General features: G+C 36.0%; 1 protein-coding gene and 1 non-coding gene across 3 annotated transcripts; one reads left to right on the top strand and one right to left on the bottom strand.

The window, feature by feature from the left end:
* The first annotated feature begins 101,411 nt into the window (after positions 1–101,411).
* On the top strand, positions 101,412–492,577 carry Tmtc2 (transmembrane O-mannosyltransferase targeting cadherins 2). 2 transcript variants are annotated; one of them, XM_027919857.2, is made up of 12 exons: positions 101,412–102,191; positions 252,279–252,849; positions 293,052–293,880; positions 315,767–315,881; positions 348,270–348,355; positions 348,782–348,966; positions 350,092–350,170; positions 367,019–367,140; positions 409,219–409,300; positions 424,578–424,692; positions 437,479–437,542; positions 492,000–492,577. In XM_027919857.2, exons 1-12 carry the CDS (start codon positions 102,109–102,111, stop codon positions 492,177–492,179), a joined length of 2,511 nt encoding a protein of 836 aa, XP_027775658.2. In that variant the 5' UTR covers positions 101,412–102,108; the 3' UTR covers positions 492,180–492,577. The 2 variants fall into 2 exon arrangements, with proteins under 2 accessions (XP_027775658.2, XP_027775717.2); XM_027919916.3 differs by lacking the exon at positions 252,279–252,849 and having other exon boundaries at positions 102,125–102,191.
* Trnaa-ugc (transfer RNA alanine (anticodon UGC)) lies at positions 487,089–487,161 on the bottom strand. The gene has a single exon. It is a non-coding gene; the product is annotated as a tRNA-Ala (tRNA).
* Positions 492,578–576,716: the final 84,139 nt, after the last annotated feature.

Raw genomic sequence — 576,716 nt, 5'->3', positions numbered from 1 at the left:
CCCTCAGCCTTTAAAGTATCAACTTCATCCTCAGGCTCCATATACCAGCACTCAGTAGATTCAGACTTTTCCAATATAGGTAAAAAGTAGCCATTATGACTTCACGAGTTCACCCTACACCTACTAAAAGAAGAGAGGTTCTTTAAGTAAGTCTCATAGAATAGAGATTAGTTTTCTTGTTCCAAAAAGGTCAAGAAATTGTTTCCTTATAAATAACTAACTCCTATGAACTTACACACATACCATGGCTCACTATGATCAGGGGGTGGAATCACCATTTAAGTCATTATCAGAGGATCCCCTGGAACAATTCTACCCAATAATACATTATAAGAGAGAATAAATTCACAATATTATTAGGGATTACCATTGTTGAGAAAGGAAAATGGACTCAGCTACAACAATAGTTAGGCATCAGATTGGGGAAAAACAACTAAGAAAACTAAAAAGAAAATAGTAGGAAAAGTTAAAAAAATAGTGCCTATAAATATGAAAATTTTAATGAGAAAGGCAGTTACTGCAGGGATATATCATACACAAACAGAAAATATCTACTGTAAAAAGACTGGGAAAAAAACATAGGTTTTTAACTCTGTGATTTTAAAGTGGGTGAATCTTACTAGTTAAAATACAAAACTTGGAAGTCATAAAGGAGAAGCTAGATAAATTTGGAAACATAAAGCTTAAACATTCCAGATGTCTACAATAACACAATTTTGTTAAAAATATGTGTGGTGATACATTTGCAACAGATATATGACACACAAAACTAATATCCTTAATATTTAAAGAGCTCTTTACAAATCATTTTCATGTATCACTAATGGAATTTGACATCAAGGACTGTCTGTCAAAGGGTACCAAGAACACATCTATAGTTGAACTAGATGAATTTATTATTTGTTATATCAAGGGAGAATGAATAACACAGAATTGTGGTATGTCTCAGTATCTCAGTAAGAGGGTATCATTCCTAACCCCATGTTATGGGATTTTTGTTTTGATTCGATTATTTCGGGGAGAGTTGAAGGAAGGGGACTTTGCTCTGGATTGGAAGTGATTCTATATTTGGGAATCTCAAACTTACCTAGGGGCAGGGCTGATTAGAAGGAGGCTAAAATTGTGATGAGTAAGGAAACAGCAACCTACTATGTGGAAAAGGAGGATGTTGGTATTTTGTGGTATCTATACAGTGGTCTTGTGTTTCTTTGTGCTCAGACAAAATTATGAGGTAGTTTTGTTTTAACTATTTTTGTCATAGTTTTAGAATAACTATATGTAACGTTGGTGTTCTATAAGATTATTTATGTCCATTAAGAGAACAATATGGCCTACCCAGGAGTTCCAGGCCAGTTTCAAAAAACAATGAAATCCATCTGGTTTCAGAGGCTGCTTTTATTTCTTTTCTTTCTCAAATCTTTTTTTTTTTTTTTTTTTTTTTTTTTTTTTTTTTTTTTTTGTGGCAGGCCAGGTAGTGGTGGTACCAGGGATTGAACCCAGGGGCACTCAACCACTGAGCCACATACCCAGCCCTATTTTGCGTTTTATTAAGAGACAGGTTCTCACTGATTTGCTTAGTGCCTTGCATTTGCTGAAGCTGACTTTGAACTTGTGATCCTCCTGCCTCAGCCTCTGGAGCCACTGGAATTACAATGTGCAGCACAGAACCCAGCTCTTTCCCATATCTTAAAGATATATTCCTACTATAGGGGAGAGTTGAAGGAAGGGGAATTTGCTCTGGATTGGATGTGATTCTATATTTGGGAATCTCAATCTTATCTAGAAGGAGGGCTAATTAGAAGGAGTCTAAAACTGTAATGAGTAAGGAAACAGCAACCTACTATGTGGAAAAGGAATCCTACTATATTCTACTTATGCAAATAGATTGATGCAGAAAGATGTTTAATATAGTAATGTTTAGGGAAAATTCTAAATATTCACCAGTGGAAGGTAGAATAAATAATTTATAATGCAACCTATATAGTGGATAATCTCTATGGCTACAAAAAATAATATAAACATGTGCTGATAGGAAGAATTCTAAAATATTGTTAGGTGATAAAAGCAAGATATAAAAGAGCATTTGTTCCTATTTGTATTGAAAGTCATTAATGCCTTTTGATAAATACTTCTGTTCCATCCCGCTTCCAGGCCCATAATAGGAAAACATGTCTTCACCCTTTCTTTTTAGGCCACTTTGCTAGTTACTATGAAAGAGTTATTGTGAGTTACTTCCAAATTGTAACACTTCATTGTTGGTCTGAGGCCTTCAGGAACTCTCTTTCCCTTTGTCAGCCCTATTGGCAAGGATCCAGATGGCAGTCTGGGTCTTAGAATAAGAACATTTTGAAGCACAGTCTCCAACCAACCTTCAGTAGAAACACAGCATGAGAAAAGAGCCTCATTGTTTAACATGCTGAGATTATGGGATTTTAGTAAACTCAGTGTAACCTAGTCTATCCTGACTAGTAGTCTTATTGCCATGTTTAAAGGGCTGCAGTAATAAAGAATATATAGAATTGACTTAGAAGTAGGTAGTAGTCCTTGAACAAACCTTTATCTGAGGCTGTAAGAATACAAATTCACATGAAACACAATATTGTCACCAGAAAAAAATTGGAAGGCAGTTTGTATACCCATTAGAATTGAAGCCTTTGGGGGGATGCATTGAAAGACGAGATGTTAGTAGAGTCATTCCTATCAAATGCATTTGACAAGTTTTTATGAGAAAGAGACAAGCTCAAAATAGAATTAGCTGTTTCATAAACAGGAATACATGTGGTTTCCAGCCATTCTTTGTTTCAGGAAAGTTCCTTGATGTTTGTGTTCCAGTATTTTTCTCATCTATTACATTAGCCTTTGCCCTCTTTATCTCCTTTGACCTGTATATTTGATCTTCTCTGTCTGTCATCTGGAACTGAAGCTGTCTCTCAAATATCTTTTAATATGTTATTTCTTTTTGCTTTTTTACTTTATATTTCCTGTTTCTCTTAGGACATTCATTATTTGTTTACTGACTTTCTCTTTTGTTCTTTCTTATTTGCTCTTCAATTCTGAAATTTCTTTTTATATGAAAAATTTTCTAATTCTGTGAGTTCCAATTTCAAATCTTCCTACTCTCTTCTCTCTTCTCCAATCATCTCACTTATGAGGTTTTGCAATTACGATTTATGTTGTTTCCTAGCTATTGACGTTGCCTTAAATCCTTTTGTGTCTCTCTGAGGTTTTCAGTTATAGTTCTCATCTTTATTGTGTGTAGATTATCTTGTCATGCCTTTATTGTTGGCAGAGATGTTATTTTATTTTTTACTATAAAAACTTCAGTGGGATCTGGTCAAAATTCTTTCCTGCTATAATTTTCATGTCACTCATTTTTCTGAATTAGAAAGGGTTGGTGAAATCAGGATACCTTTCCCAGCTTCATGGTTCTAGATCTCCTTTTTATTATTTAAAAATGTGTCCAAAAACAAAAACTGGACATTTTTCTGACACCTGGTGACAGGTTCCTTTCCCCATTACTTTCTAAACCCTTTTCTTTTCTCTGCTCATATTAAGGTTCTAATCTTAGTATTTTCTGTTCAGTACAGGATTTTATAGTGAAAGGGAATTTTAGTTGGTTACTAACAAGAGATTTGAATACCAGACTTTTCCAGCACAGTCACGCTTTCCATGACCCCTATTTTCATGAGCCCTTGTACACATGCTCTCACACTCTCTTTCAATATTTTATAGATGCCACCTTGAAAATGTCCTCCTGAGTTTCTCAATAAGTACCTGCTCATCATGTGGTATTCTTTAGCTCTCAAGCACATCTGAATCTTCTCTGCTTTTCTTTCCCTTTCTCTCTCATCATTGCTTATACCATATGGTCATTCCTTAGTGGAGGTGTTTGGTTCTCATCTGCTCATGTTTTGGAGATTACAATTGAGTGCTTGCATAGCATGCGCACACAAGGCCCGGGGTTAAATCCCCTGCACTGGAAAAATAAAAAAATTTAAATTAAAACTCTTGCCACCAATTTCCCTGATGTTCTTTCTCTTTCATGTCTGAATGTTTAAAAATCTACCTTTTTGTTTTATACTTTTAGATATATATTATTCTTTATACAGTTATTTATATTGTTGTATAAATTCATATGAATATGTGTGGGGGGTGCAAGTATATGACACGGTTAATGAGAAAGCAGAGCATGTGAATGCATGACATGCATCCTATGTAAATGCATGACATCCCTATCTCTATTTTGTATTTTATTTAGAGACAGAGTCTCACTGAGTTTCTTAGCAGCTCGCTTTTGATGAGGCTGACTTTGAACTCTCAATCTTCCTGTCTCAGCCTCTTGAACCACTGGGATTATAGGCATGTGCCACCATGTCCAGGTGCATCCTATCTTTATAACTAACATAGGTGACCTAAATCTCACTATAATCAACTAGCATCCACATTTTGGTCTCCGGTCTACACAGACTAATCCACGCATATACATACACACACAATGAGTACTCTTTGAGAGGCAAATGAGTGCAAATTTTAGGGCAGAAGAAAATCACTGTGGGTGAGAAACATCTACTTGTTGCTCATTATTTTATAAATGAATAACCTGAACTCTATAGTGGTTGTTGTTAAATGCAATAATGCTTTTTTTTTTTACGGATGGCAGCAAAATTGCTGAAATAAAACAAATTACTAAAGTCTTTATTAAATAAATTTATATAATTTGAGCATTAAATAAATGATGATGGAACTGAGGATATGGCTTAGTGGTAGAACATAGCTTAGCATGTGCAAAGCCCTAAGTTTGATCCCCTGTAGCATATAAATAAGTAAATAAGTAAAGATTAGTATGATATTTATAATGTTTAGTTAAATAGGTTGTATCTAAGAAAGTCTATAACTTTCTAATAATTCTTAAACAAGAAAAGTTTATATAAGTTTAGAAAAATATAATCCATGGATATGAATAAATATAACATTTGCTTAATATTTTATTTGAATATGTAATAAATTAATATATGAAAGAATTAATTAAATATTTGCATATAAAGTTTAAATCTGTCCTTTCTGTAATCACCACAGAGCATAAAGAAGCCAAGTTATCCCAGCAAAAGTAGATTCAGTAAAAAGAAAAGGAAGGTCTAATTAGCACATCTAATTAATCTTATTCCAAGGGTGTCCACAGCTAATCAGCTTCAGTGGTCACACACAATAACCAAGTAAAAGAAAGGTTCAAAGAGTGTTCTAAATTGACAAATTAACCAAATGCACCAAAGAGAAGAGCTGACTCACAGACACAATCACTCATCTCCTAGGAGTTGACAATTCTTGATGTTCCAACTAATTATAATAAAATACTAATAAGAAATACATTAGATTTTAATAGTACTAACAGACTACACTAATACATCAAAATGATGAGGCAATGCATAGGTACAACTTAAAAGTTTCCTTCATTCCTTGGAATGCTCTCAAGTCTCAAAAAATTAAAACTTTTATGAAAGAAAAAAAGTCCCATTATGAAATGATTAGAATTTTATTTTAAGAAGTAATTTAGCAGCCTAGAAATTACCTTAGACTCCTCAACTAGGGCCATATCCCAGAAAAGACTTTAATCTTTGTAACCCATCCTATATCCATTTAGTCTGAAATGATGTGATTTTTCTTTTTTTTTAATTTTTAAAAATTATTCTTTTTAGTGGAATGTATTTTGTTCTTTTTAGTCGAATGTATTTTGTCATATCATATGTACAATGGAGTATAACTTCCCATGTAATTTTCTTAAAGATGGAAGACTAGCAAAGCCCCAGATAGGAGTTTAAGTGAAAATCTAGGAAGACAAATTGAGAAATAATAAAAATAAGAACAAGAATAGCATTGGGCATATTTATCTCTAGTTTTAGAGTAAATGCCTTCAACAATTTTGTAATCCTTACAATAGTATGTTAACTTTTCTTGAAGATGTTTAAGACATTGAAATTAACCTAAAATACAAAGAGTTTAGCAGAGTTTTTTTGATAAATAATATTCAAATGTTTGGGGAAATTTACTTTGCTACCTTCATAAATTTATAAGATCCTATCACACATTTGAAAGCTATTAATAAAATTCTATGGAAAGCATAAATTTATAAAGGAAAGAGATAAGGAAATTTTCAATAGTTTGAGAAACACAAAGCAGATTGGTACAAGAGGGCCCGAGAGAGTCTTAGACCTAGATGACAAGAAAGCACCAGTTGTGTAAAGATTTTACCAAATGGTACTGGAAAATAATAGACAAGATGGATAGGAGAAAAGACCAGGTCAAGTACCACCTTGTGAGTCACAGAACAGGTGGAAATTTTATTCCAAATACAGAGTTATCAGAGGGTTGGACACAAAGAAGTCAGGAACCTAATAACTTCTTAGCCATTGTTCCTATTTGAAATCTAGATTGATGGCAAGCAAGAGCATGAGAGGGGAGATCAATTATCTTTAGCTGCATCCAAGTTTAAATGCTTCTTTGTATTGTGAAGCCTTCTCTGTTCACATGAATAGATCATTTATTTTTATCTTAGATAACACTGTGCTGCTATTTTTATATTCAGTCATATATTTTAGGAAACTGTTATGTTTTATCTCTCCTCAAAAATCCTAGGGCATAAGATCCTACAGGGTAGAAATATTTTACATATGTTTGCATTTTTAACAGAGTTTAGTTCAGTGGCTAATACAAAATGAATATTATATGAATATGAGGGAATAAGGACTTACCTTTTTGGTGACAATATATAGAATTGATTCAGCTCAGGTGAGTATTGAATGAATTGAGAAATAAATGGCTATTGGTCTCTATGTTAATGGAATGTGGACAAGATGGGAAAAGAGGATGCCCCCACTTTTTACTTAGGACCAATTCAATGTCTATACTATATAAATAGAGAATTTAGAACTGTTAAATTTTTTAAGGAATTAATTAATCTGAGTGGGAAAACAAGGTTGAAATGTTGCTTGATGTCAGTTTGACAAAGTCCCCTAGAATAAAAAGAAAGAAAGAAGCATACAGTTTCTATATGGTGTGTCAATAAAAAAGCACCTTATGGGCAGATCACTATCAGAAGAGAATAAACAAAGGTAGGCCAGGAATAACGAGATGTATTGGAGTTATCACAGGAAGGTGAGCAGTAATGAGAAAGAAGAACACTGCAGAGGTGTCCCAACACCAGGTCTGTTAATCCATTTAATCCACTAACAATGTTTCAAAAAAGAAGCAGGAAATGAGTAAGTTCTATAAAACCTTAAAGAAATATACAGGTTGGCATGGACTTATTTACCTAGGGAAATCTCTGTAAAGTTAGAACACCTTTTTGGAAGAAAAAAAAATACACAAGAGGTATATTAGTTATCCTCTACTCCAGACTTTTTCTTAGGTAGATGAGGAGGTTGAAGTATAGAAATATGAAATTGCACGCTGCAGTTCCACCATTAAATAATGGAAGAAGTGAAATTTGAACCCTGGTTTCTCAATTCCAGCTCATCGCTCTTGCCAATATTCTCTGTAAATTGGAGGATTACAATACATTTCCCCTTATTTTTGACATAGCATTCCACATGCTTTTGGAGGAATTCATTCCTGCCAGTTGTCTTCAGTCCTGGAGGACTTCTGGTCAAGGTCTTCCCCAGTGAGAGATGGAGTACATGACAAATCAGATTCAAATGCCAGACAAATCAGATTCACTCTCTGGGACATTGAATCCTCAACACATTGATTCTAGGACAGGAAAACTGATGGAATGGAATCATCGCAGCAGCAGCATACTGACAAGCCTGTCAGTTAAACTCAACTACTTGGATCCCCGGAGTCACGTCATTTTGGCTCCTAGTGAACCTAGTTCTTGTGCTTTTCCTTCTGTTCTGAAATTATCCCACATTATTCACATTCACTTATTTTGTTATTTATTTTAATCTTTTTTTTCTTAGCATAGCAGAGTCTATTTCTTTTGCTTATGATCAAAAAAAAAAAAAACCTAATTGTTGCTCTACTTCTAAGAATGCAAACACATCAGGACATGAGACAAGAAATTAAAGAGACAGTAAAAGGGGAAGGAAATGACAGACATAAAGTTTAATAAGCAAGACTGAAGGAGAACTCCAGATCAACAGTATCCTAATCATTAGAACCATTCATGACTGAGCTAGAAAGTTGATTTCCTTGGTTTCAATTTCTCTTCTATACAATGATAAAACACCACCACTCTATTTACCTCTTGAGTCTCAAGAAACATGAGAAAATGATTGCAGTAACTTGGTAAATTGAGAAAAAAGATTGAGACAAAATAGTTACTTTCCCTTTGGCATCATTTTCAGTCTTTGTTATGAACAGGCATTTTTCAACCATGGCAGAGAGGTTTAAAAAAAAAACAAAAAACGGTGAGCTAAAGAAAAGGAGATTATGACTCTGCAACCGCAGAACATAAGCTATAGGAAGAATTTTGACAGATATTAAAACACAAAAGAGTGTACTACAACTGAGAAATTACCAGAGTATTTATTCAAAAACATAGCTATTGCCATGAGAAATGGTTTCTTTGAGGATAGGAATATAACTTTTACTTCTCAATTCCATGTATCTGGCATAGGTGTATTGCAGATATTTGTCAAATGAATGAATGAATGAATGAAAATTGCTCTTTTCTTGGTCCAAATACAAATAACTTGTTTTAATCCTTGTACAGTGTGATACTCATGTCTTCTAACGTGTACCATTGACATGATGTTCAGGATGTTAAAGTAGTTACAGAAGTTTGCCTGTGATCCCTCTGAACTCCTATAATTTTACATCAGAGATAAAATTATAGAAATATAAAACAATTTTTCAGTTCTTATATAATTGCTTTCTTGGCTTCATGGAGGTCTTCAGAGAGGTCATATAACTACTATGTCCCAGAACATTCCATTTTTAGGGAAGAAGGATTGTTCTGCTAATTTCTTTCCGGTTCATATCTCCCACTGTTGAAATCCATCCCACATCTCAGATTGTGTTACCCTTTACCTACCTTTCTGGGTAGCTCTAGAAACCCTGAAAGTCCAGTAAAGCCATGGCACATGCACTTGGTCAGGTCCTTCTTGATAGCTGGCATGTTGGTTGGACTTCCTCAAACTGTAGTTGTGGCAGCAAACTGTACAGTAACTATAGGAATGGTACTAGCCATTGCTGAGGTTGCTATGAGCAAGAAGTAAGGAGAGTAATTGAAGGGCACAGGAGCAGTTGCATTGATCTGGAATACCACCTAAACTGCATCCACTATACTACCCAAATATCCTTTTTCAGGAATTTTCTTTAGCCCAGCAAAAGGGGAGAATAAATGTGAGTTCCAAGAAGTAGAAAAGCAAAACAGAGGATGAATGAAGGGAAGAATGACAGCTATGGATAGGGCTGAAGAGCAACCAAGGAATAATAGAGAAGAAAAATAGAAGCTTCTGTGTGAAGAGTTGAGCTGGGTGTGGTGGTGCAGACCTATAATCCCATCAGCTTGGAATACTAATGTAGAAGAATCATGTTTGAAGCAAGCCTGGGAAACTTAGCTAGACACTGTCTCAAAATTTGGAAAAATGGATCTGTCTGGGGATGTAACTTGGCAATAGAATGTCACTGGGTTCCATCCCCAGTACCACCAAAAAAAGAAAGAAAGAGTGACACATTGATATGCTTAAAAACAGTTTAAGATATAATAAAGTCATTTTTCAAGGGAAAAAAAAAGCAATTAGAAACTCCAGGAAACAAAATCAACCCAAACCAAAAAAAAAAAAAAAAAAAAAAATGTTATGAGAAAGTTATTTCCAACATTTATAGTGAAAATATCTATGAACTAAGCAAAAATGGTTTGTGGTTATAGAGCTCATTATATATGGTAATAACTTGAAAATCTGAATGTGAAAGTATAGCAGTTAGAAATTAGACTAATATAAATATTTAAAGAGATGAAAGAAAATCTGGAGACATTTATATATTCAACTTACATACTGCAGATATGAGATACTGATGATCAAAAATAAATGTGTTGAGAATTATTTCAAATATATTTAAAACAGTAATTTGTACATCCCTAGCAAGATATATCCTAAGAACAAAATCATTAAAAAACATTGAGTAGCATTTACTAATATTTTATAATAACATTGTTGTTACACTGAAAATTATGTATTAGAGAATAAAGCAAGTGAACAATTATGCTAATGTCTTTAGGAAGCAAGACTTATAAAATAAGAAAGAGAAATAAGACAAATGAAATTTAGTAAAAGTCATGTAGTTCTTTGTGGAATATCAGTGTGACTTATTTTTATCCTGCTAAAAATAACAAAAACAAAAAGAATTTTCTTCCTGATTATATTGAAAAGATCTAGAATCAGTGATAATCTGTCAATGAGTAATCATAGTGTTCATATTTTCGTCTCTAAATCTCATTTCCAACTCAAAAGAACTAGAGATCCTTCTAAAACTGACTTTGTAACAGGAAATACACAATGTATACTGAGGTATCCCCATTGAGTTAGAAGCTAGGAAACTGTCCAAGATTACTAGGATCATAGCAAAATGTCCCAAGAACCAAAGTGAAGAAGTTTTTACTTACTAAAAGAAAAACAAATTGAGAGCTAAAAAGAATAATGACTTCACTGTATAAAAATATGTAGAAATTCCATAATGCGGGGAGCAGGGGGAGAGATAACCATTAGTTTGGCAGGGCAACAACACTTAATTCTGAAATTTTATAAATAAGGAAAATGTCAAGCATTTACCATGTCTTTCTTACGCAAACTATATTTCAAGGTAACAGTTAAACTCAAAAACTTCCTCATAGTAGAATAAAACATTCCAAGACGTAGTAAAATTGGAAAGTAAACATTTTACAATCCTTAGTGAAAAAGAACTCTGGTCAAAGATCATCAGTGATTTCTATGAAAACATTAGGTAGATTGTTGGTCGGAAACTTTATGATAAATGAATTGGACTGACCCTTTTTGAACCCACTGATTAATCTTCATGTGACTAAAAATAGAGCAACCAGTCCTGTGTCCTCTTCCAAAGGGACAGGATGTATATAGCACTATCCATGAAATGTTTCTGCAAACAGAGAATATTTTATTTCACCAACATGAATTTACTTGACACTAGACACCTAAAGAATTACTCATTGAACAACAGCATGACATGACAAATCAAATTCAGCTCTATTTCCATTTTCTGTTTCTTCATATGAAAACTGAGTTTGAACCACCATGAAAAAAATTATTCTCAATGACTGCAAATACACTGTCATTTAAGTCTAAAGGCAGGAGGATCACAAGTTCGAGGCCAAGTCTGGCAACTTAGTGAGACCCTGTCTCCAATACATAAATAAATAAAAAGGGCTGAGGGTATAGCTCAGTAGTAAAGTACCCCTGGTTTCAATCCGTAGTACCAAAATAATTAATTAATTAAAATGATCTCAAAAAGGGATTTGACATTTATTTAGTCACTTATTCCACCAGGTTTTTGTTTTGTTTGACCATCCATTGTAGCTCTGGCACTGTGTTAATTACTATGGATTCATAATTGCACATTGGAGAATCTTCTGGATTTCATTAAAGTTCTCTCAAAGATTGGACTCTATTCTTATAGATAAATTCACTGTGCAGAGATCTTCAGAAGGGAGCAAAGGAAGAGAGGTCTGGTCTAGTTATCTGAATAATTCACAGCTGATAAAGTAGATATGATCCAGGGCCATATTAATGTGAGCGGCAGTTTTAATTTTAGGAATTAAAATGTAAATTTTTGTATTGCATCACAGCACGTTCAATCATGCCCATGGTTTCTCTGATTTGAAAATCAAGAGAATTCAGGAATTTTATGATCTGGTTATAAAACACAGCTACTATTAAATATGAAATTATACAAACTTACAATTAAGTGAATCATATTTAGGTAATAAATAATCAAGTCTTATCATTTACTAATATTATCTATCTTACATTTTACTACAATCTATTCTCATTAAACTAATTACATTTATTGTATTGGTATGATAGTAATAATATATAATGATATGCTCCTGAGAATCTCTTCCCCCAAATTTTATTTATTATTTCATGGGTGGTGCTGTGTACTTTCTGTTACATCACTTTGGAGATGACATAAGTATGGTTGCTCTATGTTTTGTCATTTGGAGATTAATCAGGGATTCAAACCATGTCAGTCCAATCCATTTATCATATTTATTCCACCAACAAAAGCACATCATTATATAGTATTGTCAACATACAAATATAATAAATGTTGTTAACTTAAATAGCATATATAATAGTAAAATATAAAGTAGATAATATTAAAATAGATAAAAGGAAAATTGAGAAATGGTGAGGCTTGATTGTTTAGTACCTAAGTAACATGATTTATTTAATTGTAAGTTTGTAAAATTTTTGTTGGCATAAGAAGAAAAATAAGAAAATTCTTTGCATTTGAATATGAAGTTTTATAAGTTGGTTGGCAGATATTTCCATTACAGATTATGTCTTTGAAAATTGCAGAAAAGTGTTTTTAAGATGAAAATTGACCAGAAGTGCTATATATATTTTGTGTCATCAGTCAGCAATGGATTTCTAGGAGAGTCAGCTGATCCTTAAAATTTACAAAAAAAAGAATAATGGAAGCTCTGAAATTTTATTCTCATGGCAGAATCCAACAAGGAATCCCTGCAGTGCTCGCTTTATCCCTGTCAAGCAAAGAGAATGTATCCAGCTTTGTCGTGTAATTGGAATAATACATCACTTGTGTAGAGGGACTAGTTGCATCATTCTGTACCGTAAGCATTTTTCTATCATCTTGCCTGGGAAGAAAGCTCAGGAGAGTCTCTAGTCTTCATAATAATTTTGAAAAAGAACCCTTCATATTTTATAAAATCCATTTTTCAAAAAATTAGCTAGAGTTATGAGAGTTTGGAAAAATAGTTCTTTTGAACTTCCTGAGGTTAGTGAGAGTTTAACTTGCTTTCAGAAAGAATATTTCTGTTTCCAGAAGGAATCTCTCTGTTTTACTGGCTCTCCTGGGACAGCCTGAAGCCTGCTTCTGCACTTAAATTTGTGCCAACGTCCCATTTCAGAAGGGGAGACCAAGCTAACTACTCATGTCTGGTAAAAACAAACAAACAACAACAAAACTGTTTGACCTGACAGAACAGTGGCCAGAATTGAGGATGAAGAGAGAATTAGGACACCAGGAGAGCAACTGTTTGGGACACTCCAAGCATCTTCATGGGAGACTCCTTTAGGAGAAAACTGAACAGGAGATGTGACTTGGGTAATATAGTGTATAATTTGGGATTTTTCTATGCAGCATCCCTGTTCTGGAAATTGTCTTCTATCTCAATGCATCACTTCAGTTAGCACAGAAGCCATCTTGATAGTTGAGTCTTTGAATACTTTCGTTAAATTTGTGAATCTTAAAAACCTCCTGTGTTGCCAGATATAACTGGCTGATAGGAAGAATAATGAAGCAGATATAAAAGGATAGGAAAATAGACCATCCTTTTGGGTGATAGTAAGAGTCCTGAACTGTGGAAGGCTGGAAAATATTTAGCAAGCAACTCTCTTGTTTGTTAGTTAAAAAAAAAAAAAGTAAGGAAGAAAAAGTCCTAATTATAGCATTTGCCAGTTTCTGTAGTGTAAATGTTCCTAACCGTAACTGTTTTCAAACTACTAATATGATGTAATTGAACATGAGTTGGGAAGAAATTTCCAATAGCATATCATTATATAATTATTGCCAACATACAAATACAATAAATGTAATTTGTTTAAAGAGTATAGGTTATAGAAAAATATAAAATAGATAACAAGAAAATAATTAAGAAATGATGAGACTTGATTATTGAGTACCTAATAGTATGATTTACTTAATTGTCAGTTTGTGTAATTCCTCACCAAAAGGTAAGAAGGAAGCCCTCCAGGGGTACCTTTTCTGTCTTCCCAAATGGGCTGAGGAAGGGCCTCCCAAAAGGTGCTAAATTAACCACATTTTGGAAGGAAAAGTTCCCTGTAGGCAGGTAACCTTGGTGGTGGAGGAGGGGGAAGGGATCTAGGAGGTATTAGCATTTCAATCCCCCAGAGGCAGTCTCCATCTTCCCAGATCCAAATCAGCTTCCAACTCCCAGATCCCATGGATCTATCCACTCTAACTGCCTATCCTTTGTTCTTGCTTCACCGGCTTACCAGTTTCCTGATGGCACACACTTGCTATCTCACTTGCCTCTGAAGTCCAGCAACTCCATTCTTGTCCTTGTCCTTGTCTGAGGTAGCTCAGTGTCTTTATAAGTCCCTCTCCCTTTCTCTTCCACCTCCTTTTCCTGTCTTTCTCTTCTCTGTTAAATAAGGTAATTCATGTTGGATTTCAGTCATTTGTAGTACTTTTTTAAAAAATTAGGGCTTGACTCTTGTAACAAATTTAGATATATGAAGAGTATGTAAAAGAAGTCATTAATAGAACTTGCTTTTTACTGATTCCTCTTATCAAATATTAACAACAATATTTTATACAAACTAACTTCAGTTTCTTTTCCTTGTGATTGCCTGTACTGATTCACCTTTTTCTACCATCCAGGCAGCTAAAATAGTTTTGCATATAAATGCCCTCAGAGAGAATACAAAGGAAAAGAATTTATGGCTTATCTTCTAGTTTCAAATGAAACTTTTTCTTAAGTTCATGGTATGATTGATATATATATATATTCATTCCCCCCAAAAAATAGTCTTAAAAGCAAGCCTCCCTATTATAGGATCCAGGCTTTTTTTGAATGATAAAATGGTTTTGTTGTTGTTTATTTATATATTTATGTTGTTGTTGCTGCTGCAGTACTGGGGAATCAACTCAGTCTCTCTTATGCAAAGCAATCATTTTACCACTGAGCTACATCCCCAGCTCTTGAAGGATAGTATATTCTAATGATCTTTAAACCTTGAGTCCTCAGAGCACAATGTTTATTCATAAATCAGAGAGTGGCAAAGAATATAAGATGATGTAAGAGCAATTTTCCATCTCAATAAGAAAGTTCAACAGTGTTAATAAGGGAGAATTATTACAGACATGACTAGACCTTAGATTGTAGAATGCTGAGGGATACCGAAAGGTTCTACATTTCAGGAATGAGGGTAAGTGGGTAGCAGCATAATAAAAACTGTGATAGAAACTCAACACGTATTTGGCAGTTTCCCAGAATATAAAAGACCATTAAAGTTCTGCAGTATATTACTGCAAGCTTCCAATGCAATCCTGAGTCATAAAGAAGAAAGAGCAAGGAGAGTACACCAGTGGCCAGTTTTGAGAGCAGTTGCATAGATTTCTGAGCTCCAAGGAGAAGAGAGGAAATGCCAATGCTAACAGATTAGAAGAAGCCTAGTAGTAGGGAAAATTCGCATGATCCACATTCATATTAACCAGAGACTGTTGCAGCACCGGGAGTCTGGCAGTGAAGTCAGTAAAGACCCACTCCCCATTTCCAGACTCATTGACTTACAACCAGCAGAGCTCAAAAAGAACAGAAGATGGACATGGATCAGAGACACCAAATTGGAGTATGGGCATTGCTCTTATAAATATGCTCCCAGAAACTCAGCTGTCTCCTCCAGATCAAGAGAAAAAGAATATGTATGAGAAACAAAGTCTGCATTGACTAATACAGAGGTAACTCCATTTCTCAGTGGAAGTGATTGCGTTCACCTAAATTGACTTTATTTTCTACCTTTAGCAGACACAGGAACTGAAATATTATGGTTAATATTTTGATATAAACTAGCTTCAGTTCATTTTCCTCATGATTACCTATATGGATTCTGAGCAAAGATGCAGAAATTTAACAAGTTTATCCCACCTGAATTTTTTTCCAGAATAACTTTATAAGTACTTTTCATTGGAAGTTTTCGGTTCAGTTTAGCATTAGAAACAGAAAATTATAGAGTTTGAGATTTATGGCCAAAGTATTTCTTATCCCAATTTTCTAGACTAAAGTCTACTTAAAAATAAATGTGGACTCTAAGACCACTAGAATGCCTATGGAATTTGTCAATTGCTATGAGACTATATTCTCTTTGTAATAAATATGAACACTCATCCTGATGATAGTTTTCCCCCTCCAGTTTTGACATTTCCATCAGCATCTGAGGATTGGAGTGAGTCTAAAGTGAATATTAGGTGTTTTCCATTTCAAGCATTTTAGTCTGAATCCACAGCAAATGTTGTTTGATAATAAATACAGCAATTGTCAGTTATTTTCAAAAGAAATAAAGGAAAAAAAATCACCAATAGGGTTTATAAAGATGCAGGTTTCTGAGACTCATCTTCAAAGATTCTGATTAGATGAGTCTAGGTTGACCTTTGGGAATGCTCATATTAAAAGTAGCAGTCTCAGGAAGTAATTTTGCAAAGAATCAACTCTACCAATCTAAGCACAAAAATAGTCTCAGATGGTTTGAAGTACTTTTTGGATTTTTTTTTAACTGAAACACCAACTGGATGTGATTGCGCATACCTGTAATTCCAGCAACTTGGGAGGCTGAGGCAGGAGGACCATGAGTTTAAAGCCAATGTCAGCAAGTTAGTGAGGCCCTAAGTAATTCAGCAAGATCCCATCTCAAAATATAGTAAAATAAAGAAAGACTTGGGGATATGGCTGAGAGGTTAAGTACCCTTGAGTTCAATCCCCTGAACCAAAACAAACAAACAAAAACCTGAAAACCCAGGCTTGCAAATAATAGGCACTAAGAATCTCAAGTGATCAAAGTAACAGAAATTAGTACAAAAAGTTTTTTGCTATATTCTTCTCCAAAACAATGAATTATACTCTTATTCATTCTTGGCTTCAGTTTATGAAGAGTCAAGTTTCAGAAAAAGAGCATATGATAGGCTAAGTTATGTTCTTCCCTTGACCAGGGAAAGCCAAGACAAGATCCACTAGCAGTCCCATCAAAGGGGAAGGTAGGTCCCCAAACTATAAGTAAGGGATATTACTGGGAAACTAAACGCTGGTGATGGGACAACAAAACAACTGTTATCCATCATCGTATCCAGGTAACTCAGAGGCAGTAATGAAAAGCTACATGTGGGAAGAGTTCCACTGACAATTTAAGGACCGTGTCTGTATTGGATTCCAAGGGCTGTACTAACAAGTAATCACAAAGTGGTTGGATGGAATTCTGGAGGCCAGCAATCCAAAATCAAAACGTTGATAGGGCTGAGTTTACTCCAAAAGCTCTGGAAAAGAATCCTTCCTTGCCTTTTCCAACTTATAGTGGCTATGGACATTCTTTCATTTAGTGCTGTACAATGTGAATCTTTGGCTCTGCCTTCCCATGACCACCTCTTCTGTTTCTTTGTCTCTGTCTCAAGTCCCCCTCTGTTTTTCCTTTACAAGAACCCTTTTTATTGGACTTGAGTGAAACACAAATCCAAGTTCATCTCATCTCAAAATCTTTAATTACACCAGAAAGGCCCTTTTTTTCCCCAAATGTCACATTGGTAATTTCTAGGGACTAAGATATTGATTTATCTTTTGGGGTCCATCATACTACAATGTCCTGAAAACTTTTAAAAGTATATAATAGATTGTGAGGGTGATATAATACATAACATATAACTATAAATCAAGGTTCATTGTGGGAAGTACCAAGCTATATTAAAAGGTAAAAGGAAACAGAGCTGAGACCACGAGTACAAAGGGAAGGTTCATTTATTGAGAAAAATGAGAGAAGATGTTCTAGAGAAGGGCATTTGTAAGAGGTAGATTTGAGTACATTCCAGGCAAGGAACCGAGGGAAGGAAGGAGGAAAGAAAAGGAAAAAGAAGCTTTGGAACCTAGAAAGTAAAAAACATATTCCATCAATTAGATTAGTATAGGCTTTTTATTGAAAGCAACACTAACACTGTACAATTTAATCCAACATCTATTAAAGGTACTGAGAAAGTCATATAAAGTCACTGGGAAAACTAAAGAACTATCTTTGAAAGACAGGACCAATGATATAACACTGATCTTATGAGAAAACCATGTTTCCCACCTCCACCCTGCAACTGGGCCACATCTTTTCTTGTTTTACTTTCCAGTGACACCCCAGATGCTAGACCTGGTGCTGTTGCTGGAAATTCTGGTACTGCTGTCTGAGAAAGAGAGATGGAGTTTATAAATTTTTGACACCAAGACAGAGTCAATTCTATGTAATCCCTGTTTCTTTATATCCCAAAGATTTAAAAATGTCTGTAGCATTGATACATCTGATTAGTAGTTCTCAGAATCATGCCTAGGTACTAACCATAAGGAAAGCTGAGAAGGTGAGTTATCTGTCAATTCCAGTTTTAAGGATAGTAGAGGGTTTTTGTCTTCCATCAAAACTCAAAAGTTGGGAGTCCCCCAGATAAAGGCAGGACAACAGAAAGAACAGCAGCTATCTGCTTCAGCTACAGTGTGTGTGTACATATGGGTACAACAAGAAAGTGGTTGGAAAGATAAGCTAGATTCAGATCATTAAGTAATATGTGTTCTTTTTTTTCTTCCCATTCTCCTCTTTAACTATTGTGAAGGCCCATTTAGTAGGCAGAATCCCATGATGGTACCCATGATGTTCTACTCTAATTTCCAGAATTGTGAACTATGATACGATATCTTGACAATGATTCTGTTAAATAACCTGGCAAAAAAAGGGATATATAGATGTATTTAAGGTTACTGATCAGTTGATTCTAGGCAGATGATCTGACTGAGCCTAATCTAATCAAGCTATTTTAAACACGTTTTTCTAATTTAATGACAGAAGGAAAAAATCAGAGAAGTAAAGCATAGGAAGGACTTATATGCTATTGAGGCCATGTATGAAGACCGTATGAATAGAATGTTCTCTAAGAGCTAAGAGTCACCTCTACCTAGTAGCAAGCAAGAAGTTGAATTCTACCAACAGTCTAAATGAGGGAAGTATAGTTTTCCCCAAAGCCTCCAGATAAGAGCTCAGCTAGGCTCATACCTTGGTTTTGACCTTGAGATACCCTGAGCAAAGAATCAGATAATCCCACCCTGACTTCTGTCCTATAGAACTGAGTTAATATATGGGCATCATTTTAAGCCTATGTGTTTGTGGTAATTTATTACAGCAGAAACATAGCCAGGTTTAAGAACACTTTATTAGATCTCAGAGCCAAGAACAGAATCTTTCAACACTCCATTTTTTTTGTTGGAGTCTTACAGTCAGATTGTGCAATGAGGTTCCACCTGCTACAGGTCTCTTTTCTGCTCCACTTTAGATCTCTTGCTTCAGCTCACTCTGACTGTCTCTCCTATGTGCCTGACCAAATTTGAATAGGAAGATAGCATACTCCATCCTAAGAGTTCCTGGAATGACCTACACAGACCTTGGTGGTGCTAGGCATTGAGGTATACTGCTTGCCCTTGTCCTCCAGATGGCTAGAAGGTGCAAAGATAAGTGTGCTCACTTTTTCAATTCAGGTTTTAAATCTCTTAAGAAATGCGATAAAGAACTGACAGAGAATGTAAATGTCCGCACTATTCAGCCTGGGCATCATAGTGAGACACTGTCTCCAAACAAATAAAAAACAAAATTTTTTCTCTAAAAGAACAGCAATAAAACAGAACTGTTTTTTAGCTGTTGTTACTTCTAAATTTATGAGTTCGATAAAAGCCTTAAACTATCTTTTAAATCATAAACTTCAGATTTTATGTAAATTATTTAAAAATTTGTTATGTGAAATTGTTGAAGCTTCATTGATAATTTCAAAATTTTGAAATTTTGTTGTCTTAACATGTAAAGTTTTTGAAAAGTAGAGAAGAATGTTTTGCACATAGAGGGACCATAAATCCAGTTTTCAATCTTATGCTCATTTTGGAATTATCCCTTTCTTGATATTATCTTAAGTAGAAATTGGTTACTTTTATTTTAACTATATAGTAAATGATGATAAAAATTCTTATAGAACTTTCTAAGGTTTTTCATTTACTTTTTTCACATTCTTTGATAAAGAAGCTTGGTTTTCAGTTTGTAAATGTTTTATAGTGTGAAACTGACGTGCTTTTCAATATTGTCATTATTGGTGATTATAATTCTCATTACTTGAATCATTAGCTTTAACCAAACACAAGAATGATTCTGGAGGAATGTAGTATGGAATGTTTTTAGCTGGAATGCTGGAATAATGCAACCTTGGGTACCATTTCCATCAAAATTTATATCACTAACAGTAAAAGAAAAAAAAAATTAACTTTCATTCACATTATTTAATTTTTTACTACTTACTTATTATCAAAGGCAGTCTCATGTGTTCTGATTTTTGTGATTTGGGGTTGTGGTCTGATATTAATATCATTTATTTTCAATTATCCTAATTATTTGGAGGAATTATGTTTATATAATAAACATAATTCCTCCATTAAGAAGTTTAAACATTAACCGTACATGGTGATGCACATCTGTAATCCCAGCTACTTGGGAGGCTAAGGCAGAGAATGTCACAAGTTCAAGGATAGCCTCAGCAACTTAAAAAGACCCTGTCTCCCCCAACCAAAAAAAGTATACAAGTTTAAAGGAGAGAGTCTCTTAAATTTGGATGTTCACTTAAAGTATTTTATTGTAAACTCTTGAATTTCAATACAGATGCTTCTCAATTTATGGTGGGATTATGTCCCAATAAATTGAAAATATCATATTTTAAAAATTCATTTAATATATCTAACCTAAAAATCATAATAGCTCAACCACATAATATATTTCAGAGTACTAGTTGTTTATTCCCCAGACCATATGGCTATCTGAGAGCTGCCACTGGGGAGAACTGAGAGAGAATTATACTGCATGTCACTAACTCAGGAAATTATCAAAATGCAAAACATGGTTCCTATGGAATGTGTATCGTTTTCCCATGCTCTTAAAGTTGAAAAATTATAAGTCTAAACATTTTAAGTCAGAGACATCTGTATAACAAATTGCTACCCACTAACAATAAAAACCAGTCAAAATTAGACTATTTTGAGGCAGTGTCAACTAATGTGAAGAGAGTGAAAACTGACGTGAAGTAGTTGGTAAAGATTTTGCAACATACCTGTAACACCTATCCTGACTTTGGCTGAGAAAGCAGCAATTTATTTTCAGAGATCCCTATGAAAGCAGCATGACTTTACAGCTTTAATTAAAACAGCTTAGTTTATAATTATACTATTAAATCCCAACTTATTTTAGTTACCATCATGCTACTTATGAAACACACAGAGAAGAATTTTGTTATTTTAACAACTCTGACAGTCATACCAGTGTGTTCCTGCTAATTACCTACCCATATTTTCTGGTAATTGTGACATTGGAAAATATGGTATAGGTATGTTACAACAATGGTCTTTTATTTATTTATTTATTTATTTTTTTGCAGTAAGAAAGATTGAACACACGGTCTTGCACAGTGTAGGCAAGCTCTCTACCTTTGAGCTACAACTTTAGCCCTTTTTAATTTTTTTATTTTGAGACAGAGTTTTGCTAAATTTCCTTGAATTTTGAATCCTCCTTCCTCAGCCTCCTGAGTAGCTGGGATTACAGGCATTTACCACTAAATCCTGTCAACGATACTGTTTTTTCCCCCATTTTAAAAAATTGTTACATTATAGTTGTACATATTGGTGGGATGTATTCATACATGCAAACAATATGATAACTTAATTTGGCCAATATCATTCCCAGTATTTCCCCTTTCTTTCGTCACATTCCTTTTCCTAGTTCATTTCCTCTGTTCTACTGATTTGATGCTCCCTCAAACTTTCTTTTCCTTTTTCCTCCCTAGCTTTCCCGTGAGAGAAAATATAATGCCCTTGACTTTCAAAGTTTGGTTTACTTTGCTTAATTTAATGTTCTCAACATCCATTTATTTTCCTGCATATGGCATAATTTCATTCTTCTTAATGGGTGAATAAAATTCCATTGTGTGTGTGTGTGGTGTGTATGTGTGTGTGTGTGTGTGTGTGTGTGTTTATAACATTTTCCTTACTCTTTTATTCATTGAAGGATACATAGACTGGTTCCATAGTTTGGCTATTGTGAATTGGTGTTGCTATCAACACGAGTGTGCATGTGTGTCTGAAGTATGATGACTTTAATTCTTCAGGATAAATATTGATGAGTGGCATAGCTGGGTCATATGATGGTTCCATGCCCAGCCTTTTAAGGAAGCTCCATACTGATTTCCCTAGTGGGAGTACTAATTTAAAATCCCACCAACAGTTTAAAAGTGTGCCTTTTTTTCCACATCCTCTCCAGCATTTATTATTATTTGAATTCTTGATGACTATCATTTTGACTGGTGTGAGATTAAAATCTTCAGTATAGTTTTGATTTGTATTTCCCTAATTGCTAATGATGTTGAACATTTTTTCATATATTTGTTGGCCATTTGTATTTCTTCTTTTGAGTCTGTTTATTTCATTTACCTATTATTAATTAAATTTTTTGGTCTTAAATTTTTTGAGTTTTTAAAAATATATTCTGGATATTAATCCTCCATCAGAAGAGTAGATAGCAAAGATTTTCTCCCATTCTGTAGATTCTCTTTTCACATTCCTATTTGTTTCCTTTGTTGTGCAGAAGCGTTTCTTCATTTAATGCCATTCCATTCATTAACTCTTGGCATCATTTCCTGAGTTTTACAGTTGCTATTAAGAAAGTCATTGCCTGTGCCTATTGGAGTGTTGACTCTACATTTTGTCCTAGGAGCTTCATAGTTTGTGGTCTAATTCTCAGATCTTTGGTCCATTTTGAGTTAATTTTTCTGCACAGTGAACTATAAGGGTTTAATCTCATTCTTCTACATATGTTTAACCAGTTTTCCCACCACCATCTGTTAAAAAGACTGTCTTTTCTCCAATGTATGTTTTTGGCACCTTTGTCAAGGATCAGATGACTGTATCTGTGTGAGTTTGTCTCTGTTTTCTGTTCTCTGCCACCCAACAGTGGTCTTTCTTATATCCAATAATATACTTAGACAAATTTGGCCACCCACTCACTGGCAGTATTGGAACACTACAAGCCACCCGTGGGAGCACTGTGGAAGTTGCAGTCGTTTGAGATACCTAGCATGTGTTGAAACAAGTCTAAGAGCATTTAGCTCTTATGAGGAAGAGACTCAGGAAGAGGGTGAACTACAAAAATGTTCCACTTACCAAGTCACTCCAATTTCACTCTGAAAAAGTTAGCAACAGAGTAGAAAGTGACTGTGTGTGTTACATTAAAGGATGTCCCTCCTCTTAGGTGGATTCATGGGGAAAGGAAAAGAAGTGTGTCCCTTGGAATATTTCTCAGAATTCTGTTCTTGTAACCTATTTGGTTTGAGCTAAAGTGTAGCTATTTCTCTCAGAGGAGGAATTTGTCCAAAAACTCCTGTTATCAATCTCAAAAGACTATTTTCTCAAGAGTACTTCTGACCCATTGAGTGACCACCAGGAATGCTGGTATCCAGTGTGTGTTTGGTCCTTCAGTGTTCCAACATTTTTCAGAATAAATTAATTCAATAACTCAAGGACATTCTCGCCTCAGGGAAGAAAATTCTGTCTCAAATTATGTTAAACCATACTTTCCAATAAACAAAGATTCAACAATGAAATAAAAAGACATTGTATAAAATAAAGTTGCTAACAACATAAAGATGACCTGAATATCAATATAAATCTCTCCTACTATTAATTTCCTGGGGAAAAATTAAATTTCAAAGACTAAATTTTGCTAAAATCTTTAGACATAAATTCAGAAATCAAATTGTCTATTCTCATTAGCTAAATTGCGAAAGAGTTGAAGTTACAAAATCTATAAGGTAAAGTTCAAATAAACTAAAATTTAAGATCAAATATGTATGTCTCTATGAATTCAAATTCAAATAAAAGTCCAGAATTCATCTCTCTCTCTCTCTCTCTCTCTCTCTCTCTCTCTCTCTCTCTCTCACACACACACACACACACATGCACGCACGCGCACACACACACACACACATCCCATCTTCTTTCTATGCTCAGTTTCAGTCAGAAGGTTTGTAAGGTGACTGTTGCCAATACTAATACATTTTCTCACTATAGTTGATAAAATTACTTAGATCCTCAAAAGGAAGAATTCAGACAGCTAATGTGACAAACAAGATTCCAACAATAGCTCTGGACTCACAAAATTTGGAAAATGAGACTATTATTCTAGGTTTTACATAGTTCCCGCAAATTTCAGTCTTCAGTATTATGAAAAACACAGCACAAACCCAGTCACATATGAGGTAAAGAGGGAAGACAGAGGACACCTGGATTCCTGCCTCACTGGGGTGTCTAAGTCACTGTCCAAGATCTATGACCCAGGTTTTTTTTTAATAATCACTTGATCATTTTATTCATAAATATAAGACTTAACATCCCCTTTCTGCTGAGACTTTTCTCTTCCAATAATTTTATGTGGAGGATCTTGAGAAGTATCAATTATAAAACATGTTGAAATAAAAACATTTTTAAAATTCACAAATATAAATCAGTGCTTTACACAAGAGTTCTCTATAAAGTTTGTTAATCAATGTAAAAAATATTTCATTTACACTGAACACAAAGCACATTCAGTTTATGTTACTCTGTAGCATCATTTTTGTCTCGATGGAGATTTTTCTCTTCATCAGTCCTGATTTTTCTTTGATTGTCTGGAATGTTCAGAGTATCTGCCAGATATTTCCCATCATCTTTCAGCACCATTCTGATACCTATCCTCATCACTTTCAGAATCTAATGTTGTCTATTCTTTAATGACCCAGTTTAAAATTTATTTGAAAAAATTCATGAAAAGGTTAATTCTGGCACTGATTATAGTACAAGTGATAGACAGATTTATATGTAAATATGGTCAGAGAGTGACAGTTTTGACATCACTGCCTTTTGTAAAGTTTTGAAATTTCCTGTGATGAAAACCTGGTTATCAGATCTTGAATTGTGGTGTCATTTCTGTATTTGAAATACGTCATAATTTACATTTCCTCATTGATCCTATGTTCCTGGTCTACCAATGTTGAATTGAGTGTAAGCTGTACCTAGTGACATAGTCTCAATTATGTTAGGTCCCCATACTTTCGGTCTTGCTATAGAAGCCTTTGATAATCCCTCTTACTGTGGAATTACTTCATTCAAAGAAACCTGTCTCCTAGGAAGATTACTCCTCCATTTCCACATTTGTTTCAGCAAAGTTTCCCTCAACAGATTCAAAACCTGAAACTTCTTTTTAGCCTTCTGTATTTTGTATTAGAGAGGGCCAGTTTAAGGTAGATGCATAACTTGTTATGTGTTTCAAAGACATTTTTAATATCCTGCTACAAACACTCCTCTAATTCTGTCTCAGTTATCTCTCAGTTCTTTCCAGAAAGCCGAGTTTGCCTCTTAAATGGATACTTTCCCTCCTCTAACCAACAAAAAATTAGTTCCCCTATTTATAAGATCTCAAGATTTTGTTTTATTTTTACTTGCTTTCTGGAAAGACATTTATTTTTCTAACAGTTCTTCATACATTTGGTGCAGGTGGGATCTTTCATAATGAGAAATAGGAAAAGAATGACATCTGGGCCTGCTAACACAACTAGTTTTCTAATAAATCTTCTCTACCTCTATGAATTAGATATTTTCACCCAGAAAGAATTCTCCTATAAGACCAACATCAGGCTAAGGCTGGGAAGTCATTTGTTATTTTCCTGCCCAGCTTTCTTTTAGTTTATTTGTAGCAACTTCTCTTGGAATCTGAATTCCATAAATTTCTTAGTCAGTTTTCCCCAAGACAAAAGCAATAGTGGTTGCTTCCCCTATACAGTTAAGAGTTTCATTTCACTTTGTTCCTAAGTAATTCTTTGAATATTTTATGATGATCCTCTGGTTTTCCTCTTGAAGACCAGTCCAATTTGTTTTACCACTTGGAACAGTTGTCGTAATCATTAAAGGATGATTTCTAGAAAAGTCTTTTATGCATACCAATTATGACTGTAACAGGGTTTCCTGCAATGCTGAATTTTCCTGGTATATATCTATTCCTTCCAAGGATGTTTATTTCAGGACACTTTTTGAATCAGCACCATCTACAAAATACATTTTAATGTTTTTGTTAGTGCATTCTTGTAGTTATACATAATAATGGAGTTTATTCTGACAGATCATACATGCATGGAATATAATCTGTTCCATTTCAATCCTTAGTGCTTTTTCTTTTCCTCCTGTTCTCCCTTTCCTTGTTCCACTTCCTCTATTCTAGTGGTCTTTCTTCTTTTTATTTATTGTTTTTTAATAAGCAAAAGAATTGAACAGACACTTCTCAAAAGAAGAAATACAAATGGTAAATGAACACCCCTAGCAATCAGAACAATGAAAATCAAAATTACATTGGGATTTCATCTCATTCAAGTTAGAATGGTAGTCATCAAAAATATAAATAAATGCTGGTGAGTATGTGGATGGGAAAGGTACACTCATATATCATTAGAGGGACTGCAAATTAGTACAGCCACTTTGGAAAGCTGTATATTGATTCCACAAAAGTCTTGAAATGGAACTATCATATGACCCAGCTATCCCACTCTTTGGTATTTATCCGAAAGAAATAAAATCAACATACTACAGTGATACAGGCACATCAATGTTTATAGCAGTGCAATTCAAAACATCCAAGTTATGGAACCAGCTCATGTGCCCATCATCAGGTGACTGGATAAAGAAAAAGTGATTTTTATACATAAAGCAGTATCCCTCAACCATATGGAAAAGATTAAATTATTGCATTTGCTGGTAAATGTATAGAACTAGAGAATATCTTGCTAAGTGAAGTGATCTGGATTTAGAAAGCCAAGGCTTAGATGTTTTCTTTCATATGGGGAAGCTAGAACAAAATAAGGGACAAAAGAGGGATATAACACAAAAATTGAAGGGGGATCAGTGTAGTAGAGAAAAGGAATTGAGGGGGATAGAGGAAGGATGGAAAAAGAATTTCTGAGTGAAATTGAACAAATCATGCTATGCACATACATGAACATACCACAGGGAATTCCAACTATATGTATATCTATAAAGCATCAATTCAAAAATCAAAAACACATTTTAAGAACTTAGAACTAGATCTTTCTCCTTTGTATTTACTCTACCTCTATCCCTTCAATCATTTTTCTATTCATCTTTCTTTAGTTTCCTCCATGTTAATTTTTCTTTGTTCTTGTCCTTATGCTGATCATCTTCTGATAGTAAAACTGGACAATATTTTTCAAACTATTCTGCTTTCTCCTTGATATTCAGAGTAAAACTTACTCCTACAATCAGAAAATCCTAGGACCAAGACCCTTAGTAAAAATACCCTTAGTCATTTCTTTGAGTTGTTTCTCTGCTTTACCATGAAAAGATGACATACCACTTTTTAAGAGAAACCTCTATTCCCTTTTATTTTATCAATCAACTTGGGGCATAAATCAGGTTTTATGTTTGAAGCTTGTTATGGTTTGGATATGTGGTACCCAAAAAAAAAACTCATGTGTGAGACAATGTAAGAATGTTCAGAGGTAAAATAATTGGGTTATGAGACATTTAACCTATTCAATGGAATAACCCACTGATACCGATTAACTGGGAGGTAACTATAGGTAGGTAACTATATGGTAGGGCCTGTCTGGAGGGATGTAGGTCTTTGGGAGCATGACTTTGCGGATTATATTTTATCCCTGGTGAAGAGAGTTCTTTGATTCCTGATTGTCATATTCTGATATTCTTTCCTTCTTCACACCCTTCTGCTGTGATGTTCTGACTCAATTTGGGCAAACAGCAATGAAGTTGGCCATCTATGGACTAAAACTTCTGAAACTATGAGCCCCCCAAAACTTTTCCTCCTTTACATAGTTCTTTTCATGTCTATGGGTCATAGAAACACAAAAGTTGATCAAAACAAAGCTTAAATGATTTTATAAATCCCTTTATAAAGAAAAAAATAGAGAAGGCTGGGAATATAGCTCAATGGAAGAGCACTTGCCTAGCATGTTCATATATCTGACCCACCTAGCACTGTTAGGACCAAATTCAAGATAAAGAATTTTCCTACCAAATTCAGTATGTTAAAATCAGGAAGAAGTGACAGTACTTTCAAATGATTAAAAATCAATGCAAGGTTTCCAAGGAACATGAAATATTAAGGAAACACTATGTGACCACAGAAACACAATAAATTTTCAGTAATCAATTCTAAAGAAATGGAGATCTATGAATTCCCAAAGAATTAAAAGTGATGTTTTACAGAGTCTCAATAAAGAACATCATTGAAATTTTGATGGTGATTGCATTGAATCTCTGTAGTGCATTTGGTAGTATGGCCATTTTGACAATATTAATTCTACCTATTCAATATCATGGGAGGCCTTTTCATCTTCGAAGTCTCCCTCAATTTCTTTCTTTAGTGTTCTATAGTTTTCACTGTAGAGGTCCTTCTTTTGTTGCATTGATTCCCTTCAACTCATTTATTACATTGATTCCCAAGGTTTTTGTTTGTTTGTTTGTTTGAGGCTATTGTGAATGGGATGGTTTTCCTAATTTCACCTTCAGCTGATTGGGGGTAGTGATGGGGAATAGAAATTCAGCAGATTAGAAAAAGGGAAATGAAGGGAAGGGAAGGAAGATAGGAAAAGGAAAGACAGTGAGATAAAGCTGACATAATTTTCCTATGTCAAATATGAATACACCATAGTGAATCTCACCACAATATATGTCCACAAGAATGTGGTCCTAGTTAAAATAAGATATATGCCATGCTTGTATAATTACGTCAAAGTAGATTCCACTGTCATGTACAAATGAAAAGAACTAATTAAAAAAAAAAAACTAACACAATGTTAAAAAAAATAAAGTCTCAATAGACAGCAAAAAAATACAGATAAACCACTCAGCTAAATCAGAAAAACAATACATTAACAAAATCAGAGGTTCAACAAGATGATAGAAATAAGAAGAAAGAATCAAATAAATTCTGTAGATGAACAATACAATGGAAAAATAAAGAAGTTCAAGATCAGATTCAATCAAGCAGAGAAAAGGAGCAGTAAACTTGAGAATTACTTATTTGAAATTATTCAGTCAGACAAGAAAAAACAAAAAAGAATACAAAGAATGAAGAAAATCTGTGAAGCACCTTTGAGTGAACCAATAATAGAATATTCAGAAGAAGAGTCAAAGAAAGGAGAATACAGCTCATTTATATATACAATGACCAAAAGATCCCAAATTTAGGGGAGGAATCCCAAAGATCCTCAAATAAGTTGAAGAGGTCTACACTAAGACATATTATAATTATTAAAAGTCAAAAACCAAGAGAAGATTTTGAAAGGATTAAGAGAAAAACAACTTGTCATTACATAAAGGAGCACCCATTAGACTATCAATATATTTCTTTCCAGAAACCCCACAGGACAGGAGAAGGTGAAATGACACATTCAAAGTACTAAAAGGAAGAAGACGATGAGGAGGGGGAGGAGGAGAAGAAGGAAGGAAGGAAAAGGAGAAGGAGCAAGGAACCTTCTTACAATACCATATCCAGAAACACTGTTTTTTAAAAATTAAGTAGATGGCTGGGGACATAGCTCAGTAGGTAGAGTGCTTGCCTTGCATGCACAAGACTGGGTTCTAATACTCAGCACCACACACACACACACACACACACACACAAAAGTGTTTTCCACTCAAAAACTGTAAACACTGAGGGAATTCATCATTACTAGACCTACCTTACAAAAATACTTAATGCAAACTGAAACAAAAGCACACAAAATAGCAATGTGAAAACATATATTAACATAAATCTCACCACTAAAGGTAAATATATGACAAATGGACATAATAGTGGTATGTATATTATTTTTCGCCCAAATATAATAATTAAGAGATAAATATTTGCTTATGGATATAAGGTATAAAAGGAGAAAATTATGACTACAAGAATACATAGCATGTGCTAGAGTGAGTAAAATATACTTTTTATATGTGTGTAATTGAAATAAATTGTGATCAATTTAAAACAGATGGTTATAACTATAAGATATTTTAAGCAATCTTCAAGGTATCTACAAAGAAAAATCATAATTGATTCACAAAACATAAGAAAAAATCAAAACAAATCATTCCAAAAAAATCATCAAATAATTTTTAAAAAGATAACAGAAGAAAGGAAAAACAAAATAACTCCAAACTGTCATAAAATAATTTAAAAAATGGCAATAGTAGCTCTTCGTCTATGAATAATTTAAATAAATGGATTAAACTCCTCAATCAAAAGGCATAAAGTGGTTGAGTGAATAAGAAAAGGTAAGATCCAGCAATATACTGTATACGAAAGACTCAGATTATATTTAAGGACACGTGTAGGCTGTAAATGAAAGGAATAGAAAAAAATTCCAACCAAATGGCATCCAAAAATTAGGGGGAAAAAGTCCATAAAAAATACCAGAGATGACCATACTTACAAAATAGACTTTAAATAAAAAATTCTCTCTAAAACAAAGAAGGTATATAATAATATAATAATATAATTTACCATAATATAATGGTAAATGAATCAGTTTAACCAGAAGATAAAACAATTACAAATGCATCCAACATCAGAGTACTAAATACATAAAGGAAATGTTTATAGATCTGGAAGGTGAAATCAATAATAACAGGATAATTTAATAACTCACCAATTGATAGGACATCCAGACAGAAAATGATAAACAGTTGACTTGAATAATGTTATAGACCTAACAGTCATATACAGAACTTCTCAATTGGCATCAGAAGAATGCACATTATTCCCAAGTGTGCATGAAACATTCTCCAGGATATACCACATGTTATATCACAAGACAAGCTTGAAAAACCTTAAGATAATCAAAATCATTCCAAGTATTTTTTCTTAACACAGTGGAATGAAACTAGAAATCAAAAACAGAGAAAGAAAATTCACAAGCACATGGAAACTAAATAACACATTCCTGAACAATCAAAAACGAAAACAAAAGAGAATTTTTAAAATATTTTAATCAAAATAAAAATTAAAACACAACATATCCAAACTTATGGGATAAGAATAAAGCAGTAGTAAGAAAAAATTATAATAATAAATGCCTACACTAAAAAAGAAGATTTTTTAAAACTTAATTTCACACCTGAAGGAATTAGGAAAAGAGCTAAACCCAAAGTTAGAAGAAAGAAGGAAATCACAAAGATTAAAGCAGAAATAAATTAAATGGAATATAAGCCTTAGCTAAACCAAGAAAATAAATAAAATCAAATGAAAGATGCAATATTACAACAGATATCTCAGAAATAAAAGGAATCATACAGGACGGTTAAGAACAATTACATGACAACAAATTGGATTACCTAGGAAAAAATGGATAAATTCCTAGAAACATACAATCTACCAAAATTGAATCAAGAAAGAACAGAAAGTCTGTAGAGACCATTATTGAAGAAGATTTCATTAGAACAGAAAACTTCCCAACAAAGAAAAGCCCAGGAGTGAGGACTTCACTGGAGAATTCTACCAAAATTCAAAGTAAAATTAATGTCAATTCTTATTAAACTCTTCCAAAACTATAGAAAATGGAATGTTTCCTAACTCATTTCATGAGATTATCATAACCTCAATAACAAAGCCAGACAAAAGTACAATGAAACTACAAGCCAATCTCTGATGAACACAGATGCAAAAATACTCAAAATACTAACAAGAAGGTATTAAAATGATCATGCTCTGTGAACAACTGGAATTTATCTCTGGTATGAAAGTATTATTCAACAAATGCTAATCAATATGATACACCACATTAACAGAATGAAAAAATATCACCTCAATACATACAGAAAAAAGCATTTGACAAAATTTGATATTCACTCATGATTAAAAAAAAAACTGGCAAAATAACATAGAGGGAATTTACCTCATTACAAAAAAAAAATCCATATGTGAAAAGCTCACAGTTAAAGTCATAAATATTTGGGAAAAATTGAAACATTTTCCTCTATGATCAAAAACAAGGCAAGATTGCTGATTCTTACTATTCTTAACATAGTATTGAAACTCCTGGCTTGAACAATTAAAGAAGAGAAATCAAAGGCATTCAAATTAGAAAAGAATAAGTAAAATTATGTCAATTGCAAAGAACATAAATATATATGTAGAAAATCCTAAATATTCTAGGGAAAAACCTGCTAAAACTAATAGAGAAGTTCGTCAAGTTAGCAGGATAGAAAACTACATGCAAAATTCAGTTGTAATTTAAAATATTAACAATAAATAATCCAAAAAGTAAATTAAGGAAAGAAGCCCATTCACAGTAATAAAAACAAGAATATATTTGGAATAAGCTCAACCAAAAGAAAGAAAGAAATACTTGTATACTGATAATTACAAAACACAGAAGAAATTTTAAAAAGACATAAATGGAAAGACATTTCATGGTCATGGGCCAAAATAATCAATATTGTTAAAATATTCACACTATCCAAAGTGATATACAGATTCAATGCAATTCCTATCAAATTCCCAGTGACATTCTTTACATAAATAGAAAAAAGTACTATCCTAAAATTAATATGGGACCCCAAAAGACATTGAACAACTTTGAGCTTTCCACTAGAACCAGCTCCTACAAATCTCATGGAATGGAATAACATTAGAGAATATATGCTTCCTGCATGTAGCCAGCTCCCAAAAGGAAGAGTGGAAGGTAGGAACTGACTAATCTATCCATGCTCAGTTCTTTGTACTGAGGGGAAAAAACGAGTTAAGGCCTAACAAGGAGTGGGAGGGTTCTGCTAATAAAACTTTCTTCAGGAGTAGGAAAGCATTCCCTTTGTATCCTTGTTTAGAACTTTCCCCACAATTTAATAAGTGCTAAAGGAAAAGTAAGATTTGCACAGATGTTAAGAGGGAAAAAAATAAAAGCAAAGGAAGCATTAAGCTTGCCTCTGGAATATGAAAAGAACCTATATGGTTCAGTTATGCTCACCATGAGACTACTGCATTGTAGCTTAGGGTTAGTCTCAGGGTAGTAAAGCACATACATGCATTAGCATGGTCTTGTCTTCTTTTGACCTGAGCAGGATGGCTTTTGGAAAGGGAGAAAATGGTGTTCAAGGTCTTGCATTTATCTCATCTCTTTATCACCAACTGTGGAGAGTGGTGACAGAGAATGAGAGAGCAGTGAATGATATTGGGGGTGTCTGATGACTTCATGGCTGTGGTGCACCTGCTGCCTGGGAATGTTCCTGTGCAAGGGAATAGGGTGCCTAGCTACTATGGTAATGCCCTGTCCAAGGAGGCTCTGTGCAAGACTCTTATCAGCTTCAACCTTGATCTCAGGCACATAGATCCCAGGGATAGAGGAATTCTCATGCAAGACAACCACAGTATTTCACCAGCTCTGCTACTCCTGAGCCTGCTCACTTAACAGTAACTTTAAACAATGGGCTTCTCTTTGAGGGCTACACAAAGCTCCTAACATTGCATATTGCAACTGTAGAAAAGCTTTGTAGATATTTCTAGTTCTGTAACCTTCCTGAGTACAAAGAATAATGCTTACATAGTCTTTAACCTGATAATGAGACATATATAAATAAAGATTACTGTCATAACTTTTCAGATCTGCTTCTCCATCGGAGAGCAGCCCTCTACCTGATCCCAGCTACTTTATCTTCATATCTGCATGTGTGAGTCTTTCTTTTCTAATCCCCCATTGCCCCTTGCCAGTACCTTAAGTTTGGCCATGTAGAACACGACAACTAACTAAATTAAATTACATTTGATAGTCAATGAGTAGTTGATCTTTCTGGATTACAAGAAAAATTTAGAATTACACTTTAGAGAGGAGGGGGAAATATGTATATACCCCTTTCTGTTTCAAGAATAAAATTGCTTCATAATATTTCTCCTCTAATTTTTATATTAAAACTGTGAAGTGAGAATTGTCAACTTAATTTTATAAATGGGGAAACATACTTAGAGTTATTGGGAAACTCAATAAGAAATAGGACCAAAAATGGAACTAAAATTAATATTGCTTCACTCCAAAATTTTTATTTGCAAAACATTTTATATCTTACATAATATTGAACAAATATTGCATAAACTTTCTGCTATAAATCTTTTCCCATAATAGATTAATTACAAAGGAAAATAACTTTTCCTTTCTCTATGGTCAAATTCAATGTCAAATGAGCTTTTTCAAAGCTGGGACTCTCATTTCATGGGGATATTTTCACATGCAAGAGTCTGTCTGGACTTAACATATTTTATAATTACATTCGGGTTCTAGAAATAAAAATCTACTTTCAGTGAATCATATAGAAAAATCTTTGGTCTTTAGCATAAGCAAAAGAGCCCATGCACATAAATGACATCTCTTAATATTTACAGACGACCAAAATGTTAGTTGATACAGTTTGTTTCAAGCTGTCAGGATTTTACATTGCTATTAAAGAGAAACACTAAATACAATATACTTTTATGAAAATACTTTCAAATGTTAAGAATCACTTAAGATTTAATGTCACAGAGTAACCTTGTGCCTTTCCTGAAACAGGAGAAAATAAAATTAAATTTTTACAGTAATTTAGCTTTCTCTAGGTAAATTATTAGCTCATTTATTTTATCCTACATGAAGTTTTCCAATTCATTTTACTGAATTGTTGAAATAAATGCATGAATACTAGAGATAAAATGTTTAAGTTTATTATTTTTTTCTTTCCCCCCTTTTTTATTGGTGCATTACAGTTGTACATAATGATTTATGTTACATATTCATACATGCACAAAATGTAACAATATAACTTGGCCAATATCACTCTCCTCCCCAACACTTTCCTCCTCCCTCCCCAACTCCCCTGCCCGGCTTGTTTCTTTTCTTTACTCATCTCCTTTGATTTTTATTAGATCCCTGCCACCCCCACCACCTGCTTTCTTTTCCTTTTTTCCTCTCTAACTTACACATGTGAGAGAAAACATACAACACTTGACCTTCTGAGTTTGGCTTATTTTGTTTAACAAATGCTCTTGGGTTCCATTCATTTTCCTGCAAATGACATAATTTCATTTTCTTTATGCCTGAATAAAAATTCATTATTTTCAAATAGAAGGAAAAAATGCTATTAACCTTCCTTCTCAGAAAAACTAGCAAAGCAAAGCCCTAACAGGGAAAGAAGGCCTGGGGAAAACTTAAAATAGCCAGGCACAAGTCCAAAACATGACAGAAAGGCAATGTATCCCAATTAAAAAAAAATGAGAAAAGCTGCAGTTCATCCAGTGTTTTATCTCCAGGTTTATTCCTCTGACCTGGAAACAAGTAATCACACAAGTATCAAAGAAGTAAAATGGGAAAAGATTAAGACTCAGCTGGATCATTTTCCTTTGAGTCCTCTTCTGACTATTCAAGCAGAACTCATATCACAGCCTTCTTCTTCCAAAGATATGTATCTCTAGGACTTCCAAGAGACTTTCTAAGGCCATCAAGAATCTGGGAGTTCTTACATTTGTAGACCCCACCCTACATTATGTCTAACACTTAAATGTACATCCTGGAAAATTAATATATTACTAATAGCTAAATTTTTGGATCATTGACTTACTAGCATGATCAGAACATTTTATACACATGTAATTGTCACAACCATCTTAGTGATGTTATGATTATCCACATTGGACCAACAGGAAAAATGTCTAAATTACGTACCCAAGGATACATTACTAGTGTATGTGAGGACAAGCATTTAAACTCGGGACAGAATCATTCACAATACTATCAACTTGTATCAATGAGTGGTATTGACAATGGAATGTTATTCAAATAAAGTAAATATTTAATTTAAAAGTTGATTTTTCTTTTTTAAACATTTTTTTAAACCTTTATTTTATTTATTTTTATGTGGTGCTGAGGATTGAACCCAGGGCTTCACATGTGCTAGGGGAGCGCTCTACCACTGAGCCACAATCCCAGCTCTCAAGGTTGATTTTTTTATATTTTGGCACCAACGCATATTTTCAAGCATCAAAGTATTTCATGCTCCCCTCTAAAAAGCACATAGTCCCTTTGTTCTGTTCCCAGAGTGCCTAGTCAGTAAAACAACACTGCCTCCCCTCTCATTTCATGTTATTATTACATACCTGTCTTCCTTTCTAGATTGTCGGCTCCATATTCCTGGAATTAATTAAATGCCATACATAGACACTTCACAAGTGTTTAGCAGAGTCAGTTTGAAGAATCTTTATGCAGAGAGAACTTCAACTGAGTTTGTTTGCTAAGACAATGATACAATTTTTCTGAGGATGACCATGTTAGGGCCTAGTACTTGAAGGAGAGAAGTACACTGGGAAAATCATGCAATGCTTGAGCAGGAGTGGAGTTATAGAGATGATGGCAGGAATATCATGTTTCAAAATCATACTTAAAAATCCAATGAAATTGATTCTGAAGATTCTGACATCTTTCAGAAGGTCATATATCTCTAATATTTTATGGTTACATGCCTTGAGATTTATATTTATTTTTATATTTATATTTTGCATAAAATTATATCCTATAATGTTATTATATCCATTATTGTTTCACTAAGCCCACAACATTTTATATTAATTATAGTACAACAGTGTTAAATAAATGATTCTGAAGCCAATCCTTTAACTTTTTGAATTCAAGATAACATTGGACACGCAGAACCACAAAAATGGAAAGTTATACTCACATATGTATGATATGTCAAAATATATTCTACTGTCTTATATAACTAAAAGAAGAAATAAAAGATATTAAAAAGAATTGGCCACCAGGGGTGGTGGCACATGCCCCAGTACCAAAAAGTAAAAAATAATAAAATGGAAAAAGAAAGATAATATTGGAAATAATTTGCTTACTTCAATTAAAAAAAACCCATGAAATTAAATAATTAAGTCTATTTAAGTTAGTTATTAAATTTTAACTATGTGCTTATCATTGGCAAAGAGGCAGGGAAATTTGCCTCTTATCTCACTGAATGAAAATATGTGTGCATGCCACTTAGTGACATACCATCACCACTTATATGAACAATATAGAAAATCAGTGCCACGGATGAATGGATATCAATGTACATTGAAATCACCAAGGACAGTTTTCCTGGGCACGGCAACATTAAAGAGTTTTTACACATAGCAGTGTGAGTTTTAAAGTCAAAAGTACCTGCATTCACGTCAATACCTGCCACTTACTTTCTTTGTCATTTAGGACAGTTATTTATTTTCTCGTGTCTCACCTAGGAAACAGAAATAAGAGTTACTCACTGAATTGTGGTGAAGATTTCAATGAGACAATCATTGTAAAGTGCTCAATACAGGGTCAGGCACATCCTAACCCATCTCATTATTGAACAATGTGGAGGTAAGTGTAGAAGTTAGAGACATTGGAATGATCTTAATCTTAATAGTGGTGGCAATGGCACTTCTAACAGCAACTACCTGAGTTGAGGGATGTGTACCAGCAAGAGTAAAGAGAGTATTCCATTGGTGGCAACAGGGTCAACAGAGAAGGAAATGGTGATCAGTGTTTTATTTTTAAATTGATGACATTATCTCTTTAAAATGCTTAAAGGGAGAGTAATTGAAAATAAAACTGCATACATAAATTAAGGATGAATTACAAATTATCAAGGCCAGTAACTTTTTTTTCTTTGTCAAAGATGAGAGTGGGTGAGACATCACCAAATAACCCCAACAATTTTTAGTTGTCACTGTGATGCATATACCTGAATAGGATGGAGAGTAAGCTGTTAAATGGAAGAAAAATAATATTTGGGTACATTTTTTGTTCTCTGTCGTTTAGCAGTCAAAGGAATAAGAAATAGCCTAAAGTAATTTAGGCTTAGGATGCAAGGACACTCTCAACTATTTGAAAAGGACAGTGGCAGGTATTCCTATTATTTGTGTGGCATCTGCCAATCCCTTTTTATTATAAAGGTTTCTGAGGGGGAAATAATCTATAAGAAAGCAAAGCTTCCAGGGAGCTAGAAGTTTCTAGCCCAGTTAACAAGTAATCATATGCAAAATAACTTTCATTACTAACAAGAAGCTCAAAAACAGCCAGCACTGGTTGCCATGATACCAAAAGTAAGCTCTATGCCTGTCTTCAGTTATTTCTGCATTAGGGGAATATTTTCTGCCATTTGTGCCCCAAGGAAGAACCAGGCAGTTAATCTGGGCTGGGATGTGTGGTCCTCTGGAAAAAGAAGAAAAGAAAAGATCATGGCTCAAAGGAATAAGGCTTGCTAGAGACAACACTGGTAGGTGTTTGCTCTCTGAAATGACTAGTAGCTGGAGAAAAACTTAGCTGTGGTGGATTTCCAATATATAAAAGCTGTTAGTGCAAGGAAAAGGGAAAATAGAAGGGATCCACTAATAGTGACCAGCCATCCTTATTGGTCTAGGACCAAAGGTTTTCTTTGAATGTAGGTTTTTCAGTTTTAAAACTGCAACAGTCCTAGGCAAATTGGGTTGATTGGTCACAACTTTATCTGTGCACACTATATACACTCCTGTACTGAACACAGAAGGACCAGCAGAACACAGATATAAAGCACCTTCCAGTGGTTAAACCATGAGCCTCCATTGTACAAAACCACAAATAGCCCATCCAAACTCCTCATTAGCAAATGAATAGGGATACATAGTATTTTAAAACCTCAAAATTGATCAGTAATAATGGATATGAGACAGTATTCAAAAACATTTTTAAAAATTATTTTTTCTTGGTCTCGACAAAATTGTCCTCAATCACCTCCTCCCAAATTACTGTGAGTGACTAAGTTTTCTCTTTTCATTTTTCATCAGGAAATCTGTCTTCACTTCAGCAGGACTATGAAGGCAGCATGTTATCTGCTAATTGAGGAACCTGATTATTGATGTTGGGCCCAGAACCAGCCACCTCTGCCTTGATTGATGCTTTCAAAATAGCTTCCTCACAACCTGCTTCTCTTCTCTCAGGATACAGTTTCCTTCAGAGCTTGCATGAGAGCATCCAGTTGGTAAGTATCAGGAACTCACACTATAATATAATCTGAGAAATATGTTGAGTTTTTGCCTGCTCTTTGGGGGTCAGAAGGAATTTCAATTTAGCCAATCCATAGGCCCCACCAGTGCTTCTATGTCAGTTTTCCAGTTTTATTTACATAAATAACAAAAATACCTATAATCATGCATTGGAATTTTAGCAGGCTCATATCTTGATAATGCAATTGTCTGGTCACTTGGTTTAAATAAGAGGTCCAAATACTCTAAGAGTATTTGAAAATTAATCTTTGGCACCATGATAGTGTATACTCATGATGTGTGAGAAAAACTCTCTGTGACATGGGCTAGGTGTTTTTAGGGATAGTCTAATTTCTCTGTATTTGGTTGATCTTTGGCTATGTTTAATTCAAATGTAGATAAAGGTCAGGGTCTTTTGTGACAATCACACATTCTCAGTAACCAAAAACATTTGCCAATGGTAAACAAAAACTCACGAGCATATAATTATCAGTGGTTAAGTAAAAAGCCTCCACATTGTCCAAAGAACTTTATAACTCTTTGACCAGGTAGGTAACTGCCTTGTTAAAAGAGAGGATATGAAGAGAGAACAGAGGAATCTCCTTTTTTGAGAAAGCTATCATCATGGAGAAAAGTAAATATTGTTTGACTTTTCATTCTAAGCAGAAGCATACATTTGAGTGGCATCCTAAATCATGGTTTGATATGAAAATGATTAGGATTAATTAAGCATGGCCAAAGAACATAGAAACTAAAAAAGTGTTTTTAAATTATGCATATCTTTCAGTGAATATATTAAATGTAGTGGTTTATCTACTGATGTGCATTTCCCCTCTTTAGAATCAAAGGACTATAGCATTTAGAAATGATGATTCTACAATGCAGTGGCTCTTGACAACTTGTAAATGATATGTGAATGCTTCATAAAACCCTCATACCAGGTGCAAATGACAGACATAACAGGCATGATGACAGAGAGTTCTTGTAAATAGCAAAAGGAGAGTTAATTTATTAAGAGTATCAGCATCCACAGCTGTTTCCCTTCAACTAATGTGACTGAGCTGCTTTGTTAATAGACCTTTTAATACACTCTCTGATTATGTTACTTTGTTTCTCTGCTGCATTTTTGAGTATCAGGTTGATGTGGCACTGAAAAGGGACTTAAAAAGATTCTGATGAAACCCAGAACGATGTCATATCCAATGGCATTTGTGAGGTGCTGTGCTTTTCACTTATGGTTGCTTTCATCCAAATGACTTTGCCCGGTGGACATAAAAGTCCCTCAAGTGTTATTTTTTACTGTGAAGTGAATTCATTTTTATTTAAGGCCTACAAAGTGTATGCTTCAGTAGAATTTATCAGTGGTTCAGTCTTTGTTCAGGAATTTGAGTCAAATCATTTTCATCAGACTGATTGTAGTTCTGACTAAGATTATTTGAGTCTGTTCTCGTTTCATTATTTGGTACTATGCATGCTGTTGTGTTCTCTAGGAGAGTTATTCAATGGCCATAGAAACTGGGTCAACACTAACAATACAGACCCCCTCTGAGTACAAGGCTGATGGTCCTGACTCACTACTACCAGCTGGTGGAGGCTCTACACAAACCTAGGACAGTGCTCCTGTATTTGAATGACACAAAATAATCAACTTCAAACATTGAAAACAACATTTATTTTTGGTCTGTTAATAGTACAAAAGCCTAAATATGTAAAATTTTTAAAAATAGCTTCTGAAACATTGTGAGCATATGATATTATTCTTTCCTAATAAATGATAGGTTTCAGGTAATGAAATATCTAAAAAGTATTCTTTGGGGTATAGGATAGAATAGAATTTATTCTAGTTATCTAGCCGCCTATGAAAATCAAAATTTGAACTCAAGAATTCAGAAAGATTGAGGATATTTCTACATTGCTATCTGCTATTGTTAGAAATTTGACCTTGGTCTATTCTTATGTGCAGAGCCTGGGAAATAGCTGATGTATTGAAGACATGTGGGGATATCTGTTTTCAATTGTATAATCTTAGTGGCTGGAATCATGCCAATGGAAACTAAGTTTAAGTAGTTACTAAGTATTATATCAAAGTATGCATTTAATGTTTTAAGGGTTATAAGGAAATTTTGAACTTCTAGCTTATACTAAACTCAAAAAGAATTCTCTGTGATAATAATTTAAGTTTAAAAAACTTTTGGACTCATGGTAGACATACATTCCATATAGTTATTTTCTTTAAGGTTTCTGTAAATCTCGTAATGATCAACAGAGCTTAAATCTATTCTGAGATGTTCTACCTGCTTCGTGGACTCGGCCTGTCAAAAACAGAATTCATCATCTTTCTCTCTATAAAAGCATTTATGCTCTGAGTTATTTGGCTTGGTAGAAGATGTCCAAGTCAAACCTGGATATTATCTCCGATTCCTTCCTCAAATTTCTTCCCACCTACATTGTGCCAAAAATTCTCATCAATTCTCCCTCTGAAAAATATTTCTTCAGTTTATTCATTTCTCTTAATAGATGCCTCAAGCCTAGGTCAGCACCTTGAGTTGCTGGATTGGGTCCACGCCCACTTATTATATCTCCTTTTTTCTAGTACTTATTTTATCCATTTGATTTCTATACTGCAACTGTTAACTGCTTTGACACTGTGCCCCCAAAACCCAACAAGAACAGTTAGAAAGGGAAAAGTTTATTGGTGGGGAAATGGTTTCAGAGATTCAATTCATAGATGCCAGCTCCATTGCTTTTTACCTGAGACGTGGCAGAACATCGTGGTAGAAGGATATGGTGGAAGAAAGCAGCTCAGAACTTGTCAGGAAGCAGAGAGAGTCTAGCTCCACTCACCAGGGACAAAATATATACCACAACGACATGCCCCCCGATGACCCACCTCCTATAGGCACACCCTCCCTACCACCCAGTTAATTCATTTAACTGAATTAATACACTGATTAGGTTAAGGCTCTTCATAACCCAAACATTTCATCTCTAACCTTTTTTTGCATTGTCTCTCATGTGAGTTTTTTGGAGGACACCTCATATTCAAACCATAACAGCAATCAAAAGAACTTTTGTAAAACTCAAATCTGCTGCTCTTCTGTTTAAATCTCTTCACCATTTTCCCACTTTTCTCAGGACAGGGTCTAAACTCATTATGAAACCAAAGACCTCCAGCACACCTTTCAACTGTGTCTTCTCCCATCACTATGGAAGTAATTTTTGGCCTCCAGATTTTTGTCCACTCAGTTCCACCTACAAAGAACAATATTCTCCTTGAGTAATACTTCCTCTGGGCCTTCAGCGGAAGCTCTAGTATTTTTCCAGGGATCCATTTATAACTCTCTAGCCCAAAGTCCAGGTCATATCCACAGCACTCTGTGCTTACTTTTGGCAAGACACCTGTTACTCAGTATAATAATGACCTGTTTATCTGTCTATATTTGTCTATTTGATGTAATCTCTCAAACAACCAAAAAAAAAGGCTTATTTCTTTCTCTGTATAATCCCAAAGCCTAGATGTATCTTGTACATAATAGATGCTTAATAAATATTTATGGAATGAATTAATGGTATGAAAATTTAATGAAGAACTTTATGATATACAACCATCTAAATCTTCTTTAAAATGTACTTTTTATGTATCAGAGAGCAGAACAATATAGATCCTTTGTATAAAGGACCTGGCAATGAGTAGTGTCTAGCTCCAAAAGTTTACCACCCAAAGTGAGGCTGATTGCTAGGTATCTCAAAATTTTGTACATAATGACAATGTTACTATGAAAGACAGATATATAAATGGGGTTTAGACATCTAACCAACAACATGAAACTCAAAAGGGATCTAATAAGAGCAGCTAACAATTATAAGAGAATAACATTATCATAGAAACCTTAGTTCATGACTGAGGCTCTGTAATTTACTAGGCATGTGACCTCAAGCAAATTACTTAATATTTCTGTACATAAGTATATATAGGCTCCTGCCGATAGATTATAGTTAGGATTAACCTCAATATGTGTATACTATTCTTAATACCTACTACATAAATTCCCAATAAATGGTGTTTACATTATAACTTAGCATCTACCATATAAAAGGTGTCCATTAAATCTTTAAATAACTATTAAGTAATGACAATGAAGATAAAATGTTGACGTGTACAGAACCTGAAGTTGGTATAACATGACAATATGGGGAGTCACTTGACAGTGTCCTTTACAAACAGGAACAAGCCACTAATCTAAACAATGTCTTCTGACCACTGAGAGTGAAGCATTTTATCAGTTTCCCACAGAAAATTTCCCAGCCAAAGTTATTTATAAATATTTTGCCATTAAAACCATACAAATATTTGCTATTGTTTTTGTTAAATGGTTTTCTGTAATTTTCTATCATTTTGTGAATCAAAATTTGAAAAGCAGAGGAACTTTCAAATATAGTGGGACTATCCTGATATTTCTGAAGTTGAAGGAAAAGGATTCACCTAAGATATTATACATATAGTAAAAAATTTTATTTTAAAAGAAATATATTCCTTTTAAAAAAAGGTATTCATTAAATATTCTTTGTACTTCCATTTATTTCCAGACACTGGTTGGATATTATACACATAAAAATGAATATTAAACATTCTTGCTTGTGATAAGTAAGAGTTATGTGGCAGTGCTAGACAGATAAACTGAAATTATGGGATGTGATATATTCAGTGATACAGTTAGACATAGCTGGAGCTGTGATGTAGTCTGAATGCTGATGTCCCTGAAAAATTCCTGTGTTGAAGCCTAATCCCCTTTGTGGCAGTAGTATGGAGTGCAGCCCTTGGGAGGTGATTAAGTTATGAGAACAGAGTCCTTGAGGGAGTTTATTTTCCCTTTCCACCATGTGAGGACACAGATGATACCATCTTCATTAGACAGAATCCACTGGTGCCTTGATTTTGAACTTCCCAACCTGTAGAACTATAAAAACAAACTCCTGTTGTTTGTTTGCCATCAGGCTTATGCTACTATATTTTTTTGCTGTTGCAGCCTGAGCAGACTAAGATAGGCTGAGGTGGTCATAGGTAAGAGTTAGGAAAGATTTTCCTGAAAGTACTCCTTGGTAGAATCATCATTTTATCCAGCATTTAAACAGATGTGAGGTAAAGATATTCTAAGCAGAGGAAAGGTGAAAATAGTGGTAGTGTGTTTGAGTGCTATAAACTGCAATGTTTATGGAAAGGGGTAAGAGATGGAGTTGGAGAGCAGGCACGGGTCAAAACCTGGAACCCCTCAAATGGTAGAAGGATATGGTGGAAGAAAGCAGCTCAGAACTTGACAGTCAGGAAGCAGAGAGAAGTCTTGGAAGTTATCCTGAAGGCAATGGAGAGCAATGCAATGTCTTATGCAAGGGAAGGATGCGAGGATAAATGAACATTTAAATAAAACATGTATTTCCAAGGCTAAATGTAGAAGAGAATAGAAGCTTCCCCCATTCTGTTCTAATAGGAATTTATTTTTAAAAAATCTATTCGCCTTATAAAAATGCTTTGGCACTGCAGTATTTGTCTGCTTTTCCTCCTTAGACCAGTTGTTTTCAAACCTGAGTATAGATCAGAATCATCTGGAAGAGCTGTCAAAATGCAAATGTTGGATGAAGTTGGAAGTCTGAGATTTTACATTTCTAACAAATTCTAGGCTAACAATGCTTGTCTTTGACCATCCTATGAGAACCATGGCTTTTCTCCATGATTTTGTCCTACACATTATTTATCTTTTTCCCCAAAACATCTAATGCAACATCTGGTATTTAATGGGTATTCATTCACTATTTTCAAATTAAGGAATGAAGGGAGGGGGAAATTCCAAGTACAGGAGAAATAAATATATGAATTATTTCTGTTTCTTCATCAGAAATTAGACAAAATGATAAAATTATATGTGTCGATATAAATTATGCCAGGAAAAATAGAGGGACAATAATAGTGGTAGAGATGAGAGCTTCAGTAGGAATCTAAAGACTTCTGTTTGATTTTCAGTGTCTACATGAGTGGAGTAGCCTTGACAAGCTATTTTACTTTCCACAGTGCCCTATCTGTGCCTCAGCTGGATAATAAAGTGGCCATTAGAAATGCTTCATTGAATAGGTCCTTTTGAAAAATGTCTCAGAAAGAATTTATTCATGGAAAGCAATTGAATTTAACTTTAATATAATGAATGCTGTGCATAGAATAAAGAACTCAAATGCACTACAGGAAAAATTCTCTTGCATTATGTCTTAAATTCTTTTCTACTTGATAAATTATTTTACAAAGAAACTACATTCATTGTGGATTGATTCTTCTCCAATTCATATATGAATACTTCAGTTATAGACTACATGTCATGTGGGTGAATTCTCTTGATTCAGAGGTTAAAGGACTCATGCTTGAGTCTTTCTCCAGAATGGGTCACACTTAAATCAAGGGATCTTTGTTGATTTGTACACAGTGACTAAATTTTCAAGAAGGTGGACTGCTTATTTGCTGCTCTATGTGGCTTGAAATTGTGGCTTAGTTAAGGATAAAAATTTTCTACCATCTAGTATATTCCAACTATTTAGAATCAAGACAAGAGATGCAGTGAAATCTCTAAAATTTATTTTTAGAAAAATGCAAATATTGATGAAAATTTTCCCACAACACTATAATTCAGGGGAAAAATTCTGAAATTTTATCTGGCTCAAGATCTACCTAAACAGGAAGTAGAAAGTCCAACTTAGTCTTTTTCCAAAAGGTGCTTCCTGTTATCTCAAGATTATGAAAGAAACACAGGGATTTATTAAACCTAGGAGAAGAGGAAAGACTTGAGTATTAATTCATGCTATGCCTTGAATGTGTATTTCTCCAAAATTCATGTAGCAACCTAATCTCTAATGTAATAGGATTAAGGAAGGAATGATGAGATCATGAGAGCTTTTTTTCATGGAGAATGAAATTAAGACCTTATTTTTTTTAAAAAAAGACTTCATGTAGCATTTTGCATTTTGCCCTTCCTCCTTCTACCATGTGAGAACACAGTGGTCAGGGCACTATCTTAGAAACAGAGACCCTACCTTCATCAGTCACTGTGCCTGCTGGTAGATTTCCCAGCCTCCAGAACTCTGAGAAATAAATTTATATTATTAACAAGTTACCCAATCTCAGGTATTTTGTTTTAACCCCTGAGATGCTGCTTCCCCAAACTCTTAAAGGATACTTGAAAACCATCTTCCCTAAGGTTGGATGCCAAGCTCAACCACTGACCCAAAGCACTGTAGAATTGTTCTCTACCCACCTCCCCCACTTCACCCTGATGTTCTAGTACCGTTTTTTATTTCCAGCAGAGAAACGATCCATGACCCTCAACTATATTCCTAAGTCCCCAGGACATTCCACTTTCTAAGGTTGTCTCTTCTTCCCCTGCTTGAGTCACCACCCTTGATCCAGCCCTTTGTCTAATCACTATAGGCTAAGTCTTCGATGCAGTTCAGTTTTTCTTTCTCAATTAAGATTTTCATCTGCACTAAACATAATTCCACCTGAATTGATCCTATGGTCTCTTAGTGGTTCTCCTTTCCTCCTCTCTTTTCATTCAAATGATTCTTTTGTATTTCTGTCACAGTCTGGAAGCATAGAACTGATTATTTTAGGACAGGAGTTGGCAAACTATGATAAGTACAAAGGGCAAATGTGACTCTTTTCTTTTAATTACCCTCAAGCTAAAAAATGGCTTTTACATTTTTCAATGATTAAAAAATTTAAAAAAATATTTCATGAGAAAAATATATGAAATTCAGTTTTTAGCGTCTGTGAATACAGTTTTATTGAGATGCATTCCTGGTCATTCATGTATGTACTGTGGTCTTTGGTTACTTTGACACTAAAATGGCAGGGTTGAGTAGTAAAGATCTTACATAGCACCTACTGTATTTACTACCTGGCCTCTTAAAGCACTATTGGAAAAACTTTGGTAAATTACAGTAGACAAGATCTATCTCAGAAGATAATGTATCTATCTCAGAATGTAACAGTGAAGCAAATACTGGTACAGGCATTAGCATAATCACCAGTATATCCTATTATTATTTTAGTAGGAAAAGAAAGTTTTGCTTTTGCATTTTGGGAATGCAAAAAGATAATACATTGAATTTCAAATTTTGTAAAGAATTGAATTGTGTTTTTTTTTTTCTTAGAGAAGTGGGTGTTTTAAATTAAGAATGATTTTGAAAATCTGAACAATTTGGGTTTCATTGTATCCACTCATTCTGGGTCATTTTGACATTGAGGCTGATTAAGGTACTTATGCATGGAAATTAATATTTCAGGCTCTTGTGTAAAATTGTAGGGTATCAGGCTAAAAATAATTTTCTAAAAACAAATAATATCATAAATTGAACCTTAAATTATATAGATCTACATATATATAATTGATGTATTATGAAAATGCCTAGAAAAGTTCATTGAATTGGATACATTTAATGACATTCATTCCTTTTTGCTCACCTCTCATTCCATGCTTTCTTCTTACTTCCATTTAATAAAGGATCTGAGAAGTCAGGCCTGGCACATAAGAGATGATGTTAATATTGGTTAAATTGCTTATAAATATAAAAATGTGAAGTTTTGCTACAGAAACTTAAGAAACATTCTGTAGGTCAGATTTTAGCAAAAGTGACTCTCCAAAATAATTACCTAATAGCAAATTTACCACCACTTCTAATCTAAAGTACCTATTCCACTGTTATGTGTTGGAAGAGCAAAGCAACCTTTCTACTCTGCTTTTCCTGCCTGAAAATAAACATGGTTTTCTTCTTAAACCCATACCCAGCTAGGTATAAAGAATTAATATGTAAATATTTCCAAAGCAGCTCAAAGATTTCCATAGACACCACTCTATTTTAAATAACTCTTATTAAACATTTGCTTTTGAGGGCAATTAAACTTACCAAATCTTTTAGGCAGCATGCACTAAAGGTATGTCTGTTTCGTTTTCATATATAGTCTTATTCTTGAAATGAAAACTAGATTCCCACTAAGGATTGTAAGAAAGGATTTTATGGGCACGTGCTGGTAAGGAGACAAAAAACTGTTTGGGACAATGATGTCTAGAGTTAAAAAGGGAAGAATACATTGTTCATCAGAAAGCGATCTGTATCCCATTCACAACACTTTCTTCTGCACCAGCAACCAGCAAAAGAAGAAATAGAGAAAAGAGTGTATAAATGGTTTAGGATTCAAGTAATCAATAGTTACCCTGAAACAGAAATGCCAACACCATCCAAAATCAAAGTTAAATGCTATGTTCTATGAAACTAGCTGTGAAGATGATTTAGAAAATTGTGCAAATTATAGTTTGCACCCTTCATTTATCTGCATGACTATTTGTATAACATTCCAAGGCTAAATTATATTCCTTCTCACATCAGCTTGTTGATGTCTAGACTCTCAAATAAGTGCTGGCTTCAAAACCCCCAAATTTAGCTTTTGATTCTAAACAAGAAGCTATCAAAGAATGTCCTGAGTATCATGCATTCTTGAGATTCCCTATGGTTTTCTGATCTTCCTTTATCTAAATGACTGAATAACTTTTTCCTCCCTGACATAAATGAAGTAGATATGATTTTTATTTTACATCATAAATGTGTTATTCTCTACCTTCAACTACGTTAGTCCCAAAATAATTGCATTAAATACATCCATGTAATAAAGAGTTAGCAAAGAATAATGGAAATAGAAAGCATTAGGGGAAATAATAGACTCTTGAAAGTCCCAAATATTTCCAGTTTATCTATTTTAACTTTTTTTAAATCAGATTATAGAAATAAGACCCAGAATCATATAAATGTTAAAACCTAGAAAAAGTTCATGTATTTCAGCCTTAAATCCTTTGATTTATATCAAAAACAAACTTATACTCAATTTCTTAAAGGCTCAGACTAGGCTGGGGAAAAAATAATCCTTTGGGAAACCAAAGGTGGACAGGCCTTTGGGAAAGCAAAGGCTTACTAGGACCTGACCACACACCCCTCGAGGTTTTTATTGACATATAAACCTGTTTTCTTCCTTTCCCTCATACAGTTCCTTCCAAGCCAGACCTCTGTGCCAGAAAGGAGGTTTGTGATAAAGGTCAAAAAAGCAAAAGTTACTTATAGACAGCCTGCTTCCTGGGTTTTAGTTTTCTAAGGAGAGATACACAGAAGGAAAGGAGAAGTGGACAGTATTTTTAGTGTAGAGTGAGAGGACAGAGAATAAAGGGAATAAAGTAGAGAAAAGAGTAAAAGTGCCCGTGAGGCCCAGAGGCAGCCAAACTTCAGGGAGTAGGGGTTGCAGAGCATCCTCAGAGAAGCCATTCCTCATGCTCAGACCACAAAGCATCAGCAAATTCCAAAGTGTCCAAACTCAGTACTGGAGCCACAGAGCTGCCTCCTTCCAACATCCAAGTGGGCCTGGATGGGGACATTTAAACTCATCTGAAGGATCTCCAGAGCCAGGAAAAATGCAAGTCCATTAACAAGTCCTCAACATTTGTTGAATGAATAAATGAAATCAGTAGGGAACATGATGAACAGAACCGGGACCATTCATTTTGGGGACACTACATAAGTTAAAATTTTGTGGGAACCCAAGTTATGAGAAGCCTCATTTGCCCAACCCCCCAAATCAATGGTGATGAATATTACACTTCTAACCATTCTGGCAGGATAGAGTTTCAGAGTCATATTTAATTTGGTTTCTTTCATACTTGGATTTTGGGAGTAGGATGCACACCCATCCAAAAATGTATACATGAGATACTAAGTTATATCTGATATCTGGGGGAAAAGATAGAAGCAAAAGTTCTCTGCAGGAGCCTCCAGAGATTTTTTATTTCCCTGTTAGTGGCAGAACTTTTATTGGATTTTAATTGTTTGAAGAGAGGAGAGAAACAATATATTAATATACTTCTATTATTTCTATCTTAACTACATCACATCCTTACTTCTGTACCATAACATGACCCATTCCATGTCTCCTCACCTCTACCTCCTATCTTTACCTGTATTTCAAATATACTCAAGAGGAACCCTTCAGAACAGTATGCACATGCTCAAAAATTACTTAGGATAAAATGTTATTCACTGTGTTTTATCTATGTATTGTTTATGATGTAGAATGGGTGTTATCCATTCCCTTAAAAACAACTTGCACATTGTTGGTAGGAGTGTAAATTAGTACAGCCATTATGTGTGGAGGTTCCTCGGAAAATTAAAAATAGAACTATCATATGATTCAACAGTCCCACTGCTGTGTATATATCCAAAGGAAACAAAATCAATGTGTCAAAGAGACATCTGCACTCCCACGTTCACTGCAGACCTATTCATAAGAGTCAGGAAATGGAAATAACCTGAGTATCCATCAGCTGATAAATGGATGAAGAAAATGTGGTACATATACACAATGGATTACTATTCAGCCATAAAAAGAATGAAATCCTGTCATTTGTGACAACATAGATGAAACTGGAGATTATGTTAATGAAACAAGCCAGGCACAGAAAGACAAGTAGATTCTAAAAAGGTTGATTTCATAGAAGTTGAGAATAGGATGGTGGTTACCAAAGGCTGGTGAGGTGAAGTGGGAAAGATGGGAAAGGTTGATGGGAAAGAGTACTAGGTTGTAGTTAGATAGGAGGCATAAATTCTGATATGCTGTTGTGCAGGAAGGAGTCTACAGATAAAAATAATGTATTACATAATTTCAAAAAACTAGAAGGGGTTAGGGTTGTGGCTCAGTGATAGAATGCTCGCCTAGCATGCATGAGGCACTGAGTTCAATCCTCAGCACGACATAAAAATAAAATAAAGGTATTGTGTCCACCTATAACTAAAAAAAAGTTTTTTGAAAACTAGAAGAAAGGACTTTGAAAGTTTTCACCATAAAGAAATGATAAATGTTTGATAGATGTTTTTCACCAGATTTAAACATTATACAGTAATGTATACATGTATCAAAGCATCATATATTGCCCCATTAGTATGTATAATTTTAACTTTTTATATGTCAGTTAAAAATAAATTTAATTTTAAAAATGAAGCAGATCATACCTCTCCCATTTCCTGCACCCTGATGTCCAAATTCCATTACTTTCTCACTATAGGGAACATGCACACCTTTTTACTCATGGTTCTGTGCTCCGTGACTAAGATATCAAAAGTTTCCCTACCAGGCTCCATTTCTTTCAGCTAGAGACATTAGACAGGTGATTTGAGTTACTATTCTAAGTTCATAACAAATGTTTCATCATAGTTGCAGCTTCTCTCTTCTTAGATTGTTAAATTATAGCTCAATATCCCCAGCTTCATATTAAAAGGGACACATATATCATAATAAACTCTTATATGTAAAATGTGCCATTATTTCTACTATTACTATATCACATCTAGGAAATTCTTGTGTGGAATTTGGGCAATCCTCAAGATGAATTTCCTCATTACACAGTAGTTACAAAATGCAATCAGTTAGCAGAGCCTCCTGTCATCTGACCATTAAAATGTGATGCCTGAGGCTTTTAGCTTGGCTCATTGTTATCTTCTGATTTTTTTGTAAATACAGTTTGCCATTTGGATTGCTTTGCTAATTACTTAGGACCATATTCTATTCCTACAAACCAACTAAATACACAATACTTCGGTGAAATGCAAGAAGAGCAAATTTGACCTTTCAGCATTAGGATAAAAAACATGGTGGAAAAGATAACCTGATGTATCAATTTCAGCATAAGGAATATACAGAAGGATAGGTTCTATTTGTCCCTCCACATAAACTTGTGTTCTTAGAGGCTAAAAGATCAGCTATCACAGAATCATAAGAATCTTTTAATAATGTACATTTGGTCTGGGCATTCAGGTGATGCAGGCATGTAATTCCAGATGCTCAGGAGGCTGAAGGAGGAAGATCTCAAGTTTGAGGCTAGTCTAGGCGAGAGCCTGTCTCAAAATGAAATATAAAAAGTAGCTTAGTGGTGGAGCACTTGCCTAGAATGAGTGAGGCTCTGGATTCAATCCCCAGTACTAAAATAAAATCACATCCCGACCTTTGACACAAACTATTAAATCAGAATCCTTAGGGCCATAGTTTGCCAGTATATATTTGTAAAGGCCTAAAAGTGATTCTTATGAATACAAAGTTTGAAGAATCACTTGTAAAGTTTTATAAACTTACCACCTCTTGAAACAGTGTTATATTTTTCTATACAAATTTTTTATTAAAGATGTTGGAATATCACAATCTTATTTTTAGACTTAATTCATTGTAGTCTCTCTGATGATTTTACTAACACAGAAGGCAAGTGATTATACCATTCAACTGATATGAAGATTCATGAAATTTATGCCAAACCTAGGAAACAAATATTAAAAAAATCTTCAAATACCAAAACAAGAAAGTACAATATATTCCCCCTTGGAAAGTGTTCTGTATTTCCTTTTGTGACTTCAGCTTTGGTCTCACAGCAGTTCAGCAATATATTCATTTATCTGAAAGATGACCTACCACATGCTCCACAGCTGCTTCTGCAAACTGTTCCTCCATCTCTCTGAGCATCTGTTTCTCACTCCTGGGTGTCTGTAAAGTCAGAAGCTGTATCACATTAGTGCTTCCAACCTCTCTTCTCTCTACTTCAATATTACTCTCTATCATTGTGTCACCTCTGCACCTGTGTGCATAAAAAATAAGCATCTTTATTCTCTCCTGAGGATAATCCTTCCCCAACCCCCAAACTTTAAGTCCTTTTTTACTTAAAATATAAGAATATATAGATTCCAGAAGGAAGAATGATCCCCGCTGCCCTTGAGCATATGAAGGCAAAAGAAAGATGATAAGGAGTCCTACGAATAGTTGTAGGATTGGAAGGTTGAAATATCAAAAGAACACAAGCAAAGGGACAGGTGCAGATGACAGGATACCTACAGGTAAGGATGAATCACAGGATCCAGTAAGTTAAGATCTGAGAAATCAATAGAGACACCAAACCTGAACTTCACATTGGTAACAAAGCTGCAGTAGCTGAATTTCTAGGCAAATGAAAAGAAGTAAAAAAAAAAATTGAGGATGTAAGTGAATTCAGTCAGAGAAGACACACGGATCAAAGATTCTAACTGTAAATTCTGCTGAAAGTTTGTGTGTGTCATTGGCAACCAGAAGATGCTTCTTTACACTTGGTTTACTTATATATGTCCTATTCCTATATGCCTGAAGAATTACATCTTACAAAACTTTTCTACCTAAATCTTCCTGCCTTTTCCATGATGCTACATTATGTATATTTGAAAAATATATAAAAATATACTTATATGGGGTGTGTCTTCTTTGGATTTTTGTTGTTTTGTTTAATTTAGTTCTAAATCTCACCTTTCTGCTGTATAATCCCCAATCCCTGTCAATGTGATTTGAACAAAATTGACCTCAGCTTCTGACTCCCAAGATAAGCATGTAACTAAAGTTTAACCAAAGTTCTTCATCTCTCTGGTCTAATGATTGGAACAAGAATGGTGCATTATCCAAGTACTGTCTATCAGCAATAATGAGCTTCTGCCTAAGAATTTTTTAAGTCAATATGGAGAAAGTCGATTTGAAATATGGAGGAAGAGAAACAAGATCCAAATGACAATGTTTGAATCCTAATTCTGCCTGAAATCTAGCCCTGGCCTTTCTGTTACATGAGCTAATAAATCCCCACCTTTGTTGAAGCAAGTTTAAGTTGGGTTTATTTAACTTGCAATAGAAAGTAATCTTACTATTAAACATTAAAATGTAGTATAATCTTATCAAGTACTCATGTGGGCTTCAAGGGATTTTTGTAGAGTCACAATCACATCAGATAATGTGGCAACTCTGATTACATGGGATTATATGGTATTCAACCCTCTCTTTTAGCCTATACTCGTTTTAAAAAGTTTCTTCCTTTCTCTGGCTGATATGTGGAATTTGTATAATTTTGGTTTTGATACAATGCTGTTTAAGAGACAAACCAGTCTATGTATTTGTTTACTAAATACTTCATTAATTCTCAAAATGTCTCCTAATGGAATCAGTCTACCCTATTCTTAACCCAGAGTGGGAAGTGGTGACTGTATCCCAAACTTCAGACTTGTGGAGTGCATGACCCAGATAAGGTCCATTCCCTGGGAATTTTGCTGGAGTTTTTAGGGGAAAAAAAATCTCTCTCCATTCTCTGGGATTACTAGCTATGAGTATATGTAAGTCTTGGGGTGGCACTTAGTACCTACATGAGATTGAGGTCATCATCACAGATATAAGTAAAACCAAAAGACAGAAAAGGGGGCAGTTTATATAGCTATTTTTGAACATCAATCTGCCAATGCCTAAAACCATCTTTACCTCTTAGACTTTCCAGTCAGTCATATAGGCCAATCTATTTCCTTACTTTGCCCTAAACTAGTTTGGGGTGGGTTTTGGTTTTTGACATATGGACCCAAAATCTTGAGTAACTTTACATTGGCATGAAAATTTGGTATTTATGGGTTATTGTCAGCTGTCACAGATTCTGAAATTCCATGTCTCAGAATTTGCTGAGAAGATATGAGTAATGGGCTGACTTCTCTGAAAATACCCTTGGTTGTCATGGTGATAAGAGGGAACAGATACTATATGAGAATTATGAAATATTTTCATATAAAATCAGAACTAGATAATAAGCATATTTAACCTAGTTCTGAATATGCTACATTCATAGAACCCCTAAAGTTCTTGGAGAAAACAGAGACTTCAGATTCTCAATGTTGTCCAAGGCATCTAAAGGGACAGTATCATTCAAAGGGAGTGTCAACTTTTATTATCCCCTAAACACTATGCTAAGGCCAGTTTATTTAAGAGATCATCACATATATTATGCACAGATTTATTCCCCACTTTATAACCATGACAAGAAACTATACATAAGCAATAAAACTAAACATCGGGATTAGTTTTCTTTTTTAAGATTTTAATATTCATATAATAATCTACAGAACTTACTTAAAGGATTAAATGATAAATTAAATTTTATCCCTAGTTTTCTGGAAGTGACCAAAATAATACCCTGGAATGACTATGAGATATTATTTGTGAAAACACTGAGTTTCTATAGGGCTTAGATGTTGCTAAATTTCTTATAGCACCCCAATAGCTCATCTCCTTCATGTAAGATCACATCTAATATGGTTTAGTTCTCTGGTGGTCACCTATCAAATTATAGTATTCACAATAAAAATTGTCAGGACTAGTTTTCAAATGTTATATATTTAGGGGTGAATTTTATGAGATTTAGATTTTGGGGTACAGATATAAAATGCAGGAAACACAAGAAGAGCTTTTGTTTTTTCTTTTCCAATTTTGAGTCTATGATTTTATGTAACATAAACAATACTTACAAATAGGTATTCATAAATGATTAAAAATCTTCCATGTGCCATGCTAACAGATCAGTTTCTAAAAATCACAAAGTTATCAACACAATCATTTAAGTAGAGGAAAGTTGTGCTGATATCATATAAGCTACTTCTGGTAGCTGTTTCAATTCTTGGATTGATTACATGGCTTCAAGAATTAATTTTTTGGCCATGTTTCTGTAAATAAAAACGGACATAGACTCCACTACTACTCAAGAAGAGGAGCTGCCCAGTTTTTTTTTTTTTTTTTACAAGGAAGGACTTGTTGACCAGATAAGGGCAATGTGGTCCGAAGTCAACCTGAGCTTCCACTCCTTTAAGGAGGGCCATAGCTACATAGAGGCACTATGTATTCCATGACCAAGGGAAGTATAAAGGCCCCATGCAGGACCTTCCAATGGTACTCTCACCGCCAGGGATCCCTGTTGAGTTTGTGCAAGCTTTTTCAGGAACTGGATCTCCCTTTGCCCAGTGCTGCTTCCTCCTCTTTCCCTTCAAATGTATTGATCTCTTATAAATATCTTGTTCATCAAACTTTCTCATTGCATGTGCTCCAAGGGAACCCAGACTTGGATTCTTAGAAACTTTAAATCCATGCATTCATCTCTCTTTACCATACATATGGAAAGATACAGATACTAACTTATAATTCAATATTAATAGTGGTATTTCTGGGTAGTGGAAGTAGTTTTTTTTTTTTCAAACTTTCTTGAAATATTCTATTTTTATTCAAGTTTTCCAAAAGTGCTGAGCAAGCATTTTTAACCCCAAAATAAAGACATTACAAAGCAAGAAAAATTATACATATATATATATATATATATACACACACACACATATATATAGAGAGAGTATTAATAATACAATGGTAGGAGGGGAGAAGGAATGAATATATAAAAAAAGAATCAACATATTTTTAAATCACAACTAGGCTATATTTATTTCTGACTGAAAATATAATTGGAAGCTTTGTAAGATTGTTGTGAACTCTTTTCAATATTTTTATCCATAATAGTGTCCTTATAGAAATGAATACTAAAGATGCTTTGAAAAATTACACACTCTGAAACAATTTACCAGGCATAAGATAAGAAACACACACAGTGTTGCTATGGATTTTAATATTTGAAAGTTTGACAAAGCAAAAATTCTCCTATTAATAAATCAATTTTTGCACATGATTTGAGAGGGCTTAGCTATAATAGCCATTATCCTGCAAGTGTTCATTATTTAAATAGGCAATAATTGGCAAGACCCTACATATCCCCACATTTTACGGAGAGAAGTTTAACAGAAATTGATAGGATTATAAAATGAGATGTGAAAATCTTTCCCAGACAAATTTCAGATGTCTAAGTATTAATGAGAATCATGTGTGATAACAAATGGGGAGAGGGACCTTGTGGTCATGATCAAGGTGTCATAATACTGTTGTGCCCTGGATTTGTGGAATCTTAGTCAATCGCTCTAGTCTCAATCCCACCAGGACCCAAGCTCAGTATGACGTCTGCTGAGATACTTTCACTTTCAAAGCCAAGCATTGCTGTTGGCAAAGAAAAATTCTTTGGTCTTGAATAAGAGTGAGAAGTAAAAAATATCTCCTTAGCTCTATCCTAGAATATTAACATTTTCCATCTATGATATCCACTCTTTCATAGAAAAAAATCTTTGTTTTTTAAGTGCTATAAAATAAAACTAGAAAAATAGTCTCATAAACAACCACTTTCCAAGCTTTTCTTTCTCCCTTTCTTCACAGGCACACACACTTATCAATGTAACCTTTTTTCCTCTCTTGCTCTACAGAATGTCAAGGGCAATCTAAAGATCAAATTCCCTTATAATAAACACTTCTGTTAAAAGAGAAAAGAAAACAAGAAAAAAATGCTTGTGGAAATAACATTTGATAGACGTCCATTCCCACTACAAATAAAAAAATGCAAAACCCTCTTTATGTTTATTGTTATGGGATTTTTAGCCATAAAAATGGACCAAGTTAGAAAGTTAGAAACTAAAGAAGATGAAACTAAATCTCACTGAAATTGATGGGCCCAGAGCAAGCGTTCATGATCAGAAACGTGGTCAGGAATAGTTTTCCCCAAGGCAGAATTTGTTAAAGTTCTCACTACAGCCACATTTACCAGGCTGCGCCATATATGAATAGCTTCCCAAGGATACAAGTCAGGGGAAAGATGTGCCCAAGGGGAAGAATAACAATAGCTCCAAAAAGTGGCATTCCAGAGCTCTGGAGTGTATTTGAGATTTCAATTAAAAGTCCCTACCCACAGGTAGATTTCTTCCAAGCACTGCCCTTTGGGCCCTTGTTCTTTCATGAGCCAGAATGACGACCAGCCATCTATCTCTAGAGCTGTGTTTTCTGGGTGTGTTGTGAGACAATGGAATAGCAAACTCAGCTGGTGCCAGAGCTCTGTCACACAGCCTGGCATCTGGGAATCTGATCTGTTTACTCAGAGCAGCTGTGTAAGTTTGGAAAGAAATTCAGTTTGAAGATCCATTAACCCCTGCAAAGGGCCACATTTTAGTACGAACATCTTTTAAGGGATAAATAAGTGCTGAATTCTGTTGAACCCACGCCCAGACTGTGCTAAAAAAAGAGTTACAGTAAAAAGTCTTCTCAGTCTCACAGGCTTGTGTGCTTCGAAATTCACATTTTGAGAGCTGTTGGCAGTTATCTTGATAATGTGGGTAGAATGCTTTTGTAATGTTGTGCTTTGTTCTGTGAAAAGTTTTAACTTAGGAGATGCCCTATATGTCTATGAATGAGTGAACAGTTTTATGGTTACTGTGAATTGTGATAGAAAGATGGTGCCTTGTTAATTCATTTCACAAATTCTTATTGAGCACCTACCGTGCCAACCAGCATTATTAAGTACTTCAGACTGAACAGTAAACAAAATAAAGATCCTGCTATCGTAGTGTTGCCCCTAAACCAGAAGCATTATTTCAACATTAGCTCCAAGTCATGGATACGTGAAAAATAGGAATGGGGGCTCTCCTAAACCCTTCAATTCTTTGGACCCAGGTCACAATTCCAGGTTTTTCTTTCTATCTTCCAGTCAAACCAGATTCTTCATTATAAAAAATAAATGTTTCACATTTTTTACTACTTAATATTTGCACCTGGACTGGGGATGTGGCTCAAGCGGTAGCACGCTCGCCTGGCATGCGTGAGGCCCGGGTTCGATCCTCAGCACCACATACAAAGATGTTGTGTCCGCAAAAAACTAAAAAATAAATATTAAAATTCTCTCTCTCTAAAAAAAAAATATTTGCACCTGTTCCTACTTACTTTTGAAATATCATCATCTTCATCTTTAATATTTTAAAATTTAGTCATCCCTCAAGATCCTATTTAAAACTCCCTACTCTGTGGGGAGTTTTAAATAGGGAGTCTGCCATCCCAATCCCTCAGGTTAAAAGATTTCCTTATTCTTCTTCTGGGCCCTAATAGCATCGCTTTTAGACACATTCTAAGTAAGTTTATTTTTATATGGGCTTTCACCCTTCTCTCCTTCCCACACCCTCAAAAGTCCCCCAAACTCACTGGTCATTGAGACCCAGTAGGGGTTGTCCCATTCTTTTGGTAAGTATATCATAACATTTACACATTAGTCTAGATACTAGATCACCTAGTCATTATACATAATTTTAATTCGATTACTCTTTTGTGCTATGGTTTGAACAGGATTTGGAGGCAGCCATCCATGATGTGTTCTTTAACATTATCGGTCAAGATTAGTCAGGGAGGCAGAACCTACATCAGATGGTTAAATAGCAGAAGTTGTAAGAGTAGAATATCTACAGAAAATAATGAGACCATCCAGAAAATAGCAACAGCAGGAAGACGAAGGGAGGAGGCAGGGTTAACAAAGCCCAAGAGCCCATGCTCCTTTTTTATTTTTATTTTTTTTATTATTAGTTGTTCAGAACATTACAAAGCTCTTGACATATCATATTTCATACATTTGATTCAAGCAGATTATGAACTCCCATTTTTACCCCGTATACATATTGCAGATTCACATCGGTTACACATCTACTTTTTACATACTGCCATACTAGTGTCTGTTGTATTCTGCTGCCTTTCCTATCCTCTACTGTCCCCCCTCCCCTCCTCTCCCCTCCCCTCCCATCTTCTCTCTCTACCCCATCTACTGTAATTCATTTCTCTCTCTTGTTTTTTCCCCTTTCCCCTCACTTCCTCTTATATGTAATTTTGTATAACAATGAGGGTCTCCTTCCTTTACCATGCAATTTCCCTTCTCTCTCTCTTTCCCTCCCCCCTCTCGTCCCTGTTTAATGGTGATCTTCTTCTCATGTTCTTCCCCCCTATTCTGTTCTTAGTTCTCTCCTTATATCAAAGATGACATTTGGCATTTGTTTTTTAGGGATTGGCTAGCTTCACTTAGCATAATCTGCTCTAGTGCCATCCATTTTCCTGCAAATTCCATGATTTTGTCATTTTTTAGTGCAGAGTAATATTCCATTGTGTACAAATGCCACATTTTTTTTATCCATTCATCTATTGAAGGGCATCTAAGGTTGGTTCCACAGTCTAGCTATTGTGAATTGTGCTACTATGGACATCGTTGTAGCAGTATCCCTATAGTACGCTCTTTTAAGGTCTTTAGGGAATAGTCCAAGAAGGGGAATAGCTGGGTCAAATGGTGGTTCCATTCCCAGCTTTCCAAGGAATCTCCATACTGCTTTCCAAATTGGCCGCACCAATTTGCAGTCCCACCAGCAATGTACAATTGTACCCTTTTCCCCACATCCTTGCCAGCACTTGTTGTTGTTTGACTTCATAATGGCTGCCAATCTTACTGGAGTGAGATGGTATCTTAGGGTGGTTTTGATTTGCATTTCTCTGACTGCTAGAGATGGTGAGCAAAGGGGCTAAAAGCCTGCAATGGAGGAAGGATAGCATCTTCAACAAATGGTGCTGGGAAAACTGGAAATCCATATGCAACAAAATGAAACTGAATCCCTTTCTCTCACCATGCACAAAAGTTAACTCAAAATGGATCAAGGAGCTTGATATCAAAACAGAAACTCTGCGTCTGATAGAAGAAAAAGTTGGCTCCGATCTACATATTGTGGGGTCGGTCTCCAAATTCCTTAATAGGACACCCATAGCACAAGAGTTAACAACAAGAATCAACAAATGGAACTTACTTAAACTAAAAAGTTTTTTCTCAGCAAGAGAAACAATAAGAGAGGTAAATAGGGAGCCTACATCCTAGGAACAAATTTTTACTCCTCACACTTCAGATAGAACCCTAATATCCAGAGTATACAAAGAACTCAAAAAATTAAACAATAAGATAACAAATAACCCAATCAACAAATGGGCCAAGGACCTGAACAGACACTTCTCAAAGGAGGACATACAATCAATCAACAAGTACATGAAAAAATGCTCACCATGCTCCTTTTGAGAACCATGACCTTCACAGAGGTTGTCCAACAGGATCCAGGACCACAGAGAGAACAGTGATCTGGTGAGGTTAGAAGTATGGAGAAATCATAATTATTGCTGAGAACGCTGCTTGAAGTGGAAAGGGGTAGGTATCATGGATTCTTCATTTCCCTGCACTCTTATCCCCAGCCAGTGTCACTCATGCATAGAAAGCAATCAGGAGCAGCAAGCAAGGGAGTCTGAGAAACACACGGGGCAAGCTTCAGTTATCTGCAGTCCAGAACATGTAAGAACCATGGGTCTGGCAATAGCCAACTCACCAGTGTAGCTGCTTAATCAGGCTTTCCTGCTTGTGCTAGTCTAAACTGTGAGTAAATTGTCTAGTTTACAAATATTTTATCTTCAACTAGAAGCCCAATTGGATTATAAGATCCTTGAACGTGGACCACTTTTGAGCTATTTGTGAGAGAGAGCAGTCTAAAAAAAAATAAATAAATCATGGAATATAATGTTGTTTATTGCTACCATTCTGTCATCTTCTTTTTCTAGATTTTCTATAATTTGGTTTGTTTGCTCCTCTAGGTACTTCCTTGCTATGGAGGAGCATCTAAGTCTTTCTGTGAACAGATCTCACAGGCAGAATTACACTTCTTGTTTCCCTGTCACGCACTATCTGCCAACACCTGGTAATGTAATTTGTAGAAAAAATAGAAATAGCTAAGTGTGGAAGCCGATCTCCTAGATGACCCCCAATTATTTTCACTTACTGATATTCCTCTCTTTCTTCTTTCCTTCCTTTTTTTTTTCTCTCCTTCTTTCAACCCCTGACAGTCATACTTCTGTATAGTATCTTCTCCTTTGAAACAGGGCTCTAAGTAGAAGTGATGAGAGTCATTTCTAAGATGAGGTTAAAACAGCAGAGCAGCTTCATTGTGGTCTCTTGAATAATTTTCTCTGGGGTATTCCAACTATCATACTGAGAAAACACTCAAGCATCTCTATATGGAGAACAGCAGGAGAAATATCATTGCAACTAGGAGAAATTATAAGTGAGAAGTGTCAGATGAGCACTCTCCAAATTCCTGATCCCTACATTTCATAAGCATGATAAAATTCTGGAATAACTTTTATGCAGCATTAGGTAACTGGTGACTTCGTTACTATTCTGATGATAGTTCTTTAAAGAAGAGTTGTAAAGTTGATGCTTAATCATGCTGATGTCCCCCATCTCATAGTACTCTGGAACTTTACACATTAGCTTTCTTCTTAAACATTATTCTTGGGGACTGGGGTTGTAAGTAAGCAGTAGAGCACTTACCTAGCACATGCAAGGTACTGGGTTCGATCCTCAGCACCACATAAAAAAAATAAATAAATAAAGATATTGTATTCAAATACAACTAAGGAAAAAAACATTATTCTTATAATAAGCTTGAGAGGTGAGCATGACAGAACTTTCTAAATAATTTAATCTTACAGTTGAGGAAATGATACTCAGAGCTTAAACAATATGTCCACATTTCCTTTGTATCAGATCTGTATCCAAAACCATGTCTTCTAATCCCACTATTGTACATTGCTGGGGATTTTAGCAGTGTAGCAAGCCAAGACAGAGACTTAGCATCAAGAATTCCTGTTGATCCTCAAAATTTTAGAAAGTATGTACCTGGATAACCCATGTTTGCAAGTATAGTATCAAATGAAACAACACACGGTATAGCTGACCTATGGTAGGTAACTAGGTGACAGTGAGCTCTGCCTGTTACTAGAAGAATACTCCACATAACTACTCTTGTTCATTCCTCTGTCTACTAATACTTTCCAGACCCTCAAATCTAAGCATCTTGAAAATCTAGCTACAGCTTTTCCTTTCCAAGGATTTGGTCAAGATCATAGACACATGTGCTTGGGATGGCTTGACTCTCTGTTATAATGTGTTTCTCATTTGTGAGTTAAGTGAAGACTTCTAATATCTAGAACAGCCCCTGAGACTCCAAGACACTTAACACCAAGTCCTGTTTGATAATATACACATTCTTTTTCTCTGACAGATCAAAATAAATGTGCACACCAAGGTTTTTGCTGGTTACTCATTTATATTGTAAAAATGAAAATTTGCAGTCCCTGAAATACATTCATTTTCGTGTCCTCTATCACTTTCCAACACTAAGTAACAAATATCTTGAATTCTTTTTCCAAGTTGGGCACTGTGGTCAAAAGCAGATTTTCCACTAGGTTGTGAAGTCCAGTACGAATGACACACTCATATTCCACTACCCTGAACCTTATATTTTAAGAAACCAAATTCAAATAAATATCAAGGGTAGCAATGGAGAAGGGTAAATTATGAAATAATAGCTTAAAACTGTTTTTTAATGAGCAAGGCTTGGTCCAATTATTTTACTCATATATATGTCTCTTTTTTATTGAACTGTGATTAACTACTTCATCTGCATAATCAGAATCACCCAGAAAGCTTAGAAGAGTACCAACCATTGTTCCTAAAGTCCCAACTCAGAAAAAGAAAATTAACTGAGAATCTCTGGGATGGAGCTTTTAGCATGCAGGTTTTCAACCAGTTCCCTAGGTAATTCCAACATACAGCCACTGTAGGGAGCACCAGGCTAAAGTATGATTTGGGGGTTGCTTGCAAAAGACAGAGTTTTCTCATTTTCCCCAACTAGCTTGTTTTCTAGTCATGAATTGCCTCTGGCAGAAGTAGAGGTCATAGGGGTCAACCTCCTGGGTATGCTTCATGGTTCAGCCAGTACTAAGCCAGACACCAGAGGTTTATGTTTTCTACATTGCTCTGAGGAAGCCTGATCTTAAATGTCAAGACACTTCAAGTTTTACTGACTCTATTTGCCTTCATCACCCCCCACCCCCCACACACCCCCCCACACCCCCCCCTTGCAGGTACAGTTACCCAGAGGGCACAGTATATCATATTTAAAAGGCTGAAGGCAATGATGATAATAGCCCTAGCCTGTGTTAGTTGTAGCCACATTTTAGAAGTAATTGTGTTTAATGCTACCCATGTTTTAATAATAGGCAGGATATCATTATAAACGAAGTTCATTGTTGCTTTCAAATGGCTCCCATGTGCGTACTCCCTGTCCTACTTATTTAATCCTGCCAGATACTTAGATGCCCTCATAGATCACTTTCTCTAGAAATCCAACTTTCTCATAAAGTTTCCTCTCCTGTGAGAAAGGCTTTGGGCCCTTTTTCCTAATCATCATGTATGTCATCAAAGGGTTCACAGATATGTCATCATCCCTTTTGAATTTAAGCTCTGAAAGTAGCGATCTGTTTTTCATAACTCTCTATTCAAGTGACTATTACAGTAATCAGCCCATAATAGATGTTTTACAGGTGCAAAAAAATAAAGGCATGCAAATATCCTCTGCCTAATTTCCCCCTGTAGAGGGGAAATTTTTCTCTAAGCTGGAAAAAAGTAAAGTCAAGTTATAGAAGTTGCAACACTATGCAATATATTCTTTTCTGTATTGTGTTGTTTTCCAGAATTTAGGAGTAATGAACAGTATAAATCCTTGAACATTAAAATTATATAAGCTTCAGCTTCTAAATTATCCAGAAGCATAAGAATGACAGAATCTTAAATATAGCTGCTCTGGGAATGCTACTTTTAAAAGGTAGTTAACCTTGGCTTTTATGCTAGATTCCTCAGGCTAATTTAATATCTTTTAGAGCCTACACTCTGTTTTCCAAATGTTATGTACTAGAGACAGAGTAGAATTAGAAATTTAAATTTCAAATATTTTTAAAGATGTCTGTTTTCTCTCTGAAATACTCCCTTTAATTTTGTTATGTTCTTACCCACCTGAAAGTTTAGGAATGTTCAGGATAAACAGAACTACTAATAGAGATAAAGTGATGATTTATTATCCTATTTGCAATTTCCCTTTAATATATTAAATTGAACACTTCAGCAAATAATTATCAATTGTTTTATTTGCAATGCCCATTGCAATATCACTACCTGTTTAACAAACATAATAGAGAATTGATTTTTCTCTTTCTATGAAGAAAGAATCAATAAAGATTAAGTAAAGGCTAAATAGATTGAATAATAGGATTTGACTCGGAACAAACACTTAGAAAAGGAGTATTGTATAAGTAATAGTATAATAAAATGGAATCCCCCAATTCCTCAATATCTTGGTATTAATGATATTATTCTGTGCTTTAAACCCCAACTAGAGAGCAAACAATAGGTGAAAAATACTTATTGTTATGCATCATGATTAATGGGTATCTTTGTGCATCTGTTTATGGAAAACTTTTTTCCTTCCCTGACAATGATCCTTTTCAACAAAATTCCTATAAAGAAATAGATATATAATGTATATCTGTACAGGTATGTATTTTTATACACACACGCACACGCATTTCTTGCATTTCAAAAAATTCTGATGGTTCTATGAAAAAACAGTACACCATAATCAATAGCTTTTCTTGTGTCCAGTTAAAGAACTAACATAGATTAATTTTTGTTTTAAGGAGAAAGTTCCTATTTTCTTATTTAGTTTCATATATTCACACAAATTCATTGAGCGCTTACTGAGCCAGGAATTAGAGACAGTCAAAACACAAATACGGTCCCTGCTCACATAAATGTATGTGCTATCAGGAGGAAACTGAAATAGTCAAGTAACCAATTTATAAATGAGATAATATTGCATGGTTGGAGGAGTTAAAACCAAGTAGAAGCATAGAGTTCCAGGCCAGGAAATGCTATTTTAGATAAAGTACAATGCCTTTCCAAGGAAGAGTCATGTGGGCAGAAACTAGAATGTCAACAAGGAGTTAGCCCTGTAAAATATAAAGCAAAGGAAGCTTCCTTCAAGCAGGGGAACAGCTAAAGCTAAGGGCCAGCAGGGAGTTGTCCAGTTCATAGCACAAATCATTGTTTATGATGTCTGTCTGAATCCCCTTTTGAATTAAAGAGGAAATTACTGCTATAATCAACAAAGCATGACTTACTAAGTCAGTCATTACCTGTCCTGAGGACAGTGATGATTTGCATTTATTTGGCCACTTTAATTTTCACACATTTTAATTCAGCAGGCAATTTGCAATTTTGTATCCAACAAAATCTCCCTATCACATGTAGTATACAGATGAGGGGAAGCTTCTGATTTATCATTCAAGTCATTCAGTGCTCAAATCACAATCTATTTTTTTTTAATCCCAATAAAATGATATGACCATTCTGCTGCACTGGCTGAGGGCTTTTCAGGATTCAGTCCATCTTGCAATTGCCCATTTCCAGAGGATTTGGCTGCCCACCATCTGCAGCATGCATTTTTATCATGAGAACAGTGCCAGTTCCACAAGATCAAACAACATAACCGGAGCAGTCATGGAAGAGAGACCATACTCCCAACAATTAATAGTAGATATTTGGGCTGCCATTAGAATTTTTCTTAAGAAAGATCACTTTCTAACATTAGAGCCGGAGACCATAATTCATTAACAAAAATAAGGTCTCATTTGGTTTTGGTTAAATATGAGATGAGAATGTGTTTTGAAGAGATGAAAGTCTAACTTAGAAGGCAGCAAGTGCAAATAACAACTGATAGGCAAGCTATCCCAGCAGGAAAACAGAAAAGAACACAAATTTAAGAATCAGAAGTTTGAATAGTTTCTACTTTTAACTCATTACTGTTTCTTCTTGTTGTTGATAGCATTATGAATGCAGAGAATTATAGCAAATTTCCTATACTATAGGGGTGTTGTGACATATAAATAATGAATAGTAAAATATAATTGAGACCTTCCTAAAACAGAAAATTGTCTGCATTTGCATCTTGATAATTCTGAATGGCTCGATTAATAAAAAGTTAGGGATATCTGTAAAGAGAGATTTATTACTTTCAAGGGCACACTGTCAATGTAATGAATAAAAAAAGTTCTTCCAAGCAGAGGTCATGCAAGCATTTATAATTTGGGAGTGTTTGTAATTAAGATCGTTGCTTATGTGAAAAGTATTGTATTTATAAACATTTAACCTTCTTAAATGCATTCAATATTCCCCATATAGTCTTTGAACAAATTTGGTCTTGCATTTGGATACATTTAGCTTTAAACAAAAATAAGCCAGTGCCCATATTTCAATATTTTGAATCTTTCCTATATGAGAATGTCATATATGTTATTTTCAGAACCGAAACTAGTACACTTATAATTAAAATTAGGATTTTAAGAACTTTACAAAAATAATTTTTAAGGGAATAGACCTGACTATTGAAAAAGACTATCCATCAAATCCCAGGACCCATAGTGGTCTCATGATTACATTTTTGTTTTTAGGGAAGTTTTCAGCCATATTGACATGCCCTTTCATAAATTCATGATTTTGTATAATCTGGTTCCTTTCACTAACCTTCAGTCTTAATTTCTTCACCTGGTAAATTTCTCCTCATTTTATAAATCTTGAATAGTAACAATTTCTATATGTGAAAATCAGGTCCTACTGAGTAGTTACTAAATGCCAGGTATTAGGCTAAGCATTTTCCAAACACCCTGTCATTTATTACTTAAAATAAATTTCAGGCATTTTCCAGATAAGAAAATTCAATAAAGTAGCTAATCGGTAGTGAAAGACCATTTTATTTTTATTTCCAAAACTTTTCTAAAATGTAATGAGAATAAATTACTAAAACCAAAAAACTATAAAAACTATAAAAATGTGTCTTGCTTTATTTATTATTAGATTGAGTAGACATAAAATGATCAATCTGTTTTAAAGATTTCTAAGTATATACTTTGTGTTTTTCCTTGCTGACTGGATGGCACACATTTATCAGACCAGCTCCAATTCAGGGACTATAGTTTGAGTAGCATTATTGAGCAACAGATCAAGATTCTTTTGACTCCATGTTTTGTTCTGAACTCTTAGTTCACAGGCTTCTCTGCATGCTTCAGGAATCTAGGCCAAATTGCCAATAAGCCTCAGAAAGAAATGCTTTCAGACTCTGTTTCATACTAAGTCTTACCTCATTTCCTGTCCCCAGTCTAACCCTTTCTCTGAATGACTGACAGTGGGAACATTAATTTAGGAATTATTAACCCCCTCCCTCCAGGGTGTGGTTCCTCTGACTCAACAGAACAAAATAGAACACTGTGGCTGCAGTCAAGTTATCCAATCTTAGATAACACCACTAATGGGGCGTCCATTTCCGCTTTCAGGGGGTCCCTGGAGTGAGGTTTATTGCCTATTAGTGTTTCCAACATTCCCAATGATCTCAGTTTCCGATTTCCTGTAGACAGTTGCCTGAAGGACAACACCCTATGAATAAGTGATAATCTATAGCACTGGACAGTTTTTGAAAATTAGCATTTCTCTTAAAGACAACCAAATCCACAGAGGCCAGGTTCTGCTGAAAGGTACTCCATTTACATTTCCAAACAGTATGAATAACTTCTTAGGCCTGAAACATCTGCATGCAAGTAATTCCCTGGAGAACTAGTCTTACAGCTTTTACCACTAAAAGTCCTGTTGTGGAATGTGTGTGTGTGTGTGTGTGTGTGTGTGTGTTGTGTGTGTGTGTGTGTGTATGGGTGGTCTACCTCAAAGGTAGGTACAAATGATGCTGGAGATAGAACTTTTGACCCAGGGGCAATAGAAATGAAGTCAAGTCAGAGTAGGAAGCACAGGAAAAGCTTTAATGGGGTGTTGGGGTAAGCATCAAGGAAAGGGAGATAGGATTGTAAGAGAGGGATCAGGCTGTGATCCGAATAAGAAAGGAATGTGTCTTTTATTTGGTTAGGTTGTGGCTGGTCACTGTCTCAATTTGGTTTAGCCAGGTGACTCTAAGAAGTCCTTATTTCTGGTGGGGCAATGGAGAGATGATTGTTCCTGCTTAGAGGGTTTTAGGGGGGGGTGGGGTGATCTCCACAGGAGGTGATGTGCCTGCAAGCTCCACTGTTCCTGCAAGGTGAAGGTCATTGACTTCAAACTTCTAAGTAATATTCCAGGGTTTCTGGAACAGAACTTTGCAAAAGCTGGCAGTTGAATGTCTCTGCAAATCTTGAAAATACCTCAGTTGCTCTTATTCTGGCATTCTCAGTCTTCAAGGGGAATGAAATTGGTATAAATTTAGGGCCAATAAACCAGTTTTTAGATGGACGTTCCTTAAGATCGACATGCCTCCATGCAGGAGTGCATCTCCCGTTGTCCCTGTGGTGGTCTGTTATGGTTTGGATATGAGGAGTCTCCCAAGACGCAATGCCGGAATGTTTAGAAATGAAAGGATTGGATTATGAGAGCTCTAACCATTGGGCTAATCCATTTGTTGGACTAATAATTTGAATGGACTAACTGGGTGGTAATTGTAGGCAGGTGGGGCAAGAGGAGTGGAAGTGAGTCACTACAGAGGAGACAGGGCAAAGTATAGGTAACTGATTATCAAAGAAAAGGAAATACACAGATAGCACTTCCCTATCACCCAGTTACTAACAGCCTCAGGGAAGGGGAAGGATCACATTTCCAACACAAGCCATCACCCCCTGGATGGCTCTCTTCCTGCCTTTTTGTCACTTTTGGTCAGGTAGGCAAGAGAAGAAAGAAAACCTAAAATCTATAAAGGGCCAAGACACCCTCACTCCCTGAGCACCAGCTCTGGGCTTCCTCCTCTCTGAAGGAGTCTCTCTCTTGCCTTCACAACCTATTCTGTTTCTTAAATAAAATTTACTTTCTGCTCTTGCCTCAGCATTTCTCAGCTGTTTACTCTTCAACACTGAGGGAACAAGGTCCTGATCTTGATTTTCAAGACCAGTATCAGGGGTGTTCCTTGAGATTATGTACTTTATTCCTGGTTCCTCATTCTTTCTTTCTGCTTGCTGGCTGTCATAAGCAGAGCAGCCTTCCTCTGCCACACCCTTCTGCCATCTCTGGCCTAGAGCAATAAATTGACTAACTGTGCACTGAAACTCTAAAACCATGAGCCAAAAAGATGCCTTTCATCCTCTGAATTGTTCTTGTCAGGTATTCTAGTCACAGTGACAAAAGGCTGACTGACACATGGTCATTGACTGTCTCACAAGTGTCCAAAATTTAGACAACAAAATTGTGTAGTATCATTTACTGTCTTTTTCCTAATTCAGACTCATTAAGTGTTTGTAAAAACAAAACAAAACAAAAACAAAAACCTTAAAACCTTTCAATCATTATAACTCAGAATTCAATGCATGTCGTCGATTTCAGAATTTAATAACTTGCTATAAATACTAATCGCCTCCTTGCCTTGAAACAACCCAAATCTCAAATGAACACTGGAATATATTTCTGGTACATTTAACAACATGATGGGCATCCACTATAATTTACACACTGAATGTTATCACAGGAGAAAAGATAGGTGAACAGATACCTCTAATTTCATGTGAGTGTCTTGGCCTGACACTTAATCAAGCCCTGAGCACACGTACAGAATACTGCACTAACCTGTACACTTCTGTCTGTAGGCATGCAGATCCACATTTCAAATAAACCACCAGTGCAGACCTCCAACCTCCCAACAACTCATGACACAATTTGCAGTGATGCAGGGAGAAGTTTTCTTCTAAAATCAACTACAAACAGCCTTAGGCTGGCCACAAATTACCGTATTGGTGGTCTCTATAAGTAACATTTTTAAATGTGGTAGCATTTTCGCTTATAGAGACCACCAACATGAAAATTTTAGAATGCTCTAGAATATTCTTCATTGTTATTATTTTAATTATATATTCCACTACTTAATTATGTCCAAATGTTCGCCTAAACTTCTGCTTTTCTGCTTTTCTCTTTAGATTACTGCCTACTAAGACCTAAATAATTCACTCTAAAGGTCCATGGTCATATTTCAGTTACCTGGGATGGATTTTTCCGATTTGTGTATTACCCATTATTTTTATTTTTCTGGTCAGCTTTGTGTCCTTTGTTATTACAGTAATTGATTAATGCTTACCAAAATCTAGTGGGAAGTGTTGGGGGATGAATTCTGCCACATATTAGACACATTCTCATAAAGTGATGACTGGAACCAATGGATACGGTAAGATTTTTCTGTGCAATGCCTGCATATCATTAGCATGGAAAATCAAGAGCTATCTCAACACTGACAAGCAACCCAGAAATTTAGAGTTGTCCAGAGGCACTTTTCAATTTTCTGGCTCCTTTCTTTAAAAGGAATTCTCTTCTTTGTAGATATATTTGTTTAGTTATTTATCTTGCATTTTTCCTTCTTTCAGGGGAACAGATTTTCATTCTTGTGTAGCAAATATTTTATAGCATTTCTTTTAAATATTTTACCAGGGCCTCAAAAAACTTCCATGCATATTGTATTAGTTTAGACTTTTAAGTTGCAAGAAACAGCTCAACTGAAGCTAGTTAAGGTAAAATCGGTTTGCTGGAAGTGTACCAAAGTCTCTCCCAGAGTGGAAAGAACTAAAATACAGCGGCTCCAAGGTCACAGGGACTAGCAATGAAGGCTCTCGTGGCATCTCTCCCATTTTCCTTCTTTCTGGATGTTGGTCTTATTCTTTCAGACTTTCTTCCTGTAGAAATATGGTTAGAGAAACTTTATGTCACATCACTAAGGTTATATGACCATAGAGGAAAGGGAACTTTTTCTATAAGTCCTGCTTAGAGAATTTTGGGAGAGACAACTTTCTAGCTTAGGCTGAACTAGGTCCTTGTTCTCAGCCTAGTTACTAATCAGATGATCCTGGGGTTATTTCTCTTTATCTTTCTTAAAAAAAAATATTCCTTTTGATCTCAATTTATCAACTTTTTGTCTTTCTATCACAAATTAAATAATGGCAATATTATTATTGCAACAATTTTAATATTAGAGCTAATATTAATTTAATACTTACTATCAACTCTACAAAAGTTCTACAAAAACTGAAATATATATATATATATATATATATATATATATATATATATGTACTTTTAATCCTCAGATAACTATGGAATCGGTCAACTATGGAGTGATCAATTTACATTGATAATTGGTTGTAAAACAATGGCTTAACTGCTACTAGGGAGCCCAAATTAATTAATGTTGAAGAAGCCTTAGAGTTAAGGAGCCTATAGACACTTAACAAGTTTTTAGCATCCCTTACTACATATGAGGTAAAGTCCTCCAACTAGCCATCAAATTTGGTCTCTCTCCTTTGTGGACTCACATATAGCTAGACTACATTTCTAAGTTCTGAGGAGTAATTAAGTGACTGAATTTGAGTTCATGTAAAGAGATATATGCATCTTGAAGACCTTGTCCAAAAAATCCCCCATGTATTAGCTCCAAACACTTTCCACTGAAAGAATGCAGACAATGACAAGGAATGGGTGGGGGACCATAAATGGACAGAGCCCAAAGCAGAGTTGCTCTGGCTACTTGAGCAGCTGTCTGGGACTGTACCCTGAGATTCCAAGGTCTGTCATATAGCAGAGGGAGAGACAGCTTTCCTTCCCTCGGTTTTTAGGAGGGGTCTTCAGCTGGGTCTAGAACTCAGACTGACACAAGAGAAGTTAAGAAGAGAAAAGCATGCCAATTTTATGGAACTTGTACATAGGGACCCTCGCAAGAGTGTGAAGGTCTGAAGAAATAGCCAACACACATGCTTATATGTTTTTAGGTGAAGATTGATGGATCTGTGAAGAAATAACCATGACAAAAAGATCTGTGGCTAGGAACAATAAATTCTCGGGGTGGGGGTCCTAAGATATATTTGGTGGGGGAGGTGTTTTGCAAATTTAGAGGAAGACAGGGTTACTTTATTGAGTTTCTTTACTCAGGGTTGCAGCCCAATTACCAGTCTCTGATAACAAAAGCTCTTTTCTCCACCTGCTGTGGATCCCTCTCCCAAAAGACTCTATATGGCCAGCTACAGTAGGGAAAAAAAATCAGATAATCCTTTGTGCAACTATAGTTTCTACAATTTTTTGAGTACAAAATAATCCAACATATTTGGGAAAGGTTCATCTTTGACTTTTTCAGTTCCTATAATATTCCCTATATTAGAACACATTCAAGATTTGCTTAATACTTTATAATTTTATGTATGTGCAGTTTTTATTCTAGTCACAAGGAATAAATAATAATAAACTAATTAACTTAAAAAATAGGATCTTGCTGATGGATTTTCTGAAATTGTGCTCCACAGGAAGGGGAAAAATATTTTGAACATATTTCTTTATCATTCAGGCAGCTAGGTTTTCACAGAGGTCTTCTTTGAAGAAATGAAGTTTTTTCAAGGGTAAGTCTCCTCATCATAAGATTCAAAAATCTTACAATTAAAATTCTTGGGGTGTTTTGGAGGAGTAAGAGGTTCAGTAATATTTAATTTATTTTCAATGGCAAGACTCTTAGCTCTACTTCATACAAGAGGATATTATATAAATTTTCTGTTGTAAAAATTTGCCTCAAACTCAGTGACATAAAATACAGATATTAATGATCTTACAGTTCTGTAGGTCAGAGTCTGATATGGGTCTCACTGGGCTAAATTGGGGTATCTATGGGACTGAATTCTTTCCCAGAGGCTCTAAGGGTGAATCTGTTGCCTTCACTTTTCCAGCTTCAGGAAGTTGCTCACATTCCTGGATTCATGACTCTTCCTCCATCTCAAAGCCAACTAGCAGCTTTGAAGCCCTTATACAAGAGCACTTGACTTTTTCCTCCATCTGTCTTCCATTTTCCAGGCCCCTTGTGCTTACGTTGGTTAATCTTCCTCATCTCAGATCCACTGATTAGCAAAATTTAATTCTGCCAGCAAATTTAATTGCTCTTTGCCATATAACCGAACATAGTCACATATTTTAGGGATTAGGACACACACACCTTTGGGGAGCCCAATATTCTTCTTATCACAGAAACTGAGGCTCACCAATGACAAGTTGGCTTTACCATTGTTCAAATGTATCCCATAACTTTGTATTTGTATCTTTACTATCTATCCTTCAGATCTTCCTTGCTGATTAAATTCATTCTTTCTGTCTCTTTTAGCTAAAATAAATTTTTTTTTCCTTTTAGCAAGGACTCCTCCATTTTAAAGGATTTGAATTTTCATTACAACTTTCCTATGTGGCTAACTCATCTTCATAATCCAAACTTATTCAGTACACAGATATTGCCAACCACATTTCTCTAGGCTTTTGGAATTGCTGGCATTTTAAACATCCCTTTATTGAGGTATAATGAAAGTCTCCATTAATGAAGATACTCTCTCTCCCATGGTATAAATAGAAAATCTGACATTATCCACACTCTTCTGCAGATCCATTTTCTACTCTGTCACAAACTGTTTGCACAAGAGGCTCAGCCCTGTGGATTGAAACCTAAGGCTTGCTGACCAGTTGGCTCCTAATTGAGTTCAATCAATGGGAGAAAAGTGCAGAAGTCAGAGTGAGAAGGGGAAAAATACAGAGAATTTCTGCCCTGCACCCTGCCTCCTTAGGTGCCATATTTATGTTGGACAGATTTCACATTTTTTCTTGACCATAGCTTCCATGGGAGACCCCTGGTTATAGTCCCAGCAGGTGCTAAGACTTAGGGTCATAATTTCCTTCTCTTTCCACTTTGGTACTAGGGATACTAATATCTCCCTGCTGATACTGCTCTCTGATTCTGTACTATCCCTAATTCATTTCCTTCATCTACCCTCCTTGAGGTTTTTCAACAAGTCTCTTCATTTGAAATTAATCCTTTTTTCTCTGACACAAATCTCTTATACAATATCCCCAAACAAGTTTTTCCAAAAGGGCATTTTTTTTATCTTTTGTTAATGTTAAACAGATTCCAGCTCAATGAACTACCATTTCTGCTTAGATTATATATAAAAATGACTTTAAATAACTGAAAGGAGGTAGTCAGTGTAGTCTTTCTGCACTCTCCATTTACATTTCTTTCCTCTTCTTTCTCTCTGATTTTGTGTTGCTTATTCATAAAGATCATAACTCCTCTTTCATTCATTCATTATTTTATATTTATTTGTAATAAAAAGTTGATTTTATTACCTCTACATACAAAACAACGTTGATGCTTTTAGCAAAGTGAGGGAGATGAAGGGAGACAGGTTTCAATTAATCATAGAAATATAAAATTACAAACTCTCTTACCTATTATAAAAAATAATAATAATTCTGATCACTGGAGGGAAATGGTTAAAAACCTTGAAAGGGGAAAAGATTGAAGGAAACTTCCTCATGAAGCTCATTAAGAGATGTGTGTGCTGAGATTTGAAAGAAAAGAGTAGTAATTTAGAGTGGAGGTAGATAGAGGGAAAAGTATGTGGTGTGGTTATAAGAATATCTTCAGCAGAGCACAAAATGTGCAAGGCCTTGAACAAGCATAGAACACCATAAGAAGGCTAGAAGCCAGTGAAGCTCAACGATAGAGTAAGGAGATACTACAGAGAACAAGTCAGATTCTGGTCATCATCCTATGAGTAATTAGAGGCCATTAAATTATTTTTAAGCAGATGAGTGAGTTTTATGTTTTGAATAATAACTAGTTTCCACAGAAAATATGGTATGAAAGTACCTGGACAGGAAGCTGAGGGTAGGAGTTTCTCATCCAAGCAAGTGATGGGGGCAGCCTGTACTAGGGTAGAGATGATAGAGAAAAACAGAGACATGTTTCAGACATGATTAAGACTGTCATAATATTTTTTTTTAAAGAATAAGGCATAGGGAAGTATCAAGAATGGGTCCTGATTTTCCAGCTTACACAGATAGATGAGGCCTTTACTGAGACAGGGATCTTAAGAAGATGTGGGGTTTAGAGGGAGGAAGAGCACATGTTTAGTTGAAGATGTCAAGATTTGATGTGACTTTAGACACTCAAGTGGTTGCATCTCATAGACAGATGGCTGACATTTTGAGTAAGGAGTTTGGAGAACAAAATGAGAATAGAAGATGATTTTAAAGAAGTTTAGAGTTTAGTGGAAATGGGCATTATAATGAATCCAGAAGATATTGGTTGAAATATGTCATACTTTATTCTTCAGGTAAATTTACTGAAAGTTTTAGGATCCTTTGCCTCTCTGCTTCCTATTCCTTTACATGAGTTTTAGTTAAACTACCTCTTTCTAAAAGAAAATAACCTATCTGCATTTAATTGAAAGAAATTAAGCCAAAACACTGAACTTTTTCTTCATACTACAAATAAAAATAATATTTTGTTTTCTAGTAATTAATTATGACTTTGGTTGTAAACATACAGTTTTTTTTTTTTTCTTCTTGTGGTATTAGAAATTGAATCCAGCGATGCTCTACCTCTGAGATTGATCCCCAGCTGTTTTTATATTTTATTTTATGTTTTATTGAGACAGGGTCTTGCTGTGTTGTGAGTCTGGTCTCAAACTTGCAATCCTCCTGCCTCAGATGCCCAAATCTCTGAGATTAAGGTTTGTACTACCATGCCCAGCTAAAAATGAAAATTTTTATTTAAAAAATTTTGGAATCATGTTTTCTTTCCAGTGGATCTTGATAATGAAATGACTTGGATTTTTGAGAATCTGAGGAAGTGGTAGAATCTTGTCTCATGAGAAATCAAATGTACCCATGTTCAAAATTTTGCAATAAAATTTATGAGGCTTAAACCCCCCTGAAGTCCATCATCCATCCCTGGATTTCCTAAAGATGGGAGATTAAATCCTCCCCCTTCAAGGGACACAGAAAGTGTTTTTCATTTTCATTTTAATGATAAACTGCCTTGATTTGGGACATATTAGCTATTTTTTAAAGTCTTGAATCCCTGATATTTTACATATGTTTTGCTTCAGAACTCATGGATTTTAATGGTTATATATTTTGATACTTTTCATTGCAATTGAGCTTCTCCACAAATGACACAATGAAAGATCAAAGAAGTTTTGAAGGGGAGGGAAGAAAAAAGCAAATCTTGATTTCACAAAAACTCTCTCTAGAGAGTTACTTTCAACCTGATAAATTTTCCCTTTGGCAACCAAATTATTTTTTCCTTGCACACAAACATATTTATTTGATTTTTCCTTATTCTTTCCCCCTGGAGGAGTAGACTGAAACTAAGCTGCATACAAAGTAGGAGCAATCTCTTTTAGACCTTTATCTACACTATAACAGATTGTAAACACAGTAATGTAAGATATGCAAAATTAATGTCTCTGCTTTTCTCATAATTTTTTTTTTTTTAATAGCAACTATTCTTCCTTCTGACAGTGCCTTGCTGGGACTGGGAAACCACCAGTTTTTATTATGGGTTTTGGTTTTTGGCTTTCCATTTTGTAGCAGCATACTGCATGTATGTTAACTTCCTAGTGCAAAGTTGCTACAGATGTAGAAGACTCTTTAACATATGTATGTAGTCAGACTTGTTTTATGCAGGGCCAGTCACCTGATGTTCTGGCCACTGGTCCAGGCCCTTGAGTTAAGGAGAATTCAATTACAGCAGTCCCTCAATAAGTAATTGCTGCCGCTAAACAAGTCAAGCGTGACTTGGTGATGGTAGAAAATCTAACTCAGATCCTAGCAGAGCCTCACTCTCACCCCATGTAAAGGCGGCACACTAAGAAGCATCGGGTTGGTGAGACTGGTGTGCTTTGTAAACATTTCCTTAGAGAGAGAGTCTTGTGTTTGAAATGGAAATGAAGACAGCAATATTTCCAAGGCTACAGCTGTTCCAAAAGGAAGGGGGAGATGATCACAGAGTTGCCAAGCAGAGAGCACATGGTAACCACAACAGAGGTAGCGGTTCAGGAGGTGAAAGAGAAAACAAAGCAAGCTAAGGCAGTGATCTGGACCACATGTCAAAGGTGTGCCAAATTTTAAATTTACAATAGAAATATGACAAACCCAAAAAGAGAGACAAGGCAGAAAATTGCTAAATATGTCCATATTTTCAATTTTCCTTAAATATGTGATTTTGGAATTATAGAAGAGGATCATAAACAAACTCGTTTCATTTTAAAGAAGCCTCTAGATTTATCCTCAAGACATCCGTGGTTTTGACACAAATACCTGTGGCAAGAATAAAATCCAGATGCAACAACATTTTCCTTGTGGTTAGTTTTGACAGGCTGTCACATGGTGGACCCTGAGAATTTGCATATTGGGGAATTTTTGAAACTGATGCACAGCATATCTAAATATAGACATGCAATGTCACCTAAAGCAGTCTGTCACTCCAAGTTGTATGTGCAGAGTGGGTCAGAGAAAGTGGGAGATTCCTACTGAAGAAATTGACTTTAGGTATTAATATAACCATAGAAAGACCAAGCCAATCAGATTATGAAGCTACTGTTCAGACTTAGATGACCAGAAAAAAAGAGGGAAACCTATAATATTAATATTAGCTCATATTTATTGAGAATTCAGAATGTAGTACCACAGTATGATTCCATTCTCACAGTTATCCAATTAATAAGTATCCATTATGTTCCTATTTTGTGGATGAGAAGACTGAGACTTAGTTTGCTAAATAACTTGTCCAGGCTACACAGTTAAGTGGTGGAGTACGAGTTCTGATTCAGGTTTTCTGGTTGCAAGGTACATGCAAATATTGACAGGGTATCGTGAGACAAGGTTATCAAAGGACAAAGATATGACTGACTTTGAGTGTTCAGTTCCTAATGCACATCTATGGTAAGGGTGAGAGAGATCCATCCAGCAATTTATCTTAGGACCATCAGAATATATTCTAGTCATTCTTTGTTATTTACCTCTTTGACAAATGCTATTGCATATCTATCATGGGCAAAACTGCAAAGCAAGCTTTGGGATAAACAATCCTAATTGAAAACAGGCATGATTATTTCCATTACAGAGATTATAAGTATAAAATGGTCACGGTGATTAATGACATGAAGGAGAGGTGAACAGGGCCATGAGAACCGGGCCTAGGGCTATGGTGCTTGTCCAAAAGGCCAGCCAAGGCTTTCTTGAGGAAATGCTTTTTTGAACCAAGATCTAGATGCTATGCAGCAGATAACTGAAGGTGGGATGGGTATGAGAGTGCGCTAGATAAGAAAAATGTTACATGGCCAGTGCTGTGTCCTAGGGAAATATAGCAAATATGAGACTGAAGCACCAGGTGGTTGAAGCAGTGGAGGGGAAAGGATATGGAGGAAGTTGAAGCTGGAGAGAGGCCCTTAGATCATGCAGAACTTGGGAGGGGCTAGTTATATGACAAGCATTTTTAAATCAACCATCAATGTCTACAATATGAAGAATGAATTGGAGAATGGAAATGTGGAGATAAATAGAATCCAATGTAGTTGGCCAGGTGAGAGATGAGGGTTGTTCGAATACAGTTTTGTGGGTGGCAATGAATTGAAGTATAAACTTTGATGAGAGATTTTATTTATTCCTTTATTTGTGGGGAGGTACTGGGAATTGAACCCAGGAGCACTGAACCCCACATCCCCAGTCATTATTTATTTATTTATCTATTTTTATTTTAAGACAGTGTCTCACTAATTTGCAAGGGCTGGTGCTGGCCTTGAACTTGCAATCTTCCTGCCTCAGCCTCCTGAGCCATTGAGATTACAGGTGTGTGCCACCATGGTAAGATATTTTAGAAGCTAGAATCAAGAGAATTTGGAGAAGAATCAGTTGAGGGTGATAATAGAGAGGATGTTATCAAGGATGATTCTTGGAATTCTGTCTTATATAGACAGACGTATATGTAGTGCCGTGTACCAAGACAGAGAACATGAGGAAAGTTGGCTTTGAGGGGAAAGCTTATAAGCTGGGACATATTTATTTTGAGATGCCGTTGAGACATGCAAGTGTAAATGTCAGGTAGGTCGTTGAATATGTGAGTTGAAACTCAGAAAAGGTTGGGCATGTGGGGACAAATTTCTGAATCATCTCCAGTTCAGTGAGACTAAATGTAGGGGAGATAACCTGAGGACAGGATATTGAGCGAAAAAAAGAGGGTCAAAGATAATATCAGGAGAAGTTCATCCTCTATTCCAAATTTCTTCTCTCTGGTTCCTGCTTTCTAAGAAGGCTTCAGATTCTAGAAAGAGAAAGCACATATCCTGGGAACATCAGACGTCTTTTTTCCTGTGCTAGCTCTCACCAAATAAGATTCAAAGTATAAACTTTGATGAGAGACTTTACATAGTGATGTAGATCCTCATGCACAACCACCCACGAGGATAAAATATGCAGATCATGTGAAAGAGAGAATATTTTGTGCTTTAAATTAGTAGATGAGCTTTCTGCTGTTCTCTTACTTTTATGTATTTCATATATGGTGAGTCAGTTTTTCAGAACCACACAGGAGAGTCTAGAGACTCACTTGCAGAGGACCACGTCCAGCCTGATGCTTTCTCTCACAGATGTCAATTGCAGACTCTACACCACTACTTTCTTTTCACATCCCAAACTTTCAAACTTCAGGAAACTGAGAGCAAGGTCCTACTATCAAGAGATTCTGCAGAGACCCAGACCTGAAGGAGGACTGAAATGGTTAGGAATAGGTGTTATGGGAAAATCTAGGGAATCAACATCATATGAGTGAATAATTGCTTGGCAGTGAAGACCCAATGAGAGGTAGAAATTCTGCATTTGTAGAAAATCTGGACTGCTCTGTTACACAACTTTTCCCCTCAAAATCAGCCAGTCAAGTCTTAAAGTTTTTATTCTTTACTCTAGATGTTCTTTAAACAAAACAAAACAAAAAACAAAAGGAGTTCATAGTTAAACACTTAACCATGATTAATGTTTACCGCAGGGAAACATAATGAGAAAATCTATTGTATTTTGGTTTACACTTTTATCATCAAAGGCATTTTCTTTAAAAAGCTTCTTCCTGATTTTAGTTGTTATTAGATGAACGTGTTCACGTCTCCATAATTATGTTCACATTTGACACATTTTGCTTTTCAGACCTTTTGTTTTGCTGTCATGTAATCAAATTATGTCTTACAAATAGAAGTATAAATAGAAGCAAATTTAGACAAGTTACTTAACCTTTTTGTACTTCAATTTTCTCATCTCTCAAGGAAGTACAATAATACCTACAGAAGGGGAAAACAATTTTCTCCTTATTTTCTTATCTCCTCACATTTCTGCCTCAAAATAGAAACTTTTTCCCTTTTAGGAATATTGGGTTAAAGCTTTTTGCTGTTTTTTTTTTTTTTTTTTTTTTTTTTTTTTTTTTGCACCCTCGCTGGCTTGTCCCCAAGGATGAAAGCCATTTATGTGCTTGGTAAAATGAAGAGAGCTTGATGTTCATTAATCTGTTTCTCTACTGTCAGAGATAATACATTAAAGCTTGGTGTTCACAAATGGCATTTCTATTTCTACCTCTATTTTGGTCAGGGTAAGTCTACTTGCAATAACAATTAGACCTCTAGTGTGTGTGATTGGTCATTTATGATAAAGGTTTATTCTCTGTCATTTAAACAGTCCAAAGCAAGTGTGTGATTCTGGGTACATTACCTCCTCAAGGTAATTCAGAGGCAAAAAATCTTATCATCCATGGTTCTTCAGTTCCCCAGGCTTGTAGGATCTGCAACCCATTGGCAGAAAGGGAAAGACTGAAAGAGTAACCAAACCTTCTTTAAAACATTGGTTCAGAATGGTCCACGTCAGATCATCAGGGTTTTTTTTTTTGTTGTTGTTGTTGTTTTGTTTTGTTTTTGCAAGAGATTGAACTCAGGGGCACTTACCCACTGAGCCATATCCCCAGTCCTTTTTGTTTTTTCTTTTGAGAGGGTTTCACTAAGTTGTTTGGGGCATTACTACATAGCTGAGGCTGGCCTTGAACTTGCAATTCTCCTGCCTCAGCCTTCCGAGTTCCTGAAATTACAGGTGTGCACCATCACAATGGCCCCCATCAGGGATTTCTGGTGAACTATCAGTAGTTTCTCAGACTCTTGGCCTTTTAGCCTCTCCGTGCTTGATGGAATCTGGGGCAGGCAATAATTCTCCACAGTACCCTCCTAGTCCAAATTTACAATGTGTGGGGTCCAGAAACCTATATCTAGGCGACTATACTCAGAAGTCTCTTCTGACTTCACAGCTAAATGAAATTCTTCAATGTAGCCTCAGAGAATATTGGTTAAGAGTACATGGTTCTGGATGGGTGCGATGGCACATGCCTGTAATCCCAGCAGCTTGAGAGGTCGAGGCAGGAGGATCTCAAGTTCAAAGCCAGCCTTAGCAAAAGCAGGGTGCTAAGCAACTCATTGAGACCTTGTCGCTAAATAAAATACATATTAGGGTTGGGGATATGTCTCAGTGATTGAGTGCCCCTGAGTTCAATCCCCCTGCAAAAGAAGTGCATGCTTCCGAAGCCAGACTTCTTGGGTTCAAATACTGGTCTGCCAATTTCTGTGTCTCTGTATCATTTTATTATCTTGTTGCATGATCTCCCATGCTCCTGTCCTTTTGTTTCTCTCTCTCTCTCCTAATCAGTGAAATATGAACAGTTATAGAACACACACACATACAAAAAAAAAACAGTAATAGAGCCACAAAATATTATTAGGGGATTGGCTTAATATATCCCTATAAAGCACTTAATACTCAATAAAAATGGATAAATATTTTGCCTAGGTGACAAGGTCTTATCAATCTCATTCTTAACTGCTGTCTATAGTTTACCAATTGAGCTGGAATTTAAATAGAAGCTCATTAATGATCATTCCAGTACTCTAACTCTTACTTCATTGTGTCTGGTACAAACTAGAAACATAATAAAGGAGGAAATATTCATTTTTCTATTTTATCCTCAATTTGGGGGCTTACTTTGAGTTTTGTTTTATCTTGAGTCATTGCAGGCACTGCCATGGTATTCTCATTTGTGGTCTATAACTTGCTCCATTGAGATGTTCAGATTTTAAAATTTGAACTTAATGTTCATAGATTCTTCATAGATGACTCCCCATTTGGTCTCTGCTTGTTTCTTAATTGATGTTCAGCCATGCTTAGAGACTACCTCTGTCTCTTTAGTAGCCTGTGAGCACTGAACATGATTTTTGATGCTTTCCTCACTTGAGGCTAAGAATCACTGTATCTTTAGATCTTCTGGGGGAGACTTTTACTTCTGTGTCTTGCCCTCTGATGCTCTCAAACCCCTATCTAATCTCCTTCTCAGAATGAAATCCTCATAATTATAAATATGGATTCCTTTGGCTGATTTTTCAAGGATATCTCAATCAGCTCATTTTCTTAACTAATTACCACCAAACATTTATCACTTTGGATATGTAATTTGTGGAGCCATAATATTACTAAAATGATCTGTCTTATACCTGTACAGTGCTTCCCACTTCACAAAAAAAGTTAGTCATCCATTATATCATTTAATATGCAAAAAAGTTCTGTAAGCATGTTAACTCAATTTCTAGGGAAACAAGGAGGGATCTAAGAGGCTAGTCAACTTCATCAAGATCACTCACTTTTTGGAGGAGCTTAGGTAGCATCTCAGAAGCCCTGGTTCCATATAGGACATTTGTTTTTCCCCCATGAAGACCACACTTCTTTTGAAATTGTTGAACAGATAGGGTTTCAAATCTCAGTTCTACTCCTTCATTTACCTTTTCTATACTCCATCTTTACACTTCAACTCTTAGATGGGATAAATAATATTGACCTCTTAGGATTTCTGTGAGACTGAATCTCATCAAATATTTGATTATAAAAAAGAAAAAGAGACCAGAAGAAGCAGAGGGTTAAGTTCTCAGAGAAAGAGAGAGGAGGGCAGATAATTATGAGATACTATCTTATGTTTTATTCCGGGTAATTCTCCATCTTTTCCCTAGATCTACATCTAAGAAGGTGTCCAGGGCTGCTGGGCTCCATGATCTTAAAGAAGTGTGAGGCACACCTGAAGACAATGCCCTCTTCCTGTCTAAACTCATAGATGAGATTGTGTTCTGGTATCTCTTGGGCTTGGTGGGGACTCCCAGTCATTTTCAACCTACTCTCTTACAGTATCTCTAGAAAAGGACAAATCTTTAGAAGAAGCTTGATGGATCTTGGAAAGCTGAGCAATTGGTTCTGAGACTTGAGCACTAATGAGGTTCTTAATTCCCAATCATGGCAGAAGGATTGCCCAATTTGCAGTGAATTATCTACAGCAATCGTGATGGGCTAAGCATAAAGTGCTCCACTTACATTTTAGAAAACCACATAAGATACTTGTATTAGTCAGCTTTTCATCAGGATAATGGAATAACTGACATAGGCCAATTTTTCAAAAACAAAAAGGTTTATTTAGCTCTACTTTGGGATGCTAAAAGTCCAAATGGCATAGCTACAGGCTTTGGTATGGGTCACCTCAAGGTGGATAGCAATGGCAGGAGCATATACCTGAGGAAGGGATCAGTTATCAAGTAGGAAGACAGGGAGAGACTCAGGGGTAAGATTTAGGCTTTTGCAAAAACTCAGACTCTTAAGAACTCACCAGGGTTCCCTGAGAATATCTTAATTCCTCTCAAATGAACACCCTCAGTTGACCTAATAACTTCCCAAAGTTCCACACTGCCACACTGAGGACCAAGCCTCAGGCACACGGACCACTGGGGACAAACCATCCAAATCCATACTAGACTGTTAAGGAAAAGAGGAGTTGTTCCAAAAGAGAGGAGTTGTTCATTATATAATTGATTTTAATCTCTAAATATCCTAGTGATAGGAGCTCCAGTGAAACTTCTTTAAATTAATTAAACAATGTGATATTCTTTAATCCAATTTATTGATGATCTAAGATTCACATCCATTAAAATAACATTAGAGAGAGAATGGAGAAGGCAGAAAGGTTTATACCAATGTTTAAATCATTAGGAAAGAAGAGAAATCTTCACGTGAGAGAAGGAGAGATTGCCACAATATTACTAAAGGGGTAGTAGACCATGGGTTTTAATGCCAAAGGACAAAACCCGTGAATTTCCACAAATCTTGTTGCTATGGAATGAATGTTTGTGTCCCTCCAAAAGCCACATGTGGAAAGCCTAACCCTAAAAGTATGGTATTAGGAGGCAAGGTCTTTGGAAAGTAATTAAGTTATGAGGTAGAGCCCTCAAGAATATGATTGGCACCCTTATAAAAGTGGCCCTTGGTTGCCCATTCTGCCTTATAAGGATGAAAAAAGAAAAAAAGGCATTCTTTGTGAACCAGGATGAAGGGCCTCAGTGTCACTGAATCCGATGGGGCCTTGATCTTGGACTTCCTAGCCTTTGGAATTTTGCGAGATAAATTTGGTATTTATATAAATATTTCTATTGTTTATAAACCACCCAGTCAATGAGAGTTTGTTACAGCAGCCCAAACAGACTAAGACCATTGTCAGCCTGCCTGAGGACTATCATCATATCTTCGTATGTCACTTTTTGGGCAACTACTGACCAAGGGTCTTTGTTCTTAGAAGCTTAGTTTAAGTCATATCATCCATTGCAAAATACCAGGAGGTATTATTATTATTCATCTTATTTCTGTGTTACTTAATGATAGAGACTATGCTACTTCTTATTTATCTTTATATACCCAGAATGTTCTAAACAGAACTTAATAAACCTTCCTGAACATGTGGTATACTGAATAACTGAATTAATTCTATTTTATATAATAAATTTGGGCCATCTCCTACAGATACTGTTACTATTTGGATATGAGGTGTTTCCCCAAAGTTTCTGTGTTAATGAAGGAATATTCAGGATTGAATTGATTAGATTGTGAGAGCTAGAACCTAGTTTGGTACATCCTAGTTTAATTGGACTAACTGGATGATAATTGTATGCATATGGGACAAGGATGGAGGATGTGGGTCACCAGGGGCATGCCCTGGAAGTGTTCATCTTCCCTGTGTTCCCTTCCCCTTTTGCTGTCTCTACTTCCTGGTCACCATGAATCGAGCAGTGCTTTTCCACCATGCCCTTCTGCCGTGATATTCTGCTTCATCTTGGGCTCAGAGCATGGCGTTGATCCACCATGAACTAAACCTATGAAACCTTGAGCCCAACTAAACTTTTCCTCCTCTAAGTTGTCCTTTTCAGGCTTTTGTTCACAGTGATGAAAAGCTGACTAACAGAAATCTCACTATATACTGAATGGGGACCAATTAGTTCCATCAAAATTTGTCTATCAGAATTAAATAAGCCTAACCTCCCAACATCAATTTATGTTTATAATAATCATACCTTTCTGAGGCTGCAGCTTACTCATTCAGAATGATCATTGTTTACTAATCAAAACTCAGAAAAATACAGATTAACTTTTCTTTGCTTTAAAACAGCACGATATAGAACACATAATCACTCTCCATCTGTTTCTTGATGATCACATATGAAATAACAAGCGTCCTCTTCACAAGCAATAGCTCTATTATGAGCATCTGGTGGTAGAGAAAAGGAATGCACTGCCCTCTGGTTTATGGTTCCACTTTAGCAACTAAAAAATAAAAATAAAAATAGGAAGACCGTGTGTATATTTCTCTCCACTGTTGGTACTCATCACTTTCTAATAGAGTTAACGATTTAACATATGCTATTAACTTGGACTTTACCATAGAAACCAAGTTTTTCTTTTCAGAAATCAATGCTTAAATTGATACTTTATTTTAAACTGCCTCCTGGAGAGATAAATGCGGGGGAAGGCTGAAATAATTCAGTCCAGCAAGCACTTACTGTGTACCCCACTATGTGCCAGCATTGAGGAATTTGCCTTTAACCATATGAGAGACTTTTTTTTTTTTTTCATTTTTCTTCAGTCTCTTTGAATACTTTCAGGTTGTTTGAATTTTAAAAACTCCTGATGCTCCTGTTGGAGGTGGAGGAAAGGTCAAGCAATATGTTTAACTTAACCGTGGGCAAAACAAATTTCTTATTTTTCTTCTCTGCCTGGAAATGGAAAAATAGATAAGGATCATCTTATTATTTAAAGAAAAAAGGTCAAGATTCTTTTGTGATCATAATACTCATTTGGAAGCAACATTTTTGGTATTCCCAAAGGCAGGAACTGTATTTTGGGCAAAAGAGCCTTGTGCTAACAAAAAAGTGTTCCATGTGTGGCCTTTGTGCGGCTGGTTTTTTTTTACATACACACCACAGCTGACAAAAGCAACTGGTCTTTTTTTTTTTTTTGTAATCACCAAGAGGAGTGGATTTATCTCTTACAATTGGAATGTGTGGGAAATCTTAAATGCTTAAAATAAGTATAATCATTTTTTTTCAATTAATAGACAAGCTATAGTCGAGTGAGGAAATACATTAAAATAAATGCAGAGCAGTCAGGAGTACTTCAAAGTGATGTCATTGCTTATTGATTTACCATAGGCTGAGTTTTAGCATCTAATTCCTAGGTTGGAGATGTACAGGAGTGCTACTTGCTCTCCTGATCACAGCTTCTCCTGCATCAGTGGCAGCAGCTGTTTTAACTGGCAAATCAACACAACCATTCCTGCAGGGAAGTGTGTTAGGACAATGAATGTAATTGAAGCTGCAGAATTTAGGGAGGAAGCATACCCTTGGCCAACTTGGAATGTAGCCAGAAGTTTTCCATTTATGCTTCTTTCCATGGAAGGGAGCCTGTCACCCCAGAGTCAGACTTCACCTCTACTGAAGGCTTTCTCTCCCCAGAAGTCCTCTTGCTCCATTTTAGTATTATTTCAAAAATACCCCGCATGATATATGAATGCCAGCTTCTTCAAGTACGTTTTGCAAAAAATCCACTTCTGTAGTTTATGAGACCAAATTGATACAGAATACATGGAGGAAGATACTTAACAGAACAGATGAAATAGTTGGGACATTATATGGTGAAAGGATTAAAGTATTTTTATTTTACAAATTAAAAATTTTAAACAGATCACTTGAGAATTGGACAATTTACAATCCCTTTCCAGCGATGTGCATCTATGGAGCAGGTGTTGTACGAAGGACTGGAACACGAAAGGAATGAAGCTGTCTTTCAACATTTTTATCTCAAGGGAAATCTTACAGAGCCAACAGCGTAGATGGATACTGAGCCAACAGATGACAAGAGGACTTGCTCCATTCTCTGGAAAATATGATGATAAGAAACAGATTTCAGCTGTTCCTGAAGTTTTTCCTCTACTGGACAACAAAGCTGCCAAGAATTGAGGATACACAGATTATAATACCATCCTCCCCACCTGCATCTCATCCTGGCTAGTCACAGCCTTTCTTTAGCTCAAGAGCAGAAGATCTACTCTTGAAGAGAAATCATTTTCTCATATGAAATATTATATCCCATAGAAGAGTCAAGCAAAACAAATGAGTGTTTCCGTCACATTCCTTAGAAATCCATTCAAAATAACTCTCGACATTGGTAATCAGAGGCTCACATAAACACCAGTCTAGAAAGTAGAATGCCATTTTCAAACAAAACCACCACCATAATAAGACAGACTAAGAGAGATTACAGACAAAGTTACTGTAATTGCTAGTGCACATTATTTTTCAATTCTTGTGATTGAAATGGAACTTAGTCCTGCCCCTAATGTTCATAGACACCAAGGAAAGAATATTAAGGGAGACCTATATAACATGTATCTTTTAAGTCATGTAAACTGATTTTCCCTTCTGTGACAAATATACTTCCATAACAAAGGAGAGAAAAAAATTACAAAATACATATAAAACTCTTTTTTTAAGAGAGAGAGAGAGAGAATTTTTAATATTTATTTTATTTAATTTTTTTTCGGTGGACACAACATCTTTGTTTGTACGTGGTGCTGAGGATCGAACCTGGGCCACAAGCATGCCAGGCGAGCGCGCTACCACTTGAGCCACATCCCCAGCCCCTATAAAACTCTTTTTATAAGACTTATTTTGGCAAAATGTGAAAACCAAATTAATTTAATTACTATTGCTTGGAGTGTTCAGGTGATGAGCTGATGATACCGTGATAAGTCATAAATAAGCAGAATACATACATTATATATTTTTATAAAATTTATTTTGTTATATTTATTTCAATACATTAAATATGTTTTTGAAATCAAGGATTTTACACAATTTGGTCTTTGATTATACTGATGATCTAAAGAACAAAATATGTAATTACACTTAAAGTGTACAAAATTTGATTATTTTCATAAAAATGTATGTAAAAGTATAAATATTTAAATTGTTTTATTTTCAAACACAATTATATGCCTTCTAAAATATTCTTTAAAGGTAGGTTTTAATTATACTTTAAATCAAACCAGGCACTTACATGCACATCTGTAATCCCAGCTACTTGGGAGGCGAAGGCAGGAAAATAGAAAGTTTGAGTTCAGTCAGGACTCTAGAGAGATCCTGTCTTAAAAAAATTAAATAAAAATGGTTGAGGATATAGCCTAGTAGTAGACAATGCCTGGATTCAATCCCCAATAGCCCCCCCCAACACACAAATTATTCTTAAATTAATATTATATAATACATCTTATTAAATAATTTTATAAATATAAATCAATTTATAACCTTACCATTCAAGGTCCATATCATTACCAAGGTAAAGTATAAGTATCATACATATTAGACCTACAAATGAACATTTGAAAGAATTTTCTTCCACTGCAAGAGTTGAGGAGACCACACTAAATTTGTGAGTACCAACAGAATTATACACAGGAACACATAAAGGAGCAAGACACAATTGGGACTTAGGCAGCATAATGTAGTTGAGGATGCTGGAAAAACAGTTACCAAGGGAGGAGAAATTACCCCGACTGTTGGGTGACTTCACAAGGAGAATCTCTTGTGGTCCAACTTACAAAGTCCAAAGATGTGTGATGAACTTGGGCTTGGTTCCAGTAGTTACAGCTATCCAAGGAAATTCAATCTGCTGCATGGGAACACAGCCAAAGGAGTCCATAGGCATCAGGCTACACTAGAAGTCAAGAGACGGATGGAACTGTGGTTTGAAATGATATATAGCAGAACTTCCTAGAGTAGCAGGAAGGTCCAGGTAACAACTCAGCCTCCATACATGAGCCTGTCAAAACTAGGCAGGATGTCAGGGCAGCCAAGTGGGCTTCGGTGTAGGGAAAATGTCTGTGTCCAGATGGCTTTCGAAATGGTGAGAGAAAACAAAGCAGTCTGATATATACATAGATTCAGCCAACACAACCAGGATGCAGAGAAAGCAATGGTTCAGTAGGCAAATGATGGGGGTGAGATGGGAAGCATATGGACTTACTGATGGTATTGATTATTTCCTGCCATGGTGAGAACTGCTTCTAGCTTTGGTTGAGACTGACTATAAATATATAGAAAGGGCATTGATGAAAACAGGTGAATAGCTCTCAGGAAGACATGGGCCAAGCAATATTAAAATAGTGCCATGGGATGATGCCTAAGTTTTAAAATATACATATGTGGTTGTTGGGAAAATTGCTTATTATTGTTTTAATCATAGGTCAAATATGTTGATAAAGTTTAATTTAACTGTGATGACATTTTGACCTGATATTTATGGGAAATTGTTGCATGAAATCATTAGGGAAGTTTTTATTATTGATTTCAAGAGGAAAGATATTAAGATCAGTTTTGGAAAACTGATACATCTTAAGACTCATGAAATTTGCTCTTCCTATGAGTTAATATGAGGTCTTGTGACTTAGCCATTACTTTATATGAGTAGTTTTTGTGACAATGCTGAATGGCTGAAATTGTGTACTGATTTTTAGCATCAAGCCTAAAAACCCATGTCAGTTATGAAACTAAGTTGATCCATGAATTAGCTCTGTCTGTGAAAATGCAAACTTCAGAACATAAAAGTTTAAAGGAAAATTAGGTATATTCCTACAAGCCTAAACAATATTCTAGATTATCTTTATATTCCAAAGATGACTTTAATACTACTGATATTGTATTTCAGAGAAAAAACAATTCAAGGATTTTCCAAAAGATTGCACAGACCTTGGTGTAGTGGTGCACATCTGTAATCCTAGCTACTTGGGAGGCTGGGGCAGAAAGATCCCATGTTTGAGGTCAGGCTGGTCAAGTTAGTGAGATCGGATCTCAAATTAAATAATAAAAAAGGCTGGGATATAGCTCAGTGGTAAAGCAACCCTGGGGTCTATTCCCAGTTCCCTCCCACCCCAACCCCTCCACAAATGTTTCATAGAATAGGTAGTTTTAGATTTGGAACTTGAGTTCCAAAGAATTGGTGAGAATAATGGATTAGCCTGTTCTTCCTGGCTTTCAAGATTCTAAACAACATTGTCTTTATAGGCTACTGGAGAAGCATAATCAAGGGGCAATGTGCTCACTTGGTCTTGGGGGCTCTGTGCTTTAGTAATACATGGTAATAAGTAAATCATAAGGAAGTAGAAATTATTCTTATTAACCCTTTTCCTAAAAGGGGCTATTTTAAATAACATTTTAGCTCCACTAACTGATCTGAGTTAGGAAGTGAGTTCTCCTTAGAAAATGCTTTGGTGAAAGATTTATTCTGCTGATATTCAGGAAAACACTTTGATTAAACTGTATGTAGTTCCATATTGCTTCCTACTTATATCCTTTAAGAAACAGCCAACCAATCAATCTTTTTTTTTAAATATAGTCTCCTATTACACAGAAATTATTCTTTCAACAGCTTTTTGACATAAGTGATGGCATTACAGAGATATGTGGTAGCTGCATTTTAAAAACATATTTAGTAAGGTGACTTTAAAAAAAAAATTCAAGTGAGCTGAGCATGGTGGCACAGGCCTGTAATCCCAGTAATTCTGGAGGCTGAGGCAGGAGAATTGCAAGTTTGAGGCCAACCTTGGCAATTTTGTGGGACCTTCAGTAACTTAATGTGACCCTGTCTCAAAATAAAAAATTAAAAGAACTGGGGATGTGACTCAGTGGCAGAATGCTCCTGGGTTCAATCCCCAGGACCATGGGAGCAGAGTGGAGGGTACAAATGAATAATAATTTTTAATTCCAATGATATCTGACAACCTGAATAAGGAAATGGCATAAAAGGTAGTACTCATTGATGATCACTTAAAAATCACTTCCTAGCATTACTTTTTTAAAAATTGTGGTGAAAACACACACAACATGAAATCTATAATCCTTTTTTGCTGGGGAGGGTGCTGGGGATCAAACCCAGGGCCTTGTGAATGTGAATCAAGCACTCTACTAACTGAGCTATATCCCCCAGCTCCCTACTTTTTAAATATAATTTTAAGTGTACAGCATAGTATTATTTTACAGTGATCTCCAGAATTTTTTCATCTTGTACAACTGAAACTATATCCATTGAACAGCAAAATTTCATCTCCCTTCTTTCCAGGACTCTGATAACTTCTTACACCATCACATTTAGTGAATGACCTTTTACTTAATTAATTATAAACTTCTAGAATTCTTCAAAAATACCTATTCATATTATTAAAAGTTTTTTTTGTTGTTGTTGTTGTTACTTTTAGTACTTCGAACTAAATTATTGTTTCCAGAACCTCTGAAAGATTCCCAAGGATGGAAAGCCAATTTCATTTCTTTGTTATCTATTGTTTCTGTTAGAAAACATGATTTTAAGAGGCAATTTTAATAAAATGCATAGATAGGAAATGCAATTGCTATACCTTTGTATGTACATTGTATTCTTTAATCTCTATATCTGGCCTCAAGGTAAAAGGCTCTTTTTTCTCTATCTACACAATAGTAAGGTATTTCTTGATGTTTAGCTGTACGTATGGCATCACCCACTGCTTGGCTCTCTATCCTAGATTGTAAAATAAAACTTGCAATAGTGGTTGTCCATTTACCCGTTCACTGCCTAAATATCAGGTCCTTGGGGTTCTCTTCAGGAATCTCTTTTAATTCTGGGGATTGAATCCAGTAGTGTTTTACCACTGAGCTATACCCCCAGATTTTTTATTTTTTATTTTGAGAGAAGGTCTTGCTAAGTTGCTGAGGGTCTTGCTAAATGGCCCAGACTGGCCTCAAAATCGCAATCCTCTTGCCTTAGCATCCAGAGTTACTGGAATAAGAGGTGTGAACCACTGTGCTTGGTTCTCTACTGGACTTTATTGTTACTCCATTAGTTTTTCTATCTTGTATATTCCAAATTATTTATTTCCTTTCAAAATTCAGTAGCTTTCTGGACTTTGCCTCCCTTCTTAGTTATGCAGAAATTTAAACCTGGCTGTGTTTTTATGGTCCACAGGTTTATTTTCTTCCATTTTGTTCCTTCACAAAAAGCACAGAACACTTGGAAACTCTCCTAAATCCTGTTTCTTCACCACATTATAAAGAAAGCGGTGCCATTTTAAGTCTTAAACTTCACATTATGGAAATGGTTCTTTCTACTGTTATTAAGATGGGCATTGTTTAAGACTTCAAATAAAAGAAAAGGCCTTTGGAACAGATGTGAATGCTATAGAAGCCTAGGTAATCATTTACTAATTGCATGATCTGGAACAAGTTACATGATATTTGACCTTTGTTTTTTTGGTTTTTTTTCCATCTGTAAAAAGACAATTATAATAAACATCCGGCCAGACTGTTGTGAGAATAAGTACTACAGTATATATAAAAATACATGGCAAAGTGTCTGTGGGTAGTACATGCTCTACAAATACAGACACCTTTCTTTCCTTCTCTGCTCTTACTTCAGAACATTGATTTGTTTTGGCAGTGGACAAAAGAAATAGTAAGGGAGGTAGGGAGGTGATTAGGAGAAATACTGCATCCAAACAAGACAAAGGCATAGGTGTGGGCAGTTAGAGTACTTAACTTTTAGTAGTACCATTTGGGCAAGGAAACTGGCACCTTTACTCAGAACCAGGTTAAAGGATTCAGAGCCAGGATCAACTATGCAGCTGCCCACTGCTCTTATCCATTGTGAATACTAAATAACCTATGAAACAAATTGGAAATAAATGTAAAAATGATCAATCCCTTGAATTGCAAAGCAAAATCATTCTGGGTTGTAACCAATCTATCTCTGTTAGATATTTTTGTGGTATTCTCCTGTTCGGTAGATGGCATGTGCAATTACTGGCTAGGTCACTAATCCTGAGATTAGGGTCTGTAGATGTCAGCCAAAAAGTTGAATTTAACCAGAGCCAGGCATGGTGGCACACACCTATAATTCCAGCTACTCTGGAGGCTAGAGAGGTAGATCTCAAACTTGAGGCCAGTCCAGACAACTTAGCAAGAACCTGTTGTAAAATAAATAAATACATAAAAGGACTAGGGCCTGGATGTAGCTCAAGGGATAGAGATGAAAACCCTGTTGAGCTGGGCTGCATGCCTGACTGCAGGGAGTTAATAAACTTATGTTGCATTCAGCAAGTAACATCCAAAAAAAAGAGGAGTGGTCAATGATTTAAAAGGCTACACCACCAAAGAAGATTCATGGGTTGAAAATTAGCAAGAAAGATGGTAAACAACAGAAGTATTAGGAAAATATAAATTAAAACTATAATAAGATACCACAATACACCTATTAGAAAGTCTAAAATCGAAATGACTAACACTTGTGGGAATGTAAAATGGTCTAATCACTGGGGAAAATTGTTTCTTAAAACATTAAACACTACTGACTATGTCCCAGCCATCTGACTCCTAGGAATTTGTCAAAGACCTATAAAAGCAAATATCCATACAAAGATTTTCATGAATGTTCATAGCAGCGTTGTTTGCAATAGCTAAAAGCTTGAAAAAACTCACATGTTTATCAACAGACACGTGGCTAAAGAAATTGTGATATAGCTACATGACAGAATATTTGTCAGAAATATAAATAAATGAGTTATTAATATGCACAAAACATGGATGAATCTCAAAATAATGATGTAGAGCAAAGCCAAGCATGAAAAAGAACAAAGGAGAGCACACAGGCTTATTTAAATTAACTTCTGGAAAATGCAAATCATCTATAGTAACAACAACAAAAACTCCCTAGATAAGTAGTTGGTTGTGTCCCTTGTTTACACTGTAAATCAGGAGACGCGGTGCCAAATTATTATTGGCAATGGATCATAACCTGTGAGCCTAGCTCTGTGATTAACTTTAGGGAAAATGTTGAGTAGGGATGAGAGCTCCTTGACCCAGGTTCTCTAGTGGTACTTAGCTTGGAACTGTAATTCAATGTCATCTTCCTAATTTGTCATTTCAACCCAGCAACTGAGTCTCTCAAACTGACTGCCAAGAAAATAAATGTCTTAGTGTTCAGTCCATCATTGCACATGATCTATTTCATTAGCATGCATAGCTTGGGGCACATCTTCACAGCTTTTATAGGGGTGAGCTTTGCAAAATGAAAGAGTATACTGAACAAGACAAAAAAGGTAAAAGAAAACATTTGGGAAGAAAAATATAGGGTGGTGTGAATCTATAAGTAAATGTATAAATATGTAATTCACTTGTAATCATTAAATAAAGTAACAGTATTCCAAATTACAAAATACTTAGTTTTTTTTTTTCCAAATGGGTAACTGTATTAAATCTACTGAAAAAGTTTTAAGTGTATTGACCTTCTGTTATTTATTAGAAGATTAATAGGCCAACTGCAAATTGACTTTCTAGTCATTTCATAAGAATAATAAATGGAAAGTTCTACTGAAAAATGCTGGCTTAAAAGGTCCATGTTGGATGAACATCAAAGCTAACTTCATGAATAACTGGTTAAACTAAAGCTCACATGAAAACACGTCGCAGGTTCAAATTTATAGTGTTTTTTTAAAGCAAAATATTGACTTTTATAAATCCTTTGTTTGACTTTCCAATTTGTAATTTATATTGATACTTTCATTATTATGTTGGAATTTTCATTATTGTGTTGGAATATATTTTTCTAATAGATAGTATGGATTCTGCTAGAAAAATGTAATGAGTAATTTGAATACATTTATTATTAATAATACATGAGTGTGTATATGTATTTTGTGAGGGATGGATTCTACTATAAATTAGAGTATAATTTTTGCAAGTTTCCATATAATATTGGAAAAAATAGTTTAAAAAAATGAGTTCCACATATTTCATCCAAAATGATCTGAGGTATGATAGGATAGGCAGAATATGAATGTATTCAGAGAATCTTTGCTGTAGTCAGGAATTTCTTCCCTTGAAGTAAGTCCTAAAGGGGATGTGGCCATTTAAATGGGAGTATGAGCAACAAGACTATATTGTACTGAGTAGTGGTTAAAGCATAATTTTTGGAATTAAAAGATATAAGTTCAAATGTTAAATTTACCACTTAAAGCTATAAGATTATGGACAATTTACCAGACTCCTCTGTACCTCTATTTGCTTCTCGGTAAAATAAGGATAGTAATGGTATCTATCTCCCTAGGATTAAGTGAGATAATAAATAAGGTGCTCAGTACAATGACTAACATATAAAAGTACTCAATAGCTGGCAGCTATTTTATAAATAAAAACAGGTTAATGTGGGAGCAGAGCCGGAAGAGGAAATGATTCAGGACTAAAGCTTGGATAGTGGGAGGATGTTGACTACTCGCTTTCACATGAAATCCACCTTAAGACACACAGAGGTCTTCTGGGAAGCCCTCACAGTCTACATAAGCTGTGCTATTTAATTTAGGAGCCACTAGTCCTATGTTACTAAGTTAATTGACATTAAATAAAACTAAAACTTCAGTTCCTCAGTTGCAAGAGGCACATTTCCTCAGCTCAAAAGCCACATGTGATGGCTACAATATTGGACAGCACAGATGTAAAACATCCTTTGCAGAAAGATCTATTGGAAAATGCTAGCTTAAAAAAAGGTCCATGTTGGACTGAACAAGGCAAAATCCATGAGTAACTGGTTGATTTAAAGTAATGTTCACATGAAAATTAATTTTCCCTCTACTCCTTTTTATTTCCAGAATCTAAGTCTTATCAAAATTCTGTTACCCAAGATTCTGTGCAATGTTCCAAGCTGTTAGAATATATTTGATCACTGTTTATACCGGTGCATGTGAATGCATTCGGAGAGATTCTATGAAGGAGGCTGTCCTTGGTTTTCTTGAATTTCTGAATTCTATCATTAGCTTCAACATCTCTGCAATTATCTATATCTGGTTATTAACATGTTATTTCTACACTCCTCCTCCTCTTCTCCTCCTACCCGACCCCCACATCCTCTGAATTGGAAGCTAGGGAAACTGTGAGATTCTTAAAGTGATCATTATTTTGGTAGCAGCTGGTTCTTAACAGCCCCGGTTTTGTGACAGAGGTGACAGGATCTGTTTCTATGGCTGCATTGTCCTAATTATATTCCTAATGGATCACAAGTCCTGGGATAAAGCAATGTTATATGCTATAGTGTCTTCAGGGCAGCACTTTATGGTATGCTGGGAAACATCGAAATGTAACATGTGCAGCCAGTGCTTTTACTGTCATTAGTTAACCAAGCAGCCCATGTGCCTCTTTCAGCTCCCTGACCCACATTTCATCCACGCTCTGCTGTTTTTCTCCTGCAGGGTTATTTCCTGAGCAGAGCCTAGAGCTTATGAGTCCCCTAGCAGAGAGCTCTGTTCTGACCTCCCTAAACATGCAGTTTCACCTGCTGGGCTAGTGTTTTTCTGCTACCTAGTCAATCTGTTAAGATTTTAGCAGGAGATTCCTGGATACCTTTTCAGAAAACATATGGGAGATTGTAATTACTTTGGCCTGCTACAATTTTAGAATTGAAAGAGTAAAGAAAGAGGTGCAAATCTTCTGTTCATAAATAGCCAAATCTGTGGGCATTTTAAAAAGCATTCTGTGCAGCACACGAGAATTTATGTGCCACATTTCACCCTTGGCACACTTTCCAAATGAATTGTTCAAAGAGAAGTTATATTAGGACAAATAGAAATGACGACCAACACCAGATGTGGATTTTTAGTTAATATTTATGCAACACCCAAAGGGAAGATGGTATTGCACAATAAACTAAAAATGTCTTAGGCAAATAAGGAAATCTTTACCCTGAGGAACTGGCACTGCAAAGGTATGAATTATACAACAAAGGCCTGGGAATGCAGAACAAATGCAGGGTAGGTCCAGGCGACTATAAAAACGAATTCATTGAGGAAGTGGTGAGGTAGCAGATGTGTGGAACCTACTTGAGAAAATAAGGGCTTAGCACTTTTTGGCCAATCTTGTGTCTAAGGTAGAAAACTCAAGCCAACCAGCCTAATTTCCTTCATCTGTAGAGAGCAACAGTAGCTTTAAATAGACCATATATAAATTCAGAACTGAGGCAGCAATCTCACATTGGATAAGTACACCTTAATAAACTAAAAAACCTATGTCCCCAGATTTGAAATGATCTTCAAGGATGTGATGACATCTTTAATCCGATTTCCTTCCTGCAGTTGTTCAAGGAAGGTACAAAATGCAGGAATTGGCTGCTTCTCAGCCCTTGGAGAGCAATCTGAAAGAGATTAATGCACTGGAAGGATATTAAGACCCATGTTAAATTATAATAGAAATTTTGTTAAAAGCAACTGTATTTCTCAATCACAGCTAGATTTGCAGCCTTCCATTTATCAGGGATGGTAAGGTACAACACTTTACTGGCATACCTCACTATCCCCTAGGTTTCCAATTTAGAGGAGTGGTGGGTGGAGGGAGAAAAGGAGGAAATGGAGGAAGGTAGAAATAAATATTTAAAACTAGTGGAGAGTTGAAAATGGAGACAGCTCTGGAAAATGCTTACAAGCTTTTAGCAGGCTGAATCCAAAGTTCTCTAGTACCTTTTATGCCTCTAAGTCTTCTTAATTATTGAAGAGAGCTGTCCATCTGTGACATTCCACCACAGCTCTTCCTGCAGAGTTGATGCACTGTGAAGAATTTTTAACCTACTTCTTCCCTCTTGTCTTTGTTAATGTTTCATCATCTTTAACAATGACAACCCATCGGTTTATTCTCTCATAATGGATTTGTGGGTTTTCAGTTATTTTATAGTTTCCCTTAAGTCTATTTATTTGCTTATTTGTTGTCAACTTTTTTTTTTTTTTAATGTGTGTTGTCTACATGTCCAGATGTTATAGGCTCTGGGGATTATGTGAAAAACAAAACTGATAAATTCCTTACCCTTATGAAGATTCCACTGAAGTGGTAGCTTCAAATACTAATGTATACTAAAATAATACAGAATGATGGGAGGCTATTTATATAGATTAGACCAGGAAAGACTTCCTGAGGCAATGGCTGAGAAAGTCGGGGGGAAATCATTCCACGTAAAAAGATGAGAAACTGGTAGGTTCGTGAGGAGAACGTATGTGTTGTGCACATGTGAGCACAATGTGACAGGGGAGAGGCAGTCAGATCCAGATAAGTAAGAATCAGAGCTTTCTTCAATGTGTAATAGGAAGTCACCGATTCTTTTAAAATAGGGTGATTGTAATTTTCAAAACTTTCTTTCTAATACCTGAAGTTAAGACTGGGGAGAAGGAGGAGTTGCAGGAATGGAATAAGGAGACCACTTAGAAGGTCACTATTGGTCTAAGAAAGCCATGAGGGTAGCTTGGACTAGGATCAAGGCAATGTGGATTGATACGTTTTGGAGATAAACATCCAGAGTTTAGATAAAAAGTGAAAGAAGAAGGGGGAGCCCATACTAATAATAGCTAATGTCTTATTGCACTTCCCAGGACTCTTCTGGTGCTTTTCAGTATAACTGCTCTAATCATAACAACAGTACCCATAAAGTAGGTGCTATTATTGTCATTGTCTTACGGATGATAAAACTGAGGAATAAAGAGATTAAGTGACTGATCAAAAGTCACACTAATAGTAGCAGAGTAAGGACTCAAACACAGGCATCTGAACCTGAGTATGCATTCTCTTTCTTCCTCCAGTGTCCTAGGATACAATATCAACATATAAGACCAACACAAAGATAAAAAGGACTTTGATGGACGGACTGATATGATTTAAAAACTTTTCAACAATGAGCAGAAATCATGGGGAAAAAGGATAAAAGATCAGTCATTGCCAAAGTGTGCCTGGTGGCATGCCTGTAATCCCAGCGTTTCCACAGTGAAGGCTGAGGCAGGAGGATTTCAAGTTCCAGGCCAGCCTCTACAATTTAGCCAGACTGTTTCAAAAATAAAAAGGACTGGGGGTGTGGCTCAGTGGAAAAGTGCTCCTGTGCTCAATCTCTAGTATCCCCCTAACAAAGTCAATTATTGTCTTTAATGATGTAATTCCTTTTAAATCTGTGTTTACATTTTTCCCAGGGCACAACATTTGCTTGTTGCAGATAATAAATATTTATCATTTCATCTGTGTCTACAACAGGTTTTGCAGATTTTCTTGTAAAATCAGGAAAAGATGCAGCTTTGTTTGGCAGGCACCCAAACTCTTCAGGTCACTGCTAGACATCCAGGGGGTTCAATTTTTTGCAACACTTGTGGAGAGCTTGCTGGTTGGGTGCAGGTCTCTCAGTGCGGGCAAGTCAGCTTAAGTGGAAAACACATTTCTTTTCCAAGCCTTGTGGGTGCCATGCAGCAGGGGGCGCTGCAGTAGTGTTCATCATGGTCAAAGTGAGCCACTAGTCCAGCAGGAAAAGGGACAGAAGCCTTAGGAGGTGTGGCAGACAGCCCGCAGTCCTCTTTGGGTTTGTAACTTTAGTACCCAGAGCTCGTTCTACCCGGGCCATTCTTCTGCACCATATTTCATCATGTTGGATGCCTTCCATCCAGTACTGCATCCGGGCGGAAAGGAAAGGGCATTAGCGTTCCGCTTTGCTAGGTTCAAGGATAGCGCCGTATGGGGTTGCACTAGCGGCGAGCCTCTTCTGTGTTCTCAGGGTCAGCCTGGCAGTCCTGAAATCACCAAGGCACCCTACCCTTAATCGCTCTGGGGTATATGTATGCGATTCTTTTCTCTTTTTTGAATTCTTTCTTTTTAAGTTTAATGAGGGGACATTTCTCTCCCAACACAATTCTCCCAATTCAATTCCCCTGATACTGGGGTCAGTGGTAGGCTAGGCTCTGAGCTGAAATCTGTCGCTCCCAAGATGCCTCTCAACTCTCCAATATGTTCTTTCTCCCCATTTCGGTTCACGCATCGGGTGCGTGTCTGAAAGATAGCGTGTATGTTTGTGGCAACCAAGGCTGCAGCACTGGCCAAACCTGTTCTTTCTCTCCGGGTCCCCAGAAGTCTGTCCAACTGACCACACTTTCGCCTGGCAGCGCTTGGCACACATAACGCAGGGTTTGGGATCAAGTCGGTGCTAGGCGCCGCTAGGCAGCAGCTGAGCGAGCGACCACCTCCTCCGGTCTCCTTTCTCCTCGAGCTCCCCCTCCCAGGGCGCGCTTCAGCTACTCCTTTGGGCAGTCTTCCAGCGCTCGTCCTCGTCCCGGGGGCTTTCCAGACAGAAATCGAAGGTGAAAGAAACAAGAGGAGGGCGGGAGGTGGGTAGGAGGGGCCTCCAGCTCTGCCACGGGTGGGAGGAGTCTCTAGCCAGTCGGGGGTAGGTGGGAGGAGCTTTCGCGGAAGATCTGGGTGGGGAAAGGGGCTGGGCAAACCCGGGATGGAGGGTTGGCCACGCAGGCGCCGGGGGCCGCGTTGAGAACCCCACGCGGGAGCTTCTGGAGTCCCCAGCCACCGCTTCTCACTTCACTGGAGAAGAGGCTGGGGCTGGGAGGGAGCTAATAAAGAGTGAATGTGCTGCAGCCGCTGTGGCGGCCGGAGTCAGTCCCAGCGACACCGGAGCAGTGCGCCCGGGAGGCGGCGAAGGGAGGCGGATCGCCTTGTCCCTCCCACCCGCCCCTCTTTCTCTCTCTTCCTCCAGCTGGTCCCAGAGCCCGGCTCGGTCCGGTCCCTCTGCCCCCATCCCGCACTCTTCCACCTCTTCCGAGTCCCGCTCCTCACCTAGGGCGCCCCAAACTGCCATGGGTTAGGGTGGGGGCCGCAAGCCGCGCGAAGGACCAGCCCTGTGCATCCACCGGGGGGCGCGGAGCCCTAACGCCGCTCGCCGTTCGCGGGCGCCGGGCATGGGGAGAGCGGTGTAAGCCCGCACCCGGGAGGAAGCAGGAGCTGCGGAGACAGGCGCGAGGAGGAGGCGAAGGAGAGGAGCCGTGGATTGGAAGGACCCGAGGGAGGGAGAGGCGGGAGGGTGGGGAAGCGAGGGAAAAGTGAAGCTGGGAGGAGAAGGCGGCGGAAGGTGGGGATTGATGCTTCTGTTTTTTGTTGCCGCTGCTGCCCTCTCGTTGGGAGCCGAGCCGGAGGGAAGGCGGTGGAGAGATGATTGCAGAGTTGGTGAGCAGCGCTCTGGGGCTCGCCTTGTATCTCAACACTCTGAGTGCGGATTTCTGCTATGATGACAGGTAAGGGGGCGAGAGGAAGGGACGGTGGCTGCGTGGCCCTGGAGCCTCCAGCTTTAAGGCTGAAGGGCTTCTTGGAGGAACTGGTTCCGCACCTCAAGGTTTAGGCGACATGTAAACATTAACACCTAAAGCAAACACCCGGTACGCGAGCGCGCTGGGCGGGCTGAGGGAGTTTCCGCTCCTAGTTTGCAGCAGGTTCTCTCTCGCTTCTCGCCTGTTGGCAGACGCTTAAGTTTCTTAGCGGAAATCCCGGCAATTTGGGAAACTGTTTAATGAACGTGTTAAAAAAACAAAAGTCTTAGGTATTCCTTGGTGCAACAAAAGCCCATTAAGCATTTTTTTTTTTTTTTTTAACATATGGGCTGGAAGGAAGCAGCCCCCCCCTCCCCCGCGCCCTAATAGATCTTCCTTTACCGTTTCCTTTTATTGATAGGACACTTTTATTTTTCGATGTTAAAGCGCACGTTTGACAGTTGCCAAAATAGTTAAAAGAGAGATCGTACTCTGCTTCAACTTTTCTCTTTTGACGTGTGCGGTAGTTTGGGCGAAGATAATGCTGCTGATTGTATCTCCCGCTCCCCAGCCTACTTCACCAATCGATTGGGCAGCACTTTATAAAAGCCTTGGCTTCCATTTCTGTTTGGGCGTTTTGCATTAGGCATTAGTGATTCTCTTCTGCTAATTGGGGAAGAAGACGCCCCTAGAGACTGAAGTTGTCTTCTGCATTTAGGTGGCTAATGAGACCCGAACTGTGTTGTCAAAGAAACTGCATTGATTCCTGGAAAATGTCACAGTTGTGCTGGTGTCTCTACCTATTTTTTAAACTTTGTTAGTGTTTAGAAGCTGATGAAAAGCTCCAATAGCCATTAGGGAAAATTCCAATTTGTGCCTTTCCGGTGACTTAATCTGATTACAATTAAAACAGATGCATAATTAAAATATATTAGGGAGAACAGCACGCCTGGCTAAACTTATTAACCGTCCTGGGGTGTTTCATGCTCCATTGAAATTAAACCATCCAAAAAGTGAGCACAGATTTACTTTGACAGCTTTTCAGCAGCCTCTCTGGGCTATGGAAAGTGAATGGATCCCCAGGGTTAGGGTGAGGCAAAGAGTGAACTTAAGCAAAGTGGTTGATACTGAGGGGAGGTGAAGGCAGACTCTTCTCCTGGTGCTAATTAGCCATATTCTGTGTTCTTTGGTGCATCCAATCTGCAGCTAAAAGCATGTTCATGGATGTGTGTTTTAAATCAGTAAGTCTTGGTTCACACGATGTCTGTTGTAAAGTTTGCTGATAATAGGTATGAGAATATCTGTCAAGTCCTTCATAATGCATTTTATGAAGTGTCTGTCAAAGGCCAATTGATAAGAAAGTACTAGTAAACATAAACTTTCCCTCAACTTTTAAACAATGTGCTGATTTTAGAAGTTACACTATAAGCTCTGACAAATGGTCATGTTTAAGAGTGAGGTGAACCCAGCTGGCTGTCTTTTGTCTAGTTTTGTGTGATGGTGCACCTGCTATTGGGCATTTGTGGAAAAAAGTCTTTGTTTCTAAAGATGGGCGACTTTTCCTTAAAACAAGCTAAGGGATGGGTCTGGCCAGTTGCTGGCTTAGTTGGGAAAAGTTTGAATAGTGAGCACTTAGACCAGTATTATAGAGTTTATATAATATAAATGATATATTATTATCTACAATACTGTCATCATTGTAGAATACTGTGATAAACCAAGCATTCCTGTTGTATGCTCTTCTTGATTGCTGTCCAGTTCTTCAAAGACTATATGTCAGGGGACTCTGTTCTTTAAAATTTAAGGCAAAAACTAGACTAAATGTGCAGATACATTTTGTCTGTAATTTTAATCATGAGTCAAAAATGTTAGAACTTTGTAACTTTGGAAGAATGGTGTGTGATGATAAATTAGTTGTGCTTTGATGGTTGGCATTTGTTATAAGTTCTTCACATGTTGTATATAGGTCAAACTGAGTGTTAAAATTCCTGACTTCTTTTTTTCTAGCTACACAGATGAATTTAGTGTGATGATTTGCCCATATCATCTAATGGATAGCATGCTCAATATGATATATAGACATTATATACCGATATAATATTGAAGGCCTGAAATATGCATTATACTTTGCTATCATTTGAAAAGGATATTTTATGCAGAATTCTTAGCAGAACTACATGTGTAACCACATATTGCTAAAAACACGAAATCTTAAGATTAGCAAGCTTTATTTTTATGTATTCTAGGAATTTTGGGATACATATTAATGGAGTAATGAACTTATTTGTTGCATGCACAGCATATTAAAGTGATTAATTGCCAAGGTTCACTGTAAATTGTGACTTTCCAAATATATTTTTTTTCTCTCTTGTATGTGAAAAAGAATAAGAGCTGGGGAGCCAAGTGGAAACTGACTTCAGGATGATGATAATGTGTTTATTTCCACTGCTCCATTTTAGACTGCAAGGATTGATGTTTAAAATGTTGCTTAAATTGTCCTCTGTGGATTCTGCTGCCCCTCAGAAACTTTTGTGAAATACAGTTGTGTTGCTTGAAGTGAAGAGAGAAGTACTTCCTGAAGAGAGAGATGGCTCTTAAGTCTGACTTCCTTAACTAAATCAAGACTCTGCATTTTAGCCTGAAGAATCTGGCATGTATTTTAAGAGGACTTTATGTTGCTAGAGCTTAAGCATTATTGCTGTGGTACTTCTCAAAGTTATCATTTAATTTAAATATAGTGATCAGGTTTACTTTATAAACTGTATATATAATTACTTTCCAATGTTTGATGTAGCATGGTTGAAATTAAGTGGTAACATGAAACTTTCTTAAAGCAAAATCAATTTCCCTATGGTAAAATTTAATATTTTACAAGAGTTTCTGTGCTGAACTTAAGAATATGTCTATGATGTGTTGAAACAAACAGTAGAAGAGTAGCATTCACAGGATCTGATGAGAAAGCATATATGGTTTCAACTGTATTCTCCCTCCCCTTACTTTCAGTGTGGTAAAATGACTATATTGAATCTTAAATTGTGGTTAGAGTAAAATTGGAATTATAAATATTCAGTCTGCGCCAAATTTAAGTCATGTTGCATGTGACTCCTTGAAGGAAGCTCTCTCTTATTTTCTAGAGAAGCTTGGTGTTTAGTCAGTGGAAAAAACATACTGACCCCAAATTCTCTGTTCTGTCATATATTTGTTGACAGTGATATGGCAGGATTTTCTCTTCTTCCTCTTTAAAAATACTGTTATGAGTTGTTCATGGAAATAACATGAGAGGAGTCAGAGTACTTCATAGCAAACAAAGGTAATCGGTAAGCGTGTTGAAGTCTGATTTCATTTTCCACATGTTATCTCCTTGATGAAATGCCCTTTGATGTCATACAGACAAGTAAATAGAAATGTAGCTTCTGCATGTTTTTAATTCTCTCATGAGTAAAATAATTTATGAGTTTAAAAACAAAAAGAATCTGAAATTTTGAAAGTCGAAAATATACTTGTCACTTGCCTGAATATTTTTTTCTTACTGCTCATTTTTTGTGTTTGTGAAACCCAGCCAAGATCATTACTGTTACTTATGGGCCTCTTAGTTATTATTTTGTACAATAACTATGTGAACTTTGGAAAAAAAATTTCACAGTAGAAATTCTATTCTGGAATTAATAGTACTCAAAATGCTTAGTAGCACATCCCTGGTTTAGTTTTCATTTGGATATAAATTTGTTTTTTATAGAAACATTATATAAGATTTTATTCATAATGATTTTGCTTGACTATATGAAATGAAGGAATGGAAGATTTAAAGCCTATTAACAGATTTTTTACAGCTTTTTTTGTTTTGATACCGGATGTTGAACCCAACAATGCTCAATCACTGAGCCATATCCCAAGCCCTTTTTATTTTTTATTTTGAGACAGGGTCTCACTGTTTTCTTAGGACTTTGCTAAGTTATTAGGCCCTGGGATTATAGGGGTATGCCACCATGCCCAGCTAAAATTTTTTCCCCTTAAAATATTCAACTATTCCTTCTACTTGGTCTTTTAGTGTTATTGTTAGTTTGGGTTTTGACTAGGTAATAAGAATGCTTTGTCAAATGATCAACCAGTCACTCTGTTATTCTCTTTAAAAAGTTCTCTTTAATAGATTTGCCTCAGGCCAATCTAGTATTATTATCTTAAAAATTCAGTATGTTTAAGCACTGAAGGCATGCCTGGCACTTAGTAAACACGTATTTAGAAAGAATTACTGAAAAATAAGAGAGAAGTTTGCATTGTATAAAAAGTTGTATCATCAGATAACTATCAGATGAAGCCAGAGAATATGGAAGTATTGTTTTATCCTTTAATTTTCTTCCCAGTTTATAATACACTGAAAAAACCAATGCAGTTGGAAGAATTTATAGTTTATGAACTATTTTATATGCTATTTTTCCCTAACTAAGTTTTGGTTGTTTGAACATATCTATTTGCAATTGGTTCATCTTGCACTTTTGAACAAGTGTAACAATTGTTGGTAAATTAGACGTAAAATGAGGTGAAGTCTGTATGGATTGCTTTGCTTTACCTGCGTTGAGCCTGTCACATGGTGTTTATCATAGCAAATGTCCCCAATACAAGCCCTGATTGGACAATTGCTTGCCAGCCATCTGTGTCTTAGTTGTTTTTGTACACACACATGCATATGTGTAAACACACACACACACACACATATATACACAATCATTAATTTACATTGTTGGTGCTATGGGCTATTGTCTTGTCATCTGCACTTAGTTCTTCAGTGCTAATGTGCCCCTGTGGTAACACTGAATTCTCTGCTGCTATAATTCTAAACTAGCTACAACCTTTTGGATTACAGCATGAGTTAGGAGCACAGTTTGTCTTCCTAATCTCTTTGTTGATGCTTAACACACTAAAAGCACTTGTTTAAAATGCCCGTGATGGTGTGACTGTTTATCATAAGGCATTACCTCTAAACCAGGCAGGCACCTTCACAGTATTAGGAAAGGACAAAGTTTGCCCTAAGGCACACTGAAAAATCTCTGGTTGACAAACATACATTATTATAACTTTTATTATCCTCACGCAAAGTGCTTTTAACATGCTGACATTCATCTTTTAAACTTTCTGGTTCTCTCTTGGGAGCTGGGTGTTATGTCAACTTTGCATACTTATTTTAGTGGCTTTACAAAAGTGACAAATGTGTCAGTCTTGAAGGAAAGGACCAGTGGGCTTTTTAAAGATATAAATACCTCTATGAATAGCTCTCCTTACTTAGGATATTAGTTTTTAAAGAAAAAAGTGGAGTGATATATCACTAAAACTGCTTACCTTCAGTTTTTCATAGGATGAAAGAGGTATAATAATTTAGTTATGTCCAGGTATAATTATGTACAATGCTAGATGATTTCTTTGAAGACTTGATTTGTATGTGCTTTTGAGGAATAAACTTCTACATTCAGTAGGTCGCTAATTATGAATACTACTCGATGGGCTGCTTTTATATGTGGTGCATGATACAGCAGTTGCTCACCCTTGGTATCAAGCATGCTGCCAAATGTTGTCCTGTCTTACCACGCTAGCAGGTAAAGTGTTGGAATCTGGGACTTTTACAATAGACCTATAAAAATGCTGAGAGGTTGTCCTGTGATAGATAGACTTTAACTTAAGTTTATGTCTTTCTTTTGTTAATTTTTTAAAAAAAATATTTCTTTAGTTGTCAATAGGCCTTTTTTAAATTTATTTTTATGTGGTGCTGAGAATCAAATCCAGTGCCTCAAACATTCTAGGCAAGTACTCTGCCACTGAGCCACAACTCCAACCTTCTTTTGTTAACTTTTAATTTCATATTCGTGTCTGTATTCATGGATATTCATATTTAAAACTTTTTGTTGGGACTCTGTTACCTTCTTTCTCAGAACATTGTGTTGTGGCTGTGACATATTGGTGAAGGGTTTGCCTGGACTTATTTTTGGTCTGGTTCTGTTGACACTTTATTCATAAGTGTGAGAGCTTTGTGATATCTCTCCCAAATGTAGCCTTCCTAGTTGTCCAGGTCGCCTGTTTTCTTTGGACATCTGCAATGACTGAACTCTCCTGTTAATCAGATTTGCCTTAACTTGACATAGGGATTAAGGACTTTTGCCTCAGAGATTTTTGGCTATATTTTCTAGGCCATGAATTCCAACAAGTTATGGCACTATAAAATTTCTTTTGATCACTCTTCCTTTGTTTTTCTCCTTTCCGAGAGCTTAGCTTTTCAATCATATTTGTCAGTTTCCCTGGCATTCAAAGTTTCTAGAATAAAAGGTGTTATTCATTTCAGTCTTGGAGAAATTTTTCAGGATTATTTCTTTGGTTTATAACTATGACCTTTTTGATTTACAGATAAATGGGAAACAAATAAATTTATTATACAGCAGAATTTTGAGGAAGCAAGAGCATTGAACTGTTTATTTTCAAAATTGGATATTCAAGTTATTGTCACGTTTTTGGAGGAGTTTATTTTATTTAAGGACATTTCATAAATACAGTTAATTTATCTATAAAAGTATATGTTATATCTATATCTATATATCTGGAGATTGAGCCCAGGGGCGCTTTACTACCAGGCTACATCCCCAGTCTTTTTTATTTTTATTTGAGACAGGGTCTCCTTAAATTGCTGACTTACTCCCCTGAGTTGCTGAGGCTGGTCTTGAACTTGTGATCCTCCTGTCTCAGCCTCCCTAGTTGCTGGGATTATAGGCATGTGTGCCTGGCATACTCCTTTGAAGGTTATACACATGCCACATTTGTTTAACACTAAACTACTGTATCCATGTTAGAAGTACTTTAGTGTTTGGCAGAGGAAATGCTGTTTGCTTATGATAATTTGACATAGACTTTTGTTTTTTGATTTCTTCACTGGTGCATTTTGTGATATCAGAGTGAGTCAGGATATGAAGCGTGGCATTGAGTGTAGTTATAGTCAAGGTAACTGGCTAAATTACATGATTTGTCAAATGAAACACACATTAGTGCCCTTGAAATTGCAGCTCTGTGCTAGGTGTTGTGGTCAAATAAAATGTTTTTGTCAGAGCTCTTTGTTTTTTATTATTAACCTTCATTTCTGTGTAATTTATTATAATAAATTTATAATTATTGCTCAAAGTATCTAGTCAGAAAATGATATGACTATAGGCATACAGTCATGGTTTATTTAACTAGGAAATGCATATAACAAGATTGCCATGGGTGAGGGGATGTGATGGAGATTTGAACTGAAAAAGTGACACGTTTTGATAATGAAAAGTGCTTTTTTGGTAATTGTAATTCCAGAGATTATTGATTTCTTTAATAGTAGGTAAGTTTCCATAAGTTTGACTGTACTAACCTACAAATTCTCACTTGGCATCCTTTTGGGGTATTTTAACTTCAAAGGATTTGTTATGTACTGGGGAGTGGCCACTGGGGCGCAATATGGCTCTTGACATTTTGAACGGTGTTAAATGATGGATGAAAGTATTTCAAATAGCCACGTTTCAGCATTGGTTAAAAAATCCAGTGGGAAGAATGGTGGTCCATATAACCCTGCATACTTGAGATTCTTTGGGTATTAATTTTGAATGCATTTCACAAGTTTATTTCTTACAAAACATATTTAGGATAAATAAGACGAGTAAAATTTTTACAGTTGTGTCTTATGAAATTTTATTTTATTTTTCAATTGCTTTGAAGTATTCTGTGAAGAAGTGGAAAGGAGTCAAACCATGATATCAGTTTTTTTTCCCCCCCATGGTATCAGTTTGATTATCTGTTTATGTTAATAAGGATGTTGTTAGAGAGCATATTGTTATGGAGCTTCTGTTGTAAACCCAAGATTCTAAAACCAGTGTTTTAGGAGAGGCAGATAAGTGAAAACACTTTGAGAAAAGTAAACATCTTGTTTTTGTTAATTTCCAATTTGTTCCACAGTGAAAACATGTCTACCCTGCTGTCTTTGTCTGTTAGTGGTGTTTCTTGGATTAAATATGAGAGTCAATAGTTAAGCCCTTTAGGAAGGCACCTCCTGAGGGAACAGGGACTTACTGGATGTCTGTGCATGTTGAAGTGACAGCCCTGTATATTGTGTCCTCTGCAGGGGGTGCTGTAGGTGGTAGCCATAGAGATCACATTCACAGGCCTGGCTGCCTTCCTCATTGTGGGGAAGATGTTTGTCATTGCAGAGACATCTGGGAGAGGAGGTTCTCAAGGTGGTATTGGCAGCTGTAGTGAACCTGTACTGGTTCCTTTGGGACATTTCTCATTTCTCATTGTTTCCTACACTGTCTTTTGGCTACTCCTATCTTCCTGTTTTCAGGCTCTTAAACGTATAACTGTTTAGTCTGCTACTGTTGCTGCTGCTAGGTTTTGCTTTTGTACTGGGGCTTGAACCCAGGGCCACAACACTGAGCTACATCTCTAGTTTTAAAAACATTTTTTTTTTTTTTAAATAGGGTCTCCCTAAGTTGCTCAGGCTGGCCTTGAACTTGTGATCCTCCTGCCTCAGCCTCCTGAGTGGCTGGTTTATAGGGGTGCACCCATGTGCCCCTTGGCCTGCTGCTTTTAATATCTTGAGGTAGAATATTTGTGTCCAAGTCTGTTTTTTCAAGTATGTTCCCTTTAAAACAGGTTGCTTTTCTCCTCCCACAAATAATTAACTACAGGACTAGTCTCCCAAAGCAATTGAAAAGAGATCATTTTGACAAAGCAAGCTTCTAATGACAAGTATTCCAACTAAAAATATATAGAAGAAAAGTTTTCAGGTGATGAAGAAGTTTAATCAGGCAAAAAAGACATTTTTATTTGCAGAAATTGGCCCTTTAGAGGGAAGCAATTATTTATAGCTGATTTGAAAAACTGGTATACCTGAATTCATCTGGTAAACTGCATTTAAAATAGGAAGATTATTCTTGTTATACTATTGAAGGCAAAAAAAAAAAAAAACTTGTACTGAATTATGTCACTGAATGTATATTAATGAAGCATGGTTTTCTAGTTTAACTCTTCTAGGGAAACATACTGCTTTACTCAAAGAAAGTGAATTTGGGATTTGAATAAAAAGTCTATAAAGATGTCAATGTGCTGAAATTGCCAACTATAGTTAAAATATCTTATTAAATGTGATTGCTTTAGGATTGTGTCCTTCCGCCTCTGTTTGAGTCTTTCTTTTTTTTCCTTTTCAAAACAGTGTTTCTTGATTTTGTTCTATATCAAAGAGAAGGTTCACTGTTTTAAAGCCTCTCACATGTCACCAACATGAATAATGTCACTATTTCTATGAATGAATTTTTGATGGCTACTTTTAAATGCTCTAGTGGTTGATGTTGAAGTTGCCTGTGGTTGTAGACAAGGGGGTTTAGACTAGTCCTCTCTTGTAGTTTGCTTCCCTGTGTTCATAAGGGTGATTTCGTTTAAGGGAAAAAATAATGAAGTCAGCTGAAACCTCCAGTTTAGGGTTAGTGTTAGAGGTTGTTCCAATGCCTCCCTTAAAAAGCCTTTGAGATGAGCACTTGCTAACTCTCTTTGTATATATGTGCATGTGATTCTAGATCAGCTCTTCCTAAACTTCAGTCTGCATGGGAATCAAAAGCAGACTGTGTCTGAGATAGGTCTGAATTTCTGCATTTCTGTCATTTCCAGATACTAAAGATGCGATAGGCTTATGAACCGCACTTTGTGTAATAGGCTTTATTTTATTTTAATATATTACAAATCAGCTCAGTGATTTACAAGACCTTTGGAAAGGCTGCCTAAATTCCTGGGTCAAAAAAGGTTGAGGGTAGGTGTTTCTCTTCTGCTTATAAATTTAGCCAAGTTATTCAATCTCTGTTCAGTTTCTTCTTTTACTGGCTCCATAAAGACATCTTCCATAAGTTGATCATATGTATTTGAATTTTAAAATTTTTTTTCCTTTGGAACTGTGGATTGAACCCAGGTGCATGTAAACAGAGTCATATCTCCAGCTCTTTTTTTTTTAAAGAGAGAGAGAGAGAGAGAGAGAGAGAGAGAGAGAGAGAGAGAGAATTTTTTAATATTTATTTTTCAGTTTTCGGTGGGCACAACATCTTTATTTTTATTTTATGTGGTGCTGAGGATCGAGCCCAGCACCCTGCGCATGCCAGGCAAGTGCCATTACCGCTTGAGCCATATCCCCAGCCCCACCCCAGCTCTTTTTATTTGAGACAGGGTCTCACTAAGTTGCTTAGATCCTTGCTAAATGGCTAAGGCTGGCCTTGAACTTGTGATGCTCCTGCCTCAGTCTTCTGAGTAGCTGGGATTACAGGTGTGTGTCACCAAGCCTGGCTAGTTTTTAAATTTTAAAAGGTGAAAAGCATGTTAAAATTCTAGGAAGTAATCTGTATTGAAATATGTGTCACCATCATATACAAGAATATCATCTTTGTAACATATTGTATTCTGATTTTGACAAACTGATGTAATTGCCTTGGTGTAATCCTGAGGTCTAGTTCCCTTGGGGCAAGAGAAAAACCTTTATTGGCAACAAGCTTGGAGATGAGAACTTTCCAAAACAAAACAATGCAACACAACTGTCTTGGTTGGGGGGTGGGGGTCACAGGCCAAGGCTTATGTAGAAATTTGGGGGAGATATATTTTTAGTCTGCGACAGGTGCTTGGAGGCCAGGGTGGTCATAAATTTCATAAATTTCTGACCCACATTCAAATATTTCTGAAGTTTACCAAATGTTCTAGGTTCTGTAACTCTGAAGAAAAGTTATTAATTAGATCATTTCTTGTTTCAGGAATAGCTAATGTTGCTGTTAATATAAAACACCGGAGAACAAAAGATAATTTCCCAGAGAACAGTTTCAGTTAGGTAGCTTCAAGTAGAGGAATTGTCTCATCTATAGCAGAGATATTTGGAGACTAATAATATATTGCTCAGCTACAGTTACCTGCAAAATTAATGATTTTAAAAGCTGTCTAAAAGCAAGTAAAGTTAGGTTTTTGTTGTTTTGAGGTTTTTTTTTCCCTAGTATCAATGGACTTATGAATTGAAGAGGTCCTTATGCCGAAACTGGGTCTCTCAAGTTGGTGTCTTTATTGATTTTTGCTTCTGTTGAACAATCTATTTTAAGAAAATTTGGCTTGCATTTCATGAAAACTTTATAGACAGGCAGGCAGCAAACTATGCAGTTTAGAGTGTGAAAGATAGAAATTTAGAAATGATATGGCAACAGGCATTTGGATAATGATATTAGGTGCAGGTTTCTACTTAGGATTAGAAAGGCTTGGGCCTGGGTTGCAGATGTAGCTCAGTAGTAGAGTACCTGCCTAGCATGCACAAGGCCCAGGATTGATCTTCAGCAGTAGGGGGTGGAAGTCAGAGAAAAGGAAGAAAAGCAGGTTTGGACCTATGATTTTTTTTTTAAACCTGGTGCACTTAAACTGTAGCCTTCAGGCACCTTGGGGGATTTTTGAATAGGTGAATGCCTCATAAAGCTGAAGTTTAAATGTCCTACTTACAGAAATCTTTTTAAAGATCCCATGCAAAACCAAGATATATTTTCTTTGTTCTTTTAAAAATATTATATGTGCTATGTATTATTGTAGTATTGAGGTAGTATTGTGAACAAACACTACACCAAGAAAAAAAGGTTAGGGTTTTAGTCTTGGAATTATCATTTGACTAGCTAAGTGCTTGAGGTCCTGGCTCTCTTGAACTCTATATTTCAATTGCTCAGGAAGAGAAAATAATAATAACTGCTGACCACAGAGTGAGGATCAAATGCAATGGTATGATGAACGTTCTCTGTGGTTTTAAAAAGCTGCATAGTTACATATTTAGATGTAATGTGTTGGACTGGAGGACTGAATGACTCAATTAATCACTGGACATGGAGTGTCTCACTCTTTACCTGGGAACAGAGCTATGCTTTACTTCCTTGTTGTAGCTAAAATTTTCAGTCTATAGTTGAACTCCTGTTGTTCAAGCTTGTATTGCATATCATATCCTCCTCCTTCGCCCACCCAACACCTCTGCATCTTATCTTTATGCACTTGTGCGGCCAGCGGTCAGCAGTTCTTGTTCTCTTTCTTTTCTGTTGCTTTTCCTATGTTTTTGGTCTCTGTGCATGAAGGCTTATTTAGACATTCTAGCCAGTCCTTCCTTTTGAGGGTAAAATGAGTAATTTGGGTGCATTAGGTGTGAAGAATCTTTGGTTCTTCTTGGTAGAGTTGGTTGTTACTGGTACTATTGTCTCCTTTATAGACATTCCTTTTTTTGTTTTGGGGGTAGATTCATATTTGGTGCAGTTCTGATGGCCCTGTGTTTAGGAAAGCTGTAGGATTGATAAGCCAGAGTTTTTCTGCCTTGAGGTATTGGTGTTCATCAGTAGTATGTTGAGAATTTGGAGTGAATGTGCTTAGCATGTGTGCTGAAAGGCAGTGTCGAACATGGAGGCCTGGTGGTACGCATTGGTGATTATGAAATAGGACTTTTTCTCAGAACTTTTCAAGCAACAGCATGGCAGAGTAAAGATTTTAAGAACTTTGGAATCAGACAATTTAGAATTCTAATTCCAGAACTGTTTCTTATTTCATGGTGATTTTGATTGTGTTGATAAAAGTCTTTTAGCCTATTTCCTCTTCTATACATACAATGAGGATGGTTGTACATAATATATGGAGTTATTGGGAGCATCCAATGAGGTAAGTTATGTAAAGAATGTGGTAGTATATCCAGTTTTGAGGGTATTAATTAATTATTTATCTTAATCAAGAAATTATCTTTGGGTAGGCATGGTGGCACACATCTGTATTCTCAGCTGCTCGGGAGACTGAGGCAGGAGTATCACAAGTTTGAGATCAGCCTGTGCAATTTAGGAAGAACATTTCTCAAAATTAGAAAATAGAAAAGATTGGGGAGGTAGCTCAGTGATGAGTGATTGCTTAGAATGTACAAAGACCAGGATTCAATCTGTGGTACCATTAAAATAAAAAAGAAAGAAAATGATCATTAGCTGTGTTGGTGACAGACTAAGAAAACACTGTATAAGCCCTGGGGTTGTGGCTCAGCAGTAGAATGCTTGCCTAGCACATGGGAGGCCCTGGGTTTGATCCTCAACATCACATTAAAAATAAATAAATAAAATAAAGGCGTTGTGTCCAACTACAACTAAAAATAATTAAATACTTACAAAACAAAACACTGTATAATAACATCTGAAAAATTTATAAAGCATATTAGAATTTTTCTTAAAAGCAAATATACAAAATTTAAACATGTCTAACAATAAACTTGGTATTTCAGAAAGCATAACTAAAAAGGTCCAATGAGCAATAATAATTAAATAATAATTTTGAAATTTAATTTTCATCCTGAATTCTAAACTGAGAGAAACTTATCATTATACAGACACTTGTACCCATGCATGCATGCATACACGTGTAAATTTTGTTAAGAAATTGCAGGGAATAGTTAATCAAAAGTATATGGAAAACATAACAAGCTGTCTTCCATAGTCTTTATTGTAATTGACTTATTCTTTTTAAATGGATGTGTGATATATAAAAACATGTAAAATTATGATTTCTTAGCGTTTTAAAGAATATTCTACTCTATGATATAAAACAGACAATGAAATATCCTAATGAAAATATGTAGTATTTTTGATTCTGTTGGAAAATATGATGTTAAGGTTTATCTCAAATCTTAGGAATATGTTTGTATACCCTTAGGTTTATAATGTAATGAGAAGAAATGAATATGAAAACTCTATTTGAAATTTTCTTTTCTTTTCTTTTTTCTTTTTTTTTTTTTGGTATCAGAGATTGAACCCAGGGGCGCTTAACCACTAAGCCACATCCTCTGCCCTTTTTTATATTTTATATGAGACTGGATCTTACTGAATTGCTTAGGGCCTCTCCAAGTTTCTGAGACTGGCTTTGAACTTACAATCCTCCTGCTTCAGCCTCCCCATGGTAGGGATTACATGCATGTGCCAGGGCGCCTGGCCTGAAATGCTTTTTGGGAATCTTTTTCTCCCTCTCATTGCTTGCATTCCTACCAGGACATACAATTTGTGTTAATTTATTTACAAATAGTTCTGCTTTTAAGAATTTTGGACTATCTTTTAGTTAAAGCAGATTTTTCACATATTTGCTTTACTATTTTGCTAAGAATTACCTATTCAAAGAGAATACTTGTTGCCTTGAAATACACTTGTCCCCATTCCTCTTCCCCCAGAAAACTTTCTCTCCTGAAATTCAGGTAAGGTAAGCAGGTTAAAGGTGAGCCATTGTCATGTTGAAATCAGGCTAAATCTTTAAAAAAAAATCAGGTGTGTCTCTGATTCCTGGACTCCCTTCCAACTTAGTACAGGTCACAGTTGCATAATGATGAGGTTGGATTTATTTGCCAAAGAAATACACTTGAAATTGGCTATTTGGGGCACTTTATTATGCTTTGAGTTAAAATGTTGGCTACATTACCACACATACCATGGGAAGTGAGACGAGTAACACCACACACTATCTCAACTGAAGGTGTTTACCTCAGCTACAATCCTCATTCATTTTTATTGCTTAGGTGTTACCTTATTCTCAGTTGGATTGTTTATTCTGTTCCTGTTGATAACTAAATTCTAACAGCAAGTGGCAAACTCCTAAAAAGTGAGAGCACTTTTGATTCTTTTTGGAGAGCAGCCTAGTTTTCTCTAATGTACATCTGTTCTATGGAACATTTTTAGAATATTCAGGTGAAGATTTGCCTAGTATTTTAATACACTGGATTCTGATAATTTTTTAAAAAATACAGTCATATTGTTTTGAAGTTATTAAAGCCAAGCAAAAAATAGATTTTGCCGAGATTTTATGATTCTCAGCTTTCTGGAATTAATTTTAATTGGTTTGAGAAACCCATAATTCTTGACCTTATTAAACATGCTTCCCCTGTAAATTTTTAGAACAAAAGTAAAGACTAGCAATTGTGTTTGGATTGGAAGGTATGATTATTTAGATGAGGGAGGTTAAAAATGACATCTCTATAAATGAACTTTGATGAAATTGAGAAATTGTTCTGAGGACTTTGCCCCTTTCTTGTTTGTGATACACTGCTTTCCTTTGGGAGAAATTTGGATGGATTTTGTCTTTGTGGGTGGTCAATAGGCACTGTAATGGAAGGTGGATAGTTGTGATTGGGATCTTTTGAAGTTGAAAACCATGGCAAATAAGTTCCTTGAGGTGAAATTAAGACATGTTGTTAGAATGGAAGTTCTCTAAATCCAACGGTTTGTGAAAATAGCTATTTTTAAAAGAATTCTGAGATATATTTTGATTATATACTGAATGGGTGTGTATTATAAAATTGTTATTTTCCCTATTTTTGCATATGGAAACTGATAGCTTGTCTGTGCCTCTTTCTTTTTCTTTTGATACTGGGGATTGAACTCAGAGTTGCTTTCCCACTAAACTCCATCCCAAGCCCTTTTTATTTTTTATGCTCAGACAGAGTCTTGCTAAGTTACTGAGGGTCTTGCTAAATGGCTGAAGTTGCCCATGCTTGAATTTGCAATCCTTCTACCTCAAACTCCTGAGTCCCTGGGATTACAGATGTGCACCACCAGTCCTGTCATTATTTGTGTTTAAGAAAAAAGGTATCATCCAAGCAAAACCCTATTTGCTCATCTTTGTTTATTTGGAATTTGAGTTCTGAGAATTAATTGGTTAATTAAGTGTGTATGTGTTTGTGTATGAGGTTTATGTTTCAATTTAAAGCCCAAGAGAGTAAATTTAATGTAAATCAGACAATTTATTCATTAACTCCATACCTTGTAGATTTAAGGTAGACCCTGGGTGATATTAAAAGTCTTTGGCACTCTTCACCAACAAATTCATATTCTCTTTCAATAGTGCTATTGAGAAAGAAAATTATGAAAGCAACAACAATGATATGGAGATCATTGTCTTTATATTTATGTCAACTAAAAAGAAATAATGACATTTGCTAATGCCATTGTAGATTTTTGTTGTTGTTGTTGTTGTGTATTCCCAGTGCTCATCTCATGGGCCAGAAATGGCTGTTGTTACTAGAAATGATGGAAGGAAAGGTAAAGCAAGGGTGCGTTTACCATTTTAAGTAGCCTGATGTTGCAGATTATAGTGTAAAAATATGGTAATTCTAGTCAAAGTTTGGGGGAGAGATTTGAGTTTGGTTTGTTTTAAATTCAGGAAATCAGCTCAAATAGGCATTGGACTTTCATTTAGAAGCATGTCATTCTTGAAATTTTCTGTCTCCCAAAAAAGCAGCAGTGTTGGGTGTTTTCAGCTCAAATCACCCCTTTGTTCTGATGGCAAGCATTTCTCTGGGTGCTTAGCTGCATCATACACCATGTTGGCTATGGGGCAGCAGCCCTGAGCAAGATGAAGTTTGTAATCTTAAAGAGCACAGGGTCTGGTTGGGGGCTGGAGGAGGTAGAGACTGGAGTAAACAGGAATAAAGAGGCATAGTTACTGGAGTAAACAGGCATAGTTACTGTAGGATTCAGATATGGTTAGGATTCTAAGTGAGTACATAAGGAGGCCCTTGACCCAGCCTGGGAGGGAGGAAGGCACTTGTGAGAGATTATTCTTGTACTGACTCTTGAAGGATAAATAAGAATTAGCTTAATACAGATGAAGGAGGAGGAGGAGTGTTTGGGAAACAATGTGTAGAAAGAGAAAGGCTTGGTGTCTCAGAGTAGGGCACAAAGCTAAAGGAGGGCATGGGAAGAAGGTGGAAAAGGGAAGAGATGAATTGGCAGGTTGGCAGAATCCATATCACCAAGGGGGGCCTGTGTTTCGTGAAAACATTTGGAAACCTGTTTGCAATAGGGTGAAATTCAAAGCAGAGCTGGGTATGGTGACACATGCCTATAATCCCAGTGACTCTGGAGGCTGAGGCAGGAGGATTGCAAGTTCACGGCCAGGTACAGCAACTTAGGCCCTGTCTCGAAGTTTAAAATAAAAAATAAAAAGGTTTGGGTATGTGGCTCAGAGGTTAAGTGCCTCTCAGTTCAATCTCTGGAATGAAATAAATAAATAAAAAGGGCTAAGGATGTTGAGTGCCCCTGAGTTTGATCCCTAGTAATGACCCCCCCCCAAAAAAAAAAAAAAAGAAGGGAGAAAGTAATTCATTCAAAGCTATGTAGCATTATATAGGCTAAATAGGATTATATTGGAAGCTTTGTATTTCCAGTGGTGATGAGGATTAAAATAAAGTAGAGCTAAAAATGATATTTGAATATATTAGAAGTGGAAAGTTAACTTCACTGGTAATTAACTAAATGCTGTGGGTCAAGGAGACAGAAGAGTTAAAAGACTATATCAGATTTCTGTCTAGGGTAAGTAGTGAAAAGGAAACACACAGGTGATCACATTTTGGTGAAGGGAGATGGAAAGACATGCTTCCTTTCCTTAATGAAAAAGGAGCGATGAGATGTGCCATCATCTGTGCCCACAGCTGGATATGGTGTGGAAGCTTTGGAGTTTGTATTTCTTCTTGGAATTGTTTTTGAAACTTTGTCATCCACACCTTTATTTTTGCTAACCTATTATTTTGATAAGAAGGAATCTAGTCCATTCATGTTGCTTTGATAAAATACCTTGTACCAGGTATTTTAAGCAACAGCCATTTTTTCCCTCATAGTTCTGTAGGCTGGGAAGTCCCAGATCAAGGCACTAGCTGATTCAGAATCAGTGAAGGCCTTCATCATGAACCATAGATGGCTATCTTTTCCTGTACTCTTGTGTAGCAGAAGAGGCAGGGCAGTTCTCTAGGGCCTCTCATAAAGGCATTCATGAGGTCTCATTTATGATGGCAGCCCTTGTGATCTCAGCACCTCTTATAGGGCTTCACTCCGACGATCACTTTGGACATTAGGATGTAAAATGTGAATTTTGGGGGAACACAAACATTCTGTCTTTAAAATATATTTTTCTTTTTTTTAATTAGTGCATTATAATTATTAATCAACAGTGGAATTTATTATTCATTGTTACATTGCTATATATTTGTATGTGCACACAGTATGACAATATAATTTGGTCATACTGTGTGCACATACAATATAATATAGTTTTGTTTTCCAACAAACTTTTATTCAATAACAGTGATATAAGCCCAATCCAGGGAAGTTGGAACCTTTTGCTTGTCTGAACAGACCTCTAACGCACGCATGTGGATTTCACTTCTTTCATCTCTTGGTCAGGGTGCCATGGTCATTGGGGCCAGTGACAACCTAGAGTTTCATCTCTAATTCTCTCAGAAATGTTCTGGAAAGGATTTTAATTATCCAGATTTAGGTCATCATCCATGAAACAGTCACTACCAGGGGCATGGGAATGGGGTACTTTGCCTGAGTTTGGGCCAATGGTCTGTACCATTAGTCCATGTTAAGAGTGGAAAATTGGGACAGGACCTTCTTGGAAGGCCCTTAGAAGGGAAAGAAGAGTGTAGATGCCCATGAAACCTATGTGGTTCATTTCCATTCTGTTCTCATTACTCTTGACAATTTTAGTAGTACTTTTGGTGCCAACTGGGACACAAAAGTGATCTTAGAAATCAGCCTTATTCTGCTGTGAGATACTTACCCATGAGGTAGAATATTCATATGAATACATGTGTGTGTCTGTGTTTTGGATTACTATCTAGATTGGAGATGGGCACCTTTTGAGCCAAATCCACTCTGTTTAAAAAACATCCACACCCATTCATTCGTTTATGGATTGTGTCAGCTTTCTCTCTGCGGTGGCAGTGTTTAGTAGTTGCGACAGCGACCCTGAGGCTTGCAAAAGCTTAAAATATTTACTGTATGGCCTTTAACTGGAAAAGTTTGCCAAGCTCTGATCTAACTGGAGACACATAGTTTTAAAACTCTTCTGGCAAACTTACTGATCCCTGACAGCACATCTGGACACTCTTTGGGGTTCCCTGACCGCAGCTGAGAAATATAGGTCTGTGATATAATTGTTCAGAGCCAAAGCTCAAGGTCAGACTTATAGATGTAAAATTTTACTGACTTCCCTTTCTCTCACTCTGTGGTGATATTTGTAGAACTTGGCAGACGTGCTGCCTGAGAGACCAGCACAGCATTAGTGACTGGATAGCCTGGACCCCACGCTACCTTGATCCTTACAGGTTTTATCCCAACGAATCCTTTGATCCTGAGCCTGCTGGTGAGCAGTGGTTTTCATGTAACAGTAAGGCTTTGTGTACTGGTCCCTGCAGTCCCTGTCAGTGGTCCTGGCAGTCATGTTTGGCCTGCAGGAAGTGCCTGCTGTTGCCTCTAGAGTGACTGCCTCCAGGATGCTTGTGTGGCTGTTTGTTAACCTGGCCTCCTCCTGCCTCTGTAGCTGCAAGCCTGTGTTTCTAAGCAGTTGTTTCCCAGCTGTCTGCAGCTTTGTTACATTGTTTCAGGCTGTGTTTCAATGTGCTTTCCAAGTGTTTTGCTTGACCTCCCCGTGGGTATCTGCCTTGCTTTAGTACTGTGCTAAGCAGCTGTTTGGTATTCTTCTGGTATCCATTTTCTCATGTGGTCTGCCCACTGGTCCTGATTTTCTGTGATTGAGGTTTTGACACCTGCAAAGTGACTCTGCGTCATTGCTTGGTTGTTGACAGCTTCATCTCCACTTTTTTGTTGTTGTTGTTCTTTGGGCTACCCAGGAGGCACCCTTGGGGGAAAAAAAATGTCAGTAATGCATTGCTGTCATAGGAGGTTTTTCCCTATTCGCAATGGAAAAGACCGTATGCTTTTCCTTTGATCCAGATTGGCATCTTCCTTTGATCCAGATTGCCATCTTTGGTCCTCTTTGAGAGTGCCCATGTATCAAAAGGTTGCAGTTTGGATGTAGTTGTCCTCAGGTAGAAATAGCAGTGTCAGGATGAGGATTGCCTATTGCAGAATTATATCTGATTTTTGTGTTTCAGGAATGCTGTTGACTTATGTCACTAGAAATGGAAGTTTTGCAAAATAGTAGCATCTGGCCTTTCAAAATCTGTGGCTTAAATGTTGGTTTGCAGATTTACAGTAATACACAGATTAATCCGTACTAAGTGGAATATGCTGCCTTAGATATGATGTGCAATAGAAAAAATGGCTAACTTTGTGTATATCTGAAATGAAATTAGAAGACCTGAGAAGTAAATGAAATGCATTTTAGCCAATGCTACCTGTCTGCTTAAAAATAGTACCCAAAAATCTTTAATTTAATTTTTAATAAGAACCTATTAAAGTTGTAATTCATAAGGCATTTAGTAAACCATTTCTGTAAAAGCACAGGTTTAAGTGGAGAGGTTTTAACATGGAGTAGCAAATTTAATTTAAAAAAGATTAAGCTAGAGGAGACGTATTAAATCCAACATGTATTATAATACATGGTTAAAGGGTTTTATAATATTCTGAGTTTTGGGAAAGTTCAATCCTAACATTAAATTTCATGAATAAATAAGTAATATTCATGCCTGTATTTATTTTGTGGCATCAGGGACTGAACCCAGAGGTGCTTTGCCACTGATCCATATCCCCACCCCTTTGATCTTTATTTTTTATTTTGAGTCAGGGACTCGCTAAGTTGCCGAGGCTGGGGATGAACTTGATTGGGAAGTTTGTGATCCTCTTGCCTCATTTGTGCCTTTATGTGTAATTCTGTACTTGCCACAAGCTGACGAAGAAACAATCAATTGTTAAATAGCACAGAGGCACAGATTTGTTGGTCGTAATTCTGTAAGTTTTTTTTTTTCCCCCCACCACTTTGCAAGTGGTGAATCGCTCATGTTACTAGGAACCAAAATTATGGTGATATGTGAACATGTCCAGGAAGCACTTATAATATGTAAGGCTTGGAGGTACTTTGATAGCAGTAAAATACTTTATGGGAGTAATAAGAAAATGTGAACTGTTAAAATCATATCCATAAAATCAGTGTTTATGTTGAAGTTACATTTGAGGTTTATAGGTTGTGCTTGGTGCTCTTTGTGCTGTGTGATCAGTAGAGACACAGTTCCCCTCTGGCAGGTGTTTGTGTCTGAACCCAGATATGATATTGGCTGTGCTCTTTAATCACAGTGACCATTTTGAACTGTCATCAAGGAAAACATGACTTCTGGCATGGATGTTCTGTTTTCTCCTTTTAAGGTTCAAAATACATTACAGTCTCTCTCTTCCTTCTGCTCTTTAGATCTGGCTGTCATATTTTATCTCTTTTGCTTAGTCCAGGGTGATTGCTACAAATAGGCATAGGTGTGGGTTGCTGCTTCTTTGAGAGTGGTGCTTTCCCTTCTATGCAGCCCAGTACTTCATCTCTAGTCATCTCCGGTTTACTTTTCATATACCTAAATCAAGATATGAATGAATTACAGCTCTTATGAGCATGCTAAATGAAGAATGCATTAAAAGAACAATATTTTAAAAGTTCTATATTTTAATTCTGTAGGGAATAAGACATTTAGAAAACAGGCTCCCCCACCCCTTTTTTTTAAGAAAAGATAAATCATGTATGGTGTATCATTGACTAATAAATGGATGTCCTTGGGTTTATTTGCTGATCTTTCACTTTCTGGCACTATTCTGGGGGCTGTTTATGACTCATCTGAACTTGGTTTGCCCATCTGTGAAGAAGATAGTCATTTCTGATCTTTTGTGGATGGTATGCATGAAATCCAGTTCAGCTTTATATATTTTGATTTCCCATCTAATCTGTCAGGCACTGTTAGAGGAATGTCATGCAAATGATAAATCTTATGGTCTCTGATCTCAGTGATCTCATAAATCTGCTGGATGAACATCATGTATTTTGTTTTGCTACATGAATGAACATGTAAGAGATAAAATTACCGCAGATGGCTGAAAGAAGGAACAATTGCCTTCAGAGGGATTAGAAAAGGACTCCTGGAGGAAATGTCAGGTTGTTGGAGTGGTAAAAAGCTCAAAGTTGTGATTTCAGAGTTGTACATGTGTCTACAGCATGGACAATGGAAGAAGAAAAGAAAGCTGCCTAGGAGATGAGCCTTAGCCTAGAAGACAATGAGGACAGGAAGAGGCTATGTGACTTGACTTTGCCGCTTACTCTTGAACTTGTTATTGAAGCTTCCAACACAATAGTGTAAAGGTGGAAATAAGGACCAAATGCATGGTGTTTTGCCTCCTTGCCTGAGTTCTTTCAGGATCATGAACTCTTTTGAGAATAAATATGCTCTGATTTTCAGTTTTGTGGGGAGAGTATATTACATAGGCATTGGATAAATTTTAGAGATTAGTAAAGCTTTATGGAAATATAGTTGTATTATGAAAAATTATATAAAAATATTTAGGCACAAAGTGCATTATTGTATCTTTATAGAAATTTGTGCAAAATATCATATTCATTTCTTTACATATTTTATTTTAGTTCATACCCCTCAACCCAATAAGGCAATTAATGCTGTTATTCTTTTGTGAATAAGAAAACAAGTTCTATGAGATTAAGTAACTTAAAGTCATTGGGCCATTAAATGATGCATCAGATTGGAACCATATCTCTGGAGGTCAGGCTGCTTTTCTTTCTCCATTAAAGCCCTGGGATGGAGTAGTGTTTAGATCTGAGTGAATGCTGTCTTTTCCTTCCACAACTAACTGTGTAAGCTTGTACATTTACTCAAGAAAGTATTTACTTAGCATTACCAACTTGATTTTACAGGGCACACAAATGAATCTGAGTGAATTTTTGATTTCAAAGCACCTGTTTTGTCATGGGTCCTTTTGACCATGGGCTTCTTTCCTAGAGTAATATTTTAAGTGCATTTAAAAATAGAATTATCAGAATACTATGTGTTAATATATCCATCCTTACTAAGCCATTTAACAACAAAACCAGGTATAGGCCCATTAGCTGCTGTAACATCAAGGTTGTCATGAGCATAAATGATTTTGAGAAATTTGTAGCAACTGTATTGATAGAAAAGAATCTGTTTCTTACTGGTGACAGAACAGCACCATGATTTGTTGCCTTCATTCATAATTGAAGGCAACGCCAAGTTTTGTTAGAGACTAGTGAAAATAAAACATACCTTTTTTATTTTCCCATCGAAGTTCATGAACTCCTTGACTTCTCCCTGTGTATCTCCAGGATGAGAACTTCTACTAGGAAAGGAAGATGTTTACTAAGATCCTATGAAGAAGCAGCACAGAAAATTAAGATATAAATGTAAATTTTTTAGGCTATAACCTTGATCTATTATATAAGCTATGGTCCGTAATTTGAAGTTTGAGAAGGGTGTGGAAACCTCAGAGACCACCCTCAACTTTCTTTAATACCCCAAAGCTTACAATTATCTGATATAAGATTAACTAAAAGCATTTTGTTTTAGGTTTTGGTGAATATACTAGTTCAAGGGTCTTAGCCTGGGTTTCCCAAGGCAAAAAATTTGATTTCTAGCTTGAGTTTTGACTATTGGGGAATGGCATTATGGAAAAGAAGAAGAAGAAGAAACAAAGTCCACACAACAATTTCAAAGCTGGGCCTTGGGTTGAATGGGAGAATGGATGTACTTAATGGGGTCTATGGAGAAAATGCTGGAAACCACTGATTGGGATAATTTCTAATACTTTTAACTCTTGATTTTTTTTCACCTAAATATCTTAGCTATTTACAACATGTTGAAATAAGTCTAGTTTTCCATGGATCTTGATGAAAGAATAAGAAAAAAAAAATGAAAACAAATGGAAAATGTGAAAAGTAACTCAGGATTGATTGACAGTAAATGCAGAGAATGCTTTAGGAAGGAAATGAAATGTCGTCTCCGGAAGATGGAAGTGTTTAAATTTTTCCTCCACTTTAGAGCTAGAATCACTGTGAGTGGTAGTGTTTTAGAATCAGAGAAGTAAAAAGGGAAATTGCATGATTATCATTTGTGATCGTAACAGGAAGTGATCACGTTTTACCAAAGGCTCTTGCCAAAAGAAAGCCCCCGCTGGAAGGGGAGCTCTGTCTCTCCTTCTTCTAAAGAAGTACTCAGGGAGTACCTCTATTTTTTTCCCCCTTCCTCTCTTCACTTTCTCCTTTCCTGTCCTTTTTGTTCTGCTGTCTCCTTCCTGTCCCTGTTTCCTCTCTGTGCTCTCCTCCCTTCCCCACCCTCTACCTACAGCTAGCCGATGCTGAAGTTGGGCTCCAGAAGAAGTACCTCTCTGATTTGATGGCATTATGAGAGGTGCTTTTTGTACATTGTCTAATTGAGCTCTGGAAAGAGGAGAGGTCTATAAATCATGGTAGGTGGCCTGGGGAGTCTTGATGAGAGAGAGAGAGAGAGAGAGAGAGAGAGAGAGAGAGAGAGAGAGAGAGAGAGACAGAGAGAGACAGAGAGAGAGACCTGAGGTAAGACTTGAGAGGCACATGGCAGTCTTACAGAGATGCTGGAGTTGACTGGCTTGTTGGGAGGGCTAAGGGTGACTCATATTCACAGAGTTGTAGAATGATGATGGCTGAGGATGTGCTCTGGAGATTGGCCAGCGGTGGAAACACCACAGGTAGGCAGAAATCAGTTTGTGTGGCCCCTTGGTGGTAAGCTGAGGAGCCAACTGAAGGCTATGGGGAGGCTTTGAAAGAAAAGAGATATGAGACTTGCATTTGAAGAAAGAGTCCTGACAGAAGTAGGATGGACAGATTGGGGAGGAGGATCCCATTTGAGGGAAGGAGAGAGAGCAAATAAGACACCAAGTCAGAAAAAAAATGTGAGGGCTTTAAATCTCAGGAGAGAAGAGAAGGAGGCAAATTCAAGGAAGTAAAGAGATTGTAGATTTTGGTGACTGGACATAAGAATTAGTAAGAATTTAGGAATTTGGTATAGTTTCAGATAACTTGGGTGCGATAGTATTTCCTATATGAAAAACACAAGGAAGTTTTGAAGTGATAGTAGAGCTACAAATTCATTATATCCAAAAACTAGCACAGAAACCATCATAGAATTGCAAGCAAGGAGTATTAGTGTCTGAACTACTTGACTGTTAGTTTATTGTGTACTTGATATGCGTTAGCTGGCGTTCTGAGTACTTCACATGGATTACCTCATTTATTCCTACAGTACCTCCGTGAGGAGTAGGTGAAATTGTTGGGAGGAGCTAAGCTGGGTAAAGTGACTTCACTGAAATCACGTGTTTAGGAAGTGGTGGAATTTTGTATGATTGCATCTGTATGAAATGTCCAGAAATAAAGCAAATCCATAAAGTTGTTATGTCCAGGCTGCCCTCCACTGGAAGGACAATACATGGGAGAAAAGAGTTGGTAGGAAGGAATCAGATTTATTCAATGGACAGCACTCCTGAGCAGTCAGCTGGGTTGTTTCCTCAAAGCTCCATTTTGGGGTGTTCAAGGGTGCAAAGGGATTTTATAGGGAGGGAATAGAGGAGCAAGGTGGGAAGGCTGTTGTGTTAAACAGGGTCTTCCTTATCCAGAGTATATGTCTTCATTTTTCTTCTGAATATTGCAATGGATCTTTACCTCCTGGGGCCAGCTTTTGGAGATTTCCCTGATGAAAATCAAACTTTTCTGAAAATCAGACTGTACATGAATTTAAATGCTTTGTTTTAATACTAGAGACTAAGGAAAGGAAGTTCTAGGTTCTATAAATCAAAGATTTAGCATTTAACATCTTAACCTTTTAGGTGAGGCTTCTATTTAGAATGCAGGGCAAAAGGAAAGGGACATAAAAGGATTGAGGTACAACAGCCTTGGAGAAGGGCACAGGAAGTAGCTGCCAAGGACCACTTCAACGGAGTGGTCCTATTATAGAGGCAGAAAATAGCTTAGTGGTTGAGAGTGATAATGGGATGAATGTGAGTGAACATCAGGGGTCTTATTAGGATGATGCAAATACTTTAAAATTGATTTATGGTGATCCTTGCACTTCTGGGTAAGTTTACTATAGAACACTGAATTGTATTCTTGAAATGGGTACATTTTAGGATATGTAAAAATAAGCCTCAATAAAGTTTTGAATGTGTTTGGAGTTGGAATCATTATAATTTATTTTCACTGGAGTGTAATAGAAAAATGCTCCCCCACCTTTTTTAAAGAAATAACAGAGATTCTGTATACTCTTTTTTTTTAATGCCTTTATTTATTTTTATGTGGTGCTGAGGATCGAACCCAGTGCCTCACACATGCTAGGCAAGTGCTCTACCACTGAGCTACAATTGCAGCCCTGAAAAATGCTTTTAAAGCTAGCAAGGTACATTACAGTGCTTCCTTGTCAGAAAGATGTCCTTTACTTTTGAATTTTTTTTATGTGTTTGGGTCTTTCCTTTTTATGTCAGATTTTCAGCTGCTCTTGATTACTGTGTGAAGCATTTTCCTGTTGCCTCTTGCAATTTACTCTTATCTATTTTTTAGGATAATGTGCTTTTTCCCTTCTTACTTTCCTTTGTTTCTCCCTCCTCCCTTTGGAATGCAAATGTAAAATAATAATAATGATAATAATAATAATAATAATAATAATAATAATCAAAACATTCTCAAGTAACTGGCATTCTAAAATTATGTATTAGAACAATTTCAATGGAGCTCTGAATCTTCCTGCCTAGGCACAGGGGAGAGGGCCATTCTGGCCTTGCTTCATATCATTGGGTGGGTGGTCTTGGTTTGTTTCTTGGTTCATGCAACTTGAACATAGGTGAGATGCAATCATATTTAGGAAAGTTCCAAATTGTATTATAGTCAATGCAAAGAGCTCCTTGTGACTGTGTTAGCTAATGAAGAAATCAGGGAATAGTGAGTGATAAAAGAAAGTACTTCCTTCTCCATCGCTCATCCTTAGTCTTGTCAGTATCACTCAGTTATTTTTATTAAAAGGTAGTAGATTATCCTGTGTTTTTTATAAAACTAGATAGAAGGGGATAAGAGATGATTTGATTCTTTTGTTTTGTTTTGGAAAACTTGATCTTTAAAACATGTCTTACTGTTTTGGTCAAATGAATCTAATTTTGAGTGCAAGAGCAAGTTTTCTGGTAAATCTTTGACAAATTGGGTGTATCTTTGGACAAAACAACAACTTGTCAAACTAGTTAAAATATTCCAAAGGAATAAGGATTTTTTAAAAGAAACATCTATTTATTTATATTTGTGCTCTCTGAGTATTTGCTAATGGTAAAATTATGACTAATAATGATACTATTAGTGTCAGTAGACACTAGTCAAATCTTAGAGGTGTGTGCACATTTGGATGATTTGGAATATTTGTTATACCATTTAATTTATTTTTTCTCAGTACTGAGGATTGAATCCAGGGGTGTTGTACCACTGAGTTACATGCTCAGCCTATTTTATTTTATTTTACCTTTATTTTTTGGTACTAGGGATTAAACCTAGGGGAGCTTTAACATTGAGGGATGTCCTGGTCCTTTTTTTTAAAATTTTGAGACAGACTCTTGTTAAGTTTTTGAGGCTGGTCTTGAACTTGTGATTCTCCTGCCTCAGCCTTTGGAATTGCCAGGACCATAGACCTGTGCTGCAGTGGCAGGTTCACTGATTCTTTGAAATGTAGGGGAGATATGTGTCAGGTGCCTGGACTTGGCATTGAATCTATGTAGCATATGGCTAAGACTATACAATAGTATCATTCATTGAATAGAAAATGAGAAGACTGACACATAATACTAATAATTAAAGTTATTGAAATGCCTGTGAGTCATTTTGGCTTCTAACACACAAGCATTGTCCCTTTTGCAGTTTGTTGAGACAGGGTTCAGCGGGGAGAAGGAAATGTATATAGAGAGGAGAGAATACTCCCTGGTCCTGCAGAATAGAAATAAAAATCTTCACATTTACAACATCACAAATCTAAGGGTGGAAGCTGGTTGGATGATTTAGACTGCTTGGGATGTTCGTGCCAATGAGGAGTATATCACCTCCGCCCTTGTGTGTCCGCAAGTTGAGGTCCTTTAAACAGCCCAGTGATAAAATTCGTCATCATGCTGTGAACTTGCTCCCAGGACAAATTTATTATCTGTTTGCTGATTTTACTTGTGGGAATAACAGGCAAAGGATAATTTGTATATTGTGTACTGTAATAAGCTTATCTTAGGCACCTAAATTGAAAAAATAAAAAGAAGCTCTTTGAAACATTGGAAACAATCAAAGAATTCAAAGCAGGGAATGAGTTACCCAAATAGGCTGAAATTCTCAAGGTACCCGTATTAATTATCCACAGTGTATTCACTCAGTAAATTGTTAAGCACTGACAATGTGTCAGACATTTTGCTAGGTTTGAAGTTATAAATTGGCAGCTCAGTTTTTAATTTATCCTGTATTGTGTTGTTAAAAAAAAAGAAAAACATAACAAAATAAAACAGTCAACAAATTAGTAGCTTAATTTCTTAGAAACTAGGACATTTTACTTCCTGATTCATATTTCCAGTTTTCTTTTTGAAAAAAAAAATGTTTTTTAAAGAAATTGGCAACAGTGGGTTCGTAGTCCTGCATGGAACCAATTAGCAGGAGCAGAAGAGTGGTTGCCCCCTCATTACCAGTTTTATAGATGAGACAACTTTCAGAAAAGTGTCAGGCAGCATCCCCAAGGACATAGAACAGGTTATTGTGGAGTTTGATTTCAAACTGCATCTGATCCAATTAAAAAATAAAAGCCAAAAAAAAGTTCTTCTGCTTTTCCACATTGCAGGGTATTGTGGAAATTGCAAAACTAAGCAAGACCTAAATTAATATTCCCTATGTGTGGAAATCTATGAAACCTGAGTTATACTGTGAGATCCTAACAACCACTTGTGAATCCAGACTGGAGTTTTAATTCCCAGGTTTCAGAAAAAGAGCCGCAAAAGCTCAGAACATAGTTTACTCATGATCACAGATATATTAGTTGACAACATCTAGATGTGAACATTGGCCTCTGGCCTCTGGAGATTTTGAAATACTGTGAAGATCAAAGATTTGTTAATCAGCTGAAAGTTAAGTTTGAATTCAGAAAGTGTGTACTTCTGATACCACCAGTTACTGGTGATGAGTTCTGCTCCCTCACATGTTGAAGTATAATGTTAGAGCAGCATGCTCAGGCAAGCTTTAAATAAAGCAGGGTTTATTTAAAAAGGGGTAACATAGACTTCTCCTGGGAGGGAGAAAGGGGCTACAGCTGTATCCTGGTATCCCAAGAAGCAAGGGTATTCTGCCTTTTTTATATGTCTTAGGCTTCCTTCATTCTGCTGCTCTTTTCCCCTTATCTCTCTCCTTCCCGAAAATGACTAGGAGATGCTTAGGAGATGACCAGGAGATGCTTTGGGATGGCCAAAAGGTGAGAAGGAGATGGCTGGAGGGCCAAGGTGGAGTGATCTGGGCAGGAAGCGGGTGTAATTAACAACTTCATGTAAGGAGGGACAATCCCTGGGATAGGTTACCTTAGCCACAGTTTGGAGCAGGGACAGATCATCTTGATTAGGGTGGAGGAAAGCCTCTGAATGCTTTAGCATTTAATTGGCCTTCTTGATCCTACCTGACTCGATTTACCTCTCTATACTAACTGCCTGTATAATTCTGGCTTCACTTCTTATATGAGGGATGAAGCACATAGTAGTGCCTTTTTTTGTCTGTCAGGAATGGGCCCAGATCAGCAATTCTTTATGGTTCAAGGGGAACTTCTAAAGAAATCCACCCCTGTTTTTTTTTTTTTATTTGTTAGGGAGACTTAACCCTTCATAGGAAAATGGAAGTTAGAACTATTCTGTAGAATTCAAAGAAGTTTGGCACAACTTTATTAAGAGCCAAATAGGAATTTTGGATCCAATAAACAGATGAAACATATGGACCTAGAATTTATACCTGTGTGTACCAAATTCACATCTATTCTGGAGCCTGGAGAGTTTAAATTCACATCTATTCTGGAGCCTGGAGAGTTTAATCTTGTTGACTACAAAGAGGAAATAACACTTTCCCTTTTTATTATATATTTTAAGAACACAATATTACCATATAGAGCTTAAAACATTTATATAGCTTTTTGTTGATTATATTTTTAAAAAGCCTGAGTTATAAAATGTAGAAACAATTTAAGTTAAGATTGAAAATGAATAAAATGTTCTTTATTTTGTGATAGTGAGGATTGAATACAGGGTGCATTAGCTACCTCCCCATCCCTAAATTTTTTTTTTTTTTAAATTTTGAGACAGGGTCTTGCTAAATTGTCTAGGCTGGCCTCAAATTTGCAACACTTCTGCCTCAACCTCGCTAGAATCTGGGATTATAGGTGTGTACCACTATACCTGGCTACACTTAAAAGTTTTCTTTTTATTTTCCTTTCTTTTTTTTTTTTTTTTTATGTTTAACCACTGAGTCATATCCCCAACCCTTTTTATTTTTTTAAATTTTGAGACAGGGTCTCACTAAGTTGCTTAGGGTCTTGCCAAGTTGCTGAGGCTGGCTTTAAACTCACGGAGCCTCCTGAGCTGCTGAGATTATAGATGTGCACTACCACGTCCAACCTGTTTTCAGTTTTTTAGGATATATGTTTAGGAGTCACATTGCTGATCAGGTAGTAACTCTGTGTTCAACAAGTCAAGGAACTGCTGTACTGTTTGCCACACTGGCCACCATTGTGCATTCCCACCAGCAGTGATGAGCGCTTCCATTCCTCTACACAGCCACCAACACTCAATACTGTGTCTTTGATTCTAGCTCTCCTCCCAGTATGAAGTGGCATCCCGTGATCTCGATTCTCATTTTGTTGATGAATGTATTGTTGGAAAGTGTCTTCTCGCTTCTCCCTGTCATTTAGTTATGACTCATGAATGAAGCAGAAGGCTTTACTTTTTTGAATTATTTGTCTCTTCTAACACCTAATGTCCAGGGTGGTGGTGGGAAGATTTATTTGGAACAATAAATAAACAAGCAAGTGTGGAAAGCTCAAAACAGGATGATTTAATAAATGTTTCTCACCTCTGCTGTGTTTTAGCTGTAAGTAGATTCGGAAAGGAAAGCAAGAATAGAACTAATTGCTCATCAAGAGAGTAGTAACAAATATAAGTGCTTCTGATACGCATTTAAATTAGATTACATTTAATGAGAGGTTTTCTAAATGGAGTTAATTTGAAAGGACACACAAGTCATTGGGTTTTAATCTGTGTACCATTGCAAATAGCTATAATCCCTCCACCCCCTCCAGTTCTTGGTAAATAAAAGTTACTCTTCAGAAGAGCCTTTTACTTCCGTGTTCCTCCTACTGTCTGTGGATGGCAGCTTCTGAGTGTGTTTGCAAGTGTACGGTACCAGTTAGGGATGAAAAAATAGACTAGTATGCATGTCTTTGGGGACCAGAAAGCATGGGCATTTGATAAATGGGCAGGAAAAGTAAGAAAAAAATTACAATTCTGTTTTTTAAAAAAATTGTGTTTTTATTTCTCAGTTAAGCATTGTGTTTTGATCACTTTCAATATTAGAAGAAAATAAGAAATAAGATTTTATTGTAGTTTCCTAATAAGGACTGTGTCTACCATTGTGAAATGAACCCATTGTCTGACAGAGACCCTCTGCATCCAACAGTAACTATGAGATAATTTCTAAAAATAATAGAGTGAGGGGACAACTGATTTAGCAAACCCCTTGAAAAAAAAATTCCAAGTTAATTTTGGTGTGAGAAGACAGAAATAGGGGGTAAAATATGCAAGCCATTTAAACATTTATGGAAATGTCAATGCCTTGTCCCCACTAAATTTTCTCAGATTTCTGTAATGATACTTGTGACTATTTATATAGGATGTCATCTTTGTTTTCAAAGTGCTTTTCCCATCCAGGGTTGGGTTTGCCTGCTCACGAGAACAATGTGGTATAAATAGGTCAAGCAGTGTTATCCTCATTTTAGAAATGAAGAGTTGGAGGTCCGCAGATGGTAGTGACCTCTCCAGGTCTGTCCTCTGGTTATGGATAAGAGTGAGCATTAGAATCTGGGTTTCTAACAGCACTGGTGTTTTCTCTTAGAGGCTCTGTGAATTGTTTCCCTTTTGCTGGATTGCTTCTGGAATAACTGTGAGGTTTTTCTTCTTTGTGTATTTTGCAAATTGTTCACCAGCTCGCCTGCTTCTGCCATTGTAAAGACTCTCCTCATGAATTATGCATCAGTATTTGACTTAAAACAGAAAAATCAAAGGACTTGGATTTAAGTAGTATTCTCACACGGAAACATACTACTTCTTACATGTTTTTTTTTCCCCCTTAAAATTGTTCGTGAAAGAATGATTTAAATACTAATGTGAAACTTCAGATAATGCTGCTGCCTCAAGAAAACGTGATTCACTAAGCTGTGGAATAGAGATAGGTTTAAAGAAAATTTGGTTTCAGTGGCATTAAAAAAAGTTCTGGTTCTCTCCCGCCAATCCTTTTGAGTGTCAATTAAATCCTTCCTAAGAAACAAAGTGGATTTCCACCAGCGTCCCTCACTGACTGTGTCATTTTATAATCATTTGAATTCATTCCATCTAACTCATCTGTAAGACTTAGGTTTTTTTTCCCATGGCAAATATTTATTCCTTGTCTCTTCATGGTGTCACAAGGACTTAGACTCTTCAATTTTGCTTGCAAATGTCCAATGGGTGGCTAAAAGGAGAATTAGAGACTTATCATCCTTGCCTCCATTTTGTATCCATTTTCTTTGCTCCCAGTCACCTTGGATCAGAAACAAGGTCTCACTGGATATACATCTTGTGGTAAGTTGAAGCCACTCCTCAGGCAACAACAATTTTCTTTTGTGGGACAAGGCCCTTCCTGAATGAATCTAGAGATAATGTTGGACAGAGCACACCTGACCAAGACCATCTATGGGACATCTGTGTGATCCCTCCAGCTGTGCAAACACCCCATGCTTTGCCCACATTCCCCTTTCTGTAAGATCTCAAGGTCATTGTCACCACCTCAAAGGCAGGACTAAGGACATGGGTCCCCTTGTCCTCCTGGTGTAGCTATACTGTGTAAAGTTCCTTTCATGTTGTTTATCATCACCTTTTCTGTTTGTTTTTTTGGGGGGCAGATGGCTAGACCTGATTAATTGGATCCTTAGAATTAGGTCTCTGGCAACAATAGTACCTATCATAGAGCCTGACACATAAAATAGGTGCTCATTACATATATGTGGAGCAAATAAATGAAAATAGTGAAAATTCAGTTGCTCATAATTTGATGTGAGGGAGGAACCTAACCACAGAATTAAATAGAAAATTTATCAGTAGTAATTATTAGACCATTGTTTTAGTTAGTTCTTCCTCGCTGTGGCCAATATAATTGACTAGAACAACATAAAGGAGGAAAAGTCAGTTTGGGCTCATTCAGAAGTTGAGTCCATGGTTGACTGGCTCCATAGCTTTGGGCAGAAAAGCTTGGTAGAAGAAGGCAGCTCAGGATGTAGCATCGGGAAGCAGAGAGAGAGGGAGAGACCTCTGCTTATCATTAAGAAAGTATAAACCCCAAAGGCATGTCCCCAGTCACACATACACTCTCCAGCCACACCTTACCTATAGTTACTCCCCAGTTAATTCATCAGTGAATTAACCCATATAATCTCTAATCGCTAATCTAATCATCTCACCCCTGAAAATTCTTGCATTGTCTCACACAAGAACTTTTCAGGGACATCTTATATCTAAACTGTAACAACCATAGATTTTGTAATTTGATGCTTTTCTTTTATGCGAGGCAAGTGCTTTACAACTGAGCTACATCCCCAGAACTTTTGATTTTGACACAGGATCTCCCTATGTTGTCCAGGATGGACTCCAATTTGTGGTCCTCCTGGCTCAGCCTCCTGAATCCCTGGAATTATAGGCATATTCCACTGCGGGGTCTGCTTGTTGTAATGAGGCAGCTCCTTTGGAGCTGTCCATGGCAGAGTAACTCCCTTTGACCTTCCACAGATTGTTGCCCCCTCCCTAATCCTCTTACCTCCTTTACCTTTCTCCTGAATTTTAAATTCTAAAGAGAAACCTCATCTCAGTGGTTAATATGTTAACTGCTATATTTTTCTTTATAGAACCCAGAACATGTAGTGACCTTAGTGATGTTCTTTCATAGATTTTAGTTCTATGCATTCACCAACACATAGCATATACATTGACATGAGGTTTTAAAAACGACTCCTGTAGCTACTCCCAGGAGGTTGAGGTCCTTTATGCCCCTGAGCCCCACTTCACTGAGTTGGAGCTTTGAGATTGAACTTCTCTGTCTTCCAAGATTGCTGGCCCTTAAATAAACCTGATTTCTTTCCACCAACTCTTATCTACTGAATATTTACTTTTGAGCAATTGACCGCCTGGACTTCTCCCTATCATGTTGTCAGTGGTCACTTTGAGGAATGGCTCAGAGTTGGACACCCAGTGTAGTTTTCTGGGCACTATTAAGGTGGCTGTGCAAAGCCTGTGAGATTTGGAATCTAATATTGCCTTTTCTGCATTACCAAACCAAAGCCCAGGCTAGAGTACATTATAGAGCATCCTAGGGCTTTCTACCTAGCCTACTTTCCACTGAAGTCAGCTAGTATAGTGGCAGAGCATAGGCTTCTTAGCCAAAGAATCATCTGAGTTCTTACCCTATCTTGTCATTTAAGTTGGGGTGATCCTGGATAATTCTCACCTAATTTCTCTGAATTCTGATTCTCTCATCAATAAAATGAGGATACAGAAGACTTCTGGGTTTGTTGTAAGAATTAGTGGTAATACATGCAAAATGCAGTGGGGATGGATAGTTCTGTCTAGTTCCTTCCTGGCATAGTTTAAGTTTGAGCACAAGGCATCGATATGATATAAATCAGGCTGAAATTTCAGAAGTGATCATTTATTAATTTTGGAATTTTAGAATTGGGTGCCATAGCATGCATTAAAAATCCATCATTACCTTATGAGGAATCTAGAGAGATTGACTTTTTTGTCAGAGCTTTTCATCTGTCAGTTTTAAACAGGAGGAACATAAAAATTATGCTACTTGTTAGACCGGAAGAAAATTATTGCACGAAAACTTGGAAAGACACTGATAATCAATTGTCAGGTTTACATTCCATTGTAAATCTTTTAAAGATAGATTGGTCTGGCTCTGTGAGAAAATATAGCCATTATTAAATGAGGTTATTATTTCCTATTTTGTTTTATGTAGATAGCAGTGTCAATTTGTACTTCCTTAGGAAAAATAATAAATGATTTCATGACTTTTGGTGATTACATGTTTGCTCAGTAAATACCTTTGTGCTCCTGATGGGGAGTGGGTGACCCATGTAGACCACAGAGCATCAGGCAATCAGAGGATGTGAAGGTAACTAATGAGCTGATCACCTCAAATTTTTAGAAACATTTACTATTCATTATTCAGAATTTCAGAGTGTTATTTAGTGGTAGAAGAGTAAGAATTGTAAACTTGACTTTGAGTGAGGGGCCTTCCTTTAACAATATTAATAAAAGAAAAATTTTTTGCCCGTCAGTAGAGATTATTTTCTGAAGGCATACAGATGTCCCGATTTGGAACTGGGAATTAATTAGAGGAGGCTTCCCCCCCCACCCCGCGCCCAAGACCTTTTTAATCTGTATAATCAAAATAATTTTTTTCAACAGTTACCTTTACATAGTTTATTTTTCTATCAGATTCCTAATAATTGGTGTTTTCATTAAATTTGATTTATTTATGCTGAATAATAATTTTCTTTTGAACAAGTCACTTTTAAAATTGAAATTATAGTTTATGGATCACATTTTGGGGATAAATCATTCACAGATTTTTTTTCCCATTAATTCTTTGATGTTATGGCAAAGAAATTTGTTGGGGTCTCTTTGCTATTGAGTGGAAATGGTTTTATTTGTGCACACACTGATGTTAAAAACATAGGGACTGCTGAACATGGTGGTGCACTCCTATAATCCCAGCAACTCAAGAGGCTGAGGCAGGAGGACCGCAAGTTAAAAACCTGTCTCAGCAATTTAGCAAAGCCCAAAGAACCTTAGGGAGACCCTTTCTGCAAAAAAAAAGGGGGCTGAAGAAGATGTGATTCAGTGGTTAAGTGACCCTGGGTTCGATCCCTGGTACCCAAAATAAAATAAAACCAAAAACATCAGGTCAGCAGACACAGGATGACAGTGAAGCATACTTCCAAGTCATGATTATGAGATGGTCATGATGCTTGTTCTTCTTTTCCCTAGCAAAAACACATTCTTAAGTTTTTTGTACGTGCCAGATATTAGATTAGGCTCTTTGCATACACTTCCCCCGACCCCTCCACACTTCCCAGTGAAGCTGACAGGAAGGCTCTGCTGTCCAGTTTTATAGATAAGGACACAAAGACTTGGAAGCCTCCAGTTGTTAGATAAGTTGTCTAAAGTGACAAAGCCAAGATTTAAGCCCAAATACTAAGCCCAATAGTACACTTGTCTTTTTTTTTTTTTTTTTTTTTGGGTAGTGGGAATTGAATCCATGGATACTTTACCACTGGGCCCTATCCTCATATCCCAAGCCCCTTTTATTTTTGTATTTTGAGACAGAGTCTTGGTAAATTGCCCAGGCTGGCTTTGAATTTGTGATCCTCCTCACTGAGCCTCCTGAGTCCATGGGATTACAGACATGTGCTACCACACCTGGTCCGAATAGTGTACTCTTAACCAGTTATGTCACACTGTTTTGCAATGTCCCTCTACTTTCTTGGGCTACAGTTGAATGCCCTGTTAAATAAGGAAGGGCAGACTTTTTCTCTATTCTGCCTCTATTTCCTTTTCTTTTCTTACAAGGACTTAGAATGATTTAGGAGTTGTTTTTGCTGAAAACATTGACTAGGGTGAGCAAATGTAAAATCCTTGGTGTCTATGCCTCATTTTACATCTGTCAGTTACCTTGGAGTCCAAGGTAACTGATTATGATAAGCATATTGGGGCAAGTGAAAACTATCCCCCAAGCAATAGCAACTTCCTTGTCACTATCACCAGCGCTTTGCCTGACCAATCAGACCACAGTCTGACCAAGACTGCTTGATTCAATATATCTATTCTCTTCTGTGTAATCTGGGAATTCCTGTCCATACCCCTGAACATGGGGCTGAGAACGCTTTGTCTTCCCAGTATAGCTATACCAATTGAAGTTCCTTTCCTGCTTTGTACTATTAGTTTTTCCATTTGGTTTTTTGGGGTGAGTGGCCAGACCTGATTTGTTGGGACCCTCAAAAGTCTAGTTTCTAGTTTAGGACTCTGGTGATATTTTGTGTTGATTCACTAAAACATAATATTGTGACAGTACGTGCATGTACAGATATGTAACAATGAATCTCACTATTATGTATAATTATATTATACCAGCACAAATATGGAAAATAAATTTACAACCTTGTAACATTGATTTTATTATTTCCCCCATTTTGATGTTCATTACAGAAAATAGCGGGAAAAAAGAGAAATTAGACTGATTCTGCCACCTCAACATGGAATCTGTCTTAACCCTTTGTTATGTTTTCTTATAATCCTTGTCCATGTAAATATTGATATATTTATTTCACTGAGGTTAAACTACATTACTCACAAACATTTGTGTTTTGCTTGCTATACTTTAGATTTTTTGATCTGATTCTCTGTTATTAATCTTTATGAGGTATGTGTTGACTGAAAGTACTAGGATCATTCCCAAGACTATTAGAATGGGGAATTATTTTGTATTGTCAAGATTTTACCCAGATACCCGGGGTGGGGGTGGGGTATAAAGGATGGGATCACTATATTATAGAGGTCTACTTGGAAGTATACCAACTGCTATCTATTCCAAGAGGGGGAGGAATAGAAAATGCTAAAATACTAGTTGACAGGACACTTTAAAAGTCTTAAGCATTTTTGTGTCTTTTTGTTGTTGTTTGTGTTTTTTTATTTTTATTTTTTTCGGGGGGGGGGTGGTTCCTTTTCACACTGCTGAGCTGTGGTTTTGGTAAGCTAAGTCAAGGATGTGAAATCCCTCACAGAGTGGCACAGCTGTCCCACCTTCCTTTCCTTCTTGACTATTCTGGTGGTGCCAGACTCTCTGGCATTTCCAGTGCACACATTGGGTGGGTGGGGAGGCCTGACTCTAGTCCTCTCCCACTGACCACTTGCCTGGCTACAGTGCCTGTCTCTTTGATGGCCTCCTGGTTGTGAGGACTTTGGTAACAAAGATGAATCTCTTCTGTATTTTTATTTTGTTGTATCCCCAAAGCTTACTATCCAATAAAAACTGTATTACTTAAAATTAGTTTGGGATGATTTGAGTTTCTTAGTTTTTGTAAGAAGTTGGTTTTTATTAAAGGGATCTTTCTCATTTGAGAAGTCAAAAGTACTAGAAGACTTTAAATGAAAAACAGCAGATTCTGCCTTATCCAATCTCTATATTATTTCCCAAAATAATCTCTGTCATCTCCTTAGGTTTTACTTCTGGTGTGGGTATCTGTGTGCTGCAGTAATAAGAGAACAGCCTCAGAGTCATGTGGACTTGAATCTCAGCTTTGCCATTTACCAGTTATGTCCCCATAGCAAAGTGGAGGTGTGTGCCTTGTCTATACCTGCACTCCATTTTGAATAATATCGACTTTAGAGGAGATCAATTTGTGCTTGTGAGTGTTAAGCACACTCCTTAATCCATGTCCGCTGCTGAGATTAACTCTGATTTAGCACATTGTTTTGTACAGTTGCATATTGCATAAGCATTCTTTAGTGAAGCCACTAGATTTAACAGTGAGGTGGTTAAGGTAATCTCAGAATCAAAAGAATAGAATGATAAAAGAGGTTGATGGAGCCCTCTGGAAATACAAGTAGTGGCCATATGTCAATACTTTCTACTTTATTGTAGGCATAGCCCCTTTGGAATTCTGATTAACACACTTGAAAAGCAAGATCTACTTGGAAACTCTGGCATAAAATTTTCTGGGGAGATAAGTGAAAAAGGGAGGTATATAGATATCTAATTTTCCTTTTCAAGTATACAAGCTGTTCTGATTAATGCATTTGCACATGGAAAACTGTTGCATTCAGAGTGGTTAACAGCTATTTCTAGTAGCTTGTGAAGAAGCAGACATCTTCAATAAGGTAATTACTTTAAGTGCATCCGTAGTATGTAATGTGCACATGTGTTTGTAATTACAGTTGGAGAATTTAGAATCAAGTGCCAGATTTATCCGTGTTTGTACATTCAACAAATGAAAAAAATCTCTTTAACATTGGCTTCCACCTTCACAAAGATGCATTGTCTCAGAGTTTGTAAAGCACACCACTTGATAGTTGTCACAACCTAAATTTGCTGCGTAATATGTAGCCCAGTAAGTTGCGCTGGGTAACCTCACAGGCTTATCGTTGAACTGAGCAGATGGTACCATGTAGGTTGCCAACGTGGGGCTCCAGCTTGTCTGGCTGTGTGGTGGTAAGACTTGGCATGTGTGAGTTCAGGGTTTGTTCTCATCTTTTAAAGAAAGAAAATTATATGTTAGTGAGTACAGTAATATTTTCAGTAAGTAGAAATAACATGCTGTCATGACATAATTTATGAGAAGTATTTAGTAGGCCGTATACAAATTTTAGAACAGTGGGGATTTTTTGGCTAGAAACTTGAAAGTTTGCTCTTAACGAAACTGAAGGCATCAGAAGCCTACATCTAAATACTTGACATATGTCTTAATGTGTTTACCTCTCCATTTATTGAGTTTTAGGTGTTCACTATAAATAATAGGCTTTATTTTATGGCAAAGTGAAAAAAAATAGCAAATGTAGAATATGGCAAAACAAATGTCCTAGATATACAGTTATGTTTGTGTACTGCAATTAAAACCGCTGTGTAATCAGGAACTAGTAAACCAAGTAAGTGTTTAGCTGACAAGGTTGTATTTTACGAGGAATGGTTGGTGTAATGAGTGAGTAAGTGGGGCTGGCTGCAGTTCCTCGATCATGCTAATATATGCAAAAACAATATACAGCCAATTCTTGATTAATAGGAAGTTTATCTAATTTGTTAGTCATGAGGGCTTTCCCTTTTCTTTCTGCTTGTTTATTGCTTCTTCCCCCTGCTCATTTTCATGTTAACCAGGGTGAGTTTTAGAACAGGTCTGGGGTGGGAAAGTGAGGGGAATTTATTTGGTAGAGAATTTGACTGATATTTTTGGAAGCTACAAATTGTTAAAACATTTTGCTGGTGTTAAATTTGAGAATTGGTTATTTCTGTCTTTAAAAATTATTCAGCCTTCTTTATAAAATACAATTTCAAGTCGGCTGTGTAATACTGGTTGTGGGTGTTTAAAATTCTCCATCATGCTGTACTATTGGATTTTTTTTTTACAGATTGTTGTTAGGGACATATCTCAATGATGTTTATTTCCTCTGTTCTGGGCTACTGTTTAATGAAGACCACAGATGAGGTCTCTATATTTTAGTTCTCTTTGTCTTTAAGGTGCAGGGAGCAACTGAACATGGTTAACTACAGATAGATGAGAATTAATTTAGGTTTCCATTGTGTGGAAGGTTGGTTTGATTGTATTTGTGCAGTCCACACAATTAAGTAATTTTCCAGTTCTAATTTTTGGAAAATTCTAGTACCTTCCAAATATATTGTTAGCTGGAGCTTAGAATATGATAGAGGTTAGATTTGTCTTGGATGCTCTCCAAATAGGGTTAATAGCCTTAAAAGGACCTTGTTGTAAGGAACTTCCAAAGCATGAATACTAACACCAACATTATTGTGGGATGTTAGTGGACTATATTTACATAATTACAACAATTACAGACATTGACTAATATATAAGGAATCTTTTGAAAAGGGTTTTGATTTTAATTGTTCTTGAGTGCATCTCCTTATTTTCTTCAAAATACTCTTAATTTGTGAAGTGCTTTTTTGATTCATTATGCATATGTAAATATAAGAAACCAAGTTGAATAATAGGAATAATGTAATTAAGCAAGGGTGAGTATTGAAAAAATCATTTATTTTCAACCTGCTGAATTATAAATAATTCATTGCTGCGAGGTGAGTGTAGCATAGGTATTTAAGGACAACAATCATCAGAGATTTTATTGCAACAATAGAGATTTTTACAGTTCAACAGTATATATTGAGCACCTACTATGTTACCAGGTGTTAGGGTTTGGATGTGAGGTGTCCCTCAAATGCTCACTTGTGAGACAGTGCAAGAAAGGTCAGAGGAAAAAAAATGACTGGGTTAGGAGAACGTTTACCCATAATCCATGAGTCATCTGATGGGATTAACTGAGTGGTGACTGAAGGCAGATGGGATGTGGTTGGATGAAGTAGTTCATTGGGGGTGTGACTATGGGGGTCTATATTTTGTATCTGTCAAGAGAAGATCTCTCTCTCTGCCTTCTGATCATCATGGGAGCTTCTTCCCTCTGCCACTCTCTTCTGCTGGGTTGTTCTGCCTCACCTCAAGCCCCAAGGAATAGTGCCTGCTGTCTGTGGATTGAGACCTCTGAAACCATGATCCTCCAAATAAACTTTCCCTCCTCTACAGTTGTTCTGGGTTGGGTCTTTCAGTCATAGCAGCAAAAAAGCTGACTGAAACACCTGGGGTTTTGACAGGTGATTCTAAGATGAATAAATACAATGTATATACTAGCTCTTTCCTCTTACATAATTTAGGGTTGTGGTAAAGGTCAACATGAAGCAACTAATTTCTATAGTATGATTTTAGTCTTTGTGTGAGCATGCATGAGCATGTAGGGTGGTTCACTTTCCAAGAACTGCTTATGGTAATTAGTTTTACTTCATATTTTTTTCTTCTGAAATGCTAGAAACTTTTGAGTATACCCTTCTTAGAAGCTAAAATCAGTTTTTTTAAAAGAGAGAGAGAGAGAGAGAGAGAGAGAGAGAGAAGTTTGTAATATTTATTTTTAGTTTTCGGTGGACATAACATCTTTGTTTGTATGTGGTGCTGAGGATCGAACCCAGGCCCCACGCATGCCAGGCAAGCACTCTACTGCTTGAGCCACATCCCCAGCCCTAAAATCAGTTTTTGAGCGAAAGGTTTTACAAAGATTATGATGAAGTTGTTAAATTGGCAACAAAGTAAAAGGTGGGAAGACAGGCAATTGGAATGAAGAGGAGGAAGGAACATGGCAGCATTAGAGATATTTTATAGCTGGGCACACACCTGTAATACCAGTGACACAGGAGTCTGGGGCAGGAGGATCTCCAGTTCAAAGCCAGCCTCGGCAACTGAGCAAGGCCCTGTTTCAAAATGTGTGTTCTTTTAGCTGCCTGCCAGGATATCAAAAGACAATTTTGGCCTACAAATAAGGAGGGCCTGTGTTATGTGCAAGTCACTTGTTCCTAATTGTCGCTATCGATATCCTCAATCTTTATTAAAGACCACATCTATAAATTTCTTTATTGTTTCAGACTTAACTCTGTGCCTGGTCAGTGACAAATCACACTGGAGTATGTGGGGGAAGTCCCCCAGTCTTTATAATGAGCCACATGAACAAATAATTGTTGTGTTCATGATATGACTTAGCTGTGCATAGGTTGATGTATTTGTTTTCTACTGCTGCCTGGGTCAGGTTCTTTGCTTAGGATCTAACAAGGCCAAAGTTAAGGTGTTTGCTAGGTTCTCCTCGGTGTCTGCTGGGAGAGTTCTGCTTCCTAGATTTTTCAAGTTATTAGTGAAATCCAATTCCTCATGATTATCGGTCTGAGGTTCTTGTTTCCTGGTTGGCTTTGGCAGGGGCTATGTCCTGTTATCAGAGACAACTCAGGTTCCTTCTCCAGTGCCACTTTCCACCTTCAAAACTAGCAGTGATATGTCAAGTCTGTCTTGTCTTTTCTTTGTTTCGACCTGGGAATTGAATAGTTGTTTTAAAAAATTTATTATTTTGAGGCAAGGTCTTACTCAGTTGTACAGGTTAACCTTGAACTTGGGATCCTTCTGCCTCAGCCTTCCAAGTAATTGGATTACAGGTGTAGCCCTCTGTGCCTGGCTGTCAGATACTTTTTATGCTTGAACCTTGTGATTCCCCTTCTGCTGCCAGCCAGGAAAAACTCTGTCATAAAGGGATCATGTGAACCTTTTTGTCATAACTGCAGCAATAATACTGGGGAGGCAGGATGTGAAGATCATAAGGAAAAATCCTAAAATTTTGTCCACTATAGGTGCTACTGGAAACAGAAGAACAGCTTCAGAATCCAGATAGAGACGTTTAGGAATGGCTTTCTGAAGAGGGCGGTCCCTGAACTGGCTGGACATGTTTTTCGGATAAGCCTTGGTGTCTTGGTGTTTTGTCATTAGTCTCCACAGAGTATTTACTGAGGACCATGTCAGGGTCAAGTCACTTCACCATCAAAGACTCAGTTTTCTTAGTCATAAAGTGGAAATAATTACATCTTCTTTAAATAACTCTTGTAAGAATTGGAGATAGTATGCATAAGGGGCCTAACAAAAAGTGGTGCTCAGTAAATGGGCAGACCAAGAAGGCGTGTGTAGTATTTTGGGAAGAATCTGAGTTTTATTCAGGTGGAAAGGAAATGGTGATGTACGTTAAGTCACACTTTCTGTCCCTTACTCAACAGATCCTTATTGAATCCTAAACAGCAGGGCTGGGATTAGGATAAAGTGAGGGAGATACTTTCCTTGGGCTCAAAATTTTAGGGGAAGGAGCCCAAACTCAGTAATAAGATATATATTTATTTCTTTTTGGTACTGTGGATTGAACCCAGTAGTGTCTTACCATTGAACTGCATCCCCAGTCCTTTTTTTTTTTTTGATACAGCATCTAAGTTGTTGAAGCTGGCCTAGAGCTTGCCATGCTCCTGTCTGAGCCTTCTGAGTTACTGGGATTATAGGCGTGTGCCAACGTGCCCAGCTGATATTAATATAAATCCTGTGCTAATATAGTATAAAATAAAATTAATGCAAAAACGTGTAATACCAATCCTAATCATGTCTTCAACCATCTTTTGCATTTTGCATTTTTAAAAAATATTAATTTATTTTTCTTGATTATTGCCTTTTAAATTTTTCTCTTGAGTTGAATGCCTCTCTGACCTCACCCTAGCTTTGCTTAGGTCATCTGGTGTAAGTATTTTTTTTTTTTTTTTCCTGTTTAGGAACCATAGGAAGTGAGCAATAGGACATAGAAGTTAAATAAATGGTTCAGAAAATTTAATCAAAGTTGAACTTTACTTGGGATATTATTTTAGGTTAACTTCCTGGCATTCTTCTCAGTAGTTTTTCAGTTTCCTCACTTATTAACATAATTGTCAGCAATTGTCTACATGATTAACTTTTTATTTTTTAAAACATGTCCGATGTTTAAAGTACAGAATTCCTTTTTTATTTGGGGATTGCTTTAAACATCTTCCAGTATTAATAAAGTCCTATTTTAGTGTTCGGATAATAACAAGCCTGTGTTTTTTGCTTTCTGATTTAATTCCTCTTTGATTTCAGGGGCTTGTTAGTCGTTCTTTTTAGCTTTTGCCTTCTATGATGCATGCTTTCCAGTAATGAAAGTGGTTAGTATAATTGCAACATAATATCAGAATGACTTTTTTTTATTTCAGACTTTTACTACATTGTATTTGCCTTCCACAGCCTTGTCAGAAAAGATTACAATTTTCTATGGACTGGCCATTATTCCCATGATGGATATTTAGTGCCATGATTGCTATATTATTACTAGCATTTTAACATTTCTGAGAAGTACAAGCCAAGATTGCTACTTGCTAAGTTGAATATATTATAAATAATAGAGTTTGCATAAGAATAGGTAGTTGGGAAAGGAAAATATTGGAAACTTACAGTTTATCCGAGGTGAGATGAGCTCTCTAACTTTTAACAAATATCGAAGTTATAAGATATAAAACTATTTTTTTTTTTTGTACTAGGGATTGAACCCAGGGGTGTTTAACCACTGAGCCACATCCTCAACCCTTTTAATATTTTATTTAGAGACAGGGTTTCGCTGAGTTGCTTAGGGCCTCACTAAGTTGCTGAGACTGGCTTTGAACTTGGAATCCTCCTGTCTCAATCTCCTGAGCTGCTGGGAATACAGGCCTGTGCCACCATGCCTGGTGAATTATACAGCTTTTAAGAGATAGTGGGACTGGGTGGAGTGGTGTACACCTGTAATCCTAGTAACTCAGAAGGTTGAGGCAGAAGGATCACAAGTTTAAGGTTAACCTGGGCAAGTGAGTGTGACCTGTCTCAAAATTAAAGATAAAAAGTGCTGGGAATGTAGTTTGGTGGTAGAGTACTTCTGGTTCAGTCTCCACTAATAAGGAGTAGTGTGGGGAGTGACCCGGAGAGAGAGAGTAGGGAGACCTAGACCTTTCCTTTTTCTTTATAAACTAACACGAACCCCACTTTTACAAACTAACATGCTCGTTATTTTAGGTATGCTTAAATCATATAAAATGCAAGCTACTAAAGATTAGTTAGAATTTATAACATTAAGATTAAAAAGTCCATGTGGGAGATAGTATTAATTGATGTGAGGGGAATATTTCCATTTAGAAATTGATTCTGAATGAATATAAGCATGAAATGACTAATGCCATGAGTGTTTTTTGTAGCAAAATTTTTACTAGAATTAATAAATTTTCATATCGTTTAATCTCTTTGTCCTTTTGAGAAAATTACATTATAATGTAATGATAAATTTAAATAACAATAAGCATAACAGTAATTAATTTACCCCCTCAAATTCTTCCTCTATGACTTGAACAGCCTAACTTAAAAAAATGTCTTATCTAAAATGACACTTCTGGGAGAATAATGGTAATAATTAAAATCACTGTACATAGCCCTGATTAGGGATGAATTTCAACCTGTACTCACAGCTTCTGCACTATAAGACTCAACCATCATTTTTTCTGCTTTAAAGCAGCCACTCTGTGGGAAACTTTTAAAAATAGCCACATTATCACTGTATTTATTTAAAATGGTAAGCAGCTCTGTCTACCCCAGGAAATGAGCAGAAAGGAGATGTCACCATAAGCAACATAATAGGCTGGTAGCTTGGCTTGGATTATATACATATTGTAAATAGTTCAGGAAATATAAATGGGTAGTCAGAAACAAAAGGATTAAAAACAGAACAGAGCTCTCCCTGTACAGGTTTGATTGTTTATGTGGAAACATGAGGTTGATTCAAATCTGTGATGCTCAAGTTTATGGATGGCCAGCCACAAATAATCCATTCATTTTTTGGATGCTTTTTAGAATAATAGAAGAATTGCCTTCCAACAGTTCATCATTGGTAAAGAGTCACCTTTATGGGCTGGGGTTGTGGCTCAGAGGTAGAGTGCTTGCCTGGCATGTATGAGGCCCTCAGCACCATAAATAAATAAATAAATAAATAAATAAATAAATAAAAGATTCATTGACAACTAAAAAATATTCTAAAAAAAGGTGCATCTTTATGAATAATGAAGGTATTTCCATTGTTCATTATGGATAAGATAGCTCAATTCCTTGGCATAGTAATTAAATGGTAATTTCAGTCATTTGTCCTTTCCAAACTTGCTAATGATTAATAGGGGAAAGTTATCTAAAAATTTATACCAGGTAAAGCAATACACTAATTCACTAAACTTGGAATTTTTAGAAATGTCTAAGGAAGACAAAAATTAAAATACCAGAGCCACCCAGTGTTACCTAATGATTAGTAATGGGAAAGTTGAGAGAGAATTTAATTTGTGGGCCACCACACCCAGCTTGTTTTCTTTCATAGAGACATAGAAACAGGTTGACGTTTGTGTTCTTTTTAGTGACACATTGTATTTCAAGGTTTTGTTTTGTGTTCTGAGTTTAAGAATAGGAAACATTCTCTAAGTCACTTGGAATAAATTTGTCTATAGGTCTAGTAAGCGAATGTAATAGTTAAAATGGTTCATTCACATAGATGAGAATCTTTAGTTATTTGTGCCAAATATTTAAACATTGTAAGTCTATTGTGGTAAACCAGAGCCAACTATTCTTACTAGTTATTTATATGTAATGGTGGCTGTTTTTACTAGTGATGAAAAAATTAGTAATGTGACACAATCATTCTTTTCTCTAGTTGATTAAAAATGACACATGGAAAGATGTTTGATGAATGCTTGCTGTAGGAATGAATATGGCAATTGTAATGATTTTCTAGTGCCCAGCATTTTAAAAAATTGCCAGATATGTGTTTGGCATGAATTTGACAAAGATGCAGCGCTTTCATGTAAGAACTCAGGTTCCCCAGCCTCATTTTGGATAAGTATGGCTGTATGATCTCGTATCTGGCTAGAAGCATATAAACAGAAGAGTGGTGAGTAACTCGATTGGTGCCATTCCTTTTCTTGCTTTCTGCTGTCTGGAGCAGCAGTGTGATGGCTGGAATGGGCTGGACCAAAAGGAAGATGCCATGAGTTAAATAGAGCAGAGCAACACAGAAGGACTCTGGGTCCCTTATCATGAGGATCTGCCATTTCCACACTGGACTGTATAATCATGTAAATGAAATGAAATTCCATCTTGTTTAAGTCACTGTTATTTTGAAATTTCTACTATTATTGAAGCTGAATTCTATTTTAAAAGATGATGGAAAAGTTTTGTGATTGTTGGTCTTGAAGCCAGGAAGGCTAAGTGAATTGAATAATGGATGAAAGAGGCTATATAATTAGCCAGGCACAGTGGTGCACACCTATACCAGTGACTCAGGAGGCTGAGGCAGTTTAAGGCCCTAAGAAACTTAGTGAGACCCTGTCTCAAAACAAAACAATTAATAAAGAAATAGGACTAGGGATATAGCTTAGTAGTAAAGTGCCCCTGGGTTCAATTCCCAGTACAACAATAACAACAACAAAAGAAATAAGGTGTGATGGGGTATAATTAAATCAAGGATTCAAAGTTATCTACCTTCATGTGGATAGGAAATTCTAGATAGGAATCCAGGAAGGCTGACTCAGAAAAAAAAAGAAAAAGAAAAAACACCCAGGTGTGGTGGTGTACACCTGTAATCCCAGCAATTTGGGAGGCTGAGGCAGGAGGTTTGCAAGTTCAAAGCCAGCCTCAACAATTTAGTGAGGCCCTAGGCAAATCAGTGAGACCCTGTCTCTAAATAAAATATACAGAGGGCTGGAGATGTGGCTCAGTGATTAAGTGCCCTTGTGTTCAATCCCCAGTACAAACAAACAAACAAGAGGTTTATTCAGGTCTTGACTTTCTAAAACCAGTAGAACCAGTATTGCTGTTTAGTACCTTGTGATTCCTACTTTCTTAAATTGTGCGGGGATGATTGTTGAAAAGAAGAAATCAAACATGTTTTATAAGTTGCTTTTAAGGCATATTCTGACAGCACATTTGAACACAGAGAAACAGATGAAATCACTGAATATTTACTATTCAGAAAGGTAAGTTTATCCTCTATTATTAGTGAAAATTCTAATAGTTACTCTGATTTTTCTGGTACATTATAATCCATTTAAGTTGATAATACTGTCTCATTTGGGAACTAAATCTTTGCTCCTGGTGGATTCTGCTATAGAAACGAAATCTGCATTTTGGAAAAGGGTTTTCATTCATTCAACAAATATTTATTGAACATCTACTATGTAACAGGCATAGTTCTAGGCTGGGGAAAGTAACCAAACTGACAAAACCCTGCCTCTCAGAGCTTACTACTGTGTCTGCCTTTTCTTTTCTCTTTCACTAGTTGCTGTCACAGACTCTTCTGTGGTAGAAGGGCCCACAGGGAAGGTCTTTGTTTGTGTTGTGGAATTAAACTGGCTTTGCCTAGTCTGGACCCAGCAGATGTTCAGAGCTGACTCATTTTCTTATGGGTATGCCTGAATTCATCACAGGAATCCTTGCCAGGATTCTCTGACCACAGTTCCCTTGTTTTTCCCTCTGGCTAACACTTCCCCTCAGTCCTTGGTTTGTTGGTTATCTACACCACAGACTTCTCTGTCTGACCCTCCCTGCAGCCTTCTTAGGAAGGATTCAAAATGGCTCCACAATGGCTCCTCCTGGGCCAAGCCTGATCCTCCACAGGGATCCCAGAAGGGGAAGACAAAAGGGACTTCTCAGATTCCGAACTCTGTCCTACCATCCCAAGCTATGGGATATTTCTCAGGCTAGAGACCCTAAATGAAAGGTGACTTCCAAACTGCAGGGTAGCAGACTACATTCTCCATGAGGTTTTGAAGTGAAGGAGTAGCACTCTCACCCTGCTTTGAAATTTGCATTTTGGTTTGCATTTCCCTGGGTGTCCAATTTGTCTTCTGAAGCCTCAGCCCAAACTTTTAATTTCTGTCTCTATGTATTTTGCAAATATAATAGTTGTTTGTTTATATTTCCACTCAAGAGGGCTTTCCTATAGATAGCTTTTTCTTCCCTGCCTCCATACAGGGAAGTGTGGTTTTACCCCTGAGCTATACCCCCAGGCCTTTATTTTTGATTTTGAGAAAGGGTCTCACTAAGTTGCCAAGGCTGGCCTCAAACTTAATATGCTCCTGTCTCAGCCTCCGGACTTGCTAGGATTACAGGCATGTACCACCAGGCTAGGTAGTTAAAAAATTTTTTTAATTTAATTTTAATGCTCGGCTAAATTATTCCCAGCTCAAAAGTAGAGAGAAAAATCAGTAAATACTTCTCTACTTACTGATCCTTACTTACCTTCCTTATCATCTAATAATTGGGAAGAAAATCACTATGTAGTCAAATAGAGGACACTTAGCTCAAGGCAGTGATTTAATTTGTATCTTTAGATACAATATGAAGGCTCTAGCATTGGCCCTCCTATCTGAATTCCCATGATATTTCACATGGGTATAGGGAGGAGGAAGCAGGTCACTGAGTACAAGGGGAGAAGAGGTTTATGTATTCTTTTTCCTAAGGCTTCTGTTAATGTTATTAGGACAAACAATTGCTGAGATGGAAGAAGCTCTTTTTTATTGATGGCTTCTGGACAAATCCCTTTGTTTGGATCTCAGTATGCTTCCTCCAAACTTCATACATATTTTTTAGCACGTATATTCTCAGTCACATAAAAATTTGATATCTACTTCATGCTATATGGAGACCATCATAAATCTAGTATGGCCAAGGAGAGTTATCAGTGTCCCTAATATTTTGGGGCTGCTCCTAAAGTAACCCTTTTGATTGAATGCAGGAGCACAATAGTTGATCCTCAAAATCCCTCTTGTGTTCTGCATCCTTATGACCCAAATACTTCAAGACAAACAGACATAAATTTGTTTTCGTCTTCCTAAATGTTCCCCTGTGTCATGACATCCTACTTAATGTCTTCAGTCTCATGAGTAAGCCTAAGTAGCAGGTAGGGCTGCCAAGTAATGTAGAGATATTGGAACCGAAGACAGGAGATCTTTCAAGAAAATTGTGAAATATTTGAATATTATGCCACCCCATTGTATGGTAGGTAGCTAACAAGAGGAAGTAACTATATAGTGTTCAAATGAGAAGAAATAAGAATGTAGAAGTAGTTGTCTTCTAAAGCAGATGATGTTCCACTATATCCTAAAATTATTTACTCTGTGGACCCAGTTCATTTCTATTACCACTACTTTACCATCTCATACCCAGGTAATGTAATCCCCTTGCTTATCATTTTTACCCACTCTAGTGCATCTCAATTGCTTCATGTGTTGACGGTTTTCTTTCTGTATCAATTTTTATTATGACCTATTGGCCATCTTGGGATATTTCTCAGGTTAGAGACACTGCAGGTGCAATAGAAGCTGTGTGATTTTTGGATTCTCACTTATTTTCTAAGGCTTGGATTACCTTTTGGTAAATGAGGGTAGTAGTATCTGCATCACACAGTTATCGTGAGGATTAAATGGAAGAGCAGACTGATAACATTTCAGGTCAGGCAAGAACTATCAAGCGCTCAATACATGTTAGTTTTAAAGATTACTGTTAGAAAAAATTTATTCCTTTTCATTGTTCCCCAACACAAGCCTTCCTTTTCATTAGGGAGGTGGTGTTTCTAAACATTCCATGTCCAATTTCAATCTTGGTTCTCAGTTTGGCTTTTATGCTACAATGTATTTTTTTTTCCCCCATGTGGTGCTGGGGCTTGAACTCAGGGTCTCATGCATGCAGAGCAGCACTCTACCAACTAAGCTATATCCCTGGCCCTGATTTTTTTGAGTGCCCTTCTCCTTCTACCTTGCAATTGAAGTTCAAATCATTTTTTTTTTTTTTTTAATCCAGACGAGCCCATTTTGTTTAACAGACAGCTTTCCAATAGCTTAATTTCCCACTGATCTGCCCTTCCTTTAAACTCCCTAATAAAACAGCAAATTCGACTCTCTTATCACAGTGCATTGCGATGTAACAATGTTAGATTTATATTTTGTATATTTCTTATTGTTTTCTATATTTTTTATTTGTATTTTCTTTCCTTCTCTAACTATGTAGTATGCTCATGGAGAGAAAGGTTTTGTTGTCTCTTCTTCTCTTTTTTATACTTAAAAAAGTGTACATTAAGTGTGTAGTTAACTTAATTGTTAATTATTTAACAATTGTTACATAAATTGATTAATTGTTCATAAATGTGAAACTTTTATTCCTGTTGACTTGTAATAACTGTTAAATTGCAGTGTTAGACACCCATGGCTGGTTCCATGGTAGTATATATCAAATGTATTTAGTTTTTATATGTTTGAGATATTAGCATGTGTTTTGGAAGCCTGGAATTTGAACTTTTTAGGCTTTTCTTAAAAATAATAAACATCAGGTACAGTTTGAGTTTGAAATACTTTTGTCTGAAGTAATAGGAAACCTGACTCTGGGGATGTTAAATATATAAGGGTTTATTTTTCTCATGTAACAAAAAGTCTGGTGGCCAGCAAGCAGTTTGGAGTTGCTCAGCGAGCACCAGAGACCAGGGTCTTCCTTTCTCCCCCAGGATCCCTAGCATATGACTTGCCTTCTCACACATGCCATTTCATTTTTGTATACTACAAGATGTTATCACTACACTTAAGTGTCAGGTCCACATTCTGGGAAGAAAGAAGTAGGAGAAGAAAAGAGTAGAAAGGGGCACATCTGCGTATTTAATTTTTTTAAAAAAATTAATAGGGGCAACAATTTTTTTTAAATTTTACTTTTTAGTTGTAGTTGGACACAATACCTTTATTTTATTTATATATTTTTATGTGGTGCTGAGAATCGAACCCAGGGCCTTGTACTTGCTAGGTAGGTGCTTTCTCTCTGAGCCACAACCCCAGCCCAGGACACAAATTTTTAAGTCCCTTGGCCAATAAACCTCCACTTCCATTTCCTTACTTGGAATCACCGGTGACCCCTTTCTGGGAGCAGGGACTACCTGAGGGTTGGTACAGACAACCAATAGTATCCCACACAAATATGAAGGTTCAGTTTAAGTAGCTAATTTCCCTTCGGAAGCCCCACTATGAAAGTGCCCTTTACAATATGTCTCAAAAAAATAATGTTGTAGATTAATGAAACTACTCATTAATCTACAACATTATTATATAAACTACCTTCTAAAGGGAAGTTTGTACTTTCCTGAGGGGGTTTCTGATGCTTATTTCTTTTGTTCTCAAAGACTGTCTACAGAAGATATTACGATTTTTGGTTTGGATTCAAGAACTACGTAGAATATAAATCCTTGTTTTATTGCTGGAAGAAGAAGGAGGAGGAAGAAAAAAGAATAAGGCACTGATTAGCATCTTGAAGACACAACAGGGATTTATTTCCCCTTCTCTTCGTGTGTGTGCCCTTTAATTTTTTCATTCCTCAAGCAGGGCTCAGGCAACCCTGAATTAAAGCAGTTCATGCTGGGCAGCACATGATGATTAAATCTTATCTGACTGTTCTGGAGATGGACAGATAACAGTTCTTGCAGAAAACCTTTTGTAGGGTCTGAAAAGACAACTGTCACAAAGAATGCTATAACTCCCCTGTGTTACCAGATAAAGTTAAATTGGAAACGCTGAGGTCCTTTGCAGGTAGTGATCCCTTTAATGGTATTTGAAATGTGTTGACTGAAGGAAGTGGCCAGTCTTAAGTGAAGTTTCATTATCCACGGGAGCCAGCTGTAAATACCACAGTGTTGTGATGTATGTTTAGCTAATTTCATGTCCTTTTGAAACTGCTCTTCAGTAGCTAAAAATGCTTATTACCAGTGAACATTGTACATTAGCACACAAGAGGTAGAGAAAACATCACTTACCCTTTGGTAATGAACAACTGGATGATTGTGGAGGATGAGAATTAATTATCTTTATGCAGATGTCACATCACTCTGCAGTAAAACAGGATTATTTGAGCTTTAGGGAAAAAAATACCAATTTGCTTTTATGAAGATGCAGAGCAGGCAGATAGCTGCTAAAGAATAAATTATTTGAATTGCTGTTAATTCAGTGGCTTATTCAGAGCATCCAGGGATACAGTGCGCATTTTTAACACCCATCTCTTTCTTTTGCAAATTCAAGAAGTACTGAAAACTGCTTGAGCCTTCTGAGTTAGGAGGTAAACCAGAATGATTTGCCTCTTTTGTCCTGTTCTTAACAGGGGTGGTTTGCTAGTCAGCTTTCTGCAGATCCTAATTGTAACACCTATCGGCTCTGGCTGGAGAGAGCATCATTGATGTGTCCTACACTGTGGGTGAAAGCACTACATTTAGGATTCTTATATACAGGCCTTTATTTATATTAGAATTTTTTCAACAATACAAAGAGCCTCTACAGCTGTTAGAAAAAGGCATTGGACATTAGAGTTTGGGGAATAACCAAAAACTGTATGTACATTTTAAAACTTCCCTTTTCCTTGTTCATTCTCTTATTTAGCTTTTTAAAAAAATATATGCATATATATTGTATATATATGTAAGTATATATATATATATATATATATATATATATATTTTTTTTTTTAGATGTTTATGGACCTTTTTAAAATTCATTTATTTATATGCAGTGCTGAGAATCAAACCCAATGCTTCACACATGCTAGGCAAACACTCTACCACTGAGCCACAAAGCCAGCCCTTTTTAGCTTTTGATTGGCATCTGGCATTTTTATATTGAAACAACTAAGAATCTTACCCATTAGACTAATGAAACATGTGCTTTGATGTAGATACATCTCATTTCTATCTCCTTTTGTTGAGTGTGCCATCCTGTTTTAATTCAGACTGCGTCTGCTTTAGAAATGAATATTAATACATTTGTATACACATAGTGAGAAAATTCTTGTCCTCCTGGATTTATATTCTAGTGGGGATTTTTCACTCCTAATCTACTTGTTGACCACTCTCATCTGAGTCTAAACATTTGGCCATAACTCCATGTTGCAGATTTGATGCTTTACATATAGGTGACCAAATTCTTGACTGTGAGGCCCAGCCTCATCCCAAGAACTGTGTGTCTTTGTTTCTCCTAAATTCCTTGATGCAGATATAAGCAGTAGCAAGGCAAATGATTGTGCTTACAGATAGAAACTGTATATTTTGCTATAGTTTTTACAGATGGAAAAGAGAATAGTTCTCCTGTCTGATCATCATTTTATGTTTTTGTGATAATCGCCATATACTTAATTGTAATTTCTGCCCCCCAACCTTTTAACCACATTTAGTTCAAGTTGCAAGATTTCTCTTTGATTTTATACTAATGAACTCTAAAAGCTAAACCATTTTTTTAATACAAGGAATGATTGACTTTAAATACTTTTTTATAGTGCTGACCAAATCATACAGGCTTCTTTTAGAAACCAGCATGCATGACTAAGATCAAGGGAAGAAGTGGCCCCTGACATCTTTTCTTCATGTTTTTGAGAGGTGACTTGCAACAGCATGGGCTTTACCATTTCTAAAAGGTCTTAGGGACCATACTGGCATTTTTTTTTTTTTCATGCTATTATTCCTACTTCCCACCTGCAGTAAATAGAGATTACATCAGAAATAATAATGATGTTAATGATTTTGTAATGATAGCTGGTATGTTTAGAGATTTTTTAACCAAAGGCTAAGTGCTTTATATGAACTGGCTTATTGAATTTTTATAATATGTGAGATAATAATAGATAGTTATCAATCCTGTGATATAAAAATAACTAGTATCAATGTTATGATTGTGTGACTATTGTGTATTGACTATGTTTGTTTCAGACACTGTACAAAGTGCTTTACAGGTATTGTTTTTCTAAGTCCTGGCCACAGTCTTCCTCAGTATTATCCCACCAGAATATAAGCTCTATGCAGGCTGTGACTTTTCTCTTACTTTGGGTTAAATGCTAGGATAGTAGCTAACAGAGAATTGCAAGTTCAAGGCCAATCTTGGCAACTCAGTGAGACCTTCTTTCAAAATAAAAAATAAAGGACTGGGGGCATAGCTCAGTGGTAAATTGACCCTTATTCAGTCTCTCTAGTACCAAAAAAAAAAAAAAAAAAAAAAAAAAAAAAAAAAAAAAAAGAACAGAATGTCAAGGTGTTTTAAAAAGGATTGTTACCCACCCCTACACAAAAAGAAAAGTAAAACAAAAGAGATTTCACCAATATATACTGTCTCCAGAACCCTGTGAGCATGTGCTTTACCCTGACCAAAATCATCAGCTATTATTTTCAAAATTATTTTAATTTTTATAGATGAAAGATGGCTATCCTCTTAAATTTGCAGTCTTTGGTGAAGTTAAACATTTTTTTTTATAGATTATTAACTAGATACACCTTTTCCCATTGACTATTTTTTTTCATATTTTGAGAGCTCCATTTTGGCTTTTGAAGTTCTCTAGTTGCTTACAAGAATTTCCTGGCTGGGGTTTTCCTGAGTTAATAAGACATAAGTTGTTTATATTCTTGGGAGCATACATTAAGGAGCAGTCAGCCATTCTTCTGGTGAATTGAGTTAAAGGCTTCTTTTATTTATTTATTTTAATTTTTTATTGTTGGTTGTTCAAAACATTACAAATTTCTTGACATATCATATTCCACACTTTGATTCAAGTGGGTTATGAACTCCCACCTTCACCCCATACACAGATTGCAGAATCACATCAGTTACACATCCATTGATTTACATATTGCCATACTAGTGTCTGTAGTGCTCCGCTGCCTTTCCCATCCTCCCCCTCCCCCCTCCCCACCTCTCCCCTCCCCTCCCCTCCTCTCTCTCTACCCCCTCCACTGTATAACCCTGAGGGTCTCCTTCCATTGCCATGCAATTTCCCTTCTCTCTCCCTTTCCCTCCTGCCTCTCATCCCTGTTAAATGTTAATCTTCTTCTCCTGCTCTTCGTCCCTACTCTGATCTTAGTTACTCTCCTTATATCAAAGAAGACATTTGGCATTTGTTTTTTAGGGATTGGCTAGCTTCACTTAGCATAATCTGCTCTAATGCCATCCATTTCCCTGTAAATTCTATGATTTTGTCATTTTTTAATGCAGAGTAATACTCCATTGTGTATAAATGCCACATTTTTTTTATCCATTCGTCTATTGAAGGGCATCTAGGTTGGTTCCACAGTCTTGCTATTGTGAATTGTGCTGCTATGAACATCGATGTAGCAGTGTCCCTGTAGCATGCTCTTTTTAGGTCTTTAGGGAATAGACCAAGAAGGGGAATAGCTGGGTCAAATGGTGGCTCCATTCCCAGCTTTCCAAGAAATCTCCATACTGCTTTCCAAATTGGCTGCACCAATCTGCAGTCCCACCAGCAATGTGGGACTCTAAACATACCAGCTATCATTACAAAATCATTAACATCATTATTATTTCTGATGTAATCTCTATTTACTGCAGGTGGGAAGGCTTCTTAAAGACCAACTACTACCTCTAGAAAATTAAATTTGGGATGTAAACTCCATGACATCAAAAACAAAACAAAACAAAACAACAACAAAAAACACCTGGATCAGTTTCCTGCTGTCTTTGCTCTGTGAGAATTTTCTCTTCGGGTCTTTTTTTTTTTTTTTTTTTGTACCAGGGATTGAATCCAGGCGTGCTCAACTACTGAGCCACATCCCTAGTCCTTTTTAAATTTTTTAAAATTTTGAGACAGGGTCTTGATAAGTTGCTTAGGGACTCGCTAAGCTGCTGAGGCTGGCTTTGAACTCAGGATCATCCTGCCTCAGCCTCTCCAGAGACTGGGATTACAAGTGTGCATGCCAGTGCACCTGGTTTTTCATCATGTTTTTGAATAAGCACTGTTCGCTTAAGCCCCCAAGATAGAGGCATATACTTTGTCAACTTTATGTCTCTTGTTTCTGGTAAAAACCCTGTGGACAGATATCAGCTCTGTGAATGGTCCTTTTAGCTGCTCAAGAACCAAGATATTCTCCATAGATGACCTGAGCATAAGGAGGTAATCACTTATTTCTACAGCCTTAACATTGAAATTATCATGCCAGTATGCTAGCTGAAAACAAAAAATTCTTTGGTTTAAAAAAAAAAAAAAAGAAAGAAAAAGACTGACCATAAATAAACATTCCTTTAACCATTTCTTCATTTGTGGTTTTACTGAGTAGAGGGCCTAAGCTTAAAAGTAAATATGATGTTGTTATAACAAAGCTTTATGACCAACTTGTTTTTCATATTGGGCAGTGTTTTGGTGGCTTAATAATTTGAACTGGAGAATATAATTAGGAAAATTGCTATTCACTTCTCCTTGCCAAGTTGGGAAGGATCCATAAAAAACTGCAGAAACTCTTTTCTTTCAAAGGAGGTCTGAGAACTTTGCATATAACTTGTGAAATTTAGGTCTCTCTCCTGAGACAGCCAAAGCATTGTAAAATCTCTGGGAGGCCAAATTGATTAATGTGTGAAACTGTAAATTTTCAAAGATCTTCTAAAACAATTCTCTAGTTTTTTGGATGTAAAAGTTAATTGATTTCAAATGATTGCCTTGTCTTAAAGTGGAAATGTTTGTGCTTGATCTTCCTAGGGCTAGGTAGGTAAAAACTAAATTATACTTTGTTAGTTAGAAAACACTGATGAAATTAGAACCTGCATCAAATAGATTCTCTAGGGAGTTTTAGTAGGTCATATTTTGCCAGGCATTGAGACATTCTGGGATCTTACAGTTACATCTGTGAATGGATAAATGAAGATGTCACTAGCATCAAAAGATTGAGATTTATGCCTGGAAGTTCCCCGCTTTTCTGGGAGATACCCCAAAGGAATGACATCTGGTAATATTTCTATTATTTCATCTTTCATTTTCCAGAATAAATTGAGAGAAATCAAGAAGTTAAGACATTTTTAAGACTATAAGAGTACTTGCACTGTTTTATTAAATGTACTTCCTACTTAGTAGCTTCTAATACAAATATTCTGTTATTAACTTTTTCTTTGTGTGTGTGTGTGTGTGTCAACAGTTTAATTCACTGAGTTATAAAAAAACAAAAAAGACCAAAAAAACAAGAAAAACTCATGGGATTTTAAGACGTAAAAACTTCGTGTTATAAGTAGATAGCTTTGGTTAAAATAGTAGATATGCTCTTCTAGTTTATTTATAGAACAAAACTTTGCAAATTAAACATTTCGATTGTGCTAGAGGTACTTGCTTTTAAAAAGTACTTCAGCTGAGTCATTTCATGCAGTAGTGTATCATTTTGGAATGTGAATAAGCACTCATGAATTTACGTGGCCTGGAAATTGGTTTTCTTATATTTGATTTTTGCAAAGCATAGAACAACTGCACTCGTCTGCCTGTGAACAGGAATGTTTGAGGATGGGTTAAATGAGCTATAGAAAGCATCTCAGAAAAGGTGTCATGCAAAGCATAATTATTTTCCAAGTGCTATCTGTGAGCAGCTTTCACAAATCAAAGCTTCCTTGAAATAGAGATTACAATCAAAGTTCATCTATACACCATTGTATTTGGAGTGCCTGCCAACATTCCAACTTGCAGTCACTTTGAGGGGAAAATTCTTCAAATTCATCAGTGTTGTAAGCAAATGTAATTTCAGTTCTGATTGCTGGGAACCTTATTGCAGAGGAGGCTCAGCAGGCAGGTGAGTGGAGGTGCTCAGTGTGTCTGGTTTTTTCAAGTTATGGAACAGCAACGGATTGTTATGGGGATTGGTTTGTGCCTCCCCAGCATCAATTCCCCACCCACCCCTCCCTTTTTTTTCTTAGTGTTGGGAGTTTCTTTTGAGAATCCTCTCTTACTGTCTCAGGATAGTTCAGGAGGGGCTCTTACCCCATCCTTGTTGAATGGACAAAGGTCCTTTCTCTTGCCCCTAGGCAGATGGCTGAGTAACTGAAATTGGTCAAATGAGGCTCAATTCCTGGAACTGTTATTGGAATTATTGGTAAGAAGACTGACTTTCCCCTCAGGGATTTCTTGGTGAGTAGTAAACAAGACTGCCTGGTATTGGTAGCTTTCTTGCTACCAAGGAAGGAAGGCAGGGCTTGGAGCTGGAGATAAGAATCCTGACAACCCAGTCTGTGTATCTCATTAGTTATCTGAGCTAATGAGTTCTCCTGTTTTGTGTTAGAGTTGAATTTCTGTTGCTTTTAAGGGAAATAGCCTTGACCCACACAATCTTAATACTTTAGTGTCAAATCTACCTTCACTGTCAAAAGTTCACTTCTGGTGGGCGTATCATTTTTTCTGGTTGGTAATTTAGTTTTCTTTAATAAGAATTTTTGTTTGTTTGTTTGTTTTTGCCACAATAGGGGAAAAAAAAGGAATAGATACTAAATGTAAAGTGGTCCAGTAGAAAATAGAAAAACACACAAAAACTCTTATTAGACTGCCCTTGTATATATTCGGAGTCAAGGTTATATTAGCTCATAAAATAAGTTAGGGAACATTTTCTCTTTTTCATTCAGCTGAAGAATTGATATAATAATAGAATTATCTCTTCTTTGAATATACAGTATAATTATCTGCAAAACTGTCTTATTGTAGCTTTAATATTTTATTGTATCTTCTTTGGGTTTGCTTTGGGTAATTTTTTTTTACATGGTTTGGTTGCTTAGTATAATATCTTTATTTACCAATAACAGCGTATAACATGTACAATTATAAAATAAAACAGTATTCCCCTCCCATTCTTCTCTTATCTATACTGATTTAAAATTTTCTCATATAGGAACTTCAGTACTTATCACCTTTTAAGGAGCGATAAGTCCTTGATGGCAGAGTGGCCATGTTATTATAGTCTGTGTCAAAGAACTGAAGGGAAAGCATGTTTTTTTTTTTTTTTTAAACAAAGGAAGAGGTTGGGCATGCTCCGGAGCAGTCATCCTGCCGGTAAAGCTGCATGAGGGTTTCACCTTACTGACATGGCCTCGAAGCTTTGGCAGGTATTACTGCTTCCAGATTTGGTCCCAGCGTGGGACAAAAGAATACACAGACCTCCTCCTGCCTTTGAATAATTAGCGTCAGCGTAGCATCCTCAACAGTGAGGGATACAAACAAAGCAAGCACAGAGAGGACCTGGAAGAGATTTGGCTTTGGGGAGTGATTTAGCTAGGATCACCACCTCTGTTGAGTGTAGAGGCATTTGTGGATTTGGACAGCATTTCCCTTTGCCCTAGCAGTGTTTGCTTTGCTCTGGAGGGTACCCACCACATGGTGCAAGCTATGGCCCTACTGGCTGTATACACAGATGGGCAGCTACTGATCCAAATATCACACAGCTACAGAAGAATTCATCCAAATGGCTCTAACTGAGTCCTATACCTCCAGGGTCTTTTCCTTCCTGTGAAGAAAATTCGAATCAGTGTTCTAGTAGAGATAATAAAAAATATTGCTATTTTAGAAGTACTTAAAGCCTCCTGTGTATTTGAGTCCAGGTTGTTTTCTTAAAACTCCTGATTTCCAGGGATAAAAAGAAAATGTGAATAAACCCCCCAATAGTCTCAATTTTGACATGACTTACAGTGTGTGGATGGTTTTAACTTTATTTAATAGATACACTTCTGTTAAGTTGAAAGTAAGTGGATCGCACTTTCAGCATAGTTGTAGAGCTTACACGTTAAATAGTTCCACTGGGAATCTATTAGAGAGCAAATGAGAGCCTCCTTCGGTGGTGTCTGGGACATGCTTAGTGAAGCATTCCTGTGTTATGTCTTGTTGTGCTTCGTTCATCGGGGTCTAAATCAAAATAAATACTGCTTCATTTATGCAGTTGTTTTCTTTTGCAATTTGCTCATAAATAAAATCTCTTTATGAATTAACATCTGATTAAATGTACTTGAATGCTTACCAACAGTTTTTCACATAAAGGCCTGTAGTCATTGATGTTCCTCTTGGTCAGTTCATTGAAGAGCCATCTGAGACTCTGTAGAGGTTAGGAAATACACTTCACATACTCTCCAAATTCAGCTGGTACAGTGCTTATTATCACAGTTCTGTGGTTATGAGTTTGCTCTTGGAAATGAGAAACTAGTCATGATTTTTTAGATTACTCTTCATTCATACCTTTCTTTCATCTTCTTGATGCCAAGAGCATCTTCACTCTTGGGCATTGAATGTTTATATTCCCTTTACCATCTTCTGTGAAAATCTCAAAACCATATATGAACACCATACCAAGGCATAAATTTCCATCTTGAAAAAGATGCAGGATTCCATGAAGTCTGTGAAAGTGGCTCAATAAAATCAGAGTTGATATACAAACCCACAGACAAATGGCAGTATGGTAGGAATGGATCAGGCAATTATCACCATGGGTCATGACAAGAGAAGCTCTTCAAAGGAGTATGATTATAATATCAAAGGATTAGAGGAGTCTCTCTGAAAATCAAAACTCTTTGACTATTTTGGCAGAAATTGTGTTTTTAAAGATTTTACTATAAATTAAATGTGAAGTAAGATTTTTACAGGCATGCAGTCACTTTAAAATAGAAATTTTTCCTTATTGTATACTTTCTAAAGAATATAATGTATAAATATCTGTGTACTTCTCCAAATAATTTATTTCTGTCCCTATTATAAAAAACAATCCAGAATTTTGTTTTTATTTTACCACTTTTTTTTTAAGTAGTTGCATGTATATATCTCTCTACATCAGTCTGGTTTTGAGCCTCATAATATTAAGCTCTATAAAGCCTTCTTCTTTATACTACTTCTTAAAAACTCAGTATAATGCTTTAAATGTTCATCCATGTTGTGGCATGTAGCTCTCTCATATTTATTTTTCCTGTTGTAGTAAGGTTTTACAGTATTACTCACAATATCATAAGTTGTGATATGGAGACACGGGAATTTCTACAGATTGCTGTTGTGAATATAAATTGATACAAAACTTTGAAGAACAGCTTGCAATTAACATGTAAAGCTGTTTGTGCAATTGATTTATAGAGATATTTCTGGGCATAGATTCTAGATCTAAAATGATAAATTTGAGCTATAAATGTTCAAAAATGATCCATGACAGTGTTCATTTTTAAATGTAGAATATAGAAGTTTAAATGTATAACCTGTAAGTTTTGCTATTGATATGCAGATAAAGCTATGGAATGGTTATTTTCTATTCAAACAGCAATTTAAACTCAAACCATATTACTCATTTTGGTAAGAGTAGGTTTTCATAATCATTAAAACTTTAATGATATAATAAAATAATTTTAGGTATTTTGGATGTACATATTTATCCAGTGAGAGATCCTCATTTGTTAAACATTTAACATGAACCTGATTTGAGAAATGCCACAATACTGTTTAAATACATGATATCACTGAAGGAGGTAATATGGACATCTAGGGCAGTATGCTAGATTGAGTGCCAAGGATCTGTTTAGTGCTCTATTTCTCAAGCTTATATGATCTTAGTCTCTGAGCACCTGTTTCATCACTGGTAAAGTAGGGATGACAATTATCAGGCATGCCTCCCTGACTGGGTGCCCATTAAGTGAAATAGAACATGGAAGATATTGTCAATCATATAGTACTATGCAAGAGTTTGCTATTATTGTTGTCAGCATTGTTGTTTGAAGAGTCCTTCAAGGGAGCAAATCCAGTGCATATATTTTGAACATTTAAATCAGGAAATCTTGAGAGCCCTAGGGCATATCAAAAGGCTTTTTAAAAAGAATGCCTTAAACCCTGCTTAATACCCAAACTTGCTTTTATTTCATTACGTAAAATGATTAAGAAGCTGTCATACGAATTTAAAGTAATTTTCCCCTTTCAAATGGCTTGTCTAAAACTTATCTTTAAATAGACATAAGATTCTAATTGTAAATTCTACACACTTCCTTTGCACTTTATGGAAAAATTCCCAAGAATGATACAAAAGCAATTTCAGGTCAAGAGGATACTCTGTAACATTGAGGTCTTGGTCTTATTCAGTAGCTCTGAAATTAATACATAAGCACTGGGTTATGGCTCAAGCCTTCTTGCAAAATTCCAGCCCTTGATTGATATATTGTAAATTTTAATGATAATAACTTAAAATTTTCCATTTGACTCTTGCTTTATGGAAAGTTGAAATGTAAGAGGTTAAGAATAATTGACACTTTTCAAAGTTCTGGTTACAAAAGCAGCCGTGGCCTTTTACAGATAATAGCCTGGAGGCTAGTTTGTAAACTGTAAATAATTTGTAAATATCCATTGAAGTGCATTCTGCATGGATTAATGCCTCTTGGTTAGAAACCCTGCACTTGATGTATTAAATGGTTTGGCTAAACATGAACATGTCTGAGTCTTGAGTATACCTCTAAGTTAAATGTAAAACAATATTATTTGAACAGATTTTGGGTTACCTCAATAGCTGTTTTTGGAAGATGTGTTATCTAAAACTATTATCCTATGACAGTTGGTGCCACTGGGTTGTTTCCTAATTTGTCTTTTCCTTATTTGTAATTTCTTGGTTTCTCAGGTCATACTATTATTTCTATTCAAAGTTAGGCTTTAGGATTAGAATGACAAACATACCGAATAAAATTGGAAGTGTAACTAACTCACATAGGGAAAATAACTGGGGTTTCTTTCTAAATTTTTAATCTTTATTTTAAAATGTATAGTCAACACTTTTTCAAAAAATATTTTTTTTGGTTATAGGTGGACACAATACTTTTATTGTATTTATTTATTTTTATGTGGTGCTGAGGATCAAACCCAGTGCCTCACACGTGCCAGATGAGCATTCTACCACTGAGACACAACCCCAGCCCATGAGTTAACACTTTTGCAAAATTCTTTTAGTTTAATCTACACAGACCTTTGTGCCTAGCATCTTGAAAGCAAGGTTTCTGACAGTCATTTGTGATGTCTTTTATTTATAATCAGTGTCAAAGCCCAGAAAAATGACATATAAAATTTCAGATTTTCACTCAGTGAATTGTATTTTCTTAGCTTTAGGAGGATGTTAAATCAGCTCGTGGAATCGTGCCTTACTGGGCTTTGGTTTGCAGTGGTCCTCAGGTGTCATTTGAAATCAATCCATCAGTGGCAAAGTGATTGCCAGATGCTGAGCGTTCACCCACAGAAAGGGACATGTTAGCTGAAATATGCAGTGGAATGGACAGTAAGGAGCATGGGGCGTAGTCCCAGACAGCTAGTTCAGTTTTTATCCTTGCTACTCAGCAACAGTGTGACTTTGATCAAGTTTATTAGCTTCTGAGTCTGTTTTCTCATCTCTGGAGCAGTGAAGTGCCTTTTTCGTTGGATTCAATGTTAAAGGAGATGCTGATTTAAACTGCTGACCATGCTGCCTGACATGTAATGATGCTCAGTAATGTTTTGTCATTATGAGGATCCAGGGTGGTCAGGTAGGGGAAATTATAGAGCAGGGAGGGTTGGGTGAGTATGGTGTCCCTTGGAGTGGAGATGGCTTATCAGGGAGACACATGCAGACCAAGCCACTGCCATCCCATCCTCAGAGTCAACTAAGCTTTAGCTTGAGTTCCTGGGCCACATTTGGTAGACTTCTTTGTGGCCCTGTCATCTGTGGGGGTTCACAGAAGACTCAACATTTCTCTCAGCTACAGCCAATTATAAACTTCTAATTTTGCTGAGGTCTTGATCTTATTATAGTTTGTACTTTGACCTTGTTCTCTCTTCTGTTCCTGGGATTCTTGCTCTACTGAAATAACCTCTTTACTACTAAGAGTCCTGTTGATGTTAGTTCCATGTACCAGAAATGCAGGCTTGATGTAAGTGAGGGGTTTGCAGTGCAACAGACGGCAACTGAGAACCGACCTTTGCAAGTCCCAGCCTTTTGAAACCCTCAGCTCTGGGAAATGTCCATTGATTTTTTTTGTACTCTCCACTCAGGCACCAGCCTTCTACCACATTGCTGAGCCTTGTCTCTTTCCTGCTTGACTCACTCATTCCCATGCCCCTAAGTACCTGTGTCGTTTTACTGCAGAGTTGTTAAATGTGTCTTTAAGCATCATGGTCTTCACATGCATAATGCCAGCCATAGCCTCAGACACTTTTGAGAGGAATGCAGTGGCCATGCAACCTCTTATTTAAGGCATTATTTCTTTTGTTGGAATTTGAGAGATTGAGAGATTGAATAGAAAAGCTAAAGGAAAGAGAATCACGTGATTGTAGAATTTCCAGATTGAGAGACTACAGGTCAAGTGGGATTTTATGTGTGCATATATGTGCGTACACACACACCAGGCACTGAACTCAGAGGCACTTGACCACTGAGCCACATCCCCAGTCCTATTTTGTATTTTATTTAGAGACAGGGTCTCATTGAGTTGCTTAGTGCCTTGCTGTTGCTGAGGCTAGCTTTAAACTCATGACCCTCCTGCCTTAGCCTCCAGAGCCACTGGGATTACAGGTGTGTGCCACCATGCCTGGCTTCAAGTGGGATTTTTGTTGAAGGGAATTGACATAGTGATATAGGGGGCAAGAATCTGAATATTCTATTATTCTGTTTAGTTGACATTTTCTTTTGGTTAGATGCAGAATAATCTTCATAAAACTTAGGATAACAAACACAACTGTCAAAGTGCAGATAGTTATAAAACCATTTCATTGTTAATTGTGGTTCCTCTAGAAATGAGGAAATGAAGCGCAGGAACTACCTCAAAACAATTCAGCCAGTGATCAGTCACAAGGTAGATGTCAAGTCTTCTAGGCTTAGGGAAGGATCATCACAGGGAGAGGAACTTAGTCAACACCATCTTTTTTCTTTGGGGCATTTAGTAGATAAAAAACATTAAGCTGGAAGAGACAGACCCACATAGGTCATTAGGATTCTTCCAGGAATGGTAGTGTGTGGCCACAGCTGAGAGCATATTGATTGTGATGTTCCAGGAAGCCTAGGGGGGGCATGTGTGCAGCCTGCTGGGCTGAGGGGCAGCTGGAATTTGAAGCATATTGAGCCCTGTGATATGGGAAAAATAGGTAGAAGGCTGGAGCATTTTAAGCATGAGCATGGAAAACCCAGACACAAAGAAACTTCCAAATGCTTGTGGTCCAGAACAGCAAGAATCTTTGAACTCTAATGCTGTCACAGACCTCCAGGCTTGCAAAGCCCGGGCCAGGACCTGAAGCTTTTTAAATTTGTTTTAAAGTGTTGAAATGTGTTTTCTTACCCCAGTGAGGTCTTGTATGGGGAGAACTCAATGATGTTAAGACCCCTGGAATTCTTGAACATTTTTAAGAGTTTTCAATTAAAAAATCTTGTTTAGTTGTCTCTCCCTATTTTGAGTAGTCTTTTCTAATAAATGGATTCTATCTTCCTTTGTTCTTTTTTTGACAAATACTTTGGAGCCCCTGGTGATATAAATGGAATGAATGAGAGAATGATGGTATGATGACATGGTGCCTGTTTTGATGGAGGTAATAATCTGTCAGGGAGAAAGAGGGAAATTAAGCACCCAGCATGCTCTCCAAACAGAGGAAACATTTGGTACATATTCATTGAGTGGACCATTGAGTGCTGTGATATAGAAAGGTGCAGGGAGTATACAGGCTGAGTGTGAGCTTTCAACAAAGTCTCTTTGAGCATTTACTCTTTAAAAAAAACAAAAATAAAAAATCCCTTTCTGAATATTCATTTGGATTTTTGTGAGAGCAGAGGTAAATTCGTGTGTTCACTCTGTTGCCTTTTATAGAAAGCCTCCATTTAAAAAAAATATATATAAATAGCTGTCTAGTTATCCATATTTTTTTTTGCTTCCAGATACTGATGTAAAGAATTATGCTAATAATTTTCCTATAACTAAATGAATATTGCACCAGAGAATAAGACCAACATCAATACAGCACGATATATTAATATGCTCTTAAAGTCTGTTTGTAAGTAGTTTATTTTTGTATCTGTATTCATGAGTGAGATTGGATTCTGGTTTTCTTTTTTGGGGCTGTATTTTTCAGGATTATGCCAGCATCATAAAGTGATTTGGGAAGCTTTTATGTTCTCCGAAACATTTTATGTGACAGGAGTATCTGTCCCTTGGGTTTGTATGAATTTATCTATGTAACCATATTAGTCTGGTTCTTTTTAGAAAGCATTTCATTGACAACTTTTTATTGCTTTTGTGGCTATTGATCTGTTCAGTTTTATTTTTCTTCTTGACATGTTCTTTTTTTTGAGAGTCATTCATGTCTTTGAGTTTATAATTTATTAGACTATAATGGTGGATAATAATTTCTTATTAATTAAAAAATCCTTATCATATTTTGTGTCCCTTATTATGGAGCTCTTCAATTTAATTACTCTTTAAAGACCTTGGTTGGGTAAATATCATTTTTTCAACTTCTCAGAGGGTTGTTCTTGGACATGGGTCTCAGAACCATGGGTTGATAGTTTATGGTGCAGTTGTAGAGAGCTTGCCTAGCATGCATGATGTTCTGGGTTTAACCAATACACTGCAAATATGAGCAAATAAAGTGGACAGTCTTTGGGCACCATCCTCTATGACTGAGTTGGTATTTTTTGATAATTTCCCCAAGTGACTTGTAAGTGCAATAAAATTTGAGAACTAATCTAGAGGGTTCTGTTTTTCTTAATGCTTGCTCTTGGATGCAGTCCTACTACATTTTCTGTTTTTTACTCAATTCATGATTCAATTTTTATTTCTTTGACATTTTTCTTATACTTCTAACTTCTTTGGATGCTTGTTTAACTTTGATTAAGCAATTTTTTTTTCTATATTTATAGTTTTGAATCATTGCAATGAAAGAATGGCTTTCTTTTTAAAATGTATCAAAGTTTTTTTTTTCTGTTATAATGCATGATTAGTTTTAAAAAGATTCCATGAAAGTGAAAGATATATCGTGAAAATATTCAGATTCTCTCTCTCTATATATATCTATTTCATTCTGATTGGATGGAAAAAGTAGTGTTCCCTATCTTATTATATTTCTCCACTTGTTTTTTAGTATGTATTTTGATACTTTTTCTTATGGTACTGGAGATTGAATCCAGGGATAACCTACCACCAAAGTACACTCCCAGCCCCTTTCTCCCCACTGTTTTTTTATTTTTTTTTCTTTGAGATGTGGTGTTGTTATGTAGTTAAGGCTGATTTCCAACTTGTGATCCTTTTGCCTCACCCTCCCAAGTTGCTGGGATTACAGGTGTGCACCACCAACTCCAGCTTGTATTTTTAGTAATTTTAAGCACTTTTCTAACATGAAAGCCTAATTTGCAGATATTTTCACTTAAAATTTAGGAAGAATGCCTACTCCACAGATTTTAGTAATGTTCCAGTATCATAATATAGGCTTTCTTGGCACAGTCTCCACATTTGTTCAGTAGAAAAGGTTGTAGGTATGTATCTCCCTTGCTTCTTTACTTCTGTTTCCATCCCCCATTTGTGTATTTATATATTTTTCTTTTATATAGTTTAATGCTTTTGATGGATTTTTATTTTTTAAGTTGAGAGAAGTGTATCTTTTATATTCCCACAAATATCTACCTTATCTTTTCAAAGAACACAAACATTTTCCTATTCATTTATTAACATAATAGACAAATATTTAAAAACATAATAGACAAATTATTTGAAAACCACTTTTTCCTGCTGATTTTATTTGACATCTTAATTTTATGTTTTTCTCTATGTACATGTTTTCTTTAGCAATTACTTGTTCCATTTGCCTTCTCTTTTATGACGGGATTTACAATAGCTGTTTCTTCATTCATCTTGATGTTAGCTCTGTAGGTATGTGAATGAGCACCGTCATTATATACAGCTGTGTGAGGGCCCTTGCATACCTGTCACTGTATTCTGTTTTCAATCATAAATGGAACACTTGGGTGGTTATGTTGCTCCTGAGTAATAATAGTGCTGCCTTAACTTCTGGAAAGTTGGAAGCCAGACAGACATTTCTTCCCTTTGTAACTTTTTAATTTGTCTGTCTTGATGATTCCAGGATTCGTTTTAAGGTTTTACACCTCAAGGACAAATTCTAGGGAATTCTAGACTTTGGCCAGTTTTCCTGAGTTTTGCCTCTTACTGAATATTGCCTTGTACTGATTCCTTTCAGCCTGCAGTTTCATTAGCCTGGAAAGTTTCTTCCTCTCAAATGTTTCTTCCTTTTCATTTGTCTGGTTACTTCTGAAGTTATCTGTAGGTTGGTTTCCATTCTTGCTACTCTGTACCCTACCTGGCTTTCTTTCCCGTCTTCATCTGTTTTTGTCTTTTGCTCAGTATAGTGGAAGCTTATTCTCTAATGGTTGACTCTATTATTTATTTCTCTTTATGAGACTTAAAATCTGTTGTTGAGCAGGGCGCAGTAGTACACACCTATAATTCCATAGGCTGAGGAGGCTGAGGCAGGAGGATTGTGAGTTCAAAGCCAGCTTCAGCGAAATTGAGGCACTAAGCAATTCAGTGAGATCCTGTCTCTAAATAAAGTACAAAATGGGGCTGGGGATGTGGCTTAGTGGTAGAGGGCCCCTGAGCAGTTCAATCTGTACTCCCCCCCTAAAAAAATTTGCTGTTGAGTTTTCAATCTTGAAAAATTATTTCTTTAACAAATACAACTACCTTTAAATTCTATTTCTTCCTCTGTTAATCCTCTGCTCCTTTTGCAAAATCTCCTTCTGTTTTATCCTAACTCTTATATCACACAGGCCATGTTTTCTCAAATTATATTACAGATACAAAGGTGAGTTTAAGAACTCTTTCATTTCTGGAAATCTTTTTTTATTTTTTTTAACAATGTGTCCCTACGTTGCCCCAGGATGGTCTCCAATTCCTGGGCTCAGGAGGTCATCCTGCTTCAGTTTCCAGAATAACTGGAACTGAAAGCATGTGCCAGTGTGCCCAGTTCATTATTTTTTTAAAAAATCCATTGTTCTTTATAGGATGATGGTGATGATGATGATGATGATTGGTGCTGGGGATTGAACCCAGGGCCTTGTGCATGCAAGGCAAGCAGCACTCTACCAACTGAGCTATATCCCCAGCCTGTATATTATTTTATATTTTAAAGTGATGCCATTTCTTTCTTTGCAAGCAGAGCCGTCTGTTCAGAACAAAATTCCCTGTCCTGCAGGATTGTAATGGGATTTTTCTCTCAGAAGTTGTGCTGGAGCTCTCCTTGACATAAACCAACATTGCAGGTTAAAGATTCTAGAAGTTAAAGGGAAGCAGAGAGGAAGATGCAGCTGTGCAAAACCAGCAGAAGAGTTTGAGTCGGCTTGTTTCCCTCTCCATTTGGTGTCTCTGCAGTGCCAGACTTCACACCGAGTGTCTTTGTTTTGCTTTGACCTCCACACCTGGCTTGTGCTGTGGTGTGTCTAACCCCCTTTCTCATACTTCAGCTTTTTATAGAAGGAAAAGGCCTTAGAACATTTCTAATTTTCTTTGTATGGACAAAGCTGTGTGAGTCATGAGCCTTTCGGCACAGCTGCTCTGAGTTATGCTAAATCGTGTGTGTCCTATCTCCCATGGCCTGTCCACACTTCTAGTTCTCAATCCTGCAAATTAAGATGCATTAGTGGAGTTCTGCCAAACACCTTTTATTTACTTCCCACAATGCTGGGTAGCTTTTCTGGTGGTAGGTCTGGTTTTTCAGGCCCTGAGTGTCGTTTTTAATTAGGTTCCACATGCAATATATCCAGGAGAAATTCCTCCAGTGTTTCTGGCATCTTGCTGGTGTGCTTTAGTTTCTAGGGTCGATGCAGGCTTTTCTAAGGTTGTATATTCATTGTGATCATTAAACCTGGAGTTCTGACAGCCTGTGGCCTTTTCTATTTTGTGTAGAACCAAGTGAGAAAGCGATTTCAGGGATGAAGGGGATCGTACACTGCTTAATTATGATAAAACTATTTCAGATTTGGTATAGATTGTGACAATTGAACATGCTCATAATTTTTGCCTCCTGAGATTTCCACACCCAGTCACAAGCAGCATGGCCAATCAGAACCCTCCTTTTGCAAGGTCAGAGCCTGCCTAGCTGCTGGGAGGCCAAGAAAGCATACCAAAATACAAGCCAAGAAGGGACTGAGCCACGGTGCCCAGCTCGATCCCCAACTCAGTCATTGGCAAGGCTCTCCCTTTCACTCAGGAAGACCAGTAGAGGGGTCAGGAATGTAGCACTGTGCTTTCATAGCAGCATGACATGTACGGGTTAAGTGCAACCAGCCACTGGACTATTTGTGACAGTGACCTAGTAGTTGTCCATGCTCAAGCTATCATCTTCTGTAAATTTATCTGGGGCAAAAAAGTCAGAAGTGATGTAGGAACACTGTTTGATGGCTATTCCAGTTTTGTTTTGTTTTGATGCAGTTTTCTCAAAACCCCTTTTCAAAAAGTCCTAAGTGACTTTTCATTGAAAATGACATATTTTACCTTAAGCATGAAACTCTTACTATAATAAGAGTTTTAATTTTTTGTGTGGATGTGAATCACATTAGAATTTAAGTGTCCTTGAGTAATTTATTATTATACCTTTAATAAAATGCACAACTGCAAGTTAAACTGTGACTTTTGCTTGAGTTTGCTTTGGAAATCATAAACCTCCTAGTCCATGAAATTTAGTATCCCATTTAGTATAATATGACTGTTATAAATGGCTAGGCAATTAAATTTCTCAAACATATGCATTTGATGAATTGATTTGCTTCTAATGGTGCTTGGCCCATTGTTTATAAGAGTATCTAAAGAATTTAGGATTTCTGATTTTCAGATATGTTTTACTCTACTATAGACAAATAGAAAAACTGAGTAATCTGTTTTAGTAGGGCAGGATTGTTCCATTTATTTGAAGGGTCAGTAACTTTCTTCAGTAGAATGTAGTAGGCAGAAGTGGACGTGTTAATCCTTAAAGCAAATTGCAGAGAGTAAACCACTGACCTCACCTCTGAGCCATCCTTGAGGTAATTTTATCTTTACTTTGTGTCAGCAAAGCCAAGGGAAAGGTTGAATTGAAGCCAAAGGAAAGATTGAATTGTCTTGAGCATTTAATTTGCATGACCCTTTCACTCTTTTATCACACTGCTCTACTTTATTGATTGATTGATTGATTGATTGCTGAGGATTGAATCTAGGGATGCTTTACCACTGAGCTATCTCCCCAGCACCCCTGCTTTTATTTTTATAAGACAATGTCTGGCTGAATTTTTGAGGCTGACTTCAAATTTCGGATCTTCCTACCTCAGCCTCCGAAGTCTGGGAATATAGACGTGGGCTACTATGCCTGACGCTAGTTTATTTTCCTATTTGTTATCTGTTTGCCCTATCAAACATAACTTGTATCATAGCAAGTAATACATTTATTTTTATTTTGTTCTTTGGAACAGGAATTGAACCCAGGGGAATTTTACTACTGAGCTAAGTTCCCAGCTTTTTATATTTTTAATTTTGAGATGGGTCTTACTAAGTTGCTGAGGCTGACCTAGAAATTGTGGTCCTCCTGCCTCAGACTTCTCAGTAGCTGGGATTATAGACATGTACCACCATGGTACATGGCTGTAACAATGTTTTGATCAACAACATATTCCTAGCTGACCTAAAGCATAGTAGTCATGGAATTCAAGAAAATGAATTTGCCTAGAGCCGTTACCCATTTGGGAAAAGGTCAGAAATCAATGGCCTGTGGCATCTTGCCAGATGATATTTGCTTGATATCTTCAGTATCATTTTTTTTCCCTTTAATCAAATAAGTTAAACATTTATACATTGTGTTTTAAATAGGTGGCCCTTAAAAATTTGAAAGAGCTGGTGGTGAACTAACAGTGATTATCCTAGGTCACATGCCGATGAAGCATGAACTGGGTAGTGGTTGTCACATGTTAGATGAGCATTTGGGAGTTTTGTTGTCGTTTGTTTTAAGAAACTGCTTGATCACAGAAGCTTTTTGAGTTTGCTATAGTTGGTTTTAAACCAGTACCTGATTTTTTTATAGGTAAGAATAAATAATGTAGCTTAAATGCAGTGTTTTTGCCTTTGACAGGATAAATTATATTGGCATCTGGGTAAGAAAAAGATAAATAATTGAGAAGGACAGAGAGGTTATCCATAAATAACTAATGAACAATACAAAGTGATAAGTGATATTTAAGTCAAATTCCCTCATACCTATTTTTAACTTACATGAGTTGAAATATCTAGGGTGGTTACCAGACAGAGGTAGAGAGAGAGAAGGGAGTGGGTAAGGAAAGAGAGTAGGGAACTGAGAAAGGGAGAGCAGTATAGAGAGAAAAAGACAAGAGGTCACTGTTGCATAGCTTCTCCTATCCCATACTCACATTGGCATTAGATTGAGGTGCTGAGGGGCGAGTTTTGTCATTGTTCACCTACTTTACTTTGTCTTTCCCACAGGAACTGCATCCCCTCTGCTATTGTCCATTGACTATCTAGATGTGAATTTTTGTTATATCATGGTCCTTACATGCAAATCAAACTGCATTTGATGTTTCATTGAACAAGAGGAATTTGTTCCCTCTTGAGAGAAAAACTGGCTAGACTCAGAAATTACTGGTTTTCTTTATAAGGGATTTTTAAGAGTAATTTTGATTGGGCCAAATGTTTACTTTATGTGCTGATCCTAACCCGTGCAATTTCTCTATGTATATTTAAATGGCTGTGGCATGCCAGATAAGAGACATTTAACTGCTAGCCTGTAAGAGGAGGGAATGCCTCCTAGGAGGTAGCCCTTCAGTGGAGACTTCAAAGACTAGAAAGATTGTGGAAGAACTTTTTTTTTTTTTTCACTCCTATGGATTGAACTCAGGACCTTGAGCATGCTAGGCAAGGGCTCTACTGCTGAGCTATATACCAGCCCTTTTAAAATTTTTATTTTGAGACAGGATCTTACTAAGTTGCCCAGTCCGGCCTTGAATTTGTGATACTCTTATTTCAGGCTCCGGAATATGTGGGATTACAAGTGTATTCCAAAATGTCTGGAGAAAGAATTGTTTTATTCAGTATGTTAGCTAGTAACTACATATGACCATTTGAATTGAAATTAATTTAAAAAAATTAAGAATTCAGTCCTCATTTATGCTACTGAACACATTTCAAGAGCCCAGTAAACTCTCCTGACCAGTGGCTACCATGCTGAAAAGTGCAAGACATTTCCGCCCTTTCAGAAAGGTGCACTGACAGCTCTGGTAGAGGTAAGTAGCAGTTTGCATTGTTGCAGAAGGAACCAAGTTTTGACTTCTGTAAAGGTGAGCAGTAAGCAGTCGACTTACATCCTTCCCTCCACCCAAGAATAAATGTAATTATTATTATTTTTTCTTCCTGGAACCCAAAGCTAAGCCAACTATTACTACTTTCCTCAGAAAACTGTGGAATTTACAAGAATTTAAGTTCCATGCTGGGTGCTTATTTTAGTTAATGATCTGTGGAATTACGTATATGTTGGTACCAACTGGAAAGCAGTGTCTGGGTGGGGAGAGAGATCTCTTTCTGGGGATAATTATGAGTTACTTAGAAAATTTGTTCCTTGTACTTCTTTATTTATAAAAGTTTGAAAAAAGTTTTTTTTTTTTTGTGTGTGTGTATATATGTTTTAAAATGTGATTTGGTATTTTGATGTACATATAGTTTATGGTTTTTCTTCTTATAATTTATATGCATGTTGGTTTTTTGATGGGAAAATTGAGCCTGAGTGAAAATTTATATGTTGCTTGGCTGCTTCTAAACTTTCTCCCGCCTCTCTTCTCCTCATAGTTATTCCTGAGTTAGTTATGTTGGTTGTCACCAGGGACTACCAGCTTCTATGTCTTTTTGGCAGTTTTAGAGTCTTGTTTCAAATTATGTACAGTCAAAAGCTCGACAGTGATTTCTTACTGCTCAGCCTAATGTTCTTTTGATTGTATTGCAGTTTGTGATAAAATATCTGTTGATTTGTGATAAATAATTAATATCATTCAGACTGTTGGAGTTTCCTAGGTAGTGGTTTATGTCCTGAGGACCAAAGAACATTTGTCTAGCATGTAATTTATCCCCAGCAAAATGAGAAGGGATATTTCTGTAGCCAGGATATTAATGCTGGAGCCCTAAAGTGGCCCCTGGAGACCTTCTTTCCTTCATTTTGTTAAAGCGCAGGTCACTTTTTTTTTTTTCCCCTTGGCAGTTTTGGAGATGACAATTTTAGGAACCTTTTCCTGTCTCACAGTGACACATGGCAAGAACTATGTAAATGTATTTTTTAACTGTAAGAATTGAAAACTCTTTAGAATTGATATTGCCCTTCCAATAGTTAGGAAGAATACCTGTCTCATTCAAGATGTATTCATCTTTTTCTTCTATTATTTCATCAAAGAGATGGAGAACAATGAAAAGAGCAATGTATTTATTCAGTTTATAGATTTAAGCCTTTTTAAAAAAAAAATGTCAAAATTGGGGGCTGGGGATATAGCTCAGTTGGTAGAGCTCACATGCACAAGGCCCTGGGTTCAATCCCTAGCACCAAAAAACAAAACAAAACAAAACAACAAAAAACAAAAATATCAAAATTACAGTGGTCTCAGGATGATATGATGGGAGTTTATTTCTCCATCTTGTCTTTAGCTAAGGCAGGGGAGAGGAGAAAGGAATGGTGGCCTCAATTTTCCTTCAAAGGCAGAATCTGGAGGTTATGTTTATGACTTTTACTGTCTCCCCTTTTCTAGAATGTAATCACTTGGCCATACCAGCTTCTAAGGGTTACTGAAAAATAGCCTTTTAGTATTCGTGTCCTTGGCCAGAACAGGGTATTCTGTTATAAAGGAAGGGGAAAACCTTATCAGGGAACAAGTTGCTTCTATAAATCAACTACTTGATATTCATTTGACTTTCAAATAATGGTGAATTTTGTCATTGCTAAACCAGGGTTTAGTTTGGTATGAAAAAATATATATATATATAAAATCAACCACAAGGGAAAAATTAAAGCAGGGGCTACCTAATTTTCAGCTTCTATGTGGAGTGGAAACAAGACTCCCATACTTGAGAACCACAGGTAGGGGTCTGTAGAGAGGGAACTATGTGAGTCATACAAACGAAAGAAGAGTTAAGAGAGGACATATAGAGTAATTATTGCTGGTTTTAGGCCTCATGAAGAAATACTTGGAGTTCTAAGGAACTACTAATGGTCACTGAAATTTTTTGCAATCTCAAAAAGAAAAATATTTTTATTGGAGAATAAAAATGTTCTGCTTGAGGCCAGCCTTAGACTCTAGTAGCAATAAAAGCCTGTGATATATAATGATGCTCATATTTCTTCCCTTTTCAGTAGCAGTGTGGTAGGGAAAGTAAATGTACCAACTCGTATCTAGTGGAAGGAGACAAAATTCAGCCCATTTTCCTTCTTTTATGCTTGGTTTGATTTTTCTCTGACACATTTATAATCTTTCAGTTTCTTTCGTCTTTAGTTGAGGGCTTGGCAGATTTTCATTTTTTTGAGAGGAGTGTGTTCTTTCATTTCAAGAGGAAACATAATTTAGAACAACAACAACAAAAAACTTGGAAATGGGTTGTCTGTGCATGCATGAAACCCACTTTTTGATTTTAGTAAAAAAATCAGCTCCTATGCATGTAGAATTTCCGACAGAACTGAGCCAACTTTTATTATTTCCAGTGATACATACATAAATGCCAATATTAGCTGACAGATCTCAGGAAAGCTTTGGCTTTTTCATGTTGACATTTCAGATAGTACCTGCTTTACGTTTAGGTTATTTTTGTTTTCAACATACATATGCAAAACACAGCAGAGCCTGGACTGAAGAGAGGACAGGACCAACATGTGCCCTCCTGAGGGTTCCTGAGTATTACCAGAAGGTCTGGTACCATAAATGTTCCCCAGGAATGAGAACCAAGCATCCCGTTTCTTCTTTGCATATATGCTGGGTTTGGGGTCACCTGTACATTTTATTTCATTTCCTAATGGGGATTTAGTTTGGATACTAAAATCTGCTGGACAAATGTATGTCATGTTAAATGAGACTTAAAAGTCTACATACCAGCAAGCACACTTGGACGTCCGTGGTGCCCCTTTCTTCTGTGTTGCTCAGTGTCAAGAAGTGTCGCGAATCTGTAGATTTCACTGTGAATGGTGCTACTTGAGTGGAATGAAGTCTCTGCTCACAGCCTTGAAATTGCTATGTCAGTTGTAGTATGTTGTTGTATCTAGTGTGACTTTATCGCTTGTTGTCCAAGATGGAACATTTTTTGAGACTCAAAGACAACATAATTCGTAACCACACTGGAACAGTGTGAGTGAACCTGGACTCTTCTTGAAAAAATGGTTGTTTATGATTATTGAATCAAGAGCCTGGTTGCTTATGGAGAGGGGTTAAATAAACTTTTCTCTTTAAAAATTTCCATGGGTGCAATGAGGCACTGAAACAAAGAATCACAACTGAAATAAACTAAAAAAAAAAAAAAAAAAAAAGGAAGGAAAATGAAATATATAAAATATATCTTATTTTCTCAAAGTTTTAGAGGATGTGTTTTTATGGTTGTTTTTCCTTTGCTTTTTGAGTGGGGGGACATCTTTACTGGGGGTTCAAAATGTCCCACTTTCTTGTGTCCAATTCCATATTTCTCCAGCTGCTAAACTCTTAAATATATTGACTCCTAGTGAAGTTTTCCCACTAGAATATCCTGGAAGTGTTATTTGAAATGTCTTTCTTAAATTCTTTAAATTTGGTGTTCTTGCTCTTAAACGGCCAGTAGCAACTTCTATGTATTACTTCATTCAAAATGCCTTTTCTTGGCTTTGTTCCTCTGAACTTCATTTCTCTTTCCCCAGCTGAACTTTCTCTTGCTTTTAAGGATGCATCCCTTCAATGGCTTGCAAATTGTTGATGTTCATGCTTTGTTTCCATTGTTTCCCACCATGACTTAGCTATTTTCTCCAGCTCTGCCTGTCCACATGCTTCCCATTCTTCCCAGCTTTTGTCAAGGCTCCTTTCCCCTGCCTGCTCTCTCTGTGAGGGCTGAATGTGAGAGAAATCAAGGTGATCATGAGTTAGAATAATGTCATAAAAATCATGTCTGGGATCCACCATTAGGACTCACTCTGTAGCCATGTGACTCAATTTATTGTCAGTAAATTGGGTAAAACATGAATTATTCCTCTACCTAGACACAAGAATTAAATTTGGTAACTGTTGGAAATTATAATTAATTTTGAAGTACTTGTACACAAGGTTCATCATCATTCCAGTCCTTAACTTTTGATCAAATTCTTTTTTTATTATTATATTTTAGTTGTAGATGGACACAATATCTTTATTTTATTTATTTATTTTTATATGGTACTGAGGATCAAACCCGGTACCTCATACATGCAAGGCAAGTGCTCTGCCACTAAGCCACAATCCCAGTCAATATTTTATTACCAATTACATACAGCATTTTAATCTCCACAGCAGTAGTCCTGATAGAGCTTAAGGGCAGGAGACTATAACCTTGTAATGTTTTGTTATCCCCCAACATTGCTTTGAGCTGTGGTGGGCACTTAAAGGCAAATAATTCCTTATTTATATAAACATTGATCATTCTAGGTCTGTTCAGCATTTTCTCTCTTCTTTAGAACTTCATCCTTCTGAAAAAGTTTGAAATACAAGTTGCCAAGTATTGCACTGGATGGTTCTTTTTATTGTGTTGTCAGTCAATTCAGAATTCCTGAGCAGCCTGACCGTTCAAGGCTCAGTAGTTCTTCTAGCAAACAATGTGGCAAAGAAGGGCTTTCCAGACAGAGCATAACACAGGCAAAAGCAGAGAATCCTAAGAGGATGGCAAGATAGAAAGGAGGTTTGAAATGGTTACAGTGCTGGATGGGGATGTGGGTGATGGTGGAAGTCGAGGTAGGAAATATTGACAAGGACTAGATACTAATGGGATTACTGGAATTACTGATGTAGAGATATGGAAGGATTTAGATAGGGGTGCCAGTTGTTAAATAGGATCTATTAGACTATTCTAATGTTGTAATTTTTTGAGATACTAAGTAGATTGTTTCATGTGATCAGCCTTTCACGTGTAAGTTGCATTTATTATAATGAGAAACTTGATATTCAGGGGATAGCTGTACACTGTAAAACCTATCACAGTAAGCTTATGATTAACATCTCTGTCATTCAGAAAGTACAAGTGTAGGTTGAACTGTGATCCAGCACAGTAAAGGTATCACAATAGATGGAATACTTTGCCAATTTCACATGGCATAGCTATTAAATTAAATAGCAACATTCTCATGAGGTTACCTGTCAGAGTTCTAGCTTTTATGGAGATGCATGATTAGATGTCTATGTCCAGAAAAGGCTGTTTCTTTAAAGATGACCTGTTGTGGGTTCTTTTCTGTACTATTTATTTGAAAATATTTAATTACATGAAGGAGGATTATTTTTACTAATCATCTGCTGTCAGTCTTTTCTGTTTGCCTTTTAAGGATGCATCCTTGACTACTGCTTGATTGAGTTTTTAATATATCGAGCAAAAGAACAATATAAGCTTCTTGCCAATATCTGTTTTTTTTAAAACTTTATTTAATTAATTTATCTAGTTATTTTTGTGGAGTTAGGAGTTGAACCTAGGGCCTCATATATGTTAGGCAAGTGCTCTACCACTGAGCCACATCCATAGCTCCTTAAATCTTTATTTTAAACATTAATGTAAAATTGCTGCTTTTTTGTCTTCCTTGGATGATCTCACAGTGGAATGTCTTGCTTACTTACTTTCCTTATCAAATGAGTGTAACAGTGTTCTAATATCTCAAAAGAATGTTTTTTTTCCAGCTTCAAATGAGCAGCAATAAAATACTTTATTCCTTTTTTCGCTTTTATGAGAAATGTGGAGTGGATAGCTTTGTGATAATTTCCCTAGAATATCAGACTCATTGCTGTCTTGTCACAATCATAGTGACTGTCTTGTTGAAGTTTACTTAGGCAGACACCAAACACATTATTGAAGTGAGATGTAATATACAGATACCTTGTTGTATGATTATACAAATGTAAAAAAATATGTAAGAGAAGTGCAGAGTTAAGTAGAGTGACAGAGAAAGATGAGAAAATATGCTTCAAAATATGTTTTTTTTTAGAAATATAAGCAAAAAAAATGTTGTTTGCCTCATGAGAAATTTGAACTAACACTTTTAGTTTTGTGGTAAAAATGTATTTGTATTCTCAGAGTCAAATTTAAGGAATGCATGGGACGTAAAATATAACTTGCATACTTAAATAAAAACGGTCTATTTTCCTTTTTACTATTTATTGCTCAGCGTTAGAAGGGGTTTTTTCTTTCTTTCTTTTTTTTTGAAGTGGACTTAGTGGGCTTTTTGGCTGCAGAAATTTTTGTTTTTAAGTGGCAGTCTAGAGTGGAGAGTTTCTTAATAGGGTTATATCTTGTATTTTTGTTGCAAAGACTATTTCTGTTTTAGAAAGTAGGACTAGAATAGTGTTAGATTTTCAGTATTTTGAAGAACTGCTTCTTTTTTAGTTATCGTAGAAAAATGTTGCCTTTGCAATTTAGAATGTTTTTGACCTTAAATAACTTGATTGCTGATATAGTCTATTCTCATTCAGAAATTCAGAATAAATTTCCTAACTGACAGATGAATAAATATGGAATTAAAAACAAGCAAACAAAGGACAAGGGATTAGGGTTATTGAGCAAATCAAAGTTAATAAGATTTAAAAATGCTGAAAAGATTGCTCAATTTTTTTCCAAATCCAATTTCTGCAATTATCTTACAGCCATTTGAGGAAGGCAGAAATTTTATTGCTAGGAGAATGGAAAAACCAACAGTCCTATACTACATTTTAAGAAAAGGGTTCTTTGTCGCATTTGAATAGAGTATGTGTGTGAAGTTTGCTCTTTATGATTTTTTTTTTCAAGAGAAAAAAAATCAACAAGTTGGCAGTTGGTGGTACAGATTTCCCTTTGTGGTGGAAATACTGGGGTGTTGTGGGAGAAAACCACTGCCCATCCTAACACAGATGCTAATTGTATTCTGCCATTCTTCTTGGTTGCCATTGCGATGTTCTGAGCTGCCTTTTATTTGTTGTTTCTCCAGGACAGAAGTGATTACTAATTGTGTATCATGCTGCACCAAAGAAGCAGGCCATTTGGTTTTCTTTTCTTTCCTGTTTTTTTTTTTTTTTTCTTTCTTTCTTGTTTAGGAGAGGAAAGTGGAAGGAGGATGGGAGCTTTTGGTGCTATGGGCTTGTCCCCTACATGCCTGGGCTGCTTCTCTAATTTGCATGGGTACCTTGGGTATTGTCCTCTGGGGCTGGGGTAGCTTGACCTCCTTCTCAGTGTAGTGACCCTTGTCATCCCGCTGTTCATTCCTGGGGCCTGTTTAATGCTAATTAGGCCTTCAACCAGTTGCTGTTTACAACTGTATGCTTTAGAAATCAGGGCCTTCTCCTAAGACCACATTGGTGGTCTTAATGGAACTAGTGGGATTGAGGACCCCCCATCCCAGAGAAAAGCCTCTTAACATTCTCTTTATTTAGAAATATGTAACAATTACCTCATTTGCATAAATAGTGAAGAACTGAATTTTTGACCTACATACTTCCTAGTGATGGCTGGATTCTCTTGAGGATATTGTTTTAAGTCTTAACTTTGGGGTCCTAATGAAACAGATCATCTCAGCCTGCCCTCCCACTGGGAACATTAGGTCAAGGTAGAGTAGCAGTGCTAAAAAAGAGAGGGCAGGTTACATGGCCCCAAGTCTAGGACCTTTTTTTTTCTTTTTTTAATATTTATTTTTTAGTTGTACACAACACCTTTATTTTGTTTAGTTATTTTTATGTGGTGCTGAGGATCGAACCCAGGGTCTCGCACATGCTAGGCGAGCGCTCTACCGCTGAGCCACAACCCCACCCTAGGACCTTTTTATATTATGATTATCTACTGTTTGATTAAACTGATTGAACATAATAAAAAAAATTTCATTGTTTCCCATGCATGTTGACCTTCGTATATGTAAGTACCAGAATTTATTATAGTCTTTTAGTCCATAGAGGTTTTATTTGCATCTCAGCAGAGAGCTTTGCCAGCCCTCCTGGTGCTTGGCTAATGGAGGATCAGGAGTGCATTACAGACCTCTTTGACCAGTGCTGCCTCCTGTCATTTTAATCTCATGGAAGTGTCCCCTGGTGCTAGAGCAAGTCCCAGATTTCGCCCTTGATCACTTCCGAGAGCTGCTTACAAAGCCACATTTTGAAACAGAACCTTTGAGATCAGTGTTTGGTGTAGTCACTGAACTCTGGAAAGAAGACAATGGAAAGAACTTAGTGTTCTGTGGATACTGATTATCTCCAGCGTTTATAGACTAAGGATAACATGAGTAGCAGTTTGCAGTGTTAGGATTCAAGGCTCATGAGATCTATAGTACCTTTGAGTTGCTTCTAAGCAGCCTTTTTATTTTTCATAATGTGATATATTTACTGCAATGAAATTAACAAAAATTGTTTAAAGTGCCTTTTTTTTTTTTTTCCAGAAAGAGTATGTGGAATTTATGAAGGGAAATTCCTTCATTTAGTCTTTCATGGGCATAATAAATCTCATGTTGACAGGTTACTTTGCTTGATAAACTTGTTTATGCAATTTCTCATATAATAAAAACAGGGTACATTAGAATTTTTGATCAGAAATGCTTCAATTAAGGTCAGATGAGCTTGGTTGCTAAAGGGATTTGAATAACTTTCTGGACTTAGGAAATTAATAGATAAAAAAGCAAGTAAGGCAGTCTATTTAAATAAAGTCCTTAGAACAAATCATAACATTAGAAGATAAACTGTTTTTATTTTGTTGTATAGGTTTTCATCTTTTAAATAAGCTTTCGTAACCATTTTTACAAGAAATTGGATATATCAGGCCAGGCATGGTGGTACATGCCTCTAATCTCAGCTATTTGGGTGGCTGAGACAGGAGGATCATAAGTTCAAGTCCATCCTGGGCAACTTAGTAAGACTCTATCCCAAAATTTTAAAAAGGGGGCTCGGGATATAATTCAGTGGTAGAGTGTCCCTAGATTCAATCCCCCACACCCCCTCCCCACAAAACAAGCAAATGAACAGAAATTGAATATATGTATATGAAAGAAAGATACACAGAAGGACAGATGGACAAACAGACTGGTCCTAAGGCCTCTTAAAGGTCCTCCCTTGCCTTTTGTTCCTAAGCCTTGACTCCCTATCAGATGTCAACAAGGAGCAGCATGGGAGCAAGCCTTCTCTTTTATTATTGTTGGTTTCACTGATAGGTAGATATTATGGTAGATATTTGTAGCCCAGTGAGTAAAAATGTGTCCAATCTATGGAATTCTAATTGTGGATTTTTCTTTTAAGTCATTGATTTTTCTTTATATTCGAATTCACATTCTTGCACTTAGGATTTCATTAGCATTTTTAATCTGGCTGGATGAAAATGGTTACATTGTTGTGAAAATCTGGTGAAAAATAGCTCCCTGCCAACTTGCAATGTGGTAAATAGTTTATCTTACTGCCCCCCCCCTTCCTTGAAGGATCCTCAGGGGTAATTTTTGTTTCAAAAATTATTTAATTTTTTTATTATTTGTTCTTATTCGACATGGACAGTAGAATGTATTTTGACATGTTGTACATATATGGAGTATAACTTCTCATTCTTCTGGTTGTACATGATGGAGAATTACACAGGTCATATCATCATATATGCACATAGGATAGTAATGTCCGATTCATTCTACTGTCTTTCCTATTCCCATTTTCCCTTCTTTCCCTTCATTCTCCGTTGTCTAATCCAAAGTACAAATTTCATCAAAGGACTTGAAGGAGAGGAGCAGTGGGGCAGGCCAGGGAGGAGGGCCAAAGGAGCAGTCAGCCTGGAGGTGGGGGGTCCTCTCCAAGTCTTGGTGTGGTGTCTTCACTTGTTGAAAACTGGGATTGAATCTCCTAATTGATGTGCCTTAGGATTGTGATAAAGGAGAAAATGTTTGTAACAGTGCTCTGTAAGTTATAGAGTGGCATAAGCAAGAATGATGAGGTCCTTGGTTACAGTCTTATTGGTCATGAATTCCCCTTTGCAGGTACAAAAATATTTAAAGTGGTCCTTCCTGTACAGGAGACGTTCTTTATTTTAACCAGTTTTCCTCATTCTGAGAAGTTTCAAATATTTATATACTACATAAATATTTATAAATATATATAGTTCTGTATTATATATTGTATACTATGTTAATACTGTAGATATTTATAAACATATATAATATATATGTAATACTAGTGTAGCATATTTTGCATCTTGCAAGCCAACCAAAAATAGAAACAAAAATAGCAAGATACAAATCAAAGCTGCAGCATATTTCTCCTGTACCCTGGTTAATTACCTTGTGTCATCTGCTCTTCTCTGAGTCCTGGGAAACCCCTGCCCCCTAAGCTAGTGATTGTGTCCTGAAGAAGATAGGCTGTGTTACAGGAGGAGCTGCATGTCTTGAAAGTGGAATGGGTGCATGATGTTGAGGTATGTCCTGAAAGTGTATCTCCAGTTGGGAGTGCAGTGCTGGGGTCATGAATGGCTGTGCTCTATGGCTTGATAACAGGGTTTCCCCCAACTCTGTCAGGAGGTAGTAGAAGGGTAGTGTGTTAATCTGTGTCTTGGTCTCCTGCTTTACTTCAGAGGCCAGCTGAAGTTGTGGACATTCAAAGGAAGCACTACCCTAGACTCTTTTGTATCCAGTTTAAGACTGCCTTCAGATGCAGGCAGAGGTTGGTGAACTTCCATGTTGAAGTTAGAAAGTTATTAGGAAATGTAAAGTTAGTGTTTTGTCAGGGTGACTCCGGGATTTAGTTTTTGGCTTTTTGGCTTTTAATTTTCCCAGCTTATATTCAGCTGGAGTTAACATATTAATTTCCTTAGTAGAGAACATTGGCTTTTTTGTTGAATCTGCCCTGGAGCTTTCTTACCATCATTGATTTCTCTTCCTACTGTGGTTTTTGTTTTGTTTTGCTTTGTTTCAACCACTATAGAGAGTTTTCAGAAAATAGCCTAGATTCTAATTTTTATGTTGTCTTCTTTTTCCCTTCGATTTCTGTTTGGGAATAATAAGAGTGAATAATTGAAGGCTATTACTTGGCTTAGAAGGAAGAGATTTGTCCTATCTTTCTTGTAGTTTTTGCTGCTTTGAAGGACACAGCAATGTGTGGGATTTGTGGACAACCTTGTCAATAGGAAGAACCCAGTTTTACTTTGAAGGCTGTCCTTTGAGCTGGAGGCTGCAGGAAATCTTGAGCACTAAAACATTAGATAAGATAGATTTAGAGGGAAAGCCATGTAGCTTTTGATTTCATCAAAATTGGAAAATACTACTGGAAGGAATTTCCCTATTCATTTCTCTATCCTGAGCTTTGTTCTTCTTTCCATTGGTATCATTTATTTTATTTTTTAATCTAAAATGAACAAACAACTCCCCATTTCTCACTGCTTCCAAAAACAAACGTACAAACACTAACAAGAAAAAATAAACCTGAGCATGTTATTCCAACACTAAGATGTGAGAGTGTGACTTTCACTTTTCTTTGTACCATGTGATTGATATTCAGCTTACCATGTTGCTGGCAGAAAACCTCTTTGATTTGTAAAACTGGAAAATATACTTTGCAAAAACTATTTTGAGAGTTTTTTCCCCCTGGGTTGAATAATGTGAAAAATAGTGTCAAATGAAGGAATTTTAAAATATTTTGAACCGTTACTACTTATCCTTTATAAATCTTTATGAAGAAAATCTATTGTTGGTCTTTACTAATAACAATTTCTACATGGTTTGTTCCTTCATGGAAAATTTGAACAATTATGAAATCTTCCAATAGATTTAGAACTATAGAAAGCTTATTTGTTTGGTGGGGAGAATTGTTATAGAAACTGTTTCTCTGTTCTGACAGATGGGAGTTGATTCTCTGATGCAAAAACGGTTTTTGTAAGAAATACTTGTGGTTTATGTGTGTGTATGTGTGCACACATATATCTACGTGTCTGGTCTGTATCTATTGTTGAATTGCATAATTAAAACTGATGTCACAAACAAGGCAGTAGCCCAGGGAATAGTTTATTATTATATCCATTCTAAAATCCCAGATGCCTTAAAATCATGATATTGATGATAAAATGACATTCTCTCACTGTCAAGCCTACCTGGCCAGACTGAAACTTGGTTTTGTTTATTACTTGACAGTTTTGTAGTCTTCATGATTCTAGAAACTGTGACTTAGAGCTAATTCCTGATCAATAGTGGATTTGGTTCATTTCTTCATTTTTTGTTAAATATCTGATGGATTGAAGGCACTGAACTGGATAGGAATTATTTTTTCTTTTTTTTCAGTTTAAGTAAATACCAAAATTTTGAGTGTGACAAAACTACTTTGTATTGTCTTTTTCTGATTTTTAGCTTTCTTCCCAAGTTCTGGGCACAGTGACTAAGTATTTTTCATTGCCAGTAAAACCACACAGAAAGCTAACCATTATCTGATTCTTGATTTGCTGTCATCTTTAGTTTCCCTGTGTTCTGTTTGTTGAAGTTTCCTTTTCATTAAGAAGCTAAGATCAGATCACCTGAATTTGTGTGTATATACACGAGTGTGTCAATATTAGGAAAACAACAACAAACAGCCCCCACACCTACACCTTATCTTTTAGCTTCTTTCTTCCAAGGAATTATAATCATGGTGAGAAGTTGTAACCTATAATTTTTACCTTTCTCTCGTGAGATAAATGATTTCCTTCCCCCAGTTTAAGCAATAGTATGAGGAAATAATGGAAAGGTGGTGTAAGGTGCAGTACATAACAGATTGCCCACTACATTCCAAGGGCTCTCACAGTGTGGAAATGGGGATTCTTTGATTCTTTCTGTTGTGATCATTTTATTCATGTTCCCATAAATATCAGTGGTCATGAATTCCTTTCTTCTAATTTATACTTTGAAAATTATATATTCCAGTTGGCATTTCTAATGCTAGATTTTTGTTTGAAGTTTGGGGGAAAAAATGAGCACCTTCCATTATTTTGAACGAACACTGATGAGCTTGTCTTTGAATGTTTACGTTGCAGACTCTTCAGTTACTGGTAATTTCTTGATTAGAATATTGCTTGGTATATCTCTTCCCTTTGCCTCCAGCAGTGATGGGGGTTGTATCTGAATAGGTTTCAATCCTTTAGAGCTTTTTTTTTTTTTCTTTTTGATGCTGGGCATTGAACCTAAGGGCATGTAACCACTGAGCCACATCTCCAGCCATTTTTAATATTTTTATTTTGAGACAGGACCTTACTAAGTTTCTGAGACTGGCTTTGATCCTCCTGCCTCAGCCTCCTTCCCCAGCCTCAGTCGCTGGGATTACAGGTGTGTGCCACTGTGCCCAAGCCCTTAAGTGCTCTTAATAAGAGATTTTCTTAGTCTCTGCTAAGAAAGTAGAAGTGGATAACATAACAATTCCAAGGAATCGTGTTATAGGAACTTTAAAAAAATTTTGTAAGAACATTTTTACTCTTTAGTTGATTTATGTATATATAATTTTAAAATTAGTTCCTCATGAATACCTGTTTTCTTAGTACATGCTGAAGAAAATGACAAGTGCTTAATGTGTTTGTCTTTATCATGCTGTAGAAGCCTGCATAACTAAAAGACTTGCATTTAGCTCTAATACTGTTTTGTTTGTTCAATGAGCTTTATCAGGCAGTTTTCCCCCCTGCTGTGGTGGTAGGGATTGAACCCAGGGGCACACTGAGTTACATCAGCAGCCCATTTTGTTTTTTGAGACGGGGGTCTTTCTGAGTTGCCTAGGCAGCCTTGAATTTGCCATCCTTCTTGCCCCAGCCCCAGGGTTTACAGACATGAGTCCTCTTACCCAGGGCCATCAGACAATTTCTAACAAATGTTTTGCCTGGAGATTGGGTTGTGCCTTTTAGTTTTTATACCCAACGGGAACTGGTAAAATTGTGTTCGTATTTGTGTTTTCACTGTCTACTAGATGGAACAGTTTTTGTCTTTTTTTTTTTTTTTTTTTTTTTTGTATATCATGTTGTATTTTTCTCCCTGGAGTTAATTTTAGTTGATGTGGGTAAATAGAGTGAGATGGCTAAGGAATATTATTTTTGAGATGTCATTGGACTTATATTATGAACTGTATTTCTATTTCCTTTTATGTGTGGTAGCTTCTTTGCTGTTTGAACCCTTTCTGATTTGGAAAGGAAAGTGTAAAGGAACTGTTTATAATGATTTGTAGACCTTTATTTGTATAGATTGTGAATAATACAGAACCTGTTTTATATGTTCTGATTAACATTTTCCTCTGTGTTGTTGATGTTTGCTAAACTTTCACAGACTGCTGCTAAAGTCAAGATATTTAAAATTATCCCTTCTTGCCCCAGATACTGGTCTAGGAAGTAATAGTTGTAAGTAGGATCACCAAACATTGAAGGGAAAGAGGGAATGTTAACAGGATGCATTCACTAAAGTTTCATTGGAATTCTTTCCTACAAGAATTTTTCACATACAAGTTATTTTTGATGGACTTCATTTTATCTTATCAAGCTACATTCCCAGCCCTTTTCATTTTTTATTTTGAGACAGAGTTTCACTAGGTTTCCCAGTCTGGCATTGAATTTGTGATCCTCCTTCCTTAGCCTCCCGAGTCACTGGGATTACAGGTGTGAACCACTTCATTCAGCATGTTTCTGTAATTCTCTTAGCTGGTGAAAAAGAAAGTTTTTTTTTTTTTAAGGAAGTCAAGTGTCCTTAGACTAACAGTGGTCTAAACTTTTATTTTCTTTCTCTATCCTGATAAAAGTATGTCCTATCTTAAGAAAGTAACAATATAACTTCCAAAGTGGTATTTTTATGTGAAACTGGAATTGGCTTTTCAGTAGCCCAACAGTCTTTAAATGATTTCTTCAGGAAAAGTCTGTATGGGTTTCCTTAAAATAAAAGTTAGACTTGCTACTATATTTTAAATATGACTTGATAAAAATATTCTGTAACATTTTAGAAATGTCTTTTGGATAAAGTGCTTTTTATTTTGGGTGTTGGGTTTATTACAGCAGTATTATTTGATTGTAAGGATGATGGGACAGTATTTCTGGCCTTTTTATATATTTATTTAGAGTAAAGGAAATACATATTTTTCTCATTCAGAGGTCTGTGTTGATGAATCTGTATGGAACTACTAGCAAAATTGAGGTTAAATTGCACAAATTTATTGAATTCTCCTGGATATATGATTTTAAGTTTTTACTGCAGTGTTTGGTAGCCTAGTAACAGCAATAAGAGAACTGTGGGGCTACTTGGCAGGTGGACTAGCCATGTTAAGAGTGTAATTGTGTCCTTTCCCTCTGTGCAGTCAGTCCTGCCTCTAAATTTGTGACATATGTCTTCGCCTTTTTTATAATTCTATAAGTTTTTTTTCCCCCATGCCTTGAAGATACTTTTTATGTGAAGACAAAGGTGCTAGACCCTTAGTAGTTGCTGGCTTTAAGTTGCAAACTTGCTAATATAATGAGAGAAAAAAAATACTAGCTTAATTCCTTTGCCTTTTCACCTTCAAGAACTGCTAGATCTCATCCTTTACTCTTGGTACTTCAGCAGCGCTGGGGAAATGTCTGTTATAGTCATGTGCTCACTGTCTTTTTTGATTCACTAGAGGCACTCACTGCTCTTAGCCTTGCCACTTAGTTTGTCTCTTTCCAGAGTGCTGAAGTTCTAAACTTGGGCAGTTGTTCCTGCTTCACTTTCAGAGCCAAGAAACTTGGAATTGACTTTTCCAGGAAAGCCTGCCACGGATTTCCTGTCTGTCACCAGATGTTCTTGACTCATTTAGGGATGCTCCTTTTAGGTGATGGAGCATTGGGTTTTGATATAGGGCTTTCTCAGGTCTCTGAATTAATTTCCTTTGTCTTTTTTTGAAACCAGCTACTGAAATGTGGAGTAAATCAACTTAAATGGATTTTCTAATCTTGTGACTGGCAGATGTAGGAGGTCAGGCTTTGCCAAGTCATCAGTATCATTCAAAGCAATGTCGGGGAAGAAGAATTGGAACCTGTTGGCTCTGATTCAGCTTATGCTGGATTTCAGAGGTGATCAATAAAGAAGGAAGAACAAATAGGTTTAAGTGTATTATAATGGTGATGGAACATTTAAAATAGAAAATAAGACCAGGAACTCTTGATTGATTGCCATGATGAATTAGCAACATAAGCAAAGGACAGACTCATTAAACAAGGTTTCCTTTCCATCTAGTGTGAGCAACCCCATTTTGAAGTGAAATGCCATCCCTGATTTAAATTACGAAAAACATATCAACTCTCCATTGGGATATGTGGACAACACTGGTTCTTGGTCACCAATCTAAGGAGACTTGTGCTGTTAATACTGTGGAAAGCCTCCTGGCTGATTGTCCTTTGCTTCCTTCCTTTGAATGTAACTTTGGACCTATTTTAAGATCATGATAGGAATATAGAGAACAAGAGATTATTATATTTCATGCTTTCAATTTGGTCTCTGTGGTTTGTTGTATTTGCTTTTCACATTGAACCTCTGAGGTAGGCAACAGATGAGTAATATGCCCAAGGCCATGCTGTCAGGGACACAGGCCTATGTGTTCAGATGCTGAGCGCAGAGTTTCGACTAGCGGTCCTGTGATCATAATTATGGGGGAGGGGTTGCATTTGTGAGAGTTGGTTCTCTGTTTGGCTATAGTTTATTTTCCCTGTTTGAAAGACTTGAGATTTGAAATTTCTCTATGTCAGTAGTCTGTTGTGCTTTTGTTTGGAAATGTTATTTGATAGTAGGATCACCCCCACCACCCCCACCCTCACCCCTGGCTGACAGCTTCTTGTAAATTCCTTTTAGAAGAAGGGAATGCTCATTTTCCTGGGAAGAAGTCAATTGCTGGACCAGATTCAATGTATTTTAAAAAACTTTCTTTCCTAGTCTCCCTGCCTCTTTCCCTTCTTTCTTAATGTATTCGGAACAGAGTGTAGTAATTGCTGGGGTGCTAGAGCCACACTTAATCCCAGTTTAGGAGAACTGGTTGAGAGAGTTTATTCATACCTCTCAAATGACGTGAATGGGGATGAGTGTCATCTCTGGGCTTCTGGTTGTAGTTCCAGATGCTACACTCAGAAGGCACTCCAAATCCAGCCCAGAAAACAAATCATTTTGAGGGTTTATTTCTGCCCTAGGGAGGGAAACCTGCTCACAAATACATATTTTAAACTCCAATAATCAAGTAATATTCTTTCCCAGTTTCAGACACTTTCAGTGAAAGAAACTAAGATATTATTAGAGTTTTCTAATTATAAAGCACATTCAGGAGGAGGCATGTGCCTTTACTCTAGGGAGAAGCTACAGTTGTGGAAAATTCATTCTAAGAGGGAGTTACTAAGTCCCTTCTGTTTTGATTTTGGCATGTACCAGGAAGAAAAGCTTTTCACCACCTTTTTGGGGGGTGGTAGTGGTGGTGGTGGTGATACTGGGTATTGAACTCAGGGGCATTTGACTGCTGAGCCACATGCCCAGCCCAATTTTGTATTTTATTTAGAGTTAGGGTCTCACTGAGTTGGTCAGTGCCTAGCTTTTTCTGAGACTGGCTTTGAACTCTCAATCCTCTTGCCTCAGCCTCCTGAGCCACTAGGATAACAGGCTTGTGTCACCATACCTGGCCTCATCACTTTTTTGATGACAGAGAACATATTGCCACTTGTGTTGGTAGTAGGTCTGATTCTTCTATATGAGTACATTCCCATCTTAATTTAACCGTTCATTCCATAACTTATTCTAGAAAGTGTCTATTTTGTCTACATGACCTCCCCTCCAATTCATCACTGATTAGCCACTTCAATTAAAAGTCTGTTCCTATGTAATATTGAATCTTGAACTACCTTTCCACATCGCTATGGTGTTTTACTGATTATTGATATAGCCATAGGTCATGATTATCCTTACCTCTGCAGCCTGTTGTTGTCCCAGTTGAAGTTTTTACTTTGGACATTCTCTTAGTCTTGGCTACCAGTCTTAAATAATGTGATATAATATATATGAAATAAAGTATACTAATGAAATTCCATTTCTCTTCTACTTAAAAATCTCTTATTCTTTAAGCTAGAGGTTTTTAAATTACAGTCAATGGACCAGCAGCATCAACATCTCAAGAACTTGTTAGTAAAGCCAATTCTCAGGTGCCATGCTGGACCAACTGAATGAGAAATCTGTGTTGTGTGATGCTTTGTAGAGGTTGTGACACTTCCTGCAGTTTGGGCACTGCTGCTGTAGATAGTGGTACAAAAATTTACACTTCTCCAAGGCAGGTAAGACCTCTGACAGGCTTATGCCTTGAATGTTACTAGTTTAAGCTTTTTCTTCTCTACCTTCCTGCCCTGGCTGTCACTGTTATAGATGTCTCATCATTTTCAGAACATGACATATACTTCCATGCCCTGTATTTTGCTATGCTATTCTGACTTTATAAAGAGTGTTCATTCTTACGTACCTGCTTGGTGAATTCCCACAGAAGCAAGGAGCAGCCAAGTGTAATAGAAGAGTCTTAGCAGGCTTCAGTGGAAGTCTGTCTACTGTCACTTAAACCCAGTGTGTGTCCACTTTTAGCCTCCCTTTGGTTTTAGTTAGCTTTTTCACTGCTGTGACTGAAAGGACCCGACCAGAACAACTTTAGGGGAGGAAACGTTTATTTGGGGGCTCACAGTTTCAGTGATCTTAGTCTATAGAGAGCCAGCTCCATTCCTCTGGGCTCTAAGTGAGGCTGAAATCATGGTGTCAGAGGGAAGCAGCTCACATGATGATTAGAACCCAGAGAGTAAGAGAGACTCCACTCCAGATAACGAAACAAATACTCCTCCAAAGGCATGCCCCAGGGACCCACTCCGCTAGCCACACCCTACTCACCTTCAGTTACCTCTCAGTTAATTCTATCAGAGGATTAATTCACTGATTGGGTTAAGGCTTTCATAACCCAGTCATCTTACTCTAAGCCTTCTTGCATTGTCTCACATATGAACTTGTAGAGGACATTTCACATATTCAAATGATAACACTTTCATCACCTAAAAATGGGGATAATGATAAATAAATCAGCTTCTTTGTAAAGACTGAGCAAGATGCTCTGTATAAAGTACCTGTCACATATCCTATCGAATACAGTTCAATTTTGCAATTTTTCTTGAGGGGTTTCTTGAGGGAAGTCTACTCAAGAATAAATTCACATAACATAAAATTAACTGTTTTAAAGTGTACAGATGGTGGCATACATTACATTCACAATGTTGAGCAGCCATCACCTCCATCTTTTCCCGGACATCTCAATACTCCCAGGAGACTCTGAACTCATTAAGTACTTACTTTCCCTTTCTTCCTTTCCCCTCAGTGTTATTTTGTATTCCCCCCGCCCTTTTTTTTTTTGGTACAGGAGATTGAACCATGTGTGCTTCACCACTGAGCCACATCCCCAGCCCTTTATATTTTTTATTTTGAGACAGGTTCTCTCTTGAGTTACGTAGAGCCCTGTTAAATTGCTGAGGCTGACTTGGATTCTCTGAAGACACACACACACACACACACACATACACATACACACACACACACACACACACACACAGTATTTGCCACATAGTATGTGTTCAATTCAAGTTTAAATAAGATAAAATAAAGACCAGAATCAACCACAGAATATGATTTATTTTTGCCAAATGAAATTAATATGTGGATAGTCATTAAATTCCTTTAAGATTTCTTCAATTCTGTTGTATTTTTATCTTTATGTGGGCAGAGCACCTTTTCAGGGAATGGGTCATATGAGCTTTTTCATACAACTATTATAATGTTTTAATTCCACAGTAGCTGTATGATTAAATCTTCTGAATCATTTCCAAAGTATACTTAGTCCCTAAGTATTCACACAAACTAAATGGCTGATGATGCAGAGAATGGATAATTATTTTCTTTTTAGGCCCTTCTGTCTTTTGTTTTCTGGGTCTTGGGCTCCTAAGACTTCAAAATAATATTTAACATTATAAAGGACTTTATATTTTTTTGAGTGCTTTCATTTCTGCCTCATTTACTCTTTATCTTAGGATAAGAAGACTATTGACTTAGCCTTTTTTTTCTTTTAATTAAAATACATCATCAGTTCTGCATTTAGGTGCAGATTTAGTTTGAAAGTAATTAGTTGTAAAAGAAAAAAACATTATTCAATTAATGTTGATTGAATTTTCCAGTGACAATGCAAATACAGTTCATCCCTATATTTCATATGCAGAAAATATGCTTTCATTCTAAATGACTGTACCTATCTCAAATGACACTTGATTTTACTTTTAAGCATATTACTTGTAATAAGGAATTAACAGCATGAACTTTGAAGAGTTTTTCCAGTGCCTTCTTCCTGTGCTAGTGATGACTTAGGAGTTCATAAGGTGGTGTGGGGGTGGGAAGAAGAGATTTTCAAGTTGAAACATTGGAGCTCATTAGCATCTTTCAAACCCTAATGCCATTTTGTTTGAGGTAGATTTATTACACTTTCTCCCCAATTCACTGCAGCATGTGAAGGCTCAGTTGTAACAAACAAAGAGATATATAACCCTTGAACCAATTAGCATAGCTTACAATGTTCTTAATAGGCTTATCTACTGTATATGAGACTTGGGAAAATGACTTCACTTTTCTGCTTCCTTGATCTCTAGGGAAGTTTTTCAATGTCAGCTGCTTTGTGTCCTCAGTGTAAACCTCACATATTTGATTTTCAGCTTTCTGGTAGAAAACTGTCTTTTCAGTTTGATAGCTTCAGGGTCTGTAGCCACTCACTTGCGGCTCTTCTCTTATTTGTACAGGGTCTGTTGCTGCATGAGAAGACTGCACATGTGATTTGGTCCAGGGGCAGCCTGTTGGCCTCCCTTGGCGTGTGGGACAGGGCACAGGCCTGCAATTTGTTCAGCTAGTGCTGACTCCTGGGGCGCGCTCCTTCTTTCTAACCCCTCTGCTTAGCCTTTGTCCTTTCTCTTTTTACTGCTTGTCATTGGAATTTGGTTCATCTTTTGTTCTTGAAAGGTATAAATGATGCACATTTTCTTGCTTCCCCCACATCTACCCACTCACACAGAAAAAAGCATTTGTGTTGGGAAAATAAATTGAGACATATTGTTAGTGACATTTCATAGAACAGCTGAAGCCCTGCCTTGTATATCTTAATACCATCATACTGATTTTGATTCTACAAACAAGTGAAGGATTATACCTCTTGTGCATTTTGCTGTTTTATGTCTTAAGTAAAAGCATCTTCTAGTTTTATTCTTTTAGGTCAAAGAGTATATTTATATTACTATCTTCCATCAAGGTTTATATTATAAACATATTAAAGTGAATTTATTCCAATTATTGTTTTATATTTCAATTTGAGAAGGTGGATTTGACCACCTCTTGATATGTGTATTTAAGAGATTGATTGATGTTAAGAAATTGGCATGTGAAGCCAGATAGCCATGCCTTAGTGATTGACTGTTTGACTTTAAGGGTGCCACTTAACTGTGCTAAGTTTTAGTTTTCCATCTGCAGAAAAGAGATAATAATCATGAAATCATTATATTTATTCACATAACCTACTGATATACTCTATCTCATGTAGTAAGCCCTGAAGAAAAAAAAAATTGCAGTGATGGTAACACAGACTCTTTGGGAAAATATAGAAAAGGTGTCCAGAATCCCAGGAGTTGGAGGGAAGTATGGGATAGTCTAGTCACGACTCACTTGAACCAGAAGAGGTTGAGAAAATTATGGCCTGGCAGCCTGCTCATTCTACCCTTTATGTCTATCATAGAAAACTCTCACCCACATCATGGTCTCATGGTCCTGTGTTCAACCTATTGTTTTTTTTTTTTTTGAGGGGTTCTGCAGGTGCTGTGATTTGCATGTGTCCCTACAGAACTCAGGTGTTATCAGTATGATGGTATTAAGAGGTGGGGCCTTTAAGAGGAGATCAAGCCACAGAGGTCCCTCCTGGTGAAGGGGTCCCCTTGTCTGCTGCAGGCTACTCTTACTTCCTGCTTGTACCTGGATCTTATACTTCCTGGATTCCAGAACGGTAAGATAATAAATTCCCGTTCTTTACAAAATTAGTCTTCAGTATTTGGTGATAGCAGCACAAAATAGGCTAAGACAACAGGTTTATAGATAGCCATCATGATTATGTGATCTCCCCTGCTTTGCTTTTTTTGGTGTAGATTTAGGTTCATGAGTTTTCAGGAATTTTGACTTTTCAGAGGTAATAAGAAATTTTAAAATGCCAGATGTGTTCTGAGAACAGTGCCAGCCACATAACAGGCACTGAGATGAGTCTAAGAGGCCTCCTCTGGGCCTGCTGAGTCCTTGGATTTTAATAAGATGAGGTGGAGGGGGGAGGTGTCTTGGGGAGGAGACTGTGTGTAGCCTAGACGACCCAGCCAGACTCATTACAGCCCTGTATTTCAGTGAGACTAGTGAGAACTGGAGGGGGGCGAACAGGGCTGGTTACTAAGGTATCTTGAAACAAGGCTGAAGAATGATTTTATTTGCCTTAAGAAGAAAAAAAAAGTTTTATAATAGATGGATACACCAGCTGAAGGCTCTCATGGTAAAATTGAGCCCTTTGGCTTTTGGTTTTAGTAGTGAAAAAGATTTAGACAAAGCTAGTGGCATTAGGCCAAAATATACAATGAGTAATTATTTCGTGTGTGTTACGTACATTTTAACTTGGTCAACAGCTTCCTTTATCTTTTGGAGAAAAGACATGATAAAAATGTTAGCCCATTCCAGCAGTTTAATGTAAGTAGTTGGTCTAAGAAAAACTTTGTTAGTGTGGTTAGTTTCGGGAAAAAATAATACTCTTTATAGCATATTTAAGGATTAGATATAATCCTGTGTATCCTAAACATTAGTATTTTAAAGGAGAGGTGATATTTGTAATCTATGCAACCACTCGAGACTAGAGTTAAAAATGTACAGAGTATTTTAGAAGAGATGCATACTTTTACTTATTAAGGCAAACTTCTTAATTTCCTGAGGGTAAAGTGAAATATCTACTTGTGTTGAAGTGTGTAGTAACTCCATAATTTAGCTTTCACTCTTTATCCTTTAATCTGTTGTTGCAGTATATTTGAATAATGCAATATATGAAAAGCACAGCCATTGCATCAGTTAGAGCCAAGGGGATGGAGAGGATGTGGGATAATGGAAATCTCAAAATCTTCTTGACCTGTTAGATGCCTCTGGTCATCATTGTGTCCCTTAGTATGGCACTGTTTGTGAAGGAAATCAAACAGGCCTGGCTTTAGATGCAGCATGTGCTTCTTAATAGCCATGTGATCTTGGGGACTGTTATTGACCCCTGCAATCGTATTTGTTAACTGGCGAACACAGTATCTGGCACAAAGAACTCACTGAAAAAATAAAAGTTCTCTCTATTGAGTAGTATATTTAAAGTACCTTGCACAATGTTTAGCACCTGGTAGGTGCTTAGTAAATGTAGATATATAGATGTGGGTTGAACATATTTAATCTCTTAGCACGTTAGGGTAGCTAAATTCCTGTGTTAACTGAGCACATGACTTCCACTTGATTGTCAGAGACTTTGTTACTCAGAAATGGGAGAAAAAAAAAACAAAAACAAAAAACCAACTTTGAAGGCCCAGGAGGAATCTTGCCCTATGATCTGCCCTGCAGTAGGCAAACCTACTCAGGCTGACCTTGGGATAGAGGCTTCCATTGATGTAGAAGATGTACACAGTGGGTACTCAGGTGCCCAGCCACAATAAGCTGGAAGAGCCTGTCAAAGGCAGATGAAGTTAAAGGGGAAAGGGTGAGATTTTAATCAATAACATACTGTTGAAATAAAGAAAGGGTCCTGTGTGAATTGAACTCAACTTCACCTTTTATACAGGTGGCTGAGTGTTTTAAAAGGAGAAAGAACTGAGAGAGGGGAGTGGGTAGGGAGCTCTTGAAAAGTTATAAAGAGCAAGAAGGTGTTGCTGATGCATGTGAAACCCATCTGGGTGTTTGCTCATGGGCACACACCTCAATGAAGCTACTGCCTTCCCACAGAGGCTTAGAGAGGGGCCCTACTTTCAGGTGTTTGGAATAGATAGTAATTCCTTCTGGCAGCCTAGAATTTCTCGGGCAGGCTTTTTAAGGGGGTGTAGGGTCATCCCAGGGATATGACCTTAAGTTATTAGAAACTCAGTCAATGTTTGCTCAAGTATTTACAGGCCAAGATTGAGGCCTAGTTGAGAAGAGGGCTCTGCAGAGCCAGGCTAGAGCTGGGTTAAGGACATAGTCTTGCTTAGGCCTCTCAGGATCAGTTTTAAGAAGGAGGCCTTCTCTGAGGTTTTGAGTGTCCTCCTCACAAGTGTCTTTTGCAGAATCTTGGCCAAAACATCTACCCAAGTCCCCAAGCAGGATGGCCCTACCTGCAAGAACAAGCTGTCTGACTAGGACACAGTCGCAAGTTCTGCCGCTTGCCAGCCCTTGGTTGTTACACCCTGGTTAGGTCATGTGACTCCTAAGCCCTGGTTTTCTTACCTGTGAAAAATGGATGTACAAGTTTCTACATTTTCATGAATATTTATTGAAATCATTTTATGAGTTGATAGAATCAACTCAAAAGTTAGCTATAATAAAGAGTATCATGATATGTCCATGTAATACAAGGGCAGATATCAGCTCATGTCATGATTTTTATATTATTTATAGTATTATCTTCCTTACCTTGCTTTGTGGAACACTTGTTATTTTTAGAAAGATTATGGGTATTCTGCAAATATTTGGAGTTTTAAAAATATATATATATATACACCACTGAAAAATAATATGATGAAATAGTGTACATATAGCTTAGGTGCTACTGTGAAGCAATATGTTTTCATTGCAATTTTAATGAGTGTGGGAGGCTGCCTTCTCACTTATTGTTTTATTCACAAAGATAGCTATTTTACTTCTGTAGTATAATGCATGAGATAGTCACTCTTACCTACTCTAGAGAGGCAGACCTTTAAAGCAAAGTGACTTAGCACTAAATTTCTCATAGAAATATCTACGGAGCTCTTCTTTTGTGTTAAACCTCACACGTGGTGTTTTCAGAAGATGATTTTCTTCAGGTATCATGATATTGGTTGCTGTGTGAAATAAATTCTAGGCACCCACACAAAGAAGTCAAAAACATATGTAAAAACATCTCAGTATCTATATTTTCTACATTCTGTAAATGACACAGTAAATCAGTTGCTAAGATAGTAGGCTATAGTTTATCAGCCTTTGAATTATCTGACAGTGGCTTATTCATATATTCATTGCATGGTTTGAAGGGCTTTATGTAGAAACAACCAGGAAAATATTATGTTGAAAGATATGATCGCACAATTTATGTAAAACATTGTATATAACTTGTGATTCCTAGGTACCATAGATGTTTCTCAAATTTTGTTCACAAAGCAGTTTATTATCTTTAGAGTGATTGTTTTAGCATAACTGATCCAGTTTTTATTTTAAAATGTTTAAGATTTGCTACTTAGAGAAGTTGTGCCTAACGGGCAGCCAGAAGTAAAAGAAAAATGTATGTGTGAAAACAGTGCAAACAATGACATTTGCAGGAAATAGTTGGCTTTCAAGTGACCTCTCGGTGCACTCAGAAAACCCTTGCTGTATTTGTAACTTCAGCAAAAGATGCACATCCTCTTCTTTAACATACAGTGCTGTCTTCTGTCACTTCATGTGTCAGCCTAGCTGGTATTCTTGTCAAAGGATATTCTCATGGGAGAATTAATACCAGCATATTATGTGTAGGAGATGCTTATAATTTTATTTTATTTATTGGTTCTGGGAATTGGAATTGAACCCAAAGGTACTTTCCCACTGAGCTACATCCTCAGTCCTTTTTAAAGTTTTTTTTTTTTTTGAGACAGAGTCCACAGAGTTGCTAAGGATCTTGTTATGTTGCTCAGACTGGCCTCAAATTTGTGTTCCTCCTGCTTCAGTCTCCGGAGTTTTTGGGATTACAGGCATATGCCACCATGCCCAGGGCTACTTATAATTGTAAAAATTGCTTAGAATCATTGCACTTTAGACATTACTGGTGAAAAATCTGCTCAATGGAGAAAAATGTACTCAGTCCATTAGACTAGTGGTGCAAAGGCCTGCCTTAACGGGGATCACTTGGCTGTCTTCTTTCCACCCTCCATTTTGCAGGGGTAGAGATTGTGTCCTGCTCTTTCCCAGAATTGAGAAGTGAGCTTTGTATACTAAGGGGCATTTTCCAGGGCATACATGGAAATGTGGGTGGGAAACACTGTCTCTAAGTACCATGAGTCTTTGAAAGGGGTGAATTAGTTATATAGAGCTGGTGGCATGAACAGAAGTAATATATCTTGGGAAGGCTGCAAGTTGCAGTTAAGGTGCCAGCTGGGCTGGTTTATTCTGAGGGCTATGAGGGAAAGTTCTGCTCCATGTCTTTCCATACCCCAGCATCTGATGGTTTGCTGGCAGGCTCTGGTGTTCTGTGGCTTATCGGAGCACCACCCTGATCTCTACTTTTATCTTCAGTGGTCATTCTCTGTGTGTGTCTGTGTCTAATTTCCCCCTTTTTAGGGACATCAGATGCATTGAATTAGACCCACACTCATGACCTCATTTGAACTTGATTACCTGTGTAAGCACACTCTCTTCAAATAAGGTCATATTCTGAGGTGCTAGGTATTAAGACTTCAGTATATCTTTTTGGGGCCAACATAGTTTAACTCATACAAGATCCTCCTGTGAACACTACAGAGTTGTTGTTTTGGTGTTAATTTTACCAGTGAGGAACAGACTGAAGCAGGCCTCAGAACATGTACCAGCAGTAGGCCATGTTTCTTTGTTAAGGGTCCCAGATCCCATCATAGTTTCTGACCTTTTGTGAGACACACCTCAAAATAAATAATACAATGATAGGCACAATGATAGGTAGTAAATAAACAAATCAGTATAATATATATTTCTAGGTTTGATGCAGAAAATTGAAGAATTTAAGCCCTGGATTGGCCTGTTTTCCAAATTTTGGCTCTCCTATCTACACCACCTTAGTCAGGGCCCTTGGACCTTCATAATCTCAATTTCTTTATTGGCCAGCTGAATATTATAACAGTGTCTTCCTTAGAGCTGGTTGCTTGTGGAATCAATGAGATAATACTCTTACAACCCTGAATACAGTGCCTAGTTTGTAGTAGAAGATACTAAATAATAGCAAGGAGGTAAACAAACAGAATTGCCAACCCTTACAGTTGCTGGGATGCAGACATATATGACAGCCTGAAGGAATACCTGGCTCCCTCCATTCTTATGGCTCACCTGAGTCTAGTACAGCTGAGACTCTACCCTGGTGCTCTCTGTCCGCCTTTGTCTGAACAGTCGGTCTCAGCATTGGCACCCAGCTGGACATCAGATTGCTTTCTTCTATGGGCTGTTTCACTTATTGAGTTTTCAGTGGGAAACTCATATTTTTATCATTAGGCAGATTATTGGAGGAAAAGTGGAAGAAAGGTGAACATCAGAATTCTTAAACATCAAGTTCTTAAAATAATAAATATTAATTAACAAGTCCCTTGACACACACCAAAATCTGAGTAGTTTTAATATTTCCACACTTGAGAACATGGAAATGTATGTTATTCTCATTAAAGAAATAATATAAATAACATGCCCATACTATTTTTTTTCAGGGGTTGGGGGTTATAGTTTTTTTTTTTTTTCCCCCATGTTGATTTTTAAGTGGTAGAATCACGTCCTATACAAACACATATTTTTGTTAGCATTTACTTGGAAATCCGGAATGTGGTTGTGTCTGGTCTAGGATTGTCCCTGTTGGTTGTAGTTCATTGTTAAACAACAGAGAGGAGGTTTAATCAGAAACACACATTGACATGTTTAGAAGACGTGCTAATGGAAGTTCGGTATACCAGGCTGTGTGTTATAAAAACTTTTATGCATTTGTGTATCAAATGTGATTCGTAAAACTTTCAAAAAGGAGGAAACAGTTTTGACAGCTTTGAAAATCTTTGACCATTATTTTTAAGAATGTATTATGTGCAAGGGGCCATGGGAGGATTTCAGGCAGAGTGGATAAGGGAGGCTTCCAGTGATAAGGGACATAAGTGACATAAGGTGGTTGGTGAAGGGCATTTGAAGGAGAATTGATTTCTAATTAGGGAATTCAAAGAGACCTTTTTGTTTTCCTCAAAGCATGAAGCTGATTTTGACAAAGAAAAAGGAAATGAAAAAGGAAATTCCAAATGCATGACACATGTAAAAGTGAACTGTCAGGTTTGATGAATCAAGTTGAGATAAAGCTGGAAAGGGAGGATGAGAGTCAGTTGCACAAGTTTGGCAATGGAAGGCTAAGGAGTTTCCTTCCTGTGGTAGGAAATTAGGAATCATTGCTTTGGGAGGTGATAGACTAGTCTGAAAGTGTAGGATACTTTGAGAAAATGGTCTGGTGATGGGGAGAGCTGTTAAGGAGCTTCTGTAGTCTGAGGTCCAGATTTATAGTCCTGAGGGCTTGAAATTGTTAATGAAACCTGGAATATAGAGATATGATGTGTGAAATGGTGCAAGTGTTACCAGCAGGGCTTGATGCGTGTCATCATATGAGAGGGAATCAAAGATGACTTCTATGTTTTGACCCAGGGTGTCTGGAGAGACTGGGTACCATCAACAAACATAAGGAATACTGGAAGATGCAAGTTTTGTGTATATTAACTTGTTGTGGCCGGTGTGATGTCATGGTATCCACATGGATGTGCCTAAGGAGGCAGTTAGAAATGTGAGATACCTCTTGAGAGGAACTAACATTGGACTCATTCTTGTTGACATGAGATTGACAAGATAGTTTAGTTCTGTGGGATGGATACTATTTTCAAAGAAAACAATTGGGTTAAAAACTTTAGGACCTGCAGAAGGACGTGGAAACAGAAGAGGAGACAAAATGAGCTTCAGAGAGCAGAAGGAGGAGTGCAGCTCCATGGAATAGTAAAGGAGAGAGTGTTTTGTCCTGTTTTTCAGTACTGGAGTTTGTGCCCAAGATCTCAGGCATGCTAGACAAGCTTTCTACCAGTGAGCTGCATCCCCAGCCTTTCTTATTTTTTATTTTTAGACAGTGTCAGGTTGGCCTCAAACTTGCCATTCTCCTGCTTCTGCCTCCAGAGTACCTGGGATTACAGGTGTGCACTGAGGAGAGTGTTATACGAAGGAAATGCAGTATTCCAAAATCATGACTGTTTTTGTGGGATTATTTGGTCACCTTTTGAAAAGAGTTTTCGCTAAGTTGGAGGTCTATATCAAAGTACTGAATGAAGGAGTTTTTAAGTATTAAAGTGGAACATGCTTTTAACTTTTTTCTCTTCTGAAAATTTCTAGAATTTATTTGTGGGGGGAAAAATCATGATGAATTATTTCTCTTACTAGAAAACTGTACTTGAAAGATTAATCTTGAGGTTTTTGTAATGGAAGGGTTGATGCTCCTTTGTCCCTGGAACTTTCTAAAGCAATGATGATTAAATTTTTGTTTTAATAATAAAGGGTAGGCTTTGCAAGGGATATAAGAGGTACTTACATATTTTTAAAAATTGCTCTTTTGCAACACAATATCTTCACAAAAGGGCTTTTTACTAAGTAAGGGCTCAATAAATGCTTATTGATCAGCTGATTCCAATTTGAAATTGAAAGGTCAATTTTCAGCAGAAATTTCTTCCAATGATAAATAATGCAATGAGTTTTATATAATAATGCAGTAATAAATAATGCTTTGTTACCCTGAAATTTCATTAAGTGGAGCTTATGCTTCATGAAGATCCTGGAAATTGATTTTCTTCAGAACCATGGGCATAAAACTAGTGGACCCAGACTGTGACTGGGTATTGTCCCTATGTAAACTTAGCAGGTTGCTCTGTAGAAAATTTGCTTTTCCACATTCATTTTTTGCCCTGTACCTTTTCATTGCTGTTATCAGTGATGCCATACAAGATTTTTATGTGTGTAGTTAAGTCACCAAGACTTTATTGAATATCTATTTAGTGCTAGACTCTGCTTGTTCTAGGGTTCTGAAGATGAATGACAGGGTTCTTATCCTCGAGGCATACGCAGTTTAGGAGGGGGAACCAGAGATGTACACAGGTACATCAGAGTTTAACCCTTGTAGGAAATAAACAAAGTGGTAATCTAATATTCTGTGAGTGGATTTGAATGTTGTCAGAGAGCAGCAACTTGAGTGGTTTGCAGTTGATAAATAATTCAGAAAATCTTTTTTGTTTTGTTTCTTGTTTTCCTTTTTTTTTTTTTTACTACAATCTATCGACTCTGACAGCATTATTTTGTTTTAAAGCAAAAATGGCTGAATTAGACATGCAAGTAGGATAACAGTTAAAATTACGTCAGTAGTAATTACTTCAGCTTCATAAGAAGCACAGTTAATTTTCCAAATCAATATTAAAATCATAGTATTTGGCATTTCCATTTATGTTATTTCCATTCTTAAGTGTATGGATTATGTGAACATTTTATCTACTTTCAGAAAACCCACCCATGATTGTATTCCCAGTGCAGATAACTGTGTTCATTTCAAAACAAACACCTAGTATATATGATTGACTGAGAAGTTGTTTGCAGCCAACAGGGATTTATATGTAGATCTTCAAATTCCAAGTAACTAGTGAAAATATTCAGAAATATTATAGGATATGGATTTGCCACACTCAGTATGTTTTTTAAATCTATGAGATAGGCACACAAGGAGGTGATATGTTCATCACAAATTATTTTTCTCTATATAAAAGGATTCACCCAGGGTTCCTTTAATTAGGTAGTTTACCAAGTGCATTTAAGTGCTAGTTTCCAGACGATTAACTCCTTGACAGAAGACTATGAGAGGCAGAGAGCTTATTAGACCAGAGTGTTAGGAACAAGCTTCTAAATTTTACTTTCCATAATGGAGCAAAAAGAAGAACAAATAGTTCCCTTTGATTCGGTGTCAGTTGTTGTGAAAATATCATTTCATTTTCATATAATATGTAAGTACTTCTTGTCTGAGAAGAAAAGAAGTATCATTCACTAAACTTCATTGTAAGTTTAGTGAATGATATAGTGCATCAAATACAGACCTAGGTATATCAAAAGGGTGATTCATGAGATGGTACATGTTTCTGTAATTGATGTAAATAATATCCTGTACATCTGTTTCTGAATCTTAGAAAATTATATATGGTCTCTGAACGTGAGGCCAAATTAAGTGAGAAAGCATCATGTGAGACAGAATTTACCATCACAGAAATGGTGAACAAACACAAAATATCCAGATTATTCTCTTCTGGGATAGCATGATTAAATCAGTGACAGAATATTAGTAGAATAGGTGATGGAGTCATCCTAATCGATAAATTGAGATTTAGGTTGGATAGAAATAGTCTGTAAATACTTACTTGTAATTAAGAGTAATTACAAGTCAGTGAAATTAATGTAAGATAATTAAAAGCAGAATACACAATTCATGTTAGTAGCTGTGAAAATTATTAGATTGTTCTTATAATGTGCTTTAAAATTTTTGAAGTCTTATTTGAGTCTTTTTAATAATGGCTTGGATATTTTAATTGGGTACATGAATTGACATCTCAAGATTGAGTTTTTAAAAATTTGTTGCTGTTATCTGGGGAATAAAAAGCAAAAGAAAATATTAATATAAGCTAAGTAAAAATTTCATTAAAATTCCAGATGCTTCCCAGCATGTTATTAACTAAATTACCTAAAAACAATATGAGCTTTTTGGAAATGTTTCAGAAAAGGAAAGTATTTGTTAATCTTATTATTGTACATACATATGTTAGAAAACAATTTTCTCAAATTTTTGTTATGCTTTCTTGAAAAATAGTTGACAGCGTAATTTAATTTCTATATATAAGAAGATAATGCCTTAATTACAATAAAATAACTTGCTGGCTCAGTACTTTGTAGTTTTAAGAGCCCTTTAATGTTTATAACCTTGTTAAATCTTTAAAATAAGCAGTTGGTGAAGGAGTTACTGCTGTCAGTAGACAGGGAAACTGAGCCCAGACATTAAATATATCAATCATCAAGTGTTATAAACTCTCTCATCTGTTCATTTATTGTTCAGATACTTACTGATCAACCCTTTACATGCCAGAAGGCCCTCTATTGGTATTAGAGGCAAAACTCATACTTAGATCTTCTAATATCTAGTTCAAAGTGCTAGTATTTGTTGAATGTAAAATGTGGTTCTTCAAAATTATAGTTTGACCTCTTAGTTTTACCAGGTTAGGGTTTTTTTTTTTTTGGTGTGTGTGTGATGGATATATTTTTATTTTCTGACCACATTTTTTATATATGGAAGTCTCCCCTTATCTGTGTTTTATTTTTCCACAGTTTCACCTACCTTATAGTTGAATGAGATCTAAAAATATATTAAATGGAAAATTCCAGAAATCATTCATAAATTTTAAATTACATATCCTTCTGAGTAGCACGATGAAAACTTAATTAATCCTACCTGGCCAGTAATCCCATTGTCTAGTGTAAACACACTGCAAACCCAGTGGTTTGGGACTAGGCTATAAGTGTCAGTTGGGATTCTTATCATGGGTAACTAATACATGTGAAATAATTCTTTCTTAACTATGTTACTTGAACTCTAGAGTCTTTAAACCCTAGAAACATAGGAGTATTGTAGTTGAGATGTTCAGTATTGTATCAGTCTGTCTTTTATTTTGGATGGATATATTTGTGGTATAGAGTTGCATAATTTGTATATTTCCTAAATTAGCCTTTTTTTTTTGGTATCACCCTAATGTCTTTTCATTTTGGAGGTGCTGATGCCCTGAAAATTTATGTACAGAATCTTTTTATCTGGAGAAACTTAAGAGTGCTTTGGTCATATAAAATGGTATTTAGTTTTCAATATGAAGAGGAAATGTTGATCATCAGATTCTATATATGTTTAATGAGAGCAGGCTGAATTACAAGCAGCTTTTACACATCACAGCCTTTATAAGCACAGTAAAAGTGAACCGTGCATGGTGGCACATGCCTATACCCCTAGCAACTCAGGAGGCTGAGATGGAGGATTACAAGTTGGAGGCTGGATTCAGCAACTTAGCTGAAACCATCAGCAAATTAGTGAGATTCTGTTTCAAAATAAAAAATAAAAAGAGTTGAGGATATAGCTCCGTCATAAGCACCCCTGGGTTCAATCCCTTCTACCTAAATAATTAAATAAATGTGTGAAAAAAGTGGATTCCTAGCCTGCCCTCCTTTTCCATAGTCAAAGGATGTTTATACTGATTACTCTTGAATGTTAGATTTTTATTTTCTTTTAAGTATAGTGGATGAGATTTTAATTTGCCTTTCATATAAACGGCAATGCTCCCATGAGTTCTACATTACTGTTTCAGTTGTAAACATGGAAACTAATTACAATTTACATTAATAAGCTATTAGAAAACAAAACAAATATTCCATACACACAACATTGACCCCGCAATTGGGTTTATAAGATTCTCTTTAAAGTGGGGAACACTTTATATTCTACAGCAAGTTTTTACCAAATAGAAATTAACTTTTTCATTTACTTTATGCATGAACTATTTATCAATCACTTTTTTATTTATTTCTCTTATTTTTGTATTTCACAAGAATTGTTATTTTATTTGCTTACCACACATATTTCTTCAGGTCTTATGCATAATTTATAATCAGAATATGCAAGTGGACAAAGTCAATATGAATAGGTGCATATTACAAATAATTCTTTAGGAAAATAGTTTAAAGCTTTATTATTTTCAAACAAGACAAATCTTAAGTTTCATATGCTTAAAAATTATTTTCCAAACTTAAAATATTATTTTTTTCAATTATGAAAATTTAAAATTACATAACATAGGAATTATGGATGTTTTTCTGAATGAATAAATCATTTGTAACATGAAAAGTATTCTCTCTGTTTTAGGTAAAATAATGCAGTTTTTGAGGATTAGTTGCAGTTTTTTTTTTTTAAGCATGCTTTTCTAGCTCAGATATCTAAACATATCTGAAATTTTAGGAGAATGTTATTGCTTTGCTTTTTCTTCCATAATATCTAATACATTTCACTTATTGAAGCATACGGGAAGTAAAACCAGTTATTATAGTTGTCTTAGGCTGGCTGCCATTGGTATTATTTTAACTGTTTCTCTCTGTAATAGTGATTGTATGGAGAAAATTGATCCATGAATCCTCAAGTTGCTTGGGAGTTAAAAAAAAATCACATTAGGATCTAAGAAATGTATTTTAAAGTGATGGCCCACATGGAAATCTGTATGTAGTACCTCATGTCCATTTAATAGAAGGCATCAACAGACATAACCAACTCTTTTGAGTGGAAGAAATATTTAAAATGACATTAAATCAATTTGAAATGTAGATAGAACTAAAATCAAATGGAGTTTTATTAACTTAATCTACTGGACATTTTCTGTATCATGTGGAATAGTGATGTCAAAGACAGTTAAGCTAAAATTTTGGAGGTCATCTTTTATATGTGATAAATGACTGTCTCTCTAGGTTTATTGAAATGAATGAATCAAATGAGATTAGATTGTAATTTCTGACTGGCTTGATTTGTCTCCATTCTTTTTCTTTCCTTTTCTTATCATGATGCCTAGTCCTTTTCTGAAAATCTTGGAAGTATAAGGAAAAACATTAATTAGGTATTTTTTATGCAAGAAATGTGGCTCTAAATACGGGGGAAAATGGGAGTTCATAACCCACTTGAATCAAATGTATGAAATATGATATGTCAAGAGCTATGTAATGTTTTGAACAACTAATAAAAAAATAGAAAAATTTTAAAAAGAATCATTTATAATTTTTATCCCTAGAACAAGCAATTTCTATTTTCATTATTAGATTTAACTGGTATGTATAACTGAATTATTTGTTATGATGTCATCCAATTTTTATCATTGTGTCTCAGATTTTCAAAACTATATTAGATCAGTACATTCATATACTATCCAACCTCAGTTTAATATTTACCAGTATTTTTTTCTTTGTGTGACTCAGATATAAAATACTGATGACAGTATGTACATATACATTTATATGTGTATGTGTGCATATATACATAAACATATGTATATTGTTTTTTGGGGGGGGTACTGGGATTGAACTTAGGACCTCACTCATGCTAGGCAAGCACTTTACCACTGAATTACATCCTCAGCTCTGAAATATGTCAAAGGTTGTTACTTGGTATCCTGGAACTTGTGATACTCTGGCCTCAGCCTGCAAGGTAGCTCAGGTTACAGGTGTGTATCACTGCCAATATTGTGAGGTGATTGTTGTTTAGTACTGGGAATCAATCCCTAGGGCATGCTAGCCATGTGCTCAAATACTGCGCTGTACGTCCAATCTTAGAATAAATTTTAAAATTTTCTAACATCTCCGGCAGATGTGACACAGTTTCTGCTTGAATGTTTATATTTATGAGGGACTCACTACTGTGTTACAGCTGCCTGTGATGTGTCTGGGCATCTTTAATAGCATTTTGTCATGTTGACTCACATGTCCTGCTCTTTATGCTTTTCCTTCCTGAGCCTTGTGAGACCATTCAGAAGTCAGCTCTTCATTCTACCAAGTAACAACCTTTGACATATTTCAGGAAGTGGTCCTATTCCCACTTTAGTTTGTTTCTTTTTGAGTAAATACTTACTTCTTTTGTTTAGAAGTTAGTTTGGCTTTATTTTTTAACCAGTAAGCATCCTGGCCACCCTTTTATTGACACATGCCATTTACTTAATGCCACAATTTTAAATACGGCTCTACATGGACCATCACTATGAGGCTTCTACCTCCCTTGATCCATGAATCTACAGTTTCACAAACTTTTCTGGCATCCAGTTTATAGTTCTGGGCTTGGAAAATTTATTTTTGTACTCCCTACCTTTGAATCTTTATTTCTATCATGCTTTCCATATACAGTCATATATTTTAGCCATAGTTTTAAGACTCACTTTCAGGTGTGTTTATTGACTCCATGTCTGTGGATTGATTTATTTCTGTGTAGTTTCCACAAAGATTTATTCAGCTCCTGTATTACAGATGTTCTAGTAGGTACATGTAGATAATGATGATCATGATAGAATACCAAACTCCATAATTCATCTAATGTCATGTTACTTGGATGATACCATCAGAGGAAACATGGAATGATAAGGAAGAAGATAATGAAGTCAGTTGCCAATTACGGAGCACTTCTCAGGTGGTGACTTCTTAAACTCTGACAAAGATGCTTAAGGTTGGCATGCTGTTATTCCCATTTTTTAGATGAAATCTTGGCTTACAGAGATAAAGTAACTTCCTCATGGTGAGCTATTGAGTGGCAACTCTAGCATTAGAGTCCTTGTAATCTGCCAGCAAAGTCTATTTTAGTAGCCACTCTGTTCTAAGACAAAAATAAGTTGTTAAGAAAGTTTGTTTTTAGCATGAATGATGAAGACTTCCTGGAGGAAATGGGATTTCGAAAAAGATATATCTAGATGGGCAACTCCCCACATTGAGGCACTGAGGTAAAAGAGTATAAAGCCTTAGGGGAGAATCCTGTTTGTGTGGTTTGGCTGTAATGTGACACATACATCAGGCATGTTGAGAAAAAGGAAATAGGGAAAAGAGGCCGGAAACAGATTATTGAGAATTTTAAGTGTCACGACAAATGAGTGTGTTTCACTGTTACATAATATACATTATGAATGTTTTTTAAGCAGGAATGTTCCACAGCCATCTCATACCTTAAAATTATGATCTCGCTGTAATGTCTTAGGAGGATTAGAGAAGAAACTTATAGGTGAGAATCAGATGGGAAATAAATTGGGGACTTTCAGGTAATTATTCTGAAAGGAATGAGAACAAGCATTACTGGTTGGACTGGGGTTGTGTGGCCCAGTGGTAGCCCACTTGCCTGGCATGTGTGAGGTACTGGGTTCGATTCTCAACACCACATATAAATAAATAAAATAAAGGTCTATCAACACTAAAAAGAATAGTTAATAAAAAAAGAATTACCAGTTATTAGCGGAAGGATCATAAAAGACAGATACAAAAGACAGGGCATTGTTAGAATTGTTTGAGCAAGTGAGACTTGGAAAAGTCAACGTGGTAACTGAAAATGAAGATGCTGCTAACAGAAATAGTCACATGTAGTTGAAGAATTTATTTTGTTTTAACAAGATGAGTTGACCTTTAAAAATGTTGAGTTTGAAGTACTGCTGGGAAATCCAGGTGGAAATATCTAACGGGCAATTTGAGAATCAGCCCTATAGCTCAGGAGAAAATTGGGGATAGAGAAAAAGATGTTAATAGTAGTTGCCTGGAGGGGAGAAATGAAATATACCTGGAAGCAAAGATCTGGGGTCTAGAGGGGTGCTTGTAAAGCAGAGAACATGGGGCATGAAGGTGGGAGGGGGTGGGGATACAGCTTCTAGGTTTGATGGTGACCATAGAATTTTTTGCAAGTGGCATGGGAGAGACATTAGCTTGACTGTTTTCTTAGGGACTTCATGTATAATGTTAACTTCCTCTGCTTATTCATGCATTTTCTAAATTTTTATGCTCTATTTCATGAGTGGTTCAACCTCAAATACTTCATTACGAAGATCAGCTGCTAATTGTATTATCTCTGCCAGTGTTTCATATTTACCTTAAATTTAACAACCAAATCCTTGTCTTATTTTCACTCTTTATCAGCAACTTAAATACTCCCTGGTCATTTCTCTGAACTCTTCTTCTGTATTCTATAAATTTTACTGTCCCTTCTCTTTGCCTCTTATTTTTTTGTTAATTTCTTTTTTTGCATAAGTTTAAAGTTCCTTATCTAGTTATCACTTTGTGGCCCATCACCCCGTGAATGCTTCAGTATTTTTTTCGTGCCTGCACAGATTTATTTTGAGTTTGCTGTGAAGTATTGCAATTCATTGGTAGTTGAGAAAAGTAGCTTGATTTATGTTATTTGGTAATGACTTATTTGGGATTCCTGTGTGGTCTTCAGAGTCTCAGAAATGCATTGTCTAGCATGCCTTTACCAACCTATCAAACTTGTACTGATTAGTGGTTAGATTATTATATGTGAAGGTATTCAAATCATTCTCCTTGAATACTATACTTTTAACTTTACAAATTTTAGCAAAACTAATAAAACTTCCCCTGGGGCTTGATCTGACCTTACATTTAATATTTATAGAGTATATGTAGCTCTTCTGACATTGAGTATCAGGAATTGAATTCTGTATTAACTTTGGATTTTAAAGAGATCATAATATTCAATTTCATTTTGGTTTTATTCATGTAAATCTCTCCTTCATGTTTTATTGGTGTTGGCATCTGTTCTGCTCAAGATAAATACATTTTTGTTTACTCTGTTTTCAGAAAGAAGCAGGAGTATAAGTTTGTAGATCAAAACATTTAATTAACTGCATAGTGAAAGTGTTACCCAGCAAATGTAAAGAGCCTGATATGCTTCAGATTTGCAAGTTGAATCAGTTTGAAAGATAATACTGTTCATTCCCAGGAGAGAATAATGGGCTTCATTAACTTCTATACAGGTTGATTCTTCACAGGTATATATCACTTGAGGGTCGAGTCTAAGAAAGTCTTTTTCTCCCTTTATTTCCTAAAGATTCCAGTGGATATATTTAGTTGCACATCTTTTCTTCTATGAGCAAATTGTGCTTCTCTTTGCATTTTCATAACCAAGCATGATAGTGATATAGTAGGTGCATGTGAACTAACCATAAGTACACACACACTTGTATATGTGTGTGTATGTAAGTGCATGAATCAAGCAATTTTGTTTTAAAAGAAGTTGCCTGATCATAATTTTTTATTGAGTTGAATGTGCTGTTCTTCTAATTCCTCATTTTAGAAATGAAAAATGAAGATTTCTGTATGGAAAATATTATACTTGGTATAAAATGTATAAAACCTCAGCATATTATGAAAAATAACCAAAATAACCAGACCTAACAGTCGCTAAAATTCCTTCAGTGAAACTCAGCTTCACTTGTAAAGACTTCATTTTAAATTGAAAGGCCCTTATTTGATAGGCATATGCAATTCCACATATGTGTCTACCTTTTGAATTGTCTTTAATACTTGTTAATTATTTGAGGGGCACACATGTTTCAAGTGACTGCCAGGAAGTGTCCAAAAAACTTAGAGTCAAAGGGTGACCTGGTGATATTTTTAAAATGCTGTGGCCTCTGAGACATAGGGTAAAAAAGTATGTATCCACTATTTTCCTGAGTATGTAGGAAGGTGGCTCCATTACTTCAGCACCATGAAAAAATCTATTTTACTTCAAATAATGTTATAGAATAGGGGAAGAGAATTTTTTTCCTGCAGTGCCATCTAAAAATGGGAAGAGCAGGTTTGCAATTATGGAAGTTTCCAATGGTAGAACTATGTAGTTGATACTGGAAAAATTAGAGATGATTCAACACTGGAAAAAAGATTGGATAAAATTTGTCTAGACAAGTAAAACTTCTTATTCCAGGCCATATGCTAGACATAGTTTAGGTTGAATTGTTGAACTGGATATAGAATAGTATATGAACATAGGAACAAATCAAACTTTCTTTTTTTTGGATGATACTCAAACATAGGGCCTTGCATATGCTGGGCAAGTGCTGTGTTATTGAGCTACATCCTAGTTCTTTTATTTTTACAGACAAGGTCTACCTCAGTTTCCCCAGCCAGCTTTGAACCTGCAGCCTTACTGCCTCAGCCTCAGGAGTAGCTGGGATTACAGGCCCGGTTTTTAAATTTTTTTTATTTTTTTACACTTAGTATTTTGATTTGTAAGTAATAAGACATTGCATTTTTTTTTGTTCTTCATAAGCACATGTAGAAGATCTAAAAATATTGATCATGTAATGAACCATAAAGCAATTTCAAAGAGTCAATATTATACAGATTGGTTTCTAATCACAAAACAATTAAATTAGAAAAGCAGTATATTTTATTATTGTTTTTTCATGACAATTAAGGGTCTCTTACTTGCCAAGCCCATTCTTGGAGAGAAAGTGAGAGCAAGGAGTTGATAATGGTGCTGAGATATCTAATAGGTATCTGGATGGATGGGGGTTCATTAAGTAAGACTCTATTACTCATTTAATAGATATTATTTAGTTCTGTTGTTTTGTGGTATATGACACTGAGACTCTATCTTCTCCAACATAAACTCTTCAAATGCACGCTAGTCCCTTTCGTATACTACAGAAAAAATAATGGTTCTGAATGAAGGTGCTCAGCCCTCACCTCCACCCAGCTCACAATCAAGAAGTAGAATGGTTCTTCACAGGGAAGGAAAACAAATCCATTTTTTCATTTTCATATAAATATCTGGCTTAAAATTATCTGGATCTTTCTTCAATCACTGGCACACAATGTCTACATGAGTCAGAAAGCTTTTTCTTATAAAGACTACCCCTGAATTTCTATCAAATCCACCAAACCTTCCCCCTCTCCTCCGGGCTCTAAAACATTCAGACTCCCTTGAAGTCAGCTTTTGCCACAGGATCTAGTCCTCAGTAAGGAAATGTGTGCAGATGTGATTAAAACTCGGAGTGGTTGAAAACCCTGCGTTAAGTTCTCTTTTCCTTTCTCTACCCACTGGCTGAATGGAGAGGAATACAAAAATTAGTAAGAAACAGACCCACTTTTGAAAGTAGTTTCTGTTTTTATTCCCCCTAATATAGAATTCTAATCCTTTTGCCTTTCAGTAATTTTGAGTTTATTTACTTACCTGAATTAACCTACAATTGTTATACATGTTTATAGGATACCTTGTAATATTTTAATATATATACAGATTGTGTACTACTCAAATCAGGGCGAATATATCCATGTCTTCAAACTTTTACCATTTCTGTGTGGTAATGATATTCAAAATTCCTCCCTTTAGCTCTTTTGAAACATATGGCACATTATCATTATTTTTAGTTTCCCACTGTGCATTAGAACAGAATACCAGAACTCCCCCCCCATCCTTAATTAGTACCTGTTGCTCCATAAGGAAATTTTCTTTATTTTATAAAAGTCAATATTTTATACTTTGTACATGGTATCTTCTGCATTTTCCTGTTCATTTTATTTTTAATATTTTTTTTAGTAGTTGAGCCTAGAATTCAGTTCTGTTTGATACAGTTTGGCCTATATCCTGCACTAATTTTTGAATGTGGAATGACATAAGGTCATTTGTACTACTAAAAATCTTTTGCACTTGGCAAAGGAATGAAAGAATCACTTTGTGTGTGTGTGTGTGTGTGTGTGTGTCAGTGTTTACTACCAGTGACTTGTGTCAATCATATTCTTCCCTGTTATTCATTATTTGTGTCCTTAGTCATTAAACTTTATCTAGGTCCTCAGTGAGAGAGGGTACAGTGAGTCCATAAAAGAAGAAATGGGTGCTTCCATTACGCCATAATAGAACTTCCTGTTTCTACCAGAACCTGAGTTGATTAGATAATCCTGATAACTTGTCTTTTTGAGCTCTGGATCTCTTGCCTTTTGCCTCTCTTTGTTTTCTTACTAGCCAACTCCAGCTTGTTGGCACACCTTTGTTCTTGGTTGTATACGTTGACCTTTGTGATAATGGAAAACTTGTAATTACTTCTGTCTCTGCCATCTTGGGTGGCACGTTCTGTACTGTATCAGGCAGCATATTTAACTTTACACCTTAAAGGGGGAAATGATCTGGAGTTATGATTTAAGATGGGAGTAAAGTCCCTGATTTTCCTTTGTGCCTCATTGTTCAGTGCAGTATCTCATCTTGTGAAAATAATTTTGCATTTTTAGATCTGGAATTTTAACTTTTGTACTTCTAGATCTGTGTTTTATTTTTTACTTCACTGCAGTAATTGGCATAGAACCAATGACTATTTTTTTAGTACTTTTAATCAAAGAAAAATATAGAATTCCAAATACATGATGTATGTTATAAAAAAATAACTTCTTTTGCCCCTCCTCATGTTGTATTTGCAATATCAGATTTTCATAATAAGTCTTTGCAAAATTGTAACCACTACTTATGATAGGTCTTGAAGATGATGGGTGGCTCAATTTGAATACTTCCATTCTTCACAAACAAAAATATTTTTCCCAAATGTTCCCATGCCCTTGACCACATTATAGACTGATCCAATGGAGAGGTCAATTGTGAGGTTCACTACATCTTTGGTAACAGTGAGATGGATGTAGGTGAAGTGTCTGTGTTTACTTCAAGTGTAAAGATATCAAGAGAAAGACATTCCTTGCTTGTATACATGTAGAATGCTGAGAGCCTGAAATACTTGGTGTGACAGTGCCCTTTAATAGTTCCTTAATGAGTGCTGTTCTTATATTTAGAGTATCCAGTTGGGGTTTAGGTCCTTTATATCCTGAAGAAAGAATTGGGCAAGGCAAACAGAAGTAACAGGCAAAGTACAGATGAAGGTGAAGGTGGAAGGTAGTACTCCATGTTAGAACTCTATGAGCTAAGCATGATAGAGAGGCTTAAGACCCCAATCTCTGGAAATTAGTGTCTTATATACTGAGCTGTGAGGCATTTTCTTCCCTATACGGACTTGATTGAAGACCTTACCATCTTTGCCTCCTAATGGTTATATTCTGATGAGAATATGTCCAATTTTCCCCCATTGGTTATCTTAGAAAACCTAATTTGAATACTTCTCACATTACCCCTACTAATCATTTAAAAATACTGAACGTGTGGCAGGAGTTGACATGGTGTTAAGTCTTCAGTGGCAGGAGTTGTCATGGTAATGGGACTTACGGTAAACAGGATATGATTCCTCTGCCTGTCTTGTCCTCCAGCACCATCTTTCGTATCCCCTGCCTCTGCCATCTTGGTGTCCCGGAATTCCTACCTAACACTATTGAGATATTAAATAGTTTTCTAGCATTTTCAGCAATCTTTTATTTACTCTCTCATTCTCAGCCTTTTAGAATTTTCTGATGAAGTGGGGCTTGTTCTGAAAAGAACCTTGTAGATTATAAGGTAATTATGTTATTGTAATGTGAAAATAAAAAGTGGATCCCTTGATGGCTAACTGCAGCCTTACATTTCATCTCAAATCCAAAGGAGTTGTAATGGATAAACTTTCTTACCACTGTCATGCATTTATGTATTTTTAAAAATTTTGCTAAATAAAGACTTACAGACCAAATTCATAGAAAGTATAAAGTTAAGATCTAACTTTTTATAAGAATTAGTCGAATGGGCATTTTACAGGGTGTAAGTAGTATTTCGCTTAGTTTTTAGAATTAATGGAGAATTCTTGATTTACGGCATTATTACTTAGAAATTGTCACCTAGCGCTGGTTTGAGTACTTCCGTAAGAGGAAGGTTACTGATTTAGAACACAATTTCTTCCATTTTTGAACAGCTCTAGCTATTAGGCAGTGTTTCTTTCAATTGAAAGATAATTTTCTTCCTTGTACCTTTCAACTCCATGTCTGATTATTTCCTAATGTGGTGTCTCTTTATTGACATAACACATATGATTTTCTAGCCAATTGGATTCTATGGTTCTGAGGACTCTTTCTCCTTTGATATTCTGGATAATCTCCAGTTTATGTGGTTTCCATTTGAAATGGGATATTCAGAACTAGACATGCTAAGGACCTTATATTACTTTCTAAGGAAACTAATTTATACTTTACATTTTTATTGATTCACACTAAGTTTTTAATATTTTTTGCAAACTTAATTCTTGTAAATAATTAAAACACTCATTTTCTACCATTAAATTAGAAAATCCTATGTCCCTTACTGGTACAGTTGATTTGTAGATCAGCATTCTGTTTTTATATACAAGTGCATTAAGTATTATCTTGCTGGTTTTGGTCCCCTCTTACTAATCTATCGGCATCTTTTTGAATGTTGACACAGCAAGCAGAAATGAGTGCCTCCTTAAATTTTATGCCAAGGCATCTCATTCTTGTCCCAGCCTCGCTTTCTTCCTCCTTTTTACCATTTTTATTTTTCAGGAACTGAAAGATTCATGACCCCAACTTTAGAACACTGTTTTAATGATCAATTCATGGTAAGAGTGAATATTGGTAATAGGTCCTTTGAAAATATAGTTTTCTAATTCTCACATGAAGAAAAAAAGATTACCTTCCTTTTATAGATGAGGAAAATGAGATTTAGAAACATCAGGGAATTTCATTTTTTATGTTTGTTCAATAATTCAGTAATTCAACAAGGATTTACTAGATACTTGCTGTGTGACAGATACATGGACATTTTAGAAAAGATAGATGTGGCCATTGCCTTGTACTACTTCCACGCTGTGATAAAGTTTTCATCAGAATCCTCTAATGCAAGGTAATATTATTCAGTGCTAAAAAGAAATGAGCTAGAAAGCTCTGGGAAGACATGGAGGAACCCTGGGTGCATATTACTCAGCGAAGGAATCCAACCTGAAAAGTTTTCATACTACTTGATTCTAACTACAGTATATTTTGGAAAAGGCAAAACTATGGATACAATAAAAAGTTTAGTGACTGCCAGGGTTCAGGGGAGGGAATGGTGACGAAGTAGAACAAAGTGGATTTGGAAGTGAAACCCTTCTGTGCTGTACTATAATTGTGGAGTATTTCCAAAACCTATGAAGGTAAGCTGTAGATTTTGCTTGATAGTGATATAGATTCATTGCTGTAAAGTATGTATTGCTGTGGTATGGGATATTCACAGTGGCGGAGGTCATGTGGAGGCAAGGGTGGCACATGGGAACTCTGTGTACTTTTGCTAGGTTTTGCTGTGAACCTGAAAGTACTCTTTGAGAAGTTCTTCTTAAAGCCAGGCATGGTGGTGCTTGCCTGTAATCCCCGCAGTTCTCTAGGCCGAGGTAAGAGGATTGCAAGTTCAGAACCAGCCTCAACAATTTGGTAAGACCCTAAACAATTTAACAAGACACACACACTAACACACACAAAAGTTCTACTTAAAAAAAGAAGACTCTTTTCTGCCCTCTATTTCTCCCCTTTTGGAGGAGTGGGGTGGGGTGTGTTGGTGGTTGTAGACTCCAGCCATCATGAGAGCTTTATGAAATAGAAAACATAAATTCAGTTGCACTTGTATTGTAGCAGGGTATTCCCTTAATGGACAAGTCTTAACTCAAGCCTGCGATGCCAAGTCAATGCTTTTAAGGTAATTTTTGTGACAAACCTGATTTTCAGTGAGCATGTCTCTCCTTCAAATTCCCAGTAGCAAATAGAGATTTTGATATTGATACTAAAAATAGGTGATGTATTCCTGAAGTAGTTTCATACAAATTCTGTGATGGTCCTGCCATACTTAACAGCAGGGTGGTATTCTTTTTCCATGCAGTGGTCTAGCCTGATCAAACAAATTGTCCTCATCTTCACAGCCTTGAAATGTTCCACAGGTATGAGAGAAAATTCTAGAAAAAGACAAGAGGAGAGGGACACTAAAAGACTCCTTTGAAATGATGTTAAGTGAAAGCATAGAGTATTGGGAGCATTTTAGCTTTAACTTCAGTGTTCTGAACTTAATGGGACTGAGATTAAGCTGTCCTGCTTCTGCTTCTCTTGTTTCTTAGAAATGAAGTATCCTGTGAGTAGTTCTCTTGTTAATAATGTAATATTATTGTATGTCCTGAAACATTTCATTTAATAAGTTAGTGAGGAATCTTTCCAATATATACTGTGTATTCACCTTCATAGTTGAGGCATATTGGGTTTATTGCTTTACATGACTCAATAGCATTATGGTCATGAGGAGTGAATTTTGTTCTAATATCTAGTCACATTCAGGAGCTTATTATAAGTATAGGAAACTTTGTCCCTGCACAAATTAGACCCAGACTGTTAGTTGTGTTTTAGTAGTTTTAAAAATATCTTAAAGGGTTTTTTTTTTCCTATCTTAATTAGGCTGCCAGGTTTATTTCTTGCTGTTTATAATGGTAATATAGTGGTTTTTCTACCTTTCCTGATTATTTAAGTCTAATAAACTATGTAATGAAAAAAAAAAAAAAAAACCAAAGCATTTAGCTTATTTGTATTTCTAAATGTGATTAATTATTAACATAGATATTTCCCTTAACTCAAAGAACGATAGGTAAAAATCTACAGTTGGTGAATATATGGTTATTTTAGAAATTGGACCTTTCAGTAATTATTATTTGTCATGTTGGCTGTCAGTCATTATCTTCACAGGGAAGCCTCAGTTTGTCCTGCTTCTGAGAATGGGATGTGTTGAAATCTCTTACTCTGGCCTTGTGTTCTAGTCCTAAGCCTTCTTTCCTACTTCTCTGTTCTCTTTCCATTCTGTTCATCCCTCCCCATGGAGAAAAAAAAAAAAAAAAAAAGGAGAGACAGAGAAGGAATAGTGTGTAAATATAAAGTCCTGGTGTTGACTGTAATTCCATCTTTTAAATAACAGAGATTTAGTCAGGGTCTGAAATTTATACTTCAGAGACTTGAACTTTGAAGAGAGGATATACAATAATTTATGTAACAGACTGAGTCTAGAATCCTCTTTGAATGATGAAATTTGGTGTTCAGGCTATGTCAGAGAGGGATCGTAGTTCACTAATGAAAATATACACTATTACGGAGCACAGTGTGCATTTCTGTAAACTTTGCTACTTGGGAGGGTGAGGTAGGATGAGCCAAGTGTGAGGCCAACCTCAGCAACTTGGCAATACCCAGTCTCAATATAAAAACATAAAAAGGGCTAGGGATGTAGCTTGGTTGTAGAGCACCCCTGGGCTTAGTCTGTAGTATGGAGGACAAAAAAAAAAAAAAAAAAGTCAGAGAAAGAAATACATCCAATAAACCACTATTTATTTTAATAATTTGTTTAAGGACTGTATTATTTTTTGACTGTCAAACTGTCTAGCACACAGCAGGCACTTATTAAAAATGTGTTGAGTGAATTTAAATGAAATGCTATTTAGGCTGTTTGGATGAAAATTAATTTATGTCACATATATCACAATAATAAATTATTGCTATTAGAGGTTTTATAGTTTAGCTATCTTTCTTTAATATAAAAAGGTAAAATACCAATAAATTATGTAAGAGAGATGGGGAATGAATTATAAAGAAGTTAATAGGAATATTATGTCTGTAAAAAATTTTAGTAAAATTGAATGGTCTTGGAAATTGCTGTTTTCTAGGATATTGGAAATGAATGTCATAGATGGTATGAACTGTTATCAAAATAAGCATTTATATTTTAATTTCTAGTTAAGTAAGGGAGGAGGTAAGTATCTATAGGACATTTTTTCCTGAAAATAATCTATTTTAATAGAGATGTGAGCAGTTCAGAAGCCGGTGTATATGTTCTGGTGTGATTTAGCCCTTCTTTCATACAAGGGGTAAAAGCCTAAGTAGACTTCCTTTAGTGGAATCCATGTTAATATTTGAAGTCAGTTTTATTTGGGGGGAAAAAAAGAATTGAAGTATGAATAGTACTGGATTCAAGAACGATTTATAATGGTACAAAGGTGAAGTAGGATGACAATTTTCGTATATTCCTGTTGAACCTACATAAAAGGGCAGGCAGGACTCCAGGATTCAGTCAGCCATGGGAGTGGAGAGAAAATCTACAGAGGCTAGAGACATTGGGGAACAATGAGGCTGTTTTTCAAGAAACTCTGATTTTTTCAGTTCAACAAAGTATTTTCCGTTCTTTGCAGGTAGTTTCTGCTGTCACTGGTGCTTCTTTTCTACTTTTCATTCATTTATAGGTAACTGCTTTCTTTTCTGATCGCTTCTCTTCTAGACTTACAATCTACCATTTCCCAGTTGGGTAGGATGGAAAAACAATAAAACTAGTACCTATTACCAACCAACAAAAAAAAAGAAAACAAGAGAAAAATCTATTTACAAATTTATGTGTGTGTTTGCCTATGCTACATAAATATAATTATTCAAATACTCAATTGGAATACCTGGCAGTGCCCAGGACTGTAAACCCAGTGACTCAAGTGGCTGAGGCAGGAGGATCACAAGTTCAGGCCAGCTTCAGCAACGTAGTGAGACCCTGTTTCAAAATTAAAAAAAAAAAAAAAAAGAAAAGAAAAGAAAAAAAAAGGAATGGGAATGTATTTGGGGGTAAAGCATTCCTGGGTTTAGTTGCCAGTTCTGCAAAATTTAAAAAAAAAAATTATTGCTATTTGAGGTTTTATAATTTAGCTATCTTCCTTTAATATGTCTTCCCAATTTGCTCACTTTGTAATAGTAGAAAAAAAAAATTAAACACCCACAAACAAATTCACCAGGTTGCTGGAGATTATCCAGATTTCTTGAATACTAGTAAAGAAGAGAGTTGTAGACTAATCATTAGAGTTTCAGTTTTTACCATAGCTTCAAAAGACTGATTTCAAGAGAGGATTTAAAGTAAATTGAAAGAGAAAACAGATAATGTGGAATTTGAGTAAATCTGCACCTATCATGTTGATCTTCAAGACTTTATTTTTTTGTTTTGCCTATTTGTTTTTTTAATTTATTTTTTAATTATTTTTTTTATATATGACAGCGGAATGCATTACAATCCTTATTACACATATAGAGCATATTTTTTATCTCTGATTGTATACAATGTTCAATACTTATTTTTTATTTTATTTATTATTTATTTATTTATTTATTGCTCAAGACAATACAATGATCTTGACATATCTTACATTTGATTCAAATAGGGTATGAATTCTCATTTTTCCACGTGTACAAATTGTAGGATCACATTGGTTATACATCCATGTGTATACATACAGCTATACTAAAGACTTATTTTTTAAAAACGAATGTTTAACTTAAATAATCTATTCTAAAATGTAACTTAAATATCTTTCATCAAGTGGAAGAAGTTGATGAACGGGTACTTGCCACATTGTGTTTTGAGACTTGTTAACAGTACTGCATATCCTGTCCTCATTTTGAAAATGTGTGTCCTTTGTTCTTTTGGAGATTTCACAGAGAAGTCCAGCTATGATGGATGTATGTGAGAGAGCACACTGACATGCTGCTTTCATATGTTAGAGCCTCAGAGTGCCATGCCAGTGTCCCTATAATGGCATTAATATACATGTAGTCTTCTGGTTTTTGACTTTGTCCTCTGAAGATTTTTCTTGTTCTCTGCTGCATTTTAGAGTCCAAAGTATAATTTTAATGGTGTGCTTTAAAAAGATATTTTAAATTTTGCATTCCATTTCAAATCATTTACTGACATAAAAGGACTTGCAGAGATGGAGAGCTTCAATTATGTTCATATGTAATTACGCAGCAACATTTGCTTCAAATCATTGCACATCTTTGGTGGGGGTAGAATGTATTTCTTAATTACTGGCTGGACTGATTTTTTTTCCCCCTCTGGTTGAATGTACTTGGCCCTTCCTGATGAGCTATTTGAAATTCTTTGTGACATGACCATGTAACATATACTTTTGCTTACTTGGGATTGGAATGTTTTGTTGGTGACCAAAGCATTTCAAGCTCATTTCTTGGAGCCCTGTTCCTGTTTGCAATATATTAGCATCTGAAATTTCGTCCCCTTTTCTCTGAAAAAAAATCTACATATTTGATCATTATATTGTATTTTAAATATAATTTTAGTTTTAAAGGTTCAGAAGATTTCTGGGGGCCTAATTTCCTTATTTTACTGATGTGGAAATTGGAGGTTAATGATGTTAAATGATTCGTATCAAGTGTTTTTTTTTTTTTTTTCCTTTTTATTGATGCATTAAAATTATACAGACCAGTAGGATTAATTGTTAAAAACTGCATCAGAATTACTGATTTTTTTGACTTAAATACTGCTCCCTATAAACTTATTTTGTGGTAAAATTATAATGCAGATAGTTTTATAATATTAAAAAAATGATTGAAACATTAGTCTTATAAATTAGCTAGACATGATCCCTGAACTAAGTGACCTGTAATAAGCTGGTTTTCCATTGTATAGAGTTAAAAACCTTAAAGATGAATACTTCTTCTTTCCTCTCCCACATAATCAGAGCAAGAGAAATGTAAGTCACATTAGCCAAGCACCACCCTACTGTCAAGCAGTGGAGGAAAATGGGACACAGAGAAATTACGGAAATGATCCAAGTTCATGCAATTAGTAAGGGGCCATCCTGGGACAGGACTCATGCTTGCTGGCATTCAAGGCTTTTATTTTTTGCATCAAAAGATTATCCCAGGCTGAGGATGTAGCTGGATGGTAGACTGCTTACTCAGCATGTCTGAGGGCCTGGGTTTATGAACGGGTACCATTACCACCCAAAAACCAAACAACAACAAAAAAACCCGGATGAAGATGATTTGCTATTTAACTAGAGGAGAAGGGAACAACTCTGCAATTTCTGTGAAGTTTGAAGATACAATGTACTTTGAATAACTAAAGTTAGATTTTATTTTTGCATATTCTGGGAGACCAAATCATAGATCTAGAGTTTTATGCAAAGATGAACATACTTCTTGGGGCAGCGTCAACTGTTAACCATATCTGTCATACAGTTCAAGGATGAGCCTTAATTCTATATGACTTTGATGTACTCTAGGGAGAGAGCTTCTTTGTAAAATAGGAAAAAATTTAAGCATTTATTGTCAGTGATAGACTTTAGTAGGTTGTTTAGAAAAAAAGGAGCATCCTAAAGGGTTTTTGTGTTAAGACATTTGCAATTTTATGTGCTATATTATTAGCACTCATTAAACCCTTGGACCATATGCATACCGCCCAAACAGTTACACAAAGCACAGATGACAGGGTTGTGACTGAAGGAGGAAAATCTGGATGTTGAGACATTGAGATAATATAATAAGGACTGATTCAGAAAGTTTTTTTCTCAGGGCCAGTCATTCAGGAGGTTACATATTATATAACACAGTGATGAATATACATGCAGAAGTTAGTGTCATCTTCTGAAAAGAAGTGTTCTCAGATCTTTTCAGCAAAACCAAAATAGGAAAGAACTAGGACATCATTATAGAATCAAAACATAATAATGTGAAGACTGACTAATAAAGCATTTAATGTGCAATTCAGACTAGCCAGTCATCTTGTTCTCGGATTCTCCATTGTCAGACAGTAAGTCTCAAACACTTTGAATTCTCTGACTGCATGTGGTTCTGTCATCCTTCTTTATTTATTTATTTTTGCTTTGTTTTATTTACAATTGAGGAATCAGAAACATAATTGATTATAAAAGCTTTTCAAGGTCCTCGGAAAGATTCACAACCAGAACCCAACCTGCTTGCCAGCCTTCAAGTTGTTTTCATGGTCACACTGCAGGAATAGAGTGCTAGAGTTTGAAGGAGATTCAAAAATCAGTTGTCCTGAACTCTTGGTTATGCATGAAAAATGGCCTTTTGCTGCACAGCTGGTGACTTGCAAATCCGGGATTATCTGATAAGGTTTTGTTTGTTTGAGTTTTGGGTTTAGAGTGGCTTTTTTGTTTTCATTTACAAGAGCATTTATGCTATCCAAGTTTTTTTATTTTTAAAAAAATATTTTAGCAATATTTCATAGTGAAGAGATCATTGACTTTAAGAAAAGAGGCATCAAAGTAATCCCAGCTCTTTGATAAAAATTAATACTAATAACCATGTCATTAACTAATTTTGGCAAGTGCTACTTCTAATTCATATTACTTAAAATTATACAATTTTATCTTGTTCCTGAATAATTATTTTTTTCTGTTTTAGGTTTGATTTCTTAAACCTTTTTGAGAAGGTTACATGTTTATGAAGTTTTTAGGATAGTACCTATATATACCATGGGCTATAAGTGTATTTGTTAAATAAATATGTAAATATTAAGTATATAACAGATGTTGATATATGATCTATAGTTTCTTGTTCTTCAGGGAGAAGAGATAGGAGAAAAATTCAAAATCTCAATATTTTGAATTACCAAATTGAAAAATGTAATTTATAAATGTTAAATCATTGATTATTTAATTTCCACCTGTCTTAATATGGTTTAATTCTAAACTATATTATTTCTAAATAGAATTAAAGTAGATTGCAGGTACAGGGTGTACACATGTCAAGAAAGAGTAACTATAACACAGTTAGGACTGTGAATGGTAGTATTTGTGAGAGTCATTTCATTGAACAATGATGATTGTTATAATGTCCATGTTCCTGTGGAGGAAAAGACCAAAATGTGTGCTGCAGTATTTTTACTTTATATAGGTGCCAAGCCTATCACTTGGATTTCAAATGCTTAGTATTATTTGAGGTTAGTTCATTGACTGCATTTACAGAGTGTCTGCTGTGTGGCAAATTCTATGACATTTGCTTTGCAAAAATTTTACTATTTTTGAGAAGTTATTTGAGCACCTCCTATGTTCCAAACACTTTCTCATGTTACAGGAATAGAATGGTAGAAGAACAGCACGATCCTTGCCCTTACAGCCTTAGTTTTTGAGTAGAGGAAATAACCATTAAATTAGTATCATTGTGGATAGGTGTTCTAAAGGCAAAACAGGGGGACCTTATCTATTCAGAAATATCAGGAGGATTTCTTAAGTCAACTCGAAAGTGAACTTTGAAGGATAATAGAGGGAAGAGAAAGGTGGATGGGGCAGAGATGGGAGGATCACTTTAGAGGGTTTTTACAGACACACAGGAGACAAGAGCTTTGTGACCTTCAGGGGAAGGATGAAAGTCCTGTGTAGTTGGAGGCTTGATATCAAGGGAGAAGTGGCCTCAGAGGAGGGTGAGAGGCCAGATAATCCTGAACAATATTAAAGATTGTAGACAGTATTAAAGATTTTCTTTTCTTTTTTTTTTGTCCCAAGAACAATGGATGCACTTTAAAAACATTTTAAAGAATGGAGTTACAAGATGAGCTTTGCCAATTTGCTAAGAGAGGAACCGATGAACCCCCCGCAACACACACACACACGCAAAGGAATTCATTTGGTTTGTAAGTGTAGAATGTATATTTGGAAAGTTTGAGAAAGCATACTCACAAATTAAACTGCATTGTCTCAAATTGAATTCTACTGTGTTGTTATCAATGTGTTTTTGTATCTCCGCCCAACACTGCAGCCTTAAAGTGTTTATTGATCGAGTTTTTTCTTAGCCCACTATAAATATCTGTGCTACGTAGGTCAAGTAGCTGTTTGGGTCCCCCTGTTGATGCACGGTCCACCTTGCCATGTAGTGTTGAGAATAGTTGATTGGTGACAGTGGCATTCATTTGTGAATAGCTAGATATTATAGTGTTTGAACATCTGACCACATAGCATCTCCTTACAGGTCTCGGGTTCTTGTAGCCTTTTTCTTATCATGCTGTCTTACCTTATCCTAGCAGTTTCCCAGGAGATGGTACTCAGTGTCTTTAGTTTTGATTATTTTTCTGTTTTATGTATAATTGGCTGACTAAGCAGTAGCCTTTGGTTTTATGTGTTAAAAGCATACATGTTAGGTGGAAACGGAAACATCCCAAGTGTCTACCATTCAGGTACTGGATGGTGAAAGCTCTACTCATTGGTATGCCCCTGTACACCATAGTGGAAATGGTACATAAATACGGAAAAATATTTGAACCTTCTTGAGTAAAAATGAAAACTGCAGAATGGTGTTTGTTGATACTTCAGTAAGTTTTAAATTTATAGAAAACAGGGTGACATATTTTCCATGGAAAATGTTTAAGTAGTAAAAATACAAAAACAGGGTAGAGAGTCACACCAACTTCAACTTGGTGGTGACCTCTGCAGGGAAGGTATGGGAGGATAGGATAAAGTTAGGTGAAAAAGTACATATAAACTACATCTTTTGCTTCTAAAAGAAAAGCAGACTTGAAATTAATATCATGATAATGAAATGTGTGTCAGTATAAGACAGTGGATAGTGTGTGTGAAATATCAAATAAGTTTAAACCTGGATTTTAAAAAATTCTGGTGACAACAAATGGTTTAAAATCGCTTAAATGTAAGAATGCATTTATTATTTAACAAGTCTAGGGGAAAGCCATTTGAGGGTTAGTTTGATGATGTAACCATGATACCTAGGATCCTTCTGTCCATTTTTGTGTATCAGCTATTTCTCCCATACTGTAAGGTGGCCCCCGCTGCAGAAGCCAGGCTCTCACTGGACATCTCCCAGAGTGGGAAGGTAAAGGGATGAGAGAGATTCTTTGTTTTATCAATGAGAAAAAATGTTTTTCCTCTCCAAACCTGTTAAGTCTCACTGACCAGACAGAACCTGATCTAAGTCAACTCATAATTAAGGGCCTAGCATCTGAACAGATGCTAAATATATGATGAATGGATGCTATCTTTAGCAAAGGTGAGTGTGATTGTTTGGGTTTTGTGTGTCATCTTCATCTTCAGATCAAAATCTTCAGTTGATAATGTTATACTTTTACTGAAATGATCTCCAATTTTTAGCATACACATTTTCATAGTGTTTTTAATTTTTTATTTCTTAAATAAACTGAATTAGAGCTGAGAGACCCTCTCAATTCCATTTTTTTTTTTTTTAACCAGATGAGGAAGTAGATATTCAAATAGTCTTGGCATAGCTGACGCTGGAGAGCACAGACCTGATTCTTGGCCCTGGTGCCAAGAACAATGTATCTTCTGCAAGGTAGTACAAGAAGGTTGAGTGAGGCTGCAAGATGTGCTGCAAAGACATTTTGAAAGTACAAAGGTCCCGGACTTGTAGTTCAATCTGACCTTGAGACTTGATAGGTAATTGTTTCTGCAGAATGCTTTATCTGGGAAATAGCCAACCATTCCCATTTCAGAGTGACCCAAGACCTGGGTGATATTCTCAGGCTGGCCATCAAGGTTAATAACTACTTCTTTTTATGGAGTTAAACATACCTGGTGTCTCTGATTATTTTCTTGAGCCACATTTATTTGGCTGTGAAGTTTTTCAAAATCCTAAAAATATAATCCTGCAAGCCCCAAAGTGTTATGTAGTAAAATTTTTTGTTTTTACATATAGACTTTATGTACAGTTTGTTTGTTTTTAAATACAGTTGCTGTTTTAGTGTAATGTGAAATTCTTTTATAAGAGGAACTTACTCTACAAATTTTCAGGCTGAATAAATAATATACTACTACTATGCACTGTTTCATCAGTTATTTATATTACAAATGATTATCTTAGGAGCTTAAAGTATTTCTTTAGTTTATCCTTACAATAATTTCTCCTATGTTTCTGCCTGGGCTATATCTTTCTGTAATCCTAACAAAATTTCTTTCGCTAAGCAGCAGCAAACTTTTACTTAACTCTCAATAATTTATAATGCTTTGCCAAAAGTTTTTTAAAATTCCACGGAAAGGCACAAATCTTCAGTACAAAATTGTGTGCCAGTGGCAGCTACTAATTCAAAGCAGTTTTTGAATTTGAGCAGAAAGTTTTTAAATTATCCGAATTATAGCTTAAAATTAATTTGTCATTCAAAGAAATGAAACGACTTCTTTGAAAGAAGAGGGCTTGGAGGACAGAAGGAAATGTAATAGATCAGCGCCGGGAAGCAAAAGTTTTAGATGCAGATTTGCCATCCTAGTTCGCAGCTATGCTTAATCCCCAAGGGAATATAATGTACAGTTTGGACCATGCCCAGGGAAGGCACCATAACAGAGATTTACTACTCTCCAAGTCCGCCCTAGGATGGCCCGTCTACACAGTGATAGGTCTGTTGAGAGGCGTGACTTTGTTTACAGCAGAGTTTGTCTTCCTATGAATTTTTGTTTTCTCTTCCAAAATGTCAGAAAACTTTATGGAGTAGAACATATAATGTGGCCATATTTTCTGAAGTGTTTTTAATGACAAAGTTGTGTATTTTTTAAGGTAGTGAGATAGAAAATGTTTTGTTTCAGCACAACATAATAAACCAATAAAAACAGTCGGACATTTATTGACTAAAGTAGGTGCTAAAGTCAGGCGAGAATCCCCATATGAAGCCTGATCATGTGCTAAGGAGCCTTGTTTCAGTTTATGGCAGATTATTTTCAAAATGACTACTGAGACTACAAAGCAGTGTCAACTAAATGTGAGCCAACTAAAAAGCTTCTATGTTTTAAATCTCAGGAGTTTGGGGGGCTCTGACTCGTTTTTATTATTTGTTGAAGTTCTTTCCTGAAGAAATTGTAAAGCAAAACAATTAGGCACATCTCTTTGTTTTTCCCCAAATACTCCTTTATTCATTCAATTGATTTACTGTCACAAAATGTGTGTGGTATATTGCCAAATAAATCTTTAAGAAGAATGAAAATCCCAAACAAATATGCCAAATATACAGCTGTTAATCTGTTAGCTAATTGGAATATTGACAAATTCAATAATGTATTCAAGATTTTTGAGCTTAACTTTAAGAAATTTTAATGTTGACCAGAGCTATATCTTGACACTTAAGGCTGTTATCCATTATATACATAATTGGTTTCCAAAACGTGAAGCAAATACAGCCAAGTAAGTAGGAAGCCTGGGGAATGTTTTTCCACCATTCTCTCTTAAACAAAACAGACACACTAGTAATACCAAACTGTGCTAAATGTAATTATCCACTAGGTCTCTTTAAGGCAATTTTCAAAGCTTGGAAAATTTCTAATTAAAAAATTTATGTGCTTTTGTAATTAAGTGACAGCTATGTTTAAAAGTGTGGTATATGTGCTACTGATTTGAAGTGGCGTACACAAACTTTTTGATATTTTAAGGATTACTAAAACTAAAGTGTCAGAGAGGCCAGGGATACTATTGCTGAGAACAAAACAGAATATAAAATAAAATGAAAAGATAATTTAAAGGAATAAATTAAATCAATTAGTAGTACAATTAGCACATGAAGGTAGCCAGTACCATGAAGGATTGATTTGAGTGGCTAATATCTGGGAAATACTGTGTTATTATTTATCTGTTTTAGAAGTGGTATTCTATAGAGATATAAAAATGTCAAATCTCAGGATTTGAGTTGTCCATAAAATTTGTCTAATACAGTTGTCACGACCATCTTGTTCATTTTTGACCTTGGATTGATGGAGAACTCACTGTGTTCTGAGATGGCATGTTTTATCATTAGACATGTCTAACACTTAAAGTTCTTCCATATAACTTAATGCCTAGCAGTTAGTAATACCAAGATCTCAGTCTTAGGATAAGTTTAGAATAATTCTAAACCTCCTTTGGTGTGATACATTTTCAGTTATTTGAAGAAATATATTATTCTTCCATTTCTGAGTCAGTTTTACTGGATGGATGAGCCTATTTTCTATAAAAGTTCTCAGACTAATGCAATTCCAAGATGCCCACATCATCTTGGTTTCATATTTAAATGCTTTCTACTTTTTAAGTATTCTTCTACAATGGTTCCCTAACTTTGAGTGACCTTGGTGATTCACCAAATCATTCTGAAAATGAGGATGATTTAATTTTCACAAAAACTGTGAAGTGGATGGTGAATTTGAATTCTCATGTTGTACACTATGTTGCATCAACTGTAGTAATATTCGTAACCATTTTGCTAACATATAATAATTCAATAGTAATATTCATAAAAGCTAGATGTAAGCACGTAAAAATACTGATGTTTTGGTACTATATCCTATAACTTTTGGATTATGTATTATATTTGTTCTGGGTTTTATATTTTGAGATGGGGTCTCTCCAAGTTGCTCAGTCAGTCCTGAAACTTGCAATCTTTTTGCCTCAGCTTCCAGAGTGGCCAGGGTTGCAGGCATGTGCTACCACAGAGGGCCTATATAAGTTTTTAGTGAAGTCTGAGTTTGTATTACATTTGGCTTTTCTGTATTTGGCCACATCACACTGGTCCATTGACTCTCCAGATAATGTCTCCATGAATGTGCTGTAGACTCACATATTCTGGTTCTGTACCTGCTGAATGTAGACCCAGTTTTCAGTCTTCGGATCTAATCCTTATCCCTTCATAAACTTTGCTTATTCTAGTTCATCATTCTGACAGAATTTTTTTGGGTACCATACTCTGCTCATCTCTAATCATTAGAAGGGCATCAACATATGTTATTTTTGAAAAAATTAGTCATTCTTTGCGACCTGACTTTATTTCCCTGATTATGAATGGGATACATAGACTTGCTGCGGCAGTCATTTTTCAATTGTGTCATTTCTGTTGGCGACACTAATATTTGGATACTGTTTAAATAATGTTCTGAACATTGCCTTCGATAAATCGCTATTGCCTTCTGCCTCTCCAGATTCTCCTCTTTGGCCTTTCTGTACCCTTACCCAAGACTACATAAGCCTCTCCATGGTCCACCTACTGAAAATTAATGCTGGATATAGCAGAGGCCCTGTAAAACTGCTCCACTGCTGTAACCATTGCCTATTCTGTACTAGTTATTAATATTTTGAATATTGGCCCTGGGTATGATGTAGTATGTGTGAACCTCCATGTATGTATGGCTCTCACATTTTATATCATGTTTTCCTTTGTTTATATGATAGAGCTGAATTCTGGAAGTTGAAAAACTGTAAAGAATAATTTGGAATTATTTTCATTGTCTGCTTTTGAACTTGTGATTTAAAGACGTTTGGTTAACAACAAAGTCAGTAAGTGCAGAATACTGTGGCAAACTCCTTCCATTCCAGACAGCTTTCCAGTAGGTTGCACTAATTTAGCATCATTTAGGCTTTTTAGTCAATATTGGTAGTTGCAGAAGAAATGTACTAAAGGGAATTGACTGAAACGTATTGTGCTGCTATATTGTGCATTATTCTTCTTACAGAGTAGCCAAGTTTCCTTTTTTTTTTTTTAATCATGAATTATAAATGGAATGGGGCAAATGGTCTCTTCATTATCTGGAGACTCTATCGAGTAGGAGGAGCAGCATTCCAGCCACCAAACCAGAGAAGGGGTTTATCCCTAATTCTGCTGCATATGATGTCATCTTGGATAGGAATCTTTACTTTCATCACTAAAAAGATGGGGAAAATGTTTGTTAGAACATGTGATGTATTTAGAAATTTGAAAACTAGAAAGTTCTCTCCATACATGAGTACTGGTGGTTATGATATAAACTTCCTTATGACTTTTCTCATTTGGCCTCTTTGGGTTCCAGATGGGAATCACAAGACAAAGAGAAGCTGGTGTTGCTGGTGCTGACTTTATTGTGGGGATAACATTGGTGCCATGTTGTCAACACCCTTATGATGACTGTGGCTTTGTTATTGTGGTGCTGAATTACTCTGCTACTATCATTTCCCTCCCTCGAAACTACTAATGCACGATAATCAGTATTAAAGCAGTGTTAGTCCCAGTGTGGTTGTCTGTGAGCATAATGTAGATAATGAAACTCTTGTTTTGTTTGAAAGTTAGGCTTTTGGTCTACTATACTTCCTACCATGATGATCATTTTCAGCATGTGGAGCCCATTAAGCCGTGTTGGAGCTGGATTCACAGTTTAATGTGCTAACACTGCATCTGTTTCTACCCTGATGATAACACCTGGATCAACTTAGAACTTATGTAGAAGTTTAAGATATGGTGTAGTTAATTTCTAAAACAACTGTTGATCTTTATATGTGTGAACCCCCTGGTCTTTCACATTCCAGACAAATCCATTGCCATTTGAACATGCTTATACCTGTGTGTGCTTTCAGAATGGGAAATAAAAAACACGTGTCCTCTCTAGGAGTTTTATTCCCACTTAAATTTAGCTGGGTGACAATGACGAGGTTATTACTCTTTTTTATCTTTCCCTTTAGGATGAAGAGGAAGATGCCTTTATGTTTTACATTTGCAACTCTTATCATATGTTCATCTAAAATGAATAGTTGATGGATGATTTTCTTTCCTGCTTTGTCAAAATACATGCATATGTACAGTCCAAGCTGTTTGTGATGCCATCAGTAAGACATTGATTCCTCTTGGGAGCTGTGAAATGGACAGGCATTAAAAATTAAAGAAAGGCGATTCAGTTACTGAGGTTGCACGCCTTATCTCTGTGGCTAGCTAAAAGCAGAGTGCCAGTTCACTGGATCTTTGAAAAATGACTTTTCCCAATGACCTACTGCCTTTTAAAGACTGCAGAGTTTGGAGTTCCTTTTTAAAGTGGTAAATGCCCTTTGAGAGTTTTAGTAGTACAGTTTTATTCCCATTAGAAAGGTTGAACTTCACCCTAGGATGCCCCCAGAAAGGAAACCATTAGAAGATAGGACCAATATAGCATTTGGGCATGCCCGTTCTGTTACCCTAAGGCAACACTTATTGTTTGTTTTTCTTTTTTTTTTTTAATTTTTTATTGTTGGTTATTCAAAACATTACATAGTTCTTGATATATCATATTTCACCCTTTGATTCAAGTGGGTTATGAGCTCCCATTTTTACCCCATATACAGATTGCAGAATCACATCAGTTACACATCCATTGATTTACATATTGCCATACTAGTGTCTGTTGTATTGTTTGTTTTTCAATGTAAAAATCCATCTGCTCTGGAGTGACCATGGTAAAGTGCATGGCATTGTCTTTTTTCACAAAGTGATCACATTTCTAATCTGAAACTCTTCTAGGTTATATTCTAGGCCATCCCAGGTAATAGCCTATTTATTGCCCACCTGTTGGCTTATGAAAACTTTGAAGGGGTCACTCCCAAATATTATGTTGATCTGTATTTTTTTTTATTAGCAAAGATAAAGGAGGTTTAACATATATTGCCCTTTTGTCCTGAGGTTGCTGTCTTTGAAAACATAATTGATATTATATGTTTTGAACTGTCTGGATTAATTTTTTTCCTACTGCAGGCAAGAAAAAAATAGACCTTGGGTTTATGGCTAAAAAAAATCCAGTTGTTCACAGACTACACTATGGTCTTTTTATTACAAAGGATGAGCTTTAGTCAGAAAGCTATCCCCTTGTGGTAGTGTGCATCTGTCGCCGTTACCATGAGTCTGTTTCTAAGAATATCCTAATTAGGCTGTGAACTATGATGTAAGTCCTGTGGCTTTTTCCCTCTTTATTTTACGCTTTTTGATCTCCTCACTTAACCTTGTATTCATCTGTCCTCCTGGCTGAGTTAGACTGCTGTTAACATCATTTTTATACTCTTAGATTGGCTAATGGGCTTAATTTATGATTAATACAAACACAATTCCACACGGATGCTGTGGGCAAGAGAGGAGTGAGGGTCCTAGGGAATATGCTAAGATAAAAATGGAAGGGGTGCCTGTAACTGAAGGCTGTATGTCGTGGTACTGACCAACTTTTGATCCCTTCTCTTGTATCAAGGCAGGTGAGGCAGCTGAACAGTATAGCCCCACCACTTCTTAAACGTACTCTGTACCCAGCACTGTGCTGTGGAATTAACCTAATTATCTTATTTAATCTTCCTGAACACGGACAGCAGTTCATAGATGAGAAAACTGAATCATACATGCTAGTGAATTCAAGAATGATTTTAATCAAGATTTAGATAATTCTAAAGTGTGTGTGCGTGTGTGTGTGTGTGTGCGTGCGTGTTTAACATTTAACATGAATTTTAGGAGTTGCTTCACATAAAAGATGACCTCCCCACATACACACAGATTGGAGTGAAAAATTCCATCTGTTATTCTTGGATTTCTCTTACTGAACACAATCCTCCAGTCTTGTATTTGAGTTATACTTGTTCATTCTATACCTTGTGAATTTAATTACTATTGTTATTTGTATGTTTAAAAAATTATTTTATTAGCAATGGCTGGGTGACAGAAATTATATTTATTGAATGCAGCAATGGCCAAGATTGCACTGTCCAATGGTCCTAGTTTCCGTCTTACGGAGGTTAGCTGGTTTAGCAGTCTAGACATGGAGTATGAAAGAAGAGTACTCCTCATATTCAACTGTTTTGAGTCTGCAAATTTAGAGTCAGCAAAAGGGTAAATTACACCACACTTAACATTCTGCTCTTCAAGAGACACGGTGGTGTTTCATGATTTGTGTGTTCAAAACATAAGATCTGAAAGAGTTGATTGCATTTAGTATATATACATGGAGCACCTACCATATGATTTCTTTAAAAGGCTGTAGAGCAAAAAGTGTGAGCTCTCCATAGTTTAATTTATTTCTTGATTATTAAAGTTTGGTCAAGGAATGACATTGAGATTAGAAAGTACTATATATTAGAAAGCCAGAAAATTTTAATGGCAAAGCTTAATGCTTCTTCTCTCTTCATTTTTGGCCAAAATACCTCTTGCCTTCCATGACAGATTAGAGTTGCTGGCAGTTTGTGGACCAAATGTTTGGGCACTTTTGTGTAGGCTCTTCTGTGTTAGTTTTAAATTAGAGTGTTTGCCTCCTTGCCTATCTGTTTTTCATCAGGGCTCATATATTCTTGTGTCCAAAAAGACTCTCTGATTTAGCTGTGAGGCGGATTTTATTGTAAGGATGTCTGCGTGCCCTGTCATCACACGCAGCACTGGTGAAACTTCCCATGTTCTGTGTGTGCGTTGCTGCAATATGTTCAAAGTCTGATCTTTCTCAGATGTATGTGTGTGTGTGTGTGTAACTGTTTTATAGCTGAAAAGAGATGCAGGCAGCAAGGTTTCTGCCAGGATATGTTTTCTATTAGATTTTGTAATATGAAATTATAGGTTAGTTTGGGGCTTTCATAAAACTGCCTCTTTCACCCGTCATGGGAAGACAACTAACACCTTCCTTTGACTCACGTTTTCCAAGATTCCTTCGTGTTAAAAGAAGACTTTCTTTTTGAAATGCAGAAATTAAAAGAATATGGTACAAAAGCATTTTTATAGCTTTATTAAGTCTTGAGGGCAGATATATGGATTCCAGACAAAATGCAATAGAGTGGGATTTTACTTTCAAATCGCCTTACCAACACTCTTGCTCGAGATTTATGGTACATGTGCAGGAACAGGGGCTGCTTTGAAGGTTAAATAGAGCAGTTTGGAGAACAGTGTGTAAGTCTTTTTTGCCTCTTATTAAGTATGAGCTCTTCTCTGATTAACCCTTTCTGCTGGTTTCTCAGTTTGCAGCATTATTGCGAGAATAAAATAATATATGTGCTTTGTAAACTTTGTTAATCTCAATGTAAATATGAAGTAGCACTGGTGCTTTATTATGTCTATTTTGTTAACCTGCTTTTGCCCCATTGCCAAGATGAGGAATTTTTTCCTCTGGTAGAGAATCTGGCATGAATGAGAATAAAGGTATCTACCTTTTAAAACCCTATTTTTATTCACAGAGCAATTCCACCCATTGTCAAAAATGGAACAGCGGGCACAGTATTGGAGAAATATGGATTGTATAAAATATAGTTTCCCTGAAACTCTGAAAGATAAACAGTAGTGAGTGTAGCATTGGTATTTAGGGTCTGATAGAGCACTTTCATTTTTGAAAGCATTGAACTTCATTTTTTTAAAAAAAGGCATTTGTTTTTATTTCTTATGTAGTCAAACATTTATGTGATTGTTATCTTTAGTGTAGTAGTATGTATCAGTTTGCTAGAGTTCCCGTAACATAATATCACAGATTGGATAGAATAAACAATGGAATTTTATTTTCTCCTAGTTGAGGCAGCTAGAAATCAAGGCCAAGGTATCAACAGATTGGTTTTTCCTGAAGCCTTTATCCTTGGCTTTGAAGATAGCCTCCTTCATGTTGTGTCTGTACATAGTCTTTGTGCTATGCACCACACACATCCCTGGTGTCTCTTTGTATGTCCAAGTTTTCTTTTCTTGGACACCAAGAAGATTGGATGAGTAGGGCCCATCCTAATGGCCTCATTTTAATGTAATCATCCTTTTTAAAGATTCTATCTCAGCCAAGTGTGGTCGCATGTCACTGTAGTCTCAGTGACTCTGGAAGCTGAGGCAGGAGGATCTCAAGTTTAAAGCCAGCCTCAGCAACTTAGGGTCTTGCTAAGTTGCTTAGAGACTCACTATCTCAAAACAAAAACCAAAAACAACAAAAAATGAGGGCTTGGGTGTGGTATAGTGATTAAATATCCCTCAGTTCAGTTCTCTATCTCCCCCAGCCTCCCCCCCACCGCCTGTGAAAAAGACCCTGTCTTCAAATATAATCATATGCTGAGATAGTGCCTCAACATCTGCCTATTGGGATACTGAGAAGGGACACCATTTAGCCCTTATTGGGAAATGCAGTGAACCAGGAGTGGAGACCTAGATTCCAATGGCAACTCTGGTCCTTGATGACCTAGTAGCTGTGGGCAGGACTCTTAACTTCTCATGTCTGAATCCACATCCCTCCACATCTGTCGAATCCCTTTACTCAGAGCCAACGATGAGGATTGGAGAAAGTCGGGAACATGAGCACAATTTGTAAAATATGAGAGTCTACAAATACAAAGTTATTATAAATGAGAATATTGGTGAGGGGATAAAGTTGATGGCTTGTGAACAATTTTAAGTAGACAATGCAAAGGGTTGTTGCAAACATTTGGCTAAAAAAATCTTCTTGGCATTCTGTTTGGCTGAGGGAGTGGTGTGGATAAAGAGAGGTGACTTGGTTAAGACTCAACTCAGAAAAAAATAGTAATTAGGTGAACAGATAAGCCAAACATCTGGATGATGCAGCATGAATGTCTTCTCATCCCTAGCACTTTATTTCTTAAAGCCTTTTAGCTTCTTCTTTAAAAAAAAAAATTCCTCTAACTTTTATGTCTGGCAATGTTCAGGCTGGGGACCTAGAAGATTGAGAAGCAGTGACTGTAGCCAGAAGGCACTTTTTGTAATTAATTTTAGGTAGAGATGATGACCCCTTCACAAGGATGTGACTTAAAGAAGAAGAAACAAAAAGATAATACAGTGTTTAGGATGTTGAGGTAAGGTAATTAATTACCATGTATTTTATCATATCTGTTCTGAAATTTGTACAGCGTATTTATGTACAAAGTTTCAGATTTTAACTGGTGAGGTATATTCTCAGCTCATCAGCTGTGCATGTTTAGAGTCACTGAGCAAGCAAATCCTAAAGTGCAAAGATTGTATCTTTTATTCTATAAAAGCACATAGAACAGGACCATGCACAAAATACGTGTTCTTGGAATTTGATAGTTGTATTGGGTCTCTTGGTATTTAGGGTCTGATAGAGCACTTTCATTTTTGAAAGCATTGAACTTCATTTAAAAAAAGGCATTTGTTTTATCTCTTATGTAGTCAAACATTTATAATTTTTTAATATAGAAGAAAACTATGAGGAGCCAGTTGTGCTTTGCAAGAGATCACAAATGCTCAAGACCCTATCATAAGGGACACTTTATAATATATAAACGTAACAAGTAAGTAAAAAAATAAGCCTTTATAGCCAGGCATGGTGGCACATGCCTGTAATTCCATACCAGAGGCTGAGGCAGAAGAATCCTAAATTCAAGGCTAGCTTCAAAAAAAAAAAAAGGGCCCACTATGTAAAAGTAACCCCAGGGTTAATCCCCAGTACCAAAAAAAGCAACAACAAACAAATGAAACAAAAATTTTTATATAGCTACAGATTTATGAAAACCCACAAGACTGACAAGATTTATAAATTGTATCATTTATTAAAGTGATGCCTGTACTTGATTTAATTTGACAGTGAGACAGCTTCATAGTACCCCTTCTAGTGGTTCTTATTAATTTTAAGTCTAGAAAATTAGGAAAAAATTTTCATTAAGCTTTTAAGCTGAGACTGATTCAAGTTAGTACAGTGGGACACTGTGAAGTACACTATATTTTGTTGTGTTAGGAAAACATGATATGGATAGAGTGACCAAATAATTATGTAGAAATAATTTCATTGTGAAAATTGCAATGACTGAAGAATCTTTCAAGTTTTCAAGGAGTGAGTATCAAGGTAGAGGATTCTTTTTAGTCAGTAAAACTAGATGCTTGGAGCATGGTATTCCTGATATTTTCATGGCATTTTTGCTTTAATCTTGCTAATTCTTTTCACATAAATAACATTTAAAAACATCTTCAGATAACTGAAGTTATAATTGTAAATACTTTTTTTTTTTTGCATGCATTATTGGTTTTCAGGGACACTTAACAGTTTTTCTTGGATAATTCCTCTAGAACGTTTGAAAATGCATCAACATAGCTTTATCTGAGAACTAAAGATATTTATATTCCTCTTCTTATTTCTCCCAGTGAGAGGAGAGAGTGGAAAACTCTTGGTGTAAGAAAAGGAGCTGTTTCATCCAGGGAAGTTCTAGGAGAGTGAATCTCCAAAGCTTGGGGGCTTTGTTCAGCTGTGCCAGGGTCATCTTTAAACCAGAAGTTTATTTTTCTTGCTTTGAGGAAGGTGGTGAGGGATAGGGAAGGATTGTTGTACAGTGAAGTTCATAAGACTCTTTTATTGTTTATGGGGAAAAACTCCCAAAGGGATGGAAGAGGGATCCATTAAAAACATTCCTTTGGTTGCAAAGCTTATTAGCATTCTTAGATTTACCTTTTTACTACACAGGCAGTTTACTCGGGGCCCTGTCCCTTGTTGTTTTACTGGCAACAGGCCCTTTGTTACTTCTTGTGACCTCTTTTCATTCTACATCCAGACAGTGACAATTTATTAAGTGCCAGTTGCTTATGAAGTCATCATTTCTGCCCTGAATGGTTTACAATCGAGTTGGAAGAGATCAAGATGGAAGCAAGCAACTTCAGCCAGGTGTTATAGGTGTGATAAATGCACACCTAAAACCTTGTGCCTTCTTTTGCCCCCAGGATCTGGGAAAACAATTCTCCCCTCAAAGCCTAGAACCCAGCTCTAAAATTCATTTGCCCCATCTTAAGTTTCTCTAGGAATCTGAAATATATTGCTTGTCCCAAAACTAAGATAGTCTCAAGATTTTACTGTATTTTCCTCTGTTCCCTTAAGCTATTAGCCAAGTATTTGCATATTAACTGGAGCTTTCTCAATATAATGGCTTATCCCTAAAGAGGGACTCTAATGAAGGGATTATAGGTTAAGTGGCAAATGAGTGCCAAAGACATTTGGGTAAGCCAATTAACCTGATGGTTTTTCACAGTTAATTATCATAGTGTGGGCAGAGGTTAGTGCCCAGAGTGAATGAACTATTTTTAGATGAAAGTGATAATTCCCTACATACTTGAAACAATCTAGAATTTTTTTTCCAAAGTGTGAATCCAGTTTGTCATTATTAATCATCTCTAATTAGAATTCAGTTCATCAAATATGTACCAAGTGCCTACTGTGTGTTGGGTTTTCTTTCTACTTCTAAGGAGTTAGCAGTATAGTGGAGATAAAGAAATTACAAGAAGCCCCGTAAATGAATCACACCTGAAGATCATTGGGGAGATTCATGTTCTGCCAAATTCTTCTTCATCCCATGACAATGGTACCCAGCACAGTAATTCCAGTTATTCATGCTCTTCTATCCCTCAAATGTCTTTCCAGCAAAACTAGTTTGGTATATTTTCAAACTTCACTTTCCCTTCTTCCAGGGTCCTTGAGAATATTGACTGTTGGCCTAGAAATATATTCACCACTGCCTACTGTCTAAATCTTCATTGAACTCCTAACTTGCATGTGGGTTTACTTTCTTGGGGATCTCTTCATGATCAGTGTCTGTCTTCTGTTTTCCTGTAGCAGTCAACATTTGTGTTAGGATGGTATTTATCATCCCATTTTGAAATTTCCTGTACACTTACCTGCTTCTTCTAGTAGGCTGAATGTTTCTCAAAAGTCAGGGAATGTACTCTGCTTATCCTTCTATCTGCAGTGACCTTGGCAGTCCTAGCTCATTACTGGATGGACGAATAAATGGGTGAATCAATAATTTTCTTACAAAATCAATCCATTAATCATTGGGCAGTGATGTGTTCAATAGGGGATGAAAGCAGGAATGTTAAAAACATCTGTGTGCTGCTCAGAAAGCCTTCTCGTTGCTTCCTCATCCTCCTGAAATCCCGCCCCCCCCATCATCCCTGATGTGTGTAGTACGAAGTCAGCATTGTTCATGGGAGTATGTCAATAAAGTCAAACATATTCTGCATAGTTACTAGGAAAGGCTTTGGGGAGATAGTAGTTTGCAAGTGAATATGAGAGTGGGTATGAAAGCACAGTTGGAAAGGTATAGCAGTTGACAGGCTGATCTGGAGGGAAGAAATGGTTTGGGCCAAGACAGAGAGGTTGGGAAGCTTGGCTGACATGGATGCATTCATCTAAGTAATGAGAGATTGACCTGGAAGTCCTAAAGAGGGAGGCAGTGAATGCTGGTCTATGGAAGGGTGTTTATTATGAAAAGAAATAAGGCATGATAAGGGAATTTGAGGCAGGGGGTGGAGTTGGTGTGGTATTTCAGGAACTTTTCCCATCCATCGCATGCTTAATGGATCAAAATGAGAACTAAAGCAAGCAGGGATAGCCATTCAGTTCAGTTTAACAATATTTATTACATGCTTAAGATGCATTGGAAACTGGAAGGAAGACATAATTCCTTCCCTAAGGGGACTCGTAGTGTAAAGAAGGAAAGAGAAAAATGATCAGGCAATTGCAATGAGCGTGCTAAGCAATACCGACAGAAAATAATGAATGCCTGCCTGAGGGTAGCAAAAAGGTAAGTTAGAAGTGGATCCAAGGGAAACCTGGGAGTTAGATGTTCTGATGTTCCTGAGAAACTTAGATGTCCTTAACCATTTTAAAAATAGAAGTAGGAGAAAAGCAGCAGCACACACCTATAATCCCAGTCACTTAGGAGACTGAGACAGTAGGATCCTGAGTTCGAGACCAGCCTCAGCATCTTAGCAAGACCCTGTCTCAAAATAAAGAAGAGTAGGATGTGGCTCGGTAGTTACGTGTCCCTGAGTTTAATTTTCCATACCAAAAAAACAAAAACAAAAAACCAAAAAAAAACAAAAAAACCCAAAAACAAACAAACAAAAAACCGAGAGAGAGAGAAGGAGACCTCACATAAAATCTTTAGCGGTAAAGTAAATGATGTTACTTAATGTGGGGATTAAATAAGAAGGAGATGGTTTGTGGGGAAAATTTGTTTGGATTCATACTTTTTAAGCTTAGGAAAACAACTAATGTTATATGATGATGACATAGTGCTGTGTAGTTTACTTGGTTACAGACATCAGAATAGCAACTCAAGCTGGTTTATGATTAATTGCATTTATTGGCATAGTGTTGGCCTCAGGCATGACTGGATCCAGCTATACTTGAAGTTGTCTCTGTGTCACTTTGATCTGGCTTTTGTTATATTGGCTTTACTCTCAGATAGACCTTGTCTTCAGGGAATCCTCCAGTAGCCCTAGAATTCCATCTTATTCTCAGAAAAAAAGATGCTATTTCTCAATAGATATTGGTGGCATATTGACTCTGATTAGTTTGGCTTGACTGTAAGTCAATTGTGTGGTCAGTGATGGAGACAGGGTGATACAGTACACTTATCAACCTTGTCATATGACCTTTCCTAAGGTGGCAAAGTCAGCCTATCCTAACCATATGGATTGAGAGTAAACGTGGGCTCTTCTCTAAAGGAAAAACCAGGATACTCATACTAGGAGTGGGTTTGCATAAATAGCAAGTGTCCATTGCACAAGGCTGTACAAATTTCAAACCTGCTAAATTAACATTCCTCATTTACTCTTTAACAGAACCTTGTGTGAGACCGGTTGTTATTATGTGCACACCATAGGTAAAGAAGTGTAGAGTGGCTAAGGTAACACAATTGGTATTAGTAGAAGAACTAGAATTCCCTTACCCTTTCTTCCATCAGTGTAGATAGTCGCTCGGCAATAAGAGGTTTATTCTCATGAACAACAACACTCAGGCTCAAGGTGTGGAAGAAGTTATCCCCTGTTGCAGTTGTTGGAGACAATGACCACAGGGTGGAAAGAGTACAGAAAAATGAGGTCAGGAAGTAGAACCAAGAGAGAAACACCTGTATTTGGGCTGACAAATGTGAACAAAATGATGGCTCAGCAGAGTTATATAGTGGTCATCCAAAAGAGAGAATGAGAAGAGAGGATTAGGTTAATTCTAGATAAGGAAGAGGGGTGGGAGGGAAAAGGAGGGGTAAGGGGATTAGCAAGGATGGTGGAATGTGATGGTCATCATTATAGAAAGTACATGTATGAAGACTTGAATTGGGTGTCAACATACCTTATATTCAAACAGAGATATGACACATTGTGGTATGTATGTGTATTAAGAATTGTAATGCAAAAAAAAGTACATATATAATGGAATAAATTGACGGGAACATACTTTATATACAGAGATACGAAAGACTGTGCTCTATCTGTGTAATAAGGATTGTAATGCATTCCATTGTTGTCGTGTATTTAAAAAAATAATAAAATCAATTACAAAAGATTGTCACAGCTATCAGAACCACAGCAATGAATCAGCCAAGGACATGGCTCTGTCCCAGAGTTCCTTTGAGCCTCTCCTGTGCCAGCCACATCTCCAACCCACAGCAGCCTCATGGGGCCTGCTGCTTCAGAGGCTCCAGACTCCTTTAAAAAAAATAAATAAATAAGAAAAAAAGAGAAGACGTCTGTGTTAAAAGACCAAAGGTGACACTTCATAAATGGTTATTATCTTGCTTTGAAAGTGTCATTAAAACTTAAAGTAATTTTAAGTTAAATATTCATGGCCAGCTGAGCATGGTGGCACATACCTGTAATGCCAGTGATTCCGGAGTCTTACAAATTCAAGGGAGTATTACAAGTTTCATACCAGCCTCAGCAACTTAATGAGGCCCTAAGCAACTTAGTGAAACCCCGTCTCAAAAAAAAAAAAAAGCTACAGTTGTGGCTCAGTGCTTAAATGGTTAAGCGCCCTTAGGTTCGATTCTTGGTACAAATTTAAAAAAAAAAAAAAAAAAATATATATATATATATATATATATATATATATATATATATATGTATGTATATAGATCTTATATATAATACGTATTATATACCTTATATATATAGTATTGTATTATTTGAAAGCAATGCCATTGGCTTTTATGGATTGATGGCTAGTTTCCATTGTTGTTGTTGATAGCAATGATGATAACAACAGCTAACATGTGTTACATACATTGTGTTACACACAGACACTGTATTTATTACACACTATAATCTCCTTTTTGTTTACCTTCTCATTTAAGTTGTTCACTTACTTTACAGAGCAAGTACAGTTATCTTTGTTTTACAGATGAGGAGGAGGTCAAGGTACAAGAGGTGAAAGAACTCTGCATGCCCGCCCCCTTACCCTGTGTGTGTCCATTTGGCTCTAAACTCTGCATTGCATTTTGGGCTTGAGCTCAGATAGTCACATTTGGGTAATATCAGAGTGGGACAGATTAACAAACACCCTTCTTATAAAACAAAATTCAACCCATTGCAAAAAAAAAATGTTTTGCTTTGTTTTAATTGAAGTTTTGGCATTTATGTACCTTTCAAGCTGAACAATCAAAAGTGTTTCAGAGCTGTGTACCATTTGATGTTTGAAGCATCTAAGCATCCCTGCTGCTCTGAAGGAGTTAGTGGTCATCATTTATGTTTGGTGCTTGTGACTGAAAAGGTCATCGGACAGAAACAATAGCAGTGAGAAATGCACACACAAGGATGGTTTGGATAGCAGCGTCCCATCATTCATCAGCTTTTTACAACAGCATTGGCCTTTGTCAACATTTCCTAAAGGAAAAATCACAAGGCAGCAAAAACAAAAGACCCACAAATGAACACAACTGGAAATAGTTTAAGACTCCTTGAAGACTTGAGAGGCTGTATTTTGGTGGTTGTTTTTTTTTTTGCTTTAAAAGACAGTCTCTGAGTCCCGTGTTCCCTAGAGAATTCTGCCTGCGATTGTTTCTTTTTCACATCTGCTGCTCTGATTTTTCTCCACCTTTCCTAGAGTGGAGAATTTCCTCATTCCTTAAGTGTCTCTCTGAATTTTCAATATCAACCCACCAAACAAACTCGGAGATTACATATCAGCATGAAATTTTGTTTTGTGTTAAGGTGTTTCATTAGCTGCGAAGTAGCAGAACTGAAGAGGTTTCACTGTTTCCATTTTGGACTCACAGGAGAGAATGCAAATGGTCAACATCTATTATGCTCAGTGTTGAATAACTATCTTTACTTCACATTCTCAGGCAAACTGTTCAGATTATACCGAGGCTCTTTTGGTCAAGATCTTTCTTAGTCCAAAGTTGATTATATCCCTTATCACTAACTTGTGACATGACATATATTAAAGCCCCATACAATTTAGTAGTAGTCTATGTTCTTTTGCCATAATATTCATTGGTTTAATAAAAACATGCTTAGGCAGAGAACACCCATTAGAGAGTTCTATCATGCACAGTCTCCCTTCAGTGTGTTTGGAACGTGGATAATATGTTCCCTTTTTCTCCATTTTTCTTTTTCTTTATCTTTCTTTAATTGACAGTGCTTGTCCTTTAAATGTTTTTCTACATTGTAAATTTTGGGCTGCTCTTCAAAGTTTTCTTTCCTAAAACGAAATTTTGAAATTTATTAATTTTTTTCTTAGTTTTGAAACCCTCATTTTGTGAGAATTTGATGTAGTATGTCTTGTGGCTGCTACAGGTTATTCAGTTTATTGCTATAAAATAAGACATCCCTGTAGCTCTGAAGACACTTTAAAGTTTTTTTTTTCCCTTTCTACAAAAGTCTTTATAGAGTTGGTTATGACCTTGAACTAAAAGCATGTAGTAGAAAAACTGGGGTGGGAAACACAGTTCTTCATCTGCTCTGGATCTGCCACGGAAAAGGTGCATTACTGTCCCAAGTGAAGGGCACCTTCTTGCCCGCTCTCCTTGCTGTGCTAGGAAAATCCTTGTCTCAGAATGCCTTGCCACAGAGCCCTCCACTACCCTGACTCTGATAGGAAGGAAGCCTGTCTACATTGATGTTGGAGGAAGTCTAGGTTAATTTCTAGTAGAAACCAGTGGGTTTTCATTCTGAATTACTTGAAATCAGCTCTCTCTGTGACAACACTGTTTGGCAGTTTGGCAGTTTTTCATATTTCCTTTAAATTTTAATTATAACCCATCAAGTCTTAAGCAATTACTTCTGGGTTAGACTCTTGATGAATGTCATAGCAGGGTGTTTTAATTTAATGGATCCAGAAAAACATCTGTTTCTAATATTTTAGAAGGCAATTTATATGGAAATTCATCTAATACACAGTCAATACACGGAGATTTGAAAAATCAAAATCAAAATGGAAAATCAGTCCTCTGTGATGTAGTCAGTCTTCTGTTAACAAAGGATTTCACTTATGACTAGGATCACCTGCTTCTAGTTAACACTCAAAATATTGCAGTTTTAAAAAGATGGCAATTTATTTCTTATACCCAGGTAATTGGCAGGTTCTTAGTCTGTGGCTGGTATTGTCTACTTTGACAGGGACTTGGTTTCCTTTCTTTTTTACTGTTCTGCTCTGCTGTGTACGATTTCTATCTGTAAGGACACTTTATGGGCCAAGATGGCTGCTGAAACTCAATTTACACATGTGCTCTACATAGCAAGAATGAGCTAGGGGGAAAGGAGAAGAAGGTTAAGGTTTTGCTTTTAAGGACAGTTTCTTGAAGTAGTAGCCCAAAGTCACATGACCACTTTTAGCATCAAAGGAAGTATACCAGATGACCATGTGCCCAGGTATAATCTGAAATTCTATTAATAAGGAAAAAAAAAAGACTAGATATTGAGAAATAGTGAACTATACCTCATAATATAATTTTCAGGACTTGTTTTTAACAGATCTTCTGCTTTATCACTGAACATGTAGAGAAGTCAATTGTTCTTCAAAGTAAATAATATATGTAAAAGGACCCATATGGCATTTGGCACAAAGTAAATAACAATCAGTGGTTTTTAAAATTATAACTCCCGAATGTACTTAATTTATAAGTTATGGGCCAAATGGATTTTAATAAGGGACATTTTATAGATTGTGCCTTGTGTATTATTGTATCGTATTAACAGCAGGCCATAGGGCATAGATGTCATCTGCCCTAGGGTCTCCAAAATACAAACAATGTTCTCTGTTCCTCTGCATCAAGGATAGATGAAAGGTTACAAGTGCTAAAGTGATTTCAAGGTAAAACTGGTATCACAGAAACTGAAGCTCAGAGAGGTTAATTGAGAAGCAAGCTAGAGATGCAGTTGCAAACAACCATTGGCCCAGTCATTTCATCCCAACAGGAATATAACTCCACTTCCACTGGCTATGTTACTTTGGACGGTATGTGTTTCTTAATCTGTTTGGATCTTTGTTGTGTTTCCTTGCTTTCTGAAGTTGGGCAGTAAATTATGGAGCTGGGATTTAGGAATATATCCTCTCAAATCCAGGGCTTTTCCAGCCTGAACTTTGCTCAGATTCAGATGAAAGTTCCTTTGATCACACCTGCCTCATAACAAGTGACGGACCTGGTGAAGGAGCTAGAGGTGATTGTCCTAGAGGAGGCAGTTTGCAAGTTCTCCTTTTATAGCCCCACCGCCTTCGAGCTCACATGCCTCTTTTGTGTTCTGTAGGAGGAGAGAAGTGCTCCCAGTGCCAGCTGTTCACTGGGAACTGTAATGGCATAGGGGATTTTCTGAATTGAGTGGTTAACGTGACATCATCAGCATTTATAGAGCTTACCCATATATGTGAGCACTGCTATTTCCTTCATATTTGTCTTTATACTGACTTTTAAATTTTGACAGCTTCATTCTGAGAAAATATCTATAAAATCTACCATTTATGTGATAGTTAAATTTTCTTTCAAATACCCACTCAAATGAATGCAGCCATTAACCTTTTTACAGTGCATGTCTGTCTACTCATAGGCCCTCCATGTGTTCTAAAGTTTAGATGATAGATGTAACCAGGGAGACCAGTACAGTGCTTTGTAGATACCAAGTGCTCAGCAAATAGTAGGTCCTTTCTTCTTGGAAATTTCTTTGGAAATATGGGGCATGCAAGCTTGAAACTATTAATTCTTAGATCATGTGACAGTGAAATACCATAATGCTCTCTCTGGACGGTAAATCCCATGACAGCTCAGAAGCAGGAAAGGCTGAAGTACTCTAGAATGCTGGAGGAAGGGAAAGGTGGCATGGGGAGAGCCATTCTGCCTACTCACTCCAGCTCTGTGGGCTCTTGCTATTCTGTGTGGTCCAGAGACCACCACCAGCAGCACCAGCAGCAGCAGCAGCAGCAACAGCAACATCACCTGGGAATTTGTTACAAATATGAAATCTCTAGCTTCTCTACTGAGTCCAAACCTGCCATTTAATAAGGTGCCCAGGTGCTTTGTGTATATGAGAAGCCCTGCTTTGGGTACTACTGTTGTTCTATTTAGAGTTTAAAAAAAAAATGTATTTAGTTGGGGCTAATCCTGATTCTTTGTGCATTCCCTAAACCAGAATTATCCTGGACTTAATCTTAATGCCTCATGTCAGCCCAGAGCCAGGAATCTCCATTTTCAGACAGTGTGCTATGTGATTTTCAGAAAAATTGTTTGGCAGTTGCCACACTAAGGCTAAAATCACTGATAGAAACCCTGCATTTATTCCTCAAAGGTGTTTGCATTCCAACAAGGAAGAAAGCTTTCCAGGAAAAGAAATGCAGCCCTAATTGTGGTGTTAGTCAGCATTAATGGGAGGATCCAAATGCCCCCAAATGTACTTGGAATCCCATCAAAAGCCACATAATAATCAAGTTTCCAAGGAAGGCAATATCTTAGCAATGTCATAGTATTTCTTTTTTCTTTTCTTTTTTTTCCCTTTTTGCATTTTACATTTGTTTTTTTCTCAACATTTTGTTTTTTAGCCGTGCTATCAAGACTAACCAGGACCTTCTCCCAGAAACTCCATGGACCCACATTTTCTACAATGATTTTTGGGGGACTCTTCTGACCCACAGTGGCAGCCACAAGTCCTACCGGCCACTCTGCACTCTCTCTTTTCGCCTGAATCATGCCATTGGAGGGTTGAATCCCTGGAGCTACCACTTTGTCAATGTCCTGTTGCATGCGGCTGTCACTGGTCTCTTCACAAGCTTCTCCAAGATCCTCCTTGGTGATGGATACTGGACCTTCATGGCTGGCTTGATGTTCGCCTCCCACCCCATTCACACAGAGGCAGTGGCAGGAATCGTGGGACGGGCTGATGTTGGGGCCAGTCTCTTCTTTCTCCTCTCCTTGCTCTGCTACATTAAACACTGTTCTACAAGAGGCTACTCAGCCAGGACTTGGGGCTGGTTCCTTGGGACAGGACTGTGCGCAGGATGCAGCATGTTGTGGAAGGAACAAGGAGTGACTGTTCTGGCGGTTTCAGCAGTTTATGATGTCTTTGTCTTTCACAGGCTGAAAATGAAACAGATCCTACCTGCCATTTACAAAGTAAGTGATTGTTGGCTCTTGGGCATTGGATTACTGAGTAATCTGCTTGCTTGGTTCTTTGCCACCATTTAAAAAGCAAATTTGTTCCTCTTCAAGCAGAATTTAAAATAAGTTCCTTTCTGATCTTCAGTAAGTGGAAGTGTCCTTTTTGACCTTTCCCTACTAAGCAGGGTTTCCCTCACTGCTTGTTTTATTTCTCGGGTTTCTTATTTTCATGATTTCCAAGGCGGTAGAAGAATAATTTTGCCTTGTAACGAATATGTATCTTTATTGGTTTTAATTCACTGTCTATTTCTGCCAAAATCTCTGTAATCCAATAAATCACCTATAATGTCTATTTGTAAAAATAACTTAGCTGATAATTGAGCTTGATGCTGTCGGGTAGAGAGGGGAAATCCTCAGTCATTCCTTAGTATTACTTTTCCTGGTTTGGAAAACAACCCTTCTCTCTAGTGCACTGAGAAGTCAAATTCTTAAACAGCGATTCATATTCACCTTTCTCAAAGTGTATAAAAATAGAAGAGTCAAAACAGAAAGTGGTTATTTATAAGTTTCGCCCTGAGGCCAATTAAGCCCTTCAGATTCTGGGTTTTACATTAGTTCTTCTGTATTTCCTTAGGGGTTTCAAAATGGTGTTGTTTCAAGGTCACAGAAGGGGTTTAGGATCCCTAGGTACTGAGAGATTGAGCTGTTTTTGCTACAGAGTTAGAGGGAAGACTCTGGCAGGACAGGGTGTCTCCAGAAACTGCCTGCCTTCCTACCTCCCTAACTTTCCTGCACTCAGAAAATGTACTTTGGTTGACTTTAAGAGTAAACACTGAATAGGGTCAGGAGTTGGAAACTTCAGCCATGTTTTAGGCAAGCTAGCTCCCACCTTCCTTTTGGACACAAGTGAGGAATGTTTTTTGTTTTTGTTTTTTTTGAAGAAGAAGAAGAATAGCTCTGTGTTATCCAGGCTGGTCTTGAACTGGCCACTCAAGTATTCGTACTGCTTCCATCTCCTCTATAGCTGGGACCGCCACTGTGCCCAACCAGCAAGGATTTATGTTTTGTATTCTTGCTTTAAAAAGCTGTTGAGTGTTTCTAGTTTTGATTACTTTTTTCCTCCAGTTCCCAACTTTTCCTTAAAATTGAATTGGGAAGAAAATTTTTTTTTTAAAGCAAGAGAAACAAAAACCAAAACATCTATTTTTAATTGTTGTCTTTTTCACTTGGTAGGCAGTGTAATTCCGGCTGTGCTTTTGCTCTGTGGGAAGCATAACCTTTTCACTTAGAACTCAAGTCTCAAGGGCTTAATGACATTCTTTTGTAATTTCAATTAAACACCAAATCTTTAAAGAAAACTCTGGGTAGAGTTTGATGCTGGAAAACAACATATGGTTTAAAAGCCAAGCTCTTAATTTCATGTTAGTTGTAATTCTTTCAAGGATATTTAAAGAGAGTAATCATTTTTTTTCCTTTAAAATGATGTCATCAACAATAACAATCTCTTTAGAGATTCAAATAGAAAAAGTGTAGTGCATGATCCTTGTCCTCATTCTCTTTGAGGATGCATGCTCAGAAGCTTTTAGGACCTCTTGTTGCTAGCCCATGAAACATTGTGGTTTCTTAGGCCCAATTTCCATTTTACCATCTCATTATTTTTGATATGTTAATTCAGGACTTGCTTTTAGGACCTTTTGAAGTTCTCTGAGATGTTTTCAATTCTTGAAGCATGTTTTCAAGGGCCAAGTTGTTTACTGTGGCACTCCTTACTGTAAGAAAGTTCTAGGCAATAATTGGGACATACTTAGAAAATTATCTGCCTAAAATTAAAATTCATTTAGGCATTCTTTATTTTATCTAGCAATCTTAACTCATATCACTACTACCTGATATAAATGAGAAATACCAGTAGCAGAGAAATCATAAGTGAGTGTGAAGTCCCTTGTTTTATGAGAAGGGACTTAATAATGTTGAAGGTTCAGGGTCCTGAGATGTTTCCAAATGGATACTTTCCCAGACTCCTGGCAGCTGCTGCCTGCAGGCCAGACAACAGCTGTGGTATAAATGGGGGCAGCACGACCCTTCATCTGATAGTTAATGTCCCATCTTAGCTCTTTGTCATTCTTAGCTTTGGGGCCAATGAGCTTAGTAAGAGCATTGGGATAATAGATTTTGTGAATTTAGAAGGAATCATAGAGATCCTTTTTCCATTTACCTTATTTCCAGCTGAGGTGAAGGTCACCCAAGAAAGGTTAGGATACTAGGATCTCTTTACTATATGTACTCTGAGGTGTGGAGATGAATAAATACATGTATGCCCCACTGACTATGTGGTAGAAAGGAAATTAATGTGGAATAGTATCATAAGGGCTGAGTAACCTTGGGCTGGTTGCATTATCTGCTTCTTCATCTGGAAATGGAGACAGTTATTGTTGTCCTGAAGTTGTTCTGATGATAGGAATTGTGAGGTATTCAGTGTGAGGTGAGCTGGAGTGCTGGGTATACATATTATTGGAGAGAAAGAGGCAGCATTGATGGATATATTGTAAGACTTTACCATAAGAGGACAAAAGATAAACTTCTAGTCGTCTTTAAATGTACATTTGTTTGAAGTTGGTGTTGTAGTGCATGCCTGCAAACCCAGCAACTCAGGAGGCGGAGGCAGGAGGACTACAAGTTTGAAGCCAACCTGCACAATTTAGCAAGACACTATATCAAAAAAGTAAAAAGGGCTGAGGATAAAGCTGAGTGATCAATTCCCAGATCCTCTCCAAATAAACAAAAACCACAGAATGATTTGACAGAGTATGAAATAAGAACTGCTTAGGAATCCAAGTGAAGCTTACAGATGCTTTCACATACAATCTCATGATTGTGAGGCTTGTGAAGACTGGATAGATTGCATAAGGAAGTTACAGAAATTCCCATATTCTATATGTAAAATATATGGATTTTTATGCCTATGGTGAATGATAAGAGATTCTTTCTGATAGAAGGGGATTAAAAGAATTTAGAGAGTCCTTTTCAACCTGAAAAGAAAAATCATTGTAAATATCTCACCAATCAGTGGTGCATTGCCAAGTGACATAAACTTCCTTGCCCTACGAAAATGGACAGAAGACTCCAGCATACAGATGTTTATGTCAGGCAAATTTAGAGAGCTGGTTAAAAACAGTGGTCCCCTTAAAACAGGGATTTGTTAGGATCAGCAGTGAGGGGGTCTCCATTTTTACTATTTAATCCTTAATGTTTCTATCAAAGTAAGAATATCTAGCCTCTCTCTTCATAATGTTGGTGGGTCTGGTTCTGTAACTTTTATAATTATATTGTGGTCTGCAAATTCAAGTGTCTACCAGGGCAATGCAGAAACCTTGGCACTACTGTCCTTCTCACACCCCTATTAAGGCAATAAAGAAATGCAGGTTTCTGTGGGACAGAGCTTAAGTTTTTTCTAAAAAGACAGAAATCTAAATTTCTGTGACATTGTTGTAGGGACAGACAAGGCAAGGCACTGAAGATAGCAGGAAACAGTTTTATTTGGTTACAGCCAGGTTCAGAGGGCAAAGCTTTTGCTGTAATCAATTAATCTCCTGAACTCTGAGTTCAGGTAGTTTCAGAATTTTATATCCAGCATGTAAGGGGCAGGGCTCAGAAGTTCACAGTCTGCAGAAGGTCACATAAAAGTAGTTTTTTCTTTCACTGTTCTGGGCAAGTTAACCCTTTAAGGACAACACCTGAGAAGGGGAGAGCTTCTTCTCCTCTTTCTTTCGCACCCCTGTCAGCTGTTACCATGGAGCCCAATTGGTAACTTCTCTTATCTTAGAAATGTAGACATCTCTGTGAAGCCCCAGCTCAAGACCAGAGACCTTGTTTACACATTTCTACAAACTACTATACTGGATACATGTTTGTGAAAAACTAGTAATGGGGTATCCAGCACCTGGAGTGTGGATTTCTTCCAGGCTAGTGGCCAAGTAAAATAGGGCAACACGAAAAAAGGAAGTTTATCTACATTGAACTCTTTGGTAGAGACTCTTTTGTTGACAGTCCTAAAATCAGCCATGGTGAAGATTTCTGGAGAAACCCAGTTAAGATTTTCTGTTGAGAAAGGGGGTGCCACTACAACATGCTCTATCTTTATATTTTTATTTTTTAGTCTATCTTTAAATACTGGTTACTAATTAAAAACAAACCCTTTGGAGGCCAGGCAAGATCTTTGGTATGGTTGGATTTTGACTCTGACACTTGTTTCAAAAGATGCATGTATTACATACAAGGCTTTTGCTCTTCTGCAAAGGAGATGTTGAAAGTTATATACTTCTTTGGTGAAGTATGAGAGAAATACTAAGTACCTAACATCCAGTAGATGTGGATATTTTATTCGGTATTTAATAAACACTTAGAGAGTTTACACCCGCCAGCCACTGTTCTCAGTATACTAAAAATGTTAACACATTTAACTTAACAAATGCTTATTGAGAGAAGTAATATGACGTATGAAATAATATGGTTGAATACTGACAGACTATAATTTTGTCAGTAGTTAGATTTGTCAGAAAACATTAAATATAAAACGTTCAGAAAAGTATATGAACAAAAATCAGAGTTTGAAAATATTCTTAGCCGTTAGCCTCAGGTGTCTGTTTCTCGTATTTCTTTTGTTATCTTTGGCCTCTTGTGCAACAGCTGGCACATAGTAGGTACTTAGTAAATTATTTAATTCACACTTAAGCTTTTTAAAGTATGTGGCTATAATGGTAAAGTGAAGTCCTGTACTCTTCCTTTATATAATGAGAATTTCCTTCCTAGGCTAATGAGGTCTGGAAGGTGAGATTGGAAGACACGTGTCAGAAAAATAAATTTTTTTTGACCTCTCACCAAATGATTGTTTTAGCATTCCTTACATTACTTTCACTTACTTGGTCTCATGTGGTCAAAAAACAAGAGGTAGGGGGAGGATCCTTGAAATATACTTAAAATAACCTTGTTAAAAAATACTGGACTTTTTAGTCTGCCTACAATTTTTTTTTTTTAAACAAGCCTTCCATTACCCTAAGAGGTATTTGGGTAATAAAATCAATAAAAACAACACTTTTTTTATCCAGCACCCGTCATTTCTTGTCTAGTAGCTATTTTCTGGAGTTTTAAAACATCTGTTAACTGTTTTAATGTGGACACATTGTGATTTTTTTTTGTTTTTGTTTTTCTTTTTTAGCCTTATAATCACTTATTCAGTTATAGATAGACAATTTTAAAGAGAAAGAAAGAAAAAAAAAAAAAAGGAAATCAGAAAGTCTTTGTAGCAATTGTGATACTAGCCTGAGATGATTGGGAAACATGGACCCTTTCAGTTGGATCTTTTAAGAACTTCTCTAAAGATGATGACATTTGTTTGACTGTAGTTGCTTCCAAGATGTGCATTATCTTAAAATTAAATTTGGTGGCTCTACTTCACATAAACAAGATAAGTAGACTAAGTTCCTATATGGGAAAATGGGACACATTGCTTCATTTGAAGAGTGAGTCATCTCTTTCTAGAAATAACTTTTTTTGTTGTTTTAATGCCAAAAAAGATATAGATTATGGAGGGTGCCCAGGGTCTGTGAAGTTTTTTTTTTATTTTTAGGTGTCACTGAAGCTTGTTTCTGTATTCAAATATAGTGATCAGATCAAAACTAACAAATGACCAATATTGCCGAACCATTTATGAGGTTTGTCTTGAGAATGATTTTCAAACATGGGAGTTTGTTATGTTCTAGGATTTTGATTCATTCCCTAGCTGAACACCATAGATGGTACACATGGTGCTTGTGTATGTTTGTTTTTGTGTACTGAAGAGCAGGAGAAGAGAGATACATGGTCTCTTTGCCTGTTGACTCTACATGTCCTTTTTATATGCTTTATGGCAAATGATGGGCTCATTTCTGGCTCTGTCCCTTTTTGTTTCTAGACTAGGTTGTGATTTTGCTCAAGTAGTGACCCTCATTTCCATTACACTGAATGAAATATGATCTATTTAAGTTGTTTCTGATTTTCTTCAATTAACATCTGTGCCACTCTATTTCAAGTAGTATTTCCACTTTCGTATGACTTTCCTTTCCTTTCCCCTCTCTTACCCTTAACTTTGTAAGAACCTAGACATAGCAAGATCCCTGATTCTGATCTCCGTATTTCCTAGACTTATTGAAACTGTAGGGCTATTTGTCATGCACTTAAAAATGAATTTGGATTTCCTCCCAGTAAACTTGTTGTAGCATTTAATATTCATGACCTGTAGTACTACTATAAAACTTTGAATAGCTGCCAACAGTGCTAACCAGATAGTAACATAAATAAAGTCCAGGTTCAAAAATATTTTACAATTCAAAAAGTCAAAGATTAATAAGGTGTTTTATTCCTGCAGGTTGGCCCCTTGGCTCAGCTGATTTAAGATGATTCTATATTCTAGTTGCAGTTTAGGTTGAAGTTGAGTAAAATGGGAGGCCGATTACCATTGCAATCTTCTGTGATGCTTGCAGTAGAGACTTAATATTTGATACAGTGATCTATTCACAAATTGTTTTAAAAAGAAAAAGTTATCTTTGTTTTTTTTTCCCTTTTTGTTCCAGGGGTAGAACCCAGGGACACTTTACCACTGAGTTACATCCCCAATTCTTTTTGGTTTTAGTTTGAGACAGGGTCTTGCTAAGTTGTGCAGGCTGGCCTAGAACTTAGCTCCTCTTGCCTCAACCTTCAGAATTGCTGGGACTATGGGTGTGTCCCATTGTGCCTAACAATGAAATTCATCTTTGTATCAGGCACTGTATTGGATGGTGTGGGGTTTCAAAGATGAATGGATAAGGGTCTTCTCTGAAGGACTTTATGGAGTAGTGTAAAGATGTAAAATACAGAAATGATATTCATGCTGGAAAGAAGTGGGGGAGGTGAGAGAGGCATTGGGAGTGCTGGGGAAGTTTAGAGGAAAGGGAAGATGCTTTCAGCTGAGGGGTTGAAGAAACTTTCTGGAGCAGTGGCTTGAAAGATAGATGTAAACATTTATGATTGGCGAGAAAAGCAAAGAATGGGAGTTATAGAATAAGCAGAAACTCACAGGGTGTTACGAGGGACCACTAAGAAGTGGTTTTACTTATTTATTTACTTTTGCAGTGGTGGGAATTGAACCCTGGTCTTCGTGCTTGCTAAGCACATGCTGTGCCCTGAACCTAATCTGCAGTCCTAGGCAGTGGTTTTAGCAGACAGATATGGTGCGTGAAGTTTACAAAGGAGAATGAATCGGGGAAAGCAGATGGAGACCTGCTGGGAGTGTGTAATGATAAGAGGGCATTTTAAGGTTTGGTATGGCCTCCAGAATGTTGAGAGACAGTGCATAGTCTTTACATGTATTTGAACTTTGGCTGGACCACAGGAAGAATCTAGAAATGTGCAACCGTGCTCCAACTTGCTTCTTTGAGCAGGAAGAATGTCTCTAACCCTCTTTCCTTTCGGAAGCATGAGGCAAGGGTTCCTTCCATGAAGAAGATGAGAATTAGACTCAGGAATTGAAGTTTATATCACATTTAGTGAGTATGCCTCATATTGGTGTACATCTCTGTCCTTAACATTAAAAAACATTTATTTTCTCAAGATGAGTATTATTTGACTTTTTATTTAGTAATATTTGATATATTATTATATATTCCTAATGAGAAAAACAGGGAGTCCTTAAGAGCTTTCTCCCATGTCCATTCTTCTAGCCTTGCTGAACAATGTTCAAATATGAGCATGAATGGCCACAAGTACAATATCCCTCTTTGTTTTGTACTTTTTCATACAGGAAGACAGAAAAAAAATTTTAAGAGGGTCCTTTTTATATTCAGCATCAGCACTGAATTTCAACCAGTTAACTCAATATATTGTCAGTGAAAATGACACCCAAATTGGACCTTGTGATGAATAAATAATGAGTCTCATTGAAATCGTCTATGCCGTTCTCATAACACCACGTCTGGGGTGCATATTACATCACTCGGCTCAATTTTCCATAACCTGCTGCCTGGCAGGAATCAAATTGACTGAGGGGGGAATCTCGTGATTATCAGGTTACTCATACTTAAACTCAGCACTGTCAGTTTTGCAGAAAACGACACAGCTTGCACAAATTTGAAATCCATTGTCATTGTCTGGAATGGCTGATTCCTGCCTTAAATTCCTAGAACAATGGAAATACTAATTTAGTGTTGACTTCTCAGATAAAATTTAAGCTATGGAAAGCCTGAATCCTATGAGTATATTACAGATTCCTTAATAGGTAGAAATGAGATGGGGATTGGGATGGATAAAACTATTATATCAAAAGCATCCATAATTACAACACATATGAAATGTGATACAATGGTAAGGCCATTTGTATGTGTTATTTATATGTTTTATTTTTCTTTAAAATTTCAGGTTTCATAATAATTGATCATAGTATTCCTTTCTTCAGAAAGGATAGTGAGAAATGACGAGAGAAAAACAGCACCTCGTATTGCCAATGTCTGTGATGGTTTGTTGGTGAGAAGGTCAATGTGCCCTTGTTCTCTGTGTTTGTCTTTACAAGGCCGCAGCGCCCAGATGGCTCTTGTATGCTCTGTTGGTCTGATTATAACTCTTGTATCAAGTGAGATAGCATGAATTCACAATTTAATACATGTTTCTTCAGTAATTACGGCCTTCATTAGAGAAGTCAGTGTTTCTAAAGGACAATTTTTCTTTCTGTAGATGTTTATCCACTTAATTTTATGAAAAAATAAAGTACAAAGATAGTAATACTTCTCTTTGATAAGAGAGGGGAATCTGCAATTCCTGTGCTTTTATGTATTAGTTGTCATTTTGCTTATAATTAATGTTAGGTTCAAAGAAAACAGCAGGGACATCAAGGGGAAAAAGAAGGACATTAAAAAAAAAAAAAAAAAAAAAAACGAGTTAGGTTTAGTAACTGTAAACATGGGAAATATATCCAGAGTCTTCAGTGAGATATGGCTAAATGTATACCACAAACCAGGGGACGTTAAATGCAGGGATTTTTGATGACCTGAGTTTTAATTGTGAATTTCAAAGTAACCAAATTTTGTATACTTAAAAATCAGGAAAAGAATGAATTAAATATTTTAGTTTTGTGAATTTTTGAGTTGTTAAGTCTGTTAGCAGTACCATCCCAGACTTTCCAGTGCATTCTTAGTTTTTAACATATAGACACTTTACCTCATAAGTGCTCTTCTCCTATAACATAGTTTATATGATAGCATGTTTGTGTTGTGTATTCTGTAGGAAGCATTTGTATGTATACAATCATGTATAATGTAGTCAGATTATACTGATCTTGTGCATGGATGATTTGAAAGTATTTCCATAAGTTTTATGAAATGGAAAAGTTCAAATTTAGAAATTTTTATTTCTTCTAATTTGAAGATTCAGGCAAAAATCTGCAAGTTTATGTGTTCCACTGTGTATAATTGCTTTCTTCTTAAATTCTCTTTAACATAATGTGATAAAAATCAAGCATATTTAATTCTGTAAAAGGAACCACTGTTTCCTTTGAATAACCATTTGGTATCTGGCTAAGCTTTTCACACAGACATTCTAGACTAGAGCTTGCAGATTTAGACTTTAGAATATGACTTTATCTTCTCACTTCATTAGAAACTCAGTCATTTTGTAGCTATGTGACCTTGGGTAAATTACTAAACTTCTTGGAACATCAGTTCATGATCTGGAAAATCAGGGATATAATATTTATCTTGTGTTGTTAGGTATGAAATAGTCAACGTGTGCTCTTCCAGCCAGGTTCCTTTTCAATAGTAGGTATCATTACTATTATGAGCATTTTATTTGCATTTCTGCAGTATTTCAACATTCATGAACATTTTATCTGTCATTTTATGGAACACTCAGTAAGCATGGCTGTGTCTGTTCTTGAACCACATAGGCTAGTTAATGGAATGCATGGTGAAGTGTCAATCAACAAAGAATGGAGTGTTTGCTGTCCTGTTCATCAGTGCTGATAATTGAAAGAAAGTTGAGGAAAATCGTCTTTTTCAAGATAATTTTCCTGAACAGCATGATTTGATAATTATCTTTTGTTCGATTGACTGAAAAGAAGTATATATGTCAGTCTTTTATTTTCCTCTGTTGCTAGGATCTTGCCATCATCTCACACTTTTATAGCTTGATTTTTTCCCTTTTGGGCTCAGGAGGGTGCTGTTGCTTATAGATCTGAAAGTGAAGGGGAGCCAGGCCTTCCTGTTCTCCTCCCCCCACCTCCCTATTTCCCTTATATATCCTTTTAGCCAGGTTTATAGTAAGGAAGATTAGTTCAGTAGTTTCAATTGCTTGCAGCATTCAAGTCTCATTCTTGTGAGAAGAAGGAAGTACTGTTATCACCTGAAGGTGAATGCTAATCTCTTTCTTTCTCCTATTCTTCCCCAATCTGGCAGGCAATATTGTTGCAGCTGATTCCAGAATCTCTATTATAACACACCTTTTTGCAGAAAGGTTGAAGCTAGATTTTTTTTTTTTGTCCTTGGCCAGCTGTTTAGTTTATTTCCCCACCTCACAGGGAAGGCATAAAAAGCAGACACTATTGTCTTTAAAGCAATAGAAAACACTGCCAAACTTTCATAAAATGTTTTGGATGCCTTAACATTCAGCTGACATTTATTTTGCCAGAAACTGAAATTTTAGTAACTTTGCCTTTCTGAGATAAACCTATTGGTAAAATTTGTTTGATGGCAGAAAAAAATCCAATATTTAAAATTCTGAATTAATTGACAGATGATACATGAAATGGGCAGCTGGGTGGATAGTGTGGCCATTTCCTTTAAAGATCCTTTAGAATTCATCATGAATTTTCTTTGAAGACCAAGCTTGGGTGGTCATCAGCCACTCCTGGATAAGCTATTTTAAACTAGAGCTTGCAGCATAAAACTGGTAGCTACTGAATATTTTGATCTGCTGATGTTTTGTTTGGTTTTGAGGGGTTGAGGGAGAGCTGCTGGAGAGGTGGCATGGGAGGAGGAAATTTTTTAAAAGCTTGCTCTGTGATTTTGATGAGTAGCTTGGTTTGGGACCCAGTGGTGGACTCTGAGAATTTATTCTCCTATATAATCTGGTTAAAAAAGAAAAAAAAAAAAAACACAGTTTTCATAATAAGATTTGATAACACGACAGGAATATTAGAAATCATCTATCTATCTACATGTCACCCCTACCTTTAACAGAATTTGAAGCCCACAGAAATTAGGCACTTGATGAGTTGAGAGAAGAGTCACATTGTCTCCTTTAATATTTAAAAAAACTTGATGCTGGGCTGGGTGGCACACCTCTGTAGTCCCAGCACTCCAGAGGATGACACAGGAGGATCTCAAGGTCCAAGCCAGCCTCAGAAACTAAGGGAGGCCTTAAGCAACTTAGAAAAACCCTGTCCCTAAATTAAAAAGCTAAACAATTTTTTTTTTTTTTTTTTTTTGAGTTGTGGCTCAATGATTAAGCACCTCTGGGTTCAATCTTGGTACCAAAAACCAAACAAAACAAATCTTGTTACTATGGAAAGTGTTAATTTGCTGGTTAGACTTCAGCGACATGCTGCTGCTAATGAGTACTCTCCGTGTACCCATTACTTAAGTCCCTCATTAATCACAATTCTTTCTTTCTTTGTTGTTGGTACTAGGGATTGAACTGCTATGCAAGTGCTCTTGCCACTAAGCTGTATCCCCAGCCCAGTTCACCCCTTTTGATTTCTTTAAGTTCTCTTTTCCACATTAATAATTCCAAGCTTCCTTTTGAAATTGTGTTGTTGTTTTATTTTTGTTTCTCTCTTGCTTTCAGGCCCCTCCTTTTCCTCCCCTCCCCTAAATTTGCTTCAATGGGCTTCCTTGTTTGAATTTTGTACTTAGTGCTCCAGCTTCATTTAAACCCATAGTCAGATGGCTTGTTTACTTTTATAGGGACTCTGAGCTTGACAAACTAAAATCACAGTGTATTTTTCTTCTTAATTTGGTTCTTTGCTTTTACTGACAGTGTGTCATTGTGTGAAAGAGGTTACCCCTCAATAGAGAGCTCTTCTTTTTGGTGATGCTAGGCTTCAGATTTGTCTAGAAGTGGAGAATTAATAAATAGGGCATCTCCTCTCTTACCCTTTTCCAACTCTTCCAGGAAGCACTGTTCGGAAGCAAGTATTGCAGCAGACACATCAGGAAGGTGTATGATCATTCATCTTGTTGATTATAACTCCAGGACTGCAATGGAACTTTTAAAAATGCCATGGCTATCGTCTGTAAAGCTTCTTTGACCCTAGAATATGACTTTAGTCTCTTGCTGTCTGGTGAATTTGAATGCATGACCATACTAATGTGAAAAGTGAGAATTTACCCCCACAAATGAACATATTTTTAGAGGTAAAATAGCAAGAAAGGAGAAAATAGGGTGGTGCCAGTTGAAATAGGCCGGGTGACTGAGGAAAGGACTGAATTTAAATTGTCAAAGCAGCAGCCTGAAGTTTCTGGATTTTGGACAGGATAATTTGTAGTCTTTGATTCTTTTGCATTCTGCAGTATAATCTTTTCCACTGCTGTACTGACTTGCATATTGTTCAAAGAGAAAGAAAAATAACCCATCTGAATTCATTAGCTTTCATTTGCATATACACAGATCTGGTGGTAATAATGATAACACCCACCATTAGGCTTAGGGTGTGCTAGGGAAGAGTCTTCTGAGCATTATTTGGTTCCATTCTGAGAGAGTAGGTATTATTAAGCTCATTTACATGAATGATATGGATAAGATAAACTGAGGCTTATGGAAGTGAAAAAAATTTGTCCAGTGATTCACAGATCATACACACTGAAGAGGGAATCTCATTCTGAATTCCTGGCTCCAAAGCTCATCATCTTCCTATTATATTATTCTTGCACAATCTTAGTGAAAATGGAAGATCCAGATAATATTATGAAAGCAATAGCCATTTTTTCCTATTACTTGCATTTAGGACCAATGCTGTTTACCTCTAATAACTTTAAACATAAATAATCTGTTCTTCCACATACAATAGCTAGTTTTATGGGTGATAAAAGTACAAAGATGCATCATCTTTTATCCCGACCCCAGGAAGTAGCAATCATGTATATAATGATGGTATTACCCTGCACTAAACTGCTAGTAGAATTTCATATAAAGTGCTAGAGAAGCACAAGCATCAGACAAATTAGAGAAGAGTCGGAAGAGAATGGGAGAAATGTAGTGGCATATAAACAACTCAGCTCATACAGGTTTTGTTTTTATTTTTTTAAATTAAAGACCATTTCATGCTTATGTGTTTCATTTGTGTTCTGTGTCAACTTGTCTTTTCCCTGAGTGTCTCTCTCAGGTGATCAGACATTTATCAAAGGGTTTTATTATTATTATTATTTTTTTTGCTTTTGAATATGTAAAGATTATCTGCTAGATTCAACACTCTCTTCTAGATGTTGAGGATAAACTAGTAAAGAAAATAGGCAAGCTTGCTCCCTTGGAACTTACATTGACATTCTCAGAACAGTCACAATACCTCTGTGACTTCATTATTTTTATCCCATTTTTTCAAAGAGGTTGAGTGAACTACTCTAAATTACTCAGTGTGCAGGAAGACTGCATTTCAAAGTAAAAAGTAGCCTAATTAAGGTTTTAGATTGAAGTTTTTAGCTGACTAGCAACATTACGATGAGTAGTTGGACTGAGGATGTTGCTCAGTGGTAGAGCACTTGCCTAGCCTAGCATGTGTGTGCAGGCCAGGAACCTCCCCCCTGCCCCTCCCCCTCCCTCCCCCCTGCCCTCCCCCCTGCCTTCCCCCCCTCCCCTTATTGGATTAGTAGTACTGGCATTGTGTATTCATTGCTTCTTCACTGGGTTGTCTTTTTCCTTTGTATTCCTGTCCCTGAAGGGGAACAGGCTTTGTGATCTTGATATTCTGAGCCTGACATCAAATTGCTCTACAGGGATATATTGTTTTCACTCTAGTCTTGCCTTTATTCAACAGACTTTAAGGAGAGGCTTTGTGAATCTGTTCTTGAGGTTGGACTTGACTATATTTCACTAAGCCTTTATCAACTCCTCCTACCTCCTCTGAAATACATGATATTTCTCAAAAGCAGGCAAATTGCAAATTTCATTAAAAATACAAATAAGGGATCCTAAACTGCGCAGCACATTTGGTGTGGAGTATAGATTACCTTATTAGTTATTGATGGACCTTTATTTATTTCCTTATATGTTGTGCTAGGCAAGCACTCTACCACTGAACCACAACCCCAGCCCCAGTATAGACTACTTTTGATGCCTAAGTTTCCCTCTATCTATATAAAAAAAGATCTTCACATTTCCTGAGTCAGTGTCCAAAGACCATGAGGTCAGATACAATTCTACTTTTGAAAAAAATCATTATTCAAAGGCAGTGTAGGGTACCTAAACCATGTGTTATGTAATTTCTAACATGGTAGTTCTTTGTAACAATAAATATTTAGAACTTCTGTGGGATATGTTTAAAGTAAATAGAATAAATAAAAACTATAGATTGTCTCATTTCAGGTCAGGCGCTTTTGCCTGTTTTTTTTTTTTTTTAAGTTTTATTATTGAGATATAATTTGCAATATCATAAAATTGTTCCAACCAAAGTACATATTTTATTGGTTGAAAGTATATTCAGGGTTTTTGTAATTATCACAATCTCAATTCAATATTTTCTTTAAGGGATATAGATTTATGTAATTACCTATTTTTAAAAATGTGGTTTTTGTTTGTTTGTTTTTAGTTTTCTTTTCAAGTCTCTCAACAATGGGGTTAATAGACCTGGTTAAAGTCAGTGCAGCCCCTGAGTGTTTTCACTGCTGCTTCTAATATGCTTGGCTGCCTTGTTTACTGTTTAACAAATTGATAATGGGATCTGGGTACCCAGGATATCTTCTTTGGGGTTATGTTTGGGTCAGAAGGCTTGGCTTCTTAATTTTTTTTTCCCCACAACTATGATAAATTGTAGGCCCCTCCATAAATGGAATTTTCTGGAAAAAAATCTTTTATGACTATTCCATTGCTTTGTTGGCTTTGTGCTTGGTGCATGCAGCCCTTACGTTTTGAGTAACAGTAGCTTACCAGTGTATCTATGAACGTGGGTACTTCTTAATTCTTTCCCATATTTTTTTTTTTTACTGTGTTGTTGTTCTATGTCTTACAGGTGCAGCAATAATCAGGTTGTACTTAAAATTTAAAATTGACTTTTTAACCTTGTCAAGAGTTTTATCAAAGTTATAAAATGTTTCCGTTCTTTACCTGTGTGAAAAAAGAAAACACTTTTAGACAAACATATATAACGAAGAGACTGAATTTGGAATATTTCTTTATGCTTTTAAAGAAATGGCCATCCTAAAATATGCCTGACCTTACTTCCTTGAGGCAAATTCACTACTGAGCAACTTTTAAAAGAGCAATAACATAAAGTTAATTATTGGAGAACGATTCCATAAAAATTTAATATGCCATTAAGACGTTTGCTGATTTACATCAGATTTATATAAAGGTTGCTTGAACCTGCACCTTTGCATCCAGCTGGTGGCCTTTTTCTAGATTAATTACGCAAAAGCCTCTGAAAAATGTTAGACATTTGAGAGAAGTTGTGATTTCAGAGATAAAGGGAACATGCTGTGAAAAGTATGGCCATATGGCGTAATGACATGAATCCTGCAGTTCTAATCAGGAGGCCCTGGCTCTCACACAGGTTTTGCTGCTACTTAGTTGTGTAATTGTGGACAAATCATTTAACCTCTCCAGGAGGGCATTTCCTAATATGGATGTGTCTGAGGATGCTTCAAGCCCCCCCCCCCAAAAAAAAAATAATAGTAATTTTATTCCTAATCTTTTTTAAAAAAATTAGTAAAATAAAAACTTTTCTTGTCTTTGAAATGATCAGATTGGAAAGATGTATTTCTTGTATAGATATTAAGTTTCACATACTTTTCTACGAACAAGAGATTAAATCCCAAAGTGCTTACAATAACATTTTGTGAAGGCCAAGTATTTACTGCAAACTGAAGAAAGCTGTATGTTTTGAGTTTCACCTTTCAGAAGAAACTATTTCTACTTAAAATAATACCCCCATATCTCCCTTTTGTCATGATGAAGTCATCTTTTTTGCTGTTTCATAAATTCAGTTAATACTTGATTATCTAAAATGAAATCTTTCCCAAGTCAATCATACTTTCTAGCTCTTAATGCATGTCATTTTTACATTAGTTTTGCTCTCATCTTATGCATTGAACCAGGAGTGACTCTGATCCCTTGTTCTTTATGAGAAAAATAGCATGCTTTTCCTTAAATTCTGAAATTAATTTCCCATTATCTATTGTGAAAATTTAAAAAGACCTAAAGGAATAATATTATCCAATGTCAAACTCATCACTCATGATGCCTAATCTCAGAGGTTTGCATCCTCTCTCTGTAAAGAGCCAGGTGGAGCTGGGTGTAGTAGTGCATGCCTGTAATTGCAGTGACTCCGGAGGCTGAGGCAGGAAGATCTCAAGTTAAAAGCAAGCCTCAGCAATTTAGCAAGGTTCTAAGCAGCTTAGAGAGAACCTGTCTCAAAATAAAAGGGATGGGGATGTGGCTCAGTGGTTAAGTGCTTCTGGATTCAATGCCCAGTACAAAAAAAAAAAAAAAAAGTAAAGAATTAGGAGCAAGATGGTGAATGTTTTCTGCTTTGAGGGCAGTGGATTCTGCCACAACTACTCATACTTACCTCTGATGTTTATATTGTGGCAAACAAATAGATGTGACTCTGGCTTTGGTCTGCTTATTTCTGATCTTTCTAGTAACTTACACTGTAATTTATACCAACCTGTGTAAGTGACTCAGCCTCTCTTTGGAGATTAATTTTAGAACAATTAATTTTAGAATAATCCTTTGTAGTGATACAAAGCATTCCATTTTATGCAAGTTACATGCATTTATTTTTAATTTTTTTTTATTTTTAGTTGTCAATGGACTTTATTTATTTATATGTGGTGCTGAGAATCAAACCCAGAGCCTCACACATACTAGGCCAGTACTCTACCACTGACCCATAACCCCAGCCCCCAAGTTGCATGCATTTTAAAAAGGGCTTTCCCATTTGTTTTTTTAATTTACCTGGACTTTTAACACTTTTATCAAGAGAACATTATTTTTTTTTAATTTCCAAGTTATTAATTAAATTTTATTATTGACTTGTTTTTGCTTTATTCTTTGACTTTTGTAAAAGTGATTTTGTAGTTGAGAGAAACCAAGAACAATTTAATTTACCCAGCTTGATCCTGAGGGCATAAGGTCTTTTTTCTATTTTTTCTACTCCGTATTTTATCAGAGATCTGATGGGCACATTGGCCACAAATCTCTGTCCAATTCCTGCTTTGTGTTAGTTTGGAAATTCTAGGCTAAAGAAGAATATACTAAGTCCAGACTTAGCACTATAGTTATTCTTTTGATACTGAATTCATTTAAATAATCAGATAATATAAATTTCAGTAACAAATCTCCCCTTAAAGAAAGCAGAAGAAAAAACCAAGAAAAATCACCTCTAGAAGTTCTTAGCAGCTGTAAAAATATATTTTCAGTTCAAATTAGCTTATAGAGGATATGTGTATTTTTCTTTTTCATCTCTCTTATTTCCCCCCGCTAAATTACTTAGATATATTAAATATATTTATTTGTTTTTCATTAAACAAACACCAGTTACTTTATATCATGGAGGAGAGCTGTCACTGGAAAAAATTAGGAAGTAAATCTCGTATCAGCTTAATATCTTTGTTTTTTTACTTTCCCTTATTCAGAGTTGTTGGTGTTGGTTCTAATGGGGAGATAGTCTGTCTCCTACAGTGTTTACCTCCCCAGGTAGATATGAAGTGATTGACTTTGGTAGTGAGTATTTAAAAAAAAAAAATCTTGGTTGTAAGAGCATTGGCAATGGTGTATACTTCAGCTGGGAGGTAGCAGAGAGTTTCACAATGTTATATTTACTGCTTTATTATGTCTCTTTAAAAATGGGCCATTGTGTTCTGTACAAATCAGGAGCAGTTAGGGTAGTCAAACACCATTAGAATCATTGGTTCAGATTTAGGGAAATGAAAGATACCTAAATCTGGAAAAGTCTCTGTGAATTTGGTTATTTCCCATTGTTTTTCAAACTCATCAATTCAAAGTCTTCAAATCCTTCATGTTCTGTAAATGCATACTAATAACAATTACTTAGTCCACTTTAGCATAGCTTTGTCCATTTTCCTTTTTTTTCCTATTCCCAAGCATTTTATTTTATTTTATTTTATTGTTTTAATTAGTTACACATGACAGTACAATGATCTTGACATATCATACATTTGAATCAGATGGGGTATAATTTCTCATTTTTCTGAGTGTACAGGTTGCAGAATCACATTGGTCATGCAGTCACGTATATACATACAGCAGTAATAATGTCTATTTTATTCTGCTGCCCTTCCTTTTCCCCCTACCCCTCCCCTCCCCTCCCATCACTTCTCTCTATCCAATCTAATGTGACACACTTCTTTTTTTTCTTTTTTCTCACATCGTCATACACGTATTCTGTATAACGATGAGGGTCTCCTTCCATCTTCCGTGCAATTCCCCTTCTCCCTCCCTTTCCCTCCCACCTCTCTTTCCTATTCAGTGATAATCTTCTTATGTTCTTCCTCCCTACCCCATTTGAGTCATCCCCCTTATATCAGAGAAGACATTCGGCATTTGTTTTTTAGGGATTGGCTAACTTCACTTAGCATAATCTGCTCTAATGCCATCCATTTCCCTGCAAATGCCATGATCTTGTTATTTTTTAGTGATGAGTAATATTCCATTGTGTATATATGCCACATTTTTTTTAATCCATTCATCCATTGAAGGGCATCTAGGTTGGTTCCATAGTCTAGCTGTTGTGAATTGTGCTGCTATATACTTTGATGTGGCTGTGTCCCTGTAGTATGCTGTTTTTAGGACTTTTGGGCTTTGTCCATTTTCAAAGCATTTTTTTTCCCCTTTCAAGGATTTATAGTACTTTCTTCCCTTTTTGGATCAAGCTGCTGGCTATGTGAGGCAAAATAATGCCTGCTACTTTAAAGGCAGCATGATCTGGGAATCCTGATTTTTCCTTCTTTGTACTTCAGTGCCAGCATCTTAAATAATAGGGTATTTGAGGATCAAATGAGTTACTGCATAGAAATCTCTGAGTGCTTGCCACATGGGCTCAACTAATGTGAACCATTTAAATATAGTTACCCTCTCTGAATGTTAGCTAACTTTAAAATATATGCCAGAAAGATAATATGTTTGTAATTTTTACCATTTTTGAGAAGTCAAAGTTCATTAAAGTAATTTCAGTAATTGTGAATACTATGATGCCCTGAAGCACAAGGAACTAATCCATTTTTACATTCATCAGTTGTTGAATTTTGTCATTCACTACAATGAGAGTATGTGGCTAGATTTTTTTTTAATGAGATCTTACACTTTTTTTTTAATTTTTAGTTTTTGATACCAGGGATTGAACTCTGGGGCACTCGACCACTGTGCCACATCCCCAGCCCATTTTTTGTATTTTATTTAGAGACAGGGTCTCCCTGAGTTGCTTAGCTCCTTGTTTTTTTTTTTTTTAACCTGTCTGAGATTTTATTAGCAGGACTATAGAGGGCAGTTGCAGAAGAGAATGGGGTCGAGAGAAAGAGGGAGAGAGAGAGGGGGGAGAGAGATAGAGAGAGAGAGAGGGTTAGGGTTAGAGAGAGAGGGAGAGAGGGAGGGAGGAGAGAGAGGAGAGGAGAGGGGTAGCACCTTATTTTTGCTGAGGCTGCCTTTGAACTCAAGATCTTCCTCTCTCAGCCTCTCAAGCCTCTGGGATTACAGGCGTTTAGTATGTGGATATATTTTTTAACAGATATATTTAGAAAAGAGATTTCCAATAACCTTGTCTCTGGAGCCACATGCTCAAGTCCCAGAGAAGCACACAGTTAACATCGAAATTAGGTGAATTTCACAATATCTTTTTTGAAAGAACCACTATATGCTGTTACAATATCACGTCTTTCCCATCAGCAACTTCTTCCATTGTCCACTTCTGTGTTGTTTATAAATCTTAATACCTGAGTTCACCTCATCAAGACCCCAGGAAGTAAAGTGCGTATTTTAAGAACTTTCATTTAGTGCTGGAAGTGCCCAGAGTCATTAAGTAATTTGATATGTTGTTCAGGTGGAGAAAGTCTAATGAGTTGAAGTCTCATTTACCTGTCTCCCCTCCTTCATCTCTTCCTCTTTTCATCCTGAAGACACTGTTATCAGTCTGTTGCTCTTCAGTGATTACACATGGCCCTAAGGATTAGGAGCTTGATCTACCTGTTTAGGTATATTTAAAATATATTGAAAATCATTTCTTCAATAACAAATAGACCTTATTTACCAAAAGGAGCTTTCAATGCTTTGCCATTGTTTTAAATCCCAAATTAATGTAGTGCCCTCTAGGGGGAAAATAATCAAACTGTTAAAAAGAAAAAAGGGACCCTTAAATATATTGTGTAAAGAAATACAGCTGTAGTATCATCCAGCCTCATAGACTTAAAAAATGCCAAAGAAGTCCCTTTCTATAGTAGTACCCACTGTCCATAGGTGGTAATTTCCAAGTCCCCTCTGATGCAAGAAACCATAGAATTTCCAGACCCTATATATACTATGTTTTTTCCTATACCCAAATAATACAAGTTTGATGCTTTTTTCATTTTAAATAAGCATTCATCATGCATTGTGTTCATGCCTTACGCAGTTTGATGCATGACAGCAAAACTAGTACAAAATTCCTTATTTCTTTTCCACAGTTTCTCAGAAAAAAACAATCATTCTTACTATAGAGCTCAGCAGCCTTAGCATATTTTTCCCCCTCCTTAATGGGACTGCTTTACAGCTTCTGTTTGCCATATCCAAATTGCCAACATTTCCATTCTTGGGCTTTGGAGCCATTATTAAGCAAAATAATTACGTGAACACAAGCACTGGGATTAGAACAGTCACTCTCATAACTAAAAAGGCCACTAAGTGACTAATAGACGGGTGAGGTATGTAGCATGAGTACCTTTCATCTTGGGCAGGACCATGTGAGATTTCATTACGCTGCTCAAATCTGCACACAATTTAAAACTTAATAGTTTATTTCTAGAATTTTACATTTACTATTTTTGGACCATGGTTAACCGTGGGGAACTTAAACCAAGTAAAGTGAAATTGTGGATAACTACTGTATGCTGCTTTGTATAGGTCCATAAACTAAAGGGAATCAATTTTGGCACTTTGATCATGGTATCAAGATTCTGGTTTAAATCTGTAACTGCCCCAGGCACCTTCTAGTCTGCTTTCTTGGGTCATTATGAGGGAGGAAGGTAGACCACCCATAGGCTAATAGGATATGGGCTTCAGAGAAGAGAAGGAGTGAAGGAGACCATGCTGTCCTACTAGGAAACACCAGGCCTGGAGAGCACCCTGTCATTGCCCCTGACAGCTTCACCTGCAACAGTTCTTCCTTATTCCCCCACCTCTCGTACCACCCTATCACAAATCTTCTCTAAAGCACTCCTCTTGCACCAACAAACCCTCACCCCCTACTCTTACGTTAATAAAGCCTTGAAAATACTCTCCCCAGATTTGTTGAAGAAGCCAAAATAGAATTAATTGGCTCCTTTCTGAATCCTACATTTATTTACATGTCATCCCACCAATCATCTAAAGAGATAGATCAAGCCCGTAACCACTGCTCACCCCCCAGCCCCTAGACAACAGACACCCATTGGCACCCCTCTCCTAGGACTTCTCCCCCTTCTGGAGCTCACTTTTCCTTCCCCCTCCCTCCCTTCCTCCCGTCCTTCCTTCCTTTTACTCTAATAAATCCTGTTACTTTGCTCTCACCCTTATGTCCATGGATTTCCTTCTTTGAATTCATGAGACGAAGAACCCCCTTACCCATGTTCCCTGTTATAATTGGTTCTTTTTATTTTTGTTGCTGGTGGTGTTCGGTCATTTGTGCAATCATTCATGTACTTATTTATCGACCTAATGTGGTGTGCCTCCTCTAGCCAGGTGCTGATCTAGTTGCTGTCGACGGCCTCAATCAGTGAACCCAATGCCCTTACAGAGCTAGGATTCTGGTGGGAGTAGTGAGACTGCTTTCTGTGAGAATGTGATAATAAGATTAAAGTTGTATGTTTAATGTCACTTTGGGCCTTAACCACTTTAGATCTAACCTCTATTATATTTGATATCTTTCATATGTGGTGAGGGTTTTAAGGCTAGAGGGCTTCAAGAACACAGATTAATGAGTGGAGCCTGGAGAAATTGGGAAAGTCTTATGGAAGAACTGGAATATAAGCTGGAGATGAAGAAGATTTAAGAGAGTGACAACTTTTGGTAGATGGAAGTGAATTTGGTTTATACCCAGAATAATAAAGAGAATGTTAATAGGGGAGTTTGAAGTTTTAAAGTAATAAATATATCAATATTATGACTTAGGGATTTTGAAACTTAAGTGTTTTTGTCCTCCAAAGTATTTCTGTCTTCCATGCTATTTTTTTTTTTCTTTTTAGAAAAAGGAAAAAGAAGGTTTATTGCTTTTCTAGCAAAGGAGAAACACAGGGGACACCTGTCCCAGAGGCTGTGGTTCTCTCTTCCATGCTATTTAAGTAATGTGTTGAAAGCTTGGTTTCCAGCTGAGAATGCTATTGGATGGTGGTGGAAATTCTAGGAGGTGAGGCCTGTGGAGGAAGTGGTTCACTGGGGGTCTACTTCATTGGAAGAGTAGATCTTGTCCCTGATATCGCCTCCTTGGCTTTTTGGTTGCCGTGAGCTGAGCAGCTTTCTCCACGGTGCCCTCCACCATGACTTTGTTTTGCTACAGTCCTAAAAGCAATGGATCCAGTAGACTGTGGACTGAAACCTCTGAAACTAAGAACCAAAAATAAACACTTAAGTTGTTATTCTTAGTTATTTCATCATAGCTGTGGAAGGCTGACTAACACAGATGGCATATATAGGCTCAGTTGTGGACAGCTTTGGACACTAGGTTGAAGACTTTGAAATCGAATGGTTCATTCTTTAGGAAACACTGTGTGGGTTCTTGATGAAGAATAGTGGTTACATATTTAGATATATGGATAAAACACATTTTGTAAACACAAAGGAAGATGGGATTTGTAGTCCTGACCATGACTGAATAGCTGTGTGTCTTTGGGCAACACATGTAAACTCTACAGACACGAGTTTTGTCACTGAACCACAATCATTGAAGAGAGATTTTTCAGTGTTCTAGATTTTGCAAGTAAATAAATTGCTGACTTATATGTCTTTTCTAGCATTTACCAATTTGTGGTTTTTATGAGCTTTCCCTGTAGTTTTTTTTTTAATTTGTTCTAATTAGTTATATATAGAATGCATTTTGACATATCGTTAATAAATAGTCTAACTTCTCATTCTTCTGGTTGTACATGATGTAGAACCACACCTGTCATGTAATATGAACATAGGGTTATAATGACTGATTCATTCTACTCTCCTTTCTACCCCGTAAGCCCCTCCCCCCCTTCACTTCCCACTGCCTAATCCAAAGTACCTCTGTTTTTCCCTAGCTTCCCCCATTATTGTGAATTAGCATCCACATATCGAAGAAAACATTCAGCCTCTGTTTTTTGGTATTGGAATATTTCAGTTAGCATGATATTCTCCAGCTCCATCCATTTACCAGCAAAAGCCATTATTTCATTCTTCTTTAAGGCTGAGCAATATTCCATTATGTATATTTTCCACATTTTCTTTATCCATTCATCTGTTGAAGCGCATCTAGGTTGGCTCCATGGTTTGGCTTTTGTGAATTGAGCTGCTATAAACATTGATGTGGCTGTGTCAGTGTAACATGCTGATGTTAGGTCTTTTGGGTATAAACTGAGGAGTGGTCTAGCTGGGTCAAATGGTGGTTCCATTCCAAGTTTTCCGAGGAATTTCCATACTAATTTCCATAATGGTTGCACCGTTTTGTAGTCCCACCAGCAATGTATGAGTTTTTTTTCCCCCACATCCTTGCCAACATTTATTGTTGCTTGTATTCTTGATAACTTCCACTCTGACTGGAGGTAGATGAAATCTAACTAGTTTGGATTTACATTTCTAGAATTTTTTTTTTTCCCAAACTGGAGATTTGAACGCAGAAAGAAGCACTGAGGCACATTTCCTGCCCTTTTTATTTTGAATTTTGTGATAGGGATTCAATAAGTTGCTTAGGGATTCACTGAATGCTGAGGCTCACTTTTGATTTATTATCCTTGTGTCTCAGCCTCCAGAGCCTCTAGGATCGGCAGTTGATGGTGTTTTATGTCAGATGTTACCTTGAGGTCAGAGAGGGTAAGGGCAGCTTGAGGAGCTGATATCAGCTGAAGAATTGGAGATGGTGTGTGTGAAGCATACAGGGTGCGTCTTGGGTGATTAAAACCAAGGAACCCTGGCCTTATCAGGGGATGTGACTTTGTGTCCTTGTTCTCTACTGATTCCTGTGGATTCTGTGTAACACATTTAAACTTCCTGAATTCTACCTATCTTTTGGAAAATACAAATAAAGTTTGTAAACATCCTAAGGTGTTAGAAGGAACTACTTGAGCTGGGAACATATAAAAACGCTGTAAAATATTTAATCAACGTTCATAATCAGTGTTGCTATTACTAATAAATAATTTCCCCACATCCCAAAGTGAGATACAGTAATTGAATAGGATGTTTTCTATGCCCTGCTCTCTTCGATAGATGCCAGGACCCCATCTGGGAGATATAAAATGACTTAACAGGTGTTTGAATTCATTAGGCAATTATGCACAATTCTCCCTTTCCTCATAATATCTGGTCTCACAGAAAAATATAATGGTGCTTAATTGGTACTCTATTTATCATATCAGTTGAATGACCTGCATTTGTTTAGATTGTTGAAGGAATAAGATATGTGGGTTGATTTGAGGTATGGTTCAGAATAGAATAATAATGGATTTATTAAGAAATATGATCCTTACTATAAAATTTCTGGTGTTTTTAGTTAAGGAGTTATTATGGAAACTTATTCTGGAATGGAATTTCCTGATATTACTTAAAAGGCAGTGTTAGGTTAGGGGCTAAGACTAGTGCATCTTGCAATTATTATTGTTTTCTGGTAATCAGATTTGCAGCACAGTGTTTATAGTTTTTTTTTTTTTTTGTCCTTTGGCTATTTTGTTTTGTTTTAGGTACCAGGAATTGAACTCGGGGACACTCAACCTCTGAGCTACATCCCTGGCCCTATTTTGTGTTTTATTTAGAGACGGGGTCTCACTGAATTGCTTAGTACCTCACCATTGCTGAGGCTGGCTTTGAACCTGTGATTTTTCTGTCTCAGCTTCCCGAGCCACTGGGATTACAGGCGTGGGCCACCTTGCCTGGCTTGTCCTTTGGTTTTATTACTGTGTAAGTTTCATGAATTTTCTGCACTAAATTTGGTACTTAGGTGCACTGGACCCCTGAGCCACATTTCCAGCCCTATTTTGTATTTTTTTTTATTTTGTATATTATTTAGAGACAGGGTCTCACTGAGTTGCTTAGTGTCTCTCTGAGTTGCTGAAGCTGGCTTTGAACTCGGGATCCTCCTGCCTCAGCCTCCCGAGCTGCTGGGATTACAGGCATACACCACCGCGCCCAGCTGAATTTTCTGCACTTTTGAATGTTGTTGGTGCTCACTGTTACACTGAAGATGCCCAAGAAGGCATCATAGAGGGGACATGGACAGCCAATGCATTTTAACAAGAGAATGTTTTAATAAGGAGGTCTTAGCCAGAGGTCCTAGTAAGGTATCATAACTGATTCCTTCCACTTCCCTTTCCCTTTCCCTTCCCTTTCACTAATCCAGACTTACTGTCAGTCATGCACCTGGAAAAAACTTGTTGCTTGTTTCTCAGCAGGGTTCCAAGGGCATGAGCCAGTCAAAAAATGATTGACAGCTCAGTCAAAGAGAGTCTGCTAAACCACAACTGTTAAAGCAGACAGAATTCCCATTAGACTTTTGGACTTAGTCCAATGATAACAATCTATTAAAACAAGTTGTCTAATCTTATGAGTTAACTTGAAAAGAGAAGTGGATGCAGGGTGAATTGCAAAATGTTTGCACGTGTAAGTTCAATTTATTTAATTTTAAATAATTGGGGCATGGCAATGATTAGTGCTAATTGGAGCTGTGTCAGGCTGAAAGAATTATCCAAATATGTTTTGAAGACTCATGAGAGATTTGTGCAGTAAATCTTATTTAACTCTAGGGTTTTTATTGATAATGTAAAAAAAAAAATCAAAGACACATCTTAATGAAAAAAACACCAACTTTTAACTCAATCTGAAATAATTTGAAATCCAGTACTTTAATGATACCTACAAAGACTAGGCATGCTTAAAAAAAAGGAAGATTAATGATGAGAGTTTTAATGACTCTTGAAATAGGTATTTATTAAATAGATAATTATTTTTTAACGAATTAGAGGTAAGATCAAATTTGGGGGTTTCCCTGAAGTCTCAAATTGAGGATAAAACTGCATGATTATGTGGGTTTTACAGTTTTGAGGGCTTTTCTGTTTCATAGTTTTCCTGGGAAGTTGCCTTTGAACTCTGCACTTTTCAGTTTGCACATATGATCTTTGAAAGGTAGTATATGATCAAAATTTAATTTCAAATATCACATTAGAAGAGGGAAAGAAAGAAATGGGGTAGATTACAACCACACAAAGATTTCATCTGTTAAGAGTGGTAGCCATCACCAAAAGCCTCCAAAAATCACATTTTGTCAAGTTGCTACTGGTAAAGAGCACATATTTTTGGAGAGGCTACCAAAATGGAATCTTAACTAAAAAAAGACTTTGTAGTGATTTTATTTGTTCCCAAACATCTAACCAATAGCCACTTGGCAGCTACATTGATAATTTCTTATTTCTGGAAAACATGAAATATGCAACTAGCTTATTAAAGCAGACATAATTTGAGGGTTAGCCTTTTTGGTGATTAATTCCACAAAATGAAGGTAGTCATTTAATAAATGCATATTTGATGGTGCAAACGTTTGTGCTTTTGGAAAGGCCTATTTATTGGCCGGGTGCTGTGGTGTATATGCCTATAATCCTAGCAGCTTGGGAGGCTGAGACGGGAGGACCCTGAATTCAAAGTAAGTCTGCCTTAGCAACTTAGAGAGGCCCTAAGCATCTCAGTGATACCCCATCTCTAAATAAAACACAAAATAAAAAGGAGGTGGAGAGCTGGGGATGTAGCTCAGTGGTTAACTGCCGTTGAGTTCAATCCCTGGTACCCAAACAAAACAAAACAAAAATGCTCATTTATTGGTAATAAATATTGCCATTAAGGGTTACTGTTTTATCCTTCAAAAGGAAATTTGCCTTCAGAGTAATAAGATGCATGGGCCTGAAAGATGACTCTTCTTTAAATAAAACAAATTATATTTTTGTTCTTTCCCATGCTGTGCATCCCCTGACTCAGTTTTGGTTTGTCCGTTTTTGTTTAGAATAGCTAGATGTCATGGGACAGACACTGTGATCACTTTGCTGCTTCTCACATATTTTCTAGCACCAAAGGGAGCAAACCAAAGAGGTCAAACCAACAAAGATTTGGAAGTAGAGTTGCTTTTTTTTCTGCAACATTTTAGTAACCTTAACTCTTTTTGCTACGATGATGTACTTCAAAAGTTGGCATGACCATCCATTTATTCTGTTTTCTTTCTGGCGGGGGTTGGGGACAGGTAATGACCTCACTGCTTACTCAGTAAATCCAAAAGTTCCTATTCATCTGACCTTGTGAACATTCCAGTTTGAATCTGCTCTGAATGACTAATAGCTCTGATGTCCCTGTCAGTGCCACAGTGTTGCCTAGGAATTGTTGAATAGTCAAAATCGGTGGTTATTGAAAGATTATAAACGTCAGCGGATGCTTTCCCATGTGAAAATTTTCTTTCGGAAACTATTCTGACTCAGTTGCCCAATCCAGAAAACTAGTGTTACTTTTCATAAACCACTATGGCAATTTCAAGAATAAAGACAAGGTTAAAGTGAGATATGGCTAGATGAAGGGTTGCATATTTGTGAGAAACAGTAAATAATCATTTGTCCATCTGACAATGAACTTACTCCATATTTATCAGAAGACAAGTCTTAAGTACATAGTCAGAGCATATTCCCATATAAAAACAAAACATTAAACTGATGCTCTTATGAAAGAACATCTATAAGGTGTAGGTGTGGAGTAAGTTGTATTTGTATATATAAAATCTTTTCCTCTTGATGTCTTTTGTATTTTCACAGGAAAACTCCCACACTCATTAAGTTGCTATCCCATTATGATATCTTTGAGAGGAGACTGTTGTATTTTAGCCTCCCCACTGAGTGAAGTCTCATTATAATTTGTCTCTTTATGTTTCCAAAATGCTGGGCTTACATGCTCAACTCATTAATGAGACTGGAAGGCATCTCACAATGGCGAGTTTGTCGCACTAAAGCCACACAGTTAAAAGAATGTTGCAGTTTAATCCATTGGCGTAGGAAATGAATTTGCAGTGCAGTTTCCCAGTTGAGGAGAGATTGATAGAAAAAAGTTCCTTTTCAAAATTAAATTAATTGAAAGCTATTTTAATTTTATCATCCCCCTCCCATTAGGTATATTCTTAAAGTATGGGGAAAGGAATTTAATATAAATCCAAGTGTTTTGCTAGTCAGTCGAGGAGAAGTGTCTTCTTTACTTTGGTTTAAAAACATTTTTATTGTTTTGTCCTTGTTTCTTAGGTCACAAAAGATATTTTCTTCACATATTTTCTTCATAAAGGCTGAATTGTTTTTGTGGCTAACCTGATTTGACCATAGCACACTGCCTGGTGGGAAGTGTTAAACCTCTTATTTTAAGCTAAACAAGATTACTCTGAAGGCTGGCATTCAGGGATTGCTTTTAGTGTAATGGGTTAGGGGCTGTAGCACACCCCTTGCAGTTCTACTAATTGAACTCTTTGGGCACTTCAGTTTCAAATAGTTAGCTCTAGAAAGGGCTTGCCATGGGTACGCACGAAATTGCTAAGTGCTTGATTCCCCCATGTTAAGTTAATGAGGAAGAATGGGTCACCATGCCAACGAAAACACCATAGCAATGGGCTGAGAAGCATCTTTCCCCCGATATTTGCTTCCCATTTAGAGGCTTCTGATATGCTACAAATGCTGCAGAGTGTCAGACAAAAACCAAATAGGATTTGAAATCAATGTGTTATCTCATACAATACGCATATGCAACTGTGGTTGGTCAACCTGAATTTCACCTCATTTCATTTGGAAGGCAGTTAAAATGTTCATGTGGTGTTTGTTAATTTTTAATTGTTCTTTTTTTTTTTTTTTTTTTTTTGGTAATAGCTTCCAGTATTGATTGAACAAAGACTGTCTATTTAATTTCCTTTGGTTTCTAAGAGCATTTATTTTAACTTGTAACAACCACTTTTTAAGTGGACTTTATTTTTAGGACAGTTTTAGGTTTATTGAAAAATCCAGAAGACAGAGTTCCTGTATACTTCACACTTAGTTTGCCCTATTATTAACATCTTGCAATAGTATCATATATCTGTAGCAATTAGTGAATCAGTACTGATACCTTATTAACTAAGTCCATAATTTGTTCAGAAGTCCTTTTTCTGTTCTAGGGTACTGTGTAGGATAGTGCCTTGTATTTATTTGTCATGTCTCTTTAGGCTTTTTATCATGACAGTCTTCTCAACTTTGATTTTGAAGACTTGCAAGTTTTGAGGATTCCTAGTTAGATATTTTGTAGAAGTGTTTTTATTTCAAATTTACCTGATCTTTTTTTTTTTTTTAAATGTTTAGTGTGGGTTTATGAGTTTTGGGAGAAAAAACAAAGATGTCTAGTGACTTTGTCATCACATCATAACAATAATCTATTTGCTCTTTACATGGCCTATCCTAAATGCTGACCTGAATCACCTTCCAGAGATGGTGTTTTCAGATTTCCGCACTGTTAAGTCACCCCGTGTCTACCCCTCCAAACTCTTTTCATCTTGCATACTCTTTGGGAAAAAGTCATTATGCACAGACCCCATTTAAGTGCTGGGAATTATGCCCCTGTCTTTGAAGATAACATAATTATTTGGAATTCTTCTGCAAAGAAGTTTTGTCTCTACTTATTATTTATCTTTATGGACTCATGGAATTTTATTGCATATTTTGGGTTACCTTATAATCTAATGTTATTTTACTTATTTTTGTTGTTCAATTTGCTCCAGCTGCAACCATCCCAAGATCTTGAGGTTGATGCCTCCATCCCATCGATGCTTTGCTCTTGTAGTTGAAGGTGTGTTGGACACTTCCAACCTTTCCTTCCTACAGCTGCCTCTAGGTTTATCTTGTGCATTTCTTGCTCCATCAGTTCATTTCACCAAGGAGCTCTGTGTCTTTTTATTGGAAAGTGATGTTAGGAACAAAGGTCTAGAGGTAGGTTAAGAATCATTGAAGGAGTAGATGAAATATTTTTAAATCAAACAATTATAGGCAAAATTAGTAAAAATCTCAGGTGTAATTAAAAAGAATAGATGATCATCTTAGGTTTTTTACTTACATGTTTTTAATATTCTAAAAACCTTTCATTGTTTTAAGTTGGTGTTAGGCATGAATAAAGATGATGAGGAATTTTAAATAGACTAATAGTTGCAATTGTAATTGAAAGAAGGAAAATATATAAATTATTGTCCTTGATGATCTTTTATTACAAATTAACCCAAACATGTTTGATATTAAACTTTGATTAAATTTCATGTGTCATTAAATGACATTCATTTATTATGCTTTGGTACCCTGAGCATTGTCTCCTTTCAAGAGAATATTATTTAGTAAGTAAATATAACAGAGAGTCTAAATTTTTTTCACACATTTTCATGAACAGATTTCAATCTGTAACTGATTTGATCTATTGAACTAAATTATGTATCTAATTGAGATGTACTCATGGTTTCTAATTGTTATTTATACTCAAAGGGAAAGATTATTGCATATTACAGAGTCAGTTTAAATAAATGAAGAATTTCTCAAGTCCACAATGTTGAATTTCCTAATAAAAATTTTTATGCCCCCACTCTTTAAATTCTGTCCTCATAAAGAATAGATATGCTCATTTATTGGACTTCTTTATCTCTTTTGAAACACCACATATTAAAATTCTGTTATCTTACCTGTTAGTGTGGGGATAAAAAAGGTTTTAATTTTGTTTAGAGGGTAATTATTAATAAGAAAACCCATTTTTCTTTTAAAGGGAAGCAGAACTGCATTGATAACTTCATTATGGCAAAACTTTGAATAGTCTTATGAATATGACCTGGTAACCATTCCTAATCATATTTGTAGCCATGCATTTCTTCATGTCTTGTGTTCAAAAAATTGTGCTTTTATATTTGGGTTTGGGGGTGAATATCCAATGAGAACTCTTTTGGGAAGAATGTGGCTTAAAAAATTCTGTATTCATGTAAGGAAAGCTATGACTTTAATAATGAATGGTGGATAGAAAGTAGATGATGCTAGGTTTTTGTTATGTCTAGATAGTCTGAGAAAAAGGTCTTATAACTTTCAGATACTGATTTTTATCTACTTTATTATTACAACTACTATCATTGCCAAGGGCTTCATTTGGAATTAAATGAGCCTTGCACTTAAGTAATTTATTCTCATTAGTTTGCCAAAACGTGTGTCTCATGATGGTTTTAATACTCCAAGGAAGAATGTTTACATTTTTCTTTCATTGAAACTAAAACATTCCTTTCAATTTCATTGATGTCCCAGAAAATCTGAGATTTGAAGACAAAATTGAGACTGCCATCATCAATGGCAGTTTTCCATGAATAATGGAGAGGGGAGCAGTTGTAGATAAATTAGTTGTATTTTGAGTCATTTTTTAGTTCTTTAATCAAAAACTTCCATAGAAGATGATAATCCTCAGGGCTCTTTAAAGGCCTCACCACTAATTAATATGGTGAGGTCTTCTCATTAGCTCCTGCTTCATAATTCAGGGCTACTTTGGGAAGATTTTGGTGTTTTGTGATTAGTTTCACATCATTTGCTTCTTAAGCGCTGGCTCTGTTATTTTACTCCCATTAGTGTGTCAAAAGAGTAGAAATAAAGTTGTCAGCTGTGAACCTTATATGCTTGGCTGATTTTTAAATGTTGGTCAGTTTCACCAAAACCCTTCTAAGCCAGGTGTGATAGCACACACCTGTCATTCTGGTGACTCAGGAGACTGAGGCATGAGGATCAAAAGTTCAAGTCTAGCAGCAGCACTTTAGTAAGGCCCGTAAGCATCTTAGCAAGATCCTCTCTCAAAAAATGAGAAATGCTGGGGATATGGCTCAGCAAGCAGAAGGGAGGGGGAGAAAAAAAGAACTCTAGAATTTTATAATTAGAAAATATTGAGAGTAGACTGATTTTCCTGTTTATTTTTAAAAAGGAATTTAAGAAAGACGAAGACAGTGGAACTTAAAATATTAATACTTTCATAATGTTATTTTGTGAAAAAATATGTGAATTGAAACATGAAGAAAACCCTGTTCATTCATCAATTGGCATGAAATATGTTTGATGAGAATTTTTTTTCTTAAGCATGCAAAAACCTTCCCAGTTCTAATTCTGCTTTTACAAAGAAGTTGTAGTCAGGAAAATGTTCCTACGGAACATATGTGATGGCTTCAGTCTGTGCTTTTTATGAAGGGAGATATTGAGAGACAGTGTGTATATGTGGACAGGTAAAAAGGCCCGTTTCTATATGATGACAGTCAAGTATTTGGTAATGGTGCACTGAAGTTTTGTGCAGTATCATTATTTTATGAATCTTCATGAAGGGAAGTGTAAATTTTATGTAGCAGGATTAACTTAAGTAAAAGTTTGAGGGTAAAGTTAGTTTAAGAATCCTTTCTTCAAATGTCTACAAATGTCAGGCTCTGTGGTACCCTCTGGGGTTTCAGAGATATATCCCCAGTTTTTGTAGATTAGATCTAAAAGCAAGCTTTTGCATGGTATTGAAATTTTGTAGCCCAACCTATGTGCATTGTGTGATTTAATTTTGTCAGCTTGAAGGATTGTCTAGCAAAATTATTATAAGTATCACAAAATAATTGTAGGTAGTATTAGGACATGGAAAATAATTTTTTCTTTACTGTCAGAAACTTGAAATAGCTACTATAAATAACAAAGAAAGTACAGGAACTCATATATCAGATACTGTCTATACCTAGAATGTAGATTTGTTCACTTATTATTTAAATATTGTTTCAAACAGTTTTTCACCACATAAATAGAAATTTAAACACATTGTATTGTCAGATATTTTAGGTTTTTTTTTTTTTGTGTGTGTGTGTGTGTGTGTTTGAGGGCTGTGCATAGATATAGCTACTCACAAATTCTAAGACAGTTTTGTCTTTTATCCATGAACCCATATTCCTATCTCAGAGATATCATCTTATGTATAGTTCTTGACTTGGGGAAAAATGCCTTGCATACACACACACACACACACATACATGCATTTATGAATTTTTTTTCTTGAATGATCTCTATAATATGCATATTTTGTAGTATGATTTCATACTAATCATGATTTGGTTCATTTCTCCTAATTGCTATAGTATCTATGTGTGTGTGGTATCTTCATGTTATATGTAGTTTTTTTTTCTTTGAATTGCCATATGGATTCAAATCATATGGATAGTCTATGGCTTATTTCTAATGCCCTATTGAAATTTTTGGCAGTTTCCTTTTTTTTTTTCTTCTTCTCCTTTTCTTTGTCTCGGTACTGGGGATTTAACTTGGGGACATTCTACCAGTGAACTCTACCCCCAATCTTTTAAAAATTATTTTTATTTTAAGAGAGGACCTTGATAAGATGTTGAGGCTTTCTTGAACTTGCAGTCTTCCACTTTTGCCTCCTAAGTTGCTGAGATTGCAGGCATGCACCACCATGACCAGCTCTTTTTTTTTTTCCTCATAACAATTTTGCATTAGATGTCTTATACTTAGACTTGAGAGATTTTACTAGCATGTATGTAGTAAATGCACATTATCAAATCATGGGTGAGAAAAATTTTTTATCTTACTATATACTTCCAAATTTCCCATTAAAACTGTACAATTTGTACTTTCCCAACAATTAGTGATTGTTCCTATTTTGACACAGTTTCAGTGATATTTGTTTATATCCTAGTATCTAATTTTTTCATTTCAATCTTTTTGAAATAAATTTAATTTTTAACTTTTTAATTTTTATTAACTAATGAGATTGTGTGTCTTCATAGAAGTTTATTGTAGTCTCTGAATTTTCTGTCTTTATATATTTATTCATTTATTTACCCATACTGCAGATTGAACTCTGGATCACTTTACAACTGAGCAATATATCCAGTCCTTTTGGTCTTTTATTTCGAGACAGAGTCTCACTAACTTACCCAGGCTGACCTCTGTTTTGTGATTCTCCTATCTCTAAGTCGCTGGGATTACAGGCATGAGCCACTGTATCCAGTTCTGTTTTTATTTTTACTTCCTTCTTTCTATAGTGTTATTTTTGCTTTTGTTTTTCATAATTAAGAGATTCTTTTTTTTGTTTTTCTTAAATGCTGGAAAGAAACCCAGTCTTCAGTATATTGGAATAAGACTTGGATATTTCAACCCTGAATTCTACTTACTCTCATGGCTTCAGTGCCTTTTTAGCCTGGCCACTCTGACACTCTTTTATTACATTTAAGTATTTAATTTGTGCCAGAGCCTAGGTGAAAGCATTATTTATGTTTTATTATGGTTTATTTATTTTAAATGAGGAAAACACACCTTAAAACTGTGAAATGAAAGTCTGAATCTGACAACATTTTTAGTCTGTGCTAAGAACTGGACTTGTACAGATATGGAATTATTCTCAGCTTTGTGAACAGTTGAATCCAATGGAAATTTTAATAAGCAGAAGTTATTCACTTTAAAAAAAAACTTATAATTGATATGGATGGACCTTCACATTTAAAAATTGCTATCTAAGACACTGTGACTCTTTTCCTTCCTCCCAAAGTTGTTTTTTTTAAGACAGTACAGAATGTGAAACTCCAATAACAGGGTTTCTCATCTTTGTTATGACAAATCTACATCCCATGTGTCAAAGACTACCTGTTATACCCAGCAACCTTAACAATGTGTTCAAAGAAACAAATATGATTTGTTACTGAAAAATTGTAATTTTGCCTATTACTGCTATGGGGAGTCATGCAGAAAGCACTTTTAAGTAGGAATTTCAAATCAAAAGAGAGCTTTATTTACTCGGCCAGGGACTGTCACCCACCACAGAGACTTAAGCTCTGTGGGAGGACAGCAGCTTCCTGGTCTATCCAAGGAGAATATAAGCACAAAAACCACAACTGAGTGACTTGCTTATCGTCATGTAATCTAGCCAATCATAGAAATTAAAACATTAATAAGTGGGTCCTGTGGGCTCTAGGCAGGATTGGAATTTTCCAGTCAGCAAGCAAGCAATAAACAGAAGCAAAAAAAAGCATTAGCTTTGCAGTTCAGTTGACCACAGTCCTGGGTTCAAGCAGGTGCTAGACAGTCATATCCTGAATTTGGGTGGAGGTCAGTGGGGCGAGAATCTACTTCAAAGTCATGTAGACGCAGAAGGGCATTCAAACCCAGGATATAGCTCGCCAAGACCACCACTGTATCCTGAGTAGGGTACACTTTGTGGAGTACAAAGTACAGAAAGACAATTTTTATAAGAAAACAGCTTTCATTTCAGTTTCTCAGAAACAGCTCTTGTAACAGTTTTTTATAGAAGGCAGCAAAGTGGAGTCTTAGGCCTGTCTGTGACAGTTCTTGCTTTATAAATTGTCTTATCTCATTTATCAAAATCTTATCTGTAATCTTTAGTTTTTACTAATAACTTACTTTTTACTAATAACTTACTTTTTACTAATAACTTTTTACTAATAACTTACACTCTTATTGATTGTATTTATCAGTTCATAACACAACATTACTCCTTGGCAAAAGTTGTACTTGGGTCATGTTTAAGTTCGTCACACTTTGAAGTCTCACCTTTGTGTGGATTTTGCACCTTTTTAACTTTCAAGTGTTTCTTATCCACTCGTTGGAATGTCCATACACCTTCTATGTGCTCACCTCAGGAAAGCCAGTGCTGGATCAGTTTGATACACCAACAAGCACAAAAGATGTCAAGGTAAACCATGTGGTTAATTAGCTCCTGGTCTCTGCTCAATAAAAGTTTGCTAATCTAATTCATGGGTTAGAATATAGTGACTAAGTTGGAAACTAAACCTTTTTAATGCCTTAAAAACAAGATGCAAGAAAAGAAAGATTTGTAGGATGTGTGAATGGGATTAGAGAGATTGGGTTTTACCAGAATCCCCTTTTTTATAGGTGATAATTTTTATAAAATTTTATGAGAGGACATTAAAGAGATTTGGAAATTGCAATTTAAAATTTAGGCTAATATTACAGGTAGTAGTACATCACAAGGCTTAGAGACTCTTCTATTGTAAACATTTCAACATCAACCTTACTCACTGGTTTAGTTTCCTTTAATAGTGGCATTTATATAATCCTTATAGATCTCACCATTCAGTTAGAATGAGTGGATGTGAACGTTTAGTTTCAGACCTTTTAGTACCTATTCATCTTAATTATTATGTCTGTTGAAATGGAAAACTGTTTTTGAAGTGTTTTCAAATATAAAGTATTATACTAGTAAATATTAGCATTTTATTACCTATGTTCATTTTATATTATTTTTGTTTTTTTAAATAATGGGTAATATTTATTTTATTACTCTTTAAACATTGTTTTTCATTTTCCATTATTTATTTAAAAATTATTTTATTGGGGTTGGGGTTGTGACTCAGCGGCAGAGTGCTCGCCTAGCGCATGCAAGGCCCTGGGTTCAATCCTCAGCACCACAGATAATAAATAAAATGAAGGTATTGTGTCCAACTACAACTAAAAAATAAGTATTTAAAGAAAAATTATTTTATTGAAGTCTAATATACATTGAATACAGTACATAAGTCTCAAGTACTTAACATGATTTCATATATATGTACATATATAAATTCAATTATACATATATGTATGAAATCATCATATACATAAAGATATATAACATTTCCTGTATCTACCTGAAATTTTTTTTCATTTGTTCTTTTTAGATATACATGATAGCAGAGTGTATTTTTACATAGTATACATACATGGAAAATAAATTCCCATTCTTTTCTATAAATTTCCATGTGGTTTTACATGATGTCGACTCTTAATACTTAGACTTTTATATATTTTCATTAAGAAGTTTTCATTACTCAAATCTTTGTTTTGTAGTTCACTGTATTTTCATATTATTTCATCATTATAATCACTATAATGATTTCAAACACATTTTCAATCCCAGTGTTTCATTTTGATGATTATTAAAATTTAATAAAGGATTAAAGATGTTTTGTTAAAAATTAATAAAGTGGTTTTGCCTGAGGAAAGATTAGGTAGGTTCTGTTTTGGGAAATAAAATCAAATTGCCTCATTATTATGGCTGACTTCATCTAGAGTTTCAGGACTAGGGAAGAACTGGACCACACTGACCTTTCCCAAGTGGAGCTTTTGCCTTTCCTGATTGCCAGTGTTTTTGTAATGCTTTTTCTTTTCCTCCTTGCCTCTCTACTCACTGCCACCATAAGGTAATCACAAGGTATAATAATAGAACTGTCTTGTTCACACTTTGAAAAATGGCTTTTTGGTCCAAATTCAGAGTTTGATTTTTTTTTTTTTTTTTTGAGGGAGGGTACTGGGGATTGAACCCAGGAGTACTTAATCACTAAGCCATTCCCCAGCCCTTTTTTATTTATATTTTATTTTGATACAGAGTTTTGTTAAGTTGCTTAGGGCCTGGCTTAGTTGCTGAGGCTGGTCTTGAGCTTGCGATTCTCCTGTCTCAGCCTCTGGAGCTGCTCTGACCTGTGATATGACCTGTGATAGCTTACCTCACTTATTTTTATCAAATGGTATGTTTCTCCCTTGTGTAATATAAAAGTACTCAATTATATGACTAATTGAGTTGACCAAGATAGAATTTCTAAAGTATGGTTTTGTGACATTTTATTTTTGTTTTCTGAAATTAAGAAATTCTTGGGCTTTTCTTGGGTAGAATTTCAAAAGAGCAACTGAATGGTTTGCATTAGTTCTTCTTAGGTTGTAATGAAGCTATGCACCATATCATTTTGCTAAGACAGATCTAGAAGTTAAAGATTCATGGTGGGCAAACATGATCAATCCTTCTACCATTAAAAATGCAACCTAGTGTATGGATTTAAGTCAAGCAAAAATATTTGTAAAACACTAAGACAGTTAATGTTATGAATTTAGCATTATAATCAGATTAACACGCAGTCCTATTTCTTAGAAAACTTGTGGAAATTATGAACAATTTTATTTCTCATTTTTATCTTTCTGAATTTTTGTCTTCTAAATTCCTACCCCTTCACTTCTTTTGTACTCAGAATTACGTCTCCTAAAGTAATTATGGAAGCAAAAAGGGACATTATTACCTAAATTGGGGGAGGGGTGAACCAAAAAATTATCAATGAATCACAAACTTTTGAAAACAATTTTTGGTAGAGGAAAAAGTTTCAAGATCTTAGGACAAGACCTCACTAATGACTTAACATTGGGAAAGTCTGTTTACAAATGTCAAGATCATCAAGTAGAATATTGTGTTGCTCCCATTTTTAGATTTTGAACTAGAGAGGACAGAAGAGATGAAGGAAATGGGCAGAATTGGAACGAATTTTGAAGTAGAGGTTGAGAGGTCTTGATAATGAATGGTATGTGGAAGGGAGGCTCCGAAGGAGAAACTGGTTACATGGTTTTACCATTTTTCTGAGGGTAGGGATGGTTGGAGTAGGAACATTTTATTAGTTTGGTGAAGGTAGGAAATCAAGCGTTCTGTTTTGGGCATTTTGAGTTTGAATATTGAGAGTGAATGTGCCTACAGGCAAGTCAATAAATGACAACAGAAGTAAAAGAGGATGAAGGTGAAGTCGTGAAAATCTTAGAATTCATAAAGAGGGTTAACAAATGTTGCATTCCACCAATATCAGTGATACCACAGGGCAGCCAATGAAAGGCTGGCCTGTAAATTCTGCAGGTGCATTCAAGACCATGAAAAGGAGACCAGCATAGACAAAATGACATACTCTGACTGCCTTAGATCTGAGCAGAATCCTGACATGCCCCCCATTTTTTGCCATGATTCTTTGTCCCACCCCATAAAAAAATCTACATTACAAAATTAAAGAAGACAGCTATTATGTACCTACCATATATTATGCAGTGAACGTACTGTGCCAGTTGTGGTCTCCTTTTGATTGAACACCCGACAGTAATACATTGAACCCCTTTCTCAGAGGTTAATATATAGAGGTTTTGGCTATTGGAGTTAGAAAACAACAACAACAACAAAAGGTACCCTAAGTTGCATAGACCATGCCTGTAATCTCAGTGATGTGGGAGGCTCAGGCAGGAGGATCAAAAGTTTGAGGCTAGCCTCAGCAATTTAGCAAAGCCCTAACAATTTAGCAAGTCCCTGTTTCCAAAAAAAAAAAAAAAAAAAAAAGTGGGGGGGGGGTGGTGGTGTAGGGATGTGGCTCTGTGGGTAAGCATCCCTGAGTTTAATCTACAGTACTAAAAAATTTAAAAAATATATAAAAAGGTGGGGAGGCTGAGGATATAGCTCACTTGGTAGAGTGCTTGCCTCACATGCACAAGGCCCTGGGTTTGATCCCTGGCACCAAAAGCAAACAAATAAATGTTATATACAAAGTAGGATTCCATAATTCCGTAGTCCATTTTTTTTTTTTTTAAGATAATATGTCCCCAAGCATCTTTAAAAGGAAATGGAAATGAAGTCCCATACTGGAGCCGTGATCCTATGCGTTTACTGTCTATTTAAAAATGTATTTCATCTCTTACTGTTAAGTGAAATGTCCCCATGCTGTATTGACAATGATCTTTATTTTTCTCCCTCTCTTTTGGTTTCAGAGGAAGAACTTGTCTCTCTTTCTCAGCATTAGTTTGTTAACTTTCTGGGGGACCTCCCTTTTGGGGGCCCGCTTATACTGGATGGGAAACAAACCACCAAGCTTTTCCAACTCTGACAACCCGGCTGCGGATTCCGATAGCCTGCTGGCTCGCACGCTCACCTTCTTCTATTTGCCAACCAAGAACCTCTGGTTGTTGCTGTGCCCAGATACTCTCAGCTTTGACTGGTCAATGGATGCTGTGCCTCTGCTCAAAACAATTTGTGATTGGAGAAACCTACACACTGTGGCCTTCTATACTGGACTCCTCCTCCTCGCCTACTATGGATTGAAGAGCCCAAGCATAGAGAGAGAATGCAATGGGAAAGCTGTAACCAATGGCAAGCAGAATGCAAACGGACATAGCTGCCATTCAGATGTGGAGTACCGGAACTCAGAGATTAAGCCCAGCTTTGCATCCAAAGTAGAAAATGGCATTAAAAATAATGTATCGGAGAGAACTCAGCTCCCTTCTACTGAGAACATTGTTGTTCTGTCTTTATCTTTGTTGATAATACCCTTTATTCCTGCCACAAACTTGTTTTTCTATGTCGGCTTTGTAATTGCAGAGCGAGTATTGTATATTCCTAGTATGGGCTTCTGCCTCCTGATTACAGTGGGTGCCAGAGCCCTTTATGTCAAAGTCCAAAAGCGGTTTCTCAAGAGCTTGATTTTCTATGCTACAGCTACATTAATTGTTTTCTATGGACTCAAGACCGCGATCAGGAATGGAGACTGGCAGAATGAGGAGATGCTGTATAGGTCAGGGATAAAAGTAAACCCAGCTAAAGGTAATATTTTATTTTATGCTTTTGCCTGGGCAGGTTAAACTTTCTACTTTTTTTTTTTTCCTTTTTACTTGTTACCTTAAAACCCAGTATTACAGACAAAGAGATCCTTTTATGTAATGCCTATATCTTTCATTATTTTTTAAGAGATGTGCAGTAAACCCATTTAGAAGCATATCCAGCATTGCATACTTGAAATAGGGAAATGTTTTCCCGTGTTTCTGAAGAATTAGGATTCATGTTCTTTAGAAATATTGAGTGTCATCTGAATTTCGAAAATGCTTGGTTTCCACATTTTTAAGATACTGACATTGGCTATATCTTTCATCTGGTAATAAAAGTCATCTCATGTAAGAATGTTCTAGCTCTTCTGTTTTCTAAGGATTGCCTGAGGAACTGCCAGAAGCATTGGAGGTAAGGTTCCCTTTGAATCTTGGAGTTGTGTCTCTAGATGTCAGTGTGTACACTAGCTTGTGAGAGTCACCCCTACCTTGTAGAGGTTAAATAACAATTCTTGAGTCACTTAGGGAAACCAAAGTGACTGACTTTTCACTATATAGAGAGAAGATTGATTAGACCTTTCTTGGTAAGCTTTTGGTTTAGGAAATTATTTTAGCAAATCTCAAAATCATTAGCCAGCATAGAAATTAAGTACCTTTAAAGCAAAAATAAATAGTCAAAAGCTGTTACAGTGGATTATTCTGGCTTAGGCAATTTAAGTGGTGATGGAAACCAGATAATAATTGAATGAAAATAAGTGTATCATTTTAGTGCAGAAATATATCACAGTAAATATTGCCAAATAGTGTTGTTCTACATAAGTCAGTTTTTATTCACCCTTTACATTATGGCTGCTTGTATAGAATTTGAACCGGGGTTTTTCTCGTCATTCCAATATAATTCCATATCGGTATTCAAATTCCGAAGGTGGAAAACTGTTCCAAATGTATGAAATGGCCTGCTGATATATACTGGGGTATATCCAAAATCTAGATACCCAGAAGCAGCTTTGGCATCCTTGTCTGATTGGCACAAACTAAGTCAAGAAGTTCAGTAAGCAAATACACATTTCTTTAAGCCAAGGAACTAATTGTTGGTACTTACAATGCTTAATAGATTGCAGGGATTTTTAATGAAAAGTAGAAGCATTAAAGTTGAGCTAGGGCATGGCATATAATTCCTCAATTCTTTCTGAAAAATCATTGCCATGTGCCTTTTCTAGGTAGTGAATACTGTAGAGTTTATTGAATGTCTGAACCCAAGTCTTGCTCTAAAAATGTTTTGCAAGTCATTTTGGCAGAATACTTTCCAACTGTTTTTTCTTCACTAGAAATAAGTATGCAGAATAAGTTTGTGTTGCCAATGTATTCTCCTGTGGTTTAAAACAGATACATGGAAAGGAATAAAACAAAATCCTCAGCATGTTATTTGCATCGGTGTTATTTTGAGGATTTATTAAAAATTTTTGTTAAATTTCAAGCTAAGCTAATGTCATAAAGTGTTGAGATAACAAGGACTTAAGTTAGATAGAACTGTATTCTTTCATGTGACAATCTAAGCATGTGGCAGTGCAGAGCTGATAAGATGGCGCCGTGGGTTTTCAGGATCTGTGCTCCTTGTTTGTTCCCTTGCCATCTCAGTGGTGTCACCCTGCCCATGTGGTCCAAGATGTTTCATTATCACATCAGCACTTCAGCTGTCAGGAAGAGGGGGGAGAAAGGACCAACTGTGGGTGTACCAGTTCTCATTAGGAGCATGTCACCTAAATTGCACCTACTGTATTTGCTCACACACTGTTGGCCACACTTAGCTACAGGGAAGGCTGGTAAGCCAAGAATCCAGCCAAATTTGATTACTCTGGAAGATATTCAGATACCAGAATGTAATAGCATCTCTGTCCCAGAGTAGGTGAAAACATTTTGTAAATTTGTAGGTATTTTTCAGCATTATTTACTGTTATTGCTTTTATTTAGGACTTTTGAATATGATATTTTTGTGACATGATTAAAATGTTCAATCATTTCTTCATCTGTTCACTCCAGTGGTTATTATGCATTTCCTTGGTTTTCAAGATATTTCTAAATCTCTTTCTTTCCTATTTTTTTTCTCAGTTGTAGATGGACACAATACCTTTATTTATTTACTTTTATGTGGTACTAAGGATTGAACCCAGTGCCTCACACATGCTAGGCAAGTGCTCTACCACTGAGCTACAACCGCAGCCCCTTTAAGTCTCTTTCTTGACACTTAAAAAGTGCTATAGTATCTAGGCATTCCAAAATATTATTGTTAAATGAATGTATGACCAATAACACAAGTCCCTCAAGACGTCAAAAATTGAATTCCTGAAACTAGCTGTCCCACAAGTGTACCAGCCAGCTGCTTTGCTTGCCATCTTTGATATCTCACTGATGGCAACTCCATTTTCCCAGAACCTCTGGCCCCAAACCTGGGAGTCATCTATGCCTCTTCTCTTCCCTTTCCACCACCACATCCATTCCATTAGTCATTCCTCTCTGCTCTGTCTACAAAAGTACATCAGGAACTTGACCACTTTTTTACTACCTCCAGTACTACCACTGTGGCCCAAGCACCACCATCTTTCACTTGGAATATTATCAAAAGACTCTAAGCTGATCTCGTACCTTTTGTTTTCCACCCTTTTAGCATGCTTGTAATTTTTTTTTTAAATTTTGAGGCAGATATGATGTGTAGTGTAGTAGGAGATGAGGAGATAAGGTTTTATATTAATGTGGCTCAGAACTGAACTGTATTTAATGTCTGCTATAATCTTAGGTGGCAGAAGTGTCATATTCCTCTAGTATTCTTTTGTTTTGTGTCCCTTTTTGCCTTGGAGCTTCCTTAAGGACTCAATTTATGTTTTTCATATCTCTAGCTGCAATCTTTTATTATACTGGAGCCTTGTGGGTATGGCATAAAGTGTGGCAGAGGTGTTCTGTTATCTCATGATTAAATGTCTGCTTCTCTGGGATGTGACCTTCACAAGTGGTTCTTGGCTTTCCCTGTGTACCACTTCTAGTTGGGACCTGAAGGCTAAAAGTGGCTGGAGAAGAAGGTGTCCTTCTTCCACAATTCTGGGATACGGCTTTGGTAAGGTCTTTCACTTAGAGAGTAGGTATTTGTATGTGTAATGCTTTGGGTATATTTCATAAAATGTATACTACCCCCACCCCACCCACTGCTGCCTTGCCAAACCTAGGAAAGCATTTTTCTTCCTTCCTTCTTTCTTTCTTTCTTTCTTTCTTTCTTTCTTTCTTTCTTTCTTTCTTTCTTTCTTTCTTTCTCTCTCTCTCTCTCTCTCTCTCTCTCTCTCTTTCTTTCTTTAAACAGTGATGTCGAAAGCAACTGGTAAAAATTACTAGTTAATTGTTTCTAACAGTTTCTGTCTTCAACAATTCCTGCTCTGGGTTAGCTCACCTCTGCCATGACTCTGGATTTGCCTGCCTCTCTAAATCTCAGAGTGGCAGTAGCCCTGTGACTGCAGAATGCTGATGGCTCCAAGAGGAGTCATTGATTTTCAGTTAGTTGAGCTGCTGCTGCTTATAAGGATAGAAGTGATGACTTCCAAGCTCTTTAATGTCTGAGTTGAACCTTTGCTTCTGTTGTTGTATCCCTTGGGGCCACACTGAGCCAGCACTCCTGTGACCCTTTTGAAATGTGTCAGAGTATGTGTGGCATCCACTGCCTCAGTCGTTTACTGGCTTTCCATTTCTTTCAAAGTAAAAGTACACAATCAGGGATAAGACCCTGTACACCTACGAGCCTCTCTCCCATTCTCCACACCAGGCCTATCGGCTCCTTTGATGTGGCTTTTATATGCCACGCCGACTCCTAATACAGAGCTTTTGCATGCATAGTTGCTTCTTCCTGTTATGTGTTTCCCCAGATATCCTCCCTCACCTCTTTTTGCTCACATTATCATGAAGTTCTTTACACACAATTGTCTGCTCTCTTATAGAGTACAGCTACGCACTACCTCTGCTTTTTGGAGCATTACCAGTCCTCATTCCATTTCTTTATTTTTCTCATAGCACTTATCACTATTGGGCATACCGTGTTTCCTCTACTTACGTGTTTATTGTCTGAATGCCTTGTCAGCATACAGTAAATTATAAGGTGCAAAAGGAAGGGTTTTCTGCATTTTAAAGAAAAAGCCATATATGTACTAATGACAGTGCCTGTTACAGAGAAGGCATTCAGCAAAGAATCTGTTGAATATAAATGTCATAGTGATTGTTCTTCTTAAGGAGTTCATAGTCTGGTTAGAAACAGAATGTACATGCATGAAATAAGGCAAAAGTGTGAAATATGTTATGGATGTACCACACACTGAGGGATGCTTCATAATAAGAGTGATAGAATTAGTAGTAGAGCTGGTTTTGGATTCCAGGATTTCTTTTTGTGGCATATGCTTTCATTTTGATAAAAACAAAACTCTTTCATTCCAGGTTCCTAAATTTTTCAATTCATAACATGCTAGCAATAATTCTGGCTATAGTTACTTCCGTAGCAATTATGAGACTGGCAGCAGTCTTCCTTAAGGGCAGATTTTTTTTTTTTTTTAGTTTATTATGTTATGTGAGCACAGCTAAAGATTAGAAACCCTTGAAAGCCAGTCTTTTCTGAAGATTTTCTGAGATTATAGACTGGAGTTAGTTTAATTTTTTCCCCCTTTGAAAGCCTTTGCAGATTTTGAAGTATTTCAGTCTATCATGAATATGATTTTAAGCCTCATGAAGCATTATCCATTAAAACTGCTGCCTTCAGTAATGGGTCCTGTAGACAGCTGCCAGTCATTAACTGATTGGATGCAAATGAGGATGGGTAAAGCCTGTCATAGTGACTGTGCTGCTAATTTATGGTTAAATCTGGATAGTGGAGAATGATAGCTGATTTAGACTATGTAAACCACAAGTCCTGTCTCATTATGTGGTTGATAATGTCAGGAAAATACTAGACATAGTTGATTACTCTAGTTTGCTGATTTCACCATGACTCTTTGCATTTTTGTGCTTAGCAAAGAGGAAATTTTCTGTAATGACTGCCTTAATGAGTAAGGCATATTGTATTTGAAAGGGTTTTCTTTTTTCTCCCTTCAAGACATTTTGTAAGCCATATTGATTAATAATTGTTTGATAAGAGCATATATTAATCCATTACAGATCAGTTCAATGTATGATCACTCTTCTTGCTTGGCTTCTGGCCTCAGCTAAATATCCATGTGTCCTTATCTCTGTGGAATTTGGCACCACTGATCTCTGCTGTTATGGATCTATGCAGTTTTGACTGTCTCTCATTTCACATACCGCTGTTTTCTGTGTTTTTTACCTTCTATCTCAATTGAAGTATTCTTTCAGTACTGTCCAGAACCTTCCTTCACTTCTCCTTCTCTATAGTGTCTATGGCATTGCCTGGTGTGTGTGTGTGTGTGTGTGTGTGTGTGTGTATGGTGAGTGGTAGTGGTCAGGGAAGTGGTGTCAATAAACATGTCATTGTCTTAAGTTAGATTCTTCATGACCTCATGTCTGTTGGGAGAATTTTCTACCTGGGTGATCAGCCAGCATCTCAACCTCATCACCTCTCTTCTCTAAAATAATCTTGTTATAAAATTCCTTTTTAATTAAGGTCATAATCACCGATTAACAAAGTTATTATGATAAACAGATCAGTGAGCACATAAACATAAAATAGAATGAATGATAGCATATATGGCAGCATATCTGGTGTGCTAAATGAACTTTAAAAATTAAGTTATAGATTCAGAATTGAATCAGTTCTCTTAGAACAGTTCACCTTGGAGAACATCTTACTGGGTTTTTGACCCACCCCATCCCCAATCCCTCTTCTTTTTCAGTACTGAGGATGAACCCAGGGCCTGGCAAATGTTAGGCAAAGCCTGAGCTACATCTCCAGTCCTGTTTTATTTGTTCATCATGTCTGGCTCTGACTTTCATTTTTTAGATGTTTGGAAGTAATTTAAAAAAAAAAATAGTTAAGAATGCCAGGAATGGTGCACACTTGTGATTCCATCCACTCAGGTGGCAGGAATATTGCACTGCCAAGTTTAAGGCCAGGCTCTGCAACTTAGCAAGACCTATCTCAAGGAAAAGGGTGGGGGGGGGGGGGGAAGGACTTGAAATGTAGCAATAGTAATGAGCCACAGGGTTCAAGTGCCAGAATCCACAAAAAAGGGGAAGGTTAATCTAAGGAAAATTCATGAGCTAAAGTTTGTTCTTCATGCCTGTTTCTACTGTAAATTTGGGGATTGTAGATATAAAAGATGTATATAACATGGTGCACATATTTGCAACTCTCAAGGTAATTACTCAAGCATGCCAAGTTTACCCCCCAATGCAAATGACATATATTACCTGTTTACATATTCAAAAAAATTGTTTTAGCTCTGCAATGTTTAACAATTTTTCTTTCTGCTTGATTATTATAAAATTGAGAGTTCTAGTTCTCTTTCATCATATGGTTTCAAATTTCAAGAAATAACTGTTGAAGAAATATTATTTGTTTAGGAAATAACTCAAAATTTGGTATAAAATAGTCACAGAGGTTCAATATAGTTTCTGTGTTTCTAAGAATGAAGGGCCCATACATTTTTCTGTTGTCCCAGCATTATGAACTGTGAGTAAAAAAATACCAATCCATACAAGCTCAATGCAGATAACTTTATGGTGTCTTATAATAAAGTGGTTAATATGCTGCTGATTCTAAGTCATTGAGATTACCCCTAACAAAACTTCTAAGATCTTTATTGACTTTTGAAAAATGTCAATCCTAATACTAGTGTTGTCTTAGATTATACTTAAGAAAGATTTATGCTCTGAAGAAATTAAGACTAACATAAGACTAAATTAAGTATGAAATTAAATTATCATTTTCCATATTAGTTTTTTGTTTCTTAAAATGCTCACTTATAAAATATATCAATCAATTACACCATTCATAGAAAAATGTGTTTTCAGACACATATTTGCATAAAGAATAGTGCTAAAACAGGTACCTATTTAATAGCCTAAGGAGTATTACCAGTGCCTCTGAAGACCTCTTTCTATACCTCTCATGACAATTTTGTTTTGATTCATTTATTTTCTTTTCCTTAGTGTGTGTTAGATCCTCCATACAATGTTAAATAGAAGTGATGACAGCAAATAGTTTTGTTTTCCTACTCTCTTATTCTTGTCTAGAAAAAAGGGTTTTGACACTTTGCCATTAACAATGTGCATTTTATGGTTTTTTATGTATATCACTTTTATTTAGTAAGAGTTTTTTCTTATTTCTAGTTTAAGAATTTTTATGAATTGATGATAGGTTTTTGCCACTCGATATATTAATTTAATGACATATTAGTAGATTTTCTGTTGTCGATGCTGTTTTGTACTCCTGGAATAAACCCAGGAATTGGTTATAATGTATTATTGCTTGTAATTCTTCTAAATTTGTTTTTTGCCTTTACTTTTCAGTTATTGATAGTTCTGTCTTGTAATAGCATAGTCTGATATTGACATCATGTGAGGACTGGCAATGTAGATCAGTGGTTGAACACTTGCCCAGCACCACACACATGTGTGCACTTATGTGTGCACCCGCACACACCCACACACACAGAAGAAACGAAATGAAATCAATTGACGTTAACCTTAAATAATCATTGTGGGATCACTGTCTTTTTCTGTTGTTGTTGTTCCTGAAATATTTTTATAACAAATTGGAATTAGATTTTTCTTCTTTATTAGGTGGAAGTTACCTGTAAAACTAGCTACACTTGATGTTTATAAATGAACTTTTATTCTATTGATTTAATTTCCTTCCTTGTTTTAAAAATAGTCATATTTACTTTTGGGCTAATTTTAGTAACTCTTTTTCCTGGATTTTGTTCAGTTTAACTAGTATTTGAAATCCTTTTGTACAAAGTTATATGTAATATTTATGTCTATTTTGAAATCTTTACTGCAGCTGTAGTTTAAGACCTAGTTCTGCTTTGCATTCTTTGGGCATGTAATGTTGTATTATATCAGATTTTATAATGGTGGTGTATGTATAAAAATGCCCAGGAAATTTATTTTCTTTTTTCTGTTTGTGTAAATTTGCTGGACAGATAGTACACCTACCTTCTCGTTCTCTGGGATGGTTGTTTCTAATTCAGCCACTCAAGTCTATTTTCTTCTGGGGACCAGGGTTTGTGTGGCTTCTATAATCCGACCTCCCACTTGAAGCCCAAACCCTAGCTTACCATGATTTGCAGGTACATGTAGGTGGATGTCATCTCCAGAGTCTGTTTAATCTTTCTAGATTCCTACTCGCATATAGTTTATAGACTTCAGGATTGCTCCTGCTTTTCTACTAATTAATGCTTTTGTTCAAAAAGAGTGAAATATTTTTCTGTGTACCATTTTTGTAGTTTCTGTGGAAGGATCTATTCTCTGGACATCAAACCTGGCTTGTATTAAGGAATGGGTAGCTGTGTTAGGAGTAGTATTTGAGAATGGAGTTGTTTGTTGTGGATCATAGCAGCTCTTTTGAAATTTTAATCTTCCAGTAAAACAAAACAAAGCTGCTACAGCAAGCAAAGATGTACGAATATGAGTACTAGTGTATGCAAAAGGAAATTACAAGTATTGGACTCCTATAAAGCACAGAAGGGTAAAATATGTTCATTTCTTGTTGTAATGTAAAATGACAGATAATGTCACAGAGCCGGTTTCCAAGATAACTTTATTTTGTTTCAGCCCACCCCCATTCCTGCTTCTCTCTCTCTCTCTCTCTCTCTCTCTCTCTCTCTCTCTCTCTCTCTCTCACACACACACACACATACACACACACACACACACACACACACAAATCTATTGTGATCGTGGATTTAAAAGAAAATTACAGATAAATATTGAGGGATTATTGAGGAACTGAGATATTCTGGTTGAAATAGGTTGGATGTGGAGGCATGTTTATGTTTAATTCTGTTAAGAGAATTTTTATCCTTATGCATATAGACAGCTTTCTAGTTTTGTATATTAGTTCTAAACTTTTGTATAATTTTAAAACTATGAACGTTAACATTCAAGGGATTCTAACAGGAACATGAATATTCGTGATTACTAAAAATTAAATAATGATCAAACATACAAAAATTTTTATATTAAGGAATAATACTATTTTCCAAGTAAGTAAACCATATGCAGATTTGATGAAATAATAGAGAAACACATGCACTTGAACATACACACGCACACCTTCTTGAGAGCATGGCTATATGATAGGCTTATTTGTAAGGAATCTAATTTCCATTACTATTATCTGCCACTCTGAACATTCATTCAGCCATTTTAAATAGAATAATTTAGTACCTTTGTGCAAAACAACATTGGATATTATATTAAAATATCAGCATTATTATGTTTTTAGAAGCATTATATTTATGTGTGATAGTCAGTATTTCATTGCTGTCCAACATGCCTGACCAAACAACTTAGAGGAAGAAAAGTTTATTTTAAGTTCATAGTTCTGGAGGCATAATCCATGGTCCATGGTCTCCTGAGTCCCTTGCTCTGGGCCTGGAGAAGAGAGAAGAGGCACCAGGAACAAAATATAAATCCAGAGGCACACCATCAGTGAGCATACTCTACCTGCTTGGAGTTATCACCCACTTAGTCCATTCAAATTTGGAGGGACTCATTAGGTTACAGTTAATTTACAACCTTATCTTTTCACCTCCAAACATTCCTGAATTAACAAAGGAGTTTTGCAGGGACACCTAATTTCTAATCCATAAGAAGATACATTCAACCTTTGAACAATTTCTGTCTAGAAAATTTAAGTGTAGGGAGAAAGAACTGGGTTAGTTAGTTAATCAGAAAATCACCTGAGAATCAGGTTTTGACAGCAACAAGTAAGTGAGATGTCAACTGAAGACATTTCTTTGTAAGTTGCATAGAATGAAGAGGAAATTTACTTTATTATGATGTTGGGGGCACTGTATATTGGAAGTTAAAGTTTGTGTAATAAGAAGAGATGATTTAAATTTTTTTTTTTTTTTCTGGCACTACTTTTCCTTCCTTGGGATAAAAGAGTGAATTGCTCAAACGTGTAGATCATGAGACCACCAACAAAGACTATAAGGGCAAGATGTTTTGATGTTTTCTGCTTTATCCATTGTCTTAATCTCCTTGAGCTTTACAAATAAGCTTTAGTAGTTTTCAGTATTGCAAATACTTCATCGGTTTTGGAATCATCTGAATATTTTCTAAGGAAGACTTCAAGTCACGTTCACTTTAGTGGCTGAGATTGAATAGATTGTCCATATTTATGTATATATTGAAAATAAATTTAAAGTAGAAATGAGTTTCTAGGCTTGTATAATGAAAACATTAGCATATTAATTACTGATTTTGTACAAACCCATGTATTCTGCATTTTTCTTATTGCCAATCAGTGATATATTTAAGAATACTTTTGCTCTTGAAATGCTATTATTTGGAAGGAACAATACAGGACTTAAAAATCTCTTGTTGTTACTCTTTAGGACTATGATTTTGAGATACATCGAAGGCAGTTGATGCAGTCACTGAACCAGTTCAAGTGCTATACCTCTGCTTTCTGTGATACAGCTCCAGCATAAGAAGGCTGTATAGTGCTTTGGTCAGAGGACTGTCATACTTTGGTGTGGCTGTTTCTCATTCTCAGCTCATTCTGAACTTGAGCTTGGAGTATAAATTTATTTTTGAGGTTTCGAGTTGAAAGGAAAAGCTTAATGAAATATATTCTAATCCCAGTTCTGATTATTTGGTAGGAAAATGTGGCTTCTCATGGATTTTAGTCATCTTGACTTGTAAATTTTCTGAATAACAACATTATTTAAGGCTCAATGGATGGAATATATGATCACACAGTTATATTTAGTAACTAGTAATGTTAATTAATTAATAGAAATATGTATCCAGTCGATGTTTTTGGTGAGGGAAAAAAGATTCTTTTATGGCCTTTGGATATTCCCTGTTAGGATTCAATCTAGTTAAGACTACAGCTACAGAAGAGTGAGCCGTGATGTAATAATATAATTTTGGTACATTGACCGCTCTTATATTGACACATTTCCTGAGTGTTTCCTATTTATCTTACTTAGTCATCTATATACTAGATTTCTTTTGCTGCCTGGAAGCAGAAATTCCTGAGTTGTTTATTTAAGACTGTTTAGTAGGTAACATCCTTCCTCATTTTAATATTACACTTTCAATTCATGTAAAAATGCCTTATTTTCAAGTATTTGCTGTTGTGTCTTTCAAGAATTTTTAAAACGCTGATCCTTTATCAGCAAAGAAGCCAAAGAAAATTAACCTCCCTTTTTTCAATTGTTAATAGCTCAAAGTACAGAAGGCAACCTTTAAAATAATCGTTGCCCAAAATTTATACTTACAGTAAAGATATTTGACATTTTTTTAGAAATCTCATAATATAGTTATTTATAAATATTATTCTAATCCAAACCTGTATTTTTCTCCTTAACATACATATTTAATTCTTGAAATATAGATTTCTGCTTGTTATTTCTTTTATAATCCCCTTTTCTCTAGAATCAGCTCTACTTTTGCACTGTTTAACAGTAGCTCCTGAGTTGTTCACAGTTACTGCCAAAAATCAGTATATGAAAATTAACACAGGGTGTAGTACTAAGATGCACTATACTTGTGTATTAGAAGCAGACCTTTAAAAAATTAGGTTTATTTTCAGTTTTAAAATTGGTTTCTAGATTACATTTAATATTGCTTTAGTTTATGGTTTTGTTGGCATGGGTTTAAGTTGACAATGTAATTCTCAGTAACATGTCCAAAAATACTGAATAGATGTGGTACATTATAAAATTGTATATCTCACTGATTATGCTTTTTATGTATAATAATCTATTCATGAGATATATCTTTTATATAGTAGTGGACTTCTCAGTGTTAGAGGTCTATTATCTAATTTAATCCCAGTGAACATGGAGTGTAGTTTAAGCAAGCATCATTACATCCATTTGACAGATGAGAAATGAGCGGAATCAGGATGCTTACTGAAAAACAAAAGGGTAATACTTCATTAGTAATATCTGTTATTTTCTTCATACTATATCATCACAAACTCTCTGGACCTGAGGTTGATCGTTGATGTAGTGAGTATATAAATACCATCTTGTGGGATAGTATAGGTAATATATACTATCCCACAAGATGGTATTTAGTATAGGTAGTATATTTAGCCCAGGATTTGGCCCACATTATATATTTACCAAATTATTGCTTTTACTATTGCTAATGAATATAATGATTCAGTATACCCAAATTTTACTTGAGTATACCCAAATCTAGTTGGTGGCAAGACCAGTACTAAACTCAGGTTTTGGACCTTTTATCTAATGTTTCTGCATCAAAGTTTCTTTAGTGACACATGGTAGAAAACTAACCTGGGGCCTAGGTGGCAGGGACTCGCCCAAGTAATGGCAGGATCCACTGTGAGATAAAGTAATCTATGGGACATTGGATTATAAAAGAACTAATGGAAATTCGGGATAAATCGGATGTCCCTTTTTCTCTCTGGAGTAGTTTAGAAATCATAATACAATTATCCTGGAACTCATGGCCTTTCTATAGGTTCTTCATCTTTTAGATCTGAACCAAACTCAAATGATTCCCATTATCATCGAAGCAAACTGTAAGGGCTCCTTTGAAATACTTTTGTTTCTAATATGAACTCACTCAGAGAAAACTCAAATACTCTTTAGAATTTGCCATCAATTTGTAGGTACTAGGTGAATGACTTTCATGGATTGTGAGATCAGCCATGTATAAGGAATTTCTAAAAGGCCTTTCCTGTATTGGTATGGATATTATAAAATAGGATCAATATTTATGGAATTGTATACATTCACCAAATGTATTTTAACTACTTTTTTTTATGGGTGATTAGCAAAAAAAAAAAAAAAAAAAAAAAAACAGGGCATGAGTTGAGGTGATCCTCAGTCTTGGTGCTCCCAAATTCTTGCCCCTTGGCCAGTCATTATATTTAAAAAGGCAGTTATATTAACTATATATATTACTAGGGCTACTTCATCAAAAACTTTACAGAGAGCACATTGCTCATAGGGATAGAGCAGATATGTTTTGATGGACAGGCCCAGGGAAAAATTGTACATAGATGAAACGTCAATGAATGAAGGCAGATACAGGCCAAACCGTGTATCAGTTACTCTAAGTGATACTGGTAGCAGACCTGGCTGTGGGTGTAGAGGTGATTCATAGTCAAAGTTAGAAATATAGCAGACTTTGTAGATGGGTTGCTGAGGAAGTCCCCCTAGACATATTAAAGCAAAGACATAGATCATATATGTGAACATCACAATATGCATGTAGATGTTTTAGTAAGTAATCATGTTGTCAAGATGAACAGTGTTGTTATTGAAATACTCTATTTTATCTTTTGAATTTTAATGCTGTCTTCTTCACTAGGAATAAATTTAATTTCAGGTCCATTTGAAGTAATCAAAGATTGCAAAACAAGAGAATAACTTCATATTGTAACATGTTAAATTAGAATTACATATACGATTATAGAATATGTGTTCTGGTATCAAGGATACCTGATTTTTAAATCATAGCTACTTCTTACACTTATTTTTTTCAACTAGAACTCTTATTTACCTATTTAACATGATATTCTTTTTTGTGATAATCCAAGGTATAATTGCTTTAGGGAAAACAAATTCCTGAAGGCTTAGAAGGGCTCCTATTTCCCTGGAATAATATGAAGTGATTATCAGATAATTAGAATAAAGCCTAGGCTATACATGTTGACCACTCCCATCAGAGTTTTTATTAATAGATTGAGTAAAAAAGCATTCTGATTAAACACAGAGATATTCTCTCTGTCTCTGTTATGTTCATCATAAATTCCATGCAGTGAAGTGGCTCTTTTCCCCCTTACTTTTTTTTTTAGGGGGGTCACTAGGGATTGAATTTGGGGCCACTCAACCACTAAGCCACATCTCCAGCCCTATTTTTTTTGTATTTTATTTAGAGACAGGGTCTCACTGAGTTGCTTAGCACCTTGCTTTTGCTGAGGCTGGCTTTGTACTCTCCATCCTCTTGTCTCAGCCTCCCAAGCCACGGGGATTATAGGCTTGCACACTGCAACCAGTTTCCTTTGCTTTCCTTTATCCTTCTCCATTGAGACTGGAAAATTTAGCACAATTAACCTTTATATTAAAATTAATTTATTTGAATTATAGTTTTGGCAAGACCATTGGTGGAACATGTACTCCATAGTGCTTGAAACCAAGGGCGTTAGACAGAGAGACACAAGCCTGTCTTTCAGCTTGTTTAAATGTTTTTTGAGTCTCACTTTGCTTCTCTGAGGCATTGTTCCTCCTCTAGTACTAAGGGGGTGGTAAGGTACTGCTATAAAATTTCATAAAGAGTGTATATATACAAAATTTAACCTAAAATTGGTCTTTAATTGGAATAGAAGTAATTCTTACTAGATCTATTAGGCACAAATAAATTAGTTATTTAATATCTTCTGCAGCATGCCTGACACAGGTTCCTGGCAAAATGCGAATTTTTACCCTTTTTGGAAATAGCATTCTGATTCTTTATAAGTAACTCATAGTTGGGGAAAGTGAACTTTAGGATTTATCTTCTTATTTATGCAATTAAATACTTCAATTTTGGCAGATCTTTACATACTATTTAAGAATTTGATAGCAGGATTAAAGATAAAAGATTAACATTCTAAGATAAATTATAGCTAAAAGCAAGAGTCTAAGAGTCTTTACATATTTTGGTATTTATTTATTTTACTATTGAAATGAATATGCATATCTGATAGCCCCAAGAGGCATGTTTACTCATGTAGACCTGAATAGTAAGTAGCTAAAAATGAAATATTAATATTAAGCAATATGTTTTTATCTGATTTTTCACAGAGCAGTACTATATGGCAAATCATGAGAAAATTGTTATTTTTATAATAAATGGTATATGCCATAATTTCTTCAAATTTTAAATATAAAAATCCCCTGAAATGTAGGCCAGATTTCCACATATGGATTTTTTTTTGCTGTGAAATTGCAATAGTTACTTCATAGAAGTTTGATTTTAGTCTATAAACTTAAAAAGTTTCGTGTCTTTGGATGAGGACTGTGGAAAACATTGGAAGTACTTATTGACACAGATCACTTAGCATTTCCAGAGGGACTGCATATTTGATTTTCTCTTTGGAACAAGTTTTACAGGATGTGAATATTTAATTGTTTCTCTACTTTTCAAAGAACATAAAATAGACCGTGGCAGATTGTGGACTAAAGTACAAGAGGAGCTTTCATTATGAATTAAGGTCAAGTTTCTTCTTAAGTGGATACCTTTTAGATGTTGTTGAATATCTGTGTGAAGGGTTCTTGAGGTGTAAGAGTGATTCCTACTTCACTTCCTGGTTTTCTTAATAGAAGAGTTTTTTTTTTTTTTTTTTTAAATCAGAGTACATTTGCTAGGATTTATTTAGTTATGTGTAGAAATGCCTTTTTGCCTTCCCTTACTTTTCTTGTGGATGTTTAGCCTAGGAAGGAAGTCTTAAATTTATTAAACAATGCTTGTTCTGTCTCTCCCACATCCTCACAGCACCAAAATCATTGTATCTGTGTCTTAAGTCCCTACCTAGCATGTTGGACACCTGTGAGCAATAGCTGTTTGTTGACCGTAGGTTGAGTATGTTCTGTTTCCATTGTGTTAACAGGAAAAATGTGACCTTTAAAATTATAATCTCAAAGAAATGTAAAACAGCATATTTTTGATATAAACTTTTCTCAGGCCTGGAAAATATATTTTGAATATGGGCACCAGATAGCTTATTTTGTTGTGGTTAGGTTTTATTTACTCCTAGCAGCTCTGAAAGGATGACTCATTTGAATACTTTTATTTTGTCTCATATTGTACTTTGGTTCCTAAATTACATATGGAAACATACTGAGTACTATATTATTCTATTTTGAGTTCAGACTAAATATTAGGAAGGTAAGGTGGCTCTACCTCTACCTTCAGATACCTGAGAACAAATCTGGATCCCCTTTTTCATTAACTGTTACCTGGTGAGCTAATCTTCAGTTTTCTCCTCAGTAAATGGGATATTAATATACCTCAGATGTTTTTTATTAGGCTAAATAAGTTTAGATCACTTTCAAGTATATAGCAATCTTTAAATAAATATAAGCACCACTATTATTAGTTTATTATAACATCTTATTCTTCTCCTTTTTCCTTTTCTTCTTTATTTGTTCACTTCAATTATCACAGTGTGTTTTTTTGTTTGTTCATTTGTTTTTGTTTGTTTTTTCAAGTACTGGGTATTCAACCCAGGGATACTTAACCACTGAGCCATATTTTATTTTTTATTTTGAGGCATGGTCTCACTAAGTTGCTTAGGAATTTGCTCAATTGCTGAGGCTGGCTTTGATTTAGTAGCTAGGATTAGAAGTTTGTGTCACCATGCCCTGCTCAGTTATCATACTGTGGCAAAGAAGGCCCATAAGATTGTGTAGTTGCCTCTCTAAATTAGCACAGTTTCTTATAAAATTCACTTGTATAATAAGAAGTAGATGTGAACTCTGAGTATTCGGAAACTGTATGGTATTCATCCATACTTTATTAAAATATAGACTTTTAAAACACTGATAACCATTTTAGGCTTTATCACAATTTGAGGGGGAAGAATTTTAAGCATTTTATTCCAATAAAACTACACCTCTGAAAATCCATTGCATGGAATTATCACATCGATAAAATGTATGGACTTAAGTGCAAAAGATATAACATAATAAATATTAATGAAAATGCAAGTCTTTATGTTCAGGTGAGGTCCAGTGTATAAATATGAAAGTGGAAATTTGAAAATAATCCTGTACATCTGTTTTGAATTGTCTTGGTATAAGAAAAAGTTTGATGTTAAAGCTCTTTATTTCTTAAGTAGGATATAGTATAATTCCATCTCTATTTTAAAAGAATGTGAAGTATGACTTTAATTTTCCATTTCTACCTCTCGTTTCCTCCCCCTCCTCCCCCTTTCCTTCCCCACTTTTCCCCCCTAGATCCCAGGTAAGGGGTTAGATTAATTATATTCTTGGTTCATGGTCAATTTTTAGGGTGATCCCTGCCAAGTTTTCTCTTTTATTCATCTCTCTTTTATGTCTGTATCTAACTTCATTTTACCTTTGCATCATAGGCAACTGTTCTAATGCATTTGGATTTGTATTCTTGGATTTACAATGTACACTTAACAAAATATGCACTGATATTTAGGGTGTTAATTTTTAATAATAATTATAAATGTAATTATGTCACAATACATTAGATTTTTGCTAGTAGGCTTTTACATGCAGTCATGTTACAGTATTTACATGCTGTATGTTGGTTCTCATAACAATTCATGAAGTAGAACGCATATTGTACTCCCAAGGATGGACACACTGATTATTTCTTACTGTCAGCCAACACGAAGACACCTGAAGTAAACACTGTCTTACATGTTCTCATAGGTGAGAATTCTGAGTCGGAAATTGCTGATCCCAGCTTGTCTTTGATTTAGTTTTGTGATTTGACTGAGTACTCTTGGATGGCATATGAAAGTGGAGGTTCCAGGTGGCATAAGGGACAGGCTGTTCCAAGTCACGCTGCCAACCACAGTGCTCTGGTTGATTCTCCTACAGTTCTTGGCTTCACATAGTCATTTTTTGCCAAGCTGTGTATAAAAGATGTCTTGCTATTGTACTTTGCATTTTGCTGGGTTAATAAGAAATTTTGTACTATTATGTTAGTTTAAATGCTTGGTGCTTATCTGGTTTCCTTTTTTTGTAGTTTCTAGTTTATTCTTTTTGCTCATTTTCTTCCTAGTGGATTTCTTACCTGTTTCTTGTCACTTGTAGGAATACCTTTTACTTTCTAAATAGAGTGCTTTCTCTTTTTAAATATTTGAAGTACATTCTCTGAGTGAATTGTGTGTTTTTAACTTTGAAGTGGCAAAGTTATATGAGCACTTCATTTTGAAGTCTTCAAATTCATCTTTTTTTTACCCTTTGAGTTTTGCTTAGGAGTCCTCTTAAGGAGTCTTTTTCTATTCCACGAAGATATTCCCCTACATAGTCTTCTCTTAGCTTTACCTTTTCACGTTTAACTTTGTGAGTATCTGGAATTTACCTTTGTATTTGGTGAAAACAGCACTAAAATCCAGTTGTATTTTTCTCTTTTGTATATGGTTAGGATACATTCTTCAAGTTCCTTAATAAACAATGCTAAAATATTACATAAAATTTATATATTAATTTATATAAAACCAATGTTTTCATAGTGTAAAATTGTCCCGTCTATGAAACTTGGAATATTTCTCTGTATCTTAGCGGTTTGGCTTGGATATTTTCAAATAATGAGTCTAGTTACATTTAAAAATCGACACGATGTGAAAAAGGCACACTGAGTAATTGGCAGGTGAATTATTTAGAAGTGGAATCATCACATAGGCAATTATGGTACATGTTTTATATTTTATACTTTAACATTTAATATATAAAATATGTTAAAATTAGCTGGAATTGAGATGGTTTTTCAGTTCAAGTGTGATATTTTATTTTATCATTGGAATACAAAAAATGAATAGTGTCCATGAAAATAATTGCTATTTAGATGACCGTTAATAGTATTTTTTATTTCTGGTCATATTCTCTGGGATAGCTTTATGCATTTATAAGTGAGCTCTACTTTATGTTGGCATGTATTGGTAGCATTGATGAAAAATATCAATCACATTTATATTTGTAAGTCTGGAAACGCTAACAGAAATTTTCCCTCCAAAAACAAAAAAAAATCATGAGACAGTTTTAGTTTTTAGTTGGGCAACTCTTTAATGATTTTAAAATGTGTTTTGATAAACACAACACTGGGGAAAAGTTACCTATGGGAGAAGAGATTTTGAGAAGGAATTTTGATTTTGATTTGAACATGATGAAATCTTGTCATCCTATCAATGCCTAAAGCAAAAGCACCGGAAGTAAAATAAATCAGCAGAATTGTTTCTTGCACACACACACTCACACACACATACACAACAGATGAGAGGGAGCAATGGAGGAGGGGGGGGGGAGAGAGGGAGAGAGAGAGATAGAGAACAAGAGAGAACGAGAACATGAACATTACACCGTGGAGAATCCTGAGGTCTCATGTGTCCAGGTGCAGGATTTTGACTTTGGTCAGGTGATATTCATATCTAAATTAGCCTTATCACTTAACTTTGTTTTATTATTTATAATTCTTACCACTCCCAGAAGTTCATTCATTCATCTTATTGTACACATCCTATCTTCTTCAACCCCCTCCACTCCTCTTTCTTTTATCATAGGCTCCAAGTAGGTAACAGCTTGATTATTTGGTTTCAATATTATATGCACAACCTCTAATAAAGTTTCTGGCCCCCCAAAAATGTATTAACAAGTATTATTTAATGATTACATTTGTGAATGAATAAATGAATACAACCAAAGGAGTGGACATATCTAAATATAGCTGTATTCATGTTGACTACTGCCAAGAGCATTACTTAAGATTAATAAAGATACAGATATTGAATAGATCAATTTGCTCCTGTGGACATATGACCTAAAATATTCAAAGCAAATCATTGCTATATTTTTCCTGCATCTGTATTTTAAGTCTGTGGTTTGGGTGGGGTGGTATTAATATAATGTTTTCTTTTTGCTTAAATTAATATTTGGATGAATTTCTCTGGAGTAATTTCAATGCAAATCAATTTTCATTTACTAATCCCTCAATCAAAGCAGAACTTTGTGGAGGGATGAAGTGGATTGGAAACTCACCTAGGTATCAGAAGTTTCCATAGAGCCATGCTTCATTAATTTGTTGGGGGAAAGCTAGTATATATAAAATCCATGTAGTGTTACACCTGTTAAGTTTGAAGATAATCATAACATTTTACTATTGTGTTTGCCATATTTTAACTTCCTGTTATGGATTTAGTAGTTCAACTGGACAATATTTTAAATTGCTTTACGTGTGTGTGTGTGTGTGTGTGTGTGTGTGTGTGTGAGAGAGAGAGAGAGAGAGAGAGAGAGAGAGAGAGAGATTGATTGGGGATGGAATCCAGAGGTGCTTTAATACTGAGTTACATCTCCAACTCATTTTTTATTTTTTAATTTTGAGAAAGGGTCTTGCTAAGTGCTGAAGGCCTTGATAAGTTGGTGAGACTGTCCTTAAACTTGCAATCCTCCATGTGTGGATTTACCTTTCCATTTGAGTATATGATTTTCTGTGGATTCATCATTTCAAGTTCTCATCCTTAATGTGTGAATGTCAGTTTGCAATAAAAGACAAATCATGATATAAGAATGTCAGGTGTAGCGTAGAGTAAATTTGGAAATAGTGAGCCTTGGGTTGGAATTTCTGCTGTAATATCTCAGGATCAACTTGGCAAATTCTTCAGTGCCTCTGAGTCTGCTTCCTCACCCACAGGACAGGCATTAGCTTTATGTACAGGACTCTGTAGAAAGCTTCGTGAGATGACATATATCAAGTGTGGAATAGTATGTGACATTGTTCGATGTTGGATAATGCTCAGTTCAGTGCCTTTCTTGTTTTCCATCAGAAGCATAACTTACCAAATACGAAAGATTAGTATTCTCTGCAGATAATATAAAGACATAATGACAAAAATCACATTACATTTGTATTATTTCTATCATCAGTGCTCTATAATTTTAAATTGCAGAGCATCAATCATTATAACATTAATGATAATAGCAAATATTTATCATTTACCATTGTTCAGGCATTGTCTGAAACATCTTACTGTATATTGACTAATTTAATTCCCATCACGAAGGCAATGAGTCACTATGAACCCATTTTCCAGATGAGTGAACCATAGTGCTGGTGTATTAAATTATAGGCATGCAGGCAATTCTGATCCTAAAAGATTCTACACTTTTTAAATGCATTAAAAAGTGATACCCTTTCGTTATTCAGGCATAGTGTATCAAATAAATTTTGATACATATAAATCTTTCTTCTTGTCTTCATCTTTCCAATGGGGGAAGAGTTTATTTTCAAGGATCAATACCCATCTCCTTGAGGGGAGAAATGACTTTTAGTATTGAGAAACTATAATTAGATGGGGAGAAAATTAAGGGCACACAGAAAACAAATGATTTTCAACATGATTACGTGTGGGGAAATATTTTTCCCTATAGTGAACTCATTTGTTGGAAGGGTATAAAGAAACATTATATCTGAACAGACCATATATACTTCACTGTTTTAAGAAGGGTAATGTTTTACTGATACGTTCTGATGCCTATTGAGTATCTTTCTAACTTTGATCTTGTTTAGATACTTTTGCTTTTCATCTTTAGATCTTTTATGGCATTTATCAGTTTTTTCATACTAGAATGAAATCTTTGTTTATTTTAAGATGATTTCTTACAGTTTCTAGCCCAATAAGTATACAGTACTTTCAGACCATGAAGACCCCTATGGAAACTTGAAAGAGCATGAAGTCTTTGTAGGTGATCTTAAGATAACATTGTTCTTGGCCTTATGATGAACTGTATATGTATATCAGCTTTGAGACCTAATAATTGCTTTAATTATTTTTAAGCTTTGATTACATTTAATCTCCTGGCTTGGTGAAATGTTAGAGTATAAGGGAAATAAATTTTACTTCTTAAAATGTTTTATGCAGATTTTTGTCTCCCCGTGGTACTTCCTGATGGCCTGATATTATGTTATGTGTAATTGGATTGACGCTTAGCCTGAATGCTTCTTTTTCTTCTTGCCAGCATGGGGTAACCTTGGAAATGTTCTGAAGAGTCAGAGCAAAATTTCTGAAGCTGAAAGCGCCTATAGAAATGCTTTGTACTACCGCAGCAACATGGCTGACATGCTTTATAATTTGTGAGTATGACTCGCTTTCTCTGATTGGGTTCATTTTTGAAACCTGTGGTGAGAGGGACTATTGATTTAACTGCTGGAAACAGAGATGGTGATAGCTGTTTTTCTGAAATAGTCTTTTCATTAATCATGCCTCTGAGACTCATAGGTGGATAGTATTTGTGATTTCTTGGTTGGGAGCCACATCATCTATATTCATGAGTATTGATGTATTATGGCTGAGGTTTTTTGAAGTAGTATACCATATGATAACCTAAGAGTTGGTTTAAACGCTTATAGTTTTTCACAGAGTTTGTTCCCTTAATACTGAGATGGGTATTAGGGCTCATAAAATAAGTCTTTGTGTTTGATACTTATACAAAAAAAAAAAAAAAGCAAGGTGAAAGTAAACACCTTCTTATTGAACTTGGTTTTCTCTCTCTTAATCCACAGTCACAGGTTATTAATAATGATGGCTTTCTTCATCGTTAAGAAATTGCTCATGTCAAAGTATATATAGAATGTTTGCTTAGCCAGAGAGTTAATGAAAAAGAACATGGTTGTGATAATGGTGGTTCTTTTTCCTCTTCCTCATCCTCATCCTCTTCATTTTTTTTTTATTTTTGGTCTTTGAAGGTACTGATGATTATCAGCAAGATTTGGATAATGGGGTAATTTAGAATATCTGCACATTGAATTAGAAACATCCCTATGATTAATTTTGTTGTTTTTGTTGTTGTTTGACTGAAAGTCCTAGGAGCTATTAAGAAGTTTGAGCTGGTAAATCCAAACTAAACTCAAGTCCTTGTTTGGCCTCTTATCTTTATGAGAACATTTTGTTTGTTTGTAATAGAAATCTAGCTTAAACTTGCTTAGACACAAAAGAGAATTTATGAACTCCCATAACTGGGAATTCTTGGGGTTGTCTAGATGCAGGCACGGTTAAGTCCCAGTGCTTGATTATGTTCTGGGGATTTGCCCCAATTTTGTGGCTCTGGTTTTGTCCTGCTTTGTTCCATTCTCTGTGCTGCTCTGTCTGTAGGGATGAGAAGGGGGCTCCTGCACCTTTATTTGTGTTACCTCCTGATTCTTCTTAGTCTTGGAAGAGAAGATAACTTTTTTTGTTTGTTTTGGGGTCTGTATTAATCCTGCAAAAAGCTCTCCTGGGGTCCTGAATGTTCTCTTGCATGAAACACTGGGCAGTGTGGGAGGGACTGAGAGAATCCTCCTTTGAGAGCTTTTCAGAGTTGGTATGGGCAGAACAGATGTCTACCCACTTGTGTTTAATGAACTCAACATAATATTGACAGTATCAAAAATTTGTAAACTTTAATTTTTGATATGTATTTATACTCTGGCTACCTAATCTTTCATACTGGTTAACTCTAAAAGTACTGAAATTAAAAAAATAAATAAATAAAGTCCAAATAGGAAAAGTTCTAGTTATTTGAGGGAAGGCAGAAGGAATGGTTCATTTCATTTTCTGTTCATACATTTACCCTGTCTTTAAATTTCTACTCTCTGATGGTGGGATCTCAGCTGAGGGGGCTGATTGTGTGAATTAAGTTAGCAGGTGTGCTTTGTTCTTTATTTCACACTGTTTAATTTTTCCTTTGCTACCTGAAATTCCTTCACACAGAGCAAACTCTTTCCATTTTGCATCATCCCTTCCACCCACTCAGCTGTGTTTCATGCATCACCAGATTTATTACCATCCTCTTTCCTGAAGTATTCGAATGAAAATATCAAATTAGGCTCCTGCGTACAGACACTCATGTGTTGATTAATAACTATTATACCATGACAAAGGCCCATATCAGTTTACTACACTTACACACATGTTCTTTATATAGGAACAGTTTTTTTTTTTAATCTTAAAGTAATATCAAAGTGTCTCTTGCTTTGCAATATTGAGTATCAGTTTTCTGATATCTATTCTCCATACACTTTCAGGGAAAAAAAAAAGAAAGGTGAAAATCAACACCTTTTTATTGAACTTGGTTTTCTCTCTCTTATCCATAGTCACAGGTTAACTTAAAAATAAAATAAAATAAAATAAATTGGGAATGCTGGGGATGGAACCCAGAGTTTGGTATATGAATGGTTAGTGCTCTGACATCCTCAGCCCCAACAACCACTGGTTAAAAAATTACCTACCTGTGGGTGGTACCTATTGTGTAGGAGGTTAAAGGAAAAGGATTTCTGTTTATTCAGATTTATTCTTTCTTCCTTCCTTTCTTTCTTTCTTCATGAAGAAATAGTTACTAACATGATCAATTTTACCCCCTTAATTGTAGTCAATGGAATGTGTCATTAGGGCCACATAGAGTTCTAATATATTTTTTCCAATATAATAGGTTTCTTTCTTTCTCTCGTGCTAGGAATTGAACCAAAGGCCTACTACAAGCTAGGAAAGGACCATCCCACTCATCTACTTCTCCAACCCTCCTTTATCTATCTATCTATCTATTTATATTTTGAGACAACGTCTTGTTAAGTTCTCCAGGTTGGACTTGAACTTGTGTTCCTCTTGCCTCAGCCCCCCAAGTCTCTGGGATTACAGACATTTACCACCATGCCTGGTTCATCCATATTTCTTCTTTACTGTAATCATAAATTTATTCCATTAGATAATCCCACTTCATATGTAACTTAAAATCTTCATCTGACAGCCTCATGGATCTCTATATAAACTATGAAAGCATATGGATACTGTTACCCAATCCCTACTGAAAAATACTTGATGAAGAAATAGTTACTAACATGATCAATTTTACCCCCTTAAGTGTAGTCAATGGAATGTGTCATTAGTGCCACATAGAGTTCTAATATATTTTTTCCAATATAATAGGTTTCTAAGTCACACATAATTGTCAGCTTAAATAGAAGAGGCTTAAATTTCCCTGAAAAACTGTTAGCAGTAATTCAGAAGTATTGAGTTATGTAACCTATATGGTTGACAGAATTCTGATACTCAGTTTTTATCTTCCAATGTATGTATGATTCCATGATTTTTAAATCAAATATTAATAAAATGAACAAAGATAAATCTTCTATAACTTCCAATATTAACAAGTTTGGTATTATATGTTCCTTGGAACAATTTTTTTCTTTTTTGTTTATATTGGTAGACAGTTTAGAAATTATTAAACAAATTAACAGTTTTGCTTTTAAGATGTACATGCTATTTCCATTACATAATTTGATGTACAGAAATTATTCTATGTTCTGTTTCAATTCCTAAAATGAATTTGCATTGCTCAGTCATTCTAGTAAACTTAACCTGATAATTCTCCTTTGTGGCTATACGAAACATTACTTACTTTTCTTATGATCATTTACACTTATGTCTCCTAAAGATGTTTTGTGAAAGCAGCTTGAAACTGATAAACATACTTTTAGTAATTGGTACAAAATACTTATATTTCTTAATGAAATTTAGAAGCTTTTTGGAATCCTAGTTTCTGTTATATCTTAATTTTGATCAGTAACCTAGAATTTTGGAACATATTTAGTATTCATAAGCCTATTTGCTTTGAAAATTATTGTAAAAGTTTTATATTATAAGAAATCTTTATGGGAAAAATAATCTGAAGGCATGTGTCATCATTTCACTTTAAAGCAGTATGATCACTAAAGTGAGGCACCCCATGACTGGCCAGACAGGGGAATTCTAGGTCAGAGATGATCCTCGGATTGATTTCTATATTTTGTTTTTATGTTTCTATTTTAAAGATATCATTAGCACTTCTTATTAAGTATATCTGAACATTTTAGGTGAGGAGGAAGGAAAATATAGGTGATTTGGAAAACAAGTAAGCAGTGTGGAAATTTCATAATCTTTTACAGGATGATAATACTTTGAGGAAAGTTTTTTGTTGTTGTTAGACATGATATCAGATTATATCTGAGAGGTGAATACAAAGGATTGTAATCCCTATTTATATAATATTGGAATAATTTTAATTTTTGTTACTTTGATAGCAATTTATTTATTTACTTGGTTCTAGTAATTGAGCCCAGGGGTGATTTGCAACTGAGCTACATTTCTAGTCCTCTTTATTTTTTATCTGGAGTCTTGCATAGTTGCCTAGGCTGGCCTCCAACTTGTGATCCTCTTGCCTCAGCCTTCCAAGTCACTGAAATTATAAGTGTGCACTTTCTGTGGCCTGCATGGCAATTGCTTTAATGGCATTAACTAGTTGTGTTAATACTAGTTAATACTAGAGTATTGTGCCCAGTACTCTTCTTAATTCTTTCCATGGTATCCCAGTTTGCCTTCTAATGAAGCCTACACAATGAGGAAGCCAAGGTTCAGAGTTACTTTGTATAAGGTCACACAAATAGTTTGTATAGGGACCATTGTTTAAACCTAAGATGCTCTGATTCTGTACCCATGCAAAACTTGTATTTCTGCTCAAACGGGCAGAAACTTCAATAAGCAAGGCACAGTGGCACATGACTGTAAGTCCCTTTGCTCAGATACTTGAGGAGGACCATAAGTTTGAGGATAGCATGAACAACTTAGTGAGATCCTGTCTGAAAATTTAAAAATTAGTAAAAAGGGCTGGAAATGAAACTTGGTGGTAGAGTGTCCCTGTGTTTAATCCCTGGTATCACAAAAACAAAACAGAAGACAACAAAACAAAATATCCAAACTCTTCATGATGTATGTTTCAATTAAAAAAAAGTGTGTGTGTGTGTGTGTGTGTGTGTGTGTTTACTTCAAATGACTTTTAAATGTAGAAAGAAAATATTTGACTTTCAATCTACTATAATACTACATATTAAATTTTTATAATAGTTACTGAGTTTAATCAACTAGATTGTCAATGGAATTCACAACTGCATTAAGAGCTGTTTTGAAGAAGAAAGTGCTACAGAAAAAAATTTTTTTGTTTTCTTTTGTTACCAGGGTTTGAACTCAGGGACACTTAACCACTGAGCGATATCCCTAGTCCTTTTTATTTTTTAATTTGAAAGAGAATCTTATGAAATTGCTAAGGGCCCTGCTTAATACACTGAGGCTGGCCTTAAACTTGAGATCCACCTGCTTCAGCCTCCCAAATTGCTAGGATTACAGGCATGTGCCACCACACCTGTTTCTAGAAAGCTTTTTTTTTTTTTTTGGGGGGGGGGGGTACCAGGGACAGGAATTGAACCCAAGGGTGCTTAACCACTTAGACACATTCCCAGCCCTTTCTATTTGAGACAGTCTTACTAATTTACTAAGACTGGCTTTGAATTTGTGTTCCTCCTACCTCAGACATTTTAGCTGCTGGGATTATAGGCATGCACCACCTCACTCAGCCAGAAAGCATTTTTAATTTTCTGTACCCATTAATTGTAACATTTTGATATCCTTTTAACCTATGCTTCTAGACAATATCATGTCATGTTTAATTTAAAACAATTATTGCCAGTTGCAGTGGTGTACACCTATAATTTTGGCAATTTAGAAGGCTGAGGCAGGAAAATTGAAAGTTTGAGGTCAGCCTGTCAAACTTAGTGAGACTCTCAGAAACTTAACAAGAACATAAAAAATATACAATTTTGTCTTTTGGTTTGTTTGTCTCAAAAACAAAACAAAAACAAACAAATGAAAACCAAAACACTGCTTAGTGGTAATGTGCTCCAGGATTAACTTCTTAGTATCAATAAATTAATCCTTAATTATGCTCTTAATAGCACTAAATATCATGCATTTTTTACACAGCTTATTTACATTTTCAAATTTATTACAATTTAATACTTTACAGAAGACATTAAGACCAGTTTTAATGGATCTGTGTTCTGATGTTGGTTTTTCTTTTCAAGCATAATAAGTTTTTAGAGACAAAGCAGATGAGCCATTGCTCGATGATTTACACTGTCAAATTTTGTAAATACATAGTTGACTTTCGACCTTTTAACTGTACCACTCACCACTGTCTGAAAGATAATTGATTTTCCTGCTAAAAAAATACTTGATGTTCTTTTATTGCTGTTATGGATTTTTTTCAGTCAGTCTGTTCCAAATGATACTTAAACAGGTAGTTCAATTGAACATTGAATATTTCACTGGGCATTATATTTCAGAATGCGGATAATAAATTTTATGCTGTATAATCAATTGTTGATTATCTTACATAATGTAGCGATCATTTCTGTAGATAATGGAAATTTAGCTACCATTAGTTTTCCTTTTTGTTCTGTGTTGTAAGAATCTAAATAAATATCCAGTATGAGATGCTAGAAAACTAGAACAAAAATAACCCTATAAATTTAAGGGAAGTAAAAATGAAAGTATTAATGGCTTTGAATTTGGAGACACAGAGGGAAATAATGCATAAATATGAGAACTTGTCCTCTGAAAGTTCAGCCACAGAATAAAAAATCTTACACAATATTTATAATGAGAAAGGGGTTACAAGTAGATATGTGTAAGCTTAAAAAAACAGTAATATATATATATGAAAAACATGTAATATACGTGCTTTTTTGGGAAAATGTAAGTGATCAAGATGGACCCCAGAGGAGACAGGCAATCTCAATCAAAATCCTTGGATAAATCTGAAAACTCTCAAAGAGTTTTTTCATCAACAAACAAAGTTAAGGTGTTTGGGAAGTGACTATTCCTACACTAATTACACCTTTCACTTGTTTTTATGAAGCTAGAGTGAACCGAAGGCAAAATATTGACTAAATTTCATACACACATAAGCAAAAGGACAACAAACCCAAAAGAAAATTCAACAAGAAAGAAGGAAACAGAACCCATAACAGGCTGGTGACACTTACAAATACAAATGCAGACATGTCTTCAATTAATATGGTAGATGCAGCAATGTATTAAAGATTAAAACACCACTGTCAGATGGGATTTTGGCTACAGTTTATGGTGGGATGTCTGATACGGCAATCTGATTATTATACACTTAATTTAAAAAGTCAGAAGATAAAAAAAATATGATCATCTCTAGATATGCCAGGAAGGCATTCAATCAGGAACTGCTTAGAAAGCAAGTCTTATAAATAAATAAACTAGGAGTGAATAAATATTTCTCGAACATAGTAAAGAATATCCAGTGAAAGTTAGCAGCAATGCTATGTTTAATGTTGAAGTACTGTAATCTTTTTCATTAGTATTCTGCTTGTAATAGTGGCATTTTTTTTTCTTTCTTGTGTCCCTCATACAGAGAGGACTTCTAACTATAATTGTTGATTTCTTAAATGAGTTACAGAATCCACACTAGAGTAGAAAAGATCCTGGTAATGGATATTAGAGAACTACCTTCTTTAAATTATATATTTTGATCAGTCACTAAACAATTCTTGTAAAGAACCTTCTTGAATCAGATACCTACTGTACCATTTTCTTTTGGTTTCTGAAGCAAGAACTTTGTGTTAGGGTTGGATTCTGTATTAGTTTTGTTGAGATGGTCATAACAAAGTGTCCCAAATTGGGTGGCTTAAAACTATAGATAATTATTGTCTCCCAAATCAGAATGCAAGAAGTTTAAAAAGTTGTCGGCAGGACCATCCTCTTCTGAAGTCCTTAGCGGAATCCTTCACTGCCCTTTCTAGTGGTTTGCTGAGATTTTTGGCATTGCTTGGTGTGCAGCTGCATAACTTCAGTTTCTGCCTGTGTTATCACATTGTTTTCCTTCTTTGTGTCTCTTGTCTTCACGTTGCCATCTTCTTACAGGATGCTCATCCTGCTGGCATACTGGCTCATCTATGTAACTAATTACAACTGTAATAACTCTGTTTCCAAGTAAGGTTGCATCCTAATGTCATGGGGATTAGGACATAAGCATATCTTTTTTTTTTTTTTGATTTCCTGAGGGGAGAGTGCACAATTTAACCAATCATGCCTCCCTGATGGATTTAATTGAGATATTAGTTTTTATTGGGAAGGCAGAAAAAAAGAGGCAGGCAAAAAAGCCTGGGCATGGTGGCATATGCCTATAATCCCAGTGACTCAGAAGGCTGGGGCAGGAGGATTGCAAGTTCAAAGCCAGCCTCAGCAACTTAGAGAGTGCCTAAGGAACTCAGCGAGACCCTGTCTCTAAATAAAATAATAAGAAGAAGAATAAAAAGGGCTTGGGGATGTGATTCAGTGATTAAGTGCCCCCAGGTTCAATACCCAGTACCAATTAAATAAATAAATAATAGAAGTTAACATTTTTATACATATTTCAGTGGTTTATATCTCATGATGCTCAGAAGACTGTCTTAGGGAGAGGTAATTTAGTGGGAAGTGAGAAAGGTAGTGTGTCAAGTTGTTATCATAGATCCAATCCTACTGAGGGTATGAGAGATTTATTTGTACATTCAGGGACAAATTGTGAAAATTTTTGAGAGGTTGGGAGGGTCATAGATTGAAGAATTCAATTGGTGGGACTACCTGGCCTAGAGTTCAAAACAGAGATTGGTCCATGAGAAGTAAGAACTTAAGGAAAGGTAAGGAGAAGTCACAGTTGGCCAGAGGCCTACAGTTTGGAATGGGCTTTCCTGCCAAGTTCCATGGGGGGTAGGGAGGTGCCAAGGGAGTGGGAGGTGTCCGGGGGATGCCAAGCAAGCAGATGGCCCTTCCAGAGTAGAGAATTCCTGTGATCTCCCAGGTGTACCCAGATGTGCTTGGTGTGTTTGACCTGAAGTGAAGGGACTGAAAGGTTTTTGTTGTGACTCCATTGATTGAGGTCAGCTAGTGCGTTGGGTGAGCAACTCAACTGGCCCTTTACTTCTTCCCACAATGAGGTGGGGATAATTGCAGGTACTAGAGTGTTCATATGGCATGAACAAGGCTAGCACTTACTATAGGACTTTCATTTTTATTTGTTTGATAATGTTCATTACACAATTAATACAGGAATATCATCTTGTGAACCATTCAAATAGTAATGGAGGACATAGAGTAAAATATTGGAGATCCTATTATTGAATTCCGTGTATCCTTTTCTCTCCTACTAGTATATGTCTTACACGTTATTGGTAAGCATTTATACATTTCGTTATAGGTACACACTTCTTAGTTTTTCCCCTCATATATTGATCAATACTGACTTATGTGTGTAGATGTGTCACAATTTGTACACTCATTCCCCTTCTGATTAATATTAAGTTGTTTATATTGGAGATTTGACATTGACAGCCTTAATGAATACCCAATGAGATGATTTCAAAACTGTGTTGCTTCATTTTTCATTTCCCAAGTTGAGTTAACTAATTTCATGTTTATTGGCTCTTTGTAATTTTCTTGGAAATTAACTGTTTATATTTCTTTCCTAGTTTTCTTTTGGGTGGACTTTTTTTCTTATTTATTTGCATTGTTGAAAGTATAATTCTCTGTTTATGTATATACACAGACATCTGTTTTGCTTATATTTTTCTTCTAAATTTTACATCTATTTTCGCTTTTTTATAACCTTTATTATACATAACTTTATATATAGAAAAATATCTTTGTCCTTGTATTTAAAGCCTCAATATTTTTTGTCTCTATGAAGATTATTTTAGCCTAATGTTAAACAATTATATATTGGGGGGATATTTTTAGAATTTCTCTTACTTTCTGTTTTGGTCACTAATTCACGAGGATCTATTATATTTGTGTTAAGGTATAATTTTTTTTTCCCCACAAGAACCAATACTTCCATCATACTTTGCTGAACAGTTATTTATCACCTAGAATAAATTCTTAGGTATATAGAGTATTATTCTTTGGACTCTATTCTAACTTATTGGTAACCTATGCCAAGAACAAATTGTTTTATTTGCTGTAACCTCTAGTAAATTTGTTGTAAGTTTCCCATTACTGTAATTTGTTTCCTATAATTCTTGATTATTATTGTGTGTTTTATCTTTGATTAGAGACTTTAAAATTGCATTAAATGTCTAGTTGGGGTTTTGATTGGTTGAAACAACTTTCTATAATATAGAGAGGTGAATTAATATTGTTTTATACTCTTTAAGTTTTCCCTTCCTGATACATTTATTTGTACATTTCTTACAGTTTACAAATTTCCTTGTTTAAAATGTTATAATTTGGGGGGCTGGGGTTGTGGCTCAGTGGTAGAGTGCTCACCTACCACATATGAGGCTCTGGGTTCGATCCTTAGCACCACATAAAAATAAATAAATAAAATAAAGGTAAAAAATATATAATTTTGTTCACAAAAGTCTTGCATATTTGAAGTTGATTTATTTGGGTTTGTGTGTGTGTGTGTGTGTGTGTGTGTGTGTGTATGAAAATTTTGCTAATGTGAGTTGGGTCCCTCCTCCCCCCACCCTCATTATATTCTTAAGTAGTTATTCCCAATTATCTGGATTCTACTTTTTCTAAATTTGTGTGATTCCAGGTTTTTGTTGTGAATGTTCTATGATATATCTATTTTTTAGCTGAAGGTTCTCTTTCTTTGGAATTTCCCCAAATGTGCCTACTCTTATTCTCTTGAAGGCCTCTGAATATATAATTTGTTTTGTCTGTAATATTCTCCCCCTTTCTCTCCCTTTCTGACCTCTTGCTCCACTCCCCACCCTTTTTCTAAGCTAATCCTTTCTCAACTTAAGATGAGGGAAATTTCTGGATACTTCTTGAATTCTTAGATTTGTAAGATAGGTACTCATTCTGAGTCTCACCAAGCAACTAGTACTTGACTCTACTTAATCTGGATCATATTTGAATTTTTTATATGTTTTTCCCCTTAGTTATACTGTGGTCTCTTTAAGAACAATGATGCTTAGGTACCGTTTTATCCCCAGTACTTAGGCACAATGCTAGGCACAGGGATTTAAGCTCTGTGCATGTTGATTAATAAAAATATAAATTAATGAGTTAAACTGAGTACATATTGATAATCTAATGACTCAATTAATGAGTTGATTAATGAATAATCTAATGAACATAAGTCAATAAAGTTTAAATTTGTTAATTCCATTTCCACACACTGTCCATATTTGTCAACTCCTGTCCATTTTACTCATGTGATTCACTCCTTTCCTAGTTTGTATTACTATCCCTGATCACTTAGCTGATTCTCCATATTGACTGACTCAGCAGCTTTTCTCATCATATGTGACTTTGAAAACACTATACACAAAGACTACGAATAGTGAAATTTTCTCCCAGAGACATTGACAGTTGTATACATGCTGATGTGGACTAGATTTGGCATATATCCTCATAAACTTTAGCATCAAGTCTTGTGTTCTCTTTCCCTTCCTCTCACCAAACCCTGTGAATACTTTTTTTTATTACAAACTTATTGAAAGAAAATCTTTTTTTCAGAATTGGTAAGAATTTAATGAATACATTACTTAAGTAGACAACCAGCCAAGCAGTAATTCAACAAAGCAAATTCTAGTAGTTCCATTTATTAATAAGAAATAAAGCATATACTTATATTCTGAATTATTAGAAATATTAATATATTTCATAGTTCTTGAAATATCAATTGTCCCTTAAATTCCACTTGAATTGTAAGTGGCTGACAGTGACATTTGTTCTCAAAAACATATTGTTGAAATTGTCCTTTAGTAATTTTCATATCTAATTCGTAGCATTATTGTGATATTAACTATCCCTATAAGACAAATAAATCTGATAAGAATATACATCTAGCCTTTATGGAGAAAATTTTTTTAAGGTAAAAATTAGAGATTATTTGAAATTAGGGCAAATTAAGCATGCATAATGATTTCATCAACCAGATATGCATTTGTGCACGTAAATTCTTGAATATATTTTAGCATTAAATTATCCATTCTTGAGTTTTGGCCAAGACATACTAGATTCAAGAAATTTAGCTAAGTCTGCCTTGTCAAAATGCCACACATGGATTTAGGCAAACAAATTACTATATAATGACCCGGATGTCTACAGGATGGTAAAAGGGAAGTCAGAAATAATTTTATGGAGAATCCAGAGTTAAATATACATTTGGGTCCGTTTAAAAAACAGCCAGCATAAGATGAAGCATTTTCCATTTCAGTTTTTATGGAATTAATAATCATGTGATTATTAGTTAAAATTATAACTTGTATATAACATGAAGGTTCACCCTGTACCATTCAGTGGTATTCAATAAGTTTCTGTAAGTGGTCTCCAGGAATAAGTTGGATTGGTTGAGATGCTTGGCACTTAGTTGCTTGGGGGATCAGTCCATAAGAGATCTACTTATATAAATAAAAACACAGTAAGGCTGAGAAAGTGCCCTATGTACCTGTGTTTTCTTAGAATTTCCCTCATTATATTGTCACAGGTACTATAGAGACTCAAATCCTAGGTGATTCTATGTAGGAATCACAAGGTTGTTTGATGATCATATGTACCAGTGTGTAAAAACCACTTATTTATAGGTGCATCAAACCAGGAGTACCAGACATATCAATTTATAATATAATGTGTCTAAGACATTCTGATGCTGTGAAACCCCTGGGGAAAACTTCTTCTTCCTTGGAAAGTGCTAGAATAAGTGTTCTTGTTATTTGCCTCTATAAGTCTTCTCCTTGTCCTCCAGTTCTGGAGATCACACCCTCAGCCTTACACATGCTGGGGAAGCACTGATCTTGACAGGGTCCTATTAATTTGCCCAGGCTGGTGTGGAACTGAGATCCTCCTGCCTCAGACTTCCAAGTAGTTGGAATTACACATGGGAGGCACTGCACTCAGCTTATTTCTGTAAATCTTTTGCAGAGTTTTCTGAGTCTCACGTCTCCTCTTTATGCATAGTTTTCACATGTTCTGCTCAGTTTTTGTGTTAATAAGTTCAGGCAAAGTATACTTCATATCCACTAGTTTCAGAGCCATCTTCTCCCACAGTTATTTTGCACATCTGTTCTCTAATTTATTGCGAGTTGATTTTGGTTTAGCTTTTAACAAGAAAACTTCCTGCTAATCTAAAATCCTTAATTCTTGTAACCATTATTTCAAACATCACTGGTTTTTACACAGAGTTCTGAGAAAGAATGAGCTGCTATGAAGTTCAGTCAATACCCATGATGTCTTTTATTTACAGAAATGAGCACATTCACATGTTGGAAATAAGAATCTATTGATTCATCCACCATATCCTGAGTGCCTCCAGAATGACAGTCATTGAATTAGAAGCTAGGAATATGCTCACAAAGAAAATGTAGTTCCTCTTGTGCACTGTGGTACACATCTATAATCCCAAAGTGCTTTAGAGGTTGAAGCTGTAGGATCCCACATTCCAGGTCAGTCTGGGCAATTTAGCAAGATCCTGTCTCAAAATTAAAAAAGAAAAAATGTTAGGGGGCCGAGGATGTAGCTTCATGATAGAGCCACCTGCCTACCACATGTAAGGCCTTAGGTTCAATCCCAGTACTGCAAAACAATACAAAACAATAAATTAGAAGGGAAAAACAGACAAAGAGAATATGTACTTCTTGCTCTCAAGTAGCTTAAAGTCTGGATTTTAAAACACAGTGTACGTAATAAAATGACATCTTTTCTAAGTGAAATGCTCTGGTTTTGTCAGAAGATAGGCCAAGAGTCTTAGCCTACAGAAAAAGAAGGAAATAAGGGGGGTTACACTAGAAAGATAAGTGAATATGGTTGTTTGGGAGGAAAATTGTTCAGTTTGGGTTACATAGAACTGAGATGCCTCTCATTTATCTAGGCAACTAGAATGTATTTCTATAGCTCATGCGAGGTTTTGGAAACAGAGGGTATAGATATTTTGTGGCATAATTACATAATTATAAACACTAAAACTGACTCTGTGTGTGTGTGTGTGTGTGTGTGTGTGTGTGTGTGTGTGATATAAAGATAGATGAAAGAAGGATCATGGGTGGAACCCTGAAGATTACCAATATTTAAAGAGCTTAGGTAGAAAAAATGTAAGTATAAAGGAGAAGGAGAAGGATAAAGAACTCTGTGTGGCACACATGTTCCCATGTGTGTGATGTTATTGGAGCTGTTAGAGAGCACAGTAAGAGGGAAGAAAATGAGGAAGAGATCAGGTACTAGAAAAGTTAAGTATTGCTATGTGTTTTTTTTTATTGCCACATAGGGAAAAAACCGTGGCATCAATCCCATGGAAATTTTCGCTTCTCCTGCATATAATATTCACAGAACAGCATTTTGTGATCACAAAGCAAAAGGATGTACCAGAGAAGGTATTAATCTTATGAAATACATGGACACAATGACCAAAGAACTGACATCCACGCTAGAGGCTGGTTGACAGCTGGGGACGTAAATTATTTATGTTTTTCTTTCTAGCACATAGTGAAGTCCTTGGCACTTCTTTTGTGCTCAGCCAAACGCTTTTGAATGGAACTGATCAAACAACTTATTGCACCCTTGTTCATTTCATAGCACTGGAAACTATGCATCGCAGCATTGGTGTCTAGGATTGCCTGCCGAATTGTTAAGCCTGGGCTCTCCCAGCCAACCCCAAAGGAAAACGGGGGACATCACAATCCTTTTAAAAATTCAAGCCTGGCAAGAGAAGGAAGGAACCTGAGTCATTCCTGGGCTCATTTGTACTATAGGTTTCCTCTTACAAATGGAGTTGCACAATGGCACTATGTAGGTCATGGTGTTCTCGATAGAAATATTCTTTCAATGTTAGCTGTGTAGACTGAGTTAAACTACTTTCCTTGTTGGAAACAGCGATGAAAGGCATATTTTTTTCCCTGAAATCTCATTAAAAGGCCTTTAATTTTACAGTCATTTTCATCCAGAACACTGTAGGTAAAAATTGAGGACGTGTATTAGCAAGCCCATAAAGAGGTTTATAAAGAAGTTCATAATCACATCCTGCTTTAATGCTTCCTGTTTGATTTAACTTTAAAACGGAGTGAAAGTTGCTTAAATGGCCAGAAGCTTTTTTTGTTGTTGTTACTCCTAAAATTATGTTTGTGTGGAAAGAGCAGGATGACGTGCAGCAGAATTTCAAGTAAATTAATTTCAATTTTCTCAGAAGGAGGTTTTACATTATATAAAAAAAAGTCTTTCTTTCTCTGCTACTGAAGAAAAATGAACAGATGTAAATTTCTTATTTGTGTAGTTCCAATCAGTACTCTGCAGATTTCCAATTACTGTGACTTAAGAATTATTTTCTAGACACACCAGGAATTATAGTAATATTGTCTTCCCCTTAATTTATTTTCTCTGTAATAGAGAACCTAACTATGGTTTTTTGCTGTATGATGGAAACTTGCTTAAAATATAATTGAAGTCTGAGAACATTTGGATATTTAGAGATAGTGAATTTCAAAAATTAATATGATGACTGTTGCTTATTGTTAACTTATATATTATTTATGCAAAATAATACATTATTTCCATGGCTGAATTATATCTCAAATCACTCATTTCTTTCAGTTATTTACTTCAACATTCCCTTTATTCAGACACTAAGTTCTCCAAACCAACACATTTATTTATTTTTATATATTTCTTATTGGTAGATTATCATTCTACATAATAATGCCATTTGCTGTTACATTCTCCTACATGCACACAATATAACAACGCAGTTTAGTAACTTTTGATAACCAGTGAGGTTGCCTTCCCTCCTCCCTCTCCCTGGTCCCCTTCATCTACTCTACAGGTCTGCCTTCTATTTTCATGAGCCTCTCACCCCGTCCACTGCCCTTTCTCCTCTCCAGCTTCCACTTAAAACATACGACCCTTGACTTCCTTTTTTTCCTTTTTGGGAGTATGATTTATTCTAATTAGGACCCCATTCTTGTGGTTGTATGTGATGTGGACTTACACTGGTCGTTCTCCACCTCACCCTATTCCCTTATTGTGTGAAAGGCCTTACCATTCATATATAAGAAAGAACATTTGGTTCTCTGGGACTGGCTTATTTCATTTAGCACAATAGTCTCCAGTTCCATCCATTTATCAGCAAATGCTATAATTTCATTCTTCTTTATGGCTGAGTAATATTCCATTGTGTATATATACCACATTTTCTTTATCATAATATTCCATTGTGTATATATACCACATTTTCTTTATCCATTCATCTGTTGACTTTCTGAGTTTGGCTTATTTTGCTTAACATGATGCTCTCAAGTCCCTTCCATTTTCTTACTAATGGCATAATTTTATTCTTCTTTATGGCTGAAGAAAATAAGACATTTTCTTTATTCATTTATCTACTGATAGACACCATGCTGGTTCCATAATTTTGGCTGTGGTCAGTTGTATTGCTGTAATATGGGTATACATGTATCACTATAGTATATACTAACTTTAATTGTTTAGGACCTAGGAGTAGTATAGTGGGGTCATATCATGGTTCCATTCCTAGTCTTTTAAGCAATATACATACTGATTTCCATAGTGATTGTACTTATTTACTATTCTAACAACAGTATATAAGTGTTCCTTTTTCCTCCCATCCTCTCCAGCATTTATTGTTTGTTTTGTTTTGTTTTTGTTTTGGTGGTTGTCCTGGGAATTGAATCCATGGATGCTCTACCACTGAATTACATCCTTGAACCATTTTTATTTTATTTTAAGATGGTTTCCACTATGTTGTCAAGGCTGGCCTCGAACTTGGAAACTTCCTGCCTCAATGCTCCTGAGTTGCTGGAATTAAAGGTGTGGGGCACCATGCCTGGCTATCTGTATTCTTTTTTTTTTAAGATTTTTTTTTAAGATGGACACAATGTCTGTTTATTTTTATGAAGTGCTGAGGATCGAACCCAGTGCCTCACATGTGCAGGGCAAGCACCCTACCTCTGAGCCATAACCCCAGCCCCTGGCTATTTATATTCATGATGGCTGCCATTCTAACTGGAGTAGAATGAAATCTCAGTGTCATTTTGATTTGAAATTTCCTGGTTGCTAAAGATATTGAACATTTTTTTCAGTATATTTATTGGCCAATTTTAGTTCTTCTTTTGAGAATTGTGTGTTTAATCTATTTGCCCATTTATTGACTGGGGATTTTTTGTTTGTTTGTAAACTTTTAAAAAAAAATATTTTGCATATTAATCCCTCATCAGAAGAGTAATTGACAAAAATTTTCTCCTCTTCTACAGTTTTTGTCTTTACATTCTTTTCCCCTTGCTGTGTAGAAGACTTATAATTTGATTCCATACTATTTATTAATTCTTGGTATGACTTCCTGAACTTCCGGTGTCCTGTTGAGGAAGGTGTTACGTGCACCTATATGTTGGAGTGTCAACCTTTGTTTAGTTCTAGCAGTTGCAAAATTTCTGGTCTAATTCTAAGGTCTTTGATCCATTTTGAGTTGACTTTTGTTCAGGATGAGAGAGAGGAATCTAGTTTCATTCTTCTACATATAGATACCCAGTTTTGCCAGCACCATTAGTTTAAAAAACACCACATATATTTTTGGTGCCTTTGAAAATGTTTTTATGAGTGTATCTTTGTGGGTCTGTCTTTGTGTCTTCAATTCTATTCAGTTGGTCTTTGTGTCTGTTTTTATGCCAATATCATGCTGGTTTTGCTACTATAGCTTTGTAGTGTAATATGAGGTCAGGTATTGTGATGCCTCTAGCATTGCTTTTTTGTTGTTGTTTTTTTTTGCTTTGAGTCTTTAGCTAATTTCGAGTTGTTTATTTTTCCATATGGAACTATTTTTTCTACTTCTGTGACTAATGTCATTAAAATGGAAGGGAGATTGCATTGAATCTATTGATTGCTTTGCATAATATGGCCATTCTAACAATATTAATTTTGCCTATCCAAGAACATGGGAAATCGTTCCATCTTCTATTTCTTCAGTGCTCTCTACTTTTCATTGTAGATGTCTTTGACCTCCTTAGATTTGTTCCTAGGTTTTTTTTTTTTTTTTTTTTTCCTAAGGCTTTTATGAATGGAATTGTTTCTTGATTTCTTTTTCGGGAAAAAAGAAAATAAGATTATTAGTGAATTGGAAAGCCACAGATTTTTGTATACTCACTTTATATCCTGCTACTTTGCTGAATTTGTTTATTAGCTCAAGATGTCTTCTGGTGTATGTAACTTTTTGGACCTTTCTAATTGTAGGATTATATCATCTGCAAATAGTGATAATTTGATTTCTTCCTTTCCTATTTGTATTTTATTTCTTTCTCTTGCTTAAGTGCTTTGGCTAAAATTTCAAATACTACATAAAATAGGAGTGGCGATATGGACATCCTTGTCCTATTCCTGATTTAGAGGACATGCTTTCAGTTTTCTCCCATTCACTATTATGTTGGTTTGGGATTTGAAGTGAACTCTATTTATTGCAACCTCTCTGCTATTCAAACACTCCAGTTGTCCTTTCTTTCTTTTTAAAAATATTTACCACTTTCTATGAATTATAAAATTTACTATCTGAAACTATAAATAATGATATTAAAAGTAAATATATATTTATAGTTCATCTTGTATATTGATGATGTTCAGGGATAGGAATGAAGCTCAGTAGTAGAGTACATGCTTAATATGTGAGAGGTCCTGACTTCAATCCCTGCACCATATGCCCTCACACATACATATACAAACCACAAAACTAGGAAAAACATAAGATCCATAAAAGCATTTTTTTTATATAACCAAAGTGCATAGAATACTGCTTAGCATATATATATGTGCTCAGTCAGCGCATGCATATTTATGCACACTACTCATGAATTAGGTGTATTCATTTTCCTTGAACAGCTCATGTACAAAGGGTATACCAGGAATTGTTTTAGAAAATTTTCTTTCCACTTTCTTCTTCTTCCTTTCTCTCTCTTTCCTCTGCAGAATGGAACATCACCTAAAGATGTCCTTTCCACCTCCCCTGCTTTACACATTCCTTCTTATCTTTTAATCATAGTACTCCCTCATTTCATTTTGCCCTCAGGGTCTCCTCTTGTTAGAGTTGATTAGCCCAGGGTGTCACATGACCTGGGGTTTGGAAGTTATCCCATCTAATCATTCTAATAGTTGGTGGACATTTCCTTAGTTTTATTTATTTATTTATTTTTTTACTATCTGAAGAAGGAGAACCAGTTCTGGCCTGGTTGTTATACCCACATCTTCTCATCAGACTCAGAGGTGGCAGGCAGGCACTTTCTTAGACAATAGAAATTACATCTTAAGGAAATAAATCAGGTTGTCCTGAGGCCTAGAGGGAGACTGGCCTTTAATTCTATTTATATTCTATAAAGGGCCATTTTAAAAATGAGTACTTATTTGTGTGTGTTCCCTGTACATTTGTCTATTATAGGTAACATTTATTGGAAAAATATTTAAAATTTCAAATACCAGCTGTAACAGGGGCTGCCAGCCTAGTATTGCAAAGTGTTCAATGTGTGTCCTCAGTGTCCTTAAACTTCAGAGAGTACAACTTCAATCAAAAGCAACAACTGCTGGCTTTAGAAAGACAAGCAAGTTGGCCAATTCTTAGGCCCTTTTTTTTTTTTTTTTTAAGTGAAGGGTTATCCTGTGGCTGAGAATTTTCTCTGGGGCAAGGCCAGTGCCTCATTAAAAAATGAGTTAGAATGAACAGTAAGGAGAAAAAAGATTAAAAATAGTTTTCTCTATTTGGTACCTTATGTGCCAGCCTTTGGCTCTTTTATTATTTCCCACAATAGCTACCATTTTGTCCTCTGCTTCCACTGCCAGGATGGATGCCAGGAAGTGATGACTGTGGTCCTGGATTGATCCTTGCTCTCTTTACCCTCTAATCTGAGTGAAGGAACATCCTCCTTGCATCAAAATTAAACAAGAAAGTACAGTTTTAGAAACAATTTTATAAATGGTGTTTTCCTTCTGTTCTTTAAATACCTCAGGAGAAGTGAGTGAGTGAACAGTTTGTAGGTTGAGAAATCTGTTCCAAGCAAAGAGAGAGAGACTCAAACTTTCATTTTTGGAACTCATCTTGCTTGTTCTTAAGTTAGAAACTGCTTGCATGACCTAACACCTATTCCTGCTGGTCTGTGAGATACATGATACCTTTTCCCCTTTTATAATTTATTGCTTCAACTGCAGACTTTTGTTAGAGCACTGCTGTTAAGGGACAAAGAAAACACCCACTTTGTTGAACATTTATGTTTAAAGTGAGTACATTGCACTAAATCACGGTGAGCCCATAGGGATATCTCTAACCCAAATTACAACCATATCTGTGATGGAATCATGCCCTGAAGCTTGCCTTTCTTTTGTAATATTTTTTTTCAGAGTGTTGATTCCTGGGGAATTCACAAATGTTAGGATTTTTTTTTTTTTCCGCCCTGCCTGAACAAACTCCTTTAAACATCTTGCTATGGGCTTCCACAGTATTATACTATACCAAAGAATTCTTGACCCAGTATCATGATGGCTTTTAGGATAATTTATCTGTTTTGCTAGTCGTTAATTATCCATAATGGCAATTTTAAAGTATATTTTGAATGACTGAATAAACAAACCAACAAACTAATCACATTGAGTTCTACTGAGCAGGCCAGGCTTTGGCCTCTGCTTGAGGGGTTCTTTTTTCCATGATTGTATACCATCTAACTGATAAAAGTGTTTTTCCTTCAAGATATCGCATAATGATGAGACATCCATATTGGATAGCCACTTAAGTAGCAAGGGAGTAAGTCACAGATCTCTATGAAATTTAAATTAAGTCATTGGTGGTTGGTGCTTTAAATCCACGTTAGATGCTTTTCAGTTCTTCACATTGTTTGTTTTAGAACTCAGAATTTTCCTAGAGGACAATGAAAATATTTGAAAGAAATTTGACTGTGATCCCAGAAAATATATATAGGTTTACCAGAATAGTATTTGTTTTCATGGGGAAGAGAGGAATGGGGAAGAGGGAAAAGTTTTCTTTTATAAAAATTGGATTTTCTGGCACCATTATGCCTTGGAGGCAATTTAGTGGAATACCTCAGATTATGGACTTTGGCATTATACAGACTTGGGTTCAAGTCATCCATTTATTGGTCCTGTGACTGACCTTTGGCAAATTGCCTAATCCTTATTCCTCATCTGTTAAATTGGGTTATATTTGCATTATTATAAAAGGACTAAATAAAATATGCCCAGAAAGGAAATAAATCTAAAAGTGGAAAAGTTTGTTAGGTGTTTATTTTATTCTCTTTCTAAATATTCCCTGGCTTTGTCTTCGTGGAGATATGCCTAGATTCACTAGCAAATATTTCCATGAAAATAAATAGTCTGGTGTACAATAGTCACCCAACGAAAATTCTTTATGAGTATATTGGTTATAATAGATTTGGGGGAGTAAAAATAGAAGTTGATTGACTTTGAAGGATGCAGTTTTTCCACATTTGAAGCAAATAAAAAAATATTCATCTATTGTGAAGAGCAAGTATAAATAAGGAAAGAGAATTTGTTAATACAAATAATGGAGAAGCATTGAACATATGAACCAGAGAATTAAGGCAATTATAAATACTTGCACTGTGTCCAGGAATGTATTTCCAATGAACCAGTAAGGAATAATGAAAAACCAGTTTGCTTTGAAGCCTGATAGCTGAACTTTAATTTAACCTTGAGCCTTATTGGCTGTGTTAGCATGGGCAAGTTAACTTCTTTCTCTCATATTAGAGTTAGAGTAATATTTCTATTGCTAATTGTAAGGATGGAAAAAATCAATATGGAAAAGTTACTATCATGAAGATACTCAATACTCTCTTTCTAGCTTTCTATGGAGTACTGTTTTTTTTTTTTAACTAGGGAAATATATTCACACCTATTATTATTTTTGACATGTAGGGGAAAATATAGCCTTAATGTATTTGGAAGACAGGTACAAAATTATGCATATATTAATATGCATTGTAGTTCTGTAAATCCTCCATCCAGCAGTAATTAGCTATATGAATTTGTTTAACTTGCTTTCTGATCTTTGGGCTTCTATTTTTAAAATGAGCGTGATACCTGTATGGGTTTATCATGAGAATTATAAAGGTAGCAATTGTTAAGAATCTTGTTCATAATCTGAGTAGAAATATACTGTTAGAGAAGATAAAGGCTTATTTATATGTCTTCCACCAAAATTTACCTCAGGAGAAGTCACTTGTAGTAAATGTTCCATTTAATTGAGACTTTGTATTTTTTTAAATTTTTTATTATATATGACAGCAGAATGCATTACAATTCATATTACACATATAGAGCACAGTTTTTCATATCTCTGGTTGTATAAGTATATTCACACCATTCATGTCTTCCTATATGTACTTAGGGAAATGATGTCCATCTCATTCCATCGTCTTTTTATACCCCTTGCCCCCTCCTTTTCCCTCCCCCCCCCTTTCCCCTATCTAGAGTTCATGTATTCCTCCCATGCTCCCTCTCCCTACCCCACTATGAATCAGTCACTTTATATCAGAGAAAACATATGCCATTTGTTTTGGGGGGATTGGCTAACTTCACTTAGCATTATCTTCTCTAACTCTATCCATTTACCTGCAAATGCCATGATTTTATTCTCTTTTATTGCTGAGTAATATTCCATTGTATATATATATGCCACATTTTTTTAATCCATTCATCTACTGAATGGTATCTAGGTTGGCTCCACAGTTTAGCTATTGTGAATTGTTCTGCAATAAACATTGATGTGGCTGTGTCCCTGTAGTATGCTGTTTTTAAGTCCTTTGGGAATAGACCAAAGAGTGAGATAGCTGAGTCAAATGGTGGTTCTATTCCTAGTTTTCCAAGAAATCTCCATGCTATTTTCTATATTGGCTGCACCAATTTGCAGTTCTGCCAGCAATGTATGAGTTGGCCTTTCCCCCCACATCCTTGCCAACACTTATTGTTGTTTGTCTTCATAATAGCAGTCATTCTGACTGAAGTGAGATGAAATCTTAGAGTAGTTTTGTTTGCATTTCTCTAATAGCTAGAGATGTTGAACATTTTTTCATATATTTGTTGACTGATTGTATATCACCTTCTGAGAAGAGTCTATTCAGCTCCTTGGCCCATTTATGGATTGGCTTATTGAGTTCTTTATATATTCTAGAGATTAGTCCTCTATCTGTTCAAGTGGAAAAAAATTGCTCCCATTCTGTAGGCTCTCTTTTCACCACACTAATTGTTTTTTTGTTTGTTTGTTTTTTTCTAAGAAAAACCTTTTTAGTTTGAATCCATCCCATTTATTAATTCTTGATTTTAATTCTTGCACTACAGGAGTCTTATTAAGGAAGTAAGGGCCTAATTGGATATGATGGAGATTGGGGACTACTTTTTCTTCCATTAGGCACAGGGTCTCTGTTTTGATTCCTAGGTCCTTGATTCACCTTGAGTTGAGTTTTGTGCATGATGAGAGACGGGGTTTTAATTTATTTTTGTTGCATATGGATTTCTGGTTCTCCAGCACCATTTGTTGAAGAGGCTATTTTTTTTCTCCAATGTATGTTTTTGGCACCTTTGTCTAATATAAGATAACTGTAATTATTTGGGAATGTCATTGGAATTTTGATTGGAATTGCATTAAATCTGCATAGTGCTTTTGGTAGCATGGTCACTTTGACAATATTAATTCTGCCAATTTAAGAACAAGGTAGATATTTTCATCTTCTAAGATCTTCTTTAAGTTCTTTCTTTAGCATTCTGTAATTTTCGTTGTAGAGGTCTTTCACCTCTTTCATTAAGTTGATTTCCCAGTTTTGTTTTTTTTTTTTTTGAGACTATTGTAAATGGGATAGTTTTCCATGTTTCTCTTTCAGAGGATTTGTCACTGATATACAGAAATGCCTTTGTCTTATGGGTGTTGATTTTGTATCCTGCTACTTTGCTGAATTTATTTAGTAGTTCTAGAAGTTTTTCGGTGGAATTTTTTGGGTCTTCTAGGTATAGAATCATATTGTCAGTAAATAGTGCTAATTTGAGTTCTTTTCTTCCAATCTGTATCCCTTTGATCTCTTTCGTCTAATTGCTGTGGCCAGTGTTTCAAGAACTATGTTAAATAGATGTGAGGAAAGAGGGCATCCGTGTCTTGTTCCAGTTTTTAGAGGGATTGCTTTCAATTTTTCTCCATTTAGAATGATGTTGACCTGGGACTTAGCATTGAGAGCCTTTATGATGTTGAGATATGTTCCTGTTATCCCTAGTTTTTCTAGTGTTTTGAACATGAAGTGGTGTTTTATTTTGTTGAATGCTTTTTCTGTGTCTATTGAGATGATCATATGGTTCTTATCTTTAAGTCTATTGATGTGATGAATTACATTTATTGATTTCCATAAGAGACGTCATATATTTTTTAAGACATGCTGTAGCAAGATATATTTGTCTTCTTTAGGCCATAAGGAAAAAAACCTGCTAAAAATGCATTTTAAAAGCTTTGACTTGTTCTTTTTTTTTTCCTGTAATATTAATTGGCAGGATTTTTGTATTTGAAACATATTAATTTTGATTGGATGTCTAATGCTTTGTATTTGACAGGTTGGAATAAAAATATAACTTCTTTATGAAATAGGGTGGCATCATTCTACTTTATTTAGTTGTCAAAGTCTAAACAAAATCCAATTTTGAACAAATAAACAGGTCTGTGTCAAGAGAAAGATAGCAGAGGGGAGGCTTAAATGTATTTTCTGAAACCTCCTTGGCAGTTTTTTGACACTTAGAAGTGACACACTTTGAAAGAGGCTTCAGCTTTGGGGAGCTCTGTAATAGACTCATGTGTCCTCTTCTGTCTAGTTCATGTGACATGGTGAATTTTTCCCCCATCTCCCTACTGTTCTTCATGCAATAAAAGTACAGAGTGAAACAACACACCCATTAACCTGTTCAGTGGAATTTAGGCTCTTCAAAAGCAGCTTATCTTTTAATTTTGCTCACAATGCCCTATTGAGAATACACCATCATGTTCCATAACTTTACAGTAGTTTAAGGCAAGTTTCCAATTAAATGCTTTCTGTAGGAAACATAGTTAGTATTATTCCAATAAGTGGAAGTTATTTGTTTTAACTTAAAAGTCATTTATATTTACTTCATATTTTAGTGTTTTTCTCCCCATTAATAGTCTTTGTAAAGATGTCATTTTTACCATCTTCAGAGTTGTTCAATTAAGTAAAAGAAAGGGTGAAAAAGAGCAGTTGATTTGAGAAATAAGTGTAAGGAGAATCCTTTTGCCTGGCCCACAAAAAGTCCATTATCTTGAGATGACTGGAAGGCCACATAAGTCTTTGCAGGACCAGAAAGCACAGCTTTGTCTTTGATATGTCCCTTGGAGCTCACATTTAATGACTTATATCTCACTGAATCTTTTTTTCTTAAGATGAAAATCCTTGTTATTTCTCTTTTACTTGATAATTCCTGTGAGTTTCCATCTTTCTAGTATTCGAACATCAAGAGGATTAATAAATATTTTTTTAAAATACCATTAATGTCATTACTCCTTTCGGCAAAGAGTAATAACTCTGACCACCGTGATGTCTAAGAGCTTAATTTAAGAGTTCCAATTTCATGCACCCGTTACGCTCTTAAATTATATAATTTTAATTAAATATTTTAATTCCATATTTTATACTTAGCAGTTGCCTAGTCCTGCTATCACTCAAAACCAGACAGCTCATACTTTGTATTCACCTAAATATAATTAAAAGAAAATTTCCTTAAAATTATCTGAGAGCGATATTTGATATTGCGTATTTTATGGCTTTATTTAAAAAAAAAAACAGAAAAACAATGTATATGACACTTTTGTCAGTTGGGAAGAGATTGGTTGGTAGATGATAGGAAACTGAAAATAACAGGAACTTCAACTATTTGTAATTTTATTCTCTGTCTTATAACTAGATGTCCAGAGGCATTCAGTCCCATGATGCTAGATCAGATTCGTGAAGGGCTTGATTTTGTGGGCTTATTTTAGCTTATCCTCCTCCGTCCTCCATACAGGACTTCCACCTTATAGCCAGTAGGCAACAGTAAAGGTTAGGGAGGACATACTTGTCTTCTTTGTGGGCAATTCCAGGAGCTACTTAGGACACTGGCACTTTCATCTCATGGGACAATTTTTCATGACAGAACCTTGTTATGTGATTGTCATGGTTCTTTTTACATTGTCAATACTTAACACAGTGGCTCATGCACATTAGGTACACAATTTCTAAACTCTTGTTGTGTCCCTTTAAACCTAAAATTACTGTAATTTCATGAATCAAGTAATGACTACTTAATTCAAGTAGTAGTAACTCATTAATTTTCCTTATAGTCTCTATCTAAAAAGGACTTTGAGTTTGATTCCAATAATTGCTACTGTACTCACTTGAAAATGTTGCCTCGCGGATGTTTCATCAAACAAAATATGGCTACATTTGTGTTTTATGAGTGTGCCATGCTATTAATTGTTACTTCTATTTGATATTAAACATTAATTATTATAGATATTGCCTAAAACTAAACATAAATTTTGAAAAAAAAAACAGGAAATGTATTTGTAGTACTATTTCTCAGTTAAAATATACAAAATCTCACTTAAAGTCGTTAGCTAAATTAGCAAGTTTGAAATTTGAATAAATGTAAAGTTCAATTATGACTCTAACTTGTTTTAATTAATTTTTGTTGGGAAGTTTCACATGTGTAAGGGACTTGAGCATTCACCGATTTGGGCATCTGAGAGGGGTCCTGAAACCAATCCCCCACAGACACTGAGGGAAGACTGTAATTGTACATATGAATGTTTTGACACATGTACACATTGTGGAATGATGGAACAGTTCTATGCAGAGGTATATCTTAATTATAAAGAGGCACTGACAGTTTTTTCAGAGGTAGGAAAGGGAATGCTTTCTCAGTTTTCAGAAAATTTCACTTTTTGTTTTCCTTTCCTTTCTCTTGAAAACAGTCAATAAAAAGGATAGGTTGGATTTTTATTGAAAAATAATATGACCCTTTAGATTGCTTTCTATATACTGCATGCACTGAATCATACATATATGTGATTGACAGGGATATGAAGTTCTTATTTTCTAAAGGAATGCATTGCCATTAGTTAATATGAAACGCCAATCACATTTTCTCAATTTCAGTACTGTTAAGAGTTTGTACCGGATTATTCTTTGCTGTGGTGGACACATAGGGGCAGCTGTTCTGTTCCTTGTAAGATGTTTAACAGTGTCCCTGTCCTTAACCCCAGAGATGCCAGTGGCATCCTCAGTTGTGACAATAAATGTCTCTAGATTTGCCAAATACTCTGTGGGGCGAGAAATCATCCTTGGTTGAGAACCACTGTGCTAAATAAATATATCCCTTTAATCTGTCTGAATGGTTAGAATCTTCTAGAGAGTTGTATTCCTGATACGTTTAATTTTGCATTTAACTCTGCTTAACCAACAGTTAACATGAGTTTGACAGGTTTTCATTAATCAAGTGTCTGGATTATTGTTATTTAAAAAAAAATGATATTTTAGACAAATGATTGTTAAGGATGACAAAAGTAAAGATATGCTTTCTCAGAAAAAAGAAATTTTATGCACATGATGGTAATTTCTAGAACATACAATCAAAATTTTTAAAAAATTTAAAAGGACTTAAGGGAGAACATTTTGTTAATTTTTCTTGAAGTGAAAATATAGAATTTAGGTGTTAAGATGAATAGTTGTGGCTCATATGTTTAGATATATTTTTTTTTCTACTAAGACAATCCTTTATTCTTCCTCTTTCCCAATTTTAGTCTTTTTTACTGACAGTCATTTAAGTGACTGTTCTGAAAGACAAATCACTGGAGGAGAAATGTGAGAAATGAAATCTTCTTTAAACAGATATACTGTATCTTCCTACATACACAGTTATATAAATTAATCCTATCACCTATAAACAAATCAGGAAGATTTTTTTTCCAGTTTTTCCCCAAAGGGCACTATGATGTCACATTAATATATACCATTTGCATAATGTGGGTGAAATTATTTCTAACCAGGTTCTGGCTTGATGGTCTATTAAAATTTCTTTAATATCTAAACAAACCAGATGAATTTGTTGTCACGATCAACATACAAAAAAACTATGTCATCAATTTAACCAGCCATAGAAAAAAATCTTTTGCTACAAATCAGCTAAAATACAGGTCCTAAATTATAGCCAGACTGTTGGGCTTGGATTTCGATGTACTTTTTAACAGTAATGTGTGAACTTTTGCCTCTTATTTAATTTTTTTTTTGCCCAGGATCTATCATCTGTGAAATCAGCCAGTAATGACCTGCCTCATATAAGATTGCTGTTGAATAAGAAATTATTATGTATAAACTACCTGACATATTACAACTATTGAATATGTTTAACTGCTAAATTATTATTATTATTGAAATGTAAAGGATTTCTATTTCTGTATCGTATCTTCAGTATAATAAGGAGAATTTTCTATCAATGCAGAAATAGCAGTAACAGAAGCCTAGTGGAAACAGTGCTAGGATTGACCCAAATTCATCATGAACTGCCAACATGACACTTGATTCCTTTTCAGTGTATTAAAACAAGATATTGTTATACAAAATTTGAGAGTTATAGAGCAAAAGGAAGCCTAAGTTAGTGCATATATATCTAGAATGTATTATTTTAGTCTTTTCCTCTAGATAGGGCATGGGATTTAGTATCAGGAGCAGTTCTAGTTCTGGCTTTCTTCTTCTTAACCATAACAGATAGAGTTAGTTAATTCCTTGAACCTCTATTGCATCCCTGTGATGTTGGACTGATGACAACACTCTTAATGCTGTCACACAGCCTCTGTCAACGTCACTTGGGCTATGTGAACCTTCCCCTGTCTTTTCCTGGGATGGAGCAAACTTGGTTCACTGTCCTTTACTGTAGCAGTTTTCCACACTAGGAAATTCCTCTTCCCCAGGAACTTGTGTGTCCATAGTGACCACATCTCTTTCTTGTTCACATTTGTGGCATCCATACCAATCAGTCCTTACCCATGAGAAACCAGCCATCATAGCCTTCTACCTTGGTCTCAGTTCATTGATAACTTTATTCAGATTATATAGGTAGATACTCTCTACTTCAAAGCACCCCATTTTATGTAATCCTGGAAACTTGGCTGCTGCATATGACTAGGGTTCTCCCAAGAACAAGTCAGGCATGACAGGATTCTCCAGGTGTGGTTATCATACTATTTATTACTTCCTCCTGTGTATCTTTTATGAATTGGAAAGTGATAGAATATAATATATCAGCACTGAGCATCCCACGGGGCTAAATACATTTAGAGGTTTATGGGCTTTAGGCACATTGTTAGAGATCTGTGCCCATTCCTTTCATGTTCAGTCTGTCTAGCCTAATAGCATATTTGCCCTTTAGAAATGTAATTATGTAGAGACTAATTAGTGGACTATTGCAATTATTCAGGTGGCAGAAAAGATAAAGGGCCCTGACAAAGCCATAAAGATGAACCTTGAGGGACAGAGTGAAGAGACTTAGAAAAAACAAGTATCAGTGGGCTTCAGAGATTTTGCAAAACACGTAATTGTTCAAATAAGTAAGGAGCAAGATTGATAATCAGGTTTCTGATTAAAGCCACTGAAGTAAATGATGGTGTTAATTACTGAGAAGATCTTTTCTTTTTATTTCTTTTATCTATTTAGTTATTTATTTTTGAGCCATAGACACTGTTCAATTTTTGAATGTGTTGACTTTGAAATTCCAGTGAGCCCCTAGATTGCCTTGGCTCAGTCAACTGTTGCAAACAGATCTGGATGTCAGGGAGAGTCCATTACTTCAGCAGGGGGAATAGTCAGCACATAGATGAGCCACAGTTGCGCACAATTTCATGCAGAGACTATTTTCTAGAGAAGAGATGAAGAAAATTCTTTGAAATGCTTTCAAGGAGTGGAAGAGTGAAGTGGCACTTTCTTCCTCATTCTGCACAGGATGGGATAAAAAAAAAATGGAACAGACCATGGGAGACTGTGGTCTTCTAAAACTAAGGCAATAGAATTTAGGATGGAAGATGTATGTATTCAGCAGTCTCTTTGAGTGGGCAACTCTGATCAATCCACTGTTTTGGGAGTTCGATTATCAGTAAAAATTTGATGGGAGATTTCAGTAGGATATCTGGAAATAGAGCCTAAAATGGATCAAAGGGTTAAATGGGATTTGACATATTAAATATATGCACCACAGAATACTCTTAAAGGAAATCTGACTTTAAAGGGAAGAACAGTAATAAGCAGTAGAGGAATAAGATGAATGAGTAAACATTGTAGAACATTTTCTTTCCCTCTAAGAGTCTCGTGAACCTTTTTGTAGGTTTAAAAGTAAGGAAGTTGTAATGGGGAAGTATATTGAAGTTATTGAACAATTAGGAGCTCATTGATAGACTTTATTCATAAGGAAAACTAGAAAAAATAGAATAAAATATTTGCATGGTATTTCTTCTCTGGTGCTATTAGCCTTCTATCAAAGAGAAGAGCTTTTTTATCTAAATTTGAAAGGAAGTAATAAAGACAAAATTACAGATATTAGCTTCGTTAACTGAAAAGCATTATGTTCATATGATTATTGTTATGAAGAATAGTATCCATTTCTGAAAAATGTGTTTCTTTTTCAATTTTACTCACCTTTAAAACAACTGTTTTTGTGAACATCAGAGTACTAGAGGAAGCTTTGCCTTTTCTTCTCAGAAACTATAATGAGCATCTAATAGCAAAGCATAGTCATTTTATGATCAAATTAATTGTTGCTCAAAATTTTTAGAGAACTGTACATGAAAGTGATCTTAACATGTTTGAGAATTCTCTGATTTAGTCAAATGACCTTTTGCAAATATTAGAGATAATAAAGTTAATATATGCTGATGAGGCAAATGAACATTCTTGCATTTGAAAATTATTTTCTTCAAATATTTTCTCAACATGTTCATTAAATAAGCTGAGTATGGCCAGGCACAGTGGCACACACATATAATTCTAGGAACTGGAGGAGGAGGGGGCTGCTGAGGCAGGAGGATGACGAGTTCAAAGCCAGCCTCAGCAACTTAGTGAGAGGCCCTAAGCCACTCAGCAAGATCAAATATAAAAAAGGGCTGAGGATTTTGCCCAGTGATTAAGTGCCCTTGGGTTTAATCCCTGGTACCAGATAAATTAAAATAAATAAATAAATAAGCAAGCTAAGTATTTTATGCTTGTATTAGCTTAGAAAAAGGTTTTTTTAATTTTTTTTTGTTTCACATTTCTAGATATTTGAATTCCAAACAGGGTGGTACCAGCTCTGGCTGGTGCTTCTCTAGCTGCCTCACATCACGGTAGCATCATAATTGCAGGAGTACATAAGAGGGAGAGATCAGATGGTGAGACAGGAAGCCAGAGCTGGGTGGGGGGCAGTCTTACTCTTTTACAATAGTGCATTCTTGCAAGAACTGATTGCTGATTCCATGAGTGTTGCCCTCATGACCCATCCACCTCCCATTAGGCTTACCTCTGAAAGGTCTTTTCACCATCCAGCATTGCCACACACAGGACCAAGTTCCCAGTGCACGCACCTTCAGGGAATAACTCCAACCATACCTGACCATAGCAATACTCAACAAAAGGTGTTCTTTATCAGTAGTATTCTTTTTTTCTCAGATCTCCATGTACTACCCTTTCAAAAGTCTCCTTAGTGGCCAATTTGGATGTGTAATTTGCAGTAATAATAGGAATACGCAGGCCCAGTAGATATGCCAACTATAAGATACATACTGATTACAAGAAGATGGGATAGGCCAAAACCCTTCTGTCAGAGCATTTTGGATTTAGTTCAGATCCTTGACATCTTATTATCATAGAAATGATTATGATTGATTTTCATTTCAGTCATGCAGGTGAGCTCTGGAATAGCTAGGATAATACATGTGGCTATTATTTAAGGAGCCTCCTAGGGAGGCCTATGGAGTCGTAGGGTTCACAGAGAAAGATGTGTTTCAGCATAGTGAATTGAAACGTGAACAGTATTCTGAAATTCAAGTGTATTTGACTAAGACCAAACAGCAAGAAAATAGCAATGTAGGTAGGCTCCAGTTCTATTCTTTATTCCTTCATGGCACCTGAATAAATTCACACTGTTTTTTGTTGTTGACCTAGACTACCTTTTTCCTTTCAGGGAGTCATGAACAAATATTTCCCACTGAACAGCTATTGAGGGAGACATCTCAAGTTTCCATATATATATCATGGTCTTAGACAGGTTTTCTCTCCGAAGTGATGAGAAAGTGTGCATGCTCCTAGAAGAAATCCAGGTGGTCAGTGACTCTAGTGCAGGGGAACTAGATGCCCAGAGAGGGGAAAGTTCAGGCTTTTGAAAATATTCAATTCTTTCTAATGGAACATAAATGCAACAGACACCTATCCAGTATTTTTTTCTCCTGAGGAATCATTTCCTTCACTTTAAATTTTGTTTATAATACCAAGTCGGCATTTTATTGCACTCTTAACCATTTTTATTTTTGGAATATAAAATAAAAATTTGTGGTTTTATATATAGTAATATAGTCCTGTCTCCAAATTTCTGTTTTCCTCCTGCAGAGGGTTACTTCTACAGGAGAACAGCAGATTTGCAGAAGCCCTACATTATTATAAATTGGCCATTGGGAGCAGGCCCACCCTGGCTTGTAAGTAATATTCAAATTTTTTGTGGTTTTAAATACTTTTTTCCCATTTGTGAAAATTACCTTTATGACTTACAGCTTCACAGAGAACACCCTTGGTGCTCCTTTTTCATGAGTACTTGCTAGTCTAGTGATAAATCTCTAACAATTTTATTTCTCTCAATTTCACTTTCAGAAATATTATGATTTATTCAATTAGATTTTAACCTCAATCATATTTGGAGTTTTGTGAAGGGAGAGACTATTTTGTGTATATTTTTAGTGATGCTTATGATTCCCACTACCATTATCTAACCCATGTATTTGTTCCATAAATATTTATCATTTTTAATAAGAAATAATCCATGGAAGCTAAACTGAAGCAAAGATAACTGTTTCATCCATAGTGTAGATGATCTTCTCACACTTCTCTAATTTTTCCCCCCATAGCTGCGTACTTAAACACGGGTATTATTCTAATGAATCAAGGAAAGACAGAAGAAGCCCGGCGGACGTTCCTAAAGTGTTCTGATATCCCAGATGAAAACCTGAAGGACCCTCATGCACACAAGAGCTCCGTTACCAGCTGTCTGTACAACCTGGGAAAGCTCTATCACGAGGAAGGACGCTATGAGGTTTGGCCACAACCTGTCTGTCCTTTTCCTGCCCCCTGTTCTGTTCCAGGCTCCATGTTTCCTATCCATTATCTCTTTACAGGGCCACTGCTGTCCTTCAGAAACTAATATGTATTCACAGTCGAAGGATTTTGTCATCAAATTTCTTTGGGAAAAAACTTTTGCAAATAAAATTGTTGCACATTCATTTCCTGTAAAATTCTCAGGAAAAAAATGATGCTAATATATTTGTGACTGTTGGAGGAAAAAAAATCACATGCATTGTTTCTCAAGCTTATTGGCTCATTGATGATTTTATGATCCCAGAAACAGTTAACAGAACTGTTTCCCTATAACCAGTGTTATAATTTGTATAAGTTACATATTTTTTTTGTATTTCAAGTAGGAAGTGGCTTCATGTAAATTCTGTTTCTCTTTAGTTCTTTTTAAAACTATTATGAAATAAAGGCAAATTATATTGTTCTTTTAATGGGTGGAGGAGTGATGTAACTGTGTGGTTAGGAGGTGAACAGCCTCATCCTCCCTTGCTCACAGAAGGTAGGTCTGCATGTGATCCTGATGCCCCTGTCTTCTTCCTCTCCTCAAACTGTCCTCTACCTTGCCCCTGATACTCTTTCACAAAGACTGCAATATAACAACAAAGGTACTACTTTTAAACTAATTACATTTAATAATTTGAGCAAGTCTCGGTGGTCATAAGATTTATTTGTTTGCTGATATTTTATTTAGATCCCACTGGATTGCTTGAATTTAAGTAACTATGAACTTTATAACTGATGAATAACTTCCAAGTATGGACTTTTTTTTCTTTTTTATTGACTAATCGTGTGAACTGGAAAATTTATATTAAAAGAACATTGCTAACATTCGATTCCTTGTTAAACTAAATTTTTATATAGCATTCTTCACTAGGCTGAGCATTTTCATTTGTGAAATTAAGGTAGTAAGCTACCAAAGGACAACTCAATTATTTTCCTCTAGTGAACCATTTAGAAATAGCAATGGGTAGTTTTCACTTTGGAGAAATGTTATTATCTTGTTTTCAGCGAATATCCCTGTACTTTAATGATGATTTATCTCTCTCTCTCTCTTTCTTTCTTTTTTTTTTTTTTCTTCTTAAATTAGGAAGCCCTGAGTGTATACAAGGAAGCAATTCAGAAAATGCCAAGACAGTTTGCCCCACAAAGCTTGTACAATATGATGGGTAAGTAAAACTTTAATATTTTAATTGACATTTCAGTGACCTGTGGAGAAATTAGAATCTGGGCTTGTGATAAATGGAATTCTAATGCATCATATTATTAGTACTAACAAAGGAAACTTTGTTCACAATGGGAAGTAATGTTCAAATTCTGACAGCACACTTTTTCTGACATTAGCAAAATAAATGCATTAAATTAGCAATTCTAGCACATTGGCCACTTTCTAGAATTGTTGTAAGAGGCTCTTAAAACCATTTGCATACCAAGCATTAGCTAGAATCTAGAAAATGAAGAAGCAATACCTTCTACATATGTATATATTTTCAGTTATGTTTAGGGATTAATAAAGTACATATTCATTTCAATGAATGTATCAAATTCATGATAATTTATATTATATTATTTGTATAATCAGAAGATTCTCAAAACTAAACCTATGCTGGGTGCAGTGGTATATGCCTGTGATCCCAGCTACTTGGAGGCTGAGAGAGGAGATTGCAAGTTCTAGGCCAGCCTGGGCAACTTGGCAAGACCCTGTCTCAAAATAAGAAATAAAAAGTGTTGGAGATACAGCTCAGTTGTACAATGCCCCTGGGTTTAATCCCTAGTACTGCCTCAAACAAACAACAACAAAGACATCTGCAATGATGTGGAGATTCTGGGGTTTGATGTACATAAAAGATGAGAATAACTGAGCCACTTATATTGTTTTTATTGATCAGGCCTTGAATCTCAGTAGGTTTTTTTCATGTAATATTTTAGAATGAACAAGAATTTGAAGACCCTAAGTATGTTCCTATAATTATCCCTTTTTCTAGATTGAGTAATTAGCTTCATTATCTTGTCAGGTAGGCAGTATATAAATCTCTGGCATGGATTTTTCTAGGTAGAAGAGGTCAAGAACTAGAAATCTAATAAAATGCCTTTTACCTTCGATTAATCCCAACCCTCCTGTAGGAAAGTATTAGCACAGCTGTTGGCTGGTAGGCACAGCTGAAAACCACCTGCTCAGCATGTGACTCTCAGAAACAGAATACTCAACATTTAAAGCACCCTGTGGATGTTTTGATAACTGTTTCAAGATAGAAGGAACTTTTGTCCTCAAATCAAATACTTCTTGTGTTTTTTTCCTTAAAAAACACAAACTTCAAACTCACATCTTCCCTTTTTATTAAATTTTGTTAAGTCTTGTACTATTTCTAGGCCTTCCATATGCATATAAAATAAATGAGATTAGACTATGTGACCTTCAGGATTATATAACACTTTGAAATCCTATGATTTGACTAATTTGTGCATGCACAAAAAGTCTCAAACCCTCTCAAACTAGAAAACATCATCTGTAGTAAAATTTAGAAACAGTTAAAGATGAAAAGGGACTCAGTGTTTTTTGTTTGTTTGTTTTCCAGTGAACAGGAAAAATCGTCATTTGGAAAGAAAGGTTAATAAATCCATTCTCAGTTTCTGGGATTCCCACTGTAGTTTGCCTATTCAACTATAAAGTGATTTAATGTTCATGTTAAAAAGGACAGTGGGAAAAAAAAAAAAAAAAGGACAGTGGGATGTTTCTTAATTGTTCTTTTCCCTCTTTGATATGATTACATGAGGTAAAGTCTAGTGTCATTAAAGGTACTTTAGCCCTTAAATTTTTATGAGTTAAAACAGTGCTTCTTACAGTCCAGGATTTTGCCATTCATCTGAAAGGTCCAGGTATGTAAAATGTGTGCTGAGAATGTGCAGATTTATCCAAAAATTTAACAATCTTAATAATGCCAGATATTTTTCACACCAAAATAAATTCTAAAGGGATTGCTTTCTTTAGCTTTGTATAAAGAGGCATAGCAATTTTACTTTATGATTCTGTTTTTAACTGGAAAGGCCTTATTTCTAATTTTCTTCAATGATTCAATTAGACATCTTTCTTTAAATCAGGATAGGACTCTGAGATCCTTAGCAATAGACTGTGATGTCTCTATTATTAATAGAAAGAGGAGGATTCATGTGATATCTCTATTATTAATAGAAAGAGGAGGTGTTCACCATAATTAATGGTTTTCAGAAAATTCATTCAATTATTTCATGTAAATAAATTGGATTGAAAATTCATCTGTTACTTTGGGATCTGTCTCTCGTATGATTTCACAAGTGCTAAGCTCACATAGGCAGCGACAGATAAATGTGTCCCTAGGGTTATTGCCTATTCCTTTGTCTTATATTCCATTATAGAGAGAGGTGGTCTCTTTGCCCAGGCTTGAAAAGCACCCTACCAATTTTCTACAGGAGGATCCTCATATGATTTAAAATTCCAGATTTCTTCTATAATTGTAGTGGCTGACTTCTGTTTAATTTTATGTGAAGATCTGTCAGCTGATCAGGTTTTATAGTTTCAGTGGTTCAGGAAACTATAATTTTCTCAGAGAGTGAGTTCACCTCCTAATCAAATGGGTTAAATCCCCTGAGTGTTTGCTTTAACTCCTAATACATTTTGATTAGCCTCCATTTGACAAGGAAAAAAATGGCCTGGAAGATAAGCTGCCCTATCAGTTCATCAGTTTCATTAGTCTGTCAGCATGTGCTGATTATCCTATCAAGTTTATCAACAGCCTTGAATGTGTTTTCTAATTCACACATTTACATATTATTAGTGCCCTTTAGGGATCAGTGATGGATTACAATGTCTGGCTAGACATAGCCTGCAAGGATTCATTTTTTTTTTTTTCATGTCTCATTTATTTACCCCTTCAGGACTTTCACTCCTCAGCACTTGTATGTATATATACAAATATTAGGATTTTTCCCCCATTCTATTCTTTTTTTTTTTAGGAAAAGTTTAGAAAATAAAGGAATACGCATGAAAAAATACATTCATACCTATATGGTATTATAAGTTTAAAACTGAACTCACTACAGTACTATTTTAAAACATGCTGGTCCTATTTACTTTCCTTCCCTTTGAACATTTTCTGAAAAATGTCTTACATGACAACATGATACACACCAGTTTACTCATCCTGTACGCCAAATGAGCATACTTTTCTCACTTGTGAATTAATACAAAATAAGTTTGATTAATTTCCTCCCCAACTTCAATTTTTCATATATTATTTTAAGGTCATTTATTTAATTTTATTGTGGTAGTTCACAAGTAAACGTAAACAACATTTAGAGATATATTCTTCATATTCTCTTTGATTCTATAAGACCAAGATATCTGAGTAACAATTGAGTATCTTTTCTTCCAGAATTTAGGCGAACTGCAAACACAGAAATAACATAAAACAGATATTACTTAATATGCAAATATTAAATTTTTACCCAAGTTCTTATACTCGGTAGGATGTGAAAAACATGAAATATTAAGAAACCAAGTCATAAGGTAAATGTTAAAATTGTTCTTAGCCAGTTCTGTCACTTTAATTCTGTGTGCCACAGTTTTCTCCTTAGGTAACAGGGGGAGTTAATCTGTCGAGGGGGGCCTCTGAAGTTAGACAGCCTAGGTTCAAATTGACTGTAACACTCTCTGGCTGAGTATTTCTGGGCAGACTACTTAATGGAAGTCTCAGTTTCTTCATGGATAAGATAGCTGTAATAATAGTATCAGTTTGAAAATTGCTTAAAATAATGAAGGTAAAGCATATTGGTCCAAATGTCTGACCTGGGTAAGTGTTTTATAAAGTGACCTTCCTCACTTCTGTGAGGCTTAAAGCTCCTAAAGTGGATGATTATCTTCTCTGTCAGTCCATTTTGGAGTAAGCAGTGTAAATAGAATTATTCCATAGATAAGATTTTTGTCATATCGATGGCCTTGCAGTCACCAAAGTTCAATAGGGATTCTGTTTAGTTCTGTCTTGTCTGGAATTGTGTATTTTCTCTCCAGGCCCATTTCTGTATTCTATCAGCAACCACAGTCACTCTTTCGTTTATCAGTAGCCATATTAAAACAAAAAGTCAAACAGCATATTCAGCTAATGCCAGCTATCTTAATTCCATTAATAGAGCTCTCCCTATAAGTTAAAACAGCCATATTTAGGTTGAAGGTTTTTTTTTCCTTTTTTCTGTGACATATTTTTCACAGGTTGAATTTCGGTCTCTGCTCTTTTCATCTCAAGTTTTAGGTGTATTTCAGAATTACACACATTTCATACGTTAAAATTCTCATAATATTCTCTCTCTTATTTTCCAAGATATGAAATTAACACCCAAAGAATTTATTCAGTCTGTTCAGAATTACAGTTTGTGTTTGAGCCAGAAGTATAGTTTCTTGACTTAAATTCAAATGCCTTTTCTATTTAGCCCTTCTGTGTTACAAAAACTGGCATGTTCTCTGCTATGTCAGAACACCTTTTCTGTACACATTTGATGACAAGTAAAAAAAAGTAAATAAAATAAAATATATACCCCCCCCCAGTTTAACTATAAAAAGTAAGCCATCCACAAAATTGTGGTTCGTCACAAATGCATTAAATAGGCAGTGTATTTAAAAATTTTTAATACAGAATAATTTTGAACACCCTCAATTGTTTTCTTCTTTCTCTAATTGTTTATTTCCCTTATTATCTTCACTCAGCATTACTCTTGATAATCCTAAAGGATTATAAGAAATAAAATTAGGCTATAACTTCCTATTATTCTTATCAGTTGGAGCTCTTCTAATCCCAAAGGTCTTTTTGCATCTATTTATTATTTAAAATAAAATTACTTGTCCTTCTCAATGCAAAGTAATTGTTGGGTTTAATTATACAAGCAATTTAGACCATTTTATCTTGGCAATATATCTTGACAACAGAAGGGCATAATCTGTATGGAGTAATGGAGAATTTAGGGTTACTGTCTCATCACTGCAGTCTACAGTCACGGATTGGAATAACTTCTGAGAGTAAATAAAGTATTTTTCTTAAAGTCATAAGTGCTGAGTTTGGGAGTGATAGAGAGAAGGTTGTGGTAGGAAATATAGTCAATATGATTCCTGTTCCCATGGAGTTTTCTGAGAGTTCAGAGGTCTTTAGTGTCTCCCCTTAGTAAGTAAATACCTACAAATGAAATGGAAAATTACTACTCTCACCTAGACAGTATTTTGCCTATCGCTAGGTAGGCTGTGCTGTGCTGACTGGGCTATACAAAACATGTAAGAATTCAGGTTAGATAGTTTAATGTGATACTACTATCACAATTGGCATACATACTCATATTTTTCTGTTCACTGAAATATACATAATGAATACTATGCATTCATCTTTGGGATATATTACATTTTTTTTTTTAATCTCCCCGAGAGGAATTGTGTAACAATGGCCCATTGTTTATTTGCCATTATTTTCAACATAGTTTTGACTATTTTGATAATTTCTAGTTTTGTTTTGTTTTATATATACTCCTGTTACTTTTAAGTCTCAGCCCAATATTGGAAAATATGTTTTCTGCCATTAGCCTTCAGCTAACAAGTCTTTTACTTACATACATTTGAAATTGAAAAAATGTTTTCACACTCTCAAAATCTTTTGATTAAATTTTAGCTCTTTGAAGTAGCTGTTTAGCTATAAGAGTTTTTCTCTGATAGTAGTGGGCTGCTCATAGAGAATATAGAAACAATGAAAGGAAAGATGACTTTATTTTTCATTAGAGCAATGTTTTGGGTAAAAAAAATATAGAATTCTATTTTGAGAAGGAAACTTGTATAAAGAGTTAAATATCTAACCAAGAATCATTAGGTTTTTTATTATTTTGATGGAAAGAACTGACAAAAGAGATTCACAGTGTACCTTCTGAAAACAAAATGCAAAGTCTTATTTGTAAATTCATCTCACCTCTACCTCAATATGTACATTATGTGCTCAGTTCAGCTGGTAGAAAGGGTATAAAAGAAGTCTGTTTCTCTTTCAGCCATCTGTATAGTATGTGTTTTAGTTGAATCAGTTATTTTTCATGGATTATTCTATGTGTGTGTGTGTCTCCAACCTTACCACATACCAGAATACATTTTAGAGTGAGGATATTTAGATTTTTTGCTCTGATGGTTACATTCTAACTGTGTTCTTCTGTGACTAGTTAAGTGAATTGCTCCAGGCATTTAGCATGCTGACTGTGAATGAGATGGTTTTTAACTGTGAGATTGAACTTCACATCTTTTGAGAGTGGAAGCATTAACACTCCAACAGTGTTAAGCTTCTTGTACCACCTGCTTCCCCTATTTGGAGTCTGGTGAGTTTTCCCATGATCGCTTCCATTGGCACTATTGACGACCCTGAGCCAATCCTATAGATGTCAGTATGACCGTATAAGTGGATTAGACAGCAATCTATACAACTCCCCAAAGAACATTAACTTCTAATTTTTAAAATAATTATACTTATTTCACTTTCATTTTTTCATCATCAGAAAAGAAAGACCAGGAGATGCGAGCCAGATATATAAAGTTCATCAGGACTGAGAGACAAAATACAGATTTGAGAAATTTCAGAAATTCACTTCATAAGTAGTCAAAAAGAGGAAAATTGTGAATTTTTAGTTATTTATCAAAAATAATGATTTTCTTTTATGAACGAAACAAAATCACAGATTTTTGTCCTAAAAGTTAATTTTTCATTATCAAATTGCTATGGTTTAGTTTCTTTCTTTATACCATTCACGCTTGGTATAAATTCCATGTTATGTACGGTTTCAGACCTTAATTGCTAAGCATTAGTCTGTATACTACAAAGGGCAGCATCCAGTTCAGCTGCATTAAATAGGTAATATATTTTGTTTAAAGTTTCAATTAAACCCAGGGCCAGAAGATATATGGTCCCTATGGGGAGTGTGCACACTTGAATGTCAATAGAGGGGTTGCTAAAGGATCATGCTTAGGTCTCAATGTTGCTTACTTTCCTGGAAATATGATATGAGACAGTTGATTATATTTCATTGCTATTAAAACCACACAAGCCCACCTGTTACATTAATTCATGCTTTTTCCAGTTTTGTGGTAAAGTGAAAGACTGAAGCCTAAAAACTTTGTTTTTAAATTGAATTATGAGGAAATGAATGTACTCAAATTAATACCTAATTATATCTTTCTTATTCTCTGAATCCCAAATTGTTTCATTGTGTTCTGTTTGGAAAAAAAATGTTTTCTGAGGCTTCAATAGAGACAAATGGGGAAAATGTACATATTTTCACCTTTTGTTGGGCAATAGCCGTGAGTGAATGTTTTATTCAGTAGTAAATTGAGGTTGGATTGTATTTAGAAAACTGAGGTGATTTTTATGTTACAACTGGGAAATTCATTAACTAGATTTCAAAATCTGGCATTCTCAAAGATGTCAGCTTTGATGTCACTTAGTTAAATGGACATGGTCATGTGAAAGAAGAAAATTGTGTGTGAAGGATAACCTTGAAAATTAATGTCAAGGAAATGAGAAGTTCTTGTTATACATATTTAGAATAGGCAACTGTGGGGGCAGAAAGATGTGGTACTTTTCCTCACCCATTAAAATGGCTGCCCCTGATACTCCTATAAAGAAGAGAGAGGTTCTTAAAGAAAAGTACAGCCAATTTATTTAATCAAAGTTTTATATAATTGGAGTCTTCAGAAATGAAGATCCAAAGACCCAGGGGAAATTATTTTTAGGCTTAGGTTTGAGGAAAAGTTGGCAATGGTATAGAAATACGTTTGAACAAAAAATGATGGGTTCTAATGGTCATAGACTGAAGGGGAACCCAGCAAGGTCTGTCTGTCCAGAATCATCTTGGTCTTCCTGTGTAATACTCCTTCCTGCCACTGGCTATGGGGCAGAACCCCTGTGGAATGAGCATCTTAGAGGATGAAGGGAGAAGGGAGAGACTGACCTTTCTAGGTCAATGCTTGCTTTGAGGGGAAAAGAGTTGTAATTTTATGACTCTCCCTAGGAAAGAGGAATTCTAATTTCGATGGAGGCAGAAGGTAGTAGTACAGGGAAAAGGTCAGAAAGATCTAGCTTCTGAAGTTCTTTTCAATCTCCTTCAGTTCAACTACTCAGCAAGCCAAAAAGCCTTACTTTGAGGTATTATTATGTTCTGATTCTCAACAAGAGTAAAAAAGTGAAGTTTGAAACTAAATACATTACTAATTCTGAATTTTTTACTGTGTGTTTATTTAGATCTGTCATTCTTAATACATAGGAAAGAATTGTTTTCTACTTAAAAATCTCATATAACCTTCCAAATGCGCTATTATTTAAATTTTACCTACATTGATAGAAACCATTGTCTATTTTAAATGAGTAAAGATGGACTACAGCATGCAGTGTTTTATTCCAGAATGAAAGTTGTTTTTGCCAACATGTTAATTATGGAAATGGATAAATTTTGAATTTTCTGATATGCCTTAGAATTAACACCAATATAGCAATTTATAGTGCAAATAAATTATTCATTGCCTATTATAGAGACATGCTGCTTGATTTCAGGAATGCACATGAGAATATATTCCTTGAAATGTTAATGTAAAACTGAAAAATCGTCCCTTGTACTCTCTTGACCCACAGGAGGGTCTCTTCCCATTGTCTTGCAACTGTTTGGATTCCTTTTTCTCTGACTCCCAGTTTATTCATTAATTCTTTCCAGGCTAATCTAACTTTTAATCATTCTTCTTTCCTCTAATCCTAACGTTGTTTCTTTTTAAAAACACAGTTAACACTTCTTTGCTTGTTTTTAGTGTTTCTTAAGTGTTCTAGTGATGTGAAGCTACTTTATTTACTATATTGTAAATCTAAGCAGTATAATATTACATTTGCGGAAAAGGATCCTCACCTCCCCTTACATGAAGGTAAAACACACACACACACACACACACACACACACACACACAGGTTTCACACACACAGGTGTCTCACTCCCAAGTTTTGGAAGATCTGAGCACCTAATAGGATTGGCTCCAACATTGGTGGATTGATCATTTTAGTAATTTATTTCCTTGAAAATATAAAGAAAATTGATTAGACTGGAGAACTTCAGAATCCCCAGATACAAGCAGAGAAATGTTGACACAGGCCCCTGGCTTCTTTCCCAATTAAATTTTCATGGCACATCAGATGTTTCCTATATATAACCTCACACTAGAAACTAGGAACCCTTTTAACTTTCATTGAAGTTTTAGTCTATTTCTTGATGATTAGTATTTTTGACTTAATGAAACACATATTCACATTTTTTTCCTACATTTCCTTTGTTTGGCTTAAACCTAATTCTCAAGCTTCAGAGGTTCCTCCTTAAATTTAATGCTACAGAATTTACTGAAGTGTTACATTTTGAACCTTTTCATAACCCTTCTTAATTTAGGATTTGGAAATATTTCATTTTACTTCAATCCCTTCACTTCAGAAGCTCTGATTGTTAATGTCTGTTGTCAGATAGGAAGTGGCCTCTTTTGTGATCCTGTGGATATTTTATTTATTTATTTATGGCTCTGCCCAATAGTCATTGAGGTTTCCAATCAGAACCATTTTATCTGGGCAACTGGACTGTGTTATTTTGTAAGAATAACACAAGGAAAAGATTAAGATTGAAACATAAGAGAGTCATAAAATCTGACTGTTAAGAGTTACAGCAAGTTTGTGGCATAGATACATTAAAAACAAAAGCCAGACTCCCTAATGTTTCTATGTCAATGTTAACACTGTGAAATAAGAAGTGAGAATTAAAATCACAGCAAGTTAAACTCTTGACATAATTCATCTTGATGTTTTATGTTTCTATCTGACTGCAGATTCTAGGAAAAAGTATTATTTGGGGATTTCTCTTTAACAACTTACCTAGTAAAAATGTAAGATCTAAATCCAAGTTGATACATAATGTGATTATCAATTGTATTGTTCTGTTTTTGTGTGTGTGTGTGTGTGTGTGTGTGTGTGTGTGTATTGGTACTGGGATTGAACCCAGGGCCTTGCGCATGTGAGGCAAGCACTTTACCAACTGAGCTATGTCACCAGCCCCTCAATTGTATTTTGAGAACTCATTGGAGCCAAAGGCATCTGGACTTAGGTTAAAAGACAGGAAGAGATGAAGAATTCTGTGTGTGATTCTGTGTATGTCATAGTCTAGTTGGAATCAGACGAATATAATTGCTGGAGTGGATCCTATCGGTAGATAAAAGGCTGAGGGGCATTTGACTAAATGAAGAATTGAATACTAATTTCAATGGGGAAGCTCTATTTTGTAAAAGTTCCCTTTATCAAATATATTCATAGATTTTAATGTAATAGCAATACATATTCCAAAAGGAATGTTATCAAATACTTGAATAAAAGTTTCTAAAGTTTCCTTCATAGAATTAAAGGAAACTAGAGCCAAGAAGATTTAAAGAATGATGGATGAGATTTGCTGTACTGGATTTTGAAATATAAAAAGAAGTTAGAGCGATTAGAACAATGTTGTAGAGAGATAAGAACAGGAAACCAGACAAATAATACAAAGAAGCCCTAGAAACAGATCAAAACTCACATAAGGCTTTTGTAGATAATAAATGTGAGATTAATATTTATGAGGGAATGAAATCCTTATAAAAGTTAATCTGGGATAATTAAATGTCTAGATAAGAATAAAATTAGAATCTGGCCTCCTACCATAAGGCAAAATATTTCATATGGAATAAATAGCTGATTTTAATAACGAAACTATGTAATTAGAAGAGAATTCATATCCCTATCGGATAGACAAGAAATTTTGTAAAATGTAAGATCTAAATACAAGTTGATACATAATGTGATTATCAATTGTATTGTTCTGTTTTTTTTTTTTTTTTTTGTGTGTGTGTGTGTGTGTGTTTGTGGGTGTGTTGGTGCTGGGATTGAACCCAGGGCCTTGCGCATGTGAGGCAAGTACTCTACCAACTGAGCTATGTCCACAGCCCCTCTATTGTATTTTGAGGACTCATTGGACCCAAAGGCATCTGAACTTAGGTTGAAATACAGGAAGAGAAAACAGTCCAAGAATTCTAGCATTATATATATTAAAATATATTATATATATTTATTCTAAGGTTATATAAAAAGATGTGTTTTAAAAAGTTATACAACAAAGACTATAATTGATAAAGTAGGTACAACTGGTACATGAAAATTTGGTAGGGTAATTTGAATATACAAATGAATAAATACTGATCCTGAATGAAAAAATGAAATTTTGGAAATCTTTCACAGTCTTATTTAAAATAACAGAGTGTGAGAAGAAACTTAAGTACTTAAAGGTGGCAAAATATTTTACTAAGTAATTTTTTAAAAAATGTAAATAGAATTCTTGGGAAACAAAAAATTTTGTTATTGCCTAGCTATGGGTGATATAATTTATTCAATTTTTATGAAATTGTGATCTTTTAGAATTTCTACAATAAGCAGGTGAAATGTTTATAATTAAAAGACAAGTATAAATATAATAAAAAGGAATAATCAAGACTTGGTCTAGTTACACAGATTCAGTGAAATTCCTGAGTAATAAATATTTAGAAAATTGTTTTGAGTACATCTAAAATTATATCTGGGATACACTGAAAATTTCTTTCTTTTTCACTAAATTGTAAGTACCATGAAGAAAATAATTATCTTTATTGCTACTAATGTATTATTCATGACAGTTCACTTAAATTTGTAGGAAAGGTAACAAGAATTGTTTTTTACAAAAGCATTTGTAACAGTTTCTTTAATTTCTAAACAATTACTTTAGAAGTTGTGAAAGGGGTACTTTTGATAAAGGTAATGACAAAGGTTTAACAAAACAAAATCTATACTGAATTTTAATATCTGAATACATGCTCTGTTCTTTATCTCTAAGTAGGAGCTGTCCAGTAATTTGAAACATAAGAAACAGTGAGATCTAGACTATTACATCATCAATAACCCAGTATTTTTTCCTTGAGGAGTTAGCCTTTGCCTGGGTTATTTGACATGGGGCTTTTTAGGGAGGAAGAGTGACATTATTTGTTCTACATCTGAAACTGGTTTACATCTGCCTGAAGCCAGCCTAGAGACATCCAAATCCCTTTTGTCTGTGAGTGAATTGGAAATAAATCTGGGTGATGAACCTGATCGCTATATCATCGCACAGCAAATCTTCTCATTCTTATGAAAGGACCTCTATTATGTCATTTTTTTTCCAGGATGGGAAGGAAAAATAGTCATCATTGCTTCTTTGCCCCTGGGTATTATAAACATTTTTTCTGTTATTGTAAATTTAAAAAAAGTTACTGTACGAGAGAAGATAACTTAACCCTCTTTTCCCCACCCTATTCCTGACCAACTATCTTTCTTACTATTTTCTCCCTTGTTGAATTTACTGAAATTTCTTTTCCTGTGGCTATTGCCTTTATGGGAGTTTTTACAATATTAATAATACAATCAAGCTTGACGTATTATATACCTCCCTTTTAAAAGTACATCCATTTATGGCACTTTTGCCGTCATTTGTATAGCATGATGTAGTGGAAAGTGCCAGAGAAAACTCTTAATATGAATTCTGAATTTGGCATTTGCTTGTTTTTGATTTTGAGCAAATCGGTGAAGCTCAGTGAGTCACATTTACCTCATTTATAATATGAGACTGATGTTAATTACAGTATATGGATAATGTAAAGATAGAAAGATAATATATTTAAGATGTCTGTAGATAGCCAATAAATAATAAGCATGTGTCAGGCAGCTTGACACAATAGGATAACATCATGGCTTTAGAGCCATTTGGTCCTTTTAGGATGGCATTATTGTCCCTGTGCAAGTCACTCCTCATTCTATAACCTTCCTCTCCCTTCATAAAATGGATATCTTAGTCATTATTGTAGATTATAAATGAGAAATGTGAAGTTCTATCTTGCCGGTGCTAGCAACATAGCAAGTACTTGTTCTTGTATTATTTGTTGCTAAAATCTTTAATGGGTTGCCTTTTTAACACATCCATTTATCCCTGATTTATTTTTTTGCATTTCAGGTTTTGTATCTTGATTTTATTTTCGTATTTATGGACATCTGTGTGCACGTGTGTGCAGATTACCCATAAAAACAATTTATGTCTTATATTCCACATATTTTCCTCTTAAGAATTGAATAACATATGTGTAGGAAGCATTTTTAAAGGTCAGCCCTGGATTACTATTGCTCTTCCTTATTCTTTTAATTCAATAGATAAGCCCAAGGCAGAGTGAAATGAATCTTGATGGCCAATGTATTTCAGCTAGAAAACGATTTTCTATGAGTAAGAGTATCATTTTCACCTGAGCTGAGAAGTTGGACTATTTGTGATTATCCTCCACCATCTAGTTAAAGCAATGTGTTGAGGACAGGTTGTCCTGGATTTAAATTGCCGCTTTACCACTTAGTATGTTTATGATTTTTTGTTACATAGTCACTCTGCTGATCATCTTTTTCATCTCTAAAATCCAGATAATGACATTTCTTAATAACCAGTGAGATGCATATATAAAGCAACTAATACAGAGTTTGAAAATAGGTTTCACATTACACTATGAACAGTTGATTAGTGGGATGATGGAGTAATGTGTTAAAGCTGCTAATGAGGCTGAGAGAACAAGTTCTGCATGTCCATATGTGTAGAATAGGAAGAGTGGATACATGTAAGTAGGACATTGCCACTTGTAACTCGGTACTCCAATTCATAGTTCACACTTAATGTAGAACTACTACTGTAATCATTTGCTATTAAGATACAATGAATGATTACATGAAGTTTTTCCAAGTTAGAATGAATGGTATCTAAAGAAACTGGTTATTTATCAGTTTTCATATGCTTGCCAAGATGCATGGTTACATTACATATTTGTAGCCCTTTAATATTTCCCTATCTCACAAACCTTACAAATTATGAGTGCTTACTGAAGGAAATGGACCATCCACTGATTATTTAGTAAATTAATATTTTCTTTCAAAATAGGTTTCAATAATGATAGATTTCTGACATGGGTAAAAAGCAGTCCTATATTCTGAAATGAATTTTAGACCTTAGTAAATGTAATGAAAGTTTGAATCTCAAGAGCACTCTGAATTTGGGCTTATTGTATATTCTTTTTCTGTACAGAGGTCCTACTGTTATTATTCTAAAAATAAGTTACTTTTTTTTTATAAATAAGAAGTGGAAGCCACATTAAATGTGGTAGCTGTACAACTTTAAAAACTGTTCTGTGAACACTTGGACAGGCGAATTAGAAGTAGAATTTCATGTTGATTACAAATAGAACCCCTGATGCGGGATCATCTGCCTTATATCTTGTGATCTGTTTTTTATAGATACAGGTTTAGGCAAACTTAGTCATTAATCATTTTTTTTTTATTTTTATTTTTTTAGTTGTAGGTGGACACAATACCTTTTTATTTTATTTATGTGGTGCTGAGGATCGAACCCAGGGCCTCACACATGAGAGGCAAGTGCTCTACCACTGAGCCCCAGCCCCAGCCCCCATTAATCATTTTAAACCTCTTAATGTTTGTGTCTTAGGGCTTGCATTTTTTCTGTGGTATAAACCATATCTAGTATTATTTTTGTATGAAAAAATACCTCACTTCTCCTAAGAAAAATTATTTACCTGGAAACATTTGTTCAATACCCCCCCAAAATCTATCTGATAATATATCAGTTTTTATAGAGGTATTAAAGTATAAACAAGAAAATTATTACAGAAATTTTGGAAAACTAAAAAAAAAAAAAAAAAATCCATTCCCAAACTCATTCTAATAACTAAAAGCATTTTTTTTGTGTGTGTGTGTATATTCTTTCCTATTCTTTGGTCTTTACTTCCCTGTTTTTTTGCATCTTATCCTAAACATGCATTTTATCTGTTAATGTACGCATGTTTTGTACTTTGTGTGGGGCGGGGGACAAACAAACATGTTTTCACCTCTCTTTTTTATGATGGTGTAGTTTACAGACTGTTCTGAGAAATAAATACAAATATATATGTTTGAGTAGATACATACATTCTTGTTCATATTATACATTATTTGTCATCAATTTTTTTCTTTATTTTTCTCTTTTCTTTCTTTTCTCTTTTTTCTTTTTAACTAACCAGCCAAGCATAGGGCATTTAAAAGGTCAGGAGACTCAAACTAATTTAATTGATCAGACATATTTGTACTGACAGTTACTGTGCTAATAAAAAAAAATGTGACTTTTCAAAAGGTAGAGAGTTTTTCTTTGAAGCAAAAAAGTGACAGCCAATGTGGGTAATACATTAGAAAAGGATTCTGTGCTTCTAGTGGAAAAGACTATAATGATTATGATTGGTTAAGCTACAAAGGTCTCTCTGGGAAATAATATGTTACTAAGCTATTTCCTGGTGTCAGAAACTGAATAGCATCTACATTTGTAATGTTTATTAAACTACAATATTTAACTTAAATATACTAGTCACATTAAAATATAACTTTTTTCTATAGGTTGAATATCCCTCCTTACTCTATTAAGAGGGAAAGGGTAATGACAATAACCAATCAGCTGGTACTCTTTTGGCTTTACCTCCATATTTTTTCCTGCTTGGTTGTTATTGAAATGCTAATAAGTTTTGTAGCTAAAATTTGTATAACTTGAAAGTAATAACCAATGACTGCAAGTCCCCAGAGTAGCTTTGCACAGGATTAAAGCTGAGCATGCTTAATTGTCACACATTCACTGGATTTTCCAAATGAAACTGGTAAATTTTATTTACATATTGATATAATAATTATCTACGAGTCTATAAAAATTATTGTAATATTATAATTTTTGTATATTGACATTATTTACATATGCAAATTATTCTGAAAAAAAGTTGAAACTTAACACCATTGTTTAATTCCAAAACATTTTCAACCTTTCTTAACATCGTCATATTACCTTGGAGGGTAGGATGTCACAACTCTTTCCTGAGGTCCCTATGTAGGGTTCTCTACTTAGTAGCTATTCAGTAAATACTTGAACTTCCAAAAGAATGAACGAATGAATGAATGTGAACAAAAAAGAATAAATGTACAGAAGGAAGAACCAACTTGTGTCTCAAAAAACAAATAGTGACAAAGGACCTGTGCTTAAGAATCAGACACTAGTATGGCAGTATGTATAAACATGGCAGTATAACCAATGTGATCCTGAAATCTGTACACGTGGGAATAATAAGAATTCATACCCCATTTGAAACAATATATGATATATGATATGTCAAGATCAATGTAATGTTTTGAGCAACTAATAAATTTCTGATGTTTAAAAAAAATGAATTGTGATGCATTCCACTGTCGTGTATTTAAAAAATAAAACCAATAAAAAAATAAAAAGAAAGTAAACCAAAAAAAAAAAAAAAAAGAAAGTAAAAGAATCAGATGTCACTAGGTTAAAAATCAAAGCTGTACTACTTAACCAAATTTTTAGCAATAGCTATTTCACTTCATAGTCCAATCACAAAGTTTTTCATTTATTAAATGAAAGTCATAATGACTTATTTGGAAATCAAATGAGAAAATGAATGAAAGTACTTGCCATAGTATCTGAAATCCCATGGAATGTAAACATGATAATGATGGTGGTGGTGTTGGTGGTGGTGATATTGCAAATGTTGTTGAAAAGCCTAGTGTCCATTTTTTTTTTGAATTTATAACTTTCATTATAAATTTAAATTTATTTTAACTGATATATAAGCAACCTTAAGATTATACATATTTATGTGCTACCATGTGTGCTGCATCATATAATGTTGAAATCAGAGTAAACATATCTCACTCCTCGAACATTTATTATTTATTTATTTTTAAAACATTCAATTTCCTTTTTTCTCATTTATTGAGACGTTATCTGTAGTCATCCTGCTGTTCAGTAGCTCACTAGAACCTGCAACCTCAGTTTGATCTTCAGAATTTTTTTTCCAGGTGAAGCATACATGCGATTAAGCAAGCTCCCAGAAGCAGAGTATTGGTATATGGAATCACTGAAATCCAAGACTGACCACATCCCTGCCCATCTCACCTATGGGAAACTGCTAGCTCTAACAGTGAGTAACTACCTTCCTCACTCTTTACAAGTTGGTTTTCCCCATGTGTATCTGGATAGATACCTTTTGAGGTAGTGATTCTGAACCTGTTAACACAGGTGAGGACTTAATGACAGTGATATTATTAGAACCCTGTACGGAAATTATAGAATATTTATTATCCAGTATTTGGCCTAGATAAGATCTGACATGTGATTTAATGGAAAAAAAAACTAAATGGAGAACTCCATATATGTGATGACATAATGACTGTGTCCTAACCGCAATATATGCATAAATATTATGTTCTACAAACCAACCTTAGCCCTAAATTGGTTGTAATTAGAGCTAAATCTGATTATTTCAAATGACCATCATCATATAAAACTTCATAAGTGTTGGAATTCCATCTAATAAAATCTTCTATAAGACAAGTGGAGGATACCAGTTGGCCACCCACTGTGACAAACACTCCCTAAGGGCACAGTTTTGTGAAACTGGTGTTAGATGAAGCGCGTAAGAAATTGATGATATTCTACCATTGTGAGATACAAAACTGGTGAGATACATAAAAATAATTTTATGTATTTAAAAGTAATTTTCATGTCTTTATTTTACACAATAGGGGATGGTTAAAAAAATTAAGCTTTCTAAACTCACACAGCTAAGTAGTAGAATTAGAGTTTATTCCTAATATCTGTATTCACCTGATCTCTCCAGTGTTAATAAAAATTTGCATATTAGATAAACAGAGAGCAAATGGTCAGGAAGGTGAATCCAAAGTGAATTCAAAGATAGGAACTAAAACAAATTATTCGGTGAAGCTAACTTGAAGAAACCTTTTAGAGATGGTGCCATAGCATATCGTTAAGCAGGATGCTCTGAAAAAATACAAATACCAAAAAAGAAAGAAAGAGCTTTTAGAAATAAAAATATGATAACATAAACAGAAAAAAATAGGAAATAAAAAGTATGAAAAAAGACATTGTGAAAGAAATCACTGTGGAAGTCCCAGAAGGAACAGAAGAAGAATAGGAGATCATAACTCAGATTTGAAAGGTACAAATTGCTGTTTCTGTTTAGAACATCCTAATATATCTTGTTTAATCACTTACAAAAATAATTGTTGTACCTTATGAAAATCATTCCTGGTACCCATCCTGATGGGATAATGTTTCACACAATTTTATGTAAGAAAAGAATTCCTATACTTTTTGTTTCTCCTACTATCTAAGCTTTTGTTTTGGAATGAAAATGGGAATATTTTTAATTAAATTGCTAAATGGTCACCTTCAAAAATAACTATAAGTTACAGATTTCTGGATTCAACCCCCCCCCAAAAAATGTTGGAAATGAAAAAAATTGAAGGATTAATATACATAATTCTAATTCTGAATATGCCTAGACCATGGTACTGGATATAGAAACCATGTGTTTTTTTTTTTTTCAAGGCCGAATATTTTAAGTTTCCTATACCAAAAGTATAAATTTAAAGGCTGCTTTCTTCTTTTTAGAAGTTTTTTAAAAAAATACACAAGATTTAAAAGTTTTACTTTACAGAAACATATGGAAGAGAAGGAAAGACTCATGTATTACAATCCAAATTTTTAATTTTTCCCCCCTCTAAGAGTTTTAAAGTTTCCAAATTGCTGATTAAATGAAATACAAACCCCATTATGGAATGGCTTAAACTAACAAGGCCAAAACCCCACAACCATCTTTAATAGTTTCTTTGTAAATTAAAGATTTGGCAAATTCCTGATCCCAGTGGATTTTTTTTTTGGGGGGGGGGGTGTCTAATTATGGATTTTTTAGCCTGGTAATATGCCGTTAACCTAACGTGAAATTGACAAGGTGGAAAATGCCACACATTTGACTTCTGGATGTTTTAAATGTAGTATGAAATGGAATTGGTTTCTAGTCTTAACAGAAGAAGAATAGAAATGGAATTGTTGTGCGTTTTACCCTTTGGTCAAAAGTAACCAAAAGCAAACTATGTAAAATGGACTTGTACCTATAGTAAATTTGTACTGTAGAGTAGGGTTTTTATATAAGAATTATATTTTTTATTAGACAAATTAGAGAAAAATGATTATTAGTACTTTTATTATAGTCAGTGGAATGATTCACTCAATATACTTTTTTATAAGTTTTTTCTGTAAGAATTCATGTAATATTTATAGTATTTAGAAAAGTTCAAAGGGATTTGGGTTTCCCAGAATGCCTTAGAACATTCTATAGATCATATCCTTTTTTTTATTCCTCTGCCAAAAATGTCCTTTTCCTTTCTCTGCCTGTTGAAATTTTATTTCCTCTGTGAAGTCTTGCCTGTCTCTCTCAAGCAGTTATATATATATATTTTCCCCTTCTCTGAAGTTCCTTTCACATTGCTCTGAGTATCATCAACATTAGCACTTCCAAATTGAATAGCACACATAAATCTGTGTCTGTCTTTTGACACTGGGCATGGGACAGGGAATAAGTCTTTACTGATCGTTTTATTTCTTTAGTATGTGGCATTTCACTGTCTTGTCTTTTTAAGTTGTTGAAGAGTTAGGTACAAGGCTTTTTAAAATACTTGTTTATCCCTAGTCTGACGTCCTCAGTTCCTTAATTTATTTGACATATTTATTTAGATTTATCACTCCATGCCAGGCATGGATGAGAGTGATGTACTGAGAGAGTAGACACAGAGTCATCTTCAGAAATGCTTGAAGGGGAGGGGACATAGAAGAGATGTGCATCTCCTGAATTCCTGTGCTTGACATGTTATTCCACAGAAGCTTGACAACCTTTATTAGCAAATATTATCTCCTTTCTATAAATGAAGAAACTGAGCTTCAAGGATTTGAGGAACAGTCCCCAAAAGTTACTCAACAATTTAAAAATAGAATTAAATCCAACCTCAAGGTTTTCTGAATGTGTCACTGATTTTCAATCTATATTAAATAATTTTAAGTGTGGAATTTTTTTCCCCTTGGTATGCCTGATGGCACTGATTGGTGATTCTTAAAAATAAGTCACTATGTCTCCCCTACCCCTTTTTAAAACTTATTTTTAGACTTTGCCTTTAAATACTAATTTAGTTTGTGTGGTTAAACACATTTTTTTTTAATTAGGTGTGAGAGGTCATGAACATAGGACTTCGGTTTTAGGCTATCGTCACTTTTAGATCCTACATTTTACTTCAAATACAAATTTTCCAGGGTCCCCTGGGCAATACTTCTACATTAAAGTCACTAGTAGCCTCCATGCTAATACAGTTGGACCCAAGTGACATCTCTTTTAATTTATTTGGAACTTTCATACCAATGTCATGTCCAATTAAAATACTAAACACAAGCTGAGTTGGAATTGCTGTGCTTAAAATCGTGATTTATTTCTTGTTTGAACTTTGTTACCTAGGGCTAATGCCATGAATTTAAAATTGGACATGCATTAAGAAAGGAAGGAATAACATTTCCATTATTATATTTCAGATAATTCTCTAGTTGTTTCTAAAGCCATGTGACTTCTCTAGCTTTGTGCACATGCTTGCTTTTGAAATTTTTGTCTTTTTTTCCTGTTGAGTTTATTTAAGCCAAATATTTTGCAGCTTTTGTGAGCCAATAAAATTAATATTGATTTAAATTGTAATAAAAACTACTTGGCTGTTAGCTTATTTTCCAGATTTAGGTTAGTAGGAGAGAAGGAAGGATATTGGAGACTCCGACAGTGATTCTTGATACAGAAAACCTTTATTTTGGCTACTGCATGGGAACAGTGAGCCAGACTTCTGTGTCTAGCCAAAGTTAATTGGGCTACATAAAACTCCAGTTGTGAAAGTACTTGAGGTTCCACAGAAAAACCCCATGCCGTAGGCTAAAATGGTGTCAGTGTATCTGAAAGGACAGAGCTGTCTGTTCCTATTGATCTTTTATTATTACTATTTAGAGTTGAGTTGTTGTTGTTTCTAATTTGGTTTTGTTCAGAGCTACGTTTTTTCAATTATGCTGGTTGACCAACATTGAGGTTGCTATATGTGTTTTATTGTAATCACTGTACAGCCATGTTTAGATTGGAGAGAGAGGAGAACAAAAGGTAATTTTCCCTATAGTTCTTATTCACTGATTATTATGCATATAGCCAAGTTGCAAAATTAATTCTTCGAGGAGCAAAGACATAATATCACACTTTCCATTGCTACTGAAATAGATGAAATAAAGAAGGAAGTTTAACTCTAGTGCAATATTCAGCTAAGTTTTATGCGGAGTTGCCTTATCTAAACTTTATTACTTACTATTTTAGAAATCATATAGTTATTGCTATATTATTTTTACTCTGACGAATAGTGAGTCTGATGGTTCATTTTTTAGGACTCCCTTCATCAATTCAAGATATTTTTTTATCTAGTATCAATCTTATAAAAACTCTAAATCATTATGCCACTAAGTGACAGGAATCCAAATCTCTCTAAAATATCCCAGAAATGTATTCTCCCTTTTGTACGTCAGAAGTTATCATTAGAGATATTTTTCTTTTGCCAGATAGTCTCAGAAAAAAAAATTTTTTTAAATGCTCAAATTCTTTGACATTAAAATCTGCATGAAAAAAATTATGGCTATTTTGTATGTAAATAAATGTGTTGCAGTGTTCGAAAAGAAATATTTGCTTTTTATTTATTTGTAAATGATATTATACTGCTTTTTAAAATTGCCCACATTTTATTTTTGTTATTTTGTTGGCTTGGTTGGTTAACTTTTGTATTTGGTCTGTAGTTTTTATTTGATGCAGTTTAAATAGCCAGCCAGCTCAAGCCCTCATGATCCCTTGAAAATTCTGATATCCAAGTTTTTGGGGAGAGATAGCTGGAGAATTGACATGCCTCTTAAATAGAATGTGATTCTTGGAGAACTCAAATAATATTAGCTTTACAAAAACCTGCATTGGATACGTATCTGCTGTCTCCAAACTATGTCTCAGCTGTCTTATAATGCAAAGACCAATAGGGTATTTTCTTATCTTATTATAAGCATGGGATCATACATCGTTTTGTAGACATGTTTCTTTTTTCTAGTTTATAGTTCTTTATTTCTTAAAGTATCATTGATACACTGTGATACTTGACTAAATGACTTCCTGTCCTTAATTCTTTTAAGTATATAATATTATCATGTAACAAAGCATGAAAATATTTGAATGAGTTAAACTCTGCTTTTGTATCTTTATTTTCCTAACTTGATAATTTCTAATAATCTATGAGGCAGTAGAAAAACTGAGTATCTCTCCTTGTTAAAACAGTTTCCTGGGCTGGGGTTTTGGCTCAGTGGTAGAGCGCTTGCCTCTCATGCATAAAGCCCTGGATTCGATCCTCAGTACCACATAAAAAATAAATACATAAAAATAAAGATATTTTTTTAAAAAGAAAACAGTTTCCTGGTTTAAGCATATGTTCACTCTTAGGGAAAGTGGTACAACCAGTGTATATTTTAAAAACAAATGTCTTCTCACACATGGTTGGGCCAACTCTTTTACAAATAGAGACTGCCTTTTTTTCCTGTAGCATCTGGATATGGGTGGATATGTGCTCTGCTACATAGCATGCGATTATTTTGCAGCAAACCCATCATAAGTTGAAAATATTATTAAATGAAAAATGAACTTAATACACCTAAAATACCCAACATCCTATCTTAGCAACTCAGTATACTGTAGACTAAAAGTTGTTTTGTCTTACGATCGCAGAGCAGACTGGGAACTGTGTCTTGCTGCCCAGTTTCAAGACAGTATCATACTGTATGTTGTCTTAGCCCAGGAAAAGATCAAAATTCAAAATTCCAAGTATGAATGCATATTGCTTTAACACCATTGCAAAGTAGAAAAATAAGCGAAACCATTGTAAGTCAGGGACCATCTGTATGTACCTACACTCACATGAATGTATATTAAGAATGCCGCACCTGTTCCACAATATTAAAGCAGTCATTTTTGCAGATTCATAAAGAGGTTTAGGAGCAGCCCAGCCATGCACATGTTCACCATCCTGTCAGATTTTTGTCATTTCTCATTGTTTACCTTTATTACTTTAGAGGCCTTAGATCTTGTGTATCGTGAAGCATGAGGCCTGCAGAGCTATAGATTACAACCTAACATTTATTAAAATTACATTTGTTTCAAACACAGTTAATTCTGGGCTCAGCACCATTTGTTTTTCAAAGTCTTGAGCTTCTAGGACCATGTGAACTTGCCATTCACTCCATATATCTCTGTCATAAATCCCCATAGGTTGCTTTCTTACCTTTTAAAGAGTTAAATATCATGCACAGTAGAGGGTGGCTCCTGGCCCTGTCTCTTCACTAGTCCTCAATCACAGTACCTTCAGAGATGAGCTCATACTCCTCTGATTAGCAAGGTATCTGCAAACTAGATACCCATTTTATGGATAAGGAAGCTGAGGCTCACTCAAGGTAAATCCAGGTCTATGTCCAAAGCCTATATGTTCTACTGCCCCTTCTTTTTCCTTAAATGTAAGTTATGCCATTTAAATTACTCTCTAGCCTTTTGTTTATTATACTGTTACACATGTATGGTTAACTTCAAAATGCCTAAACATTTGCTTTGAAAAGAAATATTCATTCAGTTTTTAGATTTTCTTCTAATATAGTTCCTGAATGGGAAGGCATTTTCCATGCATGTCTTTAAATGAAAAGAATTGTAGCATAGCTATTGGTGGAAGGATTTAAGTATCTGTATGTGTGAAGTAACAAAAAATACTAAGTGAAGTTTAACAGTGAATTTTTAATTCACATGTGGTATGTATAGATTGCCTCAGATTTTAAGGTTTGAAGGAGACATTGTGATATTGAAAACTGAAAGGGGTGGGGATAGGTTCTTGGAAGGTCAAGTGAACTTCACCCTTGCCGGAGTGAAGTTACTTTGACCTTCACTTGGTAAACATTAGTAACTGGTTGAAGACTGAATTGGAGCTGGAGCACCCGATCACTCACCTGCCTAGTAATTTATTTCTTCTCACATTGGAAAGGATAATTTTTTTAAAGGCTTAAAATTGCAGGATTCTCATTTCTAGGACATAATTGAGGCTGTTTGTCAAAGTGACAGAATGAGACACATTCTTTAGTGTACACTGCAATTCAGTGTGCATGGTAATAATGCTACTTTAGAGTGAAGAGAGCAATAGGTGATAGGCCTCACATCTAAATAGGATCCTTTGGTCAGTCTGACATTAGTCATGGGGCATAAACTTTAACGTACGCACTGACCATCATGTAAAGCCATGTATTATAATGTCATATGATAGGGAAATAGGTAGTGTAGATGTAATTGATCAGTCTGAGACATTTTTGTCTCTGAAAAATAAACCTTGAAGATATTATCTACCATGCATTTTGTTCTACTTGTTATCTTGAGGGATGAAAGAGCAATAGCTAGAAGACTTTCTGACTGCATCTGAAATTTACTTACTGTAAGCAGAAAATTAGTTATCAGGAGCCTGGTTTTATGTTGTGAGATTTCTTTGCATACTTCAAAGAGATTAACTCTGCAGATATATAAGATTAAGTTGATACCTGTTGCTTTGACTCAAGATGCTTGCCCGTAGGGATTGGTTTTCCTCTTTTCCGTTTAGAATTCACATTCCCACATTCACCAAAAGTGGTAATTACCTTCTCCACTCCATTTCCACTTATGTGGAAGAGGGATCTTCATCTAGTCCCCCTTACCTCTTTGTTTTCTTTTTATGTGTATGAAGAATGGTTCTGAGTTTGAAAAGTGCTATGGTTTGGATACAGTTTAAGTGTGTTTTCTAAAGGTTCTTGTGTTGGAAGATTGGTACCCAGTATCAATCTTGGATTGATATCTAGTCAGAACAGTAGTAGCTTTAAAATGTGGGGGTTAGTGGGATGTAATTAGGTTATTGGAGGGTACTGCCCTCAGAGAATTAATGTAGTTCTCATGGTACCCTGGTTAGTTCCTGTGTAAGGGTTGTTAAAAAACAGCAAGACTGATCACCGCCTGTACTCTGGCTTCTTGTCTTGCCATGTGATGTCTTGTTCTTGGGTCATAATACTGCCAAGGGTGCCTTCTCTGGAACTTATTACATACTGATTGGCCTTTCAGCCTCCACCATTGTGAGCTAAGTAAACCTCCTTTCTTTTTAAAGTATCCTGCCCCAGGTATTTTGTTACAGTGACAGGAAACTATATATTTGTTCTGAGTTTAAATATAACACTGATTCAACAAGAATGTAACATGTTGTAATAGTCAGTTCTGCACTAATGAAACATCTAACTCGGGGTACCTATGAAGTAAAGAGAAATTTATTTTGGCTCAGGGATCTGAATGTTCAGTTCTAAGATTGGTCACCAGTTCTTTTGGATTAGGCCTCAGTAAGAGTGGCATAACATGACAGGATTGTGCTTCAGAGCAAGAGGATACATCTTCAAGAGGAAATAGAGATAGAGATTGAGAGACTAGGTTCCCTTCATCCCCTTTGAGGGAGTATCCCTAGTGACCTAAGGCCTTCTCTCTAGGCCCCACCACTTAGAGGTATGCAGCATCTCCCAATACTGCCAATGTGGGGGCCAAACCTTTACATAGTGATCTTTGGGGGACATTCAATATTCAAACTATAGCATGTCAAATTTATGTTATTGTTGTTTGAAAAGGTCTAGGGTGTAGCTTGATGGTAGAATTCTTGCCTCGCATGTATGACATACTGGTTCAATTCTAGCCCCACACTGCCCCCGCCAAAATAGAATAAAGAATAAAATGAGGGATTAAGAAATCAAGAATACTAAAAAGATTTTATGTCTTCTATTATTGCATTGGTAGTTTCTATTAAAGCATTATTCTCCAAATGTACAAAATACATTCCTAACATATATTCAACAGAACATTGAGATTCAGGTGTTTAGATATTCCGTGTGTGTGTGTGTGTGTGTGTAGTGTTGTGTTGTGGGTAACCTCAAAGATGCGAGGCAAGTGTTCTACCACTGAACTCATTCCCAGCCCTCGATGTTACTTTAAAACAATCAGGCCAGATGAGGTGGCACATGTCTGTAACTCCAACTACAGGGAAGGCTGAGGCAGGATTGCCAGTTTGAGGACACCTTGGGCAACTTATCCAGACCCTGTCTCAAAATGTAATGAAGGGTTGAGGAGTGTGGCTCAGTGGTAGAGTGCTTGCCAAGCCTGTGTGAAACCCTGGGTTCACTCCTGAGTATTGGGGAGGAAAAAATCAGTAGTAAAATTAGTATGGGAAGAGCTGCATATTGTATTCTCTTCTTAAAATATGTATGCATATCATCCATTAAATCTCTGAAAGCCTTTTTGCATTGAAGGCTCCATTTAGTATATTTATTATAGAACAATTTTTTTTTCAAGTTGAACTTCTTACCATCCTGAGAGAAATAACTTCTGCTAAATGCACTTCAGGGAATTTTATAATATATCAAACTGAAAGGTGTCAGGGCATAGACAGTACAAAAATTCTACAAATACGTAGCAGTAAAATACACTTATTTTTTACCTGATTATCTGGTAGGCAACAAAGTTAGAGCAGGAACACCTGAGCTGTTGCTTAAGTAGTAGTAGTAATCAGTTTTAAATATCTAAAAATTTAGTAAAAATGAGTGTGTTTCTTTGCTTTCCTCTCTGATGAGTAGACAGGATAGGAGGAGAGTTCTAGAAAATCAGAAATACCATCAAGGTCAATATTTTGAAAGAAAAAGCTCTTATTTGTTTCAGGAAAAGATCAACCTAAAAATAGAAATATATATGAATGAGTCCAAAAATGAGTTCAACGAACAGTTGATAATTTTTTAATGTGTTCGCGGATGTATTTAGCACCTTCAGAATACTGGTGAAGCTCACTAACCTTAAGCTGTATATATATTTTGTTTTTAATTTTTTATTGTGGGTTGTTCAAAACATTACAAATTTCTTGACATATCATATTCCACACTTTGATTCAAGTGGGTTATGAACTCCCACCTTCACCCCATACACAGATTGCAGAATCACATCAGTTACACATCCATTGATTTACATATTGCCATACTAGTGTCTGTTGTGCTCCGCTGTCTTTCCCATCCTCGACCCTCCCCCCTCCACACTTCTCCCCTCCCCTACCCTCCTCTCTCTCTACCCCCTCCACTGTATAAACCTGAGGGTCTCCTTCCATTACCATGAAATTTCCCTTCTCTCTCCCTTTCCCTCCCACCTCTCATCCCTGTTAAATGTTAATCTTCTTCTCCTGCTCTTCGTCCCTACTCTGATCTTAGTTACTCTCCTTATATCAAAGAAGACATTTGGCATTTGTTTTTTAGGGATTGGCTAGCTTCACTTAGCATAATCTGCTCTAATGCCATCCATTTCCCTGCAAATTCTATGATTTTGTCATTTTTTAATGCAGAGTAATACTCCATTGTGTATAAATGCCACATTGTTTTTATCCATTCGTCTATTGAAGGGCATCTAGGTTTGTTCCACAGTCTTGATATTGTGAACTGTGCTGCTATGAACATCGATGTAGCAGTGTCCCTGTAGCATGCTCTTTTTAGGTCTTTAGGGAATAGACCAAGAAGGGGAATAGCTGGGTCAAATGGTGGCTCCATTCCCAGCTTTCCAAGAAATCTCCATACTGCTTTCCAAATTGGCTGCACCAATCTGCAGTCCCACCAGCAATGTACAAGTGTACCCTTTTCCCCACATCCTCGCCAGCACTTGTTGTTGTTTGACTTCATAATGGCTGCCAATCTTACTGGAGTGAGATGGTATCTTAGGGTGGTTTTCATTTGCATTTCTCTGACAGCTAGAGATGTTGAGCATTTTTTCATGTACTTGTTGATTGACTGTATGTCCTCCTCTGAGAAGTGTCTGTTCAGGTCCTTGGCCCATTTGTTGATTGGGTTGTTTGTTCTCTTATTGTCTAATTTTTTGAGTTCTTTGTATACTCTGGATATTAGGGCTCTATCTGAAGTGTGAGGAGTAAAGATTTGTTCCCAGGGTGTAGGCTCCCTATTTACCTCTCTTATTGTTTCTTTTGCTGAGAAAAAACTTTTTAGTTTGAGTAAGTCCCATTTGTTGATTCTAGTTATTAACTTTTGTGCTATTGGTGTCCTATTGAGGAATTTGGAGCCCGACCCCACAGACTGTAGATCGTAGCCAACTTTTTCTTCTATCAGACGGCGTGTCTCTGATTTGATATCAAGCTCCTTGATCCATTTTGAATTAACTTTTGTGCATGGTGAGACAAAGGAATTCAGTTTCATTTTGTTGCATATGGATTTCCAGTTTTCCCAGCACCATTTGTTGAAGATGCTATCCTTCCTCCATTGCATGCTTTTAGCCCCTTTATCAAATATAAGATAGTTGTAGTTTTGTGGATTGGTTTCTGTGTCCTCTATTCTGTACCATTGGTCCACCCGCCTGTTTTGGTACCAGTACCATGCTGTTTTTGTTACTATTGCTCTGTAGTATAGTTTGAAGTCTGGTATGGCTATACCGCCTGATTCACACTTCCTGCTTAGCATTGTTTTTGCTATTCTGGGTCTTTTATTTTTCCATATGAATTTCATGATTGCTTTCTCTATTTCTACAAGAAATGCCGTTGGGATTTTGATTGGCATTGCATTAAACCTATAGAGAACTTTTGGTAATATTGCCATTTTGATGATGTTAGTTCTGCCTATCCATGAACAGGGTATATTTTTCCATCTTCTAAGATCTTCTTCTATTTCTCTCTTTAAGGTTCTGTAGTTTTCATTGTATAAGTCTTTCACCTCTTTTGTTAGGTTGATTCCCAAGTATTTTATTTTTTTTGAAGATATTTTGAATGGAGTGGTTGTCCTCATTTCCATTTCAGAGGATTTGTCGCTGATATACAGGAATGCCTTTGATTTATGCGTGTTGATTTTATATCCTGCCACTTTGCTGAATTCATTTATTAGCTCTAATAGTTTCTTTGTAGACCCTTTTGGGTCTGCTAGGTATAGAATCATATCATCTGCAAATAGTGATAATTTAAGTTCTTCTTTTCCTATTTTTATTCCTTTAATTTCTTTCGTCTGTCTAATTGCTCTTGCCACTGTTTCGAGAACTATGTTGAACAGAAGTGGAGAGAGAGGGCATCCCTGTCTTGTTCCAGATTTTAGAGGGAATGCCTTCAGTTTTTCTCCATTCAGAATGATGCTAGCCTGAGGCTTAGCATAGATTGCTTTTACAATATTGAGGTATATTCCTGTTATCCCTAGTTTTTCTAGAGTTTTGAACATAAAGGGATGCTGTACTTTGTCGAATGCTTTTTCCGCATCTATCGAGATGATCATATGGTTCTTATTTTTAAGTCTATTGATGTGGTGAATAACATTTATTGATTTCCGTATATTGAACCAGCCTTGCATCCCAGGGATGAATCCTACTTGATCATGGTGTACAATTTTTTTGATATGTTTTTGTATCCGATTCGCCAGAATTTTATTGAGGATTTTTGCATCTAGGTTCATTAGAGATATTGGTCTGTAGTTTTCTTTCTTTGAAGTGTCTTTGTCTGGTTTAGGTATCAGGGTGATGTTGGCCTCATAGAATGAATTTGGAAGTTCTCCCTCTTTTTCTATTTCCTAAAGTAGCTTGAAAAGTATTGGTATTAGTTCTTCTTTAAAGGTTTTGTAAAATTCTGCTGTATACCCATCCGGTCCTGGGCTTTTCTTAGTTGGTAGTCTTTTTATGGTTTCTTCTATTTCCTCAATTGATATTGGTCTGTTTAGGTTTTCTATATCCTCCTGACTCAATCTGGGCAGATCATATGACTTATGAAATTTATCTATGCCTTCACTATCTTCTAATTTATTGGAGTATAAGGATTCAAAATAGTTTTTGATTATCTTCTGTATTTCTGAAGTGTCTGTTGTGATATTGCCTTTTTCATCCCGTTTGCTAGTAATTTGAGTTCTCTCTCTTCTCTTCACTAGCATGGCTAAGGGTCTGTCAATTTTGTTTATTTTTTCAAAGAACCAACTTTTAGTTTTGTCAATTTTTTCAATTGTTTCTTTTGTTTCGATTTCATTAATTTCAGCTCTGATTTTAATTATTTCTTGCCTTCTACTTCTTTTGCTGTTGTTTTGCTCTTCTTTTTCAAGGATTTTGAGATGAAGTATGCAATCATTTATTTGTTGGTTTTTTCTTTTTTTAAGGAATGAACTCCAAGCAATGAATTTTCCTCTTAGAACTGCTTTCAATGTGTCCCATAGATTCCGATATGTTGTGTCTGTGTTTTCATTTATCTCTAAGAATTTTTTAATTTCCTCCTTGATGTCTTCTATACACCATTGATCATTCAGTAACCTATTGTTCATTCTCCAAGTGATGTATGCTTTTTCCTTCCTTCTTTTATCATTGATTTTCAGTTTCATTCCATTATGATCAGATAAGATGCATGGTATTATCTCTACTCCTTTATATTGTCTAAGAGTTTCCCTGTGACATAATATATGATCTATTTTTGAGAAGGATCCATGTGCTGCTGAGAAAAAAGTGTAACTGCTTGATGTTGGGTGGTATACTCTATATATGTCAATTAGGTCTAGGTTATTAATAGTGTTATTGAGTTCTATAGTTTCCTTATTCAACTTTTGTTTGGAAGATCTGTCCAGTGGCGAGAGAGGTGTGTTGAAGTCTCCCATGATTATGGTATGGTGGTCTATTAGACTCTTGAACTTGAGAAGAGTTTGTTTGACGAACATAGCTGCACCATTGTTTGGGGCATAAATATTTATGATTGTTATGTCTTGTTGGTGTATGGTTCCCTTAAGCAGTATGCAGTGTCCCTCTTTATCCCTTTTGATTAACTTTGGCTTGAAATCTATTTTATTTGATATGAGTATGGACACTTCTGCTTGTTTCCGAAGTCCATATGAGTGATATGATTTTTCCCAACCTTTCACCTTCAGCCTATGTATGTCTTTTCCTATCAAATGCGTCTCCTGTAGGCAGCATATTGTTGGGTCTTGTTTTGTGATCCATTCTACTAGCCTGTGTCTCTTAATTGGTGAGTTTAAGCCATTAACATTTAGGGTTATTATTGAGATATGGGTTGTTCTTCCAGCCATATTTGTTTATTTCTGTTACTAAACATGGTTTGTTTTCCTCTTTGATTATTCCCCCCCCCTTTACTGTCCTACCTCCCACTGTTGGTTTTCATTGTTATTTTCCATTTCCTCTTCCTGTAATGCTTTGGCGAGGATGTTTTGAAGAGATGGTTTTCTAGCTGCGAATTCTTTAAACTTTTGTTTATCGTGGAAGGTTTTAATTTCATCCTCCATCCTGAAGCTTAATTTCGCTGGATACACAATTCTTGGTTGGAACCCATTTTCTTTCAGTGTTTGAAATATGTTATTCCAGGATCTTCTAGCTTTCAGAGTCTGTGTTGAAAGATCAGCTGTTATCCTGATTGGCTTACCCCTAAATGTAATCTGCTTCCTTTCTCTTGTAGCTTTTAAAATTCTCTCCTTATTCTGTATGTTGGGCATCTTCATTATAATGTGTCTAGGTGTGGATCTCTTATGATTTTGCACATTCGGCGTCCTGTAGGCTTCTAGGATTTGGGATTCTGTCTCATTCTTCAAGTCTGGGAAGTTTTCTCGTATTATTTCATTGAATAGACTGCTCATTCCTTTGGTTTGGAGCTCTGTACCTTCCTGTATCCCAATGACTCTTAAGTTTGGTCTCTTAATGTTATCCCATATTTCTTGGATGTTCTGCTCATGGTTTCTTAACAGTCTTGCTGAGCTGTCTATGTTCTTTTCCAGTTGAAATACTTTGTCTTCATTGTCTGATGTTCTATCTTCTAAGTGTTCTACTCTGCTGGTAGTATTCTCCATTGAGTTTTTAAGTTGGTTTATTGCTTCCTGCATTTCTAGGATTTCTGTTTGTTTTTTATAACCTCTATCTCCCTGTATAGTTGATCCTTTGCTTCCTGGATTTGTTTGCGTAATTCATTGTCGAAGTGATCTTTCATTGTCTGATTTTGCTGTTTAATGTCTTCCTTGATACTCCAGATCATCTCAAGCATGTATATCCTGAATTCTTTATCTGACATTCCATCTGCTGCAGCTGTTACCTCTTCTAAAGTTGCGTTGACCTGCATTGCTTGTGGTCCTTTCTTTCCTTGTCTTTTCATACTGCTTGCGTATCTTTCCTGCAGGCGCAGGCGGCGGCTCTGCTCTCTCCTTATTCCAATTGGGGTGTCGTGGCTACCACGCCAGCAGGTCACTGGGCCTGTTCTGGGCGCTGGCGGCGGCTCTGTTCTGCCCCTACTCCAATTGGGGTGACGAGTGTACCACGCCGGCAGGCCACCGGTCCTGATCCGCCGGTCGGTTGCAGGTTTGCCTACCCTGCAGGCGCGGGCGGTGGCTCTACTCTGCCCCTACTCCAAATGGGGTGACGTGTCTGTCGTACCGGCAGGCCACTGGGCCTGTCCCGCTGGTCGGTCGCAGATCTGCCCACCTTTCGGGCACGGGTGGAGGCTCTGCTCTGCCCCTACTCCAATTGGGGTGTCATGACTACCCCGCCTGCAGGACGCTGGGCCTGTTCCTGGCACGGGCGGCGACTCTGCTCTGCCCCTACTCCAATTAGGGTGGTGTGTGTACCACGCCGGCAGGCTCCTGGGCCTGATCCGCCGGTCTGTCGCAGGTCTGCCTACCTTGGAGGCGCGGGCGGCGGATCTGCCCTGCCCCTCCTACCACGCCTGCGGACCCCTGGGCCTGATCTGCAGGTTGGTCACAGGTCTGCTCACCCTGCGGGCACGGGTGGCGGTTCCGCTCCGCCCCCACTCCAATTGCGGTCACGTGGCCACCACACCGGCAGGGCCTGATCTGGGCGTGGGAGAAGGATCTGCTCTGCCCCTACTCCAGTTGGGGTGACGTGTGTACCACAATGGCAGGCCACTGGGCCTGACCCGCCAGGCTGTCACAGGTCTGTTTACCTTGCAAGCGCGAACGGCAGCTCTGCCCTGCCCCTCCTACCACGCCCATGTACCACTGGGTCGCGGGTCTGCCCACCTTGCGGGTGTGGGTGGCGGCTCCGCTCCGCCCCCTCTCCAATTGGGGTCCCTCAGCAGGACCCGGACCGAGAAGCAGTTTCCGCGGGCTCCTAGCCCCGGGCCAGGGAAGTTCCGGGAGCCGGAACTCGGCCGCTCCGTGCTCGGTGTAAGCTCTTATAAGAGTAGGCTCCAAGAAGCAGTCCCCGTGGGCTCAGTTCCGGGAGCCGGAATTCGGCCGCTTAGTGCTTGGTGTATGCTCTGATAGGAGCAGGGTCCAAGAAGCAGCTTCCGCAGGCTCCGCAGCCCTGGGCCAGGGCGGTTCCGGGAGCCGGAACTCGGCCGCCCCGCGCTCGGTGTTCGCTCTGATAAGATCAGGTTCTAAGAAGCACCCAGGCACTGAACCCTAGCAATCTGTCTGCAAGCCGCAGGCGAATGGCAGCCTGAAATTACCTGTTCTATGGCTGAATGAGCTGCGGTCAGTCGAAAACAGGGATGGTGACGTCAGCTTTCCAACATGGTGGCTGCTGGCCTCCTCTGTGGTCTGACCGGTGTGGAGAACCGAGATGGACCGCTTCCTCCCCCCGTCTCGAACCCAGAATTCAGCCCTGAGTATGGTGCTTGCACGGCTGGCAGAAACTGCAGCGCTGTATCCCTGCGTCGCTATCTCCTCGTTTCCCAGCGCGCACTGCAGACTCTAGCCGCGGGGCGATTTGCTGAATAAGCAGTGTTACCCTCCCTGTGACAAACCTCTCGCGTTTGAGTCCCTGTAGCCGATCCTCGTGCAATGGAAATCCTTCCTCCAGGTTCCGGAGCACCCCACTATTGCTGGAAATTCCTAACAAGATAGCCTTTAGCCGTCCCGACTTGTCATACTCCCACACAGTGAAGCAGCACACGGGGGCAATGCACTCCCCTCGCCGCCATCTTCCTAAATCTTAAGCTATATATTTTAAAGAGAGAATTTATTAATTTTCAATCAGAGGCAAATATATTTTAATTCTTTTAGTTCTTGAAATAGCATTTGTTGATTGCAGTATTTAAAACCTTTTCCTAATAATATGGTATGTTATTTTTTATATCATACACTGAATAATACATGAAAGGAAACAGTTATAACTTTGTTTAAAGTTTTTAACATGCCCTTATTCTCCACATATAGCGTTCAAGTCGTTAATTTTTTGAATTTTATTTTACAAATTACTTTTTTTGAAAATCTTATCAAACATGAAAAAGAGTACTATAAAGGACACCTATGTTTTTTGAACAGATAAGCAAATTTCTGTGGTATTTATGTCAGATTTTTAGTACAATTAATCTTAAGTTTTTAAAGGACATTTTAGGTTATAGAGCTGCCATGAAGTTGTGAAGCATGTTCCTGTGTGTCCCACACCCAGCGTCTCCCATATATATCAATATATTTTTTGATGTAAACTTTTTAACATGCTGTTGCATTTGGTTTGCTAATATTTTGTTGACAGTTTTACATTTGTATTCATCGGGAGTTCAGGTTTGTACTTTTCTTCTTTGTAGAAAGTAGTGACTTTGTCCAGTGTTGACATCAGGGTAGTGCTGCTATCATAGATAATGCAGGATAGTACACACATAAAAGTTAATTTGGAAGCATAGCTTCCTCCTCAAAATTTTGGAAGACTTTGGGAAGTATTGGTGTTAATTCCTAATTTGATGGAATTTATCAGCGAAACCATCTTGTCCTAAACTTTTCTTTGTCATGGATGGTAGTTAGATCCATGATTCATTACCCTTTATCATCATTGGTCTGTTCAGATTTTTATTTTCTATTTTTAATAGCTCAATCTTGCTAGGTTCTATGTATTTGGGAACTTATCTGTCTACTCTAGATCATCTGTTCGTGTATAATTGTTCAAGATTACATTTATTTCTGTGGCTTCTGTTGTAATATCCTTTGTCTCATTTAAACTTTTTGTTATTTGAATCTTCTTTTTCTGAGTCTTGCTAAAAGTTTCTCAATTTTATGTTTTCCCAAAAACCAAACTTTAGTTCTATTTGTTTTTTATTCTATTCTCTCTATATTCTCTATTTTTTCTTTTTGAGACAGCTTAGCTGAGTTGTCAAGCCTGACATCCAACTCCTAAGCACAAGTGATCCTCCTGCCTCAGCCTCCCAGGTAGCTGGGACTACAGGCAAGCACCACACCCCACCCCTCTGGTTTCAGCAAAGTATTTCATAGGATTCCATTTTATTTCCTCTCCTAGAGTATCAAGAATAATTCTGTTAAATTTTTTATAGTGTTTTCCCTGGAATTTGGAGTAGGCATTTTAAATGAATTTAAGTACACCTTTAAGTAACACTAAACTGTTTCATATTAGCATGGTTACCTCATAATGGAGTATTGCACGTTTTCATTTTACTCATATATACACTATAATCACCCAATAAATTAGTACTATTATTTTAAAAAAATAGTTTTCTTTCAGATCAGTGAAGAAAATATATTTTACTGTACCTTCATTTTTTCTTTCCATAGCACTGTTTTTTTATAGATTCAACTTTTAACATATATCATTTTCCTTCTCCCTGAAAACAATTTTTTTTTAACATTTCTTATAGGGAAGCCTGCTGGTAATAGATTTTCTCAGTTTTCATTTGCTTACAAAACCCATAGATCTTCACTTTTAAAGGATAATTTTGCTGGATATAAGTTTCATAGTTTCTGGGTATTCCTCTTACCCCAACATTTTGAATATTTCACTCTATTCCTCTTTCTAAATGGTTTCTGATTAAAAGTCTATTTTAATTCTTAGCCTTGTTCCTCTGTAGGTAGGGTGATTTTTCCAAGAGTTCTCATTTTGTCTTTGGCTTTCTGCTGTTTGAATGTAATATGCCTACATGCAGTGCTTTAGGAATTTATCTTGCTTAGTGCACTCTGAGATTTATGAATCTGCGGTTTAGTGTTTGTTGTTAATTTTTGCAGAGTCCTCCATCATTATTACTGCAGCTCAGCTTTCTTTCTTCCTCTTCTGATATTCCCGTTACCTATAACTGACATGTCTGGAATTTTCCCACAGGTCTTGGATGTTCTATGCTTTTCATTCTTTTTCTCCTTGCATGTCAGTTTGGGAAGTTTCTTTTGACCTCTATTCAAGCCCAACAGTTCTTTCCTTGGCCCTGCTGGGGCTTCTGATGAGCCCATCCAGGACAATCTTGATTTCTTTTACAGAACTTTCAATTTCTAGCATTTCCTTTTCATTCTTTCTGACATCTCCCTGCTTTCATTGCCCGTCTGTTTTCTTACAGGTTGTCTATATTTCCACTAGAACCCTTAATAAACCATCGTTGTTTTAAGTTTTGACTAATAATTCCAAAATCTGGCTCATATTTCAGCATCTGAGTTGTTCTGATACTTGCTTTGTCTTTTTGGATTTTGAAATTTGGATTTTGAAATTTTTTGGTAGGATCAGGTCCTAGGAACCGAAAGGACGTAGGTTAATCTAGCTAGGAATTGGGCATTGCTTCATGTTTTTTGTAACCAGAGGTGCTAGAGGCTACACATTCCTGTAGTGTCCATATTTTTATTTCGTCAATTGCTGTTAGACTTCTTCTGATACTTTTTCTCAGACTCTATCCTGCAGCTCCTTCAAGTGTCTACACTGTATTACACTGGAGCAGCTCTGTGTGTGTGTGTGTGTGTGTGTGTTCTACAATAATTAAGTTCAATCTCAGTCTTTGGGTGGACTTGTTTCTCTGTCTTGTGACCCTCCAACATTCTCCCACTTGTATAGCTCCTTCCCTCTTGCCCTGTTAATGGAGACTAAAAGGAGAGGGAGGGTGATAAATGAAGAAGAATGCCCTCCCTATAGCCATGGGCAAAGGCTCTGGTAAAGCCTTTCACCTGACAGAGTCGGTCTTTGTTAGTGAGAAGACTCTATATAACTCACAAGATGATTGTTCCCCTTTCCTTGCCATCACCAGGGAAAAATCCTTTTATGGTTCATCACTATGTACCTACCCTCTTTCCTGGAGACCCTAGGACTGGGGCCCTGGGGAGTTTTTCTCCCTGATACTAATCCATACTCAGCCTCAAGCAAGTCTCAAATTTACCATTTTTGTGTCCCTAGTGGTTTTTAGTCTTCACTGACTTCTGCATCAGATGAGCACATCTCTACTAAGGATTTCTAGAATCTCCTATCATTGCACCTTTAGGTGGCAGCTTGTCTTTCAAATTCAGTTCTCTGATGGGTCCAAGAAGAACCATTGAGTTTTCCAGTATTTTCTTGTAAGAACAGAAGTGATGGAGTTTTTATAACCTGATTCCGCTCTATCTACCTTCCTTCTTTCCTCCCTCCCATCCCAGAAAACTTGGTAAGAACTAATCTCCCCCTTCCTCACACTCTTGACATTCTTTCAGCCTTACTGAAAGCTCTCACTGATCAGTCACTGATTGACTAATGTTACTGGCGTTGTTGTTAGCATGGTGCAAGCACACTGTTTATCTTGGTCTGTGTCTATATCTAGATCTGTGTCTGTGTATCAAGGAGAAACATGTCACATTTTCCTTTTCCCATGGCACAAAATATAATGTATGGTAGATGATCAGTTTTGTTAGTATTTCAAAAGTATTGAAATAGATAAATTTGATCACAAAGCCTGAATCCCTTCTTGATGAGCACTCTATCACCTTGTTGGGGGATGGACCTCCATGAACATTAGTTCTAGACTGCCTGACCCCCTTCCACCACTTAGCAGCTATTTGATCTTGAGCAACTTATCTAACACACCCACGCACACACACTATCTATTTGTCTATAAAATGGGAGAGAGGGTTGCAGAAGGTAAATGAGCCCTTACACCTGTATTAAGCATTTAAAACTTTGCTTGGTAGGCATGTTGTAAGATTCTAAGGACTCAATAAATGGTAACCATTCACAAGAAAAATATTATTGTTACTGTTATGTCTTTGCATGACAGAGGACATGGTTTATTATTTGACTGTGGCATTATTTGTAGTATTCCTTGTTCAGCCTCATCAACCATCAGGCCCCACAATATTCAACTTCTAAGTGCCTCCTGAAGGATATTATATCCATTCATACATTATCTTTTCCAAATAGGCTGCTCCCTTGTCCCAGAATATCTTTTTCTCTCCATAGCAAAGTCCTAACCACCTGGGTTCAGTCCACAGTATTGCAAAACTAAATAAATAAACAAACAAATAAAAAAGACTCAGCATGTAGCTCAGTGGTATAGTGCTCCTCTACCACATATAAATGTGTGTGTATAAAATATATATTTTTTATTATAAATTAAGTATATACTTATTATAAATATATGAGAATTATATATTGTGTATTGGTGGGGGAGGTACTGGGGATTAACCCCAGGGGTACTCCATCCACAGCACTTTTTATTTTTTATTTTGAGACAAGGTCTCCATAAATTGCCCAGGCTGGTCTCAAACTTAAGTATGCTCCTGCTTTAGTCTCAAAAGTTTTTGTATCTAGAGGTGCACACCACTATGCCTGACTTATTTTCAGGGTTCTTGTGATATTGCTGGTTACCTTGACAAGTTCTGCTTCCTTAAATGTTGAAATATAACCTGAGAGAACCACACCCAGGCAAGCATATAAAGCAGGGTTTATTTAAAAGTTAGTAACATAGACTGGTATCCTGGTATCCCAAGAAGGGAGAGCATCTTGCCCCTTTTATATATCCTAGACATTTTTTGTTCCCCTGCCTCTTCCCCCTTATCTCTCTCCTTCCTTCATATATAACTAGGCCCGGGAGATGGCCCAGGTGGGATGGCCAAAAAGTGAGAAGCAGATGGGCAGGGGAAGGACCAAATGGAGTGACTCAGGCAGTAAGCAGCTCAGGAGACATTAATTAACAACTTCTATAAACTCCCTGTAGGGAGGGACAGTTCCTGGAACAGGTTACCTTAGTAACATGGTGGAGCAGGGGCAGGTTGTCATCTAGATAAGCATGGAGGAAGGGCTCCAGAGGCATTAACATTTCAATTCCCAAGGTCTCCAAATTCCTGGATCCAAATTGGCCTCCACTTTCTTCATCCAACCCAATTGCCTATCTCCACTGACTGCCTGTCTTTAATTCTGGCTTCTCCTGTTACATATAAAAACCTAGGTGCTAGCTCAATCCCATCATCAAAATATTATTATTATTATTATTATTTTCAAGCAGTGGGAGTTGAAACCATGTCTTTCCATAACTGTTGCTAGCTTGGTGTTTTCCACGTAGTTGGTCTATAAGTGCTTGATGAATGACAGTAAATTCAATGACTCAGAAGCAGTGATTGACTCTGTTCACATATGAGCTCTCTGACTATTGGACTGACATCACTGCCCACTGAGTTGATTCTTTTCTTATCTCCCTGAAAGTGAGTGCATCTTTTATTGTTGGTAGGTATTTTTGTGTCTGTCCTGCCCATGAGAAGGAGAGCTGGTATAGGGTGTCAGCTCAGTCTTACTCCTTTTTTTAGATGCTGAAGGAGGAAGTGTTGTAGGACAGCAATAAATATTTGTTGAACAAACAGATTAGTTTGGTGTTGCATGGTAGAAGGAAAGCATGAGAGAAGTAAAAAAAAGTTTTTTAAATGTTGGAAGGGATAAATGGCAAATAGGAAATGCTTTAAGTGGGTTAAAGCAATAAAAATGTGAGAAGTTATTTTTTCATTTCATTTTGTTGTTTAAAATTCTGCTGGCAGAGAGCTTCAGTATTAAGGAGTTGAAGAGTACTTTTAAAGGTTCAAGTTGTTGGATAAAAACAGTTGGGGCATAAATGAATTTTATCCTACTTTTATCTCAGTAAAAATGATACAGTAATCCTATAAATATAAAATTGTGATCATAACTGGAAGATAGGAATGAAAGGACTCTAAATGGACTATATCCCTACTTGTTTCCTAGTCAGTAACATAGTGGCCACCCACCTTGTCTGATTGCCTTAGAAACTCAGAAGTGTTAAATATAAACCATCCACTTTAGAAGAAGTTTCTAGAATTTCATGCACAGTAGTGATGATAATGAACATGTGTTCTTCTGACAGGTGTAACAGAACACAGATAATTCTCTGTTCTTTTATTAAGTATGATGTATGACAGCCAGGAATACGATAATATTTTATAGGAATTATCATAATATTTGTCTATTTTACCTGAAGAGTTGGCTTGGTATGTAGATTTGATGGAATGAAAGCAATATTAAACATTCTCTACAGGAAGTGGTTAGATTGAATTTATACTGATAAAGTTTATAGAAGAAGCAACCTTTTCTTGTTGGAGCTTTGCTCTAATTTTGCTGAATTTCATTGTAATTTTAGAAAGTATTAATTTTGCTTCCCAGTAGATCATTTACTCAACTGAAACACTAATTCTTTTTCCAAATATTAAAATGACTGTTGTATAAGCTACCTTTAAGATGACTTTATTTGGAATTCTCCAAAATATTTTTTGCATAACAGGCTGAGATTTCCAGATATTTGTGGATGAGTGGATATGTTATTATTTTAAGCCACGCAAATTCAAAACACTCTAAAAGATGACTGTGGATTATTGTACAAAATCTTCCCTAGAGATAATATGATTTTTTAGGGATAATAGAATTAAGTAGTCCTTCTTGAGGCCATGTAGCCTATTGTCCTCATACTTCTCTAACTTCATTTGATCATTAATCCAGTTGGTCTGGCATTACCAAAGCAGCCTTTTTAAAATTTCCCCTCCCTGTTTTTTGCTTATCCTTCAGTACAAAGGCTATGTAATAGCTTCTTCTGAACTTTACTTTCCCTTCTATTGCCCATCTAATGTTTTTATTTTATTATTATATTTAAAAAATAAAAAGAAATATTAACGTGCTACCTATAGTCCTTTACTTTGAGAAAAGATCTGTGAAATATGACAGACTTGAATAAAGTTGTATTTTGCTTAACTAAATTTTTGTCCTATGAAGTGACAAGTCTCTGTATTTTGTAATAATCAGAGTCAAATACAACTCTCCTGCTTAGAATTTTAAGATTGGTAGCAGCTTAAACCTGAGCTTACCAAACCATGCCAACATTTCAAAGAGAAATGGGCCTTTTAGAAAATACATACTTCTAGGGGGTAGGTAGTTCATGATTTCCTATATGTCACCAATATTTATTATGAGTTTTCCAGTTTGATCAAAAGCAAGCCCCAAGTTCTTTTAACATGGGCTTTGGTATTCTCTCTGCTTTCTGTTTTCTTCAAATTATTTGAAGAAATTTTCCCACAGTCTTCTAAGACTTGTAAGTCTTAGAACAGGCAATTTGATTGATAACAAAGTACCTGAAATCACAGAGGTCTTCATGTAGGTATGTTACAAGAATTCTGTTTTACATATATCCAAAATAATTATATATGTCCATGATTTGCCTTTGGATAAGTAGATTCAGGTAGAAAAGGTCTATTAAGAAAATAACTGCTGTAATTCCAGCAACTTGGGAGGCTGAGGTAGGAGGATCACAAATTCAAAGCCAGCTTCAGCAACTCAGCAAGGCACTTGCAACTCAGTGAGACCCTGTCTCTAAATAAAATATTAAAAAGGGCTGGGGGATGTGGCTCAGTAGTTAAGCATCCCTGGGTTCAATTGCTAGTACCAAAAAACAACAACAATAACAACAAACTGCTTTTTATTCTGTTTTGTTGTGCTTTTTTTTTTTGTGTGTGTGTGTGTGTGTGTGAGCACTCACAAAGTGTTTCTGTGTTGTGCTTTCAAAATATATTTTACTTCATTTAGTCCTTTTAAGATGTTATACTTTAGCTACTGCCAACCCTATTGCACAAAGATCATAATAGCTAACATTTGGGGGCACTTAGCATAGACTATACACAGCTATAAGAGCTTTATGTGTACTTGCTCAGTTACTCCCCTTATCAGGAGGTGTCATTATTATCTCTATAAGGAACTGAATATCTGGAGACTTTAAGTGACTCTCCCAAGTGGCTTAGCCCTTCTGGGATCATGCTCAAGGAGACGATCAAGCTCGAGTCTAATTGTCAAGTGATTCTTTCCTTATACCAATGCTTCTCTTTCTATAACACATCTATGCTTTTGTTTTAAAATAGAAATGACTTTAAAAGATTTAATAAACAGTTTATAGATTTTTCCTCAGATTTCCAAATCCCTGAGATTTGCATTTTCCATGACAAGACATTATATGACTCAATAAATACAATCATTCCATTTTGAGAGGCTGAGAAAGTCAACATCTTGTTGTTGTTGTTGTTGTTGTTGTTTTCAAAGCTTGCTCCGTATTTATAGCAGTTGTGCAAAATATGATGTCAAGTTTACTAAAGAGCCATCCTATTTACCTCTGCATTGCTTGCGTAAATTGTTCTAATGGCTAGGAGTGTCAGTTTGGTCCCTCTTGCATCTCAAAGATAAACCTGCCAATTTGGGTGACAGTTAAACTGCACTATGTGATGAACACAAGAGGTTGATGTTTAGTGTGTCCTGTGTCATCTACATCATGCACTTTTCCTATCAAGGTCAAGAGGGTCTTAGACGTTGACAGTGATAATTTATCCCTCAGCCAAACTACTATTAAATTGTCTTTCAAGAGGAAAAGAAGTTGATTCTCTATTCTTCATTACCCTGTTACCTCTGTACTCATTTTTTTTCCTGTTAGTGACCCACAATTTCTTGTGAAATTTACACATTTTTTCTTACTGTCAGAAAGACAGAAAGAATTTCATTTTGTAATAATACCAAAACACATGTGTGTGCTTCAGCTGCACACTATACTGCTTGGACTTGGGAATGATCCAGTCCGGTGATATGCTTGTCATATGTATTTATACATATAGACTCGTTATCCTGGCAGTGTGCCACCCTCTGGCCATTGTGTGTGCTTTCCCCCTTTCCACCTAGTTTAAAGGTTCCTGTCATCTCATAGGTCCCTTCACCTCTGGAAGTGCAAGTGAGTGAGTGTTGCTTGCTAACCAACACTCTTTTCAATAGTTTCATCTTTCTTTGTAAGTCATGGAAAATTATTTGCAGAAGGTGGCACAAGAATGATTAGCCTGGCCAAAAGTAGAAATTGGGTTATATTTGCTGTTAAATAACCTTATTTTCTCAGGTAGATGTTTTTTTGGATTGATTGTCATCAAATCAATCTTTGGAAGCTGCAGATCCTTTTAAATGGTGTTTTAGTAAGAGAAAAATCTTACAGTTGGTAAGGTCCTCCAGAGTCACCACCAATCTTTTATACTTTAGGTAAGGTACTTAACCTCTCCACATCTCCATTTCTTCTTTTGTGAATGGGGTGTCTTAATAGAATCTCAAATGTGTTCGGAGGATATAATATTATAATACATGAAAAATGCTCAAAACAATGCCTGGTGCATGGCAAAGTATGTTTCTGTTCTTGTAGAATCTACAAAGAGAAAGTCAAGTTGCAGTAGGCTATGGCAAAAGACTATTTGAAAAATGAGTTTTGGTAAGCAGAGAGGATGAGTGGAAACTAATTATGCTGGACAGATTCCCGTGGCCTTGTGCTGTGAAAGGATGTCTTTGTTAATGCCCTATTTGTTAAGAGTGTTTGGGGAGTGGAAAGCAGAGGTCACAGTAGGTCCTCACGGATGGCTTCTAACAGAGCCTAGTGGCTTCATCTGGTAGGATATAGATGTGAAATAAGAGCTATCATTTGATTCATCTGGTGTAAGTGAACACTTGTTAATAGGTAAGTTAAGACTTAGGGTAACTAGAACTTCTGTCCAAATAAGGAAGGGAGTGCTGTTATATTCACATTGGAACAGTAGGCACAGACAGCAATTTCAGACAAACGGAAATTACTTAGTGATGGGGCAGGCCCCATAATGGCTGAGGCTCAGCCAGGCTCTCTCGATGAGACTTCCGGTGGGCTATGTTATGTTTCAGTGTGCAGCCAGGGCTGGGAACCGACTGTGTTATGGTTAGTCAAGGCCAGAAACACTGTGATTCAGTGTATAGTGTATAGACATAAACATTAATTTGTGAACATCCCCCCATCCCCCATGTAACCTATTGGCAGTGTGCTGCTTTTGTTTGGCCTGCATATAAAAAGGAGCTATGGAAAAGACTTGATGAAAAGGGCTAAAATGAAACTGGCTGGGGCTGAAGCTGAAGCTACGAGCTGGCTAATGGCTGCGGCCACCACTGAATAAAGCATATCTACTATCCTATGTCTTGGCTCTTCTTCCACCTGCCGAACCCTGACTCTGTTTCATGGGTCAGAGCCCCCACAAGACTCGTAGAGTCACCGTATATACTTTCAATGCCTATATGGTCTTAAGATCCTTCGTAGGTTATTCCACCTTTTATGGGCATCTTTACCTTGAAAAGGTAAATAGATCATTTATTCCAACTCGGTTGAGTTCATTGGTTACTACAGAAAATGCACTTTGGTTGGTTTCAGGTATCAGTTATTTTTCCCAGTCTCTTAGTTTCATCTGAGAAGACGTGAGGAAAGGATCCAGTTCCTCCCTTATTGTGTGTGGACTGGAAACCAATAGAAACGACAGCAACAAAAAAAGGTGGGGGGAGGCCATGAATTATAAAATATAACTTTCCTTTCATCTAAACGTAACCACTTCTTTTGAATTGACTTCCATTTTTTTTTTTCTCACAGAAAATCATAACCGATAGAATTCGGTTTATCCAGTTTCTTTGATTTACAACTAAAGAAAATGAAACCTGTTCAAATTGGTGGCTTTCCTTGGCTGTTTACCTGCTTGGTGTCAGAACCAGACTAGAACTTGGTTTCCATTATTAAATCCAGTGCTCTCTTCAGGACCCTGGTTAAATCATCAAAGAATTTTATGTCTAAATAAATTAAATAACCCTCTACGTTCTTTATTGCTAACATGTTTTTTTCAAAAAAAAAAAAAAAATGAAATGAAACTAGGGAATTATTTACATCTGGCTTCATCCTCTTGCGAGAGCATTTGGATTTGAGAGCAAGTGGCACCCTGCCAGTGACAAATGGAGGCATCGATATTGCCTTCCCATCATCCGCTACCTTTTATGGTGTCGAGGGATTTCTTGCTCTCCTTTGTGACCCAGCTGCAAAGCAGCTGTTGTTTGGTCTCCAGCCTCTCCACTCTAAGAAGGCAGAGATCCTAACCATTCTCCACTATATTTGAACTTCTGCTGTGCAAATGAGCTCCAACTGACCCTGTGGGGACCAAAGCAACCCCCACGCCATTGATAAACAGTTTGGATGCAGTAATTTACTGAATGCTTACAGATCTGGCCAGGACAAAGAAGCAGCACCTATTACAGCAACAGCCCAGCTGTTTGGACTTGTTGCTACTAGCTAAGATTTGAGGGCATTCCAGTTGCACAAATTCCCTACAGACATTGGCTACTTTATTCATCTAAAGTTTTTTTCATGAACTTTTGTTGCCATCTTATGGACCATGGAATGCTGACAAAAACCTATGATTTCTTCTTTTTCCTTGCGAAGACAACATGTTACCAATGGTGGTAGTAGGAAAGAAATTCTGAGTATCGCTCAAGCATAGAGATTTGATCACATTTGCTCACTGAAAACAGTGCCATCTGTCAGATGGGCAACGGCACTTCTCAAGGAGACTATATGTTTAAAGAGAATGTTTGGGGACTTCCTACCCTCCAGAACTATAAGAAATGACTTTTTTGCTATTTATTTAAAAAAATGTGATTTCAGTGTTTGCTCTTGCCAGATATTTAACACTCTTCATGCATTTTTGACCACCTACTATGCATCTGGCCCTTAGCTAAGTGTTGATTTAACAATCCTCCTAAAGTGGTTTATAATTAGAAGAGGAGATTACGAATTAGAATTGGTAATTAAGGTACATATGGTAACTGTCGAAACAAAAGTAGGAATCAAGTGTTGTTAGTGTACCCAGGGGGAAGAGACTCAGCTTGAAGAATTCTGGACAGGTTTAATTTGGTCACAGCGGTAATTGGAAAGTCTAAGACTCCTCGAAGGAAAGATTATTTTGGGTTATTTTCCCTCTAAGTTTCAAATTGTAAAACATAGGCATTAGCTGGGGGAGTGAAGAACACCTGTAATCCCAGTAGCTCAGAAGGATGAGGCAGGAGGATCACAAGTTCAAGGCCAGCCTCAGCAACTTTGAGAGGCCCTAAACAACTAAACAAGACCCTGTCTCAAAATAAAAAACAAAAAGGGGCTGGGGATGTGGTTCAGTGGTTAAGAACCCTGGGTTTAATCCCCAGTACAAAACAACAACAATTTCAAAAAACCTAAGTTTTGTTTTGGTTTTGCCCTGTTGTGAATTACATTTTGATTTTCTGTGTCTCCCTCCCCACAAATCCTTATTGTTCTCATTTCCTTCTACTGACAGGTGGCTTCACACACAGATCCACTGAGTTGTCTGTAATTACTGTGTTGGTTTTCTCATTTTCCCCTCCACTTCCACCTGTTAACTTCTTGCTTTAAGACCTGGTCAGTCTACCTTACTGAGGTCACCCATGATCTCTGTCACTAAATCTAGTGGGCATTTTTCAGAATTTGACATGATCAACTACTACTGTTTTCTCCAAATGTTTACTGTTTCACCTTGGCTTAAGCCTTTTGATTCAACCCGATTAACAAATTACATTTTGACATCTCCTGTATCTCGTAGGTACAGTAATCTCCACAAGTCTTAAGAATGAGCTGATAATCTTATCCTCTAAACCAGGTTCTCCTAGATAATTTAGTACCTTCCCTTCATCACAGTCTAAAACCCAGGGGTCATCCTTGTTCCCTCTGTCTCCTTCATCTCATCCCCTCCCTATCCTATCTGTCATTCTGGGTAGGTGACCAATTCTGTGTTTTCTCTCATGCTAGCCCTCTAATCTTTTCTTCTCTGTCACCTGCCTATGTCCTTCTGTTCCCATTAAACCTGTTATCCTCACTGTCCTGGGAGTGATATTTACAGCTCATCAGACAACATCTTCATGTGACCTGTATGCCAGGTGTGCTGTGCTCTGCCCTGCTTCTCACAGGGCTCAACCTCAAGCCTGCCTGCCTCACCCACTCTAGAGGTGTTTTTGAATTCCTGACACAAGTATGTTATCTTTGCTGTGTCTTTTGACTTTCACATCAAGCATCAGTTCCTTAGGAATCCTTGTTGTAATTGACTTGTTCAAACCACCTGCTGTGGGTCAAACTCCCATCTCTTGTGTTTGTCATACAACAGCTGCAGTTTTGTAAGTTTCGCCAGGGAAGGAGTTGTGTCTGTTCTTCCAGTCCATTTCCATCCCACTTAAAACAGTGCTAGGCATATGATAGGTGCCCAATAAATGTTTGTTGAATTAAGAGAGCCAATCAGTAAATGTAGCGGATTGCTGAAATTTCATTGTTTTAATTGAAAGCAGATGGGTCTTTTTTTTTTATAGCTGAAAGATAAATCATAAGCCCATTTTTAGTGTCTAAAAATGACCTATTCTAAGATTTAAAAATATTTGCAAAATTTAAAGTAAAAAGTTTGTATATATTACCTGCAGTCTAACTATAAATTTGATTTAAACAGAATTTCTACTTAATTTACCTCAGCTTTCTCAGACATTCTAATGAAATGTCTGAGTACTGTTCTCCTCAACTGATGGGTATGGGTTATGGTGTGATGTTGCTGTTAACTTGACTTTGTAGGCAACACAATGTAAGAGCCAAAGTAATTTGCCCAGGTGGAGTTTAAGATGTGGTTGTTTTCTATCAAATTAATTATCTCCACTGAAATGTTATTACAGTATGTGTGGATGATTCCTTTAGGCTTGAAGGAAAAATATACAAGTGAACAGATGTAGAAAGAAAATGAAAATTGTAACATAACAGGAAGTCTAAGTAAGCTAAACACCTCAGTTATGTACTCTTTATAATAGTCATTTTGTATTTCTTTCTTAAACTGTAACTTTCTTTAACCTACTCTGAATGTCAAAGCTGTGTAAAAAGCAACAGTTAAATGTGAATTTTAATATACTCAGATATTTTAAATACTTCTTTATGAAAGACAAGTTTCTTATAATTTGAGTTGGTTTTTGAAAATGGACCTGTATGTTGATATTTTATATTGCTTTTTAATAGTTTTTCTCTTTTAAAAAAAGTAAGTAAATCAACAAATACATGAAAAAATGCTCACCATCTCTAGCAATCAGAGAAATGCAAATTAAAACTACTCTAAGATACCATCTCACTCCAATAAGAATGGCAGCCATTATGAAGTCAAACAACAATAAGTGCTGGTGTGTGTGGGGGGGGAAGGTACACTCATACATTGCTGGTGGGACTGCAAATTGGTGCAGCCAATTTGGAAAGCAGTATGGAGATTCCTTGGAAAGCTGGGAATGGAACCACCATTTGACCCAGTTATTCCCCTTCTTGGACTATTCCCTAAAGACCTTAAAAGAGCGTACTATAGGGATACTGCTACAACGATGTTCATAGCAGCACAATTCACAATAGCTAGACTGTGGAACCAACCTAGATGCCCTTCAATAGGTGAATGGATAAAAAAAAATGTCGCATTTATACACAATGGAATATTACTCAGCACTAAAAAATAACAAGATCATGGCATTTGCAGGGAAATGGATGGCATTAGAGCAGATTATGCTAAGTGAAGTTAGCCAATCCCTAAAAAATCAAATGCCGAATGTCTTCTCTGATATAAGGGGAGGTGACTCAAAATGGGATAGGGAGGAAGAGCATGAGAAGAAGATCACCACTAAATGGGGAAGAGAGGTGGGAGGGAAAAGGAGAGAGAAGGGGAGTTTCTTCACGGAAGATGGAAGGAGACCCTCATCATTATACAGAATACATGTATGATGTTGTGAGGAGAAAAAGAGAAAAAAAAAAAGTGTGTCACATTAGATTGGATAGAGAGAAATGATGGGAGGGGAGGGGAGGGGGAAGGGGGGGTAGAAAGGGCAGCAGAATAGAATAGACATTATGATTGTTGTATGTATATAGGTGACTCTATGACCAGTGTGATTCTGCAATCTGTACAATCAGAAAAATGAGAAATTATACCCCATCTGATTCAAATGTATGAATTGCCAAGATCATTGTAATGTCATGTGTAGCTAATAAAAAAAAAAAGTAAGTAAATTAGTTTTGTTTTTCTTTTTGTTCCTTTCTTAGTATTTTAGCAAATTTACTCCCTTTACTTTCTTCTCGTGCAAGTTATCAGATATCTCTTGTTCTTATTTCCTGCCAGTGGCTCCCTCTCTGGTCAGTCTTTCTGGATTAGTCCTCCATATTTTCTTGCCCTGCATCTCCATCAAGCAGAACTCCAATACTCTACTGCACATGCATGTTCTTCCTGACACCAACTCCCACAAAATCTTTCCCATGTAAACGAATAATACCTGCATCCATCGCATGTGACAAGTAAAAAACTGTAGTCATCCTCAGTTCTTCCTTTTACGCTATACCTACACCTGATCCATTGGCCACTACTCTTGAAAAGCCATCCCAAATCTAAACACTTCTCACCACTTCAGCTGTTACTACCCTAGCGTATGCCATGAGTATTAACAGCCTCCTGAGTGATTTCCCTGTTGTCTCTTGGCCCCTCCTCCTGTTAGTGTTACACCGCAAATCTGGAGGGTTGTTCTATTTTGTTTTAATATAAGTGAGATCATGGTGTACCCCTACTTAAAATCCTCTGTGATATTCCTTTCTCATTCCAAAGAAATTCCACTGCCAGCTCTAGCATCACATATACTAAAGTTGAAATGATCCAGAGAAGATTTGCATGGTCTCTGTGCAAAAAAAAAAAAAAAAAAAAAAATAGCACACAGATGTCTGGAGTGTCCCATATTTATGTAGTTTCCAGAGATTGCTGGTTGCTCGTTAACACTGATGAAAACATGAATCAAAATAGCATGTGGCATCCAGTATTGACTGGTTTTTCCCTACTGAAAAATAAAACCAGAAAAAAATCAGAAATTACAAACTCCTTGCAATGCCTGGTAAGTCTACACCCTCCTCTCATACTTCTTTCCTATGATTTTAGTGGGATTTATGCCACTGCTTCCATACTGTTTGTTGTTGTTGTTGTTTTATGGTTTTTCTGAAAGGTCCTAACACTCCAGACATGCCAGATCTTTTCATGACCTGTTCACTCCTTTTACTTGGGTCACTTCTCAAATGCCACTAAAGGCTATTCTTGGTCACTTTATCAGACATACCCCCCCCCCATCCCCAACCATGGAGAATTGCTCTTTCTATGGATCCTGTGTTATTTTTCACCAACACACTTAAGAGTGATGTGTCGCCTGTCTGTGTATTAACTATCCATTCTGCAACCAGAAAGGAAGCTGCATGAGGGCAGGAACTGCCTCGATTACCAAGACTCGGAACACAGCCTGCCATGTGGCAGGAACTTAACCCATTTCTATGAAGTGAAACCCACATCCAGGAACCCTTGTCTTTCTCTTCTCAGTAGAGTTGTTGTTCTGTGTTGTTGAGACCCTTGGCTTGACTAATAGCTTAGTACTTTTTTTTAACCTCTCTACTCTAGATGTGTACTTCTCCCCTATCAATCTTAAAATACCAATGGACCAACCCTTTCCTTCACCTAGTGTTGAAACTCCAATAGTAAAATAAGCCAGTGGCATAGGTGGTTGCCACCAAGAGAACACAGTGGAGCTGTAAACTTGTACTGCAGCCTGTTTGGTTCACTTGGCAGTGGATCGGGAAGATCTCTTAGGGATTAAATAATTTTATACAAAAATTAATTTAATAGATACACAGTATTTCAACAAAATGACACAGGTTAATCCAGTCCATACTGATGAACATTGAGTTTATATGAACAATATTGCAGGGAAAATAAACAGCAATTTTGTCATATTTACATGTGTTTTCTTAGGACCAATGCCTGGAAATAGAATTGGTTTGCCAAAATGTGTCTGATTTTGAAACTTTTGATACATGTAAAATTGCCTCCCAGAAGGATTTTTTTTACGTTTTACTATATTTCAATAATGTGTTATAGGAGTGCCCCTTTTTATGACCTCTTACCATTATTGAGTTCTCTCATTTTTTACAGCTTTATTGATATATGAATAATATCATGTTAATGTATTAATTTATATGATAGGCTAATTAAATGTTGCATATGTTGAACATGTTTCCGTAGGGATTCTGGTTTTTTGTTTTTGTTTTTTGGTATTTGCAAACTGCTTCTTTGTGCCCTTTGTTGATGTAACAGGTCTTATCAGACAACAAATGCAGCTATGTGCGCACAAAATACTTGTCTTCTTTGAGTGAACTTCCTTCTGTTGTAGTCTTTCAGCCCTGTTTATCAGCTATTGCATTTCAGCTCGGTTTGTGACTCCTTTTTCTCTCTCTTCTGTCTGACTTGGCTATAAATTAGAGATGGCCATGAAAGTCTTATGGGTTCATTTTATTAAGAGTGGCTCACAGAAATGGAGAAAATGGATTACTCACTATTGCAAATTTATTACAAAGATTTTTTTTTATTTTTTAAATAAATTTTTAATATTTATTTATTTATTTTAATTCATTCTGATTAGTTATACATGATTATAGAATGCATTTTGACATATTGTACACAGATGGAGCACAACTTCTCATTCCTCTAGCTGTACATGGTACAGAGTCACACCACTCATGTAATTATACATGTATATAGGGTAGTAATGTCCATCTCATTTCATCATTCTTACTACCCCCATACCTCCTCCCCTCCCCTCTGCCCAATCCAAAGTTCCTACATTCTTCTCTAACAGCCTCCCCCCCGATTATGGATCAGCATCTGTTTACCAGAGAAAACATTTGGGCTTTGGTTTGGGGGGTTTGGCTTATTTCGCTTAGCATGATATTCTCTAGCTTTGTCCATTGATCTACAAATTCTATAATTTCATTCTTCTTTGGGGCTGAGTAATGTTTCTTTGTGTATCTATACCACATTTTCTTTATTCATCTGTTGAAGGGAGACTGTTAGGGTAGCTGGTGCAAATATCCACAACAGAGACATCTCTGAGTTGAGCAATATGGCAGAGAACATCTGTCAGGCTGCCCTTCTGCAAGACGCAGCAGCCTGGAAAAAAGTTCTTCACTATAGTCATGTACAATGGAATAGTCAAGAATTAACCCATCTGGTCCTGTGATTGTTACTTGGGGTCTTTGTTGTGGTTTTGGTAGTTAGGGACTCTTTGGGGGTTGGCCTAATGGGAAGTCATGCCTGGGTGGGAAGATGCTGATTTACAAAATGGAGTTACTTTGGCCTAAGGACGGACCTAACAGCATCTAGAATGGTTCCACAGTTTAGCTGTTGTGAAATGAGCTGCTATAAATATTGATGTGACTGCATCATTGTAGTATGCTGATTCTAAGTCCTTTGGGTATAAAATGAGGAGTGGGATAGCTGGGTCAAATGGTGGTTCCATTCCAAGTTTTCTGAGGAATCTCCATACTGCTTTCCATAATGGTTGCACCAATTTGCAGTCCCACCAGCAATTTATGAGTGTGCCTTTTTTCACCCTTGCCAATACTTACTGTTGCTTGTATTCTTGATAATTGCCATTTTGACTGGATGAGATAAAAATCACTGTACTGTCATGTGTAACTAAGTAAAACAAAACAAAACAAAAAAGAAGTCAATACTTCAAGGATGGCTCTAAATATTTGAATTATCACTATCAAAATCTAAGACCCTAGAGTTTTATGATTACCTTTTAAGACTATTAGAATCTTAAAAAATTATTAAAGAAATGAGTGTGAATATGTGAAAAAAAATTACTGTTGCTTTGTAGTATAGCTTGAAAATGGTAGTATTATGGCTTTACATATGTCCTTTGTACTTGTGATTGAGTTAGGAATTTTTGATGGTTTCATATGAATTTTAAGATTGATATTTTTATATGTATGAGAAATATAAATGGAATTTTGATAAGCATTCTATAGAATCTATAAATTACTGTGAGTTGCCGCAGTCCCAATAAGATAGCATAAAACAAAACCGAAACAGAATGAAACAAAAACCGAACAAACAATAGTTGTATCAATTTTCTCTTTCTCAGGGCCGAACAACTTCAAACCTTGAGCCAACCATTTTTCCCAGTTTGCCTGAGAAAATTCTAGGGATAGGCAGCTTCAAACAAAAACAAGATAAATCAAAACGAGAACACATTGTTTTTTGAAATGGTCACCCATTTTGTTGCCTTCCCTCAGGGGCGAGCAATTTTACTCACCTCCAAACTTCAGGCATTCCCTATACGGGCCACCAAATGCCGCAGTCTGGCTGGGCACAAAATCACGAGCCACTCAAGCAGGAACAAACTTTATTTTTTTGAAACTGCCGCCAATGTCCGGTATGCGCCCGGGAAGATTTCCCATCCACCCACGCGGCCTCCTCCCGGACCGCCAGAGAGAGTTTCTCCCCTGGAAGTCCCTCCTACTGTACTTCCCCAACCAATGGGAACTCTCCAGGAGTCCCGTAGCAGGCCGAGGTGAACAGCAGGAGTCCAATATCCATATGAATGTAAATCTTAACATAATCATATCATCTCAATGGCTAGCTGGCGTCACCTTTCAACCAAAAATGCCATGCATCATATACTTGGCTCTTAGCATTGAGTAGTATGGGAATTTTAATCACATTAATGCTTCCAATGGATGAAAATGGGATGTCTCCCATTTTTAACTATCCTTTCAATTTATACCTTTAAGTTTCTGATCATGATGAATATGGTAATTAGCTTTATTTACCTCTTCCACATGTGTTCATAAATCATAATACCACTTCGTGTGTAATCTGTCAATAAACAAAAAAAAAAGGCACAGGAAAAAAAAGAATGGGGTGATCATCATGGATTAAATTTATTGAATGTCAAAAAAAATCTTAGAGTAGTTTTGATTTGCATTTTTCTAATGGCTAGAGACGTTGAACATCTTTTCATAAATTGGTTGATCAATTGTATTTCTACAAAGATAATTTAAAGGAACTGCCAGGTGAAGAGATACATGGGAGAGGGTGGAAAGCCATGTCTGTCCTAATGGAGTTGTACAGCTGAACCTCCCTCCTGTCACATATATGTATTCTTATTCACCAATCCAGAAGCACCTTGAATCCCATAGTGCAGGAATTTTTATTAAGACTTATTATATAGGCATAATCATTTAACTTCCAGCCCATTTCTCCTTCCTGGAGAATCAGGTGGGGGTTTAGGGTGAGTGGCCAAAGGTTCCAAGCTTCCAATCATGTGTTGGTGTTTCTGGTGATCTACTCCTATCCAGGAACCCACAAAGAGTGGTCTCATTACAACAAAAGATGTTCCTGTCACTGAGGAAATTCCTAGGGATTAGTACCTCTGTGTTAGGTATCAGGCTTAAAAGAGAAAATGTTAGAAGGAAAGGTTCTTTGAGCCCCTCCATTACTCAGAAAATTAAAAGGTTTTAAGAGTTCTGTGCCAGGAAATGTTCATAAAGGGGTGTATGTGGGTGTGTGATTTATATATTATATATTTGTAATATATGTAATCAGAAATATATTACTTGTAACATATTATAAAATATTGTAACATAAACCACAATATCACCATTTATATATTTAAATAGATGTGCACATATATAATATGTATCCACATAAAGTAATAAAGTGATGCAATAATTAAAGGTCCTGGTAAGTCTTTCAGGTGTCATTCAGTAGAATAGCAGTTCTGAACAGTTATATTATGACACATTATAGAAGGTGGTGGATTTTGTTCTGAATAATTTGTCACTAAAAATAAATACAAAAGTATGAATATAGTTTACTAAAGCCATAACAGTATAATTCTCACTTGCTTATTCCTGTGTGCTTTCTTAAGGGAGGTTTACAGGAATGATTGGTGGAGTTTGTGTGTGTGAGTGAGTATGTAAAAACCTGTATGTGGCTGTTTTTATATTTCTATGTTTTGTAGTTGGAAATAGTGTTGATCGCCATTGGGTGGGATACTGTTTGCTTTTTGTATCCACTCACTAGGCTCCTGTTTCTGAGTTGTGGTAGTAGTAGCATAGTTTAATAGGAAAACAAAGTAAATTAGCTGAATACTGATCCCACATTGTGGAATAGCAGCAGAATGTTCTTTGATTCGTGGTATACAAATGGAGCACAATTTTTCACTTCTCTGGTTGTACATGAAGAAGGGTCACACCATTTGTGAAATCATACACATACCTAGGATAATGATGTCCATCTCATTCTACCATCTTTCCTATCCCCGTTCCCCCTCCTCAGCCCTCCCTCCCCTTTACCGAATCAAAGTTCCTCCACTCATCCCATGCCCCCCTTTATTATGGATTAGCATGAACTTATCAGAGAAAACATTTAGCCTTTGGTTTTTTGAGGATTAGCTTACTTCACTTAGCATGGTATTCTCTGACTCCTACCATTTATCTGTAAATACATACCATAATTTTATTATCTTTTATTCTGAGTAATATTCCATTGTGTGTGTGTGTATGTATGTATATGTGTGTATATATACATATATACATATATATATAGAGAGAGAGATAGATATAGATATATCTATATCTATATCTATCTATCTATATATATATATATATATATATATATAATCAATCACAGTTTCTTTGTCCGTTCATCTAGTAAAGGGCGTCTATGTTGGTTCCAGAGTTTGGCTGTTGTGAATTGTGCTGCTATAAACATCAACGTGCTGCATCTCCATAGAATAATGTTTTTAAGTACTTCAGGTATAGACAGAGGAGTAGGCTAGCTGGGTCAAATGGTGGTTTCATTCCAAGTATTTTATGGAATCTCCATACTACATTCCAGATTGATTACACAAATTTACAGTCCCATTAGCAATGTATGAGTGTGTCTTTTCCCCACATCCTCAACAACACTTGTTGTTGCTTGTATTCTCAAAAACTGCCATTCTCACTGGAGAGAAATGAAATCTTAGAGTAGTTTTGATTTGCTTTTCTTTAATTACTAGTGATGTTGAACATTTCTTCATAATATTTGTTGATCGATTATATATCTTCTGTGAACTGTCTGTTCAGTTCCTTAGCCCATTTTTTGATTGGGTTGTTTGTTTGTTTGTTTGTTTTTTGAGTTCTTTAGATATCCTGGAGATTAGAGCTCTATCTGTGCATGTGGTAAAAATATGGTAGGGTGGAGGTTTCATTGTTGTTTTTCATGAGTGTCAACAATATTGTCTTGTGTATGGTTTTAAATAATTAGTGGCATCCTTTTTCTTGGTTTCTGAACCACTACCCGTGTCTAGACACCTATCAATACACACAAATTTGTATGTTGTATATGTTGTGCTTGTTGTAAGGGGTTTGTTCAGCCTGTGGCTCTTCCATAATACTTGTGTATAGGAAATGCTGATATAATATCAAAGACACCATGAAAAATCTGCTGAACAATTTTTTCTTCACCATTTTCTTAATTACTGTTTCCCTATAATAGTGATAGTTGAAACATTAAATTTAATTAAAGATGATATTATCTCCCAACAATCCTGACCCCTTCATAGAAACTAGTGATTTGTTTACCTGATTGACTTATGTGGTCAGTTGGTTTATTATTTTATATATTCTTGGGAGAGTTGTCTTTTCATCCTTATTATTTGGCAGTTAGTCTTCACTAAACAAATAGTGGTCATATGTCCTCCACCCACCCCCAAAAATAATGTTCTACATGTCCAATTTCTATCTAGGAGATTATAGTACTCATTTCTTTTAATAACAGTCCAGTGATCAGACAGAGACCACTGTCTTTGAGTACTGATGCATGTTTTTAAGGCTTCATACTATTGTTTTGTCAATGAACAAGGGTTTTACTACCCAATTTATTGTGGCATTGATAAATGAACCAGTTCCTTCTTTTCCATCCTTAAAAATTTAGGAGGAAGAAAGTTCAAAGCCCCTTTTTATTTGCATATAAAATCTTTATATATATATATATATATTTTTTACCAAACAATAGCTTATATTTTGCATCTTTATTTTTTTATCCTCTTCTGCAAGTTCTTTGTATATTATTTTCTGGAGATGATTTAAAGAATGACCATGTTTTCTTAGCCTGTGTATATTAACAAAACTTACTATTTGTCATTCATAGCTCTTCATTCTGTTGCATATTACCTGTGTGTATCAAATAATAGTTAACATTTGCTACAAACTTATACCTAAGTACAATAATAGCTACTTTGTATGTGTTGGCTCAGATAATTCAATAATCTTTTGAAATAGCTTTTATCTTTTTAAAAAAAAAAATTATTGATTTTACTTTCTAGAGCAGTTGTAGGTTTAAAAAAAAAATTAAGCAGAAAGTACAGAGTTTCCATATTCCTCCCTACCTTCCCACCACCATACACACAGTTTCAAACCCTATTATAATCAACTTGAGTTAGTGTTCTATATTTGTTGTCAACTGATAAGGCAATTAAATTCCATAGTTTGTATTTTGGCTTACTCTTTATTCTATGGGTTTAGACACATATATGAAATGTACCCACTATAATAGTTTCATACAAAGTGCTTTCACTACCCTAATAGTCCCCTGTACTACACCTATCCTCCTTTTTTGTATAGAGGAAATTACAGCTAAGAGATTTAATAAATTCTCTAAAAGTCACATAGTTAAAACAAGTATGTAAGCTGCTCCACTTGTCTAGCATCTCTGCTCATAACTCATACATAGCCTTCCTGATTCTTTAAATTTATTGACTCATTTGGAGAATCCTTCCTTGGTAAGATTATTGGTAAGTCTTGCCGACTTTATTAAAGTATACATAAGGGAAACATTTTGTCTTTTTACCTTTGACATTAAAATGTGGGAAACATTGAATGTATTTTTTTTTAGTTTTAATTGTTGAATAGTTGATAAGAATTATGAATTAGAGGGAAGTTTTCCAATGGAATAACATTATTTAAAAGAAAGAAGAAATGCAGAAGTCCATTAGCTCATTGTTTGTTTATCACCGTTTATAGGTGGTAGATGTGGTAGGCTGGTCTCTAGCTGTTAGAACAATGAGTGAATGAAGGAGGCAGTAACAGAGTGGTTTTTTTTTTTTTTTTTTTTTTTTTTTTAATGAATGAACAAAAAGTGAAGATATGGAGAAATGAATGAGTGTTGTAGAATGTTGCATACTTATCACACACATCTTTAACTTTGGAAAATTCATCACTGTAACAGTAATTTTTAAAATATTTGTGAAGAAAGAAAGAAAATGCCTGAAATTCATATGATGGATAGTGTGTAAATAGAAGGAATAAGCAGGTGAGATCATTTCTCTTTACCACAGTGGCTTTTGGACATCAACCTCAGTGTCCTGCTGCCACTTGTATTCAGCATAGATCTTCAACCATGGCAGATGAGAGCTCTCCAGGAAGTTCCGCTTAGACTGTTCTCCCACTTCAAGCCACCTCTTTATGTTATTCTGGATGTCATTGTGGCTCCGAATCCATAACCAAATAAAGAATGTATAGTTTTACAATCTGCCTGTATTACACTGTTTGATGAAAAAAATTCAAATGTATTGCAGGTGAACCTTCCCCTTATTTTTAAATTTGTTGACGATGTTCCCAATTAAAACTGTAGTGAGGCAAGAGACTTCACAGGAGATTAAATTCTGGATCAGTATAATTTTCAATAGCAATAAGGAGTAGCTGTTTCAGATCCAATGAATTGTGATCTTATTTCCTCATTTGATAAGGATGTGATTAAAAGTATGTAATGAGGACAAACTCCTGTTACAAGAAAAAAAAAAAAAAAAGAAGGAATCATATGAAAATAAATGATGTTTCCTTATTCTTTTGATTCCTGTGAATCCTTTTTTTTTTTTAACTTTTACTTCTCTGGTCTCTTCCTTTTCTTCTCTTTCTGGCACTCACACCTCTATCTTAATGTTTCCCAGGATTCAGACCTCCATCTTTATTCTCACATATTCTCTTTCAACATCTTCATTTAGATAAAAATAAAACTCTTCTTTTGCAATGATGGTCACCAGTGGACATGAGTCTGCTCATTTGTGCCCTGAAGGTGAAGAATCCCTCATGATTCATTTCTGAATCATCCATGTTCTCTGTTTTTCAAGGGTCGGAAGAGTGAGGCTGAAAAGTTCTTCTTGAAGGCTATTGAGCTGGATCCCACCAAAGGAAACTGTTACATGCATTATGGTGAGTGGCTGATCATTTTTTCCAAGTTCCCCACATTTGCTCTTAATGTGGGTATAAGATTTACTGACATTTTTGGGTGCAGATATAGCCTCGGGCTACATTCCCATCTTCACAAAGTAGTCACATTAAAGCCTCCTTATCCATTGTATTTCCCTGCAGTAATTTTCATAGAATTTCAATGGGGAAGGCAATTTCACAGTTGTTTGTTTCAAGTTCAGTGTGGAGTTTACACGAGATCTCATAAGGAAAGCATCTAGCTCCTTGCCTGATGCGTAGTTTATCATAAAAATATTAGCTTCCTTTTCACTCTGAATGATATTGTCTTAGTCATTGAGCATGCCATTTTGAAATTTTGGAAGTTTACATTTTGTCCAAAAAGTCTTGCTTTCTGGAAGATCTGAATGCCTCTGAGTGAGGCCAAGGATAAAACTATAATGGTATAAAGGATAGCTGTCTCATTCCATCTAGGCTTGGCCTTCATCAGTCCAGAATGAGCTTACACAACAACTCTGTCGCACTCCACTCTATCATTAGTAGTGAGTCATATGTTTAGTGAGGCACAGTATATAGCTGGTTTGGTATTGGGTAAGATGTGCTTATTTCTACCAGATTTGGAATGGCTTTCAAGGAACCAAAAAAACATTTACTTTTGCTGATCTCTTGGAAAAAAAAAAAAGTTTTTCTTTTATCGCTATTGGCTTTGATGTCTTAGTTATTATCAAGCAGTAAACTTAAAAGTGGACGGAAATCAAATCTTAAGGAAATAAAACTAATATGCTTGTATAATATTTAATTCCTTCTCCCAGTTTCCAGCTAGTAAAAATAAATCAGTGGCAGGCTGCATGTGCAGAAGAATGGAAATAATAAAATGGAGGAAACACTTAACCAACCACAAGAGCATTTTTAAACTTAGATTATTGTGTGTATACATCTATAAAGTTAGGGTTGTGATGCTTTATCTTCCTAACATAATGTAGGATGTAATTCCATGTAATGAATTATATAAACACTCCTGATTTTGTTTCACAATACAATTTTATTGCTGTGTTAAGATAACAGTCGAGTAATTTAAGTTTGCTACAGAATTTATTTTTAGTTTCACAGGTTTTTGCGTATGAAATATTTTAAATTAGGATTTTCTCATGGTTACTGTTTGTGGTAGCTCCATGATTATTTTCTGTCAGTGCTAAAAGACCTCTTGCTGTTACATTTTAGAAAATAGGATTACCCACCCCCCCATCTTTTTGCCTATATTTCCTTGGCTTCAAATTAATTCCACTTACTGCATCCTCTAAGCTTTCTATGAAAACATTGTTATGTAATATGTAGGTAATTTCACAGTAAATTTCTTGAAACTTCATCATTGATGCATTTGAATTGCAATTGTTATCAATTTTAAAATTATCAATTTTAATAGTTGGCTTGTCCATCCTTACCTACTTCCTCTAATTTTTATACTATATTGTGTTCTTGAAATTTCTTTTTGTAGTTTGATGGTAGGTAATATTTTTCTCATGAGAACTTTTTTAAAATTTATTTTGTCAGAAAGTGTAAAACTCTTTTCAACGTATTATTTATAAGATAGTGATAACATGTCTTTAAATGCAGATATGAAAATTGTTCTTAGTGCCTCACAATGTTTTAAATTTGGATGCATATACACATTACTAGTATATTTCTCAGATAAGAATGTATAATTCAGTATAAATGTATGGAATGCAATTTTATGAATTTTATGAAAGTTTACAACTTTCAGCATTTTTTTCTACTTTGTAATCAGATATGTAGAGAAACATGGTTTCAAAGGGAGGATTGGTTACAGTAAAGAATCTACAATTGGACTGAGTGCTTAATAGCCCTTGCTTACTATGCTTGGGTTATAAAAAAGATGTACATTTTAAAGAATTATTCTCATTTTAGAAAATTCATTTCAAATAATTAAATTTCAGAATTATAAGTTTTTAAAAATTAATTCCTCTATGTACACACAAGTAGACTAAAATCTAGGGAAATGAAGATGACTTAAACAAATTAGTTGTAGGTGAATAAATTTTGGATCCCGTTTCATTGCTTTTTATTCTATAACATAAAATCTGTTTGTTTTCACAATACCGGTAGAGAGGCAGGCAAATAGCAGACATTTCAATCAGTAGGTTCTTGTGTGCAGTTTTAGAATATCAAATTCTTGTGTGATGACTTCACTTAAAATTCTTAGGGAAAGGTCTTTATTTTGATATGTGTAAGATGTGTCTATTAGGTGCAAGCCTCTGTTTTCAGAAAGTAAGTAGTAAGTAGTGCTATACAGTAACCAAACAGGACAATGGCATCTTTAGAATGTGACAGGTAGAAAATGGAGTACTTCTTGAGACAAGATGTCAAGGCAAATGGCTATGAGTGTGTAGTATTTGAGATCTCAGAACTTCAGGCATCTACTTCAAGAGCCAGACTTAGAAAAATAGAAAGTTCACTGTTCAAACAAGAACAACCTATGTTCACAGCAGAGAAAGAAGTTTCGTGTGACTAGAACATATTGAATCATAGGGGAAGGTGAGAGTAGATAAGGCTGTAGAGAGAGCAGAGGTAAAGCCCATACATGTGGACCAAACTAAGGAATTTTATATTAAGAGTAATAGAAAAGATCATAAGGAGAAGAGAGGGTTATAGAAAGAATAAAGGAAGGAAAACTCTTTAGAGAGCTATTTTCTGTTTTAGGTAAAAGATAATGGTGGCTTCCACTTTGGAACAGTTGCATAACAGTAAGTATTTATATTGAAGTTACACATTTACCTCCTTTAGAAGATTCTAAATTGAGACTAGGGAGTACCTGTTTTCCATTTTTGTATCATCAATATCTAGCATATTGCCATACTCACAGTAATGTGCAATAAATATTTATTGAGCTCAGTTAGGAATAGTCTCCATTCTAGAACTGGATCTGGGATACAAAATTCACTGAAAGAATGCTCCATTTGAATTTTTTTATTATTCCATGCCCAAGAAATTATATACTATGATTCTTATATCAGTTCATTGCCAACTTGCCTATATATATTCTTAGGGTGTTTATACCCACAGATTGAATAAAAACACTTCCTTGGTTTAAAAATAAATGTTTAAATGAAATATATGCGTTTTGAGTCTTTTTAAAATGCTTTTGCAAATGCCAATGAAAATGCCAGAGTGAGCAAATTTTGTTTTATGGGAAATTTACTCTCTTGGGTGATTATGTGCTTTTAGTTTGCTTGTTAATGATACAAGTGACTTGGAAAATACCATACGGTTGGGACTAAACAGAGGGAATTATAGGAATTTATATTGGTTGCAATAGTGATTAGAAGATGATATTTTAAAATGCTATCAGTTGCTTGTGCTTTGAATCCACGGGTTTTGCATCTGGGGAAAGGAACTACATCTCAGAGTAACCTTCCCTGCCTTTTCCCTTCAGGTAGACTTGCTGATTGGTTCCAAGAGTTTGTTACCTATATATAGTCTCTGGAAGAAAAATGGAGTCTCTGGAATTTAGATTTCCTTGTCTTCAAATTTAAAAGCTTAATCTGGGCTCTCAAAATGTTTTCTAGTATTCAGATTTCAGGTTGTCTCTAATATGTATTCTTTTTTTTTTTTTCACTATTTTGTCAAAAAGTTTAAGGAATGTGTAGAAAATAGTTTTCAAACCATAGTATAATGTTGTATTCATATGTTGTCAAGCTTACAGTATATTCCATGTCCATGTGACATTAATCAAGACTTACTGAAATTTAGTTTATAAATCTGTGTGAGCATTTGCTGTCTTGATGTCTCATGTGGCTCTATAATTCAAGGGATTCTCTATGGCTGCCCTACTCTCCAAAAGAGAGCTTCTGCCCAAAAGAATCAAGATCAATACAAGTCCTCTTTTAAAAAGGTCCAAGAAAAACAACATTTAATAATATAGAATATGTTATACATCTTTTCTTTAGGTATATAGTAGTAAATGTGAAGTAGATTAAAACAATTATTAAATACTTAGTAAAAGGTACCCACTATGAATATGTCCAGGCAGTTGGGAATTTATTAGATTTTTAAAACAGAAGTATAAAACTTTGAAAGAGCAAGGGATATAGTTCAGTGATAGAGTGCTTGCCTAGAATACCCTGGGTTCAATCCACAGTAATTGGGGGGGGAAAAAAAAAGGTGCTATTGGCCTTCTTTTGTGTGGACCTTAATAAGTAACTTTTTCTCCCGTCTGCCTTTTAACTAAGAGTAAAGCTTGGACCCTCATTGTCTTCTCTACTGGTGTTCTCTGGGGCATGTTTTGTTGTTGTTGTTGTTGTTGTTGTTGTTGTTTCTTATTTCCAAGGGTTTGGCTGTAAAGTCATGAGTCTTAAACTTTTTGAAGTCTCCAGCTCCATATTTATCAAGCACCATACTAAATACAGGAACACAGCAGGGAAAAGACAAGTTCCAATAGAGCTGGCAAAATGGTATGGAAGGCACAAATTATAAAACTCATGATTTAATTACAGTTATTTTTAAAAAGGAGAAACAGCATAATTTAGGGGTCTCCATGTGTGGGGTTTTATGTAGGAAAAATTCACCCAATGAGCTCACATTGACCAAATATTTGAATGATGAATAGCAGTTCCCCAAAATTTGGAAATGGAGATGCCGTGAGCATTAATTCAGAGGGTGCTTAAGGTAGAAGACAGCATGTATCTGGAAAATATTTCAAGGAAAGAGCCAAGAAGGCAGCTAGATGTGGCTGTTTCGAAGGAAGAGCATCTGAATTAGGAGAGCTGCCAGATTATGAAAAGACTACTCACGGAAGAGTTCCAAATGTGGTGTTTATAAGGATATTAGAAAAATTCAGACATTGCCAACAGTGAGAGGGTTGATCTCAATAACCATCAAATCGTTTCCAAAACTGAGGCTTAGTTATTAAATCATTCTTTCTTGTGAGCCCACAGAAAGTATGGAATTTTAAAAAACTGTAATCATCCAGATTTTTATTAATTGGCTCTGTGGTCAAATTTAGAATCCTGAGACCATCTTATTTATCAAACACTTTGCCTTCTACCCAGTGTTTCTTTTTCTTTTTTCTTTTTTACCTCTGATCTTTTTTGATTATGATTTAATACCTATCAGGCTGTAATGGATCCCAGTTACATTTAACTAATAAAACAGAAGTTCAGAATGTTTAAGTGATTTCCTGGATCAGAAATTTCCTGGCCAGGCATGGTTGTGCAGGTCTGTAATCCCAGCACCTTTGGAGGCTGAGGTAGGAGGGTCACAAGTTCAAAGCAAGGTGCAAAGCAACTCAGTGAGACCCTATCTCTAAATAAAATATAAAATAGAGCTGTGGATGTGGCTCAGTGGTCAAGTGTCCGTGAATTCAATCCCTAGTACCAAAAGGAAAAAAAATTCCTAAGTAATTAGTAGAGGAAAAATTTGAGAAGTTCAACTTTTAAGTTTAGGACTTTTTAATGAGATAGCCTGTTTTTCTCTACGGTGGTTTATGTATCATTTCAATTTCATTTTAAAAAGTAAGCTCTGGGGTAAATGTTAAAAAATTGGGTTGAACCTTTCAGCCATGAACACCAAAAGAGAAGGTTTGAAATACTCCATAACTTGAATAAGAGAGAGGCCTGTGATTGATTAATTCATAGTTAAAACAAGTTAGAAGATGGATATGGAGTGAGATCATGTGGTATCATTTTATTTTCAGTCACTTCAGAAGCAATAATTTTTAAAATTAAATAATGAACAAAATTATAGTCTTGCCTTGATTAAAAATGAAAATGATTTTGGGTGACTCTTTGCAAAATTACATGGAGACTAAAATTATGCTAAATGATATGGAAAAAAATCTGTATTTTTAAATATCAGTCCCTTTATTGCTCCAATTACAGCATAGGCAGTTCACAGAAGTACAGTCAGATTAGGAGTTTCATAAATGTTGTTTCAAACTATTTCATGTCTCATCCTATTAAAATACATGTTGCATGTCAATAAGATTTACTCTTCATGCCTGTGAGATATTTTCTGAAGCGTTTTAGAATTAAAACTTTCCCATGTTTAAAATGGAAAGAAATAGAGCAGAGACTTTCTAAGTTAAAAAAAAGAAGGAAAAAATTAAAGGATTAATAATGTGTTTTCAAAAAACATAATTAAAAGACAATAAGCAATAAACTACTAGAAAATAATTCCCATAAAAGCAAATAATGAAAGATTGATCTACTTGGGCTGGGGTTATGGCTCAGTGGTAAAGCACTTGCTTCCCATGTGTGAGGCACTGGGTTTGATTCTTAGTACTGAATATAAATAAGTGAATACAATACAGTACGTCAACAACGAAAAAAATTGAAAAATAAAGATTGATCTACTTAACATATGAGACACTCTGCCTAAAGTTGGAGGATTTATTTAATTTTATGAAGTCACTAGTATATAATATGTTCAGCAAATCATAGGAATGGACATTTGTTATTTTAAAATTATAAGTAAAATATATAAATTGTTAAGGAAAAATTTTGATTAGGTGTAAAAATAAGGATAGAAAGAATTTAAGGGAAGAGGAGACTGAGTAGAAAACTAGAATTAAGAAAAAGGGGAATGTTTATCCATCAACATACAGACAGAAGGCCCAGAGAGGATGGGGATAATTGCAAGAAAAATGAGAATTATGAGTAAATTACAAATGAAAGGGTATTTGTATTTAAGCCCATACAGCTGCATAAGGTAAATACAGATTGTTTTCATTAATGTAAGTTTATGCTCACTTAACTGGGTCAGTCCTAGTTGTTTTCTCCTTAACTGCCTATCTCAGTGTGGCTATTCTGGGAGAACTCTGTAGCATCAGTGAAGTTAGTTTTATGATGATTAAATGGGAAAAGACACAGCTATACACCCACACAATGTGTATGTGTTGGCTATTTTGGTTTACTGACTGAATGCTTTTTGAGATTCTTACTTGTATTTTTTTTCTTCCTGCTACTTAATTCAAACATTTGTTCTCAAAGTTTGTGTCTGTTACCATTAAGTGCTCTGTTCCTGGTTGGCAAGTCTGGAAAGCCCAGTGAGAGGATATGGAAGCTCAAGAAGAAGGCTGGGAGCTCTTCCCAGGGAGGGGGTATGAGCCCTGGGCTCTATGAGCCACCCCACTGCATGGCCATTCCCTTGTCAAGTTGGTCTCAGTGGTATACTTTTTTTTGTTGGTGACTATAGCACCTGTGTTTGAATTCTTGAGTTCTCCCTCCTCTCATTCCTTCCAATGTCCTATAACTAACTGAGGCTGCTCACTCTGTGTCCTTCATGAAGTCATACCTCTCATTAGTGGCTTCTTTCCCTTCATGTTTAGGTGGTAAGACTGCAGGTGGAAGCTCAGTTTGGGCTGACTTTCCTCTATGAAGCCCACTTGATCCATGTTGAGTCTACTTATGACTTGATCCGTACTAATGGGATTGTGCTCTTTTCCCTTCTTGTGTGTGTCCCCTCACTTCTTATCCTCTTTCTCCTCTGCCAACCTTTCTCTCTTCTCCACCTTGTCCCATTCTAACTCGCTTGTGGACAGTCACCATAATTATATGAATGGTTTTCTGGCGTCTCCTAACCCTTTCAGAAAGAGTCAGGGGAAGTAAATTCAATAATGTGCTGCTCACCTTCTCGGCCTCTTTTTCCAGTGCCCACAGGGCCCTGGCCAGCTGAGTCTCTAATCTCCTTTGCACTAGACACCTTCCTTGCCACTTGTCCAATTTGGGACAAATTCTTTGCCTCCTGTTCACTTAGATCCACTGCCGCCTGACCTCACAATGAGCAGTCCAGATTGACCTCCTGGGTGTCTTTTCCTTCTTCACCTGGACCACCTGTTTTCTTGGCCAGAGACTATGGCACATTTATCACCTTAGGCCTGTCTCAGGAAAATGGCACTTTTGTTAACTCAGGCTGTCAAGAGCGCAAACACTCAAAGCAATAAAACTAATCAAAGAGGAAGGGAGAGAGGTTGGTTATAAAGAGGGAGAGCATAGCTAACATGCCAGGGTGACTGGGGGCTCAGAGAATAGCACTCAGCCAGTCTCCTGCAGAGGCACAGAAGAGAAGAATTTCCTCCATATTTTTAATCCTCCCGGGCACAGGAACTGCACAATAACACACATCCTCTCCACAGCAGCATCCCCTTCAGACAGCAGTTCTAAGTCCTGACCACTGCTTTATCCCCAGATAATGTGTTTCTCCCTCCCCCCATAAAACACCCATGGCAGACTTCCTCAGCCCTTCTGTCTCTGCTCATCTTGATACCACTATGTCACAGAAACCAGTTGCCACAAAGACTCCACCATGGCCTTTTTCCGGTTCCAATCATCTGAGTCCTTGAGATGGTCCTCAGGTACAGATAGTTGCTGCTGGAATGCTGGTAATGTCCTCTTCATGATCTGGCTGATAGCTATGTATCTGTATTTTCTTGGTCACATACAAGCAATATCCTTACTGGACCCTTTTGTTCTTTGTTTATTCAACTTAAATTGTAAGTTGAACAAAACCAAAAAAATCACTCCCACCAAAAAATGATGCATTTCGCCTATACTATTTTGCAACCTCCTCTTTCAGATTTATATGTATTTTGATGTTAACTCTCACTGTAATCTGTTTAATTCACTGATAAATGCAATATTCTTTAAAGAGTTCCAATCTATCTTTGTAAATACCCACCTCACCCCCTGCAAGTTGCACTCCATCTTATGTATAGAAAGCACAGTGTAAATTTCCTGGATATATTAACCCATAGAGGAAACTACTTCCTCCCAAATTATTTCTTTCTCTTCTGAGATTATTGAATATATTCCATAATATAATGGAATATGATAGATGTTAGCCAAATTACATAGTTTGAACTGCCTTGAATTTAATATACCTTTGAAGATATAATTGAATCTATAAGAGAAAATCAGAGGTTTAAAAACAGGGCCATATAATATTAAGTCCAGAGGGAACCATCATAAAAACTTCACTGTGCCCAGGCATGATAGCCCATGCCGGTAATCCAAGCAACTTGGGAGGCTGAGTTAGGAAGATCAAGAGTTCAAAGCCAGCCTCAGCAGTTTAGCGAGGCCCAAATCAACTTAGCAAGACTCTGTCTCAAAATCAAAAATAAAAAGGGCTAGAGATGTAGCTCAGTGGCTAAGCACCCCTTGGCTCAATCCCTAGTACAAATATTAAAAAAAAAAAATTTCACTGTGAATCATACTCTTGGAGATGGTGAATGCCCAGCACTTGTGGCTTGTGGGCATTTATTGTAGCCCTACCTAAAAATCACTGTAAGGTATGAGGAAGTGGATGGGAAAGTATGTAGTAATGTATGCTGTCTTGTTCATTTGAAGATGAAGCAAATATCTACCAAATAAATACCAATTCAGTCATGTTCTTAAACATGTATTTATTAAATCCTCACAATGTGCCAGGAAGTTAATTGGGTGACCCACTAGAGAAAGAGCATTCCAGGTGAAGAAAATTGCAAAGTAAAGACTAGAGCAAATCTTTGTTCTTCTGATTTGTTAGAAGAAGGTTAAGTGGGGAAGGGCCTAGTATTTTATGTCAAGATGGGTAAAGCCAGGGTAAGGATTCTTGGATGTTGATTTAAAAAAAAAAAAAAAATCTCACAGTGATAGCATGATGCAATTAGACCTCCATTTTAATAAGATCTCTCTGAGTGCTGTTTTGAGAATGCCCTATAGAGTCCAGGGCAGAAGTACAGGGAATATATCATGTAGGAGGATATTGCTGTAATCCAAGGTAAAATAATAGTTTGAGACAGAGTGGTACAGGTAGAGGTCAGATGATTCTGGATATATTTCAATGATTAGTCTTCATCCAAGGGGAACTATTTTTGTGTACATGCTGTGTTCTAATTGTCCCTTTCTAAATAAGATCTTAATTTGCCTTTGAACATTTTTTTAAAGCTGCATTGGAATGATTTTTCCTAAAGAAAATTGTGTCATCATGACACCTGTTATTTTGGGTCTTTAATTTAGTTGCATTGCATTTAAGAGTGATTTTTCCCTAATATTTTTGCAATAAATGACCACTTCCAACTAATCTATGGAGTATAATTGGAAAAATTTTATGAAGCAATATTTGATTTTATGATTTAGTCCACTTTACATTTTCACAGATTTTTACCTCATGACATAGCTGCTTCCTTCCCCCCTTACCCCCAGCCCTGGCCCTCAGTACTAGGGATTGAACCCAGTGATGCTCTATCACTGAGCTATATCCCCAGCCCACTTTTTAAAAAAATTTACTTTGAGACTGTATCTCACTAAGTTGACGAGGCTGGTCTTAAATTTGCAGTCCTCCTGCCTCAGTCCCAAGTTTTTGGAATTACAGGCATATGCTATCATGCCTAGCTAGGCAGTGCTTTTCACATCCAGGAATTAATGAAGGATTGATCTTCACAGGCCTGTTGCATTGAAATATTGATTTAAAAAAAACTAATAAGTAGTTTGTAATGATTCATTGAGTGAAAGAAATGTCCAGAGAAGGCATGACTCAGCTGTTAAAAACAGTTGAATCTTGAACTATCCATTGCTTTTTCCTCTGCTAACTTCAGTCCATGGGGTGACTTAGACTCTTTATCTCTGGATCTCTAGGGAATTCTTTCTCTTTTTGAATCATCTTCTGTTGTTCCCTACTCACAGGATTTTTTCTTTATAAGTTTTCAATTTGTTTTTTCATTTCCTTTGTTCTTCCTTTTGATTTGAGAAAATGAAATAAAATGATGATAATTAACTTGGTACGACAAACTGCAAACCAAAGAAATAAAGCATGGTAGCAACAATACCAGAGAACAAAATATATTTTAGTTAAAATTTTCTGTTATTTCCAATTCAACTCAATTACCAAACACAAAGGATGTGCTTGTCTCCTGTATGTGAATAAGAAATGGTTTCTCAGAAATCTTATCATTGAATGTGAAAGATAAAACTCTTAACTCTCCTTGAGAGTTTTGAAAGAATAAACTTGTATTTAATGAATACATCATCATGATATATGCATCTTCCTACCTACACATGAGTGTAACCATTGTGCTATATAATAGAGGGAAGGACATACCAGGTACAGTTGATGACCAGAAGACTTAAATTGGACTTGTGGCTAATCCCAAGTGTAATCTGAGTCCAGGGTATGAGGAAAATTTGTTTTGTTTATAAGATACTAATTCTCAAAGTGTAGACATGGCCTAGTAGCATTAGCATCTGAGCCTTGCACAGTGGCACGGGCCTGAAATCCCAGCGGCTCTGGAGTTTAAGACATGAGAATCCCAAGTTTAAAGCCAGCCTCAGCAATATCGAGGTGCTAAGCAATTCACTGAGACCCTGTCTCTAAATAAAAATACAAAATAGGGCTGGGAATGTGGCTTAGTAGTTGAGTGCCCCTGGGTTCAATCCCTGGTACAAAAAAAAAAAAAAAAGCATATTTGAGGCTTTATCCAGACCTACTGCCTCTGAAATTCTGGAAATGGACTCTTGCTCTCTGTCTTAGTGGTTCTGATGGACACTAAATGAAATGAATCCAGCTAAATCCACCAGTGAGCACTGACTCTATGATACGACTGCCTTCCTTGTTTTCTCTCTTTCCTTCAGAATCCTGTTCCAACTTGTAGTACCCACACTCTTTGAGCTCCAGCAGATATTCCTTATCACAATACTGTAGGATCTGTCTGTCAGTGGATTCAACAGTAATTTTTCATTGAAGAGTTCCTGTGTCTTCTGCTAGCAGTGATTCAGTACCTTATTTTGCAAACAGTTCACTTCCCAGTGGCCTGACTTGCTACTTGTGCTCTAAGTGAGTGGTCATACTCAGACAATTCTGATTAATACCCTTGTTCAAGCATAATTAATAATATTCCTCTATTAAGTGCTCTGGGTTAGATGATAAATTATACTATAGTGAACTTATTAGAAATTGGTGTAAGAAGGCTTCACAGGAAAGACAATATTTAGGGCCCCAAAATGAAAGATACTTATTTATTATAGGAAGATGAAACAGAAATGGCAATTAGAAAGGTTAGGCTTAGGGTTAGGGTTAGAGAACAAGAAACCTGAGAAGCCACATATTCCAGACCAATAAGAATGTGAAGCAGTAGACTACACGGCAGGAAGCATGAGTAGTTCAAGAAGGTTGGTTTCTGGTGGAAGTAATAATACAAAAATCTGTTGGCAGAGGAGTGATTTGTGTCTTACCCGGAAGGGGTAAGGGCAAAATTGTTCCTTGTTATTCCACAAAACAAATACATTGAGATTCTTTGGGTTGTTATTAGGAAGAAAGCTAGTATATCTTTTCTTTCTCTTTTTGTTTTGGTTCTGTATATTTGAAATGTTTACTACTCTATTTTGCAACAATTCTAGACTGCATCCTTTTAAAGATCAGTCATTGTTAAAACCTGGAAAGGTCAGGCTTTTTCTGATACACACACACAATCAGTAGTTGTATGACATGGTAGAATAATAATTGACTTTCAATCTTGGTACAGGCATTTAAATTCAGTTTAAAAAATAACAAACTTCACTTAATAATACACTTATACTATTGAGATAATATGGCCTCTTGAGAAGAGGGGTAGAATTGTGGAAATGCATAACTAATATGCTGTGATAGTATTTGTCTAAAAAGTAATATGATAGATAGAGTCTACTCTAAAATGTTCACATGAGAATTTTTACTGTAAGCATTTACAATGATACATTATATATTTAGGGTAGTTTCTAGACTTGGCAAACAGTTTACAAAGTGCATATTACATGGCATTGCTACTTAAACATAAAGAATGCTATTGTGATGAAGTAGCATATTTGATTTTACACAGTAGTTAATGTTTTGTTGTTGTTGTTGTTGTTGAACATTAAAGATATGCTTGGCATTGACAAAGCTTTTGGAAGGCTTTGCCCTGAGCATGCCTATAACTGACCTCATGTGTTACCAGTTACCATTATCTTCGTCATATAGACAACCTGTCAATGTCCTTCTCTTTTTCTGTGTGAACATAATAGATCTATATATTTTTTTTCTTTTTGTTTTAACCATAATTAATATATTTGCTTTTTCCCCTTCAGTCTGGAGAAATGAATTTTAAGAAAATAACCTTCATTATTCAATTAACTGTTGCCTTATCCTAATTATTAATTTGTTACATTTCAGCATTAATAGCTCCCTGGAAAAAAAAAGAATAATTAATTTCCTACACTGTTCTTTGTTTAAATTCCCAGAAATAATTATCAAAGCATTTATTTAGTTAAATATTGTTTTTTGAATACAAGTAGTAATTAATACTGTTTTAATTTAAAAAATAATCTCTAACAAAAATAACTAACTAGAAGATGGGTTTATAGATGTGTCAATGATTAAGAAATACGTGAGGAGATAGTATTTTTTTTAGTTACCACATATTGTCTAATTTTTGTTTCACTTTTTTTGAACAAAAGCATATACTTTAAATTTCATCTCATATCTACATATGTATAAAATTAGCATATACAAGAATTTTATTTTAGACAGCTTTTGCATTGCCTTGACACAAACAGCCAATAAGAACAACTTAGAAGAAGGAAAATTCATTTGGGGATCACAGTTTCAGAGGTTTAGTCCATAGATGGCTGACTCTAATGCTCTGGACCCAAAAGAAGACACAACATCATGGGGGGAACACATGGCAGAGAGAAGCTGCTCCCTTCATGGCATCAAGGAGGCCAGGGTTGGCAGGGCAGCACTGAGAAGATGAACCGGGGCATCTTCTGACCACCTCCTTTAGCCACGCTCCACCTGCCTACAGTTACCAACCACCATTCTATCCATTCAAACTAGGATGGACCGATTAAGTTCCAGTTCTCATGATCCAATCATTTTGTCTGAATATTTTCTGCATTAATATCAACTTTTGGGGAACACTTCATACCCAAATTTTAAAAAACATGTTTTTTAAACTTATAAATGTTTATTTGCAACTAACTCTGTTTCCTTAATAATTTTCTGGCCCTAAAATTATGTTTGTTTGTTTGTTTTGGGAGATGAGTAAGGCCCAGAATGTAAGAAAGTAATGTGAAATATTTTGTAGAAATAGCTAAGCCTTATCCAAGTCCCAGTCCTGTCTTTTAGTTTAAAATAGTAGGCTTTATAATCACAGGTTTATCTTTACTCACCAGCTTTTAACTAATCAAAGTTTAAAATACTTAAATTAAGCCATGACTACTGGTTATTATAAATCCTTAAAAAACATATTTCCCCCTTTAAGAGGAGATATTTTGGGGTTAAAAGACAATTTGTGATATTTACTAGATGAACAGTAAATAACAGGCTCTTCCAACAGCCATCAGTACTTACCATTTTTATAGTTTTTGTGTTTCTATATGCAGCTCATGATTTGCAACTCATTTTTTATATAACAATTTTTTTTTCTAGTTTTAATGCCCTGAACTTTAAACAAAAAGGGAATCCCACACAACAAGAGATGATAATTAGACCACAACTCCATAAGCATGGCAGTATTATAGATGATTTCAACATACCCTTTTTCCCTTATTTTGTTTTTTATTTGAATATCCATATCAGATGAAGATTAACATCATTAGTTTTGCTCTTAGTAAATCCCTAGGTATAAAAGCAATGCAATCTATTGTTTCTATAAACATATTTACAGCCTTAAAATTGGACCCAACTTTGTCCTTTTCCTTTGCAATATGTTTTCAGGATAGCATTACATAGCAATTCTTGAGGTGCAATTTTAAGGAGTTGTGTGGCTCTGTCTGCAATAATTCTAACCTTGCAAGGCTGACCTGAAAGTAGTCTCAAAAAAATTTGAGCTTGGGAATATTTTTTCCACTTCTGTTACTAAGTCTAATTCAGAGTGAGACATTATCATGCCTGCCTATGTTCTTTCAATAACTGAAATGTGAGAAATAAATATATCAGTATGGATAGACCTGCTTGTGCATGTGCGCCAGAGACAGAAGCTATTCTAAAGTACTATTAAAATCAACTCACATTTGCAATATACCTTTAAATATGTTCATTTTCATTATACAAGTAGTCTACAGAACATTTAAGAAACAGAATTTCAAGAAAAGGAAATTCTTGCAATGTTCTGCCATTAAAGGAAAGGCACATAAAATATGACTAAATAATGAGCGTGACATTACATCTTAGCTTCAAATCACCTTTACCACTGCACTTATTCTTTTCTAAATGCAGCTTTATCATTTTCTACAATTACCATTTTCTGAGTTGAAGCTCACTTTCTTGTACTTTGTAGGTCAATTTCTTCTGGAAGAAGCTCGCCTCGTAGAAGCAGCAGAAATGGCAAAAAAAGCAGCTGAGCTGGATAGTACAGAGTTTGATGTTGTCTTCAATGCTGCCCACATGCTCAGGTCAGATTTTGCTACTAAACCTTAAAAGACCAATGCCCTGCTTTTAAGAAAATAATTATACTATTTTTTCATATCATACTATGCATTCTATATTGTAAATGTCAATCAGGCTGCAGATCCATGAGAAAAGTAGAACTATTTTTTTTCATTATAGTCTAGTGATCAATGCGCATGGCATATGAGCTCTCAGTATTCTGAAAATCGTTGAGGACTCCCTCCCCAACTTGCTTTCCCTTCCCTCCAAAATTACTGGTCAGAAAATACAAAAGATAAACTGCAAAACTGAATTGAATAATTGTCTAATTAAATGTCTCCACAACAAAACATTATGTCAATTAATCAATTGCATCTGCATATTTGTGTATTTGTATTAATTACTATTGAATATGGCATGTGGATGCATTTTAATGTGTTTGATAGTTGGAAGGATTATCAAATACAAATATGCATATGACCTATGAAATACTTAAAATGGCCCTGTAATCAGTACTGTTGCTGTGCTGTGAAACAATACATTTTCTAGACCATTACTGTTTCTATTTTCAGAGGGTTATTACAGAAGCTAATTGCAATAGTGAAAAAATAAAAAGGCACATAAACTATTTTTGTTGTGAATATAAAGAGAGACAGTGCATCCATAAGTAGTGTTTTAGGTTAAAGGAGGATGCTTTAACAAAACTCAAATGATTTATACAGTTTTTTAAAAGCAGTATTTGCTCTGTTAGCAATATGTGTACTCCTTTACCCATATTCTTACTGAATTTCATTCCATTAAATTCCCCCCCACCACCAAGTGCTTCATTAAGTGACACTCATGCTATGGTGTTTGTGCTTATCTTCTACTGATGGATTTGTAATTACGTAGATCATTCTTACAAGGTAAGAAAGATAGTAGAGAAGTTGGTTCACATTTGGGTGATTTTTAAATGAGGACTTTTGATCGGAGGAGTAGCTCAGCAGTAGAACATGTGCTTAGCATGCACAAAACCCCGAGTTTAATCCCCAGCATACATACATAAATGGCTTTTGGAAAAAGTAGAGAAACTATTTTCAAAACATTTACATTGAGATCATTACACAATAACATGTAGTTGTAAGATATAATACTCTAGCTCACATCTTATGTGGGCAAGAGTATGGGTACCCCTTGGAGGGATGGGTCTGTCTGCTAAATAAAGCTATGAAAGTAGTACCATGAAATAAACGCAAAAGACCAGAAATGTTTTTTAAAGAGCAGGGGCAGTGACCAGTTAAGCCAATCGGTTAAGAGGGGTAAGGCTTCTAACAAAAATGGAGTCCATGCATTATGGTGATACAGATCAAAAGGATGGGTAGGTATAAGATTTCAATGTGGGAGGGGTCTTGCCTGGGTGCTTGCTTCTTCAGGAAAACCAGGATATGGGTAGGGGTAGGCAGGCTATTTGGCTCTTAGCGGGTCATTCCCTTCTCTAAGGCTGTGCTTGAATGTGAGCTATGACTCAGAACAGGGCGCCAAGGTGAATTGGGCATTCTCCAATCTGTGGATTCCGCCTGGGAGTTCCCAAGAACAGGCTTCCCTGCCTAATGGCGCCAACGTTGCTCAGTCCACACACTTCTCATAGATGGCTTCCCACATAATATAGAGAAATCTCCTGTACCATTTATCCAGCTTCATCATTGATAATATCTTACAAAACTACAGCATATTATCTCAACAAGCATATTGATATTTATTCAGTCCCTGGCTCTATTGGGTTTCTCCAAGATTTACTTGTACAGGTGTGTGTTTAGCTCTCCACAATTTCTTCATATGTGCAGGTTTGTGTGTCCATCATCACAGTCAGAATACAGTATAGTTCCATTGTCACAGATATCCCTCATGTTATTTTCTAATCACATTCTACCCCTTTCCCTTGTACCCCAGGAACCAATATTTAAAGCAAATTTTGTTGACTGTGTTTATCATTTGAGAATATTATTAGACTGTATCTTCAGGGCCTCTTGCTTAGCTTTTTGTTAGTTTAAATAAGGATTTTAAAGCCTATCTGGGAGTTGGAGGTACACAATGAGGTTGCAGTTGTATTCCTTCACTCTGCTGTTAGTATTTAGCATTGCTAAGGCACTTGTTTTGATGATGACCCCCAAAAAGTTGACACCTATACAGAAAAGTCAAAATTCAGTTGATCATTAGTATCTTTATAAAATGAATTATAGTCAATCTGCAAGAACTTTCAATGCAAGGATAATTTTTACAAAATACTGTCATTCTTATGACAAGGTTAGGTAATATGGCAGGGAAGAGGACTTTTTGTTCTTCATGAATAAAACAGTATGCTTTTACTCACAATAAACCATTTGTAAGGATGGGAAAGCACAAGTTTCTGTAGGCTAATTCATCTTACTTATTATAAGTATTTTCATCAACAGATTATTTTTGTACATATTAAATCAGTATCTGGAATTCAAGGTCTACCAATGGAAACCCATTATAAGAACATTACAAAAAATGTCCTTGTTACATCCATCACTCATAATTTTTTCTGACTTACCACAGTTTTAGAAAACAGTGGAAAGTTTTTGTTACGTGTTGGAGACGTGGAAATCTTTAGGATCTATTTTTCAGGACCTTCTTTCCAGCTTTCTGCAGTCTGCATTCCTCATTAAGTTTCAGTCACTCAACGCCCTCCTATATTGACTGCACACGTGACTGTTGCAGCCTGACAATGATATCCTACACAGTTTGGTGGCAGTCCCCGTGACTAATTTTATGTAGCTTTTCTGCTTTTCAGCTCCATCAAATTCAAATATTTCTTCAGTGTTTACTATGCAAGCTGAACACCCATCTCTTATCAGTAAAGAAAGTTCAGCACTTTGTTTGCTGAAAGGATAAGAAAGGTTTTTGTATCTCTTAATGTAGTTTTATCAAAGTGGTTGGCTATCAAAATTTTGTTATGTATGTTACATATAGTTTCCCCTGCAACTGACAAAGTCCTAAATTGATTTTGATAGTCATTCTTCCCTTGAGAGCTCAGTTCTTTTGAGAGATTTTTTAGAAGACAAAATTGGCAAGGTTTAATAACCAGTTGTATGTGAAGAAAATGGTAAAGTCTCCCCCTTTTTGACTTGGTTAGCTGGATCTATGGTTTGTCTGATGTTCCAAATCAGTAATTTAGAGACAGCTTATAGTGCAAGATATGGTTCCACCATACTGATTTAACTTCCCTTTTTTGGCTGCTTCTTATTGAAATAATAAAAAAAAAAATCTATTAACAAGGGAGGAGAAAATTTTGTTCATTCTAATTTTTTTTTTTAAGTGACTGCCTCTGGATATGACTGATGGAAAGAAATGAGGGCCTGAGGCTAGCCCTCCAGGGGCATATCTTTATCTGATTGGGACCTTCAAAAGTTTTGATATTTGAGAAATTTCTGACAGAACCATTGTAACTCGCAGTAATACCTGAAGAGCTTTCTCTGTAGAAAAAGCAGATGTAAAGTTTTAAGTTATATGATTTGAATTAGGCATTTCAGGTAAGGATGACAACTCGGAGGTATCAGAGTTAGGCTGCTTAGTGAAGCACACTGACTGTAAAAACTGAAGGGCCTTTTAGAACATGCCTAGTTCCTGTTTCAAGGCGATTCACAAGAACTCTAGGAGCTATGGAAGTAGTAGTAATGCTGGTCACCAAAAATTTGTCCCAGAACAATAGGATTGCCGTCTCCCCGAGTTCTCTGAAGTTGCAGACCTGCACAGGCCTTCCTTAGGATGGAATGTGTGTGAATGTGATGTATGTCACAGATGAGCCAAAGCTACAAGAGTGAGCACTCTTCCCTTTTTCCTACTCGAAGACTAGTAACTAGAGGAGTCAAATAACCAAAAGTAACAGAAGTAATCTAAGGGACCCAAGCCTACCTTCTTACCTGCATAGGTTGAATGAGTGAGAAATAAACATTTTTGGTCTTAAAAGAGATTATAATGTGCTTATTACCACAGTAGATCTTAACTTACCCTGACACAAAATATATCTGAAAGTAAAATAAGTAGTTGGAAAGTGAGACTTTATAACATTGGAAAAGTTAACTAAAGAGTAATAGGATATTTGAAATTATATCTGCGACAGAAGCAGTGTACAATTCTTAGACTGATAAATAGAAGGTGTCCATGTTTCCCCAACACTCAATGGAAAATCATAAAAATGTGAAAATGATGACTGACAGATTCAAAGACTGGAAAATAGAAAACTCACTCTTGTAACTATATGTAATTACACTAAGTATATATACATACATATATGTACAATCATATATAGTATGTATACACTCATGTGTTTATATATAAATCATATAGCATGTATAGTTTTATATAAATATATAGTATCTACTTAGTATGTGATATATAACTATATTTATGTATATATGTATTAAATATAGCATATATATATATAATTTTATTTGTCACATATAAGTGTTAATAAAAGAAATTTCTGAAGGAGGGAATGGATCAGATAAGCAGTTATCATTAAATAGGGAAATTATTCTAAGGCAGGATGAAGGCTTTCAATTACCATTTGAAAGCAAAGTTGATGAAAATAGATCCATTCCTAAACTGCCCGTCTTCTACTGGTCACAGATTTTTAGATGCAAAGTAAATAATCCAGTCTGGTCAGATTAAGCAGAAGCAGGGTAGATTGAGGAGTACCGTGTGGCCCACAGATTCTCTTTGGGGGCTTGGGAGCTCTACTGGAGCAATCCCCAGCCACCCAGCTTTCCCCAGGCCTCAGCAGCTTTTGCAGTCCCAGAGCTGTGCCACCATCACCCATGAGGAACCAAACAGAGCAAGTGCCACACATGTTAAAAGGCGATTGTCCTGGGCACAGTGGCCTCCCATAAGCAGACTTCTGAATCCCATTCTCTGGAGATTGCATCTGAGTTTTGGAACTTGAGTCATGTGCTGGAAGAAAGTTGGACAATGAAGGGACTTGGGGCTTCTGCCTTGCTTGGGAAGGTGGCATCCACTTGCTGCTAATTAATCAACTGTATTTGCAGGGAGGTGATTACAGATGTTGGGTAGTTTCATATAATGAGTATTAACAGTACATGGTGGTACTTTCAGTACTTTAAGTAGAATGGAAAAAGTACTCCGTGCTTCCACTGAGACTTTTTTTTTTTTAAGTCAGTTTGGTTATCATCAAAGAAAATTATCAAAGGAATTCAAATTCTAGAAATCAGTGAAGTTATTTCTCTACAGTTGTGAGAATAAATAGTTGAATCAACTATTCTGTTAAAGCATTTTGTAGGAACAGATTTGTTCAGGTTTTTTTTTTTTTTCTTTTTCTTTTTTTTAAACTCAAAGCTGGAGCGAGGGCTTGAATATATTTGATGCCTGAGAAGAACAGGCACAGAAAAACAAATTTTACCGAATTCACTTTTCATAGTCTTTCGTAGAAGAGTTATTTATTCAAGTATTTTCTGTCTGCCTGCCACTGTATTTTGCATTTAGTCTGTCACCCTCTTAGTTCTGCTTACTTATCTGTCGGGTAACTACTAATATTCCTATTTCATAGATGAGGATACCAAGGTTCAGAGTCAGTCCTCCTCAGAGTTGGTAAACGTGAGACTTAGAAGTTGGTAAAGCTAGTGTCTTCCGGCCAAGGATGATAATGTGTTTTCATGGTGTCACATTGGTTCCTTCTATCATTACAAATGAGTGATCACTTGGACACTATGATTCTTGAATTTTATTAAAGGACAAGAGGTTTATAAAGAATACCAGGTTTTCAGATGTGTAAATCCTAAATAGTCACACCTCTCTAGTATTATTAAATTATTTTCACATGATAAATTTTAGAAATTAGATTCATAGTCCTCAGGGAGACAACTTCAAGTTTGAATTTTCAAAGGAATATTAAATTTTTAGGACTAACATCCTGGTATAGTGACTGAGAGGAGTCACACTTGAGTGGTGAGGAAAGTGTGTACTTTTTTCATTTCTAGGTGTAAGGGTACAAGCTCTCACCTTACTTATACATGCTAACAAGGTAGCAAGAAAAGCCAAACTGTACCCCACCTACTGGTTCCAATTGCTTCACAAATTTCTAGAGAGCAGACTAAATATATGAGAAAGAATCATTATCTTTTAACTTCTATACTCAATTAACATAGTATTTTTAATTGTTTATTCTATAAACATTGAATTTAGAAATACTAACTTTATAAATTCTACTGGAAGTAACATAAAATTCATATGCTTTTTGTTTGGGGGAGGGGGCAGTACTGGAGATTTAACCTAGGGCCTCCTTACATGTGCTAGGCAAGTGTTATACCACTGAGTTACATCCCTAGCCTTAAAATTTAAGTTCTTAAGTGAGAAAGAAAAAGAACTAGATTGATTGCTTTTTCAGAGAGCTCACATGTATATATGTGTCTTTTAATCTGAACATCTTCGAGAGACATATATAGTCTGCCCTCAATATCCCTGGGTTTTACATCGATGGATTCAACCATGCATGGGTCAAAAATATTTTGGAAAACTGTGTTGAGCATGTGTGGATTGGTTTTGATCACTTTCCTCTAAACAATACAATATGACACCTACTTGCATAATATTTATGTTGAGGTAGATATTAGAAGTAATTTGGAGACGTTTTAAATATAGGGAAGTTGTGCATAGATTATCTGTAAATACTACAGCAATTTATTTAAGGGACTTGAATATGGATTTAGATATCTGCTCAGGAGTAGAGTCCTTCTGGAACCAGTCCGCCAGGATAAGAAAGAACAGCTGAGTCTCCAAGGCCCTGTAGGCCATATACTCTCTCCTTTAACGTTTTTTAAATAACCAAAAACCACTCAAAAGTCACTGGACTTTTCCAATTATAAATTGTATTTTACTGTCAACCTTGGTCAGGAGAGTCTTATTTCAACCACATTGTAATGAGCTGTAAAGTCTTTAAAGCAAAGCAGGTTGAAGGTGGGTGTCTTCCAACCCAGTGTCTGTCCAGTATTCATGTGTGAGCAGATCATTGTAAAATGAATATTCTGATTTAGTAGGTGTGGGTGGTACCTGGGAGTTTGCACTTCTAACAAATTCCAGGTGATGCTTCTGATGATTCTGAGACCACAACCATGAGCAGGTTTTATCCTGCCTATTTTCATTCTTCCCAACTCCTTCCCTCTCCACCACCAAATTACACCTTGCACACAGGTGATGATTTACTCTATGCTAATATAGAAGTTGAAATCCATACATTTGCTCCCTTTTAATTTTTTCCAGTACTCAACAGTATGTAGTCTTTCTCAATAGAGGCTTAACTGTTTCTAAGCAGTTCCTGAAAGGTTTGAGGCCATGGAAGAATGGGATCAAAATCTCATTTGACATCATAAAATTTCTGACTGAGAGGGACCTTTGGTGAATGACATGATCAGCACAATCTTTTTTTTTTTTTTTTTTAATCATTGTTTCCTCTTCGACTTGCTATCCTTTACTTTTAAGATAAGAATGCATACCTATGAGTCTCAAAGGCATTTTTGGAACCTTTTTTTTAAAACTGTAGATGAACACAATACCTTTATATTGTTTGTTTATTTGTATGTGGCGCTGAGGGTCAAACCCAGTACTTTACACATGCTAGACAAGTGCTCTAGCACTGAGCTACAACACCAGCTCCATTTTTGGTATCTTGACAGAGAAGTTTTCATCTAAGAAGGGCTTAAAGGTCATAATTTATTGTAGGAGTTTCACTGTGAGGACCTTTTCTGTCCATTTTACATGGGTCATTCTGGTTTTGCTGTTTTAAGATTTTTCATACATTTTAATGTCATCTATTTCAGTTTTACTTCTATCCCTACTATACAACTTAACTAGAAATTAGCATTAGTGCAGCTTTAAGTAACTTAAAGCTAAACATCAGGTTAATGATTGGTAGGAATTCAGGAAAAACCCAGCTACTATTTCCTTCTGTGGTTGTATTATGAGAGTAAACATCTGTCTAGTTGAAAAAAAATACCCCATGTTATCCTTAAAAGTTATCATCTATTTTTTAATAAAATATATTTTATATGAACCAGTGACTATTGTCCATATTAAGTAATTTTAATTCAAAATTAATATTTCACAACTATTAGTTATAGTTAAAGAAAGTACTACTTCTAAATGGCACTAGAGGTTTTTGAAAATATTTTCCAGGAAGCAATTTTAAATTTAGCAATACTTAGTTTTACAACTCTCACAGAATACATAAAAATGTAGGTAATTGTGAATGATTCTTTTAATCAGATTCTCTTCAAGCATTCCATAGGGTATATTAACTTATTATTTCTTAACAATTTATTCCCACATTTCTTTTATACATCTAATGGGTCATAAACCTGTGTTCCAAAATATACTTCTCTCTTACCAAACAGCACCAGAGAGAGAAATTAGGCATATGAAATATATGAGATAAATACATATATAACAGACGTAAGTTTTATAGTCTTCTATACAAAAGTGGAATTCTATGATATGCAAATGATAAATAAAGCTTGTGATTTCTGTTATTGTATATATGTTTCTGATCTGCACCTGAATTTTAATGGATGGCAGAAAAATAGAATCAGCTCAGTGCAATCATTCCTTGGGAATTCAAGGTCTGTTTCATAGTCTGGTTCACAAATAGGTTTTTTTTTTTCTGCCTCTTTGCTTTTTTTAAAATATTTTTTTAGTTGTAGATGGACATAACTTTATTTATTCTTATGTGGTGCTGAGGATCAAACCCAGGGCCTCACACATTCTAGGCAGGTGCTCTACCACTGAGCCACAACCCCAGCCCTGCCTCTTTGCTTTTTTGGCCCTGAGAGGTACAGGTAATATGAAGTTGGGAGGGCCTAACATATAAGATGGGTATAAGTTGGTGGTGAGAAAAAGAGCCCCTCTCTGAATCTCTAGTTGGTGTCTATTACTGGATTAGTGATTAGATCTTTATTCTCTATATATGAGATAACTCAATGTTGACTCCTAAGATAACATTTAAAATGAGAGACATTTCCTGTCTGCACCCAGGGTAGTAGTTTCTTCTCCTTAAAATAAATAAATAAATAAATAAATAATTTTATATATATATATATATTTAGTTGTAGATGGACAAGATGGACACAATACCTTTATTTTTATGGAGTGCTCAGGATCAAACCCAGTACCTTCCACATGCCAGGCGAGCACTCTACCACTGAGCTACAAACCCAGCCCCCAGAATAGTTTCTTGATGTGAGTGAATTAATTATCTTTTCCACAATCTCAATTCTTGGCTTTGTCCTATGGCCAAAGCACAAGGTTGTCTACATCCAACCTGGGGAAATCTCCTGACAGAGCCAACTGTTTCTCTTTTACCCCACTTCCTGAGTCTTCCACTTGCACGTGAGTGTTACGGCTCCCCTCCATATCTAACTATTTAATCTACTAAAATGGGAGGTATCTTGCAGTGTTTTGGCTTTTTTTTTTTTCATCTTTAAAATGTAATTAATAATAGCAATTGCTTTCACAGTGATGTTGTAATTAGCAAATGAAATAGTAAATTCCTGGAGAATTTACTAAATTTGAGAATTTAATAAATTTTCTGTCGCAAAAAAGAAATAGTGAAGGAAAAAAGGATGAAAATGTAGGAAAAGAATACATTATCAGCTCTTTTTTTTTTTTTTGGTAGCAGGCATTGGGGATTGAACCCCAGGTACTTAACCACTGAGCCACATCTCCAAGCCTTGAACTTGTGATCCTTGTGCCTCAGTTTCTTGAAAGGCTAGGATTACAGACAGCCATGAGCCACCATGCCCGGCTACTTTTTGTTTTTTATTTTGAGACAGACACTTGATTATTTGCCCAGGGTGGCCTCAAAGTTGCAGTCCTCCTGCCTCTTCCTCCAGAGTCACTGTGATTACAGGTATTCACCATTTTACCCTGCTTATCAGCTGCTTTAAACAGCCATATCCTAATAACCTGAGAACCTGAATCCTTTAGTTGCCTCCTAATAATGTCATGGTTGAGGAGCTTGACAATATTAGTAGAATCCCCCAAGCAGCTGGCAGAATACTGCTAATTTACCTAGATTTTTCAAAAATCTGTTGATGTTTTAGACATCAATAAAATTAAGGTTTATTAAGTACTCCTAGTGATTCTTGCAGAGGGGAATACAAAGGAGAGCATATAGTACAAACTTGACATTGGACGGGTCTTCATGTATGCCTCATGAGTTTTTTCTTTTGTCTGAAACAAGGACATAAATGAACATTCTGTGGGAAGAGCTGAAATGATTTCCCTACTGTTTCCTATGTGCATCATAAATGCCTTCTGATTAGTAGTCAATAAAGACTATTTAATAATAGAAGCAAAGTCCTAGAGTGAAAATTAATTTTCATGGTCAGATGACATATATAATAAATCTACTTATTTTTTTGTTTGATTAGAATATAATTAATCCTACTTCTAGTTTAGGAAATTAGGTCTTCCAAAGTAAATGTTTTTTTCAGACATTAAACCACTAAAGAATTTGATGACTTTAAAAACTAATAGTCCTTTTTTGGGGGGGAAGACCTTTTTGAAATTTGAATTATTATTTTAAAGACATTTCATCTAATGGATTCTCCAGTTTCTCTTTTGATCTTTATCTGCCTTATTAATTGAATGCCCATAAAGATGAATATTAATAGTAGCTTTACTTTCTATGCTTGGTATCTATTGGTTGATCTTGCTTCAAAGTAACTGACTTCTTTGTAGTATTAAGTTACTCTAATTTCCTACCTCCGTGCCTTGTATTTTCCTCTGGAGAAAACCCTTCCAGGGCATGACCTAATGAATTCTGGTTCAAATTTCCAAATGAATCTGAACCAAAGTGATTCTGTAATTTGGTGGAGGGAACCTTCATTAAATACCCCAGTGAGTGAATTTTTACTGTTTCATACCAGACTAAAGAACTTTTCTTGACGTATTGAAATTGAACTTTAACATTTATGAGAATATAAATTGCAGCAGCACATTGTAACATGTCATGGGTGCAATGCAGCCTTAGGTCAAGGGTTTTTACTTTCTTTAAAACTTCCATTAAAAATAGCAGTGTTTCTAATTATTTTTCCTTTAAAAATTAGAAAAATGTGTCCTGCTCTCCAGAGAGATGTTATCTTCAGTTATTCCCATAATTTATATGGTTGCTTGGGGTATGTATTTATGGTTTTTATTTGGCTTGACCAAAGTACAAATTCAACTTTATAGGTATGGCTAGTTAGCCTTTTCTTTTAAAACATCAATGTGGTTTTCTAATTGACTAAGTTAATTTTGGTTTTCTCATCTTTATTCATGACTCACCTCTGTCATCTTGTCACAAAAGCTTAAGACACATCAGCTTTAAGAGAACATTACTCCATATTACATGTAGGACCTACAACCATTTACTACTCTTGTCAAATCATAATTATGCCATGTGTGCATCTGTAATTGATTTGGCATTTTCCTGTAGCATTTCTTCAATACCTTTCAAATATGGTCACAAGATTCCAGCTCCACATGTATAAGGTCCTTTGATCTTATACTCTACTGTCTTTGAAGAAGTATCTAATGATACATGATGGTATGATCATAAAACATTCTATTTTGTTTTCAGTGGTGCTGGAGTTTGAACCTAGGACACCCTATGTCCCCCTGCCCTTTAAAAAATTTTTTTGAGACAGAGTCTTACCAAGTTGCTCAGGCTGGCATCAAATTTACGGTCCTCCTGCCTCTGCCTCCCAAGTAGATGGGATTATAGGAAGGCACTCCTGTATCCATCTTATTTTATGTTTTGAAGACTAAGTAACTGGGTTTGTCAACATCTGACATTTTATTTCTTCTGTTAATAAATTGGCAGAACCTAGTTTTTTTTCCTGTGAATTACAAGAATAGGTAGTAAACAGATTTATCTGTAAAATTCAGTGTGCATCTTATTTGTATAAATCAGCTTTGCCACTCATGTGATATCTGTCTTATCACTTATGTGATATTTGTTCAAATAGCTGACCCAGCTGTTTGAAGGCTAAGGGAATTTAATTTACTGAAAGCTGGAAGGCTTGAAGCAACAGGAAATAAGGTAGCCCCAATGGTCAAGGGAGTGTGATATTGTAGCAATCCTTTATAGGGAGAGTCTGGCCAGGACACAACCACATTGCTTCTACAATGTCAGTGAATTATGGCCATCCTTTCATCTTTCTGTCAGTCAGGAATTAAAATTCCAAGTGAGAACGTTCAATTATCTGAGATTAGGTCATGTTGCCCACTCTAGTGGCCAAAGAGCAAAGAGAGGGATAATCTGGCTTTTTTTTTTTTTTTTTTTGGTGGGGGATAAGGGAGACCATACAAAATGCAAAGGTTCCCCTGAGATAGTGACTTTTCTAGATAGAATGAACAAAATTTTTTTAAACTTGCAAATGTTCACTATTTCCATAAAAAGCTCAACTAAATATTAATTTTAACAACTCACTTTTTTAAAAAGAAGATTTTTCTGAGACATCATGTTGAGATTGGTGTCTCAACATTATGTGGTTAAGCTAAGAAAATTATAACTTTTCTATTTGCTAGTATGTAAATTTAAAATACCGATACCTACTGAATAGGATTGTGTTGAGATACTATTTACAATGCTTTAAACATAAAAACACATTCATTGCAAGCACTCAGTTTTCTATATGGGTGACTTACTCTTTAATTGGTGTGATTGTAATTTTTTAAAGTTAATATTTTTTTGCATGATGATTCTGTTCACCTATCTGCAATTTTAAAATACAAAGATGTAATTTTTTTTTCCCTTACAGACAGGCAAGCCTGAATGAAGCAGCAGAGAAGTATTATGATCTGGCAGCCAGGCTGAGGCCTAATGTAAGTACATTTCTAATGAGAAGCATTATTCAGAGGCACAGTCTCAATGAATATAGTTTTGGGATTTCGATGCATCATGATACTAGGGTTTTGTCCTAATCTCCTATTTTGAATGCCAATGATACAGCTAGTCCAACAAAGAAATCTATTAGTCTCAAGCTTCTTCCCCGACTCCAGAGGTAAAATTGATGTTTTCTAGCTGTGTAAAGAACTATAAATTTTTATCATTTGCATACAGGCTTTAGTTTTTCTAAATACTTTACATTTGGATGACTTTTAAAATTCTTTGAAAAGTTTTTTTTTTTAAATTTTTGATGTGGTATTAAATACCTATTATTTAATTCTCAGCTACAGATAGATCTTGAAGCATGTATCTTTTTGACTTTATAATACCCATTTCTGAGAACTGCTTTTCAACTTTATCAAAAAATGTTCTCATTGCAAGTTTTCCTTGAGTAGTCACACTTCTATAACATAAAATGGATATAAATTAGATCATTACTATTGAAATAGAGTAGCTATTTCTGAGAAAATAAGAATGAGTTTTGTATCCATCTTCTAAACATTGTTTTTGCAGCACCTCACTGAATTCTAGCCCATTGTTTTTATTCTCATATGCATTCTGCCTCCCTCTGCAATGCTAAAAATTTCTGCCCTGCTCTCCAGATATAGACCATATATCAAGAAATGTAATTTTAAAACAGGAATGAAAGTACTAGTGTGAGGTGAGTACAAATAATGGGATCAGTTTCATTTCGCTATAGTAGCTCATCTATTGGGCAAACGTCTGTAAAGTGCCTATTTTGTGACTGGATGCAGAGATTTCATATTGTACTCCACAAGACCACACAGTGTAGCAGAGAAGACCCAATGTCATCAACTAATTGAAATACAGTGATATAATGTGGCAGTTTCTCTAGAGGCTGTACAGTCCTCTGGGAGCACAGAAGTGGAGGATTGATGTAGCTAAAAGAGACTAACATGGGAAGTGGGGGTTTTTTTGTTCGTTTTGTTTTTTTTTTGAAAGAAAAAGTAATGTAATAAGTCTTCCTTGCCTATCACATGGTTCATGGCAGAGACCTGTGTAACAAAAAACAGATTAACATACACATTTGTTTAATCAAAGTTTTACATGTCTCAGAAATGAAGACACAAAGAAACAAGGAAATCTGTGTTTTTGTTTTTGTTTTTTATGGCTGATTGTGTAGAAGTACAATTGGAGAACAAATTGGTAACCTGTTATGATAATTAATTGGAAGAAGCTTAGTAAGGCCTATGTGCTCAGATTCTTTGATGTGTCCCTGTGTCTTCAGAGAGAAGGAAGTTAATGAAGCTCTTATGACTATGTCAGGGGAGAAAATGGGGAGGTCACAGAGTGGGCCTCTTAATTTCTTTTAAGTGCTCAGTATTGCAAGACACCATGTTTTGCAATGACTCTTCTGATTCCCTTCACATTAATTGTGTGATGCTTCAAAAACTGATAAATTCTTTACAACGAAGAAAATAATTTAATAATCCCAATGGTAAGAACAATGATGGCTTAAATGTTTTAAGCATTTATTATATTATGATTCACATTTCTAGGTTCTATTGTTCTTTTCTTCCCATATTTTTTTACTGGTGCATTATACATACTGGTGGGATTTGTTGTTATATATTTCTACATGCAACAGTATCATTTAGCCAATATCACTCCTTAGCTCTTTCCCCTCCCTTGTCATTCCCACCCCTTGGTCCCTTTTCTCTACTGATCTTCCTTTAATTTTCATGAGATCCCCATCTTTCTTTTCCTTTTTCTTCTCTAGCTTCTGCCAATTAGAGAAAACATACAACCCTTAACCTTCTGAGTTTGATTTATTTCACTTAACATAAGGGCTTTAGTTGCATCCATTTTCCTGTAACTGACATAATCTCATTTTTCTTTATGGCTGACATTGTTAGGTTCTAACTCTTGAGTTTTTTCATCCCTTTCTCACAATTCCCATTGGGCAGAAGGTTAGAGAAGTTAAGGATTCACACGGCATCATAATTAAGTGGAATCATGTTGTAATCAAGACCATGGTGCGTATATAAGGGAAAGCTTTATTGAAAAATTGTGGCTATATATTTAAGATGAAATATAAGCGGAAGTCTGGGAAATAAAAATCACCTTACTTATTTAGTAAACATTTACTGAGTCTCAGGCCTTATTATAGACATGGATATACAGGAGTGAAAATAATGGGCAAGAGTGCCTGACTGTTAGGAACTTTTAAATTGTTCCTAGCCTAAGCAGATAAATGAAGGTTACAGTATGTCAGACAGAGATAAGTGCTTGGTTAAAAAAGGAAAGAAAATGAAGCAATGTAAAGAAGTTAGGAAACACAGAAGGGATGGCCTTGTAAATGCCTAACTTGGGCATCTTTGTGCACTCTTTCTAAGAAAAGAATTGATTTTACAGTCTTAAACTTGTTATTGTATTTCATAGAAGGCAGGGATCAGGGTTTTCTTTATTTTTTCTTTTTACACTGATTAATAATTCCTGTATATTAATCATAATACAGGAATTTAATTCAACTTTTATTCATTTTGTGCCATTTGAGGGTTACTTTTATTTTGTTAAGTGGTTGGCCAGACGGGGGTCTTCAGCACAACATCATGGAATAGCGAGAGAAAAGAACTAAGTTATCTGACCTATACTAGAAATGAAAAAGATACTCGGGCACTGCAAATCAAGCCTGACTGTTGAGATTATTTATTCTAAATGACTGGACAAATGATGAAATCAATATTTAATCTCCAACTCAAAGCTATTTTGGGCCCCCAAAATGTTGATTCATAAACATGCTCAAACTTTTGAAAATATATTTATTCAAATGATATTTTCCTTATCTAGTTCTGGATTTTATTAGTCTAGTTAAGTAAGGTTTCACTGAGGCAAGAATGATAAAATATAAACCATAGTAATAATCTAAATTGAAACAATGAGACCTATTTAATAGGCTATGATTTATTAGGAGTTTTGCATTTAATCTAAATTAAAGCACCCACCTAACATCAACTTGCTGTTTACTACCTTTGTTCATAAAGAACAATTCTTTGCAGGCTGGGGGTGTGGCTCAGTGGTAGAACGCTTGCCTAGCATGTGTGAGGCACTGGGTTCGATCCTCAGCACCACATTAAAAAAAAAAAAAAATGGGCGTTATTGTGTCCACCTACAACTAAAACAAATTTTTTAAAAAAATTAACAGAATATTCTTTATTGTTTATATGCTTTAACTGAATACAATTTAGTTACCTGCTTATGAGAGCATAGCAAACAGACCTCAATTTCCATTCTCTATTTAAGTAGTTCCACTGCCATTTGCATTTTTCACGTCTACATGGTAATCTAATTTTACTCTTATTTTTAACAAAGAATATTCTTACATTTTTAAGAATATCCCTGCAACTGCCATGATTAGGAACTGTGTAGGGGGACTCTGAGAATCTTTTAGCCATATAATTAGGTCAGGTTACGACTGCACAAAATAAAATATGTATACAACTGCTTATTAATGTCATGTTTTCAAAGATTGTTGATTTTCTCTGGGATATAGTTCTTTCCTAATAAAATAAAGTTGTTTCCTTAATGAATTTGTTTTTTTACAAAAACCATGTGGTTCTACATAAATTAGTTTTAAAATTGTTGACCTTTTGATTATTTTACACACAAGGTATTTCAAAGATCAAATGCAAAAATGATGGAAGAACTCTAAATTATCAGACATGATGTAAGTTTTAGACTATGGTCTTGTATCTTCTTCAGAAGTGTTTAGTCTCTTACCATTTACTGAAATGCATAGTTAGAGAATTGTGTGTTGATTTTCAGTATATAATCCAGGTATTACTTCAAAAATGGCAGATACCAATTTTTAAATCTTATTTAGTTGATCTTGGGGGTGGTTTCTCCAAAATTAGACCTCATATTATGTGAAAAGATGTTTCTATAACAAGAAAACTTTACCAAAATTCATTTTGTTTTTCTAGCTTTAGTTTTTCACTTCTCTAAGTAAATTAGTCTTTCTGTGGAGTTATTTTAAAAAGACATCAATCTTCTCTGCCTTCTCACCCACTTTTGCACTTCAAAAAATGCTGACTCTTGAGGACTGTAGGAACATGAGAATGGAACTGCTTTGTTCTTCCTGTGGGAACTAAGCCAAATTCTGCATTAACTTATGGATTTGAATTTTCTTAAATAGGAAAATTTTATGTAGTACAAAGTCTCCTGCTTTTACTTTTTATCAACTCTGGAGTCAAGAGAAATATAATGACCAATGATCAGATCTTATATTCTTGTGGATATGATTGTTTTTAGTCTGAGCTCATTTCTACTTATTTTTTTTGTTTTAAACAAGTTCCACCTTTGTATGTAAGACTCTGCCAAGTGCAATACAATTTCAGAGTTATGAAAAATTAACTCTGGCCTTGAGAAATATACAAGCTAATGTGGAAAAATAGGGGAGGAGAGAATATGTGAATCCCAGTCCTCATGTGTCAGGGCAGTAAATAATGCTGTCTAATCAAGGCTTCCTGAGAGATAGAAGCTGGTGCTAGCAAAGTGTACTGGAGAAATCACTTGCAGCTGGATTGATCTGAAAAAGCACCAAGTCAGAGTTGGCAAGCTGAAAACAGCTTGAAACAATAGAATGTTTATAGGTGAAGAATCTAGCAAGAGGAGAAAGGAGGGAATCCTGGCAGGTAGGTGCACAGACATAAATAAAGGTAGAGGAAGGATAGGGGAAGATAGACCTGAAAATTAACATAAAGCCAGAGCAAAGACATCATCATAAAGATTAGGAGTTTGTATTCCAGAATTTTGTTAAACAGGAAGACATGATGAAAGCAGAAATTTAGGATGGCCATTATGTGATGCATTTTGTGAAAAATGGGTGTTGTGTTCAGGGAAGTAGAGTTTGGAGATAATGAGTTGAAAAAACAAGAAAAATAAATAGAAGGTCCCAGTCATAATAAGGGCATAATGTTGTAGACACTGAGATATAGGAATGAGGGAGTAGAAAAGAACATACAAGAAAAAAATAAGCAGTAGAATATTTAATAAGATGTGACTAGGAAAATGAATTAGCCACAATGAATAGCCAAAAATTTTTAATCTAGATTAACTTAGGAAAAAAATACATAAACAGACATAGGGTCATCAGAGAGGTATGCTTGTTTCAAGAGAAAAATCTTAAGTTTGGACTTAGTAAATTCAGCATGAGAAGTAGCTATTCTAGTTTTCTGGGGGACATTCCTATGAAATAAGCATTTGGGAAAATATGCATAGGTAAGGGTAGAGATGTGGCAATTGTTTGCAGAAAGGAGGTACCAGCAAAATGAAGTAAGGTCATCAAAGGAGCAGTGCACAAAAGTTTTTCTGACCCCTGGGAATTTCTACATTGGGAAAACAGGCTAAGGAAGACAACCAAGACAGGGACAGGACATAGAAATCAAAGTTGGTGAATAGTGAACGCTACTGCTAACAGGCAATAGGAGGACTGAAAATATTCATGGATTTTAGAGAATAAGTTTACATTAATAGCCTTCAAGAGTGTATTTTCACAGTAGTGGTGCGAGAAGTTTTCAAGGTGTAAAGGAAATGGAGGACTGGTAATGAGGAGTATAAAACTTATTCTGTAAAGAATTTTGAAGCTAAATGAAAAAGAACGGACCATACCAAAAAGTTAAGTGTGAACTTACAACATACAAAAGAGGGTTGTTGGCTTTTTTTTCTGTATTTTTTATTAAATTTTTTATTTATTCGAATTTGTTATATACAATGGCAGAACACAATTCATTTCATCTTAAACATATAGAGCACGATTTTTCAAGTAGCTGATTGTACACAAAGTATTTTCACATCATTTGCATCTTCATACATGTACTTAGGGTAATGATGTCTAACTCATTCCACCATCATTCCTACCCCTTCGCCCCCTCTCTCTCCTCCCTCCCCTTTGCTCTGTATAAAGTTCCTCCATTCCTCCCATGCTTCCCTGCCCCCCATCACCATTATGAGTCAGTATCCCCATATCAAAGAAAACATTTGGCTTTTGGTTTTTTGGAATTGGCTTACTTCACTTAGCATTATATTCTCCAACTCCATCCATTTACCTGCAAATGTCATGATTTTATTCTCTTTTAATGCTGAATAATGTTCCATTGCGTATATATACCAAAGTTTCCCTATCCATTCCTCTACTGAAGGGCATCTGGGTTGGTTCCACAATTTAGCTGTTGTGAATTGTGCTGCTGTAAACACTGATATGGCTGTGTCCCTATGGTATGCTGTTTTAAAGTCCTTTGGGTGTAAGCCACGGAGTGGCGTAGCTGGGTTAAATGGTGGTTCCATTCCAAGTTCTCCAGGGTATCTCCATACTGCTTTCCATGTTGTCTGTACCAATTTGCAGTCCCACCAGCAATATATGAGTTTGCCTTTTTCCCCACATCCTCGCCAACACTTATTGTTTGTATTCTTGATAGCTGCCATTCTGACTGGAGTGAGATGAAATCTTAGAGTAGTTTTCATTTGCATTTCTCTAATAGCTAGAAAGATGTTGAACATTTTTTCATATGTTCATTGATTTATTATATTTCCTCTTCTGAGAAGTGTCTGTTCAACTTCTTAGACCATTTATTGATTGGGTTATTTGGGTTTTTTTGTTTGTTTGTTTTGGTGCTTAGCTTTTTGAGTTCTTTATGTACCCTAGTGATTAGTACTCTATATGATGTGTGAGGGTTAAAAATTTGCTCCCGGGGCTGGGATGTGGCTCAAGCGGTAGCGCGCTCGCCTGGCATGCATGCAGCCCAGGTTCAATCCTCAGCACCACATACAAACAAAGATGTTGTGTCCGCGAAAACTAAAAAATAAATATTAAAAATTCTTTCTCTCTCTCTCTCTTTAAAAAAAAAATTTTTTGCTCCCAATATGTAGGCTCTCTATTCACCTCACTTATTGTTTCTTTTGTTGAGAAGGAGCTTTCTAGTTTAATCCATTCCATTTATTGATTCTTGGTTTTAATTCTTGCACTATAGGAGTCTTATTAAGAAAGTTGGGGCCTAATCCAACCTGATGGATATTTGGGCCTAATTTTTCTTCCATTAGGTGCAAGGTCTCTGGTTTAATTCCTAAGTTCTTGATCCACTTTGAGTTGAGTTTTGTGCATGGTGAGAGATAGGGGGTTAATTTCATTTTGTTACATGTAGATTTTCAGTTTTCCCAGCACCATTTTTGGAAGAGGCTATCTTTTCTCCAATGTACGTTTTTGGCGCCTTTGTCTAATATAACTGTAGTTATGTGGGTTAGTCTCCATGTCCTCTGTTTTGTACCATTGGTCTATAGGTCTATTTTGGTGCCAGTATCATGCTGTTTTTTTTTTCCATTTTTGCTCTGTAGTATAGTTTAAGGTCTGGTATAGTGATGCCACCATCTTTACTCTTCTTGCTAAGGATTGCTTTAGCTATTCTGGGTGTCTTATTTTTCCATATGAATTTCATGATTGCTTTTTCTATTTCTATGAGGAATGTTATTGGGATTTTGATTGGGATTGCATTGAATCTGTACAGTGCTTTTGGTAATATGGTCATTTTTACAATATTATTTCTGCCTATCCAAGAACAAGGTAAATGTTTCTATCTTCTAAGGTCTTCTTTAATTTCTTTATTTAGCATGCTATAGTTTTCATTGTAGAGGTCTTTCACCTCTTTCCTTGAGTTTATTCCCAAGTATACATATATTTTTGAGGCTATTGTAAATGGGATGGTTTTCCTAGTTTCTCTTTTTGAGGATTTGTCCACTAACATATAGAAATGACTTTGATTTATGAGTGTTGATTTTATATCCATCTATTTTGCTAAATTCATTTATTAGTTCTAGGAGATTTCTGTTGGAATTTTTTGTATCTTCTAACTATAGAGTCATATGTGCAAATGATGGATACACAGCTGAGTTCTACAAGATCTTTAAAGAAGAACTAACACCAATACTTCTCAAACTATTTCATGAAATAGAAAAAGAGGGAACACTTCCAAACACATTCTATGAGACCAATATCACCCTGATTCCAAAACCAGACAAAGGCACATCAAAGAAAGAAAACTTCAGACCAGTATCTCTAATGAATATAGGTGCAAAAATTCTCAATAAAATTCTGACAAATCAAATACAAAACATATCAAAAAGATAGTGCACCATAATCAAGTAGGTTATCCCAGGGATGCAAGGTTGGTTCAATATATGGAAATCAATAAATGTAATTCATCACATCAATAGACTCAAAGACAAAAATCATATGATCATCTCAATTGATGCAAAGAAAGCATTTGATAAAATACAGCATCACTTCATGTTCAAAATGCTAGAAAAACTAGGCATATCAGGAACATACCTTAACATTTTAAAGGATATCTGTGCTAAACCCCAGGCCAATGCTAAATCCCAGGCCAACATCATTCTAAATGGAGAAAAATTGAAAGCATTCCCTCTAAAAATTGGAACAAGACAGGCATGCCCTCTTTCACCACTTCTATTTAACATAGTTCTTGAAACTCTAGCCAAAGCAATCAGACCGATGAAAGAAATTAAAGGGATACGGATAAGAAAAGAAGAACTCAAAAGAGGGTTGTGAAAGAGAGTGTATATTTGAGTATGAGATTTAAAATATGTCCTACTAGAGGGTGAGGAGGAGGCAAAATACTAAAGATCTTAAAGGATCACTCTCTCCTAGGGACTGACTATGAAAATATAGGATGGGACAGACCTGGGTATGGAAGGGAAGAAAGCTTAAGTTATAAGGGATTAGAACTCAGGGTAAATTACTTTAGGTTTCATCATTTGCATATTTGCTAATCCCAAGAAAATAACAGAATTTGAAGGTAGAAACATGTGGGCCGCTCTTAGGTGCACAGTGGGTGATACTTCATACAACCTTGTCACATCTGTGTGTGATAGGCAAATGCCAGTTAAGGTACATTCTTGTGAGACCCATAATCAGCAACTGGTCATCTCTAAATGAATCACTAGTAGATTAATTCTAGTTTTGACTCAGCACTTTTACATGCTAGATGTTTTATTTATACCTTGTATTTCATATTTGTACAACATTTTATAAATGTTCTGCATGTGTGTTCATTATATATGAATTACAGGGGAATGTATTCTCAGGATTATTCAATAGAAAACTGCATGTGTGCATTTTACCTTTCCCAAGCACTCACAATATAAATTATTTCAGATATTTATTATATAATCAAAGTCAATGTTGTCTATTTGGGCTCTATAGTGATGATTATATTTTAAAATCAAAATGAGAAATATGGGAAGATAATTTAAATAATTGAGCTTACTATGACAAAGCCCAGCTGTGTTATAAAATAATCCACCTATTCTACAATATTTTACTTACAATTTGAATTATATACCTTTTGGTAAATATGATTGTGGGGAAATGGCCATGGAAAAGAAATAATCACTAAGATTAGAATCTGGGGTGGAGTGGGAGAGATTGAGAATTAATGTATTTGAGCTATTCTAATGGAAGAAATAATAATATTCCAAGTATATAGTTGTTTTCTGATGGGAAATGTATTTCTAAGTCCTAATTAGAACAAGAGATCATGAAATTAAGTTACAGCATTGCTTCATGCTCAAAATGCTAGAAAAACTAGGCATATCAGGACAGGTTCAGATTTGACCATATAAGGTATCTAGCGGGGGTCAGATTTTGAGATTATTATTTTGTTAGACAAAAAAAATGACAGGGTTAATAATAATTTGTCCAGTGAGTAGTTAAGACACATTTCATATAAATGGGAGAGGACCCATATGGTTCTCCCAAAACTCTGAATGAGCTTTGTGACATGGGAAAACTATAGACCCATGACTTTTACGCATTATTAATATATACCTTCCAATATCACCAGATTGACTGGATGAGTAAAACATGTTCTAATATTGCACATATATTTCCATTTCACTCCTTTTTTCCCCTCAGTTTCTTGTATTTTGTAGTTAGAAAATGGAGTTAGGTAAGTTGTTGAACCCGGAAAATAATAAGTCACAATCACAAGAGAAATTGTTATTAGTTTTTCACTGTATTGTATCTGGTTTTATTAAATTGGCCCAGAGATATTATTGAAGTAACACCTTTGATCTTAAGTTTATTCACACTCATCCAAATTTATAGACTAAACTCTTGCTTTCTTTTGGTATATAAATAGCCTTCCTTGTACATAGATCATGTATATAATCAGTAGGAATCAAACATCTTATTCTATTCTTTTTCAGCAATATAGATGCTCCACTCCTCAGCTTTAGTTGTGAAAGCATCAACTTTAGTCTCATCCCACCTGTATATACCTTCAAACTCCTTTCAACCATAGAGCTCTTTTTCAATTTATTCAGATACAGTACTTTTTTTTCTGACAAGTTTCCCAGTCTGGTTTCTGGTACATTCACTTTTCTTTGTTTACATTTTTGTAACTTTGTGTTAGACAGAATGAAACAAAATGTATTTCTGAAGTGGTTACTGTTTTTCTTCTGTTTGATTTTTCTAAGCCTCATGCTGGGAAGACAGGGTTAATACAACCCACTTGTTGACTAATTGCTGGTGTGGGCTAGTTGCAGAAATAGTCTGGCTGAACTAAGTTGAATTTACAATTCTTCCATCCTTGGGGTATTATCATGCATCACAATCCACATGCAATCATTTTTAAAACAATAGTGTTTAAAAAATGTCTGTGCACTAGTGTGTATGGGGAGTGGGGTATATATTCACATCAGAAAAGACCAGAAGGTCTAAGAAATGAGCAGGAATTTAAGTGGCTCTTGGTTATAAGGAAAATCAACTTGTGTATGGTAGTTTTAAGAACATCAGAACCTTTGGGGAACTTCACTTAATTATATTTTTCTAAGCATGTTTATTTTTACTCATATTTCTTTGTGGGAGTATCCTTTGTAAGGAGATGTAGCTATAATTGTTTGAATTGTAGGACCACACACTAAAATTACAGTTTCTTCTCCAGAAAAACTCATTTCCTGGTTTCTTTGAGAATGCAGTTCTACCCACACTGGCCCCCATTCCCACCTGGGAGGGTGGGCTCATGGCTGCCACCTGCAGAGAGCAGTTCTCCCCCACCCCCATATCCCCTATATGCATTCTTCAGAATGCCATAGTTAGCCTCCTCTGCCTCTCTTATCTTTATAGGCATTCATGTTTCTGATCCTTGGTCTTATGGAGCTTTGTTTTATTCAAAACATATTAACAGTAACAAAAAGCTGCCTGTGAGTGTAGTCTTCATTCCTCCCTAGCGTTCCACCCCTCTTCTGTTTCCAGGAAGTTTGTATGTTTGTCACTTGTCAGTCTGTCTTTTGTCACAGGGACCTCTGTCCATGAATTAAGGGAGAAAGAAGACATACTTTTCCTTTCCTGCTGTAGCTAACTAGCAGAGTGAGGGGGTGAGTGGATAGAAAATTACCAGAAGACACCAAGGGTAAGGGGCTCTTGCTAAACTGACTTAACAGGGCTTTTGCTGAAAGCAGGCCAGGTGATCAGATCTCAAGGGTAGGATAAGAAATGTGACCAGATACTGCATGGAATCAGATTCAGGGTGGGAGAATTGTTGCTAAACTACTTAACAGGCTGAACACAAGGCTCAGAAATAACGCCTGGTCCAAAAGAGAGCTGAGAAGAGCTTGTCTGATGCTTGCTCAAGGATGAAGATTTTTCCAGATGGAGTTTTTACAATGTTAAATTCCTTGTCACTTGTAAAGCATCAGAATCAACACTTTCTCCTTACTTAAGTAGAATTTGATTTAAATACATGACTGTGATAATATCTTTGTTAAGCCCCAGAAAAGAAATAAGAAGAGCTACATATTTAGGAAGGGGGAAAATGTATATACTACATTTTAAAATATTTTCATCTTTATCTTATAAACAACTATTATTTCCTTATATATCAAGTGTCAACAATGGGTACTATGAGACAGTATTCACAGAATTATTTATAGTGAAACTGCATTATGGTTATTTCAAAATATTAATAATATAGAATAGAACTCAGTTTCTTGAGTATTGGACTTTCATATTTGCACAACGTCCATTATTCCTATGTGGTTTTCATCTCTAATTTTTTTTGTCACTTTCTTAAATTATTTCTACTAAAATAACTCACAGAAATGCACCTTTACAACATATGCATGTTTCCTTTTTGAAGAAGAAATGGCAAGTTTTTTTTTTTGAAAAGAACACTTGTGATTTTGTTAGAGATCTTGTGACAAGAATTTGAAATGGTTAATCACCCCTTTGGTTTCATTCAAAGAGTGGCCTCCTTAGCTTTGGAATGCTGTATTTTATGAGAATTGATAATACTTAATTTTAGTTCTTAATTTGTCTGATCATAGTACTTCCCTCATGTATCTAAACTGAAGTTGCTGAATACAGCAAAGATGTTTATGTAGTGGAAACTATAGCATGAAGATGTCATACAACTAAATTCTATTAAAAACTTGGTTTGCATTTTCAGGCTGCTTTAATGAAAAATGTATTGCCTCTTCAACTATGTGCATGCTGTATCACTTAAGATGTACTGGAAAATGGTAGGCTCTGTGAAGACCCAAAGCTGTGCCAGTTGGGTATTTTTGATGGCCTTAGAACACATAGTATATAGGATTTTTCTATTTGTAGGTGTTGTTATAAACAGCATACCTCAAAGCATGCCTCAATTATATAACCTGTTTTGAAAAAGTAGTCTATATGGTAATTCCTCATGGACTTATGCCACTTGCACGTAGCTTGCCACTTTAGACTCTGGAATCAAATGGCTTACATACTAATTGAGGCTTTGCTGATCTCTGGTTCCAGGCCCTTCAGATGCTGCTCACCATTCCTAAGTTTCATTTGCCTGTTCTTCAGGTGGTGGTAATAGTAATTACCTCAGAGGATTTGTTACGGAAGTTAAGCAATACATATAAAGCACTTAGAATGCCACTTGGTCTAGAGGAAGTGCTAAAATTTGACATTATAGGAATCCATCTATATGCCTTAACACACGATCTCTGTATATATATATTTACTTAAAAAAAGAGTCCATTCCACTTGCTCAACTGTGAAGACAATATACATATTGGCATTGCCTGTCTCAGGCTCAACTATGCTCCTTCCTGAGAGCATTTATACCCATTCTTTCCTCCAGCTGCGGTGCTTTTCCTTCAAAGAGCAATATGGCTTCTACAGGCACTGTCTTTAATACCTGCTCCAATAGCACCATGTGTCAGTAATTCATTGCATCCCCCAAGGCATTCTCTTTTGGACTTCTGTACCCTTTTTCCCTGGTGCTGATCATTTAGTCTACATGTTCCTTATATACATATGTCTGTCTCTCCTCTCCAGATGGTGAGCTCTGTGATGTCAGAGACTTTGCTGTCTTTACTTTGTGACAAGGATGTAAAATGGTGCCTGCGACACTGTGGGTGCTCAATCAATATTGTGACGGAATCTGTGGGAAGCTTTTGTCACCTCTGTGCAGGTTTCCGGTGCTTTCACAATGTGGACATCTTGCAGCACCGAGTGTGGGGTAGCATTTTAAACATGTTGCCTACACCTCCCCCCACCCCCAATAAAACTTGGCCTCTAAACTTAAGCCAACCACAATATGGAATGCTCATCACAAACATGGAGATATTTTACAATGCTGGAAATAAAACCAAAACACAGCAAAACTGATTGCCAAGAGCACATTGAGAGGCTGTCCTTGATGGGTTTACTTCAAGAGAAACTTGAGAGATTTTTAGGAGATTTTAAAAGATAATGTTCACTTTTAACTCTTGCTGGTTATAGAATATTGACATCTCCTCTCCCTACCTGCTATGGGATATGTATCTCTTGGGTCTCTTGGTTCTCCTTGTCTCTCTCTGTGACCATCAGGAGATAGTGGTCACAATGAATTTCAAGCCCTAATTTTAACCTGTACTCTCATAAAATTTAGAGTGATTCAGATAGTTGGGTCTATCATTAAGTATTCATAAATTTAAATTCTGAAAGCCAGCCCATGGTAGAAATGACAACAAATCTAATAGAAGAAACAAATGTAAAGGAGACAGCTGATACGGAGCTGTCTACTGTAAATAAAATAGACTTTTTATCATTGTCTTGAAAAAGAGTATAACCCTTAAACATTTTTTGCTTGGCTTAATATTATACTTTACAGGCCTCATTCATGTTGCTCTTGAAGAAAAATCTAATAAGGTAGACACTGATTTAAAATTTTTTAGATTTATTGAAACTTCAGTCATTTCAAAGAAAATTAATTGCAAAAGGGCGTCTCTTCCTCTCCATAGCTTATCTACCTATGCAAGATTTCTTTATTAAAAAATATAGAAAGATTTCAATGATAAAAATAATAATGATATGTGAAAAGAATAGGAAATGGGACGGGGGCTATAGTTCTGTGGCAGAGTGATTGCCTGGCATGTGCAAGGCACTGGGTTCCATCCTTAGCACCATATACAAATAAAATAAAGGCATTCTGTCCATCTACAACTAAAAAGAAATTTTTTTTAATTAGGAAATTAATAATGAAACAAAATATTCCCCATCCATTAGTCAATTTTATGAGGGTAGAGAGAAAGACTGGAATTTGTAACTTATTTCCCGTGCTATTGTCTGGGGGTGACCTATTTGATATTTGGAGGGAAACCCCACTGAATGAGGAAATGACAACAACAACTGGCACCACATGCATACTGAGAGGGAAAGTGTGCTGCCAGGAACCGAAAAGGACAGGTCAGAACTCTGAATCATAGTCTTGTGTCAACCATGACATGATGAGAAAGGCATACTCTCTAAAGGGAAACAGTTTGTGCTTTAAAAAAAAAAAAAAAAACACCTGACTGTGGCTGAGAAATAATTTTCAAGGTGAAAGTAACAAATTGGCTATCTAGGGAAAGTTTTTTTTTTTTTTTCCCAAACTTTCGCTGTCTCCATGCAGCTAGTTGGGCAGTGAACCTGTTGGGTGAGGAAGCCAGGCCAAGCTGACGGCAGGCAACTCCTGTGTGGGCTGGCTAGGATGGCCTGGTACTGTTTTGTTCTGTTTGTTTGGTACCAGGGATTGAACCCAGGGGTACTTAACCACTGAGCCATATATATTCCTAGTCCTTTTTATTTTATTTTATTTTTTTTATTTTAAGACAAGGTCTCACTAGTTTGCCCAGGGCCTTGCTAAGTTGCTGAGGCTGACTTTGAACTTGGGATTCTCCTGCCTCAGCCTCCTGGACCTCCAGGATTACAGATGTGTGCCACTGCACCCAACTGATGGTCTGTTTTTAATGGGCTTATTCAATCAACACTCTCTTTTGGAGTTGAGCCTTCTGTTTTAACCTCCTCCCCAATTTACATGCGCTGTTAGTTTTTCACTGAGTTCAATTGGTTGAAGACTTCTGAAATAAATGTTTTAGTGGGGACAGAGAATGTGGTTACATTTTGTTGACTGCACCTGTGAGAAAATGTCTTGATGAAATCAGCATTTGTTCCCACTTCCCCTAGAAGTTAAGGTTGATCAAGCATTATCCTTTATATGCCTCACATTTTTCTCAGAGCTATTTATTTTCCCAGAAGAGAAAGGGCATAGGTTTTTTTTTTAGGACATACATGGACAGTTTCCATTATCTACGAACTGTGTGACATCCAAGATTTCTCAGGGACTTCATTTGTTTTTGAAACTGTCTTCATAAAACAGTGAAGGAAATGGCAGTGTGTATTCAGTTGCATTGAGAGTAGTATCCCTTATTTTCAGAAAATATTACCCTCTGAGTCTTATCAGAAATAAAGGACCATGAAGAATAGGACAGAAAGAAATTGAGATTTTAGAAATTAGCCATCTGCTTGTGCTCAATTTTAGAATGGTTCTGCAAGACCTTTCCTAGCATAGTATTCCTGAGTGATTTCTGGAAACAACATGGTAAATTTACTATCTAATTTAAACTGATAAAGTCAGCTTTGACATTCAATAAATAAACCTGGTACTTTACATCTACTCTGGGATGCTTTGTTTTAGTCATCTATAATTTTCTTGCTTATAATCAATGCTAATAAATTTCCTACCAGAGCAAAGACAATAGTGGTACCATTGTTTTGTGAACTACTGATTTTTCAAATCTACCTCCTGTCATTGACCTTGTGCACAAACATTATTTGTTGGGAATTAAAAAGAAAAAAAAAAAGAGTTTCACTTATGTGTAATACAGTGGTTCTCTGCTATGACTGCAGATTAGTGTAGGAAGCCACTCCTGAGCTATTTAGCATCTTCATTCCACCTTGAGTCAAGATTTTGGTTTGGCATTGCATGCCATTTTGTGGCCCCTCCCGCTAAATGGATTGTGCAATGCAGGTGACTTCAGTCTTTGCTGGGCTAGGAAGACAGCTCCAGAGTTGGGTGTGACCCATTGGGAACTGGACAGCCCACCTCCTACTTTAATTGGCTAAGAACATTCTGTAAAAAGCCTTTGAAGTTCCCTCATATAAATAAAGCAAACAGGGGCTCTCGCTCTCTTTCCAGCTTGGAAGCTGGACCCTTAAGGTCAAAGAGCCATCCTGCTTTAAAACTATTTTCTGTGTCGTGTGATTTTTTTGCCATATTTCTCAGCCAGCCCACTTCACACAGTGGAACCCAGCTTCTGTTGCCTGCAGGGGCCACAGGTGAGATTAGAATCAGCTGGGGAACTTTTATAATATACCAAGACCTGACCCTCACCAAACACTGAATTTAATTGTTCAGAGATGTATGTAGTCCAGGATCCTGTTTTTTAAAGCACCGCAGATGATTCTCCTGTGCAGTTAGGACTGAGGACCACTGGTTCTTGCTTGGATTTTGCTTCTGTCACCCAATTCCAGAATAACCGTTTACTATGTGACTGTAGTCATGATACTTTACTTCTCCATATTTCCATTTCCTTGTCTGTTGATTGGGTATTAATATAAGCTGGGACATAGAATTATTTTGAGAATCCAAGGAGTTAATAGATTTTAAGCATTTTATTTTAATTTCTAGAAGATAATACATGCTCAATAAAAGGATAACAGTCATCAGCATCACTATCTCAGATTTTTTTAAATAAAAGTGATAATGATAAGCTTTTGGATTACTTAAAGAAGTATATATATTTCCTGACTTGTGCTCTTCTGGAACATCTGTTCATTTGGACTATCTTATAAAGCTCAGTGAAATTTTTGCTCTTATTTTGATTTAACCACTTAAATATATTACCTCAGATGTATTAACTTGATTTCCTCATTATGTCCATTGTATAGGGTTATTGTGAGTATTAAGAACATTGACTATCACATAGTAAGCATCCAATAAATGTCACTATAACTATTATAGCTTTATTAGTTTTGTAATACCATTACTATTTTTAGCTTTAGAATATTTCTGTTGGTAACTAATACACAGTTCAATAGGCACACTTTTGTATATTTTATGGACTTTTAGCCAAACTCAAAAGTCACTTGGGTACTATAAGCATCTTAAAACTCAATAAACAGTAATGACCTGCTCTTTAGCCAGCATGATACCTAAGGAGAGAGTATGAGAACAAAAATATAAGCCATGTGCTATTCCTTAAAAACTTTATAGACTCATGGGGAAAATCTCACTTTGAAGCATTAGGTGGTGGTGAGCAAAAGAAGCTCCTTGAAGATTCAGATGCTGACCTCTCATAAGCCATGCCCCTTCTGTAATGACACTGACTCTCAAGATTTCAGTCACGCAGCTTGACTTAAAAAGGGATAAACAGAGGTCAGCTTGATAATAGCAAAAACAACCCTCCCAAAAAAGAAGAGAAAAAAAATAGTTCTTATTTTGGGGGCTTCTATGTGCACACTTCTTACTATCCCCACCCATTTTGCAAGATTCAGTGTGTATATCCTAAGATGGCAGCTTATGAGCTCTGATTAGATTTCTGATAGCAAACCTAGGAAAAGCATCTTCCTGTCCCAACATGTAGCGTTTTTTCAGTCTCTCTTGTCACCCAGTTCTTAATAAGGAGGTCAGAAGGGCTCTGAATAGTCATAACATTCCATAAGATTTTTACTAAGCTTTAGGTGTTTTAAGTGCAGTATTAAGATATCTAATTTTCAGAAGCATTTGGAAGGGAAAATTAGATGTGGACATATCTTCCTAGGGTTAGTTTTTGTCTTGAAGACATTACGTAAATCCATGTACTGGCTGAGGGAGAAAAGAAGGAAACCAATTACACTTGGAAAACTCACATGAAATATAATCACTAAAGTACTTTATTCTAACATCACATCCTGCTAAGAGTGTCACATTCATGGCCTTTAGAGAGAAAACTAATTTGTTATAATTTAATATTGAAGGTTCTATTTCCATTGTTATGCATTAAAAGACCTGCAGCTGATTTATCACCAGTCTGTGCATTTTAAAAAGCCAACCTCTTTGGATGAGATGATTCTCTAACCTCAGCTCTTTCTCCTGAATTTATGAATGACACCATCATCTGCCCAAACAGTGATGCAAGAAACTGAAAAAGCGGTCCCACTTCCTTCATTATGCTAAGCAGTTTCTTGTTTCTCAAATAATTCTCCCCCCTCTCTCTCTGCCACCACTACCCTGTACTGATCCTTACTATGATCCCACTGTTGAGCAAGTTGGCTCCTTCTTTCTTGTTTCCCTTTCTGGCTTCACACATAGTGGTATTTCTAAGATTAAATTTCCATCACTTCATCTCCTGAATTAAATTCATAGTTGTCATATTTTCTGACATAACTTTCCTATGTACTACATGAACACACCACAGTGAATCTCAATACCGTGTATGTCCACAAGACTGGGATCCTAGTTAGAATAAGTTATATTTTAGGTTTGTATAAATATATCAAAATAGACTCTATTGTCATGTATAATTAAAAAGAACAAAAATATTTTTTAAATTGTCAGATTTTACCTGAACCCAATACTCCAGATACTGAACTGTTGTAAAGCATCAAATATATCCAACCACGTCAGATAAAAAGCGGATACCCCAAGACCTCAACATGCCATGATTGTCAAGTTTATATTGCCTTAAAATGTGTCAGTGTCAGTGACTGAACTCCTACATACCTTCAGGGTATGGCAAAACAGTAACTCCATGTTCTGTTTAAGTGTCTGGATGGTTTGCTAGTCACCACAGCCAGCCCTTCTCCATCCAGACTTCATTTGTTTTCAAGCACAACACATTATACCTTGCCCTCCCTTCACTACCATTCTCGCAGCATGCTTTGCCCCAAATCCCCTTTAACTTCGCTATACACAAGTAAAATTACTCTTTGGCATTTACCTAAACTTTTTTAAGATAATGAAACACGACCAAAGGTCATTTTAATAAAGAGCAGAACTTAACCCAGATATTGCTATCATTTTGTCAAATTTTCTCTACTAATGAACATTTATTTCATTTATTTCTTTTCCCCCCTCAACTGCTGTTATAAACAAAGCTGCAGAAAGTCTTATTAAATATTTCCTACACGTCTTCCTCTAAGATAAATTGCTAAATGTGTGATTGCTGAGCCAAAGAAGATGAACATTTTTAATTTTAATAGTTGCTATACAGCAAGATTACTTTCCAAAAAACTTATATAACAATTCATATTCTCACTAGCATGAATGCCAAACCTTAATAATGTCCATCTTTTATTATTAACCTGAAGAATAAAAATTGCTATCTCATTGTTTCAAGTTGCATCTTTTGGGATGATTCTGTGATAACAGGTCTCTTCATATGCTTATATATTAATCTTCTATTTGTCTTCTTCTGAGGCTCACCTTTCACATCTTCTGCTACTTTTTTTAGCAATGCTGTTTTCTTCTTATCAAGATTTCTTTTTTTCACTGCAGCATTCAAGAAACCTGTCTTATTTAAGAAGGTCTCCTTCACAATGAGATTTTCTTTTGTTTATAATTTTCATTTAGATTTTTAAGTCACCTGGAATTTTCTATGGTTTTTATATGAGGTCCAAGTAGCAATTGTTGCTCAGCTATTAAGAAGTATGAATTTTGTTTATAACCTTTCACCAAGAACTATGCATGTGATTAGCGGAAATAAATGTTGTAGATTTGTCACTGTAATGTAATGCTACTGGCTTGTGTGCATATACCAGAAGGGGATGGAGGAGCATATGTGGGAGGACACATACACTTACAAACATATGGATTTGGATGGGAAGGGAGAAATGGAAATTATTAACCTTCCTGTGGAATACTGTATGTATTTGTGTTCTTCAAGATCATGCTGCTTCTCCTGGGGCATCCCTCATGGCTTACTTCTTGATGGCTTCCAGCCTGCCACTGTGTAAGGTGAGAATTCAGCCTTCTCCTAAAGCATATGCTTTACTTTTCCTCCTGTGCAGAGACCAGGCCCAACTGTCCTTATATGAATGCACAACAGTGGAAATAGCACCTTCAAATACAGCCTGAGGAGCTCCTTCTTTGTTTTATAGTTCTGTTCTTGCTCAGAGCCCTAACCCTTTCTCCCAGTCATAGCTGACTGAAGGCATGGCTATGACTTCAAGCATCAGAGAACAGAAGGGAAGTTCAGAATAGTTTCCTTTATGTAAGTCATGCATATTTATTCTGTTTATATTTCACTTAATTATTTGGCTGCTATAATTTGGATGAGCATCTTCCAAAGGTCCCTATGTAAAGGCCTGATCTCCAGGGTAGTTTTACTGGGAAGTTCTATAGACCTTTAAAAGGTAGGGCCTTATGAACTGTCCTTATGTTGGTGGGGAGGCATGCCTTCAAAAAGGATTGTGACTCTGCCTCTCGCTCACTGGGGACATGAGCACTTGCTCCCACACATGCTCCTAACATGGCATGCCGTCCTTACCAGAGGTCCAAATCACTGGGGCTGCCAAACCAACTTCCTTTTCTTTCAATAAGAAAGAAGTAGGGAAAAACAGAAATATATGTATCAAGTTATAGTGTCAACTGATTAATACAATAGCCAAACCAAGTCACAAGGGAAACTAAGAAATTTTGCATCTAGCTGGCAGACATGCACCTACAAAGAGTGGAAAACCATACTGTATTGGGAGATCAATTAGTCTTAGCAATATTATTTACTTTGTTTTTTATAATTTATCTTTCAATATACAAGTTTCTGTGTATATGAGGTTGTTTTACGTAGTTCAATTAAATAGAAATAGCTTCTATGTCTTTGCTATTTCCATGGTTAAATATGAACTTTTTCTCACATGCCCCTTATTAGTCACCCATCCATCAAACAGTGTCAAGTTGTATTTAGTACAAATGTAAAATGGGAGGCAGATATTATTGGGTGCCCCTTGTCTTGAGAAGTTAACATGGCAAAATTAAACCAGAAAACATTCTTTCCTCTCTGGTTATATAACAGCTGTTTGAAAACTGGTAGTAATGTAACAACATTTTAAAGATATCTGTTTAGTAATGCAGCATAGCTGTGTTTCAAAGGGCTTCCTCCAAAACCTTGCCCTGAAAGGTCCCTGCATTCTCCCTTGGGAGCTGTACTAGGAACTCTGTGGCCCATTCAGGATGTCCCTCTGTGTTTGTGTGTGCACATTCCCATGCCCCTCTGTGGGAGTCTGTTGGACCTTAGAATCATGTGGAACAGTTCAGCGAGATGGTGAATAATGAGGTACCAGAGAAGAAAATTCTTCCAAACACAAGGTGCACAGCTAAATTTCTTGTCATCAATTCATCAATACCATAAAGTGGTGTTTTAAGAAATTACAGTTTTGCACGTTTTTACCATTGTCTGAACTTGACCAAAAAAGGAAAAAGAAGAAAAGGGAGCAGGGAATAAAACGCAATCCTCCAGATGTTTCCAGGCTTTTCCATTTCTTTTGTGCCTGGGGGCTGGAAGTGCCAGGCTCAGTGAATAAAACAGCTCTTCCAATAAGTCCCCAAATATATTATACAACTGGGAAGAAAAGGCACAAAAATATTTTTATGACTCTTTATTTCAAACCTTTTTCTGTGTATTAAATAAGTTGTCAGCTTATTTTGGGGTCTGTTTTGGGGAGAGTATAGAAAGGTAGCAAAGGGTTTAGGTAAATGAGTTTATGCCAGGCTTGTACCTGCTAAATCTCTCTGCAAAGGAAGCCAAACTCACCTTATTCCTTTCACCTGGCAGAGGAGGTAAATCAAGCTCTAGGAAACAAAGTGAGCCTTAATAAAGCTCCCTAAAAGCAAGAGGAGGAAGAAGAAAATTAGAGGTGATCTCAGGTTTGAAAGACAAAGATGAAATGCCTTCTTTCCATTCAACCAATAAATACTTACTGGGTACCAACTATGTGCTGCCCACTCTTCCGGAAGTTGAGACTTTCAGGGTAAACAAACAAGGACATCTTGCCTTCATGGACTTTTGAGCCTAGTGAGAAAGAGGCTATAATTACTAATCATGAAAATATCAATTTTGGTGTCAAAAAGTATGAGCATGTTGCTATGTGAATTTTGAATGGGGAGATGTGAAGGTGTTTCTGCTGTACCAGGAACAGCTTCTGAGGACATTGATAAATGACCTGAAATCTAAGAGATGAGTGAGAGTTCATTCAGTTATAAAGGGATGGAGGAGATTTTAATACTTCTGTAATAAGATAGGGTTGGAGTCTCTGTGGAATAGGTTCAAGGGCACTAGGTCGTGGCTTACAAACTTACTAAGTAAATGAGCATCAGTGCCTGACACACTTAGGGGAAAATGGGTGTCATGCTAGAGTGTCTGGATTCCCTGCCTTCGAGGATACTCAGTTTTGTGGAGGAAACACTTCATTACTTATATCAGGGTAATGTCACAGTGTATTCCCATAGATCCTATATCCCCATATGCCCCCATGGCATTGAGTATAAGTAGGCCAGCCTGAGGATTGAGAAGGCCAGAAAAAATTTCCTACAAGAAAAGAATGCCTAGCATAGGAATTAAAGAGGAGTACGATTTGGTAAAGAAATGCTTGGGGTAGGGAATCATTCTCACATGCAAAAGATGATGTGGGTCATAATGTGGAAGAGCAGTAGCTCTGAATTTAAGAGCATAAATCCGGACATCCGGAGTGGTGAGCAGAGAGGCTGCCCCTTGAAAAGTATCAGTGAGGTTATCAAAGGCCTCACCTGCCATACTTGGGATCCATTTAATGGTTGTAAAGAGGGTAATGCAATTTAGATAAATATGTTCTGATACCATTGTGAGGGTCACTTTTCTGGAAGCAAAGATGGGACAGAAATACCACTACTTTTGCAGTAGTCTAGGCCCAAAATTATAAAGACCTGAACTAGTGTCATAGCAAAAGGAGGAGGGAAGAAGAGGAATATCTGAGAAATATTCAGGAGATCAAAGGGGAGTGCTTTCTGATTCCTGACTAGAGACAGAAGTAAGGAAAAGAGACATTTCTAGCTTGAATGAACAAGTAGATTATGGCACAACTCTTTTTTTTTTAAATTGGGGATCATCTAATATGAAGGACAATGTGTCAAAGTTAGTTGACTACTGGATATCCTGGAAGCCTATCAGGCAACTGAGTATGAATTTGAAGATTAGGAGCAAGGTCAGAGCTGGAAATAATGGTTTTATTATTGGAAAAAACTCCAGAGAGAACAGGAAGAACAGATGTTCTAAACCTGGGGTCCATGGAGCAATATTAGGAGATTCTTTGATCCCAAAACTTTGGAAAAACTTGACATGTTTCTGCCAGTTAGAAGAGAATCTTCCAAACGTGACTAAAAGGATTACTCAAGAGGCCGAGGACTGAATGCGTATGTGCATGTTTAAGCTGGAACTGGAACTGGAACCTGTAATATTACTAATGACCATTTGGTGTAAGGAGTGGGGCGAGGGAGGGTGGGAGAAAGGGGCTAGTGTGGGGGTGGGGGTGGGGAGAGGAGTCAACAAGATTTCATGTGTATCGGTCTGAGAAATTTTCACAAGAATAGAGTTGCTATATTCTTAGGTGGGAAGACTCCCAAAAAAGTAGGTTTATTGAGTGAGCAAGTAAATAAGTAGAAGAAAGAATGAGTGAATGATTTTTAATAGAAATCTGCCTTTATCACTTTATCCTGGTGACTTAACTAATGATAATGTGTTTTGAAGCCTCAAAAGACCATTGTAAGGAACAAATTATATTTAGTAGCTTCCATTTGCATGTAAGTCATATATTACAAAGTAGTTGGCTTTGAAATTAGGTTAAATATGCCTCCAGGAAACCTTTTTGTACAATATTAATTTACTTAACAAGATCTTTGTTCTTCAGTATTAAAAATGGAACTTAAGCTCACATGAGGAAGACTTCATCTAGATCTGAAGTCAGAACTGATGATTTCTTGTTACAGAAATCTGGCATCATGAACATTGTTTGTGATTAGCAAGAAAAAAACTTGCAAATATCAAAGATGTCCCCTTTGATCCAACATAAACGAGACTTACTTTTTTTCACTTCACTTTACGGGCACTTCATAGATTGTCAAATACTGCCTTCCATATATCGAGAAGAGAATAAAGTTTATATTTATAGTTCTTGAAACCACAGTTTGGAATAATACATTTTCTGCCACATTCAGACAGTTTATTGAAAAGCACACACAGAAGTACATGTAGTGTTATCAGTGTGTGATATGAAGCTACCGTGAATGGCAGCCCGTAGGGTCTCCTTTATTCACTAGGGTCTCAGTTCAGGATACCAGACATCTGAAGGGAGACTGAATCTGGGAGATATACAGCAAGGTTCCAGCGATGAAATAATGTGGATAGGAAGAGCTCATTAAAGACCTGAAGACAAGATAGGAAGTAGCTTGGAGTGGAAGGAATGCCAGTTTGGAGAGATGTTTTGAGTGAGAGAGGGAGGGAGGTGGGAGCTGAAGATGCTGGAATAGGCAGGATTACACCAAAATCACTTTGGATTTTATTTTTAGTACAGAGGGTAACGTGTTAAATGATTTAAACATGAGAGTAAAATGCTTTTATTCTAATTTTATAAGGATGTCTGGGGCTGCTCTTTGGAGAATGGATTAGAGGAACAGACTGGAAATAGGAGAGTTAATGGGCCATTGCTCCCATTCATGCTGTTGAGAGGGATGTTTTAGCCCTGGGTCGAGATGAGAAGAAATAGATATATTCAGAATAACTGGCTCCATCCTTCTATACTAGAACATCTCTGCCTCCTGAATTCTTGATATCAGTTGTTACATTCACCCTCCACTCAAGTGGCCATGCTAGTCATCTCATTGTTACCTTTAACTTTTTATCCTGTTCCTTCCCACTCAACTAGCACTTCATCAAATCCTATTAGATAACTACCAAAAAATAGCTTGCAGTAATATTCCTTCCCCATCTCTCTTTTCACCACCTTCACTTAAGGTTCCATAATTCCTTGTGTGCGATTTTTTTTAAGAAGCTTATAACTCCTCTATTTGCCTCAAGCCTCTAGTTCCTCATATCGGGTCTCCAATCCTGTCAGGAAAGCTGCATCGTTCTAAAACATATCCATTTTCAAATTGCTTTTTAAAATACTCTTTGACTTCCCTTTGCTTATTACAATATTTTTCACACTTTCTAGAGGGGAAAAAAATGTTTTTTTCCTCTGATGCTATGGATCAAACTCAGGACCTTGAGCATGCAAGGCACGTAGGCACTTTGCCACTGAGCTATATCCCTAGCCCCAAAAACATTCTTCTAAAAAAAAGTTTTATCAGAAATCAAATATGGAGAAGATGAGCTTTTCTGAGAAGGGATGCCCCACCCTTCCCTCAATGCACACAGCCACACTATGCAGGGCAACCCCTCTGATTACTTTTCACCCTCTCAGCTCCCCTTGCCATCCATGCTGAATGCCATAGGCTATGAAATATCAGGCACTGGACATGTAGTCCACCCTCTTCTTCTCCTTGATACTATGAATTAATCCTTGAAAATGCATATCAATACTATCTCTGGAAATTGCATTATTGTTGATCATGGTAAAGAAAATAGAAACAATCTAAATACCAAGACAACCTTTTAGGTTGAATTAAGGTCTATCATATCCATAATGAGCTACTAGGCTACACTGAGGGAAGCCCTTTTCTGTGGCAGAGAATGACTTTTCTTCATGTACGTAAGATTTTCTTAATGCCAGTATCTTCATATAAAGGCTTGAGACTTTTTTCCGAGATTTTAAACTTTACAAAAACAGTGAAATATTAGATTCTCCTTTCCCAGAGAGCTAATAATTTCTTGATTAAAAGCTGAATTTCATTCTTTCTTACACAGTAGGTGTTATTCCTGGGCATTTATGGTAAAGATTTTTTTTAAATTTTTTATTTATATATGACAGCAAAATGCATTACAATCTTGTTACACATATAGCACAATTTTTCATATCTCTGGTTGCATACACAGTATATTTACTCCAATTCGTGTCTTCATACCTGTACTTTGGATATTAATGATCATCACATTCCACCATCATTAATAACCCTATGCCCCCTCTCTTCCCCTCCTACTTCTCTGCCCTATCTAGAGTTCATCTATTCCTCCCATGCTCCCGCTCCCTACCCCACTATGAATCAGCCTCCTTATATCAAAGAAAGCATTCAGAATTTGTTTTTTTGGGATTGGCTAACTTCACTTAGCATAATCTTCTTGAATTCCATCCATTGACCTGCAAATGCCATGATTTTATTCTCTTTTACTGCTGAGTAATATTCCATTGTGTATATATGCCACATTTTTTTATCCATTCATCTATTGAAGGGCACCTAGGTTGGACCCATGCTTTAGCTATTGTGAATTGTGAAGATTTTTAACAGTAATGAAAGTTTTCAGCCTAAATAGAAAGAATCCCATAGGCAAACAAATGAGTAAGGCTAAAATTTTTTGTTGTACTAAGACTCTAACTGTGTACAATATCTCTTTTTATTTTGAATTTTAAATATATAATTGTGATTTGGAGCCAAAGTTTAAACATATGCTGTTTTGAATCTCCTTATACTATTATTAATATATTTTATTTTTTGCAGAGGTAAATTCCTCCAAGATTAGGAGCGACATTTCAATGTATAAATCAAGCTTTTGAGTTTTACGTCTACAACATGTATTTGTATATGTCTCCTTTGCAGGGGTGTCTTTGACCCCTCAGACACGTTTTGTGAGGAAGACAACTTAAGAGCTGCTCCAAAGCCTATTATTGTTCTTCAACTTAAGGATTCACAAAACAGAACTTATTGTCACATGTTTAAAAACAAAAAATGCTTTCCTTCCAATTTTGGGTTATTTTGCCCTCTTTGGTAGCCCTTGATATTTTTTCACTTTTAATCTAGTTTTATTTCAGCAAGGAAGTACCACCTGGAAGTTTGCGTATTGCTAATGAAATATTACAGCTTTTATTTGGGTAACATAAAATCATGTCTTCCATTTCTGTAGAGTACTACAATTTTTCAAAGTATTCATTACCTACTCCATTGCTTCTTCTTCATAATACCCAAAAAGGAAAATTGAACAGCTGTTTTTATAGGTTGTTTTGTTGTTGTTGTTTAGTGGGAAAGTGACATGTTGAGTGGTTTTTCTAAAATCACTTGTGCAATAAATGCTGAAGTGAGGATTAAAATCCAAGTCTTCTGATGCTAGCCCAGAACTGGTCATTCTTGCTAGTTTTTATATATCTCTGTGATATATCAAAGGTTTTAGTGTATCTCTTTGCTGACATTTTCTCTTCATTTGGGAATAAGCTTATCAATGTCCTTATAATCAGAAGTCTTCTTTTTATTTTCAGCAAGAATGATCTGTCTAAACAAAACATAAATGTGTAGATGAAACAGCTTAGAAGAAAATCTTGTAATGTTTCCTAAACTAATGATGTATGCGGGACTATTTCATATTTTACATCCGGAACATTGTGGGGTTTTGTTCACTAACAAATACTAGCAAAAATGGACAGCAATTAAGATACATTTTTCACTTATGAGACCTAATAAACACTAATGTTGCTACTAAAACCCTCTGAATCCTTTTCCAGGAAGTACGGATGCTGCTCCCAACACATCCTTGATGCTTCTGATTAGCAGATTTCTTTATTGTATTATTGGACTGCCTTAGCAACCCTGAAGTTCATGTTTTGTAATCTTTGTTTTCCTCTCACTTCAGTAGCTAGCTATAAACAATATTGATCACATTTTAAATCAGTCTTCACTCCATAGAACTTGATAAGTGAGAAATAAAATTTTAAGTGAAGTAAATTATAGCACAAGCATTTAGCATGATTGCGTGTGACATAATTTTACATTTAAAGACAGTTTATTAAATTGAATATTTCGTATAATTAATCTTGGACATACTAAGATTAGTTTTGTTTTTAACTATCTAAATTATGGTTTTAACCCTACTGTTTGAACAATGGGCCTATTGTAAAGAAATAGATTTTGTAGATATTGATTTACTTTCCTTTTAGAGTGCATGAAGCAAAAAATAAAGACTAAATTGAATACAATGTCATAGACCCTGAATACTTTTTACAGTTTTTCAGGAAAATCTTAGAAAATTCATGGTGTTACAAGTAAATTTTCATTATCTCCTTTCTTTCATTCTCTTAATCTTTCAGTTAGCTTTATGCCCCTAAATTATATCTTAGAATATTGTCAATCTGGTCTATCCAAATGCTTGTGACAGATATTGTGAACCACCACCAATGTTTACCAAAATAAAAATCATCACTATATCTCTACCATAATAAGCTGAAATAGGAAGAGGGGAAGGGAAGAGGGAGTAGAGATGAGACAACTGGGCTTTGGACCCAACTGCACTGCTTACTCAGTATGTTCCCTTGAACAATTTACTGAATCCTTTAGGGCATAGATCTCTCTATGCCTGGGTCAATTATGAGGATAAATTGAGACCATAATAAGCATATAGGGTTTGAAAAATATGAAAGTAGCAAACAAATGTAAGGTACGTGTAGTAGAATAAACAGAAGTCAGATTTTCTGACTCATAAGACAAAAGAAGATCTGGGGGCTCTGTATATGATACACATTGAACAAATAATTGCATGAGAATGAAAATTATTTCTTGTGCTGAAGGTTAACAGCCTGCTAATGCTGTTTTCACTAGGGAAATTGCATATAGGTAACAAATTAATATTATAAAGATAATTCTAAAATATTGCATTCAACTGTAGTACATATGTGACTAGCTTACATACTGGCATTAGCTCCTTGCAATTGGGTAGGCCTTTGCCAGTTTCAGATTTTTAGGGTACAAAGAGGCCTATGGGTATATTTGTGCCCCCATGAGAAAAAGTTTCCTTTTTGATAGCAAAGAAAGCAGTTACATGAGTCACTTATCCATCCTGTGAACATCAATCCTGGCAGCAGGGAAGGTAGGCTATTTTTTACTCTTCTCTAAGTGAAGAAAGGGGCAAATATATTTAGTCTAAAGCAGCAGTGCCTGTGCTCAAATAGGACTTGCTCTATAATTTGCTGCTTAATGATAAAGGGAGAGGAGAGATGAAGGAAGGCAAATTCCTTCCTTCTCATTTTGTGAGGATGAAATTAGAGTTTATCTTGGCAAGAGGTAGAATTGCTCTGCTAAAAATATAGTCTCAAATTGAAATTTCTCTATTATCAGAAAGTGGTTTTGTCAAGATGCAAAATAGTCATGCATGTGATAAGTATTCTTTATAGGAAAAAAATAAACTGTGGATTGGTATCTTTGGATAAACAAACTGTGTGTTGTATAGTGATAATTGTAAGCTAAACAAAGTAGAGTACTTCCAAAAGTGGATAATGCTCCAAGAGGATATCAAAGTATTTCATTAGCTGTCTGTGTGTTTTTATTTGCTAGTGTTGCTTATCTGTGTTTGCCATTCCCTCTCTTCCCTTGAGTTTGACAAAATTTTGAGAGTAAGAGCCAGTTCCTTTTCACTCTCCCTATTAATTAGAAGGGTGTTATAGATAGGATGCAGCTGCACAGTTATTGATCAACTCTTCTTTAATATGCTACCCTCAAATTATTTTCAAGCCAGCTCTTACAATTGTCAAAATTCTAATGACCTTTTTAATTGCTTTTGTCAGAGTGGAGCTTAGAGAGTCTCTTTCCTAGATGCTTGGTAGAAGTTAAAATACTATTCTGAAACGCTGTTGGGCTTTTAAGAGCGAGATAAGACGCATATTTGGGAAGAAAAAGAAAAGAGAACAACCACAAACTGGAGTTTAAGGTCTACATGGTGGGCCACCTGTGTATACTGGACTACCCTAAGCATGAAATCCAGTAGCAGCCCTGCATTCCAGTTGCTGATTCTTGTGCCTGCATCAGTATGGTGAAGGAGATCCTGTATTTCCAATACTGAGTCAAGACCCTCAAGGAGGAATGTGGTGATTTTCAGTTGTTAGTAATCTCTAGCTATTTGCAAAGGCAGACAGAAATCTTCTCTTGAGAAGAGCATCTCCAGTTTAACCTTCTGGGTTCCTCCCAGTACAATCAAGAAATGAAAGAAAATGCAAAGACCATGTGACCACGGTGAAGTAACTGCCTTAAATGAGAGTCAGCAGAAAGAAAACATTTAGGTTTCCAAAGACTATAGATATTGGAATGGTCAGAAAAAAAAATGTAGAATAGCTTTGTAAGAATACTTAAGAAATAGATAACAGAATAATCTTGTCAGGAAAAACATAATTAATATCAAAACTCAGTGGATGGATTAAACAGCAGTTAGGTTCAAATGAGAATGCCAAGAAAATTACAGATTGTATGCAAATTGGGTTGCCATGCACAAAAGGAAATATCGGTGAAATAAAGAAACTTTAGGAAAACTGAATAATACAGTGAGGTGTTAAACCTATTCAGAGCCCCCAGATGAAATGAAGTAGTGAATTTTTAGGGTGGTTAAAAAATAAACAGCCCAATATGTTCCAAATTGAATAAATCAATAGAAATCTATACCATGGCTTACCCTGGTTTTATTATACCAGAGACAAAGATGTTCATCTAAAAGCATCCAGGACAAAGACACTTACCTACGGAGGCATACCAAGTTGACCAAGAGCACATGAAATCAACAATGAAAAGGCAGTAGATGATACAGTGACCACTTTACTGTGTTAAGATAAACTTTCTTTAATACTCTTAGCATCTAGGATTAGCATGTAGTATGTACTTTAGAAATTTCTTCAGTAAGAGGCTTTTCCATTTTCAAAAACCAGTAGCCTTTTACTTTGAGCAAAGTAAAATAGTTTTGGCAAAATGAGAATATTCCAGAAGGAGATACTAAGATGCAAGATAAAATGGTGAGCAAATACAATAGAAAACATGATACATATCTAATGAATATTGTATAATCTAGTTTCAGGGTTGACACATTTGGGTGCTGATGTTTGAGCAGAGGACCTAGGAAATCTTCTAGAAATATAGCGTTTATGTGCTCCCATACATGCTTCTACCAAAGTTGTATGGCCCAAGTGAACTTTTTCCTCCTAGTATGGGAGACTTCCTTTGGACTCATGCCAATAGGGAAAGCCTGTGGAAGTGTGATCTTACAAATAAAATAATTGTAAAAATCAATTATTTGTAATGTCACATATAATATCTAACTCGTAAAATGTTAGTGTATGTGAAAACAAATATGCATAATAGCAAAATTTCATGCCTCTGAACATATCACGTAACTTTAAAACTAATCTTTGCCACAAACTGTCATTTATCCATGTGTTTTTACCTAGTCCTTTTCTTATGTCCCCTATTCTGCCGTCTAAGAGATAATCACTCTTTGAATCACCACACTTAATATTGAAGTTTTAGTTTTTGAAAGAAAGTTGATACCACTAATTATCAAGGTAAATATATGGTTATTTTAATTTATTTGATTTATAAATTTACTGTTCATTTATTAAATGATATTGCAGGTACACTAAGTAAATATGTTATAAATATTATTTTTAGTTAGCCATTGAAGTACAAGGAAAGTGAACATTATAAAATGTGTACTACAAGACTGCTAGAGCAATCCAATAATAACATTCAGAAATGCATTCATCGGTGTTCAGAAACATTTAGGACATGCTGTTGGTGCCACATTTGCTTTCTTGGGGAAGGTTCTCGAGGCACAGAACAGCCACTTCACTGCTTAAAGTTAGGTATTAACAAGTGGAGGTTACCTTTAAGAATTTAACTTCACAAAAAAAGTTAAGCTGAAAAAATTTTGCTATCATCTATTAATGAAATTGTGTTATTTTCTTCCTTGGTGCCATCAGAACTAATCTCACTGATATTCTTTATCTCGTCTATCTTCTTCAAGGTCACACTCAGCTGATGCCCTATCACTGGAAATTTAAAAGTAATCAGAACTTCCAAGGGCTTTTGTCACCACATCTAACCATCTGTTAGCACCTGTGCCTTTCCATGCTATATTTTCTCCTGTCATTATGGATAAACCCTTCATGCTTCTAATTCAAACCAAACTGCTCATTCTGATGGCTTTGTTCTTCTTGTCTGGTAAAGGACATCACTCCAGCCCGTGCTCCCCTCTCCTCTCTCTGTCACTGTCTCTATCATTCTGTCTCTCAGTGTTGCTTAAGCATTGCTTAATATTTTTCCCAAAATTGAAAAACAAATCACTTAATCCCATTTCTGCTTCTAACCATCACTCCCTTTCTCCCCTTCCCTTTATAGTAAAACTTGCCATTTTCCTTTGAACCCACTCCAAACATGCTTTTCCCCCTGATATGTCACCAAACTTGTTCTTGTCAAACATACTAGAACAATGCTTAGTGATAACTGAATCCATTTGTTCTCAGTTCTAATTTTACATGTCCCGTCAGCAGCATTTGACACAGATGATTACTCATCCTTTCTGGAAACACTTTCTTCCCCAGTTTTGAAGACACCTGCTCTGATACTTTCTAACTCCATTCTCTTATATTCTTTACTCCCTTGGCTGTTTCTTTCCCATCCATCCATGTAATTCTCATGTGTCATTTTGTATTTTTGAGTATTTTCTTTTGGGGATTAGTAAGCTAGTTTGCTGACTTCTCTTCCATATTTCTTAAATACTGTCTTTTCTTTTTCTTTTTTATTTTATGATATTTTCCATTACAATATATGCTAAGTTTTACTTAATTTTGAATATCTATTATCTGTGTATTACAAAGAGAATATAAGCTCCAAGAGACTTGAGATTTTGTTTTGTGTACTGTTGGATTCCCCAATTTTGTAGAAGATGCTAAACAGTTAGATGTTGATTGAATATATGAGTAAACAAATTACATTTAAAAGGGAAAAAAAGTGAATCACCTATAAAAGATGTGATGAACCCAGATAATTTTTAAAAATTGCAATTAGAGAACTTCAGGTTAGATACCAGTTTAACTATTTCATCCTACAGAAAAATACTCACTGACTTTCTAATTAAGCTTTTCATTTTATCTTACTGTTATAAATTTCCATTTCATCCTCCCTAAATGCACATGGTTCCTGTCCTCCCACAAACAGATTTCAGAGTTGAGTTGACCTACACACAGAGCAGCCTGCATCCCTGCTCCTCTGCTGGAGGCTGCTGCTGGGAGAGATCATGCTCACTAGCATCCAGGACTTAATTTACTATGAATATTACCTTCATAATTTCCATTTAATTATTACTTCTCCTGGATGAACCAAGGAGTGAGCAAAGTTCTTAAACTTATATCTTTGACTGAATTAAATAAAAGTGTCGAATTATAGGCATTAGAGCATAGCTTAATTTCTATGAGCCATTTCAAGATATTGAAATTGGATTTAATTATTATATGCAATGGACATTACACATTCATGAGACAAATGGCCTACAATTTAATTAGATAGTTAGTGAAGTATTCATAAGGTACTTTGTTTTCAGAATGATCTGTAATAGCAGGAAAGGATCGTGCCTCTCTGGTTTCTGACATAAAAGAAATAAAATGATGTGCCTTCTTGTAATTCTAGAGAAGTGTTTTTTGTTTTGCTCGTTCAGACATGAATCTTCAGTAGATGTGATATGTGGGCAAGTTTTAGCTGTCATCAAATATCAGATCACTATTTCAAGGTTTTTATATTCTCAATACAAAATTATATTCTTTGAATAGGTAAACATATATTTCATTTTGATTCTGTAAACTTATTTTACATATATCACATAATTATTATGGTTCTCTAACTCAGTATTGAACATGGGTCTAAAAGAAATCAAGAGTTGGCATAATTAAAGTAATTCTTTGAGTCTGAAATTATTTACTTGGTTCTGCCTTCCTTTTCAAATCTCGTTTGGTTGCTATTTGAGAGTATGGGTGAATAGGTATTCAATCAATATATTTGAGGCTTAGACTCTGGGCATGTATATGATTGTCTTATTGATTGCTAATTATTTGCTTGCTTGTTTCCTTTTTTATATTAGCTTGCTAGACCAAGGTAGGGAGGCACAAAGGTAAGGGTATAAGTTTTCAAAAACAGGGAAGTGATGAGACATTGGTATCTAGATTAGGTAAAAGCAATGCAAATTCTGTATTATGTAAGAACTTGAGGCTATTAGTCAGAAAAATGTCATCAAACCTGTCTTTAAAATCTTCTATAGAGAGCTGGGGATGTGGCTCAAGCGGTAGCGCACTCGCCTGGCATGCGTGCAGCCCGGGCTCAATCCTCAGCACCACATACAAACAAAGATGTTGTGTCCGCCGAAAACTAAAAAATAAATATTAAAAATTCTCTCTCTCTCTCTCTCTCAAAAAAAAAGTCTTCTATAGAATAAAAATGTGCTAACAGAACACACTTGAACTTAGGAGGTGCTTGATGTTATCTGATTGTGGTAGTTTCAGATGCAAACTTCAGAAATAAAGGCAAAGTGTGCAAGGATAGAGAGCTCTTAAGGGCAAAATGTGAGCTTATACTGTGTGATTGGCAGAAGTTCTACCCTGAGTCCTCCCTTGATTGCCATGAGTGTAGAAACACAAGTCACATTTATTTATTTTTACATTTTCAGCAGGTGGGACACTGGCAAGTGTAATGACTTTGAATAGAGAGCCTGGCTTCACCTTGATCTGTGTGTCCTGATGGAATATTTTCTAAAATGATGTGTGAAGATCTTGCATCATTATTTTTCCAAGCATGTACTAACATGGGCCCTAGAAAATTGCAAATAGAATGCCATGCATTAGCCAGTGTGTTTGCATTTTATTTTTAGTTCCTGGAAAGATTCATAGTTTCTGGAGGATTTGCTTTGTTTCTGCCCATTAGATTTCATCTGGTCATCCTTATTCAGAGCACCAAAAATACTTCCCACTTGCCATGTGCATGAAGGCTGTGGAGAATTTGCTCGGTGAAATGTGTTTCTTCATATTTGTTCTGTGAGTGGACAGTTGCCGCCTTCTGATGTCATATTGAAGGGCGATTGCTCTGAATGAAACTGTCACATCTGTGTTAATCCTGCTTGCTCAGTCCACATCTGTTTTGTGACAGATTAAACCATTGTCTTGCCCATCTGCTATGTATGGAATGTTTGTGTCCTCCAAACACACATGTTGAGGCCCTAAATCTAACATGATGGTGTGAAGAGATGGGGCTTTGAGAATAATTAGGGTTAGGTTGGGCCATGAAGCAACACTGTGATCGGAGTAAAACCATTTTTAGAGGAGGTACAGGGAATCTCTACATGCACACACCAAGGAAGGCCACATGAGGATATAACCAAGAAGCAGATCTCACAAGAACCAGACCAAACTAGTACCCTGATCTCAGGCTTACAAATCCCAAGGACTGAGAGAAGTTCATGTTGGTTGTTTAAGAAACCCAGTATGTAGCGCTCTGTTATAGCAGCTATTCCAACTGAGAAACCTTCTTTAGAATGTGGGTCCTTAATTTTCTGTATATATTACCTTTGTAATTACTATGTAATTATTATTTCTGAAATTCTCCTGAATTTCACTTTAATCTATTATTCAAGGTCTCTGACAGGCTTATTTCTGCGGTTTTAAAAAGTGAATATTTTTCACTAAGTCCTATTCAGGAACAAAGTCGTCTTTTCTACAATATAGAAACCAGTATCTCTCAGTTGACCTCCATCAGATGAAATCTGTTTATTGCAAATGTAGAAGTCAATTAGAGAAGTGGTATGTGTACACTTTGAGTGTATTGAGAATATTTTGAATATTCTGCCAAATTTGATTGTTGTGCCATCTGTTTAATCTTTACTCCGGCGTGCCTTTGATCATGTTACTATAGTATGTCTATACCATCTGATACACACACACACACACACCTCCCTGATACACCTATATATATGTAGAAATAATCAATTTGCACAGCAAAAAAAAAAGGCCAGGAAAAAATGAGTTTCTGCTTCTATCTTCCATGACAGTGAGTTCTTAAATATTATAAATGTAAATACCAATTTTTTTAACTCACCTCTGAAATTGTGACTCAATAACAACATGATTATTCCAGTGATTTATTTCAACTCCTTGGAATGATCAGTCATTTTATGACATCTCATCAGACTTGTACCACAGACATACACACATGAATGGACAGTCCACCTGGAAATCCTACTCTGTAATCTGATTATGATTGAGAAAGTATGCCTATGTTCCTCCTTTTTCCTCATGCTAAAAAGTAATGGATAAAGTGTAGAGTGAATTATATTGTTTAAATCACAGGCAAAGAATTTGGTTCAAAGAAAAGGGCAAGAAGATTCTGTAGAATTTTAGTAGCAGCTGTCTGGATTGTTGTTTTGGACACATAGGTGATCACGCTTGTCTGTTGCAGATATTCTTTTTAAGTTTCTTAAATTCTGTTTTGATTCTTATTCAAAGCTGCATGCAGTTTAAATCATCAGCTACTTTTTGTATTTATGTAGAAATTTTATTTAGTAGTTTTGCTTCAAATGATGGGCTCAATGCTTACTGCAAATCAAAATAAACAGTGTACTGATTGCATTTTACTAAAGTTATGAGTGCAACTTAGGTAGCCTGGGGTCTAGGTTTTCCATTTGGATCCTGCAAAAGATATTCCTGTGAAATTAAAAACGTCAGCAGTCCCAGCTTTGAAATAGGATGATCTTGAGTGAAAAGTAATTTCAGAGGTCATATTCTTAATTTAGTAGATGCACTTTAGAGTCTGTTAGAAATAATAACCACCTTTGAAATCATTGTTACATTCAGTATTTGCTATCCCCCACACCACAGCTATTGGCATTTTGATGGCCATAGAAATTAATAGTGCTCCACATGGTGGCAATCACACCCATCATAAAAGTTAAATGAACATTCTTGCAACACCCTCTGGGATGGGGCAGATGTAGGAAGGAAGGATTGAGTACACCAGCTGCAATGTGTCACTGACAAATTGAAGTGACTCCCTTAACACAGCATTGTGTCTTCCTTGTCACCTGTATCTGTTTTATTTATTCAAAGCTACTTTGAAAACACCAAATACTATACTGGAACTGAGAATCAAAATGAATCATTTCTATTATCTGTCAGAATTTGCTGAACCATTGCTAGATTTCTTGTGTTGTTTTCCTTTCCTCTACCTACAATTTGGTAAATCTTTTTCCAAAGATGCTCTGTTCAAAATATGACTGTAATCAAAATATGACTACAAAACTATCATCTCTGAATTCAGACTCTTGCCTTGCTGGTGAGTGTTTTGTTTTAGTACTTTGTGAAGATCCTTTGGTTGATGACATTAATAGTTCATTTTAATAAGGATTTTTTTCCCCCAGTTGGGTCTGGTTCCAGGGGTTAACAACATGGAAGTCATTATTGACAACTTGATCTCCAAACTAATTGAAAATCAGACTCCTATATGTTAGGGCTTCTCTCCACACTTGGCTCTGCCCTCAGCAGTCTGCTAAAAATGCTTTTAAAAAGTAAAAAATTGATTTTGATGCCACCTACCAATTTCAAAAGTTTCATGTACCATTCTCATTCTGGAAGTGTAAAAGACTTTTGAAGCAGCCTCATAATACACCTTGTACTATGGCCTTATAACCATGAGAAAATAATCTTCCCTGCCCCCCACAGCTCAATCTTAATAGCTTCCCTGCAGACACACCTGATCCTACTTTGCAGTGGATGAATTGGTCTTCATGCACTGGACTGTAAACTCCTTGAAGACAGTGAATTCTTCATGTGTGCAGACCTCTGTAGTGCTTACATCAATGCATGGATAACAGCTTTATCTACATCTTCAATTTGAGGGGGCATAATTGAGATAATGAATGTACATAGCTTTTGGTAAATGTCAGGGTGCATTACAAGTTAGCCAAAGCTACATACATAGTTTAAAAAATGTGTCTTATCCATTCCTCATCTAGTGACTGGCAGAGACCTTGACATATAGTACTTGCTTAATATGTTTGTTAAATTACTTTGAGATTGGTATAGAATTCCTACTCAGGTCAGTTCTTTTTGCTAAACCATATAAAATTGTCTCCTTTCAACAAGTTTTCATTGAGAGCTTCTTTCATATGCCAATGCCTGGCACTAGCAATATAAAGACAATTAAAATAAATTCAATAAATGTCTTACCCTCCAGCAAAGAAGACAGAGACTTGTAATAAGTAGCTATAATTCATTGTGGTAAATGTTGCAATTAATGTATGCAGCCAGTTCCACGGGAATATAGACAAGTAAACTATGAATAGAGATTGTTAGACTCTTTTTTTTCTTTTTTTTATGAGCAGAGTTTGTCAAAGACAGAATGGAGGAAGGACTATGTCAGAGCAGCAGTCTGTGTTAAGGAATGAACACTCACAAAAACCAAAGTTTCACATGTCTCAGGGAGAATGTACACGGAGGCCACTATTCTAGATGCCAGGTTGTAAAGCATCTCTTAATTCTGGGCCAAAGATTCTGAATTTTTTACAGGCACAGGTTGAAATCTTTGAAACATCATCTGTGAATAAGAAAGGCCAACATTTAAAATGAGAGACATTGGTGTAAGGAAGAAACTGAAGTAGGAGGATCATAGGGGCCGATAGAGATTCAGAATGGGTTGGGATGCTCAGCATACACGGTGCCAGTAGAAATAGGGAATGGTAAGAAAGTTGAAATATGAAGCATATTGTTCATCTTCAATTATTTTCCAGTTGTCCCTGAAAAGGGAACTAAAAAGGAAGCCAAAGAGCAGCATAGCTGGAGAAAGACAGAGGGGCTAGAAAGAAAATGTTCTTGATGCTGGCTCACTAGGGGCTACCACTGTTTGCCCAGAAATAGCAGTTCTGGATTGTACATAGGCACTGTGTGACATTCATGGGAATCCTGCTGCCCCTCTCTGAAGCCCACCCTGTGGCTGCTCAGATTTCTGACATTACTTTCTCTCGCCACTGAAAATGAACCTGTATCGAGGACTTTCCATTTTGTTTGTAACAGACTTTTTCTCTTAGAAACAGTGGTTGTTTGGTTCTCTGAGTCTTGGAAAACACCAGCAGGCAGTCCTTCTTAGGGCCTGTCTGGAGGGGGCTCTGTGTTCCTGTCTTTCAAATATCACCATGTGGGTGAAAACCTTTACCAAACTTATTCTGTCCAAATGTTAAAAAACAGATTGGTCATTGAGAAGAAAATATGTAAAGCAATAAACTTTTGAAAATGGTATTAATTTCCATGGTAATCAGAGAAAATAAATTAAGCACAGAACCACATACTTTGTCAAAACTTTCAACTTGGGAAAACTAAAAAAGTTATGTAATATCATGTGTGATTAACCTACTTTGTTCTATTGTTCCAGATATGGAACACCTATGAAAACTACTTAAATTGAGTGACAGATAAACCATGTATGGTAACTTTGAAAAACATATGTTTTTAGACATCTATCCTTTTGAGAAGAGTAAAGGGTAAATGATAAAAATGTTTGGGAAAAAGTAGTTTATGAGAATACATATTAAATATATATATATATATAGTCTAGATTATGATTTCCAACCTATTTTAATGCAACTATGTCAATTTTTTTTGCAATACTGAATTGAAAACTTGGTACTTATTAGGTTAAGGACATTAGAAAAAAGGTACCCCGTGTAATTTGTATCCTCTGAAAGGTTATTTGGTAAGATTTAGTGACATCAAGGATGCCCTGTCATCCAGCAGATCCCCTCCCAGCAGCTTTGCCATAACTGTGTGTAGAGATATGCACAAGAATGCTGTTGGCAGCCCTCTCAAAGAGTCTGTAAATAGGCAGTCCGTCAATCAAATTCATGCAAAAGAAATAACCTTACATCTGTCGAGATGAATACATCTGAAAAACAAAGTGATGAGCAAAAAGTGCAAGTTTCAGCTGCATGCTTAGCAGAATGGTGTTCTGTGATGGATGATGACAAGTTTATAAAATCTAAACTTACAAAATAATATTTGCGGGGCTGGGGCTATGGCTCAGCGGTAGAGTGCTCGCCTCGCACTTGCAAGGCCCTGGGTTCAATCCTCAGCACCACATATAAATAAATAAAATAAAGTTATAAAAAAAAATAAAATAAAAAGAAGCCTTAACATTAAAATAATAATAATAATATTTGCATTTAGCAACCCAGTCAATAAATGGGCTAAGGAACTGAACAGACACTTCTCAGAAGAAGGTATACAAGCAATCAGCAAATATATGAAACAGTGTTCAACATCTTTAGTAATTAGAGAAATGCAAATCAAAACTACTCTAAGATTTCATCTCACTCCAGTCAGAATGGCAGTTATCAAGAATATAGGCAAGGCCCCCTCCCCCTGCGCCGGCATAGTAGAGGGAACTGTGACCAAACACAGAGCAGGCCCAGCGGCCTGCTGAGGGGCAGAGCCGCCCCCCACCCCCCTCGCCTGCCAGGTAGGGGAAGGGTGACCACCGACAGAAAAGGCCCAGTGGCCCGCGGCGGGACAGAGCTTCCAATCACTCCTGCAAGGTAGGCGGGCCTGCGACCCACCGGCAGAAGAGGAGCAGCCGCCTGCTGAGAGGCTGAGCCGCCCCCTCCCCCTGCGCCGGCATACTAGAGGGAACTGTGACCAAACACAGAGCAGGCCCAGCGGCCGGCTGAGGGGCAGAGCCGCCCCCCACCCCCCTCGCCTGCCAGGTAGGGGAAGGGTGACCACCGACAGAAAAGGCCCAGTGGCCCACGGCGGGACAGAGCTTCCAATCACTCCTGCAAGGTAGGCGGGCCTGCGACCCACCGGCAGAAAAGGAGCAGCCGCCTGCTGAGAGGCTGAGCCGCCCCCTCCCCCTGCGCCGGCATAGTAGAGGGAACTGTGAACACGCACAGAGCAGGCCCAGCGGCCTGCTGAGGGGCAGAGCCGCCCCCCACCCCCCTCGCCTGCCAGGTAGGGGAAGGGTGACCACCGACAGAAAAGGCCCAGTGGCCCGCGGCGGGACAGAGCTTCCAATCACTCCTGCAAGGTAGGCGGGCCTGCGACCCACCGGCAGAAGAGGAGCAGCCGCCTGCTGAGAGGCTGAGCCGCCCCCTCCCCCTGCGCCGGCATAGTAGAGGGAACTGTGACCAAACACAGAGCAGGCCCAGCGGCCTGCTGAGGGGCAGAGCCGCCCCCCACCCCCCGCGCCTGCCAGGTAGGGGAACGGTGACCACCGACAGAAAAGGCCCAGTGGCCCGCGGCGGGACAGAGCTTCCAATCACTCCTGCAAGGTAGGCGGGCCTGCGACCCACCGGCAGAAGAGGAGCAGCGGCCTGCTGAGAGGCAGAGCCGCCCCCTCCCCCCCGCGCCTGCAAGGTAGTCGGAACTGTGACCACTATCAGAACAGGTCAGACCTGCAACCGAGAGACAGAACAGGCCCAGTGGCCCGAGGAAGGGTAGAGCCGCCCCCCCCCCACGCCTGCAAAGTAGGCAGACCTGCGACCCACTGGCAGTACAGCCCCAGAGGCCTGCAGAGGGGCAGTGCCGCTGCCTGCGCCTGCAAAGTAGGCAGAACTGCGACCACCGACAGAACAAGCCTAGCGGCCCGCAGAGGGACAGAGCCGCCGCCCGCGCCTGCGAGGGAGACTTTGCAACTATACCAGACCAATATAAATATATAGGGGGAAAATTCAATAGCACAACAGTTTCACCAAGTAGAAAGGAACGCGAACAGTATGAAGAGACAAGGAAAGAAAGGACCACAAGCATTGCAGGTCAACTCAACGTTAGAAGAGGTAATAGCTGCAGCTGATGGAATGTCAGATAAAGAATTCAGGATATACATGCTTCAGATGATCTGGAGTCTCAAGGAAGACATCAGACAGCAAAATCAGACAATGAAAGATCACTTCAACAATGAATTACATAAACAAATCCAAGAAGCAAAAGATCAACTATACAGGGAAATAGAGGTTATAAAAAACAAACAAACAGAAATCCTAGAAATGCAGGAAGCAATAAGCCAACTTAAAAACTCAATTGAGAATACTACCAGCAGAGTAGAACACTTAGAAGACAGAACATCAGACAATGAAGATAAAGTATTTCAACTTGAAAAGAACATAGACAGCTCAGCAAGACTGTTAAGAAACCATGAGCAGAACATCCAAGAAATATGGGATAACATCAAGAGACCAAATTTAAGAGTCATTGGGATACAGGAAGGAACAGTTTCAAACCAAAGGAATGAGCAATCTATTCAATGAAATAATACGAGAAAACTTCCCAGACTTGAAGAATGAGACAGAACCCCAAATCCTAGAAGCCTACAGGACGCCGAATGTGCAAAATCATAAGAGACCCACACCTAGACACATTATAATGAAGATGCCCAACATACAGAATAAGGAGAGAATTTTAAAAGCTACAAGAGAAAGGAAGCAGATCACATTTAGGGGTAAGCCAATCAGGATAACAGCTGATCTTTCAACACAGACTCTGAAAGCTAGAAGATCCTGGAATAACATATTTCAAACACTGAAAGAAAATGGGTTCCAACCAAGAATTGTGTTTCCAGCGAAATTAAGCTTCAGGATGGAAGATGAAATTAAAACCTTCCACGATAAACAAAAGTTAAAAGAATTTGCAGCTAGAAAACCATCTCTTCAAAACATCCTTGGCAAAACATTACAGGAAGAGGAAATGGAAAATAACAATGAAAACCAACAGTGGGAGGTAGGACACTAAAGGGGGGAAAATAATCAAAGTGGAAAACAAACCATGTTTAGTAACATAAATAAACAAATATGGCTGGAAGAACAACCCATATCTCAATAATAACCCTAAATGTTAATGACTTAAACTCACCAATCAAGAGACACAGGCTAGTAGAATGGATCACAAAACAAGACCCAACAATATGCTGCCTACAGGAGACGCATTTGATAGGAAAAGACATACATAGGCTGAAGGTGAAAGGTTGGGAAAAATCATATCACTCATATGGACTTCGGAAACAAGCAGGAGTATCCATACTCATATCAAATAAAATAGATTTTAAGCCAAAGTTAATCAAAAGGGATAAAGAGGGACACTACATACTGCTCAAGGGAACCATACACCAACAAGACATAACAATCATAAATATATATGCCCCAAACAATGGTGCAGCTATGTTCATCAAACAAACTCTTCTCAAGTTCAAGAGTCTAATAGACCACCATACAATAATCATGGGAGACTTCAACACACCTCTATCACCACTGGACAGATCTTCCAAACAAAAGTTGAATAAGGAAACTATAGAACTCAATAACACAATTAATAACCTAGACTTAATTGACATATATAGAATATACCACCCAACATCAAGCAGTTACACTTTTTTCTCAGCAGCACATGGATCCTTCTCAAAAATAGATCATATATTATGTCACAGGGAAACTCTTAGACAATACAAAGGAGTAGAGATAATACCATGCATCCTATCTGATCATAATGGAATGGAACTGAAAATCAACGATAAAAGAAGGAAGGAAAAAGAATACATCACTTGGAGAATGAACAATAGGTTACTGAATGATCAATGGGTTATAGAAGACATCAAGGAGGAAATTAAAAAATTCTTAGAGATTAATGAAAACACAGACACAACATATCGGAATCTATGGGACACATTGAAAGCAGTTCTAAGAGGAAAATTCATTGCTTGGAGTTCATTCCTTAAAAAAAGAAAAAACCAACAAATAAATGATCTCATACTTCATCTCAAAATCCTAGAAAAAGAAGAGCAAAACAACAGCAAAAGAAGTAGAAGGCAAGAAATAATTAAAATCAGAGCTGAAATTAATGAAATCGAAACAAAAGAAACAATTGAAAAAATTGACAAAACTAAAAGTTGGTTCTTTGAAAAAATAAACAAAATCGACAGACCCTTAGCCATGCTAGCAAAGAGAAGAAGAGAGAGAACTCAAATCACTAACATACGGGATGAAAGAGGCAATATCACAACAGACACTTCAGAAATACAGAAGATAATCAAAAATTATTTTGAATCCTTATACTCCAATAAATTAGAAGATAGTGAAGGCATAGATAAATTTCTTAAGTCATATGATCTGCCCAGATTGAGTCAGGAGGATATAGACAACCTAAACAGACCAATATCAATTGAGGAAATAGAAGAAACCATCAAAAGACTACCAACTGAGAAAAGCCCAGGACCGGATGGGTATACAGCAGAGTTTTACAAAACCTTTAAAGAGGAACTAATACCAATACTTTTCAAGCTACTTCGGGAAATAGAAAAAGAGGGAGAACTTCCAAATTCATTCTACGAGGCCAACATCACCCTGATACCTAAACCAGACAAAGACACTTCAAAGAAAGAAAACTACAGACCAATATCTCTAATGAACCTAGATGCAAAAATCCTCAATAAAATTCTGGCCACTCGGATACAAAAACATATCAAAAAAATTGTGCACCATGATCAAGTAGGATTCATCCCTGGGATGCAAGGCTGGTTCAATATACGGAAATCAATAAATGTTATTCACCACATCAATAGACTTAAAAATAAGAACCATATGATCATCTCGATAGATGCGGAAAAAGCATTCGACAAAGTACAGCATCCCTTTATGTTCAAAACTCTAGAAAAACTAGGGATAACAGGAACATACCTCAATATTGTAAAAGCAATCTATGCTAAGCCTCAGGCTAGCATCATTCTGAATGGAGAAAAATTGAAGGCATTCCCTCTAAAATCTGGAACAAGACAGGGATGCCCTCTCTCACCACTTCTGTTCAACATAGTTCTCGAAACACTGGCCAGAGCAATTAGACAGACGAAAGAAATTAAAGGCATCAAAATAGGAAAAGAAGAACTTAAATTATCACTATTTGCAGATGACATGATTCTATACCTAGCAGACCCAAAAGGGTCTACAAAGAAACTATTAGAGCTAATAAATGAATTCAGCAAAGTGGCAGGATATAAAATCAACACGCATAAATCAAAGGCATTCCTGTATATCAGCGACAAATCCTCTGAAATGGAAATGAGGACAACCACTCCATTCACAATATCTTCAAAAAAAATAAAATACTTGGGAATCAACCTAACAAAAGAGGTGAAAGACTTATACAATGAAAACTACAGAACCCTAAAGAGAGAAATAGAAAAAGATCTTAGAAGATGGAAAAATATACCCTGTTCATGGATAGGCAGAACTAACATCATCAAAATGGCGATATTACCAAAAGTTCTCTATAGGTTTAATGCAATGCCAATCAAAATCCCAACGGCATTTCTTGTAGAAATAGAGAAAGCAATCATGAAATTCATATGGAAAAATAAAAGACCCAGAATAGCAAAAACAATGCTAAGCAGGAAGTGTGAATCAGGCGGTATAGCGATACCAGACTTCAAACTATATTACAGAGCAATAGTAACAAAAACAGCATGGTACTGGTACCAAAACAGGCGGGTGGACCAATGGTACAGAATAGAGGACACAGAAACCAATCCACAAAACTACAACTATCTTATATTTGATAAAGGGTCTAAAAGCATGCAATGGAGGAAGGATAGCATCTTCAACAAATGGTGCTGGGAAAACTGGAAATCCATATGCAACAAAATGAAACTGAATCCCTTTCTCTCGCCATGCACAAAAGTTAATTCAAAATGGATCAAGGAGCTTGATATCAAATCAGAGACACGCCGTCTGATAGAAGAAAAAGTTGGCTACGATCTACATACTGTGGGGTCGGGCTCCAAATTCCTCAATAGGACACCCATAGCACAAAAGTTAATAACTAGAATCAACAAATGGGACTTACTCAAACTAAAAAGTTTTTTCTCAGCAAAAGATACAATAAGAGAGGTAAATAGAGAGCCTACATCCTGGGAACAAATCTTTACTCCTCACACTTCAGATAGAGCCCTAATATCCAGAGTATACAAAGAACTCAAAAAATTAGACAATAAGAGAACAAACAACCCAATCAACAAATGGGCCAAGGACCTGAACAGACACTTCTCAGAGGAGGACATACAATCAATCAACAAGTACATGAAAAAATGCTCACCATCTCTAGCTGTCAGAGAAATGCAAATCAAAACCACCCTAAGATACCATCTCACTCCAGTTAGATTGGCAGCCATTATGAAGTCAGACAACAACAAGTGCTGGCGAGGATGTGGGGAAAAGGGTACACTTGTACATTGCTGGTGGGACTGCAAATTGGTGCAGCCAATTTGGAAAGCAGTATGGAGATTTCTTGGAAAGCTGGGAATGGAGCCACCATTTGACCCAGCTATTCCCCTTCTTGGTCTATTCCCTAAAGACCTAAATAGAGCATGCTACAGGGACACTGCTACATCGATGTTCATAGCAGCACAATTCACAATAGCTAGACTGTGGAACCAACCTAGATGCCCTTCAATGGATGAATGGATAAAAATAATGTGGCATTTATACACAATGGAGTATTACTCTGCATTAAAAAATGACAAAATCATAGAATTTACAGGGAAATGGATGGCATTAGAGCAGATTATGCTAAGTGAAGCTAGCCAATCCCTAAAAAACAAATGCCAAATGTCTTCTTTGATATAAGGAGAGTAACTAAGAACAGAGTAGGGTCGAAGAGCATGAGAAGAAGATTAACATTAAACAGGGATGAGAGGTGGGAGGGAAAGGGAGAGAGAAGGGAAAATGCATGGAAATTGAAGGAGACCCTCAGAGTTATACAAAAGTACATACAAGAGGAAGGGAGGGGAAGGGGAAAAATAATACAAGGGGGACAAACGAATGTCAGTAGAGGGGGCAGAGAGAGAAGAGGGGAGGGGAGGGGAGGGGAGGGGGGATAGTAGAGGATAGGAAAGGCAGCAGAATACAACAGACACTAGTATGGCAATATGTAAATCAATGGATGTGTAACTGATGTGATTCTGCAATCTGTATATGGGGTAAAAATGGGAGCTCATAACCCACTTGAATCAAATTGTGAAATATGATATATCAAGTACTATGTAATGTTTTGAACAGCCAACAATAAAAAATTAAAAAAAAAAAAAAGAATATAGGCAATATTAAGTGTTGGAGAGGTTTGGGGTGGGGGGGAAGTACACTCATACATTGCTGGTGGGACTGCAAATTGGTTCAACCACTTTGGAAAGCAGTGTGGAGATTCCTCAGAAAACTTGGAATGGAACTGTCATTTGACCCAGCTATCCCACTCCTCAGTCTATACTCAAAGGACTTAAAATCAGCATACTATAGTGACATAGCCACAGCAATGTTTATAACAGCTGAATTCACTCACAATAGCTAAACTGTGGAGTCAACCTAGATGCCTTTCAGTGGATGAATGGATAAAAAAATATATATATATGGCATATACACACAATGGAATTTTACTCAGCAATAAAAGAGAATAAAATCATGGCATTTGCAGATAAATGGATGGCGTTGGATAAGATAATACTATGTGAAGTTAGCCAATCACCCTCAAAAAATGCCAAATGTTTTCTCTGATATAAGGAGGCTGACTCATAGTGGGGTAGGGAGGGGGGAGCATGGGAGGAATAAATGAATTCTAGATAGGCCAGAGGGATGGGAGGAAAAAGGAGGGTGCAGGGGATTAGCAAGGAAGGTGGAATGTGATAGACATCATTATCCAAAGTACATGTATGAAGACACGAATTGGTGTCAACATACTTTATATACAATCAGAGATATGAAAAATTGTGCTGTATATGTGTAATAAGAATTGTAATGCATTCCGCTGTCATTTACTTTTTTAAAAAATCAATAAAAAAAGAAACTGTGGTACTATACACAATGGAATATTACTCAGTTTTAAAATATAATAAAATGATGGCATTTGCAGGTAAATAGATGGAGTTGGAGAATATTATGCTAAGTGATACATCCCAAAAAACTAAAGGCTGAATGTTTTCTCTGATTAGTAGTTGCTGATCGATGATGGGGGGTGGGCATGGGAAGAATGGAGGAACTTTGGATTGGGCAAAGGGGAGGGTGGGGAGGAATTATAGGGGTAGGAAAGATGGTGGAATGAGATGTACTCTAGGTACATGTATGATTGCACAAATGGTGCTTTTCTATATCATGTACGACCAGAGAATTGAAATATTATGCTCCATTTGTGTATGATGAATTGAAATGCATTCTGATGTCATGAATAAGTAAGTAGAACAAATAATAATAATAATGATGAAATAAATGTGTAAAACATGGACTGGAATGATGAATACCTGCTTTAGGATTGTGGTCTTCTTTGGGAGGTATTTGGGCCGTCAGTTGTATTTATGAGGTTTCATTTGGTGAGTATACGTTTGTTATAGTCTCTGAAATTTTCAAATTTTCAACTTTATTTTTCATTTACTCTATCACTTACCATTCTGTTTAGCTGTGAATTCATTCTTTTCTGTCAAAGTAATTTTATTTAAATTAACAAAGAAAAGATGATTGGGTCTTAAACCAAGGTGGAAGCAAGAGGCAAGGTATAATTAGAAAAAGAAACATTAAAAAGATATTTTGAGGTGAAGTTACCACTACTTAACAATTAGATATAAGTATATATTAGTTTGTGGGAGGGAGAGGCAAAAATCAAGGATCATTTATTCAGAATTCTAGCTGTATTAGGCCATTAAGCATGTCAATAGAACAAGAGGAGTGATATTGGAGAGTAAGGTATCTATTATTGTCTCTGTGTTTTCCATAAGCCTAACTGGTTGTCTTAAAAAGTTTAATAATTATTTATTAATTATCTGCCATGTACAAAGCCCAGATAAATATAGGAGATCCTTTACATTTATGCATTTATCTTTTCCATTAATATGTTTCTTAAGATGTTTATACCATTAATTTTTAAATATCATAGTACAGTCACTGCTTCAGTAAATTCAATTGGATGGCAATTTCAACTGAATACAGTTGAATGGCAGCATGCAGCCTTCATTAAGTTATCTAGTAACTATTTTTAAAATGTGTGAGAATCCAATAAATACTTCAGTGTGTGCAAACTCATCTGTTTGAAAATTATATCCCAAAGGAAAATTGAAGTGGTTATCTTGAACATTCCCCAAATATGTAAAATGTTAATTGAGTTATGACTCGATGAGGCTGGCTTCAGTTATTCTTTCTTAGAAGTTGTTTAGTTTATTTTTATTTTTTTGGTGGTGCTGGGGATTGAACCCAGGGCCTTGTGCATGCAAGGCAAGCACTCTACCAACTGAGCTATATCCCCAGCCCAGAAGTTGTTTAGTTTATACAAGAGTAAATCCACAACTCCAAAGATAATTTCAGCAACACAGATCATTTGAATAAGATAAACTGGACAAAATGTAGCTAAAATTAGTAATATTGATCAGTTATCTCTGTTTTCATCTTTTCCATAGTTTCTTTTGCCTGTTGATCATCCTTCATAAAAGGGAAGTAGCCATAGAGATTAATGGGGTACAGAGATCCCAACTATTACCTGGTTATAATATCTCAACCATTCTTCTTCTTTCCTTTCTCTGGGACCCTCCCAAAGTCTTCTTTTCACAGTTCTACACTTTTATCCCATTCCCAATAGAAACAAAAAAAATCCTACCACTAATTCCACATATGGTACCACTAGTCTTCCTCCATGGATTTCTTTGCAAGCCTACATGATAGGCTAAGACCAAAAAAAAAAAAAAAAATGATGTGTTCCACCCTGAGTGTTCGGAGTACCCTGTGAGCTCAGTTGGCTTCATTGGGAGTTTCATGAGCCTTGGACCAGAATCAGACTTCCACAGTCTTGTCTTTGCTCTACTTTACCCCAATAGATATCTCTTGTTTTAATTTTGCTTATTTTCTCCAACATTGGAGAAATAAGCCAAAGACCAAAGTAAAACAGCAGTCAGAATATTCAGTTAGAATCCCCTAGAGACTTGGAAAAGACGTCATTTGCAGCCTCAGTGTGGCTGCCAGTCATCCCATTTGATGTGAAGCATCTGTTGTCTTCAAGGAATCAAGAAAGGTCTGGTTCCCCTTTCTAGTCTGTGAAGTGAGTGGTGGCGTCATTTGTTATAGAGAGCTAGAAGCCTTGTGTTACTGGGCTGCAAGCTGCTGCCTGCCTTGGTTAACAGGCTGAGAATTTCATCAGCTGTCTTCAATAAAAGACAATGTGTGTGAGGGAAGACATCAGCTATTGTGGTTGTGTTTCTCTTCTCCATCCTTGACTTATAGTCAGCAAATAACAATGACACCAATCAGCTGGCCACCTGAAATTCTTACATTCAATTACACAGTAACGTCTGACTATTTAGAAATCCCTGGCAAGGTCTTATTTCCATACCTTCTTCTTCTAATAACATTTAATCCTTTATAGCTTCATTAATAAAATTTCAATTGAACATTCACTGACTTAAATAATTGCATAATCAGGAGAAAAAGTCTACTTTATGAGGGGATGGATATTAAATCTAACATACTTTGTTCTATATGCTATAACCTCATACAGAAAATTTTATCACAAAAGTTGTAAAATGATAGCATTATTGATCTAGAAGTGACCCATACAGCAGTACTTCTTCAATTTTAATGAGGATACAAAGCACCTGGGATATTTTTCAAATTCACATTCTGATTCAGTAAGTGGGGCCTGAGATTCTGCATCTCTGTTAAAAACAAAACAAAACAAAGCAAAAAAAAAAAAATGGAAGGAAGGAAGGAAGGGAAAGGGAAAAGGAAAAGGAAAAGAACCCAAGCAATGCCATTGATATTTTCTAAACACTGGTTTGCATGGCTATCCTAAAAGGCCAGAAGGCATTTGGACCAGTGGGTATCCATTAGCCACCTTGGCCATCTCTGGAGGGGAGACATGACAGACTTAAAAAATAAAGACTCTGTCTTTAAAGGGATAAAACAACATCCAATTTTATTCTGAAATTTTTAAATAAACATTGAGGTTGCTTATGTTGAAATAACTGTTGACATGGTGATGATACTCATGTCACATTTTAATAGAATTGTTTATAGATTTAATCGATTTCCATTCACTCAAATAAGAATGCACAATGATGTTTTAAGCATTTCTATTAAAAGAGAAAATAAAATATAAAAATAGTTTATACTGAAATGTATAACTGCTTGAAGATATTGGATGATCTTAAATGTGCACATTTTTAGTTTACATGTGTCTTTACTCCTCAGGGGAAACAGTATTGTGAGCTTCCATGAGATCTGTTATCTCACACTAACAGTATAATACCAATTTGTGATTATTTTTGTTTAATAAGTAACATGCTAAGGTAGATAATGCAAAATTAAAGTTATTACAGAAATGCCATTATAATTAGCTTTCAGAATTCATTTAATCAGGACAGTTTTAACTTCCTAATTGTGTTTTCTTAGATTACTATTGAAATACTAAAATTTTATTCCTTATTTGAGATCAGGAAGGTAACTCCCAAGGACAGAAGAACCTCATGCTGTAATTTAGAAATAGCAGTGAAGTTTATTGATGTGGCTGGGTTGATGGTATTTCACTACCTATTTTAACTTCCATCTCTTTCTGGTTTAACCTAAGGAAGTCTAGGAAGCCGGGAAGGGTAAAGCCAGTTTAAAAATCATCAGCATCTAGATTCAGTGTGGATCGGGCACATTAGCAGGACTGTCTGTGTTCTCATGATCTCTCCAGCAACCCCATGAAGCAAGTCCTGTTGTCATCCTCTTTGTAGAAGAAACTGAGGTCTCAGTCCCTCACCCAGCTTGTTCAGGTGCATACTTGTCTGTGGTAGAGCTGGGATTGAACCTAGGCCATCCAACTCCATAACCTCTAGGTTTTTTCTAATCATTTACATTGCATTTATAGGTGCAGATACTATTAAGTACAGACTTGTTGGTAACAGAGTGATTCAAGAAATAATGATTATCCCACAGGGTCATCTGTTTTCTCTCAACCCCATCACTGGGCCTCGTCTATTTCTGGTTAGTGAGGAATGGTGTCCAGCAGTAGTTCTCTCTCCCTGTATTCCTCTCTTCCCACTAGATAGCAGGAAGTCTGAACATTTTATCTATTTAGCATCTCTGGTAATTCAGGCTGTGGATACATTTCACCATCAGTTTAGAAGCAGTTTATTGATAGTTGTGCCAAGGACTGTGAGGGGACATAATTTAGAAATGTCTAGGCATCAAGGAACTCGAGAAAAGAATGGTGGTGTGATAACAGTTCTGTTAGGAAGATGGAGTAGGTGGTGTTATTTTCAGTTTCCAATGTGGAGCTTTTCACTGCACATGTAATTTAGAGCTCTGTTTATTTGGACTGGTGTTTAAAATTAGAAGCTGACCATCTGTATTTTTCTTGATAAGTATGGAGTCATCCTGACCAAAAGGTTTTTGAAGGTCAGGAACAGCTTATATGTGCAACATTGTTTTTGGAAAAGAAAAAAGAATGTAGCAAGTCTGAAAATAATGCTCAGTGTTTGAGAACTTAAGAGCATTTTGATATGCATGCAGAGACATATAGCCATTGAAATCAAAATTATAAAGGCTATACAGTAACAGGAAAAGTACAAAGCAACATAATGCAGAGCCTCAAGTAAAATAAGCCTTGGAAAGTGACCTTGACATTTGTAGAATGTCTGCTTTGTACCTGCATTCTGCTATATGGATTTATTATTTTTTCCCTATCTTTCTAAGCATGCAAAAAAGTTGATGTTATTTCAGTATTTCACATGTGAATGAATTAGGGTATAGATTTATTAGGGGACTTCACCACGGTCACAGTGATTGGGCAACAACTCAAAATCCAGATCTGTTAAAATCCAAATGGAATCATGTTTTTTTCCCAGTTAGTTTTTTTTTTTTTTTTTTCTGAGTTTTTCCACCTTCTTCCCATCATTGTTTTGGTTCAGAAATGTTTTTACAGTAAAGAGTGGAGTGAAATAAATTCAGCCAAAAGGTGAAAATACTAAATTGTAAAGATGACTGGGAATTATTTTAGGCTTTTTACAGAGTCGAAGGACAATTAATAGTTGACACTATCTGTAAAATGAAAGCATAATCATAGCATAAACATTATCTTATTTTATCTGATAGTTGAAATATGCATTGATGTGATTGCCAAAATGTTAGCTGTTCCTGTTAGCCAGAATGTTTTAAGGACAAGACAAGAACAGACTTTATTTTAAGATAACAAGCAAAATGTTTTTCCTTTGGTTAGTATTTTCATTGTTAACTGATGTCTCAGACATTAGGATGAGAGGTTTGAGGATGGAAACCTTTATATGAAACTAGCACTATGTACTTCCTCATCCTTTAAAAATATGTTTTAAAAGCTTTTTAAAACTTTTCACATGATAGTTTTCTATTGCAACTATCATACATTACTGAAAATTCTACAAGAATTGCTTAAATACTCTTTTAACAAGTAATATGAAACCTTTCTTATAAAGGTTATATTTTTCCATAACCATATTTTATCTATTTTGAAATTGTGTTTTTCATCATATTTATAGTAAACATTCACCACTAGAAATTTACTAGCTTTAAAAATAAGGATTTGGTAAAATACTTAGGTTAGGTTTGGAAAGAACTTTAGTGGTTGCATTTGAATTTTTTTCAGGGTTTTACTCTGAAAACATCAATAAAAATTTTATAGTTTAAGTTTTTGCATAAAGAGCCTGGAATATTGCTAAAAAGAGACAGAAGTTGGTAAAGATTTTTCACTGAATTTTTTTATTTCTTGTTTGTGAATCTCAAAGACATTTTATTCTTTCTATAACTTGAAGTTATATCACTATAACCTTTGTTTTCACAAAATATACTCTGAATAGGTCACTAGGCCTTTGTTACCTATCCTTTTTTATTAAAGAAAGAATACTATTTCTTAGCTGCCTGTCCTCCTTAAAGCATAAAGTACAAGGCAACTGTTTAAAATCTTTTTTTTTCTTCCTAGTTATCTTTGTCAGTTTGTAAAATCTGCTAAATTTGCTTGCATCGTATGCTTCTAGAGATGAGGGAATCATTTGCATAAGTGGATGAAGATTTTTGTCTTCCATGAAGGACAGCTTGAAATGGACACATAATCCTTTTATGCCCTTTCTGTTGTTGCAGTATCCGGCTGCTCTGATGAACCTGGGAGCCATTCTGCACCTTAATGGCAGACTCCAGAAGGCTGAGGCCAACTACTTACGGGCTCTGCAGCTCAAACCTGATGATGTCATCACACAGTCCAATCTCCGAAAATTGTGGAACATCATGGAAAAACAAGGTTTAAAGACTTCCAAGACCTGACACAGGAGGACAGAAGCTCATCCTCTTCCATTTTTTAAAAGCTGGCTCCATTAACAGACCAAACTTCTCAGAAGTGTTATGCTAAGATCTCGTTTTTTGCACTTCAAGACCCGAGTAGAGGTCATTGAGGTCATTGTCACTTCTGGGAGAATTCACTTTGCTATTGGCACAGCCTTTAACACCAAAAAGGGGAACATTGGAAGCCTCCTTGAGAATGTAATTGTTGCCCATAGACTATAAACCAGAGCACTTAACACAGGATCTTTTGACATTCTTAAAGGGGAGGGGGTACTTTGGTTATAGTTTTTTTTTTTTTTTTCATTTTTGAAAGCTAATTTTGAAATTATATGGTTCCTTAAACACTGTGAGAGGAAGTCAGAGTGTCCATTCAGCCACAATACACTATTAAGATTGTTAATAGGGAGTGATTAACATAGTGTGAATCACAGTGAGCCTCTGGTTGTCCTAATGCTGCTGTCTTCCGTCTTTGGGACAGCCTGCTTATTGGTTTCTGAAGCTTAGAAAACTTTTTGTTCTGTTTAATATTGTATCAAGACCTGTCAGAATCTGCAGTTGTTTCTCAACTAGTGCACAAGATGACTTGGATGTTGACTTTTTTGAACATCATTTGCTTTTCATGTTCTGAAGGATATGGAAAATAGAGGTAGTCTTTGGAGAGGGGCTAGAGAAGCCTTATATCTGTCAGGCAGGCATTTTTGTTTCAATGTTGTCAATGTTTTCTTCAAAACTGTCCAGTAGAATTCATTGTATTAATTTCTTTTGATATTTCTTTTTAAAATGGCTGTTCTTGGCTAACATGCGTGGTTGCATAAGGATGAGAGAAAGGGAAGCTTATAAGTGTTCTAGTTCCAATAACTAATAGATAGCAGTTAGACAAAAGGGAAGGTATGTGTGCTTCCCAGATTGTGTTGTTAAAAGATCAAGTCTACACAAAGGAGTGTATGATGGTGGTTTCCCAGTTTTTAATTTTGTATTTTGCAAAGAATTATATGAAATGATAACCAATTTCTAATAGATACCTAAACAGCAGTGCAGATCAATATTCAAAGGATTATTTTTATCTTATTTGTTCTTCCTGAAAGGTATCAAAAATGAGTTGTTTTAAACTGCAATAGAATATAGCATTAACCTGTATATGGATAGGTCTTCTGCCACGTGATTTTTTTTCAGTTGAAAACTATTTTTCACTAGCAAATTGGGTATTTTATTTCATTACCTGTTATCAACCACTTCACTGATCATTTCACAAATGAAAGACTATAAATGAAGCAGAGAAAAACATTTATTGAACAGTTTTTGACTTGCAATCAAACTTTGCTACTAAAAATTAATTTCATAAAACACCAGTCTGTTATCAACTTTTTATAGAGAAATTAGCTATACGATACCCTACATATTTATTTATTTATTATTATACAGTAGCAGAATAACAAAAAAAAAAAAAAAACTTGATTCATTAAGCCAGTTCTTTGCAACTGAAAATTAGCTTTTTCTCCTTCCCTTTCACACTCCCTGTATATAAGATCAAATTTCCATTAAAGGGAAGCTGGACATGCAAATACATCATATTATGTTTTCTCCTTATTTTATGTATTTTGCTATGTATCTGAATACAGTGGGATAAAGAATTTAAAGTAGTGTTGCTATGGCACTAGTGTTTTTGTGAGAAGGGCAAATGTAGTAAGAGAGATTTTTTTAATGGCATTAATAAGAAGGCCCTCCTGTAATGTGTGTATTATTTTGTAAACATTTCATTGAAGGGCCAAAGTTAAGTTATAACTAAATCACTGTGTTTCCAGAATGATATTTAACATTTAACAACCACAAACCAATGGTCAAACTGAAGTAGTGGGTTGAAGTGTATGTTTCATCTTAGTGCATTGGCAATTGCAAAAAAAAAAAAGAAAAAGGAATTTAATATAAGGCTATAAAGATAAATTCAATGTCTAACATTTTTATTTATTTAAATAGTTATTGACTTATGACAACTTCCTAGTCTTAACATTTTATGTCTCTTTATTGTTATTGTTTTCTTCCTTTCCAACACTTGTTTCTTAATAGGTTCACTGAATGCATAGTAGAGGCACTTCATGTGACTCAGTTCCCAAGTAGCATTAATAATTGGGCTGTGTCATAAAATGCATGGATTTTTAATAACTACATGTCCCTGACACTTTTACTACAGGGCTGTACTTAGTAACTGACCAACTCGGGCTTGGGGGGAGGTCTGGGGGGGGTGTCAGAACATGATCAAAAATGTCTCCGCTCAGGGATTTATGGTGGATTATTGCAGACAGTGCTAAAAATATAGAGCACAAGACAAGTTTACTAAATTAAAATTTTATTTTTTGAGAAGCTGTTATTTGTATAAATTATCAAGATTTGTAGGCTTTCCTTTTGTAGAAATAATTGTTTTATGTGCCAGAGAATTTCAATTTTGTTTTCAACAATAAAGCATTGATAACAAATACATTGTGTAAGCCTTTTTAAAAGAATCTTCTACATCAACAGCACTTAAACTCTTGAGATTTTTCATGGACCTAGAAAAAAGGCTAAGTAAGTAGAGGTTGAGCATCAGAGGTACATGATTTGAATGTATAATTGATAATGATAATTAATTTCTAGTAATTATAATAATAATAAAATTTCCCAGTGTCACCAGTTTTACCTGTTAGGATGTTACAATAACAAAGTTTTATTTTCTTTTGTTATTGAACCATTGGAAAAAGGTTCTTAGAAATATCATTAAGTGCAGCATAATTGCCGGTGACTGCCTCAATCAATTTTTGGTAAAATTGTCCATATTTATAAGACCCTGGTTCTCTATTCTTGGATGAAAACAGAACTCTGTTCTGCTGAGAAATGTCAGTGAAGCACATTTAGGAGTCAATAATAAAGAAACCTGGGGTCCCAGAGAAGGTGAAAAGTGACAGCGAGTTCCAGTTTGGTTAAAATTGTTGTTCTATAACACTGTGATTATATACTTCCTATTTCCTTGTGTATAGGGTAAAAGCTATATTTGAGGACTTTACTGTATGCTAAACATCCTATAGGGGTGTGTGTGGTTATTTTCCAGTTTTAAAGGTAAGGAAAACAGAGTTCAGTGGTATGGAACAATTTGCTCACTGTCACCAAGCTTGCAAGCGGCAAGCCTGTCCCCAAGTAGTCCAAAGCTCACCCCAAGTAGTCCAAAGCTCACGTGTTCTCTATCATCTGGGCTCTCAGGTACCAGAACTCAGAAGCCAGGAAATCAAGTTGCAACTCTCTTGGTATTTTCTTAGCTATTTCACTTCCACAAATCATACTCTTTGCCTTTGTCACTGCAGATGATTGTGAAGATTAAGAGGTAATTTATAAGAAACATCTCAAAAAATTGAGATTGTCAGAGCCATAAAATATTTAAGTGTTCATGCAGCTAAACCCATTTACTTTTATTCTGGGAAATATAAGGCCTACAAGTTAAGTGATTCAGCCAAAATCCCCAAACCAGTTAGTAGCAACACCCAATACTCTATAAAAAATATCAGTTTATTAACAGGTCTTGGTGTATAAAGTAATTGTATAGTTGATTCTGTTTTTAAATTAATGTCATATAACTTGAATTGAAGCCCTAAACCTAATAAAAGAAGGGACATTTTTCTTTCTTTTCTTTTTCTTTTCCTTTTTTTTTTTTTTTTTTTTTTGACATTGTTTCTCTAGCCTAGCACATTGTCTCTGAGTAGACAATAAAATATGCTATAAATGAAAATTCCATCTATTATTTGCTCACGAGCTACTTGATATTTTTTAGAAATCACTTTGTAAAAAGTTAAAATGTGGGATTTCATGACTCTCCATTTGATATTTCCACCAGATTAATAACAGTTTTCATAGTATGTTTCCAGTAAAAAGAAAGAAAATACATCTAAGTCATTACTGTCCTTTCTAAATACAAGAAAAGAACCTGGGTTTCTGTGGATTATTTAAATATTATAATATTTCCAGTTCATTGGTATGGACCTTTGGAACATGATTTTTCACTTAATTTAAATATTATATTCAGTAATTATAGAACTTGCTTCCTACCATTTAAAACTTAATATAATGAAATGTTATTTGTAGAAAAATTGGCCTATACGTTGGAACTACTATACATTATGGGAAGAACAAGTCAAAAGGCAATAAAGTTGTACTGATTTAGGCTAAATTTTGCAGTAGCAAGGATGAATATGTACTAGGACATTGTCCTGCTGTGTTATTGTGGTTGATTTTCCTGCAGGATCCAGTAAGAGGCACCTTTGAGTCAGCCTTAATGCCATCTGCCATTTCACCACATATTGGCCTTTGGTTGTTAATGGTGTTACATAGACATTTAACATATAATTTTCCTCCTGGAGCACTGCTGGGATTTAAGTTTCTTGTTAACTTGAAATTCCTGTGAAGTTTTTCTTCTAGATTTCTCAAACTGTTCCTCCAACTTTTTCCAGCTAATCTCTGATATTATTGATGTTACTATGCTATTTAATTTTCTGCTTCCAAAGAATGAAGAGCTTTTGTTTAGGAAAAAAAAATCCTTTGATCAGGGGGAAAATTATAAATATATGAGACCATGTGATGAGATCATTAAAAAAAAAAAAAAAACCTACAGGAAGCGAAGAAGTCAATATGGTATCTGAAAAAAGTTTCCAGACATGCTCAAAAGGAGAAAGTCAGGTGGGAAAAGTGTAGATGTGGGAGAACTAAATGTAAATTGTCATTAGTCATAAAACTTGTGTTGGAGATGTAGGAGATTTGATTACTGTGAGACTGTGTTCTTTTTGGTTGCCCAATGATCTACCAAATTTCAGTCCCAGTATTGGGGAAAAAGCACATAATAAATAAGTAAATGAATAATATAACTACAAGACAGGATAGAAAATGTTCAGCTAGTTTGAAGTCTAGAACTGGCTGGCTGTCCTGATATGAATATATTCTCTCCTACCTCCTTGGGATTTGATAGGTATATCACATATTCAAAACAAAGCTATCAGCCATTCTTTATTGATCAGGAGAGAATACAGTTCTGTATTTCAAGTAATAGTTTGTGACTTCTAGAAGTGCTTTTTCTAATAATTTTCCATTGTGTCCTTTGCTTTTCTATCCTAGAGGATTCACAATGAAATTATTCCCCTGGGATCTTTCTCTGGTAATATCATTGAACAACTAGAGACTGTAATGAAACTTTTGTAGAATGTACTGAGAGAGAAATCCTGCAATTTCTATCCAAAACAAAACAAAACAAAAACCTCAAAATATCAAAGAATTGAAGTATCTTTTTTTCCAATGGGACACTCCTCTCATAATAAAGATAATATAGTACCACAAAACCAAAATTGATGAAGGAAGGAGGAGATAAATGTGTGTGGCAGGGGGTGGGGGGCAGGGGATGTGAACACAGTGGTTACATTTAATTTTTAACATGGGCCCTTTTCCTCATCTCATTTAACAAGTAATGGGAACATTGACTGTCTTCAGCTTTTAATTCTGCAGATATCACCATACTAAATATATAGAACCAGAAAATAATAGATTTCATTTTTTGTATAATTTAAAATATATTGCTAAGCTTAATATTTATGAACATTTTATATTTCCTTTCCAATAGACTGTTATTCTACAAATGTGCCTTAACATGCAATTTATGAAAATGACAATAAGAAAATTTCACTGGAATTCTGGTATTTATAGTTTTAACAAATGTCCTATGCCACTAAATAGTTTGATATTATTAGATAATATTTTATTAAAATTTAATAATTTTGCATTATATGCTATGGAAGGGTAGCATTAATGTTATTTTATTATATTCTATTGTATTTTTCCCAAATACACTGTTGATAACATTTATAAAGTGCAATTATTCTAGCAAAGTCCATCTCTTTCTATAAAAAGAATCAAGGAAGTTTCTTGGTTAATTTGTTGTAACTTCTGTTGATAGACCTGGTATGGTTTGAATATGAGGTACCCCATGAAGGCTTATAATTGGATTAAAGGAACTATAAACTAATAAGTAGATTAGTCCATTTGATGAATGAATAACTTGAATGGGCTAACTGTGTGGTAACTGTAGTGGGGGGAGTCACATCTCAAGGAAGTAGCTCACTGGGGGCATGTCTTTGGTTTTATGTTTTTGTCCTTGGCACCTTGCACTATCTCTGCTTCCTGTCACCATGAACTAAGCAGCTTTCTTCTGCCAGTTCCATCATGATGTTCTGCCATACCTTAGGCCCAGAGCAATGAACTCAGCTGAACATGGACTGAACTTCTGAAACCTTGAGCCCTAAATGAACTCCCTCCTCTAACTTGTTCTATTTGGGTATTTCGGTCACAGTGATGAAAAGCTGTCTAACATGACTCAATTATTGTTTGGGCTCATATTCCAAAATTTTGCTCTGTGAGTGACAGTGAAGATGAGTTAATCTGCTGTTATTTCTCAAGCAACCAAAAGTGATACTCTTAGAAATCAATTACAACATCAGAGATCAAGGGGGAACATAGATTTGGCCTCAGCACTATACAAATGAGAAAGCAATCCAACACAGCATGTAAAATGGTGAGGTACTAGCTGCAGGTTATATTTCTGCAGAGCCCAGTGCTAACCAGAGATGGTGAAGAATCTCCACTGGAGTAGAGAAGAGAGAAGTTCTGACTAAATTCAGTTCTGATTCCTGGTGTAAGACATAAAGTTTTTATTTTAGGATAAATTTATAAATCCTCAAAGAAACAGTTGGTCTAAATAAAAGTGGAACACAGAATTCTTAGAATAGATTAAACTGTTTACAAGGATCTATTCCTGCCATATAGTGACTGCTTGGTTAATTCTTCTGATCTGTCCATTATGCATCAGAAATCTGGTCCCTTTGCCTTTTGCAGATGATTACAATGTTTTTTAAGATTCCAGTAAACAACTAAATGGTGGGTTTTTTTCATGAAAAAAAAAAACTAATTTGCTTCTTTTTTCACTTGCTATTCTTTATGGAATCAAAGATTTCTGGAAGTTACTGGCTAGTTGAAAGCTCTTCATGTGTCAGAGAGGAATTATAAGCTACATGTCATTTTTTCTGTTGCAAAGTCACAATAGAAAATACATTTGCTATAAGTCTTTATGTTATTAGCTCGTCTGATTCACCGACTTTGTTCCTCCTCTCTGTTATACACATGCACACACACACACACACACCCCAACTCACCATGTGTCTAGGAAGTCCACAGCTAAACTCAAGATCAAACATAAGCATCTGTGCATTTGATCTTCCAAGAGAGGAAGTCATTATAAGGAATGAGACATAATTTGAAATGTTTTGATTAACAGAGGAAATAAAGTGAGAGCAAACCTCTTGTCCTTAGGTGAATGATTTAAATCCACACAAACAAGTTGAGAGGAAATGAGGGCAGATACTTACCTCTCAAGATGTTGCTATAAACACCTTGTATATCTGTTTCACACTGTCCTCCACCTGTCACCATCGAGCTGCTGCCATGAGTCATCAAATCAATCCTTTACACAGAGCATTTTATCTTTTGTTCTCATTCTGGAAAAGAAATGCCACTTGGATAAAGGAGAGATTTGACATATGTAGATGTGTAGCTCTGTTTTCATGATAAGTTTTTCCAAATTAACCTTTAAACATCTTTGTTTTCATTTTATTTCATCTTGGAAATTAGCCAAATGATAGAACAATACAGACTCTCTAATACAAAAATCAAAACAGTAATACTGACGAAATTGAGGTGACCACTGGACTATCCTAATTCTATCACCTTTCTTTTTTTTTTTTTTTTTTTTATTTCAACTGACAATTTATTCCATTGCTTGGCAACTCCATTGCAACTTGCTTCTTGGAACTTCAAGGCAGTTGGACTCTTTTCATAGAAATAAATCTGAATGAACAGAGTTTTAATGATTTCACTCTTTCATGTGCAAGGTGATATTGTTCCTGTTATATATGATTTTTGCATGCAGTGTTTTTTACAGTTTTCAAATGGCTCCATATTTTTATATTCATCTTTTAAAAATCTGATAAATTAGACAGGAGAACCATCATTATCCTCAGATTCAAACTCCATATGATGATTCATAAGCTCAGAATATCATATGACTTGCCCACACCCACTATGAAAAAAGGTCTTCTGTTTCCTAATTTTATGACTTCAGCCTAAACCCAGGGCAATGATAAGGATGGATACAATCAATACCTCAGGAGAGTCTTGCCTCTTTTGTTTTTTATTTCCTTAGCCTTTGAAGTCCAAATATGATTCAAAAATGTTTCCATCTGAAAGACATTTCCTCAGAACTGGGGACAGATTCCAATTACATCTCTACGTGGTGAGAAAGATGAGGGAGGCAACCATCATTCCAATGTACCATAAAAATGACTTAGCTTATGTTTGATCAGTTTTTCGTAATTGTTTACCTGAACTGGGGGTTTGATATTAATTGCATTTATTAAAACTCTGTGCCTATTGAAGCTTTCTGTTACTATTCAGGTGTTAGTAGCCAAGTTTGGCCTAATTTCTCCAATCATACTGTACTACAGGATGTCTGGTGCCGTTGTCTAGCTTTCATGAATACCAGGTTCTTGCATCCTGAAGCTCTACGCCTCTGCAAGTGCTATTCTCTTACAGCTTTTTCTTCTTTTCATTCTGCCATTTACCAGCTGTAAACCACATACTCTTTTCTTTTATCCACAAGAATCATTTGCACAGGTCTTTGAGTATCTAGCTGGCTTTAAAGATTTCTGGTGGCAGAGTGGTTTTAATCAAATGACTTAAAATTAAATATCGAACAACCCTTTTCTTACAATTCCTCTTGCTGCCCATGCCAACCAGGGTTTCCCATAGTTACCTATCACCATGGATGTTAGCCTATTCTCAGACAGTGCTATCTTCCATGGTTCACCCCAGTTTCAAAAGTTACTGTTACCCTCTTACTCAGAGCTCTCCAAACCTGTCTTATGATATGGAAAGTGAATTATCCAAGTGTTTTCCAAAAATTATTGAAAACCTGAAAGCCTATAGTCTGTATTTGTCCTTCATATGTGGTTTGAAAAACAGGAGCGAATATTTAGGAAACTAGAGTTGTTGTTTTATAACCTGAATTTCTGGCTTTTCTTGAAATATGGCAACAGAGGGTCATAATTCTGCATGGTAACAGGGAGAGGTAGGTGACTAGCATTTGTTATTCTTAGCTAGGATTTATTCTCATATGTGCCACGACCCCAATCATCCCTCCTCCTCCTTATGCTTGGCCCCCAGAGCATCTGAATGTAAGACTCCCGCTCTAATCAAAGACAGCTCCTTCCCTAATAGGGGACTCTGAAATATGCTGTTAATATATGTCTTTATTATATGGTCTTATAAACAAATATAAGAAGTGTGTAAAATGGTTATTATCTAGTTTTAAAATATTCCAAAATTTCTTTAAGACTAAAAACTTTATAATACTATTTTTTTATTATTTTGAATAAAGTTTGTAAGTGAATTGGGGAAATGAGAGGTGACATTGTGAAACATTATTTTCTTCTCAAGTAGATTTGGAGTCATTAACAGATTCAGATAATAACTGGATCATCAAACTTAACCGTACATTAGTGTTTGGATAATGAATTTTTGTAATTAACCATCTTAGAGAAAAGACCCTTTCCTTATGTGCTATATTCTCTCAGAATAGTTATTTTCCATATCCCCTATCTTGCAACCTTATACCATTTAGCTAGATTTATACAAATTGTTCTAAATGCCTCCAACTACAGAATTTAATTTTGATTGATGAAGACCTAGTTTCAAAGCTACAAAAAGAAGGCTACTGTGGTAACAAAAAATAAAAAAATAAGACAGATGCTTCAGAACATATATATTCTATGTAACCTTTTTAACATTAACTGGAAATAACAAATGAAGACCAATAAGATAGTCCAGATGCAAGAATTTTGCTCTTGAATTTGTTACAGTGAGTATGGTTTTCTTTTGGTTAGTAATAAAATAAATGGTAAACTTTGGATTAATATGATACATATATATGTAGTATGTAATTTGTAAGGTAATTAAAGTTAGTTTACTTAAGCATTTTCTGTGCAGAAGACTATGACATACCTTATTAAAAGTTCCATCAGTTTAGGAATTTCTTATCTGAAGTGTCTGATTGCCCTCTCTCTCCCAAAAAATGTCTTCAGTAGACTGAACTTGATTAATGAGCTGTTTCATTTTTCACGATAAAGTTAACATTTTTCCTTTTCCCAGCAACACTAGCAAATTACTTGATTAATATCAAAAAGCTCTGATTCACACATAACCTTTGAATAAACAAGTTGTGATACTGTTGGCAACATGCTAAGAGATATTCCTGTAAGTAGGCTATAAAGGAAATTGCCTTTGTAATTAAATGTATAAAGAGGGAGTCTGTTATTTGCTTGCCACAATTTTTTTTTTCCTCTTGTAAGTAGAGAATGTATAATGAGATTGGGTCAGAATATCTTTTTCTATGCTAGATTACTATTTACATTCCCTCACTACTCAAAGTCCAGGAAGAAAATGGACATTTATGAAAATCGAATAGTTTCTAATTCAAAATTTCAGGGCTTTCCAATTTTCTCTTTAAGTATGGCAATGAGAGGTAATCAATTCCATGTTGACTGAAAAATATTTACCCTTCCAAAAGATGTTCCTAATAATTAATTACCTAATAAACAAAGTCTGTATACCAGCTGGTCTATAAGCCAGATAAAAGGTCTTTGTATAAGAAAAAAATTTTAGTCTAAAGTGGAAGAAAGAAAAAGGAAACAAAATATTCTGCCTTTATCATTTACCAAATACTTGGTATGTCTTATTGCATCTAGAAAATTACAACTGTCCTTTATTACAGCGTGACTAGGTGTCTTTCCAGAATTTTCTTTTCCTTACAGACAACTGTGGGAACACACCAAGTGACTAAGGAATGCAGTCCACCCCAGTGCAAGTGCTGGGGTGCTTTAAGTCTAAGCCAGAGGTTGGCCAGCTGTGGGCTGGTGGGCCAAACTAGACCCTCCATCTATGAGATCAAATGGGTATGTGCATTTTTGAGTAGCTGAAGAAAAAAAAGATCAAAAGAATATTTTATAATATGTGAAAGTTATATGAGATATCCGTGTCCATAAAGTTTTATAAGAACACAGCAGTGCTCAGTCACTGCCTATTGACTAGGGCTGCTTTTCTATGACAATGGCAGGACTGTGTGATTACAACAGCAACCTCATGCCCTGCAAAGCTCAAAATATTTATTATGTAGACTGTTACAGAAAAAGTTTGCCGACCCCTGGTCTAAGCCAACTATGATACTCCTGTCTCTTGCTTTTCCAGGCTCCAATCCAGCTGGCAGTGCCCATGTGACAATGAAACACAAGCAGAGCTCTGCTAGGGGGAATTCTGGAAAGGCTTTGCTTTCTTCACATAAGGTTGGCATCTTAACTCCCCTTCCGGCCTTGAATATGAAAGCAAAGTCTGGTTGTGAGAGCAGCAATCTCACAAGCTTGGGGTGATGAATATAAAAGTAAAATCCAGGACCCTGGAGGAAGGGAAAGGACCTGTGTCCCTGATAGAATTGTTAAGCAGCTGGACCCAGGCCAGCCTTACCCCTTGGCCTTCCTGTTATGTGAGAAAAACCAACCCCTGTCTCTAAGGCATTCCTCACTGGGCATTCAGTTGCTTGTGGGCAAATCCCTTCCTTACTAACATGCCTCCTCTTCCTTCACCAGCACAAGACCCATTTGGTCTTGATTTTACAAGGAGAGTGAGGAGACTGGAGGATCCTTCCTGATATTCTTCCCAGATTTTTTTGTTGTTTTTCTCCATAGGTAAAGTCACTCTTGAGTTGGCTCATTAGTAACAAACTAGTGTTCTCAGCAGCATTATCTGGGATTTGGGAGAAATAGTTATAAGAACCATCTATTTTATTTCTCTTTGTAATTTCAAATAGATCAGAGCTGAAAGACAGCTATGTTGCTGCTGGAGTGTTACCCTACCCTGACCCCATCCCTGTATCCTCCACTTAAGTTAGAGTCACCATCCTCTGTCCTCCCCTAATGCTTAGGTCAGACTATCATTCCACACATGACACCACATATTGGTTATATAATCAGCTCTAAATGTGTTAAGGACAGCAACCAATTCTCACTCCTGTCACTCTAACACCTAGCACGGTGCTATATATACATTACAGGTGATAAAAGAATGAACGGAAGGAAAACAAGGAGCACATTTGTCAGATACAAATACAATGTGAGTTGCACAAATATATTCTTTAGTTTATTAGATATCTATTGAGTGTCTATTATATGCCTTTTTCTGGGTGAGGGGAATAAAGAATAAAACCAGCATCACAATGAAAAACTATTTAATACTAAATGCCATATACTGTTCTGAGTACTTTACATATGTTGATTTACTTAATCTTCACAATACTACTATTAATCCCATTCCATGCGTGAAAACCCTTGGGTTTGGAGAAGTTAAGTAACTTCCCCCAAATCACAGAGTTAAAAGTATAGAGTTGGAATTATGATCCATATCCAGTAGATCTAGTTCCAGGATATTGCTTACATACTTGCTACCCTACTTTCAAGCTGCTTTTTCTAATGCTTCAGAAACAGGGAACATAACATAAAGAAAACTTCTCCTCTACTATGGGACTCATAATAAGATAAGGTGCATGCCGCAGTCCGGCTGCAGCAAAATAACCCGGGGGGTGACGAACAACTTGTGTACATTGATACAGCAGGAGTGGGAGCTGTTTATTGTAGGACAGGAGGGGTATATATCCATTCCACACAACTTATCTTAATTAACATAAACTAGATACAGCAGTCAACCAATAAGGAATCTCCACACTTAATGGCTCCCTGGCGTTACTTCACAAACCACTCCCCCTGGCAAAATGCCAGGCGCCATCTTGACTTGTTTACAGACCTTAACAGGTGCAGTTTGCATAATGGAAGAAAACACAGGTCGAGGGTCAATCTGCAAGGTTTCAGGTACTGGCTGCAGAAGGTATTGTATAACTATGAGTATATTAATTAACCTCCCTTTGCCTGAGTTTCCGTATTAGCAAATTGGGATCACAATAATATCTAACTCATAGGGTTGTTGTAGGTGTGCATGCATAAATAAAAGTACATAAATATAAAGAGAGTTGTTAAAAATTAGCTCCCATGATTATGGAGGCTCTCAAGTCCCAAGAGATCTATAGTCAGTAAAACAGAGACGTAGGAGAATCATGAGTATAGTTTCAATCTGAGTCTAAGTTCAAGAACCAGGCACAACTTTCAGTTTAAATCTGAGTCTGAAGGCAGGCAAAACCCAAATATCCAGGCTAGAAGACAGCTGAGCAGAGAAAGCAAATTCTCCTTTACTAAGCCTTTTGTTCTATTTGGACCTTCAACATATTGAAGTGGACACCATTGGGTGGCCCCCTGCTTTACTCAGTCTAGTGAGTCAAACAATAATCTCATCCAGAAAGACTTCCACAGACATATCCAAAGTAATGTTTAACCAAATGTCTGGGTAACCTGTGGCTCAATCGAATTGACACATAAAAATTGCCCTTGTAAATTCACCCCTTACCAGTTTGGCATCCATGCATAACTCCTTCAATGATACTTGGTCTCCAAATGAAGACAATTAAAAGGGCATAATTTTGCCTAACATTGCCTTCATATGGCCAAAAATGCATGAAGAACAGGAAATAAAGTTATTGAGAAAGATATAATCTTATATAACTTAAAATGCTCTGGTGTAATATTAAAAATGCTTAACTACTATGCTATGAAGCCAATACATAATTTATTACATAATAAAGTAAGAGAAAAAAGAAGACAAATATATTTGCTATACATTGTTATATTCATAACAAATTAAGGAAAAAACACAAATGGCAATTAGAGTTCACATCTCTATGACAGGTCACCTAGGCATAGCTGGTATTTATATCTACCTTCTTCCATTATCCAGTCTGTGTATCACTTGCCTTCAGCAAGTACCTCAGCTGGCTATAGTTCTTCACGTGGTAGTGACCTAAACCTTCATTCCTGAAGCGTCAGGGGCTATTTGTAGTCCTACTTCAATTGGATTGTTGCCATTGACCTTCTTCCAGGGCATGATGATACTAAGAGATGTCCTAAGGGATCTCCAGTATTCCACACAGACTCCTCTTTATATTTACTGGGGAGCAATAGTCCAATTTCCCCCCAGTAATCGGGAGCAGTCACTCCAGCCAGGAGACTATCTTCCTTCTTTGCCTATTGATTCACAAACATGAGGAGACTAACAGAATCATGTGGTTGCCTTAATTTCCAGCTCAGTGGGATTACTGTCGTGTCTCTTGGTGGAATCATTCCTCACTTTGGTTACTAGGACTTCTAAACCAGTAGAGTAGAAAGTCATAGGAACAGAAAGAAAAAAGTTTTGCTGGTGGGTCACTAGGGGTAATATAGAATGGCACGATACTTTTTTCCACCACTTGAATCCTGAACCTCTAGACCCTGACTCACATTTATAGAGAACACAAATATCTTGCTTTTATTGCATACATGACTATAGCTAGCTAGATATATATATATATATATATATATATATATATATATATATATATATATATATACCTCTTCACCAAATTTCCTTGTCACCAAGTATGAATCATGTCCTTTCAAATCCTGCTCATCCTGCAGCACCACTGGCCAGCCCATGAATTGTTATATAATAGCAGCACATCCAGTCATCTATTCTTCAAGGCAAAGCAAATAGCCAAGTACACAACTTGTATTTCTGCCCACGGGAGGATTTTTCCTTCATCACAGAGATGCCCCAGAAAGAGGCTGTCATGCTGCCAATGTCTACTTTCAGGTGGACATGTTTTACATAACCAGAAGCAAATCTTTTCTTCCTTTGTCACCTGATATAGGAAATTCCTCATGAGGCCATAGGTACAGGATAGAAGAAAAAAGTCACTGAGTAGAAACAACAGGCATTTGGAAGGTAAGATACATGTTGCAGTATCTTCCTACTCCCTTTCCCCATGAATTTAAGATGGTCGTTGATGCTGAGTGATCAAGTGGTTAGATACTTCTATCACACCCATGTCAAAGTTGTAACACATAAAAACATTTCATCAGAACATTCTTTATCTTCTGATCTCTGGATTTAAAAAAAATGTTTTGTATTACATTGTATTAGTGTTTGTTGACATAAGGAGACCATGTGATGATGGAGAGTCAGGGATGAAAGCATCACAACATGGGAAATATGTCTAATTAATGAAGGAAAACATATGGTCTTGAGCAGTTTTCCATTGGGTAGGGAGCAGGAGTTTGAACTTGAGCTAGGCCTACAAACATCAGAGGAATGGGCCTCAAAGGGGGGGAGAGCAGACGTTTCCAATGCTGTGCCTCAGCCGAGGCCTGGGGAAACTGGGAGAACCCATGCTCAGAGAATCAACCTTACTAGGACACTAAATGCAAGCATTGGACGTGGAATCAGAAGTTAGAGAAAAGCACCCTGAATCAGAACTTGGATCCAGCCAAACTGTGAATAGAAATGCCAGAGCAAGTCAAGGTGTTGAGACAACTGCTATAAAAAGTATCCAGTGTGTACTCGGGTTTTTCCTATGGACCACAGATTGGCTGTACCTCTCTCCAGATACTCAAGAGACTATGATTTTTTAAAGTACAGAGTGAAATAGAGAGGATAAATAGAATCGCCTGATATTCAAAATACCACAGTTTTTATAACCCTGAATTATTGCAGAGCGATTGTGTTTCTTCATTTCTCTACAGAGCTGAACATTTGTTTATTTCTTACCTATCCCATAAGGAATGAAGAAGATTTTAAAAACCCTATACAATACAAAGAAATTATACAATGGCAATAGAGGTGGAGAATTATGAAAAAGAAAACACGAATACAAATGGAAAATTGAGATGAATAAAAAGGAAATTGTGTTTATTTAATTCCTCAATATTGAGTGAAGAGCCTCAAGAAAAATAAGACAGAAATACATCTTACAATATTTTAATGTGAAATAGCATCAGAATGAGGACTGAACTGGGTTTTCCTGACTCTAGTTTCCTCATTTCAGCTCTGTGATTGTCTAACATGTTCATTCTCTTTGAACAAATTGGTTTCAATTTCCTCTTCCATAAAACAACCTATCATTGCTTAATGAAAATAGCCAGAGTTAAGATTCAGTAATCTCTAAATCTTCCTTTGCTACTTGACCTTGGAAAATTTATTCAACCTTTCAAATCCTTAGTTTTTTCATCTGTAAAATGGAGATAGTATAGCTATTTAAAATATAATATACATGATACACTCAACAGAACACTCTTACTACATTTGAAAATATTCTATCATAGTAGCTATTAAAAATAAGATGTTTAAGTAAGTGCTCTTTTTGGTTTCATATAGTTCAAAAATTCTGATTCCTTAAATGGACTGTTTTCTATGAAATTTTAATAACTGTTGCCTTTCTTTTTTTTTTTTAATCAATGTTTGCTAGAAGAACTTATCTTTGAATCACAAAACCGACTGTATTCTCCACATAACCCAAGTAAAATAAATGCAAACTGACCACAAACTGACTGCAGAAGTTTGTAAATCCTTAGAAACAAATGGGCTAGAGGGGAAAAGCTTTGCCTTTATATCAAACAGTTTGAGACAAACACTTAAAACTAAAATACTAGTGTAAAGGGAAAGTATGTAAACCTTCTCTATGTTCCCCCTCCCATTCTATTCTGCAACAATAGGAATTCTCATAAGAAATGACTTGGAAAGCCACTTTGAATCAAAAAAAAAAAAAAAGTATGACAAAAAGATAATTTGTCAAGAGTATCATTGAAGAACAACAATATTTTTTTTTTTTTGCTTTTGGCGGGGAGTGGGTATGGAGACTTTCTAACATAGTGGGCTTTGCAATGGGTAATCCTGGTATTTGGCTGCTGTCAAAAGGATAGAATTGTGGATGGGTTGAAGACAGGAGTCACATTTACCAAAAACCTACAAAGTCATAGAAGCTGTTAGAAACTCAATCTGCTTTCTCACTTATCCCTTCAAATGTAGTTCAATCCTTTCTAATTTAGCAGGAGAGAACCAAGTTTCAAGAATTTCAAGGACTGATAGGATTCAATTGCTGCTAGATAAGCAGCTATACCATCATTAGAAAATGAGTTTGAATATCAAATTTACACTTTTCCCCTGCTTGTCAGGCTGAGAGAAAATTCCTTTTGGGAAGCCAGCAACAAACCTATTTCAACAAGTCTTGGCTGCTATTTATCACCAACAGGATAGCTGCCATTATCATGATTAGAATGCAAAGCATTCAATTGACCATGCACAGGGAGGATTATGCATCTGTTCTTTTATCTCCTTTATCTCCTTGGGGTGCCAAGGTGGGGAGCAGTATAAAATAATCTGAAGAAGGATACAAGAATTCCTGTGGATGGCACCTTGCTGTTCCTTTCTCAACTTCCCTGTAGAGAGGGGAGAGGTTACTGATGACAACAATGTAAAAATACCTTGTACATCATCTTTTTATAATTCATAAAGAACTGCTGTATATATGTATTATATTTAATATATGTGAATATCTATACACATTACTCTACTAATCCTCATGACTTTAATTTATGGTTGTGAAGGGGATACTGAAACACAGAGATCTAAAATGCTAGGAACTGGCAGAAAAAAAAAAACACAAACACAGGTCTCCCAACTACTTTGCATTACAATTCCAACCCTCCCTAAAAGACATCTGTCTGTTTTAATAAAATTTGCCAGTTTCATAGGGGAATTACAAAGCCTACTTCCTCTTTGAAATTAAGATCCTTTACTCTCTCAGAAGAAAGCTTCTATATCCAAAACATAATGGCATAATAATGAGATTTCCTGACTAAATCAACCATCTCTACCTACCCTCAAATATTACTTTACTTTCGCTTCCTGTGGTATCCAAAGTACAGTTCAACAAGAACAGTAGGAGGTTGGGAGGGCATGGAAATTAGAAATTCAAAAAGGTTGAATAATATATAAGAATAAGTCCTTATGAATAGTGAAATTGTGGTTTAGAAAAGCTATCTTTTTGGTAGAGCCCTCAGGGTGGAGAGAAGTGACCCTGTTACTTGGAAACAGATCTGGAACTCTGAACAATTTCTCCCTTTTTAGTTTCTTTTCTTTAAAAATGTGTGATCCTGCTAAAATAGTCCTTGGCGATTGAATATCCATTGAACAAAAGGCATAGATGGCATTCTAAGTATGTATGAGACACCGAAAAAAAATTTTTTTTTAGATGCAGCTTCTCTGATTCTAACTAATTATATTCCTTCACTGATATTTTGAGAACAGCACAAAGTATTTATTGGAGATGAAATTAACACATACCAGCAGTTTGGTATAAGAAATAACTGCTCTCCACCTTGTATTGCCTTACAATAGACGAGAAAGAGTGCTGTGCAAACAGGAAAATCCCTTTTGGGATCCAATAAATTGTGTAACAAAACATGAGATTTGAGTACAATGATTTTATTCATCTTTATTTCTTTATTGAAGAACATCAAGAACTAAAAGTGTAGAAGACCAAACCCGTTCATCACAGATATTCAAAATTATAGAAGTGAAGAAAAGAAAACATTAATGGCAATGATTCTGAACTAATACAGAAACTGAAACATTACTTGATCTCAAATTACTTCTTTTAAATCAACTTGGGATATGACATAACCATATTTAATTCCTCTGAGAAGAATTGTACAGTTCCAACCATCTGCTAAATTAAGCAGAGTGATTATAATGAACATTTACAACAGACCTGATACAAAAGGGGATAATAACTTTATGCATAAAACAAAATCCTGGGAGGCTGCTGCAACTTGAAAATGAAGATCAAAATTAGGAGAACGAATTTTTCAGTATATACCCACTGTAGGGGTGGTGAGGGTCAAAGTGCAATATAACATTTCCTTTAATTCTTTGTTTCTTTTTAGGAAGAACTGCCACCAGATTCTGTCAAGCTGCCACTCATCATAATTCCTTTCTACCATGTCTCATCAGGCCTCTAGGTTTGGGTTTTTGTTGTTTTGTTTTGTTTTTTAATTTCCTTGTTCTTGATGGTAAGTGAATTTTGTTTCTTATTCCTTCATTATCCCTGTCTGTACAGATGAAAACTTCAACAAACCCTTTAACAGATGTAAGACCCGTCAATTGAAAATAGCCCTTCACCAAAGTACCAGTAGCGTCGTGAGATGGATCATTAAGTAGTTGTTTAGTGTTTTCCTTTTTTGGTCTTGAATGTGTGTTCAATGTTTCTGCAGGGTTTTTTTTTTTTTTTTTTAGGAGTGTTTCTACCACCAGAGTGAATGAGATAAAATAATAATGATGATGATAATGATGATGATGACGATGACAACGTGTACTTGGCTTTCCTGACATGTCTATGCCCATTTGTCAATCAGGAAATTTATTCTCATAGCACAGGGTTACATTTCTAACTATTAGCAGGGATTCCTCATCAAAAATAAAAAGGACATTTATGTTGGCATATAGTTCCATTCAGAAAAAATAAAATTACAATTTTTTTTTCTTTCACTTTAAAGGCCAATAAAGCTAATATGGTAGTGGCACTCAGACATCTGATAAACAACTAATTCATGTTTTAGATTTTCAAAGATATGGTGGTTCTAATTATGTTGCTGCCCCATTGACAGAGGATGAAAGCCTGATAACGGGCAACATTTGTCTCCTTCTTTCTGCGCACAGTCACCACAGTGAAAAATATTATTTATGAGTCTTTGAAATAGCCTTACTCATGAAATGCCTTCACTGTACTTTACAGTCTATGGAATAAAGAGGTCTAGAAATTAATCAAAAGCACCAATTACTGTAATTGTATTTGTAGATATGATTGATAGGGTAAATTCCACTGAAAATTCAAATAGGGTCTCCTACTCTAGCAATATACTCACATATTAATTTACTACAATTAAAAATTGTAAGATTACATAATATTTAGGCAATCCTAGTGTGTTTAATAAACACAGAACTCCTAAATAGCATGCCTTCCCTCTATAGCACTAACTGTACCTAGTGGAGTTAAAGACAAGGTTTAACAAGGCTTCTTTTTCTTTTCTTGGCATTGGCATATATCCATATGCGATTTTACAGGGATATTTGAATTATTTGTTTTAAATAACATTGAATTTCTGTGAGGCACAAAGACTCTGAGAAAGTGCCTGACTATAGTTCCTCCACCTTCCCCATCCATCCATCATTTATTTGCTCAACAAACATTTCTTAAGTCACTACCATGTTCCAGTCGCATAATGAACAAGAAAAATGTATTTTTTTCCTTCATGTGGCTTATTGTCAAAGTACACAAGACAGAATATTGGTGTAGACAAGCATATTGGAAAGAATGATTAGTGGCTTTTGGCAGGCACTGTTTGATTCAGCCAAGTGGCAAAGATTTCTCTTCATTGTGGTTCCTTGTGAGACAGGATCCTAGGCACATGGTCTCTTAGACTTCCTAAAGGTTCCTTCCTTCTAACTTGACTCTGACACAGAGGCCTCCAGATCTAAAGAGCCACATGGGATGGTTCAATGTATATATTTGTGGTGCCCTTGGAGGACAGGAGCCAGGCATAGATGATGGGGCACAGTGCTAAGGACAGGGAAGTGTGTGGTGAAAACTCTGGAAGTATTCCAAAGAAATACAAGTGGATGTTATTTTTGCTGAAAGGTGTAGTACTCCTGCAATCAAAAATATGTTGAACACGATTCTGCCTGTTTAAAATGAAGACTGTTACTTTTACTCTAAATAAGGCTATATAAAAAAAGTGTGAATGCACATTGCCTGTAGAGGAGAAAATGGGTCCAAATACTGATCCTATACATTTCTGGAATCCATAGAAGAAACACTCATTCGGGATTTTTGCCTCTTCCCTGCGACATTGCCAGGAACTTCTTGAAAAGCCCACAGACGTCCATTCCCTCCCCAGCTGGGGATTCTCTTGCTCTCCCCTTCCCTGTGGTTGCAAATATAGCTGCCTTGGGGTTGAAATACAGCAAAGAATTTGCCAGTAAACAAGCATTTACAACCTACTTCAATGTTTATATACTAACAATTTTCTTTCTGCCTCGGCTTTCCCAATGGTTGACCCATAATGAACTAGCTCTTCAATTTTGAGGCAATATTTGCACTATTTGAAGAAGAACCAGGTTCATACCTGAGTAGATCTTCTGGAAATGAATGTATTCAATGAATTATTTATCAAAACTCTTGGGGATATAACTTCTGCCTTGACAATAACTTTAGCTCTTGAGTGAATTATAGGGTCAGGATATTGGCCTTAAGGAATGTCTGAGGAGGACAAGCAAACTAATATGTTTTATAACGACACTGGGGAAGGGCAAGAGAAGTGAGACAGTAGGTTTAAAAAACTACCTCTTCAAACTGCTTATACCTTCATTATCAATGCCAGGTTTATGTTAAAAAAAAAATGGCATTCTGGCCATGAAATAATTAACACAAAAACAAAAACAATCATCTAAGCATGAGAATTCTGTCAATTCAGTGGTTTGGGATCAGAGAGAAAAAATAACCCATTTTTCCACAATCTGTTTAAGGGGAAAGAGAATGTGTTTATTCAGCTCTGTATATACCCAGCATTAGTGAGTGTGTCCTTAGGAGGTCAATTACTGACTGTGACTGCAAAGGTACTGAAAAGTTTGGGAAAAGATGCTTTTATTAAAACCTATAAATTGTTTGCAAAGTTAGATATCTTTTTGCCTTGGATCTGCTTTATTTGAAGATCTAAAACACTTCACATTTCTGCATTTTAAATGAAACTCATAGCATATATCTGTTATATCCAGCTCTGCCCCCTCACATGGAATTGTGAAAATATTTCATATATTTAATCTTCATTTTATGATCCAGTGACAAATACTCAAGTGTTTGCATGACAGGGCAGCAGCAGGAGTAACAGTTCTTCATTTCTGTCACTTGCTGCTAACCCACTCTGTGATAAACTAACCTTCTCACAAGGGCTTGGAAATCAGCTCCCAGCAAAGTATTCCATGCCACCACTGAGGTCTCTTCTCTGATTGACACAGCGATGTCTTCCGCTCCTTAAATGTCTAGCATTTGATTTCAGATCTGATTTTTCCTTCTGTGGCTCAATCATTGTAGGTCTAATTCCTGTTCATCCTGTACAAACTTGACACCAGATGTGAAAAGCTGAATTAGCATCAACTAAACCACATGCAGTTACATGTGTGACAAGGCCCTGCTGTTTTATGCCCTTTGTATCTGGCAGATCTGTGGTAATGGGATTCATGCTTTATTAATTTTTAAAATATTTCATACAATTTTCCCTGGATCTCACAGGGTCTCTTGAGGGCTAGGCACTATGCTGGAGGGTCCAGCATCCCCTGTCTAGTACTTCTCACAAATATTTTCTGATACTTTCATTCTTGAGTGACTATTTATTGAACACCAATATGCTAGACGTTGTGCTGAGTGCTGAGAATAGTTTTGGGTGAGACAGACGCAGTTTCTTCCCTGAAGGGTCTGAGAATCTAATGGTGGTAATAGATAATTAATCAACAAAACAGATAATTAATCAACAAAAAATATTTATTGAGGAAACAATTGTAAATGTGAGCCTTTTTGCTGCATAAGAAGTAAAGAAGGAGGACCCAACATGGCGGCCAGCAAGGAAGCAGCACTTTCAGTATCTCCACATTAACCGGATCAGAAACACCCATTAAAACAGCTACATTCTACCTACTGAGGAACTTCTAGCAAAATTCCGCTGAAAGGAGACCTGCCAGGAAGTAGTAAGTTATATTAGAGGTGACAGTTGGCCCCAGACAAGTGAATCTTGGCCGGCCGCGGGCGCAGAGGTCCAATCCTGCAGCCACCGCCCAACCGGCTCTGCAAGCGGCCACCGGCGGCCCGGGGCAGTGAGAAGGGTCCACGCCTGGCCCAGGAGACGGCTCCCGCCATCCTGGCTCTCCTGGCGGCCCCGCTCGCTCGGTGATCGGCCACCCTGCCCGCCCGGCTCTTAGCCACGAGGCCACTGCCTACCGGGTTCTACAAGCGGCCCCCGGCGGCCGGCGGCCGGCGCGCCGAGAAGGGTCCCTGCCTGGCCGGGCAAACGGCCTGCGCCCGCCCGGCTCTGCTAACGGCCCCGCCCACCCGGCAAACGCCCCCCCCCATCCGCCCTCCCGGCTCTGTTGGCGGCCCCGCCCCCGGCCAGCGCAGGCTCGGCTCTGCAGGCGGCCCCGGCGGCCCGCGCAGCGAGAAGGATCCCTGCCTGGCCTGGCAAACGGCCTGTGCCCTCCCGGCGCTGCTAACGCCCCGCCCACACGGCAAACGGGGCCCCCGCCCTCCGGGCTCTGCTGGCACCCCGCCCACGGCCACCACCCCAGGCTCTACAGTCGGCCCCCAGCGGCCCTGCACGGCGAGAAGGGTCCCCGCGCGGCGAGAAGGGTCCCCGCCCAGCAGACGGCCTGTGCCCTCCCAGCTCTGCTAACGGCCCCGCCCCCACTGCGAACGGCCCAGCCCACCCGGCAAACGGCTCCCCCCCTGAGACGGCGGAAGGAAATCTAACCAAGCCTTTATGAAATAGCGAACTGGGAACTAAAACCAGAGATTGGGTCAGACCAGAGACAAGCCAGTTCCACCCCTCCCTTCAGACACTCCAGCAAGGAGGCAGGGGCCCGCCATTGCAGAGAGGGGAAGTCACCAAAGTTCGGCCAAAGAGATTCCTTACCAGCGGAAACTACTTTGGCAGGTGTGTGACTCCCACCCGCATCAGATACAAACAACCGGGAAACTTCAACATCTCTCCGTGGGCGTGACTGTAAGGGCCAAAGGACTCTCGACCCCCAACTCCCAATACTGCCAGTGACGTGGGTGTGACTGTAGGGGCGGAGGGAAGCAGAGAAGACTCCCCACCCCCAACTCCCCCAACTGCCAACTGAGAGGGCGTGACAGTAGGGGCGGAGGGAAACAGAGGATACTCCAGACCCCCAACTCCTCCTACTGCTAGCGGAGTGGTCGTGATTGTAGGGGCTGAGGGAAGCAGATGGGATCCTCGACCCCCAACTCCCATTACCACCAGTGGCGACACCAATGGTCTTAGCCGCCAGACTCCGAAGGTGTGCCCACCAAAGGGGTCAGGAAAAATTAAACTATTGACTCCCAGAACACAGCTCCACAGCACTGGGGCTTAGATGAATGACAGAGAGAGTGCTCAGTCATTAGGGAAATAGAGCACCCAGAGGTGCTGAAAGTGTAACCAAATCCTTGGAGAACCTCCTCCGGTGCACAGGACCTGGCTGGCTGGCAGGAGGAAGGGGAGGAGGGGCCGTAGAAGTGAAACGGCTATGGACCAACAGGATTGAGAGACTCCCAGGAGCCGCCTTACAGGGATTGCTGTTGACACATTGAGGGCAAATCTCAGCCTGGAGGGCACAGCTTTGCCTACGGGAAGAGAAGAAAATGGATCTCTAAGACCTAATTTTATTTCTTATTTTATTTTATCTTTTCTCTCCCTTTTTCCCTCTTTCTCTCCCCTTCCAAGTTTTATTGTTCTTTCCATTCTCCTCTATGCTATATAACTCCCCCTCCTTCTTACTTTTCAAGAGCACCTTCCTTTCCCTTCCCCCCAACTTTCATCCCAAGCATTACGTCCTCCATTTCGTGTAAATGTCTAAATGCAAACAGGTGAATGTTTCGAGGCCGTCTATAGTGCTCCTAAATACCTAGCTACTACCAACACCCTGATCCAATTGACGGTTAGCATCCCCCTTCAGTAGAGCAATCTTCTAAAGTAGCCAAGACATACTAACCCGTATACCTTCATAGCACCCAACATAAAGTCCTAAGAACAAAAAACAAATCACTATATGCATACAAAATCCGGAAGCCCTTTATAAATTGAATGAATCAGCTCTAAAGTACAATAAAGCCCAACAGCTATAGGCATAATCTCCCACCACAAAGGAGAAACAACAGATATAAACAAAGCCAAAACAAATGTATAGGAGAAAGCAGTTACAAAGCAGTCAAATAGAGCTGGAAAGTAACGTGAACAACATGAAAAAACCAGGGAAAAAAGGAGTACAGATAATGCAGGACAACTTAAATCTACAGGAGGACCTAGAAGCATCAGAAATATGGACAGGGAAAGAAATCAAGGCATACCTAACTCAGATGGAACGGAATTTTAGAGAAGACATGAGACAGCAAATCCAAGAATTGAAAGTATATTTTGAAAACCAACTAAACAAACAAATACAAACTGCAAAGAACGAGCTTTACCAGGAGATAGAGATCTTAAAAAAAAACCAAACAGTGATTTTAGAAATGCAAGAAACCATAAACCAGATTAAAAATGCTAACGAGAATATTACAAATAGACTAGATCAAGTAGAAGTCAGAACATCAGATAATGAAGACAAAGTTTATCAACTTGAAAAGAATATAGTCAATACTGAAAAGATGCTTAAATCTCACGAGCAATCTATCCAAGAGATATGGGATTTCATCAAAAAACCAAATTTGAGAGTCATTGGGATAGAAGAAGGCACAGAGATTCAAGCCAAAGGAATGGACAACCTATTGAATGAAATAATCCTAGAAAACTTCCCAGAGATGAAAGATGGAATGGATTGCCAAATCCTGGAAGCCTACAGGACCCCAAACATCCAAAACTGTAATAGGCCAACTCCAAGACATATAATTATGAAGATAGCCAACATACAGAACAAGGAGAGAATATTAAAAGCTACGAGGGAAAGGAGGCAGATTACATTCAGGGGTAAACCAACTAGGTTAACGGCTGATTTTTCATCACAGACTTTGAAAGCGAGAAGATCCTGGAACAATGTATTTCAAACGCTGAAAAATAATGGATTCCAACCAAGAATACTGTATCCAGCAAAATTAAGCTTCAGATTTGACAATGAAATTAAAATCTTTCACGATAAACAAAAGCTAAAAGATTTCGCAGCCAGAAAACCAGCACTGCAAAGCATTTTGGGCAAAATTCTACAAGAAGAGGAATGGAAAAACAGTGCCCAAAATCAACAGTGGGAGGTATCTCAGTAAAGGCGGAGGAAAACAACCAAAAAGTAAAAACTAGCCAAACTAAAATAAATAAATAAATAAACATGACTGGAAGTACAAATCATATTTCAATTGTAACCTTAAATGTTAATGGACTAAACTCACCAATCAAGAGACACAGGCTGGTAACCTGGATCAAAAAAACAAATCCAACAATATGCTGCCTTCAGGAGACTCATATGATAGGAAAAGACATACACAGGCTGAAGGTGAAAGGTTGGGAAAAATCATACCACTCACATGGCCCTCGGAAGCAAGCAGGAGTGGCCATACTCATATCGAATAAACTCAACTTCAAACCTAAGTTAATCAAAAGGGATAAAGAAGGACACTATATCCTGTTAAAAGGAACTATTCACCAACAAGACATAACAATTATCAATTTATATGCACCAAATAATGGTGCAGCAACATTCATAAAACAAACTCTCCTCAAGTTCAAAAGTCAAATTGACCACAACACAATAATTATGGGTGACTTCAACACACCGCTCTCGCCATTAGACAGATCCTCCAGACAAAAGCTGAACAAAGAAACTATAGAACTCAATGACACAATCAATAACCTAGACTTAACCGACATATATAGAATATATCAACCATCATCAAGTGGATACACGTTCTTCTCAGCAGCACATGGATCGTACTCAAAGATAGATCATATATTATGCCATAGGGCAACTCTTAGTAAATATAAAGGAGTGGAGATAATACCATGCACCATATCTGATCATAATGGAATGAAACTGGAAATCAATGAAAAAAGAAGGAAGGAAAAATCCTGCATCACATGGAAAATAAACAATGTTACTGAATGATCAATGGGTTACAGAAGACATAAAGGAGGAAATCAAAAAATTCTTAGAGATAAACGACAATTCAGACACAACATACCGGAATCTATGGGACACAATGAAAGCAGTTTTAAGAGGGAAATTCATTTCCTGGAGTTCATTCCTCAAAAAAAGAAAAAACCAACAAATAAACGAACTCACACTACATCTCAAAACCCTAGAAAAGGAAGAGCAAAACAACAGCAAATATAGCAGAAGACAAGAAATAATTAAAATCAGAGCGGAAATCAACGAAATTGAAACAAAAAAAACCATTGAAAAAATTGATAAAACTAAAAGTTGGTTCTTTGAAAAAATAAATAAGATCGACAGACCCTTAGCCATGCTAACGAAGAGAAGAAGAGAGAAAACTCAAATCACTAACATATGGGATGAAAAAGGCAATATCACAACAGACACTACAGAAATACAGAAGATATTTAGAAAGTATTTTGAAACCCTATATTCTAATAAAATAGAAGACAGTAAAGACATCGATAAATTTCTTAAGTCATATGAGCTGCCCAGATTGAGTCAGGAAGACACACACAATTTAAACAGACCAATAACAAAGGAAGAAATAGAAGAAGCCATCAAAAGACTACCAACCAAAAAAAGCCCTGGACCAGATGGGTATACAGCGGAGTTTTACAAAACCTTCAAAGAAGAATTAATACCAATACTTTTCAAGCTATTTCAAGAAATAGAAAAAGAAGGAGCTCTTCCAAATTCATTCTATGAGGCCAACATCACCCTGATCCCGAAACCAGACAAGGACACTTCAAAGAAAGAAAACTACAGACCAATATCTCTAATGAACATAGATGCAAAAATTCTCAATAAAATCCTGGCGAATCGAATACAAAAGCATATCAAAAAAATTGTGCACCATGATCAAGTAGGATTCATCCCTGGGATGCAAGGTTGGTTCAATATACGGAAATCAATAAATATTATTCACCACATCAATAGACTTAAAGATAAGAACCATATGATCGTCTCGATAGATGCAGAAAAAGCATTCGACAAAGTACAGCATCCTTTTATGTTCAAAACACTAGAAAAACTGGGGATAACAGGAACTTACCTCAACATTGTAAAAGCTATATATGCTAAGCCTCAGGCTAGCATCATTCTAAATGGAGAAAAACTGAAGGCATTCCCGCTAAAATCTGGAACAAGACAGGGATGCCCTCTCTCACCACTTCTATTTAATTTAGTCCTTGAAATACTAGCCAGAGCAATTAGACAGACAAGAGAAATTAAAGGCATAAAAATAGGAAAAGAAGAACTTAAAATATCACTATTTGCGGACGATATGATCCTATACTTAGAAGACCCAAAAGGGTCTACAAAGAAACTACTAGAACTGATAAATGAATTCAGCAAAGTGGCAGGATATAAAATCAACACGCATAAATCAAAGGCATTCCTGTATATCAGTAACAAAACTTCTGAAATGGAAATGAGGAAAACCACCCCATTCACAATATCCTCAAAAAAAATAAAATACTTGGGAATCAACCTAACAAAAGAGGTGAAAGATTTATACAATGAAAACTACAGAACCCTAAAGAGAGAGATAGAAGAAGATCTTAGAAGATGGAAAAATGTACCCTGTTCATGGATAGGCAGAACCAACATCATCAAAATGGCGATATTACCAAAAGTTCTCTACAGGTTCAATGCAATGCCAATCAAAATCCCAACGGCATTTCTGGTAGAAATAGATAAAGCTATCATGAAATTCATATGGAAAAACAAAAGACCCAGAATAGCAAAAGCAATTCTAAGCAGGAAGTGTGAATCGGGAGGTATAGCGATACCAGATTTCAAACTGTACTACAGAGCAATAGTAACAAAAACAGCATGGTACTGGTACCAAAACAGGCAGGTGGATCAATGGTACAGAATAGAGGACACAGAGACCAATCCACAAAATTACAACTTTCTTATATTTGATAAAGGCGCTAAAAGCATGCAATGGAGAAAGGATAGCATCTTCAACAAATGGTGCTGGGAAAACTGGAAATCCATATGCAACAAAATGAAGCTGAACCCCTTTCTCTCCATGCACAAAAGTAAATTCAAAATGGATCAAGGACCTAGATATCAAATCAGAGACTCTGCACCTGATAGAAGAAAAAGTTGGCTTCAATCTACACATTGTGGGGTCGGGCTCCAAATTCCTTAATAGGACGCCCATAGCACAAAAGTTAATAACTAGAATCAACAAATGGGACTTACTCAAACTAAAAAGTTTTTTCTCAGCAAGAGAAACAATAAGAGAGGTAAATAGGGAACCTACATCCTGGGAACAAATCTTTACTCCTCACACTTCAGATAGAGCCCTAATATCCAGAATATACAAAGAACTCAAAAAATTAAACAACAAGATAACAAACAACCCTATCAACAAATGGGCGAAGGACCTGAACAGACACTTCTCAGAGGAGGACATACAATCTATCAATAAGTACATGAAAAAATGCTCACCATCTCTAGCAGTCAGAGAAATGCAAATCAAAACCACCCTAAGATACCATCTCACTCCAGTAAGATTGGCAGCCATTATGAAGTCAAGCAACAATAAGTGCTGGCGGGGATGTGGGGAAAAGGGTACACTTGTACATTGCTGGTGGAACTGCAAACTGGTGCGGCCAATATGGAAAGCAGTATGGAGATTCCTAGGAAAGCTGGGAATGGAACCACCATTTGACCCAGCTATCGCCCTTCTCGGTCTATTCCCTGAGGACCTTAAAAGAGCATACTATAGGGATTCTGCCACATCAATGATCATGGCAGCACAATTCACAATAGCTAGACTTTGGAATCAACCCAGATGCCCTTCAATAGATGAATGGATTAAAAAACTGTGGCATTTATACACAATGGAGTATTACGCAGCACTAAAAAATGACAAAATCATGGATTTTGCAGGGAAATGGATGGCATTAGAGCAGATTATGCTAAGTGAAGCTAGCCAATCCTTAAAAAACAAATGCCAAATGTCTTCTTTGATATAAAGAGAGCAACTAAGATCAGAACAGGGAAGAAGAGCATGAGGAAAAGATTAACATTAAACAGAGACGAGTGGGGGGAGAGAAAGGGAGAGAGAAGGGAAACTATGGAAATGGAAGGAGACCCTCATTGTTACACAAAATTACATATAAGAGTTTGTAAGGGGAAAGGGGAAAAAAAAAAAACAAGGGAGAGAATTAAACAACAGCAGATGGGGTAGAGAGGGAAGATGAGAGGGAAGGGGAGGGGGGATAGTAGGGGATAGGAAAGGTAGCAGAATACAACAGTCACTAATATGGTATTATGTAAAAATGTGGATGTGTAACCGATGTGATTCTGCAACTTGTATTTGGGGTAAAAAATGGGAGTTCATAACCCACTTGAATCAAATGTATGGAAGATGATATGTCATGAGCTGTGTAATGTTTTGAACAACCAATAAAAAAAAAAGACAGTATAAAAAAGAAAAAAAATACTTTGTGACAAGGTATGCATAAATACTATTAGTATAACATTAAAATCAAAAGACATAAAAATAAAAAAAATAAAAAAAAAAGAAGTAAAGAAGACTTCATAAGAAAGTATAACAAAGGGAAATTAAATAACCTGAGAGGGTCAAAGGATTCCTAAAAAAATAATGCTAAACTGAGATCTAAACAAGGAGAAGAAATCAAATAAGTAAATGACTATATGAAAAATTGGAGTAAAAGCAATAGTGCCTCAGGCAGAGGGCCATGCATTCCCAGAGAGCAAACTTTTGATGCCAGAGAAGATCTGGAAAGCCAGTGAAAACTGGAAAAAGCAGAGCCTTATAATTCATGATAAGTGGCTTGATTTTATTTTTAGGTAATGAAAAAAATCATTGAAAATTCTACTAAGATATTTTTAATTATAAAATATTCTAAAAGCACAAAATCACGTAAAAATCATATTAAACATCTCTGTAGTTGTCTCCAAGTCTCATAGTTTGCATTTCCTTCACAGTTTTTGAAGAAATCTTTCATGTCAGCTAATCAGCTACGTCCCTTCTTCTTTCCTCTCTTACTATTTTTTCCAGATAACTACTATCCTGCATTTGGAGTATATCATTCCTATGTAATGATGCAGTATCTGTTGAAGCTCAAAATGTGCAATCCCTGTGACCTTGTAATTTGTCTTCTAGGTATCTATTTTAAAGAATCTCTCACACATGTGCACAAGAGACATTTTCAGGAAACTTAATCACAGCATTGTTCCCTGCAGTGAAAAAGTGGGACAAATGTAATAGCCCTCAATGGAGGGATGAATAAAGAAACCTTGGTTTAGTCATACAATGAAACACTATTCATCTCTTGAAAAAAAAATGCCTTGGAACTTATGAACTGATGAGGAAAACATTAAAAAATAAGATGTTTAATTTAAAAGGCTTGTTGCAAAGAAATAGGTAAAATATATTTCATTTATATAAATTTTAAAAACATAAACAAATACTATCTATTATTTATGGAAACAAATATAGGTAGTAAGCATAGAAAAACATTGCTGACTTCTGATTAGGGAGCTATGTAGTAGAAATTGTGTTTTAATAGCTCTGTCTGGCTTTGCTATTGAGAATACATTCATGAGGGGAGGTCAATTAGGATTAGAGAGAAAAGTATACAGATTTCATAGGAACTTAATAGATTTTTTTTTCTTTTTTAGGATATCATATTTGGCTCTGAGGGCATGAGGGATGGGAAGGAATCATGTGATACTCAAGTTTCTGGTGTGAGTAGTTTGGTCACCTCTGCTTCTATTTACTGATGTGGGACACAAAGTTAACGTGACAGTATAAGGAGTTGGGTGGAGGCAATAACTACAGCATTTGAAAAATTAGTTTGGGTAACCCCTCAGCTGGAGAATTCATGAATGTATGGGAAAAGTGTCTGAAGTTCAATGTTGAATTCTGGAATTTGAATTCAAATCTGAATTTGAAGTCATCAGAATGTACTGTGAAAGGTAATTAAATTAGAGTAGATAAAATTGATTTGATACAGTATACAGGAAGAGAAGAAATGTGGCATAGGACTGAGCCTTGAGGGATTTTGTTCAAATAGTTTGGGAAGGAAAAGATACAAATAGGCAGGAGCTGGGGGACTAGGTACCTAGGACAAAAGGAATACTTCTTTGTTTTGTGAATGTTTCTTTAATATGAGGCAAACTTGAACATGTTGAAATGCTTCTGGGGATGAGTAAAGGTGGGATGCTGCTGGTTTTATTATAAAGGAGTAAAAATAAAGGTCTTGTTCCTCTTGGATGTGGCAGAGTTTATGGTTTTTTATGATTTTCATTATTGTTATTTAGGCATCATAAGAGAAAGTGCAGAGAAAGAGAAGGTAACCAATGAGTGAGTTTCCCCAAGGAAGGTAGAACCAATCCTAAACATCCATTTCAGTAAAAAACAACGATTTTTTACTGAATTAATTGCTATGTATAGAAAGAAAGAAGCTATTTCTTTGGGATGCCAATAAGTTTAATGGGAAGTGAAGGTGGAAGGTTTTTATGTTTGATTGCTTCTATGGTTTTCCTGAAGTAGGAGGTGAAACCAACCATCTGCAGAGAGAAAAGAAGAAGGGAGAGATTTTGAAGTTTTTGGAGAGCTGAGTTTACAATAGTTAGGGAGAATTGGAGTTAATCTTGGCTAAGGAAACAGCGTGGGCTTTCTGTTACAGTTTAGTTCCAAGTTGAAGTTCAAGATTGTGGATTTATGGTAGTGTTAATCTCCTTGGACCACACTTGTGTATCCACACTCTGTTCCCTTTGGATTAATTCTTTCGTAAGAGTCTCTTCATTTCCTTCTACAGACAAACTACCCTCCAGATGCACCACACATGTCTGAATGTATACTGAATATAAAGTGTAGGTCAGCCTCCTGGAGCATCCATGGTTTCCTTAATCTATGTCCAGTATAGTTGAGAGAATCCTATGGAATGGTAATCCTCTGAGGCTCAGTGGTCACTGTGTCCTAAGCATTCCTGGACTTCCATACTTGTGCTTCTTTATGACCTGAAGAAAGAATTCAGCATTTCAAAGCTCTCTATAAATGACAACGTGAAATCAAAGAGTTAATATCTTTCAATAACACTTTATATGGTGTGTGATATGGGTCTCGTCAATCCCGTGATAGAAATAAAGGTTCTGTGCTTCTTGGATATGGCAGAGTTGATGGTGTGCAGATTTTCATTATTGTTACTTAGGCATTGTCTTGATTTGGGAAACATTTATGCAGAAGTCTGAGACTACTGAGGAGTGTCTTATTATGGTTACTGTGGTCTGATTTACTCAGCAGTGTATTGACACACATTTGCTTTTCCATATATTCAAAAGAACCAATGTTTTCTTTTTGAAAGTGACTTCATCCTCCATCATAAATGCCTGTACTCTAAGTCCTGGTGAGAGAATTCCTTGGAAACCAAAGAACATTTAGTCATTTGGTGTGTATATGGGGTTTTTTTTTCCCTCTTTAATTTATGAAGTCCTTTGAGTGAGTAAATTAAAAAGCGGTATGTTAGTATTTCACATTTTGTAACTTTTGAAGAGAAAAATTTATTTCATAAGCAAGTTTGTACTCTAAACAGTGTTTGTGATCTTCTGTGAAACTCTTGGTTACATGTCTGCTACACAAACGAACTAAACCATTTTTACTGGATTTCAATCTGAATAACATAGAATGATGACGAGTCCTAGAGTAAGAAAACTTGGGTTCCAGTCCAAACCCTGATACTAATAACTATAACCCTGAGTAGTTCTTTGTCTGGATCCCAGTTTCCTAACCTTTGAAAAGAGGGGTTTTATTAGGTGATTCTCAAAACACTTTCCAGATCTTAATCTCAGTTTTAGTAGTTGACGCAGCTGTTTGGCAGTACGAAGAAAGGCTGAGCATTGTACGATTATTAATTCTCCTATGGTACAATTAAAATGTGAATGTTTAAGCATAGCATTTAAGTTTATAGAATGTGTTCATCCATACATACATAATTCAATAATCAGTACCAGAAATTTGGGAAATAGTGATGAACAAGAAAACGTGTCAGTCTTCAGCTGGTTCACACTGTTGCAAAGAAGACAAATGTCAGCTAATTATTAGAATAAATAGGCTAAAGGGTTGTGCAATAATATCTACACCTCAAAACTCTCCTCTTAGGATAGCTAACCTCCTATGTGGGCTTTACACTTTGCTGTGTTACAGTTCTTCAAAGTGTACACATCTTAGGTTGAACAGTTAACTCTAGTCCTTCCTTTCAAAATGCATTTCTCCTTATTTTTGTGAATGACTCCATAATTCACCACTTGCTCAAGTCAGAAACCCGAGTCTTGTGTGGTTTCTGCCTCTTCATCACCTCTGCATTGAGTCAACTGGCAAACCCTAATCAAACAACAGTTTTCAATTCCCATGGTTATCACTCTAGTCAAAGCCACCATCATAGTTTCCCTGGATTCCTATGAGAGCCTCCTTCCTGTTCTACCACTCCCATTCTTACTCCATGCCAATCTATCCCCAAAGCAGCTAAGAACAATCTGTTTGAATACAAACCCAATCATGTCACCTCCTGAGTCCAGGCTTCCATTGTCTTCCAACTGTATCTCAAATGAAATCCAAATGACATGATTCACTCCTTCCTGTATCTTGTATCTCATCATGGTGCTCGCTCTACCTCTTGACTATAAATCTTGAGCCAGGTGGCTTAAGCTCCTCCTACCTCATGGTCTTCAAAAGCTGGTATGTTGCTCTAGCGTATTCATCTCTCTAATTTTACCATGGCTGGCTTCTTCTCATTCTTCAAGTTGGAATTCAGATATCGTACTCTTGAAGACAGCTTCTCTTAGCATCCAAAGAGATGGAATTCCTCACTTTTTTCTCTTTCATTATAGGCATCACAGTACATACTACACATTTTTATTTCATCAAGTTCTTATTCCCTTGTTTATTGGCTCGCTCTTTAGAAGACATCTGCATTAGGGCAGGAAGTTGTCATTTTTGTTTACTTGGCACCTAAAATACACCTTATTGCAGAGCTCAATAAATATTACTTCAAGAAACCCAGTCCAATTATTACTGCTTTTTCTATTTTGCAACTGAAAATATTGCAGAAATGGAAATAAAGGCATTCTTTGCCACTTCTAATAAATGATGTGTCTAAATCAGTTACCAATTATACAAAGATTTGCATGATTCAAATAATTATTTGCAATTTTTAGTCTTATATATGCCTTTTTTTTCTTTAAAATCATGTTTCCATGAATAACTGTAGTAGGAAAAATTCTTAATTGGACTGAATCCAATTTTATTTGACTATTTATTAATATAAGAAGTTGTGGGAGAGTTTTAATTAATAATGCACTTAATTGCTGTCTCACAATTTTCACACAAGATGTGACTCAACTTTTACCTGTGTATGCTTAAAAATAGCAATAATAAGTTATTCCTTTTGAAAAATTTCTTACTCATAAAAGCTTACACATTAATGTGCTTGTAAATTACCCTCAATCTTGCTGTGAAATAATTTGTATACTGTTTGGCTTTTCCTATTATGTAGCTTCTTATTTTTGTTTATATAGCATTTAATTTAACATCATAACCTAATTATAAAACTTATGATTATAAATAACTAACAAGAAGGAAGGAGATATAAAAATAATAAAATAATTTTGTATTCATATAGCTGTTAGAAATTATTAGAATTGTGGTTGATACAGATGAGATTATTTTAAAAAGATGGCTATGGATTGTTCAGATTTGTAGTAATAAAATAGTATAGTACATTTTCTATACAATATATATATATATATATAGTATGCTACCTAGATCCTATTAATATATAGATGTCCCCTTTTTGTATCATTCTTATTTGCTGGAATAATTACAGTTCTCCTATTAACATCCACTATCTATAGAATTCTTAGTGTTTAACGGAGTCTATCACACAGTAAGTGCCTAATAAATTTTTGAGCTGCTATAAACTATTTCTCCAAATTATTATTTCTCCTACAGTGTTTATACTGTCTACCATATGAATTATCAAAATATATGAATTCTACTTTATATTGTAAAAAATAGTATAATCACTCAAATCTTAATTATTTATTAATTCTATTAGTTTGTATGGTTAAGGCCTAAACATAATATGAAGTTAAAAGTACAGAAGAGTATACAGTGAAAAGTCACCTGTTCCTTTTTCCAGAGATTTCTATTATCACTCATTTTCTGCATGACTTTGGAAGTAGTCTAAAAAATTCAGGTAAATACATTTTTTATTAATCCAAACAAAAGATTTTGCTTATATCATTTTAAATATATTTATACATACATCCACAATACTATATGGAGTTCTTTCATTACTTTTATGAATGCATGGTGTATATACTGAATTAAATAATAGAGATTCTATACTGCATTAACTAATTCTATATTAATAAACATTTCAGTTGTTTTCTATACATATTATAAAACTGCTGCATGAATATGTGTATTTGGCTATGATGCCACAATGCCTGTATATCTAGGTACTCTATTTCTTTTTGGTCTATTTTATATTCATATTTTATTTTGTTAAGTTCATACTGTAGAGTTTTGTTATTTTTACTTAATAGTGTACCATAAATATGATCATGATTTTTTTATGTTGTTGTTGTTTTGGTACAGGGATTTAAAGCTAGGGCTTCACACATGCTAGGCAAATGAGTTATATCACCAGCCCATCATGGTACTTTTTAATAACCACAAAATATTCTACCTACAATTGTATTATAAGTTATTTAATAATTGCCTGTTTTAAAATGTCTGGGTTACTTCTAATATATAGTTAATACCAATAAAATTGCAATCAATATCTTGTAGTAGGTTATCTTTCTGTGCACACTGAAACACATGTAGAGATATTTTTATGCATTTTGAGTCACAGTGAAATAGCATTAAAAATGCAACAAATTTTAATAATTGCATATTTTCTCATTATTCCTGTTAAATACTCATTAGTAATATTCAACTTTTTAAATCCAGGCTTTAGACAGCCCAAGTAAAATGACCAAGGTCACATAACTTGTTGGTGCTGGAAGCAAGTTTTCAAGGTTTCAAGTTTGCTTTTTCAGAGTATAAGGGTATGCCATCTGTAATATGATCATCTCTAATATGTTGCTAAAGATGTCCTAACAAAGTATCACAGACAGAGAAGCTTAAACAATGGAAACTGTTTTTCTCAAGGTTCTAGAAGATAAACCTAAGATCGTGGCCTCAGCAAGTTTGGTTTCTTCTGAAGCCTTTTGAGTTTGCAGATGGATGCCTTCTCACTGAGTCTTCATGTGGTTTTTCCTCTGTGTCTGTATATGTGTGAGTCAATTTTCTCATAAGGACACCAGTCATATTATAATAGAACCCACCCATAGGACCTCATTTTACCTTAATTAGTGCTTTGAAAACCCTGTGTCCAAATACAGTCACATTTTAAAATTTGCTCTACAGTAGATGTATTTTGTAGATGTATATTTACAGTAGATGTATTTTGATACATCATACATAAATGGAATACAACTTATCATTCTTCTGGTTGTACATGATATAGAATCAAACTTATTTAACATCTGTATATATGATTACAGTTACATTTACTCAAAATTTTGTGAACAGAAAAGGTACAGCTTTAAAGTTTTACTAATATGGCAAAACGTTCATTAAATCCATTTTAATCATTTTTGTTCTTTTCTCAAAGTTTCTCCTAATTTGGCAGATATACATCATCTACTTTTCTCATCTCTAATCAGGTTTTTTACTTTTTGCTTTTCTTACCCCATTTCTAGTGTTGATTCACCAATCTCTTTACCCTTGTAAAATCTTTCCCTTTGCAGATTGGTAAATAAAAATTTACCCTTTGCAAATGGTAATTTTACTGCACATAAAAATCTAGTCTTAGTATCAATCCACCTTGAATCAGGAGATTTTATATAACTTATTTATCAAAATGTAGATACTATTCTATTAAAGGACATAAAATCAGTGTGGTAAGACCAATGTTTTTTCATGGAGATAGAATGGGGATCCGAAAATGAGTTTTGTTTGTTAAAACTTTTGCTACAATTTGAGCATGTGTTTGTTGCTTTGAAATAAAATATATTTCTTATTATAGTAATATAATACTTTCCTACATATTCTTCTAAATGAAAAAACTCTCATAATTTTCCTTCACAGTGAGTTACACTATTTTCTCTGAAAAATGATCCAACATCTCCCCAGTTTATCACTGTAATCTCCAGAGATGTTATTATCTGTCACAGATTGATTGGAGACTTTGGGACTTGGGCACATGTATTGGTATTACAATTTCATTGTGACTGAGTGGAACAGTTATCCACTTTAAATATTAGCTCTACTTCAGTAGGGATGAGTTGCTTTTCTCAGATTCACTTTCTGACAATGAAATCTGTGGAAATTTCCAGTTCCCAAAGGTGGAGCAATATTGGTTGAGCAATATTGGATTGCTTCTTGAATCATTTCTGTTTGCTGTGTGGTCTGGTTCTAGGTGAACAGCATCTAGGTGACTGTGGTGATACTGTTTTCCTCATAATTCACCACATTTAATGCAGATTTATAGGCCCAAGTTGGTTCTGAGGAGCTCTTGGAATATGGTTGGCAACTTATGGATCTTCCTTCCTAAGGACTCGTGTGGTCAAAAAGCCAAACTCAGACAGTCAAGGCAGCCTACATCAGCAAGTTGAACTGGTGCTCATGTGTTTTTCATATTCCTTCAGGGCCTAAACGCCATACTATTTTGTCTCCCTTCTTTATGATTTAACTTCACTAATCTGTAAGATTTGGGATTTCCTTTGGGAAATTCTCAGCTTTTTCAGTCACTTGTGCCAAACGTGCATATACACTGTCCATTCCAATTTGTTGCAGTAATTTCTATTTCTTCAGTTTGCGTACCACACAATCTTCCAATATTTGGTCCAAAAATATTTTAATTTTGTACAGTTGATTAGGGAAAAACTTATCTGATATTTATATATTCTTACAAGAATCCACACATCTCTTTTCTTTAGCTCTTTTCATTAAGATACAATATTTTGATGTATGTATGATACAATACATAGAGACTTGGGACATTGTCCCCTTACAATTATAGTGCTGAAATCCTGTAAACTCCTAGGTCATCTCCATTATTCTCTATCAGTGAGAGTTGTTATAACAATATAATACTCGGAGACATGATCTAATCATGACTCACAGGGTGATATAACAACTATGTGTGTATTTTTTTGGTTTCTCTATTTTAGGTATATAGCATAGCTAAATATGAATATGTTACATTTCTAAAGTAAATATTTTCCCCAAACCCACGTTTTTATGTCAGTCACAATCCTAAAATTTTCAGTGATTAAAGTGTTGAAGTTATTCCACATAATAAAACATTGCAGAAAACCAGAGGGTAAGATTTTGAAATGGCAAGGATGATGGTGGATCAGTGTTTTCAAAACTTAACTTGATGATATAACCTCAGTCTCTAGACATTTTCCTAACCAATGGATAGCTTTTGTGCTGATGAAGCAGAGTAAGGATTTAACCCATTTCCAAATTTGTGCCTCACAAATTTGTGCTGGGGACTACATCCACTGACCTGAGAGTTAATTGTACAAAAAGATTTCAGACTCACTTTTTTTTTTAATTTAAAAAAATTTATTTTAGTTGTAGATGGACACATAATATCTTTGTTTTTTAATTTATTTTTATTTTTTTGTGGTTCTGAGGATTGAACCCAGAGCCTTGTGCATGCACGGCAAGCACTCTACAAACTGAACTATAGCCCCAGCCCTCAGATTCACTTTTAAGACAGTTGAAATGGACCATGAAATGGACATATTCACACTGTAGAGATTGGTACACGTAAGTTATAAAAGAAAAAAAAAAGCCTTTATTAGACATTTCCCAGTCTCTTTTCCAAGAAATAACCATTTAAGACACATTATATCCAGAGAGATTGGATTAAACTTCAATTCCAATCTGAAGTTTTTCATGAGATTGTCTTGGATTATTTCATGAGAGTAAGCTTTTGTAGCATCGTGGCCATCTGCCTCTTTGATATAAACTGCTAATCCTGAACGCTACCTCAATTCCCTCACCTGTCAAAAACTGAAAGAGTGATTGAGGAAGTCTATATTTGATGTGCCTTTCATTATAGTTTCTGTCAGTTCAACATCCACTAACTAGTCCTTTGCGATCATTATAGGGATACAGTTCTGACTCATAACTAAATATATAATTCCAAACTGAGTTTGCAGTGGAACTTGTATTTTAAAGTGAATATTATAGACAAAAACCTTCAAAGGTTAATCTGAATGTTATTAGATTCACTTGGAAACCTCCGCTCTTGTGTTTGGCTGCATTGAGCCTAGTCTGCACATCAAAGAAAAAAAACCAAATGACACTAAAAGGTAAAATAAAACATTTACAGATATACCTACTAAAATTGCACAGAACAAACCAGAAGAAAAATCATAGACCTTTCCCAGAAGTTCTCAACCATAGATGATTTTTGCCCCCACCCCCAGCCCCCAACAACCCCACTCTAGGGACATTCACCAGTGGCTAGAAACATTTCTGGTTGTCATAATTAGGGGAAGGGTTGTTCTGCCTCTAGTGGGTAACACCCACTTCTAAACATCCTGAATGGATAGGAATATCCCCACAATGCAGGGTCATTCAGTCCTAGATGTCAATAATACTCATTTTGAAAAGCCTAGATTGGATGGAAATGGGGCTCACATGACCCATAACCTTGCAAAACTGCCTTAAAGTCCATTTTAATTACTTCTGCTCTTTGTCTTTGGCAGCTGTCATATCTGTTTCCACAATTCCAGTCTCCAGGCCAGCCCACCCTTCCTCTCATATGCTGTACTTCCTTTTCTTATTTGGAACAATTTAGCAATGATTTATATCTCTCCTTGCCTTCTTTCTCACCGGCAGTCTCCAAAATTATTTTTGTTTGGCACTCTACTCAGCAGGGCAAGTGAGTATCCTTAAGCTCTACTCTCCTTGGAGAGAGATAAGGGGAAGTTATCCTTGGAGAGAGATAAGGGGAAGGATGGTTGTAAATAATAAACTTGATTTTCTTCTCTTATACATGGGAGAGTTAAGTTAATTTTAGAATATATGAGTAATGGTTTTCTTAACTTTAAATTTGGCTTTTCTATTCAAGTTTGCCATGCTTTTAACTTTGTTCTTTATTTGGGTAATTAAAAGGTAGTAACTCAGCAGGTGGATTTTCCCCAGCTGTCAGAATTCTTACTAGAGTATGATTTAGCACAACTTGACTCAAAAGGGATCTGACAATTAAAGTGGATTTTTAAAGAATTGTACAATGAATGTGCTTCTTTGGAAAGTTTATTTTCTATCCATTACTATACTTTGAAGTCGAATTTCTAATTGTTATTCAACTATATTTTATTACCATTAATTGGCTTCCTAAATTTGAAAATGATTTACTCCCACTAGTTCAGAAGCTGCTAATAGCAGCCCCTAAATCACAGTCTTTACAGATCTGCTTCATTTTGTTTCCTGATTACATTGTCTTTGCAACTCCAAATTTAACAAGGTGATTATGTCTTTGAAATTTTTATAGTTTGTGCTTTTAGAAGGAGGGTTATGGTGATGCTAAACAAATCCTTTTAAAAAAAAATTGAAATCTTAAACCTTCCTCTACTCTAAATGATGTTCCCAAACTTTGTCATTTAAATAGCAGCAGGTTCAACCAGTCTCTGGGAAGAGTTCTGCAAGTGTATTTAGACGTGATCCTGTGGCTGGAACTAGAAGAATTCCAAAGATAAATTTGCTTCCTCCTAGACAACTTCATCTGCAACTCGTGGAAATCAAATGCAGAGTTACATACACCAAATCATGGGAACTTCAGGAAAGAAAAATAAGAGAACAGACACTTATTTTCCTTCATGAACAGAAACTAGATAATCAGGTGAAGCTGTGGTTCTGCTATTGTGATGTATAGTCAACTCACTTTGTTTTTCGAAACTTGTATAAAATGGGAACAGTAGTACCTGCCATGTATCTCTCCAAGTGCAGTGTGACATTTGTTAAAAATTCAGAATCTCAGGCCTACCCCATACCTATAGAATAAGAATCTGTATCTTAACAAGATCCCTAGTTAATTCACATGTATACTAAATTTTGACAAACAGTGAAGTTAGGAAAGTGCTATGCAACTATTTTGAGAAGGCAAAGTACTCATGAGACTAAGAAAAACAATTATTCCTTAAAGTTTCAAAGAAATATATACACACGTGTTTACATACACCAGATAATTTCTATTATTGACTAAAGAAAAATACTGTTATTATTTAGATTATTGTTAGACGTTCATTTTAACACTAGAAGAGTTCAAGAATAATGATAGAAAGGAATGTGACATTTCCAGAGGAAAGCACCTATTGAAACTCACATAAAAGAAGACAAGAGGAATGAAGCTGTCAGGTTCAAATCAGTTTAATCATGGACCATCCTGAAGTGAATCTTGGAAAATATTGTATCATAGTGCTTATTCTTTGTGCACTCGGTTAAAAAAAAAATGAAGGGAAAATACTTCTTTCCCTTTTTGAGAAGAAAGTACAGCCAAGGCAGAGAATGCAAAGCAGAAAGCTGGGAAGTAAATAACAGGGAAGACTTGAGACAAGAAATGAGTCTGAAAGGGAAAGAATAATTTAGAAATTATACGTGGTGTCTCCTGTGGATGTTCCAGACATCAAAAAGGAGAATACAATGTATTTTAGGGCTTGATATTCCTGAACAGTCAGAATAGGCAGAAACTGCTGTCAACAATTTAGCAGGGATAATATGTCAAGGACAAAATCCACACCCACCACCTTCTACTCAACCAAATTGCATGCAATTGCCAATGACAGGTCCTTTTTTGGAATCCTCTTATCATGGCAAACATCCTCAGTATTATAAACAGTGCCATGAAGGGAGAAAGAAATGTCTGATCCTAGGGCACAAATTTCCTGTAAAAATAAGACCAAAAAAAAAAAAAAATGAGTGGCTTTATGAGGGAGGAACTGTTGCTCATGTACAAAGATGGACATAAACTTTATACAGAATATGCATATAAAATACATACCCTTAGGCATTGTTTCATAAAAGCAAAATAAATAAAGGTGACTTTTGTTTATAGAGCTGTCAGCTTCAGTTTAAGGACTGAGAGGATTCAGGAAGGGACCATCCTATTATTGATTTCAAGCTTGCTGGAAGAACACAAGTACTGGGAATACAGCCAAAAATATTGTGCCAACAATATAGGATTAAGCACTTTCCAAATTCTGCTATTTGAGCAGTACACTATTCAGTGATGGAGTGCTTAATAACAGAAGAGAACTGAATCCAGTTCACCTTGTCCTTGGGAGGTATTTATAGTGTAATACCAATATAGCTTCAATCCATCTACTCAATGAGTATTAATTAGGCCACTAATATGTGCTAGTCATGGTGAGGTGAGCAAGTATTCAATCAAATTGAAGGTATGAAAACCATAATAGCAACTGAATGAATGTCAACCTTGATGTCTGGGATATCAACCCCAGGCTTGTGTTAGCTGGCTTCTGTAACATCCCCTATTGGCAATGTTATTGTCGAGATATTGCCAGTGGTGGGACCAGTTAATTGCAAGTCTATAAAGTGTTGTATATAAAACATTGACTTGAAGTCTGAAGGTGGGAGGCAGCTCAAATAGGAAAGGGAAAAACAACTTAATAATATTGACCTTCAAGTGTTTTAGAGCCAATTGTAATAATAGTCATTACCATAAATTCATAAAGTGATGCAAATTACAAACTAGTTGCCTCACTGGACCTGAAAGAAGTAATCCTCTAAGTAAAGAACAGAAACAACACAACAAAATTCTAGGGTAATTTCTATCCTATTGTGCACCTTCTCAGCTGTAAGCTCCCTGAAATTAGGAATTGAATTTATCTTGGATAAGAATTTATCTTATCTATTTATTCTCTTTGCAGCATGCAGCACAAAGCTTGACGTGGATTCATTCTAAAACTTTGTTGAGCATGCTATATGCTCATTGCTCTAGCTACTAGAGAATGGAATAGTCACAAGAAAATTATGGCCCCTGCATTCTTGACTAGTAAAAATTATTAGGAAGAATGGATATTGATCCAGTGATTTTACCTGAGATAATGATCCAGTGCTATAGAAATGTATTATCTGGCTACATTTCTGAGTGTGGGGTCAGGGATGTTTTTCTTTCAAGAAAGTGATATTAAGCTGTGACCAAAAGAATAAGGTGTTAGCTGTTGACATGGAGAAGGAAGGAATATTCTAGGCAGAAGAAATTACAAGCAAAGTTCCTAAGCCTTGGAGAAACAAAGAATAAAAGCAAGGCTCATTTCACTGGGTCACAGGGACAGTAGCCAAGGAGTAAACTGGAATTTTTAGCCAGAGGTGAGTTTATGCATGACCTCAGGAGTCCTTTATGGACTTTAGAATTCATAATCAGTTTGCATTAAAGAGATTTAAGCAGTGACTTGATATGATGTAATTTGTACTCACTAAAAGATAAATTTGAGCTGAATATAAAGAATTGATGAGAGTAAACCATATTGAAGAGGCGAAATTGATAAAGATTTGCAGTAGTGAAAGGGAGAAGACACTGAATAGGACCAGAGTGGTGACAATGGAGATGGTGAGTCTCCAGGGCACAGGCAAGTGAGAAATATAAGGAATAGAATTCGCAGGACACATTCTTTGGTGGAGGGAAGGATGAGAGAGAAAAGGGGTAGAGCCAGTGAATAGACATACTTATTTAGCAACTGAAGAAGGCAGCTGTCAAGAATTCTTTTGAGATTTGTGTGTCCTGAAATAGAACATGTGACAACTAAGTGAATTATAGCTCAGCACAGTGCACCTAAAATTACTGGATACGGGATAAGAAACATTTTGTTAAATGTGGCTGTTTGGTTTAAGTGTAAAGAAATTCTTCAAACACTATAAACAAACATAAAACTCATCAATCAATCAATCAATTCACAAAATGTCAACTAGATTTTAAGATTTTTTTTGCTACATAGGTGATACTGGCCAATCCCTAGAGGCTTAGGGCCAGAATTTCTTTATTTTTTTCTTTTTTTAATGAAAAATTTCAAATATACTTAAAACTTGAAAGATATGTGTAATGAACTGCATAAACACATCATTCTTAAGTCAGGGCTTATTTATTTCATTCATATCTGTACTACCCTCTTGCCTACCTGAGATTGTTTTGAATCATATCTAAGATGTTGTTTTTATCTGCAAATATTTTATTTTTTTGGTCTCTAAAAGATAAGGATTCTTCTTTAAGTATAGTCACACCTGAAAAATGAACATACTTTTCTAATGGTAAATATAAATTGTTCAAATTTCCTCATTGGTCTGGCTTTTTTGTTTGTGTTTTGTTTTTGTTTTTGTGTCAAAATCCAAATAAAATCCAAATTACTATTGATCAATAAATATTTTAAATATACAAGCAACTCCATCACTTTGGTTTTCTTGTGATTTATTTATTTGAGAAACCGTATTGTTAATCTTACAGCGGTTCCCATGTTCTGGATTTAAGAGGCTATTTATTCAAAGATTGAGAAAAAAATCCTTGAATAGAGAGAAGACACTCTGATCAAATAACCTTGCTAAAAAACAAACAAATCAGGAAATTTAGCAACACCCTCAGTAGAGAAATTAAATAAAGGAATTAAATAAATGTTTTTCAGAGATACAAAAGATATTTGCCTTTCTTGTGCTATGGGAAGAGGAAACTGGCAGAAGAAAGCAAACATTATGAAAGGCTGCACTTAAAAACCTATTTTAAAGTATTTTCACTGAAAAAGTTCTAAAGACTATAAGCTGAATGCTAGGCACAGTGATGTAGGCTGTAATCCCAGTGATTCAGAAGGCTGAGGCAGGAGGATCACTAGCAGAGACCAGCCTCAGCAATTTAGCAAGGCCCTAAGCAACTTAGTGAGCCCCTGTCTCACAATTAAAAAAATAAAAAGGTCTGGGGATATAGCTCAGTGGTAAAGCACCTCTGGGATCAATCCTTAGTACCAAATATATATAGATAAACATATCTATGCACATCTATCTACCTATCTATAAGCTCATCATCAAAAATCACCAAACATATAAAGAAACAAATACCATCAATGGGAATCATTAGAAAGAAACTGTAAAATAAGACTATCACAACTGCTAGTATAAAAATTGTCCTATACAGCATTAGAAATAATTAATATCCCTAAAATAGAAATACATTAAAATTATCAAGAAAAAAGAAGCAGATATAATCACTACCTTATGTTTCACTAAACTTTTAAAATTAAATTTACATAGTTGGTTTCCTTAGAATAGAAAAAGAAAATTTTAAACTATTAATTCTGATAGTCCAATTTGATAAGTTTGATAGAATAAAAAAACATGAATTGAATTAGAAAATAAAATATGGAAACACAGTAACAACAATTATACACAAAAAAAGTTGTAAGTAGGAGATAGATCTGAAGAAAGTATAGAAAATTCACACAAGGTGTGGCTCAGTGGTAGAGCTCTTGCCTAGTATGTGTGAGGCACTGGGTTTGATTCTCAGCCACACATATAAGCAAAATAAAATAAATAAAGGTCCATCAATAACTAATAAAAATACTTTAAAAAAAGAAAATTCACACAAACATTTAATAGAGAAGTTCTCCTATAAGATTAATTGAAATGAATTGAAATCAATTGAGAATGAAAGGAGTTGTAATTAAAGAAATGTCAGAAATTATTTTTAAAATGATGAAAGACATCTAACTCCAGATTCAAGAATCACCATGACTGTCACAATCTCAAGAAGGATTAAAAAAAAAAAGTCCACCGAGAAACAATATACATTTATATTACTAGAGACAAAGGCTAGAGCCTAAAACATGGAGAAAGTAAAGAGAAATAACCTATAAATGATCTATGGTTAGAATTAGACTCCAAGTTTACTTCCAAAGAATGATGGAGAATTTTTCAATATTATAATGGAGAAAGAGAAACTACCTTCAACACGTTAAAAGATAATTGTCATTCTAGAATTCTATTCTCAGTGAATTTTTATTTTAATTTTGAAAAGGAAAATGAAATGTAGATGTTTTCCAACCAAGAGTGAGGATATTTATTTGTCAATACAGGAATGTCAGAAGAAACTACTTCTAGGACAAGGAAAATAGTCCCAGAAGGAACATTACTTTGCAAGAGGATTGATGATCACAGAGAACTGCAAAGCATGAGAGGAAATCTCAACAAACTTCCTACAAAACAATAATAATGATACTTCATATTAGGAATTCTTAAGTGGATAAATTCTGGAATGTGTATACCAGAGATTTTTACAAAGTTTCTCAGTGTTTTGGGTAATAGACAAGAATTTAGAAAAAAAAAATGTGATCATTAAAGATATAAACTGTGCTATCTTCATATAGTAGCTAATACCCCAAAGTGAAAATGAATGAACTGCAGCCTTTTTATCAGTATGAATGAAGCTAATCCAATAGTTTCTTATACTTTTCTCAAACTTGTGGTTTTAGTACTGAGTTGTGATAAGAAGGGAAAATGGAAGACAATCTGTTTTTACTTGTAGCTTGATTACAATGTCTGATTTTAGATATGATTTAATGAACTGGGTTACTTCTCCATAATTGCATCAGCCAGTCTATCTCATATAATCAACAAAAGACAGCCTGGTTGAACCTTTCTTCAATTTACTAATTATAAGAATAATGTATCATTCCTTACTTCCTATCCTCTTTGAACATTTTAGTCAGATGAACCCTAACTTTCTAGATACATTGCTTTAGTTGATTGTCAACATGTGACAGTGCAGTTAGATAAACACCAGTGGAAACATTTTTCTCTGTCATTTCCCTGTATTAAAATGAAACAAACAAATTTTATAAAATTTGATCTGAGTGTGGCTTTAAAAAAATAAGAGCTTCTCTGTGACCAGGAATAGTGTCATTCTTACAAATTAACAAACTATATATTATAGTCTTAATTTTCAAGATTTCTTTCAAAATTTCATTTTTCCCTTTCATTTGAATACATACTTGGTGTTTTCTTAGGCAATGTATACTTTGAGTTATATATAAGTATGACTTCGACCATAAAAAGGAAAGACTAAGTCTTGGCTACAAGTAATTAACACCCTTCATGTTTCTGGGAAATAAAAAGTGATGGCCAAGTTGAAGGGTAACACATGTGTATGAGGAAAGCGGAAGGGCTAATCTATTGACATGTTAATTAAATAGAGTAAGGTTAATAATTTATATAATCATTTGTTTTAATAAATATATTTGCTGTTACTTGTCAATTAAGATAATAGGCTTCCAGTTCTGAATGTTGTGGGATCCTATAGTATTTTCCAGTGTTTTATTGGATACCCATCATTTCTATTGCTCTGGTAAAAATAGGGTCTCTTTGTCAAATCTGTTTGAAAATTTCTAAATATCTTTTTCATCTCTCAGAGAGTAAACATATACATTGTCATATGAAAAGCTCTGAGAATTTATCCAAAAGATAAATCTGGTTCATTTTGCTTGACTGACATGTCCCTGCCATCCTTTGGGTATGGCTCTCTTTTGTTATGATGATTTTTTTTTCATGTGCTGCCTGCTTTGTAGTACTAGAACATGCTTTGGGGAAGACGTGAGTGGTGATAATAGGATGAGTCTCATGTTTGTTTATAACAACAACTAATAAGGAGTATAAGAAGTGGCAATAGCTGACATGTATTAAGCATATGTGTGACAGATATGAGTTAGGTCCTTTTTATATGTTCATTTGTTTAGTACTCAAAGAACCACCATGAATTGAATACTTTAATTTTCCTTTTTTAGAAATGAGAAAACTGGGACTCAAGAGTTGTGAACTAACTTTCCCAGGACTAAATGACTGTGTCAGCAAAGTCAAGACTTGAACCTGGGTAGCCTGGATGTCTCCATTTGCTTCATTCCTGTATCTTAATATCTTTACCTCATAATTTCCAAAGCTTCAGTTTACATCTCTGCTAAAAAAAAATTGAATGGAACTATATTCTAGTCTCCTCTCATGCATGTCAAGTTCTACATTTGCCACCAGATTGTTGAAAAAAATTTCAACATAATTATACTTACCATTTATGTACCGGTTTCTTTTAAAATAACAAAAAATTTCTCTCTTGAGGAACCACACTGACCTGAAATAACCGTTTGAGTTTTTATGACTTTTTCTTGTTTATTGATGTTAATCTAAAGATGTAGTCATTTTACATATTTGGTCACATATGAATAGCATAATTTTCAAATTTAAATTGTCTATAGTTTTGTTTTGGAATCAGTTCTTCAATATGAGAGAGATACTGTGATTAATTAAACTGATAATGAAGTCTATTATGACTTTGGAGACTTACTAAAAATAAGTTGTAGGTAACTACAGACAATATTCTATGGAAAACATAAAATTCATTCTCAAATTAACTTAGAAGCAAATACATGAAAATGTAACTATCTTTTATTAAGTATCTATTATGTACTAGGCACTACACTAGATATATGTCTCATAATAATCCTCTGGGCTGAGTCTTAACTATTTCAAGGATAAGTATTAATGAGAAATTTAGTTTCAGAGGAATTAAATAAATTGCTCAAAGCCATAAAATTAATTACTAAGAAAATTAGAACACAAATCCAGATTTCTTTGTTTTCAAATCCTAGATGACTTTATATATGTAACCAGAGTATTGAATTTACTTTAAATGAAAAATGTATTTTTAATCCATAAGTATCTGTTTTCAATGTATATGAACCTCTTTATGTTTTGTTTGTTTTTTCACAGCGAGGACATTTCAGTGTCATAAGTATTTTTAAAGCAAATGGCTGTGGTTAATTTTTAATATGTTCTATAAAATATAATATGCAGTTCTATGAAATGGGGTTGCTTGTTTAATTTGTTCATCCTGGGCACCAGAAACCTGACTGTGGTAGCCAAGTAAATATATCTCATAAAACATCCAGAATAGAATTTATAACAAAAAAAGACTGTGCAGATGGGTTTAGCTTTAATCCAATGAACTAAATATAATTTTAAAACAGTTTATTGGAAGGGCCGATTTATTAGAAGATTTATCTAAGCAAAAGAATACATCACAGTTATAAATTATAAATTATAAACACCCTGTAATGCAGTACTGAGGAAACGAGGTGATTCCTGGGTCTGTAATTAAAGAATGGGGGTCACAATGTTTTCCCCATAGTTCCACACACTCATTATCTCTGCATCAGTAATATCCATATTTACAATTACTGCCTATTTTTACTTTATTAGGCTTTAAAACAGTGTATTTAATTTGACATTATTTATTGACATTTCCCCTTGGATCTTCCATAGGATTGTTAACCTCAACATATTCAATAATAACACTTCACTTTTATCTTTGCATACCAACTCTTCCTTCATTATTCTTTAATGAGGAATCCAACTGCTCTTAACTCAGAAACTTAGGCATCACGCTTAATTCCTTGTTTTCCTCAACTCCCTACATCCAGTGCCAATTCTTTTATTTGCATCCTCTAAATAGCTTGCAAACTAGCCCATTTATCCCCACCCCTATTTCTAACTCCTAAGTCTAAACCAAGACTTAGTTTTGGTTTAGATATCTTTTATATGGATGACTTCAATGGCTCCTGAACTGGCCTCAGTGCATCTACTCCTGCCACCTATCCAATTCTTTTAAATTATAAATTTTTATCCTGTTCTTCCCATGCTTAAAATCCTTCAGTTTCTTTACAATTGTCTTAGAATCATGTCCAAATGTTTTAAAAATAGCTTATGGAGTTCTGCATATTATGATCCCTACCTCATCTTTAAACACTTTTCACAATCTTCTACATTCTGTACTCTAACCATATTGATAGGCTTTCAGCACATGCTTTATGCCACATTCTTCTCTTCCCCAAGTTAAATTGACACCTTGACAATATGGAGTTTTCCTATCCATTCATGGACTCTCTCTCCATTTATTTGGTTCTTCTTTGCTTTCTTTTATCACAGATTCGTGATTTTCCTCATATAGATCTTGTACATATTTTGTTAAATCCAGTCATTTTTTAAAAACTGATCATTGAATTATCTGTAAAAAAAATTTTTTTAAAGTGTCTTCCAGCTACACTGTTAGCTACATGGGAGCAAAGTACATGACTATGCTGTTTATCACTGTGTATCTAGAGGATCATGGTATACATATAAGAAATATTTGTTAAATGAATGGAATAATAAATGCATGCCTTATGTGCAGAACTATATCAACACAATGAAAACTGGAGTTGTTTCTCCAGCACTTAATTGTACCCCACAGAATAGCGTGACCACATGGTAATCAATTACCCCTTGCCATTGATTTGTTTTGAAATGGGCATGGCCATGAAATCTGTTAAAAGAAATTTCCCTCACTCCTAAAAGAGGGTAAAAGACATACTTTCTCTTCTTTCTCCACATGAGATTAGGTCTGTGTCCAACTCCTGACACTTAGGCAGCAATTTTGCTGTTAGCTCCAGCAAGAAGACAACATGACAAATGGACATATAAAAACATTGAGAAAAAGTGAGTCCCAAACTGACCCTTGAATAATACTGAATAATATATTGAAAAATCAGCTTTTCCTCTGGATTTTATATTCCCCTGATATCATGTTGTATAATAAGTTTTGGGGTTCTTAAAGCTAATTTTAGACTCTGCTTCATGGGGCAAAGTTTAATATTTTAGAATCTTTTTAGTTTGAAATATTCCTGTTTGAAGACTACCTAAATTGAAAACAAATATCCCTATCGGAGAGAAGCAAAAAAGGCTTTCTCATCTTTGCTGACTCTTTTTGATATATCTGCTTTCCTCTCACACTCTCTTCCAGAGAACACTATGTACTTGAGTTCTTCAAGTCAGTTTTGCACACATATCTTGATTGGATTGTATGAAGTAATTAAATAATTTTATTTTTGCAAGTATAACATGCATTTCCTTTAAAAAAAAATCTCGGATATAATACTTAGCACCACCTTGAACTACTGGCATACAAAGATAATGACCTCAAATTTGATCTTCATTGAAAAAATAGTGTTTTAACATCTTCTCAAGTAGCTTTTAAAAAAAAAATTAACTGTCAAATTAAATGTTCCTTCTCTGTCTCTATTTTGTCTCTATGTCTCTTTCTCACTCTCTGTCTCTCTCTCTCTCTCACACACACACACATACACCCTACACGTACAACACACACACCATACTCTTCTCAAAAACACCCTTTTAAATTCTAGCAATTATCTTCATGTTGCTTGCAAAACTGAAATGAGAGGAATTTGAACTGTTAAGTGGATTAAAAGGTTAATTGCCTAATCTTCCTTTCTTTCCTGAAAAGACTATTTTGACCTATACAAGTTTCCTGTCAGGAAGCTAGGAATCTTTTGAAATATAATTAAATAAACCAGTCTTATCTCTAAGGTTAACTGCCTTTACATAATAATGTTAGTGTCTTGGCAGCTGATATTTTTTACATACTTCTCTTAAGAAAAAAAAAACAACCCTGTTACTATGTGTGCTGTTATGTTTGGAAAATTATGATCTGTAAGCTTTGTTTCTACTAACAACACATATTTTGAGAAAATATTTCAGAACATGTCATAAACATTTGAACAAACCTTGCATATTTCCCTCTTTGCAAGATACTTGCAGGCTGGAAATAACTAAACATCTGAAAAATTAGAGATGTTTCAGAAAATGTTCTGTTTCTGTTCTTATTAAATACTTATGATGCCAAAATGACTCTTCAAAGGTGTTAGAGAAATACTTTACTTGTAATATTTTACATAACAAAAACCTTTGATAGGTCCCAGTATAATTCACTAACGTACTAATAAAATATTGCAATTATTCTCAGCATATCATTAACATTTAAGCATTTCACATTTAGTAATGTGAATTTGAAATATTCCATGTCTCAAATTTCCCTGAAGTGTTATTTGCTTGACTTTCTACTCATTATTTACATGATAAAAATAAAACTATTATTGATTTTATTGGGCTTGGTTCATTCTAAATGATCACACTTCCACTTCTACACATTTGATATCTTTGGTTTGGCTTCGGGAATATTTAAAATGTACTGTTTCCTTGGGATATTAAAACACCATACTGAAGAGGTGACATTTAAAAACTTAGCGATTGTTTCCACTACAGTATACTTTTTAGGAACTTACAGAGTCAGAGTTAATGTTCTCATTACTTGGGAATAGACATAATTTTCTTTTACTAGGTAAGATGATGAAGTCTTTAGTTAATGAATTTTAATTCTTACTTTCTTCTAAAATAGTCCCCTTCATTTGAAGAGAGACCAAAGTCTGCATTTAGAAATTTCCAAGGAGGAAATGCAGTGGAAAGAAAGGTAGTAAATGCAACTGTCAGGAAGGAGAGAAGAAAGCCAACGGGGTAGGAGGCGGAAGACTTAAAGGCAGGAAGAAGCGAAAGGGTAAGAGAGAAAGGAGCCACATCAGTAGAAAGAGAATGAATAGCAGTAAGAAAAGTACTTACGTCTCTGATGCAGGAAGTCTGCTAGGCCAGGGTGGAATTTAGCTGCAGATGAGGCGGTGATTAAAGAGAAAAAGCAAATAGAATTGACTGAGTTGGGCTGAGAACAGTCATTACCTCATGAGAACATTTAATAAGGCTTGTCTCTAAAGACCAATAAACTCACATATGACCTGGCTGACATAGAGCACTGAAGCAAAATGGGTCAATACATCAGAGGAAGGCTAAGTAGAAAATTGGATAGGAATTCATTTCCTATTTCCCTGGTCTTAAAACAAATTTTTTGAAATATAAAATGTATACAAAAGTGCACATTAATAGTACAATACAATGTTTCTCAAACTTTGTTATACACTAGAAATATATATAATATTATACATTACAAAAATTATATGTATAATATTATACATTAGAAAAATGTATAATAAATATGGCATCTTTATTTATTTTTTGTACGTTAGGCTTATAGAGTCTCTCATGCTATCTGGACTGGGAACCAGTAGTAAAAAAATGATAACACAATGAATACTGATAGATCTATCCTGAGGTTAGGATATTAAATATTGCCTGTTCCTTCAAAACTTCTGTTTCTTTAACAGAATTACTAGTCCCTGCTCTCCCCACCCCAAACATATAAGGAATCCGTATTCTATATCAGTTATTTTTTGCTTATCTATTATGCATCTCTAAACATTTTAATTTATAATTTTTGTCTTAGACCTCTATTATATAAATGGAATCATGCTGAATGAATATACTATTTCATTGAATTTTGTAAAGTGCTTCACCACTGAGCTATCCCCAGTCCTTTTTATTTTTTATTTTGAGACAAGGTCTCACTAAATTGCTGAGGCTGGCCTCAAACTTGCTATTCTCCTGCCCCAGCCTCCCAAGTCTTTGGGATTACAGATATGTGCTATAGCACCTAGCGTAGATTGTGTATTTAGGCTTAATCTATTTAATGCATAGAGTTATTATTGTTTCCTTTTCATTGTTGATTAGTATTCTGTTGTATTTCACCAGCCTAGGTCACCTCCTAGGTGAGGTGAAATATCTTGAAATATTTTGCAGAATCTTCTGAAATATCTTGCAGAATCTTCTGTGAAGCAGGTCTAAACATTTTCTCATCATACATTGGCCATAAGGAAATCTTCCAGTCTCTAAATATGCACCTTCTTGCAGCAGGAAGAGGTGCTATGAGCATCTTCACCAAGTTCATTCAGTTTACTTGTGCTGAAGATTTGCTTAACTTCCTATCTTTTATACCATTTCCACTTTGTTTTAAATTGCTGCTCCACATGCAATCATGGATTATATTATGGATTAGTTAGGAAAAATGTTTATTTCACATTTTAGGGTCTCTTGATGCTCAATGGTCAGTCTTTCCCAGAGTGCAGTAGTGAGCAGGGGCTGTTTTTCAATAAGAAGGGTTGTCTGCATAGGAGGATACAGTTTTGCTACTATTGCTTGTGGGTTTGCATTGCGGTTCTTCTGTTTGAGCTGGCCAAAAGCTCTGTTCAGTGCCCTCCTGTCCCTGGATAGTTTAAGGATTATTGGACTTTCTGGGTCATAAAATTCAATTGGTAGAACAAATTCCACTGTGGTCAGGACTGTGGCAGTCTTTGCTTGCTTTAAGCCGCAGTTCTCAGGTTTATAGTTACTTGTTTAATGAGTCAGAGCAGACACTCAAATATGACTTTTACCTTCCAAATCCAAAGACGCTTACTAATAGTTGTGACTCTTCTTTAATGGTAGGTAGAGCTAAGTGTAACAATTTGTTTTTAAAGAGGATATCTCAACACTCTATCATTGAACCCTAGAAACGTCTCAAGAGGCTGGACATGAGAAATTTGTAGGTCTTATTGTCTTCTGCTTATAATGACCTCCTAAGATGCATACCACTCTTCAACAGGTCCAGTTGGTAGTGTTGGCAGCAATGTCATAAACCAGAAAGGGAGGAGAACTTTCAGAAATTCTCTGTGGGCTGAGTGTGGCAGAGAGCATGCAAATTGAATTGAAATGGCTTTGGGGTAATGCACTGGAGGTGACCTGGGCTGATGACTGAGGACTTCTCATGCCCACACTGCTGATCCCCTTACCTTCACTGTGTATTCTAGGAGGCCTCTTCTTCTGTAATGTCCTCCCAGTACTGTCATGATTTGGATGTGAGGTGTCCCCCAAAGCTCACGTGTGAGACAATGCAAGACAGTTCAGAGGAAAAAATGGGTTGTGAGAGTCTTAACCCAATTAGTGAATTAATCCCCTGATGGGGATTGACTGAGTGGTAACTGAAGTGGTAGGGTATGGCTGGAGGAGGTGGGAATCGGGGCATGGCTTTGGGTATATATTTGTATCTGGAGAGAGGAATCTCTCTCTCTGTTTCTTGATCACCATGATGTGAGCTGCTTCCCTCCGCCACCCTCTCCTGCCATGATGTTCAGCCTAAACTTGAGCCCTGAGGAATGAAGCTGGCCTTCGCTGGACCTCTGAAACCATGAGCCCTCAAATAATTTTTTTTCTCCTCTACAGTTGTTCTGGTCACATCATCAAAAAAAGCTGACTAAAACAAGTATTCTGCACTGAGAAATCTTAACATTATGCTCATTGTGCAGGAGAGAATCATAAAGGAATCTGTTATTTGTCATGACACATATATTGAAGGGTGCATTCAGCTGGGAAGAAATAAATCGAAAACAGTAGGCATTAAATAATAAGACAGAATGATTCAGTCATTCTGCTATTCTCACAATGGACTCTTGCATGAAATACTGATGGTGGCATGAATAGAGTTTCTAGGGTTTCCCCTTCATGACTGCCACTGTTGGACACTTTACCTAGCAGAAAAGAGACAAGTGTTGTACCCCCAAATGGTACCATTCATTGAGGATAGCAAAATATAGTAGCTATTTGGTAGAAATTGAGTATACTACTTTCCTTACATTTTAGAAGTCAGTAATTTATCTTGGCAGGAACTGACACATATTTAAAATCCATGTCATATTTCCTGCAGAGCTTTATCCAGCACCACTCTATGAGGGTCTGCAGTTGTTTGATCCACTGATGGGGGATATGGTGTAACACACTTAGCCTCAAGAGCCCCTCTCATGCAAAGGAGTTGCAACAGTGGTCATATAATTTGGGATCCATTGATTCCATCACTTACCACCCCACCCCAAAGTGCTGGCCTAATAAAGCAATGGGATAGGTTTTTAAAGATCAGCGGAGATGACAGTTTGGAGACAGTTCTCTGAGATCAGGGTAGCATCCTCCAGGCACAGCATATGTACACCCTAATTTGCAAGCATTAAAAAGTGCTCTGTCTTTAGTAGTTAGACTACAAGGAATCAGAATCCAAGGATATAGGAATGACTCCACTTACTATCACTTGGTGATTACCTATAAGGTTTTATATTTTCAAACCTGCAACTTTTAGTCTAGAGTTCCTTATTCTCAGAGAAAGAATGTTTCCAACACGCAGAACAGTAAGATTCCTATAACACATTATACCACAGTTTCTGACTGATTTCATTGGTGTTCTGACTCCAAGAGACCAGCAGGCAAGTAAAGGAGTCTCCATACTGAGAGGGGTAATGGACCCAATCCTTAGGTGAAGGCAAAGCTTCTGTTATACAAGGAAGGCAGACAAGAATATGTTTAGCACCCAAATGACCCAGATATGTATCCCTTGATTTCTTTGCCCAATTTTGATGGTAAATGAGTAAGGGAAGCAACAGAGAAGATAGGTTGAAGAGACTCAGAAATGAGTGCTTGGGTCACCCCACCATAGAAGCCACCTGTATGAGCAGAGGTGTGAGCCAAGAGTGAATCTGAAATGGTGAGTGCAGGAAGCAGACAGCAAATATCAGTTATAGTTCCAAGAACAGCTGCACCAGTGAGGGCCCTAATGTGTCCATTAACTCTGCTTTTAAAATTTATACAGGAAAAGAAATGGACTAGACTCCTGGAGGAGTTATTCCCGGGTGGATGAACTTACTTTAAAAAGTGGCTCCAAACACACAGGTGTGTACTCTAGTGGAGGCCGCAGTGGACCGCCCAGGTGCCCCACTTATTCCTAGCATTCCCAGCTGCTAGGAATGCTGACAGCTGACAACTCACAGCCCAGCCCCTTACTTGGCAGGGCCCTCTGCCAGCAAAAACTGCTTTGCTTGTGTTCACGCTTCCTCCCAGAGGCAATTGCATTAAAGACAGACTAGGTAGAGGTAAAAATGCCCAATGCCTTTGCTTCAACTCGAACATCTCTGGAGGACCACCTAGTCCCAGGGCTCTTACAGGAGTAACTATGCCCTTTCTTGCAACTGCATCTCCATTCAGCTTCTCCCTCTGCTCAACTGCACCTCACTCTTCTGCACTATCGTTTCTGGGAGTGCCCTCTCTAAATCTCCAAGGGCAAACCTTTTCAAACTAATTGGCTCTGTAGGATACCTGAACAAAGACTACACCCTATAATCTTTACATTCTTACATGTGTGTTATGGTTTAGGATGTGAGGTGTTCCTCAAAAGCTCATGTGTGAGCCAGTGCAAGAAAGAGGTGAAATGATTGAGTTATGAGAGCCTTAACCCAATGAGTGAATTAATCCCCTGATGAGGATCAGCTGAGTGGTAACTGAAGGTAGGTAGGGTGTGGCTGGATGAGGAGGGTCCCTGGGGCATGCCTTTGTGGTACATACTTTTTATCTGGTGAGACGACTCTCTCTGTACTTCATGATCCTCATGTTTTGGGCTGCTTTCCTCAACTGTACCCTTCTGCCATGATGTTTAACCTCACCTCGAGCCCCAAGGCATGGAGCCAGCTGTCTATAGACTGACCTCTGACACTGTGAGGCCCCAGATAAACTTTTCCTACTAAAATCGTTGTTGTGAGGTCTCTTAGTCACAGCAATGACTAAAAACAATGTATTTTTTCCCCCATTTTTTATTCAATTTTTACTATCTATTTTCAAGTTCACTAATCCTGTTCTTCAGTTGCATTAAGTCTGCTCTTCAACTTATCTATTAATTTCTTCAGATGTTTTCTCTCATATACAGAATGTTCACTTGGTCTTTTATAGATTTTAATTCTCCTCTAAATTCTCTACCCTTTGATCAATTCTCTCTCTCTCTCTCTCTCTCTCTCTCTCTCTCTCTCTCTCTCTCTCTCATTTTTAACACAGAAACTACATGTGTTGAAAATCCTTTGCTAACTCAGATATCTGAGTCATCCCTTTCCTTTTCTCCTATGAGATGTCCATATTGTGTTGTTTCCACATTTCTAGTAATTTCTTAATGAGTGTTGGACATTGTATGGAATATACCTGGAGAGGCTTTCAAAGTTGTTATTTTTCTCTTGATGGCAAATAGAGAAGGACAGAACACCTCAATCCACTTAGGCATAAATGGGTGGAGCTGGGTTTCAGTTTCAGAGACTTGGTCTCCTTTGCCTTTTTCATGTTTTTGGTGTCCCCCACCCTTCACAGGTCTTTGGTTTTGAGGTGGTTAGAGCTTTGTGTCCTCATGTTTGGAAGACTGCAGAAAATTCAGCTATGTGCTTCAGAGATCTCAGTCCCAGGTTCCTCAGTGCCTGCCGTATAGGGCTCATGGAAACTTCCTTGAAGGTAGGACCAGCAGTATGTCCGAGTCCACAGACTTCTGGAGAGTTCAATTTGCCTTCCAGAAGCTTGGTCTGGTTCCCCAGTCTCCTGAATAGGAGCTTCATTAACAACTGTTCAGGGAGCAAAAGCAGTTGTGCATTTGCTATTCCTCGGGTGTCTAGTTTGTCACCCTTGTGCAGCAGAATGACTAAAACTTGCTGGTTTTTCTTTTCTCTGGACAGCTTTCTGAATGGTCAAGCCAGATTCTCAGCGAGCAACCCAGAGTCAGAGAATGCCCCAGAGGAAAGAAATATAAAACTCCTTGTTCACATGAAAGAGTTTTTCTTCTTTCTGGAATTTTAGTTTGTTGATTCTGAAGTTCCCTTGTGATTTTAAAATATGACATTTATAATTTATCTTGTTTTGTCCAGTTTTGCAGCAAGTTTTTACCCATTCGGACTGACCCTATTCTAAAACAGGAGGCTTTTTGCATTAGTTTTTAACTCCATCAATTATACATACTATTATTTTGATAATGCAAACCTTTTAATGATTTCTTCGTGTTTACCATTTTCTGTACTAGCAGTACATTTTTGCATCTTAGATTTTCTTCTTGGATAAATTTTATTCTCAAAGTGCAACTGTTAGAAGTTCCTTTCATGAACATTTGTTGGTCATAATTATCTTAGTAAATGTTTGCATAAAATGTCTTTAATTTACCTCAGTTCTTGAAATATGGTCTAATTGGGTATCCACAGAAAGTTATTTTCTCTCTGCACTTTGAAGATTTAATCCAATTTCTTTCTCCCTCCATTGTTGAGAAATACATTGTCAGCCCAAATGGTAGTTCTTTGTAATTGTTTTGTCCTTTATGTTTGGCTTTTGCATTTGGTGTTATTCAGTTTTCCTGCTTGGGTCTGACTGCACTTTTTGTTTGCTTGTTTTTTTTCTTTTCTGTTCTTTCTTTCTTTTTAAAAAATTGTGCTTGGGATATATTCTGCTTCCAGAATACAGAACGGGATTTTTTTTTTTTTTTAAATCTACTCTGGAAATCTTTGTAGTCAAGTCTGGATATTCTGAAAGTCCTACTAAGTGTTTTTTGTCTCATGTCCTCTAAATATTTTACTCTCTTATTTGTGCTTTGCTGGTTTTTTCCCTACAAGTATCATTTGGGATAGTTTATTTTTTTTCCTTTTTCTTTGATTGCTACTGGGGATTGAACTCAGAGGTGCTGTACCAATGAGCTACACCCCCGGCCCTTTCTGTTTTACTTTGAGATGGGGTCTCACTAAATTGCCATGGCTGGCCTTGAGCTTGCAATCTCCTGCCTTAGCCTGGAATAGCTGGAGTTATAGGTGTGCAACCATGCCTGGCTGGGATAGTCTATTTTGATCTACCCATAAGATCACTAGTTTTCTTTTCACTTATTCTACTACTAAACCTATTCAAAGATTTTAAATTGGGTTTATGTTTTATGAGTTCTAGAACTAGTTCTTTTTCTAATTATCAATGTCAAGTTTTATAAACAAATTTTTGAACACTTACTGTATACATTCCTTAACCTTTTCTTTCCATGCTACATTCTAAATAATGCTTTGATGTCTTTCAATTCCTTTTTTTTTGCTATTAAATCTTCTTTTTTTAAAAAAATTGATTTGTTATATCCTTTTTCTGTCTTTTTTTAAATTTTTTTTATTGTTGGTTGTTCAAAACATTACATAGTTCTTGATATATCATATTTCACACTTTGACTCAAGTGGGTTATGAACTCCCATTTTTACCCCGTATACAAATTGCAGAATCACATCAGTTACACATCCATTGATGTGTATTATATTGCCATACTAGTGTCTGTTGTATTCTGCTGCCTTTCCTATCCTCTACTATCCCCCCTCCCCTCCCCTCCCCTCTTCTCTCTCTACCCCCTCTACTGTTTTGAGAATCAAATTAGTATCTAATCTGGAGTTTCTAATCTCAATTATGATATTATTTTGTTTCTAGAAATTATATTGATTTGTTTCCAAATCTACATGATGAATTTAGAAAACTCTTTTAGTGCTTAATTGTAATTTTAATTCAATGTTTTATTAATACAAGCATTTTAAACATATTGATTTTATATTTCTCTGTATTTGTCCTAATATTTGCAGCTTTTGTATTTCAGCTTGTGCAGTTTGTTGCTTCTGCTATTTTGCTCACCATGTCTTGTTTCTGATTTTAAATTTTTATTTGCAAGATCATAATCTTTCACGTTTTATTTTTAAAAATATTTGATCCTAGATTTAAAATTCTTTGGGAAACAGGCTTTAATTTGATTCTTTAGTACTTAGGGGATTCAAATGATTTGCGGTCACCTCTAATTTTTTGTGTACATCATTTTTCCCTCTACCTTGCTTATAAGCACCAATTCCACAATCATACCTGTGTGAGGGAAGATGTTTCTGTTCTTTCTCTCCGTGGGACAATTTTTCCTGGTTCATTTATTGAAATAATCAAATCAGTGTAAATGCAGTTAAAAATAAACTCCAAAGCCTTTTTGTGGCTTAGGAAAATTAGGATTTGTCTTCTGTGCGCAGTTCTGAGGCGGAGTAGCTGTCCTACATTTTATCCTGTCTGTCTGGAATACATTACCTCCAAAATACCATGTCTGGAAATGCAGGACAGTGATTCCACCCACCATCTACTGGCCAGAGTGCCATCTACAATCCCAGATCAACCACAGGGAGGCTAGGAATTAAAGTCTCTTGTGCCCAGGAGGAGGAGAGTCTGTGAAGTGCATATGTATTGCCTCTGTCACTTTCACTGGGGTGCACAGCCTTTCAGGTGTTCAGCATTATTTGGGAATCTCTGTGCACCTCCCAACTTGCAAGAAACAAGAAACAGCCTCCCCACCCCCTTTCTTTAATGCTCTATTAAGTCAGGCTTGTGGTCCATTAAACCAAAACTCTTGGGAATGTTGGTTTTAGTGCTTTGGGGCTTTATGGGTTTGTACTTTGCTGACAGTTCTGGCCTCTGAGAATTTCCCTTCTAGTTCTGCCAGCTCACTTAATTTTTCCCCCCTAAGAACTCTGTGTACAATTCTTAGGTATTCTGTACCAGGAGGCTTCCTAGGAAAACTAGCCATGTGATTAAAACAGAAGAGTCTATTTGTGAGAGTATTCTGACCCTTACAGCTAGCCCTATATGTGAAAGCTAAGTTACTCCTAGACCAAGTTTCTTGAACTAAGTTTTCAAAGGGATTGCTATCATCCAGCTTTCATTTAAACTAGTACTATATCAATTATCTCATTTTCTTTCTCAATTTTGTTTAATTCATTAAATTTTGAAAACCAGGGCTATCTGTTGGAGAAGTCATGGAAGAGCCCAGAAGAGGGTACAAGTGGATTTGTTATGCTCAAATTCGGGACCCCCAAAGACCACCAGAGACCCAAGATCTATGTAAGCAGCAAAGAGGTGTTTATTGCGAGCTAGCTCGGTCCTCCACGCGCACACACAGCAACTGGTGACGCTGAGAGGCTCCGAGCCCAGGGTTTGCAGCATTTTTATACATTCTTTGGAGAAGGCAGGGACCTCACATACATCATAGCCTCTTTTAGCAAATCATCACACACCGCGAAAAAATCAAATAACAACTCTAAAACATGATTAGTACATTCACTGGCGGGAACAAGTTGGGTAGGGGTGATTGGTCAGTACAAAAGGGGTATTCGTTTGAACTGATTGGTTTAAGCCAAGAGGGGTGTACGTGCTGAACTACATGGTTTCCCAACATGTTATCAACCACCATAAACTACTGGGAGGGTCATCTGGCATCCCAGGTATTTCCCTGTCTTATGCTGATTGGTGGCTGCTAGGGGGCTGCTGTGGATCCCCACCTAGCCTGACTGAGTCAGGGACACCTGGCGCAGCAGATCTCTCCTGTTATTTGTAGATAAACAACTTAGCAGGGTGGGAATGTGCTTAGGAGTGCTCTGTGGGTTTTTCCAAGGACTAAGGTCATGTCCCTTCCTTGGACAGGCTTTACTCTGAGGTAGAGGCTGGTTTTTCAGATTATGGTTACTATTTTTTTTCTTAATATAATGTAAGGCTCTAAGATTACAAAATGTTTAGAGCTGTTTTTTTCTTTTGTATTCTTTATTTTTAGTGATTTATTTTTACCAGTTAAGTTGGCAAAGAAGCTTTTATTCAACATAACAAACACTGAGAAAACTGCACATGCTATTCAAGTAGGCAAAATTTTTAATCCTTTAGAAGTCTTGTCAGTGGACCCTATTGAGATTCTTTCATCATAAAAATTTCTATGTACTTAGATTTTGCAAACAATATTGGAAGAGTTTTGGAAATTATCCTTTGACCCCAAGTTAAGAACTTTAGCTCCTTTATTAAAATAATTCAGTACCAATTGAATCAAGTTTGAAAATCATATAAAAGACAAAATAGACTACAATAAAAGAGGGATACAGCCTCTGAAAGTAGTTTGTACCACCTTTTCTGTGTCCCTTTCTAATGAATCATATCTGTGTTGCTATGTGTCATTTTGAGGAGAGGAGCTCAGAGATGGTTACTGGAGTCTGTGTGTGAAGATCCTGGGTAACAGATTATGATAGAGACTGGTGACTCTCATAATATGTTTTAAACCAGTAAAGAGCATTTTGGATTTCTAGATTCTGAGCCAGCTCTGTCCATCTCATCTGGCAAAATAACAGAGCTCCACTTGTGTTCTTAATGAAAATAAAATCACTAGATTTTAGACAAGAATCTCAGTCTTAAATAATACCATCAGGTGATTCATTTGTACACCAAATTTTGAAAATCACTAACTTAAATATTTAGAAAATAACCAGTTGCTGTTAGGAAAAATCCAAAGTTTCTACCAGCAAGACATTTTTAATGAGCATTTATTAAACATGCAATGAATCAGTACATGCTTAATAAATACAATCCAATAAAGTTTTATTGCACCCAAACAATGAAGGAAATTGTTTTTTCCCTCAAAGTGTGCAATGTAGGTTAATTTGATCAAGAGTCTAGTCATTTGGACACATCTGAAGAAAAGAAGGGAGGGCAGGAGGGAGGAGAAGGAAGGAAGGAAGGAAGGAAGGAAGGAAGGAAGGAAGGAAGGAAGGAAGGAAGGAAGGAAGGAAGGAAGGAAGGGACAGCCAGACAGGAGGGCAGGCCTTGTTCTTTGCTGATACAGTTCACTCAGATTCCAAGAAGTAATTTATTAGAATTTAGTGGAAAATTTTGAGGAAGGTAATGAATTTCTCATCCTATAAAAGGAATCTGGATACATAATAATAATAACAATAAAAAGGAAACCTTTTCTTTGAATTGTAAATCTCTCAAATTGCCAAATTTGCAGGAGGGCAAGATGAAGAGGAAGCCTGTCTTTTATTTGGTGAATTGATTATTGCACTCTCAGATGTCCAGGGGCAAAAATCAAGCAGGAGAAAGGAGTTACTATTTGCAAAGTGTTAAAACAACAGCCAGATTGTTTCTTCTTCGCTTACTGTGCACAGTATGGGCTGGCACCGCTGTGGTAGCTTAGAAATTGCAAATGCTGTCAGGAAAAACAAACCAAGCCCTCCAGATAGAATAAAAGGGTGAGGAGACAAGCCAGAGGGAAGACCAAGAATTTATCTGCAGTTAACAAAAGAATGATGTATTTGCTAATGGACTGATGGAAACTGCTCTGTGAGGAGGGAGTGATCTCAGGAACATTCTTTTTCCCACTTTACTGTCTTTGTTCCAGAGTGTAGCATACATGTTGATTTAATTAGCAGTGAGTTCTTTTAAGATGTAAAATTTCCTTTAAGACCCCCAAACCTATCTTGCCTGTGAGATAATGTTGACCTGGAGAGTTTATATATTATTTAGATATTTGGAAAGAAATGTCTCCTCATGAAATTTTGCTGTGAAATGACCCTGAATGGATGAAAATAGAAATAAATAAGAAATTATCTTTTGTTACACTATACTAGTTCTAAATTATTTAGTGGGGGTATGCTTCAGGGCAAACGTTTTTCATTTCTTGTTATAAATAGTATCTCTCTCTCTCTCTGTCTCCCTTTCCTTCCCTCCCTGCTCCCTCCCATAAGGAATATTAAATCTCTGGGGGTTTTTTGGGGGGTGGGGTGGGGGTGGGGAGATAGTTGTCTTATCAATCTTTAATATTGTATGACAATTTTAGCATAAACACAAGTTTTAATTACTAAAAATATTCTTGTTATAGTGATTGGAAAGATAAGCTTTACCAAAGTAATACCAATTAGTCAGTGTTACTGGAACTACAGAGTTGTATGACAAAAATAACCAAATGACCAATTTTATGCTTTCTGTTATTTGGCTCAGTTGCAACATTTCTCTTTTCAGTTAAATTGAAATTAGAAATATCTATTTACTGTAGATCCTGATCATGTTCATAGTATTTCGGAGGAAATAGTTTAGCAAAAAGAATGTCTATTCCTTTTCATGAAGAAATCTCCAAATTGGTTGTCACCTTTAAGGTTTTATCATGTCATCATGTGGTCTAACTTAAAAATTAGAGAGGGGAAAAGTTTGCTACTATTAAGAAACACTAACTGTAAATGCCTACACAGAAGTTTCCCACTAATAGACTCTTTTACCAAATAATAAATTACTTACAAAGTAAAACATAGTCACAGTAAAGAATTTTAGCCACAGGAAGACTGTAATCTGAACTTTGGAAAAATCATTTATATTTGTACACACTTAGAAAAGTGTTCATTAAATGTGACAAAGGAAGAAATGGGAAAATGAATGTAAAATTATACTGACTAGCAATAAAAATTTACCTACCAATCATGATTTTTATCCATGAGGATAAAAGTCTATACTTAAGGACTCAGTAATAAGTTGAATGTTAGATTTCTTTCAGGCATGCACACCTGTCAACCCTTTCCAATCACCCAATTAGGTAGTGATAAAGGAAGCTGGATCAGAGGAAGATAGTTCAAATTATTGCCTATGACTGTGAATTACTATTTCATTGTTTTTAAGCACAATTGTCTTGAAATCTGAGACTATCAAATGTTTATGTGTTTTCAGTTTAAGCGCTATTCCTGACTGTGCTTTTAACTAGAAAATAGATGTTCAAAAAATCATTTCAAAATAATGACTGAATGTATGAATGAAGCCTTTTAAACAACTTAAGAAGGAAAAACATCAACCTAACATTACGTGTACCTGATATGTTCTATACTATATATCATATACATTATGTATTGCATATGCATGTGTTAGTATTTGTATGTAAGTATATACATTTGATAGAGTCTAGTGATTTGAATTGGCCTTATATTTTTGTAACTCTCTAATCATTTATATTCTATTATTTATGGACACAAAATATAAGTTCCTTTGATTATCTATCCTCTTGAGAACTTTAATCCACATTCTGTTGAGTGGTTTCTCCTATCCCAAGATTCATTCTTTCCATTGCTAACTTTCCACTCAGCTCTTCCTGCGATTGTCATACCTGTTTCACTTCTTTACAAAATGCTTCTAGTTCATACAATGCTCTGACATCTTTTCTCCTTGATTTAATCTGTCTTTTGGTGTTACTTGGTCCATGAAGCAATTTCAAGCAAACGCTGCTCATTCTTTTACATGCTCATAGTTCTTTGATTTTTCATATTTCTAGATCAATTAAGCCTTAAAACCTATTTTTGAGTAGTTTTACAGACATCACTATTCTTTCGTCTTACTGCAAATCCCATTCTTCATTCCAGGTCAATGGAGTCCAGCTCCACTCTCCTACCTTCTTAGAATAGTTTTCTTTTTTCCCCTTAAGAAAGGATTGCTTATCAGATTAACTGTATCTTTCCATCACATCCACATCTGCTCCTGCTGGATGGAACTGGCTTCAGGCTTAGTAGAAATGATTTCATCATGTGACAAAAACATTGTTTACTTAAAATCATCTCAGTGTGCACATTGCAGGATGAATATTTCTGAGCATGCTTATGCTTGAGCATGATGATAAATTAGGCAGATTGTCCTTTATGATTGAGTGACATTTTTGTAGTCCTGGATACTTTAATCACCCTCAGTAGAAAGACTGCAAACATTAAGGAGCCAAAAGAGTAACACATTTACTTCATTGTAACCAAAACGGTGAGCTGGGAAGTGATGTATATGTTACAGAAAATTTTGGAACAAAGCCTGGATAAATGATATGTGAAACTTCTTTTGCATTTCATCCAGAAATAAGAGTTCTCTCTAATGCATTTTAGTTGGGGTCATCTGAATAGTTTGTTTTATTTCCTTCCCTTTGTATATGAAGATGTAATTCTACTCAAAAAAAAGGGGAGGGGTAATTTAATTGTGAAATGAGAATTAAGCAATGATATGAAGTTTCACTCAGTGCTGGCATTACTTATTTACAGTTTTGTGTAGCATGCAAGTGAGATCTTTGTAACACCAGGGATAGTATTTTATTAATTTTTGTGTCTCCAAAAAAGTAAAACCACTGTATTTGGCATTTGGCAGGCAATAGGTGCTTGTAAAATGATCAATCAGATTTTTATTCCTGAGATCTGGCATTTATATGAAGTTTAATTCATTTTCTCAATATTAGTTTTTGTTTTTATTGTTTGACTTTTGTTGTTCAAGTCACTTGTTCTATGATGAATTTTCACAATATAGTAAACAACCTAGAGTTGTAAATTCAAAGCCTCCTAGGAAGAACTTTTGAAACCAGATTTTAGGTCCCAAGGGCTCATCAGAGTTCAACCCATGCTACCTTTCTATTTTATTGATAGACAAAAGTGTCCCTGAGAAGTGTGATGCCTTGATTGATTTATAGCTTTTTAAATTGAGAAGGAACCTAGGCACTCAGTTTTGGGTACACTATTAGATAACTGTGTACCAGAAAGTACAAACGGCTTTAAGGCAGTGATTCCCAAACTTTTGATGATACACTCTAATGATTTAAATTTTGAAAATACCTCAATATATCGAAAATTGTCCATTAATCACTTACTAATGTACTATAATTTTCATAATAGACATTTAAATGAATGATATAAAGGTAGTAACACTTTAAATAATTTATACATTTTTATTAACAGTACAAACATCATTTTCTGCTTTTGTTGAGAATTATTAATAATATTTCAGAGAAGAAGTATATTTGATTATGCTTTTCTGTGGGTTAAGATATTTTTAGCTCCAGTAATTTAAAAATCAAATTGTAAGCTCAGTATATTTTGATTATTGATTTTTAATGGCTGCCATAAGTCATAGATTTAAATGGAAGAAATGTTTCATTGGCTGCAGGAAAAAACATGAAATTGTGTTTTAAATGGCTTTTATCAAGTACACAAAGATTTGTAGCTGAAGTTTGTCTTATAAATTTTGATCTCCTTGGGAGCAAAAAATTCTTGCAAACAAAATACTAGATTTTGAACAAGTAGTTTAAATTTCTAAAAATCCTCTTTTGGATGAGTTAGAAAGCTTTGTTTTCAGTTCTTTGAAGTGTGTAAGCATGTGTTTTTCTTTTTGAATGTTGATATGCATACTCTTTTAGAAGTAACAACACATGGAAGACAGATATTCTCTCTGTATAGTGAAGTTCTTTTGAAAACCAATCATTTTCTCACTTATCATTAAATCACAAACATGCTATAATAATGTTCATTGTAAATAATATATAATTCACATTTGAAGAGCATTTTAGATAATTTAAACTTTTTTTTTGCACCTACTTGTCAGCTGCGATTAGATTGTCATTGTTTATCTTTCAATGTGATTGATGAGATGCTGGTTTTGGAGATCAGAATAATTGGTTCTACAATTCTCAGTGTTCAATTTTCCATCTCTTTATTGACAACATTTTTCAATCCACAGCATTTTGCAAAAATATGCTATAGTTATATTCCTAGTCAATGAGAATTAGTTTATTTAAAACAGGATAAGATAATCCATGAATCTATTTCCTGGTTATATGTGCACTGAAATAAGATATTCTGTTTTGGGAGTAAATGAATGAACGAGACCTTTCTTATCAATCGCTATAGTTGTTAAACTGACTCTTCTTGAGGATGACTGTCCTATATGACATGAAATTATTTGATATATAGACTAACTGAGAACATCCAATGAAATCATATTAATTGTTAAATACCATAAACATTGCTTTGTTATTGTTTTCATTAAAAATATGAGATTCTATTATTTTCTCTTATCCTAACAGATCATTTTGCACAGACAAATGGGTGCATACACCTATCTTTAGAGATGACTACTCTTTGTGTTGCTGTTTTATGCTGCAGTCTGGCTGGGCACAAAATCACGAGCCACTCACAGCCTTGTAGATGCAAACAGCAATTCTTTATTCCCGAAACTCTCACCGGCACTCTACACGCACGTTCTGGGGAAAATTCACACCTCCACCGGGCTCTGCATCCCAAAATACTCTCTGAATCCCAGGAGAACTCAATGGGAACTCAAGGAGCAGGCGCCTGAGGCAGCAGGATACGCCCTATTCCCAGCAGGGTCCACCTTAAACCTGGAACCGCCCTAATCCAGCAGGATCCTCCCTAAACCCAGATCCACCCTGGTCCTTGAGCAGGGTCACCTTTCTCAAACATTCATGCAATGTCACTGCAAATGACCTGGGTCCAAGGCAAGCCCATTTCCACAATGGAGAGTCCTCCCTCTAAGCAACATTGGGAAGGCTGACAAAGAAATTGCCATGCGTCATTCCTACTTGGCAATGGCTCTCAGCAGTTTTACCTGATCTTAAAATTAGAATCAAGGCTGTAGAAATCTAGTTAGAATTTATTCAGGTCAGGTTTCTACCTGGTTCTAACTAAGGTATTTGTTTTGGTTCAGGTCTGGAATTCTCTTTGAAAATTGTCTAACTTTTGCTGATGTGTCTTTCTTGTTTGAGTTGTTCTAGGATATTATTTTCTTTTTTTGGAATTAAACTACTCTTTACAACATTGTTTTTTGATGTTTATAATTGTTCAAGGTTTATGTTTCTTTGATACTGATGATACACTTTGCACAATATGGTCATTGAAATACTCAGTTCCAGATGTTTCTTACTTTAGAGATTTCATTCTCTTATTTCTATTATTTTGGAGTTATTCTCACTCTCTTTGCTGTTAACGTTCTGTGAGGTGCTCAAGATTGTGATTCAAAATGTATTTCTCTCAGCTCAGATGGGATGAGATGACACTGACATGACACTCCACTGTAGCTCTGCTATATACATCGCCTTCTGAATGTCATTTAAAATACCTTTTAAAAATTCTTTTTCAAAATTTAGAATATTTTTATTTTCCATGTTCCTTAATATGAAACTGTTAGATATCATACTAAACCTTGAATTAGAAGATATCTTTTTTTTTTCTTTTTGGGGAGGTACCAGGGATTGAACTCAGGGGCACTGGACCACTGAGCCATATCCCCAGCCCTATTTTGTATTTTATTTAGAGACAAGGTCTCACTGAGTTGCTTAGTGCTTCACGTTTGCTGAGGCTGGCCTTGAACTCTTGATCCTCCTATCTCAGCCTCACAAGCCACTAGGATTACAGGCCTGTACCACTGTGCCTGGCTAGAAGATATCTTTACCAAATTTTATTTATATCATATTTATATGCTTTAATGACATCAAAGGATATTATATTAACATTATAGAAGTTACCTGCTTAGGACCATATACATAAAGTAACTCAAAAAAGATTAAAAAAAAAAAAACCTAAGAACTAATAATTTTAAAATGCTTAGAAAAAATACAAATGAAGTATCTTGACTCTAGAGCATACTTCTGATGTTATATCAGCAAAATGATAATAATAAAAACCATCTTGCCTACCCCACAGGTTAATTGTGAAATTTTTAATTGTGGACAAGGAAATTAGTAGAAATGAGTGGATTATCTCCAGTTTAAGATAATTCTATTAATTAGCTTGTATGGCTTTGAGTGACTTTTTCAGATTTTTGAACATTGATTATAAGATGGAGTGAAGTCAAGAAAAGTCATTCTTTTAATTTCCTTCAAGCTCATCTATTATTTCTTAAATGTAAATTCAATCTTTATGTGTGTACACACACATGTAGTATCTATCATATTATGATGGATAATTGCCTATCATACCTACACGTACATGTGTATCCACACATGCAATATTTAAAGGATGATGATTAGATTATTAAAATAAAAGTACAATATTTCTAAGCCAAATAATCTGTTTTTCAGAGGATGTTTTGGGGAGGGATATTAAAAATATGCAGCTTGACTGGGCTCTAGGTTCAAGACATTTTGGGGATTAAAGATAAGAAAGAAGGTAGTTGCTTTGTTTATGTAGTTAATTCATCCACAACAAATATTTTCCCCAAGGTAGGGAACAATTAGTTCTAACCATTTGCTTAAGTACCAGAGGGACTCTACTAGGAGAGGATTAGCTAGGAAGTTTCAAAGGAAAATCAAGTGACTCTTAAATATGTTTATAGAATAAAAGCAAAGTTTAAACTAAGCTATTCCCATAAAGTCTTATTTTCTGATTGAACATTTGCCTTAGCTGAGGGGTTTTGTGCCTTCTGTCTGAGGTTTCTAAGTCACATATTAAGCAGAGACAACATACATGGCTAGAAAATTGGGTCTTCTCTGTGACCCTTCTAATGGAAAAAAGAAAAAAAATTGACTTAATGCTGAAAGAATAAAAATGCCCCCATACTAAACTGATTTCCTGTGACAATTGGTCAAAAGTGCTCAGGAAATCAACTTGTTTCCAATTGAACATTTTGTTCCTAGCATAGTAGTTACCTGATTAGAAATTGAGAAAGATGTCTTGAGGAAATTGAAGAGTAGTGAAGAAGGGGTCCAGAGAAAATAAGCAATTAGGAAAATGGGAAAGAATATATATATAAGGCAGAAAAAAAAAGAGGAAAAGAGATCAGTGATACTGATAGATTTTAGGGATTAATTGTATTTTATTCAAAGACTGAGGGAATAATAGTGTACTCTAGAAAGTTTTAAATAGAGGGTACAAAAATGTACAGCCTTTTTTTTGTTTATAAGCAAAAAAAAAGTACTTCTAGTCTTAACATAGTCTTATAATTAAATAAGAAAGCTTAAATGAAATACCCTCTTTGTTTGATAAAATACTACTGTCCAGTGTGTTAGCCAGCTTTATATTACTACAATAAAATACACAAGACCTCTAACTTATAAAGAATAAAGTTTTATTTATCTCAAATTTTGAAGGTTCAAAGTCTAAGATTTTTGCAAAAGGGATGTCTTCATTGGTTTGACCTCTGGCAGGGTGATGAATGGAATGACCACCATGTTATGGCAAGAGCATATTTAGAAGCAGAGTCTCCAACTAGAACAAAGAAAACACCCCACAATGAACTAAAGACCTCCCACTAGGCCCTACTTCCAAAGATTTTACCATCTCCTGATATTGCCACCCTGGGGAATAGCCTTTAACATCTGGGGACACTCAACATCCAAACCATACCACCATTAAATAACCAACATTAGTTTCACTTTCTCCTTATTCTCCCCTCCTCTTTTTCTGAGGTACTGATGACTGTCCCTTTATGATTCTATTATACTTTGTCCATTTGTATATATTATGTTCCTCTGATGTACCATGTGCTATATTGCATTAGCAGCGATTTGCTTAACAATACATTTTGTCTAAGTATATGAGTCCTTTGAGAAAGGATCATGTTTATTTTACTAGCATCTAGCCTGTGTCATGGCACATTGAACTCAGCCAATTTATCATGTGATGTGCTGAAAATTTATTCCCATGATATTTAAATTTATAATATTGATAGTAACCATGCTTGATTATGTCATCTACTCAAAAGGATATGTTTTGGTTCTGCAATCACCAAAAATGCAGACTTCTTGTACATAAAGATCCTAGAATGTCGTCCTTCTTGCAGACCAAGGGAGCCAGTCTACTCTTCTAAGAGATAGCCAGAGCTGATAACAGCGTGATGAAGAACATGACAGTGAATACATGGGCACACACATAATCTATATTTAAAGGCTTTATAAGATATGATACACAAAAGAGGAAAGAGTTAGCAAAATTTCAGCAAGGGTGAGCAAAAGATCTTCTGTGAGGAGGAAAGGATTGCACATGGATTTTAGCTTAGAAATAGTATAATACTACCTGGCATATATATGTTAAAAGTGGGTCACCAACTGTCCTTACCTTCCCCACTGATCCTTGTCTGTATTATGTGTCAAGGCAAATGGATTGAAGGAAACTTCACACACAGTTGGAGAAAGACTGTTGTTGACCCAGGTCATGCTGGTTCTTGAAGATCAGAAATCATGAAGTCACACCATAGGAGTATGGAAGAGAGCTAATCAAAAGAAAGTGGAAAGGCATTTCACTTGAAAACTTAAGTGAAAAGGGAGAGAAATCCAAGGGAGCAGAATGGTTGGGTCAAGAAAATGATTTTCTTATTTTAAGCTGAGAAAATGCTTTCAAATCTGAAAGTCTTATAAAAATCCATACATTCAGTAAAAAGTGAGCAGGGGGATGAATAATCAATTAGAATAAAAAAGTAAAGCCACAGGTCACAGCCAAATACATGAAACTGTCATGAACTTTAAGTGAAAAAAGAAGAAATTTCACTTGGAAGGCATTTTTTTTTTTCAGATAAAAAAAATTCTTTACCTAAGGTTAAATGCTCTTTTGTGACAAATAAATCCACTCTCAGTGGTTACCAGCTTCATCAGTACTAATCATTGTCTAGTCTTCCATTTATATATTATAAACAAAATTCTCAGCTCTACATTTCTTAGTAATAAATTAGTTCTCATTAAATACAATAATAAAACACAATTGCCAATCAGGTTTTCATGAGCATGAAATAAGAAGCAGTACTACATCCACTTATTATGATTTCAACAAAAAACAAAATTTAAATCGTTGCTAGATTGTTCATTGTGATCTTAAATAAATACACAATAAACTTTTAAAAGTTGTTGAAAGTGACTTGAAATACCCATAGTTTCTTTTTTGCGGGGTTTCTCAACAGTGGTACTACTGACATTTGGATCAGACAATTCTTTGTTGTCTGGGGCTGTCCTGTGCATATCAAAATGTTGAGCAGCATCTGTGGCCTCTATACACAAATGCCAATAGCTTTCTCCTAACTGTGACATTCAAAAATAACTCTGGACATTTCCAAATATTCCCTGAGGAGCAAAACTGGCCCCAGTTGAGATTCAGTACAAAGAAGTCTGAGGCACTGGATTGAAAACCAGTCACTTGAAGGGATCAGGCAGCAAAAAGAAATAACACTTGGAACCTAATAATAGATCCGAGAGGAAGAAGACAGATTTTAAGATGGAACTACCCATTTTCTTTCTAGGAAGCCAGCACTGGGTGTAAGAATTGCAAAGCAGGGCTGCCATCTTCCTGCTGTCTGAAGAGGAGTGCATTCTACATAGCATCAAATGACAAATTCAAACTAAGATCGCATAACACAGGATAGTAAGGGGAGTGCCTCTTGGAGATCATCCAGCCTGATCTTTTCAATTCAGAAAAAAAGAGAAGTGATTATAAGGAGAAAAGTAGGAGACTATGGATTTATCAGCTGATTGTTTCTAATTTAGTTGAAAATTCTGCCTCGCACAGTTTTGCAAAGGCAGAAGACTGTTAAGAATTTACAAGCTTTTCAGGCTTCTTACGGACAATTACCCAATGTGCTGTTCAACCTTTAACAAAATACCTTTTACAGTAAGGTGTGTTTGGAATTTTATTTTTTCCTGGCTATCACTTTCTAAATTCAGGGGTCGAATTCTAAGCAAAATCAGAATCCGACATAGCCGTATTGTACAATATAAATATTGCTTATCAATTTTTAAGACATTATCTTCTACAATAGTGACTGGGCAGATGTAATCGTGGTCATCAATAGCCAGATTCTTTCTTTTTTTTCTGCAGCTATTTATTCAGATTAAAATATTAACACTAGTCTAAGAAAAGTTATGAATTAAAATTGAATTTAAAGGTTTTCATATGAATACTATCATTCTATCAGCTGAAGAATAAATCACTAGAAGGTGTGGCCCCAGCTGGCTTTAAGTGTGGAGCTGCCCCTTTATGACTAATGAACTGGCTTAAACAAACCATTAGCTGGATAGAGCAACCAGGAGTGATCTTAAACTGCTTGGTTGAATAAGTAGTTTTAAAAGTAGATTGTGGAGACTGGGATAATGTGGAAGAGAATTTAGCCTGGGGCTCTGACACCATAATTTTTTTTTTACATATAGGAATAGGAAACAGAGGAAAATAGATTAGCTCCACTGAAGTCTCCTTACATAACTAAAGAGTGTTTCCAAAATTACTAGCTAAGTAGTTTGTTGCTGCTATTAACTACTATTATAATTACTGCTGCTGCTACCAACAAGAACAGTTGCAGCTTTAATCAATTTATTAGCCTCTTCAATATTCTAGTACTTGGCTATTAAAATCATTCGTTCAAATCCTCCTAATACCTTTAAGGTAGTACAATCCCTAATCCAAGGATGAGGAAAATGAGTTTTGGAGAAGTTACCTTCCTCAGATCAAATTCCATTAAGTGTTGAGTGATAGAGCCTAGAGGGATCAGGTTTATTACTTTCCAAACTGCACAGAGGTTTTATTTTATTTATTTTTTAAACCATATGGCATAGAATCCATGGCAAAGTTCCTATGATAAAGAAAGATGAGGAAAGATGAGAAGACTGCTAAAGAATTAGCCTGTATAAATCCTGTTCATAGAGGACTTCTCACACAGGCAGTCTCTTTGGTAGTTAATACTCAGGAATTCTCTTACTCCAACTATGGATAGTAGACTATCCAGTTGAATCTTTACATACAGGAGTTATTTTCTTTCTCTTACTTTCACTGGTCATAATGCTCTTTCTCTCAAGACTATTCACGTTTAGGCAATGAAACCTTACACATAGTTCAACTTTATGGTGTTTTATTTAGGTTTGACACATCAAAAGTCCATTATATTTTTTCAGTTCCTGTTTTTGCTTGGAGATAGATATTGCTGCATATGCTAATTAGAAAGATTAGAACCTGGACATGTTCTATTCAGTATTAAAAATAAAATCTGTAATCACAATGGAAAAATGACAATCATCTTCAAGTTCAGTAAGTGAAAATTTCTACCTTCAAATATATATATTTGTCCAACTACATCATGTTGAGGGAATATTCATTTTTATGAGTACGAGTGTCATAAGCACCCTTTTTCTAATATATTCTTTTCTATAGCAGAAAAAATCACCTAAATGATAAATCAGACCAGTACGTGATTTTGGTAAAAGTAGCTAAGAATAAAATCTTCTGCAATAATTAGCAATAATCCTTTGTTCCATGATACTAAAGAATATGCTTATAAATGATCATTTATGAATGATGTCTAGTAAGTGGTTAGCAACTTCTCTGCCCATTTCTAGTGGAAATTTCTACTCAACCCCCCTTCTGTTACATACTATTCTCTGTAGAAGTCTTGTCTAGGAGGTCTAGGATTATGGGCTGTAGCACCAAGATATAAGGGTTTTGTTTTATGGAACGAAGAGGATTGACTCAAAGGCCAGAGGCAGGGGATCACAGTATCACGTAACTGGGGACTGAGGGTCCTCTGGACTATGAGGTATTCATGCTCACCATTTACTAGAAGTATAATTTTCTATATAAGATATAAAGATATTAAGATATTAACCCATTGTAGTTAGCATTAAGCAAAAGAATAGCTGATGGAAAAAGAACAAAAATCATTACTCATAGGAAAGGAAAAAAAAAAGTTTGTAATTAAATATCTAGCTCAGTTTAACTAAAAGTTTTTCTCCCCCAAGTAGTTTTTTAGTGGAAATCAGAAAATTATATCTAACTGGCACATAGTTGATATGTGTGTGTACAGGTGCTCTTTCTTTCCTTCCCTCTTTCTATATATGTATACGCTGAAAAAATGAATTAAAAACTTTCTCCTCGATTAAGTAAATTATAAAAAGCCCCCTAAAAATAGCAATTTACAAAGAGTCCTAAAAATCAGCAGTCTTGAATTTTATAGATATTGGTAAGGATTAGAAATTTGTACTAATTCTGCATGAGTTGAGTCTTTTTAAGATACATGTTGGCTTTCAGAGCGGTCAACCCATGAGTACAGAGATACAAAGGCAGCAACTTTTCTATGGAGGAAGTATTTACCGCACTCAATTAAATTTTTGGAGATAGACTGTCCTGAATACAGTATTCTAATCTACAATGACAATGTAATATCCAAGTGAACTAACAGGATTTCATCCTTTTATCATGCAGTCCTTGTTGTTTGGCAACATTAATCAGAAAAATGTGCTACCTTATAAAAAGAAGCATTATCCATTGGCTTAGGATGTTCTCCAAACTTGATTAATTCATTTAAAGCTTTTTTTTTTTTTAAATGCTATATTGAGTTGTCATTCAGTTTGTGATATAAAGGTTCTTGTTGAATTTTCCCCTTGTTAAAAGTCATTTTGCCTTGAAAGATAAATGTGAGATGGTCAATAGCTGCAAGTCCTTTTATTTCAGGATCTTATATTATGATGAAGTTCAGATAATGTTTAATTTAGCTGAATAATGATTTAGTAAATGCCAAGCTTTTAAGCAAACACAATTAAAATTACAGACTTCCAGGGAAACTACTGAATATCTATCTAGTCCAAACCTATATTTCAGTTATTAGAAAACTAGAAAAATGAAGATTAAAAAAAAAGCGTTCAGCTTAAGGTTGTTCACCTTGATTGGCAAACCACTATTACTTCTACTAAATCACGATACTTTATTTCCATTGGTTGCTTCTGTTTCAGTTATAATAGTTTATGGAAGTTTACACACATTCTTAAACTTGACCTAGTCATATTTTTATGCTTTTTATTTATTGTATTTTCATTCTTTTTGATACTTGACTTGCCTATTTTCCTGTGACCTGTGAATATCCCAACAAGAACTATTTTAAATAAGGAACTGTGAAATAGAGATGATCATTTGGAAGAAGGGTTAACGTTTGACATGTATCAGTTGATGGGCAGTTAACCACATTGGCTATGCTTTATTCCATTACCATTCCTCAGACTTTCCTCTGTTTTCTCCTAACGTGTAACCCCCTACTCCTGCAAATGTAATGGTAAGGTAGAATTGTTTTGTGTGCATTTGTCATTAAATTTTTCCTAGTATTTAATCTATAATAAGATTTCCACTTTTCTTATATTGAATAAAATATAAATTCTTTTCTTTCTATGGATGTGCATAGAGATAGATATCTGTTTGATCATGTAGTTTATATATAGCACCTATTTAGAATAGACTCAGGGCAAAATGGCAGATACAGTGGTTAGTTAACTTTGCATTGCTCTGACCTATATAACCAACAATAACAACTTAGATGAGGAAAAGTTTATTTTGGCTTACAGTTTCAGAGGGTTTAGTCCATGGTCAGCTAATTCTATTGCTCTGGGCACAAAGTCAGGTAGAACATCATGGCAGAAGGGTGTGGCGGAGAAACACCTTAGGACATGCCAACTAGGAAGCAGAGAGATCTTGACTGCAAAGAGCCAGGATACTTTAATTCCTGAGGGTATACCCCCAGTGATCTACTTTCTCTAGCCACACCTCACTTGCCTATAGTTACTATCCATTAATTCATTCAAATTATTAATCCATCAAAGGGACTAAACCACTGACTCAGTTATAGCCCTCACAATATACTCATTTCACCTCTGAACTTTCCTGCATTATGTCACACATAAGCTTTCAGAGGATACCTCATATTGAAACCCTAACAAATGGCATAAAGTTTCTGATGACCAAAGAAGTCTTAAAATAGGGAAATGATTGGTATATATTAGTTGATCCTTCCTCAGTCAGGTGATATTGAGTCTGTTTGCTTGTCTGCAACACTTGACAATTTTGCTCACAAGAGACAGGAACTAAATTTATTTTTGTTAGAAAAGTAATTTTTCTGAGTAATATAGTTTATGGCAAATTAAAAAAAAACAGGGGAACATTATATCATTGTTGCCTTACACTACCACAGGCAAATAAATCCCATGACAGTATCTTTCTGATTTCTATTACTTTATCCAGAAAGATCTTATTTTTGCATTGTTTTGTTTTGTTGCTTATTTAGAAATTTTTGAAATGTTCTCTTTTTTAAAAAAATCTATGTGACATACTGCCTATTATTTCAATACTCTTGGCTTTAGTTGCCTCTTCAATAAAATCTAAAAGTTGTCATTTAGATGTTTCTAATGTACTTCCAGTTCTAAGACTCTGATCTAATATTTAGTTGTATAACACATAAAACAATTCCTCCTTGGTGAAATATACTTATATAAACACACAGACATATTTTTGTATGCATGCATATTTCCTGACTTATTTATTCAAGTTTTAGGATGTATGCACCATGCACTTGACACTTAGTATATCAGGCATTGGTAAACCATGGTCCCAGGCTGTATATAGTCTGCCACTCATTTTTGGAATAAATATTTTTAGGATATAGCCACACTCATGTGGTTGCCTAAGTCTATGTCCACACTGTGGACAAGTAGTAAGAGAGCTCATTGCTATCAAAGCCTAAAATATTTGTTTTTTGGTACTGGGAATTAAACTGAAGGGTGATTAATTGCTGAGCCATATCCCCAGCCCTTTTTTTTTAATTATTATTTTGAGACAGGGTCATGCTAAGATGCTTAAGACCTCATTAAGCTGCTGAGACTCCCCTTGAACTGGCAATTCTCCTGTCTCAGTCTCCTGAGTTGCTGGAATTACAGGCATGGACCATCATACCTGGCAAAGCCTAAAATACTTAATGCCTGGTCTATTGCAGAACAAGTTTGTGAAAAAACAAAACAAAACAAAACATTTTATTGACTCTCCTTATAGATTTTCACTGATTATACTATAATATGATTTTTATAGATGATGTTATTATTGTTCTTTTTTATGTGTGAATGTATCTTTTTAAAGCATGCCTTTGTTTTGTTCATGTTTTAATGTTATTTTGTTTTCAATATTACTTCAATTGACTGTACATTAAGTTAACAACTGGTAACTGATCATTCCTGCATTGGTTATTTGGAAGAAGAGTTAAATTGCACCAATAGGGGACACACACACACACACACACACACACCCGTATCTCTCTCATATCTCTCTCCATGTATCTGTGATTAATTATGAGAATTGGCTTACAAAATGATGGAAGCCAAGAAGCCAAGAAGTCCCATAATCTGTTGTCTGAAAGCTGGGGGAGCAAAATTCTTCACCTCTTAACACCATTGTCTTGGGGGTTAGGATTTCAACATAGGAATTTGGGGTGTGTGAAGGAAGATAAAAACATGAAGACTATAGCCCTCAACCTACTTCTTTAAATCTTCTTACAAATCTCTTTCGATCAAGCAGAATTACTTAGAAATAACACTTTACTAGCCATCTATACAATCCTTAGTCCATCAAGTTGACATAGAAAACATAATTATCTCACTCCTCTTTTCACTTAAAATTATCAAGTCATTAATGTATGGGTCACAGTTCTCTTGCTATTTAAACATGGTTGTTCAATAGCTTAAATAAAACTTGTAATTACCTTCACAAAAATACTATACTGGATTGAAGATCCACTTCTAAGTTCTATGTAATTCTAATGTGTTCCACTGGAATATTTCCCTTATGAGAAAATCAGAGGGGATTATGCTAATTATGATTTTTTTATTGATTATATTTTAGTTGATTTATGTAATGCTTCTGGTAGATTGAAAAATAAATCCTACTTGATAAAATAGAAGATATTTAGAATGCTCTTTTTTTCTCTGAAGCAGTCTTTCCATTTAAAGCTATTATCAATTTTCTCAGTGTTCACTCTTCCATATTGTGTCTGTGAGAAAGGGAGGAGGGATGGGGAAAAAAGTTGCCAGAATCATAACACACAGGGGCACTCGAGGAAAGAGCCCTGCTTTAGTTAACATTTAGGTCTGATAGTTGCTTAAGCTTCTCAGTTCCTCTCACATTCGCAGGAAATTAGACTTAATACAATTTTTACAATTGACTCCATTATAGGAGAGGGTGATTAATGAGGATGACATTTACCCTGATTTTTTGTGCTCTTTAAAAAGATAGTCTCCATGAAGAGCTCATGTTTCTAGGCTCCAGATGGAGATGACATTCTTCAAGGAAGATATACAGTTTAACTCTGTTTCACTAACCACATTTTCAGGTACAGATTCCCATCAGGGTGCTTCTTGTCAGACTCATCAGAAGAGATGTATTTTCTTTGAAGTACTGCAATCATCAGTTTTTGCAATTTGAATTACATGATTCATTTGCATTTTTTAAAAATTTTTTAAAAAAAGTTTATCACAGATGCTAACATTCTGCCTTAAATTAAACTGCATTGTTTTAAAAATTCCAGGAAACTTTTGTTTCAGAAGCTTTGAAGGCTTCAATTGTGGCTTTTCAGTTAATAGCTCAGGACATGAGTACCTGAAAGTAGACAAGGTTTATGTACCACAAGTTACCTTATATCACAGAAGCAGGAGGGCTAACCAACTAGCTGCTCTAATCTTGTAGGGACTCTGACACCCTGCCCCTTGGAAATGGCTTTCAGCCATTATATCAAGTTGGCATCAGACATCAAAAACCTGTTTGGGGGATATTAGGAGCTAAAAGGGCCAGAATTGGAGTTACTCTAACTGCAGTGCAATTAGACATAAAAACAGCATTGATCCTATACCAGTGGTGAGGTGTTCTGGAAAGGGGTAAACTTGTCTGAATTATTCTCATGGACAAGCAGATACCATTGTTGTTGGGCCTGAACTGGATTTATTTGTTAAATAATGGAATATTGATTGAGTTCTTCATAGATATCAGGTACTATACTTGTTCTTATGGAGGTCAGAATTTAGGGTAACTATAGAGGCACAGACTCTACCTCTGGTCAGTACAGGACAAATCCATAAAACTGATTTGAGAAACTTGGACTATGAATCTAAAAGACAGTTTTGAGGGGACAAATCTGAAAATGAAATTCAGAGCTGATAGTCTAAATGAGGCATCATTCCAAAAACATTAGGCTGAGAGGCAAAGACTAGATTTGAGTCCATTGGACTGTTGCCAGAGTTATTAACCAAACATGGGAGCCTTTGAGTTGGATTATGGAATGAAGAGAGTTGGGAGAGGATCTAGGAAGGAGCTATACAGAGTACTGAGCTGCCCACACAGAACTTGTCTTCTTACTCATGCAGAGCTAATCCAAGGAAAGTGCCTCTGAAATACAGAAGAGTCTTAATCACAGAAAACTTGAAGAAAATGATTTCTTTACTTAAGTGTTTGTTATAATTTCTTAATTTAGAACATGAAAGTATTGCCCAATAGTGACCTCTTAGGAATACTTATAATGAATACATGCTATGGATTTATAATTACAACATAATGTGTTTGTAGATTTGTTATTGCTTCTAATGTATTTTAAAGTCTTTTTGCATACTTAGATAAAATGTTTTCCTTGCAATTTCATTCACACTATTGCTTAGTTATGCATTGTGGAAAATCAACTTTTTTCTTATAATGATGAAACTACTTGGTAATAAATCTAAGATTACCAGATTTCAAAATGAATGTTCCTTAGAAACATCTGTATAACATTCTAAACTCGGAGAAATGATAACTTTTTATTTTCTATTCCACTCATTTTTAATTATTACCAGAACCTTATCTTATTGAAAAAAATACTATGTATTAATAAGGACAATATATCAAAATATATTTAAAAAGATCCTCCAATAAGTCTCCTGAGAATATAAAGGGTTCAAAGAGAAGATCTGTCTCTTTAAAAAATGAATGTATTTTCTCATATATTTTCATATTTCTAGAACCTGAATATATAGAAGATTTTTTGCAAAATACAAGTAAGACTTCCTTTCTTGTTAAAGTTATCATTTCATTGATGCTGTGCCTTGCCATTGAGTGTTTTGGGAAAATATGATTGTTTATAAAATTCTTTGACATTCTTATCACTTCATTTATCTGCTCTTTTGTATCTATATAATTTCAACCAATAAGTCTGAAAAACACTTTTTTTTCTGATCCTAGTAAAACTTTCTTCCTCTACTCACCTCTTTGGTCATTAAAAATTTTCTACAACTTTATTGCCTTTTGGTTCCTTTTCCTCTTTCCATCACAAACCATTACAGTTTTCCTCAAGATTTTTAATTCATCCTTGAGTTTTCACTGTCAAAGGATGACCATTTTGTCTTGATAAAAATAAAACGAGCTTGTTCAAATTTGTCCTTGTCTTCAACATACTAGACTATACCTTTACCAATTTTTACTTCTATTATTTCTGTTGAAGAAAATGATCTTTCATTCTTACCAATCTATTTCTATCTCCTTTATTGACTCCCTTTTCTTATAATATCTTCCATTTTCTCCGTATTGATTCCTTCTCTTCAGATTTGGAGCGTAACTGACTTTCCCGTAACACGAAATTACACATAATTAATTTTATAAACAAATCCCTTTTCCTACATTTGTTCACAGACTTACTTTCTTTCAATTTTCTGTCAGCCTTTGAAAAAGATTAAATTCACTATCATTGATACCCACTGTAGACCCTTAATCATTCCTCAAAGTACAGAAGTCTGAATTTTCCTCTTTGTTGAAATTTCTCTTTGTATTCAACAATGCTGTCCTGGTTATAACATCTCATGATCTTTTCTTAGAACTTATCCTTTGACATGTACAGAAATTATGCTGATGGTCTCTCTTAAGCAACTTGTATACATTATTCACGTTACCTTTTTTCTTCAGCATCCTCAACTGATATATTTTTTTTAAGTTTAAGAATGAACTTTAGTAGTGATAACTCTAGACATTTAGTAGGCAACTACCTCACTATAAAAGAATTGTAGTCATATAGGGTCAATGTTATGGCTTAGATATGAGATATACCCTAAAAGCTAATGTGTGAGATAATGCAAGAATTTTCCAAGGTGAAATTATTTGAGAGGTGTAACCTAATCAGCAGATTAATCTGTTGTATGGACTAACTATAGGCAGGTGGGGTGTGGCTGGAGCAAGTCAATGATTGGGATTGTGCTCTTGGAGTTTGTATTTTGTGCCTGGTAAGCAGAATTCTCTCTGCTTCCTGGTTATCATGTCCTGAGTTGCTTTCCTCTGTCATGTCCTTCTGTCATGATCCTCTGCTTTACCTTAGGCCTAAAAGCTATGGAATTTGGCTGA

The sequence above is a fragment of the Marmota flaviventris genome, chromosome 3, assembly GCF_047511675.1.
Source record: "Marmota flaviventris isolate mMarFla1 chromosome 3, mMarFla1.hap1, whole genome shotgun sequence".
Taxonomy (NCBI): domain Eukaryota; kingdom Metazoa; phylum Chordata; class Mammalia; order Rodentia; family Sciuridae; genus Marmota; species Marmota flaviventris.
Note: the sequence above shows the minus strand (reverse complement) of the source record. Positions and strands in the feature narration are given on the sequence as shown.

Excerpts from the sequence above, each read along its gene's own strand:
- Tmtc2 (XM_027919857.2), top strand. The coding sequence starts at position 102,109 with ATGATTGCAGAGTTGGTGAGCAGCGCTCTGGGGCTCGCCTTGTATCTC. Across the intron at positions 348,967-350,091 it reads ACGAGGAAGGACGCTATGAG|GAAGCCCTGAGTGTATACAA; the intron begins GTTTGGCCACAA and ends TTCTTAAATTAG. Across the intron at positions 409,301-424,577 it reads AAACTGTTACATGCATTATG|GTCAATTTCTTCTGGAAGAA; the intron begins GTGAGTGGCTGA and ends TGTACTTTGTAG.